Source organism: Mauremys reevesii, linkage group 2, assembly GCF_016161935.1.
Source record: "Mauremys reevesii isolate NIE-2019 linkage group 2, ASM1616193v1, whole genome shotgun sequence".
Classification (NCBI taxonomy): Eukaryota; Metazoa; Chordata; order Testudines; family Geoemydidae; genus Mauremys; species Mauremys reevesii.
Genome location: NC_052624.1, coordinates 100,048,020 through 100,624,735, shown reverse-complemented (window position 1 = coordinate 100,624,735; position 576,716 = coordinate 100,048,020). Strand labels below are relative to the sequence as shown.

The 576,716-nt window shown below is 42.9% G+C and overlaps 4 protein-coding genes and 2 long non-coding RNA genes across 11 annotated transcripts; 3 read left to right on the top strand and 3 right to left on the bottom strand.

The window, feature by feature from the left end:
- Positions 1-27,997: 27,997 nt before the first annotated feature.
- LOC120396989 lies at positions 27,998-30,457 on the top strand. The gene is made up of 3 exons (XR_005593605.1): positions 27,998-28,466; positions 28,574-28,631; positions 30,321-30,457. It is a non-coding gene; the product is annotated as an uncharacterized LOC120396989 (long non-coding RNA).
- A 61,177-nt stretch (positions 30,458-91,634) lies between these two features.
- Positions 91,635-97,612, top strand: LOC120398897. Of its 2 annotated transcripts, none has more exons than XR_005594780.1 (3): positions 91,635-91,960; positions 96,357-96,479; positions 97,076-97,612. It is a non-coding gene; the product is annotated as an uncharacterized LOC120398897 (long non-coding RNA). The 2 variants fall into 2 exon arrangements; XR_005594781.1 differs by lacking the exon at positions 91,635-91,960 and adding an exon at positions 95,916-95,993.
- Positions 97,613-117,239: 19,627 nt separating this feature from the next.
- IGFBP3 (insulin like growth factor binding protein 3) lies at positions 117,240-133,374 on the top strand. The gene is made up of 4 exons (XM_039527045.1): positions 117,240-118,237; positions 122,180-122,406; positions 123,745-123,864; positions 132,636-133,374. The coding sequence occupies exons 1-4, from the start codon at positions 117,865-117,867 to the stop codon at positions 132,759-132,761; spliced, it is 846 nt and encodes a 281-aa protein (XP_039382979.1). The 5' UTR covers positions 117,240-117,864; the 3' UTR covers positions 132,762-133,374.
- Positions 133,375-155,036: 21,662 nt separating this feature from the next.
- Positions 155,037-161,769, bottom strand: IGFBP1 (insulin like growth factor binding protein 1). The gene is made up of 4 exons (XM_039521594.1): positions 161,367-161,769; positions 159,537-159,715; positions 157,646-157,774; positions 155,037-156,043 (listed from the first exon to the last, which is right to left on the bottom strand). Exons 1-4 carry the CDS (start codon positions 161,725-161,727, stop codon positions 155,912-155,914), a joined length of 801 nt encoding a protein of 266 aa, XP_039377528.1. The 5' UTR covers positions 161,728-161,769; the 3' UTR covers positions 155,037-155,911.
- Positions 161,770-185,275: 23,506 nt separating this feature from the next.
- On the bottom strand, positions 185,276-191,044 carry LOC120398880 (coiled-coil domain-containing protein 201-like). 5 transcript variants are annotated; one of them, XM_039526627.1, is made up of 4 exons: positions 190,952-191,044; positions 189,460-189,511; positions 188,079-188,667; positions 185,276-185,441 (listed from the first exon to the last, which is right to left on the bottom strand). In XM_039526627.1, the coding sequence occupies exons 3-4, from the start codon at positions 188,646-188,648 to the stop codon at positions 185,355-185,357; spliced, it is 657 nt and encodes a 218-aa protein (XP_039382561.1). In that variant the 5' UTR covers positions 188,649-188,667; positions 189,460-189,511; positions 190,952-191,044; the 3' UTR covers positions 185,276-185,354. The 5 variants fall into 5 exon arrangements, with proteins under 5 accessions (XP_039382561.1, XP_039382563.1, XP_039382562.1 ...); XM_039526629.1 differs by lacking the exon at positions 190,952-191,044 and adding an exon at positions 190,769-190,788; XM_039526628.1 differs by lacking the exon at positions 190,952-191,044 and adding an exon at positions 189,859-189,967.
- Positions 191,045-208,531: 17,487 nt separating this feature from the next.
- ADCY1 (adenylate cyclase 1) lies at positions 208,532-494,115 on the bottom strand. Its single transcript, XM_039525110.1, has 24 exons — positions 493,367-494,115; positions 490,856-490,964; positions 466,534-466,689; positions 437,744-438,370; positions 359,155-359,304; positions 334,938-335,056; positions 317,923-318,034; positions 296,541-296,668; positions 278,268-278,426; positions 276,294-276,435; positions 254,787-254,942; positions 251,325-251,519; positions 248,755-248,852; positions 242,696-242,780; positions 239,344-239,433; positions 236,132-236,388; positions 235,264-235,390; positions 226,294-226,410; positions 224,337-224,483; positions 223,816-223,914; positions 218,820-218,934; positions 216,790-216,914; positions 215,668-215,725; positions 208,532-208,985 (listed from the first exon to the last, which is right to left on the bottom strand). Exons 1-24 carry the CDS (start codon positions 493,456-493,458, stop codon positions 208,894-208,896), a joined length of 3,555 nt encoding a protein of 1,184 aa, XP_039381044.1. The 5' UTR covers positions 493,459-494,115; the 3' UTR covers positions 208,532-208,893.
- Between the last annotated feature and the right edge of the window lie 82,601 nt (positions 494,116-576,716).

Sequence of the window (576,716 nt, the reverse complement as noted above, 5' to 3'; positions counted from 1 at the left end):
AGCCCATAAGGGGCAGGAGTATGAAAGTCCATTTTGTTAGGGCCTATCTGCACAGCCTCCCTTTTTGCAGACCACTCCAGAGCATCTTCCTGTCACACGTTACCACTGGCCCCCTTGCCAATAACAGGCTGCTTCCCGGCCTTTCAGCCTGGCTCCCCAGTCTACTCTGCATAGCCAATGCTCAAGCTGCTGCCTCCAGCCTGCTGCTCTAGTTCCCATGCATCCTCCAGCAGCCCTCTCTTAAGCCAGGTGCCGTCTGCCATCTGGTACTGCTGTCCCTTTCCTGTGCTGAAGGGATTGTGAAGCCTTCTGCTGGCTGGATGTTGCATTTGAAGTTTACAGCAGTGTCACTACAATATTATGACATTACACAAAACCAGAATGATTGCATATCAGTAAGGCCCTATTCTGCCATCCTCATTCACACTAGGTAGGCTATGGTCAACTCATTAGTCTCATTGAAACCTGAATCTATATTACTGAGCCCTCTATTTAGTAAGAACTTTTAAGCAGTGCCTCCAGTCATTCAATATCCTTCTGGAAAAATTGTGTGGGCAGAGTTCCATACAGAATTTTCTTGTTTTGTATTGCTCATATGATTTGTATGCTGTTCTGAAGTTCAATACCACAGGCAGTTTGGAGGTGGGGAAATTGATCTGATTTGAACTACTAGATCTGATTTGAAAACATCCATTGTATTTTGTGGGAAATATTGCATGTTTTTTATGCAACAGAAAGCTAAAATATATTTGGTTTTCAAAAAGTACTTTTAGCAAAAATGTTAAACTTCCAGTAAAACTTTTAATAATGACACTTCTCTTATGGCTGTGCGTGATGCCCCCTTTCATTCTCAAACTCAAAAAAAAAAAAAAGTTTTTACCATCTCCCACTCTCCTGCCTGCCTGTTTTGGGTTTCTGTTTATATATATATATATATATATATATATATATATATATATATATATATATATATATATATATATATATATATATATATATATATATATATATAAAATATTCTTTCTGTTCTTCTTTTAAGGATGGCCCACCTATACCTCTGATTACCATGGCTCTGTTAGCCCTACATTCTCTCCTCCTTTCTCTGTCTAGCAACTCCTCATGGGAAGACAAGATATCTTGTCTAACAGAAAGGCTAGATTAAGAATTTACCGTGTTCCTGATTAAGGCTTTGTAATAATAAAACAGTGCTGGAAGCTGCCTGTGGGGAGCTGCTGGAGAAGCAAAGACTGGGCTCTGGAGGGAAGTTTGGAAGCAGCTGCCTTGCTGTTTCTCTCTCAGGCAGCAGTTCACCAGCATCTTAATTTTCACGTTGCCCAAAATTCAGTGGAAAGCATGGGCATTCATTGTAAGGATTATATTGGTAGTGCTGGCTGAAGGAGTGTCCATCCCACTTATCCCATCTCTACGGCGGTAGTGATAATACTTGACTGGCACTATTCCTCCAAGGATCTCATACCAAACTAGGCATCATCATCCTCATTTTACAGATAGGGAAGCTGAGATAGAAAGAAATTAAGTGACTCACCCAACATCACACAGCATGGAAGTGGCAGTGCTGAGACTAGAAGCCAGTTTCCTGACTCCTATTCAAGTGCCTTCTTTGTAGATGATATAGTAGGTAGAAGGGAGATTAAGTACCATAGTGTGCAAGCAGCCCCATAAAGTATTAATTTATCCACCTTGGCAGAACAGAGAGGACCATATTTACAGTCCCAAAACATTACATTTCCACTTGTGTTACAGAGGATGTTCTGTTTTGCAATGTAAATTCTATTGATGAGCCCTGAATTCCTATACAAAAGAGACTGCAGCCATTCAGCACCAGAAAGGTGTTAAGGTTCCAGGATTGTACCATGTGGAATGTTTTCCACAAATGAGACAGCACAGAACAGTTTACCTTAGCAAACCACAGAAGTACCAGCTATCTCAATGGTGTACGGTGTGTTGCTGATGGGATGTTCCACCACACTGGCACAGCTATTATGGATAACAAGTAACAATTATGTCTTAATATCCTGAGGCTTCAGTGGTATTATCCCTAATTTACAATGGTGTGCATGGTGAGATTGGCATCAGGTCAGAGTGTAAAACTTTCCTATTAAATACAGCATAGCATGTATGGTGTACAGTTAAGGAAAAGACTAATAGAACTGTAAGTAAGGTTGACATAATGGCATGATACTATGGGCAATACCTGAATGAAGGGAAAGAGTTTTGACTATGAAATGAATATGAACTGCAGGATTTTAACCCGTTAGTAATAGTTTCTTTATTAACAGTTGTGATCCCCTGAGTTCAACCACCAGTCCCGGTTAGAGCCATTCACCTCCCCAAAAGAGATAGGGAAGATGTTGAGGCCATGATAGCAGACCAGGCCAGCTGGAAAAGGGAAAATATCTTTAAGAATGGCACTTCCTGGGAGGTGTAGTGCCTTCTGAAGCTCTCACTGGGTAGACTGATCATTTGTATTACAGTATCTCTTAAAGGCTCCAGCTGAAACTGCGGGTCCCATGGTACTAGGTACTGTACAAACACATAACAAGAGCCAGCATCCCTGCCCTGAAAAGTTTACAACCTAAACAGAAATCATGGACAAAGGGTGTGTAGGGAAGCAGGGACAGAGTTGAAGCAACATGCCTGAGGTCACGCAGAAGGTCGGGGTATACCTGAGATTAATAACTAGGTCATCTGACTCCCAGTCAAGTACTTTAAGCCACTAGATTATCTGGGAAAAACATCCAATTTTTCAGGTTGTGGCCCTTGTTGGTAAGAGCAGCACCCAGTCCGTGCTGCTGCAGAGCATCTCTCCAATTCAGAAAACTGCATAGGAATTCTTTTAAAGTTTCCTTTTTTCTTAAGCCACCGATGACACAGTTTTTTCACATGACAGTGACTTTTGATGATGCCTTTTGGTGATGCCAAACTAAACTAAAGTCAGATCATGTAAAATTAATTTTGGCAGTAGAGTCACACTGTGAAGTCCTTCATAGTTCAGCAGCAGCAGCAGCAAAAGACTTTCAAAATGGATACCATACTCTGCCTGCAAACTAGTATTGGTTCCAATCATCTGGAATTTTGTTACATGAAGAAAAAATGTAGTACTCGCTGCATTGGACACAACAGTTATTGTTTGCAGTGATGTAGTAACCATATTGGACCCATGATATTAGAGATACAACGTGGGTCAGGTAATATCCTTGACTGGACCAACTTTTGTTGGTGAGAGAGACAAGCTTTCGATATGGTGGTTTTTGTCTTTTATCATTTTTCTGTGGGAGTTCAAGTGCACTAAATGTCCCAGTAACAACTATGTGAGTGAAACAAGACAATCACTGCGCTCTTGAATGAACTCTCACAGAAAAATGATAAAAGACAAACACTATTACACCTGTGGATGAGCACTTTTCACAAAGCAATCACTCTATATCTGACCTATCAGTCCCTACCTTCAAAGGAAACCTGCGCACCACTTTCAAAAGACTAGCCCGGGAGCTTAAATTCATAACTTTGCTAGACACTAAAAATCATAGACTGAATGGAGATACTGGATTTATGGCTTATTACAACAATCTATAACCTTCAACCTCTCCCTCCCCCGCCCCCAGCACACACACACACCTTTTTTTTTTCTCCTCCCGCCCCCCATGACTGGAGAGTTGTTAATGCACCACTTCACCTTGAATGGTCCCTTGAAATGTGTTAACTACATATGCTAAAGAATCTGTTACACCTTGTACTTAGCTGTGATGCTCTGCCTACATTTCCCAGTCTTGAAGTAGAGCTCCATGGAACTTAAAAGTTTGTCTCTCACACCAACAGAAGTTGGTCCAATAAAAGATATTACCTCACCCACAATAGTTATTGTCAGCTGTAAATACGTAGGGTCCAGAAAGCAATGTCATTAGCAGGACCACACGAGCAGCAAAAGGGATAGAATTCAGGCCGGCCAGTTCCCAAAACTCAAGCCTCTGCCACTTGAGCTAAAAGAAAACTCTCTGCTGCAAGTTAGCATTATAGGATTCTAGCCTCTCTGTAAGTCAGCCACCAGCAGGTGACAGTACCTCAAAGGCCAAATCCTGGTCCTTTCACTTAGCTTGAGTAAACAGGTCAAAATTGCTCCAGCCTAGAAGCAGCACAAAGAGCACACATTGAAATTATTCCTGTAGCCTGCTCTAGTGTGGAGCCCCACCCCACAGATCAGTAGCTATGCTGTGAAAGCTGGCCCTGCCTCAGGAGGCCCCACTGGCAGGAGGATGAGCAAAGCTACTGGCCTCTCCCCTCTGACAGAGCTCTGGTTGGCTAGAGAGCCAGCAGGAAATCCTGCCCCACTCCTTGCTGCCAGTTTCCCCCAACTGGAGAGGGATCTGCCCAGGCTGTGGAAAAGAGTATGCATGGTTGCTGCTGCAGATATAAAACAGGTGGAGAATCAAAGCTTCTGAGCACCTGGCAACTGTGAGCCGGCAGCACACAGAAGAATAGCCAGAGATCATAGGGAAGTAGGCTGCTGATACTGAGGGAATGATGTTGAGGGGCACTGGGGCTGTTGGTTTGCTGATAAAGTGAATAAAGTTTGTTACTGGTAGCTGTGTGGGAGTGATTTCTGGGTGATTTCCTGCTGCTGCATGAGGTGGGGGAAGGTGGGCAGACAGAGCCAGGGGCCTAGCTTTGACAGCCCATCTGGGAAAGCTTTTGTTAATTTCATAGCAGAAAGAAAAATTAAGGTGAGTCTTCCAGCTGGGGAGCCCTCATTTCAATCTTCCCTGACAGAAAACTTAATTTTTGGTGGGGACAACCTGAAATTTTCTAGTGGAAAACTTTGGTTTTGCCAAAAGGACATATTTTTTTATTGAGAAGTCATTCCACTGAAAAATTTGCAACCAGCTCTAGTTATAAGCATGATTCAGACATTGGTAGTATGTGTTATGGCTGGTTCTAAGGCTACGTCTACTACTACCGCGTGTATCGCATCGATCGGGATCGAGATATGATATATCATCGTCTCATCTGCGCGATATATATCGATCCGATCCTCGCTTTCGTTCGATTCAACTCCACCGCCCGACGGCGGTGGCGGCGGCGCCATAGAGGCCGGATCGACATCGATCGCGTGAGGGCGGAGGAAAGTTATCGATATAAAGATACTGACTCACGCTCGTTATTCCGCGTGAAGTGTGTTGCGTATCTTATATCGATTTTTCCCTTTAGTGTAGACCAGCCCTAAGTCAGTGATATCAACAGCCTGTTGACCTGTGTGCTCCATAGTCTATAAATGGAACCTCAACATAAAGTGACCCAAAAAGTTGTGTTGGAGTGATGCTAACAGTATCATTAGACATAGGAACCCCTGTTGGGGAGGGGAAATGTTTTGTAGTCAAACTACTTTGTAGAACTGGACTTCTCAAAACATTTGGTGCTTTAGGGCAACTCATGATTTTTTAAGTACTTATCTACAGATTTTTACTAGTTATACTATCCTTCTCACAGATGTTAATTTAAAGTTCCAGGGAACACCTTGCTGATATCTCTTTTCTTTCATATGCTTGTTCAGTAATAATTCTTTTCTTAGTTTAGTGGTTTTCAGGTTCTTTTCCATAGCATTGTGAGGAGTATACAATCTTTGAAGAAATGCTGCATTGGGTCTTAGTTTCGTGGTGCAGTTTCTTTTTAAGGGAGCTGTGATAAACAGCAGGAGAGTTTGCTCTCTGCTTTCATCTCTCTAACTAGAGTAAATTATTGGGACACAACTGCTCCCTGTGAACCAGCTATTGGTGTTAGGGCTGAGATACCTGGAAGAAGAAATACCTCTGTGTTGTTTGTGACCACCTCTGTGCAAGGTCCATGGTGTATGCATGTAAATAAATAAGTTACAGTAAAAATATAGCCAGATTCTTCCTCACTAATTTCTCCTCCAGTGGAAAACTGACCTGCAAGGCACCAACACCTGCTACTGTTCAGACAAGGGGCAATGCTAATAAGAAGCCAGTTGCCTAGTGTCCCTTCAGTGTTCTCTGGTTTCCTGCTCTCTAAGGACCAGTGCAAGGTCTGTGCACCACTTAAGTCCTCAATAGGCTGTGTAGCAACAGCAATGAACTACACTTTGGGGCGTGTATACCCGTTAATCCCCTCTCTACGCAAGTTACTAGAAAAAAGCAATCTGTGCAAAGCCATGGATTTATTGCCCCCTTATGAGCTGGTCAACAGAACTGACAGGACATATGATTCCCCTCTGTACAAGATGGAGAGCCCAAAGAAGTAATGAGTCTGAATCATAATTGGCTCCCAATGTTCCTCCTGGCTAATGCAGCTATGCATCGCCCAACATTCTGGGCTGAGCATAAAGGTATAATCTTGTCCTAGGACTGCAAAGTGTAGTCAGAAAGTGACAAAAGACAAAGTTAAGATTCCCTGAGCTAAACTTCCTCCTCAATTTGCACCATGGGTGCTGTGAGGAGGCTCTCTACCACGCCTTAGTTGGAATGGTGTTCAATTTGCACAATCAAGCCCTATATTAATATTTTGAATCCAGAAAGGATTAATGAGGGAGACATATGTGCTTGATCTGTGTCCAGTGCATGTAGACCTTTTGTCTAAAAACCTAACCACACCATACTTCACTAATGTATAGCATGCATTAAACTTATTGTCAATAATGGTTGGAGGCACTGGTAGTCATGGTCTAAAATCAAATCTCATACATCTTCTGGGAAATAGACTTTACATACAGTAATCCAGCACCTAATAAATATAGGAAGAAGAATGAACCAGTGTGGGCTATTTAATTTCCAGATCAATGTATAATGAGAGGTGTTATTCCAATAAAAATGGCCAACTTTTTAAAAAATGTATATTGTAAGCCCAAATATCACTGACTACTTAGAATATGACCTTTTGAATGTTCTAAATCTAAATTGTTGGATGAAAAAGCAAATATTTATTGGCTTAAATTGTACTTTAATCTGATTATACTTTTACTAGATTTTATTACAAAATGAGTATTTTAAAGTCCACAATCACCACAGACAATTTCTAAGCAAATGTTCCGTTTTAACGTTGCCATGAAGTGAGTATGTGAACCATTCAGCTGTCTCAAGAACATTTTTATCAGCTTCTATAAACAGAGATTTTGCTTTTATTAAAATCACTATTGAAGTGTCTGCATTTTTTTGCTACTGCTGCAAGCTATAAAAAGTGCCTCTTAAATGATTTCCCATAAACTTAGAATACTATTTTGTGCTATAAAATGTAAAACTACAGTATGGTTTGGAAAGCAGAACTTTATTGACTAACTTGGCATGTACGCAACCTTAGATCTTGGCTCCACTATAAAGTAAAGTAATCAGAAGCTTACCTTCCACTAGACATTCCTATCCACTGTTCTTAGCAATGTTTATATTATACTGTTAAAAGAATATTTTTCCATCTGTAGCGACCAGTATGTGTATGTACACAGCCATGTACAGCCACACGTGTGTATGTGCTGTAAATTGGGCAAGAGGAAAGGAAGAATCTGGTTGCTGATGAGAACTTTGACTGTCTGTATGCATTATAAGTCTATCTTGTCGACCTAAGGGACTTATACATAGACAGGATAGATACTTATATACAAAATGTATTTATCCTCACAACACCTCTGTGAGGTAGGGAAGTACTATTATCCTCATTCTATAGATGGGAAAGTGAGGCTCGGAGAAGCTAAATGACTTGCCCGAGGTCTCACAGGAAGTTTGTGACAGAGAAGAGAATTCAAACTTGTGTCTCCCATGGCCCAGGTTAGTGGCCTGGCTAACCACTGACCATCCTTCCTCTCAATAATTCAATAAATCAGAATTTATTACCCAATATTCCCTCTTGGAAATCATTTTTCCCATCAAATATAACAATCTACCCCCTCCCCCCACAAATTTAAGAGATTATCTCTACACTGGTTTTAATGTAATCATCATTTTTCTAATTCAAAAGTATTACTGACAGGCCAAAAATATCCCAGTGTCTGTCAATACTGTATTTTTGTAAACCAGCAGCCCCTAAGAAGGAAGCACTTTGAATTTCTGACCAGAAAGTACCAATCACAAATAAGAATGTGGGCTCCAATGTAGTGCTGGCAGTTTTTGTTCCAACTTTACTGGGGTTGTATACCATAGGCTATCTTTTCTGTTAGATGGGTAATCAATCAATCAATTAGCCCTTAACTTAAATCATAGAATATCAGGGTTAGAAGGGACCTCATCTAGTCCAACCCCCTGCTCAAAGCAGGACCAATCCCCAGGCAAATTTTTGCCCCAGACCCCTAAATGGCCCCCTCAAAGATTGAGCTCACCACCCTAAGTTTAGCAGTCCAATGCTCAAGCCACTGAGCTATCCCTCCCCTTCATAACACACACACACACACACACACACACACACACACACACACACACTCTCTCTCTCTCTCTCTCTCTCTCTCTCTCTCTCTCTCTCTCTCTCTCTCTCTCTCTCTCTCTCTCTCTCTCTCTGTTTTAGCTAAGTCAAACCAACACAAGATAAACTACCAGACAATAGTACAGTTAATAGCATATTTTATATTAGATAGTTTTCACTTCCATTAATGATGAGCCTTGAATTTAAGAGAAAACTACACATCTAAACGCATCAATAACATATTTAATCATTAACACATTCCAGTAATCCAAAAGACTCAACATGATTTTAGCTGTACAGTGTCCGTTCCATATGAAATTTGGCAACAGAATGTCGTTGTGGAAAGCTGATTGAAAGCAGGAAAGGAGGCAGTGCTGTCACTTGAAAAGTAAAGGCATTTTGCCATGGCGTGACTTGCCGCACAGTATTTTTTCAGGCTTCCAAGAGAGCCTGTATTCAAAATGGCAACTCCAGCGCCAAGTGTAACCTGATAGTAGTGTAATACTCCCTATTTTGTTTTAAAATTTTTTAAAAGAGATTTGAACATAGGAATTTGGGCCTGTGTCCAAAGCCAAGGGTGTAGGACAATTTTCATCCTTCCCACGCAAATATAGATGTATTTAAATGTCAGCCTTAAATGCCTAATAAGATAAAAGGACCAAATTTTGCTCTGAATTCCAACAAATGGAAATGTGGAGCAAAGCCAGTGGGCTACATAACAGGCTTAGAACTTTCCCCAAATCCTAGTGAAGTCAAGAAGAGTCCTTTGACTGATTTTTAAAGGGTTTGAAACAGACCCTTTCATCCTGCGCAATCCTATTGATTTCATTGGGTCTTTGGCCCCTTGACATCAGTGGAGTTATTCTGGATTCACACTTGTGTGAAGTAGACTTAAGACCAGAATAGGGTAAGTGAAGGTTGAAAAGACTCTGCAGTATATACATCTATTATAAATATGCTTCTCTGGATGAGGACTAGAATAAAGAGGGCTCAAGAAAGACAGAAATAGGATAAACACCAAATTTCTGTGAGGTCCAGAAATGCTGAGCCTCTGTCACTAAGGTCAATGTTCAAAATGTTTATACATTGAAAAGAGTTCCTCACCATACAACATACGAGAGGTCAGTTGAATTATTTGGGATTTTTTGCTTTTTTAAAATGTTTATTAAAATGGACATTAAGCTGATTCTGGTGGCAAACCTTTTTTACAAAACTGCCCTCATTTGTAATATGACATAGAAAATACTGCAAACATGTTTCTATTCTGCTTTAACATGTATTTCACAATGACAGTCATTAACATTTGCTTTAGTTGCTTGGATAAAACAGGATGGATGACAAGTCAAATTATGCTGGGCCAAATGTCATCCTCATTTACACCTGTGCTATCCTATTGACATCAGTGAGCTGAAACTCTTCTCTCCAGCATTGCCCTGTAGACCTAAAGATCAAGCTTGGTTCTTTCTGCCTGCTACATCATCACCACATTATCAAATATTCTCCAGTTAGGAGCCTGATCCTGTTTCCAATGAAGCCAATGGCAAAAACTCTGTAACTTCTATGGAAGCAGGAATGGGCCTTACAACGTAACTGAAGATCTTGTTGACTACTCATGAGGAATCAGTCCAGCTCACCTTGAATAATGGCTTTGCTGCTCTAAAAATAGTGAAACTTGTTTCTGGCTACAGGTTAAGCAGTTCTGCCCTTAAGAAGCATAGGAAGGGAATTTGTTGAGTGAGAAGGTGCCATTTGTACCAGAGGTTGTCAACTTTCTAGCCATAACCACTTTGAACTTTTTTTTTTTTTTAAGAAAATAATGTTCAAGAGTGAAGCTCTCCTTTTGTGGTCAAATTAGTATTAAAACTGTTTACAGTTTATATATGATGGGAAAAGCTAAAATCTATGCTGAGAAAAATGGCCACAGCTTTCTATTAAATCACAAAGCCAATAGGAACCATAGTTAGCCATATTTAGGGGTATATCAATGATATTTGCCATTTTAGCAACAATCTTATATCAAATACTTGGTGACGCCACCGGAATTAGTTATTTTAGAAGAAAAGTAGAAGTTCAAACTGTAAAAAGAGGAGCTTTAATAGTAAAGCACAGTTACTGAATGGAAAAGAAGATTTTAAAGATTATTTTTAAATTACATCTCTGAGTCTTACGTTGTACAGAAATGCCTTGTAATACAATGGTAACGATAGCTTCTCAAAACCCAGAGAAAATAGAGAATTTTAACAATTAGCAGGTATATCCCCTTTCCCTCAAGATGCTTTATAACATTTAACATACCTACAGGCAGCTCTAGTTTTCAGCAAGGTTAAGCCAGAATGAATGGTAGCATGATAAAAATGCAGTTTTTTGTAGACCCGGCAAACAACAGCGGTTAAGTTTGAATATAGTGTCAGCCTATAAGAGACAAGCTTTCGAGCTACAGAGACCTGAAGAGCTCTGTGTAAGCTCAAAAGCTTCTCTCTCTTTCACCAACAGAAGTTGGTCCTATAAAAGATATTACCTCACCCACATTGTCTCTCTAGCCTATAAATAAGGAAGTGAGTTTGCCATGGAAAATACAATGGTGAGTTGGAAATTTTTAATAAAAAACAGAGGCCCAGTCCTGCACAATATCAAGTGCTCTCGGTTCTTAGGATCTGGGTATCTTGTTGCTCTGAGCCCTAGAGTTTTATTAAAACATTTGTAACTAATCAAGCTTCTTTTACAAATCATTCTGTTCTTCTGTCTCTTGTGATGTTTTGTGGGTCTTCCTTCACCTAGTAAGATGTCCCAGGCATCAACAAGATATCTACATGGACCATGAGGAGCACTGCAACCTGTCTAGCTGGCTGGAAAGCCTGATAAAACTCATTATTTTTGATTTAACAAACAAGACAAAGCCTAAAAATGCACAGATATAGTCATAGCCATGACAAAACCAGTGTCCTGGTCATGTGAAATAATAAAAAGGCTTACATGATGGTAACCACTGTTGGGAGGCGAGGCGTGAGAGAGAGGGACCCTCCTTTAACCTCTTTGCACACCTGTACAAAGTAAGGCACAAATTCTTTAGGGGCCAAAAGCTTCCTGATGTTTTTTTAACTGCAAAAAAATAGTATTTAAGAAAACTTCCAGACTGTCTACTTTGGCCAGAGGGACATGCATCTGAACTCAGACGTTTTCTTATTTCTTCCTTTAAGGCAGAATTCATTACTTTCCCTAGCAGAGGTGATCTTCATGAACAACTTACAAAACAGCCCTTCTTTAATACAAACTTGTACTATAGGGGTTTTAATTTCATTTCAATTAATTTCAGTTGTCAACAATAGCCAAATGTATCTCCCATTGGCAGCCTTATAGTTACAAATTGTAGGAACAGTACTTACTGATTTGACAACAAAGAAGCCGCTGGAAAAGAGCTCCATTAACTAAAACTTTTAACTGGAGGAAAATCTTTCTCCTCTGACTTGCCAATTATTCAGAAAGTGTTTTTATAATCCTTAATATTGGTATCTAAATCCCCGCTTTTCCAAGTTACTTAATTCTGTGCTTCATTTTGAGAACCTGTGTGGTTCTAATTACTCATTATGTGGGACCAATAAGATACTCAGAATTAGGCACATGCTTAAAGTACCTTGATGGTTCATGGCTTAAATCCTGAATAACATAGGAGTGTTCAGAGGTACTACTTGTTGCCCTATGTTCTAAACAGCATTTGCAAATGAACAAGATTAGAGCTGCAAATCATCCCAAACCTCAGTGAAGAGCCACGTAGCTGAGCCTGGAGCTCTGGAATCCTGTCTCCCTTGGGATAGAACATCGTTTGGCATCCTCCATGGAAAAGGTCAAGATTTTTGGTTTCCACGCTAATTCTGGTCTCTGTGTGTGGGTGTTCTTTGTTATTTATACCACATGTACAGACTGGATAACCATCACATAAACTGTGATGTTTCACCAACCGTGGAATAAACTGTGAACCGTTTGCTTTATTCTGCACTTTACGGATGTCACTAAGTTCCAACCATAGCACTGTGACATCATTGTTTCCAAAATAAAGTCCTGAAAATAAAATGGAAAAAAGCAGTGAGCGACTGAAAACACATGCACATATTTTTGTCTGATTTTTGCTGCATATATGTCTAATAAAATGCAACACGTTCTGGTATCATGTTTTGTTTTGAGATTTATTTGAGACCTTCATAAAGTAGGGGTCTGATTCTGCCACCTGTGCCAGCAGGGGTGGCTCTAGCCGTTTTGCCACCCCAACCATGGCGGCACGCCGCGGGGGGGCACTCTGCCGGTTGCCGGTCCCGCGGCTCCGGTGGACCTTCCGTAGGCATGCCTGCGGATGCTCCACCGAAGCCGCGGGACCATAGGACCCTCCGCAGGCACGCCTGCGGGAGGTCCACCGGAGCCGCCTGCCGCCCTCCCGGCGACCGGCAGAGTGCCCCCCGTGGTATGCTGCCCCAAGCACACGCTTGGCGTGCTGGGGCCTGGAGCCGCCCCTGTGTGCCAGATATTTAGCTGAGAGTCACTATGACTTACACAACATTGGATCTGGCCCATTGTACAGTACATTAGGGCCTGATCCAAAGCCCTTATGTGTCTGCCTGCACAGCATTTTGGAGAGAGCCTGAGTTTGACAAATTCTGGTTAGCAGCACTCACACTAGTGCTCTAAAAATAGTTCTTTGAAGTTGTGGCTTGGGCTGGTCCTTGGGCTCCAAAGGCCACCCCCTCTGCCAAGGGTTCAGAGCTTTCAACGCTATTTTTAGAGAGCTAACCAGAGTCTGTTTACCCAAGCTGGGAGACTCACTCCAAAATGCTGGGTAGGCATAGCCTATATGTTCATGGAAAGACTTCAGAGGGCTTTGGATCAGGCCCTTACTTCACATGTAGTCCCAATGAAATCAGTGAGACTAGACAGGGAGTAAGTTACTAAGTGATTGTAAGGGTGCAAAAAAATCAGGCTATAAAAAATTGGCATGGCCCTCTCAAACACATTGCCAGAAAATCTTTATATCCAAGCACACCATCATATTCTATAAGTGTTTATTATATGCACGGATTGGACAATAGTTGAGGATGAGTTTATATTGGTTTTTCTTACTCTTGGAGAGACACAAGGTCTGGTATTTTTAACCATATGATGGCCAGAAGTTGCTATGCAAAGACATGGAAAAAACATACAAAGGCAAGTTTTAATATTGGTTTTGTTATCATCTCAGTCATTGAAACACATGGCCTGTTGACTTTACTCTATTCATCATGGGCCAGATCCTCAGCTGGTGTAAAATGGTGCCACTCCTGTGATGATTTACATAAGATGAGGATCTAACTCTAACAGTCTTAGAATTTATCAATTTTTTTCACTTCCTCAATGTATGCTTATCATTGAATTCACAATCATGGGTAATTGATCTTGCTTGGGCACATCCTTCTGGATACAGGCTGATTATAAGAATGGCTTTGCTGAGAACAGTGCCTCCAATCTGTCACTGATAATCTTGCTGCTCAGAACCCAGACTATTTTGTAGCTCTTTCACATCCATCTAGTTATGCATTTTCCACAGTGGGACAATTACATCAGTAGTTTCAAGAGTGCGATTGTTAAACCACATTTTCTTCCAAATCTCTAATATCCACCAAATATAAAGTCCCCATATGTTGTTTTAGTCTCTTGATGTGCGATTTGGATTTTTTTGAATATGGATGAACTCCCTCCTGACTTTGAAGGTACAGTATGTCTTCGTCTCATAAAATGCTTCCTCTGAGCATTGTGAACCTGCACATATGTTCAGCTAATTTTTTTATATATATGCCATGCCTATACATCTGAATGTGTTCATTACATATTATTATATTATTGGTTAGTAAAATAACATTAAAATGGCTGAAGAGGCCTGTTCTTCATGTACAGGTGTTTCCATGGGTTGGGTAGGAATATGTACAGTGTTTTTCTGGTTGTATGTAACTCCTTCTCATGTGGAGTAGTACCTTGCTCCACCAGTAGTTCCACGGTATGACTCAATGAGAGTGAGAATGGCAGCACTAGGCCATCTGTTTCAGAAAAGCTCTTTTCTCTCGTTTTTGAGAAATATAGCTTACTTCCATACCTTCTGCACCAGAAATTACTTTGTCTGTCGAAACTGCCTGACTTGCCTTGTAACCTCCCTCCTGATGAGATTTATGTCAACAGATTAAATATTTTTCAGGACAACTTTTTCCTCTCTTCTCTTGCCTGTCTCTTGATCTTTTTTAAGCCATTAGAAATTAACTATCCAATATTTCCTTTAGGAGTCAGATATCCACCATGGAAAGTTGTACATTTTGAAAGAATCACTGCAGTGCAGTTTAGCCCAACTCTGTGGCGAACCATCCTTACTGGTCTTGTTATCTTCCCACTTGACAGAGTTTCTGTTGACCGAGCTCATTGCGCTCACCCAACGTTCCTTGTATTCCTCCATTTCGCCCACGCCCACAAGCTCCCTGCATACCACTTTCCCATCTCCCTCTATTTCAGGGATTCCCTGCAACTCCCCCACTTCCATCATTCCAGGGACCATGGTCCCCCATTTCTCCCGCCACACATACCCAGTCCCCCATTCTCCATCCCAGGCCAGGGGCTGTCTGTACTTCCCATTCTCCTTTCCCCAGACCTAGCCTCTCCATTCTCTTCCAATACCAGGGACTGTGTGCACTCCCATTCTCTCTTCCCTCTTTTCCCCCATGTCCGCCTTCCCTCATGGTTCCACATTCCCCTCCTACCATGTTTGAACTGTAGGATTCCCCCGTGCCAGGGGCTCTGATTGCCTTTCCCTCCATCCTCCTTTTTCTTCTATTCCAGTGTTCCCCAACCTTCTTCCCCCCAGTGGGCTCCATGTGTCTCCCACTTTCACCCTTCTGGTTTTCTGAAAAAAAAATTCCTCAAAATCAGTAGAGTTCTGTCCATTGACGCCTAGAACATTCCCTGAAATTTTGGAATTAATCGGATGTGGCAAACTGAGAAATGTCATCAAATTGAGTATAGGGCCTTGCAAGCTTGGCCAACAAATAAAAAATGATATTAGTTGATTTATTGAAAAAATGGTGGTGGCAAATTCAGCCAGAGCTGTCCAGAGCAGAGAACGAGTAAATATTTTCAAACCTGCAGGAGTCCTGGTGTGCCCCATGGCGCTGAAGCTCCAAGCTCCAAAATACTATGGAGAATTTAAGCCTTGATTAATATAATGATCCACTCATAAGAAGCCTGAAGCATAAACATGTCCTTCTACAGTTGGGTGCCATTTCTAAGCAGTGCATTAACCAGTAGGATAATGGGGTGGCCAGTCTGAGCAAAATACTTTTATTAGTGCATAGCATTAAAGACCCACTGACTCTTCCCTTCTTTCTGCACTTATTGAACTCTTCAGACTGCACAGCTAGCAAAAAATCTAATGGGTATGCTAAGGATTAAATCTTGTTGTCTTATTGATTACTGGTCTGGTCTTTATCTGACAGGAAAAGACCATTACTATAAACAGAACACAATATCTATAGCAATGTGCAGTTCAACTTATTATTAATCACTAACAGTTTCCTTGGCGCTCTACAAGACAGCATACAGACAGACACTGCCCTGAATAGCTTAAAAGATAAGATTTCTAACTATTCAGCACATAATTACATGTTTTTCCTTTTTATATTTTCACCTCTGTCCCTCAACTCCTTAAACTGGTAATTTAATTGCTAGGAGTTGCCCTCCCTGTTAGTTACTATTGCTTAACTTATTTACCACTTTTACTCATCAAACATCAGCTCAAACAAGCTGTCGCATAGTTATGGAGAAAAGAAGGTTATGGAGGAAAGCCAAAGTCTATTTTGAAGAATGCTTTACATGCTCCTTAAACTGATTTAAGAGTCACTCTATCTAAAAGAAGAATTTATGCTATTAAATACAACCCTACCCCGATATAACAAAACCCGATATAACACGAATTCGGATATAACGCGGTAAAGCAGCGCTAAAGGGAGGCGGGGCTGCGCACTCCGGTGGATCAAAGCAAGTTTGATATAACACGGTTTCACCTATAACGCGGTAAGATTTTTTGGCTCCTGGTGTCGGCGTTATATCAGGGTAGAGGTGTACTGAAACACTAAGATTATGATAGAGAAGCCACTGGCCCAGGTTGAGTGGGAAGATGTTCCTATGCACAAAGAGCTACAAACTAGGGCATTGTCCTTTTCTCAAGCACAATTAAGAAACAATGTGGTTTTTTTTCTCGCTTTTTAATTTTCTCTCCTTCCCAAGCCTCTTGATTTTTTGCTTTGCTTCATGTGCTGGTTAAAGCAGATGAGACAGTACTTGCAATGGCCCCAGGCAGTCCTCGATTGAGTACAGAACACCCAACCCACACTTGGTACCAGACAGGCCAGTTATTTCAATATCCACCCATGTCTGAGTTTGCACAGTCATTTCTATAAAGACTATTCTAATATCAGCAATTTTCTTTGTTCTCTCTCTCTCCCTCTCCCTCGCTCCTTCAGTTGCCCGACTGATTTTGTATGTTGTGTTATATATTACTGCATGGAAATATCATCTTTAATGAAGTTAAATTCCAAAAAGAGAATGGATGATATGCCAAATCCAAGTTGAGGGTTGTTGTGTTTTACTGACCAACTATTTACAGAAACATATGAACTTAATTCAGATAAAGGACCTATGAAGCTCAGGTCCTTTTCCTCCACTAAAGAATAGCAAGTGGAGTTTTCTAGCTCTCATGCTTTGGCACCAAGCTGAAGATGCCAAAAATGGAACGAGAACAAAAAAAAGTAGTTAGGTCTAGAATCTCAGGGAGAGCTCTGAAGCCTTCCTCGCCCCCCCTCCCCATGGTTTTTTAATTCTGAAGATTCCAGCCTCCAGAGTAGTTTTTCCAACAGCCTCAAAGAAAACATTTTCTAAAAAAGAGATTTCAGAAGAAAATAAAACTAAAACTCAAAACAGATGGCTGAAATCTGTCATATGGAAAATGCTAATTGGCATTATTCCCTCTTTTGACTTGCACAGGCAGGAGCATTAAAAAATGTGTTCACTGGTACAACTTGATATACTGTATATCCTTGAATTTCATTGAGCATACACAGTCTAGGAAATTGTTAGAAAGTAGGGCAAACCTTATTATAAATATGGCACCTTAAAGGGCTTCAGACTAGACTACTCAAGCCTGGGTGCATAAAGTTAGGCTCCTAAATCCATATTAGGTCACTTTTATGTTGATGTCTAGATTTTCAAAGGTGCTGAACATCTGTAAATCGCATTGGAATCAATGATTGCTGCTGGATGTTCAGCGCCCTACATATGGATTTCAGGAGCCTTATTTTAAGCAAACAAACCTGACAATTCTGGCCCCAGTGTGCATTGTAAGAACTCCGGTATTATTTGGTTCTATACTGAACTCGATAAATTATAAAGGGAAAAAATGCTTACTGATGTAAAATTACTATCTAGCTATCTCCAGTTGGTTAGGCAGCCAGCAAGTTGTTATTTTAACAAACAGAGGCAAGACTTATTGGAGCCTTCAGTATACAAATACGTAATGAAGGGATTAGCAGACTTAACCTATGGTTCAATGGAGGACATGCTGAGGATTAGGTGCGGTAGATTTTAGACCCTTTGGTAAACAATATTCTAAAACAAATGTACCCAGTTAGTTATATGTTTAATTTTATTGTGTTTTAGCTGGAAGCAGCTCCCCAGATTGCAGTGCATTCCTGACAAGGTTCAAATCTCACATGATCTCAGGCTTCCGATAGGTGCCAAGCATGCTGGGGCATCACAATTGGGAAAAGGGAGACTGTAATATTCAAAAGGAGAAGCTGTGGGTCCAGTATCACTGTAATTTTGAACTGTTGCTGGGGAGAGTTCTCAAATCTCTTACGAGGTTTTTTAGATGGGCTGGGGGTGGGGCACAGAATGCACAGAATGCACAGTCTTCTCTGTCAGTGTGAGGAAAGCATGGAGACTCCCTCCGGAAGAGTGCTGTATGACGTATGTCTAGAATGAGACAGGACAGAGCATTTTCAGTAAAGGAACCCAACTGTGGAACACTTTACTAGGGAACAGACCTTGACCTAAGGGTCAAGTGTTTACATCTAAATGAAAGACCTACTTATTGGATAAATGCCTACACATACACAAACCACAGAGGTGTTGTTCTTTTTTTAATGTTTTAAATGTTATATGGCATTCCCACAAGCAAATCCACCCAATCCCCACTTCTCTCTTCACCCTTCAATCTCCCACAGATGTGAATTGGTGGCCAGTGGCAGTCTCGACCAATGAATTTCACATGGAAAGTTTGACAGACCCAGCTCAGTGGTGGAGCTCCAAGTTCTGCTTGTCAGAAAAAGTTAGTCTGTCAGTTCTTCTCTCCTCTTGGCCCTCATTTTTTTTACAGGATGGAAAATAGGGGCAAAGAGAGAAGTGGAGATAGCAGTGTGGGAATTAGGGAAGAGGGCAGAATCAGTACTGCCAAATTCAAGCATTCAAAAATCAGGACTCAGGCCCACAAAATTAGGACACAATCTTAAAAACCATTCGACAACAAATCATCCCCACCTCCACCCCCCGCCCCGTCTTTTGATGATTATTTTTTGAGCTTTTAGAATGAAATTGTCAACGACAGGCAGTGGGTGCTCTTCTCTGCCCCCACTCTCCATGTGAGTGGCAGGCGGGGCCTCGGGGACAGGGGCTGAGCAGGTCCTTGGGGCAGAGCACAGGTGAGGCCTCAAGGCAGGGCCATGGTCTGGATGCTGGGGCCCACAAAAGATTAATCCAGCCCTGCAAGTGCTGAGCACCCCCTTTTTTTTCAGTGGATGCTTGAGCCCCAGAGCACCCATGGAGTTGGTGCCTATGTTGTCCACCCTTAATTTGTGTGTATGAGCTTTTCAGATTAAAAGGTCAACCCTAAGTGCACAAACAAAACGGTGAGACTTTCCATTAGCTGTTTGAAGTGGCTTCTCCAGTCCTCTCTCCTCTCATCTTCTTTGCTGTGAGTCACAAGTCAATATCTAGATTGTTCAGCCATCTAACTGCTACACCACTGATGGTAACAAGATGTTGCAATCCACCCTCGAATCTTCTAATTGTGTACTCTTCCACTACATGTTTGACTGTAGGCATTGCTGCCCACTGCAAAGACTAGAATAAACCAATTATTTGGGTTGTGGCAGTCACTCTGCCCGCTCCAGTCAGCAGCCTGCTAACGCTAGTCCAGGATCTGTGTCCCAGGGTGCAAACAGGTGGATGTATATTAGGGTTATGAAATTCATCAGCATGCCTGTCTCTCTCTTCCACGATGCCTGCCACTCTGCAAGGACCTAGCTGTTGGCCCTTATATGCCATTCATCCAAGACGGACACTGGGTTGGCAGCACTGGACATGAGTGCATGAACAGTCATTGCAATAGGATGTTGCAAAGTCAGTCATGGCAACTGCATATGTTGATGTGTTTTCTGTGGCTTTTTTTTTCCCCGGTGGCAGGCAGATTTTCTTGTAGTGCTTATTTGCACCTATTGGAACCATTGTCAGCCTTGTGTGTGGCAGGTTATTTTCATCCATCATAGTTTTGTATGCAGTTTTAAGGGTGATGGCATCTTGCTGAAGTTCTGGAAGAGCTGTATGAGCAAACACATATAAATTAGATGTCAATGTGTGACTAAGGCAACAACTAATGATATTGGCAGCTGTATTCAGTTCCAAATCAATGAGATGTGTATTCCAACTTCTGCTGCTTAATATTCTGCTGGAGTGAATGCCAGCACCAGGACTGAAGTAGAATATTTGCCTCCGCTCCCCAGGAGGTTCCTGTTAGTTTCTAGATGAAGGCAATGCGGGAGGTGATCATTTTTTTAAACTGTTCTAGATGGGACTAGTATGTTATATTGTGGTCCAGTTTGACTCCTAAATAAGCAACAAGTGGCTGGAAAGGGAGCGGACGAACCTCAACACCCACTATAAGGGATTGACTGGCCAGGCAATTGTTCAGATGGAAACTTGTGGTCACTGTTTTAGACTCACTTAAGGTAAATCTCCACTGCTGAAGGTAAGTGGCCAGAGCATTCATACCCTGGCTGTGTGACTGTTCAATATTGTGTAAATTGTTACCCACGTCAGCAAGATAGATGTCATCTTCCTATATGTACTTATTGGCTTAGTTGTTCATAGGTCATAAGTATATATGTTGAAATGGAGAGGAGCTAGATGGATTCCTGGCCCTCAACTACAGACCATCTCTCTTCCCATATATGTCACATACCATATGCATTGTGCGGGGGAGGTTGTTTTATATGGCATGAATAACATCATCATCAAACATGCAAAGTCTACTAAGGACCATTGTGCCAGCCAAAGTGATCACAGACAATTGTTGTTACACCAGGCATTGTGTGGCATGGTTCCCAGATCTTGCACAAACCTGCAAATCCATGAACTGTAGGGCAGCCCTGCCAGTGTCACCACATAGGATCAGGGCATGCACTCCTTTGTGTGTCAATGGAGAGTTTGAGAGCATGGTGTGCTGGAGTGTTTTTGTCCATCCTGGTGACATAGCCAAAGAGCATGCAATCCTACTTTTCAATATTATAAATGATTGAAGGGGGGACAGATATTTGTGACATTTTGCACAAAGTTAAATCACTTTATGCTCAGGATTTGGCACTGATTTCAATTATCTATCACATCTTCAATATGACCTTTCACCCAGAACATGTACATAATGAATGCACAGAGTTAAATAGATTAAATTGACAAAAAATGTGCACATCTTTAACCACATTTCTTTTATGCATCCAATGTGCATAGCTGCATATGCCAAATTCACATTGATTCCAAAGTTTCTGTGCCTTTGAACCACCTCAGTTATGCTCTGAGGAATGAGCTGGCCAAAGTGAAGGAATGTGGAAGTCTATTTTTTTAACCCTTTGGTTATTCATTAAAGATAAACCTCAAAAACAGTTAGGTAAAGGTTAGGATGTTAAATTCAGATAAACACTCAAAAACCTTGATGTTTACCCAGATTGTTTCCAAATTAGCCAAACCTCATCTGTCTAAAAAACTGGACTGGAAATCTCCTGAGAATAGGGTGACCAGACAGCAAGTGTGAAAAATCAGGACGGGGGTGGAAGGTAATAGGAGCCTATATAGGAAAAAGACCCAAAAATTGGGACTGTCCCTATAAAATCAGAACATCTGGTCACCCTACCTGAGAAGACTGTAATTTGTTAAAAGGATCATGCTGTCTTTCTCCAATCACACTGAAAATATTAAAATTGCTGCTGTTTTTTAATTCCTTTGGGGGTTTTTTTCTAGTCCCAGCCTTTACATTCAGTGCAGATATGCATGAAACTGGAAAAAAAAAATTTTAAAAAACTACATAAACTTTTCCAAATGACTATCAAGTCTCCCAGTTGAGTTTACAATGAAGGTTTGGACTGATCCTTATGTTACCTAAACTATTTCTCCAATATCTAATCATCCACATTGTTAAAATCTGCCTCTCTCATTTCGATGCTAGTAAAACTTTAAATTCCTTGTGGGTTTAAAAAAAAAGAAGAATGACTGATTGACTAGACTTGATTTTGGCTTCTTTATCAAACTAGAATTTCCACATAAAAGTATTTACAAGTCTTTTGTACTTTTGTGATTTTTGGTGAATTATTTAACTCCCAGTTTTTCCCCAGTTTTAACATACCTCTGTTTAAGATACATCATTTACAGTTCTTCACTGTAGGTATATTTACACTAATCTTTTGGAATAAACCTTACACAAGAAGCTATACATGTGCAAAATACATGAGTCCAGTATTGCATATCTTTCCAAAAGGACTTTTCATTCCCTATCTTGACTTTGGCGAACTTGGCTGATACTGCCAAAAAAGAACATTCAGGATGGAAACTGCATAGTCCAACTGTTATGCTCCATTCCTGCCTTCACAAATCCTCATGTTGAGTTTCTGAGTGAGGTTCCTGCGTTGATCTTATGGCTTCAAGGTGTAGGTCTCCCTGATCAAATTACCACGTGGTCCTGACATGAGTTATAAATGCAGGCAGCTGTACAGGAGTAGTACAAGCATGTAGGCTGGATAGATTTGCAGCTTTCATTTTTGTCCATCTTCTGGATTAACCTTGAAAGCATAGGGATTTTGTGTTATGTTTTCTTATGTTGCTGAAGAAAGCATTATTTTATTGATGTCACTAGGACTGAAACCTGGGAAGATTTAAACCAGGGGGTGGGCAAACGTTTTGGCCCGAGGGCCACATCTGGGTATGGAAATTGTATGGCAGACCACATAATTGGGGGCTGGGGTGCAGGAGGGGGTGAGGGCTCCAGCTTGGGGTGCAGGCTCTGGGGTGGGGCTGGGGATGAGGGGTTGGAGGTGCAGGAGGGTGCTCCAGGCTGGAACCGAGGGGTTTCAGGGCAGGAGAGGGATCAGAGCTGGTATAAGGGTTGGGGAACAAGAGGGGGTCAGGGGTGCAGGTTCCAGGTGGCGCTTACCTCAAGCAGTTCCCAGAAGCAGTGGCATGCCCCGCCTCTGGCTCCTACACAAAGGTGTGGCCAGGCAACTCTGCATGCTGCCCCATCTGCAGGCGCCGCCCCTGCAGCTCCCATTGGCCATGTTTCCCAGCCAATGGGAGGTGTGGGGGTGGCGCTTGGGGCAGCATGCAGGGCCCCCTGGCCACCCCTACACATAGGAGCCAGAGGGGAGACATGCCACTGTTTCCAGGAGCCACATGGAGTAGGGCAAGCCCCCGAGCCCGCTCCTCAGCTGGAGCGCCAAAGTGGGGCAAGCCCTGGACCCTGCTCCCCAGCGGAAGCTCGAGGGCTGGATTAAAACATCTGGAGGGCCAGATGCAGCCCCCGGGCCATAGTCTGCCCACCCCTGATTTAAACAATAGCTGTATACCAATTGTTTTTTAACATATTGCCTCTCTAGCCAAACCTTTTCCTTGGTTCTTTCTTTCTTTCTTTCTTTCTTTCTTTCTTTCATCCAGTTCACATTTTTCTTCCTAATTTTCAAGTTTTTATGCACCCCCAGTCCCACTTGCATCTCTTTTTACTTTATTTGGATATCATTGCTATGTCCTCTGTCCAATCTGCTCTCTATGGTGCTTGCTTCATCATCTACTTAATCTCCTGCTTTGTGATTTTTTTTTTCTTCACACAATCTCCATTGGATAGAACAGACTTCCCCGTAGCAAACATCCACCATCTCCTCCTTCAAATCCCATCTAGAAAACCATTGTGTCTTCAAATGTTAATCTTTGTATTGTCTGCCCTCTTTCATCTAATTGAATATTTTTCTATGGTATTCCATTGTATCTGAGACTCCAGTTCAAGACAACAACCATATTATTAAGTATGTGTTCTCCTAAATAGATATGGATTTAAATTTATGCCTAAGTGATTTCTTGAATCAGGGCCTGAACACTTCACAAACATTAATGAAAATTAAGGCTCACAATGCTCCTGTACTTGGGCAAGGTTGTAATTTCTTGGGACAGGGACTTTTTCTGTATGGGTTTGTCAGATGTTTTGTGAAGTTTAGGGTGTAATGATATATAATAACCACAAGTTGGTCCAGTCAAACTCAGAACAGCTGAATCTAAATTTTCTATATTGTTCTTCACATGGAGCCAAGAAACAGGGGTAAAAATACTTCTGTATTTGAAAACAAAGTGCAATTAATTGTGTTCACAAGGAGTACACTAAAAGGTAACCTTTCTCACTAAGTGATATGCAATCAAAATCCAACAAACCCTGCATTTTAATAATCTTCAATAGCATGTAAACTTACTGTGCACCAAGTATATTTCAATTCAGGCTTTTTAAAAGGGGCTCAGCCAGTGAGGAAAAATATAACTTGGTTCATGAAAAATAAATGTGTATCCGGCTTAGTTGCAGATGCCCCAGTTGAAATGCCTCTGTTGTCTCACAGGGCCAGACTTGAAGCCCAGTGAAGTCAATGGGAGTCTTTTCACAGGCATCAATGGGCTTTGGGTCAGACCCATACTTTGGAAGTTCAGGATATATTTGTTAATGAACAAAATATTAAATTCAGAGGGTAAAGAATCATGGCAATGAATAATTTAGACAGCCTAGAAAAGTAAAGTAAATTCATCATTCTAATATTTGCACTCACAAGTGGGTATATTTGTTCTTCCTTTAGATCTTTGTATAGCATGATAGGTGCATTGGCTACATGGCCTTCACCAGTGTCCAAAATATGCAGCTGTTCACTGGCATCTAAGCAAGCTCTGACTGACTGTGTACTTGGCTACAGATTTCAAGTAGAGACTGGTGCCCAGGATATTTTTAACTAGATAAAGGAACTCTGACTCGCAATACAAACTCCACACTTTGCAGTCTAGCCATCAACCAAGAAACAGATGAGGTAGGTTGATTCCCTAGTGTCAGTGACAGACCACGGTCTCAGTGCAGCCTAATCACAGCAAAACTCCTAATGCTGCCACTTCTGGTGCCTACAAAGCTTTTAAATGTTTAATGTTGTCTCGTCGTGCACCTTTCCAGATTGTGCTTCACATGCCAAAATGAAGGCAGTTAATTCCCAGTCTGCCAAATTATGAGTGCTGAAGGTCCTGACATATTTCTAATCTTTCTTTGGTAGAGGAATCTTTTTAAAAGGAAAGTCAGTGGTGGGTTTTTTTGTGTTTTTTGTTTGTTTGTTTGTTTGTTTGTTTGTTTGTTTGTTTGAAGTGAACATGGTAGCAAGATTTCAAATTATCTCAATAACTGGAATGCCACAAGCACTTCTAAAATGGAGAATGGGATTTGGTTTGCATTGTCATAATAAAGATGGTGAGGGGGACGTCTGTTTGGTTCTTGGCTTTTTTTGGTTGGTTGGGGTGAGTTATTTGTTTTTAAAGAATGAATTGCAATTAAAAAGCATGTATATATTTAAGAGTAAACAGGTTTTTGTGGGGGGGATCTACAGAAACAGAGAGCTGATAGAATCCTCCCCTACCACCAAGCTATCAAACAGCCTCACAACCACCACCAGTGTTCTCCCTTCACCTTCTCTAATAAGGATGGGAATAATGGCAGATGGATCCCATACTCACAGACCCACTGGCTCCATTCTATAATAGCTCAGTCTTCCCTCTCTGCCCCCTTCTCCCAATAAGAAATACTCTAACAGAGATTTATTGCAGCCTGCCCCCACAGCCACTGCAACACCCAAGATCTTCCTTGGTCTTTACTTGAACCAAATATTAGCCTAATGGAAGCAGTGCTAAGCTGGGCAAGCAACGTATTTAACTTTTTTTTTCATAATACAAATGGATTCATGGTACCAAGTGGATTTCTGAGTTCAAAGAAGTTGAGCCTTTACTAGGTGTCAACAGTTACAGCCCTCTCACTGTAGTGGAAAAAAGCTTATTCCTAACCAGTTGGGGCAGAGACACGGTGAATCCTTGGCCCTAAAATCCACCAGATCTCACAAAATCACTTCATCTTAAAATTACACTCTGGTGTTAGTTGGTTAATTGGTTTTTGGTATCAACTTTAAAATGAAGTCAACATCTAGAAAACAACTAGACCTGCATCAATGGTTGATTCAACAATGTCTACTACACTTTTATGTTTGCTTTCACTGAACATTTTTTAATCTTAACTAGTATAAGCAACCACAAAAGAGCAAATTTTTAATCTGAATGCTTGAATATTTGCTGAAAGTATATTTGAAGGTGAGGACAAGAAGATAGCATGGTCACATGGAAGGCAAATGCTAATGCATCTTGAGGGCTACAGTTCTTAATAGGGTAAAATTAATTGTTTAGATTTGACTAAAGCTATAATGTATAGTTTGAAGAAATAAGTTTTGAGAAGAAACTTCTAGGAGGGCAGGGGTGAAGCAAGGCAGATTTGATCAGACAACAGTTCTTCACTGAAGAAAGTAGGGATCCAAACAAAAATACCTAAAGTCAGTTGCAGGGAAAAGACTTGGGTAGCAAAATGCAGTGTAATTTACTGTTAGCTAAAGGGTATTGTGGTGGTACTGTGGCTTTATGAGAATGAATCAAATCTTCAGGTTGTGGGAGCTGACAGTTGGAGGAGGCAGCTGGTTTTCGGTTAGACTGGTAGCTTGACCCGAGTTAAGATGAGTTAAGATGACCTGAGTTAAGATGTTTGTAAATTGTATATATGTTAACTATGTATTTTATAAAGACTCTTGTTAAGTTACTAGCAATTATTATTAAGACTAGTGGATTGCTTGAATATAAAACAACACAGGCATAAGAATATCTATCTGTAGAAACAAACAACAGAGAAAAACCCACTTTGACACAGTATCATGAGCTGATGGAGTTACCTGAGTCCTCTTCTTCCATCCAAAGTGTTTTATAACAAAATTGTATATTATGGTGTTCATTCTTTCTTTTTGTGTTAATGGCTGAAAGATTGAAATGCTTATTTAAAGTTCTTAACAATAAAAATAAAGAATGGGTCCGTTTGTCGCTAGAACTGCAGGCCCACAAAATTCTTTGAAACAGACACTTTTCTTTTGCTGCCATCCACACTAGCATTCTTCCAAACTGGTTTATCATAGGTAACAAGAATGCTACATATGAACACCTCTGAGGTAAAAATAGTCAGATTGCAATGGGTGTCGCAAAACAATCTGTCCAACAGTTGTGTGACGTGGTCTAATAGTAACACAAGCACTAACAGTGGTCTATTGGCAGAATAAGGTTATTAAAGGAGCTGCTTTATTTTCTCATTCATTTTCTTCTCTGCCTTTATGAAGGCCAAAATTGTCAGAAAGGGCCAGCGGATTGGAATAAAAAAGAACCCAACAGCTCTTTCTTGCAGAGAAATCTTGGTGCCTGCCATTTTAGAATCCATGCTATCCTCACACAAGTTCACATCTGTCCATTCTGTTAATGATAATGCTAGCCATTCTAATGGTCAGCTCAGCCATGCTAGTCATTCTTGCTTAGCCTGAACTTCATTGTTGTAATCTGCTATCAAAGTTCTTCAGCTGGTCCCTTGAGCTAGGCATACAGAATCTGATTTTTCTGTGCTCCTCAGACATCAGTATACCAATTAGATATGACTACTAGCAGAAATATGCACAATGGCTTGTGAAGGGATGCTAGATGGGGTGAGATCTGAGTTACTACAGAGAATTCTTTCCTGGGTGTCTGGCTGGTGAGTCTTGCCCACATGCTCAGGGTTTAGCTGATTGCCATATTTGCAGTCAGGAAGGAATTTTCCTCTAGGGCAGATTGGCAGAAGCCTTGGGGGTTTTTCGCCTTCCTCTGCAGCATGGGGCACGGGTCACTTGCTGGAAGATTCTCTGCACCTTGAAGTCTTTAAACCGTGATTTGAGGACTTCAATTACTCAGACACAGGTTTGATACAGGAGTGGGTAGGTGAGATTCTGTGGCCTGCATTGTGCAGGAGGTCAGACTAGATGATCATAATGGTCCCTTCTGACCTTAAAGTCTATGATTCTATGATTCTAGTGTCACGGCAACCAAAGGAGATCCGTCAAGTCATGGCTACTTTACCCAGCACGTGAAGATCTGTTAGGGAGGCCCAGCACTGATGATGACATGAAGGGATTAGGAGGAGTAAATCTAGCTGGTCTAAACCAATTGTTCCAAAGTTAAAAATCAAATCCTCCTATAATACGCAGAGAGCAGTGGTGGAGGGAAAAGTGAACCCCTGTTCATTAGAAGGTTATATAAACAGTAACTCATCCATGGAAGTAATATCTTTATTTATACCGTTTCCATTCCATATTATGGAGTGTCCTAGGTTCTGACCAATAGCTATTTTTTTAAAGTGAAGTATCATTAAACTACATTTAAACCCCATTAAAGAACCTATGGCACTATATTTCAGGTTTATTTATGGAGTACCATACTCTGAGAATATATGAGTACTTTCCAAAAAACACAGTAAGGGATGCAGTGGTAACGCCCCCGAGAGACTTGGGTTATCACAGATTTTTCACAAAGTGGAGAATGTCTATGTCTATTGACACAAGGTGCTCTGCAATCCCTCAAATTTCTATACTCCACTTCTTATTTAAAAAAAAACTATTTAGTTATGAAATGTCTCATTATGTCTTTGCACGCAATTATCCATGCTAAGGTGCAGCTACAGCATTCATTCAGTCCCAGGGCATGCATTGGATGTGAACATCTCCTGAGTAAGTACTGTAGCACTATAAATACTATACATTATTAGTCCAGGAACATCTCCCTAATCCCCCAAAGCTCTGAAAATATGGCACATCACATTATGCAGGGCTCTGTCTTGCACGGTTTAATATCAAACTTTTTTCTCTTCTACAGGTTTCCTTATCATATCATTCTTATCATTTAATACTTATATTGTGGTAGAAACCAGGGAACTCAATCAAGATCAGAACCCTCATGTGATGGGCATTGTCCAAAAACAATTGTAGACATAATCTTTGCCCTGAACAGCTTACAATCTAAAGTGGCAAAGGGGACAAAACAATATATACAATACCTTTTAATACAAAAAAATCATATTTTCCTCCTTTTAGTTTTGTATTCTATTAACAGATAAAACAGCAGCTATCTCTAATGGCCCCCAAGCCTTGTCATAATTTGTTGACTTTTTTTTCCAAGCATGGCAGAAAGGTATATGATTTGAATTGTTATTTCTGGAACAAATTTTGTCTAGGAAATACTGCAATGAATATATGGATCACCTTGAGGATGTGCTACTATTGTAATTGAAAAGGGAGGAACTGCCAGTAGCAGGTAGCCAGGAAAACACTGTCTTCTTTTTGTACATGGACTTCACGTTGCTGTTGTCTTTTCCTGACTGCTTATTTGAGTCCAGAAAGGAATTTTACTGATTCTTAACTTTTATTCCCACATATACATATCTACGCCTATCTATATACAGCTATTAGATCTGTGTGGGAAATTGCCTTCCTGTCCCATGAAAAATGTTGAGATTTTGACACTTTTTCCCATTCTGTATCAGGATGGCGCTGAAACCATGGATGGTTGCTGCAAGCCAACTGCATCAGCTGAGAGTTCTCTGTTGCTCTCTAGTGAGGTGGAGCTAGCTGGTCCCAGGCTCAGTTGCAAGCTTTAATTCCTGACACGGATGAAAGTTGCATTTAAATTGACCCTTTCTCTAAAAAAATTTGTTCAAATTAATTGGCATTTCCTTAAGAAAAAACATTTTGATAAAAATTTCCCAACCAGTGCTAATATCTGTATCTACAGTTATTTATATATCCATATATAAAGCTATCTATATTTCTATATATGGGGTTTCTTTACAAGCATGGTTTCACTTCCCTCTTTTAGTATTAGACGACTAGCTGGTGGAAGGTGAGCATGAGGAAGGCATTATTATCTTGACATCCTTCCAGGATCTCAAATCCAGCTTCTGCAAACTCAGTAGCTTGAAAACCTAGTGAAGACAAAGCTAAGGTATTGGGGGAACCCTGCAAGGGAGCTTCCACACAACGCAGACTGAAGGATAGGCTGTAGAGATATGTAGAACAATGAGTCAATAGGCAGAACCGCACTCTGCATCTTAGATATTTGGTGTAAGAAGGGAGAAAGGGAAGGTAATAATTCCTTATCATTCATCTACTGCATTTGCTTCCTAAGTCAATTACTTCAAAAAGCCTACAGGGGGGTCACAAAAACCAAGGAACTGATTAATTGTTTGCAGCATTTTCCACATCTGATATTTTCAGGTGGAATAGGTGGGAATTTCATACATTGGGACACCTTTTCCCTCTAAATACTGTGCAACCTGTCCAGAAATAGCCTTGGCAAAGAAGTTAAGCAAAGGTATGTACTTTAACTTATTATGTTTTTAATAGAAGTCATTGTATGTCTAGGTAGCATAAAGGCCTACATCTCTGTACCACATAACGAGGACCGGCACATAGGAATTCAAGAGTTCACTGAGATATGTGTAACCAAATTGGCAGAGAGCTTGAGCAAAAGCTTGGAAGCCAAAGCTTGGAAGCCAGGGGAGAGAATGTAATATGGGAAAATATTCTCAGCTATCATCAGACTGAAAGGAAAGAAATTGGAGCTTACAGTTGTTCTTTGCAAGCACGGAACAAACTGATGATTAAAAAAATATGGCAACTTATCTTTTTACATTCATTTTTTGGCTCTTCAAGGTAGGAGCCAAAGACCCTAATGGAGTGCTGTTTGACAAAATATGTATTAGTTCTCATTCTTCAGAGAAGTCTGCAGTAACATAGTAAAATGTTTGCGCACAAAATCACACATCCTGAGCATTTGAGCAGGGGGGTTAGACTAGATGACCTCCTGAGGTCCCTTCCAACCCTGAGATTCTATGATTCTATGATTCTATGATTAGGAGGTATATGTATGTACGAAATTCACTCAAACAATTAATTGGTACAAATGTAAGAAAAGATGCATCAGTACTCAACATGTGCTCAATCAAGAGCCAGAAAAAACATGTTCATGCCAGTGTGAAGTGCAGTTCAAAGAGATGGAAAATTCAAAAGACTGCCTAAAGTTTCCACTATTGTTTTTACTAAAAATACTTCCATTTAAACTAGGGGTTTACCTTTTATAAGGTAGACTATTCCATTTGTTCTTTTGATTGAAGGAGATAAACTTAAAGGTCATATTCTTCTACATACCATTAACAAGTTGTAAAAGACTCTAATTAGAAAAAAAAACGTAGTTGACTCTGATCTCATCTCATGAGTTTAACAGTCTTTCCTTAAACCATTAAATATGTAACCACTCCTCGTTATTATTGTGATGTGTGTTAGATCATCAAAGGAACAATGTGATTTCTAAATTAGTGGGAAGTCTTCACTGGTTTCAGAAAAGCAAACATCATACTGTGAAAGTCTGAACCTAACTATCACAGCAACAGACAAATGCAGAGAAATTTTCAAAGTGTTTTAATGGCACAGCCCTCATTAAAGTCCATTGGAGTCATATAAATAAAAAAGAAACAAACCTTTGAAAATTTCCCCTTTTAAAGTTTACCAATTCTAATGTATACAAAAACCTAAAAAATAGAAACCTTCAGTTCTCTCTCACACACACAGCCCTCTACTGAGTGTTCTTCGGAAAATCCAGAGTTAGCGGGAAAATATCCTGCTATGCAATATATATACCTACTCCATGTAAATACCAAGGATTTCAGAAAATTTGACTTACTTGCTTTACATAGTTAAACACTCAATCTATTACAGATGGGGTGCACAGAAGACACCAGTACTCCTGGACTTAGGTGTAGTTTTGGAAGTCTGCTTATGGAGTGTATGTTTTCTTATCCACACCAATATTTCTTCCACAGAGGACAAAACTGTGTTTTTCATGCCATTCCCTGAAGTATGTCTTCCGGCAACAATAGTAGTATTGGATTGGGATGGTGTTAGTGTTGGAAAAACAGATGGACTTGGCACTCTGATGATGCCAGTGTAAGACATAGTGGAGGAAACTTAAAAAGATGTTGCAGGATAGCAGTTCCCACATATTTTGATTTTGGCTTTGCCAAGCTACAAACCAAGTGTAACTTCCTTTGGATAGTAGAAAGGAAGAGAAACCCAAACTAGGAGCATGTTATAAGCAATTAAAACAAAATAAAGGAGATTTTGCTTGTTTTCATGCATGTAATGTGTATATGTATGAGTGTACATGTTTGTATATATGCATATTTATGTGGTATGAGTGTGTGGTTGAAAATGAGGATATAGCTCTTTATCAGAATTCTGCCCTAGGTATAGTGGAAATTAGTAGCTTTGTAGTGTGCTTTTATATTTTAACTACTTGTTTACCCCATTTTATTACAAACCTGCAGAGAAATTACTTTAAATATTGGCCCAGCGTAACTGATATGAACATCTAGGCAATGTGTAAAGCATAAACTTTTTCATTTCAGCACTAAGTGTAAGCAAGAGTACATCTCTGAGAAACAAGGTTTTGAAATAAAACCAAAATCAATTAATTTCTGTAAACACCACCAAACAAGTTCCAAAAACTCTGAGCTGTAAATCGCTAAAAAACAAGGACTGTGCCGAGTTAGGTAAACACAGAAATATTTGAAATCCATTCTTTCCACAGTTCCTTTAAATCCAAACTCCAAATGGAACTTGAAACTTAAAAAAACAGAAACTATTTTACAGCATTTTACTGTTGGAAGGTGGTCAAGAGGATGTAGCCTAGCCTTAACAGGCTAAGGCTGGCACCTGAGGTTAGATCTTCAAAGAACAAACCATTGGCAACAACGGCTAGAAGACAAAAGTGAAATGTCTAGTGTAGGGCTCTGGATTATAATGATTTAATAAGTATTTTATGTCCAAAAGGAAAAAGAAAAAAATTAAGTGTACTTAGTGGACGCTCACATCCATGGTATTTCCACTCAAAATCTGTATTTGCTTTCTTAATTTTTTTTTAAATAAATAAATAGGAATGTTTCCCAACTTGGAACTTTAATGAAAAAACTGTGTTGCTGTCTTTTTTTTTCTTTTTTTAATTTCTTGTGACCTCTGAGAATATTAATTGTACATTTCCTTGGTTTTGAAAGTTTGCTGTAGTATAGGTTTGCTACTTGTTAGCAGTTACACAGGGAACTCTGAGAGAAATGTGGATTCATTAAAAGAAAGGCACACGGGCTCTGGACACCCAAAATGAGTGTCCTTAAGTGTATTAGTAGGCTGCCCCAAAGATCTAGTTGCCAGGTTATAGGAGGCTGTTTTATTACAGGGCTGACTAGTCATGTGTCAACCGTGCCTCCCCTCCTATGAGGTTCTTCATGTCCTAGATGCCAGTTCTCAGGAAAAAAGCCACCACACTCTGCTTCTCTGCAAGTCTATCTTGCCAGTTCTGTGGGGAGTGGAAGCTTCTCTTTGGCCAATGCTGTATGCTGTTGTCTCCATTTCCTGTAGAACATCCCCTTGGCACGACAGTAGCAGCACCTCCCTGAGGGGTCAGCCCTCACAAGTGGGATTTTCCCTGTGATGGCTGGCAGGTTTTGTGGGATCCCTGGGATAGTGCGGATTGAGAAAAAGTGGACATCATCCTTGGGGTGAAGGCAGGGCCAGTCTGGAATACTGTGGGGCTGCTGTTGATGAGAGGGAGGGGCAGAGAGGCTTGGACTTGTCCCATCTCTTAGCTCAACTCCAAGCTGGGGCTGGTCCTCCCAGGAAAGGGACTGTCAGGGTGAGATGGGAATACAGATGTTTCAGCCCTTGCCCCAACATTCTCTTCCTCCTTCATTGTCTCAGGGGAGCCCTCTGGGGCTGGATGGGCTAATGAAAGTCCTGGGCTCATAAAGCCTGAGTGGGGATAAAGTCCTTGGCTTGTTGTTCCTGTGGGAAAGGAAACAGTGAAAGTACTGTCTGAATTGAACGGTCAACCCGCAGAGTACAGCAATGCTAGGAAGACACTACACCATATCAAAAGGGAGGCTCTATCTGCAAAGCTCTGGAAGAAGAGGAAGGAAAGGAAGAACGGAAGAAAATTCTTTCAGTCAACTGATTCTGTCTCCAGAATTAGATAACTCCCACGCATCGTAGTGGTTGAGTCCGTGAAAGTGTGTTCTCATGGTGCCAATGCACAGTGGAAGGAGAAGGAGGGCTGGGAATTGGAGAAAGGAGGGGAAGAGCAGGTAGCTGCTGTAGAAAGGACTGCCCGCTCTTAAAACAAACAAACAAACAAACATTTAATTCTAGTGCTAAACTTTTCCACTTCAATGTCAGGCTAATGTATCAGATTCCCACAGTGCTAGAATGGCCAAGAGTACTGTAGGAAGCCCCTGCTTGGTCTGGCCCCTCCTAACAAGAAACAGCCCCTATCTAATTTCAGTTTTTTCAACATTAAGTATCTGCTTGACCAGCTCCAGGGCAACATTTAGCCAAAGGGTGTGATATTGTAAAGGGTCTTGAGGAAGTTAAGTGCCCAACTCCCATTGAAAGTGTATGGGAGTCAGCCCTTAATTCCAGTAGATGCTTTTGGAAATTTCATTTAAACTGTACAGAGGATTCTGGGTAGTGAGTGGAATGTTCAGCACCGTTATGGCATGTGACCGGTTTCCTTGGATGTTCCTGGCAGTTTTATTAGTGTACAAAAGGAGGAAATTTATTAGAGGGCTGTTCCTGTGCATGCCCCTGCTCCTGCCTCCTGGGCTGTCAAAGAGCAAGCACAGCAGTCAAAGTCCATGTCCGTGGAGGCCTCCTTGCAAGTTCAATGTATATTTGATCCAGGTATGAAAAGACTGTTTCTATTGTAAACAATCCAAGGAATTTGGAAAGAAAGCTGTGTTTCTATATACTTGAATGCCAGCTAAGCAACTTATCTTTGAAAACCTTCCGGTTTAACAATGAAGCTGCAAATTACTAGATGGCAAATTAATATAAAACTGTGTCCAACAACTGGGAAGGTTCCCCCTTAGATGCAAAACTTGATTACTATATTTGAATTACCAGGGAAGTTATCGGTAACCGAATGCAAAGCATACGTCCTTTTGAAAATCCCATCTCTTGTGCTCATGCAACTACTCATTGGCACCCAGAGTGTCCTGAAGTATTTAAACAAAATTTTAAACACTGTCCGTGACTTTTACGAAAAATACCCCTAACTAAATATTCCCTTCTGGGTGTGGGGGGGGGGAAACTCCAGTGGACGCTGCTGCTACTGTGGGTTGAGGGTGGCCTGGGGCCCTGCCGCCGCCGCTGCTGCTCCAAGGGGTGGGGCTTGGCCCTAGGCTACACCACCACCACTCTAGGCCACCACTCTAGGCCCATGGCCCCACCACCGCTGCTTCTCCTCTGAGCGGGGGTGACTCCACTGCTGCTCCCGGACTGCTGCTTCAGGGCAGCACCTGGGACCAGTTGCCTGGGGCTGCCAGAGCAGCGGCCGGTGCGGCTGGCCCCAGGGCCACCTCAGCTGCTTGGGCAGCCTTGGAGTCAGCCACACCAGGCACTGCAGCTGTGGAAGTCACAGAGGTCCTGGAAAATCTGTGGCTTCCGTGACCTCCATGAAAGATTTGCAGCCTTACTTATTATATGAGACTGACCTTGGATCGGAGCTAGCTGGCTGAAGCTCAGTCTAGACAACACTTGCGTAATATTGGTACAAGAAGAAACAACAGAGATAAATATCAGCCACTTAGTAGGCATACTCAATCAGCTACTTGGAAGTCCTGTCAGATCCTGGACTGCTCCTGGCTTATTATGTACAATCTGTGGCCAAGATAGCCTTATGTCAACTTGAGATTTAGACTACTGAAGTATACACTGCATGTAGCTACATGGTGGGGCCATTCAGAAACTTAAATCAGTGCAAATTGGCACTATTATAGTGTGGTAATTTTAATCTATAAAGCCTTAAATGGTTTACAGCCTGTCAAACAGCAATAACTCTCACTTCTTCTTTGATACTGATGCACTTGTGATCAACAGAGAGCTAAGGTTAAGCGCCATTAGTTTGTAAGAGGAGGGGCTGGCTACAGAGCATTCTCCATTAATGGTCTTTGACACTGAAGCTCACTACACCTGGGCCTGACAGAGCCTGAATTTGTTGACATTTGAGGCATGCTATAATGTTCATGTATTTTCCCGGGTTTGGGGGAAACAGGTGAATTGAGGAATACGAAGGCCAGATGAGGCTGGTAATGCTTTTGGAAGTGGTTATTATTTGGGAAGGGGTTGTACAGTGAGCCCTGGCCTAATACTTGAAACTTCTATCTTTTGCTGTATTTAATTTTTTTGTAAAGGTGCTTAAAACTTTGTATAAATTCTTTATTGAAATAAATGTGAATAAATAAATATGTGGTCGTGATACCCAAATGATGAACAGTTTTTCTCATGCACCTTTGACCACTTAGCCATGTACATTTTGCCCACTAATCCATCTCCATTCTAGGACTCATTTCAGCATTACAAGCCTCTGAGCAGCTTCAAACAGCTGCTGTTGTTTTTTTTAAGCCAGAAAACAATTTCCTTCTTATCCCTGCAAAACCTAGAATTCCCTTCCCTAGTCCCTTCCCACCTAAAGTTACTCTGGTCTGAGGCAATATTTAGTCCTTGACCAGTGTCAAGTTCAAAGTCTTCAAAGTGAAGGTGAAAGTGTGTTGTATTTTCTATCAGTATTAAATATTACTATACAATATGACCTAATCTGTTTGTTTACCATAGTACCACATAAAATACTGCTTATTGCTGCAGTATCTTTATGCCCAGTTTTCTCCCACAGGAGATAAGTAATTCCAATTAAATTCAATGAACACTATGTGTGAGGTTAAATAAATGAAATCATATACTACACTGTTTCTCTGAGCAGATTTCCAAGAATCATTTTTCTTGATATTCTTCTTTGTAATGAAATTTTTAGAACAGAAGTGATTTATGATTTAAGCCAACTTTAATTCTCCTTTGTGCTGTCAGAGAGCAACTAAGCATTGACAGTGCGTTTCTGGACAAACTTAGTAAACCAGGTTTCTTAAAGTGTTTTATTGAATTTCTAAGAGCACTGAATGTCATTGCCATTGGAAAAGAAAACCCAGGGCCGCCCAGAGGGGGGGGGCAAGAGGGGCAATTTGCCCCAGGCCCCGAGCCCCACAGGGGCCCCCACCAGAGTTTTTCGGGGCCCCTGGAGCGGGGTCCCTCACTCGCTCCGGGGTGCCCGGCAAACTCTTGCGGGGCCGGACGCAGGAGCTTCTGCCACTCCCGGTCTTCGCCAGCGGGGGGTCCTTCCGCTCCGGGGTGGAAGGACCCCCCGCTGGCGAATTACCGCCGAAGACGGAGCGGGACCCGCCGCCGAATTACCGCCGAAGACCGGGCTGCGCTTCGGCGGCGGGTCCTGCTTCGGCGGTAATTCAGCGACGGGGGGGCCCCGCTGCGGGTCTTCGGGGCACTTCAGCGGCGGGTCCCGGAACAGAAGGGCCCCCCACCGCCGAAGACCCCGGGCCCCCGGAATCCTCTGGGCGGCCCTGAGAAAACCCCAAAATATTCAGTAGACAAGATGAGGTAAACAGCAAAACTTCATTCTTTATGCACATTCCTGCTTGGAATTATTAACTCACTTGAGAGTAGCCCACTATTCAATCAGAATTTGTCCACATCTTCTACCCTATATTTGAAGGGAGGAATACAGCATCTAATTTTCAAATTCATTTTTAGAACAAGGTCATCATTTCTCAACATTTCATGTACTTAGTAAAGAAAGTGGTTACTTGGCACTATGTATAGTACATACATAAACACCCTCCTGTTTTCCGTGCAGTGCACAGTGCCCATTATGTCTATATTCTTATTCCCAACATTTGCACATGTAACCCCTTTGGGGGTTAAAGAGCATGGCCACTTTAAATCTTTTTCCTGGGGGGAGGGGGAGAGTGACAAAAAAGGAGGGAAACTCCAGGTGGGGGCTCTGGAGCTGGGAGGGAGAGAGAGGCAGCAGCTCCCAGGCCCTCGCAAAGTGAAGCAGCAGAGAACCTGCCTGAAGCCTGGGAAAGACAGGGCGGCTGATCGGGGACACCCCAGGGCACGAGCCAGGAGGAGCCCTCTGCCAGGGAGGAATCGCCCAAGAAGGACAGGCCGGAGCTGGACCCAGTATCACGGCTGCCCAGAGCTGCATGGGGATGTGAGTACTGGGGCTTGTGACGCTGCATTGGGGACAAGGAGGGAGGCTGTAGCTAGTTAAGTGGGGAGGTGGTCGCTCTGGGTGGCTTTGCAGAGAGCGGCAGAAAAGGGCACCAGAGGGGTTTGTTGGGGGAAAGTTCACTGGCGCCGAAGATGACCAGGAGCAACCAAGGAGCACCCTGGACTGGAACTTTGCTCAGGCCTCCTGAACTCTGTGTGCAGACACATTGCTCGGTGTCTGCCCTTCCAGACTGTGCTACCACTGGGCCTGTGGGGTCTTGGCTTGGATGCAGCCCTGTTCTACTGCTCCCCCTATATTGCACCTTGTTGTTTTTCTCCTCTCATCCCTCTGCAAATAAATACCTCCCTTTGTTATATCCATTGTACTTTCCCTGTGGGGGGGTGTATTCACTCTGGGAGGGTTGGAACAGGCACCCCTGGGGTGGAAAAGATTTCTCCTGCTGCCTTCCTGCGCGTGCCTTCTCTTGGCCAGAGCTGCCTGCAGAGCAGACTCCATCTTGGCCATGAGGGCGCTAAAGTTACACACAAAACGCTTGACATCTATTATCTTAAGAGGAAGTAGCAAGTATCTTATAGAAGTACATGTTCAAAGTATGCAAGAATATTTTGTGACCATCAAAAGCAACTCAGTAGCCTGGCTTGTAGGGCTTTCCCTTTATTCCTGAGGTTTATTTATGTATGTTTTGCTGTTGTGACATTGTTTTGACAGCTTACTGATGAAGTATATGGGAAAATGTAAGTCGATATACAGCACATGAAAAGATGGGAGTTGCCTTACCTTACCAACTCCCATTTTTTCATGTGCTGTATATTTATACCGGCCTACTGTATTTTTCACTCTATGCATCTGATGAAGTGGGATATAGCCCACGAAAGCTTATGCCCAAATCCATTTGTTAGTCTCTAAGGTGCACAAGGACTCCTAGTTGTTTTTACTATTTATTTAGGAAGTTTTAACAGGTTTACAAATCCTTGCTATGTAAATATCAGACACAAAAAGATAATCATTATAACAGTGAGCTTTTGGTTAATGAGACATTACATAGGAATATAATTGTCAGATCTCTCTATTTAATAGGGTGTAATTATATTACATCGTGAGCATCATTACAACACCCATGACATGGCATTTCTAGTGATTTTATTAAATTAAGAGCAATCTCTGATTGCACATATTGAACAGACCAGGCACATCTATCGAGTGCTAATATTCAAAAATATGTTTTTTGCAGATTTTATACATAGCTGTTGGCAGTTGCCAGGCATAATGTCCAGTTTGAGTAATAAGAATCATATTAAAGAAATTTGTTGGGCCAAACTTTTGAAACTTGCATAGATTCTTGGGACCAGAACTGTACTTGTTTCAAAACACTGCACTGTATGTCTATTTCCAAAACACATCTAAAAGTTTAATTGCACATGGCTAGCTTTAACTTTCTTAACCCCTTATACTATATGTTACCACAGAGAAATTTTGGGGGTATTTCTGCCTCAATCACAGTCAATTATATCACTATCAGTAATATAGCAACATCTCCCTGGATTCCAAATAATGCTATAGATATAGTTCCTCTATTATTCATAGGCTACTAATAGAACAAGCAGCAAATGGTCTGTCTAAGGAAAGAGTGAGCTCTGACCATTCATCTTGGCCTCCATTTTGAGAGGAAGCCTCAGACATGGCAGCAATTCCCATGGAGTTATGGGAATTTGACCCCTTCTCCCACAATTCCTGGGACCCTACTGAAATCCCTCACAAGCCCCTGGAGATGCTGGGTAAGTACCCTAAATGCAGTGTCACAGCAACAGCAGAGTGGGGGCAATGTGGACATGCAGTTCTGCTAGATCCCCTTCCCTTTCAGAGCTGGAGTCCTTTTAAGGTTTAGATCCTAGGTTCAGGTCTGGGGAGAATAAACCTGGTCAACCTGGTTGGAGCCAGGCAGGAGTCTTCTCCAATTAATAGCTCCCTTCATTGATCCCTGAAGGTACCTTATCTCTGCCATTGTTGTGTTTCTCTCCTAGCAGCCTCCTTTGATTTAACTCTGTGTACTCAGGCAAGGTAATGCCAACAGGTAAACTGAAGTCTATGCAGTATTCAGAAAAAAAAGACTGCACATAACTCCCTCATTCTTCACACCCAGTTACCCCAGCTTCCTCTCCCACAGACCTCTACCCTCTACTTTTCCAGCCATTACACTTGACCCAATCTTCCCCTTCCCTGGACACTGCCATAAACCTACTATCCCTAGCTACCTCCCTGGGCATCCCCACAAACCCACCTTCTCTTGGTTACCACCCAACTTATCCCATCCAACCCCCTCTTCTACACAATCATCTCCATAAACCAGCTGCCCTGGCTTCCCCAGCACCCAAGTTCTCCCTAGACACCTTTCAGCAGCCAACCAGCTGCCAAGTTTGGTGCTGTTCCCATGTCCTACCCTCACCACTGCTTGGAGCAGAGTATATTGAACTTAAGATGCAATGTCTAGACATATGCAAATTACATAATGGGGTGATTTGCAAATAATATCACATGCATGGAGCTATTTTGTCACAACACAAAACCTGGTAGCTTTGACTTTATCCACAGTAGAACAATGACTGGGCTAGAGAGAGAGAGAGCAGGAATGACGCTGTAGACCAGTGATCCAAGGGTCTGGGCACCCACTTAGGTGGTAGGAGACCCCAGTTCCCCTTCTTCACTCCTTTCAATATTTATCCACAGTGGAACAGATGAAACAGGAGAGATTGAAAGAGCCTCCTCCACCCCCATGAATCAGACTATCCCAGACCCCAGTGGCTAGAGCACTCTCCTGAGAGGTGGGAGACTGCTATTCAAATCCTTTCTCCTCCTCTAGCAGAGGCAGGAATTGAACCTGGGTATCCCACGTCCAGGTGAGTGCGCTAACCACTGGGCTAAAAGTTATAAAATCAGCATGAGAACCACCTCCTCCTTTTCCTGTATCGAGATTTTGAAGGGCGACTGATACAGTAGGCGGCCTCTGAGCCCATCTATCAGATTGGGCCCTGCAGGAAACTTAGATAGATAACTCCCCTGGTTCACCAGTCACTCTGGGGCTTAGGCAGGAGATAGGAGGTCGGTCAACTAAAGGGAGGCTGCAGTGTACATGCCCAGAGGCAGAAACAGAGGTGCCTAAGGAACTTTTACCCTGAAAATGTAAGTACCAAGTGAATTTGAGCACCTATAGGGTCTGTTGAGAGTTTTGTGCAATGCAGTGGTCCCAAAACTGTGACTCAGATGCCTACAATAGGTCTTATGTGCCTAATTGCTTATGTACATCTTGGCCTATGTATCTTTGCAATGTTGGTAATGATAGTTTTTATTATAAACATGGGAGGTATTAAATTATAGCTTTGCTTTTCATCAACTATACTATCTGTTTTCTTTGCACTTCAGTCAGCTTGGACATTGGGCAATAGCTTAATCAGGTTCCCCTTTTGTTGCGATTTCAATGCTGGCTAGGGTGTTTAGACACAAAACTCAGATTAATTACAATTAATTAGACAGCTTTGAAAAACCTCAACCTTTGTTTCTAGTCAGTTTCACTTGTGGGTTCTCAATGCTGAAACACTTTGATTGCAAACCCTGAAAGGCAATGCTTAAATTCAAATGAGGATTGTTTTCCTTGGACATATACTATTTATATGAAATATTAGTTTCATATTAAAAAAAAACTGTCTGCCAGTAAATGTAGGATCTAAACTACCTGACAATGTCCCTTTAAACCAAATATTTTCAATAGAAACAAATTAACAAAGGCATTAAATACAAAAAGATCCTAGAATTTCCCCCAACTTCACATTCCTTATTTTTTAGTACATGAGCTACCCTATCTTGTTACAGAAAATCAAAAGAAAACACAAACTTACACTGTAGTATAGTTAGAGATCTGACTTGGGAGCCTGTAATGCTATTTTTCCAGCATGCCACGTCTTCAGTGTATCAGCATTTTTCAACATATCAGTGATTCAACAAGAATAGTTTCATGAAACTGCAGTGATTAATAACAGCCGATAAAGCTTCAACTCCCGTTTTATTTTGCAGATAAACACAGACCTCTCAAGAGAGAATGAACTACAGAAATATTGATTTTAAAATGCACCATTTTTAGGAACCTGTTTGCCCCCTCCTTCTTAAATGAAGGGTCACTTGCTGATTTAAAGGTGCATGGCTTAAAGGTGAACTGCATGGTTTGGCACAACTGGCAGTCACAGATGATGATACGCCAAGGACTGGAATAGCAAGGCTGTTGCACAGAAAGTGCACTGCCAGATGATGTTGGCAAAAAATGAGATAATAGGAGGCTGTGTTATACCCAGCATTAGCTAATGCACTGTCTTTCATTTCCCTCAGATATAAAATTTATGCTGTGCTTATAAGAGAGAGAGAGAGCATCGACTTTATTCAAGTGCATTGCATTTATATCAGCACAGTGTTTCAATGCACAAGACTGAGCAATTGGTATTTTTAATATTCTTTAAAAAGCTATATAAGGAAATATCTACATGCTGTTTAGGTGAGTTTGAGCATGCTTGATACTTGCCTGACCACCAGCACTACACTGAATTATTCATCACAATACTTGACATAATTGCAAATTTGATGCATTCAGAGCTAAAGATTAAGGTCCTTATGTCATTTTTATTCTGCTCTTATATAGGTAAACTGCCACTAATCCCCGAATAGCGAACAGGGAGAGTTTCTCTCCAAATAGTAAAGCTATTGTTTTTTAGAAGTTACAAAGGCCTTGGGCCAGTACCCTCAGTGCTACAGGCCATTACAAAACCATCAGGCTGGTGAAACTCTGCAGTATTAGTCCCACTGCTTAAGGTGGACAGCCTCTCTTCACCTTCTCTCCTGCTGCAGTCTTGTCAGCCTGTCCCAGCTATCATTTGGGGCTTCAGCTGAGTGGAATAGAAGAGGCAATGTTACCTGGGAGGTTGCCAACCGGTGCCAATCCCACAAGTGTGAATGCACAGAGGTAACTCCCAAAGAATAACATTTGCTAGTAAGTAACCTTTCTTTAACAGTGCACATACCAAACACACCAGTACATTGTAATGACCTGGCTAATGTGTATGTATAACATTGCCTTCTGCCAGATGCAATCAGGACTGCCCAATTGTGTGCCCTACCTATAGGCCAACAGTTCTCAAACTCTGGTCTAGGGGCCACTGGTGGTTTGTAGAGAACTGGCTGATCACTTGGTGCGGGTTCTTCTTGTTTACACTAAATCATATTCAAAGATGCTTAAAGCAGTGGTTCTCAAAGCCAGTCCGCTGCTTGTTCAGGGAAAGCCCCTGGCGGGCTGGGCTGGTTTGTTTTCCTGACGCGTCTGCAGGTTCGGCCGATCGTGGCTCCCACTGGCCGCGGTTCGCCACTCCAAGCCAATGGGGGCTGCAGGAAGCGGCGCGGGCCGAGGGATGTGCTGGCCGCCCTTTCCACAGCCCCCATTGGCCTGGAGCGGCGAACCACGGCCAGGGGGAGCTGCGATCGGCCAAACCTGCGGACGCGGCAGGTAAACAAACCAGCCCAGCCCACCAGAGTCTTTCCTGAACAAGTGGTGGACTGGCTTTGAGAATCACTGGCTTAAAGTACATTCCATACTTATCTAATATTGCTTTTCAATGTTTCCAGTTGCTGTAGTTGCTACAGGGATGTTATGTGAGCGTGAATGGAAGGGGGAGTGGTCTTCAGGATTACAGATAAAGCAGAAGATTGAGAAATAACTTGGAATGATATAAAGACATGTAGAGCCAGATCCTCAGTCGGTGTAAATCAGCATAGCTCCACTGATGTCAAAGTTAACTTTGAGTATGTCTACACTGCAATTAAAAACCCACAGCTGGCCCAAGCCAGATGACTTGGGCTCCTGGGGCTTGGTCTGCAAGGCTGTTTAATTGCAGTGTAGATATTTGGACCCTGTGAGGTGGGAGTTCAGGCTTCAGCCTGAGTCCAAATGTCTGCACTGCAATTTAACAGCCCTTTAGCATCTGCATCTGCTGACTGCAAGCCCAAGTCAGCTGGTGTGGGCTGGCCACGGGTTTTTAATTGCAGTGCAGACATACCCTTTGAGCTTTCCGTATTATCTCTGCATTTCTTGAATGCTGAGTGCTTGATTTCTCAAGCTTTAACATTTCGTTAACGCTAATCCTTTGACATGGAATAGATATGGGCATTTGGTTTTACCTCATGAATATGCCATTCAGATTAATGAACCAAGTGGAGCCAACTTTTCCTAATGTTGCAATTCACTTAGGAGGCAACAAGGTAGTTTTGACTTTTTTCTCCTCAGTCAAATTTTCTCTCTGCTTGCCTGGTCTTGGGGGGTGGGGGGAAGAGGAGAGAACGTTTAGAAGAGCTCTTTAGAAATTCACAAAAAGCTGAAATAAGTTCCTATGGGTCAAATCTTCAGCTGATATAGATGGGCATAATTCCATTGATGATCATGGAAGTATGCTGAGGATCAGACCCTGTAAAAGTACATTATTCAGGGATGTTTGGGAGGGGGTTCTTTTTTAAATAAATTTCTATCTTTAAAATAGCAATATCAAACAGTCTAGGATGACTTTCTATCCCTCTGAACTCAGCCGTGCTTCCAGAAAAAAACTGGTTCAGAAAAAGGTCACGATGCGAAAATCTCATTCTGAATTCTGTGTTTGCCTTGCATTGTAGCATCAGTGCAGACAGCTCTGACAGCTTGCATCAACAGTTCAGATTCCGGAGCATGGTGTCAATTTGGTGCTATTGTCAAAAGTTTTCAGGCTTGAGTTTTCATTACAAAGCAAACAGCAGCATTTTCACGCACATTTCCATGTGAGCTTGGAGCAGCTTGTTTCCCGAGAGTAATAATTTCTGGCCACTAGTTAGTTATACCTCTGTTCTCTGAGCCTTTTGATTTTTACTCAGAGGTTTCTCTTAGTTTTTGCACAAGGAGACTTGACTGACCTTAGACTTTTGCATTGACAATAGAATGATTCAGCAAAATTAACAGTGCTGATGGCACTGATGGTTATAAAGGTTTTATTTACTCTACCCAAACCCATCCATTACACCTTGTTCCAATGCCACAATCGAACATAATTCCCTTATGTTTTCTTTTTAATAGATTCCCACCCCCCACCCTTTGCTACTTTCTTTGGCATGTTACTTTGGTAGCAGTGGGTGCCTGTCTGTATATTCCATCAAGCCACATTGGACAAAGAGCGTTCTCTTCCCTCACACAGTCTACATCAGGGGAGGCCAAACTGCAGCCGGTGGGCCTGATCCAGCCTGTTAGCCATTTTAATCTGGCCCTCGAGCTCCTGCTGGGGAGTGGGGTCTGGGGCTTGCCCTGCTCCGGCACTCCAGCCGGGGATCGGGGTCAGGGGCCACTCCATGCAGCTCCCGGAAACAGCGGCTTTGCCCCACTCCAGCTCCTATGCGTAGGGGCAGCCAGGGGGCTCTACTCTGTATGCTGCCCCAGCCCCAAGCGCCACTCCTGCAGCTCCCATTGGCCGGGAACTGCAACCAATGGGACCTGCAGGGGCAACTGCAGACAGGGCAGCGCGCAGAGATGCCTGGCCACAGCTCTGCGTAGGAGCCGGAAGGGGGACATGGCTGCTGCTTCTGGGAGCCGCTTGAGGTAAGCGCCACCCAGAGCCTGCACCCCTGAGCCTCTCCCCTGGGCCAGCCCATATCCCTTTCCCACCCTCCGAACCCCTCAGTCCCAGCCAGCAGCACCCTCCTGCACCACAAACTCCTCATCCCCAGCCCCACCCCCACCCCAGAGCCCGCACCCCCAGCCGGAGCCCTCATCCCCCCACCTCACTCTTCTGACCCAGCCCGGAGCCCCCTCCCGCACCCTGAACTCCTCATTTCTGGCCCCAACCCAGAGCCCGCACCCCCCAACCAGAGCTCTCACCCCCTCCCACGCCCCAACCCCAATTTTGTGAGCATTCATGGCCCGCCCATGGTCCTTGGGCCAAAAAGTTTGCCCACCCCTCGTCTACATAGAATATATAGTTTGGTTTCCCATAAGCTTTTGCAAACCTTGTATATCTTTTCAAATTCTTTTAAAAAGCATTAAAACTCCTATATTGTAGCGTTGCTACCATGTAAGAAAGACTCAGACTAAATAAATGTAAATGGGGATGATCGGCTATTTAACCAGAGGCAAAGCTTTAACTTTTTATATTTCCAAAGAAAATGGGCTAAATTTAGACCATTTTCCATTTAATAAAATACTAATAATGTTATAATAAGAATGGATTTTTGTGGTTTTTTATAAGAATAATTTTTAGATTTTTATTGAAAGACCAGAAATACTGGAATTTCAATAGTTTATATTTTGGAAACTGTTCTAATTTTGGGCAGGATTCTGCTCCCCTTCCTCATGTGGAATAGGGTCTTATTATGCAATGTTGATCGCAATACAACTGAATGTGTGTAGTGATGAAAGAATTGGGTCCCTGATGATTTTTGGTATTGGACATTCTGTTTCTCACTGTATTTATCAACATTTGCATCAAATGTATCAACATTTGGTTGATATTGAAATGATTATGTCTCTAGAGCTTTTTGGTATTAAGAACAAAATTTACATAATTATAAACTGCTAACCACGGGCTACATTCTGCAAAAAATTAGTTTTGCAAATCTGGCCGCAGTTTCACTGCTCCAGACACTCAGTGTGAGTCAAAAGCTAGAAGTCTCTTCTCGGATGACTCATGCAGAATACAAAGTCCAGGAACTAGCATAAAGTCTCAATTTCCACCCTTTGCTTATAAAAGGAGGATAATCGTTCCTGATGACATAGCACTGTCTCAACTGAGCATGCTCCAACAAGACTGATTTTAGCACACCAGGAACACCATAGAAAGACCTACTGTCAATGTGTCTGCAAGTGACTGTCCTCAAAGGGGAATGTACTGTATATCTTTTCTGCCTAGCGTATACCTGACTGTGCTCCGCTATAGCTAAGAGCTAGGTTATGCAACTCTTATTCATATTGGTAGTATGGGACTTCTCATCTGATTAATGGCAGCACAGTCTAAGCCAAAGATTACAAGGCTCTGGATTTGGATATTTGAAACCAGCAAATTAAATTTATTCTACCCTTAGGGTGGAGGCATATTACCTACGTCAGTGCTTTTGCTGTACCTTTACATATGCTTCATATCAACATATACAACATACCTACTGTATGAATTCTCCTTGCTCCTTTGTACCCTTTCCCCAAAGACAAAAATTTGAGGGCTGGCAACCACTAGAAGAACTCTCTGTAGATATATAGATATAAAGGCTTGCCATGTTAATTAGAAAATTTTCCAGCCCGGTCATAGAATCTACTTGACCATTCTTTGCCATGGTACTGATGTTAACAAGACAATGAATGTTTTTTAATTAATTCCTACTTACTTGCCCAGAGTGAGTAGAATTTTGCAAATCTGCCCTCTCCCACTGCCATATGGCCTTTAGAGGGAAAGCTAGTAACTAGCCAGAGATTCCAGCCAGTACAAGCCGCTGCAGACATGTTGTGTTATAATATATGACTGTCTAAATATACTACTACTACTGTTGATACGCCATGGTGTCAAGGTTCCTTCCCCACTCTGAACTTTAGGGTACAGATGTGGGGACCTGAATGGACACTTCTAAGCTTAATTACCAGCTTAGATCTGGTATCGCTGCCACCATTCACAAGCACTCCCTTCCTTGGGTAGCCTTGAGAAACTTCCCCAATTCCCTGGTGAACACAGATCCAAACCCCTTAGATCTTAAAACAAGGAGAAATTAACCATCCCCCTTCCTTTCTCCCACCAACTCCTGGTGGATCCAGATCCAACCCCCTTGGATCTAAAAAACAAGGAAAAATCAATCCGCTTTTAAGAAAAAAAGGCTTTTAATTAAAGAAAAGAAAGGTAAAAGAAAACCCTCTGGGAGAGATTAGCATACCAGCTACTCTCACAGACAAGAGATTCAAAACACAGAGGATGTTCCCCTGGGCAAAACTTTAATACACACAAGAATATCCAAATTTGATAATTCCCTTAATGGTACCAAGACAAGTTACAAAGAAAATAAACATAAACCTATTTATTCCTTTCTAAAACTTACTACTCTGATAAGAGGCTTGATCTTTTTCACTCTGGCTGAAACTGGAAAACTGACTAAACAAAGGAAAACTTCCCTCCTTCCTTTTGAAACATCTTGTTCCCCCATTGGTTCCTCTGGTCAGGTGTCAGCTAGGCTAGGTGAACTTCTTAACCCTTTACAGGTAAAAGAGGCATTAACCCTTAACTATCTGTTTATGACACATGGTATAATGTAAAAAATAATAAAAGTAGTATATAAAAAAAGAAAAACTACAAAATAATCAAACTGAACATATCATTTTGAAAGGAAATTTAGAACATTTTCAGAAATGAAATTTTCCTAAATGGAAACTTTTCAGAATTTCCATTTCATGGGAAATTTCAAAAATTACTGTTTTCATTCTAATTTATGAAACCACATTTCAAAATGTAGAAATTTCCCATGAAACAGAAAATCTGAGTTTCAGTCGGCTCTATTTGTGATACCATACAAACAAGACAAACCACTTTTAAGTCATATGTATATTTACTATTGAATATTTACTTAGCTTCATTGGTCTTCCAGGTGGACTTCAATTCCAGCAGGTGGCATAACATTTAATTTAACTAGGTCCCTCTGTGCTAATCTGCAAACTCCACCCTCAGTAGCTGCAGCAGCTACCTTCATGTGACGCCTGGACAGCAGTCCTTTTGAGGCCACTGAGCCACGCACAGCAGCTGCCGGCCACAGGAAATGACCAAAATTCTCTTGGAAAATTTTGAATGTCTTGTCTCTGTTGCGTCTGATTCTGACTCCGGCTGCAGCTCGCGGAATGCAGCGCTCTCTCAGCACAGAGCCGAGCAGCCCAGTCCGGCAGAGGCAGAGCCCAGAGCAGAGGAGTCCGCCAAGATGGAGCATCGCAGAGGTCGGGAGGCGAGTGTGGTGGGGCGAGGAGTTCAGCTCTCGAGCGCCGTGGAAACAAGCGGAACAGGAGAAGATCGAGCGAAGAGGTTTCGATCAAGACTGTGCATATCAATGCCAAAGGCTAAGCGCCAAAAGCCGCACAAAGGCAGAGAAATGCGCAGACGAAAAAAATGAAAAGAGCCAGACCAGACGACAAGGCCAGCCCCAGAGAGGACGTGCATGCGGCACTGCATGCCATTCTGCATGGCAGGCCCACCAGCCACCAGTGCCCGACCAGTGGGACTGCATAGACCGGGGATAGTGTAGCGACCTGTTCCCCACGGAATAGTGTACCGACAGTCCGAGAGAGAGGGCGTTAGGAGGACCGATGAAACCGGGTCTTAGAGGACCCCAGTTCTCGACATCGATCTCCCTCACAGGGATCTCTTTGATACCGTCCGCTGACAGCTCAGAATACCTCAAGGTCTCATCCCAGGACAAGGATCAGAAGGATCAGGCGGTTTTATACAGGCGTTATAGAAAAACATTTATTTTTATATAAAAATTAAAAAGTAAATAAAAAAATATAAAATATAAAATTATTATATAAACTTAAATATATAATAAACAAGTATTTAAAAATAAACAATACAAAATTAAAAATTAAATAAAAATAATAATACAATATATATTAATTTAAATATTAATATATAATATATTAAAAAATTCTAAATATTAATAGAAAATATATATTAAACTATATTAGAAAAGAATCCTTATTTAAAATTGGGGATCAGTTCCTAGAAAGATCTAGTCGACATTATCGAGGTTGACCACGCTTCCTACTCCAGACGCCAGCTTTACGAATCTAGTGTGGGGAGATCCGCTCTACTAGCATTCATGCATATGGTCCTGGTGCATCGCTGGGTCATCCATGCTGCTGTGCAGTGCGGTCTGTGCAGTTCGCTCAGGGTGATCTGGGTCTGCAAATACTGCATCTGCTAGGGCAATGCATATCCCGCTTTTAGTTGATGTAGTGTTAGGAGGGTTGTGTACAATTAATTGCTAACGTTAGAACTAAGCGAGTAGTACAGCCACAAGCATGCATTGATCGCAATGTTGCTACACATGCAGGCTGGCAAGCAAAGGCCACTTGCATGCTTTGCACATTGCAAATGCAAAAGGATTACAAGCTCTGCTTTGCAAGCAGTATGTACTGTAAGTAATCAGCTGCCTTTTTGGCAGCAAGAGGGATGCAGCTATAGGAGCTCATGCAGCTTGTGCCCAGCAATGGCTAATGAGAGCTGGCAGCAATCTCTCATCTCCTCTGTCTCGTCTGAGAATGGTTCCTCACTTGGTTCCTTCACTGAAACTGACTCTGGAGACTGGACTGTGTGTTTACTGTTCACTGAAAGGAACTAGACTGTGTTTTCACCTACTTGTTCACTATGTGTTCCCGACTCCTCCCTACTTTCTCAGATCAGTCGCTTCCATCGATTAGACAAAGAAAAGCCACGGGAGACGGCAAATCAAAGAGACAAAGACGAAGCACCCAGGAGGAGATGGCAGAGCAGCTGATGGAGAGGAGAGAGTCAGCCAGCATCGAGGGAGTTCCAGGGACTGCCGGCAGTCAGAGACAGGCGAGGAGAGCAGGGAGAGAACGCTGCTTGGTCTAATGGCAGAGCAACACGCACGCTCCGGGAACGCTGATGGGTCTTCAAGCGAGCAACAGGAGGAGAGGCGCTTCTTGCAAGCAAGCAGAGACCGAGAGAGAGAGAAGCTGCCCCTGTCTGCACCGCCAACCCCAAGCCGAGGGGGCGGTAGGGGCCGTGGAGCACTGTCCCCCCCACCGCTGGGGGGTGCAACAAGAGATGTCCTGGCACAACAGAGGCAACGTGAAGCATGGGGACACCACTGTTGACAGCAGTCTTTTGTACAAGTTCTTTACAGCATCAACCAGTCCCAACATTAAATTCAAACCCCACTGTTCTTTACATTTATTGTTTCTGGTTTTTCAAGGACTGACTGGTGTGGGGAACTTTCTGCACTGCATGCTGTTCTGGTGGTGTGTACAATGCTAGTGCACTGCATGCATGCTGCTGCAGGTTGTGTCAGGCTGCAGCTGGTCCTGCAGCAGGGCACACAGGTGTGAGTCTGGGTGGGCAGGTGGCCGCAGTGTAGTGTGCTGGTGCCTGGTGGGCAGGGTGTATGTGCGTGTGCTCCAGTCCTGGTCACATGTGCCTGACCAATGCTGAATGTGGCTTCACATGCATGTCTGACGTACTCCCATCCGGTCCTCCACATCCCGACCCCCCCCACCCACCTCCTCCAGGGGCAGATACTCACATGCCCCCACACTTCCCACCCACCCCCGCCTTCCAAAAACGACCTGCCCCACCACCCCTCAAACCACCCCGCCCCCCTATGCTTCCCCCACCCATCTGTGCAACCCTTCACCATTTCAGCAAGCCATTCAACAGAAGAATCCTTAAACGAATTAAAATGCTTCAAATGCAAAAAAAAAGTAAAACTTGTTAAAACTTTAAATTCTTAAAGGTTGTAAAAAGTTGGAAGGAAAGATCAAGGTTCATTATCAGTAAGTGCAATCTCTTGTAAAAAGTCATATCACTTCGGCCCGGATTTGGGCCTAGCTGAGCTCAGCCTGCTCGCAGGGATATTCTCAGCTACACTGCCTCAGCATCCTCAGCGCAAGTGCAAGGGCTGATCAGCAGCCGCCTGCTCTCACAAGCAGCCAAAAAGCAGCGCGCCCTGCTCACTCAGCTTGCTCACAGAGATGCAAGAGCACACAGCAAGGGATCAGCTTTTTGATGTCATTCCGGATGTCCGAGCGAGTCACACCCTTGAGACTTCTCTCCCTTCTCAGTCCCCCACCACTCCACCTTCATTCTGCACTTGCAAGGTAGAGGTTCAGGGCTTTTTCATTCAGTCAGGCGCCTGGAGGCGGGTTCCTTCAGTGATAGCGGCGCCAGGGTACATCCGCCTGTCTGAGGAGCACTGCATCCAAGGCCCGTCTGTTTGTGGTGCCGGAAATAAACCTGAAGGTCCTGAGGCAATGAAGAGCCATGGAGACCAAGTGCCATGAACACCATGAAATGAACCCCGCCCGCCCCCCCGCTGATGGCCAAAAGTTGGAAAACCATTGAAAACCAGGGTCACCAAAAACGCTGACTATTAGCCTGGTGGGCTGGTGTGGGCTGGTGCCAGTGGTGCCAGATATAGATGTGAACTATCTTTATAGCCGCTATCTCATCTATCGCGGCATGATCCATCATACATTGCCATGTCATTTGACTCTCAGTCTTTGAGAGCAGTGACAGTTGCTCAGCGACTGCGTTTGATGCTGTCAGCACGTAGAATTGCATTTGCCCTAGTGGCATGATTTGGCTATTGGGCTAGCCGCAAGTTTCCAGAGGTTTCCAGGGGCTGGCTGGCTCAGGCCAGCTGGGCAGCAGCTTGCACAGTCAGGTCCTGTCGGCTGCGCTTCAGGCAGCACAGGGGCAGTCTAAAGTGAAAGTGCCCGAGGCGAAAAGTGCAGTTCTCAGCCTGTCTGTGTCATGCCCCCATCACAGCAGCACCGGCCACCACCAGTTCTGTGTCTGTCCCAGTCCCCACTTGTTGGTCCCAGCCCACTGACCACCCCCCACCACCAGACATTCCCCCCACCCACCATGGGCCTGCTGCCAACCCATTCTGCCTCTGCTCGCTCCCCTCTCTCACGGCCTTGCTCGCCCCGTTTCAGCATCTGACTGTGAGGAGTGGAAGGACGTGAATGGTAATGTGCGAGGAGGGCCATAAGTGCATGATCAGCGCTGAGGCTAGCCGGGCTCCATGCTCTGTGCTGCCCACGCTGTAACCTGTAAATCGACCAGCGAAATTGAACAGATTTTTTCACGCGCGCAAAGGAAACAGGGGAGGGGGGGGGGACGACGGGATTTGATTTGATTTCCCCCCAGCATGCATTGCATTGGGGAAATCCCCAAATCAAATGGCAGGAGTGGTGCGGTGGGATAGGTCACAGTGCACCCACAGTCCCTCCTCGAAGCCCTGTGGCTGGCCCTGTGAAGAAGTTTGAATTTGTGTATTTTGTATTAGGATACACAACAAATTATTTATTAGGTCGAAATCCACAAATTCGACTTAAGTAGATTCGAAATAGTCCTGTAGTGTAGACAAGCCCTTATATGCAAAGGATCGTAGTCAAAGAGATACAGACAACCCAGGTACAGAAAGGATCACAAACCCTGAACCTATTGAAGTCAATGAGATTTCAAAGAAACCAGGATTTCACCCAACTTGTTTACTGTTTACAAATATTTACAAATGGAGATGTGATTCTTCAAATAACAAGAGCCTGGCCATCATCTGTCATGAAAAATAAGAACAAAAGGCTCCCATCTTCAAAGTAAACTGCATCGTACTCTGCAGTTTCCTGAAAACACAGTCTATTGGTCACTGAAACATGACTGGGGCCACACATAGGTCAATGGAATAGTTATAAATGGAAAGAATCCATGGGCCTGGTTCTTTTTCAACTTTCCCTGGTTTTTAGACTGGTGTAACTTCACTGATGTCAATGGGTAATTTCTGATTTACAGTTATGTGAGAGATAAATCAGGCTTCTTGACCAAAAGTTGCATTTGTGACTGTACAAAATTCTGAACTCTGCTTGCTACTATTGGTTAAGGCAAGACTGATATATAGAGAACCCCAGTTACTTTATCAATATCTTCATCTATTCTGTACATTGGATAGTTAGTAAATCAAATACAAATGAGCACTTGTCATAGACATTATTTCAATGGTCTATGGATCAAAAAACCTCCCCTGTACCCCATTGGCATGTCACCAGTATCAACCATCATTTTTCATTTATGTTTCATGTTCCAAGTATCTTTGAAAAGGTTGCCCGTGTTACCTCCATCTTCCTATTTTCTTTTGTCTCTGAAGTGATTCTTGATTATACCAGATCTCTCTTCATTGGTTTGGTATTCCTACATGGATTATAATTAGTATGAAATTGCCCAGTGTTTATATTTTTATGGTAATATCATTAAGAAGGCATCATACTATACTTACTTTTCTATATCTGGGCTACACATGTCTCAGTCTATGTTCCTTGCTCTTGAGTCACCATCACAATTACTTGGCCTTTCCTTTTGGTGACTCCTTTTCTGTGCTCAATCAATAATTGGGCTGCTGATCCTCCTTTGGGCTTCTCATAGTCCTTTCCTTCTGGGCCTTGTTGAGGTACTGGTAGAGTTCCATGGTAGCACATTTAATTGGCTCCTGTTTCTCTATATCCTTTAGACACCTACTGATTCTTGAGGCCATATTCCTTTATCTTTTGTCATTTTTCAACTGATTTTCATTCAGCCTGTCGGTGGTTTCACTTGCTGTGGTTTATTCCCTTGGGGCTAATTTTCTGTAGAATTGTACGCATGTGCTCAATCCAGTTTTTGGTTTTCTGTATATCTCTTAGGGATTATAATTGCTCTCAATTTTGTGTTCTAATAACCCATGAGTTTGTGGGTGATGCAGGATATTTCCCAATACTTGAGCTCTCCCAAAAGACACAGTTCTGGGTAGAAGACTGCAATATTTCCCTCTGTATGACGTGTGAGAGCTCTGGCTCAGTTGTGGGTCCCCAAAAGTCTGTATTTTTAAAACAGCCCCTAATATTGCTTATCTAGTCAACTATGATCTCAATCAATTCTGGACACTTCTGACAGAATATAAATGAATTGCTTGATCATATCCCAAAATTCAGATATTTAGGCAACACTTAACATGTTTGGTTTCAGTTTCAGCTGAATTTTTCTGGAAGATTTCAGGACAATTCATTTAATCTATTTTTCCCCTATTTTTTGCTTAAGTGAACAGGAAGAAAATATACTATTTTACTTTATTTTTTCAGAATTTGTGCACAAATTATTTTTTTTAAAAGCAGAATTTTAAATGTCTCAAACACAGCAGAGACTATTCCTCAGTGAGGACTAGTCAAGTGCAAATGCTGACATTTTGTTAAAATGACAGAGTTATTACAAATTTTGTTTGCAGTTTGAGCTTCCCGGGGCAGAGATCATGCCTTCATTTGTGTTTGTACAGTGACTAGTGCATTGTGGGTGCTACCAAAAACAATGTATTATTAATATAGGCACAACAAGAAAATAAAAATACATTTTCATATATAGGTAATAAGAAATTTCCCTCAGATTTTAGTTATATATTTGTTGTGATAGACCCAGGCCAGTTGGGTACAGCAGAATAGCAGAATGGAGATATACTGGCCACTGGATTAACAGTTTTCTGTTCTCTGACTGACCAAAGCAGGGGCTGCTCCAGGCTAATGAGAACACCTGACTCCAATTAACCTGCAAAGAGTCAAGTGAGGCCATTAAGCTAATGTGATCACCTGACTCTAATTAAGGCCCTGCTGATACTATAAAAAGGGCTCACTCCAGTCAGGCAGGAGAGTCAGGGAGCCAGAGGAGAGCAAGTGCAGCTGAAGGGCTGGTTAATGAAGACACCCTCAAACCATCGGTAAGGGAGCCCTAAGGTAAGGGTGAAGAAGGGAGAAGCAGGAGAGCTGTGGGGAAGTGGCCCAGGGAAATGTAGCAACTCTGGCAGTGAAAGGTTGGCTGCCAACAGCTGCTACCATTAGGGTCCCTGGGCTGGAACCCGGAGTAGAGGGCGGGCCTGGGTTCCCCGCAACCCACCACTACAGGAATATCTCCTGGGAGGGGAAGTCAGGCCCCTGTCAGGACAGGAGGCTAAACTGTTCTGAAATAAGCCCCCAGGGACAACAGAGACTGTGGGAGTTCTCTCACCAACCTCCTTGCTGGCCTGTGATGAAAAGGGCTCAGTAGACTGTAACCCTGGCCCTACAGAGAGAAGGGCTACGTGGAGAGTCACGGTGAGCCACTGAGGCTAGCATAAACCGCCTAGAAGCGTAGGACCCACGGGGGCAAGGTCAGAGCTCTGCCACATTGTATATAGCATTATGGAGTTACACAAAATAAATTCTTCAGGTTTTGTACAACTCCATAGTAGCAAAGTCAGGTTTTTGTGTATCTACTGAGAGGAAGTATTGAAAACTTTTGGAATTAGGAAAAATATAATTGCAGCACTCTGTATTGCTAGGTTCTATTTCTTTTTCATATTTCTTTTCCCTCCCTATCCTATCAGAAGGCACTTAAGTATACACAAATTCATTAAGGCTACACAGTTTAAAACCAGAAAGTCAGAAAATGCTAAGGCTTTTCTAGCAACTATAATCCACTGACATTATATTCATATATAATATTTACCTTTACCTATTAAACTATTAGAAATTCCTCCTAATTCCCAGGAAAAAACTACATTATTTAAGGTAGAGAATACTTATGAGTAATTTAAGGTAAAATGCATTAAAGGAATAACATAATTACCCCACAAACAGGTATCATAAACCCAGGAAATTTGGAGTTAAGGTTAAACTTAAAAGAAATCCAAATATGTATGGAAATACACAGCAGACACAGGTGCTGCCTTGTAGCAATACTATCAAACAATCGTATGATTATGTTTAAGGCATTTCAATGTTTGTTTCCAAGATTATATTAAACTGACTTTTAAAATATCTATTAGATTTTTGCTTTTCTTTGTATTCCCTGCACAGAAGCCATTCATCTGTAGGACCCCCTTACTTCTCCCTCCAATATCCCCCTGCGCACAACTGTTCCTAGTGTACCCCTCACTCAGGACATCTGTGTAGACTGTAGCTGGTACAACTGACACTTTTAAAGAGAAACCTTTGGGATTAATGGTAATTGTTTTCCTAACGGACAGTTTATCTCTCTGTAGAATCTGGTGCTTAAAATATTCTCCTTCAGAGAAACTCAGACAGAATTGCTCTCTTTCAAAATGGCCACTCTATTCCACAGTTCCCAATGTAAGTGAAGACACTGTCTTCAAGGAAGATGGTAGCTCTCTTTATGCTGCCAGGAGGTGAATAGAAGCAGCTATCATCTTTGCTAAAGGTAGCCTGTGGCCCCAAATCCCCTTGATGGCAGCGATTTTGAAAGAGCAATTGGTCATGGAATTTTCTGATGATTATTTTTCAGCCTCTACTGAAGGAGAAACATTCAGTTACAAAGAATAATGGTAACAAATGAATACTAATCCTAAAACTCAAACAAACAACCTTCAAATGTGGTCAATACACAAGATTTCACTGAGTTTTAACTATATAGGAAGTTTGAAGAATCCATCATTCAGGACAAACTGACACAGGATGCTAAGTTTCTTCAAGGGGACATTTTTAAATTTATTTTTAACTCATAAATTAATTAACAGCTTTATTGGAAAATTCTCACAACACTCATTCTGTAGTCAAAAAGTTCTGTAATTTTGGGAAGGATCTGCTGTATTGTTCATACAAAACGGAGAGGACGGGTCCCTGCTTTAAGTGCAAAACTACTTGCTCTCATTTTCAGTGCTCTGCACAAGTATGACCTCTGTTTACATCTCTTCTCTCATTTTCCTCAACATGCCAGCCCATTCCTTGTCTGCTCTATTTCAGCAACACACACACACCCGAAGGCCCACCTGTTCCGTAGAGCATTCCAGCTTTAAAAGTCCACACCCTGGCTGTGTTTGTTCTGTTCTGCTTTGTTCTGCAGTGGACTTGACTTATAGACTAAGTTCCTTCAGGCAGAGACTCTGTTATCTGGTTGGCAAACGTTCCCATTGTTCATCCCCGTGCACCCTAATGATGCTGCATAAATAATTAATAATAAGGATCAGCTTGGACATAGTTTCTTTGATTTTCTTTGATGTTTTCAAAGATAGAAAAGAATTTCACACCCTTCTGAATGCCACTTGGCTGCAGGAAAAGACTGTTAAACTTGTGGGAGTGCCAATTAGAGCCCATTATAACTTAACTAACTTGCCTTGGCATGAAAACTAGTGGAACTTGCTCTGCCTTGGCAAGATGGAGATTTTACTTCTATGCACATGTCTGAATTTGGGATATTGTTTTATGGGTCTGGATGTACTGATGTTTTGGGTATAAGGATCAAAATAGGGTTGCCAAAACTAACACCAGGGTTCCACAGCAGTACAATACAATTATACTTTGCACAGTGCAAACTGTGTCACAAAATGCTTTACAGATTTTATAAAAATGATTTCGGAGTTAAATAAAACAACAGCTCATGAGGGAAAGTGAGAGGAATCTGTAATGGAGGTAAAAAAAGTATGACTAAAGGTGATTAAATAGATTCTGTCAGCACTAAGGATGTTTTTTAAAAATATCCTGCCATTATCAGTACGGGTTCTGCAAAAATGGGAACCTTCATGTAGACAGGGCTCTAGTATTTTTAACCACACATCAGTTAGCCCTTTTATGAACAGGATTTCGTGACAGAGTGTTAAAAGCTCTGACAGCAAACTGTTCGCTCTAGGGCTACCAGCATTACTAACCTCAGTGGAGCTAGATGAATGTTTAGAAAATTTCCCTTGTGTACACAGAGTAATAAACAGTTCCAGTGTTGTCTAGTGGTTGGAACTGGGGATGAGGACTCCTGCATTCTGTTCCCATCTGTAGCAAGGTCACAGTTGGTTTGCTGAGCCGCTCTGGGGCAGTGGGGAGCTACTGCCTCGCTGAAAGGCCTTGGTCACACCTCTCCGACGACGGAGAATTAGTGGAGGGAGGTGTGCCATTGCAGTTGGTGCGACACGGGAGTACTAGCCAGAGTCAGTGGCATGCCCCTCAGGCAGGGGAGTGCCGGCAACAGTCATTGACATGCACCACGGCCAGGGGAGTGCCAGCAAGAGTCTGTGACGTGCCCCTCAGGCCAGGGATCATCGGGAAGAGTCCGTGACGTGCCCCTCAAGCAGGGGAGCTCTGACAAGAGTCAGTGACATGCCCCTCAGGCAGGGGAGTGCCAGCAAGAGTCCTTAGCACTTTATCGGGGTTCTGCCACCCCGAGGCAGAGTGGCAGGGGTAGGGGAATGCAGGCTCACCCAACTCCACTGTGTTCCAGCTCAGGGCCGGGTCAGTGGCGGGAGAAGAGGGTCCCGCCACTGGATCAGCGGGGATCTGTCCATAACACGCTGATCAAATACTAACTCACCTCACTGTCCAGTTCTGCCCCTGGGCTACTTCCTACCCGGTTTCTTGAGTGGGTCCCTCTGGTTCCTCCAACTCATCAGGGAATTCAGCCACTGGTAGCCCCGGTAGCTCCAGCTCGCCCTCAGTGTTGGGCTCACTCGGGCTCGGGTCGCTGCCCAGCTCCTTCAGTTCCTCAGGGTACTCCGCCACTGGCAGTCCTGGTAGCCCGAGTCCTTCCTCTGGGTCAGGTTTCCCCTGGTCCTGGGCATTCCCTGGTTCGGTAGCAGGGTCTACAGGGAACAGCCACCAGCCTGTGTCTGTCTCCTTCCCTGGTCCTGCCCACACTGGGCTAAGGGCCCCACCTTTTGTATTTCCTGTTCAACCCCTCCCCTTCTGGGGGGGTGAAGTAAGCTTGGCCTGGCTCCACCCACTCAGGCTGAGAGAGTGGCTCCGTACCCTCTGGTTCGGAAGGAGACCACCCCGGCTCCCTACACCATCTCTGTAACTGACTCTGTGTGACCCTGAGCAAGTCACTTTAGCTGCTGTGTGTCTCCATTTACCCAAGTATAAAATAATTGTAACAGAACCTACTTCTCTGCGTTGCTGTGAAGCTCAGTTCAGGCTTTCACATATATTGACATTCTCAGCTGAAAGGCATTACAGTTATACTGTTATCATGGCTGTGAGGCTCCCAACAGTGATGTAAAAGCATGAGTACCAACTTCAGGGCAGACTGTTACAAACCCGGGCACAAACCCCAACTTGGCTGGGAGCTCTAAACTTGGATGTCACCAACCAACTGCAAACTTCTCAAGCAGCCTCAACACGGAGTCACAGACAGTCCCCTGGGGTACTCTAGTCTGTCTTGCTACTAAGGTAAGGGTATTTCTGTGATAGATGGCCCCTTACACCAAGAATCACAGCAACATTCAGCTTACTGCTAATCCCAAAGGATCACTCACTTACCTTAGGTCAATTGTGCTTTTAGGTCTTGCACCAAAGACGATGTTTGTAGTTAATCCTATAGCAAACTATAGGAAGAGTTATTAAATAGGAAAAGGTAAATTAGAAAGTTCTTGACAAGGTTAAAGCAAGCAAACATAGACACATGACTGAGTTACGATCTTAGGCTTCAAGGCTTCTATAATCAGCAAACTCTATTTGTCCTTTAGGGCTAACCCAAGCAAAGCAGCTTGCTTATGCCTAGAAACAGCTTGCCCGCCCAGAGTCCAAGCAGCTTAGTGGCTTTGGTTTGGGGTTTTTATCCCGCTCCTGCCATGTGCTCTCAGCTGAAAACTCATAGGAGTCCACTTGCATCAGTCATCTTCACAGGGAGGAGAGAAGAACAATAAGAGTCTTTAGACCCTTTGTTGATGGCTTCTCAATACAGATGTAGGGAGGGTCCAATTGCTAGTTCCAACCACAGCCTGTCTGCTATTGATGGGTCTCCTCTGACAGCAGGGGCATAACAATTTCTGTAGGAGGGCAACTCGTCACACTAATTAATGCCCCTCTCCTGAATGGCAATACATACAAGAGCTCACAATACAACCACTCAAATACTACATTACAACATGGAACACAGATATTACAAGTAAAATTAAATCAGGAAACAATTCACAGGCATTCAATAGAGTTTAAACCCTAAACACTTTCTTATCATTCTAATACCTATTTTATCAATATGAACCAACAAGTGAGTCAAGCAGAGTCCAGCTATGTGTCTGTTAGTGTCCAGTTGAGACGTGGGGACCTAGGCATGAGCTGGCACCTGGCCTACCAGTGTCACAATGAACATTATGGGAGCTATGAACTGAGAGACAGAATTGAGGGAAATGGAGAGGCACAGGAAGACTTCTCTAGATAGTAGGCACTAATGAGGAGCTCAAGCTAATAGCAGAGAGAGTGTTTGAAGGGGTACAGAGGAAACTTGTGCTGGATAAGCAAAGGAAGATCATGCTAGAAAATGCTACCATAATTTTTGTATGGCTTGTTTTATATTAAAAAAGCCAGGTGCGGTGGTGGATAGTCTGTTATGTAATTTATGTTCAGGCTAGCTTTAAATTTGGGCAGATGGATTGTTGTATTTATAATGTTGTAAGCATAATATTTTCTACATGCTTATTAACTTAAGTATCTTTCATTTACACATGATTAAAAACATTTTATCTCAGACCACTGACTCAGGGTACCAAAGGTTCCAGCTTCTATTACGCAATGCATTTGTTATTTTAATTTCATTTTTCAAATTGATTTAATTGTATATGAAACATTATTAGACAGAAGTTCCTCAAGACAATTTGTTTAAGGGGGGAGGATGAGAAAAGGAAAACTGTGCTTCTTTGTTTACCAAAACTGAGAATAGTGAAATTAATATTCTAGATTAAAAATCTACACATTTTAAATGTTGCTTTTCCATAAATCTTGACTAAAATGTGGCTGCAAAATAAATGAATGCTAACTTACCATCTAACTAATAACAATGATTCTCAGATATCCTTACCTTGTTATAATACTCCCTTATTTTTTGGAGGAATTGCTCCAGAACATAATGTACTTGAGAGTTCTCTGTTTGCTACATTTTAATATATACTGGAAATATCAAAAAAGGAATGATGCCACCAACTTAAAAGAAAAGTGTTAAATCTCTGTTGCTTAAGAAGAGAGGATAATCTTTGTTTCATATTTTTTTCACTACTGCAATTTTGTTTAGTCTTCTAAAATTATACATTTCTACTAGGGTTGTCGATTAATCGCTCTTAACTCATGCAATTAACTCAAAAAATTAATCTTGATTAAAAAAATGAATCATGACTAATCGCAGTTTTAATCGCACAGTTAAGCAAAAGAATACCAATTGAAATGTATTAAATATTTTTGGATTTTTTCTATATTGATTTCAATTTCAGCACAGAATACAAAGTGTATAATGCTTACTTTATCATTTTTACTGTGCAAATATTTGTAATAAAAATAATACTATAAACAAAATAAATAATATTTTTAAATTCACCTCATACAAGTACTGTAGCGCAATTTCTTTATCATGAAATGCAACTTACAAATGTAGATTTTTTTTGTTACATAACTGCACTCAAAAACAAAACAATGTAAAACTTTAGAGCCTACAAGTCCACTTAGTCCTACTTCTTGTTCAGCCAGTCGCTAAGACAAACGAATTTGTTTACATTTATGGGCGATAATGTTGCCTGTTTCATATTTACAATGTCACCAAAAAGTGAGAACAGGCATTTGCATGGCACTTTTGTAGTCAGTATTGCAAGGTATTTACATGCCAGATATGCTAAACATTCGTATGCCTCTTCATGCTTTGGCCACCATTTCAGAGGACATGCTTCCATGCTGATGATGCTTGTTAAAAAAAAAATGTGTTAATTAATTTTTTGACTGAACTCCTTGGGGGAGAATGGTATGTCTCCTGCTCTGTTTTACCCGCATTCTGCCATATATTTCATGTCATAGCAGTCTAGGATGAAGACCCAGCACATGTTGTTCGTTTTAAGAACACTTTCACTGCAAATCTGACAAAACGCAAAGAAGGTACCAATGTAAGATTTCTAAACATAGCTACAGCACTTGACCCAAGGTTTAAGAATCTGAAGTGCCTTCCAAAATCTGAGAGGGACAAGGTGTAGCACGTGCTTTCAGAAGTCTTAAAAGAGCAACACTCCAATGTGGAAACTACAGAACCCGAATCACCAAAAAAGAAAATCAACCTTCTGCTGGTGGCATCTGACTCAGATGATGGAAGTGAACATGTGTTGGTCTGCACTGCTCTGGATCGTTATCGAGCAGAATCGATCATCAGCATGGACGCATGTTCTCTGGAATGGTGGTTGAAGCATGAATGGACATACAAATCTTTAGTGCATCTGGCATTGTAGCAGGGTGGTCCCCTGCTCCTGCCCTGAGGGGCTTAAAACAGCCCAGAAGAGGGCTGGGGCTGGGGCAAGAAGCCTGGGCTGATTGGGGAAGGCAGGCTCAGCTGTGGCCATGCTCCAATCAGGCCCAGCTGGCCCCTATAAGAGGCTGGGAGCCAGAAGCCCAAACAGACTCTCTCTAGCTGTAGAGTGAGATGGGCCTGGCTGCAGGACACAGAGTACCTGAGTGAAGTAGGGCTGGGGAAAGGCAGAGGAGCTGGGGAGCTCCAGCCTGGAAAGCCCCAGGCTGCGGCCTAGCATTGGGCCAACAGGTACTGGGGTTACAGGGGGCAGCCCAGGGGTAGGCCAAGGCAGCAGGTCCAAACCCTCCTTGCCAGTGATGAATAGGCTGATACTGCAGTCTGCCCCAGGGCATGGGGCTAGACAATGACTGGCAGTAGCCATATACTGAGGCAAGGTGGGGATAGTGGGTGGGGGGTTCCCCAGGGAGGGGAGACCCTGAGAGAAAGTGGGTTACTGCCAGGGAGCAGCACCTCAGCTAACAGGGCACCGGGGTCCAGGGAGGGACACGGGGGCCAGAGGACAAGTGGATCACCGGCCTGCAGAGGGCGCTCCAGAACTGGAACGAGCTAATTCCCAGGAGTCATGAGCAGGAGGCGCCACAGGGGTGAGTCCGCACATCTACAGGCATGTAAATATCTTGCAATGGCGTCTACAACAATACCATGCGAATGCCTATTCTCACTTTCAGGTGACATTGTAAACAAGAAGCGGGCAGCATTATCTTCTGCAAATGTAAACGGACTTGTTTGTCTTAGTGATTGGCTGAACAAGAAGTAGGACTGAGTGGACTTGTAGGCTCTAAAGTTTTACATTGTTTTAGTTTTGAATGCAGTTATTTTTTGTACATAATTCTACATTTCTCAGTTCAATTTTCATGATAGAGATTGCACTGCAGTACTTGTATGAGGTGAATTGAAAAATACTATTTCTTTTGTTTTTTACAGCGCAAATATTTGTATTAAAAATAAATACAAGGTAGGCGCTGTACAATTCTGTGTTGTAATTGAAAGAAATATATTTGAAAATGTAGAAAACATCCAAAAATATTTAAATAAATGGTATTCTATTGTTGTTTAACAGTGCGATTAATCATGATTTTTTAATCGTGCAATTAATTGCAATTACTTTTAATTGCTTGACCGCCCTAATTTCTCCATCAGGCAAGTACAACTGGCAGTTATCCAGATTTCTAAAAATACTACATATAAAGCAGTACTACATATAAAGCAGTTGACAAAGACCTCTCATAAACAACATTCAGCATGTGAACACGAACTCACATGAGCTGTGAATGTTCATGTCCTTGAACAGTCTGTATGAACTCACAGTCAGCTGTTCTTTTAAAAAAAAAATCAAACCTTTCAAACTTCTTTTTTGGCTTGCAGCACAAAGATCTCTGGTGTTTTGTTCAGTTTCTTTTTCAAAGATTTCCAGTGAGAAACTTCCCCATACTTAGTAGCAAAGTGGGTCAAATCAGTGTGCATTGGTATGTATGTTCAATTTTCCTTGAATTCACATTTATAAGTATCTTTTAAGTTATTTTGGAAGTGAAATCTCCACAACTATTCCATTTTGCATTGACACTACCAGTAAAGATTTTAAGCAAAACATGCTTTGTGCCTTCTTTATAATAGCCCATTCAGAATGACTGAAAACTGATTTCTTTCCCTAAAGAGCCTGGTCAGTGGTAGTTTTCACATCAGGCCCTTAGTGAATAAAATGTCTGGGTGTGGGGAAGTATAAGTTAAAACAGGCCACCTTCTACTTTAACTTACAGTTATAACTGATGATGATGATGATGATTTATTTCCAGTGGTACCCAAATTGTGTTAGCTGCCTTCCAAACCAAGGCGGCACAATCCCTGCCCTGATCACAATTTAAAGTTTTATTAAATTAACCTTATTTTAATTAATCTGAAAGGATTTTTGGGGGTGGGCGGGTTGTTAATTACATGTTGTGATATTTGATTACCATAAAGTGCACAGCAGCTGAAGGCAAGCCAGGGAGAACACATTGTGCATACCACAGTCCCAGTTAGCCTAACCCATGTGTGAGTATCTCCACAGCAAAGTCCTACCCGCGTTATTGTGTCTTCACTGTTTCTGAACTAACTTAGGGGGGAATTGGGGGCATATCCCATTGTTCTGTGTGATGAGATGCGCTAGGATTCTCTCTGTCAGCTGTGTCAATTGAAGGAGAACTTGGAGAATGTATCTGTCCTTCATGGAGAATTGTGGGGGTGGGCTTTTGAAGACCATCGTAATGATTATCGTTAATGATTTTGCCTGCATCCTCATGCAAAGTGCGTGGGCTAAAACCCAGGTAAGAGCCTGGGTTAACTGTGCAGTATTGACATAGCTTACATAGATAGATCCAAGCAGGACTTGTGGAAGGCCAGCAAAATGTAAAAACACCATTGGCCAAATTATGTGTAAGGGTTGGTGTAGCGGGGTGAGCATCCGCTCCAGCCCTGGAGGGCTGTGCAAGGTAAAATCCTGGCTGATTAGGGGAAGTGGCTGCAGCTGGGGCCACGCCCCAAACTAAGCAACTGGGCCTTATAAGAAGGCCAGGGAAGCCAGAGGGAACAGTCTCTCTCTGACTGGAGAGGGAGACAGGCCTGGCTGCTGGGGAACTCACCCAGGGGACTTAGAGTGAGGCAGGGCTGAGGAAAGGCCTTAGGAGCTGGGAAGCCCTAGGCCAGCAACTCCCCAGGCTGCAGGGCCTAGTTCTAGCCTCCTAGGTATTGGGCTTGCAGAGGGGCAGCTGGAGGGTGGGTAAAGGCAGCCAGCCACTTGTTGCCTGTGATGAGTGGCTGATACTGCAGTCTGCCCCAGTGAATGGGGGCTAGATGGAGACTGGGTAGTAGCCAAAACTGAGGCAAAGTGGGGATAGCGGGCTGGGGGTTCCCGGGGGGGAGACCCAGATTGCCAGGGTGCAGCACCCCAGTTAAAGGGGCACCGGGGTCCAGGGAGGGACACGGGGGGCCAGGAGGACAGGCGGATCACTGGCCTGCAGAGGGCGCTCCGGAGCTGGATGAGCTAATTCCCGAGGATGACCAGCAGGAGGTGCTGCAGGGGTGAGTCCACTCCTCTACAGTTGGATTCTCAACTTCACTTATTTTTACACTTTGCACAACTAAGGAGGACAATGAAGAGGGAGGGAAAGGTGGCTCTAAACTAGGTAGGTTCATTCCCCTATCCTGGGTCAGGTGGGGACTGACATAGCCGTTGGTATTATTTAAAGCAGTGTAGGGCTGTGCGCTCTGCCCTAACATGTCCCCTTCAGACATGGTGGGGAGAATGGGTTGTGTAGAGTAGGCATAGCCAAGCACAAATTCTCCTGACCAAGGGAATCCTCCACTGCCCTCTTCTGGCTAGCTTTCCGCCTGCTTTGGTTGATGAGACAAACTGTACATTAAGTATTGAGGCAGCTGTATATGGAGCATTCACTTAAATTCATTAGTCTGTTTGTTTACTTTACCACAGAACTCAAACTCTATTGAAGGCTTATGATCAAGATAGATCATGAGTCATAGGAAGTAGCTGTCCTGGGTTCATTTCTGCTCTCCAATACTTTATGTTGGGTGTCTATAGCTGGTCAGCTTGTAAAATTGGCAACTGCAGATGAAAGAAGAAAGCTAACAAAGGTGCAGTGCACTAGTTTAATGTAATTGTCTAACATCTATAGAAGTTAATTGCTGGAGACCAGCGGTAAATAAGTCTTTACTTAATGACCCTAAGGAGGATCAACAATGTTACAAAGCCAGGTCTGTTTCTACTAACAGCCACTGGAAAGAGAAAAAGTGATTTTCATTTGCAGTGTAAGTAATTCTGAACTGCCTTTGCCATGGCCACTGGAAGACAAGGATTTGGGCTCCATCCAAGACGCTTTCAAGTTTTCTTTCCCAGCTAAGTATGTTTAAAGTGCAAAGACCAACTAGCCCATCAAAAAGATTTTATTTCAGCCTTTCACCACAAACTCAACTCTGTTTGTCCAACCATAGTAACGAAGAAAAAGGTTGTTTATAAAATAAATTTTGCTGAAGAAGTTCAGTAATATTTTATTAATTCAGGCACAAAGAAACTTACAATATGTTAACAGTGCTTCAGCAGAACAGTAAAGTTAAGACAGCTGAATGTTTCTGTTATAAATCTTGTTATTTTTATAACATCGGTTAAATGCTGAACAAAAATACATGTACTCTCATTTCACCAGATTCTCGTATACACTAGTGCAAATTAGAAATTGCTTCACTGAAGTGGTGTAGAACTGGAGTAAGAGTCTGATTCAAAATCCATGAAGTCAATGGGAGTCTTTTCTTTGACTTCAGTGGGCTTCGGAACAGGCCCTAAATGAGAGGCAAATCAGGCCTTCCGTCTCGTTCATCTATTATTCTCTCTCTCTAAATATAGTATAAGCTAGTGCCCAGAAATTATGTAATGGCAACACAAGCTGGGCAATATTCCAACCCTAACGTTATCATATCAAACATCCTGCCTGCCTCAGGTGGGAGCCTGTTAAGTCAGCTGGTCTTGCCATTCCTTTCCATGTGTATCCTGCTGGAAATAGAGGACGGCATTAGCCAGTATTTTCAGAGGCTCTTCTCATGGGTTCTCTTTCTATCCCCAAGCAAGGATATTCTTGGACTGTGGAGTGCAGGCCTCCGGTGCTTTTTTTTTTTCTGTTGAGGGGACAAAGAAGGCCAGTTAGGTCCCCTAATGCAGGTGATAGAGAAAGGGCACAGGAGTTTTTCTGTTGCCTTAAAGCAAGGGAGGTTGGAAGGGGGACTAGCAGCTTCCCCAAAAGCCGGGGCTCACTGTATTGCCAATTGCAAGTGTTCAGATATTGTAAGTCAGGCCTCAGGAATCATGAGATTTTTAAAAAAGAATTCACTTTGTATTCTTTTTCTCTTGCCTTCTGTTTTTTGAGCCTTTGAGCTCACATTTTCAGTCTTTTCTCTAACCATGAGTTCTACAATCTTTCTCTTTTAGAAAAAAATGAAAGCTGAGCTTTGTATGTAATCACATGACTCTGGGAGCGGGGGAATCTAAGAAAAATACCAAAATTAACAAGACTCTCAATACTATCATGAGTATTGGCAACACCATGCTCATAACTATGAAATGTACCTGGAATCTTCCCTCAATAAACAATCAAAACAGAAGGTTTAACAAAATAAACACCAACTGTCTCCAAGTATTAAAAAAAGAGAAAAGAAGCAATGCCTTCATATTAAAAATGGTCCTTCAGTGGTTCAGCTTTAGATAATATAATTATCTAAATGGATTCAGGAGCCATTATAACCCTTAGGCAATATTTTACTGCTATTTTGTAAAAGAACCTGTTTCAGTTTTACATTTTTTTTTCCACACTCCTGCATGGCCCCTTCAAGCAGGCATGGACCCTTGTCCATTACTAGAAATAATCCTTGTACATTAGTTTTTTTTTTCTACCAGTAAAATTCATGCATGTGCAGGGGCGCGGTAATTCAGGGGTTAAAGTGGACACAAATGTTGTGCAGGGCCCTCTATGTTAAGTACTGATGTTAAGGGCAGCACAAAGGAAGCCATTTGCATTACGCACAACAAGTTTTACTGGTCTTACACCACCCAGGAACTATGCTAAATATTATTGAGCGTCTTCTACTGGCATTTTATTAACTAATGTTTTCCATATACACAGTCAAAACACTCCTGTAATTCTCTGCACATGGATGAATTTCACCCACAGCTAAATTGAATTTACAAGAGATTTCCAATTTTACAGTAAATACTCTGTAGCCCAGTGGGTAGAACCTACAGTTAGGCAGGGCTGGCTTCAGGCACCAGCCCAGCAAGCAGCTGCTTGGGGCGGCCAACGGAGAGGGGCGGCACGTCGGGGTCTTCGGCAGCGGGTCCCTCACTCCCTCTCGGAGCGAAGGACCAGCCGCCGAATTGCCGCCAAAGACTGAAGCAGCGGCGGTAGAGCTGTAGATTGCGATTGCGGGCGGGGGTTGGTTTTTTGGGTTTTTTTTCTGCTTGGGGTGGCAAAAACCCTGGAGCCAGCTCTGTAGATAGTTATCCCCAAGGATATTATCCCACAGGAGGAAAAATCTCATCATGGCAATATCACAAAGAGTATGTCCAATCTTCTATATAAAAATATTTTTACTGTGCCCTGTTAAGTTCGTATATTTAAAATGTAGATCATTTTTCTACCTTACGATTCTTCTTAAATATGTAACAAAGAAAAAACATCATCTCTTGAGACTAGCAACTGTTGACCAGATACTAGAGGTGAAGTAAAGTCCCCAGTGTTGTGATTGTACTTGATGTGTGTGCAGCCTTTACATTGGCCCCAGCAGGATGCTGGAACTGGGTGCTTTATAATGGCCAGTGTCCATTTAGTTAATAGTCGAAGAAGCAAGAGCATTCAAAGAATGATTTGCCTGTTGTTAGTTTGGGTACTTTAATCGTAGGAGGCACTTTCCTACCATCGTTATTCAATTCAGCAAGGTCCATCATCTTATTTCGTTTGCAACAACTCTATGAACAAATAGAGGCTTTCACAGCCTCTAGTGTTCCAAGTGCACTACTGTGATCTCAGTCTCTTTCAAAGTGGTGGTATGGCTGTGGTGAATCCATCCTGCAGAGAAAGACCAAAAAAAAATGACCCCTCAGCATCTCTGCCAATCTGAGTGAAAATTCCTTCCTGGCCCCAAATATGGTGATCATGACCCTGAGCATGTCAGCGAGACCCACCTGACAAAGAATTCTCTCTAGTAACTCAGAGCCCTCCCCATCTAGTGTCTCATCTCCAGCTGTTTGTTTATATCGGGGTGGATGGGCCATATGCCACTGTAGGCTATTTCATCATACCATCCCCTCCATAAACTTATCAAGCTCAGTCTTGAAACAAGTTTAGAGAAGGCAAGGAAACAGGAGATGATAACCAGGCAGTCAACAATAGCATTATTGGTACTCCCTTCTTACACCCTCACTGGAGGCCCTGGTTTCTGTAAATGCATGATCAAGACGGGGCTCAGATTTTCTCTTAATTAGAGCCAAGTTTGCACAAAAGTTTCACAAACATTAGCAAACCTTTCAGCAAAACCTGGGCTGCTCAACATTGTAATAAAGCTCAAACCTAATAGATTTGGCATAGTTTGGGGTTCCATGATGGATGTTTCATACAGCTCGAAAAGAAATCTTGAAGAGCCATTGCTTTGACTAGAAGAAGGAAAACATTATTTTTGCCAGGCTGGATGGCTTGCCACACTGTTCCCTGACAGACACGTATGGGTCAGTCTGGCCCCATTGAAGTCAGTGGGAGTTTTGTAATTGACTTCAACAGGGCCAGGATTTAGGCCCTGAAAAAGCAACATTTCAGAAACAACCTTCTTGGTAGAGTCTACAAAAACAAAAATCTACCTGCTTTCCAAGTAGCTGAGGCACGCAACACATTACGATTAATGTTCATAAGCTGTAGCATACTTTATACCCAGTACTGCAAAACACTTAACAGAAAAAGTAGTTCAGCTAAAGGGGAAAAAAGAGAGAGAGACTGTCCGTGGGGATTTCAAAAGGTTTTATTGAAAGAGGGGAAGTGACTCAGAAGAAGGGAAAGAGTTCCCAGATAGAGGAAATAGAAGAGTGACGTCCCCTTCCCTTCCCACCTCAAACTGTAGTGAGTCAAGGGGAAGGAAGCATCAGTCTAGTATGTTCTCAGCACAATTGGGTGCTGGTCAATGGCTGAGACTTCTAGGTCCTAGTGCAATACAAATAATTAATAATAATCATAACCTATAAAATGACAAATTCTGTGCTGCTGCATCACCAACATATTCATCCAAAATATTGATTATATTCATGGTAGAATATGAACACAGGTACTATCACGATAGTAAAATATCTTGGCATCAATATATTTGGAAAAAAATAAACAGGTTTCAGCTTCACCTCAATATTTATTTCCCTCCAAACGCCTCCTCAACTTTGCCTCAGAATTTGTGCAGCATTACTCTATTCCATTGGTATTAATTTTTCATCATGTAGCAAAATCAGCATTCCCACAGACTTCTAATTTTGACAGGGAAAATAAAGGCCAGAAGTGCTTTTCCTTTTGACTGTAAATCATCTCTCAAAGAGTTTTTGTGTCTCACAGTGCAGCTTGCCAATGGCTGGCATGCCATTCTGTCACACTGCCTGTGAGTTAATCAGTTTTCACTGTATAAAGCAGGTCCGACAGACTGCATTTGGGTCACTTCAGGTGAGTGCATCCAGTATCACCTGAACACCTTGTCAGCAAGTGACTTGACATTGCTGTGAACTGACTGTGGTGTTCATTAGGTAACATCCTGAAGAATTATGGCTGATAATAATCACTGTACAGATTGTGCACACCCATTCAATCAAGCCCTGAGCTTGTTGACAAAAATGTCAGGTGCTCTAATTTACTGTTTAAATATTATGAAATGAATTGGTGGTTTCACCAGCTCCTAGTCAGCAGGTGAAGTCTCGTTTCACACACACATACAAAATGTCACAATTGTTTCTAACTAGCAACCTTATTGACAATCTCAGCAGAAGCAAGTGTAGAATTGGCACAGAGAGCGGCCCATCCTCTCAACTTTCTCTGGGACACAGATGAGGCGCATTGGTAGGGCAATGTGAGGAAGCTTTCACTGCTGTTATCCATGCTATACCTGATCTGTGGATAAGTCTTCTGCCCATTAAGCTTTAAGTTTGGATCAGGCCCTAAGGGGATCTAAGGTAATCTAGACTTGGGTAGCACCTTCTTCCAAACATCTCTGCATGTAAATTAAATCAATTTAAACTTGGTTGGTCTCAGTTAGATTCCCCCAGACTTGCATCCACTTGCTGATATGGATCTTACATCCCATTACACCTCACCTCTAAATTTGGCCATTGAGTCTAAGGTAAATTAAATCAGTTCTCTTCTTCTCTCTCCTGAGACGCAGAGAACACTGCAGCAGGAAAAGCAACTAACAAGAAAGTATGTAAGTTAAACTAGTGGATGACTCTTGGAACCAAAGCAGACTTCTCCTGTAGGTAGAGGTTTTGTTTGCTTTTAAGTGTATCACATTGTAAAGTTTTCCCAGATTAAAAATGTGACAGGCTGGTGAACCATTATTTTAAGAATGGTTTAATGACTGGTGCTGTTATCAATAAGTATGCAAGGCTGGTATACAGCAAAGCTGAAATGCTGACACTAATTCTACACATTTTGTATAACAAGCTGATTGTAATAGTTTTCATTTCCTGCCAGCACAGGGAGCTAGGGGGAAGTGCTGACTCAGGTCTATTTTCTCCAGCAGCTGAACATGACTCTCTAAAGACTTACTTAAACAAATAAATATACTCCTATGGCATAGAAGGTGCTTTGTTTATTGTTCTTTTTCAGTTGGGTTACCCTAGGAGCAAAGTATTAATAAATGACAACAGAAAATTATAGCAGGGAGTCCAAAAAGAGGGTGCTCTTTGTTGTTGTTTTTTAAAAGGCACAGCAATATGTTGAGTTATTTATTTATACAGACTGCCTATTATTCTGTTTATTACTTTATTTTAATGTGCTCTGGCTGAGCAGGCACATGGTGGCTGAAAGAATAAAAAATCTGCTTCTGAACAGTCTGTCACCATAGGTAAAGTGCAGGACAGAGCCTGTTCATAAGACTTGACCTGAATTAAGCACTCTCTCTGGGAATTACATGAGGTGATTTAACCGCCGTAGCCTTTCAAGTCTGTGTTCTGTTTAACAATCAGCTGAAAGCTTGGCGAATTTGGTAGCTTTGCCTTAAAGAATTTCCTTAAAGAATAAACTCATTGCTTCTGGGTTATTTTTTTTCACCATTTGTAGCTGAATTTAAAACTAGAGAATATTAATGAAAACAAATGGCTGTCATTTGTGACACACATTTGGCTTTTTACTGTCCCTGTAAAAGGAATGATACTATACTGGCATAAAGTTCAAAGAAGAAATTGAGATGGCAAGTTGAATTTAGAATACTGGCATCTATTTCCTAAAACTTACAAAAGTCAAGATAAAGTGGCTCATTGTATAAGACCCTGAGAGCTAGACTGTGATATGGTTACTCCTGCTGAGTGCTACCTTACTCCACAAGTAGTTCTGCTAATTTCAGTGGGTCTGCTTGAGGACCAAAATACCACTAAGTAAGGGTATCACAAATACAGACTGAAAAAATTATATTTAAGTTACCCTTTCCCCCTTATCTATGGCCAGACCATGGCATGGGATAGCATTGATTTTTAGGTAATAAATTCAATGGGAATTTCTGCTTTAAAATCAGTGGCTTGACATGGCCCCTAAGCTTTTCAGGTAGCTTAGGAGCACACCAATCTTTTTATATATCAGAATAAATTCTGACTGATTCTAAGTGGCCTAACCATCTGCAGGTGAAATCTTAATACAGGCCACCACGATATACAATATGATTAATTTAGGGTAAGTCCACATTGCAGATGGGTGTGAATGGGTTGTGTACACATACCCAGACTTGTTATGCTCTAGCTAGCTCACGAGAAATAGAAGTGAGGATGCCGCAGTGCTGGTTGCCTGATCCTTTCGAGTACGTACTTGCTTATACAGCCAGTGCTAAAGCCTCACTTCTATTTTTAGCGAGCTAGCTAGAGTACAGCTATTGGGATTATGTCTACACAAGCAGCTATTCACAGCTCTGGCTGCAGTATAGATATACCATTAGAGTTAGCTGATCTCATACCCTTTGGAACTCTCTCTCTCTGGCTCTCTCTCTTGTGGTGGTTCATTTCCAATGAAACGAAAACTCAGATTACTCTGGCAATGGGGATTATCAAACATTCTTGGTGACTTGACCTTACTATCCACCATTAGGACTAGAGTTTTTCAAGTTAAAGGAGATGAATAGTGATTTACAATTCCTTATATAGTTAAATATTTACTAAATAAAGGCCAGACTGTAGTACCCTTACTCACATTGAGCAGTAACTTATCCCCAAAAATCAGTGAGGTCTAGGCCGGCTTTAGGCCGATTCCCCTGATTCCCCGGAATCAGGCCCTGCGCCTAAGAGGGCCCTGCACCCGCACCGAAGAGAGCCCCGCTCTGGGGGGTCTTCAGCGGCGGGGAGGTTTGCTCTGGGGGTCTTCAGCAGCATTTCGACAGCGGGGGATCCTTCAGTGCCGCGGAAGACCCGGAGTGGACCGCCTGCCACCAAAGTGCCGCCGAAGCCCCAGGTATTCGAATCGGGCCTCGCAGGTCATAAAGCCGGCCCTGAGTGAGGCTACTTATGAAAGTAAGGGAATGCTTCATGTGAGTAAGGATATCACAATCTTGCCCTCAGTGTCTTATGCTGTGTGTCCCCTCCATTTTTCATTTCTAGCAAATATACTACCTCATTGTCCAATTGCATTTCCTGTCTGAACAGTATCCTTTCTTTTACAGGAACAGTACAAAGACTGTATAAGCATCATAAAAGGTGGCCATTTGGTTTCACTGCAACAAAGTGTATTACATTCTGGCCCTACATGTTGGGGATGGGGTTGTTTGTGTATTTAGACAGATAGGTGCCACAAGGAATGAGATTTAGAGACATCCCCCCATTATTTTCTGAGAGATTTAACAGATACAAACATATAGGGTGTCATGTACTTCTGTACCAGATATGGACTGGCTACAAAACTTGCTTATACATACCAGATGAGTTCATCAGAAGATCCTTTAATGCTCTCCTCGGTATGGCTGTTAGGCTTAAATAAGGCATTTTACGCACAGTGCCACCTACTGGCTGAACAGCATAGTACAATTTAGCATTCCATTACATCTCTTCCTTTGTTTTACATTCCTACCATACACAACACTTACACTTTCACAATACCTTTGAAGCTGAGTATGTATGAGTCTGTTAAGTGTCTCTGAATAGTACTGGTTTTTTTATTACACAATTCGAACACATAACTGGCTGTCCATTAGTTGCAATGACTGGCTGTGGTTGCTTTGGAATCTTTGAGTCATCTTCTTCTTGTTCTGTATGTGTCATCCATAGAGTTTGATCTGGGGTTTTTTTTGGGGGGGGGGGAGGGGAGAGCAACAAACTATAGATGTTGATGGTTTCTGTTGAACTCTCCATTGTTGGCCTTGATCACATACAATCTGGGTGCTGAATTCTTTTTCTTCACGACATCTAGAGTTGTCCCTCCCTTTTCTCCATCCAGTTTGACATGAACATGGTCACCAGGTTCTAGATCCAGCAATTCTCTAACGGAGTGATGCCTGTTGTAAAAGTGTTCATAAGCTCTTTTAAACTTTTTATCCAATTTGTCTACCCAGTTCATGTTTGGCCACTTTGGAGATAGATTCTGTTCCAACTTTGGAACAGAAGTTCTGAGTTGTCTTCCCATCAGGAGTTGTATTATGCCCAAATAGGGGACTAAATGACCTAGAAGCACCAGGAAATCATTACAATTGACTGTCCTTTTCACTGTGCTGTTTAGTCATATATATTATATAATAACAGCAAAATATTCTGGAAACATTTTAAACATAATATATTCCATGCTAGCTGTTGTTGGTGTTGATCTATAACTCGGAAGAGGAAGGAATGGATCTTCCTGCTGTAGAATTTTCTTGGCGATCTGTACAACTGACTATCTCTCCATTTGCTTGTAGGCAATGTGGGCTGCTAGTAATATGATCAAAACCATATTTTGTTGAGAAGGACTAAATGCTGCTGCAGTGAATTGTGGTCCATTGTCCATCTGAATTTGCAGAAATCTGCAGTTAGTCTCTTCCAAGGACTGTCTAGTAGAAGTATTGTTATTAAAGGTTCATGTGTTGTGTTGTTCCATTAGTTCTTCAATGTTCACATGCAGATGTTTATTCTTTATGTCCTTGCTGATGCCTGGCCACCACACTGACTGGTTGGCCCATTCACAGCATTTAGTTAATCCTCAATGTCCTTCATGGAGGAGATTTAGGATTTCTCTTCTCATTTTGTCTGGAATTACAATTCAATTGTCTTTAATCATGAGTCCATTTGATATTGGCTTAATTGTCCCCGTGCCACAAAACAGTCTCTTGTTGCTTCCTTGGTGTTCTTTAGGTACTTGGTCCAGCCACCCCAATGTATCTTAGAAGTTTCTTAGTAGTTGAATGTCTGTCAAGGTTGCTTTTTTGTAGACTCTTTTCTGACACTGGTCTGTATGTATCCACAGCAGCCTCCATCCACATATGCATTTGCGTCATCTTCAAACTCACAGGTTGTTGAGAGCAATGCTGGGCTCCCTGTGAGTGTCTACTTTGGGCAGCGAGCGCAGTAGGCAGCCAGCGGGGGGCAGCCAGCGGGAGTGGTGGGGGAGCGGCAGTCAGCAAGGAGCAAGTGTTCAGGTGGAGCAAGGTAGGTATCTTCTTCCCCGGGTGGGAGGTGAACTCACACAGATGCACCTCTGATCCCTGGATCCTCAATGACCAGGGACAACCATTGTGAGTGGGGTATGGTGAGGGAGCAGAGAGGGGCACAGTAAAGGAACTTTTGGTTATAGAACTCAAGAACATGAGGTAGAAAACACTGCCCCATACACTCTGGGGTAGGTGTCCTGCTCATAGTTTTATGATTATTAATCCTGCTTGTGACATTTTCCCTAATTAATGTTGGGTGACTTTCATTAAAAGTTTTCTTTTCTACACTCAGACTCTGTGCTTGTGAGTGGGGAAATATTGCCTCTCAGTGGTGCCCAGGGATGGTGTGTAATTTTCCCATGTTACTGGGTGGGAGCTTGAGCCGGTTGTGTTGTATTATTGAAAAGGAAACCCTAGATATTGAACCCGCCCCTAGTTGCTTTTGGCCCCACCTGGCAGAAGGGTTACACTTTTACTGTCTCAGGCTTAGGACTTTCCATCTTGGTTTATTATCTGTCCCAAAAATTCAATTTGGGGTAGGCAGAAAATGCATTTTTCCTTGTTTAGTCTGGACTGAAGCTGACGAATTAGGCTTTGGACTCTGAGAGTTTTGTTGTTCTTCCATCGAACATTCATATGTCAGGATATCATCCATGAAAATAACAGCTCCATTTCTTTTCCTTAACAATTCTGCCATCTTTCTTTGGAAAATTCCGGGTGCACTGATAAAATATAATGTTCAAAAGCAAAATCTCTCAAAGGATGTGATAAATGTAGTCAGTTTAGCACTTGGAATTTTCCAGAATCTGCTTGAGGCATCTTGCTTGGAGTATACTGTAGCTCCCTTCACTTTGGGGAAGTCATCCAATAGTAGGAGGAAATATTTTTCTATTACAACTGCTTCATTAAGTCTTTAAGATCCATATGGATTCATATTTTTTCCATTTTTCTTTATAACTGGTAATGCTGGGACACACCCATGTTGTTGGCTCAGAGATTGGCATAATCAAGAGACTCTGCTCCATTCTCTTTAACTCAGTATGAAGTAATGGGAAAGGAATCCTATGGGGTCAATGTATACTATATGGTTCTTCATTGTCTTTTAAGGTTATTTGTACTGGATCTTCTTTCAAAAGTCTAGTATCACCAAATAGTCTAGTGAATTCTTTCACCTTTCTCACTAGGCCCATCGTGGCTGCCACACTGAGGCCAACAGGCTGTTGGTCTGTGGTCCTTTGATCACATAGACTCTGAATGCATAGCTTTGTCTGTGTAAGTTGTTTCTGTGGTGAACTGGCCTGTGCAGTTCAGAATACCTCTAGGGGCAGTCAGAGCTGTGGCAGGTAACTTCAGCTCTGGAAGGGGTTGAAGGTGACTAAAAATCCCTTATGACAGTGTTTCCCAAACTTGGGACGCCACTTGTGTTGGGAAAGCCCCTGGCAGTAGAATGTGGAAGCTGTGGCCAGTACATCCCTCGGCCCGGGCCGCTTCCAGCAGCTCCCATTGGCCTGGAGCAGCGAATCGCGGCCAGTAAGAGTCACGATCAGTGGACCTGTGGACGCGGCAGGTACACAAACCGGCCCGGCCCACCAGGGGCTTTCCCTACACAAGCGGTGTCAAGTTTGGGAAACACTGCCTTATGAGATGACTGTGACATCAGCTACTGAGTCAATTTTTAAAGTCAATAATCTTGCCATGAATATTCAGTTTCATTCTCCAGGAAGCCTCTATGTCAACAGTAATAGACCCCAGAAACAACGGGCTCTGACTTGGTGTGGCAAACAGCAGCAAAATGTCCATATTTTATGCATTTATTACAGTATGTGCCTCTGGTTGTATTTGCATCACCTCTTGGGATATGACGTTTTTCCACACCTTGTGCATGTAGGCTGGAATTTGTCCTTTGTAGTCGGGGAGTTCTCTCTCCTTGTCTCAGGGGTTTTATTATAATGACTTAGCACTCATGTGTTTGTCTACAATTTCGAAGCCAGTTTCAGGTTTTTTAGGTTTGTCAAATTGCTCTAGATTTTGCTGTCTTACCAGCTCAGACTACTTTGCTCTCTATGTAGCTGTTGCTGGGGTTAAATCTCTCTTCAGTTGTAGTTGATGTGAAAGGTTTTTATCTGTTAACCCAGTGAGCAGCCTGTCTCTGATATTTTCATGTTTTGCATTTCCCAAATCAGTTTTCAGCCAGTTATGCAGAGCTCTTAGAAAACATTCAACCTTTTCCCGTGGTTCTTGAATTCTCTGGTGGAAACATACTCTTTCATAAACCATATTTCTCTGAGGTATAAAGTATGCATCAAACATAGCCAGAACCCTTTCATAGTCATCTTTGTGACTGTCTTTGGTAAAGTCAAAAGATCTAAAGATATGTTCTGCCTGCTTGTCCATAGCATAGATTAAAGAAGATACCTGTATATCTCTACTTTATTTTTAGAGCACAGTAGCAATGTGAAATCTTGTTTCCAATCTGTCCATTCTGAAGGTTTGTCAAAGCTGAAGTTCTCTGGAGTATTTAAGAGTGTCACTTTGATGAGATTTTGCAAGCTTTGTTCCTTCTGTTTCTGTTCTTAATTTACTCCTGACACTATGTCATGTACTTCTGTATCAGATATAGACTGGCTACAGGGCTTGCTTATACACACCAAATGTGTTCATTATAAAATTCTTTATTGGTCTGTATGGCTAGACTTAGCTTTAAATAAGGTATTTTACACACAGTGCATAAGCCAGAGCTCATTTTCTTTAGAATGGGGAGTGGAAGTGAAATTTGGATTTACTAATAATTCTTTGCCCGCGAGAGCCTGTGTGTGTGTGACCTTGGCCTTTAAGATGTATGAGTAATGTCTGCGAATAAGGAAGCACGACATGAAATAGCAGCGTGTGACATCAGATGAACACTATTAACACAGATGGAAACTTTTAGTCCTGAGGGCATTCTGTGCCAAAAAAATAAAAATTCTGCACACAATATTTTAAAATTCTGCAGATTTTATTTTTCAAATAAATGTGGAAGCCGTGGAGAGCACAGTCCACTGGCTGCACAGAGGTGGGAGATCACTGTGCAGCTCCCCTACACATCCAGGACATGGACTAAGCAGTGAGACTGCACTCAACCCTGACACAGCGCAAGGATCAGGCCTGTCCCAGAAACACCCCAGGGCTCTGCCCCTCTGTGCCAGGTGCAACAGATGTGGGCAGGCAGGCTCAGCAAGACAGGATGCAAGTGTGGAGGGGCTTAGTGTCGGGTGTGAGAGGGTTCTGTGTGGGCCAGTCTGGGTGCAGGTGGCTCAGTGGAGGAACTGGTTGCACAGGGGCTTGTTGGGGCTGGGGGAGCTGGATGCAACGTTAATGGTACTCTGCAGGGGAGTCCAGATGAAAGTAGTTGGGGCTCAGCAGGAGAGGGTCTGTGTGTGGGGGGCATAAAGCTTGACAGGAAACTCTAGGTTTGGGAGGCTCAATGCGGGGTCTAGATGCTGGGGGAATAGGGCTCAGTTGGGTAGGGATCCAGGTGCAGCTGGTTGGGACTTGGTGGGGTGGGGATCTGGGTGGCTTGTCGGGGTGGTCTAGGGAAAGTGGGGCTTATTAGCGGGAGGTTCTGAGTGCGGGGTGGTGAGGCTTGGCGGGAGGATCTGAGTATGAGGGGGTCTAGATGCATGGGGGTTGAGTGGATGGGAGAGCAGCTCCCTGTACATGGATCCTTCCCCCTGCAGCTGAAAAGCGATGGGTGCAAGAAGTGGGGGAGGAGTTTGCAAGCTTTCTGCAGCTGGGGGAGAAATCTGGAGGTGGGTCTCACCTGGCCCCGGATGCTGTGCAGGGTAAGAGGAAGTCTCATCTTCCCCAGCCCTAGCAGCTGAGCCTAGCACAGGGTAGGAGCCCCAGCCAGGTCTTCCCCAGTCCCGCCCCCTGCCCCATAGTAATTTACCTCTCTGCCAGCTGCCCATGGCACCTGAAACATACTGCTGAGGAGGGTCGGATGACCACTCTTGTGATTTCCTCATCAGAAAGTCATTTTTCTGCAGAGAAGAAAAGAAATCTGTGGGGGACATAAATTCTGCGCATGCGCAGTGGCGCAGAATTCCCCTAGGAGTAAGCTTTTATGTTTCAACACATGTGATCCTGATTTACATAAATGAACAGTGGAATAACAGCAGTAGTACATTTTGGTGCAAAATGAGGGACAGGCTTTGTATTCATGTACAGTGAAAGGTACATTTAGTCCTGTATTGCAGCATAATAAAGTTTGCCATTGTATCAGAGAAGTAAGGGTCCTCTTCATTATTAATTACCTTTTTGAAATAATACACTGGCTAAAACTTTTCACTTAAAATCATTCTAGGTAAATATTGTTGATTACACTCTTGACATGGGGAATGAACAGGGGAAGAAAGAGGAGGTGGTATAGAATAAGGTGGCAATCTGCTGACTGCAATGAGCTCCAGGTCTCTTCAGGGGAAATAAAATCAGAAGGAAATCGCATTGAGTAAAAGTCACCCCAGTGCAGAGGGCAGTGATACCAGTTTCAAACTTTTAAGGTCATGAGTCAGGCCCCAAAACATCATGAGAATGGCATAAAAAACATGAGAGTATAAAAAATAATAATTTAGGGCATTTTTTTTAAACTTACCTGCTGATTGTGAGTCTTTATTGTTTCAGTTTCTAAAAAGTTTTTGCCCCTCAGAGTTGCAGAGAAAAGCTTGTTAATGAAAGCTGGGAATCTCATGTAATAAAAAGTCTCTAGGAGCTGTGGATATAGAAAAACATGGTGAGATTCTTGATCAAATCATGACTTGGCACATTGAGGGAGCCAGCAAAAGGCCTATGCACACTGGAATCACTTCAAAATAAGATTTAATAGGCCTCACGCTGGCTCCTTGCGCGGGGTGGGGGGGAGGATTTCATCTGGTCTGAGCAGTTGTTTACAGGGCCAGTAGCTGACAGTAGAGAATATTGGTATAGAGGTCAGTGGAGCTCCCCAAAAAGATCCATACTATTCTGGCAGTAACTGGAAGGTGGGAAATCATTTCCTGAAACAATAGTGGAGTGAATGGTAAATAAGGCATTGGCCATGGTGACAGAGAGGTGAACTGTCCTAAAGCCTGGTGTCCAGGGGTTTCACAAGTATATCCTCTGTGACTGTAAGCAAAGTCTGGGTAGTCTGATAAAGCAAACCCTGTTTACTCTGTTTTCTGAATAGGGAGACAGTAGGGACATGAACCACTATTTTAATGCTGTCATCATTCAAAGATAAAAACATAAAGGTAAAATTGCATCTAATTCAGGGATTCTCAGGACAAGTTATTTGGTGGCCTCACAGTGCAGCTGGTGGCTGCTACTCACATTTTTTCCTAAAATACTTAATTAACTTAGGGAAAATAAATAAATAAATATGCACATAGACACATCCAAGTCACCACAATTTATTTATTGCTAGCTAGTAAGTCTGCTGTGAAAAGTGATATTAACATACATATCAGTATCACTTTTCACAGCAGATGTACTCAGCCCCAGCAAGTCTGGGGACAGATTAAGCCCTGGATGGGAGGGTTGGGGGAGGCAGCAGCAGGGGCCAAGGGCGGTGGGGGGTTGGGGGTTGGCTGGGGAGACAGCAGGGGGCTGGAGCCTGAAGCCCCACAGCTAGGGGACGGAACCCAAAGCCGCAGGGCTGGAGCCCAGGGCCAGAGCCCAAAGCCTCATGGCCAGAGCGTACCTCCACACCACCCCCAAGCTGAAGCCCAAAGCCTGAGCCCCACCCTCCCTGGGAAAGTGGGGAACTCACCGGCTGCCTGCCCCTCCACCACTGTGTCTCAGGTGTCTCCAGAGGGTGTCAAGGCCCAACCCCTGCTGAAAGCCCCAGCAAGCAACACCCAGGCATCCAGGAGCACCAGGGAGGAGCCGCTGCTCCCGCCCCCCCCCCCCCCCCCCCCGACCATCACAGCCCAGGAGGCTGTGGCCGCATTTGGGAAACACTGATTTAATTCATCACTACACTGGCACAGATGGAATAGATGATTTAACAGGTCTTTTCCACCTCTCTAATTTCATTTTATGGGCCCTTCAGTTGCTTGTTGCCACTCTGGTGATACAAAGCAGATGGAAATTCAGCTTAAACTGATTATTACTTGGGAGTTCTCCTTGCAACGGTGGAATTCCAAGGTGGTATAGAGTTGATGTAGCGGCTCTGCACCACGATCACCACACCCATTTTCAACCTCTAACATCAGAGGCATGATTAAGGTTGCCAGTTACGGTTGGACATATTCCTGGAGGTTTCATTCATCATATGACATAAACTTTAATTAATGATTGAGCTTTAATACCTGGAGACTCCAGGGCAATCCTGGAGAGTTGGCGACCTTAGGCATGATCAGACACAAAAGGGACATGACCACAACACCTCAGTGCCCAGGCTATTCTAGGAAGCCAGAATGGCCCCTTTGTTGAGGTAAAATACTGTTTTGGTATATTTCTCCTCTAATCTCCATCTTGTTCTGTAAAAACAATGAGTAGGACTCCATTTTGGATGCCCTCCTTCATGGAGAGCTTCCCACCCCTCCCTTTGCCTCTTTCAAATTAGAGCAGGAAAGGCAGAGAGCGGTTAAAACACGTGACTGCATAGTCTGCCTAGCAACAGCAGACTATATAGATGATAGCCTCGGCGCTGTCCATCCTAGAGGCAGCCAGTGTCTCCCACGTTACCAGCCTGTGGAAGGAGTCCAGCTAGGCCAGGATTATAGGTGTCAGGTTCCATCGGTGTCATACACTGCATGCACCCGTTCTCCTTTTTCCACCTATGAGTCCGCACACTACCACTCAGGATGACGCATAGGGGACAGAAGAAAGGAGACAAGCCACTTACCTGGTGATCGTTGCATCCTGTTCCACTGTTTCTGTGGTCCAGTGTTTCCAGTTTTCATTGGTTCTGTCCAGGATTCGTTGCGGAGTCAGGGTTCGTTGCATGGGACAGTTGGGGTCCATCCCTTGGACAGTCAGGGTTCGTGCCTAGGACAGAGAGATGATACCGTAGTTTCCTTTTATTGCCTTTTGGCTATCCCAATGTATCAGGTTTGTGGGTTCCGGACTTCAAGTCCATTTTCATCTCCTGTTAACAACCAAGCCATTTGTTATTACTTGTGCTTTATTACTTGTGTTTATGTTATTTAGCTTTGTAACACGGGTTCTGCTTCTCAGACCACGTTGGTCTAATAAATCATGTTGTACCTGCACCTTACCCTGTCTGTTTCATTCTTAACTACCCCAGTGATAGATACAGGAGGGGGGAGGGACTGCAGGTTAGCCCATCTTCTGAGTGGCCTCAGAAGGTAAACACCTTAAAATCTGTTTCAGGCTAACACCTTGATGCCATGGACTACCAGCTGCTCTAACATATGCTAGGGACCAAACCAGCTCACAACTAGCCCCAGATTCTGGGGCCTGCAAATGTGGCTTAAGGTCACCTTTGCCTCCCTGTCATGGGCTGAAGATTGGACTCAAGCCATAGAGCTAACATGTGGTTTCAGAAAGGTTAGGTGCTGTGCTGGGGGGCCAAATTCTGATCTCTGTTACACCAATATGATTCTGGAGTAATATCATTGAAGCCAGTGGGGTTACTCCAAATTCATATAGACAAAATAATGATCAGAAACTGGCTCCTAGGGTTTCCTTACTTATCAGATATGCACAATCTTCACCTCCTATTTATTTTGAAAATGTATAAAGCCAATCAAGTGTGGCCTTTTTTGGTTTATTTCTATAACTAAAATTAACACAGTGAAAATGAGGCAGGCTCCTCTACCTCTCATCCAAACAAAAGGAAGAGCACAGTAGCTGGTCAAAGGGATGTTTGCTAATCATGTTACTGTCATCATCTCATTTGTCAGCGTCCATATCTCTGATTCTTCCCATTGTAAAAAGAAGCCACTGTTGAATATTAATGCTTCTCAATATGAACAGGAAACCCAAACTGAGAATGAAACCCCTATCTGCTTCCATGGGAGGGCACATTTCTTCTCCCTTTGAAGATAATTGAGGGTTTGCCATTGGTTTCAATGGGAGCAGGACAGGGCCCTTAGCCTACTGCTGATGCTGAGCATGTAGATTTGAAGGAGGAAGTGACCTACTCATCTGCAAAATCTGCTACAAAGGACCACTGAAATAATGGTTGGGAAGAGAGTGTTAGTCAAAGACAAAATTCGACATGAAATAGAAGCACTCCCCCACCACCACCCTGCACTCTCTTGAGACAGTTTTAAAACACTAAGGGGTAGACTGCGCCTTAAGGTTCAGTCCTGAGTAAGGGGTTGTACATAGCTACTCAGTCCCAGGATGAGGCCAAGGAAGGAATCAGAGGGTATGTCTACTCTGCAATTAGACACCCATGGCTGGCCCATGCCAGCTGACTTGGGCTAAGGGGCTGTTTCATTGCGATGTAAGCATATGGGCTCAGACTGCAGCCTGAGGCCTGGGTCTAGGGTGACCAGATGTCCTGATATTATCAGGACCATCCCGATATTAGGGGCTTTGTCTTATATAGGCAGCTATATCCCCCTCACCCCCACCAAAAAAAAAAAGTGTCCTGATTTTTCACACTTGCTATCTGGTCACCCTCTCTGGGACCCTCCCACCTTGTAGGGTCCTAGAGCCTGGGCTCAAGCCCAAACGTCTTCACCGCAATTAAACAGCCCCTTAGCCCAAGCCTCACGAGCCCAAATCAGCTGCCACGAGCCAGCCGTGGTTTTTTAATTGCAGTATAGACATACCTTGCATCACAACTCCTGCCCTGCTCCGAGGAATTATTTACTGCAGTCCTGAACCCTTTAACCCAGTTCAGCTCTGCTAGCTGGCACTTTGATGGGACAGGGCCAAAGCTCTGCCCATGCCCCTCCCCAACTGCAAAAGTTGGTAACACTGATTTAGTCATTTTGCCATTTTCCTGCATTTAAATTAATCACCAAGGGTCACATGTCAGCTGACCTTCCATAATTGTGCAAGGCAGTGAGTGAATGAAAGAAGTTTACTCATCCTTGCATCCCTGTGCCAGGGCAGTAACAATCACAATCCTTGTGCGCTCTAAATGCAAACGCCAGAGAAGTGTAAGCATCACTAGACACCCTCAAGGGGGAAAAAGCAGAGCCATGACTCCTCCCATTTCTTTCCTGCCTTGGCAGAGTGCAAGCAGCACATGTTGAGCATAGAGTATACCTTCAAAATGGAAGAGGAGGAACTTTTTTTGAGCATGCACAGCATGATGGTAGTCTGCTTGCCTGTGTGTTGTGTTGTGCTTTACCAGTGCACGTGTTCCCTTTGAAGGCTGCTTCTTATAAAGGCACAGAAAAGCTGCGAGTTAAAAATTAATTCAGAAGTTCACTATCTCCTCTCCTGTTTAGGGCTACTGATTTCTTAGGGTTTATCTACACAGGGAAATTCACTGGCATGTCCCTACCATTACAATTATACTGGTATAACTCCCCATATGAACACATTTGCTGAAATAAGAATGTCTTTTCATAGTCAAGAGTGAAACTTAGTAGGGGTCCGGAGCCCTAAGTTAGGCCAGTAATAGGTAGAGAAAGATGTAACCTTACCCAAGTCAAACCTTTAAAACTCTGGAGCTTTGCCCATCACTAGTATCTTCTCAGAGAGAACAATAGCAAATTGTCTTTTTAGTACAATAAAGCCAACAAATGTCATATGTATCTACTCGTCTCTGTTTATGATTCAGGAGGAGTGATGCAAACTGAGCAATCTGTGTGAGTTTACTGGGGCCAGGGTCAGCCAAAGACATGCCTTTTTCTACTGAAATATGTTGTACATACATACATTTCTACTTCCTACTGAATCTGGCGAGGATTTGATGCTCACGAAGGATGCCAGAGTGACTGTACTAAAGGCTGAAGTCTTATCCATGTTGTGCATACTCTATTAATAAATATATCAGCATAAACAACCCTAAATCACACAACAGTTGTGCCTCAACCTTCTCCTGGATGAAGTCTCATTAGTGTCCAAAGAGCAGTTCAAGTTCTATGACCATTCAATTATTGTTATCTGTGATACAAGATACCAGTTAGTGCCAGCTGTGGAAATGTTGTCTGTGACATGGTCATGTGTCCGCTAGAAAGTGGACTAAGACCACCACCTCCTTTCACACAAATCATGAAATTATCTACTTTTAGTAACAACTTCTGACATGAGCTAGGCTAAAAACAATCCAGTGATGAAAGTTTCCATATCCTATTATCAAATCCTTTAAGCCATTCAGACCTTCCACTCCCAAGGTTTGGATATAGAGTTGTAAGGGCTTCTGGTACCTATATGTTACCACAACACAGAGTGTACACTCTGCTGCACAAGGGATGAAAAGCGGAGAGATTCATACCCGTTAGAGATTGTAGATAGGAAGGGGATGGTTGTTACCAGGCAGCCAACTGCCCTGTAGGTCTAATGGAGAATGGGAGCACTTCGCAGCCCACCAAAGAGAAGGAGGAGGAGCCTCTTCCACAAAGACAGTAAGAGTATGTGCAGTTTGAGGGCCCCAGTTGAGAGGGATGTTGCCTAAGGGAATGGACTGGCTGGGTGGGAAGGAGGGTGCTGAGTGCAGTGGAGTGCAGTGGAGGTGGGTGACATGCACGGGAGGCCTGGTCAGGTCAGGAGAAGTAAGAGTGCCAGGTAGTATAGACATGTTGGGTGGGTTCTGAGAAGCCAAAAGGGGTGCCATCTTTCTGTCAGCCTTCATATGATTCCTGGGGGAGGAGGGGAAAGACATATTGCTGAAGTTTAGTTTTTCAAGTGCTATGAGACTTTACCAGTCCAAAAGTGTTATAGATATTGTGCTGCCTTAGAAGAGGTAATGATTTGTTTGTTATAAGGAAATTGCCACCCCCGTCTCCACAATTTGGCTCTAAATCTCCACTAATTTCAGCCAAGGAATGCATTTTTCAACCCCTCAGTATGTTTATCCATAGTTTATATTATCATTTGCTAAATATATTAAGTCATGCTATTTACTTCATTCGGCAGCTTCAAGACCTTTGCCTGGCTTTTCAACGCCCTACAAATTTGACATATAAATCACTGGAAAAAGGCTGACCTCCTATTGTTTGCCTGTTTAGCTTTCCAAAGACTTCAGTAGGAAAAAAGCCACCAATTGAGATTGTTCATTTTACTGCCACCTCATCCAAATTATTTCAGCCGATAGGGCTGAAAATGACAAAGATCTGCAGTAGGGCTAAAATGTTCAAATTTACATGTTAGGTACTTAGAGTCAGATTTTCAAAGGTATGAAGAAGCCTAAGATGCAGACAGACTCCCTGTGGTATTTTCAAAAGCTAGGTGCCTAACTCCCTTTGAAAGCAATGGGAATTAGGCACCTAACCTGCTTAGATGCTTTTGAAAATCCCACTAGGTACCTATACGCATCTTTAGGGGCCCAGATAACTTTAAAAATCTGGTCCCTAACTTCATATTTAGGCACCTATATTTAAGTTGCCTGGTTTTCATAGCTGCTGAGCAGTAGGAACTGTGAGGTCGCAACACCTCTGAAAATCAGACCATTTATTTAGGTGCTTAAATTAAAGCACCCAGGTTTGAAAATGTTGGCCTGTATATCTACTTTGTACACATACACATGCTTATTAGGGAGCATGCTTTTAACTGTTTAGAGTATACTTTCTGTAACATATCATTATGTTATATAAGGCCACTTCACCAGCCTGTCCACAAACAAAGTCTATAGTGATTATGCAGATTTCTTCTCCCTTGCACAACCAGGGCATACGGAATGAAGTAAAGCATATTAAAAGTGAAAACAAATTACAGTAATATTGTTAAAGTCAATATTGTTAAAGGTTTTACTGCTTGATTAAACTCTCCTTGGAACATGTCTGTTCCTAAACATTCATGGGATCTATTCTCCCTAGGGATGCACAGCATGTGAATGTATAGAGAGATGATGTCATCCCACATTAGCTCTAAGGGAAGCACTCTGTCACCTCAATGAGATGTTGCTGAAGAGTGGCAGGAGCTGCACTTGCTGCATGTGTTTAAGTCTAAGATTTCCAAAGGGTCCTTTGTTTGGCTCAGTCTGACAGACAAGTTTGGTTGTTTATAGATGGTGGGTCTTTAGTTTCCATAAGAATGCTATACTGGGGCTTAACAAAAAAATCTATTATATAATAGATTCAATTAGCTTAAATTAGAGATATCAAAAGAAGCAGGTATAGCCTGGACTAAAGAATCCATCTTTAAAGCCTAGGCCAGAAAGTTTTCAAAGAAAATTAAGGAGAAAGAAGAAAGTGAGGTTTTGTCAAGAAGTCATTGGGAACTGGCAGAAATAAAAGGGCAGATAATGAAGAACTGCAATGACCAGCAGTTACAGGATAAAAGTTTAGGAAGGGGAAAAGCCACTGAAATTAAAACTGATGACCATTATTACTTAAGGATATGAAATGATTATGCTGCTGTTTGACCTGTAGATGATATAAGGAATTGAAGTAAGAGCAATTTGCCTTTCCTATCGGGTACCTTCAGCCAGTTTCAACACAGAGTTCCCACATCACTACTCTAACTCAAATTTACAAACTAGGTAAGTGTTAAGACTTTGTTTTCTCTTTGGGTTTCACCTTTAAATTTCCAAGGAATCTGCCTATCTGGAGGGATAGCTGCCATTTTGTAAGGCAGAATTAGTGCAGCATGTTGCATAGGAGACATTCACTATGCCCTCTCATGGAGCCACTACTAGGCACTATTCTTTTGTTGTTTTTAGTTCCATGGAACTATGCTGATTTACACCAGCTGAGGTTCTGGCCTAAAGTATATGGTTACTTCTTGTATTGAAAAAACATCCACCCACACAGTTAAAAACCTCTCATCCAGGCTCTCATCTCAATTTTGCAACATCTTCTTCCCTGGCCTTGACAAATGCAAGCTTGCTCTGCTCATATCTGTTCAGAATGCTGCAGCAAAGATCTTTAGGAAATTAAACTGTAGTGCTTTCCCACTCTTCTTCTGAGAGGTGCTGCATTAACCCCACTCTCCTAAAGCCAAGTTGCTGCCCCAAACAAGTGTCAAAAAGCCACTTCGGACAGTCAGTGTAATTTAATTTTTATTCTGTTTGTTATTTTTATTATTGTCATCCCTGGAGGGGATGACAGTGTTGTGAGCGTCAGCTTTTAAATATCTTGACTCTCTGGAACAGATTCCACAAATAGTGGCACGGTTAATTCAGTCCTTCACCCTTCTCTGTATAATAAGATGAATATCATGCATTTTACTGTGGGATTAAGTACTAGGATATACAGAAAAGGTGACTGTGTAGCTCCTGAGATGGGCAGTGGCACTGCAACAATTTTTATAGTAAGGGTGCTGAAAGCCGTTGAACAAAACTGTAATCCCTGCATCTGATGGAAACAATTTCATCTGAACACCCCTAGTTCCATCACCCCTGGAGATAGGTCAAATTTGTGCTATTTCCAATTAAGATCAGCAGTACCTTGGAGAACAAAATTAACTTCATATTCAGTACATGGCTCTGGAGCAGCTTCTGCAGCCCCTGCTCAATTGCAGTTTCTTATCACTGTACAAAAAACAATGGACTGCCCACAGTAAATTATGAACAAAAAAATGTGTCAAGCTTTAAGGTCTACATATACCATCCCTGCAAAATACACAGTGATCCAAGTCACCATCATTCACAGTTATGTTTCCATATTCAAAAAGCAAGGTCTCATTCTCCATTAACTTAGGCCAGTGTAAACAAGAGTAAATCCATTTACATCCATTTGTCTTCACTGCTGTGAGGGGATAATTATACCCTTTCAGAATAAATAAAATAATTTGATTTTTAAATTTAAAAAAAAATTAAGAAAGAACAAAAATAGAGTCCCCATGAGACTGGTGTAAATTGGAGTAGTTCCACTGAATCTACACTGATTTACACCAGTAGAGGTTCTGGCCCAGAATATGTAGACCCTCTGTAGCAAGAGGAATTTTGAGAATAAAGTAATTGATGTCTTTGTAGAACTGTGAAGGTGCAGTACTTAGTTTGGCATTGGAATAGTTGTAGACTTACTTTACAGTGTCACTAGTCAGTCAGGGGGAAGTTTGAGGACTTACAGTGTCATTAATCAGTACATATTAATCATTTGGGGATGGTTAGGGACTTATACACAGCTTCATTATCAATTATAACTTGGGGGTGATTGGGACAAGGATTTTATGTCAGAGTCATTAATGCTAAATTATGTGAGGAGAGTTGTTGGGGAGAGACAGTGGGGGTCATATTCTGCTTTCCTTTATATGAGTTAGAGTGATCCGGCATCCTGCTATTACCAGCACCATCCCGATTTAAGGCTTTGTCTTATATATGCAACTATACCCCTCTCATCCTCCCCCAAAAGTGTTTTGATTTTTTACACTTGCAATCTGGCCACCCTAAAATCTCAGTAACCCCAAATCACTCCAGGTTTAAAGGAGATTAACACAGTGCAGAATCTAGCCCATTACCCTTCACAATGAACTGCTAACTAGTTGCGAGTTAACGATCCCTTATGATTATTTGGGGGCAGCTGGCTGGTGTACCCTGTTTTTGTTAGTTAGCTGTATAGCTTAGTGGCCCAGCCAGAGAAAGCTGGGGCATGTTCGCTCTCCCGTTTCACTTTATTGACACACGGAGGTTACAGGCGTTTTTTGGATGGGGAGCTGGTTTGGGGGCCCTGGTGCAATTGCCCACCCTTTGCTCCGCACTCGCCTCACCAATGGGGCCAGTGCCTCTCCCTCGGGGAGGGGGGGATCCTGCAGGATGAGGCGGAGCGATCCCCTCCGCGCTGCTGCTCCCCCCGCCCTCGCTCGGATTATGTGCTGCGGACCAGGCACCAGCCCGGCGGCGAAGGAGGCGGTGGCCGGGGGCAGGTGGATGTTGTGTGTCGGGCTCTGCGTCAGCGGCGGCTGCTGCAGGACACGGGCTGGCGTCAGAGGCCGCCCGGTGACACACTCTTCCTCCACCAGCGGCTGGGAGCCGGCGCTGGACGGAAGCGCGGGGGACGGGGGCGGGGGGGACGTGCTGCTCTGCAGCGCTCCGCGGGGCCGGGGGGAGGAGGAGGTGGCCACGGGGAAGCGGGGCAGCCTCACCCCCGGCTGACCCGGGTGAATCATGCCGCTTCCAGCTGCCTCCTAAAGGACAGAAGGCAAATGCCGCGCGCTTTGTTCGGCTCCCCGGGTCTCAACAGGCCGGCGAGCGAGGAGCGGAGGTGGGGCCCGCGGGCGGCTGCACGTTCCGCCCTCTCCCGCCCCGCGCCCGTGCGCTCCGGGCCGCTGCCTACCTACAGCCCTGCCCCGCCCCACCATTGTCTGCCCGGCGCTGTGCGAAACGTGCGCGCTGCCTGCTTCTGGCCAGTCCCGGGCTTCCCTTCCGGCCAGGCTGCGAGGTAACTCGATGCAGAGCCTCCTGCGCTTTACGTGCTGCAGTGTAAAGGGGTTGGCAAACGTTTGTCACGACAGGCTTCTCTAACGCGACCTCTGCCTGGGGCAGGAATACGTAGCCTTTCGGCAGTGACTGGAGCATGTAGCCACACAAAGACAGGAAACTCACACAATGGCCGCGTTGTTATGATTTATTATGAATGTTTAGAAAGCCCCACCCTAATAACACTTCGCACACTAGGTGAGGGTTGGGAAAGGGGACGCAACCTTCCCTGAGCGACACGTCCCTGCTCAAGGTGCTGCTTTGCTTCTGTCGCTAGCCCTGCAAATAATTTATTAGTATGATACAGTAAACTCCTCTAGTTTACTGGATTTTTGCATAGCTGAAAAGGGATTGGTTTTGACATGCTTAGATCAAACAAAATACCTAAAAGCATTAGATTTTTCAAATGGAGCATCAGACTTTTCCTACCCTATAAAGTGTTTCAGCCCTAGGTCAATGTTGTCTAGGACTGAAAAAGTGAAGGCTCCTGGATGCTTTTACAAAATGTTTTCTCACTTTGTTTTCAGTTTCATATCATATTTCTGTGTTAGCCAAGCATTTAATCCCTCTGTTTTTTCTTACTCTCAATTTACAGTTATTCTTCAGGCACATTACAAAAGATGGGTTTTATTACAAATGAGTGAAACAGTCTGAAATGCCCTCTACATAATCATGTGGGAAATTCAGTTAGGCTCAAATTTTGGGGATCGGCACACAGCTGAGTCCAGAAATGTGTACCGTTCTCCTGCTTAGGGCTCTCTGGGAGTCATTTCAGGGCCATTACTACTGAAGTCCTGAGGCTGTAGAGACACCATGACTCTGTAGCTTCAATATGGGCTGTCTCTGGGAGGGGGAGGATAGGAAGATTCAGGAAGCAGTTATCCTGTTACCCTGTTCCCTCCTGTATTGGCATACAAAGGTCCCCAAGCAACTGAGCTTTGTGCTGTATGTGAGGACTAAGCACATGTGTTCCCCCTGGAATCTTGCCTCCTCAATGTGCAGCTGGTAGGAAATCCTCCATGGCCTCTGTGCCAGGAGCTAGATTTCCCCCTTTTAATCTGAAGAGGACCTCTCCTTTAAAAAGAGTTAACTAGGCTTCACTTAATATTCACACATTTTTTTGAAGCTGATAGAATAAAGAGCTGAATACAGATACAGGTTATTTTTGGAGGCCTATTTAAATCTTGGAGTCATAGGAGGAGCTCATCAGAGCAATGAATGGCTCCGCCCCTTAAGGGAAGGGAAGGGCCACAGAATCTTGAATTTTAGTGATTATAGAGGAGAATTATGGAGGTTGGAATCTTCCCTCCATAGAATAAGTAAAAGCATAGGTGCTGGAACCAGGGCCGGCTCCAGGCACCAGCGAAGGAAGCAGATGCCTGGGCGGACAATTGAAAGGGGCGGCAGTTCGTCTATTGCTGGGGCGGCATGTCCGGATTGGCGGCAGTGGCACTTTGGCGGCTGCTCAATCGGCCTCCTTGAGTCTTCGGCAGCAATTCGCCGGCGGGTCCGTCACTCCCTGTCCTCCTCTTCGGCGGCACTTTGGCAGCAGCTCAATAGTTTTGTTTGTTTGTTTGTTGTTTTGTTTTCTGACACTTGTGGCGGCAAAAAAGCTGGAGCTGGCCCTGCCTACCGCACCCCCTGGTTTGAAGTGGTTTCCACTATATGCAGGGCTTACAGTTTGGTTCAATGGCTTTCAGCACCCCCGTTGTACAAATTGTTCCAGCACCCCTGAGTAAAAAGTAAGGCAATAGCAGGTAAAGCAACAGCTCTGCTCCACTAATCTGCTTCAAATCTGATTTGGAGAGATCACTAGAGGTAAGAACATAATGGCCATACTGGGTCAGACCAATGGTCCATCTAGCCCAATATCTTGCCTTCCGAACCTGGCCAATGCCAAGAGGTTCAGAGGGAATGAACACAACAAGATAATTATCCCGTCATCCACTCCCAGCTTCTGGCAGTCAGAGGCTAGGGATGCCCAGAGCATGGGGTGGCATCCTTGACCATCTTGGCTAATAGCCTGTGATGGACCTATCCTCCATGAATTTATCTAATTCATTTTTGAACCCAGTTATAGTTTTTCCCTTCACAACATCCCCTGACAACAAATTCCACAGGTTGACTGTGCATTGTATGAGGAAGTGAGAGAGTATTTTACTTTCCATATCCACTCAGTGTTTGTTCCCTGTGGTGAACTGCCAACTAGGTTGCCAGTTTGCATATAAATTTCCAGGGACAAAGAAATGGTCAATCCATTCGCCTTTTGTCAGATTATAAAAATGTAGCATGTTGTTGAAGGTGGATCCTTGTTAGATTACCTGTCTCTCAAACTCTCCCGCTTGTCATCCGTTTTCTCAGTTGTTTTCCCTTTTATTTTATGATTGTATAGCTCTCTGCACAGTGGGGCTCTGATTCTAATTAGGGAATTGGAGTATTACTGTTATCACTATTATTTATTATTAGTAATATAATCCCATTACAATCTATTGTAACTATAATCTCAAAACTAGGGGGAATGTAAAGTTATAATTTGATTATATATTATTTTATGCTAACCTTCAAATCCATAGCAGATATATATGAAAATAAGCAGAAATAATATTTATAATAAAGCAAACACATTCAGATACAGTAAAAGCTATGTTATCAGGCCCTGTACCAACCGGTAAACTCTATAACCCAGCATTTCTAATCTTCATAGAAAGTCCGATTTATAGTCTGGTTGGCACGGGGCCAGCAGGCTCCCTACTGGCTTGACATGGCTCCCTGGAAGCAGTGACATGTCCCTGCTGCTCCTATGCGGAGGTGTGATTAGGTGGCTCTCCGCGCTGCCTCCGCCTGCAGGCGCAGCTCCCAGAGCTCCCATTGGCCGTGGTTCGCAGCCCATGGGCGCTGCAGAGCCAGTGCTTGGGACAGGATGGGGGCAGCATGCAGACCCGCCTAGCCATGCCTCTGCCTAGGAGCAGCAGGGACATGTCACCACTTGTGGGGAGCTGCCCGAGGTGAGCGCCGCCTGGATCCAGCACCCCAAAACCCCTCCTGCATCTCAACCCCCTGCCCTAAGACCCCGCCTGCACCCAAACTCCCAGATCCCACACCCTGCACCCCCTCCACGCCCCCTCCCCATTCCCCTCCCACACCCAAACTCCCTCCCTCTTAGTTAACCAGAATTTTTCACTTACCGGCACCTCCCATTCCTCCTACATGCCAGATAAAAAAGCTTTTACTGTACATGAGACTATACAAACCAACTAAGTGTCAGAGGTCTTTAACTCTAGATAATCTAAAGTATTAATCATAGTAATCCATAGACCCATTTGTCTGACAGATGACACTTAGATCCTTTTTAAGTGGATACATGGGTACCTGGATAAAGTAATGAATGTTGTCCTTTCCCAGTTTCCTATTTGTCTGGCATGGTCTCAGAAAGAATTTAAGTAACTAGAGATTCCAATATTCTACCTCATCTATATTCTATGGATTTAGAAGTCCAAGGTTCTCCATAATAAATCCTATCATCAGTACCTCTTCTGAGTTGACACAATGCAGTGTCAAACAAACAATCACTGCCAGATCCAAAGCACATGAAAGAGAACTGGAATCTTCATTTCTGATTTCACTAGACTGAAAAATACAAAAAATACCTGACTCCATCATCAGTTTCTCCTTCTAACAGAAATAACCCATAAGACTCTGAATATTAACTAATTGTTTGTGTCAAAAGGGTTAACAAGTATGCAGTTTAAAATAGAGGGATACTGAAGTATCTTTCCATTGACTCAATTGATGTTGGATCTGGCCTCCAATCTGTTATTTGTATGGAAATGTTTGAAAAAAATAAAAACTAATCTTCACCTTCACACATTGCACCTTTTTTTCTTTTCAGAAGGTTCAATTGATACTTCTGTGCAGTTGCCAACTCTCGCAATTTTATCCCAAGTCATGAGATAATTGTTTTCTGAAAGCTCCAGCTCATAGATGCATTTGATTAGGTGAAAATTTCAACTTTTATTAAAGAAAAGTTTCTAGCTGTCCCACACTTTGGGGGAAAACTTGAAAATGCAACTGAAGTGCACCATAAAAAGCTCAAAAAGCAGCTCAAAAAGCAGAAGACAAATGTAAAGAACACCCACATTTACAGTTTTTTAAAATCTCATTATTTTTAAGTCAATGTTGATTTTTGGGCCTGACTCATGATTTTTAAATACTTGTACATGACAATACTTGCAGTATTAGGGCCCAAACCTGAAAACTCTTATTCACGTGAGAAAATAAGCATATAAGGACAATGAATAAGGATCACACATATGAATGAGCATTTGGAGAACTGGGCCTTTACTCTTCTGTTTTTCCAGGACTGAAAGCAGCAATACAACAACAACAACAACAAATCAAAACTGGATAATTTTGTGGCAATACTTGTACTTGTGAGATTTCTATCCTGATTTCTAGACCAAAGAATATCAGATAATCTTTGGGTAAGTTTTCAAATCAAACTTCTGTAACTTTTATGTTCACACTAGTTAGTGTTTTGCTTATACTTTGCATGAGTTTACAGTTGCCCATTGGTATTGTAAGCAGGGTCTGAATGAATTCTCCCCTGACAACTAGCTGGGATGGGGAGAGACTTCAGGAGCTAACTGTTTTTACATGAACACACTTATCTGCTTAGATATCCAGTAGATAGAGCGGCGTTTCTCAAAGTAATCGACTTTGACTGGTGTTGGGTTACAAATCACTTTACTGAATGCAGGGTTAATTAAATGCTGTTACCAATGTTGTTATCATTATTGTATGAATAAAGGGGAGTAGAACTGTGCTTAACCTGTTCCAAATGAGGGAGTCACCCTCAGCTGAAAGGCCCTCATTAAGCCAGGGGCTTGAATACCAGAGCCCTGTGAAAGGAAGAGGGGTGGGGCTTGAATACCAGGGCCCTGTGAAAGGAAGAGGGGTATCCTAGCCAGGAGGTGTGGACTCTCTCTAAGGGTCCCCAGTCTGATTTAACCTTTTTCTCCCCGCTGTTCAAAGAAAGAGCTAACTAGGCTTCATTAGGAGCCTCTTTGTTATGTTACAGTGCTCAAATGAGAGCTGAAATCACCTGAGATGGAGCAGTGTTTCTGTCCAGACTGCAAAGAGCTGAAAAACACTAAGAGACTGATGTGCAGAGGTCACAGCAGAGAGACAGGTAGCAGCAGAAGGAGATGACAGTCAGCCAGCAAAGGAGTGGCTGGCGAGGCGGTAAGCAGAACGAGCGGCTGGCAAGGCAATGAGCGGCTGGCGGGGCAGCCAGCGGAGACGAACCATGGCTGGTGGGACAGCCAGCAGAGATGAACCGCGGCTGGCGGAGTAGCCAGGTGATGAGGAACAGCGGCTGGCGGGACAGCCAGCCAGAGCAAGCACAAGCAAGGTGCCTCCTTCCCTGGGTGGGAGGCGAACTGAATAGATGCACCTCTGAACCCTGGGTCCTCACTGACCAAGGACAACCACTGTGAGTGGGGTATGGTGAGGGAACAGAGTGTGGCACAGAAAAAGAACTTTTGGTTGTAGAACTCAAGAACATGAGGCAGAAGACACTGCCCCACGCACTCTGGGGTGGATGTCCTGCTCACAGTTTTATGATTATGAATCCCGCTTGTGGCATTATCCTTAATTAATGTCAGGTGACTTCACTTCCTTTCATTAAAAGTTTCTTTTCTACACTCAGACTCTGTGCTTGCAAGTGGGGAAGTATTGCTTCTCAGAGGTGCCCAGGGTGATGTGTAATTTTCCCAGGTTACTGGGTGTGGGCTCGAGCCAGTTCTGTGTTGTGTTGTTGAAAAGGAACCCCTAGATACTAAACCCAGCCCTGGTTGCTGCTGGCTCCACCTGGCAGAAGGGTTACAGTATTATACAAAAAAGTATGTCACAGTTACAATGTCAAGAGACTGGACAGCCACAGTTATGGTAAGTTCTTTTGCCTTGAGCTGACCAAATAAAATCCAGCCTCCCAAATGCCGAAAATCAGTTTCCCTCATGCCTAAAAACACCATAAGCTGACATAGGAGAGAATTATCTATCCTAAATAAAGGATGGCTGTTTCCCTGCCTTCAGAGGGGTTTCGCCCAACCCCCTGAATATCAAGTGATACTTACAAATGATGTTCTTTGGGTCTTTTTCATCCTTCTTACAACAATAGAGTTAAAGAATATAAAAATGTTTTACCTGGCACCCATTTACCAAGGATTTGATCCTGTAACTTTTATATACACTTCCTATGGAAGGCAATGGAAATTGCATACAGTACAACTTCAGGATCACTCCCTTACTAATAAAATATTACCATTGTATGTTATTTAAACACATCTAAAACAATAAATTTAAGTCTGAACAGTTACCATGACAAGCAGTGTTGTTGTGTAATACTATGAAAGGTATTGCACCATATGGAAATGATAGTATCTTCAAAAGGCATAAAATATCACATTTATCTTATTACTACTAGCACATTTTAATGTGGTGTTGAAAATCATGGTTCTGTTACTTATGAAAATGCAAAAATCAGAGTATGACAAATTAATTCCAAATGTAGATTTCTTCTAAGAATTTGTTTTTATGTCTTCTGTTATTGCCACATGTTGCCGATCCCACAACGTAGGACAGCAGATGACTTAGTTGAAATGGTTCTTCACTGTTTTTAATATTTTTAACATCCCAAAGGGCTTTTTATTTATATGTGTAATAATTTCCAGATTTTTGAACTGTTGGACTGTGCAGTGGTCTGAAAAATCTAGTGGCTATTATATATATTTTTTTCTCAAAGACGGCTTTGGAATGTGGGAAGATGGACCTTTGGGTAGAATTATTAAAGTAGCCATTCAGTTTTGTTAATGAGTTTTTTCAATTTTTGTTTACATCTACTTGGGAATTATTAAATAATTTCCTTTTTTTAAAAGGGGTATATTTTGCTGAATTCCTTTCCTTCGGTCATTTGGGACATAATGGGCCAAATTCAGAGGTGAATGTGTCTAAGTCTAGAGGGAATATGAAGGTTATATAACTTAAACTTTCTTCTGACCTTCTCTCTCTCTCTCTCTCTCTCTCTCTGTCACACTAACTTAGACTTGGTTTGACTCCCTTAGTATTGCTTTCTTAGTACCAGATTCTGCCACCATTAGACTGAATATCATATGACTCTACAAGTAGTTCCAGTGATTTCAACAAGACTATATCCAGAGTAAGATGCTATTCAGTATGAAAAAGAGGACTGAAACAATGCTCTTACTTAGCAGTGAATCCTACTAACACTTAATACTGAATGTACTAGCATTTGAAGTTAATGGTGTCATTAGAGGAGATTTTGGAATAAATTAATAACCTAAACAATAATAAGTCACCAGAACCAGAAGGTATTCATCCACAAAGTTCTGAAAGAATTCAAATATGAAATTGCAGAACTACTAACTGTAGTTTGTAACCTATCATTTAAATCAGCTTCTGAACCAAATGACTGGAGGATAGCTATTGTGATGCCAGTTTTTAAAAAGGGGTCCAGAGGTGATCCTGGCAATTACAGGCTTGACTTCAGTACCGGGCAAACTGGTTGAAACTACAGTAAAGAACAAAATTGTCAGACACATAGATGAACATAATTTATTTGGGAAAAGTCAACATGGTTTTTGTAAAGGGAAATCATGCCTCACCAATCTACTAGAATTCTTTGAGGGGTCAACAAGCATGTGGATGAGGGGGATCCAGTGGATATAGTGTACTTAGATTTAGATTTTCAGAAAGCCTTTGACAAGGCCCCTCACCAAAGGCTCTTAAGTAAAGTAAGCTGTCATGGGATAAGACGGAAGGTCCTCTCATGAATTGGTAACTGGTTAAGGTAGGAAATAAAGGGTAAGAATAAATGGTCAGTTTTCAGAATGGAGAGAGGTAAATAATGGTGTCCCCCAGAGGTCTGTACTGGGACCACTCCTATTCAACATATTCATAAATGATCTGGAAAAAGGGGTAAGCAGTGAGGTGACAAAATTTGCAGATGATACAAAACTACTCAAGATAGTTAAGTCTCAAGCAGACTGCAAAGAGCTACAAAAGGATCTCACCAAACTAGGTGACTGGGCAACAAAATGACAGATGAAATTCAATGTTGATAAATGCAAAGCAATGCACATTGGAAAACATAATCCCAACTATACATATAAAATGATGGGGTCTAAATTAGCTGTTACTACTCCAGAAAGAGATCTTGGAGTCATTTTGGATAGTTTTCTGAAAATATCCACTCAATGTGCAGTGGCAGTTAAAAAAACGAGCAGAATGTTGGGAATCATTACGAAAGGAATAGGTAATAAGACAGAAAATATCATATTGCCTCTGTATTGCCTCTATATAAATCCATGGTATGCCCACATCTTGAATACTGTGTGCAGATGTGGTCACCCCATCTCAAAAAAGAAATACTGGAGTTGGAAAAGGTTCAGAAAAGGGCAACAAAAATGATTAGGGAGATGGAACGGCTTCCATATGAGGAGAGGTTAATAAGACTGGGACTTTTCAGCTTGGAAAAGAGATGACTAAGGGGGGATATGATAGAGGTCTATAAAATCATGATTGGTGTGGAGAAAGTAAATAAGGAAATGTTATTTACTCCTTCTCATAACATACGAACTAGGAGTCACCAAATGAAATGAATACGCAGCAGGTTTAAAACAAACAAAAGGAAGTATTTTTTTCACATAACGCACACAGGGCCGCCCGGGGGGGGGCAAAGGGGGCAATTTGCCCCGGGCTCCGCAGGGGCCCCCAAGAGAACAGCGGGGGCTCCCGCCTCCGCCCCTCTCCTGGAGCCTCAGCGCATCAAGCGCCGAGTCTCCGCCGGGGCCCCTGAGCCCCGCCCCGAGCCGAGCCGCGTCGTCAGGGGGCGGGGCTGGGAGCTCTGGGCTGAGCTCGGCTCCCTCCGCTCGGCTTGGAGCTCCCAGCCCTGCCCCCTCCCCACGCGGCTCTGAGCGGGGCGGGGCTCAGGCCCCGCCGGCCACACGCTGCGGCTGTTCCGGTGAGGCGCTGAGACTCCGGGTGAGGAGGGAGCCGGGGGCGGGGCGGAAGTGGGGGCCGCCGCCGCCGAAGCGCAGCCCGGTCTTCGGTGGTAATTCGGTGGCGGGGGGCCCTTCCGTTCCGGGACCCGCCGCCGAAGCGCCCCGAAGACCCGCGGCGGGGGGGCCCCCACTGCCGAATTACCGCCGAAGACTGGGCTGCCCAGAATCCTCTGGGCGGCCCTGAACGCACAGTCAACCTGTGGAACTCCTTGCCAGAGGATGTTGTGAAGGCCAAGAATATAACAGGATTCAAAAAGAACTAGATAAGTTCATGGAGGATAGGTCCATCAATGGCTGTTAGCCAGGATGGGTAAGGATAGTGTCCCTAGCCTCCGTTTGCCAGAAGCTGGAAATAGGTGATGAGGATGGATCACTTGGTGATTACCTGTTCTGTTCATTCCCTCTGGGGCACCTGGCATTTCTCACTGTTGGAAGACAGGATACTGGGCTAGATGGACCTTTGGTCTGACCCACCGTTCTTATGTTCTTATGTTTTACTCATGGTAATTAAGTGTTTGTAGGATCATGCCCTTAGATTCATGTAGGGCTTGTCTATATTAGCAAACTTTCACCACTGTAACTAAATAGATTAAAATCAATCTAGTCTAACTGATTTAGCTTAATCAAGTAAATTAACAGCAACCCCAGTGATGTTAAGTCGGAAAATTATCTGAAGGACTAGAGTAGGTGACAATGTGCCAATCTTTTGATACAAATAGAATAGGAATAAAGGACATAGTTGCAGACGTAGACCATTGAAGAATGTGGCCATATTTTTGGTACAGGTGTTTGCTTCTTTAAGACAGAAAAATATTCATAAGCTAGAAGCATTAAAAAAAAGTTCAATGCACTGTTTGGGGAAAGGGACAGTTAAATGAGAGCTATACTTCTTAGCTGGACCATTGGGAGGAGCTATTAATTAGAGTGTCCATCTGTCAGAACAACAGGCCCGCTCAGGGTAGTATGAGAGTGAATGGGTCCAGAATAACTGAGGAGGAATCAGCTGCTGAACTGTTGGACAAGAAGAGAAGTGAGGGGCCACATTTATTTCACATAAAAATGATTCCAGGTTGCATCAGTCTTTCAAAAAATTACTGGGGGAGAGCTCCAGAGCAACTTCTTCCTGTGTTAGCGCCTGGACTCAAAACCAGTTAAACACTTTCCTTTCCTCCCTTTATTCTGATAATCAGTTGCAGTATAAATGCTAACATATTAATAATCCTTTGCACTTTTCACCCAAGGGTGTCAAACTTGAAGGTATCATTCTTCCATTTTACAGATGAGTAAAATGAGATACATTGGGCTGGATTCTCCTTTTACATCAGTTTTAAACCCGTGAAACTCCATTGATCTTAGTGGAGTTACAGTTGACCTCAGGGAATGGAGGTTGTTCGTAATTCTGTAATGTTCATAACTCTGAATAAAACGTTATGGTTGTTCTTTCAAAAGTTTACAACTGAACATTGACTTAATACAGCTTTGAAATGCTGCTTTTAACCATCTTAATTTAAATGAAACAAGCACAGAGACAGTTTCCTTACCTTGCCAAATCTTTTTTTAAAAGTTTCCCTTTATTTTTTTAGTAGTTTATGTTTAACACAGTACGGTACTGTATTTGCATTTCGGGGGGGGGAGGGAATGGGTCTCTGCTGCTGCCTGATTGTGTGCTTCTGGTTCCAAATGAGGTGTGTGGTTGACTGGTCAGTTTGTAACTCTGGTATTCATAACGCTGAGGTTCTACTGTACCCTTGATTCCCAGAGCTGTAAGTGAAAAGAGAGTAAGCCCAGTGAGTCATTAGTATAGACTGAAACAGGTCCCAGGAATCCTGACTCTTATGTTCGCTAGATAACATTCCTTTGTAGATTTTCCTGTCAAATATTTTTTTTATGCAGACCCCACTAATAACTAAGCTGCTTCCCACTTTCCTTCCATACGGGCTGCTCTTCAAAAATTTTCAAGAAGTGATTCTACAGAACCCATATTTTCAAAATTGCTTCTACACCACTATTTATTATTTATGTAACAGATTGTCCCTTATAATATCAGTGTGTGGTTCCCTTGAAGTCAATAGTAAATTTCTCATTTCCAAAGGGACCAGTATTGGGCTTATTGTATTGTTATACATTATCACATCACACTATAAAATACAAGGTTAAACCCTGGTCAATGGGAGTTTTGCCACTGACATCAGTGGAAGCAGGATTTGATTTGGCCCCTTCTGCACAGATTGTACTTGTGTATTAAAAATAAATTTCTTGCATCATTTATGACATCAATGTTTCTGGGAAACTGCTGGTTTTCTACTGTACACTGAAGGATCACAATGTTTGTTTATGTATTGTGCTTTAACTTTCCAAAGTATCCTAACAACTGTTTGTGGCATATATCCAAAAGCTGAGATGTACAACACTCCATTGAATTGCATAGATAGGTTACATTTTGTGCAAAGAAAACTATGCTGAAACTTTGAATCAGTTTATTTACAATTTTTTTTTAAATATCATAAGAATTTGCTGGCTAATTTTTTTTTAAGAAACAGGATAACAGCAAGAAGCACTAGACAGCATGGATACCAAACATGCACCATCCAATAGCTCACAAATGTTTCTGTTTTTCTCCTTCTAGGTATGTCTTCTAATGCTAAAGCATGTGGCTGCACTTTACAGAAAAAATATTGTGTGCTGATTTCCTGAAACAGTCCTCCTATCAATCTCTAGCTTGTGTGTCAAGTTTAAGGGCCTAGTCCTGCATTCCCGCAAACTCCCACTGCCAAATCCAGGCATTTAGATTCGCTCAAACCAAAGAGACTGATCTACAGCCCACTAAAGTCCATGCAAAAACTTCTGTTGACTCTGAAATCAGACTCCTATTGGGTTTGGGATCAGACCCATTCAGAGCAGTGTTCATTGCATTGTGCTGACCTTTTGGCACCTAGATATACTACAACCTTTTTGAGACATTTATTGTTTCTAAGAAAGATAAATCTGGAGTCCTGCTTTGCTTTTGCTACTGGTGTTTTGGATGGAAAGGGTGAAATGTCCATTGTAATTATTACCTATCTGTGTAGTCAACAAAGGCAACACATTAAGCGAATCTTTCTTGTGAATACAGTCAATCAAGCCATTTATATTTATATTTATTTTATATATATACATAGCTGAAAATAATTATTTACACATGTAATTCACATACAGTGAAGAGGTGGGAGTCCATGAATGGACTCAGATAGGGGATGACATAGTCACAATGATAGGCCAAGAAGATTATTTTAGCAACAACTTTTTCTGCATGCTAAATGGTAGAAAGACTTTGAAACAAAAACTTTATTTGATGGTTATGTTATTTCTTCCCTCCACCCTCCACCATGCCCTGCTTTATTATTTCCAATTTATTTTGATATAGAGACATTTTAAAGTATCTGTTCAAATTATTGTTAGTATTATTTTTCACCTAAAATTGGCCCTTGGTTGATATTTTGTATTACCAATATGTAAGTGGCAGAATGGATAGCAATCTATGATTTTTTTTAAATAAATCAGATTTTTTCATTTCAATTTGATTTTTAATTGAAAGGAAATACAAGTTTATTTTAAAAAAACTATTGAAAATTAAAGTTGAAATTGATAACCTATGTTAAGGCTTAACTTTATTATAATTTATTAAAATCATTTACATTAAATCCAAAAATAGTATTAAGCCATACATGTTTGCTACCAAGTTTTAAAGAGAAGTCCAATCACTGAACCAATGAAAGTCACCGGCCAAACATCTGGAACCAGAGTTTGCTGAAGTGCTAAACTAGCTTTTGACAGCAGTAGCCTCCTCTGCAGGTTCGGAGAGAATATTTTCTTCATTTCTATTTATATAATTCAATGACTAGTTCATTCAAAGTTAAGAAACTGACCAGGAATAGAAAAAGCAGGAAATATTGTTTTCCTTTTTCAAGCTATAAATAAAAACTAGGTTTGAGATGATGAGATCTACTAGTTCTAAAATCTTGAAGGCCATGGAAACAATCAATTTAATTTACTAACTACAGAGAATACTTCTTTTGCTTAATTAAACAGTTTTAAATGCGTGTTTTATTATGTATTTAGCATGTTTAAGGAATTTTATTTAATTTTAAAAAATACCGTTTGTATGCACTTTTAATTAAATTCAAATTTCCATCCAAACAAAGCTTGACACAAATCACAAGTAAAAAATGTATCATTATCTAGTAAATAAAAAATGTATCATTCACCATTTTCTAACATAATAAAAATGTAAAAATTAAGAAGCTGAATAAATATTATTTAAACCATATGATTATTTAAATAAATGTGTATAGATATAGTGTATCCTCTTGGTTTGCAAAAAGAAGCACCACTTTTAGTGTAAAGCCTATATTTAATTGCAAATCAATATGGTTTAATGGTTATCAAATAATAAGAATCAGCCTTTCTTTAGGAAAATATCTAAAAAGTACAAATGCAAAACACAATTAAAATTGATTATTTAAAGCAAGATTTCCTGCTTGATTACTTTAATCATGATTAAAATTGGTGTTTTAAATTGCTTTGATTTAATTCTATCCACCCTGGTGAGTGGAAATAATTTATGTGTTCAGGTTGTAAACTCCTAAACATAACTTTATTTTTTGAAAATAAGTGTTACTATGGAGTAATGCTTCTAGCCAGCTCTTAGGCAGTGGTTAGTTTTCAAGTAACATTTTATTAGGTGTGTCTCTGTCATTTGATCTGTGGAAGCCAGTAAATAATTAACAAGGATTTGAAGAGATCTTAATGAATGTTAGTTAGCATGAGTTAGGTTAACTGTGACCCTGGAAGCAAGATAATGTAAGACAGAGTGAATTGTGTGAAAGTTATTACGACCTTGCAATATGCAGTCTTGCAGTCTTGTTTTTCTAGTGAGATAGCAGAAAAGCTTATGTATAAACAAAATGTATTTGTTGCTTTTTACTGTCTGTATTATTGCTAGAAATTGTCTGAAACAACGGTATAAAGGCTTGATGTAATTGTTTACCAGTTGAGAGACCTGTCCAGGACCCTGTGTCCTATGGCACTCTCTCCCTCCATGGTAATTACTGGAGAAATAATAAAGAATTTGATTTTGCTGCACCCAAACAAAAAGTGAGAACTGAGTTTTTCTTCGACAATTTGGGGGCTCGTCCGGGATGGCAATGCAGATTCGACAGATCTATCCATCCATCTAACTTTCTCATCTTTCCATCTATTTCTCTGCCTTTCCACATCTAAAGCATCTATCACCATAATATCTAAGGTGCCTAACGGTATGTCTACACTACGAAATTAGGTCGATTTTATAGAAGTCGATTTTTAGAAATCGATTTTATACAGTTGATTACGTATGTCCACACTAAGCTCATTAAGTCGGCGGAGTTCGTCCTCACCACCGTGGCTAGCATCGACTTATGGAGCAGTGCACTGTGGGTAGCTATCCCACAGTTCCTGCAGTCTCCACCGTCCATTGGAATTCTGAGTTAAGTTCCCAATGCCTGATGGAGCAAAAACATTGTCGCGGGTGGTTTTGAGTATATGTCATCAGTTGACCCTCCCTCTGTGAAAGCAACAGCAGACAACCATTTCGCACCTTTTTTCTTGGGTTACCCATGCAGACGCCGTATCATGGCAAGCATGGAGCCCGCTCAGCTCACCATCACCACTACTGTTGCATCAGAGAGGCTTTGAAAACCAGTTTCATGACTGGCCAGGCTTCAGTGTGACAGTTGTGTGTGTTTCTCCTTGATGCAAACCTGCCCCCTTTGTTGATTTTAATTCCCTGTAAGCCAACCACCCTCCCCTTCGAAATAAAGTAACTATTGTTTTGATACCATGCATTCTTTCTTTATTACTTAAAAAAAATGAGATAACGGACAAGGTAGCCCAGGTGGGGTCGGGGAGGAGGGAAGGACAAGGCCACATTGCTTATTGTAGCCACACTAAAAACACTGCTCTACAGGCAAAATGCTTCTGAAATAAATGTAGTCCAACTTTACTAATTCTGGGTCACTGAGAACGAAAATGATGCTTAAAATTGTTGATTGGCTCTAGTTTTCAAGGTATGCTATTGGGTCAGTATATACGACCCTTGACTTGGGAATAGCGGAGGATAAGTGAGTTATAAAGGGAAGGGATCTCAATTTAAACCAGAAATGACTAAAATACATCTTTGACTGGATCTATGAATAAATCTATGACTGGGTTTGGACAGTACTTGCTTTTTAGGCAAAACAATGAATGATGCAATCTGAAGCCGGTATTGCGTCATACATGATATGAATTGCATCATGTTATTCCTAGAAGTCATGGATGATGCAATCATAACAAAGCTTACATCACTCTGCTGAACAAATTGCCATATATCAGCTCTAGAAATCATACAGTGTCATGCTCTCTTATTTGTCAGTGTCTGATTTTGCAAAGGGAAACATTTCTGTTTAGCCAAAGTGAGCAGAGATGCCTCGTACTTGTGTGAACAGTGCAGATAACTTCTGCTATGTTTGTGGTGAAGTGACTTTTGCATCACAAAACCGCAGTATAACCACTATGGTTAAGAAAGCCTATCACCTTTATTTTGGCTGCAAAATTGGAGATCAGGACAAGAGGTGGGCCCCACACATATGCTACAACACTTGTGCAACAAATCTTCACCAGTGGTTGAACAGGAAAAGGAAATCTATGCCTTTTGCAGTGCCAATGATTTGGAGAGAGCCAACAGATCATACCAGCAATTGTTACTTCTGCATGCTGCCTCCAGTTGGGAAAGGTGTGTCAAAGAAGAAAAAGTGGACTGTGCATTATCCAAACATTCCATCAGCTATACGCCCAGTACCCCACGGAGAAGGACTGCCAGTTCCTGATGCACCAGAATCATTCTCACTTGAGTCAGATGAGGAAGAGGAAGAGGATGAAACTTCTGGTCCTGAACCATCAATGTCACAGGACCCACATTTTCTCCCATCCTCCTCCTCTGAACCACACCTCATAACACAAGGTGAACTGAATGACCTTGTCAGGGATTTGGAACTACCCAAGAGTAAGGCAGAGCTGTTGGGCTCCAGACTACAGCAGTGGAATCTCCTGGCAGGTGATGTTAGGGTTTCCATGTTCCGTGACGGTCAAAGGATCTTGTCCCATTCTTCTTCATGGAAGGTGATCTTGTAGCCTGCAACAACATCGATGGTGTGATGGCAGCCCTCAACATCGTTCACGATCCAGATGAGTGGAGACTGTTCATTGATTCATCGAAGACGAGTCTTAAAGCTGTTTTACTGCATAATGGCAATGTTTTGCCATCAATTCCAGTTGGTCATGCAGTCCATATGAAGGAAACCTATGACAACATGAAACAACTTTTGAGGTGCATAAACTATGACCAACATCAGTGGCAGCTTTGTGGCAATTTGAAGGTTGTTGCTCTCTTGCTTGGTCTGCAGACTGGATACACAAAGTACTGCTGTTTTCTCTGTGAATGGGATAGTCGTGCAAGAGATTCCCACTACATCAAGAAAGATTGGCCACTCCGACAGTCATTGGAGCCTGGGAGGAAAAGTGTTCAGCATCCACCACTTGTTGAATCAAGGAAGATTTTGTTACCACCCTTACACATCAAGCTGGGTCTGATGAAGAACTTTGTCAAGGCCATTAACAAAACACAAGCAGCTTTCAAGTACCTCCGTGGAAAATTTCCAAGGTTAAGTGAAGCTAAGATAAAGGAAGGTGTCTTTGTTGGTCCTCAGATTCGTGAACTTCTTCGAGATGATGCATTTGACCATGCACTGCGTGGCAAGGAAAAGACGGCATGGAAAGCCTTCCAGTTAGTGGCAATAAATTTTCTCGGAAACAACAAGGCAGACAACTACAGGTTGTTGGTGGGAAACCTCCTCAAGGCATACAAAAGCCTTGGTTGCAACATGTCACTAAAGAGACATTTTTTGCACTCTCATCTAGATTTTTTTCCACCGAACTGCGGAGCAGTGAGCAACGAGCACGGCGAGCGATTTCACCAGGACATTTGCAACAATGGAGAAACACTATCAGGGGAAATGGAGCCCATCAATGCTTGCAGACTATTGCTGGACAGTGACAAGAGATGCTCCATTTAATGAATACAAGAGACAAGCCAAGAAGCACCGAGTAGACACTGAATAGGACTAAACTACATACATAATAGTTTTTTGCCTTTTGTTTCATAATCAATTTTAGTTAGATAACCCTTTTGCTGATTTTTAAAGTGTTACATAAACAGGACAGGTGAAATATTATCATGTAAAGCAACCATAAACACATGAAAAGACCTAGGTTTACAATTTATGATTAAAACTCTACTATCTACACAATATACATAGACATAAAATGTAAAAACTTAAATAACTTAGAAACAGTAGCCAATCAGTTGTTTTAATTGTCATATTTGAATTCAGCACATCAAAATACATAATAAATAGCACATTTTATCTCTGAAGCAGATGACTTCTCAAAAATTGTAGACCAGTGAAATCAAACTGTTTGAATGACAGCCTTCTGTTGCTTGGGCCATCCTCTGGAGTGGAGTGGCTGGGTGCCTGGAGCCTCCCTTCCCCCCCCCCACCACATTCTTGGGTGTCTGGGTAAGGAGTCTGTGGAACATGGGGAGGAGGGTAGGTGGTTATACAGTGGATGCAGCGGGGGGTCTGTGCTCTTGTTGGCTTTCCTGCAGCTCCAACAGATGTTTCATCATGTTCATTTGCTCCCGCAACAGATGCTTCATCATGTCCGTTTGCTCCCCCATTAGCCTCAGCATCGTGTCCTGCCTCCGGTCTTTGTGCCCACTTAATTCTTTCCTGTCCTCTGCCACTGAATGCCTCCATGCATTAAGCTGTGCCCTATCAGCGTGGGAGGACTGCATGAGCTCGGAAAACATGTCATCGTGAGTGCGGGTTTTTTTGCCTTCTAATCTGCAGTAGCCTCAGGGATGGAGATGATAGGGGGAGCGTAGAAACATCATACACTCTACAATTCGGGGGGGACTGCATGGTCACCTGTGCTGCTGAGTTTGCCACGGTGACCAAAGAGGAAATGAAATTCAAAAGTTTCCAGGGCTTTTCCTGTGTACCTGGCTAGTGCATCAGAGTTCAAAGTGCTGTCCAGAGTGGTCACAATGGTGCACTCTGCGATATATCCTGGAGACCAATACCGTCGATTTGTGTCCGCAATACCCCAAGTTCATCCCAGCAAAGTCAATTTTAGCGCTACTCCCCTCACCAGGGAGGAGTACAGAAGTTGATTTTAAGAGCCTTTTAGGGCAACAGAACAGGATTGGTTGTGTGGACGCAGTCACTTTTAAATCGACCTAAAGCAGCTAAATTAGACCTAAGTATCTTTGCGGATCAGGGCCTAAGTGCTTTGGATAACTTAAACACATTTTGTGTTGACTTTAAAGGAACGAAATTATTATAAATACATAAAAATGGAGAGGAATGACAGTGAAGGAATTATAATTTAAACAATTCAAAATTTACAAAATTCAGAATGCCATGTATAAATCTATATCTAGATAACATCCCTCTCTGCAAATTGCCCCAGAAATGTTTCCTTTTCACTCCAAATACACAGTTTTCCAGGGCCACCCAGAGGGGGGGCAAGTGGGGCAATTTGCCCCGGGCCCTGCAGGGGCCCCCATGAGAGTTTTTCGGGGGCCCTGGAGCGGGGTCCTTCACTTGCTCTGGAGGCCCCGGAAAACTCTCACAGGTCCTGGGCCCCTGGAGCTTCTTCTGCTCCGGGTCTTTGGCGCCCCCGCCGCCGAAGACCCCAGGCCCGCTGAATCCTCTGGGTGGCCCTGCAGTTTTCTCCAAAATTATACTATCCAGACGTCTAAGATAAGTAATATGTCATCTACAGTGTTGTTCCCAGGATATAAGAGAGATAAGGTGGATGAGGTCATATTTCAACTTCTGTTGGGGAAAGGACAAGCTTTCGAGCTATGTAGAGCTTCCCAACAAAAGTTGGTCCAATAAAAGAAGATAAATAATAGCCAGTTCTGGGCCAGTAACAGTTTTCTAAAATTATAAAATGTTACAGTTTTAAATTACATTATCACATGGCCCTGCAAATATAAAAATGAAAATTTTATACTATTGGAAAGGAGAAATTCCCAGCTGCTCACTGGGATGCACTCCTACCACATACTTTTAGCGCTGGATCAATCTGTGATAATAGACTTTAAAATTGTATTTTTATAGACATATTTATAGAGGGGTTTTAAAAGAGGTTTTTATGACTCAGTTGAACTCATGGTAACTAAGCATCTGACTTTGAAGAGAGGTGAAAAAAATACCAATTTTTTTTTTAGAAAACCTCTAAAACATTTGAAACCTTTTTTTTCCCTGTAAATATCTGTGATATATATTGAATCTATCATAGGCTGGGGAAGTGGTATAAAAGAAGAATGCTATCATTTCACACTCATGCTGATAGATACTTTGTACATCAATGTGTATATATATCCTTTATACATCTCTGGGTTTGTGTACACGCACACACACAGACACACACACATACATGAACTTTCCATGACCCAGCAATTTGCAGAATGTTCTAAAAGTAAATGTGTCCAAGGACAGTCAGCTGCATTTCTGGAGAGTGTCAGTGCTCCTTACTTCCGTTGTATTAACTGGAATGTCTTTCTTTTTTTTGGCAATCCGGAGTCAACTGTCTTTCTACCTCCCCTCCCTTTGAGATATAAAAGTAGAATCTGATCCTTTCTCCTGATATTCATGAACAGAAGTTCATGTGTGTCAGTAAACGTAGCTCTGAGCACATCTATGCACTCTCATGGAAACCACAGCAGCATTTCTCCTGTTGTTATTTCTTTTGACACCTGCATCTCTGAATATTACACAATAGCCAGATTGCTGGTGGTGGGATGGATATGGGAGATTTCTAGCCAAAAAGCAATCTTTGCTGCTCCTACTGAAAAGTCTTGAGAGTTAGCTGGGAGAGTTAGTGCACTTTGTTGCTTATGTAGGCTGAGCTGGCAGGTGGTGGGAGCTCTCTATCTCTGATCCTCTACCAATTGTAAAGGTAATTGCCAGTAAACCTAAATTTGCTATAGACAGACAGAGAAAAGCCATTGAGTTGAGTTTTAGGCCTCACTTCTGTCAGCCAGCTATCTACAAAGAATCATGTAAATTAAAACTTCAGATACTTTGGCCAAAATTTTCAAAAGTGCCCATTAATTTTGGGTACCCAACTTGAAATGTCTAATGCCTGATTTTCTGAGGTTCAGCGTACCTACAGCTCCCATTGACTTAATTTGGAGTAGTGGGCACTCATTATTTTTTGAAAAATAAGACCCTACAAGTGCAAGCCTTGGTCTCCATTGAAGTCAATGGTTAAACTCCCATTAACCTCAATGCAGGCCCAGATTTCACCCCAGGTCTCTAAAGTTTGGAGATCCAAAACCAGAAGCACCCTAAGAGTTAACATTTTTGAATATTTGGATCTTTGTGCTCAGCTCAAGAATGACTGAATTTTAATACTATAAATGTTACAGGAGGGTCTATTTCAATGAAGAAGAGTTGCTGTATAGATCTGGAAAAGAGTAATTGCAAAGTTTTATGTGATTTAAAAATGGTTTTATGCATGCACAATAACATTTTTTTAAATTAAATTTTATGTGGCATAATTAGTTGCAGTACACTGGAACTGCACAAAAAGCTGTGGTCTAGGTTGTCATTAGCCCTATTGTGACTGTACAATAGAATGAGAAGGAGTAACAGCTGCCTCCTTGTGCAGCCACATGAGAGCTACCTAGATCAAGGCTTCAGTTCCCATGCAGTCCCTGGCACCACTTCAACCAGCAAGTAAGTAGGTGGGGAAGAGGTGAAATGAGTGGGTTCACCCAGGATGCCAGTTAGCAGAGGTGGCTGGGTGCAAGGGATGAAATAAGATGCATCTTTTTTAGGGCTGCAATAGAGTACTTAGCCCTCGCAGAGCACACAGGTGGGAAGTACAGGAGGAAATGAGACTCTCTCAGGCACAATTCCTGTTTGGTGCTCCTCCTGGGATGGTGCAGTTGTGCACCCCCACCTTCCTGACTAACGGCTGCATCTAAAGGCTCAATGTAGGTCTGTGTAACTGTGAAGTACTATAGCTTGTGTTGTTTTCTGTCATTCCCTCTCTTCCCCCTTTTTTCTTTCTGTCTTTGAAAATAAAAACAATCAAAGGAAATTAAATGCAAAAGTTATATTAATGCAAAAAGGTTACAAATTTAAACAAAGGAAAGGGAATGGCAATTTAATAGTTCAGGTTTTTATAAAGTTTTATAAACATGGCCGTACCAAATTCACAGCCATGAAAAATGCATCACGGACCGTGAATTCTGGTCTCCCCTGTGAAATCTGGTTTTTGTGTGTGTACTTTTACCCTATAGCAGAGTTTCTCAAACAGTGGTTCCAACCCAAAAGGGGGTTGCAAGGCTATTGTAAGGGGATCACGGTATTGTCATCCAGTTCTCCAGCTGCCCAGCTCTGAATGCAGTGCCGCTGCCAGCAGCAGCACAGAAGTAAAGATGGCAATACCATATCACAACACCCTTACTTCTGCATTGCTGCCGGTGGTGGCGCTGCTTTCAGAGCTGGGTGTCCAGCCAGCAGCTGCCGTTCTCCAGCCGCCCAGCTCTGAAGGCAGTGCAGAAGTAATGATGGCAATACTGCAACCCCTCTACAATAGCCTTGAGACCCCTTTTTGGGTCAAGATCCCATTTAAGAAATGCTGCTATTGGATAAAAGTACACGAAAGACCAGCTTTCATGGAGGGGTCCAGATTTCACAGTCCGTGATGAGTTTTTCATGGCTGCGAATTTGGCAGGACCCTATTTATTAACCTTGCCGCATTGCATGTTTTGCCTTTGGCTTTGTCCATACACCAAACATTGCACCAATTTAATTAAGAACTGGTCTACACTTAAAAGTTTTATCAGTATGATTATGTCAACTAGGGGAGGGATTTTTTTGTTGACATAGTTATACCATTAAAAGCCCCAGTGTAGACACAGTTATACCAGTATATAGGTGCCTTATACCAGTATAGCTTATTTTGGTCCCAAGCTGGGATAAGCTATACTGGTACAAACACATTTATACCAGTGTAACTATGTCCTCCCATGGGGTTATACTTTCTAGTGCAGATAAGCTTTAATTTGGTTTAGAAACCAAATTAGCTAAATTGGTGCAACTTCCTTGTGCAGACTGTAAGGGTACGTCTACACTACGCGCCAGATCGGCAGGTAGCGATTGATCAATCAGGGATCGATTTATCGCATGTAGTGTAGACGCGATAAATCGATCCCTGATCGCTCTCCCGTCGACTGCTGAACTCCAGCTCGGCAACAGGCGGAAGCAAAGTCGATGGGGGAGATGTGGCGCGCCGCGAGGACACGAAGTAAGTAATTTTAATTCCATCTAAGATACGTTGACTCAGCTACGCTATTCTTGTAGCTAAAGTTGCGTATCTTAGATCGACCCCCCCCCAGTACAGACCAGGCCTTAGATTGATTTAAGAGGGCCTAGTTTCTAAGTTGATTTAGCTAAATCAGTGCAATTTTTGTGTGCTGGCAAGACTTCTGACTTTAATTGGTGGCCTTGATGTGTACAGGTGGTATTATTGATCACTGGTTACAGCCAAATTCTGTGCCGATTCTGTGCCATTTATTGCAATGGAATTGCACTGGGTGTATATCAGTGTAGAATGATGCCCATAAATGATTAGTTTAATATATGTTAGGCCAAATTCAGCCCTGGTGTAAGTGGGTACAACTACATATCCTTGGATCTATACTCACAATAGAGCTAAATCTGACCTGTGGGTGGGTTCTTTAGTAATGGAATCTTAATTTTTGCATTTCCTAATTTTTGTTCAAATTTAGAACCTTCAAGTTGCCAAGGTTTTATTATTCAATTGGCATATAAGCTAATTTCACCAAAGGTAGCTTTTTAAAAAAATTCTTAAAATACTTTTATTTGGCGGCACTACAAATATTTCCTAGTGTAAAAAGTGAAATAAATAATAACAGTGTACACAAGGATTGCAAATCATTGTAATTGAGGGGTGAGGGTGGACTGACAGTGGAGATTACATTGCTGGTTGATGGAAATGTTCATAAAGCAATATTAAGAACAAGTTACTTCCAGACACAATGGTGTGTACTTTGAGAACAATTTATATGTGTTTTTGTGGGAAGGTAATTGCTATTTTTGTATTATGTATTTATTTTGCTCAGTTTCTCCTTTACCTTTTTGCTTCAATTTTGAAATCAGTAAACTATAAAAATTGTTTGTGACTGAAAACGATGCTTTTATACATATTTGATCTACTGTGCTACCCTGCAGTGCTATTGCTGGGATGGAAAAGAGGAAGGTCTAATCCTTCTTTTGGACCTAATCTTTGAGCAATGTTGTGAGTCCTCCTGATACTAACCCTAAAATGATCCCAAAGATTTTCAAACTTTGCCATCTATGAGAATATGGGGGTGAGGAAAGGCAACAGAAAGCTTTCCTGAGACAGTCTCTAAACAAAATGCATTCAGTTTAGAACAAGTTCATCAATCCCCTCGTTGTAAATGGGCTCAATCAAGTTTAGTCAGTCTTTGACTCAATCCTGGGCAACCAGCGACCTCTATTGGTCAATGTATAAAATGAGCCGGAGGACAAAGAAGTCTGCAAATCATCGTGCATTATGGGGAGATTAAATGAAGCAGATCACTCTCTCCGTACACTTTAAATTCATTTTCAAATTTAAAATCTTGAATAAAGATCTCTTACGCATATTCTTTAGGATAGAAAATCAGACCTAGTTTAAAGTTGTTAAAAGGGCCACCTAGGACTGTAGCAGAAAAGTATGGGTGCCGAATAAAGAACAGGGAAGAGTAACTAAAAAGTTGACCTTAATGCTGAAAGCATTTTATTTTAAATGCGCAGTGTTCTGAATGCACAATCTATGTAGGGTGGCAATCTATTGGGTAATAAAGTAAACCCTTTTCTCTTTCGTCTGGATTTAGACAAACAGATCGACAAGAATCACTGAGAGGGGAATCTCAGTGCCAAGAAATGGTTTGGAAACAGATTCGTATTCTTTCGTTTCGTTTCCATGACAGGAAACAGTTTTGCTAGACAGTATTTTGGAAGCGCTATTAATTTTCACTCGCGAGGAAAAATGTTTACGAGTGAAAGGCCATACATATGTACATAAACAAATTAGGGTCTAAGTATCTGTAGTATGTAACATATTTAGATACAATATACAGAAACATCGCCTATGCTACTTTAAACGTTTTCTTGATTAAGGTTATAACCAAACACAGTGGGACATTTAAAAAAAAAACAAGAACAGAAGTTGCAATTGCACTGATAAAAGACAGTTTAAATTCACTGTGCAAAATCCAGTTTTGCATTTCAGAATTGGAAAAGGAAGTAGTTATGTAAACTGTTTTGTCTTGGCAAGGAGGTAAAGTCTTAAGAGTTCAGAGAGCACTTTTAAAAAGATACTTAGGAGGAACATTCATACATCAGCTTCACCGAAAGTACCGTCTTCCAGTGCCAGAGAGAGAGAGAGAGAGAGAGAGAGAGAGAGAGAGAGAAATATATATTCCAATTTTCCCAAGAAGTTGCAACTGTTAATGTGAGATGGAAGCTAGTCCAAGGTATGTCCTAAACCTGACTGTGTGTGTTAACAGGCACGCCTCCCAGGTTGTCTTGGGCTATCAATCAGCTCCAATGTGGACAGGATTGTAGACAGGAATCCAAAAAGGGCACTCTCGTTTAGCTTTGCTCGTGTCTCCTCTCACAGTGCCAAGGGGAGTGGAGGAAGGAGAACACTTTTCTTTGAAACACAACGCATACGATGTAGCCTCTCTCTCTGCCCAAAGTCAGTCCCAACGCATCTCCTCAGAAGGGCACTTAAACTCAGCTCACAACCATGCCCCCCACCCCACCCCACCCCCCGCGCCTTACAGTACTTTCTGAACCGAAATCTGGATTTCGATAGTCACTCCCCTTCTCCTGCAGTGCCAGAGTTGTTCATTATTCATAGTCCGGGGCGTGTCCTAGGCAGGAGTTGTATATAGGCAAGAAGTTCAGCTGAATGAGGGAACAGATGGGAGCCCAGAGTTACAGAGAGTAGAAGCCAATACCAGGCAACAAAGAGAATAAAAGGAAGGGAACTTTGCTCTCTTAATTTATTTTTTTCTCCTTCATTTCTCCTCTGCTCTCTTCTCTTTCCGTGATCATTTTGGGACCACGTTTCCTCCCAGCCAGACCAGTTTGCTCGGTTTGGGTATTTTTTTGTTGTTGATTTTTTTTTTTATTTATTTTATTTTCAAATTTGTGTCTGCGGCAAGAAATCAGTGTGAAAGCCAAGTGACCTGGGATCTATTCGAGGGGAAGGAAGCACCAAGCCGTCTTGGGCGCTAGCTGCTCTTCCTACTGCAGGGGGGGCTGTGAGGGGGTGGCGGGTCCCGGCTGCAGACAGGGGGTGACTGTAGCTTTAGCCTCCTGAGCTCTGTTAGCGGGGCGAGCGGCTGGGGCTTGAGCCTTCTGCTCTGAACCTCCGTGGCAGGGCTCTGTGCTGGGCTCCCCTCGCCTGTGTTGGGGGGCGAGCGCCTGTGAGTCCCCCCTCGTGTGGCGGGGGCGGCTCTGCCCCGGGCGAGGTGCGCGTGTGGCTGCGGCTCTGTCCCTCTCCTGCTCCTCGTCCCCTCTGCAGCCCCCCCCCCCCTGCGCTTGTTGCTATGGTGGCGCGGCTCTGCGCGCTGTGGGCAGTGGCCGCGCTGGCGCTGCTGAGCCGGCGGGCGGTGGCGGTGGGGCCGGTGGTGCGGTGCGAGCCCTGCGACGCGCGGGCGCTGGAGCAGTGCAAGCCGCTGGCGCCCGAGTGCTCCGAGCTGGTGCGGGAGCCGGGCTGCGGCTGCTGCTTGACCTGCGCCCTGCAGGAGGGGCGCCCGTGCGGGGTGTACAGCGAGCGCTGCGGGGCCGGCCTCAGCTGCCAGCCGCGCCGAGGGGAGCTCAGACCCCTGCAGGCGCTGCTGGAGGGCAGGGGGCTTTGCACCAACGTGACCACGGGCAGCAAGCTGCGGACCTTCCTGCTGCAAGGACCACATGTTCCAGGTAAGGAGAGCAGGCTCCAGCCGTTCACTCTGTGTGTGTGTGTTTGTGTGTGTGTGTGTTGTTTAATGCCACAAAAAAAAAGCCCCTCCAAAAAAGTTTGATGCAAATCAATCTATCAATTGCCTTTATGCAAAAAAAAAAAAAAAGTTTAGTTTGCACACACCAAAACAAAAAAAAGAAAAAAGAAAGAAAACCACTCTCTTACTGCAAAAATGTTTCTGTTAAGCGCCACCCAAGTATTGCAGCCAACTCCTAGCGGATGGATTCTTAAACAAAACTCCAGTCTTAGTGCACTGTTAAGACTGACGTGGTAATTCCTGCTCTTCAAAATAAATGGTCGTGTTTTCTGATCTCGTGGTCAGATCTAGGGCTGTGTGTCAAGTTTAGGATCATTTGGATGAGGGATAGGACAAGAAAGGTTCTTTAATCTCCGCTGTTGCAAAATCCTTCCTTGCAACAGAGGTGAGGATGCTTTTAAAAATATATGAGGGAGTCTTTCCCCCTTTGAACTAGGTGACTGAGGAGGCAGGTCTGCCAGGCTGAGATATTAAAAATGGGTGAATTACTTGTAAAATTCATAGAATAAAGGAGTACATAGAAAATGGGACAAATATTTTCCCAGGCTGGAAAGTTATTGACTATTTAAAACAAAGTATCAGAGGCTGGTAGTTTTAAAAGGGGTGAATACTATGGGTACACTTTTGCAAATAAACGATAGGTAAAAAGTAACCTTTCCAGTGCTCTCTTGTAAGTAAAACCATTTAGAGTGTGTTTCTTTAAGAGGGAGGGAAGGTTGGAACAACTTCTGTAAGCATGCACATTTTGCAATGTTCAGAAACAGGGAAAGTTGGGATTCAGGAAAGGAAAGCACAATTAATATTTGCACAAATTTCATTAGAGAGTTTACTAACCAATATCGAGGATGTAACATCTACTTTATAAGAAAGCATGTTAAAAGGTTTGGCACTGTTGTTTTTAAAGCAGCGTGGAGTTTTTCTTCTGGGTTGCAGGCACTCTTTGGCTGGCCTCCTTAGCTGTGTGAGAGGAAGTGGCCGCCAGTGCTGCAGGAGCACAAAATGCCTTATTTTTGTGCTGCTCACGAGCAGTAACAATTTGAAAGAGGGAGAGTTCAGAACATACTGAGTGAAGTTTTAAACCTCATTGAAAGACATGGCAACATCCTTCATATAAGAGCTTGATGCTGTTAACTCTACCTTAAAAGGAATCCTGGATTAGTGGGGTATCCATCCAAAGGGTGGAAATTGGCAACGCTAATTATCAGTTATCATTATTATTTTGTAACTGTATATATACGGTAATGAGGAAGGAAAGGGGTAGATGGCTCTGGACTCTCACTTCTGTTCTGGATCTCTTACTAACTTCAGCCCTAAATAGTTAAAATACTAAAGCCCTATTCTTGCACTCCTTATTCAGACATAAATCCTGTTAAAGTCAATGGGAACTTTACCCCTGTGTATAAAGTGAAAGGTAGGCCCCTTCCTGGGAATACAAGTTGAGTGCTTAGTTTTCAAGAGGGAAGAAATCTGCTGAACCGATGCCATGCATAGTGCCTGCCTCTTTAAGGGACTACTAGAGTTTCAATCCTAAATCCAAGTTTCCAGTACAGATTCTAGCATACAGCAAACTCTCAGAATAGGATCAGATCTGTTCCCACATATACAGATAGGTAGAATACCATGTACAATTGTTTTTTGTCCTTGTTAAGTTACAGCAAATGCTAAAAAAAAGTTTTATATAGATTTATATTTTAAAATGTTATTTTAATGCCAGTTTTAGAAGGCCACTAACTTCTAGTGCATGTTAGATCTTTCTGTCATTAATACAGCTCACATTTTAAGGGACTATTATAATATTATTAGTAAAAGAAAACAACAACTCTCCCTGTGCTTTTTTCATGATGGTTTTGAATGTGATAGGAATGGGTATGTAATTAACATGACAACAGCTCTATAGAATAAACTGATGCAATAGGGTATGTCTTGACATTATTAAAAATTGTAGTCATAGCTCTTAAATCTGATTTGAGAACTGCTTAAGAACAGATTGCCATGATTAATTATATAAATTATGAAGTGGCCATTGTAATCTGTTGGTTATATAATGCTTGTTAAAATACTTTCTAAATCTATATGTACATGGTTAATAAATTGGAATGGCTGCAAAATGCTATTGGGCAAATAATTTAGATTTAGGAGATCTAGATTATTATGTTCTATTGTATTAACGCTTCCAAACATCATTGAGAATGAGAAAAAAAATACTACTTAAAAAAAAAAGAAATTAAACCACAAAAAATATGTTCAAATACCGCTGAGAGTCTGAGTTAAACCCACAAAAGCCAGGAAATTCAGAGTTAAGACTTAAACTTCCTTAATCCATTTGCGCTGGGAGTTGGATTTTCCTGGTCAATTATGTCTACTGCCAGCAGTGGCTGCACCAAAACCACTGGCACAAGATGTTAACTCTGATCCCTCCTCCTCCTCCCTGTGCCTATGTATTGCAGGGGCCTTAGTGCCTTATGTGCTAAAATTGTTGGACTCAGTGGGATATGTTAGGAAGGCTTTCAGTCTTAATGCTGAATTTCTTGGCTTTGGTGCTTTTTAGTGAGCCTTTTAGCACTATTTTAATATAGATTTTTATGCTTTAACTTTAGTATAGCATTGAAGCAACGGTATTAAAAGTAATCTGTGCCCTGAACATAAGTTATCATTTTACATTTCCAATGTGATTTCCTTTCCTTTTTTAAAAAAAGTTCAGATGGCCTGCAGCCAAAGGGCTGAAATGCAGCAAGCAGTCTGACTTAACTGATAAAGAGATATAAACTTTAAAAATATCTTAGAGGAAATGCAGCCATCTGCATTTACACTGAAAGAGCCTGTATAGTATAGTATAGTATAGTATAGTATAGTATAGTCACATAATCTTAAGTATATGGAAACATTGTGCCTGCACAGTATTCTGGGGTACTTTATTTTCTTTTAGTTCTATGGAAAGTAGATAGAGAAGAAAATATTTTTAAACTCTTCTGAGTCAAAAATAAGCAGGATGTTTGTTTTTTGATACTATGAAAGAGTGGATGGCAGTGTTGTGTTCATAATCTGAAATGTGTTTCATATAAAAATAGAATCAAATTGGAAAATTCTCTATCAACTAAGTAAAATTTAATTTACCAAATTTTTGCAGTATGTGGGAGAAAATTAAGAAATAACTGTATTAAGGCCCATTAAAAATAAACATGGTAGTATTACTTCTATTTAGTAATATCTCTTTGTTAATTCCCTTCCTGGAGAAGATATAAAGGAGAGACACTACCTTACAGAATACTAACCATCATAAGACATTACAGGAATTCATTATTGTTACTAAGTGATAATAAAATTAGTTCTAGGGCAGAAATAAATTATTTGAAATTTTTTGCATGTTTTTTATTGGTAAAGTTGATAACAGATTTCTGATTCAGATCCAAACTCTGGAAATGATCAAGTCCCAGTGCAAATCTGCCCCCTTCTGGAGAGAAAAAACACTTCAAATCAAGGGAAGCAGTTGGCTGTATATTCAGCTTAAATAGCCATGGTTTAAAAAAATCAAATTGATGTAACAAGTATAAATGAAATTTTTCATACAATTAAGTAGAAAAGCAAGATTTATAATTAGTAGCAACCAACCGTGACAGTGGAATGGCAGAGTTTAAAAGAATTACTAGGAGTTTATGAGATATTTCAATCCTGAGAACATTAGAATTCTTTCTGTTCAGGAAATACAGACATTGCTGCTCAGAGAACACTATGCCATTTAAGGCTTTCTGTATTTCTTAATAAAAAAGAAAAGAAAAAATAGATTTTTAAAAAAATAAGCGATTGTGCTCCTAGGCTTAACTGAATAATTAACTTTGTTTCTTTGTTGAATTTATTTTATTTGAAGGAAATTCCAGTGATTCAGAAGAAGACCAGAATGCCAGTAGCATAGAGAATCAGGCCATCCCTAACTCTCACAGGGTGTCAGATTCCAAATCACATCCACATCACACCAAAATAGATATCATCAGGAAAGAACAAGCCAAAAATACACAGCGGTACAAAGTGGAATATGATTCACAAAGTACAGATACACTGAATTTCTCTTCTGAATCCAAACAAGAGACTGAATATGTAAGTATTTTTATAAGTAGAAAAAATGAATACATTCTCATGCTTTTTTTTTTTTTTTTGGCATGCTGTATTTGACAAGATAAATAGAAAACCAGATGGTGGTAATTGTTGTAGCCATTTAAGGAGTTTTGACTGTGTGACCAGTAAAACTATTGGAGATGCAAATACAGAGGGTCAGAGGGCCAGACAGATTACATTTGGAAAACACAGAGGCCTAGTGTTTGTTTTTAATCTGATTATCAATAATAAACATTGGACAGTAAAAAGCTTAATCTCACCTGTAGTTATCACACGTGGGTGTGAACAGATTCAGACTAGGACTAATAACAGCTTGATTAGATTTGATTACCCATTGGCAAGAAAGAAAGGGTAATGCAAAAAAGAAAAAGGCCTTACATTCAATCCAAAGGTCTGAGTCTGTGCTCCAGGAAACAAAGTATGGAAAGTGCTCTAGCATGGGACTGAGTACCAGTTTTTGACTGATTATCAAATGTGCCTAGTGCACACAAATCTGTATCTAGATTTGTAGCGATTGTTCTGTCACACTGTAAACGTCAGCAGGTAATGACCATAGGGATAAGAGCTGCCACTGTTTCTTATTCCTTATTTACAGTATATGGGAAGATTTGCAGGGCAGCCTAGGTATAGGGAATGTGAGCAGGTAAAACTGTGATTCATGTACTGCTCTTGGCAGACAATCTGGTTATCTTCATACCAGTGCCAACAGGCATACAAAATGTTGCTTGGGTATACTTTGGCACTTCAACAATATGTTCACGGGTGATCCAGATGTATCTTTCTTCTGCAAAAAGAAGGCTTCAAAACCTATACAAAGTAGTGAGTTCCATGTAGAGAGTATATGGCATCTAAGATAAATTAGCAAGGTTGATTTTCCTGCATGTTCAATGTATTACTGAAGTCAGAGAAGTCAGACATTCCAGTTAAAGCACATCAGTGTCTGAGGGGTTCAGAATGTCCTTCTTTCAAAAAAATAAATCTGTGTATAGCGGAATTATCATTTTAGGTAGCTGTGAGGGCTGATGATAGATTATGGGCCACTGGTCCAGAACTAGGGCTTCTAGGGTATGGCTACACAGCAGCTGGGAGCAAGCTTGTCAGTATTCAGACTTGTGCTTGCAGGATTCAAGCTAGCATGCTAAAAAATGAAGTGTGGCTCTTTCTATTCATCTCTGGTCAGATTCATCACCCTATTTTTGCAGAGTTTTTTGCTGCTTAGTGCTTTTTAACGTCTACAGATTTACTATTTTTAAGAATATAGGAGACAGGGTTTGAGTAAGAGGATTTCATTTGTGCTTTCTAAAACGCGATCATTGACAGGGTCCCTGCCGTAGAGAAATGGAAGATACATTAAATCACCTAAAGATCCAGAATGTCTTGAGTCCAAGAGGATTCCATATTCCAAATTGTGACAAGAAGGGATTTTACAAGAAAAAGCAAGTGAGTAATATTTCTTGATCATTTCAGTAAGTGTATTTCAGCTTTTCCACATTGTTATCTGTTAATACGAAGTCAAATTTAACATTACTAGTAATGTTCATGTGCATTACATAGCACTTCAGTGAAACACTACTTTATCCCAGATTTAGGACCTGGTGGCATAGCACCAAGCCATGTCAGGTGTGGACAGTGTTTTTATTTGCTGTCGTTCCTGACAACAGATTAATCTGAGAAACTTCATACCCAATCACACATGGGTTGGCCAGAGCCCTGGATATCAGTGCCCATCAGTTTAAAAAAAGCATTACCTCTGTAATAACCCACTGTGTTAGCTGTTGGAGTCACCATATGACTTTAATAGATCAATGCTTTGAATTGTAAATAGCTGCTTAAGAGTTCCTAGAAGAACTGGATTAGGTCACATTACAAAAAGCAACTTGAGAAAGCTACATATCTGTCCTTTATACACTGCAGAGATCACTTCCAAAATCTATGTCGTGTTATAGTGAAAGTGATACACTCAGTATTTACTCTTCAGTAATGATGGTCTCTCAACCACTTTGGTTTTCCATTTGCATTTGGTTACGAGATCGTGACCTTTCTTGACAAATGCAGACACCACCACAGCTATTCATGTCTTGTTATCTCCATATTGAATTATTGCAACATGCTCTACTTAAGGCTGCCCATGAAGGGCTCTCAAGAAACTTTGGCTGGTGGAGAATAAATATCAGGGCCCTTGCTTAGTGTTTTTTCATGTCAGAACCCATAATTCCAATGTTTAGTAGATTGCAATGGCTCTGAATTAGTTTCTTGGTGCAATTTAAGGTGTAGTTTTAAATTTACAGAGCTTTATATCAGAGGTTCTCAAGCTTTTTCTTAGGCTGGATCACGTCTTTAAAGAGAATTTGTATTGTGGTGCACCTTCCTTCCCCCTCCCTTTCGTAATTACTCATACCCATTTCTTCCTTCACATCCCTGTGGTAACCACAGCAGTGCTTATGCTAGAAAATAATATTATGAAAGCATTCCATGTATTTTTAGCTGTCTTCTACTGTTTTTTATCAGTTGGAAATGAAAGTGAAGTGAGCAGCCGTCCCAACTTTGCTACCACTCATCCATGGACTTCACTTTAAGTCCTGCTGCTCTCTGTTGCTTGGATCATGGATTTCCTCAAGTATGTCTATTCTGCAAAAAAAAAAAAAAAAAGAAAAAGTGTGTTCTTAACTTGGTTAGCTAATCTGCATTAGCTAACTTGAGTTCAAATAGCAGTGAAGGCACAGCAACTCGGCTTTTAATTTGGGTTAGCAGCTCAAGTTCAACCCCAGGCTGCCTCATAGGCTTTAACTCAAGCTTCTAACCTGAGTTAAAAGCCAAGTTGCCGAGGCATCACTGTTGTTTTAACCCGGGTTAGCTAACATGAGTTAAGAACACACCTTTTTTCAGCACAGGTGTACCCTTAGAGACAGCCCTTCCTCTTAGTAGCATCTCAACAACTGAGATCAGCAACCTCTGCAGATTTGATGATGGGCACTCACAGTGGGGGCTCCTGGCTCTAGAATACACTTCTTCCACTGGTCTGACAGTGCCTATGTTTGTTGACCTTTAGGGCATGCTGCATAGCTCATCTATTCACTCTAGCTTTTCCTGAGCAGCTGGTGATGTTCTCAAGCAGGACAAGTTTCTTTTTTTGGGTTGGAGGTCTCATTTAAGCTGGTGTGAATTCTTGTTCCGTGATATTTTAATTTGATGTAAATTAACGTAGGGCCATATGCAGGTGGCAGCCCTCAATCTGTATTCATTCCAAAATGCCATTGATTTCAGTGAAAGTTATTCAGTGGACTAAGGACAACACTGACCCTCGGAGTGGGAACCAAGATTGTGTGCTTGTTCCTATGACATAGAAGTGTTTAGTTTATTTAAAGCAGTAGATATTTTAACAGAGTTCCAAGAGATATGCTTTTTGTTACATATTATAGTCCTTGTGCTACTTTAGCTATTAAAGAAGACCAAAGAATATGCTCTACTTTGTCCACTTGCAGAACTTGTCTGCAGTACTTTTGTCAACTTGCAGCTCAAATTGTGAGCTCTTTATGGAATGGACTTTCTTTCTTTGTGTTACTCTGTGCTAGGTGCTTTCCTGGGTACTACCATAAATAAATAATAAATAACAAGATCCACAGGCACCAAAATGTTGAGGTGCATTTTTGAGCAATGGCAATGGGCACTTCCCCACTCCACAAAATTATATTAAAATAAGTGTACCTAGATGTCAATTCTAGTCATCATTCAAAGCTATTCATTTAATAGAGTAAGATGAAGATGCCATGTAAGGGGAGCTGCTTCTGCACTCTGAATTGTGTAGTGCATGTTCCACCAGAAGCTTTAAAACTGCATCTGCTGAATTTCAGAGAGAGTTCCTGCACTACATTTAGTGGCCTATCACAGTGGCATCTATGGCAAAGGATTGAGGGGTAGTTACAGATGTGCCCAGTCCTGCCAGATGCCATGCCACATGCCTGTATGTCCCACTGGCTTCAATAGGAATTGAGGGAAGCTCAGCATCTTGCAGAATCAAGCCCTCAATGAGCACAGGCGGAATCAACACAAGCTAGGGCTGAGCTAGTGCCAACACTTAGTACTGCTATCAAATTGTAATGCAGGCCTTAACCTTAGGGTAGGTGCAAGGGTACAGTCTGCAGCTCGCAAAAATGCAAAGTAATATGTTTACAATATCTTTAGAAAATTAAATACCACAATAGGTGTGAGAAATAAATACATATATAATAGATTGCACTTGCTGCCCTATGGAAAATGTAGTGATTGCCCTGCTTTTTGCAGCATCGTAAATTTAGGTCTGATACTTTAGGAACTGAGAGAACGTATCTAATCTGAATAACATAAAACTAGGTTATCGTATGAATTTCCTGCATTGCTACTATTAACATCATTTAGCATTTGTAACTCATTAGTATCCACATTATGACAGAAGAATTCAGTGTGTTATACTAGGAAATAGTAAATCATCCCTAAATAATAATATTTTCACTGTCCTATAAGGCAGGCATTTTTAATGATGGAAATATTGGCTTTCTTCTGGTACCTCTAAAGTAGCTGAATATGCAGCTCAGTGCACTATGGTGGCACACCACCTCCAAAGAATGCTGCCCCGAGAAGGTTAGCAAGTTGTTTGCATATTTTGTGAAAGTAGTTCATTCTTTACCAAGGCAGTTTAGCTGTCATATCGGAAGCTTTGTGGTATAATGGTTAGAACAGTGAGTTGGAATCAAAACTCCTCCAGTGTTTCTCTTTGGCTCTGCCACTGATACGGACCTTGATCCTGCAAGCTGCTCCACACAGGCAAACACACTCATGCCTAAATGGATCCCCATTGAATTCATGGACATAAGCATTTGCTCATACAGAGCAAATTGCATGATTAGGGCCTTTTGGCGTCAGCTTAATGTCATATTAGTACCCCCCTCATAAGGTGCCGTGAGAATCAAATAAAATGTTAATAAATGCTCTGAGATCTTAAGACAATAAAGGCACTTTGTGAGTGCAAATTGTATGTTTGTAGATAGATATAGATACAGTCCAGTAGTACAATGTATTTCAGCATAGTGCCAGGCTATGCAGTGCAGTGCAGAACTGACACAAAGAAACAATATGGTTATAAATAGGGCCCTACCAATCCCCCATGAAATCCGGTCTTTTGTGTTCTTTTGCCCTATACTATACTCTTTTATACCATAGGGTAAAAGTATATACAAGTACACAGCATTTCTCCAACGCAAAAGGGGGTCTCAAGCCTATTGTAAAGGAGTTGCAGTATTGCCACCCTTACTTCTGCGCTGTTGCTGGTGGTGGCACTGCCTTCAGAGCTGAGTGGCCAGAGAGCCGCGGCTGCTGGCCAGGAATCCAGTTCTGAAGGCTGCACTGCTCCTAGTGGCGGTGCTGCCTTCAGAGCTTGGCACCTGTCCAGCAGCCGCTGTGCTCCAGCTATCCAGTTCTGAAGGCAGAGCAGAAGTAAAGGTGGCAATACTGTGAACCCCCCCTCCCAACAGCTTTACCACTCCCTTTTGGGTCAGGAACCCCAGTTTGAGAAACGCTGACTTAAGGGATTTACATATTTATATTTTGCCATTTTTCAATAAATATTCATGCTCTGTTACAACTCTGTGAAATTTAAGATTTAAATATCTGAAACAGTGAAATTCAAGATTTTTAAAATGCTATGACCATGAAATTTATTAAAATGGACCATGAATTTGGGCCCTAGTTATGAAGGACCAGCATTTGTCTACAGATAAGTGATAGGTTTGGGATAAATCTAGTGAAGTATCATGATCATCTAGAAGAGCCATATAAAGTCTTACATAAGAAAGCTTTCCTCTTCATGTTCACGTGAACCACCTCTTTTCCTCACTGACTGGCTCTTCGGGAACATGTTGAATGCAGTTGTTCTTCATGATTTGATTTGTGGTTATCTAGTAATTGATTTTCCAGACACCCTCGGGGGTAGTTTTAATGAGTGAGAGGTTTGCTGTAAAGGAATTTTATCTATCCAGATACATCATGTAAAACAATTGAAAGTATTTTTTTATATTTAATTATTTTTAAATCAGGAGCACGGGGAAATTATCAAATAAATGTGGTGGCCAATATGAACTTATCATCTTGCCAAGCCATGTGATGTACAACATGAAATCAAATAGGAGAGTCAGTGGTACTGGAAGCTACATGAACAGTTCTGAAAGGAATTCTGCCCTCCACTCATTGTCCATTTAAATGAATATTTGTTATTTACTTTACTTTTCTTGCCCGATGCTTCTTGGTAAACATCGGTTTAAAGGTAAAACTGGAAGACTGGCTTTGTGGTTGTTCTAGAGTAGAGGGATCAGAGTTTGAGTCCCTAATTTAATTTTTGCTCCTAGATCCTCAGAACCTGGAAACATGATACAGAGTCACTGTCATCATGCCCCCTGGAAGTGAGGAGTGACACTGATGGGCTCTAAAGAAATCTGTGTTCAATCCTTAAGTAAATCGTGTAAAAGAGAGGAAGTGATAAAGAGGAATTTGGAGGGACTCCTCCAGAGCATAATAGGACCCCTTTGTTTATTATATACCACACCAAATCTATTAGACATTGATCCCTACTTACTCATGCCTAAGTCATTTATGTAAGGTTGTACGATAGTACTGTGGTATATGGGTATAGTTTCATGATGCGAGGGTATATCTGTCTCAAGCAAGCAAACAATTTTTGATAAAATTAAGATTCTCTAAGAATTATCCCAAATCCACATAAATGGCTAGCTTTTCAGGAGATGTGAATTGGCATAGCTCCATTTAAGACAAAGCTCCCCCAATCCTGGGCCAGCCAGAGGCCAAAATAACCTTTGCTGTAAATTAGAGCTTTCTAAAGGTTACTCCAAGTTATGCCAATTGCAGTCCCATAGGGACGACTGTACTGACCAGGAATTAAGTGGTGGCCCTTATGCTTTGCCATGTCCCTTCTGCACTCCTCTGTGGAGGGGACGGAGCAGGGGGCAATAGGGCTGGCATCTGGCCCCTCTGTCAGAGGAAATCCTCAGCTGCCCCATTTAGGGCATCATTCCAGCTGTTTTGCACTTCTGAGGCAGCACAAAGCAGCTGGAGCTGAGCCCAAGAATCTGGCCTCACTAGTATACAAAACACAGAATAAGAGATGTCTTTTTGATACACACTGTCTATCATTTCAGTTGATGTCAGGGCAAGAGAATGCAAAATATGGGATTTTAGAATAAAAACATCCCTTTGGGGCCAGATAAAACTATTATGAGAGATATGTTTGTCCCTTGCCCCAGTGCTGTGCAGTCAGTGCAAATCCTTGTTTTGAACTTGAGAGATCTGAAAAACATTTTTGTGTTGCTTTGGAGACAAACCATTATTTTTGCTGCTTATCTCTAAGGCACACAGCAGATCTGAGAGTTTTGCCCAAAACAAGCTAATTAGAAGAAATGAAAGGTGGCTTCTAGCTGTATTTAATTCTGAAATTCAGTGATGAGATTGTAGAAAATAAAATGGCATTAAAAATGAGACCAACTTTTTAAACTGATAATTTGGTTTACATATGTATGTCTTTGACAGTAATCAAAGTCAGTTCCTTTGAACCATTGAGATTTGTGCAACACACTTCATACAGTACCTCTAAAAGCAAGGAGGATATGTTACAGTTATTAGCAGAGGTACAGTCTAGTGGCTGGGAGTTAGGAAATCCTTACTCAGACACTCATTGTGTGCCCTTTGGAAAATCACTTAAGAATTTCTGCCTTAGTTTCCTGATCTATGAACTTGTTATAATAAAAGAGATGTGGACTGTGGATTAAATTATTTTGATGCCAAAGAGTTTTAAAGATAAAACATTACCACTTCAGTTAGGTCCTGATCTAGTGCCCATTAAAGTTAATGGAAAAATTCCCATTAATGGGCTTGTTAAATAATGTAAAAGGATAAAATCCATGTTGGATTTATGTTTAAGGACAACTGACTGAATGGCTGACTTGTATTTCAAATAAAGATAATCAGATATTTAGGCAAATTACTAATGCAGCTCTTTTTTCAATTGGCCAGTGATGCTTTTCTCTCTCAGAAAACAAGCATTTGTTTAGTTTGGACCTGATCTTGCAGACATTGCCATTTAAGTGACTAGGATTGTTGCACACAGGACGGCTGCAAAAGAAAGGTTCTGAAGAAGAGAAAGCTTTGTGTTATTTCAGCACGTGACATGATATTTGGTCTTCCTGCCCAAAGATATAACAAGAATATAGACTTAGATAATCATCTTCTGGCCTTTGGAATCAGTGAATCTAAACGACTGCTTATTTTCAGTTAGAGTGAGTGCTCTTAGTTCATGTACCATAATAAACATGGTAAAAGCAAACATTCCTCAGGGAGAGGAGACTGTTCAGCACAATATCTAGCTTTCTGAACCATGCAAGCCCTGAAAAGCTGTGGGTGACCTTCGCTTCATGGCAGGATGATGGAATCCAAAGGAAATTTTCCAATGATGGAAACCCCAAAGAGATCTCTTCCCCCAAAAGTCCATGGTGGGGAGTTGTGGAGCTGGCTAGGGGAAGGGATAAAGGAGCAAATGAGTTCACCACTTTCCACAGTCTTCAACTAGCAGGGACTGTATGTGCTGCACTGTGCGGCCTTGGATGGGAAAATTAGTGGCTCCTGGCTCATGGACCAATCAGCTATGTTATAAGGGTGAAATGGATTCCTATGCAGAGGCCTATGCACCATTTAAATCCTACTTAAATCTTCTTTTGAGGACTTAATTGGTGCCTGCATAGGTCTTCTATAGACTCTTTCAATATGGATAAATTTCATCCTCAATTAATAAAATACGTGAGCTGGAAATGTACACAGGCCATCTACCTGCTATGGAGAATGAGTTCTCTTGTTCCCTCCAAAGAAGGTGGAGGTAGGCTTCTTTTTTTTGTGTATTTTTATTTTTGGTGGCAGAGGGCGGGCAAGGTCTTCAGGCTACGTGGCTTCTCTGTTCTTGTCCCTAGGTAACATATCTGTTGTAGTTGTCATCTAGCAAGAGCCTGGTAAATTTGTGCCACAGACTCTTTAAAAGTCTTCACCAACTAAATGGTGGTCATTGTAGTTCTGATGAACTTGTCTCTGCAATAGGTCATTCAGTGAGTCTACAACCATAAAATCCCACAAGTCCAGTTGACATAGATTGTGACTCCATCCTGGGAAGGAGTTGACTGTAGACTGCTTAATATGACATTGCACGACTATTAGAGAGAGGTGCTTCCCCTTGTAATAGAAGAAAACCTTCACAGTTACAGAGGTACCTTTCAGCTGGACTGGATCTAGCTGAGGAACGTAATATGCAATATGTGATCAAGAACTATGTATGCTGCCTTCAATTCTCTTTGTAACTCTTGGGGTCTTTAGAAGAATCTCTTTAGTGTGCTTGGTTTTCCATCTTTCCTGTACTAAATTATTATTTCTAGGGAACGTTTCATCTTTTATATAGATATATAAATAATTTATAGCGAAAGCATACACACACACACACTATGTATTACAATTTCAGGTTGGCTTGTATAGATAACTAGTTCTGCGAGGCAAGTGCTTTCTCTAGAAATTGTTTAGGTTATAGATTAATACGCAGGCAACCTTATTTATAGGAAATTATATATGTAAAGCTCTAATATACCTAGCAGTTGTTGAAGTGATAACTCTGTTGCGGGGTATTATATATCTGCTAATAAATGTCAACTACAGTACTGAAATGCCTTTGTCAAACAGATGCAAGCTGATGTGTTATTTCTGCAAGTGGAGTCTCTGCCAAACGTGCTCCCTTAGTATGATAAGAGTAATCTGTTGAGTTTTTTCCCAAATAAAGGACCTGATCCTACAACCTTTACAGTTGCAAGTAGTGTCACTGAAGTTGGTTTTGCTCAATAATGGACAACTGTGCTGTGTAATATCATGTGGAGTGGTTTATAAAGCTGCCTTTTTGTGCTTCTAAGAATAGTTTTATTGTAGGATTATTAGATCCCTAATAGTTGGCTAGCAGTAGAAATAAAATATCATTATAATAGTTTGTGCTGGTAATCAGAATTCCATTTACTCACAGCACGAGCAGTGTTGATTTGGCCATGTTATATTACTGAAGCTATCAAAGATATTAGAATTAACTGGAACCTCTGCTGGACCCAAAAAAATGGTGCTAACTGAATCTTACATTCATTTTGTTTCAGTGCCGCCCATCCAAAGGCCGAAAGAGAGGCTATTGCTGGTGTGTGGATAAATATGGACAGCCACTTCCTGGATATGATGGGAAAGGAAAAGGAGATGTCCACTGCTACAACTTGGAAAGCAAATGAGGGGCTGGTGCCATCTCCTGTGGAATCTGTGTGTGGCAGTTCAACCCATCAGAGACCTTGGAGGGGCTGGGGAAAAAGCACGGACTGCATTGGACTTGGAGTTACGAGTTCTGCCTCCTACTGATATTGGGGGATTCATTGACTCTATGGACTCTGCAGCTGCACCCTGTCACTGACACACTTCCTGCTTTCTATAGAACATAGGGAGCTCTGAATTCCCAAGTAAATCTGCACTATTTATCCCCAGAAAGAAAAAAAGGCACTTCAGAATGGATTCAGGGAGTCTCCACTGACTTTTTAAAATAACGGCCTGTGACCAATTTGATCCCGAAAGATACTGTGTTTTATTTTAAAGAATTTATAGATTGTAAGCTTGTAAAAATATTAAAAAAAAAAACCAAGGATTTAAAGTTTAAGCTTTTTCTATACAGGTCTGACGGGACACTTATCTTCACGGGTAAAATGTTTTATAAAATCTCAAAGAACTTTTTAAAGAAACGTGTTTCTAAAATAAAGACATGGCTATTTTTTTCTGTAAAGTATATTATGAATATTCTGTTAGTCTGTATTTAATATAATTGTTTTTTAATAAACGTTATTTAAATGTAACATGTGAATACCAAATGTTACACATTCATTTTGGTGTATGCTACTGAATCCATGCAAGTCAAAAAACAAAGGGGATTGTAAGTAGAATGGCATATATACCATTACTTAATGTGGATGAGCCAAAATAGATTTACTGGCTGAAGATAAAGTTTCCTAAAGAGGCTGAGTTTCCCTGTTTGAAGTAGCTAAAACCATCAAAATAACTTTTTAATGAACCTTTCTGTTGGTTTTTCTAGTGTATACCTCACTGTAGTACTTAGATGTTAGATAAGCAATTAATAGTTGCATTGAAATTGACCATAAACAACTCTTCTCTCCTACTTGTTTCAGCTATTCAAACACAATTTTTTCCCTTCTTCCCCTTTTTTAAAACTGTTAACACTAGATTAATTTTCTGCTTGCCTTTAAGAGCAGAAGAGTAACCATCCAGTTCTGAAAAATATGTCTCTCTGTCATGAATTCACTTAAATTTTCAATCTGAAGAGAGGTTTTATGTTCTTAATTTGTGGTTCTTTCAAACATCCGGCATATGGCATCAATTGAAGTCAGATTCCAATTAAAATTAATGGGAAGGTCTACATGAAAATCAGTAGTGGGATATGGCCTGTGGAATTTATCATCTTTTCCTTTTGGGATAAGATTTGAAAAGTAATAATATTTTATTACAAACTGTATATAAGTAAGTGGTGTAACAAAAAAAATCAACATTAATTGAATGTCCTATTGAATATTTAGCGAGTCAGGAATTTTTGTGACTGCGGCCACCAACCTTGTATTTGGCTTAAGCTATCTCAACAGCCTTACTTGCATCCCATGCAGTTTCTAAGTTTATAATCTTAACAAAATGATCTTGCATCATCAGTAAAACTGAAATCCTAACCCAAATCCTAATCCAAACTCAGGTTTGTGAAATAATTGTTACTCCAAAATGTGTACAGTCCTGAATATTTGGGTTTCAGTCAGGTTTGTGAACAGATGCAAATACTGCAATTGTAAAAGTTTTACCAGGAAAACATTGAAATAACACTTTTTTAAAGCTATAATCAATTTACCCTCATACTCTCACATGAGGAAGAAATTGTATACAGCAGCATTAGGTCATGTAACTGTAGACATAAAACTAAGGGCTAGATTCATGAAATGGAGTCTATATTTAACAATATTCAGTAATAATAATAATAATGACAATTCTTCTTCGAGTGCTTGTTCATGTCAATTCCAATGAGGTGTGTGTGCATGCACATGCATGGTAGCTGGAAGATTTTTTCCCCTAGCAGCATCTGTTGGCGTCCTGGACACCCCCTGGAGTCGCACCTATATGGCCATCAATATAGCGGCCTGCCGACCCACCACCCCGCTCAGTTCCTTCTTACGGCCAGTGACAGTTAGCTGGAACTTCCCTGTGCTCTTATCTCAACAAGCACACTTAGCAGTTTCTTACATTGTTCTCCCATTAGTTTTCCATTGTTCGTTAGTATTAGATAAGTTTCCTTTGGGGTGGGGGGAAATCCCCTCCTACACCCTCCCTACGCCGAGGCATGCCGGGGTCGGGCTTCAAGACCTGCGAAGCCTGCAGCAAGTGTATGCCCAGAAGCGATCCTCACACCTCGTGTCTAAAGTGTTTAGGAGAGGGCCATCGGAAGGATCATTGTGCCATTTGTAAGACCTTTCGGCCCAGGATTTTAAAAGAGAGAGAGCAGCGCCTGCAGGTCCTGTTGATGGAGGCAGCACTCTGCCCCCAGTCCGACCCTGGGTCGGCAGATCCTGCGCTGAGTACTTCCTCCTTGGTGCAGAGTGCTCCGGCACCATCAGCATGAGTACCAGTGCCAGGTAAGGATAAGGACTCACGGCACCATCCCGGCTCCACTTGCGGCTCGCCGCACACAGGTATTGTTCACAATCACCGGTGCCACAAAGAAGACGAGGCCAGAGAGGGGTCGCTCTCCCCCTGCAAGGCCTAAGGAGTTTGCTGTTGTTAGACCCGAGTCAGGCCACAGTAGTGCTGCTCCACCAGTGATGGTCACGCCAACTTCTGCCCATGTAGAAGGGCGGTTAAGTCTGGACCCTCTTCGCTTACTGAGACTGATCCGTGAGCTGCACCTCCCTTCAACACTGGAGGCATTTGAAGTGGCCTAAGAACTGCTTCATCTCACGTCACCGTTCTCTCCTCCCAGATGGGACAGGTCGATGGCAATGGTGGTTCCCCAGGCTCCTTCAAGGGGAAAGCCCGTTATGATGGCCGGCTGATCTCCGACCTCGGCACGCCACTCCCCGGCACCGGAGCACACCCAGCAGCCACCCTGGTCCCTGAGCCCTCAGTGTGAAAACTTGGTGCCTAAAAGTACCACTCCCCCATGGTTATTGTTTTCAGACACTGCAGAGTCAGTGTCTGTCCTGGAGGAGTGGGAGCAGACGGTCCACATCAACTCGGGATCAGCACCCTTACCCGACACCTTGGTCTTCCCAATGGCAGTCCCTGGTGCAGTGGCCCTTTTGGACTCCCTAGGCTTTTCATCAAAGCCAAGGCTGCAGCCAAGGGTCTCATTCCAGGGCAACAGAGGTAGCCTCAGCCTTGTTTGTATCCCCGCCAGCATCGCTGGCAGCAGCAGGGTTCGGGGGTAGGCCCATTACTGCCCTGTGCTACCATCTCGATGCCTCTGGCGCAGCCGGCACTGGATCTGGGGGTCCTGGCAGCACCAGCACCGGCGGGGGCATCAGTGGCGATGTCGACTCTGACTTCAGAACCAATAGCGATTCCTGCACTGATGGTGATTCCGACATCAAGGATGACATCAGCACCGATGGCACTTTCAGCACCGTCAGTGCTTGCATTGGTGTATGCAGCCCCTACACTCAGGGGCGCGACACCATCTGGGTCAGCACCGGCCCAAGAAACCCAGGTGCAGTGGGACCCCTGGGATGAGGAAGGAAGGGAGCAGCCACCCCTCACGGGGGTCTCTTCCTCATCCTCATCAGATGAGACATTGGCAGGCACAGCGACAGCCCCAGCCTTGGAGGACTACAGGGTTCTGCAGCAATTGTTGCAGAGAGTTGCCCAAGGCCTGGGCATTCAGGCAAAGGAGGTAGTGGAGGATGCAGATCCAATGGTGGAAATCCTCGCCCCCTCCAGACCTGCACATATTGCCCTGCCCCTCATAAAGACCATCTCTGACACCACAAAAACTCTGTGGCAGACCCCAGTTTGTTGCCCCCTATGGCTAAGCACAAGGAAAGATGCTACTTTGTGCCGTCCAGGGGTTATGAGCATTTATACACGCATCCCACACCTGACTCTCTCGTGGTCAATGCTGCCAACCAACACGAGCATCAGGGCTTCCAGGGACCCTCCCCAAAGAATTGGGAGGTGAAAAGGCTTGACCTTTATGGAAGAAAGGTCTACTCCACTGGAGACTTACAGCTCTGCATATCCAACCAGCAGGCCATCATCAGCAGGTACTTCTACTACACCAGCTTGGCGATGGCTAAATTCACGGAGTTGCTCCCCTTGGACTCCCGTGCCGAGTTTTCAGCATTGGTTGAGGAAGGGAGACTGATCTCAAAGGCATCCCTTCAGGCAGCACTTGACAGGGCAGATGTGGCCACCAGGGTTATGGCCACAGGAATGTCAATGAGAAGGGGCTCATGGCTCCAGGTTTCTGGCCTCCTCTACGAGGTACAGCAAACCATTCAGGACCTGCCTTTTGAAGGTGATACTCTCTTCTCAGAGAAAACTCACAAAAGGCTAAACTGCCTTAAAGACTCCAGAGCCACCCTCAGGTCCCTGGGTCTCTATACACCTTTAACGCAGCAGAGACACTTCTGTCCGCAGCCTCCGGAACGGTTCAGTCGTCAGAACTGCCAAGATGGCTCCAGAAGGAGAAATCGGACTGACAGGAGAAGGCTGCGTCAACCCTCTGGCCAGAGCTCGGGACAATCCAAGCGCTCTTCAGGGGCCAAACCGACCTTTTGAAGGATAGCGCACCAGAGCGAGATCTGGATCCACCTCACCTTACCTTTTCATCCCAAACATCCCCTTTCTACTATGCAAGGTCCTGTATTACTTTGAACTACTGGGTGCTCCACAAAGTAGAGAGGGGATACTCCATCCAATTCTGTGTCCTCCCACCCTTCCCCCACCCCTTCTCTGTCCCTCTTCAGGGACCCCTCTCAGGAGCAACTCCTTATCTAGGAGGTGCAATCGCTCCTATCGCTAGGGGCATTGGAAGAGGTTCCTCAGGAGCAGAAGGGCAAGGGCTTCTATTCCTGGTATTTCCTAATACCGAAAGCCAAAGGCAGCCTCAGGCCCATCTTGGACCTGTGATAACTCAACAAGTTCATGAAGAAACTCAAGCTCCACATGGTCTCTTTGGCCTCCGTCATCTACTCACTGGATCCAACAGACTGATATGCCGCCCTCGACTTGAAGGACGCGTATTTTCATATCGCAATCACTCAGTCCCACAGAAAGTATCTCATGTTTGTGGTGAACAATACCCACTACCAATTCACAGTCCCTGCGTTTGGCCTGTCAGCAGCACCTCGAGTCTTCACCAAGTGCATGGCAGTCATTGCCGCGTTCCTGCACAGGCACCAGGTACAAGTGTTTCCGTACCTCAATGACTGGCTGATCAAGGGCCGCTCCAGGACCCAAATGGAAGCTCAGGTCAGATACATCAGAGCCACTTTGACAACCTGAGTCTCCTTCTAAACGAAGCAAAATCGACTCTGTCCCTCGTCCAGAAAATAGAGGTTATAGGGGCAGTACTGGACTCGACCCAAGCCAGGGCTCCTTTATGCCTTTATGTCCATACCGCTCATTCACAAGATACTCCTCAAGATCCGGAGGGAACGAGCTCAGGTTGTATTGATAGCACCAGCCTGGGCCTGTCAGCACCAGTACACATCTCTCCTAGACATGTCTGTGGAAGCCTCGGTCACCCTTCCACTCTTCCCAGACCTTCTGATGCAAGATCACGGTCGTCTTCAACATCCAAATCTTGAGTCACTTCACCTCACAGCATGGAAGCTCCATGGTTGAACCTGATGGAACTTTACTGTTCAGCTCAGGTTAGGCGAATCCTCCTTGGCAGCAGGAGGCCTCTACGAAAGCCACCTACCTTGCCAAGTGGAAGAGATTTTCAATCTGGTCGGCACAGCGCCATTCGTTCCCAACATTAGCCTCAGTGCCGCTCATTCTGGACTACCTCCTCCATCTGAAGCAGCAGGGCTTTCGTTGTCTTCAATAAGGGTGCACTTAGCCACCATATCGGCCTTTCATCCGGGCGCAGGGGGCCACTCGGTGTTTGCTAACCCTATGGTCAGCTGATTTTTAAAAGGACTCGACAGACTGTACCCTCACGTCTGTCAGCCTATCCCCATCGGGGACCTCAACCTGGTCCTCTCTAGGCTCATGGGACCACCATTTGAACCACTGGCAACAAGCTCCCTGGTCTACTTCTCTTACAAGGTGGTGTTCCTGGTAGCGATAACCTCAGCCAAGAGGGTGTCTGAGCTCAGGGCCCTAACGTCAGAGCTTCCCTATACAATGTTCTATAAGGACAAGGTTTAGCTCAGGCCTCACCCTGCTTTCCTCCCAAAGGTTGTGTCGCAGTTTCACATTAACCAGGACATTTTTCTCCCAGTATTCTACCCTAAGCCTCATTCCAGCGTCAGGGAACAGAGACTCCACTCTCTCAATGTCCACAGGGTGCTATCCTTTTACATCGAGTGAACGAAACCATTCAGAAAATCGTGTCAGTTATTCATGGCAGTGGTGGACAGAATGAAAGGTCTGCCCATATCATCACAACGCATCTCGTCATGGATAGTGTCCTGTATTTGTGAGTGCTACAACCTGGTAGGGGTTCCTGCACCTCCAATCACTGGGCACTCCACTAGGAAGCAGGCTTCATCAACAGCGTTCCTGGCTCAGGTTCCCATTCAGGAAATCTGCAGGGCGGTGACATTGTCCTCCATCCATACTTTCGCCATACACAATGCGATTACCCAGCAAGCCTTCGGGTGAGCAGTGCTCCACTCAGTGGAAGACCTGACCCCACCACCTAAACTTAGGCTTGTGAGTTACCTGACTGGAATCGAAGAAGAAAAAATGGTTACGTTCTCATAACCGTTGTTCTTCAAGATGTGTTGTTCGTGTCCATTCCAATACCCACCCTCCTAACCCTCTGTCAGAGTAGCTGGCAAGAAGGAATTGAGGGGGTAGCGGGTCGACAGAGCTCTATATTGAGAGCCATGAAGGTGCAACTCCAGAGGGCGCCCAGGCCAACCCGATGGATGCTGCTAGGAAAAAATCTTCCGGCTACCATGCATGTGTGCACACACACACCTGATTGGAATGGACATGAACAACAGATCTCAAAGAACAAGAGTTACGCGAGGGTGAGTAACTGTTTTTTCACACATTCCTGAGCTGCTGGGAATATAAGCTAGTATCTTAACAGAAAAGGAGGATGGCTGCCTTCCAAGCAACATTCTTCCTGCATGCAAGGAAAGTTTTAAAAAACTTCATCGCCTGTAGTAACATTTCTGGTTAGCTTTTAAGTCCTTGAAAGTTTAGTTTTTGTCCCTTGACAGCAATGAAAAATATCTAAATATAGGCAAAATGGGATGGTTGATTAAGGTTCTTTAATGACACAAAGCCCTTTAATGGGCCATTGATAAGGCTGTGATTTGGTCACAGAAGTCAAAGACCTCCGTGACTTCAGCCAGCGGCAGCTGGGAGCTGCAGGGTCCCCTGCTACCTGTGGAGGTAGAGGGCAGCGCCACAGCTCCTCGCAGCTTCTCCCAGCCACCAAGGATAGGGTGGATCTGCTGCTTCCTGCCCCCGCGGGCGTCAGGGAGATATATGGGGGAATCCCCACCACTCCCAGATGCTGTGGGCAGCGGGGGATCTGCCACTCCCATCCAGCTGAGGGACCATCACCGGTCACCGCCATCCTGGGCAGGAGGGGGAACCCCACCCACTCACTGCTGTCCCAGGCAGCAGGGGAGACCTGGCAGCAGGGGGATCCCCGCTGTACTCACCCACTGCAGGCAGCGGGGAGACCCCTGCTGCTCCTTGCTGCCTTGGGCGGCAGGGGAGACCCCCGGAGCTCCTGGCTGCTGTGAGTGGCAGGGGGGACCCCGGCAGCTCCTAGCAGTGGTGGTCAGCAGGGAGGATCCCCAGAGCTCCCTGCCGCTGCAGGAGGCAGAGGGGACCCCCGCAGCGTGGAGCCACCAGTGGAGGGGGACCCTGGAGCTCCCCACCCCTCACCCCCAGCTGCCCAGGTGACTCATTTTGTCATGGGTGTTTTTAGTGAAAGTCAAAGACAGGTCACAGGCTTCCATGAATTTTTCAGTATTGCCCATGACCTGTCCATGACTTTTATTAAAAATATCTATGACAAAAACTTAAGCTTTAGCCATTGATAGTTTACAAAAATGCAAAATCTTTAACAGCTCAAACAAGTTCCTTAATTTATTAAGGCAACCTGGGAGACACATACATTATTTTAAAAATATGATTCATTGATTAACTTGCATGTCTGTGCAATGTTAATGACTCTAGTCTTTTAGTGACATACAAAACACATAACCTTAGCAGTAAAAAGTATTTTATGGCTATGCACCAACCAGTCAACTTTTCAACTTTATTAAAAAAAAAGGTGAATGTATCTAAAAATAGTAAATAAAATGTTTCTCTTGTGTGTGTGTGTGTGTGTATGTGTGTGTACCATTTCCTTGATGAGTAGTTGACTGCTATATATTCCACATGACTATGGTATACTTACTCTAATACCAGACACTGCAGTTTGTATATACAAGTATCCCAGCAGACAACATTCTTGGTGTGAAACACAAAGTAACCTTATTGCTATCACAAAAACACTCATTAAAATGAAGATGAACTGTGCTTTTTTCATGTTACTATTTCGGTTGAGACAGGGGTTCAATTCAACAAACAAGGTACATGGGCATGTAATGATTTTCCCACGGAATGTTGCATGGGAGTTGGACTGTATAATGAGTGCCCGATTTAAACACAAAATATTTGTGGGTTATGTTTGAGCAGTAGAATGTGGGCAGAATCAGGCGAACATGCAAATATATATAGGTCAATCAATATCAGTTTAGGGAAAGATCTCCTTTCACCCCACCCATATGGTAAAAAACTAGTCCTGTTAATAGCTGTAATTAGTGGAGGACTTTATTCAGTAAAAATGTGTTGCAGTTGCTATGTTATTGATGGCAGAAATAGAAATAGAAATAGAATCAATAGTATTAGATAAATTACTGCTGTTTTTCATGCCTTCCCTATCTTCTGCTCAATATTTTATTAAGCAAACTTGTATTAGCTAATATTTTTGAAACGCTATTCTGAGAATTACGGACTCTGCAGATGAAAACATTGTAAAATTCTCAAGAAAAACATGATTATTTCTGACATTTTTTTCCCATTAGGTAGTGCAGAGAAGTAGAAAAGTTAATCTTAATGTCCATATAGTGAATGATGGCTTTTCTGAAAGATAATTCATCTCTATGTATTACATAAGTACCATATGCAGAACATATCGAGGCAGTAAGTGTTTATTTTAACCAGAGTAATAAATAGCTGCGTAATAAGTCCCCATAAATGATCAGAATGCAAGTTAAATCTGCCTGCAGGCAGCTCTATTATCTTTCAAGCCATTTGAGAAAGTGTCCTTTTTAAATAAACATACTTTGCTATAATCTTTTGAGCTCAGAATATCCTTGTCCACCATTTTGGCATGCACATCCTTCAGGGCATAATGTTAGCTATTTGTGACAGGGGAAAGGAGGCTTCAATGAATACCAAAACCACAGAATTAATTAGTTTTTAGTACAGTCTGAACTTTTTTTTTATGACTAAATTCCATAGAAACAGTAACACAGCATAATTCTTTATTGAACTGAGCCCTAAAATTAAGTAACGGTTTTACAAATCTTTTGGGAAATCATTTTTTGGTATCTTGATTCACTCTTTAAAACTGGGTGCCCATGGATGGCTCCACAGAGATTTTATGTTAGCCATACAAATTATAGTTAAAATATGAAAAGTGCCAAGCAACTTTGCTGGAGCTTCACATTTAAAATGACATGTGTAAGCGGGGGAATGGTCCCGCTATTGTGGGGAACTTTCCTGGCTTCTGTGCTACCCCAGTGAAGTGGGCTAGCGAAAGGATCTGAGTCCTCGCTCCCACTTCCTTTACCCAGAGGCCTCCCTGCCCTTGAGGACTCTCCTGTCTGGCAGAGTTCTCGTAGCCCCAACAAGACTGGGCCCAGGATTCCTGGGGGGCTCAACCCCCAACCCTGCTGTGGCCACCTAGGACAGGGGCTAAGGTGTCCCCACTCCGGGGTACCCTCTCTGCACTGGACACCTCCTTGACCCACTGATTATTCCAGACAATTTAAAGCAAATACAAGTTGTTTACTTAACAATCAATTTAAAGAAAAGAATAAGAATAAATGGGAACGGTTACAGGGAAACACATCACCCTGCTCTGTGGCAGGGAACATTACACACAATGTCTCTGGACATCAAGGCACTTTGCAGTCTGTTCCTTGTAGGCCCCAGGCCTCCTTCTCAGGCCCTGGCTATGCTGCAGGGATGCTGTGGGTGGGACACTTGAAATGGTGGTGACCACACACCTCCGGGCTTTGGGTGGTGGGATCCTTCTTTCCAGTGCCAGCCCCCCGGCAGGTTAAGGTCCCCCTCCCAGCCCGGCCTGCATGGACCCTTGGCTGGGGGTGTCTTTTTGTGCTGGGCCCTTTGCCCAAGGTCCCCCCTTGGCTGGCCCCAGTTGCTCACTACACCTGGCTCTCTGGCTGCAGCTCTGCTCCCAGCACAGGGTCTGCTCTCTCTGCGCTGTGCCTCTGGCTCTCTGGCTGCAGCTCCGCTCCCAGAACAGGATCTGCTCTCCCTGGGCTGTGCCTCTGGCTCTCTGGCTGCAGCTCCGCTCCCAGCACGGGGTCTGCTCTCTCTGCGCTGTGCCTCTGGCTCCAGCTCCGCTCCCAGCACAGGATCTGCTCTCTCTGCGCTGTGCCTCTGGCTCCAGCTCCACTCCCAGTACGGGGTCTACTCTCTCTGCGCTGTGCCTCTGGCCCCTCTGGATCTGGCCCGGCTCTGTTCTCCAGCTCAGCTTGGGCCTCTGCTTTCTCCTTAGCTCGGCCCCACTCTGTCTGCCTCCGGCACATTCCTGCTCACACACAGAGGACGGGACCCACACTGGCCTTCTGTCTCCCTGATTAGCCGGCCTGCCCTGTCAATCAGGCTGACCTGGAGCATTGGCCTCTTGCCATTGTTCCTGGGGACTGTCAGTCTCAGGGTCCTGATTTGCCATCGATCCCTCCCCTTTTAGTGCTGGGAGCTAGCAGCCAAAACACCCCCACTGAATGTTAGTAAGGGGGCAACAGTCCCCTTACACATGTTTATAGGGTTGCTATTTTGTAACCAATGTAACCATTTTGTAATGGGCAAGTTGTGCATTTTAAAATTATTGATGTCTGAATTATTATTTTCTATGAGGACATTTGATTCTTATAAAATGACCTTGCTCCCCTTTGTTTATGTATTTATTGATAAATAATTCTAAAGACTGAGGATGTGTGACTATTCCAAGGTGGTTGGGTTTTTTGGGGGGGAAGAGGTGCGGGGGGTTGGTTTTTTGCTTTTAGTCATCACTGCATGTAATAAGACTATGTTTGCCAGTGTGGGAAGTTCATTCTAGGTAATACTTACTATTAGGAGGAAAATGTTTTTGCATATCCATTGGGGATAAATATTTTCTTTCATCTTGAACCCATTTAGTCTATCAACATGTGGTGTCTGGGTGACCACTGCTCCACTGCATTAGATCAGCTGAGAGAATATGATGTATCTTTCTACTAAAAGAAAACAGTCCTAGATGCACTGCTAAGAAACATAAATGTGTTTTCCTTAGGAGAAGAACTTTTTAAACTCACTGCCTGTTTTTTGTGCTGCATAACTGCTGCTGTCCTGGTGATAATTTCACAGAAAGTTAAAAAAATCCTAGTCAAACTGTGGTTTTGCCCTATTCTTCCTCCTAACAGGTGAGAGGGCCATGAGGTATGGTCTGAAAGCCTGCAGAACACAACCACAAAGGCAAAGGATAATGCTCCAGATCCCAGCTCATCCTTGCAAAAAGCCTGCCCCTTGTATTACTTTTCTGGCTCTCCATTTACGCTAGCTAACATGGCATCCTTAAGCAGCGTTGCCAAATGCAAGCAGCCCTGTCATGCATTTCCGCAGCCCAGCTGAAATGCCAGGTATCCAGCTAGGCTGCAGGAATGTCTTGCAACTAATGGCTGCTGTGGTCCCTACTGAGCTGCAGTCCTCTCTACCTCTCTTCTCCCATTGGTAGATCTAAGTGGAGAAGGAGCAGCAAACGGAAGTGTCAAGAATACAAGGCAATGCACCCAACACGGGTCCCATGCTCACCTAGACACCTCCAAACAGCTAATTTCCCCCCCGCCCCCCGCACACACACAGCAGCCAAAACACCCACTCATGTACCCTAGCACCTCCCAGCCACTCTCCAGCAAGGTGGCTGCATCAGGGTGTGTTGATCAGAAGCTGAAGGTGATGGTTATAACCAAACTATTGCAATATGCAAATTGGCTGATTAACTTATTTCCATACAAAGGTGCATGGAGCACAACAGAACTTGTCAGCGATGGTTTACATTGAGTCTTTGGAGTACTTTTCCCATGATAAGAACATGATCAACCTTTCCTTAAACCTGTTTACTACTGAACTAACTTGGGGGGAGTAGAAGGTTATATTTTGTCAAGGAAATAACCCGCAATGAGGAGAAGAGTCTTTGAGGGTTTGTATACAATTTATTAGTTTACTGAGCCTGAGGGGGTAACCTTTGCAAATTCTGTGCTGGTGACACACAGTTCATTCTGTGCAGGGTTTTTTGCAAAGGCAGTAGTGTGCGTAATTAAGAAAGGCTGCATGGGGGAGGCATAAGTGCCTAAAAGTTGTGGAGTGAAAACCCTAATGTAGATGTATGTAGTGTTGTTGTAGCCATGTTGGTCTCGGGATATTAGAGAGACAAAATGGGTGAGGTAATGTTTTTCATTGGACCAACTTCTGTGGGTGAGAGACAAGCTTTTGAGCTTACGCAGAGCATCACAGTAAAATACCAGGTGGAACAGATTGTTTAGCATAAGCAGTTAAAACGTATTTCAATGGACCATTAAAGGTGACGTGGCTCCTTACGGGGTGACAGAACTCGGGGGCGGGGTGGGGTGGAACCTAAGAAGGGGCTATATCCCCTCCAGTTTTAAAAGGGCTATACCATCCCCTTTTTAACAAAAGAAACCTGCCTTAAGGGAGGGCAAGAGCAGGGCACTCCACATCATCAACCGCATCAGCCCCTGCTCTGCTGAGACAGCCTCTGACCTGCAGTCTGCAGTCTCGTGGGCAGGCTTCTGTGTGTGGCTGCATCTCCCAGCCCAGGCTCCACAGCTGGAAGGTGTCCCATTCTGAGCAGAGGGAGCCTGGCTCAGGGCAGGGAGTGTAGTGCCAGGACTAGAGATGGGGAAGGGATGGTTGTAGTTTGGGGGGCATTGCCCCCCAAAAAGAGGTGAGGCATGGGGGGGTGCATATGGAGGTCACGTACCAATGCCGTCCCCATTTCTGCATGCTCTAAGCTGCTCTGTTTGGCCCATGCTGGGGTGGAGGGAGAGGGGCAGTGGGAGAGGCAGTGGGGAAGGGAGATGGGATGGGGAAGAGACGGGGATAGGGGAATAGGTAGTGGGAGTGAAGCGGCATAGGGTGTCCCCTTCGCAGCAGAAGCATCCACAGCAGGAAGGCAGTGCAGAGGCACCAAAGCAGCAGCATTGTTGCAGCACTCAGGTCGCCACAGGTGCCCCTGAGGCTCCCCCATTAGGCTGACCCATCTCCCACCGCTCCCCTCCACCTGAGCACCAGCAGCCCAGGTACCATTCCAAATGGGGGGAGAGAGCAAGTGAATCAGGGGAACTGGCTCAGCACACACGTGCGTCCGCACATGCATGCTGCCCCACCCAAATATAGTAGTCAAACTTTTGCTCTGGGGGCCAATATTGGCTCTTGCCGCCCATTAAGCAATGTTTAAATCATACAAGCCACCCCTCTCCCATCATAAGAATAGCCTACTGGGTCAGACCAATGGGCCATCTAGCCCAGGATCCTGTCTTCCAACACTGGCTAATGCCAGGTGCTTCAGAGGGACTGAACAGAACAGGAAATCATCACATGATCCAACCTGGGTCACCCATTCCCAGCTTCTGGCAAACAGAGAGGGACACTCAGAGCATGGTGTTGCACCCTACCCAGCCTCGCTAATAGCCATTGATGGACCTATCCTCCATGAACTTATCTGGTTCTTTTCTGAACCCTGTTATAGTTTTGACCTCCACAACATCCCCAGCAATGAGTTCCACAGGTTGACTGTGTGTTGTGTGAAGAAATACTTCCTTACGTTTGTTTTAGACCTGCTGCCTATTAATTTTATTGTGTTATCCCCTAGGAGTAAATAACAGTTCCTTATTCACTTTTTCCACGAGTCAAGACTTTATAGACTTCTAGCTTATCCCCCTTAGTTGTCTCTTTTCCAAGCTGAAAAGTCCCAGTCTTTTTAATCTCTCCTCATATGGAAGCCATTCCATACCCCCTAATCATTTTTGTTGCCCTTTTCTTTACCTTTTCCAATTCCAATATACAGTATCTTTTTTTTTTTAACTGGGGTGACCAGATCTGTACAAAGTATTTAAGATGTGGGTGTGAAGTTCCCCTCTGGTGTTATCTAGACTGGTGATCTGCTCAGTCACTCCAATCCTTGACTCTGGGAGCCAGCCTTACCCTGCTCTGCTGTGAGAACCCTCTTCCCCCACCAGGCCATTCATGCACAGCCTCTGGCATGCAAGCTGCTCCTTGTATTGTGCAACCAAATGACACTAGCCAATATCTCCGGTCCCAGACACAACCCTAGGAACCTCCGTCTTGCAGTATCCAGTTATGCCCGCTGGATACTGCAAGCTTGTATGAGTTTGTCAATTTAATAAAGAAATTGATATGTACCAGGCTTGTTATCCCAAGGGGAGACTCTGACATGCTTCAAACCAAACGCGCTGCTTCAGGTAGGATAAACAAATAGATTTATTAACTACAAAAATAAATTTTAAGTGATTATAAGTCAAAGCATAACAAGTCAGATTTGGTCAAATGAAATAAAAGCAAAATTATTCTAAGCTGATTTTAACCCTTTCAGTGCCCTTACAGACTTAGATGCTTCTCACCATAGGCTGGCTGGTTGCTCTTCAGCCAGGTTTTCCCCTTTGATCAGCACGTCAGTCGCTTGGTGTATGGTGTCTGTAGATGTAGGTGGAAGAGAGAGAGAGCATGGGAAATCTCTCTCCCTTTTATCATGTTCTTTCTTCCCTCTTATCTTTGCCTCCCACTTCAGAGTCAGGTGAGCATTACCTCATCGCAGTTCCAACCTGACCAAAGGAAGGGGGCGGGGGGGTGACTCCCTCAAGAGTCCAACAGATTATTTTGTCCCGCTGCCTAGGCCAGTGTCCTTTGTTCCTGTGAGGCTGGGCTGGGTTTGTCCCATACATGCCCTGATGAGGTGTGAACTGCCTCTCTGCTCTTGGAGAGTTTTTGCCCGGGCTTATTTTAAGCCATGAGGACACATTTTCAGCCTCATAACTATATACATGAAATTATAACCTGTTACCTTACTGTAACAATTACTATAACATCACTATAACAACCATGCTTGGTGCATCATGAGCCTTCTGAGGACAGCCAACATGACAAACTTTACATTGGATACCACACTATCATTTTACAATTCTTTTTTGGCCTGCCTAATTGTATTTTTACACTTGACTTGCCAGAGTTTATGTTCCTTTCTATTTTCCAGTTTCTAAAGGATGCCTTTTTGCCTCTAACCACTTTTTTCACTTGGTTGTTTAGCCAGGGTGGCAGTTTTTGCAGGGATAGCTCAGTGGTTTGAGCATTGGCTGGACTCGATGACCTTTCAGGGTCCCTTCCAGTTCTTTAAGTTAGGTATATCTCTTATTATAATTTTTAATTTGGAGGTATACATTTAATTTGACCATCTATTATGGTGTTTTTTTTAAGTTTCCGTGCAGCTTGCAGGCATTTCACTTTGAGGACTGTACCTTTTTATTTCTGTTTAACAAACCTCCTCATTTTTGTGTAGTTCCCCTTTCTGAAATTAAATGCTACTGCAGTAGGCTGCTTTGGTGTTATCCCCCCCACAGGGATGTTAAATTGACTAAATCAAGCATTGCCTCTCTTGTGGGTTCCAGGAGTAGCTGTTCCAAGAAACAGTCATTAAAGGTGTCAAGAAATTTTCTCTCTGTATCCTCTCCTGAGGAGACATGTACCCAATCAATATAGGGATAGCTGAAATCCCCCATTATTATTGAGGTTTTATTATTTTTATAGCCTTTCTAATCTCCCTGAGCATTTCACAGTCACCATCAACATCCTGGTCAGGTAATTGGTAGTAAATCCCTACTGCTATAGTCTTATAATTCAAGCACGGAATTTCTATCCATAGAGATTCTATGGCACAATTTTTTTCACTTAAGTTTTTTTTTTTTTACTACATTTGACTCTATGCTTTCTTTCACATATAGTACCACTCCCCGACCAGCATGACCTATTCTGTCATTCTTATATATCTTGTACCCTGGTATTCCCATGTCCCATTGATTATCATAATTCCACCAAGATTCTTGATACCTATTATGTCAACATCCTCATTTAATACCAGGCACTCAGATTCACCCATCTTAGTATTTAGACTTCTAGCATTTGTATATAAGGGTTGTCTGAGATCACCAGTGTGGTGCTCTGCTCTGTTCAATTATGATAACAGTCGGCTGTGTGTGTGTGTATTCCCTCAGTGTGCTGCCCTGTCTCTGCAGATAGCTGACACAGCAGACCCTGAGAGAACCCCCACTGACTCCGATAAAGTATGAAGGGACCCAGCCAGGTTTATGGCCAAATGAAACACAGTCTCTAGCTCCCTGGATCAGATGTCTACAGTTCTGCTGGTACATATGTGCTCCCTGACAATGGACCAGCTCAGTCAGTGGCGGGATTCTCCACTGCCCCGAAGGCCAGAACAAGACAACTCCTCAAGGGTACTTTCTTATACACAGATACAAACAAGTTACACATCACTCCTGACATATTGAGGTACAACCCCTCTACGTGTTAGTGTGCTGCCTCTCACATTGTACATGTTGGTTCGAACAAAACAACTCTATCCATCATATTACCCTTTTGCCCCTGTCTTTAGGATGCGTCAGCCTGTTCCTTGTTATCTGTGTGGAATGTGCAAGTATCAGAGTGTTCTGGTACCAGCCTAGTGTATGTCTATATCTCTAGTGTCCAGTACTTGAAGGTAAGGGTATTCAAAGCTCATGCTGCAAAACTTCTGTTAGTCTATAAGGTGCCACAGGATTCTTTACTGCTTTTAGAGCTGTGTATTTTTGCAACATCAGCCTTTTCCTTGCCAGCTTCTGTGAGCAAGACCTGCCTCTGGCTCACAGTTTAACTTTGCTTTATGTTAACAAAGTCTTGACCATTACTTTACTTCAGGCCTTAGGCCTCATACCAGGCCTCTGATATAAGAGTTTATGTTTCAGGGCCTCATCTTACATGAAGTACTTATAACATTTGTCACTCTTTAGTGGTCAGCCTTCATGTGATGCAATTGAATAGAAATCCTTTTCATTTGTTGTTTCTCATCATACACTACCTGTAATTTATCATCTGCCATCCTTTCCTCCTTACTAGGATATAGAGAATTCCCATTTATAGATCCTCCCCCAAGGGATATCTCTGTTTGTACCATGTGCTCCTCCACACCAGTCAGCTTTCCCTCAGTTTAAAAATCCTCTATGACCTTTTTAATTTACATGCCAGCCATCTGGTTCTGTTTAGTTTAGGTGGAGATCAACCTTCCTGTGTAGACACCTCCTCTTCCAAAAGGTTCCCATCAGACTCTGCCCCCCCACACACACCCCGTCAGTGTCCAGGCCACTCAGCAGCTTTGGCCTTGGCACCTCCCCTCCCCCCGCCTACTCCCCCACATTTGTACAAATGTTCCAGCACCCCAGGCTCATTACCACCCCTCCAGTCATGGCGTGGGGGAGAAGGAATGAAGGGGGAATAAAGGCAGCTTAGAGGGGGCAGGGATTGTTAGTGGGTTATAGATTGTTGTAATAAGCCTTAAATCCATACCAAGAAAGCTATTATTTCCAGCCAGGCACTCAGATACCACAGAATACACTCCAAGGAGAAAGTCTGGGATATATCGCTTAATACACTCAAAACCATCTTCACCAAACAAGGACACTCCACCACAGAAGTAGATTGCATCATGCAACAGGCCACCCAAATACCCCAAGAAAACCTGCTTCAATACGGAAATCAAACCCTCTCCATCTGCACATCCCTAGTTGTCACCTACCACCCCACACTGGAACCCATACAGGGTATCATTGAATAATTACAACCCATACTCGATGGGAACCACATCCTGAAAGAAATATTTCCTGAACTCCTTTGTCAGGCCTTTAAACACAGATACCCTGCCTTGTCAAGCTCATCATCAGAAACAACTTCCCCATAGACCACTACACACCAATTCAAAGTAGCACCAGACCCTGCAGAGCAACAGATGAAAAATCTGGACATATGTCCTCTACTCCAATGAGCAACACCCCCCAAGACATACACTACTTTCAAGATCCATGGGTCCCCACGTACCTATCACAACGTGTGGTGTGTCTCCTCCAGTGCGCTAAACGCTCCAACAACAACTATGTGGGTGAAACTGAACAATGACAACGCTCTCGAATGAACTCACACAGGAAAGTGATAAAAGACAAAAATACCATATCACCCTATGGATGAACACTTTTTACAAAGTGATCACGCTATATCTGACCTCTCAGTTCTCATTCACAAAGGAAATCTGCATACCTTCAAAAGATGAGCCCCGGAGCTTAATCACTTTGTTAGATACTAAAAATCATGGGCTGAATAGAGACACTGGATTTCTAGCTTATTACAACAATCTGTAACCCACTAACCCCCTGCCCCCAACATCACCACCACCCCCATGCTGCTGTTTTTCCCTCTCCCTTCCTTCCCTCCTATGACTAGAGGGATGTTAATGGGCCACTTCCATAGGTGCCAACTCCATAGGTGCTCTGGGGCTCAAGCACCCACAGAAAAAAAATTGTGGGTACTTAGCCCCTAGAAGCCACAGCTGTTCAGAGGCACCGCCAATGAGCTGTTTGGTGGCTGCGGGAGGCGCTTCGGGGAGGCCAGAGAGCAATGAGATGCTGGTGGGGGCCATTGCGGAAAGGGCAGGGTGCGGGAGGAAGAGGTGGAGCAAGGGTGGGGGCCTCGGGAGGGGACAGAGCAAGGGTGGGAAGAGGCTTAGCAAGGACAGGGCTTTGGGGGAAGAGGCAGAGTTGGGGGCAGGGCCTTGGGGAGGAGCAGGGGTGGAGCACACTCAGGGAAAAATAGAAGTCAGCCTCTATGGCCACTTCACCGTGAATGGTCCCTTGAAATATGTATTAACTACTTATGCTAAACAAGCTATTTCACCTTAGCTATGACTGTGAGTACGTTTCCTAGACTGGCAAAAGAACCATGTAAGCTCAAAAGCTCTCTCTCTCTCACTCGGTCTTCCCGACAGACACTGATGCAATAAAAAGCTACCTCACCCACCTCATCTCAGTCAGGCCAGGTATACACTATGCACGTTGCTATAACTATGTCCCTCAGGGATGTAAAAAATGCACTCCCCGAGCAATGTAGTTCTATCGCCCTTAGCCTCCTGTGTAGACAGCACTATGTCAGTAGGAGAACTTCTCCCGGAGCACCAGCCCCAGAGTGGCGGACGGTGCAGTTTCTAGTCCTGGAGTGCCAGGTGGGTGGACAGTGCGAGCATTGGCTCCAGCCGCCTGGAGTCCCTGGCCGCAGGCTGGCCCCCCACTAGACCCAGACCCAGCCTGGGGCCCCGGCCACAGAGGAAGAGCCACAGAGCACTGGGCAGCAGGAGAAGACCTGGGGGAGGAACATGGGTGGGGCCATGCGGGACTGTTTGTGGAGGCTCAGCCTCCTCTGGCCTTTGATACCCATGCCCATGGCTACCGCATCTCACGGATGTGGAGTTATTAAGCCAACGGGCGAGTTCTCTCCTCTCGGATTAGAGTATCTGCATTAGAAGCTCCAGTGCAGCTATGCCAATGCAAGTTTGTAGTGTAGACCTGCCCTAAGCCTACTCTAGGTGCATTTTGGCTGAGCAACCAACCCTTCACATGGTCTCTGAAGAGCTAATTTAAATATGAAAGTGCTAAGAGGGTGCTGCCCACTATGCAAGGTTTGTTGGCTCATTCTCATGCACTTACTGAGGTTAGCAGCATGTGTTTTCAGAAGAGCAAGTTCTTCGTATAGTCCTCTTAATGTGCATGGAATAGGGTGATCCAGTTGTGGTTATGGAATTTACTGGCACTGTTGTGGCCAATTTTTTGCAAGCCAGGAAAGATTCAAAAGGCCTGCTGAGGGAAAGAAACTTCCTTTTTAATGATCTTTTTCCACCCCAACATTTTTAATTAAAAAATTATAAAATTCTTTACAAAAAAATTCATCCAAGATAACCTTATGGATGCACATTTGAGTATTAAAGCATCAGGGATTAACACAAGATTGCATGTGTAACAGTAACTCTCTCTGTGTATGCATTATGGTACTCATTAAATCAGTGGTCCTCAAATTTTTCATGCTCACGCTCCCCCCGAGTGCTGCTGGGCCATGATACACCTCTGCTCCCAGTCACAACTCATTAATTTGGAGGAGATTGAAATCACCAATTCCTAGAATATGGATGATTGTGAGATTTGGAGCAGTGGGGGCGGCAGTACCAGGAGCACAGCTGAACTCCAAATTTATCATTCAGGTCAGAAATGGGGCTCTTTTCTTAAAGTGCAGAGGCTTCGTCATCTGTGGACACCTCTCCAGATGACCTTTCAGGAGGGAGCAGCCCTCATCTATTTTTCTATGAGCTTCTGTTTAGGTTCTTATACCACGCCCATTACCACAGTATGTGTGTGCCTTCAAGAGTACCTTAAGCAACGTGACTAGCCTCTGTTACCTGTGGCTCCTTCCCCAGTCCATTCCCCAGGGGAAAAGTCGTGTGTGGGTTTTATGTTTGTTTGATGTGTTTGGAGTTTTTATTAGTGAAAACAGGGCCCAAGGAGTGCGCTTTGCTCTTGGAAAGGAAAGTGGTGAGGTTTGAGGTCATCCTTAGTCCTTGCTGGCGTCTTGGACCAGCCCCAGAGAGAGCTCTGCTCCCTGCACAAACAAACTTTGCAGCGGACACTTCCATTGTGGAAGCGAAGCAGAGCTGACGCTGTTGATCTTTCAATCCCTACACTTTGCTGCCCCTCCAAAGTCTGCTACGAGACACAGCTGCCGATACCCCTCTAGGTAAGTGACGCACAGGCAACATTGCTTAATGCGTAGCGGAGCCCAGTACTAGGAGGAGACACAAGAGTGGGGGAAAATTCTCCGCTGTACTAAAGCCAAGCCACTTTGGGGTGGGGCATGGCTGAGCGGTGGTCTGGTTGGAACAGACTTGGGTGCCTGCGATTCCCTGCTGGTGCAAACCCAACAAAGCTATGGCAGCAGAAGGCACAAGTTAGGGCAGCCCCAGGGCTGGCTTAGAGTCTTTCTTGGCTGGGAGCAGCAGTAAAACAGGGGAGATGCAAGCAGCATATGCTCCATTTCTGCCTTGACTCTACTCCTGGGGCAGCAATCAATGTGGCCCAAGTTAAGCAGTGGTGCCCCGCAGAATTCTCTCCGGGGAGCACCTCCAGCCAAAAAGTTGTACAGTGTCTGAATCATAGTCTATGGGAGGGAGCCCTGTCTACAAACACTCAGGCCTGCTGGTTGTGTTTACCATTTAAAGGGACAAGACATCTAAAAGCTAGTCACTTTTTAAGAGTTGTGATCCACTTTTTCCTAGCAAGCTGACTGAGGTTAAAGAAAGGATTCCTCTGCGCAGAAAACCATATCTTGATAAGATGCCACATAAGAAATATTACAGCTCATTATCCATGAGGTTGTGTCTTGGTTTAAGTGTATTTCTTTAAGCCCTGATAAAATAGCTGTAACATGTACTGAAGTCCAACAAATATACCCAATCACAAGGATAGGAAGGAAAGAGAGCAATTACCACCGTACCTATTGAGAACCTTTTCGCTTCCTTGTGTGTGTGTGTGTGTGTGTGTGTGTGTGTGTGTGTGTGTGTGTGTGTGTAATCCCTAAGGAGTGATTTTTTTTCTGTAGCTTACTCCCTCTTGAGTTTTGCTGCTCTCATCACACGCCAGCAAACAGCGCAAGGAGCTTGTGACCTCTTTGCAAGCTGATACCTGCCTCCAACTATACTGCCCACCATGCTTGTCTGCTGAGAGCAGACTGCAGTTTCACTCCTGCTCCACTGAAAGGATTCCATTCTGACTCTACAGCTTAGAGTTACAGTACAGTATATCTCCGAAAGCAACACGCCAGCAGTGTCCAAAGGAAATTATTTAATAGCTCATCTTAAATAACATGACAATGTCAGCATGTGAACCATTTACACCTGTTAAAGGTTGTACAATATTTCCTGTTATTTTTACAATATAACCAGTGCATATGTTTGGAAAATATAAACTGATATTCTCCTGTCAGTGTTTCACTATATATTCCAGAGTCACTATTCCTTAAACAGCAAAAAACAAAACAGATTGACATTGAAACAGAGGTGCAAAGCAACATGATATACAAACAAGATGGGTTTTTAATAAGTTCCTAACAGCTTTTTTTTTTTAAATTCAGCTTTACAGCTGCAATGTATAAATACATAATACAAAATGCAAGTTTTACATGCTACTTCCCCATGATATTTACTGTTATTCCAACTGAAGTTTAACTAGCAGTGCTCTTCCAGAATAGAAAAACGCATATCTTTAAGAGCAATAATATTATGTATTTACATATAAAGTTATGAAGTGTTTGAGGATATAAATTAATAACAACACAGACACAAAAATAAATTTACTATGAAATAAATAATTCAATGGGTTTACATACCATGGAATCTGTAGAGTACAAAAGCAGTTCATTATAATATATATATATAATATTATAATATAATATATAATATACAGGTTATGGGGCCCAATTCTGCAATCACTTAGACACGTGTGTCACTTTAAGCATATGACTAGTCCTGCTGAATTCAGTGGTACTCCTTGTGGGAGTGAGCCCTACCAATAGCGGGTCTGCTCACATGCTTAAAGTTGGCACATATATAAGTACCTTGGTGAATTGGGCCTAAATGATGGCAGGATCAGGCCCTGCAACAGACTTTGTATGAGCAAATGGAAATGCTGTCATGTGTTTGGTCTTATTCTTGTGAGCTGAGATACTGTTGGCATTCAGGGTCGCCTTTCAGCTCAGGAGATCCAGGAATTCTTTTCCCACTCTTTGGATAGACACACCAACATCCAGCAGGCTCTCCAGACAGCGAAGTTTCACACTAGGATGATTGTGGGGAAAAAATGATACTATGAAACTAAATGCATAAGTGTTTGGAAATAGCAAGAACTAGAAATCAGGAAGCTGCACTACACAGACTTTTTGTATTATCACATCCTATTCTTACAGAACCTCTCATCCTCCTCACTCATGGCTTAGATTTTAGAAGCCATATAGCAACTGGGCCTGTGACCCCAGTTGAACTACGCTGGATGCAATATTGCAGCCTACTGATATTTAAAGCAGTTTGCAAAATTCTGCTTGCTGACTTCCTGATGGGCAATCATAAATTTCTCCTGGGGGAGGGGGAGGGAAGGCAGAGTGTAGAAGCTGGGAGTAAGAACATTGACGCAGGGGCCTGATTCTCACTCCACTGAAGTAAGTGGGAGTTTGGACACTGATTTCAGATGGTTCACCTAAGACAACGACATGTCACTCTGTGTTAGAATAGAGAAAGAGGGGAGGATTGGGTTGTCGGGATGTGAGGGAAGGATGAAATCAGGAATGCAAACAGTGGAGACTGTGGATGTGGTGTAAATTTAAGGGACCTCAAATGGACTGGTAACTTTTCTTGACAGTTTTCAAGGTTATATTAAATCATGACAAATCATCCAGAATTTGGAGAGTCACGCTAGTCTCAGCCATGAAAAGGCAGATATGGACTAAGCAGGTATGGATGGAGTTTAGCTGAAAGTCTGAATTCCTTCCATGTTAGATTTAATCTGGACTCTTATTATTTGAATACAGTGTTGTGATTCTTCTAAAAAGGGGAGGAACTTAACCCATGTACATGGTCATGCGTACAAGACTTCTGCGAACCTGATATAATAGCCAAAGTTTGTAGATTGTTCTTAATATCCATTTGTAATACATCTCATAATGGCTTCTTCAGATTAAAAATACTGTTTATGAATCTAATCAGTAATATCTTCCATATGCAATGTATTCAGCTGTATTTTGTGTTCTGTTCTTAGAAGGATAATCTCATCTCAAAACATAGAGGGCAAAATCCTGACCTGATGTCCATGGGGCCCTAGGGTGACCAGATGTCCCAATTTTATAGGAACAGACCCGATATTTGGGGGGTTTTCTTATATAGGCTCCTATTACCCCCCACTCTCTGTCCCAATTTTTCACACTTGCTGTCTGGTCACCCTAGGCCTAATGTCACCCACAGTGCATAGATTTCCTTCCCTCTACATAGGCCTTATTACACAATCACCATGCTGACTACAAAGCATATTGTGAATGTAGATCGGCTACGAATGCCATAATGGCTTAGGAGCATAGAGATGGAATTTGTTTAATGATAGGCAGGAGGTTAAAGTACTTTGGAGGGGCTCTGTACTGCATCTGTTCTATGTATAACATGAGGACTTTGGCCTCCTTTTCTGCCAATCTGAGCATTAAGATCACATAAAAAGAGAAAAAAGAAAAGAAACCCAATTTGCTCCAAATCTGAAAACTCAATATTCTTATTTTCACGATCAATTCATATAACCACTGAAAACTCTGAGTCTGGGGATCGGTGATTATAATGGAAAGTTGGTGGTAACTGACCACTAGGCACAATAGTGTGAGAGGGCAATAAAAAGAAAAGTACCTGTTTGCTGTGGTAAAATCCATTCTTGTTGCAGTTTGGTAAATAGAATTTGTATATGTTTTCTCCAGCTCTCTGTTGAGCTTTAGCTAATTTATCCAGTGCTCTGTAGAGATCTTTCTGGCAAGGTCCCTGAAAGAATATTTATATATGTAATGTAAATGCTAACTTAAAAAGAAAAATCTGTAGAAATCGGCATAAAGTCAGCTAAGAGATGAAGCTGCAATTTGGGCCTAACATCTTCATTTTGACATATTGCCTGCAGTTTCCATTCATGTCACTAACTAGGAACCAAAATGGAATATTCAAGGGTGGGATTTAGCCCTGTGTCTTTTAGTCATTAGGGTTATTTTCTGATCCCCAAAACATGAGGATTTGTGTTCCTAAATTCCCATGCATTCCCCTTACTAAATAATCACGTTAATGGTTAGACGCTATTGGCCATATCATCAGCTGGTATAAATCAGGATAGCCCTGTTGACTTCAAAGAAGCTATCCCACTTTATACCACCTAAGGATCTGGCTTTACATTTTCAGGCATGTACGTTTCCTGTGTTATTTTTAATGTATATCGACTAGGCTTTTTGCAAAAATGAATACCATAATGTTTGTTGCCCTCTGTATGTACCATATTGATATTGCAGGAGTAGATGGCAAATTCAGTCAAATGAATTATTATTCCTGATACATGCACAAAACATAATAAAATGTTTCATTTTCAAAGATTCTTACTTAAAGATTATTTTCTGGTATTTATTTTTGCAAATAATTATAATACAGTTAAACAATTGGACATGGTTGTCAACCAATCCTTAAAATGCACTGGACAATAATTTTATAGCAGAGGATCATATCAAGTCAGTAATAAAAAACAACAAAATCCAGAAAATGTAAAATTGAGGGTAACATATGCTCTGTAATTCTCACTGTTGTTTAAAAAAAAAGCATAACTGCACAACCAAAGAACTGAACAGTAGCCGACATGTTTAATGCTGAATAATGGTAAACAGGAGTGCTAAGATCAAACTCATATTTTTATTTTAGCAAAACAAAAATAACCCGAGTGTGTGATCCTGCAAAACTTTACATAGTGGAACCCTTATGTAAGCACTTGTAGCCCCAATTCAGGAAAGCACTTAAGAAAACATAAAGCTCAACTTTAAGCTCTGAAGTCAATGGGACTTAAACAGAACGCTTACATCTAAGCATCTGCTTAAATGCTTTGCTGAATACCAACAGACTAAGCACATGCTTCTGTGCTCCTTTGAACTGGGGCCCACACAAGTAAGGACTACTACTGTAAGGGTTGCAGGATTGGGTCCATACCACATCTCTATCCAGTTTAGATCCATCCACATTATACAAATGCCTTCTAATGTCTATTCTTTGGTGCCCTCAAGTGGTGCTTTAAATTACTGATATATACACCACACTGGATTTTAGTAGTCTGGCAGTGTCAAATGTAGAAATTAATCATTATTATTGGCCTTCCTAAATGTTTTATGTGCACCTGTTTAATACTATTGTTGTGATCGTAAATAGCCAAATATATGTGGTTTTAGCTAGTATCTCATTATCAGTGTCTGGAATTTCTGGGTACTGGAGAGCTATGACATAATCAGGTATTTATCATAGGATAAAATTTACCTCTGTGCAAGGGCTTACAAGGGGCTTAAGTGATACAGAGACCTTTTGCATTTATTTCTAATTTGCCTATCATTTAAGCACCCGATGGAGATATTCCAAAGGAAAAGGGCTATTGGCCGGTTGCACAAAATAATGTGAAGTCAATGGAGCTACTAGGCTCATATGAAAATTTCATTCTGAATTTTCAGAATTCTAAATCAAAAGTTTATTAATAAAAGGCTACTTGAAAGCTTGTAGGAGAACCCACCTGCTCCTTCCATTTCTTTAGTTCGGTGATTCTCTTTGCTTTCATGTTTTCATAAGCACTGATGGCGTTCCAAGGCACAGACTTGTCCTGGCCAGTGGGAAACGTCAGTTGATAGTTAAACAGCTGATCCTGTGCTATTTCAGTACTTTCTGGAGGTGCATCCTCAGGTTCCAGAGAGGCTATATGAGAACAATGGTACCATTAGGGTAATAATCTAGGATACAGTAATCTTCTGCATTTATTTGAGTAAACCAATAAAATGAGTCTAAGAAAATTCAGTTAGTTCTCGTAGCTCACACAGGAATTAAACTTTACTTGTGTATCACAGCTAAAAAAACCTGTCATAAATTTGTGTCAGCACAAATATAGCAGAGGGTCTTTCATGAGCCAATTATTTTGTTACCATTTAGAATGCAAACTACTAGAAATGAATGATCTCACCCAACCATGGTATTCAGTGCAGGTGGTGGGCTAAACTAGAGGAGACTCAAATCAAAATTGTAACCAATTTGGAGCCTTCAGTAGCGTAAGGAGGTGCAGTTTTCAATCTTGGAAGGGACTGCCCCACACATGTACTCATGACATGTTTCAGTTAGTTCCAGGGCCTAGCTAACACATGCCAACAAAATAATTCATACAAATAGGCAACAGATCTGGCCAACATGCAGAAGATCAAATAAACAGGGACAAGCCCAAACAATGAAGCACTTGGGCCCTGATTCAGCAAGGTACCTGTACCTAACTTTAAGAATGTGAACAGTTCCACTGAAATCAACAGAGGCTGTTAACACTCATTGAGACTACTCATATGGTTAAAGTTAGGCACATACTTAAGTTTCTTATTGGATCAGGGTCTTAAATGGTAAAAAACAAGTTAAAAAATAGCAATTAGTACTTTTCCTGTGATCGTATTTTGGACAAACCTACTGGCCCTTTTTACCTGGATTTCAATCACAAAAATTGCTGAAATTCTGCAATAATATCCAAATGAATCTCTCCTTGTAACACTTGAGCAACTGTGACTGGTTTTGCCCTCGGTGCAAAAATCTTCTATCCACTACCATCTAACCATGTGTTACAGTTCAAATTAAGTTTTTCATGAGATTCTGACCACTTAACACTAAAGAAACAAAAAAACAATAGATCCCTTTCCAATGAGGTGTAGCTGATTCTGACTCTTCCACAACCTATGTTTTGGTTTCTCCCTTGTCCTGCCTTCTCACCTTGATACTGCTATAAGCTTGTCTGAACCTTGGAAGGGGATGTGTCATCAAATATCAGGGTTGGGAGGGACCTCAGGAGATCATCTAGTCCAACCCCCTGCTCAAAGCAGGACCAATCCCCAGACAGATTTTTGCCTCAGATCCCAAAAATGGTCCCCTCAAGGATTGAATTCACAACCCTGGGTTTAGCAGGCCAATGCTCAAATCACTCTGAGGGAGAGTGGCTCAAATGATGGGAAATTTTGTCTAGGAAAAATTGCTGATTCTTCCCCGTTTTGCATCGAAATTTTAAACTTTTCTAAATTGTCCAACAAGCTCAACCACAGCTGATCTTTGTCAATGCCTCTCTCCTTCAGTGGTGCTGGAACTAGGGGTGCTGCTGCACCCCCTGGCTCGAAGCAGCAATAACAAACCCCACACTGGTGGTTTCCATCAGCAGCACCCCCGCTATAAAAATGGTGCCAGCACCCCTGCTCTCCTTCTATCACTGCTTATTCCATGCACCCTGTTCCCACAGTACAATCAACAGTAGCTAGGCTTTAAGTTCTGTGTAGCACCTGCCGTAAGAAGCCTGGAGTATATGTAGGGAGACACAGTATCGATATACCTGCAGCCTCTGCCATCCGCATCCTTTCTGCATCTGCTGTTGGCAGGCATGCCCCTTGCCCATGGGTCAGGGCATACAGGGGTCTGAGCTCCCCTGGCCGCACTTGGCAGCTGAGCCCCCGGCCACAGCCCGCTGTGTACACCCCGCAGGCCTCCCCCAGCTGGAGGGCACAGGTCTGGCAGCAGCCACAGCCCGGCTGATGGGCCGTCTCTGGGCAAGCGGCGGGCACCGGCGGGCACAGCGCCAGCTTCTCCTCCGTGCAAGGGGCACAGTGCAGCGGCTGGAGGGCGGCCCCGGAGGCGAGGCGGGGGCCGAGGAGCAGCAGCCAGCAGCCGCAGATCAGAGCCCTTCTGCCGGTCATGGTGGCGTGGAGCTGGGTCCGCTACACCCAGGGGCTGCAGGCTGCAGGCAGAGTCTTCACAGGCGAGCCCAACCGCGGCCCTTTATACCCGGCTTTGCTGCCTATTAATCTTTAACCCCAGGTTAACTATTATCTGCGCGGGAGGGTTGGCGAAGCATCCTGTCATTGGCAGTTCGGATCTCCTACCCCTCTCGCCCCCCTTCAGGTCTCTTCTCCCCCCCCCCCTTATTAATTTTTCTCTTTAAAGTTGCAATCATACTTTTATCTGAAAAACAGGCGTGGGAGTGAGCAGAGGGGAAGCGGATGGTGCTGGGCTCTTGTTTTTCCCTCTTTCTCCTTTTGTTTGTCACCAGACTCCCCCTTTTCTGGACGCTCAATAAAGATTTAAATATAAAAAGGAAGGAGGGGGGACGCGGCGGGGGAAAACCCCTTGACACAGAAGCAGCTGACCTAATAGCTCCACAGCAATGAAGGAGGGAAAAAAACACAACCCCCCTTGTTTAATTTTCGTCATGTGGCTGTAGGTTATGAGGACACAGACATACCAAGCGAGAGGCCCCGAGGGCAATAAAACTATCAGGATCCGGTAACTACTGAACTCATGCACGTAGGAGCTCATGTCATTAACCTGTTGGGAAGGATTGTTTTGCCAAGATTGGGCTGGTTTCCTGTGGATGTGCTCAGTTTCTGCCGCTCTTTGATGAAAGTTACAGGGGGCGGGGGAGGGATCTCAGCCATGAGCACTTGGTGTTGTGGGAGAACAATGCTTGTCAAACAGATAGAGAAGAAATGTAACTTTCCTGCATCTCTCAGCCACTTTGCCTCCCCATCTCGTCTCAGATCTCATCTGACAACATTTGTTTTCTCTTTTGCATATAGTAGCTGTCACTAAAATAAAGGAAAAAGAAATAATCTTTACTGCTGTACCACAGTAAAATAAATGTAGCATGGCATTTGCACTATGTCCTGGACTTGAAATAGCAAATTCCCCAGTAAAGCCAGCTGCTGCAGTGTGTGAAATGGTTTCCTTTTTGTTCTTTAAACTGAATTCCTCTCCCCCTCCGCTCCTGAAAACATTTTGGGATACATTTTGCATGAAAGAAAGTGAAATAAAGATGCGTTGTACTGTGAATTGTTTTGCATTGTGTCCTTTGGTCCTGTCTTCAAGCTGAAGACATCCCTCATTTACAGCTGGAGGGCTACATTTTCAAAAGCGACTAGTAATCTTAGGTACTCAGCTAGACATATTTTGATGAGGTCTGGTTTTCAGAAACTGCTAAGCACTAACCCTCTGAAAATCTGGTTCCTTTAGGTGTTTTCAGTTGCGTACCCAAAAATCAAAGCACTCCAAATCACTAGTCACTTGCAAAAGTTGTAAGCCAGAGTATCTCCAGTGACTTTAAAAGAGTTACTCTGGGTTTACATTGATGGAAATAGGAGCAGAGTTTGGCCCAACGCCCTGGCACAGGAGTTCCATGGTAAAAGCACAGCACGTGTGTCTTTTCCAAGTCTGATACTTATTTTCTCATGAGCTTATACATTCTTCTCCACCTGCAAATCTTGCACAGAAAGAAGCTAAGGAGTCCCAGGCAGTCTGCTGGGTAAGGAAAATTACAATTTTGTGAAATTCTCTTAAACTAGTTACTGGAAATGATAAAGACCAAAGATCATATATGTTTTTGCTTTGAAGGAAGTGGTCTATTTTGCACAGAGTTGAGTATAACTACTGACTGTTCAGCATCAAGAATCTCCTGCACATCAAATGACTGTGTATCACGTATTTTAGCAATCCTAATTGCTATCTCAAGTTCCTTGAAGCAAAAGGGGGACATGGAAAGAGGTGAAGCACTGTCACTACAACAAAGTGCAACCCTTCCTAAAAGGGTTTGTTTGTTTTTAACTACATTATTAAGGTTTAAATAAAAGAAGAAAATGCTAATGCATATGTTACCACTCCTAGTTGAGCATTACCAACAATAGGTCTGATCTGCGAAATTCTGATTCAAATCTTATTCTTCCCAGGGCCTCTGGTGTTCAGGTCCTTGGAGTTTTATTTTTGGTTCATTATGTTGATAAGAGACAGCTGCAAATACCTGAGCGAGATCAGAACTTTTTCTGAGTTGGGGGTATGTGGCTCTGGGATTTGTTCAGACTCACCTCTAATTATGAGCAAACAAAATCATGAATTATACAGTTGCCTGGGGATTTTTTTTCTTTCTACAGTTGCTGGTGCACATAAAGTTACAGGCCTGCTTTTCCACTGCTTTCCATCTTCTGTGGTTATTTACACCTCTGCACAGAGAGGGTAAAAATCTGCTAAACCAGATGTTGCATGGGCTTAAATGACTGCCCCAAGGTCAAGGTGGTGGGGAATCAGGCTCCAGCTATCTTTTACTATGTAAGTAGTTTACTTACTTTAGAACAGAACAGAACTACCTAAGACAGCCATAATCAATGAAGTGATGCTTGTGCAGCTGTTTATGTTTGCTCTGTTTGATGTAATACTACAACTTCCCAACCCAACCCACATCCCTGACCTTGACATAGCTTTAAAGAACACAAACAGTGCAGATAAGAGTCATAGGATTAAAAAAAAGTGTTCACCATGTAAAATTGTGTTTACTGAAAACTGTTGACAGTAATTTTTAGGTGTTCTTACTAGTGTCATCTTATCTGAGCTATTCATCATGGAACAGCACATGGATCATAGTCTCTGTGTACTTGTATGCACTCACCAGGCTCTCTGTCATTTCATTCAGTGACCTCATTTTGTATGTTAAAATAAGTTGCTTTTTGTAAAAGAAAGATACGATTAAGGTGCTCCTTGAGGGATCATGTCACATAAATGTTATGTGAACCTTGTCTCAGTGTACGGAAACGTGCTCATCCTTTCCCCCTATTCAGCAGAAATTCAGTAGTCTTGTAAAATAATGTCCTGCCATTTCTGCTGGCCATTCCCCAGGCAGTAGAATCATTGTTATAATTTCCCTCTACGTGCGATATTGATCCTGAGTTCTAAGTTTAATATCCTAAACTGGTCCTTGCACACTAGAGAGCAGCAAATAATGTATTCAACCAACTTAGCCCTTTATTCTGTTTGAGAAACTTGTTTGAGATTATGATTTTTCTCAAATGTATTCATTATTCAAATTTATTTATCAAATAATTTCTAGGAATAATTGTTGGTCTGTAGATTGCTCACAAGCAGTTTCTTACAAGTGTCTGAAATCACATCTATTGTTGGTTAATTGTGATTGGATACACAGGTCACATGGTGTTGTTTCTGTATTCAGAATGGATACATGTAACTCTTAGGGTATGTTTACACTAAACACTTAAGTCAACCTATATTAAGTCAGTTTACATCCACCACAGTAATTACTGTGGTGATTCATGTACACACAACCCACCTTGGGTCGCTGGTGTGTGTCCTCACCAGGTGCATGTCCCCACCCACCTAAGAGGGGCAGTGTGGGGAGCTGAGAGCCTGGTCTCTCAGCTATGCTAGCAGTTCCCTCCCAGGAACTCTGTCACATTGGCTCAGCTGCCCTACAGGCTTCTGGGTTCCCGGCAGTCTGCCCTTCCCCTCCCTCAGCTTCCTGTTCCCTGCTGGGAGTGCGCTTCTTGCCTCCCTGTTCTCCTCCTGGAGTGGGGTCCATTCTTGCCCTAGCTCCCAGCTGGGAGTGGGGTCCAGCCACCCAGCTCTCCAGGGGAGCAGGGGGTAGCTGGGCTCTAGGTGCCAGCTTTCTTGTCAATTTCACAGATCCACTAGAGCTGTGAAATTTACAACAGCGATAACAGCCAGTGTAGGTAACACAGTGTCTACACAAGCATGGGGTCTCCCTAACTCAGGGGTTCTCAAACTGGGGGGGTCGGGACCCCTCAGGGGGTCGTAAGGTCATTACATGGGGGGTTGCGAGCTGTCAACCTCCACCCTAAACCCTGCTTGCCTCCAGCATTTATAATATGTTAAATATATTAAAAGGTGTGTTTAATCTATTAGGGGGGGGTCGCACTCAGAGGCTTGCTATGTGAAAGGGGTTGCCTCTAAAAAATTTTGAACCCACTCCCCTAACTACACTGACATAAGCCCTATGCCTCTTGTGGAGATGGAGTTACGTCAGTGTAGCAGGGCACTTATATTGGCAGGACAAGACTGTAGTATGGACACTGACATAATTCAGTATAAGCTGCCTTAGGTTGACCTGTGGTGTTTAAACCAGGCCTATGAATCAGAGCAAATACTCAAGTTTATGTGTTCAAAATTTGCTTTTCACAAATATTTTCTAGTACTTGCTTAAAATTTGCTCTTTCCATTTACTTTAATGCTAGAATATTTGTGGGTAGCTGTGGGATTTTCAAAAGCACCTCAGTAAGTTAGGAGCACAAGCCCTATGGAAAGTCAGTAAGACTTGTACTCCCAAGTAGGGTTGCCAGGCATCTGTTTTCAACCAGAACGTCTAGTAGAAAAGGGACCCTGGCGGCTCCAGTCAGCGCCGCTGACCTGGCAGTTAAAAGTCTGGTGGGTGGCTCAGTGGCGCTAAAGTAGGCTCCCTGCCTACCCTGGCTCCGTGTGGCTCCCGGAAGCAGCTGGCAAGTCTGGCTCCTAGGCACGGGGGCAGCTAGGGGGGCTCTGCATGCTGCCCCCGCCCTGAGCACCATCCCTGCAGCTCCCATTGGTCAGTAAATGTGGGGGCGGCACCTGCGGGCAGCATGCATAGCCCACTGCCCCCCCTTTGCCTAGGAGCCAGATGGACATGCTGGCCACTTCCTGGGAGCTGCCTGAGGTAAGCGCCACCTGGAGCCTGCATCCCTCACCTTCTCCTGCACCCCAACCCCCTGCCCCAGCCCTGAGTCCCCTCCCACACTCCAAACCCCTCAGCCCCAGGCTGGAGCCCCCTCCTGCACCCCAAACCCCTCATCTCTGTCCTCACCCCTGCGCCTGCACCCCCAGCTGTATCCCTCACCCTCTCCCATCCCCAACCCCCTGTCCCACCCCGGAAGTCCCTCCCACACTCCAAACCCTTCAGCCCCAGCCCCCAACCCAGAACCCCCTCCTGCACCCCAAACCCTTCATCCCTGGGCCAATGCCAGATCCCACATCCCCAGCCACAAAACTGACCCCCTCCTGCACCTCAACCCCCTGCTCCAGCCCTGAGCCTCCTCCTGCAGCTCAAACCCCTTATCCCCAGCCTCACCCCAGAGCCCGCACCCCCAGACAGAGCCCTCATCCCCTCCCACATCCCACCCCCCTGACCCAGCCTGGAGCCCCCTCCCACACTTTGAACCCCTCATTTCTGGCTCCACCCTGGAGCCCACACACTCCTTCACCCCCTATGGCACCCCAAGCCCCTACCCTAGCCTGGTGACAGTGAGTGAGGATGGGGGAGAGCGAGCGATGGGAGGGGGATGGCGTGAGCAGGGGAGGGGCCTCAGGGAAGGGGCAGGGCCTCTGGGCAGGGCTGGGGCAGGGCAAGAGTGTTCAGTTTTGTGCAATTAGAAAGTTGGTAACCCTACACCTAAGTCACTTTGGCCCAGATGCTCAATGGAAGTTAGGTGCCTAAATACCATTGAAAATCTGGCTCCTAGGCTGTTTTGAAATGCCACTTACTGACCACAAAATGGAGCAAACACAACTCCTAGGCCACACAACAATGGTCCTGCCTGTCCCTTTCCCATCTAATTCAGAAAGTGGCAGGTGTGTGTAAAAAACAGAGTACGTGCACATTTAAAGAGGAGACATGCAGTATGGGGTTTTTTTTTTGTTTTTTTTTTGTTTTTTTTTTTACAAGCACTTGCTTTTCACTTTCCGCAGGATTCCACATAGAAGCTGAACATTAATGTCCAGTGTGCCCTTTACTCAAAATTGAATTAACCACAATAATTCACTACTAATTTACTATGTACTGTACATCAATAAATGAATCCATTGACCAATGATGACATCCCATGTGCCAAGTTATGGCTGCACAGTGCAGCTAGGGCTAGGGGCATGCCAAAGAAAGGGAGGGCAAGATGGAAGCCTTCCACTCTGGTTTTATCTCCCAAGCCCACCCTGTACCTCTCAGAAATGCAGGAAGGCGTCTCTTCAATCCTTTGTGACTTGGAACATTCCAGGGTAGGGCTTAAGGTTCAAAGACTAATTATTATTATTATTTATTTGTGCTCTGGTAGCATCCAGTGTCCCTACTCCTGGCTCAGGACCCCACTGTGCAAGGGGGTGTAAAACCCAAAACAAAGAGACAATCCCTGTCCCAAAGATCTGAAAATCTAAATATATGATGACACTTATGTCCCGTGTTTGACAACTGACATATCCTTTAAGCACCGCCCCCCAGCTTATCTGCTAACATAACAATCTCTATCTATTCTGGAACATAGAATGGCAGCTGCCTGAGCCACTACTCCTGCCGCAGGCATTTATTTAAAATGGCAGTGAACAGAAAAATGAATGATATCTCCTTTCAGTTACAGGGGTACATACATCAGCAGGGCCCTATCATAAGAGTAATTTGTGTAGGCAGACCTTTTCCAATCACAAAAGGGGAAGAACATCATGACACCGCCTTTTCTACCCTCCTCTGGCACAAAGAAACTCTCAACAATGAGAGTAGAGCTCGTCTGTGCGGAAAAGAAAACTTTCTTTGGGTCTGGTTGAAACTGCGGCATGAACTCCCTTGGAACTAAGGACCATCACAAAGCTCTCCACCTTCTGCTCCAAGTGCAAGGCATATTTCTTTGACCTTTCCTTCTCTGACATAAACACATAGCAACAGGTATATTCAGTGATGAGCTGCCAAAATCTTAACAACCGGTTCCCTATAAAAAGTTCTGATTTAAGGGTGGGGGAAGCGGGGGAGAGCCCGGGGGAGACATCCTCATGGGGCTGGGGGCCCCTGCAGGGCCTGGGCCAATTGCCCCCTCCCCTCCCCTCTGGCCAGCCCTGGAGCTTGCAGCAGCCCCCCCCCACACACACCTTGCTGGGCCATTCAAAAAGCGGCAGCAGGATGACTCCAGAGCTCAGCTGAGCTGCCCAGCTGGTGCCGGCGGCTGGCCACGCTAAAGCTGGGGGTAGCGGGAGAAGGGCTGGAGGAGCCTCAGCCTCCCCAGCTGGGAATCCTGGGAGCAACAGGATGGTCCGGCCTGCAGACCAGAGTTCTTTGCCCACCCCCTGGCCCTTTAACAACTGGTTCTCCACGGAGGTCTAATTTTAGAAACCGGTTCTTGAGAACCTGTGGGAACCTGCTCCAGCTCACCACTGGGTATATTTAAAAAAAAAAAAAAACTACCAAAACAAAACACTCCACTGCACATGCCTCTTCCCTTAGGGAGAAGATGAGGGAACAAACAACACATGACAGGTGTGTAGTCACATCTCGCAATGCACTACTGGAATGCACTCCAGGAGCTCAGTTCAAATACATCCCGAGGTTGGTAGTGACTGAAAATTTTCTGCTAGCTGACTTAGATCCCTTAGTGCAGTGATACTTAGACTGTGGTTCACGAGCCGCAAGTGGCTCTTTAATGCCTCTCCTGTGGCCCTTTGCAGCACATGCTATTAAAATATTGTGTGATTTATTTATTAATCAATCAGGATGCTTTAACTATGTTATTAACCAATTAAGTTATCAACTTGCACTAAGTTATTAATTTATTTGCTATGAGAATAATATACTAAGCATTTCCCCTGCCATACTGTTTAACTATGAATATACAGTACTATAGTAAGGGAAACAGTTAATTCACACTGCTGTGGCTCTTTTAGGTAATATTGAAGGCTAATTTGGCTCCTGAGCAATTGAGGTCTGGGTATCACTGCCGTAGTATGAAATGATTTTCTAGCCTCATGTGGCGTTCCCGGTGAACAAGTATCCAGATCATAAACAAATCATCACAACTAGCACAATTGTTAGCAGCCTAATAGAAACTAAGGCGACGGCTACACTATGTACCTCTTAGCCACACAGCCGTGCCGCTAAAAGGTGCGCAGTATAGCCGCTCTTTGTCAGCAGGAGAAAGCTCTCCTGCTAGCAAAAAAATTCAACACCCAACGAGAGGCGGTAGCTTTGCTGGCAGAAGAGCTCTCCTGCTGACAAAGCGCTGTTCAAACTGGCACTTTTCGTTGGTAAAACTTTTGTTGTTCGGGGTGTGTGTTTTTTTAACACCTCTGAACCACAAAAGTTTTACCGATGAAAGTCCAGTGTAGACAAAGCCTAAGCTACCCTCCAGGCCTGCCGACAGCAATTCCGAGCCCCAGGGCAGAACAGCCAATGGCTCCCCTAGAAAGGGATAGCTGAGGTTTACGACACATCCTATTGCTAACACATAAGAAGTTGTGGCATTGCTTGATCAAGTTAATTTTTTTTTCTAGTATTAAACAAATTGTGAGCCTAAATATAGGATGTAGACTTTGTTATTTTGAATTATATATTTAAATTAAATAAATACATTATGGTATGAAATTAATTAATATATACAACATTTAAAGACACACAAAGTAAGAAAATACCTGAAGTATCAAGTAGGCTAATTAAACACCTAATCATGATCTATGTGTAATCTAAAGACAAGAGGGAAAAAACTGATATACGAGGTGTAACTGAGTATGACCAACAAAGTTAAAATACACAATACAATAATTGCGCTGCTGGTGCTCTGGGACATCAACACCCAAAGCAACGAGGAGATGGCAGCCATGATGTGCCATATCCACCGGGAGATCGCCAAGGAGGTGGCCAGAGGTGAAGGCAGAGGCCGGGGTGAATGCCTCATTCCCTGGCTGAGCGATGGAGGTGGCCCCTCATCTTGAGCTCCTAATAGCGGCTTGTCAGCCAGTGCTAGTGGCTGCAAAGCAGGGGCTAGCTTAAGCTGCCTCTAGGCAAACTTAGGGCAGCTCAGTTGGGTGGGTGAACTTTCTGGCTTGTGTTTGGTGAGGAGATGCCTGCTTGGGAATGAAATCTGGTAGCACAGTCTCCCTGTCCTCAGTCCTGCAGTCCATAGGCACCGACTTCCCTTCTACCCGGGGGGGGTACTCAACTCCCCACTCCACCCAGGTCCTGCCCCCATTCCACCCCTGCCCCAAGCCCCTGCCCCACCTCTTCCTGCCCCTGCTCTGCTCCTGCCCCGCCCCCGCTCCATCACTTCCTCCAAGCCCCACCCCATCCCACCTCTTCCCACCTCTTTCCGCCCTCCTCCCTCAAGCGCGCCCATCCCTGCTCCTCCCCCTCGTTCCCGTAGCCAATCAGCATGCCGCAAAACAGCTGTTCGTGGTGGGCGGCATGAGCTGGGAGGGAGTGGGAGGAGTGATCAGCGGGGCCACTGGCTCAGGAGAGGCACTGGGGAGCGGTGGGAGCTTGGCTGCCAGCAGATGCTGAGTACCCACTAATTTTTCTCTGTGGGTGCTCCAGGGCTGGAGCACCCAGGGAGTCGGCACCTATGCCTCAGCCAGAGAGCCAGCACAGCAGGCACAGCGGCTCCCTAGCAGCCAGAGGAGGCAGCAAGCTCTGCGGTTCTCCTGGCTGATGTTGCTGATGCTCTGCCAGACTGCCAGCCCAGCAGGCAGCGCTCTGGCAAACTGTTCCTGTCACAATGAGGGGCGGCGCTCACTACAGAGCAGCAGCAGGAAACCGGATTTATTTATTTTTTTTATTCTTAACTTTTATCCATCCGCCTGGGCCCTTTTAAATTGCTGGGCCCCTGGGCAATTAACCCTCTCCATCGGCGGGCCTGCCTCTCTCCCTAGGGGCACTGTTATCTGTCAGGACAGAAGCACATGGACTAGGTAGTATAGAGTAGCTTGGCTGTTGCCACCTGGGTAGTAAATATTGAGTACATAGAAAGTGGCCTTGAGCCTCATGGACTGTCATTCCAAAGCCCTTTGCAAGTGCTGCCTTTTTTTTTTTTTAAGTTTGAAATTCTATGCAGGTCAAACAAACATATTCATCCCTGAGTTATTTTCACAATTTAAACACAGTGGTGTTTTCAAACACACATTAAAGCATCTCCTTCAAATTATGGCTTTGAATTGTAACAGAAGGAGAATTGTTTAACTTAAAATAAAGTCAGAGTCCGTACCATGGGCCAGATGCTGCCAATGTTGTGGAAGGCCCCCCGGTCCTCGCTGGGGGAAAGACATATAGAAACGATATGGGAAATCTAGACATCCTGGTGCATCATGAGGCAGTACAGTGCATCTCTCCATGGTGGCATGGGGAGGATAGGCTATAGAAGGAGTAGGCAACCTATGGCACGCGTGCTGAAGGCGGCATGCGAGCTGATTTTCAGTGGCACTCATGCTGCCTGAGTCCTGGCCACCGGTCTGGGGGGCTCTGCATTTTAATTTAATTTTAAATGAAGCTTCTCAAACATTTTAAAAACCGTGTTTACTTTACATACAACAGTAGTTTAGTTATATATTATAGACTTCTAGAAAGAGCCCTTCTAAAAACACGAAACCTTAAATTAGCGTGAATAAATTAAGACTCGGCACACCACTGCTGAAAGGTTGCTGACCCTTGGGCTATAGGATGACTTGAGCATCTCCTTTGGTGCATTGATTTACTGTCCCATAGACAGTAGGGTGATTAGGAGCACAGGAACTGCCCTACCAAATCAGACCAGTGCTCTGCGTGATCTGATCTCCAGGCTCAGACTGTGGACAGCACTTAATGCTGTAAAAGAAGGTGCAAGAATCACTTTAATGGACAGCTTCCTGCCCATAGGAAAAGTTTCTTCTAAGCCCCATCATTCATAGTTAATTGATGCTGCTCTTCAGTATGTCAGAATGACTTATTGGAGACCTGAAGAAGAGCTCTGCGTAAGCTTGAAAGGTTGTCTCTGTCACCAACAGAAGCTGGTCCAAGAAATGTTATTACCTCACCCACCCCGTCTAGCTTGTATGCATTGAATGCACGTGTGGACGGTCTCATTCACCATATAGAGCTGAGATTTTCAAAGGAGCCTAAGAGAGGTACATGACCTTAATGGGATTTGAGCATAGGGTGACCAGACAGAAAATGTGAAAAATCGGGATGGGGGTGGAGGGTAATAGGAACCTAGATAAGAAAAAGACCCCAAAAGTGGGACTGTCCCTATGAAATTGGGATATCTGGTCACCCTATTTGAGCACCTAACTCCCTCAGGCCCTTTTCTGAATGCCGCTAAAAGCTTTGTCTCAGTGATACCTTTTGGCAGTGAGTCCTACAAGCGGATTAGGTGTTTGTTTCCTTACAGTTTTAAATGTGTTGTCTTTCAATACCATTGACCATCATGTTCTTGTATTATGAGAAATGGTAACTAGGAGCGCAGGATTTATCTTCTCTACACGGTTTATTATATTGTGCATTTCTGGTATATCCCCTCAGATCCATCTTCTTGCTAAACTAACCAGACCCCAATTTTCTCAGCCTCTTCTCCGACAGAAATCTAGCTGTGCCTTTGATCACTTTTGTCACCTGTCTCTGGACTCCTTCTAGTGCAGCCAAATCACTTTGTGAGATTGCAGAGATAGCAGCTACTATTACAACGTCAGGGCATAGGCAAGAGAGAAATCCATTTCCTCTAGGTCCCATGGAGATCCTTTGAACAAAGCCCATTTATTCAGGCGGTGCACGGGGGACTAGAATTTTTGCATTATGTATTTTCAGATTCACAGTCTTCTATCTCATTAGCTCAGTTTTATTAAAATCAGAATCTGGACCCTGAGCTTTGTCTAGTAGGTCAAAATTCATTATTCCTGTTTACCGTCTTAAGCTCTAACACCATGACACATTTGCATGGGGTAGGGAAGCACTCAGAATTGCAGGGGTTAACCCAATCTGTTCATATATCGAAATCACACTGGAGCCCAGTCTAAATGTCACACGAATATTTGCCTGCCCTCCCGTATAAATAATCTGAGCCATCAGGCACAGAGATCACATAGAGTTACTGAATAAAAAAAGAATCAATACTATTAATGTATAATGAAACGAAACAGAAGGCCAAGATTAGATTGTTGAGCTACTTCGCTAAAGATGAAAGCAGAATGCCCTCTTTTACAAACAGCTGTTTGACTCCTTTTTAGGGCCATCTTTTCAATGGTACTTAAGCACTTAATGATGAAGACAGGCATCTAGTAGGATTTTCAAAAGCAGATTCACAAAGGAGAGCCTTGCATGAATTACTTGAGTATTCATGGAGGTGGGGCTGAAATATGGGTCTCCCAGGGGAGTGCCCCTAACCACTAGACACTAGTGTCATTCTCACATTCTCTCTGGACCAAAGACTATTGTAAGCATTGCATACAAATAGCAGTTAGACAGCTAAGTCCCTTTGTGGTTCTGCTGCTAGGTGCTAAATCTGGCCCCTAGTAACCAGCTAGTGGTGGTTTTATGCCCTGAAGTGTTAGTTTATAAAAACAAATGTTTTAAACCTATTTAACTGTAGATATTCTCATTCCATAATATAAATGTCTAGCCCTTTTCTGAATCTTACAAATCCCTTAGCCTCAATGATATCTAGTGACACTGAGGTCCACACGTTAATTATGCACTGTACCAACAGTATTATATCAGTTTTAAAACTGACTTCTTTAAAAATGTCTTTCAATTTCATTGATTGTCTCCTTGTCCTTGTATTGTAAGACACAAGAGTGTCTGATTTATCTTTTTTCTAATCGTTCATTATTTTCTATACCTCTATCATGTTCTCTTGAAACTAAGCAATCTCATTCTTTTCATTTTCACCTCACATTTTTTCTTTCTTCTGGGTTCTTTTTTTTTTTTTTTTTGCCACCTCTCCCTGAATCACCTCTCACTCAGTGACATCTTTTTTAGCTATAGGGTGGCCAGAATTGGCCACAGTATTCCAGGTCAGGCCATACTCTTGATTTATCTAATGGCATCAGAACATTTGTGGCATCATTTTTTTATTCCATCCTTTATGCAGCCTAACTTTTTCTTTGTTTTTTTTTGATCATCCATGCGCATTCAGCTGAGGATTTCATTGAGCTTCATTAAGTGTCACTCAAGCCCCCCCCCTTTTTTTTTTTGGACAGTCACAGTTAACATAGCTCCCAATCAGGTTTAGGAGTTCAACTTATTCCTCCTACTGTGCTTTACCTCCCATTTGGCACCAATGAACTCAGCAGTCACCATATTGCCTATTTTTCTAGTTTTGTGAGACTCCTTTTTAAAGACAGTCAAACATTTACTACGCACTAGTTTCCCTGCATAGGTATTTGTGAGGAACATTCTGTTTGCCAATTTGATCATGCAGTCAATTGATCAATGATCTATTAGCTGGTAATTACACATCTAAGCCTACTTTATCTCTGTTTTGTACTTTTTCCTGGCAAAAGATGCATCAGTTTGAATGTTTAAATAAGTCTCAACCTTCATGTGAAGTGATCCTGAACTATTTTGTTTTCCTAGGGAATTTTGATAGCAATATTGCTCAATCCTTAGTTTATTTGTTCCCAACTTACTGTATCTGAACTCATGTGACTCCCCTTCCCCATTCCAGGGAGTTGGGTCATCCTTTTTCAGGGGGATACACATTCAAGTCTCTCTCAAGGTCATGTGCAAGTTCTTTTCTGCTTTTGCAGCTGCCATGTTTTTCTTGCATCAGTTAGATGTCCCAAGGCAGCAACCAGTGGGTAAGTGGCACATAAGCAATTTAAAGAGACAGGACTGCAAGAAAGTGACCAGACATAAGCAAAGACCTTGCTGAAGAGGAGCTGGAAGAAGGAGAGAGCCTGGATGGGGTAGGAGGCAAGGACGGGGAATAGGGAGAGATGAAAAGATAGTGGCAGTTAAAGAAAGTATGAAGAGAGAGAGGAGATGGGGTGCTTCTGAGAATAATCAAAAACGTTTTTTCTGTTGAGACTGATTTTAGGTCACTCAGCGACTTTATTGGATTGAACAGAGGAAGAACCCAATTTGCTGCTTGCATAAATAGGCACAACTCTATTGACTTCAGTGGCTTTGCAGCTGTGTAGGGGGTGAATTTGGGTTACTCTCTTGTCTTTCTTTCAGTCAGTTAGCCTTGTAGCTCTGTGACGGTCAGTGGGTGGGATTTTGAAAAACAGCTCCTCAAAAGTATTTAGGTTCCTATCTACTGCTGTAGGCACCTAAGTCCTCCATTTAGGTGTCACTGACATTTTCAAAACGAGTGCTCAGTTGCTGCCAAACACCATAGGTGCCAAAGTCCCAAAGGCAGCTAATTTCCACTGGTCGGCATTCACAAAGCCACAAAACACTGATGCTGCCCAACAGCTAATGAGCATCTCTGAGCTGTCACTCAAGCCAACGCCTTAGAGGCCCTGAAGTGGAATTCTCCAAGGAGGTAGAGGAATGCCTATGTGCCAGCAGGACCCAATCCCCCCAGAAGCAAATTCAGAGTATGCCTAAGACCTGATAGCTGCCAAACGCCACATTAGGAGGGCTGGCTGCAGGCCACCAATAGGCTGTAGGGGGCAGCACAGGTCTTGTACAAATGACACACACGGGCACAGGGAAACATAAGGTGAGTATGAGAGCGGTATGGAGCAGGAGACAGAGACATGGTTTTGGCTGCTCGGACAAGGGCTGTCTAAGCAGCTGACCTGGCTTAGGTGCCTAACTCCATAAGCGGGTTTGTGGCTGAGAATCCTAAGTGGAAGAAGGCCCCAGTCTCTGGCCCATCAACCAAGCATATCAGGTCTAAGCCCTTCTCCCTATCCCTCTTCTCAGCATTTAATACTGATTAGCTTAGGTCAGACCCGTTCAGCTTGCTGGCTTCTGTGAATCTGTTTTTAGGCACCTAACTCTCCCCATGTGTTGTATGAGGTGCCTGGGCCATTCACTCAGGGCTGTGCATTCCATTATGCTGCAGAGTGTCTAAAAGTTAGGATTTGAATGGCTGAGCCTCAGTCCCCTTTGTTGAGCTGGTCCCTAGTCACTTTTGAAAATGTTACCCTATAGCTTCAGTTTTATCAGCTTCTTCTCTTGTTATATGGGAGACTACAAGAACTGGCCAACATTTTTCATGTTTCAAGATTTTGATCACATTTTGCAATAGCATAATAAATAAAAATAAAAACACAGGGAATAATGTTGAGGTGCTTCCCCCCCCCCCCCCGTCCAATTTTTCCCTCCCTTTTTCAACCAGCTCTTCAGAGTACAGATATTCCTGAGCTGAGAGAGAGTCTCCAAGCATTGTCTTTACTAGGAAAAAAGGTGGAATTTTATCACGTTATCTCACATGGTAAAATCCAGCATGGACACGGCTGCTGCGGTTTTTAACGTGTGCTAACAGGTTGAGATAAACACTCGTAAGCCACCCCAAACATGGCAGCTCCCAGGGGATCTGTGGGCAGTCAGTGCCATCCAAGTGGAAGCCCTGTATGCTCAGAGCAGTCTTTCTGCTCATGTTGCAGCACTGGTGCTGACACAGCTTGCATGCAGCCATGCTACCAGGGTCCCCCTCTGGCCAGGATTTGCAAGGTGCAAGGCAACATCTGCATTAAATTTAATACAGCCTAGGCCTGTGTGAATACCTTTGGAGGAGGTGGAGGTAGCATTGTGCATCTCTCTCTTACCACCCTCAGTCTGTCCCTTTCTTCCCTGGCCCTCCCTGACTCCACCCCATTTCTTCGACATGGACCCTTTAGAGGATTTATGGAGGAAGGCAGAGAGGAGGGTGCCATGAGGCACATGAACCCCACTTATGCATGGAATGGCTCGTCCATGTATGGATTTCAGGGGGCATGATCTGGTTCTATGGGCTTGTGTAACTGTACATACCGGAACACAGTTCAGTAATACTGTAACAGTACCACACTGTGCTGCTGGTAATTTGCTACAGAGTATTTTTTCGTTTTGTTTTTATTGGCTATGAAATTATAGTGTGACTTCAGAGGAAATAATCAATTACCATTAAGGTTTTTTTTTTTTTCCAAATAGCCATTAATGCATTAAGTGAATCATTAAAGAGAGGAGCTAGACAAAATATGGCAAATTATTTCTTTACTATGAAGGTATTTCAAAAAATATATTTTAACCTGTCTCTTTAAAATTATCTCTATATAATAGTGCGCTAGATTTGCACCCAACAGGAGTACTACTAGTTCTTGCACCTCTGATGTGAATGGCAATTTTGCCATTGCCTTCAGTGGAAGCAATATCAGTGTCCTATGCTTAAACTGAAGTCAATCTATGGCATTTGTTTTCAAGTAATCCACTTCTATAGAGTCTTTGTGGTATTTTGCACTTCTCCATCCAACATCCTGCTTAGTCACCATCAGCAGGTAGATTGTGTAACAAATGAACTGAAAAACAATGTTTGGGTCAAGGTCACCATTTAACTTCTAAAGGAAAAAATATTGTAATGAGGGGGAACCCTCCAAGGGAAGGTTGTTCCAAACTTCAGAAAAACACATCCCTTGTCACGTTTGAAAGGCAGCCGGATAGCATGATGCAAGAACCTGTTCAAACTCTTGTTTTCACTTGAATCCTACAAAAGGAACTTTTCAGACTCCCGTGCAAAGAGATGAGGACCAAGGTCTAACGTTCAAAGGTGTTTACGGGAGATAGCCCCTTCCTCCCACTTATTGACTTTAGGCCCCTTTGGAAATGCCATCCCAAATTTTCAAACCTGGTTGTCTAAAGTTAGGCCCCTAAATCTACATTTAGGCACCCAACTAAAGAAGCCTTGTACTGAAAGGTGCTGGGCACCCGCAGCTTCCATTGACTTCAGTTGGATTTGTGGGTGCTTAGCTGTGCTGACAAGCAGGCTTTTTGTTATGCAGTAGGCACTGCCACAATGCAAATAAATAATAATAATGATACACAAAAATAAACTTTTTCACAATGTGTAAAGCAAGTAGCAGAACAAATCAGCAATTCACCTTTGTCGCCACTAGGGGATGAAAATTATAACACTGAAATGATGTGTTGCTAGTTCCTATGGCTACTCTGGACCTGCATGCTACAGAGGAGAAACAAGTAAAAGAGCTGGTATTTAGCTCAAATCATAAATCTCTGTAACCAAAATAAATGTTGGGTTGTTTTTCCTTGGATATTGTACTCAAATATACAGTTGTTGAATAATAAATTAGTCAGCACATAGCTTTTTCTTTTAAAATAGTTGAACTGATGACACTGAAATGGCTCTTTTCAGCTCTTTGGGCAGTGGCTGTTAATGACTATATGGCCATACACTGCCTAGCACAATGTGGGTCTTGACCCTGTTGAGATCTCCTCCTGCTATCTCCACATAGATCATAATTAACAATAATACTGTTATCACGCGTCATTACCTGTCAGGGTCTCAAACTTTGCTGAAATTCAATTTTCTTTGATGAGCCTTTCAAGTGAGAGACTAAAAGGGGTGATAATTGAGTGTGACTTTTTTCTAATCCACAGAGACCTGAATTACGGCAAGGAAATGCTTTAATTGTTTCCATTCATCATTTCACAGTCATAATTCAGATAATTTAGACTATCCAATTGTATTTAAAATAAGAAAAAAAATCCATGTATAAATCAAATGCTTTTTCTCACATGGAGAAGAAAATGAAAGTGACACGCAACATTTTGGAAAGGACAAGTACAAAGGGTTAGTTCTTTCTGTCTACTGCAGTTTCTGGAAGAATACAGACTGTGAATGAAATTCAGCCCTCACTAACACTTGTGCAATCTGCTTCCCCCACTGAGGAAATCCCAGTGGTGTTCATTAGAATCTTACAGCTGGTCTCTATAGTTGTTTGCTGATCTCTGTTGATTTCTACTAAATGTTACTTACCACTTTCTATCATGGTACCACTCTGAAACTGAGGCTCCAGTGTACAAGGGGCTGTATATACACATAATGTGAGAGTCCTTACCCAAAAGAGCTTCCAGCATACATAGATAAATGAGAGAGACCAAAGTAGTATTATCCCCATTTTACAGCTGGGAATTTACAAAGAGAGAGGTTACATGACTTGGCTAGGCTCACACAAAGTCTGTGGTAGAGCCAACAACTGAACCCAAGTCTCCACCATCACATACCAGAGCTTTAGCCACAAGACAACCTTAGCCTCAGTGGTTAGATCCACAAGATAACTTAGGCTCCTAAATCTAACATTTCAGCACCACTGTGAACCTCAAACTCCACACCCAACTGCTGCCTAACCTTGGAGGCACTTGAAGGCCCTGGGTGCCTACATTTTCTGCCAGTAATGTCCCCTAGGTACATACGTCCTGATGCTACTGAGCTGCTCAGCCTCTTAGCAGGATTCTCAGACTGGGCAATCCCTGCTTATCTCACCTGTGTGGCCTCATGTGGTAGGTATGCTCTGCTCACATGTACCAGATTGGGCCCTGCACAAAAGAAAGCCCGGGGTGAGAAGGTCAGAAATCTAGGGTGCATGTGTCCTATTATGCCCAATGGACCAGAGATTGCTGGAAAGCCCAATAGACCTTTGAGTTGGTGGAAAGCCAGGTTCAAATCCACCCCTCCTGATCTGGAGCAGGAACTTGAAGCTGACTTTCCCACCTGCAAGAGGAATGCACTAATCACTCTGCCATAGAGTCACTCTCTTATTTTTTGCTGTCTGGGCCAATGAACATGTGTTTATTTACTACAAAGTGGAACAGCTTCACCAGGAGAGATTGAGTGAGAGCCCTCATACAATAGCTTGGTGGCCAGAGCACTCTTCTGGGAGCTGGGAGACTTTGGTTCAGGTCCCTGCTCCAAATCAGGAAGAACAGGGGATTTGAAAACAGATCTTCTGCATTCTAGGAGGGTGCCTTAACTACAAGGATAGTGGCTCTACCTCTAAGGAGTGGTGAGGAAGGCTGACCGGTCTGAGGCACCTAACTCCAGGAGAGGACTCATGACTGCGAACCCTGAGTGAAGGGAGGTGCCTCCCTTTGCTTAGTGTTAGACACCTATCTGAATCCTGACCCATCCCTTTCCTCAACATTTCCCACAGGCAGCTCCCCACTCAGTTGCTGGCCTCCCTTTCTTAGGCAACTAATTCTCCCCATGCAATTCATAGGGAGCTTGGGGACCTAACTTGGGCTGCAAATTCCACTGGGCAGCCGGGTTCCTAGGAGTTAGGCACTGCGACATCTAATTCCTGTTTGTGGATCTAGCCCCAGGAGACTAGAAGATCCATTGTTGTGATCCAAACCCTAACTGCCAATGGGAATAGGACCAGACAGCCCTTCCCACTATTAAAGATTAATTAGGAAGCTCTTGCTATTGGTTCCTGGAATGAAACTCTCCAGGACTGGCATTAGATCGAGCTCAGTGGAGTGTCTTCTTTGGAGTACTCGCTCCTCGGCAGTGTGACAGATGCTAGGTGTGGTGGCCATCAGGTCATGATCCAAGGCATATTCATTTGGTTTAGTATGTAGCTAATTTTCTGGTGCTTGTTTGGCCATGCTACTTTAGCTGTTGATCTGGCCTCCCCAGGTTTCCACTTGCGAAAAGGGAATCCCTCCCTGGCAGAAGTAGAATCAGGGCTACTCCTGGGAGAAATTAGGGGTAGCTGCATAGTCCTCAGGCCCCAGCAATCCCCTTGGAATCATAGGCAACTGGGCAGCTGCAGTCAAAGGCACCGACTCCATGGGTGCTCCAGGGAAGGTGGGTGCTTAGCACTCACTGGCAGCCCCCCATCAGCATCTTCCCCTGCCTCCCAGCACCTCCCGGGGCCCTGCCAGTCAGCACCTCCCTCTCAGCGTCTCCCACCCACTGCAATCAGCTGGTCCACGGCATGCAGGAGGCACTGGAGGGGAGCAGTGAGGGTGCAGGAGGCGCCTGGAGGAGGGGGTGGAATGGAGCAGGAAGAGGCAGGGAGTGGGGGCCTTGGATGAAGGGGTAGAGTGGGGGCAGGGCCTGGGACGGAGCCAGAGGGGGAACCCCCCCACCCGACCCAGGGCCGGCTCTACATATTCGGCCGCCCCAAGCAGTCATGCGCTGGAGACGCCCCGGAAGCAGCGGACCTCCCGCTGGCTTGACTGGTGAGGGTCCGCTAGTCGCGTGGCTCGGCTGGACCTCCCGCAGCTGCGGACGGTTGGCTGGTCCGGCGGCTCCGGTTGAGCTGCCGCAGTCATGCCTGCAGGAGGTCCAGCTGAGCCGCGCGACCAGCGAACCGTCCGCAGTCATGCCTGCGGCAGGTCCGGTCGTCCCGGGGCTCCGGTGGACCTCCCGCAGGCATGACTGCGGCAGGTCCACTGGCCCAATCTGCCGCCCCTGATGACAACTGCCGCCCCACGCACGTGCTTGTCGCGCTGGGGTCTGGAGCCGGCCCTGCCCCGACCTCCAGCATATTAGAGAGTCGGCACCTAAGGCTGCAGTAATTTGTGCCAAAGACAGAATTAGGGGCAGGCAGCTAAAAGGATGGTATAAACGCCCCTATTCCTGGGCTCAGTACAAATTGGTCTGACCACTGCAAGATCAATTCCAGCCTCCTTGTGCATATGTGTTAGGATACAGTCATTAATTACATGGTCACATGTTATTCTTTTTCCATAGGACCCATCTTGTCTCTTCCTCGCTCCTAGCTCCTCGTCTCAGTCATATTTTCCTCACCTAGCCAGACCCACTCCTCAGGGCTCTCATCCCAGTCTTCTTGTCCATCACATCCTAGTCTCTTCCCTTCAGACTCCCAGTCCCACTATCCTTGCCCAGCCATTACCAGTTCCCTCTCTCAACTCCTGCTCCTTCACCTCTGCATCCTTGCCCAGGCAGTCCCAATTCCCCAATTTCATCTCCTTATCCAATCTCTCTCTTCTTCACCCTCGCCTCCTGCCCCACCCTTCCCCATGCCCATTGGCTCCCACTCCTCCTCCCGGGGCAGGGACTCCTTGTCCAGTCTGAGCGTCTGCACACACCCCTTCCTAGCTCTCTTGTCCAAGTCTCTTCATTCACCCAGTCCCAGTTCTCCCACTTGAAGACCTTGGCTCCTCATCTGATCTATCTTAACCCCTCTCTCCCTTGTTCTCCATCCCAGTCACCTTCCCAACCAGTTCAAATCTCTCCACCCACTCCTCATCTGCTCTCAGTTTCACCCACCCCTACTGGCTTCCTTTCCAGCTCCCAGATTCTGCCTGTTATAAACAGTTAGTTAAGGGTTAAGGTTTGTTTTTTACCTGTAAAGGGTTAACAAGCAGTACCTGTGAACACCTGACCAGAGGACCAATCAGGGACAAGATAATTTAAAATCCCTGTGGAGGGAAGTTTTTTTTCCTGTATCCTTTGTGTTTTGAGAGTCTCTCTTGGGAGTTAAGGGAGTCCAGACATCTTAATCAAGTCCTCCCAGGTTTCTGCAATAAATTCTTCTATTCAAGCTAGTGAGTATTAGCAAGGAACTAGTATTCTTATACTTTTATTTCTGTATTTGCAATTCTGTGTTTTGCTATAGAATTTCTTTAATTCTGTACTGTTATTGCTTTTACTGAGAAAGAAAGGAGGGGGGATTCTCTCCAGAGATTGATAAGTTTAGACCCTGTGTATTGTTCCATCTTGGTATTACAGAGACAGTTACTTTTTTATTATTTTTTAATAAATTTTTTCTGTTAAGGACTTGGTTAATCTTTCCTTGGGTGAATTCTCAGGGAAAGGGGAGGAGGAAGGCATTCCTCTGTAGTTGGATCCCGGTATCTCTCCTAGGAAAAGGGAGGGGGGAGGAAGCAGGGGGGAATGGTTTATTTCTCCTAGGTGTAAGAACTCCATGGATTTGGGGCTCTTGGGATCCCCAAGGATTTGGGGGAAGGACTGTGTCCCAATACACGTACACTATTGGGTGGTGGCAGCTTTTACCAGATCTAAACTAGGATTTTAGTTTAGAGGAGTCCATGCAGCTCCCCATTTTGGAACCCAACAGCTCTAAGTGGGGGTGAGACCTATGACACTGCCCCACTCTGCCACCACCATCACAGGATACTTGTCCGCGTGGGGCATACACTAAGACACCAGTCCAGCTCCTTTGTGCTGCCTGGGACCAACGAGGGGTGGGGGTGGGAGGGAGAGAGTTCATTGGGAGCACAGGAGAGACAGGCTTCCTGCTCTCAGTTCCACTTCTGTGACCTGGATGTGGCACAGCCTGCAGTCACCCAGAGCTGCAATTGCAGGGAAAGCGCTGCTTAGCCCCAGGTTGGAGCATGCCCAGTGCAGACAGAATTTACCCACTAAAATTTAAGAAGTTGCCACTGAGCATGTGCAAGCTGCCATTTTGCAAATACTTATAACTTGGCTGAATTTGGCTGAATTTTCACAGGAACAGTGAGATGCACATTACCCTCCCCCCTCCCATCAAATCTCTACTCTAACACGAGGGCACTAGAACCTTTCCAAGAAAGACTTTAACATAGGGAAAATAGCAAAGTTTGCCCTAGCTTTGTTTTTGGAAATGGGTGATCCATTTTGGCTGAAACTTCCAAAAATATTCTGCCTGAGATAAACATACTACCTGTAAAATTTCAAACCAAACAGTTACAATTTGGCAAAGTTATAAGCAACTGAAAACAGGGTCTTATAATGGGACTGTCAGGCAACCTTAGTAATGTGTAGTGCTACCAGCCTCACCCCTAATAATTCCATTATAAACTGTTGGTTGGACCCAGAGGGGTATTAGGTGGTTTAGAATGGCGTTATATTCTCTACATTATGTAGTGGCCTATTATTAACATAGTCAGTGTCTGCAGTGAATTAAACAGACATTTCAGTGATGTCTTTCAAACCAGGTTGATTTTTTTCAGGGTACAGTAGTTCCAGTGGGCACCCATTACAGCAGGAAGTGCTTGGGGCAGGTGGCAACACAGGAAGAGTCAGTCAGTCATACCTGGTGCATTTAGCAGAGTATCAAGGGCTAGAGCAAGTTCAGTTAGAGTCAACTGTTCAAAACAAACTATAATTAATTAGTAATCTCCAGAGGCTGTCCGCCCTCCTTTGTGCCTCTCACTATTTCCTAATAACCCCAGCCAACAGCAAGAACGTTCCTGATTGCATCAGCACTGATTACTCTAGAGATGAAGAAATTTCTTCTCTGGCTAATAAGTTTATATTGCCAGCAGCCTGGTGAAGCAGTTACTCGTGTTATTTAAGCGACATCTAAAGTCCTAGAAGATTTAGGCTATGTCTACGCCACAAATCACTTTGGTATAATTTACGTCACTCAGGGGTGTGAATAATCTACACCCCTGAGCGACGTAAGTTATACCGACCTAACCACTGGCAGTGCTATGTTGGCAGGAGAGGCAGGAATTATTAAGCCGAGGGGAGAGCTCTCTCCCGTCAGCTTAGAGCATCTTCACCAGCAGCCCTACAGTGATGTAGCTATAGCCTTAGATATTACATGAAGAAACGTGGGCCCTCACAAGATGAAGTATAACCCTGGGGGGGGAGCAGTTTTCCACCCCCTGGCGCCTGCTCTTAAGATGGTGTCAGTGGCATGGGCTCTGCTGAGGATCTGCCCCCTTGGCATCGGGCCTCTTAATGCTCTGGAGGTTCCTTATTTAAAAAATTTGCTACAGGGTTTGCTTTAACGCCGTCCTTTCCTCCCTGCTCCCTGTTTGCCACACAGTTACAGCAGACCCAATAGCCGAATCTATAGTTTAATGGAACCACTTTTTCCAGTTGTACAGCATGCAGCAATAGTCATTTGGGAATTCACTACATCAAACTTCTTCAATTGTCAGCTCATGTCTAGTCGCCTCTTCGATATTTTTAAGTTGACGTAATTCCCATTCTCGCTGTTTTGCTTCCTATTTTAAAGAGAAAAATGTTTAGCTTAGCAAACTGTTCTGTACAACCAATGGGACAGGACTTTTTTCTGCAATTAAACAAACCAAACATCTGCTCTATTTAGTAAAAGCCTGATTCTTCTTCCACACTACTTACACAGCAGTTTTACTGCACTAATGGTAATAGTTACTATGGAGTCACACTGGCATAACAACTATCAGATGTTGATGCCGAGTCTGGGCAAATCGAGAGCCTGATCCAAAGCCCATGGAAGTTAATAGAAGGACTCTACTTTGTGACAGCCAGTAGACTAAATTGCAGGGGGTGGAGTCAGTACTTAATGGAAAGCCTGGAGAAAGAAATGCATCGTACATAGGCTTTGTCTACACACATTTCCCTAACATTCAAACTAGGTCTAAGGTTTAACTAAACCAGATATTGAAACAAATAAATAATGAAAGGTTCCAGTTACTGGATCCTTTCCTACATTAGTGCTGACATCCAGTTTAAAACCAGTTTGAATTGCTGGGAGAGTTTCCACCTGTGAAGACAAAGGCTATGGGTGTTCTAAAAATGAGCAGGATTTGACATGTTTTCATTAGAAGAAAATCCCAGAGATGAGGGCCTAACTTTAAGCAGTGACCTGCAGTAGCTTCATTCACGGTCTCCAGCGTTCTACTAGGAGTTAAATCTTTTTGTGTTGTTTTGTTTTGTTCTATTGTTATTTTGGCTTGTTTATAGTTTGATCTTGAAGCATGATAAATGTAATTCTTTGCAAACTCAATTCATGCAGCCTCCAACCAAGAATCTGTTTCTTCGTTCTGCATATTTACCAGTTTATCTCCAAAACGTAATCATTAAGCATGTTCCCAGAAGAGGTTTATAGAAGACAAATAGTCATTGCAAAAGAGGCAAAAATATTAATTAATTCACCAAATGTGAGCAAACTTTGCATTAGAACTGTGTGGAAGTTTTCCATCAGAAAATGCTTACTTTATTGAAATAGTAACATATAGATTTTGATTAAGCCTGATGTAACCAAGGCTAGTTTCCGACAGAAACCTGCCTAGTTTCCTGACAAGTTATCCACCTGTCTACTTCCCCAGCTCCTTGGCAGCTGTGGTTTCCAGGAAGCCTATTTTGTTTTGTTGTTTCCTAAACAAAATATTGTGGAATTTCACTTCAGCAAGAAATTGTTGGGGTGGGGGGTGGAGGAAATTTGTTCCAAATTAGAATGAAAAGCAAAAACCTTGACATTTTTCACAGAGAAATTCAGGTTTCCAGTGAGCAATACTTAGCATTAATCACTATTAAAAGGACACACATAAATGCAACACACGTACAGCTCTCCTAAAGATTAGAGCTGGTGAAAAAATGGGATGAAAGTTGTTTGAAATTTTGTAACACTCCCCTTGATCAAATTAAAAAGGGCCAGGGTTTTGAAGTATCTGGACCAGGTCTATAACTGAACAAAACATTGGATGTGCAAAAACAACACCACCCCCTCCCACACTACAAACAAAGAAAACCGCCTTCCCCCCCAAAAAACTTGCAAAAATATCCCCACCTGCTGAATTTCACTTTTTCTCAACAAGCTTTACGAAAGATGTTTCTATGGAAAGCCCAATTATAAGGGAGGCTATTGTGTATGTGCACCATAGCCCCTTTCTGGATGAAATCTGAACTGCTTAAATTCATGTAGTGAATAAGGCTACCATGTAGCCATGGATATTTTTAGTAAAAGTCATGGACAGGTCACAGGCAATAAATAAAAATTCACAGCCCATGACCTTTACTATAAATACCCCTGACTACATCTTAACTGGGGGCAGTGGGGCAGGGCACCGCTGCTCTGCGGAGCCTCTGGAGATCCGCTGCTCAGGCGGTCCCCAGGGCCAGCCACTGCTCAGGCAGTCCCTGAGGCCAGCCACACTGGCTGCTGCAGAAGTTATGGAGGTCGCAGAAAGTCATGGAATCCATGACTTCTACACCCTCCATGACACAGACATGGGCCACTTAGCAGTAACAATCAATGGAGATTCTCCCTTAATTCAAGAGGTAGTGCTTGTTATGGGAGAACGTGGGTTCTATTATTTAACTATTTTTTCCTTTGTGTATTGTCTTCACAAAGATTGAGAGAGTCTCAAATGTATTCGTTATTTGAAATTAATCACTAATTTCGGCAAGCAAATAATTCTTGGGCTGCAGATTGTTCTATTAAAATGGAATATACATTTTGCAGTTCAAGCTAGTTAATTAGCTTGTTATATATTTGACAGTACATTACACAAGTCAAAGTTGATGCTGTATTTAAATATGGCATTTAAGAGAGTAACACAGGTTATCCAGCCAGGGAACTGAAATAGTACCACATGACTTATGTAACTAACCGTCAATTATCTCATAAATTGAGTTATACATTCAAAATATTATTTGAAATTTGCTGTTGGCAGATATCTGAGTATATAGGCTACACATTTACTTTGTGAGTATTCATGCTAGTAGAGTTCAAGCAAAGAATTTAAATTACACAGCTTTTATCAGCAGATTTAAGACTATCCTGAACAGTACTGAAAAGATTTGGAGTCACCCTCCAAATATTGATAGAATGTTACGCAACTTAATCCCCTCAGAAAATGTATGAAAATTGTATTTACCAAATTTTTTTTTTCAAATTTCCTTTTTCTTCTTTTTCTTTCTGTGGGATTTTTTATCCCAGGAATTTCAGTAACCAGCCATGCTAATACACTTTTAGAAGTTACTTTGGCTGCCTTCTTAGATGGTTCAGCAGGGACTTCAACTGCTGCACTTATTATAGGGGGAACCATTTTCTTGAAGCTTGGCTCTTCACTGGATTCCTCTGAAGCCAACACTGTTGAAAGTCTTCTTCTAGGAACTGCAGCCCAAGAGCTGAGGCTCATTTCTTCACTTGAATCCTCTGGGTCCAATACTGTGGAAAGCTTTCTTGGAAAAGTGACTTGAGAAATGAGCTTGTCAAGGTGCATTAGTTGTTCTTGGGATGATGCTTGTTTCTGGAAGGATGATTTTGGCATTGGAGACCCATAGATTCTCTTACTTATGTTTTGTTCTCTGATAGATTGATTCGTCATATCCACCAGAGATAACATACTTTGGGAGAACATTGAATCCACCGGAGTGCTATGTTTCACTGCTGCCTTTTTCAAAGATCTTTTGACATTCAAGAAAGAATCTTCTTCCTCGGACATCTTCTAATTCGGTTATGTTCTTCAATGCAAAACAAACAAACAAATAAATTAGTCTTTGAAGGACTATGGAATCTATTACCATGTGTAACATGATAGCACACTATTAGGGCAATTTCATTGTAAAACTCTATCATGTATATTCTTTGCCACGAGTTGTGCATTTGTTTATTTGTTTTTTTAAGGGGTGGGGGAGAATGGCAGTTTAAGTCACCCAAGTGTTTAAAAAAAATACAACCAAGTGCTTTTATTTGTGCTCAGAAGTTAAATGGAGTTACTCCTTTTTAAGGACTAGTGCACTGGAAATGTTTGAAGAAATGTCATTTTTAAGTAAGAGGAAGGAGCACAACTGATATATGCAGTTTTCTTTCTTTTAAAAAATAAGAGAAGGAGGAACTCTCAGGTGTGGAGCTTTACACTAGGACCTTCATTTATTTAAAGATATTTCAGGATACCTGAAACATTCATTAAAATTATGGCAGTTGGGATACTCAGGTTCCTCCTAGGTCAGTACAGAGAGCTAATAATCCACTTAGGTCACAAAATTTCAGTGGTAGGGGATAACTGCTGCATTCCAAGTCAATCAGTGTAGTGTAACCCAATTATAGAAGTGAAATTTCACTATAAAAAGGGAGAAAACCCAAGAAATTAACAGTCTAAGAATATTCCACTCTACTCTGAGCAAGAGCTGGAAATCACTGGCAACACTCCCCTTGATTTCAGTGGGAGAGGATCAGACCATATGCTGCATTCAGCTATGCTCAATTTGACTATAAAGTCAATGTATTTGAAAATAATTCCTTCTTTTACTTACCTGTCAGGCCCTAATGTCAGGATCCTGCAAGATCTGAAGACAACACAAACACCTAAAGAAGAGGCAGAAAAGCAGCTTTGATCTCTGCTTTAGATGTTCTGGCCAGATCCTGTAGTAGGAATCTGCCCAGGCACAATCATGTACAATATATGGGCCTTAATAATGCCACAAATGCTTGCAGAGGAAACTTTGACTTTTTAAGAGAAAAATCTGTCACCTTAAGGTTGTTTTGGTTTTTTTTTTGAAGGTCATGCAAGTATTGGGTCAATGTTCTTATACATTTTGTATTTTATAAAACAGTTCTTTTATAAAATTTGTAGTGTTAACTATTTAAATGGCTGTTTAAACTAAACCAACTAATGTCTACACTCCAAACAAAATAGAGCAACAAGATCTTACAACAGCAAAACAAGCAGTTCTTCTACTGAAGAAGTGAGGTCTGATTCTCTTCTGCCTGCCACCCTTTGCACCTGTGCCAAATACTATCATTTGTGTTTAGTAGAGTTTTACACCCATCTTGCACAGGTGTTAAGCAACACAGGATGAGAAGCCCTAGAAAATCAGGAACATTAACACTTTAAAAACCATTAAAACATCCTTTCAACGATATTTCTCATCAGGACTACTTTCATCCAGGTGTATCTTTTTCAAAGAAAATTAGTTTCTGCTGCATTGTAATAGAAGTTATAGATTAGAGGAGCTGCTTTTTCTTTCCCTATGAAAGATGTCTGTGGCCACAGATTTTCCTTTATTAAATCATGACTTTGAAAGAAAATAATATTTGCTTCTATAGAAGCCCAGTTCAGGTAGTTACAGAGCTAGTAGTATTAGGTGGAATTCTTTTTAATTAGTAAAACTTAGGGGTAACTAGCAGCTAATTTTAAAAGCCTTCCTTAATAAGCACTTTAATTAAAGAAATAAAATAATCACAAGCATTGGTTAAAGCTTAACTATATTAAATTAAACATTAGTTCTCTTCTAAAGTTGGAGTTCTGTTTTAGACTTCATTTCCAATAGAAGTGTCGGATGAGGCTAGCCATAAAGTGTGATAAGTCTTTTGCTATAGTCAGATGGATTCCCTCCCTCCAGGTCACTCATTTTAACAGATAAACAGAAGATAAAAGAAAAACCAACCCAAAACAACACATACTGGAACATTAGGGTCTCTAGGGTGAGGACCATTCCATAGCTTTTAATTGTTTTGGTAATGATGAAGCCAGCTAGACAAATTCCATCTAGACAAATTCTGACTGGAAATAAGATGTAAACATTTTTACAGTGACAGTAATTAACCATTGGAACAATTTACCAAGGTTCATAGCAGATTATCCGTCACTGATCATTTTTAAATGAAGACTGGATGTTTTTTCAAAAAGACCTGCAACAGGAATTATTTTTGGGAAGTTCCATGGCCTGTGTTATACTGGAGGTCACACTAAAGGATTGCAGTGGTCCCCTTCTGGCCTTGAAATCTCCGAAACAAAGTCTTTACCAGTCCTACTGGACCTACTCAACACAAGTAGACTTCTTTGGCATCACTCTCCTGGTTCCAAGTCAGATGTTTTAGGTTTCACCTACATTTGAGCTCTTGTAGCCCAAAGAGCTTCCCAGAATCCTTTGTTGTAGTGGGGGATGGTAATTAATCCTCTAAATTCCCCTAATCACAAACTTGGCACCTCTAATCTGCTCCAAATTTCAAAGAGAAGAAAAAGCAAAAACAAAATGAGGCTCATCACAGGGACCTGGGGTTAGAATCTCTCTAGAGTTTGCAGGCTAAGGACATGTTCAGTTGTGGAAATGGCAAATCTTTGTCTTGAAACAAATGCCCCCCAAAATATCAGTTCCTGGATGAGAAATGTGCAGAACTGAAATGATAGAGTCTACATAGAGCACCTAATTTAGCTTCCAGTGCCTATTAGAAATTTATTAAGGCTCCGATTTTGTCACGGAGGTCATGGAAGTAACAGAATCTGTAAGTTCCAGAGACTTCCGTGACTTCAGCCAGGGTGGACAAGAGCTGCAGAGTCCCCCCGCTGATGGTGGTGGCCCACCCCCCCCGAGCTCCCAACCACCACTGGCGGCAGGGGGCTCCGCAGCTCCCAGCCACCATGGGTAGCAGGGGCCTCCAGAGTTCCGGGCAGCCGTGGGTGGTGGAGGTACCCCGCTGCAGCTGGGTCCTGCAGGTGGCGGGGGTACCCTCCAGCTCTTAGCTACCGTGGGCGGCGGGGGGGACCCCAGAGCTCCCAGTTGCCATGGGTAATGGAGGACCCTGAAGCTCTGAGACACCACAGGAAGTGGGAGCCCCCGGAGCACCGAGTGGGGCTCCTGCATCTGCCTAACCGCCGAGGAGGGTGTGGACACCCAGCAGCTCCCCATGGATATTTTTAGTAAAAGTCAGGGACAGGTCACGTGCTTCCATTAATTTTTCTTTATTGCCCATGACCTGTCCCTGACTTTTACTAAAAATATCTGTGACAAAATCTTAGCCTTAGAAATTATATATGCACAGCACCACCACTGAACTACAGCCACCTCTGAGGTGCACGATGGTAAACAACTTATGCACAGGACATTGCAAAACAAACTTTGTTGGTGGGGTCCACTTACAAGGACACTGAGGCAACTCCCTTCTCAGAATGTGCCATGTGATCTGTAATATCCACACAGCAGAGCCAAGACCTGACCTCATTTCAGTGTCTTATCCAAGTGCCCCCCCCATTGTAAAGTGCATGGAATATATTTAATCTGTGACAGAAGGAGGAAGGGCTGAGTTGACCTTGCTGGGACTTGAACTTGCAGTTCCGAGGAGTCTAGGTATAGCAAACCTAATCTTAGAGCACTAAATCACCCCTTGTTAGCTGTATTAATAATTGCACTATGAATAGAGAACTAGGAGATGCCATTTAGGAATAACAATCTGTCAGTATATGGGGCAAGCTGCTTGGTTTAAGTTATGTGCCCCAGAGGAATTGAAAGAGAACTTGAGAAATGGAGGCACACAATCACATGGCTTGCACAAGTAAACATCCTGAAAATAAGCACTTTGTTCAGAATAAGCTATTTATTTCATAGACTCCCAGTGGAGGTTCCTGACAAGAACATTTAGAGAACTGAACAAAAGCTATTTTGAGATATTTGTGGCTGGGCAAAAATCCCAGAGTAAAGCCCTCAGTTCTTTACAGACATAGGAGAAAGTAGACCAGCCCTTACCTCATTCTGAATATTAGTAGTTAGTTTTTCAAACCATAGATGTTGCGGCTTGGTGGAAGAACCAGCTAGGTAGTTACTGTACCTTGGAGAGCTGGAAAGTCAGTTCCTTATATAATGCAGAGCAGAGAGTGATGTCCCGTCATAGCATTGGCGTGTTTTTACTGTGTCACACTGAGACACAACATTGTTGCTTGTTTCAGCAGCGCTATGCTGCAAACATCACTGTGTAATGCTAGGCAGTTGAGGCTCTGAGTATTATTTTGTGGCTCTGAGTAATAGTGCATCACCTCATTCTATGGGTACGTCTACAGAGAGCCGCAGGACGGGAAAAGGAGGACACAGCATGGGCTAGCAAGCCACATTCATACCCAAGCCTGTGTCCCACTTGTATTACTTGCACTGAAGCCTTGGCTGTGCTGTTTTCGCTATTAATGTTACCCATACTAGTTGGATTCAAGCTAGCTCAGGTAAGCCAGCTTGGGCACAGCTTTTGCTGTGTATACATACCTTATGCATCCCTTTACTGATTTCTTACTGTATATCAGAGCAAGTTGAAACTTTTCATTCTTGCCTCAAGCCCCTGTATAACTTTGTCCCGTACCTGCGTATTTTTCCATACTGCCCCCTAGGCGTAGAACTCCATTTCACAAAACCATTTCCCTTTGCTTCATTCCAATTCCTCTTTCAGGACCCATCTTTTCTGGAATGCCCACAAGAAGGGAGTTGATAATGTAACAGTAATTTCGGTTTAATTTGCAGGCAAGTATTGCTATTGGTTAATCTGCCGATTTGTCTCTTTTGAGGGGTTTGTGCTCAGAGTAGGGGCCACTGTGCTCTTTCTCACGCCGGGGGAGGGGGCGGGGGGGGGTTTAGATTGGCATCTTTTCCTAGTATCTGTACATACATTTCACAACACATAGCAATGACCAGTGGGCCCTGGCTTTCATGAAATGTGTGTGTTAGCTTCAGCGATTACTGGGAGCTTGTGATAACTAGATTGCTTTATGTGGAGAGAGCAGACTTGGGATGCTTTAGCAACATACCAAGGAAGAGCACATGCCACCATTGTGCAAATTTCCCCACACTCTGTGCCCAGGTCTTGACTTATGTGATCACGTCTTCCGTCTCTGCTGACAATGTGTGCCTTTTGCTGGGCACTCATTAGCGATATGCCCAAAACAATCCCCGGGCCTGGGTCCAAGACTCCCCTAATGAGTGCCTTGTTGGTCCAGAGGTATAACTCCAGCCTGAGAAGTCACATGTTCAACTCGCCTCTAACATTGGCCCCGATGCAGCTTTAACAAAAATACCTAGTTCTTATATAATGCTTTTTATCACTAGCTCTCAATGTGCCTCACAGTCTTTAATGTATTTATCCTCACAACACCCCTGTGGGGCAGGAAAGTATTAGCCCCATTTTATAGGCATTTAGCAGTTAAGGCTCAGATTTTTAAAGCAACTTAAATGTGGCCACACTCAGCCTCTCACCTCCTAACTGATTTAGGAACCTCAATCTCATTTTCCAAAGAGATTTAGACACTTGGGAGTCTGAATTCCATTGTCAGTCTATGGGTTTTTGAGTCCTAGGTGCCTAAATCCCTTAGGTTCCTCAATCAGTTAGGTATTGTTATGCTGAGCACAGCAATGCCTAAAAACAGGTTTAAGTGACTTAGGAAGCTTTGGGTAAAGCAGAGAATGGAACCCTCCTTTGTTAAGTGCTAGGATAGTGTCCAAATCACTGGACCATCCCTCAGCTACTAGAAAGTATTACGTCAGGTTCTTTGACTGTTATGCAGGCGGTCAGACCCCCCTAGAATGGTCCCTTCACTATTGCTCATGCCACCAGTCTGCTGGCCTTTGGTGCAAAGGTTCCAGATCCCATGGCAGGCAAAATCTGCCATACAGTGGAAAAAAAAGATTCTTCCTTCCATGCCTTCCTCCTCTCCCATTTCCCACTGCCAGCTTCACCGTCTGTCTGTGGTGTGATGTCAGTGGACACTCTTCAGTTTGGAGAAATGAAAATGAGACTGGGGCGGGGGGCTTGATGGAGAATATAGCATGAACACACACAATGCAATGACAGCTAGAACAGAAGGAGAATGGATGGGGTAGGCAAGAACAAGAGCAAATATACAGCAGAAAAAAATGAGTTAGCTGGAAGGAATGGGACGGGGAGAAGAAATAAAGTAAATGATGATGGATGTAAAACTACACTTTTAAGGTCACTGGGTAAAAGTTTCAAAAGGGCCTAGGTGATTTAGAAGCCTGAGTCTCATTTTTCAAAAGTAATTTAGGTAGGTATTTAGGTACCTAAAGATGCTAGTTGGATTTTTCAGAGGTGCCTGTCTGTAGATTTAGGTGCCCCAAAAATCATGCCTCTGGGTGGTGGTTTTTGGTTTTTCTAAATAGGACGGATTTAGAATCACAAATTCCAAAGAGCCCATTGTGATCATCTGACTTCCAGTATTACACAGGCCATAGAGCATCCCCAAGCTTATAAAGCACCTAGAAGTAGGTATTTAAAGATATTTTAGGCATTGTTGTGTTCAGTGTCACAATGTTTAACAGATTTAGGAACCGAAGACTCATTGTTGCTAAGGAGCCTAAGTCCAATTCACTGTTGTCTCACAGGCACCTAAATTTCATTTGACAATGATACAGGCTCCTAAATCAGCTAGCCATGGGGGCAGGGCTTTGGCTTCTTTTGAAATGTTTAACTCATAGTCAGTCAATAGTTGCATGGCACTGTTATCCTTAAATAGCCATAAATAAGCTTTTTTTTTAAAATAACAGAAAGGTGATGGTCCTGCTTCTGGTGGACTATTGCCTATTGAGGAATAGTGTTGACCCTTTCCTGCCAAAGGTGAAATTAATGGGTTTTGTAGATGCTCAGCAACCTTGGGGAGAACCTGCCCCCCCCCCCGTTAGTTAGGTGCCAAAATATGGCTTCAGGATGAAAATTTCAAAGGCTTAAATGGAGTCTGAAAATCATTGGGAACTGGGTGCCTATCGGCCCTTTGTACTCTTGAACATCTCCTCTTTAATTGCCTTTAACTTTAGGCATCCATTTTGGCCTAGGTTGCCCCACATCCCTACATGGCCGAGGAGTAAAGGTTAGCATCCTGCTAGCAGAACCTTTTCTGGATTGATATGCTGCCAGTACTGGCATAAACAAAGCATTGAAGAGTACACACGTGAGAAATATTGCATAGACAGGGCTATGTGGGGGAGGTAAGAATTCATGTACAAGCTCAGAAATGAGTATTTTACTACCACCTACACGGCTCAATATGCCCCTCAAATATATAACTTCAGTAGGAGCCCCACTTGTGTCTGCAAGAGGCGAATTGGGCCTTATGTATTTAAAGATTTTTTTAATGCCTTCAGATGTTTTCAGTGGATCATGGGATAAAATCACTATGGCACTTTTTAATTTATTAAAAGGGGATTGCAATACATAGGTGGTTGTTTTTAAAATGTCCCAGGGAATGCCAATCAAGGGAAAATATTTATTTTGCCCTATGAGCTGGCTACTTAGTGTTTGACCTCTTTTGTCTAATTACCTTGCTGATAATGACCTAGGCACCATTTGATAGTTGTACAGGTCATTAACCTTCTGAAAATCAATACATCATCTGCTTTATAGTGACATCAATGATTCCTCTGCATGTACCCCATCTCACTCATACATTGTGCCCATCCATTCCTGTCATAGCTTCATGCCACATACTGTTCTGTCTTTGTGTGTTACTTGGCCTCCTATACAATTTCTACATGGTTCTACAGAGTTGAAGTCAACCGTAGTTAATGTTCAACAGGAATCCTTCCTCTGTACTTGCTGTGTATTTTCTGATGTGACTGCTCCCTTCTAATTCTGTTGGCAGTGTTGCTAAGCAGCACAGGATACTATTGCCAAAGTTCAATGAACATACATAGTAACTATAGAGTTTGAGGGGAAAACAGTCAGTGATGCTTTCAAAACCTTTGGCAACAATCTGAGTGCAGTTTGCCCAATGCCAAAAAAATGTCTAAACTCCAGCTCTCTCAGTGGTCAGTAAGTGATGGATTTTCATTACTTTGTTCCAGCTACTAATAAACAAAAAAGTTTGTGTCACATTCGAGTGGTCGGACTGTAACCCAGATCTAAAATGCACTGAATTGTTGAAAAGATGCAGGAATTAATGGGTGAAATTCTATGGGCTGTAAAAACAACGAGGAGTCCTTGTGGCACCTTAGAGACTAACAAAATTTATTTGGGCATAAGCTTTCATGGGCTAGAACCCACTTCATCAGATGAATGAAGTGAAAAATACAGGAGCAGGTATAAAAACATGAAAGGATGGGGGTTGCTTTACTAAGTGTGAGGTCAGTCTAATGAGATAAATCAATTAATAGCAGGATACCAAGGGAGGAAAAATAACTTTTGAAGTGGTAAGACAGTGGCCCATTACAGACAGTTGACAAGGAGGTTTGAGTAACAGTATGGAGAAATTAGTAATGGGTAAATTAAGTTTAGGTTTTGTAATGACCCAACCACTCCCAGTCTTCATTCAGGCCTAATCTGATAGTATCCAGTTTGCAAATTAATTCCAGTTCTGCAGCTTCACATTGGAGTCTGTTTTTGAAGTTTTTTTGTTGAAGAATTGCCACTTTTAGGTCTGTTATTGAATGACCAGAGAGACTGAAGTGTTCTTTAACTGGTTTTTGAATGTTATGATTCCTGATGTCATATTTTTGTCCATTTATTCTTTTGTGTAGAGACTGTCTGGTTTGGCCAATGTACATGGCAGAGGGGCACTGCTGGCACATGATGGCCTATATCACATTGGTAGATGTGCAGGTGAATGAGCCCCGGTGTGGCTGTTGTGGTTAGGTCCTATGATGGTGTCTCTTGAATAGATATGTGGACAGAGTTGGCACTGGGGTTTGTAGAAGGGTTTGGTTCCTGGGTTGGTGTTTTTGTTGTGTGGTGTGTAGTTGCTGGTGAGTATTTGCTTCAGGTTGGGGGGGCTGTCTGTAGGCGAGGACTGGCCTGACTCCCAAGATCTCTGAGAGTGAGGGATCATCTTTCAGGATAGGTTGTAGATCCTTGATGATGTGCTGGAGAGGTTTTAGTTGGGGGATGTAGGTGATGGCTAGTGGTATTCTGTTACTTTCTTTGTTGGGCCTGTCTTGTAGGAGGTGACTTCTTGGTACCCTTCTGGCTCTGTCAGTCTGTTTCTTCACTTCACCAGGTGGGTATTGCAGTTTTAAGAACGCTTGATAGAGATCTTGTAGGTGTTTGTCTCTGTCTGAGGGATCAGAGCAAATGTGGCTGTATCTTAGAGCTTGGCTGTAGACAACGGATCATGTGATGTGGTCTGGATGAAAGCTAGAGGCATGTAGGTAAGTATAGTGGTCAGTAGGTTTCCAGTATCGGGTGGTGTTTATGTTGCCATCACTTATTAGCACTGTAGTATCTAGGAAGTGGCCCTCTTGTGTGGACTGGTCCAGGCTGAGGTTGATGGTAGGGTGGAAATCGTTGAAATCTTGGTGGAATTCCTCAAAGGCCTCTTTCCCATGGGTCCAGATGATGAAGATGTCATCAATGCAGTGCAAGTAGAGTAAGGGTGTAAGGGGAAGAGATCTGAGGAAGCGTTGTTCTAAGTCAGCCATAAAAATGTTGCCATACTGAGGGGCCATGCAGGTACCCATAGCAGTTCCGCTGACTTGAAGGTATACATTGTCCCCAAATGTGAAATAGTTGTGGGTGAGGACAAAATCATAAAGTTCAGCCACCAGGTTTGCCATGACATTATCGGGGATACTGTTTCTGACGGCTTATAGTCCATCTTTGTGTGGAATGTTGGTGTAGAGAGCTTCTACATCCGTAGTGGCTAGGATGGTGTTTTCTGGAAGATCACCAAAGGATTGTAGTTTCCTCAGGAAGTCAGTGGTGTCTTGAAGATAGCTGGGAATGCTGGTAGCGTAGGGCCTGAGGAGAGTCTACATAGCCAGAAAATCCTGCAGTCAGGGTGCCAGTGCCTGAGGTGATGGGGTGTCCAGGATTCCCAGGTTTATGGACTCCAATGTGAAGCTGCAGAACTAGAATTAATTTGAAAACTGGATCCCATCAGATTAGGCCTGAATAAAGACTGGGAGTGGTTGGGTCATTACAAAACCTAAACTTAATTTACCCAATACTTATTTCTCCCTACTGTTATTCACACCTTCTTGTCAACTGTCTGTAAGGGGCCACTGTCTTACCACTTCAGAAGTTATTTTTCCTCCCTTGGTATCCTGTTGTTAATTGATTTATCTCATTAGACTGACCTCACACTTGGTAAAGCAACCCCCATCCTTTCATGTATTTATACCTGCTCCTGTATTTTTCACTTCATTCATCTGATGAAATGGGTTCTAGCCCACGAAAGCTTATGCCCAAATAAATGTTGTTAGTCTCTAAGGTGCCAAAAGGACTCCTCATGGTTTTTGCTGATACAGACTAACACGGCTACCACTCTGAAACCTGTCTCTCTGGTCTGTGTTATGTAGGAGATTAGACTACATGTTCGTAACAGTACCTTCTGGTCTTACATTCTATGGGCAAGAACCTCAGCTGGTGTAAAATGCTGTAGCTGCAATGAAGACATTGGCTTTACACTGACTAAACAACAGCTGAGGATCTGTATCTGTTGTAGTTTAACAACACTAGTATGACATGTCAATTGCTAGAACCGCACCGTTTCTATTGATGCACCCACTGGTATATCCAGACCATGTCTAGCTAAGACCAAATGTTAAGTAGACACCTACACTATTCAGGCAATATTCATCCTAAATATATAGCAAACTATAATAATATTGGGCCAAATTCTGGCTTCAGGCATGAAAACAGCATAAACAGTGGGCTCAAGTGATGCCTTGTTAATGTAAGCACATATTCTGACTGTCCTTGGCCTCATACACAGTAAATCTATGCACATTACTACTGCTGCCAGCAGCAGGAATAATCTGCATGGGACTGGGTATGTAGGATCAGGTCAGGACTCATATGCATCGAACCGTGTGAGCCATGCTCCCTAAGGCCCATCCTTAAGTATACCCTGCACAACTCCCTGGGCCTGATAGGGAGCCAGAATCACAGTGTCAGTTTTTGACATGTGGTTCCCTTTCCAGCTGTGGCATTTTGGGTATGTGTGTGGGGGCAGCTCCAGCCAGCATATGGGCCGTGATTAGTACGTGTGTAACTGTTCCAGTCCATTATGCGACAGCACATCATGTTCCACCATCAGCAATGGGAACCCAATTGACCTACTGATTCAAGAAATGGCTGCAGAACTCTGGATGAAACTGGCATGCTTTGACATAGGTATAACCCAATGACAACCAACCAATAATGCCCAGGCAATGCACAGAATGTTCTCTTTTATTTTAAAGGTATACAACTATTTCATAACAGCAAGAAGTGTAATTCCACTCCTTGGGTGGTTTGGCCTTCTTGTCCCAGAATATCACTCGAGGCTATGAACCAATTGCAATGTAGCACACTGCCTGTAGTACTTCATTGCTTAAGCAATACAAAAATCTCAGAGCGTGTGATTATGCTACTGACCCAGCTCAACTGTATAGGGGGGCACAAGAGGAAACAAACTGTTCCCAAGGTTCAAGGTACTTGAGCAGGGTCATTAATCAGCACAGATGCATGAGCTAAAGTGTCTCACTGAGACTGTTTAAAGAGAAACATTGTGAAAGTTACAAATTTTAATATTAAAAAAATGACATTAGGTACTTATGTGGAAAAGAATTCCAACCACAAAAGGCCAGCTCTTATGCTGAGTTACACTTGCTAATCTCCATTGACATCAGTGGACCTCCACTGATTTACACCAGATGACAATCTGCTCCATAGAAAAAATGAATGCAAATAAACGGTTAAGGTCTGATACTACACCTCTGACTTATACCAGGGTAAATCAGACGTAATTGCATTACATTCAGTGTCATTGTGATCACTGTGCAGCATAAGCTGTGTTCTTTAAGTTACAAGCTAGAGTGTTTGGGAACTACAGTCCAGCATGCTGAATAAAGAATCCTTCACATGAATCCTGACTGGTTTCCATCACAAGGGGCCTCCACGTTTCCAGTCTCTCCAAGGTACCTATGAGATCTCCTTTTCTACAGTGCTAAGCTCTGACTACAGAACCCATTTCCCAAAGCAGATTGGATTGACCATGACACACTCAGCTTTCAGATCAAAATGCAAAACCTGATTCTTTGCTATACCTTCCCCTCATCAGACACTAGGAAGAGAGACGAGAATGGTGTTTCATTGTCTATCTCTTGCTGCCCATGCCTTGGGCTGAGCCCACCTGCCCCATTGAACATATGTGAGAATTGTTTGTATATATTAGAGGCCAGAAGCTAGGCCTCATTTTGAGTGAATGTAGCATGAATTTTCCTCAAAGCAGTGTAAATTCTTTATGCTTATCTTCTCAATAGCTTCAGACTTTTCCTCTAGGGGATAATCAACGCTCCATCACAGTCAATGGAAAGACCCCAACTGCTTTCAATGGGCTTTGGAACAGGCCATTAATGAATAAAGCTTTCTGGTAGTATCCATCACTTTTTCACACCCTGATCATAGCATCAAGGCTTTGTCTTCCCACATTTTAAGCACTGCCACCACCTCCTGTGATCACTCTTATTTCAGATTAAAAGCCTGCCCTATTCTGGGCCTTAAGTCTGTAAGGGACTGATTTACGCACAGTCAATGTAAGCTACAGTTTAAGAATGTCCACACAGGGGTTTTGTGCTAGTGTAACTACATCTGTTTTTAAACCAGTTCTCTTTAACCCAGTGCAGCTTCATACAGCATTCACTCAACGCAGCGTTCCTTTGGGATCTGCCATACACAGCAGCTGTTCTACCCATTCTGAACATTGTGTGGATCCCTAAATACACGTTACTTGCTTGGAAGGACTGCTGTTAGGGTGGCAGCATATGATCGAGCTGCCATTCCCCTTCTACTCTTCTCCCTGGACACACGCTGCCAGTATTTGAATTTCCCTTTGCCTAGCTCAATAAATGGGAGCATATGGCCTGAGCTAGCTTAGGTTGTAGCCAATGCAAAGACTCCCATTGACTAAAATGGGAGACAGATTGGGCCCATAGGATTTTGTAGTCCAAGGCAATCCTGAATGTACAATGGCAATCCTAGAATGCAAATGTAAAAGCAGCACTGTGAGCCCTCTGAAGCACAGCTTAGTGTGGTTAATATATAGAATGCAGTAAAAGAAACAGCAGTTGTTTACTCAAGCAGATTTTTCCTTTATTTTTTTAGTTAGATTTCAGAAATTATAATTAGTGCAAACACTCAGTATAAAAGTTGCAATAAGAAATTTACATTCACATTTACCATTTCAGCCCATTCACTTTTTAACATAAAAATAGGACAAATATTCAATTGCTCTTCTCAAATTTAACAATGCTGAAAAAGAGTGGAAGATACTCTACAGTATTCTATTTACATAAAAATAGACCCGTATTTATGCAAAACTAACATTAGATGTTACCCAGTGTTGTTATTGTATTAATATTATATATATATATATATATATATATATATATATATAGTATGTGTATGTATGTGTATATAATCTTTCTTTGAAGCATCAGTGGGCTACAGTAGTTGGAAAACAATGACATCTGGCTCATTAGTCCATTCCTCAAAGCTATGAATATCCATGTTGTTTTACCTAAAGATGTTCTATTACAACACAACGAGCCTCAGTCTATTCCCATAGAAGTCAATGGCAAAACCTCCTTTGGGGAGCAGACTCAATATAAAACCTGACACAAATCCCATTGAAGTTGATGTTTCCATTGATTGCAGTGGATTTTGGATCAGGCTGACGGGATCTTCTGGCGTCTCTTATACCAATACAACTGAAGAAAATGTCTGATTGGCTTCCCATAATTAAGGATGGAATTATAGTATATGTGGTGATAATGAACTCAAATACTTTAATGAAAGTATGCAAGTTAGTTTGGAAGCCATATCGAATTTACTGCAATCATCTATGGTACAGGTAAAACAGCAGATAAGATTACTGTAACGTGGTCTTCTTACTTAATGGCTGGATTCAAGTTAGCTCACAATAAAGTAGAATAAATGAAGTTTTAATCCCAAAATTGCACAGTTCAGAATCAATCTTTGCTTTGATTTTTGGAGGAAAATATCCCTATAACACTCAGACTAAATGATCATTTCTGAATGATCATCTTTACATATGTCATGTATTTTCAGCAGAAGAAAAAAAATCAAGTTGTGTGTGTGTGTGTGTGCCTGGCTCTTTTTCTTCTTAGCATCATTCTATTTGTGGATAGGAGTTTAAATGTCTTTGGGATACTTTCAAGTATTCCGTGGGGCTACAATGGATAGTATGGCTGGCTGTCATCTGACGACAGACCAGTTTTGATTGTGAAACATAACGCTCCATTTTTGCTATCTATCTGCGTAGTCTGGGACAGTTTGTGGTAGAAAGCAGAGACACAGGAGTCAGAAAGCCGGGATAGTGCATCACATCTACCCTTTTCTATTCAACCGTTTATAATTGTTTGTTTGCTGTCTTGTGAGGTGAAATCAAGCCCACAGAGAGGCTAGCACAAAGACTCACCAACACTTGAAAGTGTAGTAAGTCAAGGCACACTCTGGAACTTCAGCAAGCTGTACCAGTTTTCACATTGGACGTTGCATGGCAAGCTGCTGCTCTGAAGATTCACACACTCGCTTGCCAGGCAATTACTTGCCATGTAGACAAGCCCTTAGTCCTACTTGAGAACCACATAGGGGGTGGATAGTTGTTGGGTGAAATCCCGGCTCCACTGAAATCAATGGGAGGTTTGCCATTGACGTTAATGGGACCAGGCTTTCAGCCCTTGTGCTGGCTCTTTGCACAAAGCCAAGCTCACTCTTTAAACACACATCTAGGACACTTTAAAGGACCCAGGATTTCTCAGAGGGGAAACATAAGTTAAAACAAGGCATATTAAACTTTGTGGGCCAGATCCTGCAGAATTTGGTTGTGTTTTGTGCTAAACACCCAATCTTCCCAACAGCCCAGTTAGTAGGAGATGGGGACAACCCATAATGTCAAATGATGTTCAACTCAGATTGCATTTTTGCTTTACAATTCAAATCAGGGGGTGAAATCCTGTCCCCACTGAGGTCAATCCATAGACTTCCACAGAGCCCAGATTTAACTTAGGGTCTTTAATCAAGCTGTTGAAATTAATAAATAACAATATGGAATTGATTTTGTTTTAATGAAAGGAAAGTTGAAAATTAAAATACATGCAGGCTGCCATATATTAAAAATGATTTAGAGTAGGGGAAATGCCGCAAAGGAGCATAGCAATACATGTTAACAACGCCATACAAGAGAGTCAGTCAACTACTGTGCTTCTGAAAAGGACAACCTCTCTATAAATGGGAGCAGACACGGCAACAAAGCTTATCATGTCAATAGCCTCATTAACTTTAATGTGACTATTTGTATGAGTAAAGTGAGCAGAATTTTGCCCATAGTGTTATGCAATAAGTAGACTTTTCATACTTAAACCAACAATTCTTTCAAGATTATGGAGGAAAAAATAGGTACAACATTGTGATGGGGTTTACAGACCTGATACTAAGGCTAAGGGCGTGAAGGAGCAGCATTGGGCCAAGAAGGCCCTGACCCTCAGCAGCTGCAGAACATGCGCCAAATGGAGGATCTACTTAAAAGGGGACTCGGACAGTCAAGCAGGGGGGGAGAGTGAAGGAGAAACTGACTGTCTGGAGCTTTTGGGAAACAGAGATATAGAGTGTGAGTAAAACCTGACTGGGAGACTAGGGGCCTGACCCCCCCTTCACCCCGACAAGGGAAAAATGGAGATGCTGAAAGTGAGGTGGGAAACCCCAGCTGATTATCTGAATTGTTGACCAACCCCCTTCTGAGAGGGAAGCAGAGTGCTGGGACTATGCCCCAAAGCAAAGAGAGAATCAGGGAGGTCTGAAGGGGCTGAGACTCTCTCTGCCCTCTTTCCCCTGGGGCCCTGGGCTGGGAGCTGGTGGAGCAGAAGGGTCTGGGTCCCTTTACCCTTCCCTCCTCCTCTGGCTGATTGCAAGAACCCCAGGAGCACCACACTGACTGTAACTTGGCTGCTGGGCCCTCAGACTGCCTGGCAAGGCCATTCCAAGGCTCTGAGAGACTGTTGAGCTGTGGCCTGCCCACTAGGCCTGCTGGCCCCCAGTGAAGCCTGCTACAAACATTGAAAGAAAATCACTTGCAATATAAAACATATTGTACAAACTCAAAATGTTAAGGGCATGTTTACATGAACATGAAAGCAGGCCAAAGATCTGTAAATCTGCAACATTTAAAAGCAAGTTGTTATAGCTCCTGTACTACTAACTCCTGTTAAAAATGTTTGTGCATGAAAAAGTATGTACACACACATAGTATTGTGTCTTACAGCAATGTAACGGCCAAATTCTGGTATAAGCAAAATGATCCCCCCAAATGAATATTTATTGTAAAAGCAGCGTTAATATGCACCTGTGTTCTGGCTGATAACAGTCTCACATCCTGTTCCCAAATGGAGGCATAAATCTGTGCAAGTGTATGTGCATATGACCATTGATGGATCAAAGGTGTAAATGCATCAACAAGTGAATCATACTTCCTGACTGCAGTACAGATTACACCTTGGCAGTTGTCACACAGATTGTGGAATGTCTTCTCTCAAAGGCCATACGGGGCCAGAATAAGGGTTGTTGCTACGGGATTTCTAGTTTGCTAGGTAAAATTTGTCCCCAAAAGCTGTAATTTTGAAAGGCATATTTTTATTTTTAAGTGTTACAGTGCCTTATTTTCAAAATTGCGTGCTTAATTTTTGTGTACAATTACACCAAATCTGTGCAACAATTGGTCATTTGCACATCTATAACTTATGGGAAAAACTTAATAGAATTTAACAGAAAATTATACCTATCTATAGAATTTCTGAACCACGTGTAGAATTCCATAGAGAATTATGTCCATGCTAGTTGCTATGGAATTCTATAGATTGATTTAAAGTTCTAAAGAACGGATGTTCTCTATTGAATTCTGGTTTTAGAGTAGTTTCTATAGTTTTGAAAATCAGGCTGCAAATGTTCAATGTGGTTATCAAAGCAAAAGCAAGAGTAATGAGAGAAGGTTTTTATTGGGGCTTCTCTTTAAAAACATTAAGTAATTTTATTTAGTAGTACACACAATTAACCTTAATCTACATTTAATCAGAACACATTGATGTATCACTCGGATTTCCAACTGAAAGTGAAGAAAAAAAAATCTCTAGGTTTCTAAATAATACAGGTTTTACAATAGCCTAAAATGACTTCAATTTGCTAATTCCAATCTGTCATAACTGCTCCCAGCATCAACACATCTGGGACAAAAGTCATGTGCCAGGCACTTTAGCAGTAAGACACAATGGAGTGTGCAATAGCAGTAATTAATCCACACCTTGGCCTAGTCTACAATGAGAATTTTTAGCAGTTTTAACACCATTGGTCTAGCACAGATACAGTTACATTGGTGCTAATAAATGTGAGAGTGCTACTGTAGATTGGAAATAGGTGTTTTTATCAAGATGTCTGTTCTGTACAATATAGGGCCAGCTCCCCCATTTAGGCACCAAAATAACCAGCCAAATTCTCAAACTAGATTAGCATGTTGGATGCTGAGGATTTAGGAGAATCTGGCCCTTATTTAGCTTTCTAAATGGGAGCTGAACACTTTTTAAAAGCAGGCTCCTTAATGATAAATAACAATAATGGTGGTAAACATTCCTGTGTGTGGACAACACAAGCACTTCCACCGCTGATGGCACTGGTGCAGTTGTGTTTGTGCTAGATCAAATTGGGGAGGAAGTGGTAAAAATGCTCTATACAGATACAGCTCTGCGGCCTGACTCTCCATTCTGTTCCACCAGTTTTCAGACGGCATGACTGACTTCTTTGATTTCAATGGAAGCACAGTGGATAAAACTGGAGTAGTGGAAAGGAGAACCGGTCCCCTAAACCATACGGTAAGGCACAAGCAAAGCCAAGTGCTTAGGCACATTGGCCATGTACATTAATCAGCACTAAGCCACAGTCTGCAATATTGTGATTATAAAACAGACATTTTAAAAAAAGAGAAAAATAACATTCCAAATTAGTTCAAAACTCTGAATACAGGTAAAAAACCAGCCTACTGAGAGATCTTACACTTTATTGTGAAAATGTAAACAAACAATACAAATTTGGCCCTGATTCAGCTAAGCACTTACTTAATTTTAAGCACATGCCTAAATCCATTTGAAACTAGGCACATGCTTGAATACCTTGCTGACTCGGGGCCTACGCACCACTAAATCCATTGGGAATTTCACCACTAACTTCAAAGGGTGCAGGATCAGACCAGTACTATTCCTTTTCTTTACCATAGATTTTCATCCCCTTCAGCATTTTGGACCCCCTTCCTGCTTTGTGCTTTTTAATTGCCCTCCTAGTCCTTGCCCTTGCTGCAGTCTGGCCCATTCTAGGCTAGTCAGCCTGTGAGGTGCTGTCTGGCAGTTCAAAAATGGAAATAAGTACCAACAGGCAGCTCCCAGTTAAAATGACACTACCAGCGACATGGGCTGTGATGGGGCAGGTTGGATGGCTGTGACAGGAGAATGTGTGTAAGGTGTAGTACAAACACTCGGTAAGGAAGGGGACAAAATGGAGAAAGAGGGAGAAAATTAGATGGAAAGGGGGAAAAAGCAATATATGAACGCGAAGAAGAGGGTTAGGGTGATGATGGGAGTAGGGGAAGAGATAAGCAGAGGTGTAAGAGTCCAGACTGTCATTACTCATAACAAATATATCACATTTACAATAAAAATGTACTGAATTTGAGATAAATTAATCTATACATACTATTAAATGGGTTAAGAAAATCCTTAATTGTCATATGAAGCCAGTCATTCAATAGGATGTAATGATTCACGTATGAAGCCAATTTAGATACATGGATCGATGTCTGCCTTTATGATGACAAGGTTACTTATGGAAACACTAGTGTTAATTAACCAGGCAGTCACATTGAAAGGATTTCAAGTGCTGTTCTGTGGCTAGTGGTCTCAAATATATTATTGAATTATTATGTAGCAGAATTGCAGTTGTGTAAATAGTTTGTCAAATATCATTAGCTATAGTAACAGATATTACAGCACAACGTTATAAGGATTTAAAGTGTTCATGAGACATTGAATAGGAGATTGGCTTTGGAATAACTTTCCCATCTTCCCTGCAATGAATGGGATTAAATTGCTTTGAAGCATAAACTACAATCAGTTAAAGGGACAGATTCTGATCTGTTATACAAATGCACTTGACATCAAAAGCTGGCTCAGGGTCCGATACTGCACCATTGCAGCCAATGGTAGATTTGCCATTGACTTCAGTGGGAGTACGATTGGTGCCTTATACAGGAGGTCCCAGAAAAACCAACACAGAAAAGCCAAGTTTACGTATTTTTTTTATCACAATTATATGCAGCACTCTTATATTTTGAACTATGGGTCATTTTGCAACATGAGTCAAAAAATAAGGCCATCGAATGAAATGTTTATTATATACACACATATATATTTATATGAAAATGATGTATTTGTGTAATGTATTTCTCAGATACAATAACTGTAGTATTTATTACTACATTAAAAAACAATCTGGGTAACACCAATGGGCCAAATTTACTTTTTTTCCCTTCAAATGAATTGTGCCTGCTCACCGCACTTATGAATTTGACAATGGCTCTTTCTCCCTTGATGCCTGTCCTAAATCAAACAGTACCTGTTGAATGCCAGACTTGTTACACAGTTAGAAACTAATACTTCCATTCATTTTTATTTTACAGTAAATGGTGTTTAATTTATTGCTTCTAATGACCAAAAGGTACTTTTTAAAAGATAGCATAGATGTCGATAGCACATTTCATATACCATAACATGGATTTAGCAACACTGAGGTTGGCGTGATTATTAGGTTACAGTTTCTCTTTGTTTTGCTGTTGGTATTTTGCTTTTGCTTTGCAGAATGCACATGCAACTAGTGGATTAAACTCCGTCAAAAGTGATATGTCAAAAATATTTAGGAAAAACTTACTGTTTTCTTTTGTTTTACTGAAGTCAGGCATGTGTGGCATGCAGTAGATTGCAAGGAAAAACAAAAGGATGTCCATTTCCAAAGGATTTATAATCTTCATGCGCATGTAAAACCTCTGTTACAAAAATCATTAACATTTGTTAAAAGTGTGCCTTTTTGTTTGTTTTTTTATACAAGTGTACATGCAATAACCTGTCATAGCTAAAACTATTTACAAAATTTCATACAATACCTCTTAAGTGAATAATACATGAAAGGCCAATGTTTAACACTGTACAAGATTACAAATAAATAAGGCATTATAATACAGTTTTATCACAAATTAAAAAATGTTGGTTGTCACTGCAATACAAAACTGTAACTTGAAAGAACATTATGGCTAAATAGTCCTCCTGACTGGACAGAACATGTACAGAATTTGGACTTGCTGATGGTAGAGTAAATGCTTAACTTGTGCTACAAGCAGATAATCAAATGAATTAAAATTATTCATATTGACCCCTTACTAATATATTCAATTCCTCAGTTTTGAAATGGCACAGGACAAACACACACAGATGTTTCCCAAGTACTTTCTTTGCCTTATGGTTACAATACAGGCAAAAATAGTAAAGACATTTAAGTCTGTAATCTACTCTGTTACACTGTTGTAAATAAGGAGCAACTTCAATGGTGTTACTGGAGATTTACTTTAGTGTAACCAAAAGCACAATCTGGCATGCACGAGGCCAAGGACTAAACTCCTTCTGCACCCCATACATTCACTGATTTCCATAGAACTTCTGGGTGCACAAAGAATGCAGGTTCAGGCCCGACGAAAGTTCAGGCTCTCCCAAAATCTCACCTAAAGGGAGCAGAGCTCACTATTACAAGGTGTGCTTGTGTTTCAGGTGATGGTAATGGAATGTCAATACTCACAGGTGAGAACATCTACAGAGAAACAATGCACTTTACCTGTTGGGTAAAATTGCTTTTTAATCGATCCGTGTGTTAAATGTTTGGAAATATCTAGCCAGTAATTCAGCTGAATGCCAGTTTGTAATCATGGTAGAATAAAAAATAATCATTGAAACATAAATATAACATAGGAACATTTTGAAATTAGTTCCTAAGAGAGAAGGAAGTTTGAAGACTTCTGATGTTTATCTGCTTATGTAAAGAATGAAAGACTTTAAAATTATTACTATTATCTTAAGAGAAAACATGCAAACTGATGTGAAATATTGTGCTTGCAATTGACAGACATTAACGACATCTTGCCAAAACTGGCACCAGTTTATTGTAGGGCTCCTCCCAGTTAAGTGTTCAAGCCAACAGCTACACAAGAATAAATGTAAACTTAGGACACTATTCTGCCCATGATGTGTCCATGTAACTTCCCTTAATTAAAATTGGAAGTACATATGTGTATCAAAGGGCAGCACTGACCCCTTAATGGGGCTACAGCAAGATCATCCAGTGCAAAACCTCAGAGCATGAATTGAAAAAATAATAAATCTAATATAGGAGAAATGCGCCCTGATCCAAAGCCCACTGAAATCAATGGGAAGCTTTATATTTACTTCCATGGCCTTTGGATCAGGCCAATTATTATCTTCAGATGGTTGCCACAAAGAAACGTAAGGACATTTCTTAAATTTGTGAAGAATCACATGCTTTTGTGGGCTGAGAACAGTTATTACTGCTATTTTCTTTCCTGCATAAAGCTTGCCAAAGGCATACATGGGGACGTAAAAGGGTGGAGAGACTACAGAAATATGTCATTCAAAAGAGGATACAAAAATGTACACCGAGAAATTAAATTGGGTAAGTCAGACAACTAGGAATCGAGAGCAGAAAGGCAAAAATACACTTTTAATACAACATTAGTAGAGTGGGTACCTAGTAGTGCCTGCAAAACAGTTTCTATTGTAACTTTGTTTTAATTTCTAAACCATCTGTTTTTTCCATTGGAAAGATGCAGCCATCACAATGTAAACCGATGTACTGCTGCCTTGTTAAACCAGCGCTGCAGAATTGCCCCCAACTACAGCAACAGCAAAGGGAGGAATTCACTCTTCCTCATTCCATCACTTCAGTGACATTAGATGCCAAGGCCATTTCCCCTTCATATTTCCTGCTTTTAAACATCCTAGACAATTATTTAGATTGTAAGTTCTTGGAGCCAGGGACCATCTTATTGTTCTGTTTGTACAGCACCAAGTGCAATGGAGTCCTGGTCCGTGACTGGGGCTCCTGGTGCTACAGTAAATTTACTACTAAAACTAATAATAAATGAAAAAAATGGTTTTAATTTGACATAACTGGAATTGTAGTAGGAATGAATGACCCTAAACTGTACGGTTTAACTCACAATGTCAGTAAGTGCATAAGTTAATGGATGGTATTGCACCTATACAGAATTTTCCATTTTGGTTAAATGTCTAGTTTAACATAGGTTGGTTTACTTCATAAAATGCATATTATAAAACATACAGGATATGCAATGTGACCAAGTTCTCATAGCTCTTGGAACCTCATCCTTTGCATTTCCTGATAACTTTTTATTTGAACAATACAATCTCAATGTTGCATTAATACAGTTTGCTTCAATTTAAATTATGCAATTTTTTGTTCTTGCTAATGTGTGTGATCTGTTTACTTAGAGGGCCCTCATCACTATAGTTTTTGAATTAATGATTTTATTCCCAGCAACACCCTTGTGAGGCAGGGAACTATTATTATCCACAATCTGAAGACAGAAATACACAGAGATGAAGTGACTAGGCCAAGGTCACAGGAAATCTGTGGCAGAGCCTGGAATTGACTCAGATCAATCTAGTTCAGTGTTTTAACCACAAATCTAGCCTTTCGGTCTCTGTACTGACACACTGAAAATTGCTACAGAAATGAATAAAATAACTTCTACAAATCCATGATACACAATATAGCATTGATTTGGCTACACAGAGAGCTGAAAACAAACTTCATCATGTTTACTCCCACATTCTGCAACTGTTGGGACAACATTTGTCCATAAGGAGACTCCATTAAAAAATCTTTAAAATAAGAACAAAAGAGCTCCTATAGTGGGCAGATCCAGTATCCTGTCTCCAAGAATGGTCCATGGCAGAGGTTTAGGGGAAGTGTACAGAAAGGGAAACTGTGGAGTGATCCACCCATCTTCCACTGCCAGCTTCTGGCAGTCAAAAGATTTAGGGTTGGCGTCCCTGACCATCCCAGCTAATAGCTATTGACAGACCTATCCTCCCTGAAGTTACCCAGTTATTTTTTTAACTCAGTTGTGCTTTTTGACATCACAACATCCCATGGCAATGAGTTCCACAGATGAGTTGTGTGAAAAACTGCTTCCTTTTCTTTGCATTAAACCTGCTGCCTACTAATTTTATCAGGTGACCCCTGGTTTTTGTTTTTTTCCACACCATTCATTATTTTATAGACTTCTATCATATCCCCACTTAGTCATTTCTCTTCTAAGATGAACAGCCCCGATCTTTTTAATTTTTCTCATATGGAAGCTGTTAATCTTTGTTGCCCTTCTCTGAAACCTTTTCCAGTTCCACTATATCCTTTTGGAGATGGGGCGACTAGAACTGGACACAGTATTCAAGGTGTGGGCATACTATGGTTTTATATAGTGGCATTATGATATTTTCTGTGTTATTTTTTTATCCCCTTCCTAATAGTTGCTAGGATATATTTAGCCTTTTTGATTGCTGCTGCACACTGAGCAGGAGTTTTCAGAGAACTATCCAAAGTAATTCTGAGATCTTTCTTGGGTGGGAACAGCTAATTTAGAACTCATCATTATATATGTACAGCTGGGATTATTTTTTCCAAGGTGCATTATTTTGCACTTAGCAACACTAAATTTAATCTGCCATTTTGTTGCCCAGTCACCCAGCTTTGGGAGATCCCTTTGTAACTCCTCAGTCTGCTTTGGACTTAACTATCTTGAATAATTTTGTGTCAACTGCAAACTGTGACACTTCATTATTCACCCCCTTTTCCAGATCATTAATAAATATGTTGAACAGCACAGGTCCCTGTACGGATGGCTGTGGGACCCTGCTGTTCACCTCGCTCCATTGTGAAAACTCACTATTTATTCCTACTCTTTGTTTCCTATCTTGCAACCAGTTACTGATCCACTGATCCCTCTTATCCCATGGTTACTTAGTTTCCTTAAGAGCCTACGGTGAGGGACCTTGTCAAAGGCTTTCTGAAAATCCAAGTACACTATATTGACTGGATCACTCTTATCCATATACTTGTTGACTCTCTCAATAAATTCTAATAGATTGGTGAGGCATGATTTCCCTTTACAAAAGCCATGTTGACTCTTCCCCCCTCAAAATTGTGTTTTTCTATGTGTTTTGTTCTTTACTACAGTTTCTACCAATTTGCCTGGTACTGAAGTTAGGCTCACTGAACTGTAATTGCCAGAATCTATTCTGAAGTCCTCTTCAAAAATTGGCATTACATTAGCTACCTTCCAGTCATCTGGTGCAGAGTGACTTCAGTGACAGGTTACATATGACAGTTAGTAGCTTTGCAATTTCATATTTGAGTTCCTTCTGAACTCTTGGGTGAATGCAAGGATCATTGCAAGCACACTGGCATATGGATGCGCAGTTTACAAAAGAAGTGGCCTATAGAACTTGACTGGGTGTATGCCTTAAGACTTAATATAGGTGTTCGGATACCACAGTAATGGGTGTGGCATAAGATGACAGCCAGACTTATCCATGACAAAAGCCTACTCCAAATAAAAGCCTCTAGTATCAGAATCACAGTCAGAATTTAAAACCCAATCCTGTTCCTAGTGAAGTCAATAATAAACTTCTAGTGGCTCCTGCATTGAGATGGGAACTGTGCAACTGACGTGTGCATTAGATAGTAGGAAACTTGTACAGCAAATACAACAGTTTTGTTCTGTTGTACATTCTGCACATTTAAATATTTTTTAAACAAAACTAGCTTCTAGCCTCTCCCAGTGGCAATGTGTATTTCACTTGTGTGTGCTGCCTGTACCTTGGAGTGTTGTATGGCAGCAACCCTGGACTACCTGTGGCCTAGGCCTCTCTGCAACATGACCCGCTGTCTTCATCTTTAATACATAAGTGCATTCCACATCATCTTGACTCAAGATGAAACACTGTATGCTGGGACAGGTAATCTTTGTGGATTGCATCTGTTTATTAGAGATCATGAGAGTGGCTGAAATAGGTTCCCTTTTATGCAAATTAAGAGCAGCCCTCTAACTCAGGGGAAGTTTACCAACATGATCGTCATTTGGAGAAAGTTTGATGTGCTTGCCTTTCAGAGTCCTATCTTCAAAAATAGGTATATACTTTCTGTAATTGTGTAACTCAGAAGAACAAGCCTGGTGCTGAATTAGGATATATAATAAAACAGTGGCATCAATTTAAAAAAAAAATATTGGCAAATATACAAATATAACAATACTAACAGCACATTTGTAACTGATACTGGTCAGCCCTTTGAACGGTTCCAACAGGCCTAAATCCTCACTGAGCAAGAAAATCTGTGCTTTCAGTGGAAGTCTGCTACTGCAAAAAGAGAGTCCCACACTGTTCTCTACCTTCAATACAATTGGCAATGTGCATAAAACAGGAAAGATTGTTTCTATATTGCATAAGCATATTGCTGTGCTTGTAGGATGGCACCTCTGTCTCATACAAGGCCAAAATGGCCTACAGAAAGACAGTATTTTAGCAACCTTCTTTGTCAATGGAAAGAACATTTATTAGTATCTGGTCAAATTCCTAAGCCCTGTCTCTTGTCTAGCTCATAGCATTGTGCTGTAATTGTAACTGGAAAGCATTCAAAGCTACTGAACATGCACATAAAACTTAAAAGATACCTCAATTTAGCAGTTGGCTTTAATTCAGCCTTCATTTACCAATCTCTGACTAATTCTTGTTTCCTTATTTCAAGCAGTGGAGCAAGGTTTCCATAACTCTTGCTATAGCCCAAGATAATTTTCAATCATCTCACCCTCCTTTCCTAATAGCAGCTTTACTAACCTCAGACCCAACAATACTGGATATGGTGGTAAGAGAAATCTCTCCCTTATGCCATTGCAGGTGGATGTGTAAATAAATACATATTTTATATCTATATAAATCTCTATTATCTATCTCTATATAGGAGTGTTTGTATATGTGCATATATAGATTTAATATATATATACACACACAAATACAGTGTCACGTGTACACTTTTTTCAATTATAGCATTTAACCTTTAAAAATGCCAAGAAAATATTCCCTATTTCCAAAAAATTGGGTTTAGACTTTTCCTAACAGAATTGCTAGCCCTTATTTGTTCCATTCCAAGAGTTCGTTTATGCAGTTCCCAAGTTCTCTTTGGTTGGGTTGTAGTGATCCTTGGTTGATGCCATGGCCTATGATCCTTGACCTCCTGGTGAAAATTCAGGCAACCTTTGCTCTCTGAGTTCACTGCGAATGCCGTAACCAAATTTTCTCTGCTCTATGCTTCTTTCACAGCTGGCACAGAAGGAAGGTAATGTAATGTTTGATTTGTGTGGGTTGTTGATGCTTGAAGTGCTCCAAGCCCAGCTTTTACAGTAAAGCTGGCGACTGAGGACACTGATGGACAACTGGTGCCCAGTTTGGTTTGAATGTTTGTTCTCCCGTAGGAGTACATTTTCCGCTCTAAGTTTAAAGACCGTGGCTGTGAATTATTTCCGTTGGCCTTTCCTTCAAGAAAATAGGTCAACATTTCGCCTTTTCCCTTTACACTGACTTTACCTCGGCACACAAACTCGTAAGTGCACCTCTTTAATATCCGCTGAACTTCTTCTGTCACCTGTGGGTAAGAAAAGCCAGTATTATATTTTACCATTCCTATCAATTACCTAGGGTTAATCCTAGGGTAAGAAAACAGAATTATACTTCTCTATGGCCATTCCATAGATGGGGGGAGGGATAGCTCAGTGGTTTGCATATTGGCCTGCTAAACCCAGGGATGTGAGTTCAATCCTTGAGGGGGCCATTTAGGGAACTGGGGTAAATATCTGTCTGGGGATTGGTCCTGCTTTGAGCAGGGGGTTGGACTAGATCACCTCCTGAGGTCCCTTCCAAACCTGATATTCTATGATTCTATTCCTTTAACTGTGATGAAAGATGCTCCATGGAATGAATGAGTAACAATTGGTTTTGGTTTCCCCTGGTACGTGCTTTGGTGGTAATAATTATAATAATGAATAATGAGATGGGGCCTAAGGAGCTGGGATTTTGGTTCTCTCATTAGAAACACAGGGTCTAATTCTCCAGTGGTGCAAGCTAGCACAGCTTCATTGAAGCTAGTTTACAGTAACAGAGATTTTGGCCAAATGTGAAGTTCAGATACAGGCATCCCCAAAGTTCAGTCTGTGCTAGGAGCTGCAGCTTTGTTTCAGGACAATCTCAGAGATTAATAATATTTTACAAGTGTGCGGCGCCTTTCATCCAGAAAGATTCCACAAGCTATACAAGATGTGACTGAATGCAATCTGATATAGGTCCTTATCCTGTAGTCCTTATTCAGGCAAAATTCCCAGAGTGAAGTAGAAGTTGAGGGGTGATTGGCCTGCATAAAGACTGCAGATTCAGGCCTATAATCCAACGGAGTGCAGTACAGCAGGAATTTGAAGGTGAAACCTCCCTTTGTGGTTTGTTGATCCTTTGATTTCACCACTTCAAAGCAGTGGAGCAGATAACAGAAGAATAACTACACAGCAGGCACCTGAATCACCTTGGGGATGTTGCCACCTTCATAAGAAACATGAAAAGACTGAGGCTGAGCTTTCTAAGCAGCCTTGAAAATGTAATCATAGGATTGTTAATAAACAGGAACTTCAAACTGATACAGAGTGATTGGAATGTACTCACCTGAATTTTACCCTGCACTCCAGTACTATCCATTCTGCTGGCAACGTTTACAGTGTTGCCCCAGATATCGTACTGTGGTCTTCTGGCCCCAATAACTCCTGCCACTACAGGCCCAACATTAATACCTAAAATCAGAACAATGGCTTTTATTTTGTTGTTGCTGCTTCAAGTGCTGTGACATAGATCTAAGAGAAAAAGTCACTCTTTCCAACGGTTTCGCCATAAATGACTTCAATGTTTTTACCTGTCATAGTACACAATAGCATCATCTTATATTAGAGCTTTTCAACACCCAGGATCCCGAAGAGTGTTAGAAATTGAACTATACAGGCACACGGAGCACACCTGAAATGTAACATTATTTTAACTCAAATTAAAAAACTGTTCTAATCTCATGAGGGAAATTCTCAATTTCAATCTTCCTGCGGGGAGGAGGAGGAGAGCAAGAATCACCTCTGGCATAAAATGTATCAGCTATTTTGTAGCACATGTCATGGCACGAGGTTATTGACCCTTGATTACTTCTTACAGGCTCTATTGTGCTTTTTAAGAGACAGCCTCCTAAGCGAGAATGCACCGACCAGGCACCGCCATTGGGTTGCGAAGCATCAAGAGTTGGGGCAAGGGGAAGCAGGTCACATGAGAAATTCTGATACCAGCACCAGACAAGGGATATATTCTGCATGCAGAGGCACACAGGCTCCCCTGGGAGTGCTATCAGGGGAGAAGCGCTCAGAACTGGCACACACATTTCCTTTTTGGAGGCACAGTATTAGCTCCCAGGCCCTATGCTGATTTCACCAGCTAGTGTGGAAGTGGGGAGCGCCTTTTGCGGTTTCTTGCACAGCTGCTGGTTCTAATGATCTCAGGCCCTGTGCAAGGATGAGAATTGTGGCTTCCCCATGACAAGTTGCACAAGTTAAGTGGGGAGAGGGATCCTGGTGCTCTGTCTGTCCCTTGCACACTTGAGCATGGCCAGCCACACTGTGGTCTTCTAAGGACACTTTGGAGGAAGTTATTGTACCAGTGATGGAGGAAAGCTTCCAGTTGCTGGGCGGTGGGGGAGTTCAGGACTGTAGCATGACTCGCGTCTCCTTACTATTGACGTCATGGTCTATGACCACTTTCACCGCTTGGCTGCTAGTGTATCCACTCCACTTTAAGTGCACAACTGATCCGCTCCAGTTTGAGCGCACAACTCAACCAATGGGCTAGGAAACAAAAGGGGTGAGGGTGGGGGAAGCATGTCAAATTAGAGGATTTCACTGAGATGAGAACAGCCATGGAGTTACCGTTGAGGAAGGGCCGGAAGGAGGGATGGCACTGAAGCAACGAAGGCTGCAGAAGGGAACTGGCTTTCAGGAGTGAGGATTACAGTGCAATTCTTCATGTGGAGGAGAGACTGTGTGTGTGGCATGAGAGGGCTAAAGGAGGAAGCGGGCGAGGAGGGTTTGATTTGTTGGAGGAAGCAGAAGCTGCAGCAACTAGGAGAGGAAATGAGCTAAAAGGCCTTTCTTGATACCGTCTCAAAGATTCCAAAGCATTTTCCAAACTATATATGCACACAAAACATGTACACACACCAGTGAAGTACAGCTAGCTCTGGAGTGGAATGCTGCAGCAGTTTAACAAAGCACAGCAATATTAGAGAACAGAGTATGACAGGGAATGAAAGCTAACCATATGCAACTGAAACGCTAAAAGAATTTTAGCTAAGCATCACGTAACTAACCAAACTGGAATTGGTCTTGAACATAAAGACTAGTACCCTTAATCTCGATGCTTTCATTCCCACCTTCTGTATGTGTAACTCCCCTTAAATTAATGGCAGTTGTGCAAGCATGCTGGTGATAAAATAGCCATCGATCTAGACTCTTCTGGTTCCATGCTCTTCAGTGAAACTTGAATATGAGCAATTTTCATTAAAATATATGGGCAATTCTCTACTATTGAACCTCTTCGGATAAAATGGGGAAGGCAGCCAACAGCAATGCTACGTTTTATAGGCTAACTCTAGAAACATGACTTACCAACTCGGAGGACAAAGTCGTTGTAAGACTGATAGTTGATTTCATCAAGAACGTCAAACATTTCTATTGCAAAATCTGCCAGTGTACTCAAGTGGGAATCAATTGATTTTTTAGCCTAGATAAAAAATAACATTTTACATTAGATTTACACAGTAGTATGAGCCAGATGAAACACTGCCATACCCTTTCATTCTCAACTGCATCTAAACTATTTTGCTAAATGTGAAATGGAACTTTCAATTGTGTTTCAGATGTTTGAATTATTTTTTCCAGTGCTGAATTGTTTTTGTTTCTCTTTTTGACTTCTGGGAGTCATGGGGACAAATCAGGAGACACAGATACTCAATGGGAAAAAGGGATCACAACAAGAAGTCAGATGTGGCCAAAGCCTAAGGTTATATGAAGCTCCTCCTTCTATATTCCATTAATTGAAATTCTTTGTCAATTTATTATGGATTAGCATTCCAGCTCTGGCACATGACTTACCAAGGACTTACTACCAGCTTAAACTTCAAGACAGAGCTGTCCTTACTTTTGATCATCATCTTTTCTGTCCGAAACTCAAATGCTCTGGATTCCTGCCTTCCTCAGGTGTTTTTGAGAGGAGAAACAGACAAGTAAACACCAGGAAAGCAAAACTGATGTGGAAAAAAGTGTTCCTGCTGCTTGGCAACAGCTATTTGCTCAGAGCTGTAAGCATTGCTTCTTGTGGTAACTAATAACTGGGGCTTTTGCTAGCTATGTGGGTTCTGGGGGCTTCAGGCTGCTCCTGTGGACAACATTCCTGTTGTCCTGAGTGGTGCAGGATTGGACTCAATCCTGTGAGGAATGGAGAAGCCTTATCTCCCTTGCTTTCAGTAGGAGGTGAAGGCTGGTCAGACCCTTCAAGGGCTAGGTCCTTTGTAGAGATTTAGTCTGAATTATGTCAAGATTAAATATGAATAGGTAGAGCAGATTTTCAAAGTGAAAAGCTTGGAACAACTGTAGAGGGTGGGACAGAGGTGGAGGGGCCAGTGCAGGGGATGGCAGGAAGGTTTGCACAGGAAGGCTTTGGTAGCTGGCATGGGACAAATCATGGTAGGTGAGCAGGCAGCTCACTGTATGGGCTTAAGATGTGACATGTCTAGCTGGGGGAAGTCCAGAGTGGTCCCCAGAGAGATGTACTGTATTGCTGTTCTGTTGTCTAGCGTTATTCTGATTGGGTGGCCCTTGATGTGTGGTGGGAACTATTGGCGAGTGTAACAAAATGCTCTGAGCTTCAGTATGTTGACATGGAGGCTCATCTCCTGAGGGGTCCATTTGCCCTGTGCTGTCACTTTCTGGAACTGTGAGCCCCAACCTATCAGGGAGCATCTGGGATGATAATCCTTGTGGGAGGAAACTGTAGGAAGGGAACTCCCACACACCCATTTTGTGGGTTCTTCTACCAATTTAGTGAAGTGAGGACTTTCTGAGCAACAGACACCTTCTTGGATAGACTATGATTGTTGGGGATGTAGATGGTTTTCAACCATGCTTGAAGACACCAAGATTGAAGTCTTGCTAAAGGAGTCAAGAATGAAAAGGCTGCCATATGGCCCAGGAGTTATAGGCATGCGTTTGCAGTGATTTGTGAACATTGTTGAATTGTTGAAACAAGGTTTGACATTGTGGCGAATCTGTTGTTGGGGAAGTACACTCTGGCAGACAGAGTCCAGTGTGGACCTGATGAAAACTATACACAGGGGTGAAAGTAAGTTAGGCCATTTACTGGTATGGGCCTGGGGGAGGGGGGGTGGGGGGGAAGGCGGCTACAGCTCCTGGAAGGGGCGGGGCCTCAGGCTGCAGGGGCAGGGCTGGGGTCAGCATCCTCCAACCAGCCCTTTCAGGCCACCTGGCCCGCGCCGCCCAGGGCTCCTGTGTTGATTTAAAGGGCCTGGGGCTCCAGACACCGCTGCTGTGCAGCGTCCGGAGCCCTGGGCCCTTTTAAATCGCCGGCCCCTGGGCAACTGCTCCCTTTGCCCTCCCCCTGCCCATCGGAGGCTGTGGGGATGGGGCAATGGGGCAGGGACATTAAAGCGCTGCAGGGCCCTTTACCGCAGCAGCGCTTTAACGTTGCTGCGCCCCCTGCCGACCTGAGGGGGATGGGACACAGGAACGTTAAAGCGCTGCCACAGCAAAGCAGGTGTTAAAGCACTAAAGGACAGATCTTACATTTGGAGTGGATGTGAGTCTCTCTGTTGAATGTCTGTTGCTGGCAAGGTTTGAAGTCCAGGGTCTTAGGCAGAACCTGAACTTGAGGAAAAAAATACAAAGCCCAAGATGGGCAAACAAGGACAGAGGCGGAAAACGCCACTCAAAGCACAAACTCTGCTAATTAACAGAACAAATAAAGAAAAACTAAAGACTAAGATAAAAGATAAATAAAGTGAGGTATAGCCAGGCACATAGCTGGCCAATGGATACCGTGATGCTCCGTCTGAAGCTGCAGGCAGTTGAGAAGGAACTAGAGTGGCAGTGAGTCTGCTCCTCCCTATATTCTTACAGTATCAGGGCACAAGGGTGTCTAGAGTGCAGGCACGGATCTACAGATGCTCCTGATGAAAATCTCTGATTAAGAGTGAATGGGCACATGTACATCATGACACATGGAGTGCTCATGGGGACACTACTCAAAGAAGAACAAAAAAGATTTAGACATCTAGCTACTCGATTTATGGGTGCATCAGATAGTCAAATGTCTAACACCTCTCATTTAGAATTATCTGCACCCACAATTATGTGACTACAATCTATTTTAGGCACAAACCTGGAAGTGCAAAATTAAAGGCTGGGTCAGATTTTCTGTTGCAGTTGAGATCTACTTGGCACTGAGAAGATGGGTAAATGTCAGGGAGCCTGATTCTGTGCTTGGTTCCACCTTGGACCCTGGGTAGGTGAGAGCTTCCTAGAGGCTGCAATAAGTTACATCAGCTGGCAATGATCCTTAAGGGAACATATGCCAAATGGGGTTTGTCAGAGCTTTACACATCTCTAGTACTGGGTGAAATGAGAGGAACAGGAGGGACATAAAAGGCTGGCTACACCTATGCCTGATGAGGACTTCTTCATACCAGGAAATCTCCATAAGGTGATATACAGGGAGTTTCTACTCTCTTTGTATCGCATGAACACCACAAAGGGAGCAGAGCAGAACTGAAAATCTAGCTCATTGTCTAAAATTTTGGCCTTTATGGTCTCTGTTTTTATGGAAAAATATCTAGGATATTTTTGAAGAGAATTTCTATATGATTTTAACCATTATGCCGGGCTATACCTCACTTTATTTATCTTTTCTCTTAGTCTTTAGTTATTTTTTCTTTACTTGGTCTGTTAATTAGCAGAGTTTGTGCTTTGAGTGGCATTTTCCACCTCTGTCCTTGTTTGCCCATCTTGGGCTTTGTATGTTTTTCTTCAAGTTCAGGTTCTGCCTAAGACCCCGGGTTTCAAATCTCTACTATAGACGTCTGAGTGAATATTTTCAGTACTGGACTAATTCAAATGACTCCTCTGCTAGCAAATGTACAATACATGAGATAAACATATTTAGCTTTTGGAACATACACAGCTGGAGTTACCCAATAACACACTTGTTTTTAGGATTCTAGTTCAAAGAGCATTTATACCAGACATACTGATATGCCTCTGCTTGTTTGCCTGTGATCACACTGATACAAAATTCAAGTGATCAATTTTTGCCTGTCTCAGGACCTCAATTAGAGTCAACAATTTTACCACACACAAGTATGTTAAAAATACATCTCTGTAGGTTTGGATTGACGTTCATTTAACAGTAGCACAGAAATGAAGATAATTAGGAACGGCAAAAAAAGCATCAATCAGAGGCATTCTACAATCACAGAATATTCATTATTCCACACTGATCCCAATAATTGATTCAGCTGTAGCCTTGTTTTTTATTTATTTAACAAGGTTAATTGTCTCCTTGAAAAGTTCATGGCTCGTTCTAGCCCGATTGCCCTCCAGAGCACTGTTATTCTGCAAAATCTATTTCAGCTCACTCAAGGGTGCCTCTGTGATTCATGGACATGGACATCAGATCAGGCATGGACAAATTAGGGGGTACATGCTAAAATGCATTGACCATGGCCTCTGATATAGTAGTCCAACACCAGACTTGCTGTGATTATTCTGATTTATACTAGGTAGTGCCCAAAGGATCCCCCATTGTGCTAGCTTCTGTACAAACCCTTGGAAAAGTGTGATCCCTGCCCCCAAAAGCTTACAGTGTAATTTAAAATAGGACAATAAATAATAGGAGGAAAAAGTGGAGGGGAGAGGACAAGGGTAGCAGTAATAAGTTCACACGGTTACATGGGCTAACTGCACATAGGCAGATGCTCAGAACTATGCTTAGAACTAGATGGCTCTGATGTCATTTAAAATTTAAAAGGGAAAAAAAGTTTAACTATGGGGTTGAGGCTAGAGAAAGGATGAGGGGAAGGATGGAAATGGATAGGTTTTGGAGGAACCAGGATGGCAGTTCAACTATCATACCTGAGTTACCTTCCCTGTTTCTGGGTTTTTGGCTGGAAATGTAGACCAATGTCTACATTTGGCCTCAGACTCTTTAACAAACAAACAATCAATCCCTAAGTTATATTCTGGTGGAACTGTCACTGCAGGACTTCCTGCTTCTCTGTTGCACTTAGGGAGCTGACCCGAGTAGAAAGTGGGTGTAAAACACTTCCATTCTGCTCGGGTAGCCTTCACACTGAATTTGCACTGGTGAAGACAGCACACCATGCTCGCATTGTATCTCTAGAGTCTCAAGTTATTGTTTGTTTTTCAGATGTAAAAGGTTAAATTGTTGCAAAGAAATCAAATTGTTATCACTTATCATTTCTAGCCATATTTTTACAACTGATGGTGTTTAGTTGTTCAGTTGGAGACTGAATTAACATCATTTGCACATGGAGTACACAGAGCCTTTCATTATACTGTGTGACCAACTTACCTTAGTTCCTGTAGTTGGTACAAGTCCTACGGCTGCCATATATGTACTGCCAATTGTCTTGATCTTTTCTATGTCCTTATAACATTCTTTGTCCAGAAGCTTTGTTTAAAACATAAAACTGTTAAACATTACATAATATTTTAGACAACAAACCATAGCTATCAGATAATATGTGCATATTAAAGTTGATAAACCACTTCAGTCTTTACAGGACCAGTCTTGTTCCCATTCAAGGCAGTGGCAATATTCTCAGTGACTTCTGTGGGAGCCACATCAGACATAAATGTTTTTAAGGGCATTTGGGGCCAGATTTTATAAGATATTTAAGCATGTAAAGAAGCAGATAGGTGCCTAATGGGATCTACAAAAGCACCTAGACTCCTAACTCCCACTGAAATCAGATGTTTACAGAGTCACATTATTAGACAGCCAAACTAAGACGAATTTTCCACAAATAACCTTGAACTGGCAGAAGTCTGGTGGACTCAGTAAGATCAAATGATAGAGAGTTTAGACCTTACCTCATCAAAATCGGCAATAATTTCATTTAAGAGGCGTAAACACTCCACTCCCATGTTATTGCCATCCAGTTCAATGTAGAAATCGTTGAAATTTGGGATGGAAGCAAACATCACTCCCACTTGTGAATATGACTGGTAATAAAGGTCCTGAAATTTTTGAATTATATGGGTTTTTAAAATTAGAGATTAACATAAACAGGCAGTATCATCCTTGTGATTTCTTGAGCTCAGATTTACTTCTGTTAAAGAGAAATTCCATAATGTTTACCAAGCTCTGTCCTACAAATGAAACAGGTCATAGAACGTTGTTTTATTTCCTATGACATATTCTGCCCCATTTTCCACCCCTGCCCCTGGGAGGTGTAGAGGGTCTGAGATGCAGCACAAACAGTGTAATTTTGGATTTACAGAACTCCTAGAAGTTTGCATGCTTGAGAGATGGGAGCTTGAAGCAAGGTGTGTGATGAAAGCAAAGAAAGACTGTGCAGGTTCACTGGCCATTCTTGCCTGTGAAAGAGGAGCAATGGTGGCTGTATAGGCTACTGCAGCACTGAAGATGCTGTAGACACTATAGAGTGGCTTTGCTACCACGGAGCAGGCCGAGGGAGGAAGGGACAACTTCCTCCTCTTACAAGATATTACATATAGAGCCACGTCCTTCACTCAACACACAACCAGAGTATTGAGGCTTTGAGCTGGGGAGATCTATAGGGTTGTGTCTGTTTATGTGCTCCACCATCTTTTTACTGCGAGACATAAATATAGTCCATGCATGCATTGCATTTGTACAACAAATAATTATAAGAGCTCAATCATGCCTCTCCCGAGGCTGGGCCAGGCGGGGGATAGGCAGCAGAAGTATTGCTGGAGCACTGGTGCCTGTGGGAGAGCTGCTCCTTTCTCCATTTAGTCAATGTGTGCAGTATAAGCCCAGCGGTGCAGCTGTCTGGGATGGGGAAGGGAAGGGCCTTGGACTTACCCTCACACTGGGCCAGAACTAATGGCCAAGCTGGGTCCATTAGTTCTGCCTGTAGCTTTAGCACCTTCCCCTACACCCACATTTCCATACAGATGTGCAATGGAGGTGTGCGAGGTGGGTAAGGAAATCTGTACAATCCTCCCCCGCCCCACTAGCTGCATCGGGGCAACCATAACGTAGCCCTAAACATTTTTATGAATTTAACATTTACTACCTAGCATAATGGGATGCTGACCTCAGACTGGGCCTTCTAGGTGCTATTGCAACACTAGCAATAATAGTAATAATTCATAGTATCGTTAGTTGGTCAACTGGTCCATCCCCTGCATTACTACAGGATTTAATTACTCCCACACTCTTCCCTTAACAAATAGGTGCCTAGATATTATTATTATTCTAATCGCAAGTATTCCCAATTATCATGATTCCGCGCTATCCTGTAGCAGTTTGTTCCCTTGCCCAAGCTTTAAGATTAGTTTTCACCCTCAAAGTTACTGTATCCTTCTAGGGTGTGTAGAATTCCTTATTTTGACTTTTAAATTTATGTTTTTGTAAATGAGGCACATTTCAAGAACCTTGAGTGGCTCAACTGGAAGCGTCTGACATGTCACACTATATTCTATTCAGAACCAAACTGATCTCAGTGGAAGATTGTAATAAACTCTGATCTTTTGACTTGATTGGAAAAGAAATTGGTTATTTGCATGTAGGCACTCAGCTGCATTGATGCGGAATGACACCTCATTCACCTGAACGGTATTGCACTTCAGTCCCTCAGAAAAGCTGAATGCTACCGAGAAAGGGAAAATAACCCTGAACTGACATCTGACAATGGCTTTTACCAGAACTATTCACTTTAATGAGTATGAAATGTAAATGTTTCAAGCTTTTAAAAAAAATATATCATTTCCCTGACCTGGGTGTCACACAAAAATCATGCATATCATTACGTGCTTATTTTTCTCCCCACAGCCTTACCATGTTTCTAGGGTTAGACATAAGAAAGTGCTGTGCAACATGTGCTGGCAAGAGATTGAAGAGAATTCTTTTATTATCCAGCTTTACTCTCTCCATATCATCTCTCTCTTCTTCTGCCTAAGGGTGAGAGTGGGAAAAGCTCTTTAAAATTACTGTTTTATAATGAGCATAACATTAATTCAGATTATCAAATTGCTTCGTCCGGCTCCAGGCTTTAAAAGCAGATTGAACGGCAAAATAATAAATATCACCCTCTATTACAGTTGCAAGATCTGTCTGCTTTTAACATACAGGGAAAAATCCTGACCACCTTATTACGACAAACTCCCACTAAAGTCTGTGGGCCAATTTCTGCTCTTAGGTCCTGATCCGAAGTCCGCAAAGTCTCCCATTGACTTCAATGGGCTTTTGATCAGGACCTTAGTTACAGGTGTAACTCCACTGAAGGCAATTTGGTCCAATGAGAGTTTGTATGAGCAAGGATTGAGTCAATACTTCAGGATTTGGCCCACAAATCCTTCAATGCCTTTTTAAAATTTCAAGTATGCAGATGACAGTCTCCTAAGAAATATTTGCATTCTTGTATGATTTCTACATTATACGGGAGTTCTTTGTGCTTCTAGAGCGACTTTATCACTTGCAAATGACAGAATTTCTCCAGTTGGGGCTGAAGATTCCTACACATTCAGGCAACAGATTCTATCAATTGCTGGAGAAGGTGATAATGCTCAAAAGGATGTTTTAAAACATTTGTACAGGCTAAGGAGCACGCGCACAAAAAGAGCTTGGATGTTGCAAGCTAATCTAACCCTGCGTGCCTAAAGTTAGATTCCTGGATCCATATTTAGGCATCCAAATATAAATGATTTGATCTGCAGAAGACAGAGGGAACTGCGGATTTTCAGCACTTTTGAAAATCAGACCACTTTTATTTAGCTGCCTAAACATGGTCTTAGGAATCTGACTTTAGGCACCCTGGTTTGAAAATGTTAGCCTCCACTCTGAGCAAACACATTCCCCCCTAATTGTATATCTCTAGTCTTTTCTCAAGACACAGTACCCATCAGATCTTTCATCCAAACGCTCCTTGTGAATCAGACAATTGCTGATCAGGAGGGTAAAATTCAGCCTATGGAAATCACAGCAAGTAGAATTTATTCTTTTAACTTCAACCCCCTCACCAAGCTGTAACACACACTCCATTTGTCATCAAGCACAACAATAATTCTTGTTTACCTATTTGCAAAGTCAGCAAAAAGATGGAGGGCCAAATTCTCAGGTATTATAAATCAATATATCTCAACTGAAGTCAATGGTGGATTTACACCATCTGAGAATCCAGCCTAAAATTTCCCAATGTCTTTTTTATATGTAGACCTTGTCACACTACTAATATTGCAAAATCTGTTTGCTCTTCTGACAAAGACTATGCACATACTAATGTGGAGGGTTGCCTGGTACACATTTGCCTCGGAGAAAAATCAGCATGCTATCTCCCATATACATACAACCTTATTATTAGAAGAAAAGTTTTCATGAAAACTTTCCCTTTTGAGGAGAAAGCAGGTTTTGTTGTTTTTGATGAAAAGTCTAAATTTTCAATGGAAACTCCCTGCATATTGTTTTTCTAATCTCTACACAACAGTCATTGTTCAATTATAGATGGCTTTGCTTAGCAGCCATTTTCTGCAGAGTGTTCTTTGAACTTCTTGTCATTCTTTAAAGAGACACAGAAAAAGCAAGCTGAAAAACCCTAATTTTGTCAAGTTAACCTCTTTGGGAATCATCGCCCCCTTTGGAAATACACATTCAGCTTCTGCTCTAATTTGGACTGCAAGAATGTATTATAATTTATTCCTGATCCCTTACTGAAGCTGAGCCCTCCAGTGACTCTGAATGCAATTTGCAGTCCAACCAAAGTCTCTGTTTTCCATCTGTGAAGTATTTTCTTGACACTTTTTAATACTTAGCGTTCACACTGTCTGCTTTCTCAAAACAGCCTCACCTCCTCTTATTTTAGAGATGCAAACACTGTGTTTCTTTATCATTATCTACAAGCATTTGAATATGTGAATGATGACAATCACAGCCTTATTGGTGGAGTCTGAGTATTTTATAGTAAAAACAAGAATCATTTCTTGAACTGCAAACTGAAACTGAGTTGTGTACATCCTGGCTTGTGTTACACTCAACGCATGAAGCTAGGGTTCTGAGAACAGCAATAGGAGTCCTGCACTTCTGAATTCTTACTCTTTCTGTGGGCCTTACCAAATGCTTCTATTCCTTCATCTTTAACTGCTGGGAGTGTTATGAGGATTAGTTAGTAATGGTCTGATTTTAGAGGTGTGGAGTACTTGCAGATCCCATTGAATGGTTGCTGCTGAGAGCTCAGCATTTCTGAAAATCAGAGCACTTATTTAGGTGCCCTTGTAAGGATTTTGGGGCACAATTTTAGGTGTCTATTTTTTATGGCCACCATTTTCAAAAACAGGAACCTAGGAAATCTAGAGAAACTCTTGAAGGTCAGTATGGTAATATTATGCAGGAGGTCGGACTAGATGATCATAATGGTACTCTCTGGCCTTAAAAATCTGTAAAAGGATACTTGTTAGTTAGCTGTGTCTTTACCAAAATGGAAGTGTGAATGATAAACAAGAAATACACATCAATAAACTAGAATACAAAAATTTATAGTTAGGTGTGAGGAATATCCCATGTAACCATCAGATAAACGTTCTGTGGTGATGTGCACATCATGATGCAAGATAGATGTAATGTTCTCTTTTGGGAGTGCTTCCAGTTTTGGCCTTCTTTCTTGTTAGCATTTATTAGGATCAAGATACCTTTAAATGGTGAATATGCATAGTCATGTAGTCACCACAATCAGTGAACCATGGGTGTTATCATATAACTGTGTATGAAGCAAAATACCCTCTAGATTAACATTATAGGGCAGAACAGAAGTTAAAATAATAGTATACCAAATTCTTCCAGTCATGTAACAGATGTGTGGAGACATATGGTCAAATCAGAGTAGCCTAACAGTAGGGCTGGGTAAGTGGAGTAGAAAATTTGAAGCACAGCATGGACATTAATGCTATTCAGTCACTATTTGTTTGGCCATCTGAGGCAGGAGGGCATGATTAGCATTCCTCTAACTCTGATTTGTCCAGTTTTAGGCCAAGCTTCCAACTCCTGGGAAAAATAATTGAGCAAGTACTAACCATCAAACTTCATCAACATGTGCTATCAGCCAACATCCTAGATGCCTCACAATCAGGGTTCAGACCAGGGCACAGCAGAGACACTAGTGGCACTAAAAAAGGTAGAGACCCCAAGGTTTTACCACACCTACATGACACAACAGGAGTATATAGCCCAGCACTACAGTGGCTCCAACCAGTCCTCTCCAACAGAACTCAGAGTAGTGTTCTCCTCTCCAAATGTCCTCATCTGCGGGGCCTTGCAGGGACCCTTACCATTCCTGCTGATCTTCAATATCTATGTATCTACCACTGGGTGATATGTAGTGGATTCAACTGCCAAGAGGAGGTTGACGACACTCAACCACCACTACTAAAATGTCAGAATGCCTGCAAGAAATTAGTTCTTGGATGAAGAGCACCTGCTCAAGCTGACCCCAGGGAAGACCAAAGTGATGCTGGGTGCAAAGGGGAGACACTTCCAAGAGCCAACACTGGCCAAGATGGTATCTCCACCTTTCACCAAAGTCATGCGGTCCCCGTTAGTCAAAGTGGTACAAAGCCTCCGGGTCTTGTTTGACTTTTCACTAAACTTGGATGACCAAGTAGCATCAGTTTCCAAAACTGCCTTCTTTCACTTCTAGTTTGCTATGAAATGTCATCCCTTTCTCCCCAATGAGAAACTGGCCACAGTGATACATACAATTGTCACCTGCAGGCTGGACTGCTGTAACTTACTGAATATGAAGACAATGCACTGGCTCTAGCAGCAACTTGCCATTTTCATGCCTTAGCCACAGTGGATCAAGACTTAGCAATGTCTCCATCAGCTTCTGATGCCAGCTTAAAGCTTTGGTCCTAATTTTCAAACTAATGAATGGATTAAGCCACAGCTACATCAAAGACTGATTTAAAATCTATGAACCCGCACGACATCTGGCACAATGCAGATCACAAAATCCTGGAGGGAAGCACTCGAGAGGGGGTACAAAGCATTCCCTGTTGCAGGGATCCAGCAAGAGAGAAGGTGAATCCAGAGACTGATCATCTTTAGGAAATACTGCAAAGCATTCCTCTGAGTAAGAGTTTCCGATATTAATGACACTCACAATATAACCCCCCCGCACACTATTCCAAAGCCCTTACCAATTCCACAACTCTACCCCCTCCACAAAAACACCCAAACCATATCCTACGTAAAGCTTTGACTGAAAAAAGGACAGGTGCCAGAGACCCCATGAAGTCCACTAGGGACTTTGCTATTGCTGTTGATTTTACAAGGAAGGACTCAGATACTAGGGTGATGACAGCAGTATAAAACCCTAAGATAGATAGCAGAGCTTGGAGCATGCTGGTCATGCACTCTGAGTTCTGCCTGTGTTCGGCCCAAGCAGAAGGTAGTGTTTCAGCTCATGCACTCTCCTCTCCTCCCTACCAGATAGTGGGTGTGGGGAATAGAACCTTCCCCAAGTCTCAGGGGAAAGGGGAGTAAAGAATTTCACAGGTGCTCCCCTCTCATTATGCCCTGTTAGGGAAGAGGACTAAAAATTCTGCTGCTGCTAGGGTCTGGAGATCCTTCCTCCCCATACCTCTTAAGGCAGTGCTCATCTTCATCTCCATGGAAGTCAGTAGGGAGGAGAGAGAAGATCTCCTTGCCTCAGTGCAACTGCAGACTTCCTACCAGGTGCTATGGAATGAAGATATCCCAGGTCTCAAAGTGAGGTGAGGAAAGACTTCCTTTGATTTTCATCAGCAGAGAGAACTCCAGTACTCCCCTCCTCAGGTGTCTGAGGTGAGGGGAGTGAGGCAGTCACTGTTTCCCTTATGGACCCCATTATCCTTCAGAGGGATGGACATGACTGCTATGACTCTAGTTCCACTCCTCGGGCCTCCTGAAGAGGATAGCAAAGACTCCTGCTGCCCTCCCTCCATGTAGCTGAGATGAGAAGATCTGGCTGGGCCCTCTCCCTGCCCAGACAAAGGCTGACAAAGAAGAAAAAATGGTGTGAGGTCTGCAGAAGGAGGAATAGACCCATATTCATAGGGGATGATATTTACATTCAGGGACTGAATATTATCCATATAGTTCAACGCCTGAATATTATCCAAGCACTGGACTGTGTGCCCCCTGCTTCTATTGGTTAGTTCAGGATAGCTGACAGCATGCTGTTTATATAAAAACAAAGTAGATTATTGAGAAAAAGCATGAGACCGGAACTCAGTAGGAATAGCAACGAGAAAAGTAACTGTCAGATGGACCACAGTAGTTTGGTAGTTATAGCATTTACTGGCATTTTGGTATCATTTTGAGAATTCAAAAATGCGATATTGTTAAATTAGGACTTTTTTTTCTCTGATAAAAGTAAACAGTTCTCTGATGTCATGTTTTCTAATGTCAACATGATATCTGGGTTGACTTATAGCTTTGCATTACATAGTTGCATAACAGCCAGACCTACAAAAAGCTAAGGCAGAGAGGGAGTAAATTCCCTTTATCAAGTAAAACGTGTACAAGTACTGACAAATTCTCAAGCTCTATATTACGGAGATCAGCTGAAATGTTCTATGCAATTAGTTAATAGACAAGAAAGGATCTGCTTTGATAAGGTAACTAACTAGGTAAAAATTATCACACAAAGTTTCACTATCTGATGATACAGCTAAAAATAAATTGGGCTACCACGGTTCCTTTACCAATACATTCATATCACCTGAAGGGGGCACTAAAATCACAAGAAAGAGCCAGTATATCAATAAGCAATTTTGTGAACATGGAATATACAGGGCCAGGTTTTCAGCTACAGGTATGTAAAAAACTTAGAAATTCTGGCCTACAGACTACAAAACTGCAGTTAGGACAGAGATTCTAGCTTAGAAAATTATTAATGGCTGACATTCTAGTATTCCCTAAATAATTCAACTAAAGAAACAATCATACAGTGCGATAATCCATTGTGTTAATGGGGTTAGAGAATTATCATATTAATCCTTTCTTAGCTCATGTTGTCAATTTTTTACCTAGCTCTAATGATTACCTACATTTATTGGGAATTACTGAAGAAGAATCTTACCATGTGATACTTTACTTAGTTGTTTCTCTTAGGGAACACTAAAGTGTTATTAAACAATATTCTCTTTCCTGTTTCTCAGTTGTTTCAGTAACACTCTTCTCCAAACGAAACTGGCTTAAGTCATGTACATTTGCGATTGCAGAAGTTTTAGGAGCAGTGACTATTCAGCAGTTCTTGGCACATGTGGTCTACGGCAAGAATTTCTTACATGTCTCAGACTGTGTTTCCTGGTTCTTTGCGCACACACTGTATTTAAATTCAGCTTTGATACCTCTCCTCACCCCCGTCTTTCATCAAACTCAAATGTATGAAAGAAATTGGAATTTCATGTGAGTTTTGCTTTAAGAGAGCAGAACTGAACCCTCAGTGAAGGAAAAAAAACACAAGCTTTTCATTTGGGGTCAGATTTGTAAAGGTATTTAGGCACCTAAAGATGCAGATAGGCACCTAGTGTAATTCTCAGAAGTGCCTAGGCACCTGACTTTCCATTAGTGCTGAGGTACCTAACATCCGCTGGAGCCTAGACACCTCATTTCAACTTCCAATGGGAGTTAGGTGCCTATGCACTTTCGAAAATCCCACTATGTCTACCTATATTTTTAAGAGTCTAAATACTTCAAAAAAAAAACTGTCCCTGGGTCACCATTTTCCTAGAACACCATTTTCTATCTTTAAGACTCAGGTATTTAATTGTCAGTGGTATACAGGGTGACATATACAATCTCTGCCATACGCTGTATCATCTATTAACTCTATAAAGTATTAGGGGCAATGATGAAAATCAGGCTGAGATATTACAGAGATGGGCACTGTAGAAACGTGTAAGACACATACACTACCCAAACAAATAAGTTATAAACCCTCTGTTTGAGTTTTGACCTCATATTATTCTGAATATTTAAAATCCATTAAAAATGGTAACAGGAAATATCTACATTTTAAACCAGCCTTCAGATAGTAGAAAGATTATAAGTAACTAATTGATTCATCTTTATATCCTTATTAACAGTGGTGCGGCTCTTTGGACTCCTCTGTGATGTTTAAAACATGATTTTATTAGGACTAGATTGTCATGCAGCATGGGGTAGGCAGGATATGGTTTATAAATCATTGGACAATCAGTAGGAGCAGCATTAATTATTGGTACAAATGTAAATAAACAAAACATTGAACAAAAAGAAAATCCTTCACACTGCAGTGTCACAAATGGCTACTCAGGCAGGTAAGGTTCTACAGGATCAGCCCGATGGGGAGCCTGGATAGAGCTAAACAACGTGAAAGACAGTGTAAAGTATATTTTGGTTGTAGTGAATCTCCACTGGTGTAGTGTTTTGTCATTACACCCCACTTCATTTGTCATTATTTGTGATTTCTTTGCCACTTTGAATGTAATAGGAGGCTACAGAATACACCACTTTGCAAAACACTTATAAGAAGATATCCAAATAAAAGTTTGAGGTACTACAGTCAGCACCACCTCTGGGCACGAGTCCCCATAGTGACTCTGAGGCCGCCCACCCAAGCTCAGGGGGTGATTCTACAAGAAAGGGGAGCTGGCCAGGGTGCCGCTATCCCCAGCAAAGTTCAGCTTCTGGAATGGTCCCTGCAGACCGTGGCATTCTGGGGATATGCCCCCAACATCAGGGAAGTACATGAAACTCCCATTTCTTTTATACATTTGAGTTTGTAAAATTATAAAAGTAAGGCCTTTTCAGTTTTAAGAATCATATTCCTTAGGAATGCATCATTTTCTTCTCCAAGCAGGGCATGAAAAACTGAGCTTTGTGCAGAGTATTTAGCAGGGTTTGGAAGGATGGAATTCACCTCTGATTCTCAGGCAAGCTTTGGAGATAATTTATACCTGGTGCAATCCCATTGCCACTGCATTCAATGGGGTATAGGTCAGCACAGAATTTGGCCACGAGGATATATAGGAACATTGGAATTCTCATTCTGGATCAGACCCAATGTCCATCTAGTCCAGTAACCTCTCTCTGACAGTAGTCATCACCAGATGCTTCAGAGGAAGGTGCAAGAACCCTGCAGTAAGCAGATGTGGGATATTCTGCTCCCACATCAGGACTCATCCTGACCTTGTATAGAGACTGACTTATGCACAAGGTTTAATATCCCTTTCATGTGTTTATTATGATAGTTCTGGATATTCCTGTTTTCTATGTAAATGTCCAAACCCTTTGAATCTTCCCAAGTTCTTGGTCTCAACAACTTCCTGTGGCAATAATTTCTGCAGTTTAATTAAACATTGTGTGAAAAAGTATTTCCTTTTATCAGTTTTGAATTTGTCACTTTTTATTGTAATTGAATGCCGCTCCGCCCCCGCCCCGTTGTAGCATGAGACAAGGTGAGCAGAAGCCTTTGATCTACCTTCTCTATAACAATTCTGTACCACTGTTTAGTTAATTACATTCCTTAATATGAAATTCCCAATATAGATAAAGTTACTCTAATTTTGATGTGCTATTGTAAGACATTAACACCCACAAGATTCAATTCTTGGAGGAAAAATATTGTGAAGTTGCATGTGGAAAGAAAATAAGGGACTCCTTTGCTGGTGAGCCACAACAAATATGGAGCTTTGTTTTGCCTAGCCAATGCGTGAAATTTAATGGACAGCATACAAAACAATTAGACAACATTTTGTGTGTGTGTTTTGGAAAGAAAAATAAGTGCCTTGCCTGCACAGCCCAGAGGTAGTCCAGACGTAACTTCAAGTCCACCTGCCTGGAATGAAGTGCCAACGCACAAGAAAACAGCAAAATGGCTAATATAGGTTCATAGCCACGCATATAAAAGGAGCCACCCCTTTAAAAAAATGAAAGCATAAGTTAATACAGATCTTTTGGAGCAAAAAATCTTGGTCTAAATTCTCAGAAGTGACTAGTGATTTGGGGTGCCACACTTAAAGCACATTGAAAGGGTATGATTGTCAAAGTGCTGCGTATTCATCCTCTGAAAATTAGGATCCTTTAAATGTAGGCACACAGAAATGGAGGCACCCAAAACCACTAGCCCCTTCTCAAAATGCAGGTCCTCTCATGCAAATACTGTCAGCGCACAGGCTGAGACTGCTGCAAGTATGATCCCTGCACCATGCCCCAAAACAAAGTGTGCCCAATTTCTTCAGGGTCTTACCCATCAAAAGCATAAATGTAGATAATATGCACCATGTACATGTGTGTAGCTTTGTTTAACATTATTTCAGCATTTCAATTACACATAAGGGCTTCATTCACTGCTTTGTTAACACCATTTTTATACCAGGGAGTGTGACTCCAATGAAATCAACTCTGTTACACTAGTGTAAAACTGGAGTAACGCAATGGGGAACCAGGCCATAGCTGTTAGTTCACAAAAGCAAATGTCCCACTCATGAATATTACCATAATAGCCAGATCCTGCAAGGTACTGGGAGTTGAGCATCTCTCACTATCGGTCTCTAATACAGTACTGCAGTCTTTTAGGACAGGAGTAGTAAAATGGAGTTGGCAATGTTTTGGACCAGCCATAATGCTACTACTTTCCTTAACTTTACAGTGTACTTACCCTACTGCTTTTCTGTATCCGCTGAGTTCCAGAACAACTATGTACAAAATAGTAACAAAAAGCAGGAGGATCATTTTTGGCAAGGAAGAGACACGTAGAAATATTGCCAAGGTAAGAGTCCCCACAACGCAGGAAAGGAAAGCATAATGGGCTGTATCACATGGAAGTTCATTCATTGTTTTATTCATTCCACCGGGAGAAATGATCACAATGGAACTGCTGGAATTCGTACTCCATACCCAAGGCATGCATCCAACCTGGGGAAAACAGCAGGGTTTAAAATGAAACACTCCATCAGCAGTGCAGTAGCTCTTGGGCCTGGTTACAGCCCTCTTCTCTCAATCAGATTCTCAAGCCAGAAACGGATCTGATATTTCCCTACTCCTAGCCTTGCCTGTTAACAAGACTATTCTTCCTCTCCTAGCACATTTCCACCTCTACTTGAGGCAGGAATCATACTTCCAGTCCACTAGATGGCAGCAAAGGTGGAGAATTAGAGTTTGAACATAGTTTAAAAAAACCTCTCCCTTTTCAGTGCTCAAGCAACAAAAGGACCCAGGAAAATATCTATTTATTAATATTTAAAAGTATTTTAATACCCATATAAGTGGTAGATCTTTGCTAGAATACTTCTCACACACATCAGAGGAAGAAGCATGTTGATTATACACACACTGACTAAACTTTAACAATTTAAAAAAAATCAAGTGATAGACATAAAACAATATTTAAATCTCTGATGAAAGATAAGGGATTTGTAATTATTCTCTTTCATCTATGGAGCTAAACGTGAATTATGTCAATAACCATAATAGATTCAAATAAGCCAGATATGGATAAGCAGGAAAAGCAGAGATCCACAGATAATTAAGGATAGGGATCCTATCTCCCTTTTCTCTCTAGTCTAACCACCATTAGTTTGGCACTCATCCTCCAGCTGGGAGGAAGTATGATCAAATTCTTTCAAAGCTGATGTCAGTGACACATCCCAATTCCAACAGCCCGAAAAGTGAGGAATCCCAAGTGCATGATCTAGTCCCCAATTTTTTTTTATTATAATCACACATCAGCTTTTATTTTACACCACTGGGGAGGACTGGAGTTAACATTAAATGGGAGAGTGTGGTGGTAATGTGGGTTCAGGAGGACATCAGTGTCAGTAGGCACCTACAGATAAGCCCTACCTGTACTCTCCTTCTATTCTGAAATCTATTATTAGCCTTCTAAAAAATATTAACCACCGATAATTAAATTTTATAGTGTGCCATAAAATCAGTGACAGTCTGAAAGGTGATGACGCAGTACATTTTATAGGCAGTTACAATCATTTAGCAAGATGAGATTACGAGATAAATACTGAAAAGATAATATTGTGATACAAAATCAGAAAGAGGGAAGCAAAAAATTAATTGAACACAATTCTGTTCAACAGCTTACTTAAAAATGTCACTTGCACTACAGAGCAGCCAACATTTCAAAACTTAGAAACGTACAAGGGCTTTGTAAATGATAAGCAACTCATCCAGGAAAACACCATCTGCTCTGTAACTAACTGAGGTGAAACCACAACATCTATCTGATTGTGAACAATTCTAGAGGGGTTTTTGCAGGAACTTATTCTACTGATTAAACAGCTCCCCTAAACATTTGAAAGGTACCAAGTTATTGCTACACTAAAGTGTAGAACTACAGATGTGAGACGCAGCATGGTGTAGTGAAAGAAACAGAGGATTGGAGAGGTCAGGAACTCTTGAATTTTAGCCCCCATTCTTCCATTGACTTGCTCTGTGGCCCTGGGCATCACAATCTCTGTATCTCACTTTCCTTATGTGCAAAATAGGGGGAATATTTATTTCACAGGGGATGGAGAAGCGAGGCTTTTATTAAATACTTTGAAGATTTAAGATGGTGTGTAAAAGCTGCTTCCGAAATGCTTACAGATACATACAAGTAGATATTCTTACAACAGGATGGGATTAAATTCTTGGTGGCACTTCTTGGAACAGCACTGTAATTTCAGCGAGAAAGTCTGTGTCACTTGCAATTGTTACTCTACTTTAGGGAGTAGCCAAATAGCAGGATGTGAAAGTAGTGGTTTAGGTAATTCAAATACCTAAGTTCCCTGCAGATATCTAAATACCTCTTGGGGAGGGGGGATGCCTGTGAGGAGCTGAATCTTTTTTTTAGCCATAAAAGGTCTCCATAATACTTAGCACTATACATCTTTAAATGCTTTATAAACAGTAGGTAATCAACCCTCACAAGACTTCTGTGGCTAGGAAGATATTACTATGTCAATTTTAGAGGTTAGGAAACTGAGCCACAGAGAAGTCATGTGACTTGCCCAAGGTCAGACATCAATTCAATAGAGGAGCCAGGAACAGAATTTAGAAATACAGAGCTTCTAGCCTCTGCTGCACCACTCTGCTTCTCTAGCTTGACTTTTAGTTCTAGAATGCCATATTGTGACATACCACATTTAACTGACAGCATCAGCCATCTTGTAATATATTCAAAGCCTAATTATGTTAATGGAAAGACTCTCTTTGGCTTCAGTGGGATCTGGATCAGGCCCAGTGTTATTTCTCTTGCTTTTTATATATATTTGTGTCCACATTTTCAAACCAGAGATCCTAATCACTTAAAAAAGTGGCCTGATTTTCAGAAGTGCTGAACACCTATAACTCTGTACCAGAGCAATTACACAGGCCTAAGGGATAGATGGATATTATGACTAATATATTTATATACCTCCTTTCATTACATAATATTGTCGTGATTTCAAGATCTGATCTCTCATGATCTATCAGGTATAGAAATAAATGTGTTATTCCATTTGAAAGTGTGGACAAGTCACAAAATATCAGATGTTCAGCTGGTCCCTGGTCCAATACTGAACATTTCAAACACAATTCTTCTGTAAAGTATGTGACATATGGAGAACATATGATGGTGTGGTTTGATATGAAGATTTATTTCAGCACTAATTTGGAACGAATTGTGTAGCTTACTAGTGGCTTCCACTACTCATAACTAACATAGCCTTTAAATTACACCACATTGCTATAGATACTTTATTAATATATTTACATATTTTGTGCATGAGAGAGAAAGAAAATGGGATGAGGTGGGAGACTAAATGTGATCTATAATAGATTGTTCTTGAACTTAATGTTAAACTTTATATATTTGGCTTATAGTTGTATACTCACCACACACCCTTGAGCCACAGAGTAAATTAAGATCACAATAAAAATACACAAAATGGTACGAATCTGTATTGTCAGGCACCCTGGAAAACACTGCAGGAGAAAAAAAAGATTGTAAAATAAGGATATTTTAAATCCAAATAACAAAAAATGGGTATGTTATTGTTTACGAGGATAGGATGTCAAATAAAATAGAGAACAGATATGTAAATTCTGCCTGTGTTGTAAATTCCAAATGTTAATAATAAAATAAGAAATGTGCACAAATATTTTAAGGACAGTCATATTTTCTGTAACAAAAAGAAAACAGATTTGTAAGTTATTTCTCACTATAATTAAAACTGGCTTTTATTTGATTTTTAATAGGACTTCTGTTCACAATAAATACAACAAATTAGAATGCTCAAATTAGCATTCTATTCTGTACATGTGAAGAAACGAAAACAAACAAGCATTATAACTGTATGGTTTAGAAAATGTCAATTGTAGGCAGCCACCCAAGATTCCAGACCATACATACCGCACAGAATTTTGTAGTGATATTTCAGTAACAGTGAATGCCAGTTGAGTTTTAATTAGTAGAACCCATATTTAAAAAAGTAATCTAATTTGTCAGACTAGGAAAAGCAGTGTGGAGCAAAGATGGTTAATGAAGGCAGAGTCTTGAGCATCCCTCTCTCATCATTCATGTTCATCTGAGTATCTGAGCACTTGCCCTCAATATAAATGAAGCACTTGGGTAGAAAGTGGGAAAGGGAGGATAACAGTTTGCCTGGAATGTGAACTCTTGCTGGGTTGAGTTATACTGATCTACTTTGGTCCCATGGGGAGCTGCTTGCTTCCTTATCCCCCTGGCTTGCAAATGAGTGGCACATTTGCTATAGCTTGGGGCTTGATCCTGCACCATTCAAATCAACCCCCAATGACTTGAATGGGAGCAGGACCAGGACCTAGAAGACAAAGGAGTTTCAGTGGGGGAACATCAGTGTGCTTCTAAGAGAAGGAAGGTGTTTAGCCCCATCTGGGCTGGATTTGCCTTAGGCCAGTGAGGATGAGGGAGAACCAATTTTTGTATGCCTGCTGGTAAATATATGTAAGCCATGCATGGTTGGTATGGCACTCTGTCCCCCTCTAGTGGTGACTAGGCCAACTAGAGATTAATGAGTCTTCCCAATTCAATTGGCTTACACATGGTATCCTCCTAACTGCATGAGGAATAGAGAAAATACCATATACATCTCACTGCAGAGTACCACAAAGGGGCTTCTGTAGGAACAGGTATCATGCGCTGGAACTCCTGCTCTCCTTTTCACATGTGGAGACAGACTCACTGGGTTTATGTCACCCCTATTCATGGCAGTGACAGAATGTATGGTCGGTGATTGCAGGTGAACTGTACTCATTTGTATTGAGAAAAAAACCCCACAGGAATATCAATTCTGTGGCTAATTAATTACACCAACAGAGGAAAACAAAACTCAATGTGTATTATGTGATCTTGAAATACATCCTGGCTTCGATATGGACCAAGGTATAAAACCCACATGGATGTAACAAGAGAAACCATTATTGTAATATGAATAACAGATTGCTATAAACAACATATTTAAAACAGAATGGGATAAACTGGTCCCTAGTGAGTGTAATAAAGTTACACCAGGAATCAATTTGATCATCTGTCAATATCATTAAAATATGATGGAACATCTGGGATATAACATTAATAAAACAATGATAATATTGTGGAACAAATCTTTCCTACAGCAGTAAACTTGGTCTGCACACAGTATCTTCACACATTTTTAACACTTGATTCTCATAGTGGACAATCTACTGTGTCATGATAAGGGGAAAGGGTCAGCATTGTGACAAATACTACAAAGTGCAGCAGGGGACAGAACTCGTAGCCAGGAACAAAGTCCAATATGCGTCTTACACAGGTGATGTGATTCAGTACCTAACACAACAAAGGATAACTATAATCCCATCGTATCACAGGAAACATTTTTTCATTGTACAGTGAATGATGCAGTTTGCAGTGGGAGTAATTCAAGGATAATTTCCTTGTTCTTCACAAAAGCAACAACAGCAATAATTAAATGCAGGATATTCTGTTAGTACAGTGATAACGTTGCATAGTTAAAATGACAAACAAGTAACAAAAGGTTCCAACCGCAATCTTGCCACACTGTATATCCTGTACATTTTATGGTTTACATACAGTATGAAGCGTAATTAAATAAGCAACAAATTTAACTAGAAAAACCAAGTATAAGTAATGCATGTAAGACTTGGTCAAGTTAAAGTTACACTTAAACTTTTGCATTTCCTGCCTTTTTCTTATGATTTTAATATTGCAACTGCTATATTAACATAGGTTTTTGCCTTTATTTACATTTATTTTCAGGACCACTGTATAGTCATTAATTAATTAAGGCACAGAGAAGTTGAGTGACCTGTCCAATGTCATACAGCAAGAGAGTGCGCCAGAGCCAGGATTAGAATACAGGGGTTCCTGGCTCCCAGTCCCACACTCCACAAACAAGGCTAAGCCGCTTCTCTGGACAATTGCTGATGTTTTGTATGGAATTTTCTATTTCTCTCTTTTCAGATATAGGGTTCAATCCAGTGAAGCGATGAACACCTTTATAGGGGTTGCCATTGACTTAACAACAGCAGGCGTGTACCTTAAGTTTACATTAGTCTCAAAGGACCTTAATAATGGGGACGATTTCCTACAAACTGCACGAGTATGAACTACTGTGCCTTTTTGAAACAAAAGAGACTAACAAAATTACTCCCAAATAATTGTATGTTTGTAAATAAAGATTTGCTTTTTACTAGATATTCTGCTAATTAAACTATTTATGTTTCCAAGAAAACAATTCCTCTCCTCTAACCAAAGGGCATTTTGCTTAATTTAAAATAATTGTGTACTAATCAGCAGAGCTGATTAATTGAGTGGGTATTTTCTCCTGCTCTATATCTGAGAATACCAAATGAAGACTAATCCAGTGAGGACTTTCACCAGAAAAGTTAGTCTCTGCAGATCCCTACTCTGATTTTCTCCTTCTACAGTGTTCAGAATGTCCTTCTGCTTTATTACCATTTTGAAAACCTGCTTAAACACATGTCTAGCATAGGGAAAGAGATATCTTTAAAGTGAGCCAGCCCCAGGTTTGTTGGTTCTGTTTGGAGTTTCTAATGAATTGCTTTGCTACAGATTAGGCAGGTTAGAAAAATACACAGATTACATTATGTTATGAAGTGCACATAAGTATTACCAGGTTCCAAATAACTACCACCAAATAAAACTCCTGAAGGAGGGGGTATCATGAAGACTCAGATCACTTACTTGTACTCGTGTGACATGTAGGTACATAATACAAGCCACTAGGAAGCATATGCAGAACACCAGGAGGACAAGGACTATGGTACTCCTAAAGAAAAAAATATAGAAGTAAAGCAATGCAACTAAAGAGTATATCTGAGCTAGCTGTATCTGTGTTTTTCTAAAGCCATTTGGTGGATCAGGGCAATACATGTGGGATTTCCCCCCCAATGTAAAATTGACGGACACAGAGGGGATTTTCATTTTTTTAAACCTTCTTCCTATTGTGCTGCCAGAAATCCTTTAGTGAAATTCTCAAGAATGACAATTCAGTATTTTTTTTTATATAGTATCTATCAGAAACCTAGTAAGGGGATCACGCAATCTCAGAGCCTCAACTGTATTATGTCTCAGGGGTTTATATTACTTTTTAATTGCAGGCTAATACAGGATATCCTGCACTATGTCCCTTATAAATAAAGAGTTTCTCCCAATTACTTAGCCTTCAGGGCTTGGCCAGGGGTCAGCAACATGTCCATAAATGGACACAAGTGTCCCCAGTAAAAATTTTGAGGTCTGTGGGGAGAGCTCATGGGCAGCTCCTCGCAAGCGGCTCCCCATCCCTGCCAATGTCCGTCACCAAGTCCAGTAATTTTGTCAAGGGCTTGTCATGCAACATGGTGGTGCTGACCCCTGGGCTTGGCTGATATAAAATGGTTATCACAGTTCCTCTCTCTTTAACTCTTTGTGAGAGAAAGAAGAGTTATAAAGATTAGAGGTTTGTCCACTTGATCACTTATTGAATCAGATCTTAGCTGCTCCATTTCAGCTGCTCCATGCAAAGCAACCAGAAACTTAACAGATCTCAGAATTCCCTAATCATAGGGGACAAACTGGGTACTTCAGAGTTGCTACAGTAACTCCAGTATCAAATTCCATCCCAGCCCCCAAAGCAGGATATGAGGCTAGGAGAAAGGGGATTATGGCCAGGCATTCCTACACCTTGAGGATCCTTGGCTGCTGGACTAGTCGCTTGGGTATGTGACTAGCCAGCCACAAATTACAGCATACATGCAGGTGTGCTAACTGGCCCCCGGTAAGCCCCAGGACTGAGGAAGCATATAAATTGCGTAACCTTTTTATAAGCCATTGTGTCTATGTCTTTATTGTCACCACCAAAAAGTTCTTGTTCTGATATGGGTTTAGAATCCAATAGTGGAAGAAAAAGTGAGTGACGGCTTTACAGTGGAATTTTTACAAGTCACTATATGATCCCAATAAATATCCATGATTTAAAATTTAGAGAAGTCCTGCAGTAGTACTGAGACATTTTTTAAAATTGTGAGAGACTCCACCTGGGGGAATGTTCTTTAGGACAGGAATGGCAGAATGTACAGAGCCTGGCACAATGTGTCCATTGTGACAGATATGGCCTTTTCCTGCAATATATCTTTGGAGGATCTTAAGTTTATGCATCATTGTGGGCCAGAGATTGTAAGTATTTCCATGGAGGGGGGAACCACCACCCTCCAGAAACTAAGAAGTGGGCAGGGAGGGGATTAGGCAAATTCACTCAGGCTGTAACAACTTCCAAGAGGTACCACCACCAGGAGAGGCTCACATTCACTGGATTTTCTAGAGACCAACACAGTCAGAAAGGACTTTTGGATAAATAGCCTGAGTTTACACTGACTCAGGACCTGCCTTCTGGTCCAGCAAATGGACAGAACCTTCTGTTCAAAGGAGGCCCCAATCATTCCTGGGAAGTGTTGGAAGGACTTGACGTATTCATGGGGTATTCTTGTTGTGAGGAAAACATGTTCTAAACATGTAACCACAGAAAAAACACTGGGGGGTTAAAAGAACTGTTCACCTGCGAGAGCCCATGCTGGAGTTGGGATGATCTCTGGTAAGCTTATTAGCATGTGTGTATGTTCTTTTATTGTTTGTAATATGTTTTCTCTTTAATGCTTTTAACGTAACAATAAATGTGCTTGTTTAGAAAGAGCTGTGTAGTAACTTAACTATGGGTAATTATGCTGGTTATAGCCTCTGAGGAGAAGGCAAAGCAGGCCTGCTGAAGCATTCTGACTTGCTGGGGAATTCACAGTGTAGGCAGGGAACTGCGCAGCCTGGAAACACTCCAATCGGGAAGAAGAGAGAGATGCATGTCTTCATCCAAAACAGATGATGGCTGATGAGCCAGAAGCCTAAGAGTGGGTGCCCTTGTTGGACCACGGAAAGGGAACACAGGTACAGTTGCCCTGAACTGTGACATCCATGATCTGGCTGGCCTGTAGGTGCTGCCACAATATAAATATTAATAATAATAGTAGAAAGCAGGTGCTACCATGCTTTTAAGGCACTGGCTTGTGTATGGTACAGCCTCATACCACCTTAGCTAGGAGGGGCACATCTGCTGCATCACCCCAGAAGGTGGTGAAGCATACAGTCTCCTCCATAGTTGGCCAGTGTAGGTAGACAGGATCATGGCCTAACTTTCCCCCAATCCTTTTGGTGAGGCAAGCACCACTTGGTCTGTGCAGTCCTTTAGCTTAGTTGATCACAAGGACTGTGAAAGTGACAGAGCCTTGTGATGGTCTGTATCCCTATGTTTACCCTTTCCACAAGACTATGATAAATTTGGTACAAAGTATGCCTTGTGAGGTATCATTTGAAAACTCAGTCTGCTGAACATTACTGTCCTGGTAAAATGTGAGTGGCAACACAGTATGTAAAGTTATTAAATTCTACAGTATGACATGTTCAAAGTTTAGAAAAGCAGGCACAAAACAGTTCCTTAGGTACAAAAGGCAAACTAACACCTCAGTTGGGTGTTAATCAAAATCAAATGGACTATCACCAGGTTAAGTGGCCATTCTTTGGCAGGAAAAAGGGTGTGAGCGATAAATTTACATGTTGGCAAAGAAACAGCTGGAAGTTCCTGTCTCACAAATTTGCTGTTGGCTGAAGCCCAGCTGAAGATGATTCTCAAAGAAGAGAAATGCTATAAGAAAGGAGAACAAACTCCTCAGATTACCTCTCTCCCTTCATCTCTACTCAAGGCATCGACAATGCTTGAAAGACAAAAGAAGCATCACTGGACCGGGGAGTGATCCTGGCTGAAAGATTCAGCCAGTAAAACTGCTAGAACATGTGGTGACAGAAATCTGTTGCTTTGAATTCACTCTTACGTTTGTGTTGTGTTTTACCTTTATTTTTTTGTAACTAAATTCTGACTTTTATGCCTCATTACTTGTAATCACATAAAATCTATGTTTTTATGCCTCATTACTTATAATCACATAAAATCTATGTTTTTATGCCTCATTACTTGTAATCACATAAAATCTATCTTTTGTAGTTAATAAACTCGTTTATTGTTTTTATCTAAGCCAGTGTGTTTTTGGATTGAAGTGTTGGGGAAACTCCATTTGTGATAACAAGTTTTGTGCATATTAATTTCTATTAATGAAAAAACAGACTTTATATGAGCTTGTACTGTGCTGGGCAGTACAAGACACACATTTCTGGGGGAAAGTCAGGGACTGGGAATTGCTGGTGTCACTCTGCTGTATATTTCAAGAGTGGCAGGCTGGCTGATTGAAGCATTCTTGCAGTATAACTGGGGGTAAATTTATATGCTGGAGGCTGTGTGAGAGCAGAGAACTGAGGGGGCACAGCTGCCCAAGAGTCCAGATTGTACCCTGGGGAATGTCACAAACCTTTAATAGACAGCACAGTGAGCAAAGGCTCCTTCCCCTTTATGTTCTCATGCAATGACTGACCGGAGTCTGGCTTTTAACACGGAGAAATAATGTGAAGGATTTTGTTGTTGTTATTGCACGTTCCCTCTGGGAATATTTCTCCCGTTAGAGTCGTCAAGCTTTTCGTTGCTTTGTTATATTTTCACTCCTGTTGCAATAACATGACCTACATCCTTCCTGCCTGTCTTTGTCTCTACTGACCAGAAACTCTTTCGTCATCACATGCGGCTTTTGGCAATTTAAATAGCATTTCCAAGTCAAAAGTGTTGTGGGCAAGGGAGATCAGGGCTTTCCTAGCAAGAAGTTGCTTTTTCCAAGTTTTGGAATGTGCGCTGTGATTTTGTCACAACCTTCAAAGGAACTGCCCAAGTCAGTACTCAGAAGAAACATTGTCCAAGAACCCCTCCTGTGGATCCTGCAGAGTGGTACTAGTTACTTGGGAAGTGCAACTTTTCTGTCTAAATCAATAAATAACCAGTGCAACAGCATGGTGTTCAGTAGTGCTGATTAGCAGGTGGTCTGTCAGATTAGATGTTAACCTGAAGGCCTGACCAGATGGTCACTAAATAACTACACCCCTTTTTATAAGAGTCTATTTCCTATATTTCCAATTCCCTATATTTTTTGTCCCCTTAAGTTCATTCTCAAGTTTCAACTGCATCTGATATACTTTTCCACTTCCTGTCCTGAACTATACGCTTCTGCTGGGCTTTACCTTGACGGTAAGTGAAGCAATTCCTAACTATGTTTTACCTACTTCAGGTAAAAGTATTTTACCTATTTTGAGGGTTAATTCCCTGATTTTTGTAATTGGCTTTGAAATCCTCAGATGAAAGATGCGATAACTCTTTAAAGTATTATTATTAATTCAATAACAAACACGTGTCTCAAACTTTCATATTACAGAACCTTATTAAACTACAATTTAGTTTTAACTACCAGGAAAATTTATAGGGAATCACTGAATTAAGAGTTAAGGGTGGGTGTCATAAGGCAGTGTTTCTCCGCAGCTTGCTAATGGCTCACTCACACCCACGGTCTCTTTTAGGTAAAATTTTATTGTCCAAACTTAACAACCAGCCAAAAGCACAGTTTCTCAGATCACCCTTCCTGTATCAGGCCCTCATTTCCTTCCCTCCCAGGGGACTCTGGCAGTCCTGCCACTCCTGCTTCCTGCAGCTAGCTAGCTAGCTTGCGCGCTCTCTCTCTCTCTCTCTCTCTCGTTCTGTTCCCACAACCATCCCTTCACTGGAACTCCCTCTAACCATTTAGAACCTCAGATGCAGCCCTGCCCCCTTAATTGGCCCAACTGGGAATACCTGCTTTTGCAGAGGGGTGCTTGACCTACTTCAATTGCAGGGGTCAGCCATTCCATGACAGTGGGATTTTCAGCCATGGCCTACCTCTATTCACATCAAAGTCCTAATGACTTGGATGGGAACAGAATCAGCCTAATATTGACTGTTTCTGACGATCCCTCCCTAAAAAGGATATTGTCAAAAACATTTTTTTTAATAATTCTCCCCACTTGCTGACTATAATAACCCCTTGGAAACTTAACTCTGATGTCTGCTTCTTTACTGGTTAGAATCAATTCATGAGACTCAGTGCAAATTACTGAATTATATGAATTAGCCAATAAGCAAACGTACAATCAAAAGACAGGATACTACATCATAAAATATTCCTGGCTCTGTTATTTCTCAAGTACAGCTTAGTTTTAAATACTTATGATAAGACTTCATAGAAAACTAGTAAATATTCTAAAAGTTAAAAGTATTAGTAATATGAGATTTTACTACAGTACTGCTCTGCTAGTAAACCTTTGCTGAGAATTGGGGAGAGATCAACATTTTGTGTGTGCGAATTATCTAAGCAATGTCCCATTTCGCCGGTTTCCACTGTATTCTTCTTCTGCATGCATACTTTACTTGTTCATTATTAAAGGGTTTGAGCATCAGAGGTAGGATGCTGACAATGTGAAAAAACCCCAAAGATGAGCACTGAAGCATTTGTTTTGAAACAAGCCAGCTAAAAATAATTATATGGTGATTTTGTAGACAGGTGGAAGGGACAAGGCTGGAATTTGGATTTACTGTTTTACCATTGAATTCAAAGTTTACCAACCTTGTCTGTATACTTTCAAAATATCCCTTCAAATGCCTTTTGTTGTTTGGGGGTCTCATTTTCCCTGCTGAGTTACAGGATCTAATAGTATGCGCTTCAGTTCTCGCTCCAGAGCAGATAATGTTTGAATCTGTGTACAAGATCCTTGAAAATGCTGTGCTTTGAATTTAAATAGCAGGAGATACTTACTGTGGGATTATTAGAAGGTAGACAAGGCCAAATAAGGCAGCTAGAATTAGTGAAAGAACTACAGCACTGGTGAAGTATTCATCCTGAAGCTGGTGGTACTGTGAATGAGAAGAGATGCACAAAGACAGTTAGTGAGGCATCTATACCATACCTTCTGACTCTAAACTAGGAACAACTGTGGTTTAAAACCAGAGTGTGCTGCTATATTTCCACATATTTACAAACACAGGAATGAACATGTTTTAATTCAGACCCAGAAAATATCTTTAGATGTTATTATTCAGTATCTGATGTAGTTAAGGCTGCATGACACTTTCCTTTCTCACCCTCTGTTTCTGTACCCCATATCTTTCCCAACCATTCACCTTTCAGTCTGCAATTATTCAGCTTTGATTTCAGCCCAGAGGTGAATTGGTTTTTTGAAAGATTGAGCAAAAAGAATTCAGTTACTTTGTGGAAGAAGGGGGAGGAAAAAATACACTTTTCCCATTATTAAGAAAAATCAAACAGCCCTTTGACTGAAACAGCTGAGGGAAGAACACTGATTTGTGGCATGGAAATACTTCTTATTGAGAGATGTGGGTAAATCATTGGTTTTGGTGTAATCAAGGCATGACTCTGAGAAAACAGCAACAAAGAGTCCTGTGGCACCTTATAGACGTATTGGAGCATAAGCTTTTGTGATGTCATGCATCTGATGAAGTGGGTATTCACCCACAAAAGCTTATGCTCCAATATGTCTGTTAGTCTATAAGGTGCCCCAGGACTCTTTGTTGCTTTTTACGGCTACCCCTCTGAGAAAACAGTATGCTGCACAGGTAAAGAAGAATGTGTTTTCTCATTAAGTGCCAGATTCCAATCTCAGTTTCACCAGCACAAACCTGAACTCGTTTCACTCAGAGTTATTCAGGATTTACACCAGTGTAACTGAGATTGGTATGTGGTGATAAGCTTAGAAAGTGTGCAGCTACATAAGACTGCATGTGCACCATTGTAAAGTGTGCAGAGGCTGAGCCTAGGTCCCACATGCTCAAACCCTGTGAGTCTGTAAGATGTAAGTGCACTTTGAAAGTGCACAGGTGACAGCCCTGCTATAATGCACTTCACAAACAGCTCAGAGGTTGTCTTCTGTGGAATTCTTAGGGGCAGGGCTCATCTCCTGGGGTTTAGCCCCCAAAAGTTCCAGGTTATGGAATTTACAAAACTATTGCTTTTTTTTTTCTTCTCCCCAAATTAATAGACCTTTGAAGCTCTTTCTATGGATTTTTGTTGTCCACACCGCCCCTCACGCCATCTCCTGTCTTTTCCATGCAGAAGGAGTAGACACTGCAGGGAGGGAGTGGGAGGCACAGAGCTGGCTAAAATGGCTTTACAGGACTCGAGGATTCCCTTCTATACAGTGGAATCCTTGGCTCCTTCTTTAGGGCGGCTTTGCAGATGCTTTCTGCTGTAAACCACACAAAATCACCAGCTAAACAAAATGTCTTTTTTAAAAGCTCTAAACATATATTTTCACAAGATTCCATATACCTTTACCCCAAAAAAGAGCTGTTCCATTTTCATTGGTAAACCTCACCCTTTTTTACAACTATACAGGAAGGGCTTGTTTGCTTTTTAAACAATGAAAATTAAATGATTAATCTGTGGCATCTTGAAATGATTGTGAATGGGTAAAAATTCAGTTTTTGTGTGTGGGACACTGATCAGAAGTGACAACGTACCCTTGACTGTGTGGCTTACATCTGGGGGGGGGGGGGGGAGGAAGGGCTACTACTACATTAGTCTAAAATCAGACCACTTGTGCCTTCCTTCACTTAAAAGAAAAAAATAACCATGAGAGTTATTCTGATCTCATCTCAGTATAATTACAATAAAATCAGTGGAGTTACATCAGATTTATATCCACATACATGACGTCAGATCACAGTTTGGCCTAGAGAACATAAGGCTATAATCCTAACATGGGATCCTCTACAGCTCTATGAGCAGAGGGAAGCTTCTGCACGTGACTCTTCCCTCTCCTGTGCAGATGAGTTGTGGTCAGCTATCTCCCCTGACTCCGGGCTCCAAAGAATGGATCCACAGTTGGGGACAGAGCAGAGACTGGGCAGTTTGGGGAAGTAGTAGGCAGGCCAGGGCTGGGTCCGGGAGAGATGAACATCAACCCCTGGCTCCAGCTTTACAGAAATTCTCCAGAAAAGATAATGTGGCCTTTTTACACGGGGTAGGCTACTGTAAGGAACCACAGAACCTGTGGAGGCAAGTGCCTCTGCATGGATCCTGAGCCCCCCACATATGTCCCTACATATGGACCCTGCAGCCTATTACGCAGGGCAGGAAATACAATCCCCATGCTCCCAATGGAATGACAGGAGAGGAAATCCACAAAGGAATCATCACTGGGATTTTCTCCTCTTTAGCTCCATCCTGTTGATTTCTGTGGGAGCGAGGAGTCAGGCCTTCTAATATTGTTTAAAGATAATGAGCAAAAATTGGACCTTGTTTAAGAAGGTGCAAGTCCATCTGTCCAATTATCTTTGGTCAGTGAACTTATTAAAATTCTCACTTACTTTATGCTCACGTTCAATTTGTTTATACTTGAGGGTAATGAAATTCAAGTCAGCCATCTCGGACTCAGTTTGCCGGGCCTCTATCAAACGGCTGATGTATCTGTTTACTCGAGTTCCTGGGGTGGTGTGTACCACATTCGTAGAAAAAGAGGAACGATTCCTGAGTTTTTCAGAGGCTGTTCTTAATGCTCTCCTCTGCAGCAGAAAAGAAAACAAGAGGATGACAGCTATTCACTGCAATGACATTATCCGTGACTGAAAATGTCTCATCATTTGTATTGCCAAGTCTCCAGTCAGCATCAGGAAGCTGTTCAGCTAAGCAAATACAAATCTGTAGACAAATACATTAAAAGACATAGTCCTTGCCCCTGTCAAGTTACAGTCTAATTACAAATTAGTTACCACTTCTCAGGTAAAATCCTGGCCCAACTAAATTCCATGGCAAAACTCCCATTGACTTCAGTGGGACCACAATTTCATTCCTCATCCTTAAAAAATCCCTCTACATATTGTCCTTGCCAGTACTCTACTCTGCCACTGTGGAGAGAGCCAGCTCATCCCAGATCAGGGTGACTTGATCAGCCACGTACCAAGAAAATTGATCACAAATGAGAAAAACTCAATTCTGTGGTTTAGCGGAGACAACCCAAATTAACCCAGATTGTCCATGCCTCTGAACAGTTCTGCTGTTCAGGACGACATGGATGGGATAGTATTTGCAAAGCAATTTTTCTTCACCTTCTCCACATCCACAGCATAAGACTTTGAATAATTTTACACCACGACTTTAGCCATAAATATAGGGCTAATGAAGGGATTCCCTTATAATTATATTTCCTCTGTTACCATTTGTCTTCCGTTACTCACTCCTGTGGCTGCTGTCCTGCAAGCCTGGGCCTGGCTCCCTGCTCCAGGCGTTGCGGCCTGATGCATGGGATGACAGCGCCGCTCAAGTTTGGCCTGGCTGTGCCCCTGTCATGCCTATACAGAAGGGCTCAACCTGTTTCTACATAGTCAGAAACATATTTCTTTTATGAAACATTTGCACATGTCAGGGAAGGCCATTTAATGCATTAGGTTATGACTAATCAGCTTGGGAAAAAAACCCAGATGTCTACCACCTAGGATATAATAAGAAGACTCTTTGCTGTCACTATTAGAAACTTGTTACAAGATCTCAGTGCAGTGCTGTCAATGTTGAATAGCCCACTTTTTAAAAGGTTATATACCTAGAAAATATCTTTGAGATTTTACAATCCCCTTTCAAAGTCACAGCTCAGGGGACAAACTAAACATATGCAGAATGAATAGATGTTTCCTTTCTTACTGTGTGTGAAACAGGAGTGGCAGCTCTTCTTAAAATCAAAATGAAACACAACACACAAACATACACAGGTCAGCAGCTAGTTGACTAACACACATAAGCAGACTTCTCTATAAAGTAGATATATGAAGCTAGTGATCAGTCAGGAAATACTACAGACCAGTGGCTTGGTTCAGGAGTGGCCCTTGATAAGTACTAGAAGAGACTCTGAAGTATAGATAAAATATCTTTTCAATTCTCTCACTGTTTTCTTGTTCTCATATTTACACTAAAATATCAGTGCTAAATGCTTATGACACAGCTAAAATACTTGCTTGAGTTTTGCCTTTTGAGTTTAATATATTGAATAAGCATGCAATCTGAAGGGCCACTATGTTAACATGTACTTAAAATTCCAGTTAACACACACAAATAGATTACTAACAATTTCAGATGCTTATATTTTGGTGCCTAATTGTTTTGCTTTCTAAACTAAATTTTGCATGCCGTTTTTTCAATTAAGTGACCTAGGTTTTGTCTGAGTTGAAGAGAATTAAAATGGAGTGAGCTATTAGCCCATAAAATCAGCTACTGTGCACATATAACTACTTTTTCATTTATTTTCTAATATGCATTTTACCTCTTTTTTCATGTTACAGACTTTCATGATGTCTCAAGTTTTTGCAAGGTAAAGTATTTTGTCAGAGAGGTTTTTTTAAACTTTATTGTAGCACAGACGCAGATAATACTGGGCCAGCTTCAAAGAGTTTTGAGCAGTATATGGCTTTCATGATTTAAGGAATAATGATCTCTGAAGGAAGCTTGGAGAGCAGGTTGGTTTGTATAGATTAACCTGTTACATCATGTTCCCTGAGATAAGAGTCCCATAGGAGTTGCAAACACTTGACACACCACTAGGTAAGTTAAAGATAACATTATAGCAGTGACTTTGAATGTTCTGACTTTGGGGAATTTAAGCCAGTTCCCTAACATATTATAGGTTTTGTATGTGTACTATGTATACATGCACTATGCACACACACAAAAAAGACTAAATTGTTACATAACTTTTATAGAATAAACATAGATTTTTCAAAATACTCAAAGAGGTTTAAAACACTTAATTCAGAGCTATGATGTCATATGTGAGTTACACGCTATTTCTATAAATGGTAAATAAAGGCTGCAATACGAGATTTGAGATTTAAACCAAAAAGGGCTGCTTTTTTAATTTTTGTGTTTCTGTCAGTACTGAGAGAAACAAAATTTTCACAAACACGAAAGTTCTAATACTGCCAAAAAGGCAGATTTGAAGTTTCTCAAAATGTATCTTGTTTATATCAGAGACAGTCCAAGACATAGTTCAAATCCCAATGAATGAACTTCCTGTTCTACCGCAGTTGACATTCAAGCAGCAAACTATGTAACATTGCCACCTACTGGCAAAATAAATGATCTGACAACTCTTCCAATCTTTTGGTTTCAACACCAAATCAGTTTTATGATTCATGGTTACCATTCACATTTTTATATAAAAATGTATAGGCATAAAAATCTACTTACTTTCTGTATGCTACTGCATGTACAGTGCTATCAGCTGAAAACTGTGGAGGACTCCAGGGATTTGCAAAACAGCTTTTTGAAATTTCTGCAATGGCCTCAGGGACTCTTTTCTGAAGGACAAGTCCCAGATGGTAGCCACTTGTGAGATGTGTGTGTGCGCACATGTACGGGGGACTCTGCACCTGAGATCTCCTACACTTAAGCTTTGTCTATACTGGGGAAATTCTGCAAAAGTTTCTCATCATTGCTAGCAGTTCAGCTCCAGCACTAATGGGAACACTGGGATCCCTAGCACAGACAGGATGCCTGGTGCCATTTGCCTTTTCAAGAACCAAGTCAATTTACTATGCTCTAATTTACATGGTGCTTGAAATGCTCAGATAAGGCACCTGTGGCACCTCAGGATTAAAGCTGCTATTACTTACTGCGCAAAAACCATATTAGCAACGATGGGGAATTTTTTCTAGACAAAGGTTTATTACATTGACAGCACTTAGTAGTAACAACCTGTTTTGGTTTAGTTTGTGAGACAACATAGAGCAATGTACATTTTAAAAGCACACATTCAAGGACCTCAGAGAATCCTTATTAATTACCTTATCATCATCCTCACATGTCATGACATTGGAGAAAGGTATCTCAGCTTTGAACATCTTACGACAATGCATGAGCTGGACCAGCAGGTAGCAGACTGTTTTGAACTTCATTCTTTTGGCAGGCTTTATGTCTGAGAGAATCAGTCCTGGAAATATCTGTCAGGCAATTAAAAATATGAAAAAGATACACACAGGTTTACATACATATAGACATACCTACCTACACATATTTCATCCAATGATCAGAATAAGCATGAAAATATTGTGATCAAACAATGTATTTTATTACACACCATATTTTCTTAGGGCTAGAATACTTCTCCTTTTTATATCTAGTATACAGAATATATTTAACATTAGCTTTAAGCACAATATAACTAATATGTCAAAATTGAGTTTCTATAGAAACTATGAGTACTAAAACCCATTAGTGACTCATGTAGAAGAGAGGCATTATTTGTATTTCTTCTTTTACTTTATATTCATTTGACATAATAACCATTTTTTCCCTGAAAATAAAAGCAGCATGTAAGAAGTATAAGCATGAGTGAGCTTTTCTGTTCATTCCTTTTCTTTTTAGAACATTCCTGTCATGTTCTACTTACCTTCACTATCCCATTTTAGCAACTAGAGTTCTGGTTCCAGGATACACACATGCATCCATGGAACCATGATCAAGTGGGGAGCTAGGGGACCCAACTATTATACCCCACATCTTGCTTCTTCAAAACTGGGAACATTGAGCCATGCAGCAGAATTCTGGGGTGGATGTTTATGGGTCCACTTCTTTCAGCACAGAGGACCCGGATTCGGAAAAAGCACTTGCTTAACTTTTAAGCCTGTGTTTAACACCCATTGACTTTGATGGAATGTAAGATATGCTTATGTGCTGGTCTTAGATTAGAACCACAGCCAGAAGCCCCTGATATATGTTCAGGAGCCATGCATGCAACCTCCTCTGCTTGGATTATTTATGCTTCTGGTATGTGTCATCTGTGAAGGAGGATCTGTGAGAATTTTGAAAGGCCACACTACCTGCCAGCACTGTAACACAAAGAAGTACTGTCATGCTGATGAAATTATTATGCACCTATTTTCGAAGCAAAAGTGAAGAGTCCCAAAGTTTGGTGCATAGTCCTCAGACACCTGAAACATATTCTCAACCCCAAATAAAGCTCAGATCTTTGTTCTTAGGAGCCAAGGAATATGGCCACTGAAATGAGTAAAAAGGATTTGGTTTATAATCGCCATTAAGAGTCGAGAAGTGTGATGGTTGTTTACTGCAGCATTATGGGTCTACCACATGTTCACAACTGGGAGTTACCCATGCCTATCAGAATCCACGGAAACAATCCTTTACTTCACCAAAATCATTTCTTCTATAGCTCCCCTCTACCTACACCAACCATGGGAAATGTTAAAGACATTTTTTTGACTAATTAAAGGGAATCCAAGAAAGTGATTCAGAGGAACGTGCTGCAGATGAGTGAGAGTCCCATCATACATGGAAGGCTGAACTTCTCTATCTTGATAGCACAGATCCAATGTACTATGGCCATGTGTCAGCCAGATACAGTACACTAAATGGAAATGTCAGCTGGGTCACTAAAAGTTCTATCCATAAGAGAAAATGTTTGGTCCAAGCTTCCATTATTTGTTTATATCACTTTTTTGGGGAGTGCTCACTTTAATAGTTGGCATTTAGGGTCTGATATCTAATCAACTTGATGCAATGGTGTCCACTGCTTTATTATATCAAATCTTAATGAGCAGGGTAGAAAGGAGGAAGTAAATCAGATCTGTTTGCTCAGATACTAGGGTGAACGTGTACATACTTGGTTATCTGAATTTAGAGAAACTGGAACAAATTTTCTTCAGTTATACACCCTATATTCAACTTCAGGACCAGACTTCGAAGAGAAACTGTGAGCTTCAGTTCATTTGCAAATTTGACACCATCAACTCAGGATTAAACAAAGACTGTGAATGGCTAGCCAACTACAAAAGCAGTTTCTCCTCCCTTCGTGTTCACACCTCAACTGCTAGAAGAGGGCCCCATTCTCCCTGATTGAACTAACCTCGTTATCTCTAGACTGATTCTTGCCTGCATATTTATACCTGCCTCTGGAAATTTCCACTACATGCATCTGACGAAGTGGGGTATTCACCCACAAAAGCTTATGCTCCAATACGTCTGTTAGTCTATAAGGTGCCACAGGACTCTGTCGCTTTTAACACACCCTATATTGTACACAGAGTAAATCAGTGTGGAATTTGGCTTTATATATATGTGCATTTAGGTACTGAGAAATGCATTGCATTTTATGGTGTAATACAGAGCTTTTCCTACTGAGTTGTGTGGCTACTGCTCAGCAGACTACATGTTGCACTGCGACAACCAAACACAGAAATCAATTAGTCTGTTTAAATATCTGCATAACATTTTAATTAATGTGTGACACAACCTGTTATTAAATTAAACAGGAAAAATATACCTGAATGGGCACAATTAGTGTATTGTGCACTTGAAGGATGATTAAAGTAGATTAATACTATCTGCATTATACTGCACATCTGATAGTATTTCAATTTAAAGGACAATAGTTTACTCTGCATGTTATTCTGCTATATAAGGAGTTGATTATGTTTAGGTTAGAAATAGTGAAAAAAAATCTCTCTTAAGTGGCTTCCCATATAATCTCTCAGTTGAGGAATTTCTGGCAAGTGACTCACTGCTGGAAAGCAATATTCTGCCCAGAGGACATTGTATAATGGCATTCACTTCACTAAATCTGTTGAACACATTCCTTAGTGGTTCATACCAAATAAGATATTTTTAGGCATAGATAGCCCTTAGGTCAGAATATGGCAAATGGGATCTACCTTCAGACCAATGCTCTTCAAGGCCCCAAGCTAGAACATAGCCTTTGGGTAGCTAGTTGTGATGTTACTGATTAATCCTATCATGTTTTCTTAACACATCCATAGCTCTTCTAGAAATATGAGTATTTTGCTGCATGCCTTTCTCTAAACCCAACAAAAATGTAGCAGCTTTTTTTTGCAATTAACTCCAGTATTTTTGCTCTATTTTCCAAGTCACAGTAATAGAAAGGGAACACATGGAAGGCACAAGGTGAAATAGATCTTAGCATCACCACTGGAGCTCAACTCCAAAACATCTAGTCCCCTTTCCTATGTCTGTCAGGCAAGGTCAGACCTCTCACCTGGAAGCCACATTGAGCAGATCAGTGATTTTGTCACACATCTTGATTTTGGGGGACATATTAGGCTGATTCTGAGTTGATCTTCTAGGTAAAGAATGAGAAGCTCCTTTGCACCTCAGAGTACCAACAAAAGAGAAATGTTAATATAGCTGAGTGTGCTAATGAAAGTTTCTGCTAGCAGAGCTAAGAGGGCATGTATGAGAGAGCGGCAAGAATAGGGCCATGGTCTCTCTCCCCCTGGAAGTGCTGGGAAGAGGGTGCTTTGGAGAGTACAGTCTAAACTTCCTTCAGTGTATCAAATCTCCTGTGAACATTATGCTTCTCTGACTGCCCAGAACCATTATGGCTTATAGAGGAATAATGTTGCCTGACAACTTAGCTCAGGCAGTGTATCTCCTCCCTTTCCCCAACCTGGCTCTCCCTCAAAAGAACCCTAATGTGTGCAGATCATTTTTAAAAAAGTAACTTCCAGAGTTTATAACAGCTTCTTTAATATATCTTCAAAGCAGCAGATGGAGCAAACTGTTTATTTACCAGTCATTGGGCATTGCTGGGCTACTGCTATAAGACAGACACATGGTCATTGCCAGGAGGGCAGTATTACCTTTTTATGCCCTACTTAAAAAAAAAAAATTAGACCATCCTTGACAGGCATCTCACTGAACTTGCTCCTGGCCTGCTTTATTTTATTTTGGCACTTCCTTTTTAAGTGCAGCTGAACTAATGCCTGTTCATTTGCAACATAATTTTAGGAAGGGTTCTCTGTAGTAACATAGCCAGCAAATCAGGATAAGAATGGGGATGTTCTATCAGACCCCTACAAAAGGCAGCCAGCCTGTTTACAGCTTTGAGAGTGCATTGAAGCACATGGAATACAACAATCATTGATTAAAATTCTGAGAAAACATCCCTCTGTTTGCATCTCTTGCAATACTCTGGTAAAGGATCCACTGCTGCTTATCTAGGCTCCTCAGAAACAGCATCAGACTGCAGTTCATTTTGCTATGGTCAGCTAGGGGCATGAAAAAAAATCACAGAAAAGGAGGTACCGTTGATATTCAAAGTGCATTCACAGAACGCTTCCATGCTGTATTGTATGTGTCTCTCTTGCTTATGCCTTCAGTTAGTCAGGTCTGAGCTTCTTGGTATTAGCATCTCTCCTGTTATTACTCGCAAGTTACTGAGCTTTCCTGTGGACTTTTTTTTATCCTGAGATAAGTGAGGTTTGTCTTTTCACAGCTATGGTAATTAGCAATTTTTAGACAACTCTCTCATATGCCATATTATATTTATTTGTAATCATTCCTTTACTAATATACTAAAGTCCATTTTACTTAGTGGTGAAAGAATACAACTTGAAAGAATTCTCCATAGTTCAAACCAGTTTATCTACCTATCCAACACAAATACAGCAAATATTTCTAATGGTTGCAAGTATTAAAAGATTGCTGGGAGACCAATAAAATAGATACAACCATTCTCTAAGCCCCTCACCTCTCTCGTCTCCAAGTGCCACATCTTTGGGGAGTAAAATAAAATGGGAGCAACAGAACATAAAGCAGAGGACAAAACCCCACTCCCACTGACAGCGATGGAAAACCTGGAATAATTCCAGATTGGGGGCCATCAGACTGACATATATGCATTTCTGTTCCTAGCGCCATTCACAGTGACAGCAGGAGTGATATGTGACCCTGGCAGACCAGGTCAGCTCAGGGGCATAGGCTGATTCACTTGTGTATTAGTGTAGATTGAAGAGAGTAACGTTTTAAACTTCATGAAAGCTAGTGGAATGTTATTCATATTGTTTTCACTTATCTGTTTCTGTTATAATGTAATAATGAACATCTACATTGTATATACCCATGTAACTCAATAACCTATCAAAGAAATCTTGTGAAATGCTAATTACGGAATTTATCAGAAAAGGTGCTAATTCCAAAGCAAATGGCCATTATGATGATGACTGGAGGTCAAAAGACTGAAGTGCATTCCTCACTCACCGTCATCAAAGGAAAAACCTACATGAGTAGAGACACTGTCAGCTTGCTTTCTGTGTGAAGATACCATAAATACGGATTCAAAGAAAGATCTTTTATCTCTGACAGTTTGGACTTTTACAGGGAAGTGTACCAGACGCAAAGCAGAGATCCCTAGAGACAATTTGGGTACCCTGAAAGACCTTTGGGAAACTGGCAGTTTATTACATCACTGCTATCATTTGGAGTTACAAACTGTGATTCACCTGTACATCTATTTTACCTGCTTTAAACTCTCAATAACTCATTTTTTGTTCTTAGCTAATAAACTTTTAGTTAGTTTACTACAGAATGGGCTTCCAGCATTGTCTTTGGTGTAAGGTCCAGAGTACCAATTGATCTGGGGTAAATGACTGGTCTCTTGGGACTGGGAGAAACCTGATGTGTGATTTTTGGTTGAAGTGACCTTTTATCACAAAGTCCAGTTTGTCTGGGTGGCACGACAGACTGGGGACTAAGTGGACTGTTTTTGTGACTCTGTGGTAAGACTGGGATAGTGATCCTGGAGTTCACATGTGGTGCTGGCTTGGTGAAATCTAATTATAGAATATATTACCAGTTGGAGTATCAGCTCTTGTTTTCTGACAGTCTGCCCTGAGGTAAGCACTCAGTTGTGAGCCACTCCAGATAGCACAACACCCTTATCTCCTTCTTTGGTCAGTGGTAAGCTACTTCAAATGCTAGTTGTGTGTTTGGTAGACCTACAAATAGTGCTCTTCACTGGTAACACATTTCTGTGCACAGTTTTTGAATTAATACAGATATCCTTCGGTGGAAGCTTTGAACAGCCCCTTCACTATGTCAGATCTGCATAAACAATGATCAGAATGTTCAAATTTAGGTGGCTAAAGTTAGGCATTTAAATTCACGTTTAAGTGCCTAAATAAAAGTGATCTGATTTTTCAGAAGTGCAGGACACCCATTTCTCCCACAGACAAGCAGACAATGGGAGCTGTGGGTGCTCAGCATCTCTGAAAAAAAAATCGGACCACATAATTAGGTGTCTAACTATGGATTTAGGTGTCCAACTTCAGGAACCTGAGTTTGAACATTTTGGCCTAATGTTTTGGTTTTGTGGTTTCCTCTTTGCTTGTACAGAACACAAGCCTTAAAAATTTTACCTGTGCTGTTGGAAGAAAGTGTCTTTTCTATAGGGACACACAGTTATTCAATGGAGTTCACCTTCCTGCAAGGAAGGATATCGCCAGCAAATAAAGATAGAAATTTAAGACACTGTTAGTATATAGATGGACATAAAAAAAGAAAATAAATTGGCTGGAATGCTAATTTTAATCCTTTTCCTTCTCTCAGTTTATTCTCTCCCCCCTACTCCCTGCCCCATTCCTTTTTTATTTGTTTACACATTGTTGACTAACAATTTTTCAGCTCATTAAGTTCAAGGGTTTTTTGGTTAAGAGGAGTGAAAATCTAGCCCCCACCATGGTAAAGGTTCTTTGGTTGGTCTGACAAAAATAACAACAGCCTGCTGTCAAAAATCCTATTCCAATAAGAATCATACACATCAAACAACCTACACTTGATGAATAAAAGTCACTTGAAAGCCTTTGCAATATAGAATGAAAAGCATCCAGGGGCCACGTACAGAAAACCAAATGCAATTGATAAATCTGAAGAATGCAAATTGCTAACAATGATTCACTGATAAGAGCTGAATTTTAAAATCCACACAGTAATTGTATATTCTGCGTGTTCTTTGACAATGCTATCACTCTTTGATATTGAGTGTTAAATTCTATTTCTGGAGGCAGCTTTACAGGGAGGCTACCAAAAAAGTATTGGTAGGCTAGCTGAAGTGATATTTTGGGGGTACAGGGATATGGGACCCCTGGTATGTCCTATTGTTTTTACTAGAAGATGGAGCCACGAATGGAAGGATGGAGATCTGAGGGCGGGGGATACTATGATTAAATGAGGAGAGAAAACTCGAGTTCTCTACCCCCTCATAAATGAATTCTCAGTCTTTTTCATACTGATATCCCACACTCAGGTACCTGTAAGCCATCCTTTGTACTGGTTTTCACACTGCAGTGGGAATTAGCACAATGCTTTAGTGTCTACTTTCAGTATCTTTTCATATGCACAAGTGTCTAAGGAAACTGTTTCAGATGAAAATCAGAGACAGAGAATGAAAGCAGATTCCTATTATATTTGGATCCAGCAGAGGAGATAGAAACACAGCTCTCTGCTGTGCTCCCTTTATTGTTCTTACAACAAAACTGAAACCAACATGAAAGTGAGGCTTTGCACTGGGTGGGATAGGGGAGTGCTCAAATATTTAAAGGGACAGGACATCACTTTCGTCCACCCTATTTAAAAAAAAAATTCCAAATGTATATATACACACCATCATTTACATGGCTAACATAAAACACTATACAGCCTAACTAAAAGTTGTGGGTAGCCTACCAAAGATTCTCAAATGGCAGGGGATTATACTGCCTTGAAATAGCAACTCACTGCCGTATAAGATCAGGCGCACCACTGGTTTTCACACTCTCTTGGGATAATGGGGTGATGGTTGTGTGACAGTGCCCTGAACAACAAGGACAGTCGGTGGTAAGGAATCTAGTATAGCTCTAGTATGGAATCAGCTGTGATCCCTTTGGGATCCCTTTGGGTGCAGATGCACCTCTCCTCATATCTTGGTGTGATCTGTGGCAACTTGCTGCAATAATTCTTGCACCAGTCAATATAGCTGTCCCTGACACAGCGAAGGGCAGTTGGAGTACATGCAGATCAATAAGAGAATACCATTCTGTGGGGGGAAAAAACACAGCACATAAAATGGCACATTTACTTTGTCAGTCCTTATGTCTGCTTATTATAGTGCAGTCCTAGCTGAAGCATACTGACAGTATATCCCCACTGGTTTGGGGGGCAGAGTTAAGGTTGCGTGGCATAGCTTGTGTGTACTGTGACTCTGTATTTCCTGGGTTTTAGAGATTTAAGTACAGGTGCACGTGACATTCAGGAAGTAGATGGTCATACTTAACTCTGCATTACTGACATTTTGGGGGCACTGAATAATCAAGGTTGCTTAACATTTTCCACTGTAAGACTCTGTTTTCAGTTACTTATAATTTTCCCAAGTTTTAAGTGTTTGGACTGAAATTTTCCAAATGGGGTGTCAAATATTTTTGGAAAGTTTGGACAAGTTCAACAACACTGGTTCAGTCATTTTTGAGAATAGCACTGGAGAAAATAGATTGTTTTGCCAATGTTAATTTTTTTTACAACTGTTTTATTGATAATCTCTGGCACCCCATGCTTTGCAGTAGAGACTTTAAATTTGGCTGGGGTCAGAGAGATGCTTTTTCCTCCTGTCCCTGTAAAAATCCACCGACATTTGGCAGTTATAAGCCTCTGAAAATTGCCATTTGCACATGGCCAGTAGAGGTTTGCTAGAGGCTGGCTGCTAAAGAGTATCTGCATGCATGAGCATGCTCCAGCCCAAACTCGCACAGATGGGCAGGATTTTCTGTGCAATATTCTTCTCTTAGAGGCTGTAGTGCTGGACACTGGAACTGTGAGCAGGGAGATTCTCTCCACTGTGCACTCAATGCCCCCTGATGATCCAGGCAGCCTGGAGGAGGAGGAAGCATCCCACATCAAATGCAGAGGAGGACAGGACAGGACAGGATGAAGTCATAAGAACGGCCATACTGGGTCAGACCAAAGGTCCATCTAGCCCAATATCCTGTCTTTTGACAGTGGCCACTGCCAGGTGCTTCAGAGGGAATGACCAGAACAGGTAATCGTCAAGTGATCCATCCCTTGTTGCCCATTCCCAACTGTTGGCAAACATAGGTTAGGGACACGATCCCATCAAGATAAATGGGCTCTGTAGTTTTTCGTGTATTACTGAATTTAGAGTGTGTGTTGGCATTAATGTACCATATTCCACAATTCATGTTATGCGGCCTATCGTAAAATGTTTATTTGGGGCTTTGTGGAAAAGTGCTAATACAGAACATGCTTTTCCTTTTGCATGAGTTGGTGAACTGCTTGTAGTGACTAAGTGAATGGACATAGCCCAGTTTTACTTTTTGTGAGTTATCTACAGACAGGCTTTGTTTTTTACAAATATGCTATTCATTCAAAATTGTTTGATGAATGCTTTATGCAAACATATATCAGCCTATCAGCTAGTCCAAACTATTTGATTATATCTTCAAATATTTACTATTCTTCATTAGTAGTGTGTGTCTGGTCATCCAGGTCACCAGGTGTTTGTATTTCTGCTCTCTGATAGGATGACAGTGTTCTGAACAGGAGATGTTTAAGATGGTTACCATAATCAATTCTGGCATGAACTTTTGCACAAACATACATTTGCATGAGTACTTCCCAGACTTCCAGCTTCCCCACGAGTATTTCATTTTCTTTCTGAATGTTGATTGAAAAAACAAATGCTAAACTTATTTCATATTGTTTGCACATCACAAAATAAGCCGCATAATATCACGTTGATTTCCTCTTCAGCCTTCCTAATTTCTTAGAGCCCAATCCTGTAATGTTTGTGTGTGTCACTCCCATTGAAGTCAAAAGGATTTTTATGTGAAGATAAATCTCACAATGGCCTAAACAGAACATTTCAATAAAATATAAAAAATGTTTGTGTTCTTCACATAACAGGGGGAAATATACTGAATGCTGCTAGAATCTGAAGTCTGCTCTGTGCTGTTTGTTCTATGCTATATGCAACATTTGTTCTACGCTCATTCCCAGTGGCGGCTTTAGAGTTAGTGGGTCCCTGTGCACAGCTTCATTTTCCAGGGCCCCCACTCAGGACCCAGCCAAGAAAAAGAACATTCTCTCTTATCTCCCCACCACATTTTTCATTCTTTTTTCCTTCACCCTGCTCCTATATTATAAGTAATGGGAAGTAAATGAAAATAAAGTGAGGTTCCTTGATTGGGGCAGGGGTTTGGGGTGCAGGAGGGGGTGTGGGCTCTGGGAGGAAGTTTGAGTGCAGGGTTCAGGCTCTGGGCTGCAGCAGGGGGTTGGGGTGCAGGAGGGAGGCTCTTAACTCAGGTGGCATGGCTCCCAAAGCGACTGGCACACACACCCTTCCAGCAACAGCTCCTAAGTGGGGGGAGCCAAGGTTTCCAGGCACTGCTGCTCGCAGGTGTCACCCCCGCAGCTCCCATTGGCCGCAGTTCTTGGCCAATGGGAGATGCAGAGTTGGCACTCAGGGTGGGGACAGCGTGCAGACACCCCACCATCCCAAAGGGCCGCAGGGACATGCCGTCTGCTTCCGGGAGCAAAGCGGCGTGGAGGGAGGCAGGCAGAGTGGGCAGGGAGGTGCCTTAGCCCTGCTGCTGGCATGTCTCTGTGCACGCCTTCGGTGGAGGGGGGCAGCGGGTCTCCGTGCACTGCCCAGGGTGGGGGCAGCGCACGGAGCCACCTCCCACCCCGTCAGGGGCGCGTAGAGATGTGCCAACAGCCGTCTGCCTCCTGGGAGCGGTGTGGGGCCACTGGCCACAGCATGCAGGCAGCTTGCCTGCCTGAGCCCTGCTGCGCTGTCGGCCGGGACTCGGGGACAGGTTGTCAGGTATTTGTCCTGCATTTTGGGGGCCTCATGCCACTGCATGATTTGTTTCATGGTAAATCCGCTCCTGCTCATTCCAAGCTGAACAAAACCATCAAATCAGTTACAGATAAGATACATTAAACAACATTCATTGTTTAGTGGTGGGAAGGCATAGGGCTTAGTACAACATACAGGGACAGATCCTCAGCTGATGTAAACTAGCAAAGCTCCAGTGAAGTCACTCTGATTTACGCCAGCTGAGGATATTGCACGGTGTCAAAAATAGTGTTCTGATCTCCTTCTGAAGCATCAGAATTCTATACAACCTGTTTACTTTACAGCCATTCACTCAGTGACAGGATTGCGACTGCAGGAAGTTTAAAATCACATCTGTTTATGTTAGATGAAACAACAGTGTATGACAGTGATGTGACAGCCATCAACACTTCTCCTGCAGCTGCTGTCACACAATTTAAAATGAAACCCAGGTTACTGAATTTCTGCCTATTACATCATGAGTCAAAGAAATTAATTGATTACCTTTTGAGCTATCAAATGTAATTGTGGTTTATAGTAAGTTTTCCTCAGAGATGTACTGTAGATAATTGCTCTGGATCTCTCCAACACTCAAGCCAACTGGTAAATTTTTAGCATTTAGTGCTACATATTCCAAAAGATGATCCCAAAGTGTCTCATATGGAGAGGAATCCTGCACTTAAGTGTTTTGAACAGGTCTCTCCTAAAACAAACAATTATTGATTTCCTCTCATTTGTAGATATGTCATTGATAGCAGGGTTTGGCTGGAATAGCACCTAGATTAGAGAAAATGGGAATTGTAGTTCTCTGCAGTAGAAAGTGTTTTGTAAAAGACTTCCTTCACCAGAGTAGACCAGATTAGTAACCGAGATGCAGAAGTCCATCTAGCTCTCACTTTCTTCTGTCAGGAATCCCACCCGCTGGATACCAGAGAGATTAATGAGGGACTAGGATAGATCCTACACCTGTTCACCTGGGAATTTCTGATTGGTCACAGTCCCACTGAGTGACCACAACTAATTAGATATGACTAGGCTTTTAGAGGGAGTTGTAGGGAGGTTTTGCTGAGATTTCCTGAGAGTTCCATATTCATATGGCGAGGAAGGAGGGAAAAATGCTAGACCTTTCACAGAGAAAATGGGAAAAATAAGGGAAAGACGAGACCGAGAGAGTAGCCCTATGAAGGAATCTGACTAGTCACAGAAAGTAAAAGGAAGGAGATCTTTTTACAGTAGGGTAAGTTGAGTATAAGCCAGCTGAGTGATGAGAGAGCCTAATCAGAGAATGGACTGCAGATCAACCAGGAAGATAATGGATCTTCAGAATTTGAAGAAAGGCAGTTAGCCAGCCTAACATAAAGGGGACTGAGACTTGTTAAATGCAAATATAGATTAAGCAGGCCTAGTGAAATGTACAAGTATAAGCTAAGCAATATTCACTCACAAGCAAGCCAAAACCCATGCTCCCTGTGATGATGAGATCCATGCTGCCCCAAAATAACAACAAAAGGGAGGAACAAAACAGGAACTGGTCACTGACCGGAAAGGCAGCAGGAAGAATCACCTGACACATCAGTTACGAGCATGTAGAACTGTCACAATACCAGGCCTGAGTACTGAAGGACCTGGGATACTCATTTGCATGAGTAGGCCCTTATATCTGTGCACAGTCCTACAGAAACGAATGGACTTTCCACAAGAACAAGGGCTCTTCTGCACAGATCCCTTCGCAGAATCAGGGTCTCCATTGTAATTCCCTTTTAGACAGGGCCTAGTAAGCTGTGCATGTATCTACAATTAAAAGTGCGCTTAACTGTCTTGTGAATATACAGTTTTTACTATTTCCCTGTACTAATTTCAGCCACACTTCATATTAATAGAATATTTTAAATGATTAGTAGATGTTGTAAGCATGTTACAGAAACGAGTAGCATGTGTTATGGATGAACGTTAATGTTATCCTATCAGAGAGCAGAAAAAAGTACCACCTGATTTAGGTGACCAGTCACACACCACAAATAAAGAAAAGCAAATAATCAAAGGCAATTCAAATTGTTTGTTAATAATCCATAAGCACATTAGTAGAAGGTGTTGCAGACAGCTGTAAGGAAGCCATTCACCCGTTGGACTCTAGCAATTCATTACAATTTAATAACTATTAATTAAAACATCCATGATGCATTAACCCTTTATAAACTATTTATAAATGTAGATTTGTATTTAAGTATGACCATTATAATTTTAGTATCACTTCCATGGGTATAACTCCCTCAGGTTTTTTTTTTACTGGTGTCCCACAGAATCATTTTGCCTCTTCTGTTTTTCGGGGTTATCTGTCTTTCCCAGATAGTACTGAATCAAGCAGGAGAGCTTAACAAGTCAAAGAGTGACACCGATGGCATGTACTATCCAGGTGACCACAGAAGTTGAGACTTCCTTGGATAACTTTTTGTATGTTTCTCCCCACCAGGTAAGTCCAGAGTTGGCCACTGTTTAGCCATCTGGTAAACTATCTGGACACATTACATCATTAAATGTGTTTTGTTGTTTTCTTAGCATGTGAGTTAATGAGGCTTCTTAAGAGGCATGAAAAGAACTAACACAATGGTTACAAAGGAAGTATACCTAAGACCATAACTGTCTGGATATTACCAAAGACAAAGACCAAACCTCATAGATGCATATGTGCCAACTATACAGCTGGGAGCCAGATGGAATCCATATTTCAGCTGTACAAATGAAGCAATGATGCCTTGACTAACTGGCTGTGGTGATTATGAGGACCAGTGAATCAGAGAATGAAGTCCGGTGAAACAAAGGAAGTTAGTCACACACTAAAATTTAATTTTGAATGCAGAATAACATTAGAGTTGGAAGAGTATAAGCCAGGAAAGTTATGAGGGTAATTATCAGATCCAGAGATTTAGCTGGGGCTGGGCAGACATACTGAGCTCCTGCAGGGAGCTCCACTGCAGCTAGGAACTGGCCTGGAATTTTCTACAGGGAGCTGAAGTACAGTAACATCAGCAGTACCTCAGAAGGCCAAAAACATCTTTATAACTGGGGTGTCCCCATGTGTCTCAAGTTGAAAGCTCAATAGTTAAGCCAAAATTTTAATTTGACTTCAGTGGCAAAGATCTGCGTTCAGCACCATTGAAAATCAGATGAATTATTTAGGTGGGTTTAGGAGCCTAATGTTAGGTTACTAAGTTTGAAAGTGTTGGCTATAATGCTTGCTGATTAAAAACAACAACTATAATTAACCAAACCCTATAATGTAATCTCACGCTTCCAGGGAAATAATAATTGTAACGAAGCAAAACATAAAATAAAAAATGACTCAGTGGCTGCTTCCAATAAGTCCCTCTCCACTTGCAAATGTGCATTTTAAGTCAATGATCACACCAGACCTCTAGAGTTGGATGTTAATGGGCCTCAAATAAAAGATTAAAAAGTTGTGAATATTTTATAATCTGTTCTCATTTAAAGTGCAACTGGTACATGAAAGGGCTTTCGTGTGTTATTATTCTTGTTCTTGGCTTACAAAATCATCATGACGATAGATCATTTTGACAGACCAGATTTTGAAGGAAGTGGGGAATATATCTTTCTCTTAATTAAAACAAAATATTCCAAACTGCTCCTATTTACCTTTCAAATTGAACAGATTCTTGGCCATCTGTTGCTGATAACATTGATTTTCATTCCTGTTGGCATCGTACCTGCTAAAGTCAGTTCATATTAATGTCAGAGATGATGCATAAAGAATAAAAAATGTGACCATGTTTCAGCTATGGAGGCTCAGGAGGAAGGAATACAATATTAAACCAGTGGACATCTGAATTCAGCTAACTGTATCAGATTTTGTCCAAGCTTCAGGGACAGTCTTCCATTTATCTGTCTCTAGAGATTTAGTGGTTGATTCAAGAGGGGTGGGGATACTATGTGCTTTGTGTTGAATGTAAAGATAATATAAAACATTTTTAGTCAATGTTTTATGGTCCAGTGATCAGTATGCAAGTATACAATGACTATGGAAAGGTTTGATATGCTGCGATGAACTGCAAAGTGACACATTGATTGATCTGTGAGCCCAGTGGAGAAATCAGTCGATACCAGTAAAATTCATGAAGTGTTTTTCTGCCAGTTTCACAGACACTCCATTGATGCATACCAGAGAGCTAATGTTATTAGCTAAGTTGTACAGCAACATCTGGCACTTCCATAAATCAATCAGTGACACAATAATAGGGAAGGTGCCATTTGCTTTTTGCAGCTGATGACAAGCTAATCATTAGCTTCTCGCTATTCAACACACCCCTTGCAAATATAAAGAACCGTGTGCTCACTTATTATTAGCCCTTCATCCTTGCAATTAAAATGCATGTTGACCTGGTTACCATAATATTTAAAATGGTTTCAACTCATAAATTTTGCTTTGCCAACTCCTCCCTCCTTTTTCCATTTGTCTCTGTGCATCAAGTTAGCTTGCTCTTCTCCTTTAAGTGCCTCCCAAAAGATCACTTCTTTTAGTTAAGCCTTTCCGCTTCCAAACCACCACCATCAATATAATAAATTAGAGATATAATGCACTAGAAGTTATATTAAAATAATGGAGGAAAAAATCTATACCCAAGAAGCAGTATTTTTAGCCTAAATAATTCCTCCTCCTGCCTCTTCCTGTGTGTTTACATTGTTTAATTTAGGGCCTAATCCTGCTTTCATGGAAGCCAAAAGTAGAACTCTCTCTAGCTATGGGAACAAGATCCAGCCCCTTGGTGTAAAGGGGCACAAACTTCACAGCAAGTTTATATTGGACCAACAACCTTTACAGAAAAGGCCTCTTAGGAAACAGGAACATAGGAATTGCTATATTGGATCAGACCAGTACCTCATCTAATTCAGTAATCTCTCTTCAACAGTGTCCAATATGCTTCAGAGAATGTGCATAACCCCTACAACCACCATCTGGGATAACCAGCCCTGAAGGAAAGCTTCCTCCAAACCCCCATTACTAAGAGGGTGGCTAATGCCCTGAATTGTGGGGACTTATTTCTCTTCCACATCTCTGGTTTATTTTTTCATATGTGCTCTTATAACTCTAGGTTACACATATAAACATCCAGTGCCTAAGAAAAACTTGTTAGGATAGACTAGGAGGGTCAGGTGTACGGAGGTCTGTGTCCTAAGTTGTCTGACATGGTGTGATGGGGCACGCTCGCCCCGAACTGAACAGGGAAGGGTTAAGCCTAAATTGTGGGCTGAGGAAGCCACATCCCCTCAACTCTACTGAGCATGCTCCAAATGCCCCGGTATAAAAGGGAGCAGCTCAGCTCAGTTGAGGCTGACTGCCAGAGAGGAAGGGTGCATGACACTGGCTCCAGCCAAGGATCAGCCGAAGTCCAAGGCCATGGGAGCTGGAGATGCCACAATGCAGGCAGACATCAGGCTACCCACAGAGGACCCACAGAGTCCAGAGTTGCCGCGGACAGTGCAGACCAGGGAACCCAGAGACAGCCGAGACACCAAGACTGCAGTAGCAGGAACCACAGTAGGAAGCAGCCCAGGGGAATCAGATAGTGGACCAGTTAGTGAACTGGAATATTGAGTCAGCATGTTTAGGTCGGACCACCCCCACTGACTCAGTGGCATGCGCTCCTGCCACTACCAGGGCTTTGGGCTGGAGTACAGTGGAGAGGGAAGGCCCAGGCCCCCTACTTGGGCTGCCACCATCCCCCTTTCTGGGCATGGCAGCCCCCTTCCCTGATTGAGGCCACTTGGCCTCTAGGCCTTACTGCCCTGCGAACAGAGATGAATCAATTGTCTGTGACCACTAGCCCCTACTGCCCGATTAGAGGGGCAAACCTATTGACTCTGGCCACTGTGCAACACTGCCCTGCTAACAGGGGCAGATGCAATGACGTTGGTCCCCAGGCCTTGGTGCCCTGCGGACTGGGGCAAATCCATTGACTTTGCTCACTAGGCCTTACTGCCCCATGGAGGCAGGCGAATACATTGACTTTGGCCACTAGGCCTCATTGCCCTGCTAACAGAGGCGAGTATATTGACTCTGACTACGGAGACATAGAGGCAGGTTACGCATACCCTGCCCCTACACCCTGAGGGAGATGAGGCACACTCACTCCGCGTAAACGGGGTCCACCCAACCATGTCACACATGGTAGAGAATGTGGGCAACACCCCAGGCCTGAGGAGAGGCCTAAAATAGTAGATCCGAGGGAGGTACGGGTTCTTCGTTTGACCTCCCTAGCATTCTAGCTACCTGAAATTAGTAGACGCCAGCATGGAATTGGACAAGGTCTTGAAATGGCTCCTAGAAAACCAGCAAAAACAGGTAGCACAACAACAGTAGCAGCAATATGCACAAGTGTTGCAACAGGTTACTAGCCACCAACAGGAGATGTTGCAGCATCCAGCAGCAAATCCAACAGGAAAACGCCGCCACTTGTTGGACAAGCCTATCAGGGAAAGTGGGACACCTTTCTAGCCCATTACTTAACAGAGCCAGCCCAGGTGGCCTATCGCATCCTTGACCACCAGGACGCCGTGGACTATGAAAAAGTGAATGTGTCCGCAGTAGACCAGACCGATATCAGCCCCGAGACATACCGCCAGTGCTTTAATCAGAAATGGTACCCTGCAGGGGCTAGGCCACGACCGGTGGCTCAATTCTCCGGGACTACACTTGGTGATGACTAAAGCCCGACAAGTGGTCTGGTGCTAAACTGGCAGAAGCGGTAATTTTGGAACAGTTCAACCAAATCCTCCAGACCAGGGGGAAGGAGTGGGTGCATACAGACTGCCCTGCAACGCTTACGGAAGCGGTTGGACTGATGGAAGATTACTTGGTGGCCAAAATTACGGAACCCCAGCCCCATAAGATGGAGGAACCCAGGGGGGAAAGGCCGGCCAGCCGGGGAAAACCCCACCTGGTCCCACTGGGAGAACTGCAACTCCTGTCGAGAGCCCCGACCAGGAACACTGACATGAGTCTGAAGCCGACTGCTACCTGAGGCCTTACACAGTGGGATGAAAGCCCACTAGTCGGAGCCAATCCGCTTAGAATGGACTCGCCACCCAGAGGGACCGAGACCGTTGTTATGAATGTGGTCAAGAGGGGCATTTCCAACATGATGGAGGGAGAGATAGCTCAGTGGTTTGAGCACTGGCCTGCTAAACCCAGGGTTGTGAGTTCAATCCTTGAGGGGGCCACTTAGGGATCTTGGGCAAAAATCAGTACTTGGTCCTGCTAGTGAAGGCAGGGGGCTGGACTCTATGACCTTTCAAGGTCCCTTCCAGTTCTAGGAGATAGGTATATCTCAATTTATATATGGACTGCAATTATGGGCAGGTCTGGGTAGCCAGCCCCCGGGCTCGGAAGAGGGGCCCAGAGAAGCTCCAGATCCCGGTGCTCATAGAAGGGGTTCCTGCAACAGCACTGATTGACTCTGGCTGTAGCCAAACTCTCATCCAAGATGATCTGGTGCCAGACAGGACCCCCATCCACATCCAATGTGTCCATGGAGACCTACATTTGTATCCTGCTGCCCGGGTGATGCTGAAGATATACCACCAAAGGGCGGCCCTCTCAGTCAGGCTTGATTCCCAGGCTGGCCTATCCAGTGATTCTGGGGTGGGACTGGCTGTGGTTCCTAGTACTGCAAGAGCCCTCTCAGTACCGTCCAACAGCAGAAGGCGAAGGGCTGACAAAAAAGGGGATACTTGTGAGGGATCGGGATGCCAACCCAGGGGAAGGGCCCTCCAAATGTGCCATGATCTCAGTGCCCCCACCTACATGAACAGACTCCTCCGTCAATATTGCATGAACAGAGCTTGAATAAGATGGTGACTTTATCTGAGAGGACCCTACGCTTAGTCACCCCTGGGAGCAGGCTACCGCTATAAATCAAGAGGGGAGGGGTGCTCCCCAAAAACCCCAAGGCCCATGCTTCGAAATATGGCATGACCACCTCTATTGCCTGGTGGAAGAGCCACATACTAGAGAAGTGCTTCGCCAGCTGCTGGTCCCTTGGAGGTTGCACCAGGGTCTTTTACACCTCGCCTATTCAGTGCTCTGGGCAGGGCACCTTGGAAGAGAAAAGACCCTCCAACAGGTGGCACGGCGATTCTTCTGGACAGATATCCGCCAGGAGGTGAAGAATTATTGTGCCTCATGTTCAGAGTGCCAATGCATGGACCCGAAAGGAGTGCTGAAAGGGCCCCTCATCCCCTTCCTGTGGTTAGGATCCCCTTTGAGTGAATAGGACTTGACTTGGTAGGCCCACTAGACAAGAGTTCCTCTGGCCACCGGTATATCCTCATGATAGTGGATTATGTGACATGCTACCCAGAAGCAGTCCCATTATATGGACTGCTGTGCCCCCTAAGATAGCCGCTGAGCTCATCAAGGTCTTTGCACGGGTAAGGATACCCCACGAAATCTTAAAAGATCAGGGGACGAACGTGACTTTCCGATTGATGGCCGACCTCTGCCATCTCTTAGATACATGAGCCCTCCCTACAGAACTTCCCTATACCATCCCCAGACAGACAGATTGGTAGAATGTTTTAACAACACCTTAGAGAGCATGCTACGCAAATTTGTGGAATAGGATTGGCAACGTTCGGATACGCTACTCCCAGCCTTGTTGTTTGCCATATGGGAGATACCTCAAGTATCAAAGGGGTTCTCCCCCTTCAAACTCATATGGGAGATCACCCTGTGGTATTCTCAACCTTCTGAAAGAGGGCTGGGTAGGGCAAGAGACACAGGTTAGTGGGGGTTGTCCATCATGTGATATAGCTGCAGAAGAGGCTTCAGATGCTAGGGACCTTTGCCAGAGAAAATCTGAGGCAGGTGCAGCAGATTCAGGCACAACAGTGTAACAAGGGAGCCAGGCTGCCGAGCTCTGAACCAGGAGACCAGGTCCTAATCCTGCCGCCCTCAACTGAATCCAAACTATTGGCTAAGTGGAAAGGCCTCTTTGAAGTCACATAGTAGATTGGGCCGATAGATTATGAGGTCCAGCTGCCAGGCTGGTGCCACAAGACATGCATGTATTACATCAATTTGCTAAAGTCCTGGAGGCGCAGGGAGGCTTTACCAATCACACCCTGCACCTCTGAACCAGAATTAGGACCCATGGCTGATGAATTTCTCATCACACCACTGGGCCTCCACTTTCTTTATCTTCAAAGACCTGGCAGAGAGAGGGAACTAGATTACATCAGTGTCTCCATCAGAATCAGCTCAATTCTAAGCAACACCAGAGATGTGAAGTGAAGGCTCCTGCTATCATGCCTTCCCTAGGGTGTTAATTTCCTCCCCACCTTATCCTTACCCCCTAACATTCAGGGTTGGCCTTCTATGGGGTGGGGTGGAGGAAGGGTCAGGAAAGCACAGGTTCTGCAGGGGGCAGAGGAGGGGAACAGGGATAAGGGGAGCAGAGCTTTGGGAAGGCCGTGGATTGGAGGGGGGATACTGAGGGCATGTGGAGACTGTGGCTGAGGTGGACGAATGAACAGAGGCAACAAATCTGAGGCCTCAGGAGCAGCTCAGCTCATCAGGAGGAGGTGAATGAACACACTGGGCAGAGTATTGAGTATTTGCTGTGCTACTCTTATAAGATTTGTTCTAAGGTGTTTGAATGATTAGCAAACATGATGCAATGGTATATGGACACAAAACCAGGCCGGCTAACTCTAGCTTCTTCCCCTGACCTAGATAACTAGGTGTGTGCTGTAGAGCTCACATGGCAACTTTTTCAAACCCCCATAGTATGTTAGGTCAATTATGGGTGAGTTTATTTCACTTACTTTTCTGCTGCAGGCAAGACATGACTGTAATCACTATTTTTGCTGCTTCTATCCCCTGAGGACTCCTTCAGGCCTAGTAAATGGGCCACTAGTATCACACATTATTGTAGGAAGGGTTAGGGGAGCATGATTGGGAATGTAAACATGTCCAAATGTGGACATGAGAGAGGGGAGAATAACCAAAAAAACCCAACCAACCAACGAGTACAAAGATGGAAGGTTTGATGTTCAGAAATGCATATATAAAAGAAAAGAGGGAGAGAAGAATGAACTTCAGTCACTGGGGTGATATTTTATTATGTACTATTTGACAGTACAGTTTCAGGGTTTGAATGAACCATCTGCTTTTCTGACAGTTCATACTTAAAAGTAGATTATTTTTCAGAGAATGATCAATTTTCAGAACTAATCATGTATGATGTCCCCCTCCCTTCAAAATAAAAGAACCTATTTTCACGGATGGTTTGAAGAGCTGTTAATAATTAAGACACTGCTTGCAGGGTTGTTGTAGCTGTGTTGGTCCCAGGATAGGAAAGAGACAAGGTAAGGGAGGTAATACTTTTTATTAGACCAACTTCTGTTGGTGGAAGCGACAAGTTTTGGGCTTCACAGAGCTGAAGAATTGCTCTGTGAATCTCACAAGCTTGTCTCTTCCAGCAACTGAAGTTGGTCCGATAAAAGGTATTACCTCACCTACCTTGTCTCTCTCAATAGTTAATATATACAGATATTGCCTCTGTTTTAAGGGTGGTTTCACAATATAGTTGATAAACTATGAAATTACACCATGGAACAAGCTAGAATTACTGAAGCTTACCTTCCTCCGATGGGATGGCACAATAAAAAATGTTTCAATATTATGCTTCTTCAAGAAACTGTTCCTTTCATGGCCATACCCTGGTTCTACCTCATAGTCACCGTTTAGGCACTCTAAGGTGGTCTTTGTTATGTGAACTTTCCTAGAGAGAACGAGAGGAAAAAATAATTTAAAGCAATGAGCCAGGACCTATTCTTCTGAGTGAAATCCATCACTGTGCAGAGGGCCAACACAAAGGTGAATTACATGCACAAACAGTCGGTGAACTTTTGTTGTAGGGCAGCTAAATTCTCGCAACCAACTCGAATGCCGAGGTGTTTTTAGCATATAAAACTTCCTAAATTTATCAGATGCTTTGAACAAATGTAAGTAACTACAGAGTACCACCTCAAATTGAAGTCTTGTTGATTTTACAAAGTATGCAGGCATACATGTTATATTTCAAGTACTCTAGCTTTCTAAATATTTATTAAAGCACTTGCTGGAGATACTGGCCCTCTGTTTGATGCATGCCACTCCACTCTTTAAATCTTTCTAATGGCTGTTCTTTTTCTGCTATATAAAGGTAAGGCTTTTGTTTTCACTTTCCCATCCATTTACAACTCTGAGGGCTCGGTCTGCATAAGTGTAATCGGGAAACTGAACCTCAATTAACTTTCAAAGTGGATTAGTTAAACCACATTAGGACTCTGGGTGGACGCTCTAAATCAGCATTAAAGTGCCCTTAATTCAGTTTAGTTTAATTCACTTTGGAAGTGAAATAAGCTACACTGAATTACAGTCACTTTAATTTTGAATAAGAGGGTCCACACAGGGGATTAATGAAGTTTAATCCACTTTACATACACACAGTTGGTTAATTTGGATTAATTTTTCTGAATGTCCCCATGTAGACAAACCCTGATGGTCTTAATTTAGCCAATCTATTTCATTAGCTGCCCCCACCCATTCTGTTCTCGCAACAATGCCAGCTAGGTTTCTCCCCACTGGTCTATTATTCCTATAACTGTTTTTACACTTTCTTCTATGCCACCCTTTACACATGGAACATTTTCATAGAAATTTAACTGTAAAAGTATTACTTCTCTTAAATATCTTTTCAAATTCATTTTACTATGATGCCTTAAGATAAGCGAGTTTCCAAAGCAAACTAAACGAAACTACCAAAATCATCTATAGTAAACAAATGTCAACGAAGTAGGAAATTTCCCATCTTAACCACAAGAATTAGCAGGCTCCATCTCTCCCTGTTCAGCAGAACACAAATTGTTTTGTAAAAATCCAACAAATCTCCAGCTGATACAGGGGGTCCTGTTCTACCATATTTGCATGCACTTAACGTGTACTCAAGAAAGCTCAATGCGGCCTTGAAATTTCAGTACCTGCTTGTGCCCATACCCAGTTAAATTACTAGTTCTCCAAGAGCACATGCAAATACATCATTTGCACACATATGCCTAGTATTTGGATACATATATTAGGCACAAACTAACGTTTGCATGGCATTGGGCATGCCTAACTTTGAAAATCTGACTTTGTAATGGTAATACTTAAGCCACATATTTGGAGGCAGAGATGGGCAAATCCTCCCCTCCATTACATTGAGGTAACTCCATTTTACTGAGAGGAGTATGTAGCTCTTTCTTGACTGAAATTTTATCATTGCCTCATTCCTACCCTTCATATTTGGCCATTTCTAGTGAAAAGCTTATTCAAAGGACATTTACATTTTAACAGAATTTTGTTCACATTACCTTCTCTGAACCATTACTAACAGAAATCTACAGGTCACTCAACCCTAGCGTTCCTTAGGAGATGTTTGAACAGCAGGTAATACAGACCATAAGAGTCCTTAACCTGAAACACCCTTATGTATCAATTATTATAGTAACTGGCTTTGCAAAATACTTTCAGTTAAAGAGAGAAATAATTGATGCTCTCATTCAGGGCTGTAGTTTTTTCTCTGAGACTTACCCAGGCAATCCTCCAGTTTCCATTACATTTGCTAGAGTCACATCATTTGACCAGACATCATATTGCCATTTGCGGAGACCTAGGACCCCACAAAGCACCCTGCCTGTGTGTAGTCCAACTCTCATGTTGAGATCCACTTCAGTGGCTTCTGCTACAGACCTGCAATAGATGGTATCAGATTTTTAGAGAAGAACATTTCTTTCCATCACCTTCTTGTCTCTTTCTCCCAAGACTCATCGTTTCTACACATTGCCAACTACAGAGAAATGATCTTTAAAAATTTCAGACAGGTGACATAGCCAGTTAAGGTTCTTGCCTTCCCAAGCTTTTGGAAAAGTTCAAACCCTGATTCATATCACTAATGAAAAAGATCTGGTGATCTCATCCCAGCTAATCAAAATCTCAGTATCCCATAGTGGATTTTCACCTAGAATCTGGCTACATCATGCTAGCTGCAAAATACAAATTCAAACAGCTCAGTGCTAGATGGGCAGTTACACTTAGAACAGAACAGGGAAGAGAAATGATCCCAGCAGTAGAAAAGTTGCTGTCACCACAATGTTCCCCAGCGGTAGATTTTCCATTATCAGGACCCGCCATGTCATTGTCTATAGCCAGGCTCTGAAATCGGGAAGCCGGCTGCCGCTCAGCGGCCGCGGCGCGCCCGCCCCGCCTTGGTCCCCGTCGGGTCCCCTCTTCTCGCTCGGTTGTTGAGCTCGCGGCCCGGCGCCGCGGCGCCGGGGCGGCCGCGACTGCGGACGGCGCCGCCAGTCTGCGGGGGAGCTCAGGAGCCAGCGGGAAGGGACGACCCGCCAGTCATGCCTGCGGCAGGTCCGCCCGTCCCGGGCTCTGGTGACATGGCATGGCCCGCGCTCACTCCTCCAGCCAAAATGCCCCCCGGGAAACGGCCGCCCCAAGCGCCTGCTTGGTGCGCTGGTGTCTAGAGCCGCCCCTGTCTATAGCACACCTGTAAAGCTGATTTATTTTCTCTTATTGCTCTCTGTTTTATTTCCTTTCACTTTTGCTCCTATAAAAACGTCTCTTTCTGGTCTCTTGGAGTAATGGCAAGTTTACCCAAGATCTAAACCATAATAATAATATAATGTTTTGTTTCTTACAAGGAGTGAGTAGTTTAATTCCTATCTTTCAGCACCAAATGAAGTTTTGATTTGATTTTCAGGTTTGACTGAATCCAAACACTCAAAGCAAAATTCAGTCAAAGATTATGTTTCTCCTAATTTCATCCAGAAAAAAATTCAAGGTTAAAGCAGATGTTATACATGGCTTCAATTTATATTGTCCCAGAGTCATCTGAAACGGGGTTAAAGTTCACTTGAAAAGTCTGCTCCTCTTAGCAAACCTTTTTGTGAATGTGGCCCGAGATTCAAGTTTTGCAACTGTACTATGTAGTTCTAGTTGCCACCTTCTCAGTATTTCCTATTAAATTCCTTGTGAAGCTTAGATCTCCTGTCAAGATAAACAAAATACACTCTGCTTGTAACTCAACTGATCCAGTGACAGCCAAACTACAGCACTTGCTTGTTTATCTTCTGTCTCCACTTATTTACCCACAGTTTATTCTGTCATAAATTTTCCTGTTTCTTAATGCATATTTACTTTAGGCAGCTATGACAGCTGACAGCAAACTGATGGTGGAATCAAAAGAAAATTGTTGAAACTATCTTATTAAGTGTAATTTTAACCTGACATGCATCTAAGCAAACATATTTAAATACAGTATTACAAGGGATTGCTTTCAATTGAATATTAAAATGGACAATATTACTTTTAGAGATCCTTCATTTCATAGAGAGCATATATTCTATTTATACAGCCTGGTTTTGTGTTAGAGGCTGGGGAATTTTGCCTGGTAATTCATCTCACACAAAGAACATGGGATTTATATGGGTAAAGGGATTTCACCATAAGCAGTCATACAGGGCACTGAGGGGAAGGTTGGTCTTGTGGGTATAGCACTAAACCGGGATTGAAGAGCTCTGGCATCATTTCCTAGCTCCACCCCAAACTTCCTGTGTGACCTTGGACAAGTCACTTAATCTCTCTGTGTCTCAGTTTCCAGTCTGCCAAATGGAGATAACATTTCCCAGCCTTTGTCTGTAAATGGCACAGTGGTTGGCCTCTAGGTGTGACTGTAATACAGATTCATAGCAATGATAATAACGTGATATGGAGGAGATGGTGCTAACCCTCTGTACTAAGGTGAATTCCATCCACTGTTTTCTCTTTGTGCATCAGAGAAAGTCCTAAACAATAAACATCAATAAAAATATTTATCTCCTCTGATTTATTTCCTTATTCTGTAGTAATGTATTTGCTTGGCGTTCTACTTAAGTTTTATTTGATGAACAACTCCACTTCATTTCATTGATTTAAAACTTACTGAGGTAAAAAAATGTTTTTGACGCGTCTCCGATTGTTTAATTCCCTTCTCTATGATGATGCATATTTAAACACACCAGAAATCATTTTCTTGTATTCATTTGCTTACTGCTCTCAAGATTTCAGATTCAAAATCAGTAAGTGGGAAAGTTCTGCCCTTTCCCCCTACCCAAGTCACACAAACATGATATTCTAGTCCTGATACCTGTGCTCCTGCATGTATTCAGAAATACATGGGGCTAGATTTTGTCTAGTCCTATGAGACCACCCAGGGAAGTAGGGCCCCCCGGACAGCCAGACACTAGATTCTCTGACTGAGGCTCAGGGAGCAAGGCTGTGCACATAAGACTTTCCCCTCACCCGCTTGCAAATGGGCATGAGAAGATGCCAGTGGGGGATATCAGGGATGGGGCAGTCTTGGCTCCACTCTCCATGCGTCAGGCAGCTCAGCTGGCAAGACATGGGGGTGGTGGTAAGTAACCCAAGAAAGGGTGAAGTAACACGATTGCTCAGCATAGGAAGGTAGCAGGGGAGGAATTGTGACTGAGCCATAATATCTTTCCTCCTGTAGTAGCAAAGCTACCCACTGCCCCATATGCAGGGCTGAGCCTGAAGAGATTTACATTTTATACATGCAGAAACTGTAATTAGCTGTTAAAGTCAGTATTAACAGTACTTATCTCACTCGGGTGGCATTGAGAGGACTTTTTATTTCTAACAATTGACAACAATCTATTGCACTGAAACTGCAAAAAACTTACACATGTGCTTAGCAGCTATCTCCACAGTTAGAATTGCATTCTAAAATGGGGCATAAATTCCTGTCTCTCTCTAGAAGTAGGTGGCCAGCTGGGGTGAAATTTCACACAGGGTTAATTTTATGCTGTTTGAATTTTCGATGTAGGTTTTAATTTGGGTTCACCTCATACATTTTTAATCAGAAGCTTTTGAATTTGGGCTGTGGCTAAAATTTCCCTGCAGCAACTTTTCATTGTTGACTGACATCTCTTTGAAAACATTGTCTTTTTCCACATAACTTGGCAGAGAGGCAGACCCTGAGGAAGATTGATGCAAGAGTGAGTTTGTTTTTTAAAAATGCTGAATCTTATGGAATTAATAGCATTTATTCACATTATACTCTAAAAGTTTATGCGCTGAGCACACAAACCTGATGTGGGGCCAGGAATACACAAGTCGGACTGGTAGATGGCGGTGGTGGCAGGTGTATACAAGTTTGATTGTTTGGGGGTTGGGGGGAGGGCAAGTTCATAAAAGCTTCTCTGGGAGGAGCTACATTCTTCTATAAGATTTTTTCCTACTGCAGGGAAGGGCTAACATGCAACTGCCAAGGGATGAAATATTCTCTTGTTGCATTTCAACTCCCCCTCCCAATAGGTCCACCCCCATCCAATACCCCACCCAGTTAAGTATTAACACCCTACGAAATTAATACACAAAAAACTGTTGTGAAGCAGTTAGGATGCAACACACACAACCTACCTGACAATAACCCACAAAATCAAGGAAATGGAAAATTAACCCACCTAACAGTACATACCGTTCACCCCCACTCACAAGCGCACACCTTATCATTACCACACCAAGAATACACCACAGACCAGGCACTATGACAGGGCTGGGCAACTTTTTAGCCTGAAGGCCACATTGGAGTTGCAAAACTGTATGGAGGGCTGGGTAGGGAAGGCTGTGCCTCCCCAAATAGCCTGGCCCCTGCCCCCTATCTGCCCCCTTCCACTTCCTACCCCCTGACTATCCCCCTCAGAACTCCCAACCCATCTATTCCTCCCCTCGCTGGCTTCTTGTCCCCTGACCGCTCCCTCCCAGAACCCCCGCCCCTAACTGCCCCCCGGGACCTGCTCCCTGTCCCCTGAATCCCCTGACCCCTATCCACACCCCTGTCCCCTGACAGGCACCTCAGGACACCCACGTCTATCCAACTTCCCCACCCCAATACCCCCATTCCCCATCCTCTGACTGGCCCCCCTTAGAACCTGCACCCAATACAACCACCTCCACCCCATCCAACCGCCCCCCTGCTCCCTTTCCTTTAGCTTCCCTTCGCGACCCTCCACCCCCTTACCATGCCGCTCAGAGTGGCAGAAGCTCGCAGCCCTGCCACCCGGGCGGAGCCAGCTGTGCTCCCCGCGCAGCAGCGTTGCTGCGGGTGGACAGGACAACAAGGGAGAGGCAGGGGCTAGCCTTCCCTGACGGGAGCTCAGAGGCCGGGCTGGATGTGGCCTGTGGGCCATAGTTTGCCCACCTCTGCAGTATGACCTTAACTCTGCCCCTACAAGGATACCAGCCTTCCATCACCTCCTTTAACCACCCATCTGTGCACAGCCTTTTACCAAACTAGCTTTTTGCAATACAATAACCTACTTCCCCAAACTTCCACAACTGTTAGTGCTGGGGAAAAAGTAATCTAGTAAAATGTGTATGCAAAATGGAAAAAAACAGTGCATGGTCTGTGATATATGGTAGGAGTGGTAATTGTAAAATATGTGCCTGTGGGTGGAAGAATGAAGAGTATGTACTATTAGGTGGGTTAATTTTTCATTTCTTTGGTTTTGCGGGCTTGTGTCAGGCACATTGCGTGTGTTGCATCCATAATTTCTTCACGATGGAAGTTGTGTAGTAATAATTATTGTATTTATGTCCTATTCTGTGAACTATACTCTCCTTCCTGGTAAGTGGTGCTTCCCTATTAACCTCAGTGTTGCCTGGTGTTATTGAAGGAAGAATTAAGCCCATATGTACATTAGCATCGTTAACTAAAAAGAGACTCTGGTTTATCATTTAGCAGAGTAAACACACACATTTACTCACTTTTGACATGTCAAAATGCTTTGAAAAATAATTTTTAACATTTGTTCTTATGTTACAGTGTCAGGGCAGCTTTGCAATAGTTAAAGTTGAAAAATCCTTTCCATTCTAACCCCCTAATTCTAAACTGTCATTACTTTCTCAAAATTACACCATTTGGGTTATAATTTCTTAAGTCAGGTCTTAACCAGAGATAAATTTTCACTGGAAATTTGAAGATAATCAGTTTAATATATTTCTGAATTAGGTAAGAGTTAAAAAGAGAAACACACACTTTTTTAATTAAGGGGAAAAAAAACAAGGAGAGAGGTAACCACAAATGTTTGCACATTCTTACTATGCCTAAATGTTTGAAAAATAATTCAGCTCTTGCTCTTATGTTATAGTATTGTGGGTATAGTGTGTTTATTTTTTTTTTAAAAAAGGCCTTTCATTTTTGTGCTTAATTAATTCAAACTGATCATTTTGAACATTCAAACTAAGGTCACAATCCTGCATACACATATGCATGTGCTTACCTTTACTCATATGAGCAGTCCCACTGATGCCAGTGAGACGATTCACATGGGTAAATGTAAGTATATTCATGAGCATTTCAAGAATCAAGATTAGGGCCTTACTAGCCTTTATATAGTCTATCACATAACACAGCAGCAGTGTATTAACTGGAGTCAAGTACTTGCAAGTATTCACAAAATACTAAAAACTCATATTACAAAAAAAAGTATGTTGAAACTTACATTAAATGTAAAGAGAGGGGGAATGAAATATCCCCCAAAAGGGAAAAGAGGCACAATCCGAAAATAAATCTGTTCTTTCCTCTGTTCTAAATGTCCTCAAAGGAAAACAAAAATTAATCTTTTAAGGAAATATGCTTTTCAAAACTGGAAAATTGTAACAAAATTTGTCTTCAAAGTTCTAGTTAGAGATCTCAAAAGATACAGTAAATACTACATTACTGATCACTACATGTTAAGGAAAGCGAGCTTTGCAATATATTCACAGATTCATGAAGTAGAATCTGAAGGCATTTTGTGCTTTGCTCAATTAATACAAAATCTAAATTGCAAATGTATTTCTACCCTCTTCCCAGAGACTCCAAAATGTGTCAATGATATTTGTATCATTATTGAAGCCAAGGAGAAAAATTAAAAATACTGTTCATGTATATTTGTTCAAATTTTAAAATTCCCAATTTGCTTTGGGTGTGTTTGTACCTCTTTCGCAATTAGATTCCATGAATTTTCTAGCAAACATATGAAAAATGGGGAATATTAAGCAACTATTAATGAATACATTGGTGAGCAAGTTTCAGATACAAAATTTCAGCGTGTCCTCCCAATGTTGTGACATTTCTGTCTAATCAAAACGAATCAAAATTGTTCTATGTGAATATCAGAAATTCACTACAGTCTGCTCATGAACAATCCACAGGTCAAGAACAATTTGCCAAAAGTATTCAGTAAATAATTTCAAATTATGAATAGATTTTGGAAAGTCACCAGCTATTCAAGGACAAGCATATTTCTAGAAAAGAAATTGAAATTTGTCAAATTATTCATTCCATGGATTATTTCTGTAGCTAATGAATCAGTTTTTTGCTTTCTAAACTGGACCCAGAAACAAACTGAGGCTGAAATTCATTCTACCCTCATAATCCTAGTATATTTTGGATCAGTGTAAATGGCCTATGGGTAGATGAAATCCACTCTACCAACCCAGCCTCTGCTGCTCCTTTAATTCTAAGAAGTTATGAATTTAGCTACAATTATTTAGAACATAAGAAAATAAGAACGGCCGTACCGGGTCAGACCAAAGGTCCATCTAGCCCAGTATCCTGTCTACCGACAGTGGCCAATGCCAGGTGCCCCAGAGGGAGTGAACCTAACAGGCAATGATCAAGTGATCTCTCTCCTGCCATCCATCTCCATCCTCTGACAAACAGAGGCTAGGGACACCATTCCTTACCCATCCTGGATAATAGTCATTTATGGACTTAACCACCATGAATTTATCCAGTTCTCTTTTAAACGCTGTTATAGTCCTAGCCTTCACAACCTCCTCAGGTAAGGAGTTCCACAAGTTGACTGTGCGCCAAGAAGAACTTCCTTTTATTTGTTTTAAACCTGCTGCCTATTAATTTCATTTGGTGACCCCTAGTTCTTGTATTATGGGAATAAGTAAATAACTTTTCCATATCCACTTTCTCCACATCACTCATGATTTTATATACCTCTATCATATCTCCCCTTAGTCTCCTCTTTTCCAAGATGAAGAGTCCTAGCCTATTTAATCTTTCCTCATATGGGATCCTCTCCAAACCCCTAATCATTTTAGTTGCCCTTTTCTGAACCTTTTCTAGTGCCAGTATTTCTTTTTTGAGGTGAGGAGACCACATCTGTACACAGTATTCGAGATGTGGGTGTACCATGGATTTATATAAGGGCAATAATATATTCTCAGTCTTATTCGCTATCCCCTTTTTAATGATTCCTAACATCCTGTTTGCTTTTTTGATTGCCTCTGCACACTGCATGGACATCTTCAGAGAACTATCCACAATGACTCAAAGATCTTTTTCCTGACTCGTTGTAGCTAAATTAGCCCCCATCATATTGTATGTATAGTTGGGGTTATTTTTTCCAGTGCACATTATTTTAAACTTATCCACATTAAATTTCATTTGCCATTTTGTTGCCCAATCACTTAGTTTTTTGAGATCTTTTTGAAGTTCTTCACAGTCTGCTTTGGTCTTAACTATCTTGAGCAGTATAGTATCATCTGCAAACTTTGCCACCTCACTGTTTACCCCTTTCTCCAGATCATTTATGAATAAATTGAATAGGATTGGTCCTAGGACTGATCCCTGGGGAACACCACTAGTTACCCCTCTCCATTCTGAGAATTTACCATTAATTTCTACCCTTTGTTCCCTGTCTTTTAACCAGTTCTCAATCCATGAAAGGACATTCCCTTTTATTCCATGACAGCTTAATTTACGTAAGAGCCTTTGGTGAGAGACCTTGTCAAAGACTTTCTGGAAATCTAAGTACACTATGTCCACTGGATCCCCCTTGTCCACAAGTTTGTTGACCCCTTCAAATAACTCTAATAGATTAGTAAGACACGATTTCCCTTTACAGAAACCACGTTGACTATTGCTCAACAGTTTATGTTTTTCTATGTGTCTGACAATTTTATTCTTAACTATTGTTTTGACTAATTTGTCTGGTACCGACGTTGGACTTAGTGGTCTGTAATTGCCGGGATCACCTCTAGAGCTCTTTTTAAATATTGGTGTTACATTAGCTAACTTCCAGTCATTGGGTATCGAAGCCGATTTAAAGGACAGGTTACAAACCTTAGTTAATAGTTCCGCTACTTCACCTTTGAGTTCTTTCAGAACTCTTGGGTGAATGCCATCTGGTCCCGGTGACTTGTTAATGTTGAGTTTATCAATTAATTCCAAAACCTCCTCTAGTGACACTTCAATCTGTGACAGTTCCTCAGATTTGTCACCTACAAAAGCCAGATCAGGTTTGGGAATCTCCCTAACATCCTCAGCCGTGAAGACTGAAGCAAAGAATCCATTTAGTTTCTCCGCAATGACTTTATCGTCTTTGCTGATCGTCTCGATCATCAAGGGGCCCCACTGGTTGTTTAGCAGGCTTCCTGCTTCGAATGTACTTAAAATACATTTTGTTATTACCTTTGGAGTTTTTGGCTAGTCGTTCTTCAAACTCCTCTTTGGCTTTTCTTATTACACTCTTGCACTTAATTTGGCAGTGTTTATGCTCCTTTCTATTTGCCTCACTAGGATTTGACTTCCACTTTTTAAAGGAAGTCTTTTTATCTCTCACTGCTTCTTTTACATGGTTGTTAAGCCACGGTGGCTCTTTTTAAGTTCTTTTACTGTGTTTCTTAATTTGGGGTATACATTGAAGTTGGGCCTCTATTATGGTGTCTTGAAAAAAGCGCCCATGCAGCTTGCAGGGATTTCACTTTAGTCATTGTACCATTTATGTTATGTTTAACTAACCCCCCCATTTTTGCATAGTTCCCCCCTTTTGAAATTAAATGCCACAGTGTTGGGCTGTTGAGATGTTCTTCCCACCACAGGGATGTTGAATGCTATTGTATTATGGTCACTATTTCCAAGCGGTCCTGCTATAGTTACCTCTTGGACCAGTTCCTGTGCTCAACTCAGGATTAAATCTAGAGTTGCCTCTCCCCTTGTGGATTCCCGTACCAGCTGCTCCATGAAGCAGTCATTTGAAGTATCGAGAAATTTTATCTCTGCATTTCGTCCTGAAGTGAAACGTTCCCAGTCAATATGGGGATAACTGAAATCCCCCACTATTATTGGGTTCTTAATTTTGATAGCCTCTCTAATTTCCCTTAGCATTTCATCATCACTATTACTGGCCTGGTCAGGTGGTCAATAATAGACCCCTAATGTTATATTCTTATTAGAGCATGAAGTTTCTATCCATAGAGATTCTATGGAACATGTGAATTCACTTAAGATTTTTACTTCATTTGCTTCTACATTTTTTTTCACATCTCTCCCCCCCCGCCCCGCCCTGCACGACCTGTTCTGTCCTTCCAATATATTTTGTACCCCGGAATGATTGTGTCCCATTGATTGCTCTCAGTCCACCAGGTTTCTGTGATGCCTATTATATCAATATCCTCCTTTATCACGAGGCACTCTAGTTCACCCATCTTATTATTTAGACTTCTAGCATTTATGTACAAGCACTTTAAAAAACTTGTCCCTGTTTGTCTGCCCTTTTCTGATGTGTCAGCTTCTTTTTTATGTGACTGTTTATCATCTGACCTGGCCCTTACATTATCCTCTTCCATCCTCTGCTCCTTACTATAACCTGGAGATTCTCTATCATTAGACTCTCCTCTAAGAGAAATCTGCGTCCAATCCACATGCTCCTCTGCAGCAGTCAGCTTTCCTCCATCTCCTAGTTTCATACTGCTTTTACAAACTATCAAACTTGTTCTGAAGAAGCTGCTGAACAGTTATCAGATGGAAATGCATTTCAGAATAGATCAGTAGTGGCTGACTTTGAACTGGACAGCACTGACATAAGAAAATGCTTTTTATCCCATTTTCCACAAGTCATTAAGTTCCCATCTTCATTTACCATGTATTCCAAAAGTGTCTGCATACAAGGAGATATTTCCTGGTAAAGCCAAAGATGAGCTTTTCCAGCTATTTAAGTATATGAACTCTGCTTTCTAAGTCTAAAGAATTCCCAGCTGGTGGTCCTTAAATACTAGATACTTTTAGGATGGTAGTTCCATTTAAGAACCATCAGGAATAAGTTAGCTCTTGGATGCTAATGACAAAGACTGTTTTACTATGAATTGCCTCCAGATTATCTGGATGTTTTTGAATAAATGTATTAATTGCTATGACAGATGCCATGTCTGGGAGGACCACACACTATCATATTCTTCTGTTGTTTAATATGGGTGTTTCACTGGAGAATACAGAATACATAACAACCGAGTGCCATTTGTATAGCTACACTGCACATACTGTGGGCCAGTCTTTTGAAAGGCAAACGTCTTAATTGGATCCCTTAATCCCAATGCCAAGATTTAAAAAAATAGAAGGCAAATGTTAGGCTCCTAAATCTATGTTCAGACACCTAAATAAATTACCTGATTTTCAAAAGTACAGGGCAGACAGCAGTTCCCACTGAAATCAATCCATCTGATACCAAGTGTTTATACATCTAAACAATCTATTACACATCCTCATCAGTAGGAATGGATAAAGCAGTCTGGGTAAAATATGGGCTGAAATGTTGCCCACAAATGAACTGAACACAGAAACTTCTATGATCCATGTCAAAGTCACACCTGATTCTGTATTGCAGGCAACAGCCCTCTGAGAATGCTCCTCAGCTGACTTAGAGCTGTTGTAAGGGCTGTATGCTAGCCAAGCTCTCAGGCCCTAGCTTAGGGACATATCTGCTTAGGGAGAAAAAGGGTAAAGGCAGGCCAGGAGTGAAAATGGAGTATGTCTGTAACATACTATGCAATAGCCATTTTCTGCTTGTCTGAGCCCATGGGATGCCATGAGAAGCAGAACATAAGTAAGATTACGATTTAGTCACAGGTATTTTTAGTAAAAGTCACGGACAGGTCATGGGCAATAACCAAAAAGTTATGGCCAGTGACCTGTCTGCGACTTTTACTAAAAATACCCCTAACTAAATCTTACCTGCTGGGGAGCGGGGAGGGGAAATGGTGCTCCAGTGGATGCTGCTGCTCCTGGGGGTGGAGGGCAGTTCTGGACTCTGGCACTGCTGCTGCTCCTTTGCGGAGGGGCAGCCCAGGGCCCTGCCACTGTTGCTGCTCCTCTGGGCTGAGGGCGGCCTGGAGCGTCGCAGCTGTTCCTCGACCGCTGCTCTGGGGCAGCACCCAGGACCAGTTGCCTGGGGCCGCCGGAGCAGCAGCTCGTGCGGCTGCAGAAGTCATGGAGGTCCCAGAATCCATGACTTCCATGACCTCCCTGAAAGATTCGCAGCCTTAAACATAAGAAAAAGCAGCTTCGGGTCTGTTCTAACTTACCCCAGAGAAAAACAGGCTCTTTGCTCACTCAGAATATATAGTGGGATAAAGTGGCTTAAAGCCACTTTCCTTCACATTCCCATCTATTCTTGCCCCAAATGCAGGGAAGAACCTTACCTTATCCTGTTAGCTCCCACAGTTAAACAGAATTGGAACAGGTGAATATCTGCATGGGAGACTGCCCAGGAACACCTAAGTGGTGCTGGAAGTGCTATTAGTGATTCAGCTATGGCATGCTTCCCTCTGTACTGAACCTGTGCCCCAGCGTGAGACTGTAGTGTGATATGTGCCATCTAGCTGAGGAGAGGTACACCCAAGGATAGTGATTAAATATCCTCTAACACTTTTCACAAGCTTGTGAATGTTAACCCCAGTGTTCTGGCCACATTCCAACTGTAATATTTATCTCCTCCTTATCCATATTCTGTCTTCATTTTCAATTGGATACATTACACTTCATTCCCTGCCCTGTGGCACTACTGAGTACAATTAAATAATTCCCACATTACATCCCTGAAGAGGTTGTATTTCCACCCTGAGCAAAGGAATTCTTTATATGTAATTAGTATATCAGGTTTTGAAATACTTTTGGATCCTTTGGAATGAAAGATGCAAGTTATTATTTTCTGTTTAAAGACTCATAAATCTCCCACCTTTAAATGAGGCTGAGGCTCCCACTTCCACCCACTCTACTGGGGAGTAGCCAGCAGCTTGGAAAACTTGAGTTACATAATAAATATACCCTGGCAGTTACATAATAAATATACGATTTTTGAAAGTAAAATACCCTCATAAATAATACTGATGACTGAAACCTTCAAGGTGTGACAAGCAATTTAAATAAGATGAAGAGAAAGAATCCCTGGCTTAAATATTATTAAAAAGTGAGATGATGACACCTGCCACATACTGATGAGAAGCTAAAGAATATGGGCATGTTTAACTATGTCACTAATGAATCTAATAAAAAAAGATTTATGGGCAGAATTCACACCCATGCTGTGGGCCAACAAATTCTATGTAACACTTAACTCCACTTCAAGTCCCACTTAAGCCATCAAGGAAAGACTTAAATGGGGCATACGACTTTAGCTGTATCCCTGCACAGTGGTGAATTTTTTCGTTACCACAGGGCTATATAGGAATTCAGCATGCAGAACAAGGATAGGACTGTAGCCTAAGCATTTTACTACTATGAAAGAGACTCCTCACGCACTGACCATAGTCTGACTTGGATTGTGCATTTGAAGACATTACTCTGAGGAAGAAAGAAGTTGGGGCAAATATAGGAAATTTTCAATAAATTTCTTAGAGAATCTCCCGACACTTCTTGGATCACTCTACTGGTAACAAGCAGAAGCACCATCAAATGGAACCTAAATGCAGGGCCATATTTAGGGCATTTAGAAAAGGCGCATCTGCATGGACATATTAGAGAGCACGTACCTTATTGTCCTAGGGACTATACAAAAATGTAGTAAAAGACAGTCCCTGCCCTAAAGAGCTTGCAGTCTAAGACCCTGTTACTGCAAGCACTTGTGCACGTACATAACTTTGCACACGTGAGTTATCCCATGAAACAAATAGAACTACTCACATGTGTAAGTGTTTGGAGGATCAGGGGCTAACTCTATACACTGAGGACTTTTTTGTCCATCCCAAAGAAAGCTTTACTGGAAATGTCTATTGTGATTACCTAATCATTAAACCCTTTCAGAAGATCCACCAGGGGAATATCAAACAGCTCAAACAGATGATTTTTCATTTCATTGTGTAATGTGACAAGGCTGATACTAGAGATGGAACCTTTCTCCAGACAAGGATTTATACCAGCAATACACCTCTTCTGCAGTGGGGCAAATAGACCTTGAGAAGCCCACTAGTTTTACAGCTCTGATGTTGCCTGAAACGAAGGGTAATCTAAATACCTAAAATGCTTCCACATCTCATGGAACTGATGAACAGCAGCATCTTCAGATACAAAATCACTAACTAGACTGATGGACTATAACTAAAGTTGAAATTCATCTTCCATTATAAACTGTGCCTTAATCCCCTTTTTCATTTGCTCATTACACTCTCAAACTAAATTCCTTTGGAGTCTGAAATTTTCCAAGCTTGTTCTCTGCACAGAAGTAAAAAAAATATTTTTTACCTATGCATCGACAAAATCCAGTTAGCAGCTCTTGAGTTCTGTGAACGTCTGTTGGCTTGGCTATACATTCCAATCAATCTAATCTCTGCACACAGAGCTCAACAATGTTTGACTGGATGATGCTCCCTGTCACAGTGTTATGTACTGGGCCTGGATCCAGGCTAGCCTCTTCCTCAGTTTCCCCTTTAGTTCCAAGGCCAATTGCCTGTCCGAATTTCCCAACCTTCCCAGGAAGGTCTCACTGCCATACCTGGAGTATTTCAGGCCTTTTTTCTAGGGCACCAATTTATTAATTCAGTCAAAGCTCACAATCAGTGCAGGCTGCTGGGACCCAGAGGTCTTTCATTCTACTCCCCTATCTTTCTGTTCCAGGGCTAGTCACAGGAGCCAAACTCTCTCCTGCAGCCCCCACCCCTTTCAACTGAGGGCTCTCAGCTCTTTGTAAGGCTCACCTGACCCCCTCCCCAGCTGAGTCTGATAAACTGAACAAGGCTGGTTGGTCCTAGGTTCCTGGCCCTTAAAGGGGCAGGACACCCTGGTACACTCATATTAAAGTGAGGAAAATTTTTGCAATGATTTCAAAGGCAACAATAGTTGTTCCCTGACCCCCTTCTGATTTCTGAGATGATCACTGTTTCTATGTTAGTTAAGGCATACGCAGCAGGTCTGGGTCTTGCAATCCTTACTCACACAAGTAGTTTCATTGAAATCAATGGATTACTTAAATGTGTGAAAGATGAAGGATTGGCCTCTGCCAATTTAACTCTCTCTATAAATCCGACACCACCAATTACTGCTCCGTCAACCTTGACTCTTCTTCATCTTGCCCTCTCCCACCATCTCCTAATCTTCAATGCACACACTGTACTGTCTTTTCCAATTTATTAAACCCTGTCAAAAAGAAAATGCTGAAGTTGCCTGTTACTTATCTTCTACCATGAGTTCTCACTGACTGTGCCTAGATAATACACAGCAGCCCATCTGCTTCATTCCCTCTTTTCTAATTTGACTTTTTATTGATGTTTACTTATCATGATAGCAGACATAAACGCAAACATAAAAAGAGAATGTGCCCCATTTCTAATATTAGCATAAATGAGATATCCAAAGAGTGGGCAGCTCAAGTGATATCATTACACTACATATATACACGTGAAAGAGAGTCCAACTAATGAAATTATTGATTAACTTTCATATTTAAAAATAGGTAAGAGGAGGAAGCAGTGCCTTTGCGTACATTTTAAATGAGAAGTTCACAGAATTTGTAGAAGGTCTATATGTCTAACTTTACTTCTCCCCAATCCAAAGACTTTCTCTAAGTGGAACACCTATTTACTACAGAAGGAATGCTATGCATAGATGGCTTTGCAGGATACATTTATTTAGTAAAGACAATAATGATTCTGATCCTATTGTGTATATCTGAATTGCTGAAATATCCCTTGTTACTATGTTTTAACTGTATTTACATAACAACAATAATAATTATTATTACATAAAAGAAATAATAATAGATCTTTGGGTTTGTATATCACTTTCATCTTAAAATGCTTTACAAATTTCACAATATATACAATACAACAGGAATTTATACTGGATGAATGGATGGCTGAAAATGGACAAGTTTATCCAAACCTCTTAAAATTTTGGTTATTTTGATAAATGGGACATAGAATCAAATCATGCCTGAGCTAATGTATCACAAGAAGACAGAAATGCGATAGAGACACTAGCTATATCAGATTCTTCTCTGCCTTTCTCTGCACTATGGAATTCTCCTGAAAGGAAGTCTAATGGAGATATGCCACCACGAAGCTCCAGAGCTGGTATGGAGATACAGAATTGTGTCTCTATTGCCATGTATCTCCAAAGGATCTGCAAGGTTTAGAAGACACAATCCTTGCCGTGATTTCAATGCAGACAAACCCATCTCTCAAACGAATTTGGAATAAATAATAATAATAATAGAGGAGAACCCCATAAAATTTTCCACAGCTCCGAGCCCCTTCATGAAGCAGCATGATCTGGCTCTTATACAGCTATTTTATATGAATGGAATACATGATGGTGTGGTATTCATCAGCATACATTTCAGGTTCTATCAGCATGCGTTTCAGATAGTCACATTACATACAGGTGGCAAAGTCACTTTGGAGTTATGTAGGTCACAAGTGCCAGTAAAACTTTTACAGCACAGCACACCATCATGTACTGTAGAGCTGTCACATACAATAGACAAAAATACTCATAGCAATGTCTGAGAGAGTTTTTTCAAACGTTATGAGGGCTGTTTTTTCATAATGCTCTGACTGTGAAACTATGGTCTCAATTATCCTGTTTGCATGTGCACTGGTCTGATTGCTTTAAATGGACTTTGCACACATATAACAGGCAGCATGCTCTGGCCCCCAGTATCTTTGTCCAGCTGTTCAGGGCTCAGAAATATAACGAATGCATTAAAAATACCAATAAAAAGTACTTAATATATCACCAATTTAAACCTGGCATTCAGAGCCATTCCTAGGCGAGGAGTGAATGCCATGTCCCCGCCATAGGAAAGTTGGGAAGCTTCCATTTCAAGACTTAGAGTTTTGTCAGATATCTGTCCTTAAATCTATCCCTGACCAAGAACTGAATTTGCTCATTCTGCAACTTGGGAAATTAGAATTCTGGGAGCGGCGGAGGGGAGGGGGGGAGGCGGGCACTACAAAATTCACCTTTGGACTGCAGAGGAAATATTTCTTTGGCAAGCTGATTTTAAAAGTAGACAAACATGGCAACTGTGCAGAAACTATTCAATAGTGACTGGAATGTTAGCCGAAGTCCTGAGAGAGATGGATCAGTGAGCAGAGTGGAGGTGAAACGATCAAAGTCACATGCTAATGCATTGATCACATGGCTCTGTAAGATAACACATGGATACTGCCTCCAAATATGTGGGATAGATAAAGACTGAGAGGCAGACTAAGACAGTAAGGCACTATAGGCTCTTCATAACATTTCTTTAAAATCGATACGGAAATGTTACTGAGGACTACAAATGCATACAAATTATGCCTTTCAAAAATTATATAGCTTCGTCATTTTAATTTTTTTGATCACTCTGCATAAAACTATAGCACAAAATGTTTTACTGCCCGTTTTCAAATTAAAGGCTAGACTGTACCTTGATCTATGTACCTCTGCTGGGGACAAAAGGGCTGCAGGTGTGTAAGGATCACTTCTCTTCCTCCCCCAAGCAGGTAAGTAATGAGGGGAGGTGGAGCCTTGGCTCTGGTCCCTCTCCTGTCAATGGGACAGACAGTGCAAGGGGCAGCGGCAGTAATTAGCTACTGGTAAGAACTAATAGCCAATTACTATCCCCCCACCCACACAAGAACAGAGCTCCTGGAGTGTCACTCCCACAGGTCTTGTGGGAGAGCCATAATCTAGTCCAAAGGCACTAGCATTACATAACTCAGTGTGGCAGTGTGTATTTATATGTAGCATGACTATGTATCTGTGTGTTCACATATATATTGTCTTTGAAATATTAGATACATGGTAATGAAGAAACCACACAACAACGTCTCCTCCCCGCTCCCTCCCCAATGTCAGTATATGAAATAACATTTCCAGCTCTTGCTTAGTAACTAGCAGGTCATTCAGAACTCTCTCACATTCACACCTGGCCTTTTGGTAAAAAGACAATAGTTCAGAGCTCTGAAGCATAACAAAAACTTCTCTGAGAGGCAAAATGAATTTCACCTTACATCTCTGATGAAAGGCAAAATAAAAGTTTCAAAATGACATACAGAAAGGCAAAAATCAGAGTGAACAATTGATTTGGGAATATGAACACACACAATGGATATACATCAAAGTCTGTTTGGAATTTACATACAAGTGGGTGAACTGAGAGCCGTTTTAATATTGAACAAGCAGGAATTAGATTCCCTGCTTACTGGTTCAATGCACATTGCTATGGCAAATAGTAATAGAGGTAGTTCATGAGTTCCCCTTTTCTCTCTCCCCTCACTGCGTGGCGCATGTGCACGCACGCACACACTCATTTTTTCTCATCAAACTGATTAAATGGAGTAGAAAAGCAGTGCCTAGAATGCACTGTGTAAAAACAGGACCCTCTCATGGCACAAGTGAACCACTGTAAAGGTTTACATGAGTATAGTTCCAGCAGAAACTGCCACTCCCTTAATAACACACATCACAAACATGGCAGGGATGATACTGTTTCCCATTGGGCACTGAAGCCTGAGTACAATGACTGAGATACTTACGTGATGGTGTCAATCATATCCAGTCCCATTTCGACACAGCAGTGGGCATGGTCTGTTTTGGGCTGTGTCAATCCTGATACACAATAGTAACAGTCCCCTAGAATTTTAATTCTTCTGCAGTGGTTTTCCTTTAATAAAAACAGACAGGAATAATAGATTTTTAAAAATATTTACAATAGAAATCACATATTTCTGCATAACAAACTTGTTTCATATAAAGTTTATGTGGTCATAGTAAACAATCTACAATATACAGAAGCCGTGAGGTCCCAATGCTGAACTGTCACCTTCTGTATATCAAATAGGGTAATCAGTCCAGCTTTGTTCAGTTGGGCAGTATTATAATTCCAGATTACAAAGTAACATTGTGACTGTATGTTTTCCAATAGAGAAGCCTCAAATCAAAACACTGTATCTTAACAGTCACAAACAGTGCATAAATTTGGATCCAAACTTTGCATCTGGACTGCATGTCTATAATAGTTCAAACCAAAAGGCTGGAACCGAACTACCTCTGAACATTGGGAAAATTTGGATTCAGATGAATTTGTGACTCAAACCCATCTGTAATTTACAAGGCAGGTGTTTTTGTTGTTGTTGTTGCTATGGTGGTGGTATTTTGTTTCTTTCTTTTCTTTTTTTTTAAGAAGATGCTCATTGGTCTGTATTACCAATACATAAATCTGATAGGGCAAACTCATTCTCAATTTAAATGTGTGAACATGACATATGGACGGAACAGAAGATGCAGTCATGCACTGTTACTGAATTTGTCTCATATTTACATGGGTTGGCAAGTTTTTCAGTAGCAAGCGTATGACTAAATCTCCCATGATTTGAAGAAGAAATGATGGGAGGTGGTGACAGCTATATTATCTTCAGCAGCATCTTCACCACTTGCAAACTAGAACACTGCTTAATAATAATGCAGCATCATAGGGGTTGAGTTGCTTGCCAAATCTCTGTCCAAAGCCCTGACATGGAAGGTGTTTCCAGTGATCGAATGCACTGCTGCCAGCTAGGACCTGACACATAGAACTATGCTGAAATTGTTACTCATTTGTTTGGGACAGTGACTATGTTGAATGGTGAAAGGTAACAACAAATTCAAGATCAAGAAATTCAATTAATATAGTTGGTACATGATATGAAATATTACTATATAGTCCTGACCAACAACCCAGGACAATGTAGGTAGGGGCTGTTTTCCTGAAGCCCCTGGTCAGGATCTGGGATTACACAGTTAAACAAGAAAAGACGGTGATGGTATCCATTGCAACAAGGACTGCACAAAACCCCTGGTGAGAGCAGTGACACAGAGTACTTAAATAAACCAGATTAAAGGCTCCCACTTTTATGGCTGGGACTATGAAGGCACGTGCCTCATGGGAACAGGGAATCAGGGAACAAAAGCAATAGTACGTCTCACCCCCATCACCACATATACTTGTAACAACAAATAGCAAACAATTTGGTAAAAACTTTAAGACTAAGAGCTGTTTACTATATTTTCATAAAATATACAAGTATTTCTGACTAGTGAACAAGTCTGTATGTATACACATGCACACACACACATATATAAATTATATACAAAATCAACATCTGTCCTTGAACAGAAAAGAGGGTGAAATCTGTAAAATGAATGGTGAATAGTTTGCCGAACTCCTTTTACACAGAGCATTAATTAAGGAGGAACCCTATACAGCAAATAAAAGAGTAGGCCATTCTTTCTAGGTATGTTCTAACTAGCAGCATAGATATTTTAGTAGGTCAACTAACTGTTTAATATGCCACAGGGCATGATTTGTACTGTATTAGCCTTTATCTTTGTCCATATATATTTTTTATTAATTTCTTCATTATTATTTGGAAAAGTCAAAATAGCTTTATTGTGCAAAATAACTTCTGTTAAAGAATATGTGTATTTGAAAGTTATTCTTCAAAATTATGCTTTATTCCCTAGGAACCCAATATTTCAAACAAATATGAACGTGCTTAAGTTTAACCACTACAACTGGGGCCTTAGTTAGGACCATTCCTGCAGCCCATACTCAGGAATAGTCTTATAGATTTTATTGCAAGTTTTAAGTAAGTAAGGACTGCAGATCAAGCCCTAAGTATTTTAAGATCCTTGGCTGAATGACAGTATTAATGGAAGGCATTATTACTACAAACAAAATACCTATGAATATACAATCCAGGAAGTCTAGCCTGACATGAAACACCTCTTCTTACTCCATGTACTAACTTTTGAACAGGAACTGCTAAATTATGCTGACAAATTAAACATTTTTAATGGAGCAAATTATGGAGCAGTGGTAGCTGCTCCAGAGTAAAGACTGAAACCCGCTTTTGTCCTACCCTACATAAAGTTTTTTTCAGTTTCAAATTTGGTATGTGTGGTCTGTGACCAGCAGATGACTACGTGACCTAATCTGAAGTTAGTTGAACAAAGCCACTTAGTTTTATTTAGGGTGACCAGACAGCAAATGTGAAAATTGTGGGGGTGGGGAAGTGGGGGGGTAATAAGAGCCTATATAAGAAAAAGACCCCAAAATCAGGACTGTCCCTATAAAATCAGGACATCTGGTCACCCTAGTTTTATTAGAGAGAGCTTGGTGTACAGTACTGCATAAACCACCTGTGAGATGATGTCAAGGGAATGTACTAAGTTATTAGAATCATCACAGCAGCAAATCAGAATCCAGCAGATTTCAGGATTGTTGGGTACTCCAAGGTGTAAGATAAGGCAGAGTTTTTATTATAATTATGTGTATTACCAAAGTGCCTGGGAACCCCTGTACTAAGCATTCTACAAACACAGAACAAAGGATGTTCCCTGCTCCAAAGAGTTTACAATTTAAGTATAAAACAAGAGAAAACAGATGGATAAAGACAGACAGACAAGGAAGAACAATGAGACAATTTCAGTCACAAAGATAGCCAGCAGTTCCAGCACATCAGCAACCTAACTGTTGTCAAGATTTTTGTAAGCATCATGGGAAGGAGAGTTTTTTTATTATTATTATTTTCTCTCTGTAATTTTTTTTAATTCTATTTTTGTTCCCCTCCTTTCCCTTCTCCAGCCTGGACATAAAATAAGGGAGAAATCAGCTGCCTTCCCTTCAAAAAATATGGTTGATAACTACGCTTCCTACATCAGCTATCACTCAGACTGAGAAAACCACCCCACTCCAACATTTTCTTTAGGATTGGTTGAGATTTAACCACGTCTTCCATCAAATTTAATGAAACACACATGGTGGTTGAGGTAATATCTTCTATTGAACCAGCTTCTGTTAGTGGAAGGGACAAGCTTGTGAACTCCACCGTCACTCCTTTAGCCCCCTCCCACGACACAAAACAAAACAAACACGCTTATGGAGGACCTTAGCCTAAATCATCTGCACTGCTTTGAAAAATCCCACTATATTCTTTATCAGCTCTTTTCCTCACTCATATCTATTTATAGCAACTGACTAATGCACAGTGATCTGTAGGAGCTTGTTTGATTTTCTTCTTGCTGCACTCTCTGTATGAGGTTGATTTCCAGTGCTAATAGTGAATCTATATGTGAACAATCCCTTTAACTTGATATGCAAGTTAACAAAAGAAACCCTTTCTTTTTCTCAATTTTGTTTTATTGAAACTCCCAGAAACCACCTGAGTCAACACAATTCCACGACAGTGATAGTTATAAATTCAAGTCACCATTGATTCAGGCAGCTCCTGTAATAGTTGATCATTTTGGCCTCATGAGCGTAATAGAAGGCACCAGGGTTTGCCAGCATTTCCAGCCCACTGCACCCGCCAACCAGGCCGTCCATCTGCAGGGTTTAATCAAAATACTTCCAAAATGAGCTGCAGAGAGTTCCCTCCAGACAAGAGAGCAATTTGTTGGTATCAGGTGGATGCCTAAAACTACAACTTCACAGATGGCAGACTCTTTCAAGTTGCTAAGTAACCTTTAAATTTTCAACCGAAGTGTCTTATAAACCCGTTGTTCTCCTCTGAGTGGGGCAAGGGGAGCTTTCTTAATTCAGAAAGGGTTCTGATGTTTTTACATCTTTTCAAATTCTCTTGCAGAAGTCCTGGTTGCCACCTCGGGATACGGAATACAAAACTGGAATCTCAGACACATTAGATCAAGCCCCTTGTACTGCCCAACCCACATTACGTTTCATGCTCAGTGGTTAAAGATTTTTTAATAAAATAAAGGGAACAGAATTCACAGAGGAAGAAAGGACCACATAAAAAGGTATTAAAGTTTTGACCTTGAAGGAACTCTTAATAAATGCTTGAGTCCCCCTGAAGCCAGTGCTTTGCCGACTCAGCACTGAGGACTATAACTGAGAGACCTTCTCAACTGCCAAATTCTAACAAGCTCTAGAATTGCTTTTTGTTTGTCTGGTGCCAGCAGAGGAGATAGACAGATGCTGATGGGCATACAGCTGTTTGCTACACAGGCTTTATTGTTCTGGCTACAAAATTGAAACTAACTAACATGAAAGTGAGGCTTTGCACTAGGGACAGGGGAGACCATAGAGCTCCCTGAACATTTAAAGGGACAAGGCATCATATTGTTGATCAATGCAACTCCCTTTTTGTATAGGACTGGTAAGAAATTTGTTGTTACATGAACAGATCTAGGTCAACACTTTGAAAATATTGGGCATGTCTACACTCGAGACATCTTGCTTGAGCTAGTGCATTGAAAATAGAAGTATATCTGCACAACATGGGAAGCGGGAAGGGGTAGCCACCCCAAGTGCAATCCTGCCCAGGACCCTGGGTACATAATCAGGCAGATAGTCCGTACTAATGTCCACACTGCCATGACTACACTTTTAGTTTAGTACATGTATGTCTGCTCAAGCTGGAAACTACACCTTCAGCTGAAGTACAGCTGTAATCACTGATGCTTTTAGTTTATTTTTACAGATATTAGAAAGTTACCAATGCAGAGATCAGATGCTTCTCTATTTAGAGCACAGTGGAAGCTCTTGGGTTGCAACTATCTATCAGGGCTACAGCATCGTTTCTGTGCACCAAAAAAAAAAAAAAAAAAAGGGCGGGGGGAACGAAGACTAGTTAAATTTAATTAAGACAAACAAACACTTAAAATCTAAATGTCAAATGAAGCCCTAAGGTAACTCCATTAACTTCAGGGATAAATTTGACCATATTTGACTTAAATACAGTTAACTCAGTGTTTGACATATGGATCCAACTTACTTTCTGTAGGCCTATTTTAACCTGTTTTGCAGTTATGTTCTTTGAACAAGTTTATTGCTTAACCCCTCTGGAGTCACAATCCATGAATGGGGGCTGGAGGGAAATCTGTTAAGAGGTAACATTTTTTATTAGTAGAAAAAGCAAGAAAATGTGTATCAGCTGAGCCACAGAAAGAGCTCGTTCACCATAGGAGCTAGATTTGGGCTCAGTTCTGCTGTGCAGAGCTACAGGAATGATTAACAAGAACTAGGAAAAGATGCAGAAGCAGGGCTCCCCATCTCTTCCACAACAGACTCCAATAGCCCTACTCCCTCTCCCAGACAGCTCACGGACATGATAAAGAGTAATACTTAGCTCTTATACCATCTAGACAGAATGAATGTGAATTCAGTTACTGCTTAAGAACCTATTTAAAATGATTACAAGAAACAGAGTATTTAAAAAAGCAAACAACAAAAATAATCCCCCATATACATATTCAGCTATTTAAATTAAATACGGGAGTCAGTTTGTGCCTGATAGGCACAGGCCTGCATTGGAGATGGTGCTGAGTTTCACTCTCTCAGGGGAAGCTCCTACCTAACCTCAGGCTTTTGGCCAGAGACCCAAGCTTTTGTGAGATTTCTCAGTCCTGCCTCCATGGTGCTGCAATCATGAGACTGGCCTTGCATAGAACAGAGAAGGCATATGGGTCATGTCTGGGCAGGCTGGAAAGACAAACTGTTCTTGGGCTCTTCTTCCTCCATACACATTTGGAATCATTATTGCCCTGGTCTTTTAAAAAAATGCATTTCCTTTATGCCCATTTCCCGCCTCACATGTCAAAGAGGAGAGGGAAACTGCTAAAACGAACATCTCTGGCTTTTCAACTTCTCACTGAAGCCCCAGGAGCGGTTGTGCAAGAGCTCCAGGGAGTGCAACAGGAATGTACTCAGCATGGTGAGCAAGCTCCCCTCTCTGTGGCTAGCCAGTGCAGAAGAGAGGAAGGACTGCAGGGCCTCATCTCCCCAACTGTAATCCCTGGGGTGTCTTCAATTCATGGTGGTCAGAGGTGTGATCAATGAGAAACTGGTCCTTGACTGAGGGAGCAGTCTCTTTGTGCTCCCTCTCTCCTTCCATATTTTCCTTGCTTCTCTTTGTTCCCCATTTTCACTTCTCTCTGCTATCCCCCACTTCTCCCCTCATTTTTCTGTTCCTCTACACCAGTCCCCAACGTCCAGAATGTTGCTATTGTTATCCAGTCTAGCTTCTTTTCAGTTTAATAAACATGTCCAGCTGTAAAGGACTAAGAAGCTCAAAAGAAAATTAAAATGGTTTTAGAGGCTTTTTGAATCACCCTATAGAATTTAATAGGGAAGTACTGTACATCTCTACTACAGAAATATATAGGATGGCTTAAAAAAAACAACTATAGGTCCTTACTGGTTTCATCCCTATTAAATATTATAGATTTTTCCATTAAATTAGAATATTTTATACAGAGGCAGAACAACAGATTATCTTGGGTATAACACTGCACAAATATTAATACACACAATTCTGTATATTCAAATATTCAGCTTCTGACCTATAATTCCTTGAATTCAGTTAATAACTAAGGTTAATGGTAATAATTATAGGAAACTTTGTAAAAGCCAAATTGAATAAAATGTATACTCCCATACCACATTAAATTCACATTTTAAAAAAAAACAGATCTCTTTATTCTTCTTGCCTACTTTATTTCTGCTTCAGTCCAGGAAAGAAACATGCCACATTAGAAAATAAAAAGGAAGTATAAAACAAGAATAATAAAGGATGGGTGAGTTCCCTTCCATAACATTTTCTTGAATTATTAAACAGAAATCCTTCTACTGCAACTCACTTCAGTGGGGCAGTGTGCAGGTATAGGGGTTTGCCTATAGGAATGCAGTTGCAGGATCAGCATCTCAGCTTACTGTCTTATGCATTCTATATTGTATTGTATGCACCTGTTGGAAATTCTGAAACTATTTAAGATGGTGGGAAAGTATGGGTATTCAACACAACCTGAATCTAATAGCTTTTTGTCTAGATGCTAACCTAAAGTTGTTTGTTTTCAGGACAATATCTCGTATTTCCCTTTCCTACATCATATATGAAATGTGTTCTCCCGCCAGTGGATATTATTTGGGATAAACCACTAGTAATATGAAATATGAACATAATGGAGAAAATAGTTGGCATTTGATCAAACTGAATAAATAGTATTATCTGTACTGTCGTTCATAAGCATCTGCCTCACCCCCGCCTCTCGCACAAGAAAAATATTTTTTTTATTTCAATTAGTAAATCAACTGACCACTTGGTGGCTCTAAGCAAAATGTGTAATCTCTAAAAAATACAGCATTTTGAAAAGACTGCAAAATAGCTACTGACAAGTTATATATATTTTTTGCAGTGTTGTTGCAGCTGTATTAGTCCCAGGATATGAGGGAGATAAGGTGGATGATGTAATAACTTTTATTGGACCACCTTCAGTTGGCGAAAGAGACAGGCTTTCGAGCAACACAGAGCTCTTCTTCAGGTAGCTTGAATGCTTGTCCCTTTCACCAACCGAGTTGGTCCAATGAGAGTTATAGAAGTGTTATTTATTCCAAAATGGCAAGTGTATAATCAGCTCGTTTTAAGCCAACAATACTGAAGAGCTGTTGAAGAATGTGGAAAAGTAATTATAAAACCACCCCCTCTTTGTTACTAAACTTGTTCAATCCATGAGTGCTGAAAAGAGCACACGTCTGAATAACCATCAAATGCAGTTATGAGATCACTTGACCTTAGTTCAAAATTAGCGTCGGGAAGGATTTAGAAGCTTATCAGGCAGAAGAGTCTTCCTGTTCCTGGAAGATGAATGGAGCAGGCACTCTGCACACACACCCCTCCCTGCAATCCCATCCACCCAAAGGAACTGTTGTCTCTGAAATAGCATGCAGATACTACAGTGATTATATAAAGATCAGCCCTGAAAGAAGGAGTTGACCTTCAACGACTCTCACATGAAGTGGTCTCTGGAAGCAGGAACGTGCCACCAGTGGCTTAATCATTATAATATTTGTTGGCAACAAAATATTTGAGGCTCATTCTCCCTCAGGTATCTCTTGTAATATAGGTCTCTCTAATTTATTTGAATTCTTTGCGCATGACAACAAAATAGTGGATAAAGCATAACTGGCTCACGCAATTTTAGAGTTTTAAAAAGCCTTTGACAAAGTCCTTCACAGGACGGTCTCAGGGAAACAATGGCCACCTTGCAATCATGGGGTGTGACTATAGCATATATAGACCTACTCTAGCTAGCTTGGGTTATTGGTAGCAGTGAAGGCATGGTAGTGCAGGGTTCAGCACAGGCTATAGAAGCCTACCCAAAACCCAGGATACTTACTCAAGTGGCTAGCCTACGCTGAAGCCTGTGCTGTCGCAGCTGCACTGTTACTGGTACCCAAGCTTGCTGGACTAAAGCTAGCTCAGGTATATCTACACAAGCTGCAAACACACCCTTTGACTGCAGTTTAGACATTTCCTAAATTGTCATGGGATGAAAACTATGGATTAGAAACTGGCTAAGAGAGCAGGCAGATTAGGAATAAAAAGTCAATTTTCATGATGGCAAAAAGTTAATAATGGGATGCCTCAATGTCCTCTACTAGCATTGGGGCTGTTCAATTATTTATTAATGATCTGGAAGGGACAGTAAACAGGCAGGTGTCAAAAACTACAGACTGCACCAATTTACTTAGTAAGAAGAACAGGAGTACTTGTGGCACCTTAGAGACTAACACATTTATTTGAGCATAAGCTTTCGTGGGCAACAGCCCACATCAGATGTAGCCCATAAAAGCTTATGCTCAAATAAATTTGTTAGTCTCTAAGGTGCCACAAGTACTCCTGTTCTTTTTGCAGATAAAGACTAACACGGCTGCTACTCTGAAACCTGTCAATTTACTTAGGTCATTCATGCCTAGAGATGGCTGTTAGGAACTTTAGAGGGACGTAAGAAAACTAGGTGAATGGGCAATTCAGTGGCAGATGAAGTTCATGGTTCAGAAATGCCAGGCTATGCACATGGGTATGAGTAATTCCTGAACTACTTAGGCATCTCATTAGACTCTTAAGTAACTGTAGCCACTCAGGAAAGAGACCTGAACATCACTCTGGACAGCTCAATGAAAACCTCTGTGCATTGTGTAATAATAAACAAAAAGGATATTGCAGAAATGTCAAACAGGTGAGGAAAGTGACCCCTTTCCCCCCCTCAAAAAAAGGTGACAAAAGTGATTAGATGAATGGAAAGAAGATGGGGATTGTTTAGAGACTAGATTAATAAAAAAGAGGTACACAATTTGTAATGAATGGTGCAGATAACATTAGCTGAATGCTCTTCGTTACCATTTCTCATAAAACATGGAAATGGGCCCCATCAATGAAACTGAAAGCAAACACATGCAAAAATCATATGACAAAAACTGTTTACCTAATGCCTAACTAGCCTGTGGAACTCACTGCTGTAAGATATCACTGAGGTTAGCAAAATTCAAAAGAGGACTGGACATTTATATGGATAAGGAGAACATCACTGTAACACTAAGTAGGAGTAAAAACAAAACAGAACTGCAGCAGTTACATGCTTCAGGACATAAGCCAACCTCTAACAGATGAGGGTTAAGAAGATTTTCCCTATGAGCAGGATATTCTGTAATTGTTCACTTTGAGGTTCCTTGCAGCTTCCTCTGAAGCATCTGGTACCAGCCACTGTAGGAAAGAGGATGCTGGACTAGATACAATACGGAAATTCCTGGGTCCATATGCTATCATGAGTAAGGGAAAATGGCTTATGGAATATGTGCAGCATTCCAAACCTCTATATTTTGTGGGTGGCTGTCAGGAGAGGTGTATACAGTAGAAGATGCTTATGAGATGCTTATGCTTACACTGTAGTGAAACTCCCATTATAGCGAAGTAGCATGAGATATAAATTGTTTCAATGCACTGCAGTGTGCCAACAGCACTTCTAGTTAGAAGGAATCTCTATTTATGAGAGAAGTAATGCTGTCTAAAAGAAATGACTTAACTATAAATGGATTTCACTATATCCTGTCCATTACAGTTCACATATTTAAAGGATATTTCTGCTGCCTTTAATTTTGAACTTTAGGTTAAAAATATACTGCTTTTTGGCTTCAGTGCAGTCACATTCCTGGAATTTAATGTTGGTAACAGTAATTTTACAAAGTTACACTAGTTTTCTTTCATTCCATGGTCCCATGCATACAGAAAGCTTAAGAAGGAGCAGCGTGCAAGACCCTACCAAGTTTAATTTAGCTGGGTAATGGAGACATGGTCATAGCAATAATAGTGAACATGGGCTTAAAGGGAAGTAACGCCTTTTACAACATGAGAGTAATAATAGAAAAGGAAAACAAATCTGACTCAAATATAGAAAGTCCCACAGCAAATGGCTTGATGGCTTTGATGGCAGAAAATTTGTTGTCTCCAGTCAAGGCTACATACATTTGTAATTCAGTGATGTGTTTGTGAGGATGAAGTGAAGTCACAGTAAATGCCCTACCATCCTGGGAACTATATTACAGATGAAACAAAGGAGAGTTATTTAGAGTAACCATGAAATGGAAGACACATATTGTTTCATACAATTTTACTTAGTGTTAAGTATGTATGTTAATTTGTAAGAGTCCAGCGGCTTCTCAAACTTTTTCTTATGTGGAACACCTCTTCTGCTTTGGAATTCCCCTCTAATCTAGTTGGGCTCTATCTCTAATTTAGCAATATGGGAATGTCAAAGTTGTCGCAATAGCTGGATTGAGACCAGTTTAATAGTCACATATGTTAATTTACATGCTTGACTACTATAAGGCACGTTGGTAAGAGCAATTTAACATGACAGACTTAGACAAAACTTTTCATTGCCACCCTAACTGTTGTACAGTGTGGATATAGTGGTCTTATGCCTAGCTTTCAGCCTGTGCCCCTAGGAGGCTGTACTTTGGTCATGCTTTATGCATGTCCTATGCAACTACTAGCACTAATGCAACATCAAGGTTGAAAAGCCAAGTGTTGGGAAAAAAAAATAAATCAGGAAAAGCAAAGGATTTATTTCCCAATCTCTCACCCCACAAAAAACACTGAAAAGATTTTGTTTAAGCTTTCAAAAAATGATGTCATTTTAAGCAGGGACTAAACATGGGAAAATTAAGCCACACCCCAAGGTGAATATTTTGGAAAATTATGCATGTATAAATGCCTGGCAATGGCAGATGACCCTGCATAACAGACATTACTGAAATATGGTGAAATGAGAAAAATCAGAGGGCTGCTGTAATACCTGGCTATAAACTGAACAGATCAAAGGGCGGGGCGGGGGGGAGAAGTAGTGTTATATTTAAAAGATACCACAGAATCTAGGGAGATAAAAATTCTGAGTGGAAAGGACCACAACTGAATCAGTGTGGATACAAATCCCACGTTATGAGACTATTGGCAGGGTAAGAATTTTGACTATGTTCTACCAACAGCTTCCAGACCAGGCCAAGAATTGCACAGTGCTGAGAAAGCACAATGAGGCAATGTTTAATGAAATGACAATCATAGAGCAATTCAATTATCTGTATATATTAACTAGTCACAATGGGATAATGTTTACAGAAACAATTTCTTAAATGATTGCTTCTTGAAACAGCTAGTCCTAAATCACAAAAGAGGAGAAACTATTCAGTCTTGATGTAGTACAAAGTAAGGGTATGTCCAGACTACCGGCTGGACAGAGGGGTAGCGATCTAGCTATCAGGGATCGATATATCGCGTCTCATCTAGACGTGATATATCGATCCCCGAACGTGCTCCCGTTGACTCTGGAACTCCACCAGGGCGAGCGGCAGAAGCAGAGTCGACGGGGAAGCTGCGGCCGTCGATCCCATGCCATGAGGACGGGAGGTAGAGTCGAAATAAGATACGTCGATTTCAGCTACGCTATTCCCGTATCTGCAGTTGCGTATCTTACTTGGACACTCCCCCACACAAGGTAGACCAGACCTAAGAAACAAGAGTTGGTTCAAGACGCAACTACTGTTAAACCTCTGTGTAACCGTGACTATAATATAATTAAGTTCAAGGTCTCTGAGGGAGGAAAGGTACCCTAGCACTTAACTTTAGAAAGAGGGGAATTTAATAGAAATGAGAAAGCTAGTAAAAAAGGTCTTAAAGTCAAGAGTGAATAAATTAAAATACTTAGATTTAGCATGGATTCCATTGACACAGAGTCTCATAGCATATATAACTCTACACTGAAAGGTAAATAGGAATACAAGAAAGAAATCAGTGCAACTAAATGGCAACATCCAAGACATTATACAAAGCAAACAGAGATCTTTCAGCATATGGAAGCCCCATCCCAGTGAAACCAATAGGCAATTTGTAAGAAGGAAATTAGGTGTAGAACTAAGGTGGAGTTTGAAAGGCAGATAATTGAAGGCATACATGCAAATAGTAAGAACGTCTCTATGTATATCAGATGTAGGAAGCCTTTGGGGAAATTTTGGATTCACCACTATGACAGGGAATATAAAGCCCTCACTGGACAGGAGGGGATTAAGGATCAACTCTGGGCTTAGGAGGCCCCACACCTCTGCCCATGCTTGGGTTGGAAGTGGGGTTTAACAGGTAGCCATACAGCTCAGTCAGTGCCTGGCAGGCCAGGGAGAAGGACATGCTCTGGGAGCACCTGTGAAAGATGTGAGCCAAGCACTCACCAAGCTAGGGAACGGGGGAGCCACAGCACCTGGACACTGAGACCACGGCTGGAAGCCCAGAAGGCAGTGCTCCCAAGGGGTGGCTGGCAGGGATGCAGAATGAGATAGGACGTGACCCAGGGAAGTTGACTAGAGGCTGAAAGAAGACACCACAAGGTGAGCAAAGTTGAACCAGCCTTCCAGGGCCCTAGGTGGGAATCCGATGGAGTGGAAGGGCCCGGGTTCCCCTACCCAGTCCCAGGACTGTACCCGCTAGGTGGAACTGCTGCTTGAGAGCTGCACCCACTAGGAAGAACTGCTGCTGGGGATGAATCATTGGGTGTGACTGCTGCCTTGGGCCCTAATCGCTAGGGGGAGAACCTGCTCCAGCTCACAACCATTACAGGGAACAATTAAAGAAGACCAGAATATTTCTGAAAAGCTAATTTTTCTTTTTGCTTCAGTCTTCACCACACAGAATGTTGGGGAGATACCTACTCTTTTCTGATCATAAAGATGAGGAACTATCCACAAATTAAAGTGTCAGAAGAAGGGGTGCTGGAACAAATAGGCACACTAAAAAGCAACAAGTTACCCAGTGCAGATGGCATACGCCCAAGAGTTCTGAAGGAAGGTGAGGATGAAGTGGATGAGCTGTTAAGAAAAATACACAATCTCTCATTGAACAAGTTACCACATGTGACCCAAGGGCCTCTTGATGCCAATTGGCAGTGGGCACAAGGATACACAGGGATACAGGGATCCCATGGCTTCACCAAGAAATGTCATATAAGGTCTCTAATGAAAGCCTCTGTCACAGTGGTCATCAATCATTGTAAGATGTATGTATGGAACAATATATGAAGAGTTACATATATATGCTGAAAATTACATTCAGATTACTCAAAGATAGCATGCTTTGAAACAGGAATACACTTATCTCCCTGGTGGACCATTGTGCGTCTTACAACAGAAGTTGATTAGCATACTGAGTCAAACGCTAATGAAGGGCTTGTGGAGACTTCAGAAGGAAATCAACAGGAAGAGGTAAACAGTGGGGAGGGAACACTGTTTTCAGGTGAAGATCAAAGGTCTGATCTATCTGGGGATGCAGAGAGATGTTCTGGCATCCTTCCATCTGTGAAGACAAGCCGCAGTGGGCTTGATCTTATAAAATGGGAATTTCATCCATCCTGATGGAAAAAGTGCTAGGAAAAGGACTTGGGCCAAGCTATCCTGTAGGAGACAGGGGAATGTCCTGAGAGTTAAGTTTAGGCTCCAGAAAGAGTTTTATGACTTTGTTTTATACCTTACTGTTTGTTTAAAATATTCTTGCTTACTACCATTTGAATCTCTGTTCTTTGATAATAAACTTATTATTGTTTCCACTATAAAGATACCTAAGTGCTATGTGTTAAGCAGAGCAGTGATCCTGAGTTAAACTAGTAAACTGGTGTGTACTATTCCTTTGGAAGGAGAGATCTGAGTGTTCAATGAATCAGCAGCTGGGCACTCCAGAGGGATGCTTGGAGGACTTGGGGCTTTATGTGTACTTATTGCTAACAGTACAGAGACAGTGAGGTCTGTGGAGGACTGGAAGGTAGTGCTTGTGTTGCCAGGGGCTCGTGGATTCAAGGAGCTGACCCACAGCACGTGCAGTCATGACTTTCTCTTGCTAAGGGCAGGTGGTATCGAGGTGCCTCATAACTCTTGATATCCCTAGTAGGCATCACACCATATAAAATAACTGAAGTGTACCTATATTTTAATAGGAGTGATCTGGGATTTACACACCAGTAAGACTTTTGGTACCTGGTGAACTGACTGAAGTTATAATTAAAACTAAAATACTTAGAACACGGGTTAGCAACCTTTCAGAAGTGGTGTGCCGAGTCTTCATTTACTCATTCTAAATTACAGTTTTGCGTGCCAGTAATACATTTTAATGTTTTTAGAAGGTCTCTTTCTAGAAGTCTATAATATATAACTAAACTATTGTTGTATGTAAAGTAAATAAAGTTTTTAAAATGTTTAAGAAGCTTAATTTAAAATTAAAATGCAGAGCCCCCTGGACCGGTGGCCAGGACCCAGGCAGTCCGAGTGCCACTGAAAATCAGCTCACGTGCCGCCTTCGGCACACGTGCCATAGGTTGCCTACCCCGACCTAGAAGGTACATTTGCTTCTAACTAGCACAGCTGCTACTAAGAAAATTGTGCCTATGAAATAGTGGATAAAAGAGAACTGGTAGATATAGTTTATTTAAACTTTCAAGAGGTCTTTTTGACAAAGTCCTAAACAAGAGGCTGTTAAAGGAAATAAATAGGCATACCGTAAGAGGCATGGTGTGAGAGTGCTGTCACGAATCAAAAACCGATTAAGAGAGAGAAACAAAGAGTAGGAATAAATGGTCAACGTTCATCATTGCAAAAGGTTAACAGCAGGGTGCCAAAAGATTCCGTGCTAGAACCTGTGCAGTGTAATGGATTTATTAATGATGTGGAAAACAGGATGAACAGCAAGGGGACAACATTTGAAGACAAAGTAATGCATGCTGGAGGGAATAATTTCCCCTGCTCATACATCTTACTGGATTCTAAATTAATTGCATCAACTCCAGAAAAAGGCCTGACACCATTGTGTACAGTTCAATGAAGATCTCTGCTCAGTGTAAAAAGAGCAGTCAAAAAGCAAGGAAAATATTAGGATGCATAAGGAATGGGATGGAGAACAACAGAAAATATTATGTCACTATGTAAATCAGTCGTGTGCCCTCTGTGTTCAGTTCTGGTCACTCCATTGTGAAAAAGGACATAGCAGAAATGGAAAGGTTAAAGATTAAGGACTTTGAAAAAACTCTTATATGAAGAAAGATTGAGAAGACTGGGACGATTTACCTTAGAGTGGAGATAAATAAGAGGGGACACGACAAAAATATACAAAATAATCCATAGCAGGGAGAAGATAGATCATGAACTTCTAGTCAGACTGTTATAATATAAGAACAAGGTGACATTCATTGAAATTGAAAGGTGGGAAATTGGAAACTGACAAAGATACTTTAAGAGAAAACACAACACAATTTGCCTGTGGAACTCACTGACTTGAGCTATCACGGGGGCCAAGAGCCTAGCAGGATTAAAAAAAAGCATTAGCTATAGATGAATAAAAAGAATATCGAAGTTTAAACAGCAAATAGTAAACAAATAAATAAGAGCTTAGGAACGGATTTTCAGAGCATTAGCCATCTTCTCTAAGTATTGGGGGTTAGTAGCAAGTTTCTTTTCAGGGCCAGGTTATCCCAAAATTGTCTCCTGCAGGGTTCCTGCCCCTTTCTCTGAAATACTTGGTGCTGGTCACTTTCAGAAGAAGAAACTCCACAGGATCACTGATCTGCTCCAGTGTTGCAATTCCTATGTTCTTATGCAATAACAGGGCATAGAAATAAGAAGAAATATTTTGTTTTGTAATCTTTTCAGAACTCCTTTCAGGGATGCCCAGCTACATGCCACCCAATACTCAGTGCTAGGAACAAAGACTCAATATAGCCCTTCATGATTATTATAATAGATTTTAATGTCATTGGGATCATTTGGGATGAAAGGTGCAATTTAAATATTAAAAAAAAAACTTACTAAATTGTTAATGCTGAGAAACATTCAAGCCCATCCGTTTCCATAAGATTTACTAACAGTAAGTAAATGCTGTTTTAATATTTGCCCTTTCCTCCTACCACACTTACTGCAGTGCTATCTAAAATCATTTTTCTGTATTACCTTTGTAAGACAGGGCAATTATTTTACCAAGGGCTGGCACAAGTTGCCACTTCCAATTGATGATGGTTCCTAAGCACCAACAACAAACACAATGTACAATCACAGATCACACTTCAGTAGTCACAGGGACCATACACATCGCAACTAAATGACCATAGATTTTCCTTGCATTCCCCTCCCCCCGCCTTACCCTGGACTTTTAATGCACACCATTGTTTTTAACCAACACAGACTAGGACTTTGAACTAATCAGGTACAAAACACAGGCAGTAGTTGTTCTAATTAGCAGATTAGAATCCCTGTGGAAAAAAATCATGTATCTCTGTGCACATTTCATCTGACTGAAAGAGACATGATTACAAGACTCTCTTTACTGCAGGAAAAAAAAGAAAGACAGGTTTTGTCCTCTTTCACACTCTGCTGCCATACACTACAAACTACTGTCACATGCAAATGCTGGTTCATGCCTCTGCATTGTTAAGAAGAGACAAGAGGTTTCATTTCATTGTCAAAGGAAAATGGTGTGTAAGATTTTAGACATTTGAGGGGGGGAAGTAGGGGGGTTCACTGCCCCATTCAGAGGATGAAATTCACCCATGAAGTGAAGCTCCAGAGGGCAAAAACTCAGAAAGGTACTTAAGCACATGTGTAGTTTTAAGTACATAGTAGTCCCATTAGCTTCAAAGTTATGCATCTGCTTAAGTGCGTTGGGCGCTAAGCTGGGCAAGGATTCCAATGGTGGATTGATCTCTGAGAGATTTATGTGCAACCTCAGCGTGCCATGTAAACAATTTCACTATTGGCTCCGCATATATTGGCTCAGGACACAATGGGGCTGGAACGGGAAGGAGCCACACATTCACGTTTATGCAGCTCCAATAGTGTTAATATTCAGTGCAAGCAGCTCAACTGGGCTGTTCTAGTCCATAGGCTACAGTAGCAGCCCTGCACCCTGGCCCTGGTTTGGGCAGTGGATTTCATCTTTCCAGTTGTTCCATGCTCTACTCACATGCAGCCTGAATACTTGGGATTTATCTGCAACTATCTTGCAAGTGCATAACAGAGTCACCATGTAGTTCTAAAACTCTACCATACACCTTCTTTAGTGTTTATATCTAGGTTAGATTTATGCTCTTGATTTGTTTATTGTCACCATTTGCATGAATGCACTGCATGCTGCCTCAGTGCTAGAGTGATGGTGTGGAATGTCACCATGAGAGGAGAACCAGGCCTATCATGTTCTCATTAGATGTATAGGCCCCAGTGCAGAAACAGACTTACTACAAGAAAATAAATCATAAGAATTAGATAGTTTTCTGTTATAGCATAAATGCAGCCAAGGCAGAAACAGGACTTTGATGAGCCTTCCTAGCAGATGAACGATGGTCCAGTGATTAAGACATGAGCTTGAGGTTCAGGAGACCTAGGTCCAATTCTCTGTTCTGACACAGGCTTCCTTGAAAAAGTGAGTCTCTCTCTATAGCTCATTTCCCCATTTGTAGAACGGGGATACCTCACAGTGGTGAAGATAAATGCATTAAAGATTGTGAGCTGCTTAGATTCTACGCCTAAGTACTGTAGATAGATAGCCTTCTGTGCCATTCTCTCTTTCGGGTATCAAACACTTGCATCTTTGAGTTCTGGGAAAGAAAGTGAGAAGAACAACTAGATGTGTAGGAATAATTGTGAACCACTGACAAGAAACCTACTGTAATGCTGAGAAACACTTTAGTGTCTCCTCATGCTGTTGGAAGGAATTGCAAGAGAACTTGCTCACTTAAATCATGTCTGTCTCACATGGTCTACATTAAAGAATTCTCTGAGTCTTCTGGCTGGACCTTTATGGCACACTGAAACTTCAGAGGATGAATCTACTTTCTCATCTGGTTTCTCAAAGGATGTTTATGCTTTTGCTACATTACTCCTCAGGAGGACGTCCTGCCACTGGGAAAGGCAACCCAGACAAGAAATACAGTGCAAGAAATGAATGATATATAACAGGGAATAGGTAGGAGCTACACCTGCAGGAGATAAAGTGTCAACAAGATGAAATGGAGCAAGAAAGATGGTGAGAGCTCAGAAGAGGGAAAAGAGAACTGGTGGCAGGGACAATCCCTTTACCATGATAGTCATATATTTAATGCACATGCCCTACAAAAGGGCAGTTTTGGGTCCTCCTAAGTTATCCTTGTATGATCTGACTACTAGGCTCTTCTTTGTATCCTGACACAGGCATTATCCTCATTCTGATCTCCCCTCTATAGCACACAACGTGCAATAGATTCCTCTTATGGAAGTCATAGCAACCAGAGGAAATGCAAGTACCCCTATTAAAATCCGGAGAAAGACAGGCTAACTCACACCATAGATATACCACTGCTCAATCAGAATGCATCCAGTACAGAGATATCCTATATGGCCAAAGACCAGGGACACCACTGCTGTAGGCACATTTTATAAATAGAATAATAAGAATAAGTTCCATTGAATTCCTGGAGTTTGAATTTTTTTTTTAATTTTAAAATGTTTGTTCTTATTAGTTCCTTAACAAAGACAATGCAGAAGTCACCTTGAGCTGAATGTCTGGTCGAGAGCTAGGACCTAAGGCCTGATCCAAAGACTCCCATTGACTACAATGAACTGTGCCCCATTGCAATTAGTGATTTTTTTTTTAACTGTGAAAAACACTCAAGCGTAAAGGGCATCGGGAATGGCCCAAATGCTTATTTATTGTCACACAAGGTTGACATTCATGGAGCTGTGCTGGCATTTAGAAATTATGCAAAGCTTCCCACCTAAATCCATTGTCACTTGGCATCCATCCCGTAGGCCATCAGTCTAATCAGCTCTGCCCATGCTAGTGTTTGGTGCATCTGGCATCCCTAAATGCAGCTCTGAGGTTGAATAATTTTTAGAAAATTATAAAAGCTTCTGTGGCTACATGAGGCAAGTTTTTAGGCTACTTTGATCTAAAAGGAAAAATGAATTTCTCCCTCGCTTTTGTTACAGCCCCTACAGAAACAGCTAAAACATGTGGGATGGGGCTTAGGGACACTAGCAGCCCTGCCCCCCAATCATACAGGCTAAGGAAGGAAGAACATTTCCCGAGGTGGGGCCAGATCCCTGGGAACAAACACAGCGTCAGCAGAAACCGTAGCTGCTCCACTTACAGGACGAGGAATTGAGAAGCCCAGAAATGGCCATTATACAGAGGGATGGAGGGCACTTCAGCTGGAATTGCAGCAGCAATGGGGCAGGGAGGCTTCAGCCCAGCCAGAGCACCTCTTTGGGCCTGAACACCATTAGGTGGGGGAACTTTAAGGGATGGGAGAGACGGTTCTGTCATGGTCTTCCTTCACAGTTTCTGGACTCCTGTGACACAGAAGGAAACTGGCATTTTACAGTTTGGCCCTGATCACCTCATGTAGAAGTCCCATTCCCATAGACAACTGAGAGAAAAGGAGGGCCCGTAGGTCACCACACCCTCCCCACCCTCCGGTATCGCATACAGTAGGAGACTTCCTCCCACCCAGGAGACACTGCCAGCTATCTTATCAGCAGGCAGTTTGGCAAAGGAATGGGGGGATGGAAACTGCTCATCTGTCTCAAAGCTTGACATCAGAGTTATATACAGGGTCAGGGGATTTGTACTGAGGAAATTAAGGGAGGCTAATCCCTGGGAGGTGCAGAAGTACACACTCTGGGTCAGTGTGTGGAGTCAGGAGAGGAGATGGTAGGATGGTGAGAGAGCACAGTGCATGGGATGATATTTTTAGATAGTGAGCGCCCTGTTGGAAGGAATGGAGAGTCTTGATTAAGGGATCACTATATATTGAAAAGGAAATTTGTGGAAGAAACATTTTGTACATAATATAGAACATAATTTGGAACAGGACATGGGTGTCACACACAAACACCACGTGAACTCATTTGGTCATTTGCAACCACACATCCTCCAACTTCCTCACCAACTGTATGTATTTCTTGACTGCTATATCTTTGTACCATTAGAATATCAGATCTTATGGGCAAGGAATGTGTCTGTCTTTTTATTCCATAAAGCATCGACTACTCTGTGGGTGCGGTGACTAGATAATAAATACTTGTAATCAGAATACATCTATTACATCCATAATAGCCTCTCTGATGAGCCATCACAGTGTCTGTGACATGGGCAACTGTCAGAGAGGAACTGAACTGAGACTCCGAACTTTTGTCACCAACACATAATAGATTTATACTATACATTCAATATTCACATCTTCCACTATATATTTATTTTTTATGAATGGTACAAAATTTACATTTTTAATAGTTATCTCCATTAATTGTAAATAGGTCCAGTCAAGAGCACCGGGGGAAAGTATTTTAAAAATAGCAACTGCAGCTTCTTTTCTTACCATTTAAATGGATTGCTTTATCTCAAAAATATGAATCAATGAAAAGAAACTTTAGCAACTCATGATTTATGGGCCTCACAGTGGAAATGGGGCTAGCAATCAATCTATTTAATGTCTCTAACATATGTAATCCACCCAAGACATCATTATTCAAAAAGCAATTAAATTAAATAGGGGGAAAAAAGAAAAAAAAGAGAATGACATGCTTACTGTAGCTAATTCATCAAACTTGCCAAAGAGTTCATTCAGAAGCTTCACCAGCTCTTGAGCAGTGCACTGTGATGCCAAACTAGTGAACCCCACAATGTCTGCAAACAAAATGCTGTAAAGAGAAGGAAGGAAACATGGAAACATTAGTGCAAAACACACCTTCTGATTCTAATTATCTTCTTCTATGCACTGAGTGCAACCCAGAACAGAAACCCAGACAAATGAGGATTGCCACCATTGAAGTGCTATGCAGAGCACAAAGATCCAGGATCATCTTGCATTTAAAGCACAGAACTAGGAGTCAGGGGAATCTGTGTTCTGTTCCTGGCTCTGCCACAGGCTTCCTGGGACCTCAAGCAAGTTTTGTCTTAGGTATTTATATCGCTCCCCTCCCCATCACCGTAGGGGGTCTGAGTGCCTCAACACCCCTGTGAGATAGGACAGTACTATTATCTTCATTTTATAGATGGGAACTGAGCCACAGAGAGGCTGAAGTGTCTTGCCCCACATTAGAAAGGAAATCTATGGCTGAACAGGGAATTTAACCTGGGGCTCCTAAGTCCTAGGCTAGCACCCTAACCACTCGACCATCCTTCCTTGCTTAACTTCTAAGTTGTATAACCTTTCTCTGTTTCAGTTCGCCTACATGAGAAATGGGGATAATTTACAGACAGTACTGTGAGGCTCAACTGATTAATGCTTACAAAACACTCCGAGGAATTAAGGTTGTGGATCAGGACTCGAGAGGTCTGGGTTCAATTCCTGCTTTGCCACAGACTGTAAAACCCTGGGCAAATCACTTAGGCAGGAATTTTCAAAACATCCTTAGGGAGTTAAGCACCCAAATCCCACTGACTATCAGTGGGACTTGTATGCCCAACTGCCCTCTCTGCCTTAATACACTTCCCTACCTCATAGCGATGTTGAGAGGATAAATCTAAACATATTTGGGAGTTACTCAGATACTGCGTTGAAAGGGGCCATATAAATACCTAAGTAGATCCTTGAATGGAAGCAACTCCAGAAGTATTAATTATTTAGATTTACTCACCTGCTGGCCCAGGCCCTGTGGCAGCAGTGGAAATGCTATGGATCTACTCACATGCAGTACCCAGCCTAAATAACACCAAATAATGATTTATTTAGGTTTATAAAAATGCCACCTACCCATATGCTCTAGATGTGCTTGCATGACTTAAAATACATCTTGAGAACAGCAATTTAACATAACCCAGCACAAATCTCCCTCCTCCAAAACAATTCTCCATTCTTACAATTCCAGCTCCTTCCCTCCCAATTAATGTAACAGATGCCAGAAACACAAACCTAACCAGTTCCTATTCTTGCTTCCAGACAAGGTCACCAAATCTGATCCCTCACCTGAAAACCCAAGAAAGGGAAAATATAACCTTCTCAATTCCTAACCCAGCCCCACATAAGCCACCCCGCGGCCACAAACCCTCCCAATACCTAATTTGATTCCATGCAATTGCTAAAATCACTTCTGCCCCAAAATCCTTTTCACCTCCCCAACCTAGGTAACCTAGCCCAACAAAACACTGAACTTTCAAAATTTCAACAGCTCCAAACCTTAATACAGGTCTACATGCTCATGTATGTGCTGTCATGCATATGCTTAGAGCAACTCCTCTTCACTTCCTAGAACATGCTTTCTTAGAGCATTGTTTAAACATACTACACTCTGGGATTTGATCATTTATGATCATTGATCATCCATGTGTTTTATAATCATAGTAAAGATTTTTTAAATATAAAATATGTACAGCTAGATTAATCTCTGGTGCCTTGTGACTATAGTGTCAGGACCATGAGAAACCATGGAGATGGCATGGTGAAAGACTTAAATAGGGTATGTATACACTACAAAATTAGGTCGAATTTACAGAAGTCGATTTTGTATAAATCGATTTTATATAGGCGATTGTGTGTGTCCCCACTTAAGACCATTAAGACTATTAACTCGGCGGATTGAGTCCACAGTCTGAGGCTAGCGTCAACTTCCGGAGCATCGCACTGTGGTAGCTATCCTACAGTTCCCGCAGTCTCCCCCACCCATTGGAATTCTGGGTTGAGATCCCAATGCCTGATGGGTCAAAAACAGCGTCGCAGGTGAAAGCAATGGCAAACAATCATTTCTTGCCTTTTTTCCTGGGTTACCCATGCAGACACCATTCCACGGCAAGCATGGAGCCCGCTCAGCTCATCGTCATCGTATGTCTCCTGGGTGCTGGAAGACATGGTACTGCATTGCTACAGAGCAGCAGCTCATTGCCTTTTGGCAGCAGAGGGTGCATTATGATTGGTAGCCATTGTCGTCGTCTCCTCAGTGCTCTTTTAGTTGACCTCGGTGAGGTCGGTCAGGAGCGCCTGGGCAGACAAGGGTGCTCCTGGCAGATGCTGGTGAGGTCTGTCAGGGGCACCTGGACATAAATGCAAGCAGCCAGGAGACGACAATGGCTAGCAATCGTACTGCACCGTCTTCTGGCAAGCAGCCAGGAGACAACGATGGCTAGCACTCGTACTGCACTGTCTGCTGCCATCCTAAGATGTATAAGAGAGATGGAGTGGATCAAAACAAGAAAGAGATCAGATTTGTTTTGTATTCATTTGCTCTCCTCCCCTCCCTCCGTGAAATCAATGGCCGACAATCGTTTCGGTGAGGTCCATCAGGGGCACCTTGAAAAGTTTAATGGAGATTCAGTCCTGCCTAGACTAGTGGGGGGAGGGATAACTCAGTGGTTTGAGCATGGGCCTGCTAAACCCAGGGTTTTGAGTTCAATCCTTGAGGGGGCTATTCTGTGACAGTTGGGTCTCCTTGATGCAAACCCACCCCCTTTGTTGATTTTAATTCCCTGTAAGCCATATTGTCAGTCATCCCTCCCTCCGTCAGAGCAACGGCAGACAATCGTTTCACACCTTTTTTCAGCGAAGACGCCATAGCACGGCAAGCATGGAGCCCACTCAGATCACCGCAGCAATTATGAGCACTGTAAACAGCATGTGCATTATCCTGCAGTATATGCAGAACCAGAACCTGCAAAAGCAAAACCAGGCGACGGCAACACAGTGACGAGAGTGATGAGGACATGGACACAGACTTCTATCAAAGTACGAGCCCCGGCAATGTTGACATCATGGTGTTAATGGGGCAGGTTCATGCTGTGGAACGCCGATTCTGGGCCCGGGAAACAAGCACAGACTGGTGAGACCGCATAGTATTGCATGTCTGGGACGATTCCCAGTGGCTGCGAAACTTTCACATGCATAAGGGCACTTTCATGGAACTTTGTGACCTGCTTTCCCCTGCCCTGAAGTGCAAGAATACTAAGATGTGAGCAGCCCTCACAGTTCACAAGCAAGTGGTGATAGCCCTCTGGAAGCTTGCAACGCCAGACAGCTACCGGTCAGTCGGGCATTAATTTGGAGTGAGCAAATCTACTGTAGGGGCTGCTGTGATCTAAGTAGCCAACACAATCAAAGAGCTGCTGATATCAAGGGACTACCACAGTAGACTCTGGGAAATGTGCAGGTCATAGTGGATGGCTTTGCTGCAATGGGATTCCCTAACTGTGGTGGGGCGATAGACGGAACCTATATTCCTATCTTGGCACCGGAGCACCAAGCCAGCGAGTACATAAACCAAAAGGGGTACTTTTCAATGCTGCTGCAAGCACTGGTGGATCACAAGGGACATTTCACAAACATCAAAGTGGGATGGCCGGGAAAGGTACATGATGCTTGCATCTTCAGGAACTCTGGTCTGTTTCAAAAGCTGCAGGAAGGGACTTTCCTCCCAGACCAGAAAATAACTGTTGGGGATGTTGAAATACCTATAGTTATCTTTGGGGACCAAGCCTACCCCCTAATGCCATGGCTCATGAAGCCATACACAGGCACCCTGGACAGTAGTCAGGAGCTGTTCAACTATAGGCTGAGCAAGTGCAAAATGGTGGTAGAATGTGCATTTGGACATTTAAAAGCACGCTGGCGCAGTTTACAGACTCGGATAGACCTCAGCGAAACCGATATTCCTATTGTTATTACTGCTTGCTGTGCGCTCCACAATATCTGTGAGAGTGATGGGGGAGACGTTTATGGCGGGGTGGGAAGTTGAGGCAAATCGCTTGGTCGCTGATTATGCGCAGCCAGACACCAGGGCGGTTAACAGAGTACAGGAGGGCGCGGTGCACATCAGAGAAGCTTTGAAAACCAGTTTCATGACTGGCCAGGCTACAGTGTGAAAGTTCTGTTTGTTTCTCCTTGATGAACCTCCTTCCCCCTTGGTTCACTCTACTTCCCTGTTAGCTAACCATTCTCCCCTCCCGCCTTCGATCACCACTTGCAGAGGCAATAAAGTCATTGTTGCTTCACATTCCTGCATTCTTTATTAATTCATCACACAAATAGGGGGATAACTGTCAAGGTAGCCTGGGAGGGGTGGAGGATGAGGGAAGCACCGGGTGGGGTGCGGGAGGAGGGAAGGACTAGGCCACACTACACTTTAAAACTTGTTGAATGCCAGCTTTCTGTTGCTTGGGCAGTCCTCTGGGGTGGAGTATTTGGATGCCCAGAGGCCTCCCCACCGTGTTCTTGGGCGTCTGGATGAGGAGGCAATGGAACTTGCAGAGGAGGGCGGTTGGTTAAACAGGGGCTGTAGCGGCGGTCTGTGCTCATGCTGCCTTTCCTGAACCTCAACCATATGCCTGAGCACATCAGTTTGTTCCTTCAGTAGCCTCACCATTGCCTCTTGCCTTCTGTCAGCAAGCTGACGCCGCCTATCATCTTCAGCCCCGCCATCTGTTCTCGCGTTCATATTGTGTTTTCCTGGACTCCGACGTTATCTGCCTCCACGCATTCTGCTGTGCTCTTTCAGTGTGGGAGGACTGCATGAGCTCAGAGAACATTTCATTGCGAGTGCGTTTTTTTCGTCTTCTAATCTTCACTAGCCTCTGGGAAGGAGAAGATAGTGTGAGCGTTGAAACATTTGCAGCTGGTGGAGAGTGGTAGTTAAAAAGACACATTTTAGAGAACAATGGGTAGACTCTTTCACGGTAAACCTTGCTGTTAACATTACATAGCACATGTGCTTTCGATACAAGGTTCCATTTTGCCTCTTATTGAGGGTATGCCGGTTTGGAGTGAGAGATCATTCACGCAGGGCCGGGCAACAGAATTCGTCTTGCAGGCAGCCATGGTAAGCCACAGTTTTTTGGCTTCTTTAACCTTCATAACATGTGGGAATGGTTTCAAACAGCAGCACCCTCATTTCCCATACCAAGCAGCTGTTGGGTTGGGCATTTAAAATAGGTTGGCAATTTAAAAGAAGGGGCTGCCATTTTTGGGTTAACATGCAGCACAAACCCAACTACCCCCCCTCCCTGCACAAACACACACAGTTCTCTGGGATGATCGCTTCACCCCTCCCCACACCACGTGGCTAACGGCAGGGAACATTCTGTTCAGCTACAGGCAAACAGCCCAGCAGGAACGGGCACCTTTGAATGTCCCCTTAATAAAATCACCCTATTTCAACCAGGTGAACATGCATATCATCACTTTCCTGAGGATAACACAAAGAGATAAAGAATGGATGTTGTTTGAATGCCAGCAAACACGGGGACCATACACTGTGTTATGCAATGATTGCAGACTACATGCTACTGGCCTGGCATGGTAAAGTGTCCTACCATGGAGGACGGAATAAGGCTGCCCTCCCCAGAAACCTTTTGCAAAGGCTTCGGGAGTACATCCAGGAGAGCTTTATGGAGTTGTCTGTGACGCTGTGCAGTCTATATGGTTTTATAAAAATATGGTAATGAGTGAATATAATGCAACTGGAATATGCTTCATGCAAAAGGTCTCTTGTAAGGTATCATTACAAAGCTTATAATTTACTGAGTGTGATCATCCTATTTGTATAAATGTACCACTCTTATATTTCATATTTCTAGTCTCAGATACAACACGGAGGGCCAATTGTAATTATGCAAAGTGTGGGCCATTAATGGTGGTTTGGAATCTTAATGGCTCCCATCAACCAGGACAATTGACTGGGGCTCTGTTTGCAAGCAAGCCTTCCTGTGAGTCAGGCTGGGAGGAATGAAGGCTTGGGGTCTTACAATGACATGTGATCATGTCACATGAACTGGAATCCATCTTTAACCTGGTGCTTTTCCAGTGAGGGGGGGTGAAAACCCAGAGAGAGAGACAAAGGATTCCCGCCTTATGCAAAAGATATATAAAGGGGTGGAAGAGAACAAAGCAGGAGAGCCATCATGAAGAATCCCCTAGCTACCACCTGAGCTGGAACAAGAGCTGTACCAGGGGAAAGAATTGAGCCCAGGCCTGGAAAGTGTCCACTCTGAGGAAAAAACTTACTGAAGCACCTCTGAGGGTGAGATTATCTGTATTCAGTCTGATTAGACATAGATTTGTGCATTTTATTTTATTTTGCTTGGTGACTTACTTTGTTCTGTCTGTTACTACTTGGAACCACTTAAATCCCACTTTCTGTATTTAATAAAGTCACTTTTTACTTATTAATTAACTCAGACTATGTATTAATACCTGGGGGAGTAAACAACTGTGCATATCTCTATATCAGTGTTATAAAGGGCAAACAATTTATGAGTTTACCCTGCATACGCTTTAGACAGGGTAAAACAGATTTATTTGGGTTTAGGCCCCATTGGGAGTTGGGCATCTGAGTGTTAAAGACAAGCACACTTCTGTGAGCTGCTTTCAGGTAAACCTGCAGCTTTGGGGCAAGTAATTCAGACCCTGTGTCTTTGTTGGAGCAGACAGGACTTTCTGGCTCAGCAAGACAGGGTGCTGAGCTGGCAGGGAAAACAGGAACAGAGGTAGTCTTAGCACATCAGTTGGCAGCTCCCAGGGGGGTTTCTGTGATCCAACCTGTCACAATGTCCCTGGAGGATTTCTGCTCCATCCCCAGACACGTTAACAGACTTTTCCAGTAGCTGTACTGGCCGCAAATGCCAGGGCAAATTAATCATTAAACACACTTGCTTTTAAACCAGGTATAATATTTACAAAGGTACACTCACCAGAGGTCCCTTCTCCACCTGGCGGGTCCAGGAGGCAGCCTTGGTACTGGTTCCAGGGCCAGGGTGAGAAACAGTTCCTGACTGTCGGGGAAAACAGTTTCTCCACTTGCTTGCGGTGAGCTATCTTCCTCGTCCCCAAAACCCGCATCCCTGTTGTGTGCTACTCCACTGATGGAGTCAAAGCACAGGGTTGGGGTAGTGGTGGCTGCACCTCCTAGAATGCTCATCATAGAAGCGACATGTCTGGGGCTCTGACGCAGAGCGGCCGTTTGCCTCTCTGTTTTTTTGGTAGGCTTGCCTCAGCTCCTTAAGTTTCATGCGGCACTGCTGCGGGTCCCTGTTATAGCCTCTGTCCTTCATGCCCTTGGAGATTTTTTCAAATGTTAGGGCATTTTGTCTTTTGGAACGGAGTTCTGATAGCATGGATTCGTCTCCCCACACAGTGATCAGATCCCGTACCTCCCGTTCGATCCATGCTGGAGCTCTTTTGCGATTCTGGGACTCCATCATGGTCACCCCCGCTGATGAGATCTGCACTCATCTGCAGATTGCCATGCTGGCCAAAAAGGAAATGAGATTCAAAAGTTTGTGGGCCTTTTCCTATCTACCTGGCCAGTGCATCTGAACTGAGAGCGCTGTCCAGAGCGGTCACAATGGAGAACTCTGGGATAGCTCCCGGAGGCCAATACTGTCGAATTGCAACCACACTACCCCACGCTACCCCAAATTCGACCTGGCAAGGTCAATTTCAGCACTAATCCCTTGTCAGGGGAAGAGTACAGTAATCGATTTTAAGAGCCCTTTAAGTCGAAAAAAGCAGCTTCATCGTGTGGACGGGTGCAGGGTTTAACACTGCTAAATTCGACCTAAACTCGTAGTGTAGACCAGGGCATAGAACAGAAATAAATATGGTAGTGCCAATAAGTGCTCTTCTGATTTACCCCCAAAGCTCTGCCAATGTACTTCATTTTGGACCTACAACATCCTTGCTTGACAGACCTGGATCTGTCTTTCATGAAATCAGTCAGCCAATGCCAAATCATACTAAATTCCCTGAAGTTTTTGAAATACACTCATATGTGCATTAAAGATTTCTAGAAATTGACCCAAACACACATTGGAATTCAGCTATCCAAAAGGTAAAAAGCAAGGACTGTTACAATCCAATGTACCACCTACCTGTCAGACTTCAATTATATTCAATTAGACATCACTGGTATTTTCTTTCATTAATTATTACTATTCTATTAGAAACTCTGTTTGGTTTCTCTTCTCTGTCATGCCAGAAGTTCCCAGGATCTATATAAGCATGTGATGAGTTTTTCTGTTTATGCCTGATGTATTGTTCTCTGCGTTTTCCTATTCCTATACAGCCAGATTTTCAGCAGTGGTCACAGATTTTGGCTGCTCAACATGAGACAGCCAAATGTCTCATGAGATGCCTCACGCTGGGCACCCAAAATTAGTGGCTACAATTTTAGAAAATGGTAGCTTTAGAATTTTATAGTTGTCTGTTTTTCAAATCTGGAAACTTCTTTAAATCTTTCAAAAATATATAAGACAGTAAAACTCAAGTATTTGCTAAATCAAGAAATTGTCAAATCAGCACTCGGGGCAAACTTCACAGACTGCCCAATGTTGTAATGGAAAGAATGTAAATGCTCAAATACTTAAATGTTATATATAGTTGGTGACCTACAGTTACTTTTAAGAACAGGTATGCTGTACGCAATTACATCTAGAGCTCTTAATTATTTAACCATGGCCTACAGCAAAGGTGTTCATTTATTAGCTTTGCTTAAAGGAGGGTTATTTTATAGAATTGACAGAATGAGTTATACAACAAATACATTCATTTAAAAGGAACATTTATTTGGCACATATGTTGATCCTCATATTTCACCATTTCGTCCATAGGGTTTTCATTTATTAGCAACAGGCCAAATTGGGGATGTATAAAGTGACCCACAACACATACTTGCAAACACTTTTATTTCATACATCACTAGTATACGCACAACTAACTATGTAAAATATATAAATAGTTGTGTGTTGAGAGTTCTGACGTGTATATTGTTACATTTGTTTGTGAAATCTGAAAGGTGAATTTCTCTATATCAATACTGTTAATTGAATGTAGACATTTTTTAAAGTTAACAAAATCTTTACATATGTTATCTTACCTTATGGTTATTTCCATTTAAGGTTTAGGGGTTTTGTTTGTTTTTAATAACTGTAAGTTCTTGAACATTTTAATTGTAATGTTCCGATTATACACAGCTGAATATTAATCACAAGTCTTTATTACAAATTTATAATGTTCAAAAATGGCTGTTTTGAGTAAAAAGGCAGTGAAAATGTCAAGTCAAAATTGGACCCAAAATTAACTCTGCCCTCTTGTGCGTATGCACAACAATACAGTCTAATTATATGATTTCAAATAACTGTAGGATACCTGCCTCATTCCATGTATAGCTTGGACAACACATACTGAATAAGACAGAGGTCCTGTGGATCTGTGCCTTATGTTGGATTAAATTATATTTTTCCATTACCACAGTGAAAACCTATAGCAAGCCACAGATTTATTCTGTAAGTCATATTATTCAGGCATGGATTTATTCTGAACAAGTGATAGCAAAACTGAGTCCTCAGCACAGAGGACAGACAGTATGCAGTGAATGAAGTAGGGGTCTTCCAAATTTCAGGCCTCTGCCATATCCTGTATTGCAGCCTTGCTCATTCCATGGTTTATTGTTGTGCAAAGAGTGGGGTGCAGTTAGGCCCTATCTTCTACTCATGGGGGGAAAAAAGTATTTTACACACACAAAAGTGGAATGAAGACTCATTTTCCAGTTCAAAAATATTTAATACCATATAGGTTAGTACTGGTCAGCAAGATGTTTCATTGGTTCCATGTACTCCCCATCCATCAGTATCTATCCGTTATCTTTAGTATTATATTTAGGTTGTAAGCTGCTTGGGGCACAGACCATGTTTTTGTTCTGTGTTTGTAAATCACTTGGCACAATGGGGTCCTGATCCATGACTGGGGCTCATCTGTGCTACAAGTAATAAATAATAATAATAATTCCATTTTGTGGGATAAACACATTGCTTTTCATGATGTCCTTCCCCATTTGTTGGAATGAAAGGGAAATTGAAAGGAGGAGGAGAAATACATCCCTATAGTAAGAACATGAGAGAATTATATGCTTTGTGTAGCCACAGGATTTCTAAAGTTGTTAAATAGAGTAATTACAAGAAAATAATACACTAGAGCTATGTTGTGACCTTGTAATTATTTGCAATGCAACCAGTATGTGAATGGTCCAAGTCCCTACCTGGTCCTCAACAGAGCACACCAACCCTGAATTAGCATCCAAACTCACTCCCTGCCTGTGGTTTGGCTTTATTGTTCACTCAAAAATAATGCCTAATCCATCCCACAAGGATCTTCTCTGCCTTAGCTCCCTCCCACTGCCCTTATATCCTTAACGAGCTGCACCTGCCACAATGAGTCAGCAGACCTTCAGCAGCTTTCTGCTGGGTTCCAACATCTGCTAAAAAGTGTGCCTCAAAATTCTGCTGCATAGCATAGCAGATCTAGGCTGCTATGGTTCACTGCTATATCCCATTATTTATATAGCATCCTCTGTTTTGGAAGGAAAACACGGCAAATACCATAGCAAATTTAAATTCTACAGATGGCGAATGTTCACTTTTTAACGGTGTTCATGCATACACTTTATTCACATAAAGAGTCCTATTGACTTTGTTGGAACTACTCACATAAGTAAGTGCTCAGCAATGTGAGTAAGAATTGCTAACTGAGCGTTTAGGTCACCTTCAGTCAACATACAACAAGAACGATTTTCTAGTATAACATACTGTCACAGGACGGAATCTATAACAGTTTGATAAATAAAACTGTTTCTATGGGTACATCTACATTTGAGCTGGGAGGTCTGATTCATAACTTGCATAGATGAACCTGTGCTAGCTCTAAAAATAGCAGCATAACCAGGATAGCACAGGCAGCAAGTTAGTCTAGCCACCCAAGTATGTACCCAGGGGCTCTGGGTGGGTACATATTCCATGAGCTAACCTGAGCTGCCACCCCTGCTACCCAGGCTATGCTGCTATTTTTAGCATGGTAGCTGGAGCACAGCTGGCATGAGTATGTCTATGGGAATGAGCTGGGAATCACGCCTCCAATGTAGACACATTCTGAAGTCACTAAGATCTACAGTAGGCTGTGTGAATTATGAACTAGGTGCTCACAAAAAGAACATGGGGTTGTTGGAGTGAAATCAGGCAAGGAGGAAAATGTATTTTATTTTTTTAGAAATTTCCTTAAAATCAATTCCCAATGAACCATCTGCCTCAGGAGCATCACATAACGCAAGCTCTGAAACCTTGCTACAGGGTAAATTAAGGGAAGTTTTAAAGTCATCTTGACACTTCATAAACATCTGATTTTTAATGAGACTAGTATTTCTGGTCTGATCTTTCTTGGGACTGAAGATGCCACTATTAATCTAGGAAATGTACTGTTTCTTAAGAATAGTAGCCTCTATTTAGGCCTTGAATGGTCAACCCTTACATGGTGGCAAGTATTTGCAGGAATAATCCCAGAGATTTTCAGTGAGGCTACTTTCACAAGCAAATGTCAAAAGAACCTATAGGGTCTGATCCAAAGCCTGCTGAAGACAATGATAATGTTTCCACTGACATCAATAGGCTTTGGATCAGGTGCTCAGTTTGTAAGAGTTCAATATTTTCAAGTTAATTCTATATTGTTGCCTGCATTTAGTGTATTATTAAAATTAGGCTAACCTAAACGACCATAGTAGAGAGGAGAAAATTCATAGTAGCTTGAATGCTCATTATCCATTTGTATCTTGAAGAATCAGATTCACAGAGCAGAGTGAGTATTTGTCTGTTTACATTCTAAACTGGCCAGATTTCTGTAAGCTGCATATATTAAAATAGCTCTATTAGCACCTGATTATGAGTAGGAAAAGCTAACTGCAAAGTAGATGAACAGGTAGATTCTCTGCAGGACCCATATAAAGTGTGCAGATGAAATTTTTTTTAGTCTTGTAAGCAGCACCTAGCAACTCCAACCAAGATTGGAGTCCCATTGTGTTAGGCATCTCTCAATATATATAAGAAATGGTTTCTGCCCTGAAGAGTGTACAATTTAAATAAAGCAGACAAAAAGTGGGAGAAAGTATCATTATCCCCATTTTACAGAAAACTAAGGCAAAGACTGATCATCTGCCCTGATCCACCCTCTTTGTGCCACTCTAAACCTGCTTTTGAAGACCATCCCCCCTCCAATGCCTTTTCCACATCTTTCTTGATGCTGTGATCATGTCAGACACGCAAATCTAACCACATCTTTCTTTTCTGCTTTCATCCATTTATTCTATGAAGAACTTTTTTCAGGTAACCCATGGCATTTGCATCTGTTCCTATTGTTACATCGAACAGCCCCATTAAATACAAAACACACGCAAGCAAGCAAACAGTTCGGTTGCTTTCTTGATAACTAACACAACAATTGTTGTCTCTCTGAGGTCAAGGTCCATCCATTAGATAATCACTAATTATTACACACAACGTGTAGGAAGAGGAAACAAAGCTACCCAGAAGAGTACAGATTTCATCTGCACAATATTGACTCCCATCAGATTATGAAAAGTCCACTTGACCTCTTCCCTGGAAAGCTTCCAAAGATCAATGTTTTCTGTTTTTAATCATGATTTTTATGTATCTCAGTCCACATCCTAGATATAATGAAACTTTGCCTTGGAAAGATTTCTTCCCCCCACCCACACATATAAATACACACACAGAAGCCTACCATAGCATAATATTTTCTTGTGCAATTATTTGGCATCTAAGTCTGTGGTCAATTTTGGGCTCATTGATCCTTCTCTTTTGATAGGTAACAGAGCTCAAACCCAAAGTTTTCATGCTCTTTATGGCTTTACATGATAGAGGTAAAAGATGTAAAGCCGCTCTTAACATACTGTTTTTTAAACTGTAAATAATATAAAAAGATACTATGCTATAAACAGCCATGTACTTCAGTTATAAGAAAGCAAGCAAGAATAGCTTATCACTGCTGTGGGTGTGAGTATGTTGGAAAAAACAAAGACTGTAAGTAATTATTTGAGAACCCATTTAAGCATTTAAATTCAGAATGATATAGCTACAGTCATATAGGCAGAAAATAAGTTGTCTTCAAAGAAAAAAATCTGTAAAAAGATGAATGATGATAGGGAAAGAAATGCAGCACCAATAAGGACCGAAGAACACTTTAAATCATAATTAATACTAACATTCTAAGGTAATTTATTTAGCACCAACAGTTAGCACAGCATTGCATGAACAAGAGCCTGATTCTGCTCTTTCTTACACTGAAATAACTCCATTTCTGTGACTGAAGTTAAAAGCAGGGTGATAGGAGTATCAACCTCACAATCTCTCTCTCATCACTGGTGGCACTTCACATATAATAGTCATAACAATGGCTCCTTCCCAAGGAGCTTACCTTGACTTTTTCCCCCTAGGCAAGAGCTTGTGACTTTGTCTTCCTGTCTAGTCTAACCTCTTCTGTGGAGTTTGCCTATGAGAGAAGGTGTGTCAAGATTCCTGGGCATTATAACTAGCCCTACACCTGGCTAGGTGAAGGCACTTAATCGCTCTGCCTCAGGCTATTCATCAGTAAAATGGTTAAAACAAGACTTTATTTATCCTTTTTACTCACAGAAGTGTTGAGAGACTTTATTATTTTATGCTCATGGCTTAACGTTTGTGACATCCTTGAATGCAATGTGCTGGATCCTACAAGTGTAAATTATTATTTAGTTGATATGATTATTAATGACAGATTTATTGCACCTGTAAAACCAAGTGAAAATTCCTTTGAGTAAGCTTTTAAAATTTCTCATCTCAAATGTATTAATTTTATTTTCATTTTAGGATCATCACTTGGAAAAGAATTCACTACAAAATTACTGAAATTGCCGAAGTGCTTGCAAGTTTCTGGGAGGGCAGGATTTACTGATATCACTAGAGTCACAACGTAAGAATAGAATGGTGTCAGACTTAAGGAAGAAGGTAGCTTGTTCTTTGACAGGGCGAACGGTTTAAATGTGATCCATTGAGTTTATGGAGCAGAATCAAGTTAAAAGCAAATGTAGTTTAAAGTTTTAATCTCACCCCCACTCCACACACACAGCTTCCATTGATGTTAAGGAGAGTTTAATGCTTTGAACTGCCGAGTGAGAATAAACCCCTACAGTATTAAGAAGGAAGCTTGAAGTGACTTACAGCTGGAGAGATTCATCTGTGAACGGATGAGAATACAGAGAGACAAAACTCACTGAGAAACACGCTGGAAAAATGTTTTGGAATAAGCTAAGAGGCACATTTGTTAACATTTCCAGCTTGCTCCACAATGGTGGCCAAATCCAGACCAGAGTGGGTGAAGGACACCCAAGAGCTCAAGATGTGACATGTACTGTCCTCACTTCACTCTCTCAATAACCTTCCCTGAAAACATTAGGGTAGAGACTGGTAGCTGGCACCACACTTTAATAACTCACTATTCAGTGAATATGATGCATCCCTTCCTAGTGAATGTTCTACAAAGGATAGTCTGATAGAGACTCACATTTCTTAAGCACTGGAGGTCCCAAATTCAATCCCCGGTGATGACCTGTTATGACAATCATAATGCTTTCCTTAGTGAAAGGGTAAACAGGTCTCAATAATTAGCCCCAAGTTTTCTTGTTCATCTTTACAAGCCAAGAAGTGCAGGTCCACCTCTCAGCTAACTGACTGTAATTACCTCAACATTGAAGATTTCACTGAACAAAATTGTACAAAATCCACCCAAGATGGTACTGCGTTGAAAACATCCTGGTGACACTGATTCCAAGTGTCACTCACTCAGCTTGGATAGATTGTTGCAGCAAAGTAGACTGAAAGCTTGTAGATAGAGAAACTCAACTCTTTAAAAGAGTAAGATAAAAAAGGTTCACTACAGAGCCCAACACGACTGGTTCTGTTGGACAAGGGCTTGCTGATGGTATGTCTGAGGAACAGAATGTCTCCTTTGACTGTCAGTCACAGCAGCATAGGAATGTGATACAATTTTAGAAGATGTTTTCTTCAATCAGTTCTCCAAGTTCCCTTCCTTATTACTTTATCATTTGTAGGCCATCTGTAAACTATTATAAGTTGCAAAGATGATGGGGAGGGTGGCATTTTAGTGCTAGCCACAACAAATAAAGATGGGGGCAAGATTTTTAAAAAATAAAGACCTAAAGTTAGGTTCCTAAATCCATTCTTGTACCATAAGAAATGGCCTGATTTTCAAAAGTAGGTAGTTCTTATTTAAGGGAGGAATTTTCAAAATGTGTATAAGTGACTTAAGAGACCAAGTCCCATTGACTCTGAATGGGACTTGTGCTCCTAAATTGCTCAGGACCTTTAAAAATCTCATCCTAGGTGCCTAGTTATAGGCACCTATTTTTGAAACTTTCAGCTTGGGTTTTGCAAAATCCAAGACCAATATAAATGCAGTGTTACCAACCCTAAGCATTCAAAAATCATGATCCAGGACCCTCCCAAAAAATGATGAGACTGGCTTAAATCTTACCTGCCTTTTGATTTCTGAGCCTGTAGGAGACACTTGGGCCACATTTTCAAGCTTTTCTCTGAAACTTAGAGGGTTAGAAACTCATTTAAAAATAAAAAGGAAAAGCTGAGATTCTTATGTAATCTCAGGATTCCAGGAACTGAGGCTTCAAAAAAAACCCAAAATCTACCATGAGACCTGAACTAAAATCATGAGTGTTGGTAACACTATAAATGTTAAAAAAAACATTTTACTAGGGTCAGGAAGTTATTTGGACTTTCCCGCAGAAGTGTTTGGAAACTAAATATTTTTCTGAGGTAAACCAAAACCCTGCAGCATTGTGCTTGTTCAGAGGAAACAAAGTGAAACTGACTAGAAACTGAGTACAAATTTCAGTGAAAGTAATTTCTCTGTTTTCATTATCCAAGCTGAATATTAGAAGCAAATGAAAACAAAGAGCATTAATGGTGGAAAGCAGTGTTTTAAAAAATGGTTTTGGTTTTTATAATACAAGTTTCTGCTAAGAACACAATTAGTAGATAAAGAACTTGAACTATTGGATCATTTAACCAGGGCTTTGCAGTAGTAAGAAAAAAAAAAAAAAAGACTCTTTGTGGAATGGAAGGAACTGTGCTCCTGAGCATTAGCAGGACCAGGTCATTTGAGAGGAGAAGAGTGGGAGTGGGATTGAGAAGAATAGCAAGACTGAGATAACAACAATGGATTGCAGAGGAAGTGCTCATGGAACAGCATGCTACTGAATGTGAGAAGGGGGGCAGAAACAGGCCCTCAGTCAGTCATCTGTGAGGCTGAATGCTCAAGTGATGGGGACAGATATACATTTTCCTAGGATGACAAATGGATGCACTGCACCAACATTTACTTCCTTCCCACTGTCCGGATAAATGAGCTATTGCACAAACAACCAATGCTTCCTGTTTGTAGGGAAATATAGTCTGTTACTATCACGCAAAATAAATATTCGTATCCACCACAAATATAACAGACTGTATCAGATGACTACTAGGTTATATACATTTTGGTTCCTCCTAGCATAACTTTTCTAAATTATTTATCAACTCAAAATTGTTATCCACAGTCTCTATAGGCATGTTACCACTCAGCCATGCCAACCTCCCCCAAACCAATACAACGCATCTCCATTGGGTTTGCTTTCTTGTGCTGTAAGATCTCAAAGTCACTGCGTGTCACTCTATTTGCACTACATGTTATCTGCTTTACATTATTTCGTGAGCTGGTGTCACTCCTACCTAACATTGTCATGCCTTTGAATGTAAATCTTGTGAAAAATCCTTTCGGGTGGCTTCAGGAAATCTTCTTTCATTTCCATGGCAACGTTCCTGGGCAAAAGACTCATCAGGAGACGCTCCTAAAAGAAAATGCAAACCCATTAGTTTTGGGGTGTAATTTTTTCCCCATTCAGCAATTCTAAATAAAATCAAATCATTCCCCCTATTCTAGCATATGTCCTGAGGATTTCTGTTCCATAAAGAACATGAACCCTTCCCCTCTTATATTTCTGCTGCCTGTGGGAGAGTCTTTTCAAATTCCTCTGTACAACAGAAGAGACTGTACATTAAGGAAAGAATAGATCATTGTCCATAATTATACTTATAATCATAAAACTAACAACAACAACTTACTGCATCACCAGTATCATTTATCTGGGAAGGAATTCCAGGATCATTTGCTATGCTTTTGTATCTACTGGTTTGGAACTTAATCAAAGTGTTACTGGGTCTATTAAAGCAGGTTTTAAACAGTGCAATCTGCTATAAATTTTTCCACACAGCCTGAATCAACTGAATAGTAATAAAGGTACATTTTTATAAAATATGGGCCAGCATGGAAAGGTCTAGTTCTAGCAAGAACAATAGACAACTCCAGGTTTAATGAAAGGCCTGCTATGTCACTGAGAGTGGTTTTATCATATGTCTCTCTCCTGCTTAACCAAAATCCCATATTTCCCTCTGATATTGGTTAAATTATGTTCCCCAAATTGTGACCTACTCATAGGCACTTTAAAAACTTTTGAAAGCTACCCTATTTAGATAATCCCAGAAGTCCTCAAAGAGAACACAATCTGAGCACCAGCACTTCTTCACATTTAAAACTCAAATATGCCAATTTTTGCCCTAAGATGCATTTACATTTAAGGACCCAACTCTGCAATCAGATCTGTTAGCATCCCACATGGGAGATAGAATCCATGCTGCCACATCTAATTGCAAGGTTCAGAGCTAAAATAGTGGGAGTTGTGAATGACTGCCCAAGAGCAAAGTATGGCCCAACATTTCTCCTTATTTCATTTGGCCAAGAAAAATAAAGGGGACAAAAATTAAATAAAGTGAAATAAACAGTAAAAGGAAGAAAGAGAATGGCGAAAGAGAAGTGGTTAATATGAGGTCTGATCAGACTAATGCTCTGCATTGTTCGGTAACATTTTACCACATACTCCTTATGCTCTAGCCATGAGCTCGGGACAGGGCTAAAATACAACACAAGTCTTCCAACTTTGAGTTCTGACCTATAGTGTTGCTTCCAAAGGCTCATGCTTCAGATATTTACATCATGGAGGAGTGAGTTAAATTTTGCAAGGAAAAGATTACTGATTCTCATTTACAGTAAAGCCCCTTAATATCCCTGTAGCAGCATAAATGGACGTTAGCATCAATGAGAATTAAGTCCCATTAATTTTAATTAGGTATCTTAATATCCAGGTATAAACTATAGTAAATAAAGTCATAAAGAACATGCAGAAATTAAATATTTGTGAGTGGCTTTATACATCAACCAATTCCCTTGCAGAAAAGTCCTAGAGCATTTTAGGAAAATATACTCTTACTATAAGCTTCTGTTTAATTACCTGTGTGATTTTATATTCCTGCTACTGATGGGACTGGACAACAGGATATATCACTCGATTAAATTGCCCTGTTCTGTTCACTCCCTCTGAAGCATCTGACACCAGACACTGCTGGAAAATAGGATACTGAGCTAGATGACCCCGTATGGCCATTCTTATATTCTTCGAATTTTACAATGTGGTTCAAAAAACCCTAGTGGGCCAGGCTATGAAAGACCCTTATAAAGGTGAGTTGGGGGTGGAAGGGATATCTTGTGTAGCCCCAGCTTCCACAGTACACATCACAAATGTACAGATCTCCATAAAGTGCAGAGAGGGGAGTGGGACAGCCACTGCATAGAACAGATGGAATCCACACTGCACCACCGTACAGCTGATCACATGTGTTAACAAGAAAGGTACACATCATGCTGGAATTCAATTGGCTATAACAAGAAAGTATGGTTTAAAAGATTTTTTTCATGGTAAATTTTATTTTAACAAAAATCAGAGACATTGCCAAACAAGTCATTAGCAACCACACAACAGCCACAAAACCTTTACACAAACAAGATTAGTTGCCTAGAACTGATTGAATGAGTAAAGTCCAATTACAGTACAGCCTTGGAAAGAGGACAGACATTGGTGAGCTTTCCCGACCAAGGAGGGAGGTAGCAGAAGGGTTGGATAGCAGAACAATGAAAAGGGAGGCTGGCAAGTATAAGAAATTATAATTTTCTAGCATATAAAGCAGCAAGCAACAAACAAACAAACAAACAAACCCATAGATGACATCAAAGAGTTTGTCTTAAAAAACATGAGAAAAGCCCATTTCCTTTTGGCCAAAATTTGAGATTCCAAGCAACATGGGATTGAATTCCAGATTACCTAAGTAAGGACTTGTTAAGAAACCCAGTATTTGAACCTATGAGTGAAATAACAGTCCAAGCTATGCAGAAACATGATCAGGTTTAGGAAACAGCATTGTCTGGATCTCCATTAAGTGAGCCCCACTGTGCTGTATCTTCATTTTCCCAGAGAGGGCGACAAAAAAGACCCACACAAGAGAAAAGGAAAGGAGATCAGCATGGCTGCATAGAACACTGAATGAGAACAAGAGACAGCATAACAAGCAACATTTGTGTTGACATTCATGCTCCAGCAGCTGCTGCCATTGAGGATGACAGAAAAAAGTGAAACAGGCAGAAGAACAGGGAGCACCAACCGATTAGTAACAACTTTGACAAGGAAAAACCACACACATTGCAGGCCCCCTTTTTAGTGACAAACAGCATTGTCTTGCATATATCAGCAGGATCTAGTGTATTATCATATTGGATCCAAACAAATAGACAGGAACATATAAAGCTATATCTGGCTCTCTTGCTGACCTCTGGAACTCTTTAAACATACCCCCAACACTACAGTGTAGCTGGACACTGCAAAGAGGATGACATGCTGGTCTCATTGAAGACACTGGCAAAACTCCACTGACTTCAATGGGGCCATGATTTCAGCCAGCGTATTTTTATTCTGTATTCAATCCATTCACAACATATCAATCTTCCACAAACATTAATGGATTTAAAGTGTGGTCATACTCTGCAAAACACATTAAAGGGTTCCATGTTTATGGTCTATCCATCTAGAGGACCCAATCTGGCATTCCTTGTACAAAATCTCACTTAGGCCAACGAATGGCAGAATAGGCTATAAATGTCCTCCATTAACAATGTTGCATTAGGTTTGTATTTTAATTGCCAGGCTTAAAAACTCAACTGCGAATCTGGGAATGTCAAGCTTGGCTCTTTCTGCCTCACGTCTCATCATTAGTGAAGATTTCTGTGAATGGAACTTAGTTAATTCTAATGATAACACTTGAGTCAGAAAAGAATCCAGAGATCACGGTCTCACAGTTATATTGGTTCCACATTGCTAAGAGAAGTAGTAAAAATATTTTTCTTACTAAAGTCAGCAGCTATGACTCAGAATATACATGGTAAACAAAGTGGGAAATGGCAATTTTTATGTTGTCACTATTCTGACCAATAGAACAGTAACTTTAAACACACAGTGCAAAAGGAAAAGATATATAAAAGATCGCCATACAATAAGGTCTATTGCATTGTTATTGTCTAATCTGGACATTAGTAAAAAAACCCAAACAAAAAAACCCCCTCAAAATAACTGCCCCAAAAACCTCAAACTGTAGCTTTTTTGTTTATGAGCTTTATGTTCTAGCCACACAATAAATTGCACTAGTATAATGGACAGATTCAGACAGTATACACAGAATATATTATTTTGGAATGTACAGTCTGTCTTCATCGTCTTCTCCTTGCTACTCTGATAATACATCATTGTAACCATAAGTAGAGTATTGTTCAGATAAACAATTCCATTACTGTAACAGATATTAGGAGAGCAAAATAGTATTTTGTTTTGCACATTGTTCAACACTGATTGAGAATACAAACTCTCACATCTTTAGTAAGTTACTGAATATGGTGACTTCCTACTCTGCTTGCACCAAAGCCGATATTTCAAATAAATGAAACTGATGGCAAAACTCCCATTAACTTCAAGATGAACAGTATTTCATTCAATGTATTTTTGGAATTACCAGTACAGGGCGGTGTTACTGCATTAGGAAAATCTTTAATATTTTAGTACATTGGAACTATAACTTTCATCTCCTGCGTATTTGTATTTCCAAACTTAAATTGCCATTAACATAAGATTTTTGTACTTTATTACTTAAAAACTGAAATGGTTTATATAATCTTACATGTTGTACAGTACAATGAATATATCTCACCATGTTCAGTTAATACTGAATTATGGTAATTTGTATTACTTCTTATTAACCTATATTAAATTTACAAAATAAACTCATTTAAAAAATGAACTTTAACTCACCCAAAAAAAACCCCATGATGTACACTTGCTACCTATACAGTCAAGGAAAGATTTCAACTTCTAGAGTTTAGGATTTCCTCGATTCTGTGATATTAGACTTTTGGAGATTATAAATTCCCTGATCTAGATCTATTCAACAGCCTGAAATCAGCCACTCTTATGTAAGGCCTCTTGAACCCAGTCAAAGTTAACTCACTTGCATTCTTGACTGAATGACATGCTTAACTCAGATGTTTTTATTTAACTTCTTTTTCCAAATGTTCAATACTTTCTCAAACAAATTCCTTCTAAAGGTTCTATACTGATTTATAACACTTTAGGCAGCCCCCAAACAATAGCTTCCAACACAATATAAAATTATATTATTTTTCTATGAAATTCTTTGTATCAGTGTCCATATGGGATATGGCTGTGACACATTTTTGAATCCTTTCAGCAATCTGTAAATCACTTATGAAACCAAACTCTCATCAGAACACCGGCCTCAAATCAGCAAATTCCATAATGTTCTTGGCCAACATTTCCCCTCTCCCTTCTGTTGCACAGTGTGCTGTGGGATGATTGGTTACAACTGTCTACCCACAAACTGGCTGCTTTTCCATTTATGCTCTTCATTTAAAATAATCTATTTCTAGTGCACCCATGAATTCATAAAATACCATGAAATCTAGATGCCAGTAGAACAATTAATAGTAGCAGAAACATCACAGTCCGAGCATGGAACACCTTAGCTGCCCCTCACTATGTGAGGACATATTTTTAAGGATCATCAAAGGAGAAAAATATATTTAAGAAAAGGGAAATCTCATTTGATAATTTTGTAGATTACTTTATCAAGAGAGGAGGTGTCCTCCCTTATGCTCTAAAAAAGGTAAGACACACTGATCTTCAAGATTGGCCTTTTGGACATCCTGACCTAAGGCCTTCTATCTAGGCTGCCCTTTCCCCATCTCTATTGAGTTTCACCTTGGGCTCCATTAGCAAAAATATCCCTGTACTGTGGTGGTATTGTATATATCTCCAGTAGAATCCAGATACAGCATTCGGTTATAGTGAAACACGGCTTAGAATGAAGTAAAGTGAATTGCTGCAATGCATTCCAAAAAACTTTCAGACTTCTTCTACAGCTCTCATTAAGAGAACATATAAAGATGTATGCATAACAGTCTTATTCAGCAGCTACCTGCTGGGATTAAAAAAAAAAAAAAAAAAAGGTTTTCTTGACACTTTCACAATTGCTAGAGTCCCGTGCATTTTCAGGAGGTAGAAACAGCTTGCATAACCTCCATAGTGAAGGAACAGGAATAGTTTACTAGTCCTTCTCCTACTACAGTAAAACTCTTTATGTTGATAATTTGAGGGGAGAAGTTAATAGATATGTAGATTCTAAGGCATGAAGGGACCATTGGGAGTCTCACCTCCTGCATAATACAGGTCATAGAACCTCACTCAGTAATTTCTGCCTCAAGCCCATAACTTCTGTTTGAGTTCTAGATGTACTGAGTTATTTCACTATAAGGTTCCATCTCAGTTTTTATTTCTTTTTGAGAAAAAAGGCACTAATATCATTAATAAGAGAGCATCACAGTTCAATTTACGTTCATTTTGGAGCTCAGCATTTACTTTATCAACAGAAGTGCCTAAATGCACCCTAAATAGTATTACTTGCTACACAATAATGCCTGCATAAGTTGCATGCCTGCATCAGTTTTAAGATAAAATCACTGAGCAGCAGGCTCTCTGCTACCCCTACACTACATTGCATAGCTATTTTAATTCCTTCTAGAACTAAAGTACTGTAATGCCCTCACAGTAACTTTATGTAAACTTTACTGAGAGAGTCAAGATAGGTGAGGCAATATCTTTTATTACAACAGCAATGTGTGTGAAACCAGACAATCACTACCCTCTTGAATGAACTCACACACAGAAATGTGATAAAAAACAAAGACACCCCATCAAAGAGATCACTCCATATCTGACCTCTCAGTCCTCATCCCCAAGGAAAACCTGTACAACACGTTTACAAGATAAGTCTGGGAACTTAAATTCATAACTGTGCTACACAGTAAAAGCCAGAGATTCTCATTTTATGGCCCATTTCAACAATTTGTAACACACCCTGCTGCCTGCTAACATTTAATTGCCCACTTCATTTTAAGTGGTAGCCTACAGCATATGTGAACACCTTATGCTTAACAATCTGTCCCAACTTGTATTTAGCTTAGACACGCTGGTTGCCCTCCCCATACCTGAAGAAAAGCTCTGTGAAGCTCGAAAGGTTGTCCCTTCCACCAACAGAAGTTGGTCCAACAAAAAAACACTACCTCACCTATCTCGTCTCTCATATATCTTGGGCCAACATGGCTATAGCACAGTGCAAACAACCATGTGAAGTTTACTACCATTCATTCTTGTCAGCTGTAAAACAAAGGCAGAAGACTGCATTTATACATTATTTTAAATTAATGTATGTTATGAACATAGTGTTATTGTTATGTATTCCCTAAATAGTGTTAGAGGAAAGAACTACTATATTAAGATGACTTTGGGTTTTTTTTTTTGTTTTTTTTAAAAGGCCACTAGATGGCAATGTTTCAGAGCATTACTGTAATGTCTCAAAAGTTATGATAATTTGTTAGTGCTTTATTATTGAAATCATAATTATTGAAGATCATTAGTGATGCTGTACTGCAATGCACGGGTTGTGAATATCAGAGAAGCTGGTGGCTCACTGCAGTGTTATGCTAGATGATGATCAGTTGTTAAAATGCAGATTTTACATCTAGCAGTTGATTTGTCATTTGAAGCTACCAGACGTAAATCTGACAATCAAGCTAAATGATAGCAGTATCAGCCTCACACAATCCTTCTTAGCACTCCCCAGGGAGACATTCCCACACAACTGAAACCTAATTGACAATGCCCTATAAAATGATCAGTGGCCTATCCCAAAGCAGGTGTACTTTAGATGCAAGAGCAGTCCCCTCCTTAGGCCTGGTACGGTAGAGAACATTCTACACACTTAGCATTGTTGATATGTAAGCGGCAGCTGGTGAATTTCTGACCTCATAATAGCAATTTCTAGCAGTAAAACCAATTTTTTAGTGAGTCTGCTGTTTCGTAACACATTATTAGCTGACAGAAACCTAAGCTGCAAGTTCAATGTCAATAAGAGGATCAGAGATCTGTTGACAGGAAAAAGAAGAATCTTTACTAAGTTCACAGAGAGCCTCCTCTTGGAAACAAACAATATGAAATGAAACTAGATTTACATAGCCAATCAGCTAGAGACATTACACTGAAAATGACATTGCTTGCCCCAGCCTCTCCGACGCAGTAATGGCAGTAAAGAAATCTAGCAGGAGCTATATACAGAGCGAATCACTTGTACTGAAACTCTGCTCATAATGAGATGGAATGAAAGCCCCACTTGATTGCATTTCAGTGCACTATTACTCTGTTGAGTCCAAGTTTCACTCTGCTACAAATTGGTGCCATCCTGATAATCTCCTTGAAATGACACAATCACCACTTACCAGCTTGGTGTGGAATGCTGTATTTCACCTCCCTTTCCTTCTCTGTTCCCAAAGAGAAGAGTCAATGGGAGGAAGAAAAAAGAAGGCACAACTAAGCAGCAAGGAGTGTGGGAGAAGAGAGGCTGTTAATATTTCTAGAGTGGCTACCAACCGGGAATGCAAAGGAAATGGAACAGCATAACTGCAGCTGTTTCCTACTACAGGTTAAGATAAGGTCTTCTCTCCCCACAAACCTATCAGTGCCATACCATCTGCAAAGAGTGAATTGAGTTCCTACTATTGCTATTGGGATGAGGAAGAAAAGCACTTGTACCCTCTCCCTGTTATAAAGAAAACCCTGCTTATATTGATGGGAGAGTTTTCAGACAAGAAAAAGACATTTCACAGTAGGAGGGTTTCATTGTTCCTATTTTATGGCAACTGAGAACTTCAGCCAAATTAGAGAGGGGTGAAACTGTCCATCCAGGGAGTAGTGCCCTGGGAGGAGAGGAGTTATCATAAGATAGAGATCATCTTACTGGACGGTGTGTGCCACAGCCCTGACAAAGTCGTTCAACCCCAACACCATGCCAGGATGTTCAATAATTATGGAAACCATGTTATTTAAATCCTGCATTTTCATACAGTCCTCATATCAGTGTTCTCCTCCCAAGGACAGAATGACTGAGGCAATGTGGTAAGCCTTCATGTTTACCACAAACTGTACACGTCAGTCTTGTTCATGTCATTGTTCAGTAAACATTTTACTTTATTCAAAGTGTTTAAGGGTCTAGGGGTATCGATGACATCAGCTGTTCAGAGAAATACCTGGGAAGCTTAGAAGGCCCCTTTGAAACAAGGGTTCAAACTCATTTAAGTTTGAGTCTGACATAGTCTATCAGTAAATGTTTGTTAGAAGTTGTTAAATTAAAGGTGTGAAAATGTATGCTAATTAAAAAGTGTTATCTTACAGTCCCTGCATTAAGGGCCACACTCCTTCCTTTTTTTGGTTGTATGTAACTCCTATCAACTCAAGTGGGAAGCACGTGTGTAAGTCCCTGAGGGTATATTATGGACTAAGGCACTCTCATACTGTAACAGGGTGGTACTCACCCCTGCGGCGCCTCCTACTGGTTACTCTGGGAATTAGCTCTTCTTCCAGTCCGGAGCGCCCCCTGCAGGCTGGTGATCCACCTGTTTTGCTCTCGGCCCCGTGTCCCTCCCTGGACCCGGTGCCCCTTTAACTATAACTGGGTCTCCTCCTCCCAGGGGAGTCCCCACCCTACTATCCCCACTTTGCCTCAGTAGTGGCCACTGACAGTCATGGTCTAGCTCCACACCCTGGAGCAGACTGCAGCGTCGGCCCACTCATCACAGGCAAAAGGGGTTTGGACCTGCTGCTTTACCTACTCCTGGGTTGTCCCTTGCAACTCCCAGTACCTCTTGCCCTTTCCTAGGCCGCAGCCTGGGGCTTTCCAGGCTGGAGCTTCCCTAGCTCCTCAGCCCTTCTCCAGCCCTGCTTCACCATAGGTACCCTTTCAACCTCTAAGCAGCCAGGCCCATCTCCCTCTGGAAGCAGAGAGAGACTGACTGCTCCTGGCTTCCTTGCCTTCTTATAAGCCCTGCTCAGTTTGGGGCGTGGCCTCCAGCTGCAGCCACTTCCCCAATCAGCCCAGCCAAAAAGCCCCTTCCCAGGGCTGTTTTAAAGCCCCGAAGGGCAGGAGCGGGTAGCCACCCCGCTACACATACTCTGTTAATGTGTGTGGGGGGGATGGGGTCACACAAGTACCTAAGTTACATAAGGCGAACTAAGAATATTCTGTCCACCTCCTATTCCCACTGAAATCAATGGTAAAACTCTCAATGAGTTTAATGGAAGCAGGATCAGACCCATCAAGTTTGTGTGTTTGCATTTTAGATTAATTATCCAGCCATAACAGCAGTACTGTCCAAATCCTGCTACACGTGCTAAACAGATGTGGACAAACAAGTGAGATATTAAAAGCACAGCTTGAAAAGCTGCTTTACTTTACACAGGGCTGGTCTTGTTCAAATAAATAAGTAAAACTATCAGAAGGAACGTGGGTAACGTGCTACCATAATTCTTAATCAGGCAAGTACCTGGAGATGTGTGTGCTAGTGGCTGCTATACACTGAAGCACTCCATGGTCATGGCGTTGTAAATCTGATCCTCACTTGATAATCGCAGCATTCTATTGTTATTATGAAGTTGACAATAATACTGTCATTCTGATCCTCTCTCATTGCTGCTGCTAAGATGATGGCATTATAAACGACATCTTCCCCGACACTGCTCATTTTCAAGAGAAATGGTAAAGCAGATGGCACTTCACACATAGTGCAGCACAGAACAGAGAAGTTTCCTCTCTTGCTTAAGGATCTCTTGATTTCCAACCTTGAACCATGCCTTTGTTGCTAATCACATCAAGCTAACATTAAAACACTCAGTAAACACCCTTAGTCCTCTCTCACTCTCAGTGAGTGATAAGTCCTTTATGCATATGATCTCTCCACCACCTGGGACAACTGCCCTAACTTTCTATATCTATCTGAATGCTAAGAATTATAATACGTGGAGACATTACAACATTAATGTGAGTTAGGGGAGGGTGAAGGCAGGGAGGGAGGAATCAGACTTCATCTCTACAGGTTAAAATAAACACATATTTAGAGGTGAGGCACCTCACCACAACACATCACGGGATAGAAGAAATCATTTTGATAATTCTGTCCAAATGTACAGAAAAAAAATAAGTATGTATGAAAACCTTGATCTGTAGATCCTTAATAGTGGTAGAGCAAGTGGGCATGCCAGAGGCAGATTTACCTTTAACTCAGCAGAGAGAAGCATTGTGACTGATCATGCTATAACTGATCTAGACTTCAGGAACATAAAAATACACTAGACTCCTTGTTTTGAAAATCTTGATCTTAAAGTTAGGCTCCTAAATCAATATTTAGGAACCCAAATAAGTGGTCAGATTTTCAAAAGTGTTGAGCACCCAACAACTCCTTATTGAAAAATCTTGGCCTAATAGTCAAACCACAAGCACACTTATACCTATGCAATCAGAATCTCATTGCAAAATTAAAAACCAGAAAATCTCTCTAGACTACCCAAAAACCAATCTGGGGATCAAATTTGGGAGTAAAACCATAAATAACTCAAGGAAAAACAGAAAATCAATTGATATGTTTCTGAACAAATTATATGGATCTAGTAACACTTGTCACTGGCTATTTGTCCATGTTATCTCTACAATGGAAAACAAAGCAATCCTAACCATGCAATCTGCCAAATATATATATCTATATCTATCTATCTATCTATATATGCCAAATATATATAGATATCTATATCTATATGATTGCAACTTAAAGAGAAAAAAAAAAGGAAGGAAAACAGCCTGGAATAAACTAAGGAAGCTGTAAGGAAACACACCAATTTTAAGCAATTGGATTCACTTGATACTAATCTACACTTACCATGTACAATAGAGATTTTCCAGTCAATACTAAGACAGAAAAAGAAATGAGATCACATAGGAAAATTGGCACAAGTCAAAAGATGTACTAGATACCTGTTTCTTTTGTGAAATCTGAAGGAATCTGGAAATCTAAACAAAATAAAAAAATATTTCCCACTCCAAAATGAGAAAATTCAAACAAAATACTCCCATACAGGGACAAGTTACTACATAGTCTGGTATCTTCTTACCAGCACAGGTGTGGTCTGCTAGCTTGGGACACATGCAGCTCTCTAGTAGGGCAAAACATATGTTTGGACCATATGCTGTCCTATTTTAGATTCAAGCAAAGCACACCTGCCAGAATACACATAGCTTGCTGAATTAAGGGCAGAATTCATTTCCTGCAATGCCTTCTGATAACACATGAAACACAAGTAGGGCCCGATTTTCAGCTGATGTAAATTGCTGTTGTCCTACTGGACTCCGTGGAGCTATACCAATTTATAGCACCTGAAGACAGCCCATGGTATTTTAAAGAAATATGAGAACATACGTTAACTTGCACTAAAGAGCTGGTTGGCTTTTAAGATGAACTTATGGGTGAACACATTTGTAGGGACATCAATGAGGGGGAGGAAGATTTGATTTAGAAACATGCAGGAGATACAGCCCTATAGGAGTATTCAGGATATCAGTCCTCTGCTGCTGAAATAAGAACAACAGTCTAACCACACATTCATAAGGATGTACTATTTTGCACAGTGGTTTGTTAGTGCCTCCCCTGAGGCAACTAACTGAAATGCACTACAAATGCTTTGTTGACTTGAAACTGTCTCCCTGTATTTCCATCCTACAAAGAACCCACCTCACATCCATGAACCCGTGAGAATGCACACACAAGATTACATTAGAAAACAGAGCTTTAGACTTAAAAGCCAGCCTTGACAAAATGCCTTCTCAAGTATCTGTTTTCTCATTTAACTTCCGTGTCATATGTTCTGACTTTCTAGAGTTCTGATTATGATTATTTGCTCTAACAAGTGTGACACAAGATGTTATCTACTGAAAGCAACATGGCAGCTTATCCTTAACTATGTAATGACAAGCTTTATAGCCTGGATCCGCAAAGGTACTTAGGTGTTTGTCCTGTTTTTAGGTGCCATTGAGATCCACAAAACTCCCACCTGGCTACCATCTAACCCTGTAGACACCTAATCATTGGGCGATGGGATATTCCTCAATCTCACCTACTGAAGTTGTTCCACTTTAATCAAATAATTGAATAATTAAATATTAATTGAGCCAGGGAACAAGCAAGAATGACATTATAGCCCAGTGGTTAGGGTATTCACCTGGGAGGTGGAAGATCCCTGTACAAATCCCTTCTCCACATCAGGCAGAGGGGGACTTGAACTGGTGGTTTCCCACATTGTAGGTGATTGCTGTAACCACTGAGCTAAATGTTATAAGGAAGGGCATCCTCCTCCCCCCTCCACTTTGTGCATTTAGGTGGCCTTTGAGCATGTCCACTGGTTCCCACATGCAACATAGGCAGAGAAGCACCTATCTTCCCCTGGTTTGTTGATCACTAGAAGAGACAAGTACCTCCCTACAGCATGGACTTGGGCGCCTAGATCCATGAGAGGCTTAACATACCCCCCCCCCATCAGCATCTTTCACTGGCTAGCTTAGGCGGCTCCCCACCTAGCGTGCTGGCTTTATGGATCAGAGTCTAAGGCACCTATCTTTCGCTGTTCACTGTATAGGAGCCTAGATGCCTGATTCAGACTTTGTGAATCACAGCATTGTTCCTGTGACTTTCTAGGTTTCTAAAAGTTAGACTCTTTGTGCATCTGGCACCATGTGTTTGTGTCTTTATCCTTCCTCCCTTATCCTCTTTCATGGAAAACAATGAGGTATCAAACAGGCAAAACCAAAACCACCACCACAACCAATGGCAACACATAGGGGGGTACATGGGGTCACATGCCCCCCTAGATTTCTTGAGCCACTTCCAGGGCCGGCTCCAGCTTTTTTGTCACCCCAAGCGGTGAAGAAGAAAAAACAGAAAAAGAAAAACCCTATTGCACTGCCGACGAAGAGGAAGAGAGGGAGTGAAGGACCCGCCGCCAAAGATCCGGACATGCCACCCCTTTCTATTGGCTGCCCTAGGCACTTGCTTCCTTCGCTGGTGCCTGGAGCCGGCCCTGGCCACTTCTCAATGGGAAGCCCAGCAGGAGGCAGCAGCTCCCCCTGGTGGTAGCACTCAGCATGTGTGTGCATGCAGTGTGGGGAGGGAAACTCCTGGGGGAATTCTGCGCCACTACATACACACAGAATTCATGTGCCATGCAGAATTTTTCTTCTCAGCAGAAAATACATTCTGCTGAGAAGAGCTGCAGTTACACCTTTCACCCTACAGGGGCCACTGTGGCATCAAAACAGAGAGGAGCTGCTCCTGGGCAGGAGCAGCCCCAGCTGTGGATAGGGAAGAAAAGAGGCTGCGTTCCTCACAGCGCCCTGCCTGGGGGGGCAGGTCAGGGGGCCTGGGATATAGGGGCACATGGGGCTGCTGTGGGGTCACAAATTGGGATTCAGAAGGGCTAATGGGGGGGACAGACTGGGGCTGAATGGGATGGGGCTGCAGGGACAAATGGGGATGGAGAGGGACATGGCTGAGTGTGGGTGCAGGGCCACATGGGGGAGGGGGCTGGGTGAATGGGGATGCAGTGACACATGGGGATAGGAGCAGATGTGCCTGACTGAATGAGAGAGGCTACGGGTCAGCCCAGTCTGCATAGGGAAGGCTCCCTAACAATCCCCCTTCGCCCCCTCCCTCCCAAAAAAACCCTGTTCCATACTTCTCCCATCCACACCCAACAACCCTCCATGTTCACATCCAGGCTCCTTCCCAGCAATTACTTCCTTCTTCCTCAGCTCCTCCATTATCCCTGATTCCCCCAAGCCTTTGCACTGCTTCTGGGGGGTGTGGGAAATATGTTTCTGTATTGTCATTTAAATGAATTATTACACAAAAAAGTTCTATATTAACATGCCTAGTAAGGAACCTATTTGTCAAAAAACATTTCGTGAATCTTTTTTGTTCCTGAATCATACTTGCTGACAGGTATTTTGAAATAAATTACCAAAATAATTGAAACTGGCATGATTATATTGCGTCATTTTGAAAAATAAACCATGCAACATTTTGCAGAATTTTAAGATATTCTGCGCAGAAGTTTTAATTTTTTGGCACAGAATTCCACCAGGAGTAGAGGGAGAAGCAGCAGGGTGGCTGGCTGAAGCCTGAGCTCCTGCCCACTGTTACATGGGGCTCCTTCTCCATCCCTGCTGCTGAAATCCCAGCACTTCCCACTGCCTGCTTTGCAGACCACCTGCTGAACTGAGTCAGGGGGTATTTTCGAGATCAGGAACAGGAGCTGAGACGTGCTGCTCAGCGCCAGGCCCCATCCAGCCCAAGAGCTCTGGGGGTGAGTGAGGGGTCCTGGGGGTTGTGGGGGACCCTGCTGCTGCCGCTGGAGGAGCACTGAAACAGCAGCAGCCTCCTATGTGCCTATCAAGGAGAAGGCGATTTGGGGGTGTCATATTCCCCACTCCAACAAAAAGTGACTGATAATTCTCCAATTTCTTGTTAACTGAGATGATCCAAACCCAAGCACCATCCCACCCCGGTGCCACCCACCGTGATGGCGCATGGGGGACTGGCATCCCAACTGTGTTGCCCCTTTTGCTGGTCTTGTTTTGAACACTTGCTAAATTGATCAAGGATAGTTCAAGGCAGGGAGAGATGCCTGCAAGCTCTGCAAGGGGCTGGGCCACCACAGGGCAGCGAGCAGGAGGAGGTAGTTCCTAGTGTATGTTGACTACATACATATCAAGTTTCAGGGTGGTGGTGGCAGAGGCAACACATGGAGCACTCACATGCCCCCACAGAACCTTTCAATTGTGCTGCTTCTCCCTCTGCTCCCCCAATATCCACAGTTATGTGTTACCTCTGTACCACCACTGCAATCCTTTGTATGTTTCATTGGGGGTTTTCGAAAAGAGAACACATTCGAAAGTTTCCAGGAACTATACTATTATTTATCACTGAATCTCCCGTAGCTGCTGAAGTTTCAACAGTTTTTATAATGCCACAAAATGGAAAATTTTAATTTAACTGTTTTTGTTCATCTCTTCAACCTACAATGAGCCAGCAAAGGTTCCATTAGGATAATTAAGAGCTCATTTCATTTTAGTTGCCTTAAATATTTTGACACATTATGAAAAAGATATACTGGAATGAGGAATAGTTCAAAACCTCTCTCCTACATTATATCAATTATTAATAACTAGAGCCTGCCCTGTGCAACTGGGAAGAAGTTAATAGAGACATTAGCTTAACTGAGACTTGTGCCTGGGAACCAGAGTTCATGTACTGTATTTTATAGGCTTTAAAATCTGTTTACTTGGCATAGCTCTGAGACCTTGTGCCAGATAATGGAAATGGCTGAAAGCTGATTTTGTTGTTTAAATGTCAGTGTGCTATTGGGGTGGAATGAAACTGTAAGTGCAAGTGTTAAAGTGCCTGATATGACAGCAGGTATGAGTAATGTTCTTTTATGAATTTCTTAAGTTTTCTGTATTTTTAATATGATATAATGATGTTATAATTATTCTGTAATGTATAAAAAATTTTATAACGCAAGTACAATTACAATACAAGTAAAGTGTGTAGCTAATACAGTTTACAGTCCTATACGCTACAAGATGCCTTGGGTGTGGTTTTTGTTTTGTTTTGCACTTCTCAATACCAATGCTATATGAAAACCCCACCTTCTGCTATTAGACACATTCAGCTAATTGAGACATTTCTCTGCCTACTAACAGGTCCCTAGTGACCACATGTTACTGTAAAATGAATGCGGGTACTAATTCAGCCATGTGCACCTTCCACTGCAGGTTGCAGAGAGGAGTAAAATGGGGTAGGATAGCCAAACCTGCAGAGGGAGGGAGCATCAACCTAAGGCCCCACTCCTGCAAACACTTACACACGTGCTTAACTTTAGTACCGTGAGTAGCCTTGGGATTTACTTGGATTTACCTGGTACTTAAAGTTAAGCATGTGCCTAAGTGTTTGGAGGATTACACAGGATGTGGAGCTGAAGGGATCTTTGTAATTACTGCTGTGTTGACCAGCAATCGCTTCCCTTCAACACCTTCTACTTTGGAAAGCGGAAGGGAGGCAAGAAGTAGGGCAATGTGGTGGAGGCAGCCAACAGTCTGCCCGAGATGAAAATAGGATAAGCATTTAAATGGTCAACTGGAGTGGAGAATGAGGATGTTCAAACCTTTGGTGCTTGTTATTGCTTGGCAAGGGACTTTCTTCCCTGAAAGCCTGGGTTAGCAGGGCCTCTCAGGACATCAGTTTACAATGCAGGGGCTCTTTTCAAAATGGACAATGATAAAACCCAACTTAAAATAAAAGAAACAGATTTTTTCAGAAAACTGCAACTACAGCAAAAACTTCAGTGAGAGCCTGCAATTGTGAACATAATTTTCTCCTCTCCCTGATGCTAAGGAAGGGTGTTCTGTTTTCATGGACGCAGGGATTTTAAGGCCAGAAGGGACTATTAGAGTTATCTGTTCTGACATCCTGCATAAAAAGGACCATAGAACCTCACCCAATGATGCCTGCATCAAGTCCGTAAATTACTGGTTTATCTAGATTCAGAGTATAGCTTTTAGACATAGTGTTTTACTTTTTTTTGGAGGGAGGATTGTACTGTGTACATCTCAGTGATATATTTAGGCTTCGATTCTGCACGGCCACGTACACAATGTTGCAATTATAAATTCAAGTCACAAAGCACTAAGAAGGACAGGAAGTGTCGGGGAAACCAATTATGCATTAACTAGAGCACAGCTGGCAAGTTACGCTTGCCTAACTGCAAGAGTAAGGCATAAGGGAAACAAAAAGCTGAGCACTTACTGGCATGATACAGAACATAGCTCAATCCTGCAACCACTTATATATATATATATATATACACACATACAGTCGTATGCACATGAATCATCCCCTTCCACTCAATAGGAACACTTACACGTGTAAAGTTACACAGGGGCGTGTTTGCAGAATCTAGGTAAATGGGTACTTAAACCCACCTTTCCTCAGACACACTCATACTCCATCTATACCAAACCTCATTTTTTAATCCTGTTCACTTGCAAGTTGATTGGTTCATGTTCCTATTCCTTGCTGACCTGCATAAAATTATTAAGGGCCTGTCAACAGGACAAATCATTGCACAGCACATCAGGTGTGAAACTACCATGCACCACCTTGCCACACAGTAGTATCATCCCATGTCGACACTGCCACAGCGCATTGTAGCAGTGGCCATACGGGATGCTGTTACTGCATAGCAAATTGGTGTTCTATAGATTCACACCCTGGTTTGCTGTGCAGTAATCTGCAGCGTAGACACGTCCTAAGAGTCAAACCTGGACCTCTCCACAGCAAAGTAGAGACTTAACCCGAGACCACTAGGTAGGGCTAGAAATCTTTTTAAATACAATAGTCTACATGAATTAAACACAAAGATGTAGTGGACACATGGAGGGGTTAAGAGGGATTATGTAGAGTGGTGGGAGATTGTCACTAAACTAGAGAAAAATCCTGAGCCCAGCTTGCCTTCATTGACGTTAATGACAAAACCCTCTATGATATTAGGACTGGTCCCTGTGATTCGGCAAAAAGTCAGACTTTTTCACCTTTTTTGGTGAAAACAAAAAGGCACTTTCACAGCTTGTTAATGCTGCAGAAAGTACATCATTTGGCTGGTGGAAGTGATGCACTTTCACCCTGGATCAAATTTAGGAATATGTTGCCAAAAAATACCCAACATTGGCAAGTGAATACCCAATAAACAAGCACTGTTAATATCACACAACTCTAACATGGGGGAAGGGGGTTAGTTGTATCTTTACAATCTGCCCATGGTAAGGAACACCAGGTAGCTGCCCCACCCCAAATGCAGACCAGGAAGGGAATTATTACTCACCAAGTCGCAATTCCCTCCCTGGCTCCCCCTTTGTTCCAGTAGCAGATTACTCTCCTCTCTGCACTGGCCAAGATTCCACTCACTCCCCACCAACTTGCAATGGAGGGGAAGTAGCAGCTCCAGAAAGCTGCTCTTCCCGCTGTGCTGCGACTTCCAATGCAAGTAGCTGATGCAGTGTAAGGGAAGGGAGCGCCTTGCACATGAGGCAGGTGACAATCCCCACCTAAATTAATCTTTTCCTGCTTTCTTGATTGTAGAGCAGAAAATATGGGTAAAACAGAGAGAGAAGAAAAATGCAGGTATTTCAGTTGCAATTACACATTCTGGGCCCAAACCCTACTCCTTTGGGAGTTTGGCCATTCATTTCAGTAGCAGCAGGATGGAGCTCACAATATTTACATTAAGCGGCTTGCTCCAGAAAGGATGGTATTGCTGCTGAGATTTATGAACAACAGGAGCACATGCTTTTCCCAAGAGGCTGATCACAGTTATTCTCTTATGCGCACAGTCTCTCTTGGCCCAGAGCCTTGGATTCAGTAGTTGCTTTTGAACCTTAGCTTCCCATCTGGCAGCATAATGAATGCATGCTGCCATGCCAATGAGATAATTTATCTGTCTTAACTGCACGCAGCAAAAAAGTTGTAAATGCTAAATTAATTTTTTTTAAATCACCCTGCTTCAAATGCCTTCTTGCATGCTCCTAATACAGGGCATGCTGACTTTCTGAACATGCTGTATACAAAAAAAGAGAGATCTTAGCTTTCCCCATTATAAACAGATTTACCACAATTACCATATATCTGCTACTCACAGAGAAGGAAATCCACAGAGGAGGAAATGTCCCTTACAGGTAGATACAGCTGCAGCTCTGTCTTCACAAAGTCACCATTTTAAGTCTAAAAGATTGTGTGTGTTCAAAAGTCAACAGGGGTCCGTTTTTGCTGTTTCATTAATTACATGCATAGAAACATCAGGGAAAGGGTTTTAACATTTTGGTTTGAAATTCTTAATGTAAAAAGGCTACACTATTTGGGTCAGGGCATTTACATTAGAACAAAATCAGATTAAAAGTATCAGTAATTTTTTTATATATTTAATATTTGTAATTCTCCAAATGAAGGTACCAGGATGATTATGCATGCCAAGTAGTTCACTAATGTCATTTTATCCCCACCTCTCCCCTTTTCAACAGCCCTAGAGTTCTCAGTGGGACTAAATCACATGATAGCTAGGCCTCAGAGTGTTATCAACTGGAAACTTGGGCTACATTAGGCCATAATGTATAAGAGTATGGTAGCTTGTAATCAGGTCTTGGTGGGGTTTTGGAGGGAGGGAAGGAGGGAGTTGGGGTTCCCCCCCTCACTGTTTTAAAAGTGTTGTTATTTAGTTTGTGTGGAAGTCACCAACTGTTGTTTGAAGGTACTGTATATTGGTAAATGAGTGCTTTTCACCACTGCGTATTATACTGCATAAAGTAATTTCTGCCAATGTATTAAAGTGAAGAATGTAAGCTACTAACTGTACTGGTGTACTTGAATATTTGATTAGAAAAATGTTTGCACAATTTTTAAAGTAAGATACACGTGATAAAGTCCCTCTCTTTTGTCTGTTGTTTTTAAGGAGGTGTTTGCTTCTTTGCTTTTTTTACAGATAGTTATAAAAGACACATATCAAATAACTAGAGATGGGCAAAACAAACGGTGCTTTGGTTTGAGAACACAGAAGTAGATTTTCAACAGGCACAAACAAGAGTTAGGTATCTAAGGCCTGGTCTACACTGTGGGGGCGGGGGTCGAACTAAGGTACACAAGTGCAGCTACGCAAATAGCGTAGTTCGAACTACTCACCCGTCCAGACGCCGCGGGATCGAAGTCCGCGGCTCCCCCGTCGACTCCGCCACCGCCGTTCGTGGTGGTGGAGTTTCGGAGTCGACGGGCGCGCGTTCAGAGTTCGATATATCGCGTCTAGACGAGATGCGATATATCGAACTCCGAGAAGTCGAACGCTACCCACCGACCCGGGCGGGTAGTGTAGACGTAGCCTAAGTCCCACTGAATTTCATTGTGATTTGGGTGCCTAAATGCCATGCACTTGGAAAATCTGCTCCCTTGTCAACTGGGTTTAATCTTTGTAAAGTCATAACCAAAACAAAGAGTGATTTGAATGAAGGTCACATTTTATCCAAACTCCCAAAATTCAAAGGCAAGGAAGTCAGAGGTATCTATGTATCTGTTATATAAATACACATGCACATGTGCACGCACACGGTACATCTATCTATGCAAGGAGTATGGGGAACAAACAGAGAGCACTGGAAGCATTAGTACATAAGCTAAATTATGAGTTAAGTAGCATCATCGAGATTTCGTGGCCTGAATGTCATGACTGGAATATGGTATGGAGTGGCTACAGGTTTTTCAGGAAGGACAGGAGGAAAAATGGAAGAGACGCTATATTATCCAGCAAGAGTATATACACTTGTTCTGAGGTCCAGAAAGAGATGAGAGAAACACCAGCTGAAAGTCTCTGGGTAAAGATAAAAGGGGGAAAATAAGGGTGGCATCATGGTAGGGGTCTACTATAAACCACCAAATCAAGAAGAGGCATTTCTAGAACAATTTGTAAGCACCTAGAAGATAACTGGGTTATAAGGAATAGCCAGCATGGATTTGTCAAGAGCAAATAATGTCAAACCAACCTAATTTCCTTCGTTGACAGGGTTACTGGCCTAGAGGAAAGGGGGAAACAGTAGACTTGATATACCTTGATTTTAGTAAGGCTCTTGACACAGTCCCACATGATATTCTCATAAGCAAACTAGGAAAATGTGGTCTAGATGGAATTACTATAAGGTGGGTGGCACAAGTGGTCGAAAGACTGTACTCAAAATGCTGTTATCAGTGGTTCACTATCAAAATGAGAGGCCGTATCTAGTGGAGTATCACAGAGGCCATACTCCGCTAGCCATATATGTACCATGCAGTGGGTCCGGTACTATTCAATAGTTTCATTAATAACTTGGATAATGGAGTCAAGAGTATGTTTATAAAACCTGTGGATGAGCCCAAGCTCGGAGGGGTCGCTAGTACTTTGGAGAACAGGATTATAATTGAAAATGACTTTGCAAAACAGGAGAATTGATCTGAAATCAATTAGATGAAATTCAATAAAAACATGCATCCGATGAAGTGGTGTATTCACCCACGAAAGCTCATGCTCCAATACGTCTGTTAGTCTATAATGTGCCACAGGACTTTTTGCTGCTTTTACAGATCCAGACTAACACAGCTACCCCTCTGATACTTAACAAAATCAAGTGCAAAGTACTTCACTTAGGAAAGAACAATCAAATGCACAGCTACAAAATGGAAAATAACTGGCTAGATGGTAGTACTGCTGGGGTTATAATGGGCCACAAGTTGAATACGAGTCAACAAAGTGATGAATTTGCAAAAAGGCTAATATCATTCTGGGATGTATTAACAGCAGTGTTGTATGTAAGAAATGAGAGGTAATTGTCCCGCTCTACACAGCAGTGGTAACACCTCAGCTAAAGTGCTGTGTCCAATTCTGGGCACCAGGCTTTAGGAAAGATGTGGACAAATTGGAGAGAGTTCAGAGGAGAGAAACAAAAACAACAAAAAGATTTAAAACCTGTCCTATGAGTAGGGCCCTACCAATTTTATGGCCGTGAAAAATGCATCACAGACTGTGAAACAAGCCCTTCCGTGAAATCCAATCTCCCCCTGCTGTTAGGAGTGCCCCAGCCACGGGGCTCCTAGCTCCGGCTGGGCTGTGGAGGGACAGTATTTGTCCAACCCCTTCACAACTGCTCTCAGTGGGAGCACAGACCCAGCTTTGGGTGCCTTCCTCTGCTGCAGTATGCTCTGAGACTGGACAGCAGCCCCAGAGGTTCCCGCAGCTGGAGGAGGCTTCTGGAGGTGGGTCCGATCTCACCCTGATGCTAGGAGCACCCCAGCTAAGAGACTCCTAGCTCTGGCTGGGCTGGGGAGGTACATGACTTGTCCACCCCTCCACAGCCGCTCTCAGCGGGAGCTCAGACCCTCTACTTCCGGGAACCTCCTTCGACAGCAGGAAGCTCCATGGTTGCAGCCTTCAGAGTCCAGCTTTGAAGGCAGCACAGAAGTGAGGGTGGCAATCCTGTGATCCCCCTACAACAGGTTTGCAAACCGCCCCCCCACACACACACAATCCCCTTTTGGTTCTGGACCCCCACGGTTACAAAACCATGAAATTTCAGATTTAAACACCTGAAAACGTGGAATTTACCAATTTTCAAATCCTATGGCTGCAAAATTAACCACAATGGACTGTGAATTTGGTAGGGCCCTACCTATCAAGAAAACACTAAAAAAAAAAAAGGGTATGTTTAGTCCTCAGAAACTAAGACTGACATAGGGCCTGATAACAAATCTTTAAATATACTAAGGACCTTTATAAAGATGGTGATCAGTTGTTCTCCATGTCCACTGAAAAAAGGACAAGAAGTAATTGGCTTAATCTTCAGCAAGGGAGATTTATGCTTAATATTAGGAAACACTTTCTAACTATAAGGGTAATTAAACTCTGGAATAGGCTTTCCAGGAAGGCTGTGGAATCCTCATCGTTGGAGGTTTTTCAGAACGGATTGGGGAAACCCTGTCAGGAATGGTCTAGGTGTACTTGATACTGCCTGAGCACAGGGGGCTGGACTAGATGACCTCTGAAGGTCCCTTACAGCCCTACATTTCTAAGATCTATGGTCCCTGTTTTGGACTGTGTTACAAAGAGAGATAGACAATGATAGGGTTGGGGGAAGACCTAATTTTGCAAAATCTCCCCAGAGCGGGTTTTGTTTCACAAAACCAAACCTAAGACTAAGGAGTGGTTTGGATCCAAGTCCCATTTTACCCAACTACCCAAAGTTGTTTAAAGAAAAGGCCCTACATATTCATCATAGACTATGAACAGTATACCACAACGAAAACCTGATCCAAACTCCACTGAAGTCAATAGAAAGACTCACTGGGATTCAGCGGGATTTGGATCAGGCCTCAAGTGAGTGATAATGAGTTTTGCTGCAGTGATTTTCCTTATCATACCTTATTTCTGTGTCAGTGTGGAAGGCTGATTCACTTAAAACTACAGCAAATATACTAAAAACAGTACTATTTTTAAATGAGTGGAGGGATGGATTGTGGTCCAAACTGTTTGGCTGCAACACTGGAGTCTGTCCTCCCTGTAAAGTGTGTTTTTACCATAACTCTCATTAATATTTATTGGAAGGGCAGACATACACCTAGGCAAAGAGAGATTTGTACAGAATGTCTAAAATCCACCTTACATTCCACATGCAAATAAAAATATGATTTCTATATGGTCTAAAACGTTACCTTTCTTCCCAGCCTAGAAATTTTCCACTTTGGTGCTTGACCTAATGCTATGTGGATGCTCCTGCATGTTGTGTTTTTGTGGCAGATAAAGAGTAAAATGCAAAGCAGAGAAACTCCCCAGGCAATAAGGTAATTAAAGACCTTTCCTCATGAATTAGTCTCTCAACTTACAGTGCATGTATCTATAATGATACCAAAGAAAAAAGAGATAAGCAAGAGCACTTTTAAACTGACCTGTTTTTCATTTTCATCCTCCAGCTTTAGCCTGTCTTCTATGCAGTTCCTGGCCTGAAGGAATGCCTTCCTCTGAGCCCTTTCCGTCAAAATCCTCACAAAGACCCCATACAAATTTACACTGACAAACAGGATAGCATTGGCCATGAGCTGTAAGGGAAGAAGAAGAAAAAAAAAACATTTTAATATACAGAATTTTTTCATATTACTACTCATGAATGAAAAAGTGACTATTTAAAATCCGGCCCTATAGACTACATTGGTGAAACACTTTCCTGTATTACAACAGTGTAGAAGCAACAATACCAGCTGTCATGCAGCTAGGCAGGCATATTTCACAGTCTACAACTTTTAATTTGCTAAAGGCAACTTTTCTTAAGGCAACCAGTGGCTTCTTATTATTTTTGTTCATCATTAGGTCTTTCGTTAAGTCATTGGCAAATCTGTCTATGTTCCAATATGACCCTTACCACCATCACTTCACAAATCAACATCACTGTGAGGTAAGGAAGTACTGTGCCCATTTTACAGATGGGGAACTGAGGAACCGAGAGATTAACTTAGTTGCTCACAATCACACAGAAAATCTATGATTGGGCCAAGACTTGAACCCAGTTATCCTACATCCCTCTTCAGTAACTCATCCACTAGGCTGTCTGGCCTGCATCTGTGCCATTAGCAATCATATTGTGTGGTTTTGAACGTCTACTCTAGAGATTATTGACAATGATCCTGCAGTGTGCTGAGTGCCTCCTACAACATGCTGAGTGCTTTCAAATCTCATTGACCTTAGTGGGAGTTGAGGACACTCAGTATGTTGTAAGAGGCACTCAGCAGGATCAGTCCCTACCAAAATACTGAAGACAGGAGGAAATGGACTAACTAGACAGCATACAAATTTCACATTGAAAACTGCACTTCTACCTAGGAAAGAAGGGAAACAAAAATGTGTGTTAATCCAAAACAAGGCCCTACTGTGTGAAGTACAACCTTAGATTCATCCCATTAGTTCTTGAGCTGAATTAAGAAGTGAGGCCCTGCTCCAGCAAAGCACTTAAGCATAGCTGTAACTTTAAGGATATGAGTAATTCCATTCTACCCTAGTGAGAAACTTAAAGATGAACTGCAAAACAGTCTGTGCTCCTACGGCTCCGTTTTTGTGTCTACAGGAGACCTCACTTTGCTACTGATTTCCTCCTTGGCTTTAAAATATTAAGTGCTGGCTTCCCTTTTTCTTTGGAGCAATTGTCAAAATGACATCACTCAAGATCAGAACTGAAGTACAGGTCTTACAGCCCCTTCTTGAGAGAGGAAGGAATGAAGTTGAGTCTTAGGTTGTCTTCTTTACACAGGCACAAGATTCTCTATGGCCTTGGGCAAGAAAATATGTGGCCTCTCTCCCTCCATATTCACATCTATAAAATGGTGATAAACATATTTACTTATATAGCCACTGCTCAGAGGTGATCGTGGGGACGAGTTACTGCTTGTACAGCACTTTGAAGATGTAAAACACAAAGTGAATGTTATTATTTAGAGATATTGAAGGCATAGAGAGATGTCTCCGGTTCTTGTCTCCATTTATCTTGTATTGTAATAGAAAGCTGTTCATGGTGTTATCAAATTTCAGCACAAATAAAAGACACTGAAAATGTACAAGAGAAACTTCAATGGAGCCTGATTTTTAGAGGCATGAATGGTGCCACTATCACCGAATGTCTACATTTTATCATACACTCTGCATGATCTAATGGTTGTGACTATTGCAATACCAGTGCATTGTAAAGCTGATTTGTGCTGGTTCAATGGCTGAAAAAAAATCGCATGGATATCTAGCAGTCAAGTCTGGAGGCAGCTATCAAAGACCACAGACTGAACAATCAGAACAACTATGGACAATGCAAATTGCATGACTTTGCTCAGAAGTGGTTCTAGCAACATGACTGTGTTATCAAATGCTGTCAAAACCTAATATTCTTCTTTGGGTATTGATATTACAGTGAGATCGGAGCTGGATAATTGTTTTTAGATGGAATAAAAAAAGTTAATTCAATTTCTTGGCCTTCTATTGTAAGCAGTAAAAGAGCATATATTTTAACAATCTGCCAGCTGTTCCGGGGCTGTCATTACGATTTCACTCAAACTCTGGCGATCTTCTGGACCCTGAGCAACCAGTAGGTGGGTCGTTGCAATCATGCAGCCACTTTCAAACGCAGCAGGGTAAGTCATTTTCTGACAAAGTTTGAACAGTTCAAGATAAAACAGAGGCTTAGCTGTCAGCACTGGCCTGCAGGGAATCAGGAAAAGCGATAAAGCAAGTAAAAGTCACAGAATTAAGAATGTGAGAAAAGAAAGTAGGGTAGATTGTCTCCTGATAGAAGAGTCTCTCCCTCCCCTCTCAAGGCCCTCTACCTTTTTTTTTCCTGACTGCAAATGCCATATATTTCTTTCACTGTTGGTTTCTTGGATGTATGCCATTTTGTTGTCCCAATATACATACGCTATCTGACATATGACCTAGGAAAGATTAGTAAGGTTTTCAGAATTAAAGCCAATAATGAAATGGCTTTTGCCAACTAGATGGACTCAAGCAAGAAACCAAGATTAGGCCATGAGTCTTAAAAATGATTAGTGACTTTAGGTGTCTGAATTTCTGGGTGCCCAACTTGAGACACCTTAAAGGGGCCTAATTTTCAGAAAGTGCTGAGGGAACTTTGAAAATTCAATGCTTTTAAAAGGTGTCTTGGGTTGGACGCCCAGAAATTGAAGCATCAAAAAGAAAACCACTAGTGATGTCCAAAAGCCTTAGTTTAAATCCGTGCTCGTAAGATTGTAAGCTCTTTGGGGAAGGGACAGTCATTTTGTTCTATGTTTGTATAGTGCCTAGCACAACAGTGTCCTGGTCCATGACTAGGGCTCCTATGTGCTACAGTAATTCAAGTACATTCATAATAATAATACTCAGAATATACGCCACTTATTACACTAGGGCAGTGTTTCCCAAACTTGGGACGCCGATTGTGTAGGGAAAGCCCCTGGTGGACCAGGCCGGTTTGTTTACCTGCCGCGTCCGCAGGTCCGGCCAATCGCATCTCCCACTGGCCGTGGTTCGCTGCTCCAGGCCAATGGGAGCTGCTGGAAACGGCAGCCAGTAAGTCCCTTGGCCTGCACCACTTCCAGCAGCTCCCATTGGCCTGGAGCAGTGAACCACGGCCAGTGGGAGCCGCGATCGGCCAGACCTGCGGACGTAGCAGGTAAATAAACCGGCCCGGCCCGCCAGGGCCTTTCCCTACACAAACGGCATCCCAAGTTTGGGAACCATTGCACTAGAGGGTGGTAACAAAAAGGTGGTGTTTTCTAGGTAATTACTATCTTCTATTTGCTTAAAAAGAAGAAATTATTTTTTGTTTACTTAATGTGACAAGAAATTGCAAAGAAGCTTTTGAGGTCCTCATTTGGAACCGGAAGCACACAATCAGGCAAGCAGCAGAGACCCCCTCCAGAAAAAACAATCCAAAAAACAAATACAGTACAGTACTGTGTTAAATGTAAACTACTAAAAAAGGAAAAGCAGCATTTTTCTTCTGCATAGTACAGTTTCAAAGCTGTATTTAGTCAATGTTCAGTTGTAAATTTTTGAAAGAACCACCATAACGTTTTGTTCAGTTACAAACAGCTTGGGAATGGAGGTTTTTCTTAACTCTGAAATGTTTGTAACTCTGAGGTTCTACTGTAAATAACTGATGACGTTCATAACCAGGTTACCCAGTGGCTGGAATAATAAGGTCCTCAGTAAATTCTTTCCTGAAAACCATTTTCTGGTTTTGATTGAAATTTTTTTTGAGGTTTTGACTACCAGCCCTTCCCACTGGACTATAACCTGGTGCACAACATAAACCTGGGAAATCACAAATGCTAAAATGGTTTCTTGATTACTCAGAGGGCCTCCTATGTAATGGCTCTAATAGGGAGGGATCCTAAAGTACACAGCTGGAATAGACTAAAAGTAAATGAGGGATGTAAATCACTGTGGAACAGTTTTTAACGAGAGACCCTAATCAAATGAAATTTTGCTCTCTGAATGAGAAAGTCAAGGTCGTGATCTCGTATAGGATTGAAGACTGATTTTAATGGGAGTTGCAGATGCTTGGCAATCTCTGGATGGGGCCTTAATTGCAAATATCAGTTACTTGAGTCACTCCCACAGTGGCACAGCTGTTCGTGAGCTGTCACATTGTCCTGTGGGAGGTGGGGAATGCAGCAGAGTGGAATAGTGAGGGGTTGCTGTCAGCAGTTCTAGTAGAAGGCCAAGATCTGCAGAAAATGCTGGTCCAGTTCTTGTGGATCCTTAGGCATCTGTGGCCAACTGAAAGAGCAAAAACTAGTAACCAGAGAAACCGAGTGGTATTCCCAGTTCTTTTCATTGACTTGTTGAGTGACATAGGGGCAAATAACTTATCCTTTCTGTGCCTCAATTACCCTCTCTGTAATACTGGAACAATAACATTTACTCACTTCCATAAAATACTTTGAGACGTATGGATGAAAAATATTATCATTTTTACTATAGACAATACATTTTCCATTATAACTCATGCATCCATGAAAGAGCAACAGGCTACATGGAACATTAGTAATAAGAGTCTTACTTAAATGAGTTTTAGGCCTGGTCTACACTTAAATTTAGGTTGACATAGCTACATTGCTATGGGATGCGAATAATCCACAACCCTGAGAGATGTAGGCATGCCAACTTACTGTGTATGCAACTAGGTAGACAGAAGAATGCTTTCATCAACTTCACTACTGTCACTAGTGGAGATGGTGTTCTTACACCGATGGATAAATTCCTTCGATCTGTGAAGGCTGCATCTACACTATGGGGTTATGCTGTAGCGACGCTGGTATACTCCCCATAATAAAGACCTGGCCTTAACATTTATACTATATCACAATACCATAAAATCTTTGCTGAAAAGTGACAAGACTGGGTTTTTGTGTGTGTGAGAATTACAGAGGATGTAAGTGATCAAAAAGCGAATGAACAAGGTTTTATCAGAGTTTTAAATGAGAGCGTCAAATATTTTTCTTTTTCCTTCCATGGGATATGTTAACATTAGAGCACCTCCTTTATTTACAGCACACGACAGACAGCATAGAAGAGAATTTCAAGATGCCGTCAATTCTAATATTTCCCGATGCACAATTGCCTCTTGATCTTGATGTAGCTTTGTTAGGTCTAGTAATTCACCTAATCAACTCATTTTACAGCCTCTTGAGAACACTTAATTACTACATCTGCTACCTCCTTGTGCTGAAGTGTCATCACACACAGGAACAGAGCGCTGACAATGTTCCTTTAGTTCATAACTGCTTCCCAAACAGCACTCCCTGGTACCAGTACAGTAAAGTCCAGCCAAACAGATGATCTGTAGCAGGGGTAGGCAACCTATGGCATGTGTGCCAAAGGCAGCACGTGTTTTCAGTGGCACTCACACTGCCTGGGTCCTGGCCACCGGTCCGGGGAGCTCTGCATTTTAATTTAATTTTAAATGAAGCTTCTTAAACATTTTAAAACCCTTATTTACTTTACATACAACAATAGTTTAGTTATATATTATAGACTTATAGAAAGAGACCTTTAAAAACGTTAAAATGTATTACTGGCACGCAAAACCTTAAATCAGAGTGAATAAATGAAGATTCGGCACATCACTTCTGAAAGGTTGCCAACCCCTGATCTATAGATTTAACATTTATTCCCAGCTCGTATAAAGCCTTCCCTTATTTTTGATATTTTATTTTTCAATTGGATTATGCCAGTTATTAAGCAGATCTAGTGCTTTTGTGCTGACCACTCTTTCTTCTTCCTTTTCAGATTCAAGAGGAAAGTAAATGGTAGTAATGTTGCCTAATAGGGGACTAGCCATCGGGGCTATTTCAACAACCCTATAGGTGACCATAGGCAAGACACAGCCTTTATGTGCCATATTTTTAGGAAGTGCACATGCACATGCACAATGCATGATCTGCACATATAAATCAAGGATTTGCACATACGCTTACTTCTGTGTGCATGTGTATTTGACCAGGGTGCACAAAGTTCATGAGCACGGTTTTAAAAATGTAAGTCTCAGCATTGTAGATAATCCTGGAGAAAGATGTACAATAAGAACAAAGGATTATCATCAAGCACCATCAAGTCCAACATCTTATTACTACTAAAACCAAAAGAAGATTTTTGTGGGGAGGAAGAGAGCTTTGAGGAATGCACTTAATATGTTTACTTTCATTTAAGGCATATAGTACAGAGAGATTAAATATATTTCTATTTCTATTTTCATCAGGGCTTTCATTGAAATAAAATCCAACACTGGTTTTTTTGTTTTGTTTTTTAGCAACTGAAAACCATCTTTTTTCAGATTTAAACTAAAAATTGAACATATTTTGGTTTTCAATTTTTCAAGAAAACCTCCTCAAAATGTCAATGAAAATAAATAAATAAAATTAATTTCCCAACCAGATTTAATATATAAGCATCTAAACATTTGGCCTCATTTTTTAAAGTGAGGACCACCTACTATCTGCTAGGAGCTCAACAAGCTTCTTATTTAGGTGCTTAAATATGGCTTTATGAGATTAACTTGAGGTTTATAATTTTGAATGTTGTGGCCATTGTAACTATTTACAACTCTAAACACAATTTAGTACTGAACAGTTACAACCCCTTCTTTGTATTACGTGAACAAGTTACAGAAATGTTTTCTTTAAACATACACATGTTCATGGAAAGCAAATTTCAGGCTGTAGCCCGGGTTCACCTAATCATGAAGAAAAAGTTGTTTCACGGCAAAATGAAATTCATTTCACAAGGAACCAGCAGTCAGTTATAAAGTTTCAGTCATCTGATCAAAATGTAGAAAGAAAAAAAATACCATGGGTCCTAGGGGACTAACCTACTTTCTAATATTAAAACCTAAACTGCCATTCAAATATAGAACTGTGCAGATGAAATATAGGAAGGAATAATCACAACAAACATTTTGCAAGCAACTCACAGGCTGAAGCTTGTTCAGTCGTAAGATTCAAAAGGTTGCAAACAGTCCAGTGCAGACACTGTTCGTTATGAATAGTTGGCTCAGCTCTATTCAGAATGCTATAAGCTGTTGCCAAGTACAGCAGTGGCCTGCAAAGTCCCAGCTATAAAAAAACAAACAAACAAAAAAAATGAAGCCCCAATTTGTTTCTATTTCAAGCCAATTTCTTACCCATCCCGATATGCTCTAGGTCTCACTCACTGGATTTTGAACTCATAATATTTGAATGGATTATTTTTCTTGTTTTCTTATCGGCACTTACTCAGCCATACTGAAGTGAAATACCAACCATATTTCCATACGTATAGTCAGGTCTTATCTAAGTGCAAATGCAGGTTTCCTTTTTTAAAAAAATTGTGCAGGGACTACAATGGATGGAAAGCAATATTTGAAGGAAAGTCAAATAAGTCAAAAGCATTTCCCGCGCCTCAGAACAAGTCTCACAATTCTGAGAACATGGTTTAACCCCTCTCTCCCTTTGTTTTGTAACAATATAGTGAGAAATGCAGATAATGGTTATTATGGAAAACCGTAACATTATACTAATGACTTTGAAATTTTGCACTCTCACTTAGTGGCAATGTTGTATTAGATGCCTAAAATGTTACATTTCCACTACTTTAATATAGGTGACAATTCTGAATATTAGCGTTCTGAGCAGAACATATCCCTTTACTATAAGTATAGGGCCAAATCACTCCCCTTTTGTAAAAAACCTGCAGGAGCGGGCTACAGGGAGGAAAGCTTGGGGAGGTTCCCTTTCTGGAGTTTCTTGCAAATGTTTACATGATAAGGGAAGGAATGGACAGGGGTTGGTCCTATCCACTTCCCCAAGAAACTGCTGGATCCTCTTGCATCATATTGTGGTCCATTATTGAATATCACTTCTCAGGTAATCCACAAGGATAAATAAAAATAATAAACTATTTAGGGTTTTTATAGTCTTTTTGCAGGGTGGTTCTTTTTTTTTTCTCTCTTTTTTTTTTGACATTTCAATTATTTCTGTCCAGTCTGAATAACTATTGAACCCTACAAAAAAGTGTTGTTTCTTAATCAATCAATATATAGTGTGTCACCAGAATGGTTTGCTGCCATTTCCACAGAAATTATGGCCAGCATACCTTTTTCTATTTATGCACAATTGCTTTCATTACTTATTAAAGTTCTGTTAAAGGCAGTGCCAATTAGTCCCTGCTTGCTTCGCATCAAAATGGGAAAATCACAGCCTCTATCCCCCAGACCATGTAGTACAACGGTGGGCAAGCTGCAGCCTGCAGGCTGCCAGACAGTTTGTTTACATTTGCACGGCCGCATGCAGCTCCCATTGGCCGTGGTTCACCATTCCCGCTTCCTGCAGCTCCCATTGGCCAGGGACGGCAAACCATGGCCACTGGGAGCTGTGGGCGGCCGTGCAAATGTAAACAAACTGTCTGGCGGCCCGCCAGCAGATTACCCTGACGGGCCTCAGGTTGCCCACCACCGATGTAGTGCAATACAGGCTAGATGAAGTAGGTTTTGACAATTATAGCAAAACAGACAACACTGCTGTCTTAACATTTGTTTCCTTGTATTAAATGTAACTACTTAGTCCTTTGACCACTTCCTAGGCTTGTCCCTGTGCAACAACTCATTTGAAAGTTGAAAGATTTTCTAAAAAAGCCATGGTAATTAAAACACACTTAAAAATAATGTCTTCAGAAAATATGTTTTCCAAGCTATTTTTGCAGCTTTTCGTGGAGGTAGAGTTGCTAGGTGAATGGATGTGTTAAGCATTTATGCACAATTTTTCTGCAACTATGTTCCAGAGACTCCATACATGGTTGGGAGACCTGAGATACAGTCAGCTTCATTAGGGCTCTATATTGCTCTAGGTGGATAAGCATTGCTTCCTGAGCCTGCAGTTCTCATTCTAAAGAGGTACAGGGATAGACCATGGCTTCAGTTCAGATCTGCCCTGAGCAAGGGAGAGAACATTGTACTACTGCCTATGGAATAACCTAGGAAGGAGATTGTCACTTGAGCCTAGATTCACAAATGTACTTAGGCACCTAAAACCCTGACTTAAGTCCCACTTTTAGGCACCACTGTTATCCACAAAATTCCTACTGAAATCTGTAGGTGCCTAAAGTCACTCATTACATTTTTTCAGTAAAAGTTCCCTCAGTGCCTATGTTTCTGCCTTTGCACATGCACACTGCTGCTTCCCTATAGGTGCCTGGACCCTCATCTCCTGCCTAAGCCTCAGAGTGATACACAAAGCAGAGGAGACAGTTGTTCAGCTGCCTAAGCCGGGGGTGGGGGGGAATCCAGTAGGCATCCTCTGAACACACCTACCAGATAAGGCCCCTCAGACAAGTTTACAAAGAATAGTCAGGGGAAGGACCTCACTCAGTGGTCAAGATGCTTGTCTGGGGATGTGGGAGACCCCTAGCTCAAGTTCCTCTTCCATCTGAGTGGTAGAAGGGATTTAAACGGGGATCTGCCACTTTTCAGGCGATTCCCCTGGACTCCATAAACCTTTCCTATAAAAGCTGTCCCACTGTGGATAAATAATGTAAGACCCATTGGGCCTAAGGAAGATGACGACCATGAAAACAACTGTGTAGCCTGGTGATTAGAGCACTCACCCAGGATGGCAGAGTCCGATGGTCCAGAACTCCTGCTCCAGTGACTATTTATCCACAGTGGAACAGCTTCAACAGGAGAGACTGAAGGAGCCTCACCATCAGAGTATCCCATAGCCCAGTGGTTAGGCCCTCACCTGAGAGGTGGCAGATCTCCTTCCCCTCAGATGGAGGGAGGACTTGAATTCATATCCCAAGTCAGTACCCTAACCACTGGGCTAAAGGTTATGAATGAGATCTTCCTCCCTTGGCCTCCACCACCACTTCTTGCACAAACAGCGTAGGCACTTAACTCCAAAGAAGGTCCCTGGCTGTAAATCATTAGCAGCACAGTCCCCTCCCTGCAGCCCAGCCTGACACAGCTATCTCCGTGACTGGAGTGGGGCTTAACACACCCTACTCTGGTCAGCATCTCCTGTTGGTTGACTTAGGCAACTCCCCAGCAACACTGGCTTTGGTGAATTGTATTCTATGGCACACATCTCTCCTCAAGCTTGGATAGGAAGCCTGGGGCCCACCTCTGGCTTTGTGTATTCCAGTGATTTTCTAGGCACTGAGATGCTCAGCGTCACAACACCTAACTCCTTTCGTGCCTCCAGGCCTTGGAGACCAACAATCTCCCAGTTTCCCCACTGTTCTGGGGAGGGAGTAAACTGCACTGTGTCTTTACCTGGTGCAGCACAAACAGCCTGATGTGCTAGTAGCAGCTATGTTGCTGGCCACATTGCCTCCCACCCACCTCAATGGTGACCACATATTCAGAATATGGGTTTGGTATTACAATTGGTACTGTCTTTCTGACCTTGATTGTCACCTGACTTCACGGACATTATCAGCTCTTTGTTCACTGACGCTTGGAGTGTCCAGTTTCTCTCACTAGGTTTGTGAGAAAATGATTGGCTCCAGGGTAAAATCTACCTTTTTCTTTAAGCTTTATAAGGGGGGTCCTGGTACTCAGTTCTGTGTCAGTCTTGGATTCTTGCACTATCTTATCCTGGTGTATGAGGAAGTTACTCTCCTTGTGCAGTAACAATGGTTCTTTGACTAGTGTACCTATGGGTGCTCCACTATAGGTGTGTCTGTCCCTCTGTACCTCTAATTGGAAGATGTAGGTAGCAGAATCTATCTGGCCTGCACATGCGCCCTCCCTCCCTTGTGGTCTGCCTTGAGGCTATCTAGCGTTGCATGGGCAAACCACCCTCAGTTCCTTCTCAACCGCCCTTGGCCTGAGGCAGAGCAAGTAGCAGTCCAGTTTACTTACTTACCTCTGTTGCATTTGTTAAAGATGTCCCCATCTCAGAACTCTGCAGGGCAGCAACCTGGTCCTCTGCCCACACTTTTACGGAACACTATGCGATTGTTCAGGACTCAGCCTCTGATACCATCTTCGGCTGCACAGTCCTACTGTCAATAATGGACTCCACTCCGAAGCCCCAGCTCTCCATGAGGGATACTGCTGTGAAGTCACCTACAGTGGAGCACCCATAGGGACACTACTCAAAGAAGAAGAGGAAGTTACTCACCTTGTGCAGTAACAACGGTTCTTCAAGATGCGTGTCCCTATGGGTGCTCCACAATTCACCCTCTTTCCCTCTACTTCAGAGATCTCAACTAGGAGCTCTGCGGCAGAGAAGGAACTAAGGCAGTTCGCCCACACAATGCTAGATAGCCTCAAGGCAGACCATGAGGAAGGGTGGACGCATGTGTGGGCCAAACAGACACTGCTACCTACATTCTCTGATTAGAGGTGCAGGGGCCCAGACACACCTACAGTGGAGCACCCAAAGGGACATTACCCGAAGAAGAAAGTTCTGTTTTGTCCACATGAAAGACACTGGTTCAGTTAGACACAGCTGTTTGAGCAAGTAAATAAACCTATACAGTTATTACTATAGTTAAATCTTTTCCTCACATTTAACAGGCACTTTAGTATGGCTTAAGACAGGCATTTCTTACCCAGAAAATGTGACAAACATTATATACATTGAACTGAGCTGTATGCTGGCAAAACAGTGAGCCAAGCATATCTGAACGATTGCTCCTGTCTCCCGCACTATCTCCCTGGAAGCAAACACTATAAATATTCCCAGATCATTAATTCCCAAAGAAGCAGGAAGTCACTCTTCAATATGCGAAAGCAATGTCTAGATTTTGGGCCATATTCTCTCCTGAGCCAAAATCTGCTCAGTGGAGGGCATAAAAGCAGTGAGCCATCTGGAAGCCAGTCACAGCTCCTTGATTCATCAGCCATATCTGCTTCTGCTCCAGCAGGAGGAAGGACACAGAGTAGTCTGTGTGACAACAGTGGAAGTAAATGCCCTATTAGTGAAAATCAGGAAGCATCACAAAAGATCAGAGGGGTAGCCATGTTAGTCTGTATCCACGAAAACAATGGGGAGTCCAGTGGCACCTTAAAGACTAACAGATTTATTTGGGCATAAGCTTTCGTGGGTAAAAAACCCACTTCTTCAGATGCATGGAGTGAAAATTACAGATGCTGGCATAAATATATACTGGCACATGAAGAGAAGGGAGTTACCTTGCAAGTGGAGAACCAGTGCTGAATAGGCCACTTTAGTCAGGGTGGATGTGGTCCACTCCCAAGCTTCTACGCATAGTGAAATCTACAAAGTTGTGGCCTGAATCTTGCAAACGGACACACACACACAATGTTGTCTTGACTCTCAATAAGCTATTACTTGTGTGGGTAAAATTTAAAGCTTTTTTGAGTTTGCAAATCAGAGACTAACTCTAATTGCCTTAAGTGCATAGCCCATACCATTCCATTTCAAAATGCAACTCTTTATTCTAGAGGCCTAGTAAAAAGTACAACCAGAATGCCTCTAAGAAAGAAAAATGGGTTGGCCTTTCTTCACCCTTATGCACAAAAACAGCAGAAGGGATTTTGGTCCTTCCACAGACCAAAGCTGGGAAATTTCAGCTCATATTTGTGATTTTTTCAGAAGTTGCGTTTAAAAGCAAGGAGTTACAACAGACAACATTTTGCAGGCTTAGCAAAGGAAATGTAAAAGTAGAGAATTGTTGCAAGGGAGAGCAATCTGAGCTTTTTTATTTGTTAGTTTGCAGATAGTGGGATATACTGAATTATACTGCTGTGTTTTAGTTGTATTTGAGTATTAATTTTGTTGTATGTTTAAGTTATGCCAAAGCAACTAGAGCACAGGGCTAGGTGATCCTTTGTAACAAATAAAAATACACTTTTTAAGGAGTGTGCAAACTAAATCAACAAGACAGAAGAAGTGTGGATGAAAGCAAGAATTATTGCTGAGGCACAAAGAATTAAGTGACTTGTGCAAGGTCCCAGAGGAAGTTTGTGGAACAGCCAGGAATTGAATCTACATCTCGAGTCCTTCTATTTACCTAAATATGATTATAGACATTTTTACAGATTGGGAAACCAAGGTACTGAAAGGTTTAGTGGCAGATTTGCAAATGGAATGTAGAAATCTGCCTCAGTACCCTGCTTTAAAAACCACAAAACACTCCTTTCCAACTAGTGCAGCATGTACTTTATAATTAAAAAGTCATTTCTTGTTAAGCAGTCTGTGTCAGACAGATTTTAAAAACATACCACCTGGCTTCACATTTATTTTATGCTTAAAAAAAGAGTTCACCAAATAAATATAAATATATATCACACACACACACACACACACACACAGTCCTTCTAACAACTCACCTGCAAATTAAATTGAGTGACTAAATAGTGAGGCCCGGGTTATCTCTGCAAAAACACCTGATCCCTTTCCAACTGAATGAGGGCAGTTTGGGGGGGAAAAAAATAAAGACAAAGGGAGGGAAAGTACGTGCACTATTGTTCTGACTGCCTGCATATTACTAAGTGACAACATGTTGCATTAGGATTAAACTGGTCTCAGTCAGTTTCTTTCTCCCCGCAAAAGACTGCTTAGACCTGACAAATGTTCTCTTGTTCTCGCTCTCTCTCTTTTTTCCCCACCATGCAGATATCGGAAGCAGTCAGTGAATGATGTTACAATTGGTCAAACGTCCTCAAAAGATGAAAGTGTTTGCCTTGAGGAAACTATCTCGAACATAGATTTTCATGTTTTATTACACTGAGTTGGTTTACTTTTCTCCTATTGTGCTTTATGACTTGCAAGAGCTGTCACTGCAGATAATAAGATTTTCATTCTGCAGGGTCATTTAAGGTATGGCTTCTTCTGTCAGCATTGGCACTTGAGAGCTTTAATACAGACAAAGTGGCTGAACAGTAATTTAAAACTGCAAAAATAGAAGAGGATAATTTTAAGTCATTTTCAATATTTTTCTATCCAACTTTAAAAATCATTTTTCAAAAGAGAACACAGTCATACAGCATATCGGCACACAGCTGCTCGGATACTATGATGATAGTCACAAGTAGGCACATAGATAAGAGATAATACTTTTTATTTTTGTTTTAATACTGTACATACTTGTTCATAAGCCGAATATTTTTGGTAAAAAAGTGACGCATCAAAGAGCAGGGGTCGGCTTATAAACGAGTCTATACCAAAATCTGATGATTTTAAACTCTATGGAATCATTGAATTGAATATCTAATACATTGTCGTTTTGTTTACCTGTAGCATCTGCAGCTGGGAACAGCAAACTGCAGCCACAGGGAGCTGAGGGGCTCCATGCCTGCAGATGCTCCAAGAAAACAAAACATCCCAACCCACCAGCAGCTTACCCTGATGGGCCGGGAGCTAAAGTTTTCCAACCCCTGAAATATAGGGTCAGCTTACGAAAGGGTCATACAGTTTTTTCTGTTTTTACCTATCCATTTTGGGGGGTCAGCTTATAAACGAACGGGCTAATGAATGAGTATATATGGTATTTTTAGGGGAGTGGCAACTTTGGGCTGTAGAATGTCTTTAACTTGAGAGAGACCTATCAGTTCCGTGGGGGGCAGTGGGGCAAGGAGGGGGAAGCTGTCCTCCCCAGGTCCCAGAGCTAAGATCCAGGTATCACAATAGCTAAGCTGCTCTGCTTCCATATCCAGACTGCTTCCATATCCAGCGCCTGACCAATTCAACATCCATGTTTTCCCTCCTCAGCATGGGCGGCGAGTTCTATGGGCCCGTGGAGCCCAGGCCCCACCAATAATCCTAATGGTGGGCCCAGCTCCACCAATGTTTGGGCCCCAGGCCCTGTGCTTCGGGGGGTCCCCGCGCTGCCATGCCGGGCGCTCTCACTGCAGCGGCAGCTCCCGGGAGAGGCTCCAGCAGCGACTGGGCTCACAGCCCATTGGCCGGGAACCCCAGCCAATGGGAGCTGCCGGGGGCGGTGCCGGAGCTGCCTGGCCACGCCTCCACAGCAGGGAGTGGGAGCGAGCCACCGGCAGCGTCTGAGCCCTGAGCAGAGCAGCAGCAGGGTCTGTGCCTGTCAGACAGACTCAGCCGGTGAGCTGTGGGGGCAGCCAGACACAGACACAGCCAGGGAGGGGGGTTTGGTGGGGACAGACAGACACAGCCGGGGCGGACAGACAGACACAGCCGGGGTTGTGGGACAGACAGACACAAGGACACAGCCAGGGGTTGTGGGACAGACAGACACAGTGGGGGGGGGACGACAGACAGACATAGCTGGGGGTGGTGGGGGCAGCCAGACAGACACAGCCGGGGGTTGTGGGACAGACAGACACAAGGACACAGCCAGGGGGTTGTGGGACAGACAGACACAGCCGGGGTGGTGGGGACAGACAGACACAAAGACACAGTCGGGGCGTTGGTGGGGACAAACAGACACAGCTGGGGGGTTGTGGGGACAAACAGACACAGCCGGGGGTGGTGGGGGCAGCCAGCCAGACACAGCTGGGGGTTGTGGGACAGACAGACACAAGGACACAGCCAGGGGGTTGTGGGACAGACACACACCAGGACACAGCCAGGGGTGTTGTGGGGACAGACAGATGGAGCCGTGGGCAGGGAAAGGAGCTGCAATGGGCACCCCGGGGCTGGTATAAAATACACAGGATGGGGGGAGCTTCCTGAGGGGACTATAGCAACACCCCCCGCAGAGCAGACCCAGGTTGCAGCTGGCTCCGCCCATCACAGCCCCTTGCCCCACAGAGACCCACACAACCCTCTGCCCCCTCGAGAGACTCCCAATGACCCCTGTCACTCCTCTCCAGAGAGCCCTCCCCTTTGTGCCAGCCCACTCCCCTCCCCCACTACCTCCCCTCCTCCAAAGCTCCCTACAATCTCCCCCTTTGCCTTCCGCCCCCCAGCCCAGCCCATTCCATTGGCCGGGAGGCTCCCAGTCTAGTGGCTATCAGGGCCCACGGGAGCTGCACATGAGGCAGGGTGCCTGCCTGCAGATGCAGACCTGCCTGGCTGTGCCTCCACAGCACAGGGAGGGGGAGCCCGAGCCACAGGTGAGCAAGCCCTGGTCATCATCACAGGCCCAGTAATTCTCTGGATATTTAATTTCACTGAGGCAAAATGTGTGCAATTTTATGGGTTGAATGACTGAATGACATAATACCCACCTGCCCGCATTGTCCATCACTAAGTCCAGTAATTTTGTCAAGTGTTTGTTGCACAACATGGTGGTGCCTACCCCTACCTTGTGCTTCAGGGGGTGATGGGGTCCAGGGCAGCCTGTTATAGCCTGTTATAGAACTACCTGATTAGTAATTGGATATGTTGGCTGGCATCTTTTTTTACGTGTTCGCTCCCCCTGATGTTAGAACCTGGCTACATCACTGGGGAGGGGAGCTTCCTAGACCTGTGCAGCTGGGGCTTAGGTGAATTTTGTGGTACTGTGCCCCTCCCCAGCTACCACCCTGCAGTCCCCACTCCTGCACCATGCTGGGCAAGGGGCAGCCCCATCCCCAGTGAGGCTATGGTGAGGGGTGGCAGCAGGGGAGGCCACACGTGATGGCAACCTCCCCCCTCGGTACCCACCATAGGGGAGGTGAGTGGGCTTTCTGGACCTGAGAGGGACCTAGGAGCATGTGCAGTGAACTGCGGGGGACAGGAGGGGTCCCTCCCCTGGAGCTTGCTGCTACCAGGGAGGGTGGAGGGGAGTTCTCTTTGGCCCTAGCCCTGGGGCAGCCTGTCTGCACCCCAAGTTCCTTATCCCCAGCCCTGCCCCAGAGTCCTCACCTGACGGGAAAAACACGCAACTTAAATTTGGTGGTCAGTTTAGAGTATCATAGAATATCAGGGTTGGAAGGAGCCTCAGGAGGTCATCTAGTCCAACCTCATGCTCAAAGCAGGACCAATTCCCAATTAAATCATCCCAGCCAGGGCTTTGTCAAGCCGAGCCTTAAAAACCTCTAAGGAAGGAGATTCCACCACCTCCTTAGGTAACCCATTCCAGTGTTTCACCACCCTCCTAGTGAAAAAGTTTTTCTTAATATCCAACCTAAACCTCCCCCACTGCAACTTGAGACCGTTACTCCTTGTTCTGTCCTCTGCTACCACTGAGAACAGTCTAGATCCATCCTCTTTGGAACCCCCTATCAGGTAGTTGAAAGCAGCTATCAAATCCTCCCTCATTCTTCTCTTCTGCAGACTAAACCATCCCAGTTCCCTCAGCCTCTCCTCAGAAGTCATGTGCTCCAGACCCCTAATAATTTTTGTTGCCCTCCACTGGATTTTCCAATTTTTCCACATCTTTCTTGCAATGTGGGGCCCAAAACTGCATGTAGTACTCTAGATGAGGCCTCACCAATGTTGAATAGAGGAGAATGATCATGTCCCTCGATCTGCTGGCAATGCCCCTACTTATACAGCCCAAAATGCTGTTAGTCTTCTTGACAAAGGCCAGAGGAGGGAGTGTTAGTGCCTGTGCGGACTTCTGGGAAGTGCATGGGGTGGAAGGGGATGCTGGGATGCTCTGGAACCACTCCTTCAAAGCCAGTCAGGACTCTGGGGGAGCCTCCTCTCTGAGCAGACTGTTTCCATGGCAAGAAGCTTACACCTTCCTGGGTCTGACCTCAGAGCATTCAGCATGCCCTTCCACACCATGCACTTTCCGCAGTGAGTCCGCCCAGGCGGGGTCCTGGGGCAGCCAGAGGTCCCTGCACCCCAACTCCGCAGTCAGATGTGACTCTCAGCCAGACTGTAAAACAGAAGGTTTATTAGATGATGGGAACACAGTTTAAACAGAGCTTATTGGTACAGAAAACAGAACCCCTCTGTCAGGTCCATCTTGCGGGGTGGGGAGCCCAGAACCAAGTTCTGGGTCTCTCCCCATTTCCCCAGCCAGCTCCAAACTGACACTCCCTGCTCTGGCCTCTGTGTCTCTTCCGGACAAGGAGGCCACCTGATCTCTTTGTCCCCAACACCTTCAGTTGGCATCTTGCAGGGGAAACTGAGGCACCCACACAGTATTCAGAGAAAATATTAAGAACATTCCCACTTCATCACAACAGGTGCAACAAAATATAATACTGTATATTGAAGTAGGCAAGTGCTGCTTCTGACTTTCCACTTTTAATTGACCCTTGTAATCTTGTGGCGCTGACGCTTTGTAGCTTCATTTTATATCGGCTTACAAGGCGGGAGCGGGGGGGCACCACCATTTTGGGCCCCACCAAAAATTACACAAACCTACCGCCTATGCTCCTCAGAGGTTTAGTGATGGATGTGGAATGGGGGAGACATTTCTGAATCTGGAGAGAGGAAGGCAGAGGACTCAGAGTGAATGAGTGTGGCATTAGATAGGAGGAATGGGCAAAGAAAGAGAAAACAAAAGCATAAAGACTAAAAGAAGAGAAAAACAAGGAGGGAGGGAGAATAATGATTAAAAAGCAGAAGAGGAGAATTCAAGCAGGACCTGGAGAAGAGGAAATTTAACAAAATGAAAGCACAGGCCACAAAGTGTCTGAATTGAGAGAAAACAATAAAGGGGTGCAGAAGGATAAATGCTATTACCTCTTCCTCTGGAAATGAAGCCACATAGCGATTAATTTCATTGAGTGTCCTCTTGCTCTCTAGTTATGGAACATGATAAAAAGTAGAGACTAATCTGCTTTATAGCCTTCATAATTCTTGATACCTCAGTTAGAAAAGGAGAATGTAGGTAGTTAAGAGAGAGATTGGTATTTTCCTATATAACATATTTCAAGAGATTGCAAACACAAAGATTGTGTAACCTGGTAAAAAGAATGGGACTTAATTGAGGTATCAAGAATTATGAAGGCTATAAAACAGATTAGTCCCTACCTCTTATCATGTTCCATAACTAGAGAGCAAGAGGACATCCAATGAAATTAATCCCCATGTGGCTTCATTTCCAGAGGAGGTAATTAATGGAGTCAGTTGCTATGACTAGATTGTAAAAAAAGATATTGGAATATTTTATAACTATTAACGATGTGATTTATAGTTATGAAACTAAGACAGGAAATCAAAGATCCTGTTTCAGTTCCTGGTTACACCAAGTTCAGGAAGCAATTCCCTGCACCCTCACATACAGCCAAGGCCGGTGCAGGATATTTTGTGCCCTAGGTGAAACTTCCACCTTGCGCCCCCCCATCCAGCCCCAGGATCCAGGGCTGTCCCTAGCTATTTTGGTGCCCTATGCAGCCCCCCCGCAGGGGGTTGTGTGGGGCCCCAGACCTCCACAGGAGGAGCGGGGGCTGGCCCCAAGCTTCTGCGGGGGGGGGGGTGGTCTGTGTGGGGCCCTGCACCAGGCCTTTGCGGGACGGGAGGTGACCCAAAACCTCCATGGGGGACAGGGTGGAGAGGGACAAACCACTTCCTGTGGGAAGTGGAGTGACCCAGCACCAGCCTGCTCTGCTCCCCTGGCTCCCAGGCTTGGCGGGAGCAGGGAGGGGGGAACCACCCCCCAGCACTTGCCGGCGGTGCGGCTGGGAGCCAGGGGAGTGGACCAGGCTGGGGCCGGCTCGCTCCACTTACCATGCGGTGAGTGCAGGGTCGGGCCTGGCTGCAGTCTTCAGGGGAGTTGGGGGCACCCCCCCGCAGAAGCTCCCAGCCCCCTCCTCCACCCGGGGAACCCCTCTGCGGCAGCTCCCAGCCCTGCAGCACCTCCCCGCCGCAGCTCCCCACCCCGTCCATCTGGGCAGCCCCCCCGCGGTAGCTCCCTGCCCTAGGCTCACCTCCGCTCTGCCTTCTCCCCTGAGCACGCCAGCGCCATTCCACTTCTCCCGCCTCCCAGGCTTTCAGCACCAATCAGTTGTTTGGTGCAGCAAGCCTGTGAGGGGAGGAGAATTAGAGCGGGGGCGGCATGCTCAGGGGAGAAGGCAGAACAGAGGTGAGCTGGGGCGGGGAGCGGTCCCCCTGCACGCTCCCCCCCCGTTACTTGCTGTGGGCAGCCCTCCCTGCGCCCCCCTGCCCAGCTTATCTCCACCCCACCGCCTCCCTTGAGTGTGCTTTTTGACACCCTCAACCACTTGGTGCCCTAGGCGACCGCCTAGTGGTTGCACCGGCCCTGCATACAGCACTACATTGGAAGCATGGTTGCAGGCAGAATATTGGAATTATAGGTTGATTGTGTAGATCTTATTCAGACAAAACTCCCACTGAAGTCAGTATTGAGAGGCAACAGAAATTTTGCTTCAATAAGGACTACAGGATTAGATTCTTGCTCTTTTTTAGTATAGCAAAACCTATGACTATCTTTTTGAAAGAATCCACTAATTTGGGATGTCTCAAATTTCATTTCATGATACTATGGTTTGAGTCACAAAGACTGGTGCCAAATAATTAACTGCAAATCCATTTGATCTGATAATAAAAAGGTTATATAATAAATAAAGCAACACTGCACCATTCATTAATTAGGCTGGAGTTTACTTGTATGAACACAAGAATTACATTATACAAAAAATGAGTCAGTCATCATTACCCCATGTGAAAGCTTTGCTACCCATTGAAAGATTGAATACATTAAACACTAACTCATGTATCAATTTTATCAATCCTTTCAAAAATTTCTATGCCTACTGAATGATCTAAAAAGTAACTCAGTAGTTTCTCAAATCAGTATAGCATCAAGACAACCACAACACTGGAAATTATGAATCAATACCACAGAAGATGAGTGGATTACAGCAATGATATAGGTAGCCTCAAATTAAGGCTTCATAGTAAACGTGTGATATTTATGGTCTAGACATATTATTTAATTCTAAATACAAGCAACAAAATATATCATCACAGTAGGCTGTATTTATCCCCTCTAGAGCTCTCCTTCCTTTTCTTTCCTTTCTTGCTTTTCCCTTTGTGTGAAGGAGAATAACATGAAAAATATATATATTATTGTAATAAATAGTATCTCGGTTATATTAATTTATATTCCACTCTGTACAGTTATAAATTGTAATAGAGATCAGCTTTCACTGTAAATTTTACAAACAATTCTCATAATGGTCTTTTTTTTTTAATACAAAGAGTATTTGTTTTTTCAAAATCTGTCATGTCACTTTGAAATCCTCACTTTCCCAATGGTAGAGTGCTATTCTATGAGGGCCTCGGCATCCCCTGGGAATGTAAATGCTTTCAGCTCCATTGAAAATGTAATGCCGTTTGCCTTTCAATGTAATCAGTCTATCCCAAAACTCTTACATGAGTAGCCCCTACAAAAGAGGGCTGTAACTGGTGTTTTCCAAGATGTGTTGCTCATGTCCATTCCATATTAGGTGTGTGTGCTCGCCACATGCACAGATGCTGCAAGTTTTTCCCTTAGCAGTATCCGTAGGGGACTGACTCTGGTGTCCTCTGGAGTGGCGCCCACATGGCACGGTATACGGGGCACCGCCAGCTCCCCCCACCCTCAGTTCCTTCTTGCTGTAAACTCTGACAGTGGGGAAGGAGGGTGGGTTGTGGAAGGGACATGAGCAACACATCTCGAAGAACACCAGTTACAAAACAGGTAACTGTTTTTTCTTCTTCTAGTGCTTGCTCATGTCCATTCTATATTAGGCGACTCCAAAGCAGTACCCCTGGAGGTGGGTAGGAGTTCACGGATGTGTAGATTGCAACACAGCTCTGCTGAACCCAGCGTCATCTCTGGCCTGCTGAGTGATGGCATAATGAGAGGTAAACATGCAAACAAAGGACCACGTTGCGGCTCTACAAATGTCCTGGATAGGGATGTGTGCCAGGAAGGCCGCCGAAGACGCCTCTGCTCTCATCGAGTGGGCTCTGAATCGGCGGCAGCAGGTCGTAACAGGTCATTATGCACAAGGTGATCCAATTGGAAATCCTCTGTGAGGACACTGGGTGACCCTTCATCCTATCTGCTGTAGCGATGAAGAGTTGAGTTTATTTTTGAAAAGGCTTGGTATGTTCTAAGTAGAAAGCCAAGGCCCTCAGGATGTCCAGGGCGTGAAGACGTCTCTCCTCACTGGTCTTGTGGGGTCTGGGACAGAACACTGGGAGGAAGATGTCTTGGTTCACAGGGAAGGTGGAGACCATCTTTGGCAGGAAGGCTGGGTGGGGCTGCAAATGAACCTTATCTTTGTAGAAGACCGTGTACAGGGGTCCTGAGGCAAAGGCTTTAATTTCAGAGACCCGTCTTGCCGATGTCACCACCACTATGAATGCAACCTTCCATAACAGGTGGGAAAGAAAGCAGGAACCCAGGGCTCAAAGGGCGGGCCGGTGAGCCTAGAAAGGACCAAGTTAAGATCCTACTGCAGGACAGGAGTCCGTGGGAAGAGTCTCTTGAGGCCTCAAGAATCTGACTGTCATGTCATGAGAAAACATCATCTGGCCATGGATCAGTGGGTGAAAAGCAGAGATGGCCGCAAGATGCATTCTAATGGAAGAGTGTGCTAGGCTCTGGTTCCTCAAATGGAGCAGGTAGTCTAAGACAGACTGTACGGAAGAGCGCGAGGGAGAGATGCCACACTTGGACGCCCAGTGGGAAAACCTTGTCCACTTGGCCAGGTAAGTTAGTCTGGTTGAGGGCTTCCTGCTTCCCAGGAGGACCCGTTGGACCTCATCTGAGCAGGTCTGCTCCTCCGGGTTCAGCCATGCAGCATCCACGCTGAGAGGTGGAGGGATGCAAGGTTGGGGTGCAGGAGGCAACCATGGTCCTGTGACAGCAGATCCAGTCGGTTGAGCCGGGGCCAGGGAGGGGCTGCTGTCAGGTTCATGAACGTGCCGAACCAGTGCTGGCGAGGCCATGCCGGGACAATCATAATAACCTGTCCCTTGTCTCTCTTGATCTTTGCCAGGACCCTGCTCATGAGAGAATTGGAGGGGACGCATACATCAGATTCCCTGATTACAACAGGAGGAAGGCATCGGGGAGGGAGTTCTTGACAAACAAAACCGGTGGAATTTCCTGTTTAGCCAAGTAGCGAACAAGTCCACCTGGGGAGTTCCCCACCTCTGGAAGATCATGCAGGCTACCTCCGGGTGGAGTGATCACTCGTGGTGAGAGGAGAAGTCCCTGCTCAGGTAATCTGCTAGTGTGTTCTTGACACCAGGGAGATGACAAGCTTCCAGATGGATTTTGTGGCTGATGCAGAAGTCTCAAAGACGGAGTGCCTCTTGGCAGAGAGTCGATGAGTGTGCTCCCCCTTGCCTGTTGATGTAGAACATCGAGGCCGTATTGTCCGTTAGGACTCTCACCACCTTGCCTGACAGGTGAGGTAGGAAGACTCTGGATGCCAAGCAGATAACCCTGAGTTCATTGACGTTTATGTGTAACATCATCTCCTCGGGGGATCACATACCTTGGGTCTGGAGGTTGCCAAGGTATGCGCCCCAGCCAAAAGTCTGAGGTGTCTGATACCAACTCAATGGAGTGATGGGGGGTGTCGAATAGAACCCCCGCTAAGATGGTCGTGCAATCGGTCCACCATTGCAGTGAGGTGAGTACCGTCAGGGAAAGGGTAATGACCTTGTCCAGGTGCTCTCTGGACTGGGAATAGACCATTGCCAGCCATTTCTGCAGGGGCCGCATCTAGAGCCTGGCACAGCGGACAGCATATGTGCACAATGCCATGTGACCCAGCAGGCACAGGCAAAGAATGTGGAGACCTCCACGATGAGGTTCGTCAACGTCTGGAACCTTTCTAGTGGGAGGAATGCTCTGGCACAGGTTGAGTTGAGCATCGCTCAGATGAACTCTGTCCTTTGCACCGGAACTAACGTAGACTTTTTGTCCTTCACCAGGCCCAGGGAGCAGCCCATGGCTTGTAGCACCGTGACATCCTCCTGGACCTGAGACCGGAGTTTCCCTTGACTAGCCAGTTGTCGAGGTACGGGTAGATCTGAATACCTTGCCTGAGGTAATCAGCCACCACTGACATGCACTTGGTAAACACTCTGGGTGCTGTTGCCAGGACGAACAGTGGGACAGCCAACTGGTAGTGGTAGAGGCCCACCGTAAACTGGAGGAAGCGTCTGTGACCTTGAAAGATTGCTATGTGGAAGTATGCATCCTTCGAGTCGAGGGTGGCATACCGGTCTCCCAGATCCAGGGAGGGGATGATAGAAGCCAAGGAGACCAGGCAGTACTTTAGCTTCTTTAGATACTTGTTGAGGTCCCTCAGGTCCAGAATGGACTGCAGACTGCCCTGGGCCTTTGGGATGAAGAAGTACCAGGAATAGAACCCCTTGTTCCTGTACTCAAGAGGAACTTCTTCCACCACACCCAATTGCATCAACTCCTTTACTCCTGTGCGAGGAGACTCATGAGAAGGGTCCCTGAAGAGGGGTAGGGAGTGGGGTAGAAGTAAACTGTAGGGTATAACCCTCCACCACAGTATTGAGGACACAACAGTCTGAAATTATAGCTGTCCATGCGGGGAGGAAAAAAGAAAGATGGTTGGAGAACAGCAGGGCAGATGGATCCAGAGTAAAGTCTGGTAGATCACCCTTGAGTGCACCCTCAAATGCTCGCTTGCTCCCCTTGCTTATTGCGAGTGAATCCCGACTCAACAGAGGGAGGAGGTGGTTGGCTCAGGCGGTGCTTGTAGCCCCTACTCTTCTTGTGGGGGGGGGGGCTCCTGGCGGGGCTGACTCCCTTGGCCCTGAGATTGCTGCAGTTTGAACCACTTACGGGCTGGACCAGGAACATACAGCCCCAGAGTTTTCAGGGTAGTGCAGGAGTCCTTAAGGCCAGGCAGTTTACTGTCCATCTGCTCTGCAAACAGGGCCTGGCCGTCAAAGGGGAGGTCCTGCATCGATTGCTGAGCCTCCATTGACAGACCCGAGAGGAGCAGCCAGGACGCCCTTCGCATGGAGATGGCTGAGGCTATGATGTGATCCGTGGAGTCAGCTGTGTCCAAGGCTGCTTGGAGGGCCGTTCTCGCAGCAGACATGCCCTCTACGAGGATCACCCAGAATTCCTTCTTGGACCTTTCAGGCAGCGAAATCTCAAATTTGGCCATAGACTGACACATATTGTAGTCTTAGCAGCCAAAGAGGGCTTGGTGGTTGGCCACGTTCAACTGAAGGCTGGAAGACGAATAATTTTTTGCCCAAACAGATCCAGTCTCTTCGAGTCTTTATTCTTGGACATAGCCCCAGATTGACCCCGCCTCTCCCTCTGGTTAATGGCCTCAGCTATGAGGGAGTTTGGGGTGGGGTGAGTATAGAGATACTCATGGCCTTGGCGTCATGATTTCCTGTGCTGCAAGCAGGGCCTCAGGCATCGATGGGTCTTTGAGTTGACAGAGGTCCTCATCACTGTCCGGTGTGGCAGGCATAGTATGGTAGGGTCTTGACCGCTCAACATGAGCTGGGGCCCGACTCCCGGATGGAGGTGTTGAGCCACCCAGCATGGGTCTTGGCTCTCCTCTGGCCCTCTCTTTCCCCTTACAGGAAGTGGGAGATTTTCCCCTTGTGGACCTCTTGGGCTTCTTGGCCTGGGTCAGGGAGAGAGATTAGTGCTCGCTCACAGACGGCACCGGCGAGGCTCTCTGTACCGACGCTGTGGTGCTCGGGGCTAAGCTGGTCCTCTGCTCCGGTGCCAGGGTCGGCGCCGACTCCATCAGGAGTGCCCTGAAATGGATGTCTCTCTCCTTTTTCATTCTGGGTTTGAATGACTTACAGATGCAACACTTGTCGCTTATGTGTCCTTCTCCTAGACTCCTTAAGCAAGTAATGTGCAGGTTGCTGATGGGCATGGGCCGCTTACAACAATTGCATGGTTTAAAGTCTGGGGATCGGGGCATACCCCATCCCTAGGCTGAGTCCCATCCAGGACCAACTAACTAGAACTAATACTAAGGGTAAATACTAAACTATATTCAACTATTTTACAAAGAAACATTCATGAGACTCACTGAACTAAGCGAGAGCTAGCCAAAGCAGCAGAAGTTCCAGCACCATCACTGGTGGCAAGAAGGAACTGAGGGTGGAGGAGCCTGTGACACCCGCTATACTGCGCCATGCATGCACCACTCCAGAGGGCACCAGAGCCAGTCCTCTATGGAAACTGCTAAGGGAAAAACCTCTGGCACCAGTGCATGTGGCGAGAACAGACACCTGATATGGAATGGACATGAGCAAGCACTCGAAGAGGAGGTGAGCTCACTGGGCACAATCTCATTACCTTCAGAAGCAAACACTATGGACCTGATCCAAAAGCCCAACGAAGTCCATTTGGAAGACTCCCATTGACTTCAGAGGACTTTGGATCGGGCCCTATGTCTTGTGGTACTTGCAGGATCAGCTCCTAGTGAAAATTCAAGGAGACTTCATTAGAAATATTCAAATGGGGTGAAATCCTGAGAATTTTGCCATTCATCAAAGTGTCCAGTTGAGTTGACACTTCACAGTCAATAATATAAATTATCCCACCTACACTGAGGCAGTGGTTCTCAACCTGGGGCACATGTACCCATGGGTGTACACAGAAATCTTCCAGGGGGTACATCAACTCATCTAGATATTTGCCTAGTTTTACAACCGGCTACATAAAAAGCACCAGAGAAGTTTGACTTGTTTATACTGCTCTATATACTGTACACTGAAATGTAAGTACAATATTTATAGTCCAGTTGACTTATTTTATTATTATATGGTAAAAATGAGACAGTAAACAATTTTCAGTAACAGTGTGCTGTGACACTTTTTCATTTTTATGTCTGATTTTGTAAGCAAGTAGTTTTTAAATGAGGTGAAACTTGGGGTATGCAAGACAAATCAGACTCCTGAAAGGAGTACAGTAGTCTGGAACGGTTGAGAGCCATTGCACCAATTAGTTAAGTTTTAACATCTTAACTAATGTGTTAAATCACACCTTTTTTCCTAGTGAAGACAAGGCCTTAAAAGCAAAAATGAGAGTAGAATTTGTCCCCAAACAGTTTTTGAAACAATACTTGTTTGCATTTGTATAGTACCTTTCACCAGATGATATCAAAGAGCTTTACAAGTACGATTATGCATTTTTACCAGTATTTAAAATGGAGAAAGTAAGAGGCTTGTCCAAGACAACAGACCAATTAGTGACGGAATTAGGCATAGAAGACGACTCCTGACACTTTTTGAATTTATTTTCTTTTTATGTATATCACTTTTATAGCACCAAGCTCAAGGTCTTGAGACTTCATAAAATTTTTTAAAAAAAAGAATAACTGACACCAAAAATAACTAACTAGAGTCTAGATACGTTAATATGTAAACAGTTGAGAATAGATAATTTTTTTCAAAACTAAGTCCCTGTCTACTTTACATGTATGTAGCATTTTAATAACCACCAATTTTACTAGCCATACATTACCTAGCTCCTTCTTTTGTACCTGGAAAAGTGATCCCTTATTTATGCAGTAGAACAATCTATAGCCCACTAACCCCTCCCACCAGCTTTTCTATTTTTTTCTCTTTTCCTCCACTTCACCTTAAATGGTCCCTTGAAATTAGGGTTGCCAACTTTCTGATTGCAGAAAACGGAACACCTTTGCCCAGCCCTGCCCTGGCCTTCTCTGAGGCCCTGCCCCTGGCTCACTCCATCCCCTGCTCCCTTGCTCATTTTCACCAGGCTGGAGCAGGGGATTCGCGTGCAGGATAAGATGACAGATCTGGGGTGGGGTTGAGGATGAGGGGATTGGGGTGCAGGAGGGGGCTCCCAGCTGGGGCAGAGGATTGGGTGTAAGAGGGGGTAAAGGCTCTGGGCTGGGGGTATGGGCTCTGGGTTGGGGTCAGAAATGAGGGGTTCAGGGTGCAGGAGAGAGTTCTGGGCTGGGGCAACAGATTAGGGTGCGAGGGAGGTGAGGGCTTTGGCTGAGGGTGCAGGCTCTGGGGTGGGGCTGGAGAAGAAGGGTTTGGGGTGCGGGAGGGGGATCTGGGCTGGGGAAGAGGGTTGGGGGGGTGAGGCTCTGGGAAGGAGTTTGGGTGTGGGAGGGGGCTCAGACCTGGGGCAGAGGTTTGAGGTGCAGGAGGGGGTTCAGGCTTCAGGCGGTGCTTACCTCAGGTGGCACCTGGAAGCAGCAACATGTCCCTCTGCCTCCTAGGCGCAGGGGTGACCAGGGGGCTCCGCGTGCTGCCCCATCCGCAGGCACCACCTCCAAAGCTCCGATTGGCCATGGTTCCCAGACAATGGGAGCAGCAGAGTCGCTGCTTGGGGCAGTGCCTGCACCACGGGCAGGGTCGGCGTGTGCAGCCCCCCTCGCCGCCTGTGCCTAGGAGATGGAGGGACATGCTGGCCACTTTCAGAAGCCATGCGGAGCCAGCTGCTGCAGCCAACCAGACTTTTAGTGGCCCAGTCAGTAGTTCTGACAGGAGCCGCCAGGGTCCCTTTTCGACCGAGTGTTCCGGTCGAAAACCGGATGCCTAGTAACCCTACTTGAAATATGTTTAACTAATTATGTTTAACTAATCTGTTCCACCTTGTATTTAGCTGTGACACTCTGAGTACATTTCCCAGACCTGAAGAAGAGCTCGGCATAAGCTCAAAAGCTTGTCTACATCAACAGAAGTTGATCTAGCAAAAGATATTACTTCACCCACCTTGTCTTTCTAATACCCCTATTTAGGCAGAACTCTGCTATCTTTACCAAAGAGGATAAAGTACCTATTTTGCTCTCCACTCTCTTATTATTATTTATGTCACAGTAGTGCCTAAGGACCCCAATCACAAGCCAGAGCACCACAGTGCTAGGTGCTGTACAAACACAGAACAAGACTGTCCCTTTGCTGAGGTATCCTTTGGGTATAAAAAATCCTTAGTTAATATTATTCTGTAGTTTGCTAGCAGATGTATTGCTTTTTGTTCTTCTAATATTTCAGTTTACTTTATCTACTTATTTTTATATAAACTTCCATAATCTCAGTCTTTTTTCTGGTTTTCAAATGACCTGTTTGCCTTTTATGTTGCTCTTTACTTCCCTATCTAGCCATTTTGGTTTCTGTTGATTTTACTGGAGTTAATTTTGCTTGTAGCTTCTCCACCTGTACCTTAAATACTTCCCGCTGTTTCAGTATTGATTTCCCAAGTGGTTGAATTCCAGTCAATTTTCTTATCTTATTTCATATTTCTTTACATTCTGCTCTTCTAAGGCTGAATATTTTTGTGTTCCTGCCCTTTCCATATACTCTCAGAGATATTAGACACTAAGAAGTTACGCTGCTAGTAGTTTTCCAATTTCAACATTATATCTAGCTTATTTCCTATTATTACACCCAGAACAGCCTCTGACCTAGCTATCTATTCAACATACTCTGTAGAGAAGTCCTGTGTATCTGTGTACAAACCTCCATCTTTAGATTTTTACATGCAAAACTCTGAGTTTCTTTCTTTTTTCAGGACAAATCTTGCTGTCAGACACATGGGTATTGCTTTTACTGATTTTAAAGGGACTAGTGAGACAGGTCCTGTTGTATGTCCTTCAGTCAGATCTGGATAGCTAAAAGCTAATGTAGTGGCCACAGAGGATTTCTTAACTGAACTAACAGACAATTTGTCACATGCAGAAACATTTGCTTATCTTTTTGTTCTATCTAGGAATCCTCCAGCAATATCGAACAGTCTTTACTGTCATTCACTCCAGAAATCCTGAAATCCAACCACCAGCGAGTGATCAAATCAGCACATAAAGGGGATGCCATCACAGATCTCAACAATGAAGACTACATCAATGAGGCCAACCAACAACTCTCTGACACCACCTACCATAAAGAACTCAAAGAAAATCCCACACCACAATTCACACAGGAATTTAAGGATATCATCAAATCCTTTCCCAAACAACTCAAAGAGAAATTCTACAAACTCATCCCCCATGAACCCACCCCAGGGGCCTGCTACATACTTTCCAAGCTACACAAACAAGGGAACCCTGGCAGACCCATTATATCTGGCCGTGGCCACTTACTGAAGGTCTAATCAGGACTCATAAAAACCATCCTCAAACCACTCACACACAAAGGGTTACAACCAACTTCCTCCAGAAACTGCAACATTAACAACCTCCCTCAGAACACCATCTTTGCCACCATGGACGTCACCTTGCTAAACCCCAACATCTATCACAATGACAGCATTGCTGCCTGCCTCAAATATCTTCAAGAACATGGACACTCAGCTATCCATCCCAAACTCATCCATTTCATCCTCACCCATATCAATTTTACACTCAACACACTTGGTCCAAACCATGGGAACAGCCTTGGGCATTAAGATGGTTCCCCAATATGCCAACCTCTTCATGATTCACCCTGAGGAAGAATGAACCAGGAAACCAATGATATACCCGAGGTACATCAATGATATTTTCATCCTCTGGACACACAACCTAAAACTCTGTCACAGAATTTCACCACAAATTCAACAACCACCACCCATCCATCCAACTCTCTCTAGAACACTCCCAAACCAGCAGCAACTTCCTGGATACTAGAAGCAGCTTCAGCAATGGAACCCAATGCCAGAAACCCATGGATCACCACACTTACTTTCAAATATCCAGTAAACACCCCAAAACACACCAAGAAATCTGTTATCTACAGCTAGGCACTTGGATACCAAAGAGAAAGTCAACTCTAGGATACACCCCTTAACACTTAAAACTACCATCACCAAACCAGGAATTCTGCCAGAGAAGTAGATTGCATCATGGAACAGACCACTCAAATACCTCAAGAGAACCTGCTTCAATAGGGAAATAACCCCCACTCTCCGACTGCACACCCCTAGTTGTCACTTAGCACCCCAGACTGGAACCCATAGGGGGTATCATTAAACAATTACAACTCATATGCAATGGGGACCACATCTTGAAAGAAACCTTTCACAAACCCCCCTCTTCTGGCTTTCAACCAACCCCTAACCTCACCAAGCTCGTCATCAGAAGCAAGCTCCCTACAGACCAGGGCACACCAACTCAAGGTGGCACCAGACCCTACCAGAACCTTGAATAGTCTCTTAGAATATGATTAACTACTTATGCTAGACCATTTGTTCTACCTTGTACTCAGAGCGTCACAGCTAAATACCTTTCCCAGATCTGAAGGACAGCTCTGTGTAGCTTGAAATCTTGTGTTTTTCACCCACAGAATTTGGGCCAATAAAAGATATTATCTCACTCATCTTGTCTCTCTAACAGTCACTCCTTAAATCTAAATAGTCTCTAAAGTGTCAATCAAAACTCAGCCTTCATTCAGACAAAGTTCTCACTCACTTTAGTAAGATCAGGCCCTATATTTTTATGTTAATTGATATCCTCTCTCACCCATAGTACAATCGCTCTTCTTTTCTTTTAAAGCTCACAAAAGTAAATTCTATTGTCACTAGGCTAAATTCTGCTGTTACACCTGCGCGATGTCATGGCTTCAAGGGAACAAACAGGTATAATTGAGAGCAGAGTTTTGCCCTGATAGTTTAAATCGCCCAGTCAGTATTCTAAATTTTAGTTTTTACATGTATATCACAATCCTCCATCTACACATAGGCTTTTAGTATAACTGTGACAGGTTCTCCCCGGGGTGCCACCTGGAACTGGGGTACCACTGAACCACCCTAACCCACCAGCCTGGGCTCCCTCTCACACTGTGCTGCTGTGACAAGTTGCTCAGCTCTCCAAGATTTCTCTTCCAATAAACATACACACAGGAAGGGACACGCCCAGCTGTGGTAACATGCAGACAGGCTTTCTGACCAGCCCCTGAAAGGGAAGGTTATACAGCTAGGACACTTACCAGCTTCTCAGGCATACACCTCCTCTGGAGGGTAACCCCAAAATTATACCATCTTGCGCTGCACAGAGATTTTCACAGCATACGCTCATGAGATTCGCCCCCTCCCTCAATGTGGAGAGGAATATACACAGCTTTCTGCCCCAAGTTATGATTTCCACACACACTGGTTTTAGACAAAACAAAAATAATTTTATTAACTACAAAAGATACATTTTAAGTGATTGTAAGGGATAGCAAACAGATCAAAGCAGATTACCTAGCAAATAAACAAAACACACAATCTAAGCTTAATATACTAAAGAGATTGGATATGAGTAGCAAATTCTCACCCTAATTGTTGATTTAGGCAGTTTGAAGAGATTCTTGTGGTCCAGCTGCCCTTGCTTGCAGCTTAAAACCCCAGGTATTCCTTTCACTGGCTAGAAATCTCTCTAGCCTGGGTTCAGCCCTTCTCCGCCAGTGCAGTCCTGGTTCTTCAGGAGTTTCCATCAATCTTCTTGCATGGGGACTCATGAAGAACCACGATGTCACTCCCCTGCCTTAAATAGCTTTTACATATGGCGGGAATCCTTTGTTTCCAACTTTAGTTCCCACGTCTTTCAGTGGAAAAACACTGGTATTCCAAGATGGAGTCCAGTACCAGGTGATCTGGTCACATGCCCCTGTAGCGTTATAGCAGCCATGACTCTGAGGCTGTTTGTAGCATCCTCAGGAAGGCTCCCCGATGAGAGATTAGCATCTTCTAAGACCTACTGTTCTTCCTAATGGCCCTTCCCAGCCAGCCATCTAGACTGATTGCATTCTGCCTAGTGGTTGTTCCCCAGGTGTAAAAACACTTGTAATAGATGCATATACAATATTCCTGACTTCAGATACCAAAATGATACATGCATACTGTGACAGGTTGGATCACAGAAACCCTCTTGGGAGCTGCCACCCGATGTGCCAAGACTACTCTTACCCCTGCCAGCTCGGGGCCCCAGCTCCCTGTCTTGCTGAGCCAGACACTCCTGTCTGCTCCAACAAAGACCCAGGGTTTGAATTACTTGCCCCAAAGCTGCAGGTTTACCTGAAAGCAGAGAGTGTTCCTGTTTTTATCACTCAGATGCCCAACTCCCAATGGGGTCTAAACCCAAATAAATCTGTTTTATCCTGTATAAAGCTTATACAGGGTAAACTCATAAATTGTTCGCCCTCTATAACACTGATAGAGAGATATGCACAGCTGTTTGCTCCCCCAGGTATTAATACATACTCTGGGTCAATTAATAAGTAAAAAGTGATTTTATTAAATACAGAAAGTAGGATTTAAGTGGTTCCAAGTAGTAACAGACAAAACAAAGTAAGTCACCAAGCAAAATAAAATAAAATGCTCAAATCTATGTCTAATCAAACTGAATACAGATAATCTCACCAGTTCCAGAATGCTCCCTTTTACAGACTAATCTCCTTTTAGCCTGGACCCATCTATCACTCACACCCCTCTGTCCTTCATTCCAGTTTCTTTCAGTATCCTGGGGTGGGGGGAAGGGGTGGAGAGGCTCTCTCTTTAGCCAGCTGAAAACAAAATGGAGGGGTCTCCCAGGAGTTTAAATAGACTATCTTTTGTGAGTGGAGACCCCCTCCTCACTCCTCTGCAAAGTCCAGCTTCAAGATGGAGTTTTGGAGTCACCTGGGCAAGTCACATGTCCATACATGACTCACAGTTTTTACAGGTAGCATCCATTGTTTACATGCTACCTTGAATGTCCTCAAATAGACATCTTATGTGGACTGGAACATTCCAAGATCCATTGTCCTTTAAGTGTTTCTTGATTAGGTACTTAACTTCAACATTCCTTTCTCCAGGAACTGACCAAATGCTCTACTAAGGTTATTTAGAAATCAAGCAAGTATACAGCCAATGTTCATAACTTTGAACACACAAGGTACCTACATACAACTACGATGAACATAACCAATAGATCATAACCTTTACATAGATATGTTACATGGAATATGTAGCAAAACCCTATTCCAGTTATATCATACATACATTTATAAGCACCCCCCATAAAGCCTTATGGGGGTACAGTGTCACACATACAAATAGGATGTCATATTCAGTAAATCACAACCTTTTCAATGATATCTTACCTGACCTATCTTGCATAAAATAGATCATAGTTATGCCATAATCATATCAGAATAATATGGGGTGTAATGCCACAATGACAATCTTGTTTCTTTGTCTTATTTCACCTTCCTATCCCACTTTCCTATAACATTTGCTAATAATGTTTATGGATAGCTTTCCTTTGTATTCTTCCTAAATTCTTAGTTTAAAGAAAAGGATCAGTCTACTGCATAATCCAATAAGGAGATAGTTTTGCAATATAGAAATTTAGGGCTTGGCTACACTTGCAGATGTAGAGCGCTGTGAGTTAAACCAGCCCTCGGAGAGCGCAATAGGGAAAGCGCTGCAGTGTGTTCACACTGTCAGATTCAAGCGCACTGGTGTGGCCACATTAGCAGCTCTTGCAACGCCCCAAAGAGCAGTGCATTGTGGTAGCTATCCCAGCATGCAAGTGGCTGCAACGTGATTTTCAAATGGGGGCGGGAGTGAAGTGTGACAGGAAGTGTGTTGTGTGTATGTGAGGGGAGAAAGAGTGGGTTTTGTGGTGGGGGGACTGAGAGCATGTCAGCATGCTGTCTTGTAAGGTCAGACAGCAGCAAACTCCCTTCTTCCCCCCTTTTTCTCATATATAAACACACACACACACACACACACTCAAAAACAACATTCCACACTAATGGCTTGCTTTGTCCCAGGGCAGATAAGCATGCCAACTGTCAGACACGGAACTTTGAAAGGGCATATCTGCATTCCTACAGCCGAGTTCAAAACAATGACAAGAGTGGCCACTTGATTTAAGGGGATTATGGGACGTTTCTGGAGGCTGATCAAAGTGCAGTAATGCAACACCTCATTTACACTGACGCTGCAGCATTTCAGCCGAGGCCCAGCAAGCATTATGCTTCTCGTGGATGTGGATTACCAGGAGCACTCCAGCTGCAGAGTCCAGGTGCTCTCAGTGCCTTGCCAGTGTGGACGGGTCGTGAGTTAGGGTGCCTGGGGCTGCTTTAATGCACTCTAACTTGCAAGTGTAGCCAAGCCCTTAGACATGCATATTTTCATGTGTAATATTAAGTGTAATATTAAAAAGCTTATGCAATACAGTCAATATGTGGAAATAATTGATGCACATGGGCACTGTGGTAAATATTGTAGCTAGATTTTAATAAGAAGTCTAAACAATTTTCTGATCACTAATAAACACAAAATCATGTCCTTGGAGGCATTATGTGATAGCCAGTAATGACCAACATGACATTTCTGCCTCCCCTCTCACCATGTACAGCATTACTCAGTTAGCTTCATGTGTGAAATATATCAAGTTAATTGCATTTTGTCTATCTACAATACCCGAGTTTCAACTAGATTACAGAAGTCTGCTACCTGTTAAACAGCTTCTGTATTTCACCTAACCAGTGATTGTATTTCAGTGGTACAATAGGCCAAGTGATACCACTAAGTTTGTAAACTCTCTTGATGAAAGAAGTAAAGAAATAAAATTGAATCTATCTGTAGTATTACAAAATTAACTAAGTCCATGTACTGCCTTACACAATCAGATCCCTTTATGACTGTATTACAACATTGCACACTTGAGCTTAACATTGTCAGCGGATACTGCGGGACTTGAAGTTATTGTTGTAGAATACTGTAGTATTTGTACAAGACCTAGTGCATGTATAATGCTCTGCATTAGTCTGGTGCATCAAGTTGTGGTTAATGCCAGAAATGGGACATAAAAACAGATGGACTCATGATCTGACCTGGTAAGGAAACTCCTTGGAAAAAATGCATTATATAATTTTAAGAAATTTAAGGGATCTCAAAACCCAGCAATCAGCCTTGGCTTATTCTCAAACTCTATAGTAAAAAGACAAATTCTCTTGTTCAAAAAGAAGAATAAAAGCAGTCTGCTGTACTTTTCCATTTTTCGCTATCCAGACACAATCCTAATTATTATTATAATTATTACATCCTCAAGATTATTTTGATTTGGAGTATGATTTCAAAACACCTAAGTGATTAAAGAGCCTAAATTCCATTTTCCCAAAAAGTGATTTAGGCACTGAGGAGCCTAAGTCCCATTGACTTTCAATCACAGGCACTTCTGAAAATGTTATGCATAGTTTACAAATAATTCCACTTTCTGAATGTGTGAGCCTTGTGAGATTTAGCACTTTGGAGCTGTAAGTAATGTGTCACATACTACAATGTATGCCTGTATTCCAAGTGGCTGAAGATTATGAAGCAGTAAGCTACATCTGATCCTACTGTATTATAAAATGTTCCCACAGCCAGTTTGCAAGCAGAAGTAGGAAATGGTTATAAACATGTGGATCACAGAGATACTTAACTTTTTTTGGGAAATAATCGCAAAAGGGGACTGACAGAGGTCTTTAATTATGAAGGCTATTTAACAATGGAACAGATACAGTAGAACAAAAATTTGAGCTTCTCATTAGGACAGCTCTGACTAGAGCAGTGGTTCCCAAAATTGAACAACCTGTGAACCCTTTTCACTAAAATGTCAAGTCTCATGAACCCCCTCCTACAAATGAATATTTCCTGGGATTTTCTCGTTTGCCTGAGTATAAATTATAAAAGCAGTGATATTGGAAATATAAAATTTGTTTTTACGACATGCTTATTACACACTATTTATTAAGTGTCCCTGGCCTCTGTTTGCCAGAAGCCGGGAATAAGCGGAAGGGGATGGATCATTTGATGATTACCTGTTCTGTTCATTCCCTCTGGGGCACCTGGCACTGGCCACTGTCGGAAGACAGGATACTGGGCTAGATGGCCCCTTGGTCTGACCCAATAGGGTCATTCTTATGTTCTTACTTATCATTACAGTATTTTTATTACATTATGAAAATGGCAACACTCTTCCAAGATCTCACTTTTGTAGCTTGTATCACTTTGAAAAAGCCTGTTATAAGACAAGGTTCCGATGTTTCATCATAATAATTTTAAAAACAATACTAGCTGCCCATTTAATTTTAAAAACAGCAAAAAATATCCACTTCCCTTTCCATTTCTTACAAGGAGTCTTGAAGTTTAAATCTTCTCAGTGTGATAGATATGCTTGCTTCGATCCTCTTGGCTCTTGGAAGTCCAAGGGCTCCAGGCTGCTGGCCCCGTGCTGCCCAGGGTCCCTAGGAACAGCTCTTTCTGCCATTAGGGAATTTTCCTCCCCCCCGAGAACCCTCTGTAACATATTGTGAACCCCCAGGGGTTCTCAAACCCCAGTTTGGGAACCTCTAGTCACTAGAGGAACAGCCTCAAAATGAGGGAAGATGGTTCAGTTTTCATGTTCAACCAAAAAGAAGCCTCTGTGCCTAAATCTCTAGCTACAAATTAGAAACACATTCACTTGCGAAGCACTTCTGAAAGGTCCTGGAAGCTGAATCCAATACAATTAACAATAAATAATAAGCATTGTTTGAACTGTGGGGAAGAACTGCTCTTGAGGGCAGAAACACATTCTGAAGATGCCAAGGGCTACAAGATTTGCAGCAGGACGTCGTACAATATAAGAGCAAGAGGGTAAGAGTGTGTAAAATTGAAAGGTTTCTTCATTAATGAGAAGATCTGAATGGTGAATGTGATATGAGGGTGTCCTACAAGGGGTAGATGCTTCAGGAAAGAGAACATGGAGAAGAGAGGTAGGGTTCCATTTCTAGCATCTGTTCCATCTGAGGCCAATGGCAGTTTTACCACTGACTTCAGTGGAAGTAGGACTTGGCTCATAGTAGAAATAAATCAAGCTTCAAAATTCTGTGTACCAACTTGCCCAGGGACAGCAAACCATTTCCGTCTCTTGTTGACCATAACAGAGCTTTCACTGGAATCATGATCACGATAAAGGGTGAGTCAAGCTGATTTTGTGATTGGGCTGGTAAACAAAGTGGGTGAATTAAACAAAATAGCAATGTACATGGGATTAGCTTTCAGATCTACAGGCAAGAAGTCCCAGGAGAGAGGTAAAAGAGAGACAGGGAGGACTATAAAGATTCAGAAATGTTGATTTCAATCTGCTAAACACACAGATAGGCAGACAAACAAGCTAAGAGACAGGCTGCTTTTAGGTCCTGAAGACAGCAAGGCAGACAGAGGAGAGGAAAAATTGGCAGTTAACTATTTATCATCTGGGAGATCCAGTCACGCAGCCAAAATTCAGTAACAGATAATCAACTTATGCACCGTACAGGGTGGAAATGTTAGTGGTAGCAGCCATCTGTAAAATGAGCCAGCTAGCTCTGCTGCCAAATCAGTCCCAGTTCACTTGATATACCAGTTATCCATGTGATCAGAGAATGAACCAGCCACTGCCTACTGAAAGAGACAGTCGGATAGCCACCGACTGTGCAGTAATTTAGGGGAATTACAAATTGCAACAATCAACCTGAAGTACCAAAGTTTCAATGATTTTTCACTAAACGCAGTTTGGGGCTGAAGCTCCAAATCAATACATTTTCAACAGCCACCGAAAGTTAGTGACTTGTAGTGACACGTAAGCATGCTGTGCTTTTGTAGCTTTTATCATTTACATTAGATTCCCATGAATAGAATGCAAAATATCTGCCCTCTCTTGTTAATTTACCCCAAATAAATCAATTTCATTTCATTTACAAAAAGATTTGGTATAAATAGCCTTGGCCGGATTAGATTTTTGTAAGTACATATTGGTAAATTTTGATTTCACTGTACACACACAAACTGACAATACCATATTTCCATCAATAATCATCAAAATTTACACACAGGGAAACAGTGCCGCTTGAAAACTTATTAGAATTTGATGTAATGATGTTTGCTTTATATATTTTGATGTGAGGTTGACAATTTGTGTTTTATTGGTTATAAAGTGTAATTTTTTCAATCTCAAGGTCTACTGTCATTAAATAATGACCGTCTGTTCCCCCCACATAATTCCCCACCACTGTGAAAAATGTAAACCAATACAAATAAAAAGAAAGGTTTATTTTTTAAATGTTGATATTATCCATTACAATTATAAAAAATAAAAATTAAATTCCATCAACCTTAGGTATAAATAGACTTTTTATTGACCCCCTTTATTGATTTTAGAGTGGAACTCAGCCAGTCAGTGCAAAAAGCCAAGCCAAGACTTATGGATCATTCCTGACCCATTTAAGATCTATTTTGTAGTTTTAAATGGGACCTGAATAGGCCTCTTGTAGGTTTAAATGGGAGTGATGCTGGCCCTCCGCACATGGGGGAAGCACTGCCTCAGTGTTATGACACCGAAGTGGCACACGGACAAAGACGGTGAGAGGAAAAAATGACACAACATTACTATAATCTCTCCTGACTGTTCTGCTGACATATAAAGAGACTTAAAACAGATGTTAAGGTAAGTTCCTGGAAAACCCAGCACATCCTGCAGTCCCACAATAAACAAACAAGTCCATAGTTTTCTGCAAAGTCTGACAGAAATGACAGTCTGTGCAGAAATATTTCATTATTACTGTGATTGCGATTAAATATGATCATAAATATCTGTCAATTTCATAAATGAGTAATGTGCTTGACTTCTAAGATGGGATGAGACTGTTTCGACACCCTCATCTCCAAGGTATCAGGTTAGTGACTACAACTCATGGAGAGTGAATGTGTTTAACTGCTCAAACAACGGAGCAGCCATCATGGAGCATTCTCCTGCATAGCCCCTAATGGACGCTTCTGCTGACTGGAAGAGGAAAAACACAAAACAAAAATAGTTTGACCCATCTGATGAGGACCCGCAGACTATCACCAGCACTCAGAAGGAGTAGAGCAGCAGAGCATGCTGTGAGTGATAACTGGTAGGAGGCTGAGGGGGTTACAGAAGTCTCTGGGCTGCTGAGAGGGAATGTAAATAGGGTCTGTCCTTTCCTCTTAAGTTACAGGAACAGCCCATCTAATTTAGCTTGTAGTGAAGCAAAACATTAGATTATGATCATTGAGAATCATTAAGATTAAATATGCCTGTAGGCTGTTTGCTGTTTTAGATTCCTCTGCTCTTGGATACTTTATTCCAATTGCAAAATAAAAATAAATTGTTTTAAGAAGGCTGTTTGGTCATTATCATTAGTCACAGGTTTCAGAAGGGAAGAAAGTGCGAGGCCCAAAACCCAGTTGGACCTGCAGGGGGATAAGCAGTTGGTACACACAGGATAGCACACCTGCTCCAAGAACTGAAGAATCACGAGATTCTACCCAGAGCCCAAGACCTGGAATCCAGAGAGACCAGAAAGGAGCAGTTGGCCCCGTTACTGTGTCAGAGATCCAAAATAGAATAGTAGAAAATCCCTAGCTGACCTATATCCTGGGTTGTCTCGTTTCAATTTGTAATGATCTAAACATTTTTCTACAGAATTTACAATTCCCCTGTGGATTATTTGATAATTGATTACTCAGAATTATTCAAAAGGGAAATTGGGCTGACAGATCTGTCTCAATAACAAGAAATATTCCTGTTCAACGAAAACTCCTGAGTAATATATCACCTATTTTTTAACATTACAGCTTCATGAATGTAGGTCAGAAGGCAGTGACTATATTTGACCAATCATCTGACTAGAATCCCCAGTTAAAGCAGCCTGAATTTAACTTACTGCAATATACCATTTTAGAAGTAAGAAACACAGTCCTAATTCCAAGTCAGAATAACTAAAAAACAAAAAATCACAAATAATATTATAAATTCAAAACACACAAAGGTGTCCATGTACATTATGGCCCAGATCTCTCCTTTTACAAGGATCTCTCCCTTGCATCCGACGAAGTGGGTATTCACCCACAAAAGCTCATGCTGCAAAACGTCTGTTAGTCTATAAGGTGCTGGATTCTTTGCTGCTTTTACAGATCCAGACTAACACGGCTACCCCTCTGATACCTTTTACAATACACACCAATTTGCCATGTTTCTCTGACCAGGCTGTTCCCTCCCATGAGACAGAGCTGAGCTTCCAGGTAGGGGTCATGCAAGTGAGAAAGCGATGCTAACACTTTGGCTTTGGCTACACTTGCATTTCAAAGCGCTGCCGCGGCAGCGCTTTGAAGCGCTAAGTGTAGTCAAAGCGCCAGCGCTGGGAGAAAACTCTCCCAGCGCTGTCCGTACTCCACTTCCCTGTGGGGAATAACGGACAGCGCTGGGAGCGCGGCTCCCAGCGCTGGGGCTTTGACTACACTGGCGCTTTGTAGCGCCGCAATTTGCAGCGCTGCAGAGGGTGTGTTTTCACACCCTGCTGCAGCGCTGCAAATTTGTAAGTGTAGCCAAGCCCTTTGATACCACTCAGTTCCAGGTGTCCCTGGACAAGTTTTACCCGTTGTGTGATTATTTAGCTCTCCTCCATCCCTGCAGTATATGAGAACACACACACACGGTCTCTATCTACACACACATGCACTCAACTGTAGATCACATATATACTATTCGGATTAGATTACACAATGCAAGGAACTTGCACGTTTACTATAAGGCTTTAATATTTTCTAAAAGTTGTTTGATCACAAAGTAAATAATAAAATCTAAAGCACAATGAGCAATGTGTTTACCAATATAATAACAGAAGTGACATGCATTAATTGCAAAGTTTTGATGCAACAGTGCTCTAAATAGTTACTTTGTAGGTATTAACTATTGTCAATGTATTTGTCATGTAGTGATCATAAAATAAAGTCCACTGCTACATATTCATAAAGTCCAGATTACATTAGCAAGTTAGCTGGTGTCAACCAAGTAATTTCTGGTCTTAAATTCTGCACTCCTTATTGCCATTAGAGTAAATGGATTTATTCCAATGCAGCTGAGAGCAGAATTGCTCTACAGTTTGGTTTTTATAGTTGTATTGGTTTTGTTTAGCTGTTGACCCTTTTGATTAGTTATTGTGGAATTTAAACAGAATGCAAGGCACAAAGTCAACAACTAACCTTTTAGTGCTTTGGGAGTTAACCAGTTTGACGGCCCTTAGGACTGACCCATCTATTAGCCACAGAACATGGATGATTTTGGCTCCACCAGTTACCTCATTGTGCCCTATAGGAATGGCCTCCCACATTGAGAAGGTTGCTCATTCTACATACACATACATTGCTAGACACTCTGCTGAGTCTGTCAGCAGTGGTGTCACATTGTGAGGTCAACACACGTCCACTAGTATTGACAGAGCCCACCAACTCATTTTATTTAACAGACTGAACAGTCGTCAAATGGTAATAATGTGATCATTACAGACCTGAGATTAAACTGAATCAGTGATCTGGATGTGAAAACTCCCTACTCCAGTCTCCAGTCACCCTTTGTGATTTGGGTTATATGGACCTGTACCTTCTGCGGGGGATGGAGGGAAGTGGGAGGAGCACAAAATATCTGGAACATATTTCTGGAAGGTGCAAGATTGGAACACAGACTACTTAGTGCCTTGATGTATGTCTGGAGTCTGTGTTTATTGTTCTCTGGGTGTGTCAGGCTAAAATATTTGTGTGGGGAGTATGTGTAGTCAGGGACCATCAAACAAAACTGGGATAGAAAGAGGAAAATTCTATGCACATTTGATGCATGCCTGTTACTTTACTTGTTACTTTCACCCATTATGTTTTTTTATTTACAATTGTTATTGATGATGCGGATGGGGTGGCTTCACTGACAACTTGTTTGACACTGTAGGTTGTTGTTATCTGTCTTCAGATTTAGCTGCTTACTTATGATTGTGTCTGAGTGGGTAACGTGATATGTATATTGACTTGGGATTTGATGTTATCCTTGGACAACACAATACGCTGGTTCCTAGAGGAGTGTGTGCAGAGCCAATACAAGCACCTGAAATAACTTCACTGGGAGTCTCTCATTCTGCAGCAGAACAGGGGCCCTAGAGAAAAAGTATAGTGATCTCCCAAGCGACTTGGCAACAGCAAAGGATATCAAGGAAAATGAGAGATTTATCAGTGAGAGCTTCAGTGGAGTGAATATGCCACAGGCAGTCGGAATGGAATGGTGAGGCCCATAAAGCAGAGCATGAAGTGACAGAGTGACAGCACACAGAGTAATAAAGAGGCTTTTCTGACAAGCTGACACACCATGCTCTTGACCTAAGAATAGATTATCAGAATCTTGAAGATCATAACAATGTAAAAGATAATATCTGGGCAGAAAAATATCAGATAGCCCATCTCTAAGAGTAAATAAATACAATAGGGCTTCCCTCAGCCATAGTCTAATGCAAATATGTGTAGTGTGGCTCAGTTCAGCTAAGTTCCAAGGCGAAGAGTAAAACACTCCAGTTCTTCTCTCACCTTCAGCCCTTTTCCTGAAGGCTTTTCCTTTGTGAATCTCACTAAGAGATTCAGCTTCCCTCAGCACATCCCTTTTACAAGAGTATTCCAGGAAGGGGGGACGGGATAGGATAGTGTAGGAATTAATTAATCCCAGCCCTCTACCCTGCCTGAATGACAGGCACATGTTGTCCCTCTAGCTTCCAAGAGGGTTAATCCTTCCCTAGCAGACGTCTATGGATGGGTTCTAGTCACCCACCCAAACATGCAATACAGCATTTCTTATGTCAGGAAGTGTTCCACAGCCGATCTTGTAATTAGGAATGATTAGGTGACCAAGGCCAGCTCCAGCTTTTCTGCCACCCCAAGCAGCAAAAAAAAAAAAAAAAAAAGACAAGCAGTGGCACTTTGGCTGTAGCTAAATCGCGCTGCTTCTTCGGCAGCAGTTCAGCACCGGGTCCTCTCTCTCTTCCTCTTCGGCGGCAGTTCAAAGGGGAAGAGAGGGAATGAGGGACCTGCCGCCGAATTGCTGCCGAAGACCTGGATGTGCCGCCCCTTTGAATTGGCCACCCAAAGCACCTGCTTCCTACGCAGGTGCCTGGAGCCGGCCCTGTAGGTGACTGACAGCACACTGTAATAGTAAAAGATCAAGGGACTGGTAATTGATACTAAGAAGGTTAGGAACATACGCGACAAATCTGGTCCTTTCCTCTCACTGAAATAAAGACCCTTCTTAAATCCATTGTATTGAAATAGGCATATCATCCTTTTCCTTACGCCACCAGGGTGGATATCACTTGTTATTGACATGATCAGTATTAGGCACCAGTGTCCAAAGATCACAGGTCATGTCCTACTTTCTGGGACAGAGATGGACTTTTTGTTGTGCTTGGCCAGCACCTAGCACAGGGGAGTTCTGGTGCAGGAGCGGAGCTCCTAGGCACTACCACAAAACAAACAACAGCTGCTAGCCTACAATGATGGGGGGTAGCATGGAGATTTACCAACCCACAAGAAGCACTGGCAGGGATTCTGCCTAGCATGCAGGCAGACCTGACAGGATTCACCATCTATTAAGATGGCCTCACTTCCTTTCTAGTCCTTCTGGGACAAAGTGCTCTCCAGGAGGTCCACTGAGGCCACAGTCCCCGTGCTCCCCTGCAGAGACTGCAATTACAAGTGGCCCCTGAGTAGAGTACACATACATGGGGCCTCCTTGGGTGTTCCATCCCTGCTCACCACCACCGGGGCCACTCCCAATCTGGCCCACGGTGCTTTCCTGTATTCCCTTTTTACCATCACTGGTCTTCCCTGGGCTCTTTTCTTTTAACCTCATTAACTCTCTAGAGCCAATGATCACATTGCCCAATACCTACAGAAAGCCATGGAAATAATATCACAGGGTAAAAGGTGCGAGTGACAGTAGTCAGGGTACCCAAGACGGTGACTCACCTTGCTACTCCCTGCTCTAGCAAGAGGGAGTCTGTCTCGTGGTAGCTGGGTGTCAGCTCCCTGACACTGCCAGCCCTTCAGCCACTCAAGCGCTCTTCTCTGGGCTATGCCAGCCCTTTGTTCGCCCTGCAGGTTAAAAATAGGTGCCACCCAATCTCCAAATCCCTTTGAATTGATCCCCTATGGTATCCGGCCCCGGACACTGGTTACTCATAGAATTTCTATGAATTCTCTACACCCAAAGGTTCAACGTAACCCAATTTACCAGTTGTACCTTAAATCACCACTACCATAAGCACAGAGCACTTGTGAGCACTTTAAAAAAAATAAAAAAAGAAGGCTTATTAAAGAAAGAATAAAGATCTACCTAGAAAAAGTGATGGAAACTGTTACAACACAAAACAAAATCATAGAAGATGAACCTGGGTCTACAATTACCAATAGTTACCTTTCCTATCTCATAAAGTAGGTTTCCTCCCAAAGTTCAGTCCATCGCAGAGCTGGCTGGTTTCACAAGAACCAGATCCAAATGTTCATGAAAGCACCCCCTACTACACCAAGGCTTTTCCCCAGAGAGTGAATCCAGAGTGCCTTTCCCTATACTCTATTATACTGAAAACAGTGTTTTATTTCTATTGACAGGCAGAGCAAACCCCTGCCTTGTTGTAGAGTTTCTTTTCTACCTTTAAGTGGTTTCAATTGTTTGTCATTGTCTCTGGTGGTTTTCCATTGACTGTTTGGGGATATGGCAAGAGTAGACCATAGAACCTTGCATTACCTTGCCATCTGACTAGGGTTGATAGCTCCTTCTTGCTTGAATGGATCATCACTGAGAAACCTGGTGACTGATTTCTACTCAAAATCTATGAAGCATACTTTCACTATAAATACATTATTCCTTCAATATCATCCATCCGTACATCTCGGAATGATTAGGAGTCCTGACAAGTTTTGAGTTTTCGATGGATTCTTTATATGTTATTCTTTTGGGATAAATATCCTGTAAAATGTGTTTGTTGTAGCAAGATTGTCACGTCTGATATGAGAACTAGCTGCAAAGAACGGGATCCTTTGCCAAGGGGTCTCTGTGTCACAGTATGTTAACTTTAATACAAATTGTTTGGTCCTTGCTTTTTATTTTCCTTAGTTCCTAACATTTTGATTGAATAAAATGAGGTCTTAAGTTACTCAGTGCCTGAGCTAAATGGAAGTCAACATAGCATTCCCATTGCAGTTTACAAAAGCATAATGTTCTGGGGTTAGAAACAGCTGAGGTATATACAAGTTAACAGGACACATTTTGTAGCAAGTAAGCAGGACAAGGACTGATCGTGGGCAGCACTGATTACATTGGTACAGCAACCCATGGCAGCAGTTAACAAGGTGCACACCATGTTAATAGGTGACACTGTGCCTGCTTACAGAATTGCTGCAGAGCCGGCCCACAACATTTTGGCACCTGAGGCAGGGAGCTCAAATGATGCCCCCATGCTCCCTCGCTTGGGCCAAAACTTTGAAAGATCTCAGTTCTGCCTTCTTCCTGTTCTACTCCTCTCATGGTACTGCTCTGCTACCTACCCCAATAAAGGAGAACTAACAACTTAAAATGCCTTGTTCAAAAATTTTAAGTAACACTTAGCTTTCAAATGTCAGTTTTCTTGTCTGCATAGTAAATATTGTCATTTTTATCTGTTTGAATAATCAAAGTAGTGCTTTCTGTGCCTTCTTGATTGCAAAGATTTGAACTGCTTCCTGCTGAAGGTCCACAATCTGGGCCAGCTCATGCTCTATTGAGATGGTTGCAAGGCCGACCAGCCTCTCCTGTGTCACTGTAGACCGTAGATGTGTTTTTATTAACTTCAGCTTGGAGAAGCTGCATTTTGCACTGGCAACTGTTACAGGAAGCATTAGAAGTATGCGCAGAGCAACAAAAGCATTTGGAAAGAGGGTGGTCATCTTATTTGTGCACATACATTCCAGAACAGCCTTTGGAGTTGATCCTGATGAAATGTATCTTGAAAGGGCTTTCAGTTCATCACCTAAATCACTCACATCAATATTGCGCCATGTGTCAACATTGTCTCTAGTGCTCTGCATTGCTAGCATAGGTCTTCCTCAGGTATAGTGAGGAGTTTTGGAATATCACACAACATCCCAAATATACTGCTGTGTTCCTTGAGATGCCTGAAACATTCTTCAACTGACTGTATTGCGCAATCTAGCACCTGGTTAAAGAATTCAACTTTGAATTGTTGTTGGGGTCTCTTATGGGATTATCCCGTGCCTCGTAATCAAAATGTCTTCTTCAGCGACTCTTGTATTCTTGAATGGGTGGGAAAATAGCTTCAGTGTGAAGTTCCTCTGCCAACTTCTGTGCACTCTTCAGAACGTTTTGAAATCCCTCATCTGACCAGTAAGACTGTAGGTATGATTTTGCTTTGTCCAGTTGTTCCATAGCTCCAGATATATCAAGGTCAACACGTTGGAGTCTCTTGCTTACAACATTTATTTCAAACAGTATGTCATGTCACAGCACTAAGCCACACAGAAATTTGAAGTTATGTATGTTTCTGGTGATTCCATTTCCCTCTGCCACTGTTCTCCCACGTACAGTTCCTGTCACAGCATTATCCTCCATAATGGCAACTATGGCATCATCTATCTTCCCAATCTGGTGTTATCGCCTCCACTCAACTTTCCCATCATGTGGTAATCAGTGGTTTCAGTGTCAGAGAGGATGTTCCCAGATGTTGCTTCAAAATTTGCCATTAATGAGTTGATGCAGAGAAAAAATACATAGATGCTTTGAATGACAATAAAAAATTCAGCAGCCTCACTAGAAGCTGATGCTGCATCACTGACTACCAAGTTCAATGAATGAGAACTACATGGGACAAAAAAAGCTTGAGGGTTTAACTCTCAGATCCACGTTTGCACTCCTCTGTTCTTTCCTCTCATGTTGGGACCATTATCGTAGCCCTGACCTCTCATGTCAGCTATCACAATTCCCGTATCTTCCAGGTTTTTAAGAAGCACATTTGTCATACCAGCTCCTGTAGTATCATTAATGTCAATAAATTCTAGAATATGCTCTCTGACAGTCACCATAGCAGGGACATTTTCACTAGGTTCAGTTGTTGTTACAAAACGCACCATTAACGTCATTTGTTCCGTATGGCTGATGTCAGGTGTGCAGTCTAGAATAACAGAGTAGTATCTTCCTGACTTCATATCTCCCACAATCTTCTGTTTGACTTTTGTTGCCAGTAACTGTATGATCTCATTTTGAATTGTTTATCTAAGGTAATGGTGTGCGTGCATTTCTTGGGTGGCGACTCTTCTTAGATGCTCCTGGAGTACAGCATCAAACTCAGCCATCAACTCCACAATGTTAAGGATATTTCCATTGTTTGGCACATACAGCTGATCTGAAATGCCACACAGTGCTAGGTTGTGGGTAGCAAGCATTCTCACAACGGCAATGAGCCTTTTCAGAACATTTTACCAGTAAAGAGACTCTGATGCAATCTTCTCTTGATGCTGATCATCTATGGTGGCCTTTAACCTTAGTCTCATCTCAAGCTCTTTCCACCTATGGAATGCTCTCTGGTGATTTGCTGCCTTCTCATGGCATGCCAGACTTCTAGCCAGATTTTTCCAGTTCTTTGTTCCTCTAGAACCCAATGTGGCGGGAACATTAGACTGGAAGAGTTTGCAACAAAAACAGTATGCAGCATTCTGGGTTTTTGAGTGAATAAGCCATGGCCTCTCCACTTTGTCACCATTGGGGATTTCACGCCAGTAATGTATTGGATGGAAACTTCTATTTTCATTGTCTTTGGGGAACAGGACGTTTTTCACTTGCTGTGGCCAATGCAGTACAAGGAAGTCCCTCAGGCTACTGCTCAAGTGGGTCCACAGTCCCGGATCATCTAGACTTAAGGAACTAAACTCAGCAGCAGCTGTTTCTTGTGCCTCCACCACACCCTTCTCTGATCTACACTTTTCTTCAGGAATGTGCATGGTTACATCCATTTGAGATGGAGATACGGATGCTGCAGTAGCTGCCAGGTCACCTGCACCCTGACTAACTGGAAAATCAGGCATCTTCTCACCACTCGCATCCTCACTGGGGCCAGAAGGCTCACCATGAACATTTGTGTCTATGTATCTCAGGAGAGCTCCCTCCTGCTTAGATAGAAAAGCTTCCTTTGCTTTCTTTCTTTTTCTGAATGCAGCCCCAGAGGGGCATTTTCTTCTTTCACTCATGACTGTTGTTCTGTGCCAGCTATAGTGGCTCTCAACACTCAGTTGAAGGGGACAGATAAGCAGGCTGGTAGCAGGGCCTGAATGAGGGAAGATATCAGCGTCTTAAGGGCCTAAATGGCTCCTACTACTTCAGTTGACTTCCTGTTCTCCTCAAGTGGGTTCAGGGAAGCACCAGGAAACAGGAAGCTCCCTGAGAAGCTGATGTTAATCAGTTCAGACTCCTGGGGGATGCTCGAGAGGTACATAAGAGACTCCTCCTCCTCTCTCTCCCTGCAACTCCTGCTGCTTTCGGTTATTCCCTCTCACCTTTTCTCCTGCCTGCCTGTTATGTCTCTTGTGCCCTCCTTCCTCCAGCACAGCACTCCACCATCTCTGTGCATCTAGAGCAGAGAGAATACATATGCACCAGCAGCAAACACAATTTTCTACACTCTGGGTCCTAGTGGCTCCTCCCCCCCACCACCACAGTCTGGCACCTGAGGTGGCCGCCTCAGTTCACCTCATGGGAAGGCCAGCCCTGAGTTGCTGCACTGTTGCATAGGGGCCAAAATCTCTGTTAGGTATCATGTTAGTTCTGTTGTAGGTACTGCAGCTAAGGCAAGTTCATTTAAGCAGCCCTAGTGGTATAGCACGAGTGGAGCACATAGGGCCTAAAACGTTATTCTACAGCTTAAAATGAGACTCTTGGGACCACATTAGAGACAGCAGGCAAAACTTTCAGATTTAGGCATGCTCAAATCTATGCCTATATTGGTGTATGCCTAACTTATCCCTCCAAATATCAGATGTCTGTGCACATATCATGTATATCCAGGAAGGCACGTCTTAATTGTATTTTTATACAGATTGTCTATACACTCAGAGCACTGGATAGGCATTTTTTCTATAAATCAGAAATGAAGGAATATAAAAACAGATTAGGCAATGGTTAAAAGAAATCTAAGGGAGAAAACAAAACAAAAGGTAAACACCAAGTAAATGTCTTTGCTTAGACTGCATTGAACTAAATAGGACTTCACACTGGCACAAAGAGCTACAGCAGAAGATCCCAGTTCAGGACCAGTGCTTAACTGAGCTAATTTACAGACAAACTGGGAGAGGGAAAGGGATAGAATTCCCACTTTTCATTGTCACACATCCCAGACCAAACTGCAGTGATTTCTGTTGTTTCTTGTTGTTAATCCTCCAGTTAAAATGGGATATTTATTACATAAAAGCAAGCAGGGGGGACACATATTGGGAGGGGGGGACATAACACAACACATTCTAGCCCATTCTTTATACAACGCAAGAACCCAAAATGACTCATCATCTTCTGCAGTTTGCCTTCAAAATGATCTGCCCAAAAATTAAACACAAAGTCAAGGTAGAACCGGGATCAGAATTAAGATCTCAGCTTCCAGCCCCATGGTCTCTCCAGCAGACGACAGGTTCTCAAACTGTAGTCTATGAAGGACTGTTGCTCCATAGAACACTAACTGGTGAGCTTTGGAGAGTCAGATAGACATATGCTAATGGCTTCCCTCTTTGTGTCAAGCTGAGAGAGACAGAGCACATGGAAAGGAGAGATGAAAGAAAGATCAAAAGGAGATACCAAGATTAACTTTAGGGAAAAAAAAACAGACCATTTATCACATTAAAGACAATGAAAACAATATCAAATACTTTCTTATCTATCTTCGGGTTTTATACAGCCACCTATCACCCTATTATCTGAGCACCTTCCACAAAAAAGAGAGAGCAAAACCAAAGTCCCCCAGGGACCTTGAAAGAGACTGTGGTGGTTTTCCATTTTGGGGATTAAAAAGACTGCTTGGAGTAGAGAATTTTTGTTTTGATTGATTGGTTTATTTGTATCAGGGTTTGCCTGTTTTCCTGCTAATGTTGCTCTCAGGCAAAAGTAACTCCTGTAGTTCGAGTAGGGATGTTACTTAAGAGGACAGGGAGAGGAGGTGGTGAGATGGCCCCGGAGACAATCTTTCTATTAAGATCACCTGCAGGCATGTCACCTCTCATCTATCACAAGAGCTTGAAAAGCGGAAGCTGTCTCAAGCAGTGGCCTAACACCAATAACACCAGCGACTTGAAGACAACCTTTGTATAAGCTTGAAAGCTTGTCTCTCTCATCAACAGAAGTTGCTCCAATGAAAGATATTACCTCACCTAGCTGGTCTCTCTAATATCTTGGGACCGACATGGCCACAGCAACACACCACCAATAAAATCACTTTTAAAATGAGCTTAAGTATTTCCTAGGTACATTTGTCTAATGGTTGCTTTGTGAAGGAGCTGCTTTCCTGTACCTACCGAGCTAGCACTGGTCTCCAGCTGCCGCAGGCTCATTAAACTTCTTAGCATGAGAACATAACATATGCATCTCACATGCTCTGCCTTCAATAATTGCTAAGTGCCTGAAAATCCCCAGCCTTGATGCTATATTATTGTGCTCATCAGCATGATTAGAAAATAAAAATCCTAACCTGTGCACTAACAAACTCATGCTACCTTGGACACAATCCCGCCTAGCAGGGCAGAAATCACTTATCTGTGTGATTCTGCCTGTGTTGCTCTCTCCTCAGACTAATGTCACACAATCAAGCTGTATTCTCCATCTGTAGTACAGTATACGCCCATTTTCCAATTATCCGAACCTCTGCTTCATCCAAATTCCTTCCTTGTCCCACAGCATGAGAGACATGCCTTCTGTAACATGCATCTTATGCTGTGGTACAAAGAAGGGATTCAGCTAATGAGGAGGTTTGGATAATAGAGCAGAGACTCCCGGCCAGGACTTCAAGGAGAACAGCAAGGAGGATGAGCTGCTGGGGAGGCCACCCTGCTTTTTGAATGGCTCTTGCGGCAATGCAGGGAGCCCTGTGCAGCACAACTGTCATGAGAGTGAGTGAGTAGGGCTGTGACAGCAGAGCTGCAAAGAGCTCTCTGCACTGCTGCGGGGCCAGTGATGCCCAAGCTCTGCAAGCACAAGGCGCAGAGAAAGCTGGCAGGGCAGAGCAGAACAGAGCCACACACTCTCCCCCCGCCCCAGTCACGACTGTGAGGAGGCTAAATGACTCCTTCCTCCTCAATTTTCCAAACTCCTGATTCTCCGTATAAAATCCGTGTCCCCGTGCTATGTGGGAGTATACTGTATATCCCTTGCTTGAGTGCATGACTGTGGGAGAGAGACTATTAATAATATTATTTTCTTCCTAAATTCTTCAAAGTACTAGTTCGGTGACGGTAAATGTATTATGGCCTGATCCTGTAAGTGCCTACCACCAGGTGCAGTGCTCAATGGACTCATTCCTAGTAATTAGTACTATGGCACAGATTGTCAGCTGGTGTAAACTGATATCAATAGAGCTGTGACAATTTACACCAGCTGAGGATCCGCCCCTATGCCTGATAGTAAGTGTTTTCATGATCAACCCGTGGGACTCAATTCTTATTGATGGAATATATAATGAACTCACGGCTGTGAGTTCATCTGTTTGCTCTGGTTTACATAATTAAATGAAGCACCTACCTAACATTACATTATTTTGGGAAAGATCATAGATTGCAAGGCTAGAAGGGACCACTGTGATCATCTAGTCTGACTCCAGTATACCAAAGGCCAAAGAACTTCCCCAAAAGAACTCCTAGAGCAGATCTTTTCAGGAAAAAACCCTCCAATCTTGATTTAAAAATGGTCCACGATGTAGAATCCACCACAACCCTTGGTAAATTGTTCCCATAGTTAATTGCCCTTTTGTTAAAAAATTACACCTTATTTCTAGTCTGAATTTGTCTAGCTTCAACTTTCAGCCATTGGATCATGTTATACTAGAATGAAGAGCCTATTATCAAGTATTTGTTCCCCATGTAGGTACTTACAGACTGTAGTATATCAAGTGACCCCTTAACCTTCGCTTTAAGTTAAATAAGCTCATGGAGCTCAGTCACTATAAGGTAGGTTTTCTAATCCTTTAATCATTCTCATGGTTCTTCTCTGAACCCTCTCCAGTTTATTAACATCCTTCTTGAATTGCGTACACCAGAACTGGATACATTATTCCAGGAGCAGCCACACCAGTGTGAAATAAAGAGATAAAATAACCTCTCTGCTCCTACTCAAGATTCCCCTATTTATACATCCAAGGATCACATTAGCCTTTTTGATCACAGCATTACACTGGGAGTTAATGTTTAGCTGATTACCAATCCCCAAAACCAAATCTTTTTTTAGATTCTTGCTTCCCAGAATAGAGTCCCACATCCCGTAAGTATGGCCTATGTTCTTTGTTTCTAGATGTAGACGTTTACATTTAATTATATTAAAAACACATATTGTTTGCTTGTGCCCAGCGTACTAAGCTCTCCAGATCGCTCTGTATCAGTGACCTGTCTTCTTCATTATATCCACTCTCCTAATTTTTGGGTCATCTGCAAATGTATTTAGTGATGAATTTATGTTGTCTTCTAGGTCCTTGATAAAAGTGTTCAATAGCATAGAGAGACGAAACAATCCCTGCAGGATTCCACACTCCCGCTTGCTAATTATTCCCCATTTAAAATTACATTTTAAGCCCTATAAATTGGTACATATTATAGCGATTAAACGTCCGATAATTTTATATCATTCTAGTTTTTTAAAATCAATGTCAAGGCGTGCCTACAGAAATCTAAGCCCATTACATCAGCGCTATTACCTTTAGCGAGCAAACTTGTAATCTCATTGCTAGAAGGTATCATGTTAGTTTGACAGCATCTATTTTCGTCAACCCACGTTTATTGGCATTAATTATGTTACCCTCCTCTAATTCTTGATTAATTATGTCCTACATCAGCTGCTTCATTATCTTGCCCAGGATCAGTGTCAGACTGACAGGCCCATAATTAGCTGGGTCATCCCATTAACCCTTTTAAAATAAGTTCTCTGGCATGGGCTATACAGGAGGTCAGGCTAGATGATCACAATGGTCCCTTCTGGCCATGGAACCCACAAAAGGCACCATATTAAGGGCCTATACATGGTTGCTTTTACTGCCACAGCACCACCTGCCATGAAGAAATCACATTGCTGGAGACTTTGCCTTTCATGCTCCCTGTTGACCATTTCCCTGGGCTCATAATGGGTACCTCTGTCTGGTCATTCTCTGGTCTGGCCTTCCAGCCAGGTCATCTCTTAAATTCAGCCGCCTTCAAGGATAACAAGAGGTTCAACTGAAAATCCAAAAAATTTCCAAAAAGTAATTCTTCTGTCCCATTGGGCTATGCTGAAGTTCTCCACTTTTTGATGCCTACTTTTGGGCCCTGCAGAATTTCTCCTATACTACTTCCTCCTAGCAGGTTTTCCCCCACTGCCTCTCCTCCCCAGGAACTCCGGTAGCATCCCTCAGGGAACTCGCCCCTCCTTGTAGGCCCCAGCTCAGGACTCCCCCATAGGAGTTGAGCCTACCTCTGCTCCAGTGGGAATTCCACTTATTCATCTCTCTTGGGCCTCCACACGCAGAGGGAGTTCACAGCTCAGTTTCCTCTGATTCTCCCACAGCTGGGGGCAGTCATTATAATTAAGTCTCCATCACCCCCAGCTGGGATCGTTAATCATCACTATGAGGCTGAGGGATAGCTGCTAAGTCACAGGCAGGCTGAGTCTGTGAGAGGTACCAATCCTGTGAATCAGTTCTGGGCTAGATCCATAACAAAGACTTAAGTTCAGCATTGCAATGGCTAACATTTAAGAGCCCTGCCACTCAGTGGAATCCACAGCCCCAAGTTAGGCACCCAGGCGCCCTATATAATGCATGGGGAAAGTTAGGTGCCTAACAAAGGGATTCACAGAAGCCAACAAGGTGAGCAGGGTGCTACCTAAACTATCCACTAGGAATTGCCAAAGACAGGGGTGAGGCCTAAGCCCTGCCCTTCAAAAGGAGTCAGACATTTTCTACCACTTGGAATTCACAGCTGTGAACTCTCACTTGGAGGCAGGTACCTAAACCAGATCAGCCCTTTCTCATGAATTGTTGTGGTAGTGTGGGGTGCAGCTATTACCACTACTGCCTCCAAACACTATAGCCCAGTGGCTAGGACATTTAACCGGGAAGTGAGAGATCTCAGATCAATCCCTGCTCCAAACCAAGCAGAGGGGGAACTTGAACCTGGTTCACTCACATCCTAGGTGAGTGCTCTAACCACTGGGATAGAGAATAAGAGTGAGGAACTTCCTCCTTGGTTGTTATGTGCAGGGTCTGATGCAGCAGGTGGCCTCTGAGAACACCTACTGCATCAGATCCCACAGGAGAGAGAGGTGGAGGAATACTTAGTTTAAGCATCCCACTGGAGTTTTGGAATTGAGCTGCTCAGCAGCATCAAGAGTTAACGAGTTTTGCGCACGCACACTGGCAGACCCTTAGAGTAGGCCTATAATGCAACGTAAGCTCGTGTCTGAGCCTGGACTCAAGTATAACCCCCTTGTCTCTGTGCTGCAAGTGTGCTAACCCAGGGTCCTAGTACACGCTCGAGTTAAGCCAGGACCCAGGGCCTGAGTCCTATTGCTTTGCAGTGTAGATACAGCCCCACTTGACTCAGGTCCTGGGAGTCAGCCAGGCATATCCCACAATTCCATGGGACATCTTCCTTAGTCCTTTCTATCCCAACAGTCTGCAATCACTCCATTGAAAACAGAAGCCATCCCACCTTTGCAAAACAGCAGCAGCTCAAGTTAGCATTAACCCATTCTGTTCTGATCACCAATCTGCAAGCACACTATCAGAGGGCCTCCTGGGTTTGCAATGGAGAGTGAACCAACCAAGCCTTTTCCAACATGAGCTGTTTCCTGGTAACACGCAGGGCAGGCAGTAAAGTTTTCCCACAGTGCACTGTGGTCCTAGAGCTAGAGCAGCCACATTTTGGGATGTGTGTGGGGGGCAGGGGGAGGGGAGGGTTGGTAGGGACTCTGGGAGAGGGTTACTTTGACTTGGGTCTGCACAGTGCAGTTTGAATGCCAGAGCCCTAGGTTCCAGCACAGGTTAGAAAATCTTAACCAAGGGTTAAAATACAGTGTAGATCCTCAAGCCCAGGGTTCCCTAACATGCTTCCTCTGCGGTGTGGGGCACGAGTCATTTGCTGGTGGATTCTCTGCACCTCGAAGTCTTTAAACCACGATTTGAGGACTTCAGTAGCTCAGACATAGGTTAGGAGTTTGATACAGGAGTGCATGGGTGAGATTCTGTGGCCTGCATTGTGCAGGTCAGACTAGACGATCATAATGGTCCCTTCTGACCTTAAAGTCTATGATTCTATGGGTCAGCTGACTCAACTCCCACTAACCCTTGGCTTACATTGCAGTGTATACATACCCTTAGGGGCCTATAATGTTAGTTGGACGCTAAGGATCCAAATTTTGGATTGAAACATTTTAAGTAGCAATTAGGCACCTAAATCCCTCTGTGGCTCTAGCCCTATATGCTTTCTGTAATGTACGAATAGTGGAATTTTCAAAAGCATCTATTCAAATTTGGTGCACAACTTCCATTGATTTCAGTGGGGAGCTAGATGCCTCGCCTGTTTAGGTGCTTTTGAAAAAAAATCAGCCTGTAAGTGCCCTCATTTCTTACTGACTTAAATGGGAGTGAAGGGCTCTCTATAGCATACTGTGCTATTTTATATTGGCAAAAAGAAACTGTGCTAAATATTTGTCTCAAACACCATAGTGGCAAATACTGAGAAACTGAGCACTTCTAAATCTCACTGTAGCTAGTGGGTCAAATCTTGAAATCTTTACTCCCTTTTTTTCTTAGGACCTAATTTGTAAAGATGTTTAGGTGCCTAAAGATGCAGATAGGCACCCAATGCAAATTTCAAAAGGAACTAGACATCTAACATCCATTGATTTCTGGATCAGGCCCTTAAGGAATAGAGTCGTGGGGCCAAATTCTGATCTCATTTACATCAATGTAAATTTAGACTAATGCCAGTTGAATTGTTTCAGATTTATACTGGTTTAATGAGATCCCAATTTAGCTCATTGATTCATATTCTGTCCTTAGATCTGCTCAAAGCAGTTTTCCAAGCAAATCAATAGAATCTGTGCAAGTGCATCTGAGGGCAGAATTTGGACCATTTTCCATAATTACAGCAGTTGTCCATAAAAATCTTCAGTTGCCTCAGATTACTGTAAATGCAGTGGTAACATTATTTCATTTTCTCCAGATACTTCCCAGACTAACCATACTGTAAATACCATGGAAAGGTTATCTGAGGCAAACCTGGAAAGCTTTTGAGCACAACTACTGTATCTTTGAACTGACTGTGATTTCTGATATAACAATAAACCTCTTAAATCCTACTGAAATCAATAGGACTTAAGCAGGCACTCTCATATTATGGTGATGAGCATGGCATAAAAAACTATGTAGTGTAGAATAAAGTGCTTTACTGAGTCAGGGCCTAATAAACTGAGCCAAAAGGCAAGCTTGTAACTCCACTGACTTCAGTGGGGTTGCATAGACTGTAACTAAAACCGTTCAACGGCAGTGGTACCAATGACTATTTTTTTTTATTTTTATATTTTTAAAAGAAACAACCTCCTTCCTAGAATGATTTAATTCAAGCTATGGAGGTACATAATGTTTGTTATGTACATAATGTTTCTGTATTGCAACCTTACATCTTTCTCCTCTGTTCCATAAAGTGCATACAATCTTCTCAACCAGATTTTGTCAACAGAAAATTATGCTGCTTATTTTCCCAACTCTGCTGAAACCCATATATCGTCTGCCAGACAAAGCCGTTTCCTTTTCAGTGAATTAATAGCAGCAAATTTAATCTGGGATTTGAAGATCATCAGATACGTATTACAAACAATGCAGCATTTTGAGGGGATTGTTTGTCAGACTGCTTATTGGACTCAGTGAAGATGATACTGGCAGCACAAGGGAAAACGTGTCAGGTTTCTTTTAGTATAATAGTCATATTTATAGTTACACAATATATTTTAAAGCCTTACTTTCAAATAATCCTGATCTGAATGAGTATGATAAAAGACAATGTTTCACTGGGGGATATGATTTTCAAGATGAATGTGCTTAAATGTAAAAATCTTCCAGCAGACAGGCAAATGTTTCTTGTTGAGAGCACAGTGATTATGAAAGAGTAGACCCTTTAGTTGCCCTGGAAACTATATTTGTAAAGGGCCACTATTTATATTGTCCCAGAAGCTTTTAACATTTGCATCAAAGCTTCAGAAGAAGAGAACTGTCAGTGAGTATTTATTCACAAAAAAAAAAAAAAAAAGAGTCATTTCAGGGAGGTGAAGTGATGCACTTTTTTTTCCAATTCATAATAAATGATCTCTCTTCTTGGGAGGTAAAAAATGAAAGTTGTGGAGTTGTAACACGTTCATGGAAAGACAAGAGCAGCACATTTTCAGTGTTAACACTTGCCGGCTTGGGTTACACAGAAAACCTTCACAGATAAACATGAAGAAAAAGCAACACCAACACTACCATAGTTTTAAGTATGTCTGTGTTTCTATTTTCTCTTGTTAAACAGTTATACTGAAGTTGCACCAAGAGGCCTCAACCTGGTCGGGACCCCACTAATCTAGCCACAGTACAGTTGCACAGTCAATTACATTCCACCCACCAAGAGTTTACAGTACAAAAAGACTGACACGCTGGCAGTAACATTTTGATTTAGCTTGAAACTTAACAAGAAATCTCAACATTAAGAACGGGGTGGATTTTATTTTTAAAAGGATTATTTCTTCATAACTTTTTTAACGTATTTGTATTATTTCTGTTTTACAAAAATAAAAAAGAAATCTACTTGTCTCTAATACCTGCCTTCACACATATTAACGAAAAGCAGCTTTGGAATGAATCCTGAAGTCCATAGTATAAGGGCTGAGTAAAAACTTCAGGATTTTACCCTTCAATTTAAGACATTTCAGGCACTATTCTCTTTACCCAAAGATTCTGGCTCATATCCACTCTTTTGTGAGTGTGAGGAGTAGTAACATGAGATGCAATTTGCATCATAATTTACTAAGAATTTCCAGGGTAGAACACTGCAAATAGTGACTATTTCTCCAGTTCTTGCCCCCTTTGACAGATCATGCTCTCCCATACTTCCTCATACAGAGCTGAGTTGAAAGGCAATATCCAAGAAGGTTCTAGAGGAGGCTACATGTTCTGGATATGTTACCAAATAGCTCCGTTTCTGAACTCTCCATCCAGACCTCAATGCCTCTGCCCACTTTCATTTTTTTATTATTATTTTTTGTTCTGGAGGAGCTCACATGCCATAATAATAGTAGTTTCACACAATGGGTGAGGGGCACCCCTGGCCAGAGATTATTCCATACTTCCATGGATCTCCAAAGCCAAAGGGAACATGGCAGGCTCAATAAACCAATTTCTGTATAACTGTATTTGCCTCATTTGCTCATAAGAACGGCCATACTGGGTCAGACCAAAGGTCCATCTAGCCCAGTATCCTGTCTTTCGACACTGGCCAATGCCATGTACCCCAGAGGGAATGAACAGAAAGGTAATCATCAAGTGATGCATCCCCTGTCACCCATTCCCAGCTTCTGACAAACAGAGGCTAGGGACACCATCCCTGCCCATCCTGGCTAGTAGCCATTGATGGACCTATCCTCCATGAATTTATCTAGTTCTTTTTGGAACCCTGTTATAGTCTTGGCCTTTACAACATCCTTTGGCAAAGAGTTCCACAGGTTGACTGTGCACTGTGTGAAAACAGTTTTCCTTTTATTTGTTTTAAACTTGCTGCCTATGAATTTCATTTGGTGACTCCTAGTTCTTGTGTTCCTATTGTACAAGTCTGGTGGACAGTGGAAATCTCACAGGCTCACATAAATGGTAGCTAAGTGGATCAGTTTCCTGTGGAGACATGGGAACGGGAAAGGGACGACTGGGGGAAAGGTAGGTAAAAGTAGCATCAAGGGGCAGATCAAGTCCTCATGCAACTCCTCTGGGGGAGAAAAAGGCACCACATACATGGATTCTCCAGCTTAACTGTGTGAAGCAGCAAAGGAAATATCCCTCTTTCCAAGAAGCTCTCTATAGCTGCAGAAATAGAGATGAGACTCCATCACTTGGAGTCTTTAAAATGAAGACTGAATGTCTTTTGAAGAGAGATGCTCTAGCATTCAACCAGAAGTTATGGGCTTGAGGCAGGGCAAAGTTCTATGGCCTGTGGTATGCAGAAGGTCAGAGTAAAGGGCAGAAGGAACTATTATGACCATCAACTATGGTTCCTGTGGAGATGCATGGAGAGAAAGTTTGGGATAGGAGAGAACTTTGGGGAAGGAAGAGCATGAGTAGAGCAAAAATGAGAAAGAGAGACTGAGGGAACAGAGAGAACTAGGGGCCTTCAGCCTGTTTCCTTTGCAAGGGAAGAAAAATGGAAGAGGGAAGAGAAGAAATATTAAAGAAAACTGGCCTGATTCTCCTCTCACTAATACAGGTTAAGTGTCACAATAACTCTCCTGACTTATACCTGCTCTCTCCTGCTATAGGTGAGAGGAGACTCAGGCCCAAAGCATACACAATTGAAAAAGAACTAGAATTAGAGACATTAAAGGACAGAGGTACAGCAGAGGTACAGAAAAGCAGAGCAAAACCTCACAATGGGGAAATGGTAATTTTGTACATACTATTTTAGTTAACTAAGTTTAATTACGATACTGTATATATTACTGGCATGAAAAGCCATTTTATGAGTGCTGATAAAATACATGATCCAGACAAAGAGTCCTTAATGCGAGTCATGAGTCTCCTTGTTATGCTGTTGAGAGTTATGCTTTCAACCACAAGGCTACAGCTAAAAGCTACCATCCTTCCAGGCCCATGAGACTTGGCAGGATTCATTTCTGTGCCTGTGATCCCATCACAAACATCTAAAGGAACTGCTGTTGAGCAACACAGATGATAAAATGAGGACAGCTCCCCCTGCTCTGCCTGGCTCAGGTAAGCAGTGCTCTCTTGTAGCTCCCCCTCTATCTTGCCTGATGCAGGAAGAGCTTTCCCTCCTCCCTGTTTTCATCTACTTTAACCACTGCAGTAACAAAGCCAAAATTCTCCCCAGGGGGTAGCAATAAGATGCTGCTTCCAGGCTGTCAATATTCCTTTGAAATATCATTCATAAAAGTAAAAAAAAAAACTGTTGAATTCCTTTTTAACAGTGTTTAAGGACCTTTTTTGGTTCTTTCTTTTTACAGAATCAAGCACACTCAGGTCCTGGTTCATCACTGGCACTCTTAGGCACTACTGTAATACAAATAACTAATAATAATGATTATGGTGTGACACAGACTGGCAAGAGTTCCTTGATCTGCATCCCTGAATCCTCTAGGCTGCTGTGTTTAAACAATGAATGTTTTTGTATACCATGTCTGTTGCATCAGATAGACCACAGTAGAACAAACTGTAAAGTGAAACTCTCTCAGTTATTAGTGGATAAAAATAAACCAATATGAATAAAATTATTCTTCTTGCTTTCATTCATTGTCAGTCTTGATTGGGTCAAACAAGAACATTTCAGGCAAAGTTTATGCTGTTAATAATCAAACTACTGAGGCAAATACATTTTTTTAAAAATTCTAAGCAGCTCCTAAACATGCTCCATTTAACTATAGCATGAAACTCCTCATTCTTTTGTGAGCATCGTGCCCCAAGTCAGAATGCTGACCCAAGAGAGAGGAAAGTGTTCACCTTAAAGTAACTGGAAAGAAAAGAACATGACATCATAGGATAGCCAAAGCTAAATTGAAATATTTTAAGATAATCCTAGGGGGTCTATGACCCTCAAGACAAACTCTTATTTATGACATCCTGGTCTAGTAGACAGGACACTGAACAAGAATTCAGGAAACATGGGTTCTATTCCTCATTCTGCCACTGACCTGCTATACAAGCCTGGACAGTGATTTGACTGCTTTGTTCTTCTGTTTCCCTTCCAGCTTTTTGTCTGTCTTGTCTACATAGAGTATAAGCTCCTTGGGGCAGGGGCTGTTTCTTAGGTGTTTGTACAGCACCTAGCACAATGGAATCTGGGTTATGACCTGTAGGTGTTACCCTAACATAAATAGTAAATAATATAAAACAATAATGAATTGAGCCTAGCATTTGTAGTGGGTGGCTGCAGAAGCTCTCTCTGTGTTACTACTGTCTGAACTGGGGATGAGAAGACGATAACGCAAATAAAAGGTTTTCCTTATCTAAGCTGTGCTTAACTGGGACTAGTACAAAGATACTTGTTTCAGGATATGTAACTAGTGAACTTTAAAACACTGGGTCACAAAATTACTAATTTTCAGAGTGGCATCTTTTGCCTTTTCTGTGAGTTTGCTGCAAGATGAAATTATCTGAACATGTGTGACTACAGCATCATGCAAGCTCACTTTTTGCAAAACACTGTGGGGGGCAAATTTAAAATAAAATCATGAGGCTTCTTCTGCTCTTGAGTACTACTGGCTGGGAATGCTTAGGCATTGCGGAGTACAGCTTATTATAAGATATAATTTGTGCTCCTATAATTAAGGTTTTCTTTGGTGTTTTCCTTATAATACAGGTGTTCCAAACTCAGGCATTAGTAATGCAATGGAATTATTGCAAGGTTAATACCAAAGGTGGAACAATTATGTATGTGGAATAAGAACATAAGAATGGCCATACTGGGTCAGAACAAAGGTCCATCTAGCCCAGTATCCTGTCTTCTGACAGTGGCCAATGCCAGGTGCCCAAGAGGGAACGGACAGGGAATCACCAAGTGATCCATCCCCTGTAATCCATTCCCAGTTTATGGCAAACGGAGGGTAGGGACACCATCCCTGTCCATCCTGGCTAATAGCCACTAATGGACCTAGCTAGTTCTTTTTTGAACCCTGTTATAGACTTGGCCTTCACAATATCCTCTGGAAAGGAGTTCCACAGGTTGACTGTGCATTGTGTGAAAAATACTTCCTTTTGTTTGTTTTAAACCTGCTGCCTATTAATTTCATTTGCTGACCCCTAGTTCTTGTTTTATGAGGAGTAAATAACACTTCCTTATTTACTTTCTCCACACCAGTCATGATTTTATAGCTAGTTTTTTATTTTTATAGCTAGCTTTAATCCCCCCCCCGCAAGAAATAGCATGTAATAGAACTGTTATTTGGATAAAATGCAAAGTCCCATTGATTTCTTATCCCAAAGTACAGTGCCTAGTATTTTTAGTACTCATTGACCCCATTGTCTGTACCTGCTCCAGAGCTAATGGCTCCACATGATGAACTGATTTAATACACTGTGGCTGACGTCAATACAACGGTACTTTAAGGGTGCTGGGCCACTTTTTCAAAATTATTTAGGTGCCTAAAAATGTATACACACATCTAGTGAGATTTTCAAAAGTACCTAAGCAGGTTAAGTAGAAATCAATGGGACTGAGGCACCTGTGCTTCTGAAAATCTCAGTAGGCACCTCTCTGCATCTTTAGGCACATGCATACCTTTAAAGATCTGGACCACTGTGTATAAATGGCTAGCGGATGCAGTGAAGAGGAACTGCAATTTTCTTAGCCTTTACACGTATCTTCTGAGATTTACTTCTTGCCAAAGCATCTGGATATGGATTAAAAATACATGTGCTTGGACATGAAATGAAGAGTACGATGATGACAGGTTGCATTTTCAAAAGCACTCAGCATCGGCTTAATTCTGCGCCCACTGAAGGTCACTCAGAGTTTTACCACTGACTTCAGTGGGAATAAAGTTAGGCAGATACTGAGCACTTTTGAAAGTCCCATGAGCCATTTGATCTCTTTTACCCAATATGTCAATGTATTGCAGGGGTCTTGGAACAGTTTGCAGTTTCATGATAGCACAGGCAAAGGCAAAATTAAGGTAACATGAAAGCTGGAGGGAGGGAATCTATGGTGCAGTTCGTCAATGTGCCAGAATTCTATCAGCAAGTTAGTTTACTAATGCACTAGCCTTCCACCTCCCAAGTCTCAGGTCCCAATCCCGTACGGCCAGAAATGAAAATCCATTAGATTGAGTTGGCATCAAATTTACTGGGCATTTATACACATAACGAAAAACAGCACAGCCTTTGTACACAAGGTCTAGAACTAGAACAGCATTTGTTTTGCTGATCAGGACTGAAGTGCATTAGCAGACATGTGCAAGCAGAAGTTTACTTAGTGCCTTTCAGATCTATGTCTGGCACTGTCAGTGCTATTTGTCCATCAGTTTAATAAGCCCTAAATTAATCCATAAATCTGCAGGCAGGATCAAGCGGTTAGCATTTACTAATTGCAATCAGATGATGGTCTTACTTTTATTTATGTGTAATACCCCACTGGGGATTTAGTTTAAAACAACTTCCAATGATATTTCCCTTTTAGGAGGGCATGCATTAGAAGAATTACTGTATTCAATTTATGTAATACCAAAATAATCCTGTTAGATTGTGGACTAACTAAATAGGTTAGGCTTCAATTAAGTTACAGCAGTAGAAGACCCTTCAGGGGTAATGTCTGTCTGTTGCACAAACAACATGTGTTTCAAGATCATTACTGTTAAAAATGTTAACCAACAAAAGACCAAGTTAATTTTGCCCATAAATATTTCTCTCGCACACAGACTTGATGCACAGATGCACACAGCTGCACTCTTAATATGAACTGGGATTTGCAGCTCTGTCTTTGAGAGACTTTAGAGAGTTATTTTAACAACTGCTTCATGAAACTTTTCTATAAAATTCTTTACAGAAATTACCATTTTTTTTATATAGGCACAAATTACTATTCATATTTGAGACCTCAGTCTTTTATTTCTAGGATGCCTTATATTTGGGGCTTCTAATTTGAGGTTTTAACCAATAAAATACCAATAAACCACTCAATAAAAAAGGAAAAAATAAACTGTTTATACAATAAACACCAGAAATAGTTAGTTGTATCTATGGGCTTGTCTATACAGAGCAGCGACGCAGACTACAGGGGTGTGATTTCTAAAGCACACAATCATGTTGCACATAACAGGCCCATGCAGACCCAGCAGGTGTGCACTAAAGTTTCCCTAGTGCGCTTTAAAATACTACTACATTAATGCCCACTAGAGAATATTATAAGGAGCTAACTCATTACAGAATAATGTAAATAATATTCATTACTCATTACAGTGTATACAAAGAGAAAGCACACAAAAAATCAACTTTATGGGCATCTACATAAAACTCAAATCCAACACCCTAAAAATAAAATGAATAAACCCTCTAAAGAGAGAAACCGTACATATATGCTATACCTAACTTGAATAACGAATTATATAAAAACACAAGTTGGCCAAATCCTGAGGTCTGCTCTAAGACAGATATTGTCCTCTGGCTCTGCATGAAGATGGGACCTTCCATGTGAAGATCTCCCATCCCCCAGATAGAAAAGGGGGCATTCAGTTACCTCCATAGCATCATCCCCCTCTCCTCTATAACCCACAGAGAATTCTACGTGAGGAGGGATCAGGAGCTAAGTGGACCAAGGATGAGAGATATCCTCCACTGGACCCAGTGAGCAAACGTGGTGAAAGCTAAGGCTGTCCTGTCCTGTTTCCTGTAGAACTGCCTCCCTGGGAGAGAACCTCCATGAAAGTTGGTACCCAGGTGCTGCAGAGAGTCCAGAGGCACAACAAAGAAGACACTAATGTCTGAGTGGATGAGGCCATGCCACCAGCAGATCTCTGAGATCCATGTTGATCCCAAGGGCTTCCTCAACAGAAGACTGCACAAGAAACTCTGTGAGGGGAATTTCACTGAATTTTTTAGCCCCTCTGTAGGTATTTCTGTAGAGACAAATGATCTGGCCCTCAGTTTTCACTTGATCTTGACTTAGAGTCTATGTGAATTTTGCCTGAATAAGGATCTCAATATTTGGCTCAACACATTAAAAAACAAACACACACACAAACCCCAGCATCAGTCTATATGTTTTGTTCTTTCCACTTTGATTTATTAAATAAGTTAATACTAGCAATGGGCAGTAGTATGGAAGGTCTGAAGTAGTTACATTCTCTGCAAACTAAACCTTAATATTCTAAGATGTGCATGTTAACTCAGAGCAATTTTTGATACTTCAGAAAAATGCCTCTCTTCTGGTCAATAAACCAAGTAAATAAGAGAAAAGCTGAGCAATTCTGGTTTAAAAACTCCAGTCACCTAGTAACTATCCCTATATGCAAGTAGCTACTATGTCATGGAAAAAGTAGTATGTAAATCGTAACTTGTGAACTGTTTTCCTCTGGTGCAGTCTTCGTGTTGAATCATGTCTGCAGGCCCGCCCTATGGTCCGCACAGGATGATTTGTATGACCAAGGGTTTATCTTCATTTTTTTAGTTTTTGATTAAATGTGGCAGATGAAAAGGCCTAATCTGCTGTCCACATAATAGCTATGGTATAAGTGACCATGGATGCTTCCCCCACAATATTCTTCAACCCTGACCTCGAGGGGCCATCTCTAAGTCTGCTTAGGCATGGGGAATTAAATCTTTGGCCACTCTTTGCGAAAACTGGTGGATGTGTGTGTCAACTGTAATGATTATTTGTACATGTGCCCAGCACAAACTGGACTAACACTATCAATCCATTTTACATGCCGTAGGGCATCACAAAAGATATTAGATGGTAATGGTGTTTAGTCATTGTCAACCTAAATTAACTGGAGCTGCTGACCTACGAGAGGAAAAGCTCTTCATCGCTCTATTCCTCTCATGAGCTATGTAATTTAAAAACAAAACAAAACACCCTTTCCAGGACTCTGATGGTGGAATAGAACAGTCTCTTTTAAAGTTTGTACTTAGAAGATCTATAGTAATTTAATTTAGCAGCATACTATAAATCAGCTTTGGAGTTCTTTGTTTTATTGCCAAAGGACAGTCTCAGAAACAAGAGCCTTCAGTTGCAATGTCTTGTACAAAGTAGTTCTGGCCTTGGAAGTAGAATTCCCTTATCTCATCTCTTTCTTCTGAACGACAGACCTATTACTTGTGATCATTCTGGATAAAGATGAGTTTTGATTTATTTTGGTTGGATTATTCATTGCCAGAATGCATCTCCTTCCCAAATCAACTTCTGATTTTCCTTCTACTTCCTAGCCCTGTACTTCCCACAATTAGCACATTATTTTTTATTATGCAATTGCAGCAAATGTCAGAAACCATGTAAAGCAAGTCTACATACTATTTGACTCCTCTTTTTCACTACACAAAGGATCTTTTAAGTTGGGCTAGGTTATGGGTTTTGTGTATGAATGAAAGTCATCCGTGTGCAGCAATCCAGGCCTATTCACACCAAGTCCTAGTTAATCTGCTCAAAACAGATCTGGGATTTTAGAGATGTGTAGGCCTCGTGCAGACAGTGTGCATAGGGGCTGATTTTCATTCACTTTAAATATTGTGCATTTCATTCAATAAAGGGCAAATTCCCTGAACTTATGCTCTACAACTGAACCTGACTCATCATATGAGTGCACTGGGAGATGGGAGAGACTGGCTCAGAGATCATGCTGCTATCTCTCTAGACATTGCGGAATTAACTCAGAGGAGTCTTTTGACTACAAGGTCCAAACGCCTCTGAACTGGAGTCACAGTGGATGAACCAGAAGGTCTCCTATTTCTGAATAGCAAGGGACATCTCAGCTCTTGCCCCAATCACATCCAAGGCTTCCTCATCCAAATGGGAATACTCTATCTTCTCATCCCTGGTCCATTCCCTCACTTGGAGCAGATCTGGTATGAAAACTTATTAACTACCAGGGAACCCCCAATTTTCTTATGGGGTATTCCAGCTCCACTGAAGTCTTTGTGTTAATATACCTTGCACTTCACTGTGTGCATTAATGACAGAAATACCATCATGCAACCACATGCAATATCTTTGGAGGAACACATTGTATTAAGCAATGGTGGAGTGAATAAGGGGGCTAGGAGTGGTACCTGCCCACCCAGCAGTTGTTAGGTGTACATGTGGCTTTTCAAGCCAAGAGGTGGCATGAATTGAAGGTGGCTCCACCACTGCTCAAAACCCAGCTTTGCTACTGGCATTAATTTTATGAACAGTTTATGTATCACTCTGGACCAGGGATTATATGCAAGTCCAATGGGAAGAAGGGTTGCCGCAGCTCCATCAGAAACTAAAAACACAGGTGATTAAGGTAAATCACTCAGGTTGTAGACATGTCCCGACAGGAACCACTCTCTGGGAAGGTTTGAATATGCTGGTTCAAGCTGGGTTTTCCAGAGACCAACAGACAAAGCTAGGACTTTTGGAATAAAAAAAGGCTGCATTTAAACTGAATCAGAGCTTTCATTCTGATCCAGCAAACGGACAGAGCCTTCTGTCCAAGAGGGCTCCCAATCCTTGTGGAAGGGTTGAAAAATCGTTGGCCTACTAGGCCCCATAAGATGGTGAAACCTCTAGTGAATTTTTAGCGTGTGCATACAATGAAGATCAAAAAAGTAAATAGAAACTTCCAAAGTGGTAGAATAGTGACAGCTGCTATAGTCAGTTCATCTCCTCCCTTACTCAGCTGGGGGTGGCTCCATTCACTCATTCAGCATAATGACACTGATTTCAAAACAACCAGTAACTACATTTCAAAGCTTAGTTTAATGCAAGGAGGGCAGACTTATCTCCACTAATGCAGACATAGGGAACTAGGTTTCTTCTGACTTCTGTGTCTACCCTGCTACAATCCTAGCTACAGAAAAAAGACAAGGATTGAGATATAAAAATAGTCAAATAGTATGCTGTAATACAGTGGAACCCTGGCCTAGTGGTGCTGATGTCATTTTTTGTTTTACAGACAAATTTCTCTACAAGCAGAGGTTCCCTCTCATTGTGGTTGCTATTTACAAATTACAGTGCACGTAAACACACTTCTTCGCAAGTCCCATTAAATGGAATTCCACTATATTTGGGTTCATAGTGAGTGGAATTCAGCCCAGTGCAGATGACCTATGCAGGACTCACACACCCCACAAGTGTCCACAAAGCCTGTAGTAAGAGCTTAAGTGGACCATAAGTGGGTTGAGGGCCTTGCCTGGTCCCTCTGCACTATGAAGGAGTGCATTTCATGATAGCAACAAAACCAAATAGTATGGCAAAACACAGCATTACTAATTTGAAAGTAGTTTTTATGAAAATGTGAACTGACCCAGTTGAACTACTGCCTCCAATATGGAATTTATTAATTGTCTTTTTTAGCTTGTTTTCCTCCCAAACCTCAAACATGAGACCATCCAACATTGTGTTCAACCCCAGTAACAGGCCGGTACAGGAAGAGGGAATTCTTCACTCTGAACTAGATGATCTAGTTGGCAGTTAATACTATAACAAACATTAGAAGCACTGGCCCATTCTCCGCTTTTAAGTAGGGAATTGCATAAGTACTACTCAAGCACAGTATTTTTTTCTGGCTTGTCAATACTTTAGACTATGAGTATATTTTAAGCAAGGCTCTATCATAAATGTGTTTATTAATGTTGCTTTATTTCCTAATTTTGTGTGGGTGGATAATTACTTATAGTCCTCAGAGCTTCATAAGTGAATTACAGAAGTCTAAAAAACGTCTCTGCTATTACAGTATATGAATGAACAACTAAAGTACTCTGTGAAAGAAAGGCAGACTAGTAGATTTGCTATAATTAGAGACATTATTCTTGTGGCAACAGTTGGAAAGGACAATTAATTGTAATCCTTATGTTTATCTCAGAGGCTGCATAACCATTGTTAGCAAATTCAATAATACACTCCTTTGTGCGAAAAGGTAACTTCTGGATTGAGTCAATAGCACTTTATACTATAGCTATATTTTAATGCATCCAGGCAGTGTGCATTTCTTCTTTCCTATGGAACATTTTACAGCCCTGCAGTTTCTGAAACACCCAAGAAAATAGTATCTTGGACAACACTGGATCTGTATTTCTGTTGTAATCTACCTGGCCTGGCCTAAGTAAGTTCTCTCCTTACATCACAATTTACTATTTCATTCTGTACAAGAATTTTTGGGATACTCTTTGTATGAAAATGCTACTCAGAATAAATTTGCATTGTATTATATTTGCATTGTATTGTTACATTTATCCATTACTGAGATGAGAATTTGGCCCAGTAACACTAATGTAAATCCAGAGTAACTCTACTGAAGTCAATATTTCCTCCAGATTTAGTACAGATGGATGGACAGTGTAGTGAAAATGCTGTTTCCTCAAAACTCCTGAACTATGTACTTCAGATCGTTAAAGATTTTGAGCTATATCATCTTGTCTGGAGCAAAAGTGGTCCTGTGGTTGGGGGTAGGGGAGTCATTTCTGCAGCTTAGAAATAACAGGAAACACGAGCTACCTTCCCTTCTTCGGGGACGAGGGGTTCACAAGCCCCTCCAACCATACTAAGCCAAGGATCTAGTCCCCAACCCTAGAGATCTTGGAGCATCTGCAAAGAGGACCTGCCCTCTGTGTTACTCCCCAGTCTCCTATAGTTCCCAGCAGCAGTGCTCCTTCAGGAATTGTACTCCCACTGGCTTCCTCCCTGACAGCAACATTCCAAGGGGAGTAGAATATGGTAGCATTAAGTCCTGCTGGAATTTCCTTATGAAATTTCAGTAATTTGCTAGGGAATAAAGCTGCAGAGAATGGCATCACCCTGTCCCCCTTCTATATCCCTCCAAAATCTAGAGATCCCAACAACTTAGTGTTCATGCAGAGAAGCAAACATGAGCTTAGGAACTGTGAAGGATGATACTATTAGGCTCTTCTCACGCCTTCCAAATGTGCCATCTGCATTTGACTTTGATTTGTGCTACTCCCATTGTCACTACATCTAAAGGGAAAGTGAGGATCTGGCCCTCTGAATTTAAAAATCACGACAGCCAAAAGCCGTTATTTTATGTTTGCCAGATGTTTATGGAAATGAAAGCAGCATAGGCCACTATATGAGAGAGAGAGAGAGAGAGAGTATAATTTACCTACATTATCAAGCAACAAAACTTAATAAGAAAGTTATAAATGAAACTTTTCATGACTGCCACCCTAGTTAGAAAGGATCATATCACACAATACAAAGCCACACTGAAACACGCAGAGATTAATGATTGCCGTTAAATCTGATCAAAACAAACTGAAATCCACCATATCTAGATACTGGGCTATACCAGATATATACAGTAGTGTACTGTATTACAACTGTAATTGGGAAATTCATGTTAAGAAAAAATAAAATAAAGAGTTAGAGCCAAATTTTGCACTTACATTGGGGGTAAAAATATCTGTCCCAACCTTAACTATGCTGCTGTGACCAGCTCAAGCCTAAATTATAAAAATATAGTTACATATACACTGTGTGATGCTCCTACCCAAACGACGACCACCTTCTCTGTCTGCATGTCTTCTCCCTCCGCCATACCTGGGCTACTTCTCACATTCCAAGGCACCAGAGCTTGAGACAGGTATGTTATATTGTTAGAAAGCCAGAAGCTTTCATTCTAATGGGACATTTGTTTCTAGTCCTGGTACAGCTCAAGATATTTAACCTTTGAATGTATCATTACTATGTATTGGAACACTATTTTAGTTAATTCTGTAAGTTTCTAAACTATATTAGTATAACATTTCCTTTCCTCTGAGGTCTCTACAGTTGTACTCATGGTTCTAAATGAGTTTACTATTTCCAGAAATCGGATATGGAAAAACAAAAACCCAAAAAGAAATGTTTACATTCTCATCCAATCAGCGGACAAAACCGTAAACTCTTTGGGGCAATGACCATTTTTTTAAAATATAGCACCTAGCACAACGGGAGTTCTTGGTCCGTGACTGGGGTACCTAAGGACTGCAATAATACAAACAAACAAATAAATAAAACAAAAATCTACATTATTTCACCAATCACAACCATCCAGCCTAGCTTAAATAATGAATACTTGTAAAGAAATGCAAACAAACAACTCAGAGGATTTTTCTTAAAGTGCAAAAGAATTTGATAAATATACGTTTGAAGAAATGTGAGGGAAGCACTGTCTGCTCACAGACATTCTGTAAACAGAAGAAAAGTAGCTAAACTTATCTGACAAATTATTCATTGTTAATGATTTCCTCAGCTCTATGTGATTTTTGGCAGTTTCACTGATGCCCACTGGTTCTCAAACACAGCTGAGAAACTGACTAGTTTTGAAACTGCATTCTGTTTCTGCCTAATCCCTAAGTAGTAACAGAGGTACTAAAGATGCCTGTCTACAGACTTAGGAAGCCAACGCTATTAGTTTATAGAATCATAGACTTTAAGGTCAGAAGGGACCATTATGATCATCTAGTCTGACCTCCTGCACAACGCAGGCCACAGAATCTCCCCCACCCACTCCTGTATCTAACCCCTAAGCTATGTCTGAGCTATTGAAGTCCTCAAATTGTGGTTTAAAGACTTCAAGGAGCAGAGAATCCTCCAGCAAGTGACCTGTGCCCCACGCGCAGAGGAAGGCGAAAAACCCTCTGCCAATCTGTCCTGGAGGAAAATTCCTTCCTGACCCCAAATATGGTGATCAGCTAAACCCTGAGCATGTGGGCAAGACTCACCAGTCAGTATCCAGGAAAGAATTCTCTGTAGTAACTCAGATCCCACCCCATCTAACATCCCATCACAGGCCATTGGGCATATCTACCGCTAATAGGCAAAGATCAATTAATTGCCAAAATTAGGCTATCCCATCATACCATCCCCTCCATAAAGTTATCAAGCTTATTCTTGAAGCCAGATGTGTCTTTTGCCCCCACTGCTCCCCTTGGAAGGCTGTTCCAGAACTTCACTCCTCTGATGGTTAGAAACCTTCATCTAATTTCAAGTCTAAACTTCCTGATGGCCAGTTTGTATCTATTTGTTCTTGTGTCCACATTGGTACTGAGCTTAAATAACACATATTCCGTTCACATGTGCAAAATCATCTTCACAACTGTAGTCCTTCATGTGATTTTTTTAAAATGCAACTCTACGCTCTGCAGAAACAAATGGTATGCCATCTCCAACTCACCAAGAGCTTACCTTGAAAAGTGGTGAATAGGTATGTTGTAACTGAAGACTAAAATTCTACTTTAACTACAAAGACATCAGCATCCTTCACCCTTCCACAAGTAAGTTTCCTTCAAATACAGGATGAAATTCAGCTGGAAGTTATGCATGGAGGCTGAACATACTACCAATATTGGCCCCAATCCTACAAATGCTTTGTGACTTTAGGCATGTGGAGAATTCCATGGATTTCAATGGGACTACTGATATGCAGAAGCATTTGCGAGACTAGGGACATACTTGGCACTTCTTGTACATAATGCTTTCCAATATTAACTACTGCATAAACGTGGAAAAGGAAGCAGAGGAAGTAAGCAACTAGTCCAATGCAACAATATAAGACTGCATCAGATACTGGATTAGAATTTAGTAGCTCTTGACTTCCACTCCTTTTATTATACCACTAGACCTCACCTCTGTTTTGCAAAGGGAACAGGGGGATCAACAGTCTTGTCAACGATGTGGTTAATTAACTGCCTTTTCCACACTAGCAGAAAAATACGAACCATATAAAACACAAAATGTGGACAACTCTTTGGGATATTGTGGATTATTTTGCCAGTGGCCTGGGAAGTGCTACAATAACTTAATCAAATTGTTAAACGTTAAAGGCATAAAAATGTGTTATGTCAACATTTTCTATATCACCAGCCTCCTTCCGGCTGCTCTTTCCATAATTTACCAGTTCCCCTCTACTTATCCATTTTCCAAGTTGGCATTATTTGGTTACTCGCTTGACCCAATAAATTTTCAGCTTGCAATACATTTAAATATAAAATAGATTGAATGGTACAGTACAAAAATATTGCTCTGTCCACAGAGTTGAAAAGAAGATATATTTATGGTCATTTAAAATGGCATCCATGTTTCTGCTTTGTTCTGTTAACGTGTGTTGCAATTCTTTGGTTTGCATAGGCAATTCTGTATCAGCAGGGTGCTACCGCATGCCTACTACTTTACAAAACTCACCTACTGTGCAGGTGGATTATTATATATATATGATATACCTATAGGGAATGTGTGTGTGTGTGCACGCGCGCGCTGTTAATGAGCAAGAGAACAAACTTTGTATAACATTTTAAATATTTAATTTGTTTAACAGCAACTTAAGACATGAAGATGAGCCCACACCACAGATAAGTAATTACAGTAACCCTTGCTCACCCCATCTGCCTTTAGTGTCTATAACGCCCACTCATTGCATCTCAACATAAATTAGACTAAGCTTTTGGGGCAGGGATTATATCTTTTTAACTGTGCTGTTAAGCACCTAGCACATGTTTGGGCACTGCATAAATAAATCAAACTAGTGCAACGTCATTAAATCCTCCTTTGTAGGTTCTACCTTTTCCAGATACTACTTTATGGTTTTGCTCACAAAAACACTGGGGGTGAGGGAGAAATAGTCAACATGCAATCATGACTCCCACTACAGTCAATGAGAGTCACATGGCTAAAATGCTATTGATTACATATACTATGTAGACCTTTATGACTATGTTGTAGCTAGATATACAAAAATAGTTGAAATCCTGCCCCCAATGAAGTCAGTAGGAGTTTTATTATTAACTTCAATGTCAGGATTTCACCCTAGCAATGCCCCTCTGCCATGTACATTGGCCAAACCGGACAGTGTCTACGCAAAAGAATAAATGGACACAAATCAGACGTCAAGAATTATAATATTAAAAAACCATTCAGAGAACACTTCAACCTCCCTGGACACTCAACTACAGACCTAAAAGTCACAATTCTTCAACAACAAAAAATTCAAAAACAGACTCCAATGAGAAACTGCAGAACTGGAATTAATTTGCAAACTGGACACCATTAAATTAGACTTGAATAAAGACTGGGAGTGGATGGGTCATTACACAAACTAAAAACTATTTCCCCATGCTAATTTTCTCCCCTACTGTTACTCACACCTTCTTGTCAACTGTTTGAAATGGGCCATCCTGATTATCACTACAAAAGTTGTTTTTCTCCTGCTAATAGCAGCCCACCTTAATTGATTAGTCTCATTAGAGTTGGTATGGCAACCCTCATCTTTTCATGTTCTCCGTGTGTGTGTATTTATATATCTTCCTACTGTATTTTTCACTCCATGCAGCTGATGAAATGGGTTTTAGCCCACGAAAGCTTATGTCCAAATAAATTTGTTAGTCTCTAAGGTGCCACAAGGGCTCCTCATTCTTTTTGCTGATACAGACTAACACGGCTAACACTCTGAAACCTGGCACCCCAGGTATGTTATACATAAGTAACACTCAATTCTTTAATTGAAGTAAAATAAAATATATTCAGTTAACATTGGGGATTGGGATCCCCCATTTAGTCACAAACAGGTACAGAATGGACAGCTACAGTGCAATTTTCTCCATCTTACCCTGTCAATGTGCTTTATCCCTGACTTGCAGGGAACACCTCAAGTGGTGTAGAAGGCTATGTGAAATAAGCCAGGGAGTCCCCATAAACCACAATCACATTTGATCTAAATATTCATGAAGTTCACTTAAGGCTTGAACCTCATGAAAAACTATTTTCACAACAAGCTGGTCTATTGGTTTTAATATGCAAAATTGTTCATACTTTTATATGAATGCAAATATTATGCATATAGAAGAGCTCATTTAGGGACTGATCCTGCACCACTGAAGTCCATGGGATTTTGGCACTTCAGGCCCTGATCCTGCTCCCATTGATGGAGGTCTTGGATACAAAGAAACTCTGTTTATAATGGAATGAAAATCTTACGGCCAAAAACTTGTCAAAAGTGGCCTCTATTTGGTCACCTCTGTTTTTGCGAGTCCAGCTTCAAACATGTTGGGCCTGATTTTGCTGACAACTCACTTCAGTGGAAGTTAAGATCAGAGCCATTGCATCTCAACTTGGGCTCTCAAAAGCTGAGGCACACAGGAGTCAGAGGCCATGTTTGAAAAAGCTGACCTCAGTTCTATTGCTTTGCACATCTGGTTGCAGTAAATCTCTATTTACGGGGCCCATGCAAACCCTTTCATTTAGTTGCACTTCTGCACAGCTCCACAAGCCTGGACAACGGACTGTGTCCTGCGTTCATACAGGCCAGCACAGAAGGGAGCACTGAGGGCAGGCTGAATTAAATCCTGTAACTAGAACACATCCCCTGCCTGAGATACAACTGCTATTGCAGCTCATGCATAGGAGCAGCTCCTGCAAAAGGGCTGTGCTGCCCCCAGGATGCCCACATAAGATTCAATTACTCTGGTATTATGCAGGCTTCAGAATTTCAATGGTTGTGAAAATACTGTGCGAAAAACCGACAACTTCATCATAAGTAACACACATCTCTGTTAAATTCACAGACCGATTAATTTGCTCAACTTGGAGCAGATTTCTGCCTAATATTCTCACCAAAGCATAATACTCATGGGACTTTGTATAAATGACAAATTACTTTGTAAGGGGGAAAATGTACAAATGCTATACCAGCCTCTAGCAGAATTTTTTAACACTGCCTGTTGATTAGCTGAGGGGAGATCAATAAGAGGACAAAAAGCTTATCATCAAGCCCTGGGTAAGAGAATACCATAAACAGACGTGGTCGTGCAAGTTAGATCCTTTGTTTAATTCTGGTGGAACAGCAGGTGCCACTTGTAGCTGTAACCCAGCATCAATTAATATTTGCCTCCATGTCATGGGGATTAGGATTGCCTGGGCTCCATTTGGGAGTAAAAGGTTCCCGACTTCTGGTACGAGAAGCAGTCTGTAACCCCATTCAAAGCAGAGTATTTTAGTGTTTTTCTTTTATCCTTTTGGATGTTTTCAATGAAGCCTCCCTGAATTTCATCAGCACTCTCTCTCATGGAAATTCTAAATCACGCACTTAAAAATAGACACATCAGATTATCTGGGTAAATCATAAAGCTCGGCTTATCTCTTTCTTCCCCTTCAAAATATAAAATTTATTTTGTCCACCAGCATCAAACCAAGAGTAATCCTGTAGTCCCAGCAACCTCACTTCTTTGACTATCTATTATATCCATATGTGTGTGTGTGAGATTCTAGGTGAGGGTGTATGAATTCATGCCTTGGTGCATGTGATTGTGTTTGTGTTACTGTGTCTGGGGGTGTATGTCTAAGTGTCACGACGCAGCCTGATATGATCAAGGAGAACAACATCAAAAATCAAAAGCAGTAAAGTAGCAAATAATCTAAACAAGGAATAAAATATCACTAAATATTAATCTAAAATCTTTAAGACCCATTATTGTTCCTCTTAAGAGCAAACATAACTGACCCAGTACTAGAGAGAATAAAATCAGTCTTTCCCAGTGGTTCAGATACACAACATAATAGAACCTAAACGGACAATCCTGACTCCTAGCCCCACTGCTTCAAACATGCGCATCTCCCTACTCTCCTCCCCTATTCCCAGTACAGCCCATCAGGCCATGGGAGCTGGAGAAAGCCCTGCAGGGCTATAAATAGCCACTCCTGGGAGGGGGCACAGAGGATGGAGGAAGTGCAGCAGCACAGTTCCCAAAAATGCTGCAGAGGGAGGCATCACTGGCTTAATTCTTTGTGGGGGTGGGGGGGGGAAGACTGTTAGGAAGTTCAATTACATACTAACTAATCTGCGTGGGGAGGAGGAAATGGCTGGAATTGGGAAATGAAGCTGGAAATGTTATGCACACTGGGAAAAGAAGGGGGTGGGATTTCCATTTCTGGCTTCCCACCCTCTTCCAAGGAGTTTCTCCAGCTCCCCTGAGCTCTGCTATTTGGGGTCCAGGGTTGGGGAGGGTCTCCTGGGGGTAGAGCCTGTGGAAAAAATAAGAATATCAGTTCATGGCGATCTCACCAAACAAGTCTAGCTACCTATTCCAAGTCTATAGTGAGTCAGATGGAATTTATTTATGTTCATTGACTGCACCTCCCGCATGAAGTGTTCCCATCGTCGAAGTACTGCTGCTGCTTTTTATTATTACTATTAGGCAAAGTCAGAAAGCTTTTCCTTGCCTGTTCACCCAGAAGCCAAATATCCCTCCCTTAACTCTGACCCACCTCATCCCTACATCCCCCCTCCAAACTTTGTGATGTTGGGAACCAGCAGGCAGACAGCGACATACCTTCGCTAAGCACACACGTCCCAACACAGGTTATTCAGCATCCACTGCTTCCCACTAGCTGCTACACAGACCTGATACCCCGATATACGATTAACACACCAGCCATAGGCACACTCCATGCGTCCAATATGCACCACACAGGCACCGTATGTCTAGCTCACACCCTCACTTCCCCACTACAACTACAGACACACTGCAACACAAACTCACACAGACACACGCTTCCCCAATGCATAAACCTACAAACACACACCCCACATGTCCCACAATGCACACACCGTCCCTGCATTCTATACACATCCTAGGTCCAATACACACACTCCAACACACACAAAACTAAACTCCCCAAACTCTGGACCCCCCCCCCCCCAAACACACACAGCAGCTGCAGTGCCCCCCCCCCCCTCCGCCCGGCTGCTCCCCTCCTTTCCCTGGGACTTACCGTCCTCCAGAGCCGCTGCCTCTTGGCACTGACCGAGGTGGCGGTGACGATGAGGTGGGAGACCGCCACCACCAGCCCGAAGACGATGGCTAGCAGGGTCCGCACGGGCAGCAGCGAGTAGGAGACGAAGGTGACCAGCATGAGCTGCCACATGCCCTGCTCGGGGGCGCTGGGGGGCTCCAGGCCGTAGGCGCCCAGCGAGAAGGGGCAGCAGAGGAAGGAGAAGGTGAAGCTGAAGAGCAGGGTGAGCTTGACGATCTGCTGTAGCTGGGTGACCTGCAGGTACTTGACGTTGGTGACGATGAAGAGGGAGAGGAAGATGATGCAGTGCACCGGGTGCGAGCCCTTGGAGATGGTCAGGCTGGGGCCGGAGAGCAGCTCCACCAGGGCCAGGCTGGCGGTCAGCACGATGAGCACGGCCAGCGCCTTGAGGGTGGAGGTCTGCTCCAGCTTCAGGTTGTAGCTCTGGAAGAGGGACTCCAGCTCCTTGCAGTCGAACTCGTCCTCGCAGGCGATGGCATCCAGCAGCAGCGGCGGAGGGGGTCCCCCCAGCCCGGCGCCCGCGCCCGCCGCGGCCGGGGGGGAGCAGCAGCAGCGGCAGCACTTCTTCCTCTTGGTCTTGACTTTCTGAAACGGTATTTCCTCCATGTCAGTGCCATTCATAAACCCCGGGGAAGGAATGCTCCTCCTGGCGTCCCCTGCTGCTGCTGCTGCTCCTCTGCCTCTCTGCTCATAGAGAGAGCGAGAGGGGGGCTGCGAGCTGGAGCAGCAGCAGCCGCCAACTAGGAGCCGGCAACCCCCAGCTGCAAAGCCTCCTAGGAGCCGGCAACCAGAGCCAATCTACTAGCAACCAGAAGCGGCCCTAGGGAGGGATTCAGCCACCCCCAGATGCAACCTAGTATCCAGAGATCGCTGGGATGGCTGCAGGACAGAGTCAAAATCTCAGTTGTGTTATTATTCCAGCCTCCCCCCCCCCACTCCCTCTCTGGAGCTCCAGGGATGATAATCTCCTAGTGACACCAAAACACTATCCAAAGGCTTGAAATCAAGCAAGGAAAGGGGGGGAGGGAGTAATCAACAGGCAGAACTGGCTTCCGAGAGCCTAGTTAGAGGAGCGGGAGGGGGGGTAGTTTCCTAGGGAGGAGGCGACGTTAAAAACAACAAGGGGGCCTGGACTAAGCAGAGGAAAAGAGAGAGGTGGGGGGAGGAGAGAGAGGGAAGGGGAGACAGACAGGGAAAGAGGGTGATCCCCTTCCTACGTCCAAGAGCATTTCACTGGGACTCGGGAATAATATGCGCCTGCGCGCTGATTGCTTGGGAAGCCAGACACGTCTCCCCAATCGGAGCAGATTGACAAGAAGAAAACACTGATTTGACAACAGGACCACGTTTGAGTCTGCTTTGCAGCCCCCCTCCGCAGCCCCCGCCTGCTGCCTCCCTCCCGCCATCGGAATACACACATCCAGCCATCGCTTGCCCAGAGTCAGCCGTGCTTTGCTTCACTTTGTGCTTTGATCAGGCTCCGCATTTGTTTTACGTCCCTGCAAACGCATTAGTGTGTGGACCCGCCAGCGGCAGAGGAGGAGAAGCCTAGCCTTCTTGGTACGAGTATAGTAATAATACGAGCCACGAGAAAGATAAAAACTTTACACCCACAGCCTAGTTAGTTTGCAGACATTCTGTCTGATGTGGGAGAAACATAACCCATTACAGTAGAATGCGAAATAGCATAATTTGATTTTAATGGGATGTGTAAAAGAAAGATTGCAAATTTTTGAGTAAAATGTAGCGCTCGCTTAATGCTTGTCTCTGCCACCGCTAGTCAGTTATACGTTAAATCAGTCCTTAAATCATGAAGAGTTTTACTTCCTTGTGCACCGTTACATATTCTGCTCCAAATTCTGTCCCTGTTTACATTTATGCAACCCTATTGCCTTCACAAGCTGTCATTTAGTGCAGAAGTTAGTCTCAGATCTGTATTTAAATTGAAAAAAGTGATATTATGCAAGTGCATGTTTCCGAAAGAATTTATATACCTGGGGTGTATAGAAGGATTGCATTTTTAATCAGGAGCTGTCAATCTCACCCCCCACACAATTTCCGTAGATAATCAAAATTTATAGATACGCAAAGTAAGAAATGGTTTGGAATTAAGCTTGTTACAAATAAATTAGCAGATGAATTGTAAAAACAGGTATACTTTGTTCATTTAAGGATATTGACTTTGTAGATTTTGACATGTGATGTTGACAATTTGGGTTTTAACTGTTTATAAAATTAACTTTTTGAATGGCAACATCTCCTGTCATTAAATAATTGTCTGACTCTCTGCTCTTAATTTCCCACATCTGTGAAAATTTAAAAACAGCCATCTAAAAATGCTTACAAATAAATAGACATAAAAAAATCTACCAAGCATATATATATAAAATGTTGTGTGTGTACTTCTTCAAAATTTGTGCAGATATTAAAATAAATGAAAGGCAACAAAGAACATAGAAAATTATCTAAAGATCTCAAACAACATTTCTGTCAGCACTTCTGACTTTTTCAGGGAATAAATCAAGTCAGTAGCTAGGGGCAAATATTCTTATTATAGGAGTTATTTTCTATTCGACATAGGAGTATATTATGCTTCAGCAAGATTTTTTTTAAACTTTCAGTGCTAACACTACACTACTGCACAGTAATACTGCCATGTTATCTCCAATTTTAAACTTCTGTAACCCTTGTACTCAAGTTTGAGGCTATCGGCCTGATTCAAAGCTCATGAAGTCCTGGGGAAGTACTCCCATCTACTTCAATGGGCTTTGGATCAGACTTTAAAATACTTTCCTAATTATTTTCATATAAAGAGCCAGAACAACATTATAAACTGTACATGTGGATGATACTGTTTGTCTGAAAAAGACCATAGGATTGCTTTAATGATCTTGTGGGTACATTTAAGTCTTGATGGCCTAATCTCTCTCTCACTGATGTCAATTAAATCTTGATCATCAACTTCAGTGCATGACCCCTAAGTCTGATGGTTTGCATTACTTCCTTGGTGTTTACATTGCTTTTCAGGATGCTATATATAATTTCTGAAAGGTAAAAATTGCTTTTAAAAATCTCTGATAAATGTTCTAATGTAGTGTCAAACATAACAGAAAAGAGCAAATCATGAACAAAGTTGTCCGTTATAGTCCTGTAATCAATGTTAATTTTAAAAATGCCAAGAGTCCAAGTAGCTTTGATAGGCTGACTATTTTGTTTAAAAACCTTAGATTTTACCCAAAGTCCTTGATGATCTGAGTTTTAAAGCATGAAAAATAAAATTTATGATATCATGACCACTCATTGTGTGGTCTACATTTGAGAAAATACCTACAGTGCTCAAACATTAAACAGATATAACACTGTTTATAAGTACTTTGCAACTTGCTTTTCCTGGGAAAAAAAACAAAACAGATTAATTTGGATAACTTCTCTTAGCTGCAAAGTGCATCTTTGAAAGATGGAACTATAAAGGTGGTACTGCAAGTCCCGAGGTAATAAAAGATATGCCTAATTTCTATTAACAAGAGTAGTGGTATAAATCAAACGTGCTTTAAATGAGTTTGTAAAAGAACCTGAAAAGCTGTTTTATTTCTTTTACTGTTATAGTTATATATGGTACCAAAGAATTAAATCTCTCTTCTACAGAAAGATAATGGGTACTCCTCATGCTGCCCAATAATAGGGAGAGAGAAATTCTTTGGCCAAGAACATCTAACTAAGCTCCTTTGCCTTAAATATCTCATTACCCCTTTGTTATGTATATGCAGAGCAGACAGGAACTTGATTGTTAAAAAAAATAAATCTTGGTGTCTAGACTCAGTATAGACATAGAAAATATACTCTACCACAATAGGGTTGCATTTACTTCTTTTCCCTAAGTCTACAGAACTGAGTATCCCTGCACATCAGGGAGTTGAATTTTTTCAACTCTTGCTTCTCATCTAAGCTTTCCAGGACAGCATGATGCCCCTGTGACCTACTGAACTTCTATGTTAATACTAATGACTCATTTCAGCAAGCAGGCAAATACTGGCTGATTACTTTTCAGCCAACATGATTTATGGCAGGTCAGCTGGATCCGCCTTACTTTTGACAAATCATTCACCACCACCAGTACCATATCCATGCTGATGTATCTGTTCTTCGTTTAAAAAATATACACACCTAAGGGCTGTTTAATAAGATAACACTAAGATTATTCAGTGCTATTTACATGAAGAATCCACTAATTGATTACCTGGTTTCACTGGTCTTTTCTATCATTGTTCCTCTTCAGGTGCCTTCAGAAAAAGGACGCAGGACAACAACAACATGAGTCTGACACCCAGGTCCCATTAATGGGCAGCCAGCTCCCCAAGGCACCTTTAAAAAAACATCAGCCTTAGTGTTAAGACTAAAATGTTTCTTTGTGTCCTAGACTTATTGTCCACTCTATCCTGAAATTCACATTTAGGATTTTAGCAAACTACTGCATCACAGAAGGCAATAATATTTGGTGGTTGTATATGGGTCTGATCCAGTTTCATCAAAAGCAATGAGAATTTCATCATTAATTTCAGCTGAATAAGGCTTGAGGTGCTCTGCACATTAAGCAACAACCCACTCTCCTCAGGGAAGATCCTATCTCCATCTCTTTGCTTTCACATTACCCTTTTTCCATGGCAAGTGGATGGCATTGACTGATCTTATTGGTTGCATTTGCCTAATCTGAATTATTTTAATTGCCGTTTAAGGAAAAACCTGGCCATAATATTTTGAAAGTTCAAAAGCTAAGGAACTTACGAAAAAAATGAAATGTATGAAAAAAATAGAGATTGTAATTACAGTTGCACTTCTGAACCTATTGCTGGTATCATACTGTATTCATCCAGCTACATATAACTACTAAAAGAGCAATGTACTCACAAGAACTACTGAAACCCTTACATGGCATACATATTCCTTGGGCTACTGCTGAAAAGATTAGTTCCAAGTCCTCAGGGGTGTAAAGAACTGTCTCATTTTGTAAAATTTCTAATTTACTGTATCAATTTCATTTTGCAAGTTTTCCTTCTCCTGTGTATGTTTTCCTTCTCTGAAGCCTTCTCTCTTGATACTATTCATTACTTTCCATCATAGTGAATTAATTCTGCTGAAAAGCCACCTGAAGACCTCAGATTCCATTCTGGACTCCTGATTCAGGCAAGATTCCTTACTGACTTCACTGGGGGCGATTTTTATCTCAGTAAGGATTACAAGAGCAGGCCCCTAATGGGCACATATTTTCATCTGGAAAATTTCTTGTCTTATTGGAATGAAAAGTACATTCTCAGTAAGATCATCATCATGAACAACTTATGTTTCAATTCCTGCTGGAGAAAAAAAATGTGTCCCTCTTTTATGGCAACACCATGGTGCTTCCTGTTTATAATGATAAAGCTAATAATAATGTCACCTGGTTTCAAATCCACTGCAGCACATAATAAACTTTTTTTTTTTGGTAAGTCATTGTGGGCCTAAGCCAAAAGCCCCTTCAAGTCAATAAATAAAGAGTCCCACTGATTCAATAAGCTTTGCGTCAGGCACTAAGTTACTGACTTCCAGTGGCCAGTTATAGGTTTGTATAGCACTTAGTACAAAGGGGTCCTGGTCCATTATTAGAGCTCCTGGACACTACATTAATACAAATGAAATAAGAAGATAGTGATTAATGCAGATTTACAAATTTTCACACTGAATTTTGTTACCCTTTTGGGGCTCCAGCTCAGACATATTAAACATTAATTAAAAAAACACTTTAGTGTGCATGGAGGACAAGAACAGGGACCTGCTCAGCTTCATTTAAATAGATAAAGTCATTGGATTTCCCTACTAGTTACTACTGACATTCTATCACCCATGAGGTAAAAAAGGTCTCTTCCTTTGCACCTATAACTACAAACATAAATGGAGCATCCACATAAGAGGGCAAGACTTTAAAAAAAATCTTAATGATACTTATCAAATAGAAGATGGTAAATGTTTTCTAGAACTTCAACCCCACCTGCTCTGCAAGTGCTGGACATCATACCCAGATAGAGGATGTATCCGGTATTTACTGATACTACTTTTGATCTTTGCCAAAGGCCAAGATTCTATCTATCTTACATCTAACCTATATAATGAGATTCTTCATATAATTCCTGGAACTAGTAACAACTAATTAGGTCAAATTAGCTGCACATATGTTACTGGCTCTATTTTGAGTTTAACCCCTCAAGATGGAGCTACCCTCTTCTTTGAGGTTCAAATGCTGCTCTGCTCAGATGATAGTAAAAAACATATTGTGTTTCCTATTCCCTTAGTCATAAAATTACCCTTTTTAAAAAACAGATTTCCATTGGTTTTCAATGCTAGGTTCATTCTCTTGTCTTTTACTGTCCCACCCTTCACCCTAAACAAGTTGTATAAATCCACTTAATGCTATTTAGCTTATGTCTCCATTGTTACTATAAATAAGTGAGCAAGAGCTGCAGCTTAATGAGCCAATTCTTTTCTTGTCTCATTCTTCCTTCCTTCCTTATGTCTGGATAAGTGTGAAAATTAAGTAATAAATGTTATTATGCTCACAAAGCACAAACGTCTTTTGAGGTAATACAAAGAAGAGTAGCTGTAAAAACAACCCATAATATTGTAACATTTCTTTTGACTGTTCATGACGTAGGATTCAGTGATTTTCTTTTAAACTCAGAAAAGGGAAATCTCTTTATTTTTTCTTACCAGAGAAGCTGACGCCACAAGAGAAGAGACTTGTTTACTGATGTAAAGAATACACTGCTAGAATCTCATCTAATAGATTTCTTTAATGTAAAGAACGCACTACACACTGACAGTTCTCTTAAAATAATTTGTGTTCTCATCTTTTTGTTGGACTATCATGACCAAGATTGTCAAACACTGATGACACTGGATAATCAGGCCATTTCTTTAAATGCCTACATATGAGCTTACAAGTCTACTTGTAGACACCCATTTTTTAAAATCTCTGCCAAGGCTCTGAAAGTGGGAAAGTGAAGATTTTAAATTCTCCAACCATTGATGCTACTAACCATTTCTCACTTCTCAGAACAGTAACATAAACCACACCGGTTTATATATAGCACTTCGTGCCTATGAAATGTATTCATTTCTGGAAAAGCTATTGCCATAGCACTTTAACAGTTAATTCCAGAAAACCTTTCCTCTCCCCAGTCCTGAGGGTAGCATGTTACAACACAGAGAGATATTATTCTATATAAAATAAGCTTACAAATGCTTTTAACTCTGGACTGAATACCGACAAGCCCTAATGCATCTATTGTAGAGTAGGTCTTATCCCTTAGCCTGAAGTGTACCTCACTTGTGACAACAAGGTTAAGTCCTGTTTTTCCTCTTCTAATCCTGATTAGGAGGACAGCCCTAGTAGCCCAATTTAATGGGACAAAGGTCACACAAGATTATTTCAAAGACATCAGGTGGCACCAAAGGGGGATTGCTTTTTCCTAAAGGATTTTGGCTCATTTAGGTAGCAAATAGAAAGCACACAAGATCAAGAAAGACGACAGAGGAAAGAACATAAGAATAGCCATACAGAGTCAGAGACCAGTGACCCATCTAACTAAGTGTCCTATCTCTGACAGCAGCTAGTGCCAGATGCTTCAGAGGAAATGGAGAATGGGGCAATTTCAGACATCCTGTTGTCCAATCCCAGCTTCTGGCAGCTGAACGTTTGTGGGCACCCGGAGCATGCAAGTGTGTCCCTGATCTTCTTGGCTAAGGAAAGGAAGGAAAATAATATTGAAAAAAAATGAAAGTTAAAACATTTCAATAGTGATCTCTGCTAGTGGCTTAGGAGATTTTGTGATTATGTTTTGGAGTTTTATACCATGTACATTAGATCTTGTCCTTTTTTAGCTCTTGATCCAACTCTCATTGAAATCAAAAGGACTCTTCCATTTGACTTCTGATCTTATGTACTGCTCTAACTGCCTAAGAAGGTGCTCTAATATGCGATAACTGTAAGTTTGGAAATCTGCTACAAGAAGAATTAGATGGCTCAGAGTACAGGGAACTACTCAAATCTGGTTCAAATCCAACCATGGTCAGGAGCATATCAGGGCCGCCCAGAGAATTCCGGGGGCCCGGGGTCTTCGGCGGCGGGGGGCCCGCCGCCGAAGTGCCCCGAAGACCCGCGGCGGGAGCCCCCCGCCGCTGAATTACCGCCGAAGCGGGACCCGCCGCCGACGTGCTCCCCGGTCTGCCGCGGTAAGTCTGCGGGGCTCCGGGGCACTTCGGCGGCGGACTTACCGCCGACGACCGGGCTGCACATCGGCGGCGGGTCCCGCCGCGGTAATTCGGCGGCGGGGTGTCCTTCCGCCCGGAGCAGAAGGACCCCCGCCGGCGAAGACCGGGAGCGCCCTCTGCGCCTCTTGCCCGCCCCCTCTGGGCGGCCCTGACCCTATCCACCCCCAGAACACCCACAATCCAACCCCCATTCCCTGCCCTCCCAACCTCTGCCCTGACTGTCCCCAGGGCTCCTTGCCCTTTAGCCAACCCCCCCGCCCCCAGCCTCTTACCCCCGGCTCCCTCCTCACGCGCAGCCTCAGCGCCTCGGCTGAACAGCCGCAGCGTGTCTCCGGCGGGGCCTGAGCTCCGTCCCGCTCCGAGCCGCGTGGTGAGGGGGCGGGGCTGGGAGCTCCGGGCCCAGCGGAGGGAGCAGAGCTCAGGCCGGAGCTCCCGGCCCCGCCCCCTCCCCACGCGGCGCGGAGCGGGGCTCAGGGGCCCCGGCTGAGACACGCCGCTTGATGCGCTGAGGCTCCGGGAGAGGGGCGGAGGCGGGAGCCCCCGCTGTTCTCTTGGGGGCCCCTGCGGAGCCCGGGGCCCGGGGCAAATTGCCCCCTTTGCCCCCCCCTCTGGGCGGCCCTGGAGCATATAGAAGCTGTTGCCATCTCATGGCTTTTTGGCACCCTAAGTGAAATGAGTTTGGTGGATTAGTTCACCAGACAGGTGTCCATATTTCAAAACCCTTCACGCAGGGTCGGCTCTAGGCACCAGCTAAGGAAGCAGGTGCTTGGTGCGGCCAATACAAAGGGGCGGCACTTCGTCCGCTATTGGGTGGCACGTCCGGATCTTCGGCAGGAATTCAGCGGCAGGTCCCTCAGTCCCGCTCTTCCTCTTTGAGCTGCCGCCAAACTGCCACTGAGGAAGTGTAAAGAGAGCGAAGGACCTGCCGCCGAAGACTGGAGCGGCGCGATTGAGCGGCCGCTGAAGTGCCACCGATCGCCCCTCCCCCGCTGCTTGGGGCGGCAGAAAACCTGGAGCCAGCCCTGCCATCACCCTGTGCCAGTGCTAGCCCATTGGGGGATCTAAGCAGGAATATTTTGGGCCCTGCCCCACACAGCACATACTAATAATTAATAGGGGGCCCTACCACAGGTTCTTCCTTCCCCTCTGTTGTTACTCTGAGCAGAGGTAGCCAGGGGCATAATTGTACGGCATATACAAAAGGGAGCACTATGTTCTTACCTTGATAACTGAAGTTTTCACAATGGCTGAACCTTTTGGACACCTCCTTCCCTCCCCACACACACAATGTTCCCTAGAGCATATAGTTTCTAGACATCTGCTGTTGCTGGATGGGGTGGTTGTGGCATGGAGGAAACATTTTAGTCGGAGCCCTGTTTCATACAGACCCTTGAGTCTCTGTTCTGCATTACAGGATATAAGTTCATGCTTTAAAGAGTTCTAAAACATTTATTGCCTACATATAAAATGGTTTAAAGTGCTAGGAATATGTTGGTACAGAAAGTAACTTGCAGTCTGTTTTGCTCTGTTGGGTCAGGCCTTGAACACTATGTACTGTAAAGGAGCAGAAAAAGCTTAAACTACACGGCTCATTGTTGTTAGGCTATTAAATCAAGTTGCCCAGCCACATCAAACTGTGTTTGAGATATTTTAGTTTGAACCCTGTTCCATGTAGACCCCGGAGTCTCTCTCAGATCTGTATTACAGGTGTTTGTGCTATCTAAGATAAAGAATTGGGTGCCTTCAAAGAGCAGAATCTGAATTTGAAGTGCATTACATAATCAGCATGGAGAATTAACCAACTCCTAGAGGAAGTTTCTTCAAGTCAGGCTTGAGGCACACTCCTAGGGAAGCATGAAGGAATGTGTAGTGTCACTGCATATTTGAGCTGGTTGGGAAGACGTGTTGTCTTCCCAATTCTCTGACCACCTCTACTGCCATGCTGTACCTGCGCTGTGGGGTGAGGACTTCATTCTCCTTCAGCTGGCTCTTCCCACCCTGAAGGATATGAGTAACTCCCACGGACTTTAAGAGAAATTATTTGTATAGGACCTGATTCAAAACTCTCTGAAGTCAATAGAAGTTTTTCCACTGACTCACTGGGCTTCAGATCAGGCCCCGAGTGTATATATTTCTGTGTATTCACATGAGAGAAGAAATTAATTCTCTCACCCTCAAGCCAACATTTTTCACAAGTACTGAAGTATTTTCTCTCTGGGTACCAAATTTCAAAATGTATTTTTCCCAAAGTTTTCATTTCTAATGCTCTAATTTAATAGCCTTTGTATTATATTGTAGTTTCTCCCTGCCCCCTATTAACTACTTCATGATTTCCATGGCTTTTTAATTGGCAGTATCATTTTTTTCCTCATGCTTGCATGTATACTAGTTTATACGATTAAACTACACAATAAAACCAAAGGGAAGGAAATGCTGACTGCATGAGACACTACTCAGCTAGCAGATCTGCACTGAAGGCCATTTGTCTTGGTTCATTAACATTCTTCTGTGTGTCCTTTTTTGTATTCTTGTGACTGTGGCAAAATTCTTTATAGACCCTTAATATGCAACAATTCCTTTCACCTAGTCTGCTAGTTGAGCTATTCAGATTAAATGAAACATAACTCTGAAATATCATTTTTCTTTTAAATGGATCAGTCTGGCTTTTAAATAGATTCTCCGAGGGTTGATAGATTTACCAAGGGGTATTTTTGTTAATGTCAGAAGTATTATACATACATTTATGGTAATGAGTACAAGCTATTATGCTAGTCATAATACCCAGCAATTCATCTGAAATTATTTTCATAAAGAAGATTTGAGACACACACCTTCAGTTTAGACTGGGTGAGAACACTTACCACTTCTCCCTACCAGGTGCACCCCAGACTCAAATGACATTCCTAGCTATATGCGACAAAATAATGACTATGGGATTCTATAGGTTCAGGCTGGGGATGATGCAGTATTTGTAGACTCAGATGGGCATCACTGGGATAGCATTTGATTGCCTCACCATTGTAGAGTCCTGTGTACGGGGTGGTGCATTATCCCATGGAAGCACCAGGGCAGATAGTGCCCCAAGAAACAACACTCCAACTTGGGGTTCCTTGGGGTGCGAGAGGGAGTTAGAGGATCCTTAACTTTGGAACTTGCTCCCCCCCCCCCCGAGTTCACCAGAGTATTCAGATTTGTTAACCTTCAAGTACATTGCAAAGCCCATTAACTTCCTGAAGCTACTGCATATAGGGTGAGCATAGGTGTGGAAGCTATTCACCCAACAGCCTTGCATGGACACCTCTACATATTTTTAAATGTAAATACATACATATATATGAAGCAAGCCATTCTTCCCATACTACTGTTCCAGTTGCTCTGAAATCATTGCCATCTCCTGTATGGATTGAGAATAATCCATTAGCAGCTGTTGCTCTATTCTTGCTCTAAATTAGTATTTGTGTGTTTCATCTGGAGATCTTTAAAGCAGATGGAGGCTTATGGACCCTTTCATGGCACACTTCAAACAGAGTACCAGCCATGATCTCTTGGAATTTGCCTGTTTGGCTGTTAAGTTTAAAGAGTCTGAGAAAAGAAGGAACTGTTTTAAAGTAGCGAGAGGGTGGAATTCCTCCACTTTTCTTTGCTGTTCCTTGTAGAAGTAATGAGGATAAGGAAACTCCTTTATGTTGTAGCTGCTTGGATATGGCTGATATGCCAATATCACCTTCGGTATTTGTGGTGTGCAAGAGAAGAATGAATGAGAATGTAATTTCCTGGTTAATAGTTTGGAGGTAATATCTGCAATAATGCCATGTTTTATCAGGTTTAGTAGTTAATTGTATTCTGATAGTACAGTGGAGCTCTGTTTAGAACTTCTAGGTACTAAGTGCTGTATAGATACCTAGCAAGATACTGTCCCTGTGCTGAAGAGCTTACAATCTAAACAAACAAGACAGATGAAGGCTGTAGGCGCTAATAGACATGAAAAATACAAAGAGAATCTTTCACTGAATGTCTGAGGCAGACAGATCTGGGGAGAAATGCTGTGTTAGTTGTGAGACAATTCTTTTAGAATCTATTGCATCCACAAGTAAGATTTGTTAACTGAGTCAGTTTTTTTTTTCTGATCAGAATAATTTCTCCAGTGCAGAGCTGCTGCTTACAGAACACTCACACAAAGGAATAGAGGCTGATTCCCAACTGTGCCATTAAGATTGTTTTCCTTTATGCACAAGTCCTACTCTAGTTTTATTTCTCTGTCTCCATGCAAAATGGCTCCCACTGCACATGCCGTAACAAAGTATCCATTATTTTTAATGTCAAACAATTAACAATGGCTATGGGCATATATTAATAAAATGACGGACTTTATATGAGGTTGTATTGTCCATTTCTGAGGGGAAGTCTGGGATTGGGAATTTGCTGGTGTTGCTCTGCAGTGTAATGCAAGGGTGGCTGGCTATAGCACTCTTGCAGTATAACTGGGATTAATTGACATGCTGAAGGCTATGTGGGGGCACACCAGGAGTGGTTGCTCTCACAGCAAAGCAGTATAAAAGACACCCCAGGATGGAGAACAGAGGGGGGACAGCTGTTCATCAGTCCAGATTGTACCCTGGGTAATGTCACACTGGCCTTTTAGTTATCAGAAGTACAGGACTGTGAAGTAGTTACATCATAGCTCAGAGTGGGATGGTTGAGTCAGGGACTAGTTCCATTCTTACCATACTTATCGGCTAAATCCTTATTATAAAAACCTAAACATATGGGAAGAATCTGTTTCAAAGCCTCCTGAAGTCAATGAAGTTTTTCGGCGTACTTCAGTGAGCTTTGGATCAGGCCCATAGTGATTATCAGGCTCTACGTTTCTCCTACAGAGTCTTTAAAAGAAGTTGTAAGATAGGCACTGGTTAGGAAGATGAGGAAGAGATCCAAAAGGAGTCAGGCATTAACAGGAAAACTTAAGAAAGTGTCTAATATCTTCTCAAATAGTACCTAATTAAAGCTATATTTAATAACCGCTCAGCTTAGTAACAGATTTTCTACTAATGTGGAAATGGAAGTACAATTGTTGCAAGAAGGGGGGAAAGTGCTGCTGAAAACAGAAGAGATCTATTTAAAAAACAAACAAAACCCCTAAACTTGAGAATTATCCTGAACAAAATAGCATGAAGTATTCCAGAGGATGCAGAAAAAAGTGTACCACTGACTTTTAGCTAGAGAACTAACTAACTGAATCTCCCACTAGGTTTTAACTTGGAAACAGAAAGAGCTACCCCCACCTACACACAAAAGACACTTTTAGTATGTGTCAGAGGACCTACACACAGAAGTAAGCTGTTAAGGTTTAAACATAATGGAGATGGCGCTGGAAAACATACAGGTTTATTATACTGTAAAAATTCAAGATGTGTCATATAAATACCAGAAGACATTAGTGGTGTAGTCCAGGAATGTTCTATGGGTTACAGAGTGCCTGTTCTTTTTAATCTACCTCTTAATTGCTGAAAAATGTGAGAAAACCCACCATGTCCCTGGTCCTGTGATGATTTATATATGTGAGTATCTTTATGCACATGGTTAGTCACACTGAGCTCAGCACATAAGTCTTGGCAGGAACTGGGCCTATTATATTAAATTCACATCCTGAGCCAAATTCATCTGAGCTACTTACCCACTTACACCAGGCTTAAAGTCAATATACCTCACTATAGGACTTTTCCATTTCTAAAGCCCATTATGAACTGAAACTTCCAACTGATATTCTGGCTCAGGGAAAAAATGAATATACCCGTAGGCACACAGTATGATTCAGGTTCCAAGTTCACCTGTACGGACTGAAACTGAGAAAAAGCCTTTCCATTTGAAACAAACAACCACAGTCTGATCACAGGGGTTAAACATATAATATAGTCAGTCTTTCCCCTTCTCTCTCCCCCACAACATATATATAGCCAATCAGCCAGAACTTTCTAGTGAAATAGGTGTTACCCACCAACATTTCACAAAACTGAATAAGTGTATTACTCCTTTAAAAACTGTCAAATCCCCAAATCCCAAGTGATAATAGGAAACACTGTAACTTCAAAGATATTGAATATAGAAAACCACCAGTAAATGTGTCAAGAATATCCAAAAATGTTTTGCTACGTTTGTTAAAAAAGTAAACAAATCAAATATGTGATAACTAGAGTCTTCAAATTAGTGCAGAAAAACCACTTTACTACATACAATGTAAGAAAACTGCATTAAAAAGGTGCATTTCCAGGGACAGCTATAATAAGCATAGCAGCAAAGTTAGCAATATGAATGTGATTCAACTCTCAGTGAAATCCATACAGTTTTCATTTAATTCAGTGGGAGCTGGAACAGGTCCTATTTGGGTAATTTTAATCTCCTTTATAGAATTTTGTGCTAGAAAATAAACTGTAAAGGAAGAAGATAAAAATCAACAACATGCTGTTTGTGTTATAGGTGGTAAAACAATGTTCGAGAGCCTAATGGGAATAGACACTGCCTGTAAATCTTGTCACATATAATGAAGAGCAAGAGTATAAAAAGAGATGTGAGCAATCGGTTAGAGTACACTTAGGTCATACATGCTTTAAAATACCTTAAATAATGGTTATCTAGATGCCAAAATAGAATTTTCTGTATCAGTCTGCAATAGCCAATATTAGAGATTGTTTAAAGAGACAACTGGTATCCTAGTCAATTAGAAAAAAAAAAAACAACCTTCTCCTAAACACTCCCTCTCCCCTGCCACCTTTTTTTGCCTTTGAAAGATATAAAAAACATGAATGTATTTTTTTCCTTGCAGCAACAGAAGAGAAACTAACACAAAATGGGGTGGGGGCAGTTGACCAACTAAAGTCCAGACATGCCTGAAGTAGCTTACACCATGAAGTTACTATTTAGTGTGACTAAGGGAGGTGGGGGGAGAGAATCTGGCCATTATTGGTAAATTGGAGGAATAGGTAAACTGAGTTCACACAAAATCCTGTGTGAATTGCACAAAACACAACCTTTTTTCTGTAAAAAGCGTCATTCATCTGACCAGGGGCGGCTCTAGACATTTCGCTGCCCCAAGCAGGGCGGCATGCTGCAGGGGGTGCTCTGCCGGTAAAGCCGCGGGACCAGCGGACCCTCCACGGGCACGCCTGCGGGAGGTCCACCGGAGCCGCCTGCCGCCCTCCCGGCGACCAGCACGGCATGCCGCCCCAAGCATGCGCTTGGCGTGCTGGGGCCTGGAGCCGCCCCTGCATCTGACGAAGTGGGTATTCACCCACGAAAGCTTATGCTCCAATATGTCTGTTAGTCTATTAGGTGCCACAGGACTCTGTCGCTTTTTACAGATCCAGACTAACACAGCTACCCCTCTGATACTTGACAACCTTTTTTCTGTTATACTTACTAGAGCCGATCAAAGACATTTAGATGAAAAGTGGCTTTTTCTGCAAAAATATTCATTTTGTCAAAGTATCATAATTCCTCATTTTGGTCAGTGAAAAATTCAAAAGAAAAATATTAGTTTCATTTTGAGGGTTTTTTTTAAAGGGCCCAATCCAGGAAGAAATTACGTGTCAGTAAACCTCTGCACGGACACAGCAAATTCAGTGGGGATCTGCATGGGTGCAGGACCCACCTTTGGGCAACAATCTGTAGGAATACCACCACCTCCACCAACAAGTTCTTATTCATCAGTAGATCTCAAAACATTTTACAAAAAGAGGTTTGTCCCCACTTTACAGAACTGAGGCACACATAAGTGGAGTGACTTGCCAAGGTCACCCAGCAGGCTAGAAACAGAACCCAGGTTTCCTGAGGCCCAATCTAGTACTCTATCCACTTGATCACACTACACCGGGCTTTAGTTGAAAGTGATAAAAAACATGACTGGAATGATAAGCTCCTGGGTGCAGGAACTCTTTTTGTTCTGTGTTTGTGCAGCACCTGGCACAATGCAGTCCTGGTCCATGACTGTGGCTTCTCGGCACTACTGCAACAGACAGTAAACAATACTAATTACAGACAATGCTTGGAAAAAGATGTGTCGTGTCCATCATCAACTCTACTATGCCATCATAGAACCCCAGTCTTAAGATTTCAATCCTTGATACATAATATTTTTGGGGGTGGGCTGGGGAGAGGCAAAGTTGAAAAGTTAGTAGACTAGAATTTGTGTTTACATATCACTCTTCATATTCAAAATGTCACAAACTGATTTACTAGCAAGGAACTGCATCTCAGGTTGCGTACCCAATTCAGAGTCAACTTTCCTGCTTTTTAAAAATTCTCCACGGACTCACTGCTCCCTGTTTTTGTTTTCTTGTTTCTTTCGCCCTATTTTATGGTTATACAAATCTTTGCCAGAACCAGAGATCTGGAAACAATGCTTATAGCCAGATCAACATACTCAGGGATAGGTCACAAAAAAGTAGTCTGTGTTGCAAGTTGTGCTGCAAATAGCTACAGCTATTTTGAGCCATTTGGAGGGAAAATGAGCCTTTTACTTTGTGCAAGGTATTTTTTGATTTTTATAATGCAGAACTGTTAAAAATGTATACTACAAAATGTGAACTATTTTACTAACAATAAAGAGACGCTTTTCCCTCCTTTTACCTAAGACACTCACAGTTATATAAAGGATACCAATATGGATATGTCCAGGCCTATCATTTTGGTGCATCTCTGGCAGTTTGCACAGAAAAACAGCCTCTCTCCAGAATAGCTACCTTTTCCTTTGGCACAAATATGATTATGTTATTACTACCAGTATGATTGGAGGTCTCATACAATTAAGAGCTGATATATTGGGTGGATTATTGTGTGTGAATTTCCCAAGTTCTAAGAGACTGATAGCTTTTATAATCACATCATGTAGACAGAAACAGCAAAGGAAATGGTGTCCCCCTGCCAAAAGAAGGGGGGTGGGGTTACAACACTTCTTAAAATTACCATCCTGTAATAAGAATCCATAATCCCAAAAGCGCTGACACTGTAAAAATCTTCTCTTTCATGACAATGCTGGGCAATGAGACACAGAGAATGACATGCTCTCTCCCCTCGGGAGCCATTCTGTCTCCCTGATACGCTGAAGCCCTCTTTGTCCAAGTCTCAGAAACCTGGTGAAATCATGGTCTTACTAAAGTCATTAGCTATTGGGTCATTGACTTCAATAGGACCAGGATTTCATCCTGGACTTTGGAGTCCCTCCTAAGGGCAGTGCATTCACTGTTTGTGGTGCCATTGAGGTTATTGGCCCAACCCAATGGAAAAGATCTTAGCTGGCCAACCAATTGATTAAAGCCAAACACTATCTATAGTTGACATTTTAAAATCTGGATCAGCTGTCTTGTGGCTCCTTATTGTACCTAGAACTATTTAAGGAAGAAGTAAAATTTCATTCACTCAGCACCTTGTTTAAAAACAAAACAAAATGCTGACTGACAGCCCTTGCCAGCATAAATCAGATGCAGATTCCGAAGCTTCAGATTGTGCAGCTAGTTTTGCAGAAAAATTATATAGCTAAGGCCTGTTTGCCTCACTAAATTGAGATAATCATTCATGTATTTGCACCGGTTGGCACACAGCCAGTTTAAAAATTAGACACTCCCAGATTTTACCTTTCAAATTTCTACAGCTTAATTGGTACAAACAAAAAACTCACTAAATTTAAAGTTGAAATAAATTCCAAATGATATTATCTGCATAACTTTAATAATTTATCTGGCAGGAAATTAAGAGCATGTCCAAGAGTCAGTGGCATCTGGTGTCTTGAAAGGCCAAGGCATGCTTATGAATTTCACAACTGCAGTGCTAATTTGTCTTTGGTTTTATTACAGCAAATATTAATTTTTTTAATTTAGAGAGTATTCACTCCCTCACCCAGCCAATCTCACCAAAGAACAGAAATGAAAGAAAGCAGATCTTGGTTTTACTGGGGTTGTTTAAACAGTCTGAAGCAATAAAAGGCAACAACTCTCATCTAGGTTTCAATTAACCCCCTACAGACATAGCTACAGGTATTTACCACAGCCCTAATGAGAATGGGGTAGCTCCATCTGATAACGCACAGCTGATTGGCTACTTGGAAGAGACCCAGTGTAATTCAACTCAACTCCACTTTTAAAATGCCACCTACAACAGGACCATAAAACAAACATTTATATGCTAACATCTATGGCATTCTTCCACCAGAAGAGACTCACAATGGCCCTCTTTCCTTTTTCAATTTGATTGTGCTTGAAGAGCATTTTATTTACTGTCCGTACAGAAGGTAGATTGTAGGGAGGGTATTCACCCACGAAAGCTCATGCTGCAAAAACGTCTGTTAGTCTATAAGGTGCCACAGGATTCTTTGCTGCTTTTGATAAAATAAAAGGTACAGCACAAAAAGTGAAATCCCTGCAAACTGCATGGAAACTTTTAAAGACACCATAATAGAGGCTCAACTTAAATGTATACTCCAAAATTTAAAATAATAAATAATAATAATAGAACCAAAAAAAAAGGGCCACCGTGGCTACACAACCAGGTAAAAGAAGCAATGAGAGACAAAAAGGCATTCTTTAAAAAGTGGAAGTTAAATCTTAGTAAGGAAAATAAAAAGGAACAAACTCTGGCAGTGAAGTGTAAAAATATAACTAGGAAGTCCAAAAAAGAATTTGAAGAACAGCTAGCCAAAGACTCAAAGTAATAGCAACATTTTCTTTAATTACATCAGAAGCAGGAAGTCTTCTAAACAACCAGTGGGGCCACTGGGTGATCGAGATGCTAAAGGAGCACTCAAGGACGATAAGGCCATTGTGGAGAAACTAAATGAATTCTTTACATCAGTCGTCACGGCTGAGGATTTGAGGCAGATTCTCAAACCTGAGCCATCAGTAACTGGTTAAAAGATAGGAAACAAAGGGTAGGCATAAATGGTCAGTTTTCAGAATGGAGAGAGGTAAATAGTGGTGTCCCCTAGGGGTCTGTACTGGGACCAGTGCTGTACAATATATTCATAAATAATCTGGGGAAAAAGGATAAACAGTGAGGTGGCAAAATTTGCAGATGATACAAAACTACTCAAGATAGTTAAGTCCAAAGCAGACTGTGAAGAGCTGCAAAGGGATCTCACAAAACTGGGTAACTGGGCAATAAAATGGCAGATGTTATTCAATGTGGATAAATGCACAGTAATGCACATTGGAAAACATAATCCCAATTGTACATATAAAATGATGAGGTCTGAATTAGCAGTTACCACTCAAGAAAGATCTTGGAGATATTGTGAATAGTTCTCAGAAAACATCCACTCAATGTGCAGTGGCAGTCAAAAACACTAACAGAATGTTGGGAATCATTAGGAAAGGGATAGGTAATAAGACAGAAAATATCATATTGCCTCTAAATAAATCCATGGTACGCCCATATCTTGAATACTGCATGCAGATGTGGTTGCCCCATCTCAAAATATATATATTGTAATTGGAAAAGGTTCAGAAAAGGGCAACAAAATTGATGAGGGGTATGGAACAGTTTCCATATGAGGAGAGATTAATATGATTGGGACTTTTCAGCTTGGAAAAGAGATGACTAAAGGGGGATATGATAGAGGTCTATAAAATCATGACTGGTGTGGAGAAAGTAAATAAGGAAGTATTATTTACTCCTTCTCATAACATAAGAACCAGGAGTTACCAAATGAAATTAATAGGCAGCATGTTAAAAACAAACAAAAAAGTATTTCTTCACACAACGCACAGTCAACCTGTGGAATTCTTTTGCCAGAGAATGTTGTGAAGGCCAAGACTATAACAGGATTAAAAAAAAAAAACTAGATAAATTTATGGAGGATAGGTCCATCAATGGCTATTAGCCAGGATGGACGGGAATGGCATCCCTAGCCTCTGTTTGCCGGAAGCTGGGAATGGACGATGGGGATGGATCACTTGATGATTACCTGTTCTGTTCATTCCCTCTGGGGCACCTGGCATTGGCCACTGTCAGAAGACAGGATACTTGGCTAGATGGACCTTTGGTCTGACCCAGTATGGCCATTCTGGTGTTCTTATATATTCAATAGCCTTCCTGACTTGATTCTTGCTGATCCTCAGAGTTGATGAATGCCACCAACACCCCCAGCCTCAGTAGCATTCTTTGATAAGCCTGACAATAGCCAATGGCTAGTGGCTCTTTCTAGGTAGCATCTGGAGTTTATAAATGCCACTGAGGAGCCTGCAAAATTTATAAACTCTGCAGAATCCTTGATAGAATAATTCTCAGAATGTAAAAGAGAACAACTCAAAAATGCATTGTTTAAAAATGTGATACTCCAAGTTGTCAGGAATAAACAAACACGTTAAAAATTGACTCTCTTGTTTTAGAGATACGAAACCTCATACAGGTTTCATATAAGTTTAGGAGACTTACAAACAGGAAGTCTCTCCATTTTCAAAGCTGAGCTCTTATTAGTGTCTTGTCTGATTAGCTTAGTTCCCCCAACATACTTCAGTGGCATAAGACTACACATGAGAAACGTCAGGCAGAATGGCACTCTTCTCATGAAGTAATAGAAAGGGGCACATGTCAGAGAGTGAGAGAAAACAGAAAAGCAGAAATCTTGTTACAGCCCTAATTGTGAGCTTACTGTTGCAGCTTCGTAGCTTTTTTTAAATGTCAAACTTATGGTCAAATGAGCACCTCTGAGACAACAAACAGCAATGTATGTTACCTCTCTAAATCAATCACATCAGAAGGCAGATAATTTGTCTGATCTTGTGGAAATCTGAAACTGTTAAATAGCTTCCAGTAGTTCTCCAGTTGCCTTAATCTACCCATGGCCTTCCCAGCTCTTTATGTATCCTTGTCTGCAGAGGATTCTTTAACTACATCCGGAGCTTCTTTGATTCCCCCTCTCCCTCACACATACAATACCTTCAGCCCTCTAACCTTCTCCTACTATGTATCAGTGCAATCCTCGTCCATAAGAGCCAGCATTTTGTCAGGATCTTTTAAGTTGGTATTTGAAGTTATTTTGTAAAAGGAATAGGATTAAACATTTGTCTGAGATTTAATTTTACCATGAGCACAATGTTGCATGTGTGCTTGATATCCAGAGACAGAAATGTCCTACATCTTGTTGACTAACAACAAAACAGATGCCATTTGCACACCCACCAATTACCATCAGGCATCTCATTCTGCAAGATCTCTCTTTTGAGTTTTGTCCTACAAAGCACAGGTACAATTTTGTTGCACTGGAGTGCAACTACTTCCTGTTCCCCACTGAGTGCCAAATGAGTACTAGTACTAGTACAGGGCCTTTATGTTTTTCCTTCTTTCAGTGACACATTTGAGAGGTGAACATTTACTAAAATAGTTTTTCCAACAAATGGCATAGTATCATAGATGGTACATATTGACATAATTCTGTACTCCTCCATTCTATGCACAGCAGAAGTCAGTGCAGTTACACCAGGGATGGATTTGGCCCATTGTTTACACACACCATTTAACAGTGGCGTATGTGTTACTCCAATACAATTGAAAGGACTTGAGAAGTTAGGGCATAGGCTGAACAAGTTTTGGGGGGTGAAAGGCATGAGGGGATGGTAATAAGAACCCGGCACCAAATTTTTCAGGAGAGAAGGCATAGAATGTTTTCCTCAACAGCAGGAGCATACAGCTCTGTCCACAACTGTTCAAGCTTTGGAAATATTCTGTTCACACTGGGCATGCCAAAGGTATTTGCATAGTCACTCCCCTTTATGTATGGGTGTAGAGGAGTGGACTCACTGCTAGAGCACCCCTTTGTGGCTATGCTTGGTGCAGCAGCTCTTTCCTGTCTACTATTCCCTGCCAACAGTCACATCTGTCCTGTGGTGGTCTCCGTCTTCTTGTGACTTAACCCTCCAACAAGGTCAACTTACAGTCTCACCCCTTCTGGGGTATCAGTGTCCCAAACATACGGATGATGTCCCATGTGACACTGGTAAATGGTATAAGTCGTCTGCCTCTCCAGGGCTCGTCTTCCATTGCACTCGGTTAGAGTAGTGACCCCAGGACTTCTCCCTGGTGTCCTTCAACCAAATTCAAAAGCAAAACAAAAACTACAATGAAAGCAATTTTTGCCATCTCCCTTGGACTGGAACTTTTAATCCATCCTGGGTCCTCCCCAGCTGTATGGTCTTCCCCAAAATGCTGACTCCCAAGAATTGCCTCGCTGCACTCTACCCCCAATGCTGTTTGTCTGGTGGTTGGCCTTCTCTAAGGCCTACTTGAGGAGTCACTTTCATCTCTGCTGCCCTTTTTCATCCAGGCCTGTCCCCAGATTTAAACTCCCCCCTGAAGCTCCTTTTCAGTGGAGCATCTTCCTGAGTTTCTTCCCTGAAGGTCCAGGCCCTTTTGTTAGGATTCACCACCAGGGCATGCTCCACCCTAGTGGTTTCTCTGTATCTCTCCAGGTACCAGTCTCTACTGCTCACTCAGAGAGGGACTGCAAAATTCCTCTTCCTCTCTCCCTGCAGACCTCATCTACTCTGGGCTTCCTCTCTTTACAGAAACTGTCACAGTTCAGGGGAACTGCATTCTCTGTCTATGATCCAGCATGAGCACCGACTCTCAGTCTTCTGGACCCCCAGCCGTCACCTACATTGGGTGGAGAGCTGCCTGACGGAGGGTTTTCCACTCTGCAGAATTCCCTGCCTACAATGAGATCCATAGCAAGTCCAACTGCCTAAGCAGGCCTGCTTGTCTGTCTCCTCAGGGGCTACAAACAGCACAATTGCTCATGGGTCTACGTTACCACACAGCTCTTTTTAAGCAAGCACATTTATTCTAAAGGTGAAAGCATTACAGAAAAAAAACACATTAAATCAACCACCTACATGCTAATAAGCTTACCAGAGACCACCCAACTCCAACACGGATTCTGGCAGGTCCTTCAAACCCCACCAAGGAGTTTTTCTGTGGTTACCAGTTCATAACCACTTTGGCTCAGAACAAGACCACCATGAATCTGAGAATCACTCTTTTATACAATTTGGGCCTCTAATATTGTCCTCATATAACAGGTGATCAACAAACAAAAGGTACCTTCATCAGGGTGAAGCTTCAAAAGGCTTGCATAACCAGAGCGGGTACATTTGCATATACCTCTCCCTATAGATTTTCTGGGAAACTTACTTAACTTTGAAAGTTCATTCTTGTCTGTCCCATTGTTTCAAATAGTCCTTTGAAGCTCATAACATTTCCCATGATTTACATTGATGTCTCCCCCTAGAGATGTTACATACAATACCACAATAAACAGTTGTGTTTTTAAACACAATGAGCTCCTAGACACAAAGTTAATTCAGAAAAAGTTTGTCCAGGATATTACAGAATATTACTATATCTGTCATAGAAATTACCCAGCTCTCCATCAGGGACTCCTTCTAGGTGCAACTGGGAACCCTAAACAAGCTCTCTATCTTCAGTTAACTCTTTTAGAGCCAGGATGAGCTATACATCCCATCACAGTGGGGTTGCACTTTCATGAAAAATCTTGCTTCCCCACCCCTTAGTATCTGATCACACAATTTTCAACAGTAATGCTATGATATTTTTACATCTTTGATTAATAATACACACCTTATGCTTTGCTTTGTAATCTAATTTTGTTTGAATGTAAAGGATGCATCACCCCCACCATCTCAGATATGTACTACCCAAGATTATTACAGATGAAACTGTTTTGTCCATAGTAGGTGGGCAGAGAAGTGAACCACAGGCCTCAAAATAAAGGCACAGTATTTTCTCTTCCAAAGAAAAACTGAAAGGACTAATACTGACGTGCAATCTTAGTATCTCAAAGTTTCAGTCTGCATCATATGCTGTAGGCAAACACAAAGGACACAACTTCAAAACATCTGGACATGTACTTTCATGTATTTAGCTGACACTGATTCCATTTCCCAGACCTGAAGAAGAGCTCTGTGTAAGCTCAAAAGCTTGTCTCTTACCAACAGAAGTTGGTTCAATAAAAAACGGTATTACCTCACCCACCTTGTCGCTCTAATATCCTGGGACCAATACAGCTACAACAACCCTTCTATATATTGGAAGACATTAGAAATGGGGCCAAGCTACGTAGTTTGGACAAAGATTCAGGCCTAAATTTGAACTTTCCTAAAGTCTGGAGAGGTTTGGATCCAGGGCTCCAATTCAGGCCTCTTAACTGAAAGGGGTTATATAGCTAAATGTCCTTAGTTCCCTTATTTAAAATATGCCCTTCTTTTTTCCTTTGCTTTATTTGGGTGACAGTTTTCATAAACACTTTGCTCCTGAAGGGAGCAAGGAAACAAAGACTAGCAAATAAAAGTGACAAGGGAAAATATTGCCAAAGCTCTTGTGGTCCAGCTGTGCATTCATATTGAACTATGAAGCTGTAGCATTCCATGCCAAATCAGGAACAGTTTGTTCTTCATGGGAATAAGTACTGTGGGGAAGCAAAGTGATAAATTTTAAGTTACAGTACCTTCTTCCATACTAGTGCAGCATGTTATGAAGGAACAGGCCCATAACACAAGTAGACATAATCTTCAATAACTTAAGAGGCCCTTTGCCTGCTAGTTTCCTGAACTGCCCAACTGTAATTCTAGAGGGTGTGTAACAAAATATCTTGGCATACTTAATAACAGTCCATTCACTGCTGACAACACATTGATCAAAAAGAAAAAAAAGCCACAGAAGAGACAAAAAGAAAAAGACTCCTTAGCTACCCTGGAAAAAAGTCCTTTACAAAAAAAGTCAGGTTGTGCATTTCAGTGTCCCAAAAAAAGTACTCCACATGTCATAAGTACTTCATTTCTGAGGGAACGCAGGTGGAATTCACAGATTTCTATAGAGTATTTGATGCGATGCATATGTTTGGATGGTCACCGAACAGAGACCAATCAGATTCCTCTCTCAGGGCCCGTTAATCTAAGGGTATTCATAACAACCAGAAAATTTGAGATGACCAAGGATCCCATTTTCTCCATTTTCAGCAGTGTGGTTTTGAATGCTGGCCATGTGAATAAGATCAGCATTCTGTTTTATAAAATGAGCCAGCCACCTCAAGGTATCAGACTGTCTGCTCTACCCAAGCTTCGCTCAGCACAGGAAAGATGTGTGTGTAAAAAGCATGAGGAGGTAGGTGCCTTTTAGTCACCTTTGTGCCTTCCTGTGTATGGGAGTTGTGCACGGCCAGTTCAGCCCTCATGCAACTTAGGTTTAGTCTACCCTATGAAGTTTTGCCAGCATAGCTATGTCAAGTAGGAGTGTTAAAAATAAATTGTACCCTTTAGCTGAAACAGCTATGCCAACAAAAGCTATAATGCAGATGCAGTTATTCAGGCACCAGAGGCCATTTTCTTAGGTCCTTCAGGGAGGCAGTTTACTATGGCAGCAAAATAATTTAATTTTGTTGGTTTAACTGTCTCCACTAGGGGGATTCGCTGGCATAGCTCTACCATGATAGTATTTGTAGCATAGATAAGCCCTTCAAACTCCCTCAGGGCTTCTCTAAATTTCACCTTAAGGGCCACAAAGCCAGTCAAGAATAGCCATAGTACAGCATGTCTGGCCACACCTTCTCTCCAGCCACATCTTCTATGCTAGGGGAGGCAAGGAGGAGGAGTGAAGAGCCACTTAACATGGGTACACCATGTATTTTTTTTCCAAATCTCATTCTTGGAAACATTTAGCTGAAATTTTACGAATAAAATAAATTACTCAGCTTGAGGCAGACACCCACCATGGAAAATTTCAGCCTGAACTGTTTAAGTTTGCTGAAGTTATAAGTAACTGAAAGCAGGGTGTTTATAGTGGAAAATGTCAGGCACTCAACTACAGGCAATGCTGCCAGCTCTGCCTATAATACAGAGATTACCTAAATAGCACTAGTCCCCTCCCTAATTGCACAAACTAGATACTATTTGCAACACAATATCTTGAAGTCCGGATTATCATTTCAGATCTAGCTCCTGTGCATGGCACACAGCACAAAAGAGCTGATTTTTGCCAGCAACTAGCCTGTTGAAAAGTTCCCCAGCAGGTGGCAATGCTCAGCTTGTGGAGCTTACTCCTATGCAAACACCTCTTCCTCAGGGCTGAGGGTGTGCTGGGGGTGAGGAGAGTGGAGGCTACACTCTGCTAATGTAGGGTCCCTTAGACCATGCACCACTGGCATAACTCATTGCAATCTCTAGGGCTAGGCTGCTAGAACTCATGCTGGAACTAGGGCTGGCACAGACCTGCTAACAGAATCAAGGATCTATATCCATCCCCATACGTAGCTGATCTTGGATGCAGGAGTCCTGAGTGTTGTATTTAATGCATCTTGTGTTGAAAAAAAATTGTCACATTCTTTGCAATTACTAATATTTAACATCAGCAATTTATAACATCACAATACCACTACACAGGCATATTTGCTAGGAAAAGAAACAAGCTCAAGAAGAGAAACCATATAAGCTATAGCAAGAAGTAATTCTATTTTTTTTTGCATAGCACAGTCAATAAAAAGTTGCCATTTGTCATTAAAAATCTGTTTTATTCTGAACACCAAATATTGTTCTCATAACCTGCAGCCCAGGAGAATAAGGTAATCAACTCCATTCTCTTGTAGGCAAAGCATGCTGCATTCCAATACGTCTGTTTGGTGCAGTGGTGGCAGGCATTAATGACTGTCATCCAGGGGTCCCATGGGATCCTTGCCAACATTCCTGTATTAAGCTGTGTTATGCCAGTCAAGGTGACAACTACATTTGACCATGATGGTTCCACGCGGACTCATTAATCTTGCCCACTGCTAACTATATCAAGGAGCAATGTATATGTAAACCACAACCTCAGGATCCTATTGGGCGTTCCAGAAGGCATCAGGCTATGTTCTGGCTACAAGCCCCAACTCCCCAATCCTCCTGCTTTGCATTGCCCTCAGTAACACAACATGGTCATAAAGCTGATTTACTCAACTCCCTGGGTCATTAAAGGAGAATTGCCTGAGTGACAGGGCAATACCTGCTCTATGCCACCTTCTGTGCTGGCCTTGGTATTAAAGTGAGGCTGGGGAATAAGGGGCATGATAATTGCTACACTCTGGCTGCTGGAATGATCTCTTAAGGTGATAGAGAGCCAAGTGTAAGTTAGAGGAGACACAGGGTTCTAACTTGTACAGAGCACTCTGGACCAGTTCCCAGCCTGCCTCAGGATACAGGAACTGCAACAAGGTGATTTGTTGTCTCCTCCTTCCAAGCACCCCAAAGCTGCACTGAGCACAGTACAGCCATTGTTGAGCTTTACAGCCATTGTGTCTCAAGTAGGCACTCATGAAATTTCATTGGGCACAAAAGCTGCTACACCCCTGAAGGCTACCCTTCAAGCGTGGCCAGCTCCTGTAAGATAGCACAGCAAAGAGGGAGGTATGGAGTTGGCCAAAAAACTAACAACAAGGAGAAACATTTCAAAGTTGTTTCATGAGAGTCAGAGAGACCCATTTTCATGAAATTCTTTTTTTATCCCGATGATATTTTTTTCATTTCTCCTCATTTCAATTCCTCCCCCCGCCCCCAATCATTTTTCAAAAAGATAGATATGGAGTTTCAAAAATGACTGGAGAAAAGAAACAAAATCAGAAGATAGAAAAAACAAATGATAAAATAAAAACGATAAGAGAAAAATTTGAAAAAAAGGAGACCATAGCGAAACAAAAATATGAAAATGATGGTGAATACTTTTTAATATACGGGGAAGGGGCTTTTTTGAGAAGAAACTGTTTTCATTTGAAAAATATTGACCAGCACTAGTAAATGTCAAAATAGACTGATAACAACAAATACCTTGTTTGCACTGTGATGCACTGTACCTCAAAAGTAGCACCCTGTAACCCACATATTAATCATTTGTATAGGGTTGTGATATTTCATACAAAGCATGCATTGTAAGGTCCCATATGTAAGCTCACAATTTGCTGAAACACGTTCTGTCAAAATCTGTATATTGTTATTGTGTATGAAGTTATGAGATTTTGCTATATGGTTGTTATTGAAATATGCTGTGATTCTAGCTCTGCAGTGACAACAGAGGAGGTGACCCACATCCAAACTGGCGTTAAGCGCCCAACACGAGCCATTGACCAGCAGGGGAATTGTAAACAAGAGATTTACAATTCTGCAAGGAGCAGTTGCCCAAGCACCACACAATGGAGATTATTCAAGTGTGACTCAGCAAGCCCCACCAGGACTCATCTAGGCCAGTATCTTCCCTGGGACATGAACTAAGATTATAAAATAAGGGACAGTGGCATCATGAGACCACCTCTCCTCCCCCACCTACGCTGAAGGCAACAAGAATGCTGGGAGCACTTTGAACTGAGGAGATTGGTCGCAGGCCAAGAAGGAAATTCAGCCTGTATATTAAGAACCGTAACCTACCTGCAACATCCACTGGGGTGAGAAAGGCTGTTTGATTAAAATCTTCCTTAGTCTGATAAAATCACAGTCTAAATTCAAGTTGGCTGGCTGAGGGAGATTCACAGGCTTTTCTACAGCATAAACAACCTTGTGAGCTGGTGTCTTTCCCAACCTACCCTAAAAACAAAAACAAACAAACAAAAAAACCTCATCCCCTTCTTGTGGGTTCGCTTGAAAGATATTTAAATAACCAACTATGAATTTTAAGGCAAGAGGGGACCATTAGATCATCTAAGCAGACCTTCTATATATCATACACCATTAAATTTTACCTACTTATGCTTGTACTAGGCCTAATAACTTGTGTTCAGCTAAAGCATATCTAATAGAAAGGCTCCAGTCAGGATTTGAATGCTTTAAGAGATGGAGAGTCCACCACTTCCATTTGTAGATTAAACATTAAAACAAATCACCCTCAATTAAAATTTGTGCCTTATTTCTAATTTGAAAGTGTCTGGCTTCAGCTTCCATGCACTACTTCTTGTTATGTCTTTCTCCGCTAGATTAAAGAACCCTTTAGAACCCAATATTTTCTACCCAGTGAGGTATTTAAACACTGCAGTCAAGTCACTTCTCAATCTTCTTTTTGATAAGCTAAACAAACTGAGCTCTATGTAAGGTGTTTTTTCCAGTCCTGAAATAATTTTTGCAGGTCTTCTCTATGCTCTCTCTATTTTTTCAAAATATTTTCCCAACTGTGGACACCAGAATTATATGCAGTATTCTATTATCAGTTTCATCAATTCTATATAAAGAGATTAAATCACCCCCCTACTGTCTACTTCCCTGTTTATGTCTAAGGATTGCATTAGTTCTTTTTGCCACAGCATCATACTGGGAGATCATATTGAGTAGCCCATTCACTGTGATCCCTAAATCCTATCCAGAGTAACTTCTTTCCAGGAAAATGTTCTCTGTATTTCTTGTTCCTACATGAATAACTTTGCACTTGGCTACATTGAAACACATTTTGTTTGAACGGGACCAGTACCACATGATCCAGATAGCTCTGTGTGACTGCCCTGTCATTATGGACCACTCTGCCAATCTTTGTGTTGTCCACAGCTATCATCAGCAGTGATTTTATGTTTATTTCCAGGTCACTGATGAAAATGCTGAATAACTTAAGGTCTACTTCTGATCCCTGAGGAACCCTACTAGAAACACTCCCATTTGATGAGGATTCTTCATCAACTACTTTGAAATCTGTCAATTAGCTAATTCTTAATCCATTTAACGTTATTCATATTGTACATTACTCTTTTTTAAATTAGAATGTCATGTGGTAAGTCAAACACCTTACAAAAGTCTAAGTATTTCAAATGTACATACTTCATTTTATCGACCAAACTCAAAGCATGAAATCAGATTTGTTTGACAAGACTTATGTTCCAAAAATCATGTTGGCTAGCAATAATTATATCCCTCTCCTTTATGTCTTTATTAAATTGGATCCAATATGAAATTTCCATTATGTTGCCTGGGACTGATGTCAATCTAATCAACCTATAGATATCCAGGCCATCCTGCTTGCTTTTTTTTTTAATATTGGCACCATATTAGCACTCTTCCAGACTTCTGGGATTTCCCCAGGATTTAAAGTTTAGTAAAAATGATCATCAGCAGGGCAGAAATCTCAGTCATCCCTTTTTGGACTCTTGGGTGCAAAGTTATACAAGGCTGCCAATTTAAAAATATTTATGCCTAGTAGATGTCTAACATCTGCCTTACATGTTAATGGACTGGAAAGTACTTCATCATCCGCATGCACTATGAGTGCATCATGTCATACCAACCTAATACCTCGTCAAAGAAAGCTAACAAGCCTTTTGGATAGGGGGGAAGTGGTAGATGTGGTATCCTGACTATAGTAAGGCTTTTGATACTGTCTTGCATGACCTACTCATAAATAAACTAGAGAACTGCAACCTAGATGGAGTTACTATAAAGGTGGGTGTGTAACTGATTGGAAACCAGAGAGTAGTTATCAGTGGTTCACAGTCATGCTGGAAGGGCATATCAAGTGGGGTTCCCCAGGGGTCAGTTCTGGTTCTGTTCAACATCAGTGATTTAGGAAATGGCAGAGTACAGTTATAACATTTGTGGATTATACCAAGCTGGGAGGGGTTGCAAGTGCTTTGGAGGATAAGATTAAAATTCATGATGATCTGGACAAACTGGAAAAGTGGATGAAGTTCAATAAGGACATATGTAAGGCACTCTACTTAGGAAGGAACAATCAGTTGCACACATACAAAATGGAAAATGGCTGCCTAGGAAGGAGTACTGCAGAAAGGGATCTGGGGGTCATATCACAAGCTAAATATGCATCAACAGTGTAACACTGTTGCAAAAAAAAACAAACAAACAAAAAAAACCCCACAACCCAACCCCCCCCCCAAAAAAAAAAACCAAACAAAAACAAACAAAAAAACCACAATAATCATTCAGGAATGTATTAGCAGAAGTGTTGTAAACAAGACACAAAAAGTAATTCTTCCACTCTACTCCGCACTGATACATTGTCTAAGGAGGTTGTGGAATATCCATCACTGGAGATTTTTAAGGGCAGGTTAGACAAACACCTGTGAAGGTAGTCTAGATAATACTTAGTCCTGCCATGAGTGCAGGGGATTGGACTAGATGACTTCTCAAGGTCCATTGCAATCCTATGATTCTGCTTCTTTCCAACTAGAGAACAGAAATATTTATTGAACACTTGTGTCTTTTTGGCATTAATAACACTCTTACCCATCTTTATCTAATAATGGGCCTATACCACTGCTAGGATTTTGTTTGTTGCTAAGATACTTCCATTTCTTCTTGTCCATATACCAGCCAACTGTAGATTTTTTTCCCTGATCTTTTTAGCTTACCTTATCAAATCTTTGGATCAAACCTCCTCCCTATGCATGGCTGTTCCTAGAGAGGCTTCCCACTTCAGCCCACTAGAGAGCCACTCCTAATTCCCTTATGTTCAGGTTGGGTCATACACCACCTGCCTCAATGTGTCAGCCAAACAGGCAGAGCTGTCCCGTCCATAGGGCAGAACGGGGCAACCACCCTGGGCCCCATGCTTTGGGAGGCCCTGCTCCACTCTGCTGGCTCCTAGCATTGCCCGCCTCCGCAGGGTCCTAGCACCCTCCACCACTAGTGCCAGGGCAGGCTGACCCTGATACTGCCCTTCCGCCTTGGACGGACCCTTCTCTTTTCCGGCAGGACCCTCCACCAGCACAGGGGGGCCCCCTTGGTCCTAGCACAGGTTAGTGCCAGCCAGTCATCTCCATCATCCTTCACCTGTCACCCAGCACTGGTGTCCCTCCACTGCTCTTTCTCCCCTCTCCCAGCACTGGGTGGGGTCCTCCAATGCCACCTCCAGGCCAGGGCCAGCCCTTATCACCCCCTTGCCTCAGGGTCCTCCTTGCCTTTCAGATCTCCAGCCTTGGGGTCCCCCTCCCCACAGTACCAGGATCTGGGGTCCCACAACTCTGCTCTCTCCATCACCCACTAGGACTGGGGTCCTCCGTCCATCTGCTTTACCACCTCCCTCCCCCTCCCAGCCCCCAGAGAAAACAGATCTTAGAGCCCCTCCTCCATGCTGGAGGGTCCTGGGGTCCCCCAGCACCAGGGCACATATAGGCCCTCCAAGAGCTACCCGGTTCCCAAGACCTGAGCTCCCAGTGTTGCCAATGTGTAATTACATTTTAAATAAATCCACTGAGGGTAGTGAGACCATATGCACCTGGGAAGTGAGTTTGCTGCAAGGAAGTCCAGGAAGGTAGATTTCAGAATGTAAGTGGCACGACACTGATTGTGATCGGTGAGTTTATTATTTTTTTTAAATTATATGAACTTCATTATAATTATAAAAATCTACAATATAACAACATAATTATACAGCTGGGCGCTATCAATATTTAACCTGTGGCCAGCAGCTGCCACTGAAGTTCACTGTAACCAGATTTCACCTGTATAAAAAATGTTAAGGGGGGGCCCCATACAGGCTGATTTGCCCCAGACCCCGCAACTCCCTAGGGACGACCTTGCAAACAGGATGTGCTAACAGAGTCTGGTGTTTCAGGCAAACAGTCAGCTTCTTCCAAAATCTCCATCCATATTAGCCACACTCTTTCAAGCAGAAGCTGAGCTCAGGGGAACATATCAGACCACCACAAACAAAAGGCTAAACTGCTGTGGGCTTGTGGTTCAATGAAAATCTCTTGCCCAGCTCTATTGTGATTGGCTTCTATTTCAAAACATACACCCGCCTTCCTGTGTTTTCTTTTGCTTAAAGTGCATTCTGCCACCATATGTGGCAGAGCACAGACTGTTCCTGCAAGCAGCTGTTCATTTTTTCTTTCTGGTCCACATTATTTACTAAAGTACTCCTAGCATAGAATTAAAAAGACACAGAGTTTAGTTGCACAATAGCTACTCTCTCCTTTCCTCCCTCTTTCCCTTTCCCTGCCCTTCTCTTGATTTTTGGTTCACTTGCAGAGGCATGTGATATCAGGTGTATAGTTTGAGAGGGCAAATACTTGGTGAATTTGGTCAGAACGGTCTGTTGCCCACAGCAACTCCTCAGTTTAAGAATTCTTTTATAAAAAAGTTTTAGCGATACAGGTTACATAAGCAGGCCGAACACAAGAAAAATAAACCCTAGAGATCTATTCACAACATGCAAGCTCATTTACCAGGTAATCTTAAAAAAGGACCTCGGGGCAAAATCATCAATTGCATTTTCTTCTTTCTGTAGGTGTTTTCATTAGTTTGCAGCTCTGACAAGTTAAATAAGCATCAGATTTAGGGGCAAGTGAGCACATGGAGCTCTGACTTTTATTCTTTTACAGGACATATCCTCTGGTGTAGAGGAGCTCCCCCCCTCCCCAACCCACAGTTGGTCAGAAATTAAAGATGGCCTATTTGAGCTAATATAGCTCACTGCCAAAGTTGGATTTAATAATAGAGATTTGGGTTTGTTATCCTTGGCCACATGCATTGCAGTTTCCCTTGAGTTAGGAAGCTAGTTTAAAAACTCATATAAACTAGTGTCACAAAATGTATGTGGCTAAGCCAGCCAATTTCACAAAGGCATAACTTCATAAGATTGTCACCAAAGTCTGGTGAAGAATTATTTCATAATAGCTTTTACAAAGCTGTGCCCCTTCCAGAGTCTGCCCTGCAGTACAAGCTACCTATTGGGATTCTCTCCAAGTACTTTCTACTCTGCTTATCCAGAACACCTTATTCAGTCCTTGAAGAACACTTCATCCAGTTCTCTGGGATCCAAAAAACTCTGTATGACTTCAACTCGTTACTCAGGTTACTTTATTAAGTATGAAACAACTCTTTGCCCAACTTGGCCAGGTACAGATGCAGGGCATTTAGGTAAAGAGTGATACCATAATTTCAACTCATATCATGCACTATGCAGTTTATAGACATCATTCCTAGCTACTAACACCTATTGCATGCAAGGACCAATTGCTTTGCAGATTGTTAAGGTAAGCTTACTTTGCCTATTTATTAAACACACCCAGAATAGTTAGTTTCTGCCTCCCTTATTTACCGTAAGCATATTCACAATAGTTAATTGTTTCAGCAATTACTTGTTCACTTTTGTTCAACAGTTACTTGTTCAGGCATGGACCTTCTCATGTCAGCTAAGTTAGCCCTAAGTTAGGGGGTAGTAGAGAAAACCCAAACATGTTGCCAACTCTCATGTTTTTATTGCAAGTCTCATATTTGGTGTTGTCTTAAAGCCACAGCTATTGGAGTCTGGTGATCATATGGGAACCCCAGCTTTCATTTAAAAGAAAAAGCATGTAGCCCTGGTGGATGCAAAGAAAAGCTTAAAAATGTTAGCTAGATGCACCCTAAAGGTAAGAGATTAAAAATAGAGAGAGCCCCCACCATAATTTACTATTTAAGACTCTCAAGGTTTGGGTTGTTGGGTTTTTTTTGATAGCTATGACTCATGATATTTAAATGCTTCAGATTTTGCCTCCTTTGCAGTATGGCCAAAGATAAACCATTTCTTGCTGCAGCTTCTTCTCTTTATCCAACCACAAACTCTGGCTCCTACCTCCGCTTTCCTTTCCTCTATTTCCAAGCGGGCCACCATCCAATCCCATTTCCTGTGCTCCCATTTCCCTCAACACAGGTTTCCACTCATCATTGCCCCACAGCTTGCTTGAATAGTCATTAACTATAGTCCGTGTAAAGCTTGTGTTCCACCACCATTCTGAAACATGATTCCAGAGCGAGTTCGAATCTGATGACCAGTGTCGTAATTTCCCTGCACAATAGGTGCAGGGCAAATGGCAAATCAGGCTCAGAGGGTCCAGCCAGTCCCCTGCCAAGCAGTTGATTGCAATGCAGTTTATTTAATTTCATCTGAGATTAAATGATACAGAAACAGCAGAGTCTTGATGAAGGCATTTAATTTGGAGACCCAGCTCAGTGCTCTCCTCCCCCTGGGAGAGTGGTGAGGGAGGACTTCCCTTTTATTGTAGCCTTTGTTAGAGGAGGAGAAAGAGGTTCCCTTGGGTAAAAAGCAAACTTTTCTTGAAAGTATATTACAATAGCTCTCCATAAAGGCCGCTCAACTTTGGAACCCACTTGCTGCCTTGATATAGCACAGCCTGGTCTTGTTAGCCTTCCTGCCTTTTTCCCCCACAGCAATTTAAGGGGTGCATCTGTGTGTGTCAGCATCAATGGCCTCTGCATGGGGGGTTAAACTGGGTTTTTTAAAGGCTGTTCAGAAAATGTATGAAGGTGAATCTCTGAACTGGCTAATATATTTTATTTGGAAGCACCATGAGCATGGACACATTGGGGAAGAAAGGGGAATTGAGTTAGTATTTATAATCTGTTTTATTAATGCATCTAGTTAATATTTTGCACCAGATATTTATTTTTAGTTTTGTGAAAGAGAATTTTGATATCTGTGCCATATTATCAAAATAGATACATTAAGTGATCTCAAACAGCAACTGGATCTAAACATTTAGAATTCTGGAGCACCATTAGCCCTTCTACAGTAGTTTAGAGTTTAATGCCAGAAGGGACCCTTAGACCTTCTAGTCTGACCTCCTGTACAATCACTGGACATTACATTTCGCCTAGTTACCCCTTTACTGAGCTAGACAACCTGTTGACTAAAGCCCTGTTCAGTTGCAAACAGCATTTGACTATAAAGCTGATTTAGGTGCTCCTTTCTACTATTCTTAATACTTTAAAATGCTCATATTTCTGCTTCATATTTGTATGCATGATCTTTGGAAAGAGGAAGATCTTTTAATCACATTTAAAGTAAATCTGGCAAGCCATTTCTGAAATACTGGAAACAGCTAGCAAATTCTGGTTTTGAAAATTCTTATACTTTTTCCACCACATCTCTCAAGAATGGTTTGACTTAGAAACATCAAATTTGGTATATTCAGCATTATCTGTAAAAAAAGTGATGTGGATGTTTGGTAAAATTATTCATTATTTACTTAGGAGTGTCAGAACAATCTTCAGGGTTCAGTTAAAATTTTATAAAGTTGACTCCAGTTGACAGGTTTTGTCAACTTTCCAAAGAAACGAAGAACTTGTGTAGTCTAAGTGTCAGGATAATCAGTATTCATTCACTGAGGGTCAGGGAGACCCAAGCAGGGGCAAGACCTGGGCACCATTTAAGACCTATCTTGTGTATCAAGTGGTCCAGTGCACAGGCCTTCTGCACAGGGGTGAATATCACCCTCTGGAAGCTAAAGCTACAGGGCCAGTGTGCTGTCAGCATCTTGAATCCCCTTTGTATTTATTATCCCTGAGTCTTACAGTGGCCATCCAGATGGCCACTGTATTTGGAACAAGGAGACAGCAGTAACTAACTGAGAAAATATTAGTTGTGTCCTGATTTTCTGTTTTGCTGGTGCAGGGGGTGGAATGTCAAAATGGAAAATCCAGCCCCAAGAAGCTGCAAAACAGGGCTGAGAGGGAGGAGCCTTAAAACCCATACACTGCAGCAGGTTTAGTTTCAAACAGACACTGTGAAACCAACTAACCCTTCAAACTGGTGGCACAGGGTGCCCTAAGCTTCATAAAGACAAAACTGTCATACACTGTGAGGCTCTTTGTAATTAAACCCCCTAATATTGTAGTTTTTTTTAAAGATACATGAAGACAACAGATTTTTTTTTTAAATGATTAGGGACAGTAGCAATGGACTAGAGTTCTGGTGACCTTTGTTTCAGCCACTGCAATGCAGACAATTTTTATAGCCCAAGTTTAACAGGTTTCCAGAATTCCGTTTCTTCTACATTTTATATTATACAGGTACCTCCAAAGAGCAAATATTTTAGTGTGAGCACTGAGGAAAGGATACAAGTTAAACATTATTATGCTGTGCACACTCTTTAAATGTTGGCAGGCAAGCCATGACATTTGGGAGCCCAGGAGCAAACACCGTTTTGTCCTGAGACATCTAGCAAGCGAACTGTCCAGGATCCCTTCCAGAAGGCTTTTTTTTTTAATTTCCTCTTTGTCAAGTTCTTTTGGTTCTGCTACTTATGTAACCAATGAGGTTCAGGTCCTAGGTCTCTATTTAGCAATATTTGACCTGCATGACATCTATTTATGTGGAGTCAGACAGGGCTATTGGATGCACTGCCTATACCTTTGCTACATGCAATACCTATCCCATTTTTTTCCTTTGCGGTCTTGTGTGACCTGATATACCTAGAGAGTTTTCTAGTAATAAAATTACACTCTGCTTACAGTTCACATAGGCAAACATTTTTTAAAAGGCACCTGTCTATTATCATAATAGAATGGTCAAAAAAGGGAGCAAAACCGATATTTTTAAAAAACCTTTCCCCTTCCAATTAACTAAAAAAATTTTTACATGAAATTTTATAGAACCATTTTGACCAGTTCTACACCTTTATTGTATTATCTAATACAATCCTGGCTCCAGTGTAAGATAGCATGTCCAGTAGCCATGCCCCTTAAAACATGGGTTGTTAAAAGCTGAGTAATTTTCTATCTACTGGATCTCCAGACTCACTTCCTGCCGCTTGCAGGGTGTTGGAAGATGCTTTTGACCTTCAGGTATCCCCTTGTGGTGCAGCTGGGTAACACAGCAACCCTGCCTCAGTTTCCCTCCTTTAATAGACTGATCACCATCTAGTTCATCTCAGCTTTTTAATATGGCATTGCCCTGTGGCCTAGTCGTTGGTAGTCCATTTCCCTTGGGGTGTTAAACAGTCCAGAACATCAGCAGGACAATCACCCTAGAGGAAGAGTGTGCGGTCTCTGCTTTCTTCAAGTATGGCTTATTTGTTCAAGGCTTTAATAAATCCCTTGCTGAGTTTGGTTGGGGGAACCCAGAGCCTGCCCACTCCTTTGAGTTCTAGGCCAGTGACCCTTTAAGAAGTGGTGGGCACCAGTCTCTCTCAACTCCTTACTGCTTCCCTAGCATACTTCATACCATGACTCTCTTGCAGGCTGTTCTCAGGACCATGCCCTCTTCCAGGAAGTCCAGCTTGCTGGGTGGCTTCACCAGCCTGTGGTTGGAAGGTTCTGCTCTCAGCAGCTCCTCGGTCTCTCAGGCAGCCCCCTGGAATCTCTTTATGCTTCCTGACCTCTCCCTTCAGGGCCAGTCCCAGAGGATAAGCTCTGTACTTCAGCTCTCCTCTCTCAGTTCTTCCCTATTGGCTCTGCAGTCCTTTCTTTATAGGAACCACCTAGTCTGGTTCACCCCACCTGAGTCTAATACTTAATTACCTATTTTCTCTCCAGGTGCCACAAAACAGGCTAACCCCTTAACACCATCACTGCCAGCGTGGGGTCTATACAACCCATCACAAGGAGATTCCTGAAAGTCTCACAGCCAACAGTGCTTACCTGTGCTCAGCTAGTGAGGTTGGCCAAGGTCACAATAAACATCTACACGCTAGATGTCCTGTGTATGAACAAGTAATCGGTTCTAAAAGCATACCTGTTTTGTCATGTTTTTTAAGTCTGAGTATTACTAATCATGTTTTATTATATTAGTGTGTAAGGGCCTATCTAGAACTGCACCCCATTGTGCTAAGCACTACGGAAAGAGTATTAGACAATCCCTGTCCCATAGAGTTTGCAGTCTAAATAGACAAGACAGACAGAAGGTAGGGGATAGGGTATACATGTGCACGCCTAATTATATCATGATCAGCTGATTGCAGTGTTTTCAGAATGTTTAGTCAATATTTTTGCAATAAGGAGAAATGCATATAATATTAAAAGAAATATAGAGAGAGCACTTATCTCCAAAGTACTTTATGAGCAAGTTATACTACACTGATGAGTGCAGTATAAGAATCTATATCTAAGAGAATAGAATCGGTATCTTTAGTGTTATTCAGACTCCTCTCTATAGGCAAAGACTGTGTGTAGGGAGGGAGTGAATCATTGAAGACTGAATCAGAAGCTTTGTGGGGTGGGAGGAGTGGAGAATCTATTAATTATCTCTGAATTGGAAATCTCAAAGGCTCATTTTAGTGTTCTGATTAAAAAAGACAGTGCCTTTTATACCCAGGCATTGGACAGATGGAAATTAAACCTGTAGCCAACAGGCACCAAGTCTTCCAGAAAGAACAGATTACTCTTACTAAATTTGGGACTGTATCTCAATCTATATTTACCCAATCCTCATATAGAGGGTTAAGGAAATATTATATACTGTATAATTTCTCTCTTCCCTGCTCTATCCCCTTTTCTGCTGACATCAGGACATGTCCAGTAACTAGGTATAAATGTTTTTATAAAAAGTGTTGTGTAGAGTGGGTTCGGTCCTGTGTTTGAATCTGCGTGGGAGTGCCCCTGTGAAGCTCTGTTTGCTTCTGTCAGGTTCCCCCTTGCACATTGTAGATTGCAGGACTGGGGCCACATATCTGATATGTCCTGTCACCAAAAACAGATGTTAGGGGTAGGGTTTTATTTACGTGCAAGTTAGGAAGTGTGGGACAACAATTATTCAGTAGCAATCTAAGATGGGTTTGTTTGGTGTTTTCTCTAATAAGAATTACTTGCATGCACAGATTTATGCATTTAACTTTGTTTCTTTATAATATTAGTTACAGCCAAAGACAAAAAATGCATATCTTACACAATGACTTCCATTTCTGTTAGCACCAGTTATCCTATGGTGATATTTTCTATTTGGTATTCAATAGATGATGTTCTAGAAAAAAAATACAACACAGTGTGCCCATCTAGACTACAAGCCACTTGATTGTAACATCACAGAAAGTTCTGTTCTGACCACAGGTGACCATGGGAACATGTTTACATAAAATGTTAATAAGATAATGAGAATAAGGAGAACTCAGAACAACCTATGAAAAGCAGAGTAACCCAAAATTTATGGAGTGTGAAAGTACAGATAAGGAAAAGGAGGGTTGGAATCCTCATGGTCGTAATAATGGGATAAAAGGGGTTCTCTGCTATGGATAGGGTGGACAGATCCTGAAGGAAGACCTCATTGGGAAGCTGCCAGCAGGAACCACCCCTCTATTAATGACCACCCATTGAGAGCTGCACCAGATTCTATAACATATGTGAAGTAGGAGCTATTGCATTGGCTCTCAGGTTTTGTATACTTATAAGGTTTTGTAACCTTAGTCATCTGCTTAGTGAAACTTATAATACAGACAAGACTTCTCACTTGTAACTGTGTGTGTAGTCACTGTCTTTGTTCTTCATGTGTCCTTAGAGGCTCCAAATCTAGAAAGATTTTCACCCTGTTGATCTTAAAACTGCAGCAAACACAGGAGCCGGACTCATTATGATTTAACACAGAACTATCAGTACAAACAAAGTCTACAAAATAAATGGTCTCAAGTATCACACAAATCTGTAGTATGTGCACAGGAGTCTACTTGTGAGAGATATGTTGTAGTGCATTCTTAAAATGATTTGACTTAGAAGAATTTGCTTTCTATCACTCAAACCCTACTAAATTATGGTGGCAGATTTCACCTTGCTTTCTCCATAATATCTGCATTCATCCCTAGATTGTAAGATGAAAGTATGGAAAAGGCTGAAGAGAGTGGTATTGTGAGTCATGCAGCTCATCCCTGACAAGTCTCTAAAGGAAGCAATCTGTTCCCTGCAGAAAGATGAGCAGGACCTATACTTAGCTCAGGCAGACTCACTACAGCTTTAACAAAATAGGTATGTTGAGTTGCAATGGGTCACTAGTGAAGTGCAGAATCAATACCTGGCTCAACCTCAAACCTTGCCAGATATACAGGTACAAGAGAGCAGCGAGATCCACACCCACTGGTTGCCAAATTACAGATTTTGAGAACTGTAGGAGGTGTGTTCACTATAGCTTGTGGTCTGATTTCTGTACCCAGTGTTCTGAGTTCTGTTTCATAGGCAGAATTATTGTCAGTCTGTATTCTCTGTGCACTTCTTAGTGCACACTCTTCAATTATCTACCTGAAATTTCCATTGATTTCAGTGGGAATGTCATACACAGAACAAGGGCAAACCATGCAATGTGGATGTCAATAGAGAATTTTGCCTTTTTTGAAATATAAAAAAAATCAATACATGTGAATAGAAAGAATCCAGATGTTCTAATTTTGCTGCTTCAAAGTGGCAAGGGTGTGATAAGAAGAGAGATTATTTTGTAGTTTGAGTCTGGTCTTTCTACTGTACCTTTTTTGCTAGTAAATCTATATATTTGAATATTCCTTTCAGCTTTTGGGCTAGACTGTGCCTTTAAGCACCACTCTGAGCAAAGGATGGTGGGCAGGATACACTCTCTGGGAAAACACTATACCTCAGGGGGGCCCCTTCTAAAGCACAGTTCCTCCAGTGCTTCCCTCTTTCACTGGGAAAGCACTTTACAGATTACAACATACTCCTCCCTCCTGTACAGCCATCTCTGCTGGATGGTACACGGGGGGTGAGGAACCATGGCTCCCACTCCCTCCTTGACCACCACTTTGCAGTACTGGACACTCAGCCCCTACTCTTCTACCAATACCCAGGGCAAGGCTGAAGTGACCATTCAGTGGTGTGGGACTCATGCAAGACAAGGCAACAATGTAGCTTCTGAGAGGTTCTTGTTACAATAGCCAGTTAAATTATTACTCGTGGCCAAATTTCATACTAAGTAGCACCTTATTTTCGGGGTAGTCCCATTAGAATCAACTGGGCTACTTGCAGAGTAAAGGCCCAGTTCATCATTGCTCTGCACCTTGTGCAGCCATTTACAACAGGGTGAGGTGGACATAGGGAGCCACACTACTGCTTTGATTTGGTAGCAAAGTGCAAGACACAAAGTGCAGGATAGTCATAAAACAGGACCCAAGAATTCACTAGACGCTTCAGGAGGTTTTTGTAGCATTAACACAAGTGAATGCTAACAATCTATGGTGCTGAAGAGAGCTCCCAGGCTTTCTTAGATCTCAGATCACAATATTGACTTTGATGCATCAGGAGGAAAAAAATAATATGAATTTCAAATAAGATGGAAATCACTAACTTGATTGCAAGTTGGTGACAATGCCCTTCTTCTCTTCCTTCCTCCCCCGGATCACGTGGTCTAAAATATCAGCAGGTGTCTGGAAACCTTCCCCTGGATATCATACAAGCCTTGTTGACAGAAATCTTTGGCAGATGGTATGTGAGTGGAAGGGAGGATGAGCTAAAGTTTTTGGGCTAACAACCAGTTAAAAGTAAATCAAGGTATAGAAAATTCAAGAGGCCAACTATTTCCCCCTTAATGCACATACACAACTCCTACAAACACTAAACCGCACCATGGGTATGCTGCCAGGAGAGAAATAAGAATCCTATATTAGTACAGTTAGCATAGCAATGAGTATGCACCTAGCATAGATGGAATGCTAAGAGAGAGTTAGCAGTGGGATGTCTTCACAAGCAAGCTTTGAAAGAAGCTGTCCATGTGCCCTCCTGTTTAATTTTAGCATGGAGGCCAATCCTGCAAGTCACTGCTTCACAGAACTCTCATTGCCTTCACAAAGCAGGTAAAGCAATAACAACAACAACAACATTTTATGCTCTTAAAGGAGCCATATAACTCTCAGTTTGATCATCAAACAAAAAGGTCCTGAGTTTTGGTTCACTGAGTTCCTTTAGGGCCTTATCCCACATGGCCAACTCACAGAGAACATCCAGCAATTTTCATGGGAGTTCTACATGAAGTCAGCTTGCAGAGAAGGAAAGGCTATAAATCTAGTCACATTCAGAAAGGGACAATCAAAATGGGCTATGGATCCCCTAATACAGACCACACTTCCATGGCCCTATGGACAGACTTTTCCTCCCAATCCCCTTATCAGGTTCATTCTTGCATAGTCACAGCCAGTCCTAGATGGAACCTCCTACCATCCTGGTTTCCCCTTCCTAAACAATTTTTCACTATTACCTCCCACAAGCAGAAGAAATTTGAAGAGTCAGCAAGATAATATAAAAGGAACAACAACAAAAAAAGAGATTAAGAAATAGGGACACATGGGAGGAAAATACATAGAAAAGTGGGGAGGGAAAAGGAAGAGTGTGAGGAAACAGAAGGAGACATGATGAGGAGGACAATGACAACAACAGCAGATCTGAGGTGAGCAGCCCTGTAGCAGGGCAACGACTCACCTGGTGGTGCCTCCTGCTGATTGTTCAGGGAATTAGCTCACCAGCCTCCGGACCGCCCTCTGCAGGCCGGTGTCTTGCTTTACTGCTAGCCCCGGTGTCCCTCCTGGATCCCAGTGCCCCTTCTTTTGGGGTTCTTCCCTCTTCAGTACCCTGTGGTCTCGCTGGGTCTCCCCTCCCCAGGGAACCCCCAACCTCCTATCACCACCTCGCCTCAGTCTTTGGCTACTGCCAGTCACCATCTAGCCCCTGCTCACTGGGGCAGACTGCAGTATAATTGCCACTTATCATTGGCAAGGAGGGTTTGGAACTGCTGCCTCTGTCTACCCTTGGGTTGCCCCTCTGCAACCCCAGTACCCTTCTTAGCCTTTAACAAGGCCTGCAGCCTGGGGGTTTTCCAGGCCAGAGCTCCCCAGCTCCCTCTGGCCCTTCCCCAGCCCTGCTTCGCTTTAGGTGCTCTGCTCAGCTTCCAGCAGCCAGGCCCATCCCTCTCAACATGGAGAGAGAGAGAGAGAGAGAGAGAGAGAGAGAGAGAGAGAGAGAGAGAGAGAGAGAGAGAGAGAGAGAGAGAGAGAGAGAGAGAGAGACTGTCTGAGCTCCAGCCTAGCAGACCCTTTATAGGGCCAGCTGCAGCCTGATTGGGGCATGGCCCAGGTGTGTCTGCTTCCCAAATCAGCCCAGGCTTACTGGTTCCCTGCCACAGCCCTCTTGCAGGGCTGTTTTAAGCCCTTCAGGGTAGGAGCAGGGTTACTGCCCTGCTACAAGCCCTCAGTGGTGAAAGAACAGGTTAAGGACTATTTAGTAATGCTGGACATGCACAAGTCCATGGGGCCAGATCTAATGCATCCAAGGGTGCTGAAGGAGTTGGCTAATGTGATTGCAGACCCATCTTTGAAAACTTGTGGTGATCGGAGGAGATCCTGAATGATTGGAAAAAGGCAAATATAGTGCCCATCTTTTAAAAAGGGAAGAAGGAGAATCTGTAGACTGGTCAGCCTCACTTCAGTGCCTGGAAAAATCATGGATCAAGTCCTCAAGGAATCCATTTTGAAGCACTTGGAGGAAAGGAAAGTGATCAGAAACTAGGGTGACAAGATGTCCTAATTTTATAGGGACAGTCCCGATTTTGGGGTCTTTTTCTTATATAGGCTCTTATTACCCCCTACCCCCACCCCGATTTTTCACATTTGCTGTCTGGTCACCCTATGAGGAACAGTCAACATGGATTCACCAAGGGCTAGTCATGCCTGACCAACCTGATAGCCTTCTATGATGAGATAACTGGCTCTGTAGATATGGGGAAAGCGGTGGATGTGATCTATCTTGACTTCAGCAAAGCTTTTGATAAGGTCTCCCACATTATTCTTGCCAGAAAGTTAAAAAAGTATGAATTGGATGAATGGACTATAAGGTGGATAGAAAGCTGGCTAGATCGTAGGGCTCAACGGGTAGTGATCAATGGCTCGATGTCTAGTTGGCAGCCGGTATCAAGTGGAGTGCCCCAGGAGTTGTTCCTGTTCAACATCTCATTAATGATCTGGATGATGGGATGGATTGCATCCTCAGCAAGTTCACAGATGACACTAAGCTTGGGGGAGAGGTAGATATGCTGGAGGGTAGGGATAAGGTCCAGAGTGACCTAAAAAAATTGGAGGATTGGGCTAAAAGAAACATGAGGTTGAACAAAGACAAGTGCAGAGTCCTGTACTTGGGATTGAAGAATCCCATGCACTGCTACAGGCTGGGGACTGACTGGCTAAGTGGCAGTTCTGCAGAAAAGGACCTGGGGATTACAGTGGATGAGAAGCTGGATATGAGTGAACAGTGTGCCCTTGTTGCCAAGAAGGCTAACGGCATATTGGGTTGCATTAGTAGGAGCATTGCCAGCAGATCAAGGGAAGTGATTATTCCCCTCTATTCAGTACTGATGAGGCCACATCTGGAGTACTGCATCCAGTTTTGGACCCCCCACTACAGAAAGGATGTGGACAAATTGGACAGAGTTCAGCAGAGGGCAACAAAAATGATTGGGGACTGGGACACAACTTATGTGGAGAGGCTGAGGGAGCTGGTCTTATTTAATCTGCACAAGAGAATAGTGAGGGGGGATTTGATAGCAGCCTCCAAAGAGGATGGAGTAGGCTGTTCTCAGTGGTGGCAGATGATAGAACAAGGAGCAATGGTATCAAGTTGCAGTGTGGGAGGTCTAGGCTGGATATTAAGAAAAACACTTTCACTAGGAGGGTGGTGCACTGGAATGGGTTACCTAGAGATGTAGTGGAATCTCCATCATTAGAGGTTTTTAAGGCCCGGCTTGACAAAGCCCTGGCTGGGATGATTTAATTGGGGTTGGTCCTGCTTTGAGCAGGGGGTTGGATTACATAAGAACATAAGAACGGCCGTACCGGGTCAGACCAAAGGTCCATCTAGCCCAGTATCTGTCTACCGACAGTGGCCAATGCCAGGTGCCCCAGAGGGAGTGAACCTAACAGGCAATGATCAAGTGATCTCTCTCCTGCCAGCCATCTCCATCCTCTGACGAACAGAGGCTAGGGACACCATTCTTACCCATCCTGGCTAATAGCCGTTTATGGACTTAACCACCATGAATTTATCCAGTTCCCTTTTAAACATTGTTATAGTCCTAGCCTTCACAACCTCCTCAGGTAAGGAGTTCCACAAGTTGACTGTGCGCTGTATGAAGAAGAATTTCCTTTTGTTTTAAGCCTGCTGCCTATTAATTTCATTTGGTGACCCCTAGTTCTTGTATTATGGGAATAAGTAAATAACTTTTCCTTATCCACTTTCTCAACATCACTCATGATTTTATATACCTCTATCATATCCCCCTCCTGAGGTCTCTTCCAACTCTAATCTTCTATGATTTGTTAGGACTTGAAGCCCCTCCCCATATCACCTTGCACCATTTGCCAGTCCATCAAAATGGAGAGACCTCAACAAGTAAAGGGGGGGGGTGGAATTTCTGCCTTGGGGTCCAACCCAAAGCCCATTGATGTTGACCTCAATGGGCTTTGGATCAGGATCTTTAAAAAACATACCCCAAAAAACCTATAAGTAAGATTCTTCTATTTGCCTGATTTATTTTCTCTTTAACTTGTGCAGTTTTCATTGAAGAAAATGGTTCCAAGAACATCTGGCTTTTGCTAACATCAAGACAAACTAACAGAAAACGATGGATTTTTTACAAAAATCAGAATGACATCTTTGAGTTGCCATTGTATAAAACACTAGTTTCCAGTGAAGCAACTTCACTGAATTGGCTAGCATCTTATTGCTCAATGGAAATTCAAACTGCTAGTACCTCACCAAGTTACTTAAGCCAGAGTAGTGTTCTAGCTTCAAAATGGGTGGTTACTATGGACCCAATTTCACCACCTTTATTCAGGTTCAGTAGCAGCTTGCTCCACAGTTAGATCTACTGAAGCCAATGGATCTACTTGCGGAGCAAGGTACTACTCAACCTGAGTAAGTTTGGCAGAATCTGACCCAATATATTTTAAAGTGGCACATAATTTATTGGAATACCGAGTACAGTGGAGGAAAAATAAGTCCAGCAAAAAAAGCTTTCAGACTTAGTTATGAAAGGAAGCAGGTGCTACAAAAGCTTCTTAAATTCATTGTACATCGATAAATGTACATTTACCATGTGTTTTTTTTAAACCTAAGCAGGAAAATGGACAGTATCATTTACAACAGTTTACAGTTCACATCAAAATTCAGTAGTGCTAATGAGAAACAGATGTATGCCTCCCCAGCAATTTAATTCACTTGGCTACGATCTTTGGATGGGGGGGGGCAAGGATGAAGAAGTGCACCACAAAATCATTTTAGCATGTGTCTCAGCTGTCATAGTTGACATGTAAAATACATTATGCATTTTCTATTCTACAATTTGTTAACAATTAGTCAGCTCACATTAAGAATAGTGAGTAGCTTCTGTGAGAATTGCTCACAACTGTCATTGTGTTCAATTAAGCTCCCCATCACCATGTGCTCTAATGTTTTGCCAATAAGATGTCATCATAACTTTTAAAAACAAGGAAACCATTCTCTTTCTACTTGACAAGCGCAAAATATTTGACAAATGCTAATGGATTAAATTTCACAAAATCCCCCGTGAGGAAGAGAAGCATTATTCTGAGTTTTCAGGAAGGGAAACTGGGGCACAGAAAGGTCAGGTGATTTGCTCAAGGCTACATAGCAGTCTGTGGCAGAGCTGGGAACAAAATGCAGATCTGCTCACTCCCACTACTGTCCCAGACAATATCTCCTTTGTAGAGGCCTGGGGATCGTGTCCCCTAAGATCCCATGTGTTAAGAAGTTCTATGTGAAAATCTCCCTTCTTCCACAGGAGGTTGGATGCCCCACATGGCACCTCTTCCCCTTCTCCTAAGCCTGCAGAAGGTGCTCACACCAGTCCAGGGACTGCATGTGTGTGTGTGGGAGAATAGTGGACAAGTCATCCCCACTGCAGACCCATGGAAGATACTTAGAATAAAGTTAAGTTAAAAAATAACCTGAGGGTGTATTAACAGCCCTGGATCCCCTGCTGCACATCCAGGAACCTCAGAAATCACTGTGACCAAGGGTGTGTGTGTCTTTTTTTCATTGTGAAACTGCCAGGCTTAGAGATGGGCTTCTCTGTGGGTAGACTAATCCCACTCTGACAGGTCATTGCAGAAGAACACCTAAAGAAATCTTCAAGAAGATTTTCATGCAAAACTCCCCTTTAACATATGTGGAACAATGTGAACCAACAAGAGCATGCTAGGTACTGGAATAAGTGTCTCCCTTTATATTTTGTCAAGTTTAGCATTTTACACTTATATGGAGATATACCTATTTCATAGAACTGGGAGAGACCCCGAAAGGTCATTGAGTCCAGCCTCCACTAGCAGGACCAAGCACTGATTTTGCCCCAGATCCCTAAGTGGCCCCCTCAAGGACTAAACTCACAACCCAGGGTTTAGCAGGCCCATGCTCAAACTACTGAGCTATCCCTCCACACACTCACTGCAGTAGTACATAGGTAGTTCATCTGCTTTGTTTCAGCCTTGTTGGATCTAAAGATCACTGAAGTAATGGCAATTGACAAGCAATTTAGATCAGGAAAATATACCTCAAGTTCTACTCCACCTCCATGGTGAAGGGTCAATGTTCCAAGGGACAACAGGCCCTTAAAACATAGGAGGCAGTGTAGTCTAGAGGATAGGGCATATGGAGAGAATACAATAAGCTAATGGATGGAAAATAAAGTCAGAGAAGCTAGGAAGGCATACAAGAGAGGGGATTCTAAAAAGCTTTTTCTAGTATCTAAACCATGGATATCATAACTCATGAACCATAGCACATTGTAAAGACTCGGGATGGTACAGCAAATATCAGGTTGGAAATCAATAAAAAACAATTTCCACTATATGATGTATCACAGCCCAAGGGCTACGAGTTTACGTTGGGTTGTATTTTCCTGTATTAAATCACTAACTGTATCCAAGGCACCAAGAATTCTATGCATTATATTAGAAGTTGGGGGTGGGAGAAAATAAGACTCTGATCCCTCTTCTACACCAGTTTTAAACATATGTAATTCAGTTGATCCCTCTTCTACACTAGTTTTACGCATATGTAATTCAGTTGAATTCTTGATTTACACAGATGTAAGTTAGATGAGATATGACTTTCCCTTAAGTGTAGGAGGATCTTAATGGCATCATGCCCAAAACAGTTAGGTACCCAAAATACTGTATTTGAATAGTTCAGGAAGTTTATCTTTAAACACTATCTCTTTATGCATAATAATAGACACGTATGAGATGGACCTAAAAATGCTTTCAAACAACTGGATAATGAGCACTTCTAACCACTAATTGCTAAAGTAAGTTGTAGCAGAAAACATGAATCCTGAACTTTCAAAGGAAGTGGGCATCTGGAAAAAAAAAAGTGAAGCTATTTATACTTATAGCATATACTATATTTATACCACGGGGATATAGATTTTATTTATTTCATTTAGATTTTTAAAAGTGCACCCATCCTTTCACCCTAGGTAGGTGCAGGGCTATATTCCTTCCTTAGAGGTTTTTAAGGTCAGGCTTGACAAAGCCCTGGCTGGGATGATTTAGTTGGGTTTGGTCCTGCTTTGAGCAGGGGGTTGGACTAGATGACCTCCTGAGGTCCCTTCCAACCCTGAGATTCTATGATTCTATGATTTATAACTATACTGTTGGTGATGTGCTGAGAGAAAGTTAATACTAACAGATTACGTAAGTGTTTTTATTACACCGTTTGGTCTAGATCTAAATCAGAATTTTTCCTTAATTAAGGGGTATTTGCATTCTTGGGGGTTGTTCAGATCCATTTCTAACTTCTATCTAAGGGGGGCTGGCCTCATGGGTAGAGCAGTGGCCTGGGATTCAGGAGACCTGAGTTCCAATTCCTGGTCCTACCAGTGACCTGGTGTGTAACCTTGGGCAAGACGCTTCCCCTCTCTGTGTGGTGGAAATCAGCTAGGGGATAGCTGCTACGTCATAGGCAAGGCAAAACCTGACTCCCTTTAAAGGGGACAGCCAGCCTGTGGCAATAGGTTAGCTCCATTTTCCATCAATAGTTTAGTTCTGGGCTTTGGGGTGCATAAGGGACAGATCTGGGACTCAAGGCCAAGATTTTCAGACGCAACCAGTGATTTTTAGATACATCTATTTAGAGGTGTCCAACTTCAGATATCTTGAAGAGGCCAGACCTTCAGAGTGGGGGCCTTAAGTACTTTCTGAAAATCAACCCCCTTTTAAGGTTTCACAAGTTGGAAGCTTGCAATTATGAGTCACAGCTGAAAATCCAAGATCACTGGATACCCAATGGGTTCTTTCACGCCCTATATATTTTTTTTCTTTTTAAAACAAAGAGGCTTGGTTTTATCTGCTGCATTTAGTTTCCACAAAAGCCTGACAACCTGCATCACAATTTGCATTGTGGTTGCGATGAACTTTGAAAAATAAAAGCTGGAAAGCAGCAGGGATGGGGAGGTAAATAATAAGCCGTATATGAATTTATCTTCTGTAAGTTTTTAGTCCGTTTCAGTCAGTTCTCTGTAAGCCAAGTACCCATTCTTTATCCCTTCTTTTCACAAAGCTGGAGAAAACCCTGGACACTCCCTGACAAAAGGGCTATCTGAAAACAAACAACAACCACCTCCCCCTCCCAGAAAAACCCACAAACTACATGACCTAGCATTTTCCCTGAAAAACTCTGTTTCTGCTTGCACTGGAGGAAAAGATTCTACACAGTCATCATCACAGTAGATACTGCCACAACCACAGCAGGAAAGATCACTGGGGGAAAGTGACCTCACTCTGGGAACAGGAGAACTACTAGTGTTAGCTGCAATGCTACAGAGACTGAATGGATCTCTAACCAACTAGGGAATCAAATGCCCTACCTGAACAGCCAGGGCCAGCACTGGCTAGTTAGCCATTTATCACCTCAGTCTCTCAGCACAGAAGTTAGGAGAATTAAGTCTTCCTCGCACCTCCCTGTTGCCAACAGAATTTCCAGATCAACAGTTAATCCTAATGTTATTAAAATATCCAGATTGAAAGCTCTGATCCCACAACCCGAGCCATGCTAACAAAATAGTCTGTGCAGAATCCCACTGAAATCAACAGGGCTCTGGTTGGGAGCAGAGGTCTGCCTGATGGCTCAGATAGCAGGGTTAGGAAGACAGTCTGTCATATCACATGGAATAAGCAATTATTCAGTAACTAGGAGTAGTCTGCTGTTTTTTGCATTCTGAGACTTCTATATGATTAGCATGGCAAAGTTGTCACTGTGCCTTTAGCTACTCTTTGCTATGCTCGTGTGTGTTTTTAGAATTATCATGAATTTGCAGTATTTTACCCACTTCCACTGTACTGAAGGGTACTACTATGTATTAAGCACATTAAAATAAAATTGTGTGTGGAAGATGCTCCCCCTTAAAAATCGATAGTGTTTAAGTGGTATTGTACCAAAAATGTTAAAGATAATGCTTAATATTTTTCAACAGAATTTGTGCTGGAAGCACTCTGATGGTTATGAGAGTGCCTCTTCACACATTTTTAGAGTGTTGCATCTTCTCAGCTTAACTGCATGGTTCTCTCACCATAAAAACATGTGAAGGATGCACTCAAATAACCATGAGTGCGTTCAAGCACTCTCACATTCAGAAATGTTCTCTGGAAATATAACTGGCATCATTTGGAAGTCAAAACCTCTATGCTACAGTCTCAGGACATTTCCTCTGCAACAAATCCAACCAACTAGACTTCATTTCACATCTTTAATAGTGGCACGAATAAGACATGTTAGGGCTCCTAGTCCTTGATCCTGATTCCTTGAAGTAAATGACAAAACTGTCTGTGACTTCAGTGGTACAGGATTGGGCCATTTGGACAGCAAGATTGTAGACACCTTAGAGAAGTTATCTGTATTTTTCGTAGCCCCACAGATTGCAACTAAGCTCAGAGCTCCATGATGCTGTACACAGACCCATATTAAAAAAAGAAATACAGTCCCTGTCCTGAATGGCTTATATCAAACAAGGGGTCCGATGTTATCATCACCCTCATTTTACAGATGGGGAAACTGGCACAGAGACACCAAATGACTTGTCCAAGTTCGTACAAGAAATCTGTGGCAGAGGCGCAAACTGAATCTTGAGCTCCCATCCTAGTACAGTGCCTTAAATACAAGACCTTTTCCCTCTCTATGATGCACACGTCACACTCTAATGGAAATAGTTAACTACATGTTCCATTTCTGTTTTACTGGCAAAAATAATGAGTGTCTATTCCTAAGTATAAGTGAACCCACATAGAGGCTGTAAATTACATTTTAGTGGTTAGAAGCTAGTATAATTACCATTCAAATCAAACTCAAATGCACCATTATCTTTCTGTAGGGGTCTGACACAGATATCTTTTCAAGTGTATTGCTCCTGCTCTCACTGTGGCAGGGGCAAAAGAGAAGCAATGACTCATTTTGTGATGTTACCAGTCTCCTAAACTTTCTTGATTGACTAATGGATGAGCTTCAATCGATTCCCATTGTAAACAGGGTCTGAATCAACTCCCCTGACAGTTTAGTTCAGGAGAGGGAAAAACTTCAGAAGCAAACTGTATTTACATAAACACACCTACTCTGTGTAGGTATCCTGCCGCCTGCCCAACCAGGAGCAGAGCCCAGAGGCCAAACCCAGCCCCTGCTCCATGTCTCCCCTACACCCCCCCAAGGTCCTACAGCCCTCTGCACGGGTCAATTGGAAGAGCTCCAGCCAGGCCCCGGGGAGCCTCTCACCCACCGGTCCCAGCACTGGCTTGAAATGGGGGTAAAGGAGGGCAAAGCCAGCTGCTCTGAGGCAGTGTCCCAACACACTGTGGGGAGCAGCAGCAGGAGAAGCCAGGAGACCTCCCAGACTAGCAATGGGGAAGGGCCCCCCAGCTCCCCACGCCGCTTCCTGGAGGACAAGGAAGAGCTGACATCCACCCTGGACTTTCCCAGGAAGAAGGTGCTGGGAATTTCCCATAGGGCCCAGGAGTCCCAGAGACGGGCCTTGCGCCAGGCGGCCCATGAGTCTTACCCACAGCAGAGAGAGCAGAGCTCTGAGGAAAGTCCTGGGCAGTGGAGGACTCATGATGACGAAGGAGCTCCACGGATGGCGGGGACCGGCAGGCGCTCCCGGAGCTCGTCTGTGGAGACAGCCATTTGGAATGAGAAGAGGATCTTGCAGGAGCTTGAATCCAGCTTCAGGAGAACAGCCTGGAGCCGCAGCCGCCATGGCCTAGGGGGGAAGCAGCCTCCATCTCTGGAAATCGTGGGCCACCTGGAAATGGGCCATTGCACATGCTTGGACTGCCCTTGCTGCCAGGGCCGGCTTTAGGAAGTGCGGGGCCCAATTCGAACATTTTTGGCGAGGCCCTGGCAGGGATGACTTAAAAAAAAAAGCCTTTCATTTCTTCCTTCTATTATTTACTTTCCATAACTATATAAATAATAAAATTATATATTATGTACATTGATTCATATATGCTGTTGATTGGTTATTAATGAACGCCGTTTCACATGTGTGGGTCACCGCCAATCCCTGGGGGTGTGCACATGTGTGGGTCCCAGCTGCTCCCTGCCCTCCCTCATTGAAGCAGGTATGCAGGGTTACTGCCCTGGGAACTGCAGGGCAGCAGTGGACATGGGGCTGGTTGGAGGCAGGGCAGGGGCTGACTGGAGGTAGGGTCTGGCTGCAGGCAAGGCAAGAGGAGCGGGGCTGGCTGGAGACGGGAGTGTGGGGTGGGCTGGCTGGCTTCAGGCAGGGCCGCAGGGGAGTGCAGCAGGGGTTGTCAGGGCTGGAGACAGAGGATTGTGGGACTGGCTGGCTTCAGGCAGGGGGGTGCAGCAGGGGTTGGCTGGAGACAGAGCAGGGGGTGCAGGGCTGGGTGCGGGCAGGTGTGTGAAGGGCTGGCTGGCTTTGGGCAGGGCCACAGGGGTGTGTGGCAGGGGTTGGCTGGAGACAGGGCAGGGGGTTTGGCAGGGGCTGGCTGTGGGCACAGGGTGCAGAGCTGGCTGCAGGCATAGGGGGGCAGAGCTGGTGCAGGCAGGGCAAGGCAAGGGCTGCAGCAGAGGCAGCTGGAGCCCTGCCCCTTTAAATAGCCCCCAAGACCCCCTCTATCCCAGGGCTCTGGGGGCTATTTAAAGGGCCCGGGGCTCCCCTGCTTCTACCCCGCCTCAGACCTTTTAAATAGCCGCGGGAGCCGTGATGAATGCATAGGGGCAACCCGGGGCTCTGGCGGCTATTTAAAGGACCGGGGTGGCAGAGACAGCTGGAGACCCAGGCCTTTAAATAGTCCCCGGAGCCCCCCGCTACCCCAGGGCGCCAACTGGGAGAGCGGGGCTGCAGGGTAGGGCTTGCCGCACTGCGGCCGAAGCTTCAGCCAGGGCCGTGGGGCTTGCCGCACTCAGGCCAGAGCTCCAGCTGGGGCCGTGGGGCTGGCCACGCTCCAGACGCAGTTCCAGCTGGGAGAGCGGGGCTGCGGGGCTTGCCGCGCTCCGGCCGGAGCTCCAGCCGGGGCTGCGGGGCTTGCCGCGCTCCAGACGGAGCTCCAGCCGGGGCTGCGGGGCTTGCCGCGCTCTGGACGGAGCTCCAGCCGGGGCTGCGGGGCTTGCCGCGCTCCGGCCGGAGCTCCAGCTGGGAGAGCGGGGCCGCGGGGCTTGCCGCGCTCCGGCCGGAGCTGCAGCTGGGGCCGCGGGGCTTGCCGCACTCCGGCTGGAGCTGCAGCTGGGAGAGCGAGGCTGTGGGGCAGCCGCTCTCCCGCCTGCGCTTTGGTCAGGGGAGCGGGGCCACAGAAGACTCCGGAGCAGAGAGACGGCAGCTGGAGTAAGTAAAAAAAATAAAAATTAAAAAGGCGCCAAAGGTGCGGGGCCCTCTTAGGCGCGGGGCCCGATTCCCAGGAATCGGGCGAATCGGCTTAAAGCCGGCCCTGCTTGCTGCAAGCTAGAGGGGTGGGACGGCGTGCGCTCTCCGGGGGCCAGCTCTCCTGGGTGGCAGACGCAGCGTATACACGCAAGGGGGTCAGCAACAGTCCTAGGAGACGCGGCAGCTCCAAGCCCTATGCATGCTGAGCCCGGATGGCAGGGGCAGGGCACTCCCAGCATGGCAAAAGATGAACCGCCTGCCTCCTCTCCGTCGTCTCTGGCGGGCAGCGAGTCCAGGACCTCTGACTGGTCTGAGGGAGAAAGCTCTCGCGCAGCCTCTCGCCTAGCGCCCAAGGGGCCAACGCTGGCACGGGTGCATCTTGCTTCTCCGCGGGCGCAGAAGGCCCTGGGCTACTTTATCCTGCCGCCCTGCGTCATATGCTCCCAGGTCATCTATGCCAACATGGCAGCTGAGCAGCTGAGAGCCGCTGCCCAGGAACACAGGCGGGAAATGAACATCCAGCTGCAGCGCAGGAGGGGCCGGAAAAGCCAGCTGGGAGAGCCCCGTCAGGAAGCCCTGGGAGAAAGAGACCGCCCCACGAGCACAGGAGAGCCGGGATTCCCGACAGCTGGCTCCTTGGGCCAGAGACTGATCAGAGAGTCCCAGAGCCAGGCAAACCAGTACCTGTGTGAGACGTGCCATGGCCTCTTCACCGCCGGTGAGGAGGGACTCAGCCCCCAGCCCTGTCCTGCCAAGGGGGCTGGGAAGTCAGACATGGCGAGGGCTCAGCTAGAGACTCACATGTGCCCGAGGGGCAGGAAGACGTCAGGTGATGCCTGCAGAGGGGAGCAAGGAGCATCCTACCAGCGGTCTCGGGTTTAAATCTGAAGATGGCGTCCATCCCATCCCCAAGTTAACAAGACAAAGGTTTCAACTTTTTGTTGTAGGAGAAGAAGTTAAATGCAAGCATGGGCAATGTTGTGTGAATGTGTACAGTAAATGGAGCTATCCTAAGTCATACTGAGCAGAGAATTGCTTAATCAGATTTTCTTCTGAAAATTCTCCTCTCCCTGTCTCTGAATTGAACAGTGCCAGGGTGGAAGATGGTGGCACATAAGAACGGCCATACTGGGTCAGACCAAAGGTCCATCTAGCTCAGTATCATGTCTCCTGACATTGGCCGGTGGATGTTGACAGACAGACACCCGGTCTGGGGACCAGTCCCATCCAGAGCCTCACAGCGCTTGCCTGATTCACTGTGGTGTTACTCCAATTTAATGCCATTCTCCAAGGGGTTATGCTGGTGAATGCCATTCCAGAAGGATGTTATCAATGAAAGAGAAGTCAGAAAAAAGCCTCAAGACTGATTCACAGGTTAGAAACCCTGCCGCCTAGTGAGAGACTCAGGAGCTCAATCTCTTTTGCTTAATGAAGAGAAGGTTACGGGGTGACTCAGTCACAGTCTCTAAGTACCTACATGGGGGGCTGGGGAGGGGCTGCAGGGAGCCAGGGTCTTGCCCACCTCTGATGCCTGCAGTCCCTTTGTGATGTCAGGACCCGCCTGGTCCTGGCCCTTTATGATGCGTCACTGGAACAAACAGCCCCTCAGGCGAGATCCAGCCACAGCAGTAGCAGGGAGTGTAGCGTCTCCACCCCCAGTGCGCGTCCAGACAGTCCTCCCCAGCATGTTTGACGCGGGAGTGGGGATCATGCAGAGCTGGTTCTGTGCCTGCTTTGACAGCTCCTGGGTGTTGTACACCTGCATCCTTATGGTCCTGGTCATCTGGGTGGCCATGGCGACGCAGCACAGCTTCTCCTGGAGAAGCAGGATGGTAAGAGGACCCTCCCTAACCCCCCACCCCCAAGCCATCCTGCGCTCTCAGCAGAGCTTGCCTCATGGAAGGGAGGGTGGGTGGGTGGGAGGGAGGGAGTGCCCAAGGCCCCCTGTTCTGACCAGGCCCCGTTGGGCTGGTGGGGCACATCCACAGCAAGAGACAGGGCCACAGACAGAGCTCGTGGCTCCATTCATTGGTTGTTCCTTACTGCACCGACCACCAGCTAGTGCTAGAAATGCCAGGGCTCTCCCTCGTGGTCCCAGGGTTCCTGGCACCCCTGGCACTAAGCCGGCTCTGGCCAGTTATTTCCCTCCGCTGGGGGAAGCTGAACAAACCCTCCCAGCTCCCTCCCAAAGCCACAAGCTTTCCTGGGTCCCTGGCCTCCCAGCCGGCCAGGGAGAGGGCAGGCAAGAGGTGGGGGGGAGAAAGAGGGAATCCAGGTCAGATCTTTGGGTTTGGTCAGTTGGGGATCCTGCCTTGGGTCCCAGATCAGTTGGGAAGCTGGGCTCGCAGGTGGGAACCAGGGGAGACGGGGAGAGAAGAGGAAGCCAGAGCACATTGCGAAGCCCAAGGGCCTGGTCCCCATTCGACTCATAACACTGGGGGCACAAATCACCCACTCTGGTGTGGCGATGCCCCGATGTCGGGGGGTGGGGGACCCAGGATTGTTCCAATGACACTTGGGTGGGGAGCCCGGGGCATGGCTGAAGGATCGTGAAGTTCTCCAGCTGCAGGAGGTGGAGGGAAGCATGGCCACCCCGGGCACCGGGCTGGGCTGGGCGGGAGGCTGGCACTGCACGGCCTCAGTCTGGGTACCACGTAACTGTGCCGCTTCCTTGGCTCCCGCAGGCTCTTCTGGTCAGCAGGCTCCGGTGGAGGGGGACGGAGGACGAGGGAGAAGGTAAGGCCCTGCCTCACGCTCCCTAACGGCTCCCTGGCTCAGAATCCCAGGGCTTCTCCCAAGCCCTCCACCCTGGCCAAGGGGTCTCACATGAGGCCTCCCATCCCCAGGGGCAGGCCAAGTCTGGGAGCAGGAGCCAAGGTGCTGACTGGAGCCGGGATAAGCTGACATGCTGCTAACGAATTGTCGTCTGGGGGCTTTGCAGTGATGGAGGCAAACACCCGATTGTCCCCTCTGGCAGGTTGTCCCCATGTCCTCCAGGGCTTTGCGCAGGCTAATGGTGAGCATCGGGGGGGGGGGGGGAGCTACCTGCCCTTCCCAGAAAAGGGAGGCTTTGCCAGCAGGAGGCACTGCCCACTGCCCAGCAGATCTTGTCTTTATTTCACCCCGTCTGCTCTGTCTTGATAGGGGTGTAGCCCCCTGGCACTCCATTGCTGTGCATCATACCAGGGCTTGCAAGGCCAAGGCTGCTAGGTGCCGCCAGCCCCTGACATTTGCCAGAGAGATTTCCTGGGATCCCGCACACTGGCGAGACCCATTTCTGCAGGATGGGACACTGGCTGGGTTATTTGCACCAGGACCATGTGCCATCCGGGTTTCTGGTACTGGGATAGTGCACCGGCCAGATTCACGGCCCTGGCACGATGCCTGGGCCGGGTTCCCGGCGCTGGGACTTCACTGTGGCCAGGTTCACAGCACTGGCAGTGTTTGAGAGGGGGCCCGGCGTGGTGCTGGCAGAGTGTTTCATCGGGCTGCGGGCTTTCACAAGCTCAGCATGCCTGGTTCTGGAGCAGCAGCGCAGAGTGGCCTGGGGCCAGGGCACTGGAATGAGGGGGTCGGCGGGCCATGCCCTCTGACTTTTGAGTGGCTGTAAGGGCGAGCAAGAGGCAGGGCGTGCAGAGAAGAAAGAGCAAGCGGGGGGCAGGCTCTTGGAGGGAAGCAGTGGCGGAGGAGCGGGGCTTGGTGTGGGGGCAAGGACTCGGGGGGAAATGGGTCACAGGCGGGCGGGGCGCTGGGAGAAGGAGTGGCACGGGGCAGGGCCTCGGGTTAGGAGCAGCGTGGGAGTGGGGATTCGGGGTTGGGGTGGTACGGGTGGGTGGGGTCACGGTTCGGGTGCCCGTGGCCCCCGCTACGTTCAGGCCCCATCTCTCCTCAGAAGCCCTCTCTGCTGTTCTGTTTTAGGTGCAAAGAAGCAGCGGGTGAAACAGCCGCGTGACCGGCTGTGCCGGGACCCCCCACACCGCGCTCGCCAAGCCGCCAGGCGCAGCTCCATCCGCCAGTTGCTGTGTGACAACTCAGACTGTGCCCTGTGCAACGAGGCAGCCTGGCAAGCCGAGCGGCTGGTATAGGCCGACAGGGCCAGCGCGTGGGTCCCTGCCGGGCCAGGGTCACCTCCTGCTCCCGCCTCCCGCTCCAAAGGCAGCGTGGAGCTCAATGTGAGGCACAAGCACATCCAGTACCTCTGGGCTCTCCCCACCCTGGACGCGGAGTCCCTGCCCAAGATGGTGCCCTGCCCGCCCGTGCCACCCACCCCCCTGCTGCCCCTGGGTGTGGCCATCGAGTTCTGCCCCCTGGAGACTCCCTTCATGGCCCCCAAGGGCCGGGAGCTGCTGGAGAGGCATGTCCTGAGGAAGCAGCTGCAGCACGAATGGGGCCTGCCGGGCCTGGTGCGGCGATCGCTGAGGTGTTTCATGCCACCCCCGCCCACGTGCCGCAGGCCCAAGGGGAGCAACCGTCCGGCAGCTATGGAGCTCCGTGTCAGCAGCGGGGCCCCTCCCATCCCTCTGGCCACCAAGAGGGAGCTGGAAGCCCACATCCAGCGCAGGGTGGCCGAGAGGAGGTGGGGGCTCCCCAGGAGGGTGCAGGAGTCCATGCGGGGCTTCATGTCCCCCACGACCGCAGCTCCGGGGACACATCCAGACACGCAAGGCAGAAGGGCCAGCCGGCCGCTCAGGGGGCTGTCAGTGAGAAGGGCTCCAAAAGAATCACCCTCCAGGGCAGCACCCGTGGGCCCCACAGCGTTGGCTGTTTTCTTAGCCAGGCCCCTGGGAACTGCATGGCGCCAGCAGCTCAGCCGGAACACATGCCACCAGCTGCTGAAGAGACATGTGACCAGGAAAAACATAGAGATCCGTCTGGGCCTGATCCCCCGCAGGGCCCAACAGTCACAGGAAGCCGCCCGCCGGGTGGGAAAGCTCCCCTTGCCCCAGCTGATTCGGCCGGGCCAGAGATCCCTGGAGCTGCGGCCCCGGGAGCTGCTCTTCCTGGAGCAGGCGGCCTCGGATCACCTGGAGCTCAACCTTCTCCACAAGCACCTGAGCTTCAGGTGGGGGCTGCCCACGCTCTACCGACAGTCCCTGGCCAAGCTGTTCCACGCAGGCTCCTCGCCCGCCCCGCCGCCCTCCAGCTCCCGCGCAGCTGGGACCGAGTACACGGACCAGGAGCTGCCCTTCCTCCCACCGGGAGCCCGGGAGGAGCTGGAGCTGCACGTGAGGAAGAAGAGGCTGCAGCACGAGTGGGGGCTGCCTCTCATAGTCCAGAAAGCTATGCGGAGCCTGATGGCGGCTGCCCCCCACCCTGGCAAGCCCAAGGCCCCTCCGCCAGCCGACGGGGACGTGGCCGTTCTCCAGCCCGAGCTGTCCTTCCTCAGAGAGGGCAGCAGACGAGAGCTGGAGCTCAGCCTCCGCAAGAGACTCATGCACCGGTGCTGGGGGCTTCCCAGGAGGATCCAGGAATCGGTGTGACTGCTCCAGCCTGCCTCAGCCCCTGCGGAGTTCAGGCCTCGCAGCCGTACAGAAAAGGATACAGAAGGGCCTTTCCTGCTGCCCTGGCACAAGAGCACCGTGCACCTGGAGCGGGGCGTGGGGAAAGCCAGGAGAGTGGTTGCTGCTCCCCACCCACAGCTCAGCCTGGGATGTGACGCTCAGGAGCGGCTGCAGATCCACGTGGCAAAGAAATGTGTGGAGATCTGGCTGGGGGCCGTCCCCGCTGCAGTGAGACGCTCTTGGCAAAGGCTGCATCTCGTGTCCCGGCTGCCCCTCCCCAAGCTGATCCCTGCTGGGGACAGGGCCCGAAAGCCAGGAGCCCCCCTGCTGCCCTTCGTGCACTCAGAGGATGTCTGCCACCTAGAGCTGAATGTGCAGCACAAACATCACATGGCCCTGTGGGGCCTGGGCACTCTCTACACCCAGTCCCTCAGCAGGATGGTCCCCGGGGCGCCCCCTGGGCCGGTTCAACCTCGTGAGGCTGAAGTCGAGTTCTGGGCATGGGAGGCTCTGTTCCTGGGCCCGGAGGCCAGAGAGGCCCTCGAGCTGCACGTCAGGAAGAAGAGGCTGCAGCACGAATGGGGCTTCCCCGCACACATCGAATGGTCTCTCAGAGCCTTTGTGCCGGAGCCCCCGCTGCCGGGGCCGACCGCAGCCCGCCAACGCGCCGAGCTGCACGTCCTCGTCCTGGGGCAGGAGACTTCGCTCATGGCCGGGGACACGAGAGGCCACCTGGAGCATCACCTCCGGAAGATGACGCTGCAGCGGAGGTGGGGCCTTCCCCGGAGGATCCAGGAGTCCTTGCGGCTGTTTGCTGCTATTGCCCTGCCGGCTGGCCCGCAGCTTCCTGGGGCCGGTGGAGAAAGGGGCGTCGGGCAAAGCCGGTTGAGGCCCAGCCAGTCAGATGTCCCCACAGGGAGCCGCTTGGCAGGAGACAGCGGAACCCATGGCCTTGGTGCCGAGCGGAGGGACAAGCTCCAGCGGCACCTCGCGAGGAAGTGCCTAACGATCAGGCTGGGGGTGAGGCCGGCTCTGGTGAAGAGATCCCAGAGAGTGGCCAGGGACGGGGAGAGGATCCGCCTCCCCAGGCTGATCTGCGCAGGCCAGAAGCCCCCCAAGCCCAGGGCCGGCTCCCTGCTCTGCCTGCCGCCCACGGCTGTGAATACACTAGACATGAACATGAGACACAAGCAGCTGGTGCATTTTTGGGGGCTGCCCACGCTGAAGGCGGCATCTCTGCGGAGGATGAAGCCGAAGGCTCTGGCTGTGCCGCTGGGGAGTGCAGTGGGGAGGGCCTGGATGCAGATGGGCCTGGCTGGACGCATGGGGGCTGAGGAGCCGGAGAGGAACGGCTACAAGGAGCCGCCTCTGGTCACGGGGCCGCCTCTGGTCGCAGCCGAGGCCAGGGAACATCTGGAGAGCCACATCCTGAGAAAGAAGCTCCAGCACGAGTGGGGCTTACCTCGGGTGGTGCTGAGATCCCTGGGCGCGTTCACACCCCCACCGCCTGGGAGGGGCTCCCCGAGGCGGGCCCAGGCCCCAGCCAGCGAGAGCTTCGCCACGGGCAGCCTGCTCTTCCTGCACACAGAAACCAGGGAGCACCTGGAGTCACATGTCAGGAAACTGGCCCTGGAGCGGAGATGGGGCCTGCCCAAGAGGATCCTGGAGTCCCTACAGATGTTCCTGCCGCCTGCCCAACCAGGAGCAGAGCCCAGAGGCCAAACCCAGCCCCTGCTCCATGTCTCCCCTACACCCCCCCAAGGTCCTACAGCCCTCTGCACGGGTCAATTGGAAGAGCTCCAGCCAGGCCCCAGGGAGCCCCTCACCCACCGGTCCCAGCACTGGCTTGAAATGGGGGTAAAGGAGGGCAAAGCCAGCTGCTCTGAGGCAGAGTCCCAACACACCGTGGGGAGCAGCAGCAGGAGAAGCCAGGAGACCTCCCAGACTAGCAATGGGGAAGGGCCCCCCAGCTCCCCACGCCGCTTCCTGGAGGACAAGGAAGAGCTGACATCCACCCTGGACTTTCCCAGGAAGAAAGTGTTGGGAATTTCCCACAGGGCCCAGGAGTCCCAGAGACGGGCCTTGCGCCGGGCGGCCCATGAGTCTTAACCAATGCAGAGAGAGCAAAGCTCTGAGGAAAGTCCTGGGCAGTGGAGGACTCATGATGACGAAGGAGCTCCACGGATGGCGGGGACCGGCAGGCGCTCCCGGAGCTCGTCTGTGGAGACAGCCATTTGGAATGAGAAGAGGATCTTGCAGGAGCTTGAATCCAGCTTCAGGAGAACAGCCCGGAGCCGCAGCCGCCATGGCCCAGGGGGGAAGCAGCCGCCTCTGTCTCTGGAAATCGTGGGCCACCTGGAAATGGGCCATTGCACATGCTTGGACTGCCCTTGCTGCAAGCTAGAGGGGTGGGACGGCGCCCGCTCTCCGGCGGCCAGCTCTCCTGGGTGGCAGATGCAGCGTATACATGCAAGGGGGTCAGCAACAGTCCTAGGAGACGCGGCAGCTCCAAGCCCTATGCATGCTGAGCCCGGATGGCAGGGGCAGGACACTCCCAGCATGGCAAAAGATGAACCGCCTGCCTCCTCTCCGTCGTCTCCGGAGGGCAGCGAGTCCAGGACCTCTGACTGGTCTGAGGGAGAAAGCTCTTGCGCAGCCTCTCGCCCAGCGCCCAAGGGGCCCACGCTGGCATGGGTGCATCTTGCTTCTCCGCGGGCTGCGGCACACTGGCCTGACATCCACTTGGTGCAGAAGGCCCTGGCCTCCTTTATCCTGCCGCCCTGCGTCATACGCTCCCAGGTCATCTATGCCAACATGGCAGCTGAGCAGCTGAGAGCCGCTGCCCAGGAACACAGGCGGGAAATGAACATCCGGCTGCAGCGCAGGAGGGGCCGGAAAAGCCAGCTGGGAGGGCCCCGTCAGGAAGCCCTGGGAGAAAGAGCCCACCCCACGGGCACAGGAGAACCGGGATTCCCGACAGCTGGCTCCTTGGGCCAGAGACTGATCAGAGAGTCCCAGAGCCAGGCAAACCAGTACCTGTGTGAGACGTGCCATGGCCTCTTCACCGCCGGTGAGGAGGGACTCAGCCCCCAGCCCTGTCCTGCCAAGGGGGCTGGGAAGTCGGATGTGGCGAGGGCTCAGCTAGAGACTCACATGCGCCCGAGGGGCAGGAAGACGTCAGGTGATGCCTGCAGAGGGGAGCAAGGTGCATCCTACCAGCGGTCTCGGGATATGGGCCGTGCAGCTGGCACCCCCCTGTACGAAGGTCCCACTGGCGCCGAGGATGGAGAGGAAGCGGGGAGCCAGACGTGGGCCCCACTAGTACATCACTCCCAGCCTGTAACCAGAGACAATGCGGGAGACAAAGTTTCGTCTGCAGCCTCCAATGAGCTTGTGGGCCCCCTGTCCAACAGCCGGGGGCCAGCCAGCCCCTCGGAGCAGCGCCCGCGGTCTGCAGAGGGGCTGTCCCAGTTCAGCACTGCGGGCGAGTGGGAGATGGTCAGGGACTGGGACAGTGAAGCCGTGGCAGCCTGGGATGCGGAAGGAGAAAGCAGCCTGGGGTGGAAGAAGAGGAGGGACACCAAGGGGCAATGTGGCAATGTGGCATGAGAGAGATGCCAGCGGAGGGGACAGGCCCCAGGGCTGGAACCAACATGAGGCAGACAGAGGCCCTGGTGCTGACTGAGGCATCGCCCGGGGCTGAACAGCTGCCCCGTGCACCTCCAGGGAGAGGGGCCGAGTCACCGTCCGTCCCCTGCAAGGGGAAGGGCTCCACCTTCAGGGGAATCATGCTGGGCTTCCTCAAACGCGTCACCTCCAGGGCATCGGTGGAGAAGAGAGGGCAGGTCGACAGGTCAATGGCTGCAACACACGGAGCCCCGCCGCCCCCTCAGAAACTCGCCCCATCTCCTAAGAGCGTGACCTTCAATGCCAACGTCCACGTGCGGGCAGAGGTCAGGAGATGCCAGCTGTGTTCCAGCGCAGAGGAGATGGACGGTGCTGGGAGAAAGGAGCCATCCGCAGCCGCTCGGACCAGGGGGCTGCCAGGGAATGGGGCTCCCCAGGAATCTGGGGCAGCCTCCCCCGATGCCTGGCGAGGAGACAGTGTGACCAGGGGAGAAGAACCTTCTCCAGAGGAAACAGGGCCCTCAGCAGAGTATGGTGGATACCAAGAGCGGGTGACCCTGAGAGTGAGCGAATGCAGGGAGGGGAAGGTGCATGACCCCAGTGGGACGCCAGCTGTGCCAGCAGGACCTTCCGCCCAGTGGCCACCACCCCCAGCCTGCCCCGCTGCCAGGGACGCCGGAACAACCGGCAGTCACAACGGAGAAGGAGGAAAAGGAGTCTCACAGTCTGGCTCAGCAACCCGGGGCTCCAACCAGCCGTCTCCCAGGGAGTCCTCCAGAACAAAGCTCAGAGAGCAGAGGGGTCGGGGACTCAGCCCTTCTCGCCCACGGGGTCTCTCCAAGAGCCAGGTGGAAGGCCCGCGGTGCAGCGGCAGGGCCAGAGGACCGGACAGCGAGGGGATCCTGGCCCGCAGTAGAGAGTGGAGATCCGGCAGCAGAGGGAGGCCCACCGGCAGAAGAACAAGGTCCAGAAGCAGAGAAGGGGAATCCCTGGTGGGAGAGGAAGTCCAGGATCGGCAGGGCACACGCAGGAGGCCAGGCAAGGCCAGGTCACACAGGGTGGCCACACCAGCCAATGGCATGGGAGGAAATGCCACCGAGGACACATCTGGGACAGTCGGAGTGTCTAATCTGGAGCGCCGTGGGCACCGGGCCAGGCTGGAAACTGAGCTTCCGCAGCCAGGGTCACGTCCTGGCAAGAGCGCAGGCCAGGTGTGCTGGTTCCACCAGCATCGTGCTCACGCCCACCTTCGCCACGTACACAACAGAACGCCAGCGCTGCGCGGAGAGAACCTGTGTGCCCTGCGGGAGAGGATGCAGGCCCGGCGGAGGAAGCTGTCCCCGTCACTCAACAGCGCCGCCTCCGAAGAGGAGAGCCACCTCCGGGCCTTGGACGAAAGTTAGGGTTGGGGCTTGCAGGTGGCTAATAAAGCTCAATTTTGTGTGCAATCCACAGGAGTGATCTGAGGCCCAACATAGCATCAGAGGGGAGGGCAGGGTCTAGTGGCTGGCACTACTGTTGCCAGGTGTCCAGTTTTTGACAGGAAGGCCTGGTCAAAAAGGGACCATGGTGGCTCCAGTCAGCACCGCTGACCAGGCCATTAAAAGTCCACTTGGCAGCACAATGGGGCTAAGGCAGGTTTCCTGCCTGCCGTGGCTTCACCTGGCACCCAGAAGTAACGGTATGTCCCTCTTCCAGTTCCTATGCATAGGGGCAGCCATGAGGCTCCGCACGCTGCCTCCACCCCAAGCGCCAGCTTCACAGCTCCCATTGGCCGTGGTTCCCAGCCAATGAGAGCTGCGGGGGCGGCGTCTGCAGACAGGGCAGCGTGCAGAGCCCCCTGGCTGTGCCTCTGGGTGGGAGTCAGAGGGGGAACATGCCACTGCTTTCAGGAGCTGTCTGAAGTAAGTGCTGCCTAGATCCTTCACCCTGACCCGCTCCTGCGCCCCAACCCCTGTCCCAGCCCTGACCCCCTCCCACTCCCCAAACCCCTCATCCCCATCCTCACCCCAAAACCTGCACTCCCAGCTGAAGTCCTCACCCCCCCCCGCACCTCAACCCACTGCCTCACCCTGAATTCCTCATTTCTGGCCCCACCCCAGAGCCGGCACTCCCAGCCAGAGCCCTCACCCCCTCCCGCACCCCAACCTCCAGAGCCAGCCCAGTGAAATGAGCGAGTGAGCGAGGGTGGGGAGAGTGAGCGACAGAAGGAGGGGGGATGGAGTGAGAGGGGGCGGGGCCTCGGAGAAGGGCAGGGTCAGGGTAAGGGTGTTCAGATTTGTGAAAGTAGAACGTTGGCAACCCCACCTGTGAAGCGCCTGGCACAACAGGGCCTGATCCCAGCTGAGGCAGCGCCTGTCTCTCACACTGTGTCTGGGCAGCGCCCGGCACAAGGGAGATCTGATCCCAGCTGGGGCAGGGCCTGTATCTCACAGTGTGTCTGGGCAGCGCCCGGCACAACAGGGCCCTGATCCCAGCTGGGGCAGGGCCTGTCTCTCACGCTGTGTCTGGGCAGCGCCTGGCACAACAGGGCCCTGATCCCAGCTGGGGCAGGGCCTGTCTCTCACGCTGTGTCTGGGCAGCGCCTGGCACAAGGGAGCTCTGATCTCAGCTGCAGCTGTGAGATAACTAATAATAACGAGCAGAAGCTGAGCTATAATTAGCATCCTTGGAACTGCATTCAGGCCCGTCAGCCCCATCCTGGAGCAGGGTGCCCTGTGCTGGGCAGACATGGCATACAAGCCATCTCCTGCCCCACAGGGCTCTCAGGCTTAGGCCCCGATCCTGTGGTGAGCTCCCTATGGGTACAGCTGTGTCCCTACATGCTGCACCTCGCAGGAGTGGGGCTAACCTGGGACAAGACGGGACAGGTGGGTGAGGGGCAGCTGCCCGGCCGGCCATGGGTGTGCAGAGGAGCTGGGTGTGATTGGGAGATGGCCTCAGCTGTATTGTTAACAGAGGGGAACAAGGCTCATAGGGTAGGAGCCCCCTTAGGAAGGAATCAAGCGTGGGGGACCCAGTGGCGGGGCACTGGCCTGACACTCAAGAGGCCTGTGTTCAATTCCTGCTTCAGACAGGTCCATCCTGGGTGATCCTGAGCAAGTCCCTGCGGCTGTACCCACAAAGTCTCTGGGGTAGAGCGATGCAGCATGGCGCTGTCAGTCACTTCGATCCCTGGGCTCCACGAAGCAGAGCTCGGCGCCTGGGCTCCCTGCACAGGGACTAGGAGAGGTGGGTGCCTGGGAAAGGGACCCACAAAGCCAGCACACCAGGCGGGGAGCCACATACGCCAGCCAGGTGCTAACCCCCCCAACACTGGAGCCAGTCTCTAGGAAAGTATCAGAGGGGTAGCCGTGTTAGTCTGGATCTGTAAAAGCAGCAAAGACTCCTGTGGCACCTTATAGACTAACATGTTTTGGAGCATGACCTTTTGTGGGTGAATACCCACTGCATCGGATGCAGGTAGTGGAAATCTCCAGGGGCAGGTATATATATGCAAGCAAGAAGCAGGCTACAGATAATGAGGTTAGTTCAATCAGGGAGGATGAGGCCCTCTTCTAGCAGCTGAGGTGTGAAAACACCTCATCAGGGATCTACAACCCATCCTGGACCTTGACCCCACACTTTCACAGGCTTTGGGTGGCAGGCCAGTCCTCGCCCACAGACAACCTGCCAACCTGAAGCATAGTCTCACCAGTAACTGCACACCGCACCATAGTAACTCTAACTCAGGAACCAATCCATGCAACAAACCTCGATGCCAACTCTGTCCACATATCTACACCATCGACACCATCACAGGACCTAACCAGATCAGCCACACCATCACCGGTTCACTCACCTGCATGTCCACCAATGTAATATATGCCAGCAATGCCCCTCTGCCATGGAACAACAAACAAAAGTAGAGGAGTTATGTGCTTTTCATCCCCCATGGGGTTAGGCGGGGGAGGGGGCCATGCAGACCATTTTGTGTATGTACATAAGGATGTCCCTTTTATCCTCCTGAGAGATCTTGATGAAATTTTCAAGGAGATACTCTGCAATCTTCTCCCAAAGGTTTCTAGGGATGGCAGCCTTATTTCTTCCTCCCGAGTAGGATACTTTCTCATGCTACTTCAGGATGAGTTTGGCTGGCTCTGTTGCAGTAAACAGAGTAGTGGCATAAAGTCCCAGGTGACTTTGTGACACAAGTAGCAGCTGTGTTCTACATGTCTTTGTGACTCTCAGGAGTGAGATATCAGCTAAAATCACCACCACCTATGCAAAATAGTACCAATATTCAGTGCCACTGCCCTATACTTGTACTCATAGAAAAAGGACTGAAAACTTATAGCCTCCTACAACAGAAAGTCCTCCCCCCCCCCAGCACATATTCACCATGGCTAGGGCTGGAGAGCGCTGTTATGCTGAGCTGTACAAAGGTGAAGCGTCAATAAACATTTCTTACTAAAATAATATGGGAAGGGAGTTTTGAAACTTATCTTTCCCTTTCCATTGTCACTGTAAATCAATGGTATATCTGTCCATTTTTATAAGTAGCTTCTCATGTGGCAGCCTGGAGGACTGCTCCCATCCATGCCCACAGAATGCCTGGCCCTGATGAGGTGGAAAAGGAATAGGACTAGGGAGGCCATGTTCTGCAAGATTCTTCAAACAGTGTTGCATTGGACCTTGAATAAAGGGAGAAGGCTAATATGACCAACAGTATGGAGAAAGACAGAGGACAGAAGAAGGCCCAGGAATCTCAGCAGAACAAGGAGAGAGAAATGCACTAGGATATAATGGATCTTCCCAGGCAGCAAACACAATTGCTGCAGACTCTGGTTGAGCTACCAGATTTGGTTGGTCCAAAAATTCCAGATTCTCTATGATTTTCTATCCTTGTAGAACTCGATGGTCGCTGTTCCCTGCACCTCCAACATACCACATGGTGTCTCAGACTGCATAAATCTAAGCATTCAACTCTATATTTCTATGTGTAAAAAGTGTATAGAGAAAAAGGTTGTTTATGCCAGGCTTGAGATGCCGTTGACAAGAGTTAAAAATACTGTCAATTAAAAAAATAAAGCTATGAGGCTGCTCCTCAACCCCAAACCAAAGATAACGACCAACTATAATAAATCAAGTTCAAGCAGCATCCCCTTCTCAAATAGACATCGGCCATTAGTGGGTCCCTTCCTTCCAAAAATCTTTGTTGGCCCTACGAGCTGAGGGCCAACAAAGCTGGGCTATTTCAAAACAAGAGACAGGAGCAGGCTTCACATTTGAAGAAATTATCCTCCCAAGAGCTCCCATGCCGAGGAAGGTCCAGTTATGTCATGGGGTCTCAACTAGGCATGTCTAAAGCCACTGATGGCTTTAGAAGAAGCAAAACACTTTAAACTCAACCCAGAAATCAATAGGCAGCAAGAGTACTCCCAGAACTCCAACAATGTGCACTCCCACACAGACACCCCACTTAATAAGTAGGTGGCTCCATTTCATGCCAACTTCAGTTACTGGGTGGATTAAAGAGGCAGCCCCACAAAGAGCACAGGGGAGTAGCCTAATCTCAAGGTGTGATAAATGAAGGTGGGGGGGGGAGCTCCCTTTTATGGACACCCAGCTAGCCAGTTACCTATAAAGTCCCTCTTGGTGGCTGCTTGCTTTACCTTTTTAAAGGGTTAAAAAGTCCCCCAGGTAAAGAAAAGGGAGTGGGCACCTGACCAAAAGAGCCAATGGGAAGGCTAGAATTTTTTAAAATTGTGAAAAAAGCTTTCCCTTTCTGTTCTGCTTTTCTCCGGAGAGAGGGGAACAGAGCAAATTCAGGGCTATGATTATGCTGTAAAAAGCTTTTTTGCCAGGTATGGAAATCATCAGATTATACCTAGAGCTACCCAAATATGTAAATAGATTAGGAAGTATCGAGAAAGACGCAATTAGGTTTATTTCTTTTATTTTCTGTAAGGCTTGTGGACTCCTCTGTGCCAATCCCCAAATGCTTTTGTTTTGCTTGTAACCTTTAAGCTGGATCTCAAGAAGGTTATTCTTGACATTTAGTTTTTGTAGTGGTGTTTTTAAATCTAGCAAAAGCCTAAATTCCAGATGTATTTTCTTTCTTTTTGGTTTTTAATAACATTTACCTTTGTTAATAACAGGATTGGGGTTTTGTATCCTAAGAGGTTTGTGCATATGTTGTTTAATTAGCTGGTGGCAACAGCTGATTTCCTTTGCTGTTTTTTTCAGCTCGTCCCAGGGCTGGGGGGTGAAAGGGCTTGAGGGTATCCCACAGGAAGGAATTCTCAAGTGTTCCTTTCTGGGTTATCAAAAGGGAGGCAGGGGGAGAGGTTGCAATTGGGTGGAGGCAGCATCTACCCATCCAAGGTCAGAGAGAAGCTGTGACCTTGGGAGTTTAATACCAGCTTGGAGTGGCCAGTATTAATTTTTAAAATCCTTGCGGGCCCCACCTTCTGCACTCGAAGTGCCAGAGTGGGGAATCAGCCTTGACACAAGGTGACAGAGGAATGGATCACAATAGGAAAGTCTGCCTCTGAAGGAAACCATGAGTCACTATGAAGGAGATAAAAACAAATTTAGCCCCCCACACTCCTTCCTCAGAGAGGTAAATATAATATTTTTGCCACAATATTTTATTGCTTCCTATAATCTACTAGCAGCAGCTCATTTTTAATCCAGATTGAGCACCAGTGAGCTAGCTGTCATCCATGCCACATTCTCACTTAAATTTACATTTTGGCTTAAAAATAACTTGTCCAAAGTTTCACAGTGAGTTTTTGGACAAATGTGGAGCAGAATCCACATCCTTTGACTGAAGTCTGTGCCTGGTTCACAAGAGTAGCCTTTCCAGCTATTTTTTTTTTAAAGAATTAACGCCGCTCCCCCCCATATTGTTTCATGTGTTACACTAATAAAAAACAAAAAGACACAGTATATAGGTGCAATATCACCACCTGACATGAGACCCATGAGTTTAATGGGCTGATACTCTAGTTTGTTCTGCAACAGAAGGATAAACATATTTTTCTCCAGAGGGAAAGTCTTATAGCTTCTGCCTGACCATAATTCATGGAGTTCCATATCCAAGGGGGATTACTCACTCAGGGGATGAATTTGCCTTTATTACTAGTATGTGTCTGTTGGTAAACTGCTCTTACAATGTAACTGAAAATGTATTGATTTAAGCTAACTTTCCAAGTGCTTTATTATGGAGTAGGCACTCCCAAGGCAATTGGAAATAAAGAGTAATATAATTAAACTGTGAAGCTGTGTCACAATGGCTCCAAGGGAAAAATCCCCTCAATCAACTCCACTACTAATATACAAAGATGCTGCAACTTAATGGACTTTGTCAGAGAACCTGTATGGTTATAAATAACATGAGCTGACAAAGCACAGGTAAGAACCTGTGAAGCTAGGGAGAGCTGCAGCACAAATGCAGTTGCAACCAGACTGAATGTACATTCTTGACAACAGATGTGGGGAGGTTTTACTGAGATGGTGGAAGGAGAAGAGTATGTCTGTGGAGAGGGGGAAGGACAAAGACCTGGCCAGATCCCCAGCTGGTGTAAATCATTGTCACTCCATGACTTTAATGGAGTTGTGCAGATTTACACCAGCTGAAGATAAATGTAACCAAGAACTGTCATTTGTAAAGAAAGTCTTTCTAATATTTCACCAAAAACTAGACTGTTCAATAAAACAGTGTGATTTTGTTTTTCTTCATTCTAGTTTAAGTCCGTATTAAAAAAATCACTTTAAAATAGTAGTTTGCTTTAAAAAAAAAAGTTACCTCTTTAAAAATTTCACCATTTCAAAATGAAAGCCTACAAAATGTGATGTTCACTATAATGGGCCAAACTTCAGCTCAGGTTGTACCTATTATACCATTAGTAGTGGTGCTTGGCCCAGTTGTGCTGTTTCTTCCTCAGTCTCCGTACGTTTAGCAGTTAAACTGCTACTATTTGCCGTGGGTACCTAAGCTAGCCTTACAAGCTCCACTCCTCCATTCTCCAGAGATTAATAATGTTTCTTGATGGGCAAATAAAATATCATTACATTCTTCTTTCAGTCCTGCAAAGGGCAGGCAAATAGATTTTGTGCTGGGGCCATGTAGACGAGTCAGACTCACCCCTGCGGCACCTCCTGCTGGTGACTCCGGGAATTAGCTCAGTCCAGTGGAGCACCCTCTGCAGGCCAGTGATCCGCCTGTCTTCAGGCCCCCTGTGTCCCTCCCTGGACCCGGTGCCCTTTTACATGGGATGCTGCCCCCGGCAGTCACCCCTTTCTCTCTGGGTCTCCCCTCCTTGGGGAACCCCCACCCTCTATCCCCACCTTGCCTCAGCATATGGCTACTGCCAGTCATTGTCTAGCCCCACACTCTGGGGCAGACTGCAGTATCAGCCTACTCATCACAGGCAAAGGGGTTTGGACCTGCTGCTTTGGCCTACCCCCGGGCTGCCCTCTGCAACCCCCAGTACCAGTTGGCCCTGCACTAGGCCGCAGCCTGGGGCTTTCTAGGCTGGAACTCCCCAGCTCCTCAGCCTTTCCCCAGCCCTGCTTCACCCTAGGTACCTTGCCTATAGCCCCTGCAGCCAGGCCCTTCTTCCTCTTCAGGCAGAGGAAGACTGTCTGTGCTTCTGGCTTCCCTGGCCTTTTTATAAGGCCCTTGGCTCAGTTTGGGGCGTGGCCCCAGCTGCAGCCACTTCCCCAATCAGCCCAGCCTAGAGCAGTAGCTCTCAAGCCCTGCCAGGCTGCTTTTAAACCCCTCACAGCAGGAGCAGGGGTCACCCTGCTACAGGCCAACTGAATTTCATAGCTTAGATCAGCCTTTAAAAACTGCTAGTGTATACACCATCTAGCCACTGCTTAATCACATCGAACTTCGACCCCTGCTTGGCTCACACTACCACTGCAAACCATTCAGGGTGCCTTTTCCACCCGAACACATGTTCCGGGGCAAGGAGTACTTTTTGAGAGACAAGTCAAATCTCGCAAGAGCTCTGTTATAAATCGCAAATATCCAATTGTCTGTTCAAATAAAATACCATGTGTTGGTTTGCCCTGAAACTGTCTCCTGCCTCAATTCACAGGATTCCAATGAACTAGATATCCGGCTTGGAGGAGTTCTTCACAACCTCAAGCTGAAAGTTTCATACTGTGAAGCTCTGAGGGCCACAGGGCTCACATAGGGCATGATCCTGGTTATGTTGACACTCCCACTGACTTCAGTGGAAGCAGAATCAGGTCAATGGAGCTGGGGGGAAAGGAAGAGTTAAGCTCATAAGAAACTTTAGTTTGCTTAAAAAAAAAAAAGGTGCAAAGTATCCTCCATTTTTCCAAAATGGCAGTCTAAACCAAATTCCCTGACTTCATTTACACATTTTTAACCAGAATCATTTTGTAAAATTAGATCCACAGAATGATTACATTGGTTACTTAATTATTACAGACAGTGGGCCAAATTCAACTTTAGTGAAGGAAATAATTCCACTAGAGTTGCCTCAGGAGTAAATGTGGACAATGTGTTAAATATGCAAACAAATTAAAAGGCGTACATCCTTTCCCTGGCTATTAGTTTTGAATATATTTTATGGTACAGATGTTCAAAGCCACTGGTGGTTTTAGAGTCATCATTGCCATTAAAAGTAATAGAAGTGATGGCTCCAAATCCCTAAATGGATTTGAACATCAAAACCTATGAAGGCTACAGGTGGGCCAGACCTGCAAGATTTTTAATCCTGTCAAGGGCGGAAGATGATGTGGAAACAGTAGACATTTAAGGATAAGTGGCCAAACCCTATATAGCAAAAGCACTGGTCATTTCAAACGAAATGTTGTGCACATTTTAATAAATGTATTTCATGTCTACATGCTACAGTAACTGGTGCTCTATAAAGGCCATAGGTCTGGGGTGGGCAAACTATGGCTCACGGGCCGGATCCAAGCCATCAGGGCTTTGGATCTGGCCCATGGGATTGCCACCCCCATGGTGCTGTGGGCCCTGCGCCACTCCTGGGAGTGGCCGGCACCACATCCCTGTGTCCCCTGGGTGAGCGGGGGATAGGGCGGCCATGTGCTGCCCACTCCCCACAGCTCCCATTGGCTGGGAACCGTGACCAACGGGACCTTTGGGGGAGATACCCGCAGGTGAGGGCTACAAGCGGAGCACTCTTCCCGCCCTCTCCAGGGGCCACAGGGATGTGGTGCTGGCCACTTCCCAGAGCAGCACGGGGCCAGAGCAGGCGGGGAGCCTGTCTTAGCCCTGCTGCATGCCGCTGCCACCCTGGAGCCACTCCAGGTAAGCAGCTCTAGGCCAGAACCTGCACCCAGAACCCCTCCTTCATCCTGCACCCCAACCCCCCTTCCACACCCCAACCCCCTGCCCTGAGCCTCCTGCTGCACCCTTCTGCACCCCAAACCCCTGCCCTGAGCCCCCTTATATGCCCTGCACCCCCCCCGACACTCCAACCCCTTGCCCTGAGTCCCTCCCATACCCTGCACTCTCTCCTGCACCCCAACCCCCTGCCCCAGCCCTACATTCATGGCCCTGCATGCAATTTCCCCATCCAGATGTGGCCCTCAGGCCAAAAAGTTTGCCCACCCCTGCCATAGGGGATTGATAGGTTAAAAAAAGAGATGATTAGAAAGATTAGATAAAATGTACAGAGGAATTTAGACCCAGGACCTTGATTCAGGTCACTAAAAAGACACATGGGCAAGCTACAAAATACTGATTCAAATGAAGATTTTGATTACAGCTTCCCATGCTCAGATCTGATGGTGTCAGATCATCTTTTTTAGTTTGGGCACCTAAGTATGTGGCCACCACTGTATTGTTGTTACAATCTCGCCCTAGAGTGGCCATGTACTCATATACCAGTGATGAGTAACTAAGAAAATCTAGATACTCAACTGCACAATGGATTCTGGGAGAGGCGAGGGTGGAGCATCCCTCCACCTTGTGCCTGGTCCATATAAGGGCTAGCCAGGCTTGCCTCCCCATGCTTTGGGAAGGGCAAGCTGCTTGGAAGGAGTTCCTACAAAGGAGCAGGAAGTACAGAGAGACCTGGCTTTGCCCTTACACGCAAACATTCTCCTGCACACTAGCCAACAGAGCTTGCTAGGGAGGGAAAGGAGAGCATGTTGCACTCCTTAAAGGGGTGTAGATGTTTGCATTCCCCCAGCACACTGGGGTGCTCTGGTACTCCCTCTGGGATGGAGCCACTAAACACAGGACAAAAATCTTCAAAGGTACAAACTAGTGTGTAGTGAATAAAGTCTATTTTGCTGATGGAATCAAGTGGATGATTTTCCCACCTTGAACATAAGACACTTTTGCACACATGGACTACTTTTCTCAGTAGTCAATATGGACACACCAACAAGCAGTATTGGCCTTAATCTTCCGTGGGGCAAGTTTGTGTTGACTATTAGTATACTAAACTTTACAACTTAAAAGGCTTTGCTAAGCAGAGAACAAGCTGCCAAAAGTGGCTGTGGAATAGCCTTTATTTGAGGTAGTAAAGGCTAGCTTTGACATACAAAAGCTAGGGACGGTTCCACAATGCAGGAATGAATCATCAAGATACTCCTTCCAAACAAAATAATTCATGTAACATATCTGCTCAATATTAACATTGGGACATTGTGCTGTTACAGGCCGACACAGGAGCTTAATTGCAATTTGTTTGAATCAGACCATACAAACTCTTGTTTCTAAGTACGGAATATGTTGTGGTGGAGGGGTGAGGGGGATGGAAATGGAATCTCACTAGTTACTCCAGTTGTGGTTATTGCCTAAGAAACCTTGCAGAGATTTTTGTGCAAACTATAAAAGTAATACATTTTAAGTACTTCCTTTGAGCACTGGCTGTTGTGTGTTGAGATTTTTTAGACTTGGTACACAATTCCATACCTCAACCCAAAGTTTTTTTTTTCTTCCCAAGAAATCCTGTATTCTTAGCATCCTTAGGAGTATATTTATCTTATTTATTATATTTCAATGTATAAAATCACAAGTGACTATCTGACTCACTAGGCATATCAAATATTTAAAAGTGCAATCAATCAGTGTGGCAAAACAAATAGTAACCCATAACATGTGAGATACTTGGACAATGCAACACAATAGTTAAAGGATGTTCAAGAGTTCTATTTGGTATCATAAGCCATAGGAAGATTCTATCCTCCACTCTTATTTGCCTTGTGCTCTTTACCAAGATTCAATTGAAGATAGCTGACAAAAAGTGTTTTTATTTATAATCTGGAGATTATTTGATCCAAATCTGTGCATTATTTGATTAAAATCAGTGCAATGTTAAAATGTATCAGTGCTATCTCTGGAATAAAATCAATTCAGAAATAGGACTTTCTGGATTCATGGCACTAACACTGGGTCTGTCAACATGCCTAGGCTTTTATTTTGGAGCATAGATACTAAGTTTGTGACAGTCATTTTGATGCCACAATATATAAATGATTAGGCCATTTATACAGAAGTAGAGACTTCCCTCACAATTTGCTAGTTCATTTCAGATTGCGGCACTTTCATTTTGTTCTTTTGCCTGCCATTTGTGCATGATATCTTGGCAATTAGCGATATTCTGAAGATAAAATTTCTCAAAGTGTCAGATAAATCCCTTAGATTTCCATCATATACAAACAAATAGCAAAGCACTACGATGTCCTCAAAATAATCAGATTAAGATGGCCCCAAAGCTTAATTATCTAGCACACCCAAGGGAAATATTCAGTTCATAAAAACAACAACAACATGTACAGAGATCACCATTAAAAACAGTGTCAAGTATCAGAGGGGTAGCTGTGTTAGTCTGGATCTGTAAAAAGCAACAAAGAGTCCCGTGGCACCTTATAGACTAACTGCTCCAATACATCTTAAGCTTTCACATGCATCTGACGAAGTGAGTATTCACCCACGAAAGCTTATGCTCCAAGACGTCTGTTAGTCTATAAGGTGTCACAGGACACTTCGTTGCTTATTAAAAACCAGTATTTACCAGCATTTCTCAGATACCAGTATCTAAGGTATTGGGCCAAATTCATTTCTGGTGTAGAGGCTTTCTATTGCTGAATGATATACCAAGAATAAATTTGGCCTACTGGAACTCCACTGAGTGCAGATTCCCATGTCTTTTCTGCAGTCACATACATCTGCCAGAGGTCCTCAACTACCTGATAAGCTGGTCTCATGCTATTCCTGATAGAACTTGAATCCACTGGGCAGGGTGAGGAAAAGACAAGAATGAACAACCCTTTGATTATTTGTTATAGACAACTAGAGTGAGTATATGGGATTCCAACCAGATTCCAGGTATGAGCCATTTCTAAACACAAATATTATGCCATTAAGCACAAATTCACATTTATGGTATAAGTAGCTCAAAATGATTCGCAACCTCACTATGTTGTGTAGAATTTTTAAGCACTGTTTTAAGAAGGGAAATGAGAAAGTCATTGTGGACCAGCAATTCCTTTTAAAAATCAATGTGCATGCTTATAAAGATATTTTTGACCCTTTTGTATGTCATATTCACATATAGAAACTTGACTAAAACACAGCCAGCTCACACAGATGGCTTCTTTTTCCAGGAATTTCTCCCTGAAAATAGCAAAACAGGATTTGGCCCAAAAGAGACACTTACTTAAAAAAATATATTAAATGACACAATCCAGCATCTCTCTATTATTAGCAACTAAAAACTCTCATGTTGTGTGCACACACACACACATCCCCACTGTGTCAGAGACAGACACTCTTGTGAATAGAAATGTGCCTGGATCAGAACACCAAAACCGAACACTCTAGAACTTTGAGGCAAACCCAGATTCAGACAAGCAACTAGACCTGAAGCAGAATCCAACCTGTGACTCAGACCTGTAACGTGCAATGTAATAATTTATATACCAGTGCTCAATTAATATAACTGGGACATACAGTCATTACATTTAGTGGGTCAACTCTTCAGGGCAGGGACTACTAACTACTCTGTGTTTCTATGGTGCCTAGCACAATTCTTGGTTGATGATTAGGCACTACAATAATACACATGAATAATAATTGTAATAATGATAATTTCAAAACAGCAACTTAGAGTAGTCAGAGTTCAAAACTGAAAGGCCAAAGGCCTCTCTAGAACAGCATTTAATATTTCAACTTGAGTATGTAATTTTTTTTTTTTTTAAATCCAAGTCTTTCTGCATTATCAGATACATCTGTGATCAGAGCAGGTATCTTCTGTGTGGCTGAATAGTCACTTCATGGGTACACTGCTGAGCAGAGCTCCTACTAAAAGCCGGTGCAAATTGCAGATAGATTTGGAAGTCTGATTGCATTCTGTTTCCACTAGTGTATGAGGTAACCTGTGCTGGGCACACAGATAAAAAGATATCGCCTTCTCCAAAGCATTTGAACGTACGGACAAGTTTGTCATAATCTTCTCTGCACAGCAACACACTTGCACTACTGTATACATGCAGGTTTCCTTTACAGGTGGCTGAACTTGGCAAAACAAAACCAAAGAAAGAAACCATCTCCAGTTTGTGCTGTTTCTTATTTTTGTCCTTCTCCCCCCTGAACAACAATTCACCCCTTTGAACTAAATGGTTAAGATTTCAATGTAAGATCTTATATGCAGGCAACTGTGGAACTTCACTCACTGAGACCTGACATGGCTACACTGGTCCCAAATAGTTCATAACAATTTTGCTGTCTGGAACATCTGTTTTTTGGATAGGTAGCCAGTGCACGAATAGCAGGGATTGCTACAAAATTGTTGGCTAGACCAGAGTTTTTCTGGTAAGTCCACAGCTCAACTATTTAGTGAGCTTAAATCTCCATCTTTGAGAGACTGCACCCATGACAGAACCAGTGGGCCGGCATCAAAACCCTCAGTGCAGATGACAGTGAGATCTCTTTTATTTCTAAGCAGGTTGTAAGTAGAGTCATGACATCTTGAAACAGCTGGGAAGCAGCCATGCCTAGTTTGCTTTGTAAAAGATATGTGGCTTACAGAACATGAAACAAGAATGTCCTTAGAAATGGCAGACCACCTTCTGGCTAGCTGTGACTGAGGGTACGTCCATACTACCCACCGGATCGGCGGGTAGCAATCGACTTCTCGGAGTTCGATATATCACGTCTCATCTAGACGCGATATATCAAACTCCGAACGTGCTCCCGTCGACTCCGGAACTCCACCACCGCGAACGGTGGTGGCGGAGTCGACGGGGGAGCCGCAGACATCGATCCCGCGCCATGAGGACGGGTAAGTAATTCGAACTAAGGTAGTTCGACTTCAGCTACGCTATTTGCGTAGCTGAAGTTGCGTACCTTAGTTCGACCCCCCCGCAGTGTAGACCAGGCCTAAGTTTGCCATAGAGGGCTGCTCTTGATGCAGAACATGTGTGAAGCTTCCTAAGCTGTATATATTACAGTCAAACACCTTTTGGGTTAGCTTCATTGTCTCAGAACACCATATGGAGGATATCTTTGGCCACCTGCCATTTATCAAGCATGCCCAGAAATGCCTACTAAACAGCATTTCCATGTGATGTTTTTGACAACACACACAAAGCAGTACAAAAGTGGAGGCCTGTTGCAGTCACACCTGCCTACCTGATTTCTTATGACTGTTAACTGTCCACTGACAGGACCAGCCAGAGTTGAAATGACAGTACATGAGTAACCAACACCTGTTCTTTTCAGAAGTGTTATTCTAGCAATTCCAAAGCTTTTACTAACAGGGGAATCGTATACAAATCAAATCCAAATGAGAGTACACTGGATCTTGAGAACTGAAGGCTACTGTTGATTATTTGCTTTATTAAAATGCACCCCAGTCCAGAGTGCATGTGCAGACTTTCCCAATAAATAAAATATTATTAATATTTTTTAAAGATCAGCTATAGAGGGGAAATAAAGAATTCATTGGGAAAGATTTAGGATTTAAAAAAAAAATCTAAGTTTTTCTGGTAAAAAAATACACACAGTTGACTAAGGTTCCCATTCTAGAATGTTACAGTCCTCTGATGTACTGCAGGCTACATAGTTAGAGATAATCATTACCTGTAGTGAGTAGCATAATCTACTGCCAACTAATTGTAAGGATGCTTAGCACTGTATCGAGCAAGCCCTCAAGGTGTCTGGGTTCTCTAAAGCTGCCAGAACTCATCTGCTACAGCAGCAACTTATGCTATGCTACTGCCAACCTAAAAATACATTGGGAAAAGGAGAAGAAGTAGGTGTAATTTATCTACTTTCCGATGGATGTCATCTTGTACTCCAAAAACCATTTGAAATTCAGCATCACATATCAAAAGGTGGCATTTAACATTCTGCAACATAAACCTTGAACAATTTTTACCCTGCCATAGTGTTAGCTTGCTGTTTTTGCTGTATACTGTACATAAAGCAGGTGGAATATTTGTACGCAGTTCCTTAATTAGTTCATTTTATTGTGCCAGGGACTAATATGATTAGTACCGGGGAATATATCAGGTACATATGAATAGACACACACTTCCCACTAAGGCTAATGGTTGCAACAGAAAAAAGAATTTGATTATAAGGTTTTATTTACCCCAAATTTCATGCAAAATTTCATTTTCCCTCTGAATAATATTATATATAAATAATTAGGAGGGGATCCTAAACTAAGATGAGCTCATGAAAACAGTCCTTATTTTACAGTACTGCTGTCTCACTAAATTCTTATTAAAGGAAGCTTTATTAGAGGAAGCAATAGTGGATGGGAACCTGGGAGGCAGTGACCATGAGATGGTTGAGTTCAGGATCCTGACACAAGGAAGAAAGGAGAGCAGTAGAACAGAGACCCTGGACTTCAGAAAAGCAGACTTCGACTCCCTCAGGGAACTGATGGACAAGGTCCCCTGGGAGAATAACATGACGGGGAAAGGAGTCGAGGAAAGCTGTATTTTAAAGAATCCTTTTTGAGGTTGCAGGAACAAACCATCCCGATGTGTAGGAAGAAAAGTAAATATGGCAGGCGACCAGCTTGGCTTAACAGTGAAATCCTTGCTCGTCTTAAACACAAAAAAACAGCTTACAAGAAGTGGAAGATTGGACAAATAACCATGGAGGAGTATAAAAGTATTGCTCAGGCATGCAGGAGTGAAATTAGGAAGGCCAAATCACACTTGGAGTTGCAGCTAGCCGGAGATGTTAGGAGTAACAAGAAGGGTTTCTTCAGGTATGTTAGCAACAAGAAGAAAGTCAAGGAAAGTGTGGGCCTCTTGCTGAATGAGAGAGGGAACCTAGTGACAGAGGATGTGGAGAAAGCTAGTGTACTCAATACTTTTTTTGCCTCTGTCTTCACAGACAAGGTCAGCTCCCAGACAGCTGCACTCTGCAGCACGGTAAAGGGAGGAGGTGACCGGCTCTCTGTGGAGAAAGAAGTAGTTTGGGACTATTTAGAAATGCTGGACGAGCACAAGTCCATGGGGCCGGATGCACTGCATCCGAGGGTGCTAAAGGAGTTGGCCGATGAGATTGCAGAGCCATTGGCCATTATCTTTGAAAAATCATGGTGATCGGGGGAGGTCCCGGATGACTGGAAAAAAGCTAATGTAGTGCCCATCTTTAAAAAAGGGAAGAAGGAAGATCCAGGGAACTACAGGCCAGTCAGTCTCACCTCAGTCCCTGGAAAAATCATGGAACAGGTCCTCAAGGAATCAATTCTGAACCACTTAAAGGAGGGGAAAGTGATCAGGAACAGTCAGCATGGATTCACCAAGGGCAAGTCATGCCTGACTAACCTAATTGCCTTCTATGATGAGATAACCGGCTCTGTGGATGAGGGGAAAGCAGTGGATGTGCTATTTCTTGACTTTAGCAAAGCTTTTGATACAGTCTCCCACAGTATTCTTGCCAGCAAGTTAAAGAAGTATGGGCTGGGTGAATGGACGGTAAGGTGGATAGAAAACTGGCTAGATGGTCGGGCTCAACGGGTAGTGATCAATGGTTCCATGTCTAGTTGGCAGCCGGTATCAAGTGGAGTGCCCCAAGCGTCGGTGCTGGGGCCGGTTTTGTTCAATTTCTTCATTAACGATCTGGAGGATGGTGTGGACTGCACCCTTAGCAAGTTTGCAGATGACACTAAACTGGGAGGAGTGGTTGATATGCTGGAGGGTAGGGATGGGATACAGAGGGACCTAGACAAATTAGAGGATTGGGCCAAAATAAATATGATGAGGTTCAACAAGGACAAGTGCAGAGTCCTGCACTTAGGACGGAAGAATCCCATGCACTGCTACAGACTAGGGACCAAATGGCTGGGCAGCAGTTCTGCAGAAAAGGACCTAGGGGTTATGGTGGATGAAAAGCTGAATATGAGTCAACAGTGTGCCCTTGTTGCCAAGAAGGCTAATGGCATTTTGGGTTGTATAAGTAGGGGCATTTCCAGCAGATCAAGGGACATGATCATTCCCCTCTATTCAGCACTGGTGAGGCCTCATTTGGAGTACTGTGTCCAGTTTTGGGCCCCACACTACAAGAAGGATGTGGATAAATTGGAGAGAGTCCAGCGGAGGGCAACAAAAATGATTAGGGGGCTGGAGCGCATGACTTATGAGGAGAGGCTGAGGGAACTGGGATTGTTTAGTCTGCAGAAGAGAAGAATGAGGGGGGATTTGATAGCTGCTTTCAACTACCTGAAAGGGGGTTCCAAAGAGGATGGATCTAGACTGTTCTCAGTGGTAGAAGATGACAGAACAAGGAGTAATGGTCTCAAGTTGCAGAGGGGGAGGTTTAGGTTGGACATTAGGAAAAACTTTTTCACTAGTAGGGTGGTGAAGAACTGGAATGGGTTATCTAGGGAGGTGGTGGAATCTCCTTCCTTAGAGGTTTTTAAGGTCAGGCTTGACAAAGCCCTGGCTGGGATGATTTAGTTGGGTTTGGTCCTGCTTTGAGCAGGGGGTTGGACTAGATGACCTCCTGAGGTCCCTTCCAACCCTGAGATTCTATGATTCTATGAAATGATACTTTAATTGCTTGTACAAACAAATAAGAATATGTGCACATGATATAAAGTATAATAAACTGACCAGTATATTCATACAGGTATCTTATTTTCCCTCTATATCTTTGAGGAGGAATGGAAGAAGCATTAGTGGTAAGTAGTACAGCAGCTTTAAAGTCCTTCCTTATAGAAAGTAGTTGCATTGCATGCAATTACCCTCACTTGATAAGAGACTACAAGACACATGGTTCTTAACTGTATGAATAAATGTAGAACTAAAATAAACTCAACACAGCAGGACACAGAGAATTCAAATGCCTAAAAGTGACACTGAACTACAGGGTGTCAGAAGCCCAGTGCTGTGAAACCCTTTAAACAAATGTGAGACTTATGAGACTGTATGTTTTTCATTCCCCTATCTACAGTACTTCTATCAATAAAAATATTTCTACAGTGCCCATCACATTAAGAAATATTAGCTGAGAGAGCCTGTCATTATGAAATTCAAACAGGAGGTCAAATATTGCCCTTGATCCATATATTCAATTCCTTTGGATGTCAGAGAGACTTTTTCAATGGATCAGTATCAGCAGACAACTAGCAATATTTTAAAATAGGATTCCAGTTACAGGAAGCTCCACTGAAGTGTAAATATTATTTTATTTTCATGGGAAGAACAAGTCCTTGGATTCTATAAAAGCAACCATAAAACAAGACATTGTTCATAGCTGAATTACTGTTCCAAGGAGCTTCACAGATAGTTCTGTGAGGGAAAGGAAGAGAAAACAAATAACCAGTTACCATACGATTACTGGATTTCATGGAGAGGTAGATGACAAATAACTGGAAATGCTGGGAAACTACAGGGTCTGTTAGTCCTTAGATGCAGGAAGGACAGGACACTTTACTGGAACTCTGGAGTCATCGGCCATCCCTTGAGGTCTAGGATGATCTCTTTCATAGGTTTTATTTTTAATGGGTTCTTTGGCAACTGAGGAGTCCAATCCTTAAGCCACAGGCTCGTTGGCATTGGCAGACATTGCAGGTGGTGTTGGAAGACAGGGTTGGGCTGCGATTGCTGCATGACAGTTCTCTCTCTTTTCTGGCGTTTTTCTGAGACCAGGGCAAGGCGATTTTCCTCAAAAGTGGATGTTCCCTCTTGGACAAGTCTTCGCCAGTTATCCCTATCCTGGGCTGCCATCTCCCAGTGTGTGGTGTCAATGCCACATCTCTTGATGTTTCTTTAGGCCTCCCTGTTTCCTTTCTCCTTTGGTGAGTTGGGTGTACAGCAGTTGTTTTGGTAAGAGTACAGCAGGCATGCACACACAACACCCGCTCCACCTCAGCTAGTGTGGATAATCAGGGCCTCAACACTGACAATGTTGGCCTCTGTGAGGACACTGACATTAGTGCGATGTTCCTCCCACTTTATGTTGAGGATCTTCTGAAGAAAGTGCTGGTGCTGGCATTCCAGGTCACCCATGTCTCTCAGCCATAGAGGAGAGTTGGGATTACCACCACTTTATAAACTAAAAATCTAGTATGTCTAGTATAATCTAAAAGTCTTCCAGGAACTCTGGAGTAGGACTGGCTGGAAAACAAGAATTCTGTTTCACACACAAAAAAAGGAGGTTTTGAAATTTGTTTTCGTCCCACAATGACACAAACAAACAAAGAGCCCTTTTTGCAATTTCACAAGAGAAAAAAAAAACACCCCGGAACAGCTAATAGGTGATCATCCTAGCCAATAGGCTGACGTGTGAGACACCCAAGTTCAGATCCCTATTCCAAATCAGAGACTTGAACTTGGTTCTCCCATATGTCAGGTGAGTGGCCTAACCACTGAGTTATTGGCTGTTGTGGGGTGGGAGTGCTCTCCCCCTCCTACACCTCAGAAAGGTGCTGAGAGTATTAAATCCATGAATGATTATGAGGCGCCCAGATATAATGATTAGGGACTTACAAGTCCTGTGATACATAGTGGGATGTCACTGAGGGGCAGCACTTTCAAGAATTAAGACAATTCAGAACCCAGTAGTATCTACGTTGATCTGAAGGATAGGTAAAGTGATTGAATTTAGGTGTGCACAGGGGGATTAAAGATTACAAAAAGGGAGCTGCCACCTGTTGATCAATCTCTACTATTTTTTAAAGGTAGAAAGATACTTTGGGAACCAAGTTCTCTTTTGGAAAGGGTTTGCTTTAGTAGTGTGTTTTTTGTACCCAGAAGAACTCTTCAGTAGCTCTTCGGAGGAGTAATGAAGGGGTTTTGCTGTATGGTGAGAATACATCATAGAATCATCACTGCAGAATGGAGATGGGGGTTACAGCTTGGAATACGTCAGGCAGTATGTAATGGTAGATAGATGTATGGAACATGGGGATGTGACAGGAGTGGGGACTGCTTGGGAGTAACTAAAGCCCCTCTTGAAAAATGAGGTAGTTAACATAAAAGATCTGGTCAGCTAAAAAACTTCAGTACAGCCAAGTGAAGTCAGAACTTCAGAGGACATTCAGCTGTGGCAATGCAAGCCACTGGGGAGAAGCAAGCACTGCTGCAAATTTGATAAGACAACTTGGGATGGCTGTGGGACCTTCCAGGACAGGTCTGTTTTGTGTGTCATGCATGACTACAGTTTTAGTCTATGGACTAGCATTTGTCTAGCTCTGTTTTTCTTGTCCCTGATTTATCACTGTTCAGGGACAGGAAGCAGAGCCAGATCATGGGACAGGTTTGGATTAAAGCCAGGCTAGAACTTTGATTAACCCACCCGCCTCTAGGGAAAGTATATTAAATAAGGTTACAGGAGACTAGCAAGAGAAGCAGAACATTCTTTTATTTAAATATGAGACAACTGGATATTTAACTTTGCCTCCTACAAACCTTTAAGTCAAGGATTTTCTATTCTAACAAATACAACCACATTGTCCCAGTCCTTTCTGGACACAGATGCATGTGCCAGTGATTTAACATGGTACTGTAACAATGCAAGGTCAGGCTTTTCATCTTTAGATAGTGAATTCTCAGAGATACTGAAGACCCATATTTCATTTGGAAAGAGAAACATTGCCACTGACCATTTACTTGGTTTAAAACAAATTTAACTGGACCCTTGAAATATACCAAACCAAACTCAAGTCAATAACATTTTTAATTCATTTCCTCCTCCCAATCCCCCGCCTCCCCCACCCCACATTTTCCCCTGCTGCCCCTCTTTGTTAGCCAGTGTTAGGATCCAGCAGAGCTGCATGTTAATTACTAATGACCCACCTAAGCAGAGGGACTTGTTGGACTCTACCATTAATATAAGAAAGGTGGGAGTAGCCCTCTGGGGCGAGAAAAATGGAGTTTGAGACAGACATCTTCTGGGACAGAAGCCCTAGAGGCAGCCAGGCCTATGGAGAAGGCTTAGTTTGGATAACCATTTCCCCTTGCTGTCTCCCACATGCCAGCCTCATTTATATCTCAAAACCGATGGGACTTTGAGGAAAGGGTTTGATTTTAAAGCATTGCTTGCATGTTCTCGATAGATACTTTCCAAAGCCAGTAATAATGATTGCAGTAATTTTAAGACAACAGCCAAGTATTGCTTATGAGAAAACGAGCAGTTTTTCCCAGGTTGGACTAATTTGAACTTCAGTCCCAGTTTACCTTCTATTTGTTTCCAAGATGTTCAGTCCTTTTGGCCTCTTCCCCCCACCCCCCAGCAAGAGTATAACAAACCCATTACATTTATGGCTTTTTAATGTCTTTTGAAGATTCTGCAGCTTGTACTAGTGCTAGCTGAAGTAGATGGCCTCTGCAGTGCGTATAGGAGAGATTAGGGTTGCACTTTTCTCTGAGCAAAGCTTCCACTTCTATAACCTGCACATTTAGAATGCATCTACTGGCCTACCATGGACATCAAGATAACATACACAATGACTTAATATCTGATGCCTATTTGCATTGGTGCATTTGTCAGCCATGTATGCACATTTTTTGAATATGGGGAGAGAATTCTTCACTTTTTCAACTGCTGAATCTTTCACTGTTGCATCACTTGCTTCTATACAGTCAGCTGAGTCTTTTGCAGAAAAATAGCAGGCATTTGCTAGTCTTGTTCAGAACCAGTGTCCAACTTCACGATTAACAAGTAACAATGCATTTAACATTGGCTTCCAGTTTTTAGTGTATGGTATCTCTTGCTTAAATAGAAAGTATGATGCAACAGCCATGTTGGTTCACATAAACTGAGTTGTGTCTCCAGCATTGTTAACAGCCTCATTAAGTGCTTCTAAAATTGTCTTTGACAGTCACTGGCTTATAAGGCTTTCTGCGTGGTGATGCAGTCCAGAGGCCTGGTGTTTTGCAGCCTTTTCATGTAGGTTGTCAGTATTAGGGTATGTCTACACTACAAGACTATTTCGAATCAACTTAAGTCAAATTTGTGGAATCGACGTTATGAAGTCGAATTTGTGTATCCACACTAAATACACTAATTCGACTGTGTGAGTCCACAGTAACGGGGCCAGCGTCGACTTTGGAAGCGGTGCACTGTGGGAAGCTATCCCACAGTTCCCGCACTCCCCGCTGCCCATTGGAATTCTGGGATTTCCCCCCAATGCTTGCTGGGGGAAAAATGTGTCGAGGGTGGTTTTGGGTAACTGTCATCATTGAACCGTCAATCACACCCTCCCTCCCTCCCTCCCTCCCCGAAAGCGCCTGCGGGCAATCTGTTCGTGCACTTTACTGCTCAGTGACAGCGCGGGCGCCACAGCACTGCGAGCACGCAGCCCGCTGCAGTTATGGCCATTGTCAACTCCTCACACCTTATCGTCCACCTCTTCCACAGTCAGCTGCTGAGAAATAGGGCTACTTTTCAATGGTGCTGTGAGCACTGGTGGACCATGGGGGACGTTTTACCAACATCAACGTCGGGTGGCCAGGCAAAGTTCTGTTTAGACGCCGGCAGGAAGGTAGTTTCTTCCCGGACCACAAAATAACTCTTGGGGATGTGCAGATGCCTATAGTGATCATCGGGGACCCAGCCTACCTGCTAATGCCCTGGCTCGTGAAGCCCTATGCAGGCGCCTTGCACAGCGACAAGGAACTCTTCAAGTACCAGCGAGCAGCGTGACCTGTGACTGTTCAGTTTCTTTACAGAGAAGCTGAACCTGCCCCTGTTTCTTTACCAAGTTACTGTTGACTAGCATCTGCGGTTACACCCGGTCCACCCCGCTTCCCCCACTTCCAACACACGTTTAAAAATAAAATACATGTTCCACTGTAACTTTACAAAGGTTTCTTTATTGATGACTTTGCGTTAAAGGGTTGAAACTGGGACGTGGACTGTGCTGGGTAGGGTGTGCGGTGATGTAAAGACTGCCTCTAAACTCGAGGAATGACAGGCTCCTGCTCCCAGAGCGGTCTGTAGTGCCGGACTGGTTGTTTCAACGGAGCCTGCCATCCCTCCTTTTTGGGACTCTGTGTGCAGGGGCTATGTGGCCTTGTGGCGGGGGAGGATGGATACAGATTCCTCTGCTGCGTGGCTCTGTGGTCCAGGACAGGGACCGTTGCATGAGATCTGTAACCCCCCTCCCCCGATACAAAGTCACGTACCCCCCAACCCACACAGAACCTGCAAACCACCTCCCATACCGACCAGGGTGCCTACTGACTGCACTGTGTGTGTGACCTGCTGCTGATCCTGCCCCTGTGTCTGTACCCTGGTAAAGGTGATTGTCCTGTCCAATTACCAACCCCCTTCAAACACAGTCTCCTCTAAAAGAACATGATGGAAACAGTAATTAACAGAAAAGTATTTTTTATTATCAACTAGACAGTTAGGGGATGAAACTGGGACGGGGGCTTGGGTGAGGCGGGAAGGAAAGGACTTCTCAAAATTTAGGGTATGAGAGCTTTTGGGTACTTGAGCACGCTGCTGGGGTGCAGTGACAGTTTTCACGGCCCCTGGCGCCCCTCCTTCTGGTTATTTTGGGTGAGGGGGGTATGGGACTTTGTGGCAGGGAAGGGCGGTTGCAGATACACTGCAGGGGGGCTCTGTCCTACTGCCTGCGGTCCTGCAGAACATCCACAAGGCGCCAGAGCGTGTCAAATTTTCCCTGGGCATTTCCTGTGTGCCTGATCAGAACATCCAAGCTCGGACTGCTGTCCAGAGTGTCAACAGAGTGGTGCAGTGTGGGATAGCTCCCGGAGCTACTAAGGTCAATTTCCGTCCACACCTAGCCTAATTTGACATGGCCATGTCGAATTTAGCGCTACTCCCCTCGTCGGGGAGGAGTACAGAATTCGAACTAAAGAGCCCTCTATGTTGAATTAAATGGCTTCCTGGTGTGGACGGGTGCATGGTTAATTCGAATTAACGCTGCTAAATTCAAATTAAAGTCCTAGTGTAGACCAGGCCTTAACTTGGCTGATCAGTTTGGCAAACCAAACTCCTCCACTTTTACTATATAAATCCATGATATGCCCACATCTTGAATACTGCGTGCAGTTCTGGTCATCCCATCTCAAAATGATTAGATAGATAGATAGATAGATGGATGGATGAATGAATTGGAAAAGGAACAGAAGGGCAATAAAAATGATTAGGGGTATGGAACAGATTCCATATGAGGAGAGATTAAAAAAGACTGGGACTCTCAGGTTGAAAAGAGGATATATGATCTAGGCCTATAAAATCTTGACTGGTGTGGAGAAAATGAATAAGAAAGTGTTATTTACCCCTTCACTTAACGCAAGAACCAGGGGTCACCCAATGAATCTAATAGGCAGCAAGTTTAAACCAAACAAAAGGAGGTATTTCTTCACACAGTACACAGTCACCCATGGAACTTTTTGCCAGGGATGTTATAAAGGCCAAAATTATAACAGGGTTCAAAAAAGAACTAGATAACCTCCATGAACTTATCTCCATCAATGGCCATTAGTCAGGATGGGCAGGGATGCAACTCCATGCTGAGTGTCCCTAGCCCCATCTGCCAGAAGCTGGGAGTGGACGACAGGGGACAGATCACTCGATGATTCCCTGTTCCATTCATTCCCTCTGAAGCAGCTGGCATTGGCCACTGTCAGAAGGCAGAATACTGGGGTAGATGGACCACTGGTCCGATCCAATATGGCTGATCTTACATAAAATTTTATTATAATAAAGTTTAGTACAGCAACGTCCCAAGATAATGACCTCTCGAGACTGCCAGGGTCATTCTCTCACATCATGGCTAATAATGCATTTTAAAAATCTTGGCCTATAGGAAACATTTATATAAATTTGCCACTCACAAATCTAGCATTCTGGAGTGAAATCACTAAAACATAGTCCAACAAACAAATGCTCTGGCTGCTGTTGTTCATTGTGCCACCGTTCATTCCACCACCAGGGGTGGCTCTAGCTTTTTTGCTGCCCCAAGCATGGCAGGCAGGTTGCCTTTGGTGGCTTGCCTGCAGGAGGTCCCCAGTCCCGCGGATTTGGCGGCTTGCCTGGGGGAGGTCCGCCGGTCCCGCAGCTTCGGCGTACCTGCTGCCAAATTGCCGTTGAATCTGCGGGACTGGCAGACCTCCCCCAGGCAAGCCGCCGAAGGCTGCTTGATTGATGCCCTCGCAGGGACTGGCAGGGCGCCCTCCCCCCCCGCAGCTTGCCACCCCAGGCACACGCTTGGAGTGCTGGTGCCGCCGCTGTCCACCACTCCATCCCCAATAGCCCTGTACCGTCACCTTCTGCTGTCACCTGCCACAGTGACCTCTGCAAGTCCACCTAGCTCAGTGATTTCATCTCTCAATGGGGGAACCTCACTGCTGGTGCAGACTGGGCTGTGTCTTCCACAGAAACACTGTCCCACAGCAGATCTAAGCAGTGATTATCAGTGATTTCAACTCTAGTGGTCACTTAAACCATAAAACTCTCTATAGAGCCTAATCAGCTCGATCTCTAAACAGGAGAGAAGGGTAGGTCAAATAGTGCCTGCGACTTTTAGGCAGAGCCCATCTCACCAAGAAAAACACCTGTGCCCCGCCCCCCCCCTTTACTAGTATGTGGCATCCAAACCTCCTGCTTACCAAGTGCAGTTCAGTTGAGGGTAACCAGCGCTTAATTTGTAATGAAAGAGGCACCAGGGCTCAAGCAAGTTTGTTACTTTCATAACTGATGTGACAAGCCCAGGGCTATGAACTGCCAAGCCTAGAGGTGCCGGGGCTGAGCCCCGGCAAGCCCTAGCACAAATTATATACCGAGGGAGACCCCCTCATTCAGGCAGGCTAAGTACAGTTCTGCTGCCCTTTACTCATACAATAAGGATAACAACATTTCATGACCCCCACATTCAATACTAAAGTGATTCGTAACCCAACACCAGCCAAAATTGATCACATGGGCAGCACAGCTCTGTCTGCTGGATACTTAGGCAGAGTAGATGTGTTCATGTAAATACAGTCTGGTCCTGAAGCTTTTCCTCCCCACCCCCTGGCTCCGAACTAGCTGTTAGGGGAGAGCTCATTCAGACCTTGCTTACAAGTCATAACTTGTAATTATTAGGAAGGCCAATATAGCCAAAACAAATGCATCGACATTGTGATAAACAACAGCTGTATGAAGAACCCATTATGCATTCTCAGGTACAAGTATTTTTGCATATATTGTATATGCTTTTAAAGTGTGTATTAATGTTTCAATTTTAATTCAAATTTCCAACCGACTAAATTGGCAACACTACATGACCACTGGGGAGGGAGTTGGGAAAATTGTGGGGGGGGCAGGTGTGGTGTAGGGAAATCCCTGCAGATATTGCTGAACTATTCGGGGATAATCATTGCATCTTCCACATTACAATGAAAATATTTCGTAAAAACAGTTGAGTGAGACATGATTTATGGCTAGTGTTTATCAACATAGCAGAAAAATAATATGAAATTCATTAATATCTACGAAACAGAATTTGAATGCTTATCTAACAGTATGTTCCATGCTACGTGACACCTTTAGAGTCAGCTCTTTCAGGAATATTAAACTGTGGAGAAAGGCACCTTACTGACTTGCAGAAAGACAAATGAGGTATATGGTGAGGTCTGTGTTGTGGTAGATTTTACTTACGCTGCAGAAATTGTACAATATCAGCACTTTAAAATTACAAACATGTGCTGCACCTGGATCCTGAGCAAACAAAGCACAACATGAGACTCTCCCTTGATGACTTACTTTTGATGAAATCATTGAGCCAATTCAGAAAGCTGGAATCACAAAAGCACTAGTCTGAATAGGTCAGCTTACCTCTGCTACAATTACTTTTTCTCAATGACGGCTGCCTATTTTATCAATAGCTCTGTCAACAGTTGAAACCCTCTCAGCCTCAGCTTGTTGAATGTAAACAAGCTACCTGCATTTAAAGATCAAAACAAGATTTGTTCAGGTAGAGATGAGATCTTGGATGAAACAAATACCATTCCCCATTCTCTCTCCTTAACCTACAGCTGGGGAAAGTATAGACAATGCTCAAACTGAGGACAGAATAAGAGACACCATGGGAATTTAATAGTGTATATATAGTGATAATACTTAGTTCTTACATAGCATTTTCCATCAGTAGTGCTCAAAGTGTTTCATAATCTTCACAACATCTTTATAAGGGAGGCAAATATTAGGATTCTCATTTTACAGATGGAAACTGAGGCACAGAAAGACTAAGTGATTTGCTGAAGGTCACACAGAAAGTCTGTGGTAAAATAGGGAATTTAATCCAGGTTTCCCCAAGGGCTAGGCTAGTGCCCTAACCACTGGATCATCCTCTCGGAGCATCAATTGGTCTATTGTAGAGTCTATTGAAAATGTTATAAGAGCATTCATTTAATGCCTATATAGTTTGTAAAAATAAATAAATTCATATACACATCAGCTAGGTTTCCTGAAGGTAGCATAGCAGAAATGGGTCGATGCAAAAGACTGGCTGTGGGTAAGGGCCTTGTGCATGGGCTCAGGAAGGTTGAACTGCGCACAGAGGGCAATATAGTCAAGATGTGCATGCAAGAGATGGAAAAATGGGTAGCTGAGGGTGGGAACATGAGTGGCATCTCCCCTTCAGCAAGGGAGGTGGCAACAAAAGCTAAGACCTGGCCCTAACACTCTGTGGGTGCACAGCCCAGACAGTGTTCTGCACTTAGCTGAGCTCTAGAGGATCCAGGAGAGGATACCACCACCAGAGCAGCAGGCCCAGAGGCAGAGGCTTCACCCTGGCTCTAGCATACATGGCAACATGGGCAAAGGGGAGCGATGACTATGGGTACTGGGGGCTGTTCCTTTAAGGGCTGTGCTTCGCAGCCAGGGTCTGGACACGGCACCCTCGTTATGCAAAGCCGGTTGGAATCAGAAACCAAATAAAGCAGAGCTCTTGCAAGCACTGTGTGACCACTGGCATCACATGGTACCAAGAGTAAAAAGGAACCAAGACTATATCTGTTTAACAGAACACTTAAAAGCCACACCAGAGCTGAAACTCAGGAAATGTGGAGAACTGGAGAAGGTTTAGTGAGTGCTTGACTCTGCATTTCATTGGGTGCCAGCAAAGAAGATGACAGTCAGAAATAAGGCTACTTTTGACAATAGCTGGCTCTGAAGCATTTGATGTTTCACAGTTTTAAAGAGGAGGCTAATTATGAAACTAGTACAGAAATTTGAGGAGTAGTGCACTCCATGTACAAGTGAGAGAGATCTTTTAAAAACAGAGTACAAAAAGGAGGTGAAACCATGGGGGTGGGGGGGGGGGAAGAGGAGAGAGAGAGAAAAAAAACACCCCCTCCACACACACTTACCTGAAAGACTTGGAATTAACCCTGGACAAAGCATTAAGAAGTTGCCAAGCGAAAGAAAAGACACTCCCTCCAGAATAAATCTTACAGAGGGGTAAGATTACATGAGCAATCCCAGCAACTTCATCAGTTCTCCAGGTCCTAAGTGTGGGAGCTATATAGAGCCACTTCTCCCCTCTTCCTCTTTCATCCATTCTTTGGCCCTCAGAACTGGGCAGACCAGTGCAGAGCTATCCTGCACATACAACAGGTTCAGAATTTGGTGCATTCATCTTAAAACCAAAGTTAGTTCAAAGTTCTCTGGAGTTCTGCAAATTTTTGGCAGCTAGTTTGACTCCCATTAATCAGCAGGAAAATTAAACACTTAATTTTCACATTTCATTATATAGGTGAATTCAATGCATCATGAGGAAAATGAAAATTCAAAAAAATTAATAAATTTCCTTCTGACTTACTTTATCAGTACAACATTTCCTGGCTTGGGAGATGAGGAGGTTTGTACAAGCTTATCCAGAACCTCTTACCGCTAACAGTCCCAAACCTACTATCACAGATGGCAATGGGAGTTTTGCCCTTGGTTTAAGTGAACGCAGGTTCAGGTTCAATGTCCATAGTGCAAGAGCGTCTTAAAAACCAGCCATTTTTAAGGCAACATCCTACATATGGTACATGGGAAAAGAGTTATATTGACCAATTTCCAATATAAAAATAGGATTGTTTTTTTCCTCCAGATTTTCTAAGAACATGGACTGTAAGAGCATGCTTTCTCAAACATGCTTTCTATATAGCAGATCTGTTCTCTCTCATTTCCTAGGATATCCATTCATGTATTGTCAAAAATGTAAGATTTCAGTGAGGGTACATGTATAAACATCTGATGGCCTGATTTGTTCATTGCTTATTGCAAGTATGGCCAAATAATGCCCAATAATAAAAAGACACGCAAATCCAAAAGAAATAAAACACCTCACCCACAAACACCAAATCAGAAGGGTGGCAAGCTCAAAAGCCGATATCCCACCACATGTACATTTCTTTGTGTGGTTTAAAATTGATTTTCTGACATTTCCACCATCCTACATATTTTGGGCCGTGTTCAAAATACATAGAGACAGCTGCACATCCAGAGAGAGAGCCAGGTTTACATGAAGTAGGGGTGTGGTATACTGGAAATTGAATTTTAGTAAAGAAAACAGTTTCAGATTGGTAGCTTTCAGTAAAGGTATGATAATCTATCCAGGAAAATAGACCACACATTTTACAAGAAAAATGAGCAGATGGTTCATTAGCACATCATTTTCTCTTTCCTCCCATCTCAGAGTAGGTAGGGGTAGATTGAGAGGTGGATGTTAGAGAGCAATATTTTATTTTGAAGGAAATCTAGAGCACATATGGTCTTTTAGCTGGAACTAAATGCAACCAGGTTCAAAATCTCCCACCGACCGCAGTCTCTCAGAATGGAGGAAGACAAATTACAAACCTGCACCTGAAGGGTTTCCTCTACATCTAAGAAACAAAGCTAATAAAATAAAATGTGGTCAAAGGAACTCTTCTCTAACAGGCTCCGAATCTGGTGCATTCATCATTCTCTGCCCATCTGTCAAACTGGGGCTTTAAAGCTGCCATTAAAAAAAGGGGTGAGTCCACTAGGCTTATACCATAAACAGAGTCTGAAACCTTTGTTAAATATCCCAAAGTCTGTTTGGTAATTTTAGGTGACAGATATTTGGACTTCTAATGATCAAAAATTAACGCTGGATTACTGCCACGGATTCTGCCTTCTAATATGCTTGTATGATTCTTATTTGAATTATATCCAAAATTTAATAAAAAATGGAAAAATAATGCAGAGCTGTGTGTTGTTTTTGGTACACGTGATGCAAAACAATTTAGCTCAGTCCAATGCTGGAAATTCTCAGAGCTGGACAACCCTCCCCTGATCAATAGTTAACCTGATGGATCCAGCATCTTTCTGATGTGATTTTGTTCAGTGTATTAGTTATTTGAAATTTTTCCACTAGATACCCAAAAATGGGGAACAAGAAAGGAAAACTCTAAAACTCTCCCATATTCACCTAGAAGCCCCAACCCTCCAAGTTATTTAAAGCATTGTCCTTTTAAAGGAGGAGCAATTTGACTCCACTTCTTCTATGCAAAGGAAGCTGGTGGCAGCCCAAAGATTTCTGAACCCAATGAGACCATTGAATTTGGGGATCAGGCACAAGGCGTCATTTCACTGACTCATCCCAAAATCCTAATGGTTGTTCTACACGTAGAGATGTGACACAATGAACAGACAGAAACTGGACAAGTTAGGAAAGTGTGTAAAATTGTTTTGTAGGCCCATCCTAAACAGCTTGGAACAGTAAGAAAAGAGATACACCTTCCTTGGCTTGGGTCCATGGGGGTGGTAGAGTCAGAGCACATGAGGCTTCAGCAGCCTGGAGGAACTGAAGGTGGCAGTCACTGGATGGCAAAGCAGCAGCAGGACGTGAAGGTGGTTTCAACCTCAGAACTTGCCTGTTTTGAGAAATTCTGGATTGCAAATCCTCACAGAGAACTGGAGACTACTGTCACGTGAATCCCTGTAGAAAGCAAGCACCAAATTTGGCATGATTCTATGCATAAGCACGTGGAGGTGCCATAAGAGACTGTGGGGGACACAGAACAGTAACTAAAATGAGATCAGCGATTCCTCTTTGACCTAATGAATGGCTAAGACAACAGATATTTTTGCAGAAAAGATGGTTGGCCTTAGTGTGCCCATAGAAAACAGCTTTTAGTTTATCACACCAAATGGAGATACAGCAAGTAGTGCTGAAGGGCCAGATGGCCTGGGTTTTTTATTGGCTTATGCAGTTGTTATTCTTGCAGATTAGATGGATCTCATCTTCACATAATAAAGTGCTATTTTGCACCAAGTTACTGGGAACAGATAATTCTTCAGTAAGAAGAGATGGTACAATTACTGTAGGTGCCATGGGTTATTTATTTATTGTCATTGGTTTCCACCCAATGAAGTGAGTCCTAATGAAATCAAGTCAAACCATTTGTCTGATCTACTGAGCCTGAGTCTGGAAGGAATAGATCTGGTTCAGTGATTTTCATAGGCTTTTGGAAAGTCTTTACACCCCAAGGTGTAGCCTGATCTATAGATTACGTATTACTTATATTGATTACTTAAGAATTCCCAGTTATCACTTTGAGGATTGACAGGTTCTTTTCCAAAGATCAAGCCTGGTATTATTAAAATTACCATATTATTTGGGAACCCTGATGTTTACAGTTACAACACTCACACTATAGGAACTCTTCTATATTTACAAATAGTTTATTAATCCATTTAGCAAAGTCACAAACATTCTAACTCAGTAAAGTACAGTAGAGAGACACTACAGAATATACATTTGAACATACACATACTCACACCATCCCTTGCAGGACAACCTGAAGTGTTAGCCATCGTCTTCCTCATCACCGTCACCTTCCTCATCTTCACCAGTGGCCATCATTCTGGCACCTCCCAAGGGCTATGTCTCTCTCTCTCTCTCTCTCTCTCCCTCCTCTACTGCCTACAGGCTAGGATGCCATTTTTATAATATGTTACTGACATTACCATTTCTAATACATATTCAATAGAGGTTTCTCTCCTCTTCCTTATTTGTATTGCCTCACCTTCCTAATGAGGAGGTTTCCTTCTATAGGTTAGTATATTAATGATCTCAACTTATTATCATGTACATCAGTTTGTTGCCATGGAACTCTTGGGGTTGGATGTTCTTTCCAAAAAACTTACCAAAAGCTGGTGTTAGCTCATGTTTCTGTGGTTGGTTGATGTCATTATGGGCAAAATTCCCCCCCCCCTCCATTTCCAGTTCCCCAAAAGTTAGGAGTTACTGCCCAGCCGTTTATCTGTGCCAGTGTTTGTAGGGCTCAACCAACTGCTCACGTTAATGTCTTACAGGATACAGGCCTGTAGGTTCTTTACATTATAACTGAATACAATAATATTGATAAACTTGATATAATAAAGGCAAGCTAGCCCCATGGGCTACAAGAGGAAGTCAGGAGGAAGCAGTCCTTGCCCACAACTGCTTACATAGATTGCACTGCAGGAGGAGGAAAGAGATATTGTGCCCTCGCTATTCAATGCGCCTACCTAAAGCCAGACTATCTCTGAGAGGGGCTTTATAAAGGATAGGACAGGTGAGAAGTGAACAAAGACATATTGAAAGTGTTCATGGACCTGAAAGTAAAGTGAAAGTTGAGAATGGCTGTATTTGCTTGAAGGTCTGATGAAGGAAAGTTTAATATTCAGACAGGCTTTCTGATTGCAGGTCTTTTCTTTCTTGGTCTCATTTTCAGGTTATTTATTTCAAAAGTCTGGTATGATTTTGGTTGTTAGGGTCTGATGGGAATTGTATTAGATTGAGAATAATTGTGTGTGAGGGCATGTATAGCTAATTTTTACACTATTACTTACTATCAGGTCACAATATTTAAATTAAGAACAAGCACGACAATAGCAATTTTGTTCTTATCCGAGTCATGGTGTAGGGGAGGAAGAGTGAAGTGCTGGAAATTATGGGTCAAACTAGAGGAGGATGTGTGATTCTGCTTTGTCTGCCCATCTTCCCTGCTAATAGCATAGAGAGAATTCAAAAATAGTAATGATAAACCACATACTTTAATGGATGGGTGCACATGTTTATTCCCCCAATATCTTGTCTTGCGGAGCACAATGTTCCACAGAAAGCCATTAGAGAAAACTTGACTTAAGCCATCCTGGTTTTCCTCATAGTATACCCCTTCTGTATACACTATGATATATACACTATACAAAGAGATATAAAAACATACCTAAGTCTGAGCCAGTCCTCACTGAACTCCCAAAAGGAGTTGAATTGGGCTGATTCACTGTACTATGAGTAGGGCTGTAAGTACTACTGTTCAGAAAACAAAAATGAGAGTTGACATGTTTTCCAAAGACTGGCTGAATGTCATGGTGCTTTTGGTTGTCACTAAAGCCCTTCATCTGGAACTCTTACTCCATTCAATTTGGTTGGACTGTAGATATGAAACTCTTGCTGATAGTTGACTTAATAATGAGCCATCCAATTCCCCAGTCTCTCCTTCCTCTTACTAAGAAGACCAAAATGCCATGGGTGCAGATGGTGGCAGAGCATGGATGAGATAAGATACAGTAGCACTCCAGATTTTTCCACAGCATTTTCTTAGAATGCAAAAACAATAGCAGCCTTTGCATTTTTTTTTCACATCAGATGTTTGAGACTTTTACTTTTGCCTTCAGGTACAAGTAGTCTACTAGATAGATCAAGCACACTAGTATTCTGGAATACTTCTCTCCTGCAACCAGAATAGGAAAGCTCAGCACAAGAGATGAAGGCTAAAGGCGGGTGTCAGGAAGCTGGATGCAGCTCTGCCCTGATGCATCTTAAAGCTGCTGACATGTAGCTTAGTTGTCTGTGTGGACAAGATTGGCCTTGCCCACTTCTGACGTGCCCCTTCTGCATCCCCCAGAGACCCTTTCCCAGTAGTAAACATACCCTCTCTGCCTGGGTGCTCCTGCTTTGTTTGCCCCCCCTCCTTCTCCCACCTTCCCTTCGCCTTTTAGCACACTCCTCTGAACTCTCTCACTCCATCAATTTCACAATTGCTCATATTCTGGGTATTCAGGTCTGTATGAGAGCTGGGTGAACAATTACAAGAGTAATTAAATAATTTACTTGAAAGAAGAAATTAATCTAATATATTATTCAACCAGCTCTAGTCTGGACAGACACAGAACCGTGGCTGCTACCAGATGCTAGATTTATGCCTTCATAAAAATTAATGGCAACTATTACAACATCTGAAAAAACAAAGCACATTTTTATTGCATACATGAAAAGGTGCGTGCACATTAGTGGATGGCCAGAATGGTTTTTGCACACATTTCAGTTCTGTGCTTTAATGAAAAATAGTTCCCTACATATCAAAAAAATCTGTCACTTAGAGGAGGTATTTTAAGTGAGAAAGCCATTTGTGGGTTCTGAGAGATAGAAAACAGATCAAGCAGATACACACCAAGGACTAGTCTACACAGAAAAAACCTGTTAGTTATACCAGTGTAACTATTTCAGTTAGAAGTGTGATTTTTTTTTACTGATAGGATAGAAGCTCTAGTGTGGACAGTGTTATAAAAGGTGTCTTATACCAGTGTAGCTTATTTCCTTTCCTGTACAGGGATAAGCTATATTGCTATAACGGTGTCATTGCCAGGGTGGGAGCTGTACCACTGTAACTAGACTACTCTAGTTAAGCCAGTGCAACTTTTTGGTTTAGAAAAGGCCAAAGTCAAATCAAAGTAAACCTGTTCACACTTGTATGTAGAGCTAGTTGAAAAAGTGCAGTACACTTTTCATGGAAATGTTCTCAAAAGTTTTAATCAACATTTTGAATTTTTGAAAATTTTTACACCACTCTGGAAGGTCATTGGGGAAAAAAACAAACAGCAAAAGATTGTAGAAGTGGAAGTTTGTGAATAAACAAAGTTGCAAAAATTTTAATCAAAAATATGAAAATTTGCAACCAGCTCTATTGCGAAAGGAGTTTACAACGTAGGTCTTGATCTGACAACACGTAATGTCTGGGCAGATTATTATGCCCATATGATATGTATTGCAGGATCAGGGCCCAAGAGTCATTGTATCTAGGTAATATTCAAGGCCTTTAAATACAAGTTTGAAAAAAAGTATGTTTTTTTTCTTCCTACTTTGGACCTCTTGATTTTGCTATTATTAACATTAAACAGCAAGGTTTATGGGAGCCAGAAGTTCTAAGTTAATTAATCAATCTATAATAGGTAAACTTCACAATATAAACCTGTGTGTGACGGGTTCGGTCACAGAGACCCCCTTGGGACTGTCACCTGATGTGCTGAACTTACCTCTGAGCCCATTTTCCCTGCCAGCTTGGGACCCCAGAACCCTGCCTTGTTGAGCTAGACATGCTAGTCTACTGCAACACTGACTCAGGGTCTGGTCCACGCCCCCAAAGCTGCAGACAACTGAAAACAGCTCAGCAGGTTACCTGCCTCCAGACACCCTTCTCCCAATGAGATCCAAACCCCAAATAAATCCATTTTACTCTGTATAAAGCTTATACAGGGTAAACTCATAAATTGTCCACCCTCTATAACACTGATAGAGAGATATGCACAGCTGTTTTCTCCCCCAGGTATTAATCACTTACTCTGAGTTTATTAATAAACAGAAGTATAAAAAGTAGGATTTAAGTGGTTTTAAGTAATAAGAGACAGAACAAAGTCAGTCATAATGCAAAATAAAACAAAACACGCAAGTCTAAGCCTCATACATTAAGAAACGGATTACAGGTAACATATCTCACCCTCAGAGATGTTCCAATAAGCTTCTTTCACAGACTAGACTCCTTCCTAGTCTGGGCCTAATCCTTTCCCCTGGTACAGGCTTTGTTAGTTACAGCAGATGTCTCAGGTAACAAGCAGGGGCTCTCTCATGACTGGCAGCCTCTTTTGTTCTGCTCTACCCCCTTTTATAGCTTTGGGGCAAGGCAGGAATCTTTTGTCTCTCTGGGTCCCCACCCCTCCTTCTAAATGAAAAAGTACCAGATTTAAAATGGATTTCATTACCAGGTGACATGGTCATATCTCCTGTGAGACCCCAGCCTCCATTCTTCCTGGGCTGGCCCATAGGTACACAGGAAGGTTTGCAAGTAAACAGAGCCATTTACAGTTCACTGATTCTGAAGCACCCTTAATGGTTTCCACTTAATATGTTTACATCAGTAGTACAAGTTTATATATTATTCTCCTAACTCTAGGCACAGGAATACTACATGCAAACAAATAGGATGAACACATTCAGTAGATTATAAGATTTGTAATGATACCTTACAAGAGACCTTTTGCATAAAGCATATTCCAGTTACAGCATATTCACATTCATAAGCATATTTTCATAATCGCAACATCACACCAGGTGTTGCCACCTTTGAGATTGAAAAATAAGAGCTTGAATAGGCTTTGATAGCTGTCTACAGGACAATAATTTCCAGTTAAGGAGAATAAGTAGTTGGGATGCTCTGAAGGTGTATAGCTTACACAAAGGAATAGTTGACACTGGACATCAGAAAGAAGTTCCAAGTGTTAACATTTATTAGAGTTTCTCCCAAGGGAAGTGATGGAAACCTCATCTGAGTAAGCTCTTGGATAGTGGCATGCACTTCCCTTCTCAGCAGCCCTGTCTCCTATCTGCCCTTTATGGAGCCACAGAGTAATAAAGAAATTGTCATGTCACTGGCTCTTGCACAGGGTAGATTCTTATATCTTGTCTGCTCTTGAGAATCCATGCTAGATACAAGCAAAATCGGGGCTGATCATTTTATGCCTTTCTTATTTGAATACCTGTTATGCTTTGACTAGATTCTCTACACACAAAGCTTGTGTTTGTCTTTTCAGAAAAAAGATTCTGTGGCCTACATTTTGCAGGAGGTCAGACTAGATGATCATAATGGTCCCTTCTGACCATAAAGTCTATGATTCTATGAAAAGCCTGGCTTGATAAATACACTTAGAGACAAGTTAAAATGCGCAGGGAACCTTAAGCTCTGAAAGAGAGATAAACATTACAGCTTGAATGCTTTCAACATTGGATACTTTGCCCGCTTCCTTAACACTACAGACACAGAATCTCTAGAATGTATAAATAATTTCTCTCATAAATACAGAAATGTCTTATATCTCCGCCCTGAGTCATAAACTGTCAAAAACAAGCCATTGACCTACATAGTGCCATGATAAAGGCACCTCTGTGGTGAGCTGCTGTCCCAATGCTTTCATCATGCAGAAATAGTGGTATGAAAGTTACTCCTAAATGCAGCCATTGTTTCCCCATGGAAACATCAATGCAAACTGCAAAGTCTTCAGAGCGGACAATAAATTCATGTTCAAGTCACAACTGGCTTAATAGGCTTTTTACTATTAATTGTGGAGAGGGGATAGGAGTTTCTCTTGAAACTCACATTTTGCTGCACCCCAGATCGGATCGGTCATATACTCATAAAAAGAATGAGTAGGAGCAAGGGGGGCATTTTGCCAGCCAAAGCATACGGAGCTATGATTAGCTTCATTTCACAAAGCTAACAATAATGAGATGGATGGGATATATTTAATATATTTATTAAATATTAATGACATTTGCTTAGCTGCAACTTCCTCCCACACACCTAAAAGCTCAAGGAGCCTTCCCAGTTTCTTCCTCACCCACTTTTCTTACATGCTGCAGCATCACTAATCTAGATGGCATTTAGAGAGAATGCCTCCTTTCAGGGAAATATTGTACTTTAGTTACTAACGTCTAACTTCGTGAATTTAGATGGCATTGATCTCAGACATTCAAGTGTTTCTCTGCACCATTCTCTTGGGTCTGTATGACAGGCTCCCTTCTCTGCCCTTTGCACCAGCAAAAAGAGGCTCAATGCTTTCAAGCTGATAAACACCAGAGTGTTATTTATTGGGTCCCCACCACAAGTACAGCCTTGTGCAGCACCATACAATTAGAAGTAAACTTCCCCTTACCTCCTCTGGAGAAAGCTCTCCTCATATTGAAATGCTAGTTCCCCTAACTGCCTTCCTGTCCTTTAACTGTTCCCAGCTGATGAGTTGATTGCTTTCATTAGCTCACCCACCTCCTGCCTAATTGCCACCAAGCACCCATCTCCCAATTAAGTCCACTCCAGGAGGAAATAACTAGTACCTTAGTGACCAGCCTGTAGAGTCAGCTCTAGGCTCCTAGCACTGTATCAGTCTGAAAAACTGGGTAAAAAAACCTCAGATGATCAAGTGCCTCATGAAATTGCTGCTATTCCTTGCTTTCAGTAGGGCTGAACACATTATAATAGGCAAAACCAGAATGGCTTTACAAAACTTCTTCAATCGGGGTAGTTTGGATTCAAGTCCCATTTATCTGAACCACCCTCTCAATAAAGTTGGATAAATATCTCTGTTTTTTGTCCATCTCCTATTGCCAGTGTGACTGTCAAGCTCCAACACTACATCTGCCAACATCCTGGAGGCTTTGTAATCAGACTTCAGACAGGATGCAACATGTAGAAAGCAACAGTAGCACTAAAGGATACCCCTTTTATTGCAATGGACAGTGGCAGTTTCTCAATGCTCATGCTAATCAACCTCTCTGCAGTTTTCAACAATTAACTTCTGGAGTGACTGACTCACCTTAATTGAATATCAGGCAGATTGTGCAGTACTACAATGGCAATAGTCTTTATCTTTCAAGGACCCAGAGAGTAAAAATAATCATCTGCTTCTAATCCAAGGAACCTGCAGACTCTTACATTGGAATCTGCTCTAGAATTCTCTGTTTTTAAGATTCTAGGGAATCCTGTTCCAGTTTGGTGTGGGTCACAACTGGAAATGAGTGTGGTGATCACAGCAACCTGTAAACCCCAGTAGACCTGATCTACATCAGTACAATCACACAATTGCCTGTCTCTCCTGAAAGCACAGCTTAGTAAATAGGATTGCAGATCTGGGTATGGAGAAGCTTACATCTATGAGGTGTTGAGTACTTTCGACACTTACTGACTGTAGTCAACAACTGTAGCTATTTGGTCTACACTAGAATTTTTTTACTTCAGGTTAATTGATTGCCAGGTAGGGCTGGCTGTAAATCAAGAATTCCATTTAGTGATTTTTTTTCACAATAAAAGTACATATATATGTGTGAGAGGGAGTTCCCAACCCCAGCATGGCTAATAGGCTAGTCGTTCTCAACCAGGGATGCATGTACCTCTGGTAGTACTCAGAAGTCTTCCAGGGGGTACATCAACTCATCTAGATATTTGCCTACTTTTACAACAGGCTACATAAAAAGCACTAGCGAAGTCAGTACAAACTAAAATTTCATAGACAATGATTTGTTTATACTGCTCTATATGCTAAACACTGAATTGTAGGTACAATATTTATATTCCAATTGATTTATTTTATAATTATGTGGTAAAAATGAGAAAGTAAGTAATAGTGTGTTGTGACATTTGTATTTTTATGTCTGACTGTGTAAGTGACGTGAAACTTGGGGGTACTCAAGACAAATCAGACTCTTGAAAGGGGTACAGTATTCTGGAAAGGTTGAGAGCCCTCACTTAGGATGTAGGAAATCCAGGCTAAAGTCCCTTCTCTGCCTGATTCAAGGTAGGGACTTGAACATGCATCTCCCTGTAGTTACTGAGCTATTGGTTATTCTGGCTTGTCCATGCACACATTATGTGGCTTGTGTGCACACACTTTCTCTCTCTCTTTCCCCTACCCCAGACCTAAGAAAGTTTAGTCAAAACCAATATGTTTCTGTGAAAAGTTTGTTTCAACAAATTTCATTGAAAAATGCCTGACCAGATCTATTGCCAAGTGATTTGCAGTATTTAAAACATTTGTAAAGGCTACTCTGGATACTCCAGAAAGGTTTGAACCAGGCTACAGACATCTGTGGTTTACGTATAACCTGAATCAAGTGTTTAGAGAGTATCCAGACTAACCTTTACAAACATGCTAACTACCATGAGTTACTCAGCAGTCAATTAACGCAACGTTAAAAAAAATCATGTAGTTTAGACAATCCCTTAAAATGACTGTATGTTTAGGGATTTTAATCACTGAAGTGCTTCTGAAAATTTGACCCTTATAGCCTGATTCTGCAAAGTGCCCAGAATTCTTAATTTGAAAATTTGACCCTAAGCCATTATTTTCAGTCTCTCATTTTCAAAATTACAACTCATACCCAGGCCCAAATATATAAATTCTCCAACAAATGATGAAATTAACATCTCAGAGTTTAAAGATTTTTTCCTCTAAAAATAATTTGAAGAATGTGTATATCATGAAATACCTAGAAGCTCATGCTGCATTATGCTTTTTATTTTCCTTTAAACTTTAAGAATCCTTTTAATTTTTGGTAAAAAATTATTTTGATCATTCTAAATAAACAGAATTGGTCAATAATTCTGATTCCAGCAATTGCTTAATATGTAGGCAGATTTTGGCAAGTCAATGGCAAAAATAAATAAGATCACTCTTTTCATTTTTTTGGCCAACACCGTCTGCTGTACACACAAATATAGGTTTTATATTGTACAATTATGAGGGCTATTTTTAGTAGTGCATCAGAGATACATGGAAGCCTGCCATTAGCAAAGACAGAGCTCTTGGAGTTTTGGTGTTGAACAAGAGTGCAGGAGATCTGGGTTCTATCCCCTGCTCTGGTACAGACTATCTGTGTAATTTTGGGCAGATCACTTAATCTGTCAGTGCCTCAGTTCCCCATCTGTGTACTAGCAATAATGTTTCCTTTTCTCATCTTTTAGGCCACAATCCTGCAACAGTGTATGCACATTGTTAACTTCACACATTGTAATTAGTCCCCTTAAAGTAAATGGAACGATTCACAGAACATGAAACTAAGCCCATGAGTAAGGACTGGGGTTTTAGAGTGCAAACTCAGTAAACTCACAAGGTCAGGAATTTTCTTACTGTGTACAGCACCTATCACAGAGGGACTCAATCTTAGTCAAGACCTCTAGGCATTACTGTAATACAAATAATAAATATAGGAAAAATTATGGCACCACTATACAAACCTATCAAAAGGGATCAAACCTTACTTGAAAACACTACTGCATTAGGGCCTGATCCAAAGCTCACTGCGGTCAATGGAAAGACTCCCATTTACTTCAACAGGTTTTGGATTAGGTCCTAATAAATGTCTAACCCTTCAATCTGCTGTGTGATCGCTTTAATTCTTGATTTAATATCACCATGAAATTATTGAGTATAGGAAAGGTTATTGTCAAGCACAAATATGGAATTTAACACCACAAATTTGACCTGAGCAGTGAGCTGCAAGGTAACTAAGAGACAAATATTCTCTCTCTTCCTTATTTTGTCTCTTTATTGCTATTAGCATTTTCATATTTCAATTTTATGGACAATGGATGGATTAGGTGCCCAAACATCTTTTATCCTTGACCTCCACAATTCTGAAATGCAGTTTTTACAACTGGTCTTTCCCTATGTAGGTTTTTTCTTTTTATTTATTTGTATTATGGTAGTATGTGGGAGCACTGATCATGGCCAGCATCCCACTGCACCAGCCAGGGTATAAAGCAGGGGTAGGCAACCTATGGCACAGGTGCCGAAGGCGGCACGTGAGCTGATTTTCAGTGGCATTCACACTGCCCGGGTCCTAGCCCCTGGTCTGGGGGGCTCTGCGTTTTAATTTAATTTTAAATGAAGCTTCTTAAACATTTTTACAACCTAATTTACTTTACATACAACAGTAGTTTAGTTATATATTATAGACTTATAGAAAGAGACCTTCTAAAAATGTTAAAACGTATGACCAGCACGCAAAACCTTAAATTTTAGTGAATAAATGAAGACTCAGCACACTGCTTCTGAAAGGTTGCCGACCCCTGGTATAAAGGTTTCTTATTTTATTTCAAACTTTAAACTAACATAGAATACTAAGCAGTGAGGAGGAGATGCCTGGTTTTCATATGGTTATCCTAATTTGATGAACTGCATTTTTATAGAACTTTAGATTAAGTTTAGGTAGATTCACATAGTGATTGACTCACAATAAGTTGATGGAGATAGTGTAGGCCAGATTTCTTAGATCAAACAAATGAACCAACACAACAAAATAAAACAAAAACCACAACTTTTTTCTCCTAATCTGATTGTGTGGGTGCATTATGATAGAAGATACAAGAAATAATGTGTAGGGGACCTCAGTAAGCTTGTTGCTGGAAATCTTATCAGTCTTGGTATTAATATATCCAGAATTCCAAGACAGAGGATGAATGCATCCATTTTTTAAAAACCAAAATATAGTCTGTAGCCTGTTTCAAACCTTTCTGGAGTATCCAGAGTAGCCTTTACAAATGTACTAAATACTGCAAATCACTTGGCAATAGAGCTGGTCAGCCTATTGTAGTGAACACAGCACTGGACGCAGAAGGATAGGGCAATAAACTTGGGTTCTAATCTAAGATCTGCCAGAGACCTGCTGTATAACTATGTGCAAGTTACTTCACTCCTCTGTGTTGTCTATTTAGACTAAGTTCTGTGAGCCAGGGACTATGTCTTTATATGGCACGTTTCACAGAGGGACTTGCACCTCAGTTGGGTGCCTCTAGGCATTACTGTAATATGAGTAAATAAATACAAGACCATTCATTAAAATCCTACTTTGACATTCGTATAGGTTCAGTCAACATGCCGACTGCCCACTAGGAAGCTAGAAAGGCATAAACAGCTTGTAAAAATACAATCACCCGTTTAATAAAAGAAACAAGTATCTAAAGGAGTTAGAGAAAGGATAAAGTCACTTGCAAAAGACAGTTTGGAATAATATAATGAAAAAGTTGTATAGTTCACTAGGGAGAAATACAATGTTAAGTTATTTCAAAGAAACTACATCAAAGGATTGTTAAGATTGAAAGGCAAGTGAAAATGCCAGAATTAAGGTTGCTTACAAAATGTGACAAAATGTTTTGGTCCTTATCTTTTCTGTTGAAAGGTCTCTGGCCTCCACGTAACATCTAATGCATGAGAGAAAAGAAATAATTCTGGTGCAGAACATCATTCAGCAATCATAAGTCAATGGGAGTTTTTCCCTGCATTAAGACTCAAGATCAGATCTTTAAATGCACAAACTTTGCAGAAATTAAAGATACCCTAGGACTGGGACCTGGGTTTAGAGACTGAATAGAATATGCTAGCTTCCCATCAACAAAGACTTAAGGTATGCTGGTTTAAATGTATGTTTAAATCATGAACCAGCTATAATGGACAGCAGATAGAATGAATAAAATGGTACTTTTTGTGTTAACGTCATTCTGCACATGCAGGATCTTATGTCAGCATATTTTGGGGTTGAGTTTAAAAAAGTCTGGACTCAAATATTCAAAATAATTAAGCTGATTTTTCATTTTGATAGTGCTTTGTCAAAATCCCTCTGTCTTCCAGGAGATACCACTAAACAGAATACATTTTCAAGAAGTAAAATAAAATGGATTAAAGCAGGAATATTGTTTGCAAAGAAGGTAATCCTTCATTTCTCCCACTTCAAAAGGATGGCAGCCAGCATGGGCAGACATGATAGCCTGTGATAGGGTATCCTTCAGAAGAATAGGAATACATTTGCTAAGACACATCTTAATCTACCTGAACACTATGGTGCAAGGAAAAAATATTAGTTGCTTTGAATGACTGAGGGATATCCGGGTGTCGCCATGTTTTTATTCATGAATGGCTGGGCATAGCATTCATGTACTCAGTTGGGAGTTACTTTGCATGCTGGTGGCTGTGAGTGAACGCAGCCTGGAAGGGTTTGCTGTTCACTAGCAAAGTAGTGTAAAAAGGCACCCTAGTCTGGAGAGTTAAGGGGAGTTCAGCAGTCCAGGTTGTACCTTGAGTAATGTCACAGGTAGGTGTTACTGAGGGAATAATCTGAAGACAATAGGGTTTCATAGAAGTTGTTGAGGGCCTAATTTAACCTGCAGATCATTTATTACAGATGATGATGCATGAGGTGGAAAGCATCCAGCTTGCAAAGTCACTCCCAGCTGACTACATGAATGCTATGCCCAGTCATGCATGAATAAAAACAGAGAGACACCTGCATATTCCTCAGTCCCAGTAGTTCTGCCCCCCAGAAATATGTGTCTTGTACTGTTCAGTAGTCCACTGGACCATACACACTCATAAATGACTCCGTCATTCCAACAAAGGGTAAGGAATATGCACCAGCCTTGTTGTCTCAAGTGGAGGCCTCCCAAGTACTTCAACCAAATATACTGGTTTAGATGAAACAAGAAACAAAGTTTATTGACTTGGGAAAGATAGATTGTAAGTGGTTTGGAAGTGATAAGATATAAAAGCCAGAGTTGGTTACAAAAGAAATAAAAAGATAAACACGCAAGCTAATTCCTAAACTTTACCAAGGCTAATAAATTTAAAAGCAAAAAAGGTTTCTCTCACCCAAAAGCTTTCAACAGTCTGTACTGGCTGGAAAAACCTCCAGGCCAGGACCACCCTCCACCCCCAGTTCAATGATGTTTTTCAAGTGATCTTGATGGTGGGAGTAGAGATGGAGGAGGAAACATGATGATGAGGTCACTCTCTCTCCTGTTTTATACTCTGGTCCCTTGGAAAAGTCTTTGCTGGGGTCAGGCAGTTCCATGGGGTATGTGAGGGGCCAACTGTCCTTCAGGTGAATTGTGAATTTCTTATTTACAACTCCCCTGCTGGTGAATCTCCAATTAACCTTTAAGCACCTGGCTGGCATGCCAGTACAGTGCCTTTGTCTTTGAGAAAATGGTCTGAGTGCGTTACCCAGAACTACATCATATTTTAGTAACAATCGTATAGTAAAATCTCATAGCTCCATGTACAATGTTGATACATGCATTTTAACAGGGCAATGATGTTCAGTAGACTATGAGTTGTCAAATAATACCTCACAAGGCATACTTTGTACAAAATATAACTGTATAAAAGTGGTGAACATGGGGAACAGGATGTCACACGGCGTACAGTATGTCACACTGCTTCACTTCATTGAGTTTGCACAGGGATGACGGACTGGACCTTACTAAACATTTCTGTTTGTGCACAATGTAAAAAAAACACTATTGTCACAAAACTCATCATTTATGATTCAAAATAAACACCAAATTTATGATTCTGTTTAAGAAGGTATGTAGTGTTGTTGTAACCATGCTGGATATTAGAGACACAAGGTGAGAGGTCACATCTTTTATTGGACCAACTTCTCTTAGTGGGAGAGACAAGCTTTGGAGCTTACCCAGAGCTCAAAATCAAATAATCATGAAAAAAGTGACCATGGTGGAAACTAAACTACACAAAGGGCTGAACTTGGCCCTAAACTGTAAACTCTAATAACTGAATTATGCTTCCAATATCTGAGTATGCATTACCGCTGTTCCTATAACGTCAGATATTGCACTTCCATATGCACTTATAGGTTGGAGATTTTATACAGAGCTCTGTGTAAGCTCAAAAGCTTGTCTCTCTCTCACAACAGAAGTTGGTCCAATAAAAGATATGACCTCACCTACCTTGTCTATTTAACAAGGCGACATTTTTACACAGCCAATTTGCAGAGTACAACTGCATTTTAATCTGAGGAATTTAATAACATATCTACAGATAGATGAGCATCATCTGAAATAAATGTTGTAAAATCTCCAACTACCCGGTATATGTGCCTATTTAAATACAATATCTGACTTTATAGGAACTTTATAGTAATGCACACTCATACTGGAAGCATAATTCAGTTGTTAGAGTTTGCAGTTTAGGGCCAAGTTCTGCCCTCTGTGAGGTTTAGTTTCCACCAAGGTCACATTTTTCATGGTTGTTTGATTTTGCTTAAGATGCGGAAAATAAAAACTAAGATAGTATTTGCAGCTACAGTATAGGTGATTATGGCATAAATGATATTCATCAGATACTGTAGGGAGTAAATACATATAAAGAGCTTTTAATAACTTATTTACCCAGTAAACTGAACTGGATCCTTTGAGACTTTTCACTCTACTAGTTTAATCAGCAAGAAAGTTTTATATGGTGCACTAACACAGTTATTGAGATAGACTCTGCATGCTGTTCCAGTCTATAGATTTACACAAAGCTATTTAGGAACTAGAGCAGGGAATGATGAAACTCTCCTAACAAGTAGGCAGCGAGGCACGTAGAGATTATTGCTCTTCTCTTGCTCACAGGCCACTTACACTTTACACATAAGCCCATTTTAGGTCATGTGGAGGTTGAATTGAAACACCTTACATAATGTTGCATGCTACTTAGTCTAGCTGCATTTAGGAGTGGGTGAACTGGTCGAAATAAAATAAGAAGACTCTGCCCCTTGTCTTGCTTTCTCCCAGAATTGGAACCCAATCCAAACTGAAAATTTTTGGAGGTTTGAGAAAATTCAACTAACATTTCCTATCCCTCTGCCCTGCCACCCACCCACCCACCCACACTTTTTCATTTTGTATCCCTTCTCTGTTGAAGATAAAGGACATAACATAAAAATATGGAGTAAAATCCTGCCCCATTGAAGCCAATGGCAAACCCCACATTGTGTTCAGTGGAAGCAGAATTTCAACCAGAGTTTCTAGTTGCATTTGGTTTTGCCATCGAATTTTATTGATTTTCCTACAATAATAAAATAAAGAATGCTAACACTTGAAAAGAGTTAGGGGAAGGAGAAAGGAGCCTCTACAAAAAGAGCAAGCAATATTGGAGGTAAGACACTAATTAAATTATATTTCTAACATTTTTGCCTACAGCCACAACTGACCAGAAGTGCCAACAGAATCCCAATAGAGGCAGATCTTGTGGCCTTTCAGATCGGAAATAGAAAATAGTTGCAGTTCACATTTGCTGAACCAAGGGATTCAGTCCGTTCAGAAAGAGATAATACCAGTGCCATTAATTACCACTAGCCAATGTATTCAGAGGGACCATTCAACCACTGGAACTATTTACCAAAGGTTATGGTGGATTCTTCATCACTGGCGATTTTAAAATCAAGATTGGATATTTTTCTAAGAGACGATTTAGGAATTATTTGGGGCAGTTCCATGGCCTGTGTTATAGAGGAGGCCAGACTAGAGGGTCACAATGGGTCCTTCTGGCCTTGGAATCACAGGTCAGGGTTCTGTTGACCTGGCTGCCTATCTAATGGCAATTGGATCTGATATAATCAGTTGATTGAGTCAAAGCATCCAGCATTTGCAAGGAAATGTGCACAATGCATCTCTGACAGCACCTCTCACTGATCTGCTTACTGCTTCATAACAATCTTAGATTAATACAAATACCTCAGGGTCCACAAAACTAATAGGATCTATTTAAAGCAGCTAGACTTTTGTTGACCTAATTAAGTTACATCCATGCCCTTTCTACAGACGTAGTGGAAGGGCACATATTATTACCAACATTCAAGTGGACTATGTATATTATTTTATCCATAATGGGAGTGATATTGCCAGGAAGTGATCTGAATTTAGATAAATGCCAAAGATGATGGCAAATTCATTGAGCTACCAGTCAAAACAGGCATTGGGAACCTATTCAGAGCAGGAAGGATGGCAAATGGGCCACCTGAGGCAACTAAGGAGTCAAGGGGCTTATCTAAAGTGGATTCAGTGCAAGGGTACGTCTTCACTACCCGCCATATTGGCGGGTAGCAATCGATTTCTCGGAGTTCGATATATCGCGTCTCATCTAGACGTGATATATCGAACTCCGAACGTGCTCCCGTCGACTCCGGAACTCCACCACCGCGAACGGCGGTGGCGGAGTCGACGGGGGAGCCGCAGACGTTGATCCCACGCCGTGAGGATGGGTAAGTAATTCGAACTATTCGTGTAGCTGAAGTTGCGTACCTTAGATCGAACCCCCCCCCCCCAGTGTAGACCAGGCCCAACAAAGGAACTTTCAGTGCAAAGCAGCAGGGTTCAAATGGGCCAGGCAGTGAACAATGTCCTGGTGTTTACGGGAACTTTACATGCCTCTAGTGCAGACTAATGCACTATGCAGACAAGCTCAAAGTCTTTTCATAATCAAAACAGTGGCAAGTTTAAAATTGTGAGGATCCCCCATCAGTAATCAGCCCAAGTTTTGTACTTCTTTAAGTGCAATACACAAAGTGCTTTTATTCAAATGATAAGAGGTTTTAGATTATGTCTTGCTGGCACATCTTGTTGAATGTCATAAACTGATTTATTTATTTATTGGCATTTCAATCAAATATTTGCTCCAAAAATGGAGAGAGAGAGAGAAGATTCCTTATAAAAAAGTGTAAGCACTTTGAATGATAGCTAGAGATGGAGAGAAAAATATTGACCAGTACATTTCTATTGTATACATAAAATGTTCTGTTTGTTCAGAAAATTTGTGAAAATTGAAGATCTGTGTGATGCTATGCTAAATTGTTTCTTCGTTGACTGTGTGCAGGACTTTCTACTAAAGTATTGTGCCTTATTTCATGACATTATATAAAGCAACTGCCGTTCATCCCTTCCCAATCTCATGATCACTTATCAGAGTCATATGACACCTCTGCTAGTTAACTGTTTTTTTCAGTGACAGATTTCCCTAGAGTATTTTTCTAAATCTCTTAGATGATGCAACATAATTAAACTGTATAGCACATTAGGGAATATTTCAATTATTCGATACACTGGAAGCAAAGCATTCCCGCTCCCCATATACACTGTTTGGTTTAATGTTTAATTTAAAAGACCTGTCTACCAAAAAAATAAAGAGAAAGTATGAGGAGACAATATAGAAAGAGACAATAGACTGAAAGTAGAACATTTGAAAAGGATATTTACTGAGTATTCCTGCTGCAAAGTAATCTATTTCAATTTTTCTCAACTGTCCTTATGACATGCACATGTCAGTAAACTCCACATTAGCTGAAGATGAGAGACTGAGATGGTTATACAAGACAAGAATTTAGTTTGTCACTAGTTCACTACAGCTGAATGAACTATCCACAGTGAACAACTTCTCCGATGAATTTTACCCTTTTTCTGCTCGCAAAAATGTTCCTGAGCAGATTTTTATTTTTTATTGATTTGTTATTCAAAATTCATAGGTGTATCTTGCAAACAAACATAAGACCTTGCTTGTTGCAGGTTTGTGTTGTTTGAGCAGAGTGAATGTCGTCATATAGTATTGTTTCCTTTCCCCTGTTCTGATTAGCGTAACTACTAAACAGAGAATGGGTGTGATTAAATGCTGTGTTTTTGATTCTCTCGGGGAATCAGAGTGTGGAGGAGCTGGGTTGGCAGGATTCAGGGCTAGTTGGTTTGTTTGGGATATTCTAAAGAAAGAGAGAAGAGGAGCGATAAGAGAAAAAAAAAGAAGAAAATGAAGAACAAGCAAGCACACCCATAGCTCTATAAGGAAAATTTAAACACTGACCTATTTTAATTTTCTCTAGAGAGGTGCTCAGATACGGCAATGATGGGCAGTGATATAAGAAAACAGATACTATTGCCTGATGTCAGATTTAGAATTAGTTATATTTCATCACATTCACATGAAGCAATTACATACAGCATGAGCATGCCTGGTCCTTACAGCAGAGAGTGATGCCAGATCAACATCTGGCTCATTCAGTTGCCTGTGTGCCAGGGCTCTGGGCAGCGATTTTGCAAAGTCCTCTCTGCAGAGGCTGGTGTTGGACACCTTTGTTGATCTTGTGTTACTGCCATGTCTCAGGCCTGGGCTTTGGGGAATATTGGCTTGACTTACTGTTAAGGAGTGTGACCCATTCCTCAAATTCAAACCCACTTGAACATCATGGGTTTGAATGTTTGGCTCAAAATAGAATGGCACTGGGTTCTTGCTCTGCTTAGGAGAGACAGAAAAGAAGTCTATGAAGAATGAAGGGCTGACAGAATAAAGAACAAATATGCTGAGGCAGAAAGGAGGTGGGAGAAAAACTTCTAAAAAGTGATTGCAGTAGACTGAATATAGGGCAACCACTAGTGTGGGGTTCTATCTCTAAGTAGAACACCCGTTCTCATAAGCTACAGAAGGCTTCTTCTCTTTAAAAAAATGAAATGTTGAATAACAACTAGTATTGTAGAGGAAAATATAATTAAAAGCTTTGCCAAACTTCATGCTTTACTCATTGGTCCCTCTCTGTAACCCTGTTTTGGAAAAGGACCCTAGAAACAATTAAACAGGCCCCAAAGCTGCAAACACTTACAGGTACGAATAATCTTACATACTTGAGACCTCCCATTGATTTCTATGGGCTACTATGTGAATAAAGTTACTTGTATATGCAAATATTTGCAGGATTGTGGCCTTTGTTATTAAATCTTACAACATCTAGCATATCAACTTTGCATTATAAGCAACCTATACTAGTAGTTTGTACTCCTACTGTCAAAGTGGAAGATCAAGACAGCATCCAACATTGGTCTATGGGGATTAAAAATACATTGTCTAATCCAGAACATTACATACCTGTGACCAGATCTGACTATCCTTCCTTTACTTTTTACATCGCAAAAAACCCTTGCCAATTTACACTGTCAACAAATGTACTCTTAAAATAGGACACACCAAACCGTTTTCTACTAGGGAACAAATGTCATACCCTTTTATGAGGTTATTCATGCCCTCATTGGTACTACAGGGTAGTGAGGGAAGTTGAAAGGGAAAATACAGAATTTTTTTGGCCTCCTTTAGGTTGTTTGTTTCTTTTGGCTTCACCTAGTGAATGGGACAGTGGCAGTGAGGTGCTGCACAGCACTACAAGTAGAGAAGAAGTATGGCAGGACCTGCAAAAGCACAATGTGAGGATTTTATTCCTCTGCTTCCCTCCCAAAGAGGCGAGTGGCAGACACCACTGATTTGCTCAACTTACCATACCCTCTCTACACACATGCACATCAAAACTCTTTTGAAAGCTTATTATGTCTACTTTAAGATGGGGTATAATGTGGAGCTAGCAAGTCTGCTGGTACTATAGAAACAGGGATAAACAATTACACTATCAACATGGAAAATGACCATTTTGAAATATTTGCATTAGTTAAATGACTGTATTATTTCAAGACATAAAACTGGATTTCTTTGTGACCTCAAAGCATCACAATGGCAATTTAAAGGGTAAAACAAAATCTACTAATATATTTGTACAGCTATCATTGAAATATAAGAGCTGGTGACATGTCTAGTCAACAGCTTGTTCATCATTATGATCTCCATTGAGAGAATGTGGGTTACCACAGTTTTCCTTTTTTTGGCATGTTCAAAGTTCTGTGCAGGGAAGATTGTTCTGACTAAAGATACAGTTGATTGTGCAGTGACCCTTACCGGGCACAAATAAGGTAATGTAGAAGCTCTGATGCCATTGGACCCTTGAAGAATACAGGAAGTAGTCAGTCATCCACATTTTTCTATCCATGTTGCAATGGTGATCCAATATCTGGTTTACCTATGTGCAAAGAAATCTAATTCTTTGCCAAGATGTTCTTTTGACATGTTCTTCAAAACTGCCCTCACATGGTTGGAGTTTGGCTAGCGACTTGACCTTTTTGATGGTTAGATTCAGGCATCAGCAATGCAGGTCACTGTGGGTGTCATTTTCTCTCTCATTTTGGTTATACAGCACTGCTACCAACTTCCTTGTTGCAGAAACTGTGGCTTGTCTGTCACTTTCCCTCAATTTGGGAAGATCTTTGAAGTGACAAGCTCCCTTTGTTTTGACAATGTGTTGGGGTGTGGAAGTCAGAACCCGGAAGCACCACCCAGCGGCAAGAGCCAGTGGCTGTATTGCTCCACAGTGATAGGCAATGGCCAGGGGTAGGGAAACCTGGGCCCACCCTATTCGACCGAGTTCCAACCCAGGAGGCTGTGAATAATAGCTTAGATATGTGGCCTGGGGGCAGGTGCCCTGAGGCCTGTTCCCTGGGCCACTACTTACCCCAGCTTCAGTTTCTCCGTCAGTGCCACTGCTCTGTTTCGGGATCCCCCCAGGAGTTCTCTCTGATCGTGCTCCAGAGGGTCTTCCTCTATCAGCTGCAGCCCATCATTCCCAGCCTCTGTGGGGTGAAGGTCCTGTGGCAGCTTGGCAGTGGGGCCTGGTCTCAACCACATGGAGCCCCGGCAGCTTCTCTGCAGGAGTTTGCATTGTACAGCTGCTTCCTGGCTCTATCCACCTAGACTGAACTGAGCTGCTCCCTCTTGAGCTCAGCCTCCAATGTGAGTGTGCCCAGCAGGTGTGGCTGGGCGGGGCCTTCTGGGCCCAGAGCTGTTCTTTAACCTTTAGTTCACCAGTGTGGGGGCTCGTACACCTCATCACACAACATTAAACATATTTTTCCCAACTACCAAATAGGGATGACAGTCGTATCCTGTTAATGTGTGTACAGAAGGAAGTATGTTACAGAAGTCCGGGGCAAGTGTGTTACAAAATGGATGCACAGGTATGAAGTGACACTTCCCAGTTGTGCTGATAATGGTGTTTGTTTCAATCCACATGCTATCTGTGTGTTTTATTTTTGGTAAGTAGTGAATAGCAAGGACAAAACATCCGTATCAGGTGACCTAATTACTATGGTTCCTTTGACTCCAAGAGACCCAAAAGCCATATTGGCACATAGAGTATGCAGAGGCATCCTCGTGTCTGCTTCCTCTTGAGTACTGTACAAGTCTTGGGTTTCTTAAACACCTGTAATGATAATGCACTTTGCTAATTCACCATTGGAAAAACCTCCAGCAAGAAGGTTTATATGGGGTGTGCTCCTACACTTGCAGGTGTTTTTTGAATCATATATTCAGAGGAATTTTACTTGTTGGATGCCATGTTTGACAACTTTTTCCCTGGAGGCACAGGGCATCCATCAATCACCTGGCATCTTTTGCATCCAACCTTAGATCCTGTCTAGCGTTGTCTTTCTACAGTTTTCACAGAGTGACTTTTGTCATACTTGTCAAAGACTTCGATTACAGAATTAGCTCAGTCAAATCTCTGTAGGAGCTGTCTCAAATACTCAGCAGCCAATTCACAGAATGTGTGGAATTGCCTTGTCCATGCTGTGTGTGGAATGAAATTGCAGAACCATAGTGTTTTTCTAATCTTGCCTGTAATTTGTTACTGGAATAGCTTGCAGTGTCTATGTGTGAGGGAAGAATGGCTTTCTATCTTTGGAATAGCTTGGACGGGAGACATAAGATCATTCCTTTTCAATCAGCTGACAAAATGCAATGTCATATGGTGACTGTATTTTTGCAGTGCAACTAGATGGTATTGCTTTAAGATTTGTTTTACTCGAGTAGGCATGTTGAGTGATAAACTGCATTCTTAGCAATCAAGTCTTCCACAGATATTCTCAGCAACATGTCATCATTTCCTCTTTGAAGTGCTGCCTCCCTTAGGTTGGTTGCTCTCTTAAATGTTTTTATTTTATGAAGTTTTCTTGTGTGTTTTTCTCAAGGAAACAATGCAACAGGACCAATCTATGGAGGACCTGCTTGCTCTGGTGGCTATAGAAGCAGGTGAACATGATGCTTTTTTATCAGATTTAGAGTCTGTTTTCTTCCCTGGGTTCAATAAAACTGACATGTGCCAAATTTGACTTGCTTGTGTATTTATGAAAGCAACCCTTGTGACAGAGTATTGGTGGCACATAATGTAAATTAGAAAACTCATCCAGTAGCAACCAATACAATTAATCTCTCTTGTCTTTTGATGCTAGCATCACAGATTATTCTTTCCAGCACTGGTGGCTTTTGATGGTTTTACATTCTTTTGATTTTCTTGACAAATACATTCTTTCAAAGTTTGTGGAGAGTCTTTTCCTCTTTGATATAAGTGTTAAGGGACTTGCATCCTCCTTGCCTTCGTATACTATGACATCCCCATAGGGATAAAATTCCCTACTTATATTGTTAGCATTACCACCACCATTATTCACCATTTTTCATTTAGTATATTATATATATATATACACACACACACACACATACACTAAGTTAGCTCTATATGTTAGTATCAAAATTGTCATTTTTGTTTAGTTGATTGAAGCTCGATACAAAGCTGAGCTCTACATACAGCTCTAGAGGTTGCCACCTTCCTGGTGCAGAGCAAGCCAGCCTCCACCCCAAACCCTGCTTCGCCTCCAGAATTTATAATGGTGTTAAATAGATTAAAAAGTGTTTATAATTTATAAAGGGGGTCATACTCAGAGGCTTGCTATGTGAAAGGGCTCACCAGTACAAAAGTTTGAGAACCGCTGCACTAAACCATTTACGATTGAGGCAGACACCTCAAATTTTAGCATTGTGCATTTTTATCTCCAAAGCGGGCCTCCACAACCAACTCCACCCCATACCTTTTATTTTCAGAAGCTAACCTTGTCAGAAAAAGCCACCCACCTGCCAAACCTGGGCCCCTTCCAGAGTATAAAATGGGGAAACCCAATGGCCTTCAGGTTACAGCTACCTGAGTCCTTGAAGATCCACCCATCTTTGACGTCTTATTTTTAAAGTCCTACACTGAAAACCCATATTCAAACTGCTCCAACTCACCACCACCACCCATAACAGTCCATAGAAGAGTACTTGGTCCACCTAATCCTTGACTTTGAGTTAGGGGAAGGATCCAGTACCTAATGGACTGGGAAGGCTAAAGTCCCTATGAGCAGTCTTGGGACCTGGTAAAGAACATCCATGCCCTGGACCTACTACAAGAGTTCCATTGGAAGTACCCTGAGAAACTGGGCTCCAAGCTGGCACACTTGGTAGGGGGGTACTGATAGGAATCAGGGTCTCCAGCAGACCCATTCTCAGAGCAACATAACAAGTACACCTGGCCTGTAGAAGGCTGTCTGATTGGCTATATTACCTGATTGATGGGAAGAGTCAGCAGGCCAGCTCTTAAGCCCATCAGCAATATGAGTTTGGTAGTTGCTCAGGACACTTGCCTAGACCTATGACAGCTCCTGTGCCTGCTTGTTCCAGCCCTGCTCCTGTCTTGGACTCAGCCGAGACTTGACCCTAGGCTCCAATTTCCGGCATTTGGCCCCCAACTCCAATTCTGACTCTTGGTGCTGATTCCTGGTTACCAACTCCTGCTCCAACAACTAGGCATGACTGACCACATTCCAACTTCTGACATTATGCTTGTTTTGTACCTACAACTGAATTTACCCAAGTCCTTATTAACAAGCTTATCCCAGTCATGTGACTTGTTGATATTGACCATTGTAGAGTCAGATACCGTTCTTTAGTATCATTCCTTTTCCAGGTCCTCAATCCTGCAAACATTTGGGCCCAGATTCTCAAAAGTTTTAAGGCATTTAACTCCCATAGATTTCAGTGGAAGTTAGGCAACCTAAATACCTTTATGCATGTGATTATGGCCCAGATCCTCAAAGGTATATGTAACTCATTGAATGGGTCAATGGGACCACTCACATGAATAAAGTTACACACACGATTAAGTGGTTATTAGAGCAAGACCTATGTTTTCTCTCCCAATTTATACTTCAATAATATCACAGTATGTCATGTTTATCTTTCAGAGGGATCCTTATCCAGTACATCATACCTATTGTATCATAATCTTCTTATCTCTGTATTCATACATAGCAATACATTTGCAAGACTGTTTCTTTACATTTTAAATGCACAAAATGTACTAAAATAATCATATAAAAATCTTCTTGGACCACAGGGTTAAAAATAAAACCAACTGATACTATTTTAGTTTATAGTATCCACTGGTTTGATATTTTAAGAAGGCAAAGAACATTTATCAAAAAAGCTTTTCTGTGTCACATTCTGGCAAAGTCAAGATTTACATTTAGTACACAGATTGAGATTATATAACATCCTTTTCTCTGAGTAGTCTTTATTCAATTTGTAAATTCTCTTAAATCTAAAATACTTTTGTTTTTTCTCTTTTAACTTTCCTACCCTGGTATGTCTAGTGATTACATATGAAGATATCACAGTTTAACAACTTCAGAGCACTCTTGAGTCTAAAGTTATTTATACTTTGGACATATCACCACTGGATGCAATTCGTGCAGTATGACAGGTTGATTAATTCTTCTTGTGCCATCAATGGAACACCCTCCTCACCACGACGCTGGGACTATTATGTATATTCTACATTAATTTTATACAATGAAAAATCTACTTGACACTCTACAGTACAATTAAATGGCATGATTCCTCTTCCCAGAGTGTGCTGTCTAATTATAGATATAACTCAATGGGTGCGGAAAACAAATATAGGGCAGATCCTCAGTTGGTAAATTGTCATAGCTCCACTGATTTCAATGGCACTATATGACACCATACCAGCTGAGGATCTGCCCCCATGGGGAATGGGTGATGAAGGCTAAGGGATACAGTAACAACACACAGTTACTCAGGTGTAGCATATAATCATCTTATTAGTTCTGCTAAATACATATATTCATAAACTAGTCTGCATATATATATAGGCTTGTGTTTATACACATATGGAAAAGCACTAAAGAGAGTGTTTTAGAATGCAGAGTGCCCCAAACGGGTGTAATCAGATAAACCTCATAGCTGATTAGATTTAATCAGAAACATTTCAAGGTAGAGCCGAGATGATAAATTCTGAGCATTTACACAGTCTGACAGCTTTTCCAAATGATCCCACTGCAATCAAATGCATACAACTGCCCCTTTCTGACTTCACTTAAAAAATGCATCAACCAGCATGTTTATTAGTTTCTCCCTTCCCTCTTTTGCAAGTGCTGACAGTGTTTCCACCCCTGATTGCTTTTTTGTCCACTTCTTGCAAAGCCGATGCCCTGTCCACAGTTAAGTCCCTCTTACAGACCCACTTACAGTGAATCATGGAATTTCATGGTGACACATACAAAAAGGAATCCCCATTTATTGTTCCTCTCTCCTCACCTCTCTACTTCAGCAGTTTGTCTCTAGATTGAACTTGTTGGTGTAGAGACCATCCCTTCTAGAATGTCTAGAAAGTGCCTAAGACATTATTTGACATTACCATAAGCAAATAATTATAATAATGTCAATATTCATCTTAGCAGTGGTAACCAGCTGGTGGATAGTGAAGGAATATTATTGAGTTCCATTTCAAGAAGGATAATTGCTAGCAATAAAGGAAGACCTGCTGCTTTTCGCAGGCAGCCCTTTAGGCAGGTGTGCAGGAAGGAGCGTGGCATGCAAGCGTTGGTCAGAATTGCTCTCCTTGCTCTGAGGAACACACAAACTGTTCCCTCCATGCAGCACCAGAGAAGCATATTTCCTCAAAGGGGGCTGGGAGTAGTTAAGACCATGGCCCCATCCCACCCTCTGCAAGAGGAGGTGGATCTGCACAGTCATGCAAGGAGGAAAATATCCTGCCCCCTCTGAAATAGAACAGTGGTGGGCATGGCCACTCTGGGCCAGTTCGGGGATGTTCCCTAAAGGCACAATTGCCTTTGGCAGCACTACATAGTCATTCTAAATAAAAGAAAAACAAAAAAAAAAAGGTCAATAAAATTATAGTTGTCACACTCCATAACACAGTGGGCATCTGAACTATAAAAATTTAAAAAAGTCTCGCAACTCCCACCCTGCAAAATGTAAAAACCCATCAGCCCCTCCTACACATTAACACAAACAAAAATCAAGCAACCAATAACTAAGTTTGGAAAGGTTTCAGAGTAGTAGACGTGTTAGTCTGTATCCACAAAAAGAATAGGAGTACTTGTGGCACTTTAGAGACTAAATTTGTTAGTCTCTAAGGTGCCACAAGTACTCCTATTCTTTTTATTAAGTTTGGAAAGTTAACCTCAACTCTGTCTCTTCTGCTTGTGTCCTAATATCTGATCTTTTTATATTATTCGTCAGTTAATGTAATATATAAATAAAAGCTAAAAAAATTCCTATAGAAAGTTACAGTACAGTATTAACTTGCCTTGATTTTTAAAATCTCAATAAGATCTAAAAAAACAAGCCAAATTGAAGAGGATTGGTTTGGTAGCTTTTTTTAAAACAAGTTGACATGCATCGTATTCATGAGTATGTTCTACCACAGTGCTTCATTCAGAGTTCATACTAACTTTTAAAATATAATATACGATACACAGATGAGGTAGCTAGAAGGGTCTGGATTATATAAGCATCTTTTACCTCAATGATGGGATTAATCAAAAGCCCACAGAAGCTAAAAGGATTCCTGGGTTGTTTTATTTTATCAACAATAAGTAGAATCCAGTAGAATTAAACAATATTGTTTATTAAGTTAGTTCACAAACTAGCTGCCACGCATTGTGGTGTTTCTCCTCATCTTATAGAAAAGTCTCTGTCACAATTACAGGGCAAGCGACATCTCTGTCCTCTGCCTGGTCTCTGACCATACCAGTGGGATACAGCGACCAGACAGACTGCTTAAAACTAAAATATTGCTTATTTTAAGGGCCAGACTGAAGAATAAGAGGGAAAAGATTTTAAACAACAAATACTCTGTGCAAGTGTCTATCTGACCTATAGGGTTATCAGCCCCGCACTGGTAACCGAGGCAGGTCTAACTTCTTCAGACACTCCCATGGGTGCCTGGATCAGTCTGCTTTTCCAGACAACTCCCATCCACATCCTGAGGGAGTCCCTTTTAAAAATGTTATAGTCCTTTTGATTTCTGGTTACCTGGTCTTTTCCCAGACCGACATTACCTCTTAACAACTGTGAGTGTCTGCTGAGAAGTGGCTTATCTTGACTTAAGCCATTCCTTTCCCTTCCTGCTTGTTTTTCCTTACAGACCCGTATTAAACTAAGCCAATATATTCATACCGTGAACATCCCAGGAACCAGGTCAACATACATTATTCATGAATTACAGAGCAGCTCCACTTCCATTGCAGTCCTATAGAATGTGTTTGGGTTCAACAGAAATCAAATAGGATACAATAGAAATTACTCTAAAAACCTAGAGAAAGTAATTAAATAATATCCTTTAGATACATTTTCAAAGCCATACTATACAACAGTTAATGCCTCCCCTATGACTGCCCTATCCACTGGTCTATAGTGTCATTCTCACACTTTCAGGCCCATTACACTGTACTTTTTGCATTACCAACAATTCAGCAAATCGTTTTCCTAGAAGATAATAGAAGTTATAGGCTACACAACTGTAACATTTTCTAGTCATGAATGAATGTGAAAACAATCAGCATTCTGTTATTTAAACAAGAGCGGCATACTTTTTTTTTTTTTTGCAGTAAACCAATGTGAGTAGTGCACTGACCTTTTATGACCTAGCATCTAAGCATTTGAAACTAAAAATGTAAATGAATTATAGACTTATTATCTACAGAGCAGACACTAATCAATTAATCATTGTTTTTTGGCTGGCATAAGTGCTCCAAAGATATTGGTTTTATGAGATATTTATCACTTAGCAATCAACAACTACCCCATAGGATTAGCATTAATTGTACTATTTGCAAAATGCACTTCATCCTAGGTAATAAAACTAAATTGATATATAGTGAGGTTTTTGTGTAGGCTTTGTTCATTTTAAATATCAGAACACTGCCTGGAACTCTTATAGATTGAAGGCATTCATGGTACATGGGCTTTACTTTGCTAAATAAAATACAATCAGAAGCATATTAGGCCAGATTTATCTCTGGCATGACTTTATTGAAGGAAATGAAGTTATGCCAGTGATGATCTTGGCTCATAGTGTAGGAACAGAGGAATTGCCATACTGGATCAGATCAGTGGCCCATCCTCTATTCTATCACAAACAGTTCTCAGCACCAGATGCTTCAGAGGAAAATGCACGAAACCCTGCAAGAGCAGCTCCCTTGTCCCCAGGGAAAATGTCTTCATAATCTCTAATAGAGGTTGGTTTAAACCCTGAAGCATAAGCACTTTTTAATTACTGTTATGAGCTGGTTGGAACCCTGTTATACGTTGAGTTAAACCCACTCCTAAGACAAAAGAAGCATGTGAACTTGCCTGAGTTTTGTTTTGGGAAGGTGTGTGCAGAGGGTGTGTAGGGGGAGGCAGAATAAAAAAAACTGGGAAAGAGAGAGAAAGAGAGCGCCTAAAGGAGAAACTGAAATCATGGTGGCTGGCCTTGGAAGAAACCTGAGGAGAGGTTTTTGGGTTAAAGGAGCAGGTTGAAAAGATTCTCTTGGTGCTGTGAGCAAAATAATCTGTTTCCTGCTATTTTGATTCTGCGTTCAGAGATACAGGACTTGGTACATTCTTTGTAAAGAAACACAACTACATCAAAGAAAATACTGGACACCATCAACTTCTACTTCTGGGGGAACATCACCAGAATCCTGAAACTTTGACTCACTGCTCAGATAAAAAAGGGTGCTACATTATGATTATTTATCTATTATAAAAAGGCAGTCAGCAGCGAACCAGCTGAGCGGTGAACAGCGGAAGCTAACAGAGGGAGTTTGCCTGGGAGTTCGCCTGGGGAGACCGCACTGAGGCTTTGATCTTGCAGGCTTCCCTGAGTAGTTACTGCAACAGCTGAGGAAGCTGTTGGAAGGAAGGTAATATGGATGGTGAGCATTCAGATGTTGTTACCTGCACAGGATGTGCCATGTTTGTCTTTCTTCCACAGGACAGAAGCGACTTTGTTTGTACAAAGTGCAAGCTGGTCTCCATATTGGAAGAGAAGGTTCGAGGTCTGGAGAAACACGTATTGACCTGTGTTGCATAAGAGAAAATGAAGATTTCCTGGACAGTTGTCAGGATATGCTTCTACGGGCACAGCATTCTGAAGAATCAGAGCAGGCTGCACAGCGGGGACAGAAGGACGGTGAAGAAATTTGGCAGCATGTGACCTCCAGAAGAAAGAGGAGCATCCATGTACCAGCAATGCAGATACAGGTGAGCAACTGTTTTCATCTTCTCTCCACAGGTACTAATGCGGAGAGTGGACTAGATGATACATCTGAGAGAAGGGAGCAGAAGGAGACTCCACCGATTGGAAGGCATGAGATGCCCTGTCCTAGGGATGGGGGTTCCACAACCTCCACTCCCAAGAGAAGGAGGCGGGTGGTAGTGGTCGGGGACTCCCTCCTTTGGGGGACTGAGTCATCTATCTCCCGCCCTGACTGGGAAAACCGAGAGGTCTGCTGCTTGCCAGGAGCTAGGATTCATGATGTGACGGAGAGACTGCCGAGACTCATCAAGCCCTCAGATTGCTACCCCTTCCTGCTTCTCCATGTGGGAACCAATGATACTGCCAAGAATGACCTTGAGCGGATCACTGCAGACTACATGGCTCTTGGAAGAAGGATAAAGGAGTTTGAGGCACAAACGGTGTTCTCGTCCATCCTCCCTGTGGAAGGAAAAGGCCTGGGTACAGACTGTTGAATTGTGGAAGTCAACAAATGGCTATGCAGGTGGTGTGGGAGAGAAGGCTATGGATTCTTTGAGCATGGTTTATATCCATCCGTGGTGTTCCAAGAAGGACGAGTGCTAGGCAGAGACGGGGTCCACCTAACAAAGAGAGGGAAGAGCATCTTCACAAGCAGACTGGCTAATCTAGTGAGGAGGGCTTTAAACTAGGTTCACCGGGTGAAGGAGACCAAAGCCCTAAGATAAGTGGGGAAATGGGATACTGGGAGGAAGCATGAGCAGTAAAGCGCAAGAGGGGAGGACTCCTGTCTCATACTGAGAAAGCGGGACGACCAGCAAGTTATCTTAAGTGCCTATATACAAATGCAAGAAGCCTGGGAAACAGGCAGGGAGAACTGGAAGTCCTGGCACAGTCAAAGAACTATGATGTCATTGGAATAACAGAGACTTGGAGGGATAACTCACATGACTGGAGTACTGTCATGGATGGATATAAACTATTCAGGAAGGACAGGCAGGGCAGAAAAGGTTGGGGAGTTGCATTGTATGTAAGAGAGCAGTATGACTGCTCAGAGCTCCAGTATGAAACTGCAGAAAAACCTGAGAGCCTCTGGATTAAGTTTAGAAGTGTGAGCAACAAGGGTGATGTTGTGGTGGGAGTCTGCTATAGACCACCAGACCAGAGGGATGAGGCAACTAACAGAAGTTACTAGATCACAGGCCCTGGTTCTCATGGACGACTTCAATCACCCTAATATCTGCTGGGAGAGCAATATAGTGGTGCACAGACAATCCAGGAAGTTTTTGGAAAGTGTAGGGGACAATTTCCTGGTGCATGTGCTGGAGGAACCAACTAGGGGCAGACCTCTTCTTGACCTGCTGCTCAGAAACCGGTAAGAATTAGTAGGGGAAGCAAAAGTGGATGGGAACCTGGTAGGCAGTGACCATGAGATGGTTGAGTTCAGAATCCTGACACAAGGAAGAAAGGAGAGCAGCAGAATATGGACCCTGGACTTCAGAAAAGCAGATTTTGACTCCCTCCAGAACTGATGGGCAGGATCCCCTGGGAGAATAACATGAGCGGGAAAGGAGTCCAGGAGAGCGGGCTGTATTTTAAAGAATCCTTATTGAGGTTGCAGGAACAAACCATCCTGATGTGTAGAAAGAATAGTAAATATGGCAGGTGACCAGCTTGGCTTAACAGTGAAATCCTTGCCAATCTTAAACACAAAAAAGAAGCTTACAAGAAGTGGAAGATTGGACAAATGACCAGGGAGGAGTATAAAAATATTGCTCAGGCATGCAGGAGTGAAATCAGGAAGGCCAAATCACACTTGGAGTTGCAGCTAGCAAGAGATGTTAAGAGTAACAAGAAGGGTTTCTTCAGGTATGTTAGCAACAAGAAGAAAGTCAAGGAAAGTGTGGCCCCTCTACTGAATGAGGGAGGCAACCTAGTGACAGAGGATGTGGAAAAAGCTCATGTACTCAATGCTTTTTTTGCCTCTGTCTTCACGAACAAGGTCAGCTCCCAGATTACTGCACTGGGCAGCACAGAATGGGGAGGAGGTGACCAGCCCTCTGTGGAGAAAGAAGTGGTTCAGGACTATTTAGAAAAGCTGGACGAGCACAAGTCCATGGGGCCGGATGCGCTGCGTCCGAGGGTGCTAAAGGAGTTGGCAGATGTGATTGCAGAGCCATTGGCCATTATCTTTGAAAACTCATGGCGATCAGGGGAGGTCCCGGATGACTGAAAAAAGGCTAATGTAGTGCCCATCTTTAAAAAAAGGGAAGGAGGAGGATTCAGGGAACTAGGCCAGTCAGCCTCACCTCAGTCCCTGGAAATATCATGGAGCAGGTCCTCAAGGAATCAATTCTGAAGCACTTAGATGAGAGGAAAGAGATCAGGAACAGTCAGCCTGGACTCACCAAGGGCAAGTCATGCCTGACTAACCTAATTGGCTTCTATGATGAGCTAACTGGCTCTATGGATGAGGGGAAAGCAGTGGATGTGTTATTCCTTGACTTTAGCAAAGCTTTGGTATGGTCTCCCACAGTATTCTTTCCAGCAAGTTAAAGAAGTATGGGCCGGATGAATGGACTATAACCTGGATAGAAAGCTGGCTAGATCATTGGCACAATGGGTAGTGATCAATGGCTCCATGTGTAGTTGACAGCTGGCATCAAGAGGAGTGCCCCAAGGGTTGGTCCTGGGGCCGGTTTTGTTCAATATCTTCATTAATGATCTGGAGGATGGCATGGACTGCACTCTCAGCAAGTTTTCAGATGACACTAAACTGGAAGGAGTGGTAGATGTGCTGGAGCGTAGGGATAGGATACAGAGAGACCTAGACAAAATAGAGGATTGGGCCAAAAGAAATCTGATGAGGTTCAACAAGGACAAGTGCAGAGTCCTGCACTTAGGAAGGAAGAATCCCATGTACTGCTACAGACTAGGGACCAAGTGACTAGGGACCAGGTTAGGCAGCAGTTCTGCAGAAAAGGACTTAGGCGTTATGGTGGACACAAAGCTGGATATGAGTCAATGGTATGCCCTTGTTGCCAAGAAGGCTAATGGCATTTTTGGGCTGTATAAGTAGGGGCATTGCCAGAAGATTGAGGAACGTGATCATTCCCCTCTATTCAACATTGGTGAGGCCTCATCTGGAGTACTGTGTCCAGTTTTGGGCCCCACACTACAAGAAGGTTGCGGAAAAATTGGAAAGAGTCAAGTGGAGGGCAACAAAAATGATTAGGGGGCTGGAACACAGGACTTATGAAGAGAGGCTGAGGGAACTGGGATTGTTTAGTCTGCAGAAGAGAAGAATGAGGGGGGATTTGATAGCTGTTTCAACTACCTGAAAGGGGGTTCCAAAGAGGATGGATCTAGACAGTTCTCAATGGTAGCAGATGACATAACAAGGAGTAATGGTCTCAAGTTGCAGTGTGGGAGGTTTAGGTTGGATATTAGGAAAAACCCTCTCACTAGGAGGGTGGTGAAGCACTGGAATGGGTTACCTAGGGAGGTGGTGGAATCTCCTTCCTTAGAGGTTTTTAAGGTCAAGCTTGACAAAGCCCTGACTGGGATGATTTAGTTGGGGATTGGTCCTGCTTTGAGCAGGGGGTTGGACTAGATGACCTCCTCAGGTCCCTTCCAACCATAGTATTCTATGATTCTATTTAAATAATTTATTAAAGGTTCATCTTGATTGCTTCAAACACTATACTGATGAGAAGTACTCATTATTATTAATTTATGTTGCGGTAACACCTAAGAGCCCCAGTCACAGACCAGGACCCCAGTGTGCTAGGTGCTGTACAAACAGAACAGAGCTTGTTCCTGTCCCAGAGAGCTTAGAATATAAATATAGACTTTCATGCAGCTGAATGACTATGTCATTATTCAATTGATCTCTGATTTAGGGAACCAACAAAAAGCAGTTAGTTAGATTTATACAATATTATTGATTACCTATTTATAATTTAGAGGAAAAAATAAGTATGATAAGGATTTTTATATTGGACAGAAAGAAAGGATGAATCACTGGTTAGTGAACTAGTCTAGGACTTGGGAAATCCAGATTAAATTGCCTTTTCTGCCACAGATTTCCTGTGAGACCTTGGGCAAGTCACTGAGGCCTTGTCTACACTACAAGACTATTTCGAATCTACTTAAGTTGAATTTGTGGATTCGACCTTATGAAGTCGAATTTGTGTATCCACAGTAAAGACACTAATTCGAATTTCTGAGTCCACATTAACAGGGCCGGCATCGACTTTCGAAGCGGTGCACTGTGGGAAGCTATCCCACAGTTCCCGCAGTCCCCGCTGCCCATTGGAATGCTGGGTAGACCTCCCAATGCCTGCTGGGGGAAAAAATGTGTCGAGGGTGGTTTTGGGTAACTGTCATCATTGAACTGTCAATCACGCCCTCCCTCCCTGAAAGCGCCGGTGGGAAATCTGTTCGCGCACTTTTCTGGTCGGTTACAGTGCGGACGCCACAGCACTGAGATCATGGAGCCCGCTGCGATCATCGCTGCACTTATGGCCGTTGTCAACTCCTCGCACCTTATCGTCCACCTCTTCCACAGTCAGCTGCTGAGAAATCGGGCGAGGAGGCTCCGGCAGCGCGGTGAGGAGAGTGGCGCAGACCTCTCACAAAGCAGGGTACGCCGCGCAGTGGAGATCATGGTGGCAATGGGTCAAGTTCATGGTGTGGAACGGCGATTCTGGGCCCGGGAAACAAGCACGGACTGGTGGGACCGCATAGTGCTGCAGGTCTGGGATGAATCACAGTGGCTGCGAAACTTCAGGATGCGTAAGGGCATTTTCCTTGAACTCTGTGACTTGCTGGCCCCTGCCCTGAAGCGCCAGGACACACGGATGCGAGCAGCCCTGAGTGTGCAGAAGCGAGTGGCCATAGCCCTCTGGAAACTTGCCACGCCAGACAGCTACCGGTCAGTAGCGAACCACTTTGGCGTGGGCAAATCTACCATGGGGGTTGCTGTGATTCAAGTAGCCCACGCAATCGTTGAGCAAATGCTCTCAAAGGTAGTGACTCTCGGAAACGTCCAGGTCGTCATAGATGGCTTCGCCACGATGGGATTCCCAAACTGCGGTGGGGCTATAGATGGGACTCACATCCCTATCCTGGCACCAGCCCACCAGGCCAGCCAGTATATTAACCGAAAGGGCTACTTTTCAATGGTGCTGCAAGCACTGGTGGACCATAGGGGACGTTTTACCAACATCTTCGTCGGGTGGGCGGGCAAGGTTCATGACGCGCGTGTGTTCAGGAACTCTGGTCTGTTTAGACGCCTCCAGGCAGGAAATTTCTTCCCGGACCACAAAATAACGGTTGGGGATGTGCAGATGCCTACAGTCATCCTCGGGTACCCAGCCTACCCACTAATGCCCTGGCTCATGAAGCCCTATACAGGCTTCTTGGACAGTGAGAAGGAACTCTTCAACTACCGGCTGAGCAAGTGCAGAATGGTGGTGGAGTGTGCTTTCGGACGTCTTAAGGGGAGGTGGCGGAGCTTACTGACTCGCTCGGACATCAGCGAAAAGAATATCCCCGTAGTTATTGCTGCTTGCTGTGTGCTCCACAATGTCTGTGAGAGCAAGGGCGAGACCTTTTTGGCCGGATGGGAGGTTGAGGCAAATCGCCTGGCTGCTGTTTACGCTCAGCCAGACACCCGTGCCGAAAGAATATCCCAGCGGGAAGGGCTGTGTATCCGGGAGGCTTTGAAAGCAAGTTTCCTCGGAGAGCAGGGTAACCTATGACTCTCCACTTGATTTTTAGAGAAGCTGATCCTGGGCCTGTGTCTCTATGTGTTGAGTGAGATCTGCGGTTACAGACCCCGTTCTCCAAGTTTTCCCCACTTCCCAAACACGTTTTAAAACAAATTAAACAGAACAGTTATTGTTAATAAATCTTTCTTTTACTTTGCATTTCTGTTCAGGGTTTGAAACATGGACGCATACTGTGCTGGGTACGGTGTGCACTGATGTACAGACCGCTTGTACAATACAGGACGGACAGCCTCCTGCTCCTACTTAGGTCTCTGGGGTGGGGGACGGTTTCAAGTGGTTGTGCATGTAGGGGTGGGTTTGCAGGATGGGGCGAGTGGTGCCGTCTTTGGATAGGGATTTGGATGCAGGCTCTGGGCTGTGGGTTTGGGCGTAGGAAGGGGTGAGGGGTGTGGGGGAAGGGTGAGTATCTGTCCGTGGATGAGGGCTCTTCTTGGGGCTCAGGGCAGCGGAGAGGATCGCGCCTACGGTGGAAGTGCATGGTAAGGGCAGCATGCCTTAACATTAGGGGGTGGCAGGCGCTAGGACCGTGCACAAGCGTACACATCACAGAATGACCCGGGGCAGCATACACCACACAGAGTGACCCTGGTGACTACTGACTGCAGTCTGTGTGTGCCCTGCAGTTGATCCTGCCCACGATAGTCTGTACCCTGCTAATGTAGGCTATCCCGTGCAATTATAAATCCCCTGCCCCCCCCCCTACATACACACAGTCTTCTGACACGAAAGACGTGACGGAAAGAGTGAACAACAGCAAACAGCTTTATTAATCTACTACAGAGTGGGGTGATGAAACTTGGATTTGGGACTGGGTGATCCTGTAAGGGAAGCGCTTCGACACAGTTATAGCGTCAGAGGTACGTGGTACATTAGCGCTCAGCTGTGGTGCAGTGACAGTTCTCACGGCCCCTACCACCCCTCCGTCTTGTAATTTTCGGTGAGGGGGGGACAGGACTTCTTGGCGTTGGAGGGTGGTTGCAGATACAGTGCAGGGGGGCTCTCTCCTCCTGCCTGCGGTCCTGCAGAACATCAACAAGGCGCCGGAGCGTGTCCGTTTTCTCCCTCATTAGCCCTAGCAGCGTTTGAGTTGCCTGCTGGTCTTCCTGCCGCTACCTGTCCTCCCGTTCGCTGTGTGAGCGCTGCTGCTGAGAGAGGGTCTCCCTCCACTGGCTCTGCTGGGCTGCCTCGGCTCTGGAGCAGGCCATCAGTTCCGCGAACATCTCGTCCCGAGTCTTTTTCTTTCGCCGCCTAATCTGAGCCAGCCTCTGCGAGGGGGATGCCGGGGCAGTCTGGGAAAGAGCAGAAGCTGTGTGATAGGAAACAGTAAGTGATTTCCTTGAACAGATACATGTTTGCGAACAGTGAACACAGTGTAGTCAGTTTCTCTGAACAAGACCATACAGGGCACCAAGTTCCACGAGATCTCAGGACAAGTTCGAGATTTCGGAATACGCTCTCATTGGCGGCGCCATTGCACAGGAGAGCGGACAAGCGGGGAGAGACAGCTGAATCCGTCTTGCAGACAGTCCTGGTAAGCCTTAAAGTAGATAATGCTTATCAGTTAGTGGATAGCTGTGCTCTCCTGCTAAAGGCAATCTGGAAAGCAGAAAGGCTGAGCCTTTTCCAGCCCCTCCCGCCAGTGCACGGGAAAGATCAATGTATGCTTGTTCTCTGTGGCCTCCAGCACATGGCTGTTAAGCGAGGGTCGTTGTTATGCAACCTAATTGTAAACCATTAACAGTAGTAACAATACACTAATTGCCCTACTTAGATGCAGCCTGTCCAGAACGACATCACCCTGAGGCGGGTCACTCGGAGTCAGAGAGAGCGGATGCTAAGGGAAGCCCTGCACAGACCAGGACCATATGCAGCAATGCTGGTGGAGGCGATGATTCCTCTGTACATTAGGATGTCCTGGCGCGGAAGAGTGTGCTTCCACGGAGCACCCAATAAGGCACCTCTCCCCAGGAACCTCCTGCAGAGGCTTTTCGAGCAGCTCTCTGAGAGCTTTGTTGAACTGTCCCCAGAGGATTATTGTTCTATCCCTATATGTGTGGACCTACTTTTTATATAGTTAGACATTTAAAAATTTTTATATAGTATTTCTATTTTTTCTATACCTGTTTTTTAAAAAATAAATGTTTCCATGTTTATAGCACTTACCGCCTGATCCTTCCCCTGATTCTGAGTCCGGGTTAACGGCCGGGGAGGGTTGGGAGAGGATCTCTGTGAGGGTGATGAAGAGATCCTGGCTGTCAGGGCAAGCGGTATTGTGTTCGCTGTCGCCTGCGCCATCCTCCACAAACCCTTCCTCATCTTCCCCATCGGCGAACATCGCCGAGTAACTGTCCAGGTACACTATGCCATCGTCAGAGTCCACGGTCACTGGTGGGGCAGTGGTGACAGACCCACCTAGAATGGCATGCAGTGCCTCGTAGAAGCGGCATGTCTGGGGCTGTGCTCCGGAGCGTCCGTTTAGTGCTCTGACTTTTTGGTAACCTTGTCTCAGGTCCTTGACTTTCACGCGGCACTGCATCGCATCCCGGCTGTATCCTTTCTCTATCATGGCTTTGGAGACCTTCTCGAAGGTCTTCGCGTTCCGCTTGTTGGAGTGCAGCTCCGAGAGCACAGACTCCTCGCCCCACACAGCGATCAGATCCTGGACTTCCCGGTCAGTCCATGCTGGGGACCTCTTTCTATTCTTGGATTGCCCGGACTCCTCTGCTGGAGAGCTCTGCATTGTTGCAGGTGCTGCGGAGCTCGCCCCGATGTCCAACCAGGACAGGACAGATTCAAAGTGCCCAGACAGGAAAAGGAATTCAAATTTTCCCGGGTCGTTTCCTGTGTGGCTGGTCAGAGCATCCAAGCTCGGACTGCTGTCCAGAGCGTCAACAGAGTGGTGCAGTGTGGGATAGCTCCCGGAGCTACTAAGTTCGATTAGCATCCACACATAGCCTAATTCGAGCTAGCCATGTCGAATTTAGCGCTACTCCACCTGTCGGGGTGGAGTACCAAATTCGAACTAAAGAGCCCTCTAGTTCGAATTAAATGGCTTCCTGGTGTGGACGGTTGACCGGTTAGTTCGAATTAACGCTGCTAAATTCGACTTAAAGTCCTAGTGTAGACCAGGCCTTAGTATCTCTGTGCCTCAGATACCCATGTGTAAAATGGAGATACATAGCACTTCCTACCTCACAGCTGTGTTGTGAGGATAAAAATACATTTGAGATTGTGAGATGTGCTGATACTACAGTGATGGGGGGGCATCTGAATCTCTTACATAGAATAATAATATGTTAGAACAAAAATATTCATACCTGGGTGTCTAACATTAGGCTCCTACCTCCGTACTGAAATGCTTAAATTGGAGTGGTCTGATTGTCAGATGTGTTGAGCACCCACAAACCCCACTGAAGTCAGTGGGAGTTGCTGGATACTCCAAATTTCTGCAAGTCAGACCACTTATTTAGGTGCCTAAATATAGACTTAGTAGCTTGACTTTAGGCACCCTCTTATTAAAATCTTGGCCTGTATACATCCAGTATTAGTGAAATGCAGCCATTACAGCGTGGAGAGCAGCGATTAAGTGGCACATAGCACAGGAATGTAGGGGAGAGAAATTTTGCATTCAGATCCCTTTAGGAGTTTGTTCCAATGAAGTCATGGCCCTATTAAAATCAGTGACAAAACCTTCATTGACTGAATTGGAGGCAATAGGATAGTCAATGTCCTCACAGATTAGATTGGACATTCAACTTTAAGGCCAAATCTGAGAGACCCCCTACATAAACTAACTGAATTCCATGCAATTTCCTATCTCAGAAAAATGAATAAGGGCTGTGACACTGCTGGAATTCGAACCTACACTCTGGGAAATATAGTTGGAAATCTGAGGTTTAGACCACTGAGAACCTAATCATGCAAGGTTTTTGAGCACCTTTATGTTCCACTGACTTTGGTGTGAGTATGCCGAACATCTTGCAGACCAGGGACCCAAGATTTCCTTTCTATTCTGAATCTTCCCTCTACCATTTAGCATACCCCAAATAAGTTACCTGGAGCTCATAAAGTCCACATTTAAAAAAACAACAGGGGCTACAGTGTCAAATGCAAAACATGTGAGGATCAAAAAGGTAATTGCATAAACAAACACCTATTTGTTCACCAACTTACCCATGTTGCCATTGGTTATATTACAGGAGCATATGTTGGGCTCTTAGAGTTTATATAGGAAGGCACAGTCCTTGTCCCAAACAGCTTACAATCTATAAACTAAAATTACGTCTTTGTTCCTCCTCACACATATTATGCTTTCATAATACTAGTACCAAATCTTGAAAAGCTGGTCCTCCCAAACAGAAAGCTTTCGATGAGACATTTTGTTCAGTCCTTTGTAAGCCAGCTTTTAAGAAATCAACCCTCAACTTCTTTACTGGGGTGACAGTGTAAATCCTGGACATTTTGTTGTTGTTTTTGTTTCTGTTCTTAAATTCATTCAAAATTCTACTTCTATTCCCAGATGAAGTTAGCAACTATTAGGTCAGATTCTCAGCTCATGTAATCAGTATAGCTCTACTGATGTCAGTGGAGTTACTCCAAAGCACACCAGCTGAGAAACTGGTTCATAATGCCCCCATTTGATATTCTCACTAGCTGTTACTTTTCTGATCACTTTTAGGATGGTTTGTTTGCAGATCCAATGTATGCTAGACAGGTTGGAAGCACATTTCTTTTTGACATGATTTCTGAAGTGACCTTTTAACGAAGGGTGAACTGAATTTCAAACCCAATTATGTTGTTAATTAAACTTCTCTTTTCTCCTTCATATATTTTAGCCACTAGCTCCACATTGCTCATATGCCTGGTTTTTGTTATAGTTTCTGGTGCATTATGACAGTTACCTTTACAAGTACCTTTGAAATAACCCCTAGGGCATTAGCTTTAGTAGATAATTCTTGAAAGAGTAGGGAGCTGATTTCAGCAGCTCTGTTCCATCTCCTCATCCAATACTATACACACTGATAGATGCATATTACTTTCCAATTATATCATGGAAGTTAACGAAGAGTTTAAAATGATCTCACTTTTACCTCCCAATGAATGTGCCAGTTGTCTCGAATGGGGTGGCCACAAGATTCTTTGTCTGGATGGTGAATTGTTCACTGCAAACAACTTGTCTTATCATCTGTAGTCCTTTCACTTGTTCATGAACAGACCACAATTTTGATACATTTGCTCCCTATTCCCATTTTTCCAACCATTATTTGCACAAATACGTTTAAATTTCTGGGTTGTAGCAAATACTCATTATGAGGGGTGAAATCTAGCCAAACTAAGTCAATAGCAAAACTTGACTTGTGTGGGGCCAGGATTTCACCTAAGGAATTTGCTATTTAAGATGTGTGAATGGCCACCTATAGATCTGAGTGCTTTATGCTGCCATCCATCTGTAGTATCTGAAGCCCAGATCCTCAGAGGTACTGAGGCACCTTTTTAATCAATGGAGTTAGGTCCTAAATACCTTTGAGGAGCTGGGTTTCATGTAAAAGTAAGACAATATAGAAGTCCTTAATAGATTCCTGGCACTTCACCCTTTTTGGGGTCAAAACTCGGTTTGGGGTAGGATTTTTGTTTTTGAGTTTTTTACATCCATGAGACCTAAGTTTCTTCTCCCTGGTGAATGACCATTGACCAGATACGGGAGAAGAGATATCTAATGGAATAATGGAGGCTGCAGGGAGCATTAGGGCTATTGCAGAATGCCACAATGCTGTCTTTGCTGCTCCACACAGGCAAATTCAATTGAGAATTATATCCCTTCTATAGATTATAGATGTTATGTAATTCTCTTAAAATCTGTATAGTTTTAGAACATTTGCTAGAGAATGTTATTACATTTCTATAACACCCTGTTGGTTTAATCCCTGTTCAATTTCATAAAAGGTGCAATGTTAGGTTTTATAAAAGTACTATTTTACAACCAAATTCTGCCACCTTTGCTCACCTCAAGTAGTATCAGTGGAACTACTTGCATAGATTGATACCAATTAACATAGGAATCATGGCAGAATCTTGCCCTTAACGTGTAGAAGAGGAAGGATTTATTTTCTTAGACAGTGCATCTAGAAATCCTAGAGAGTAGAGGTTCTAAAACTCTGCTCTGTGGACCACTAGTCATCTGTAGAACAGTTGCTGATGATCCACAGAGATAAGTCTGGTCACATGGAATTGGTGCCTTCTTATTTCCAGCCACTAACTTTCATTAAAAAAGACAGTGAGAAATGCAGTAAAGGCCTGATTTTCAAAGAGGCTGAACTCCCACAATTCCCATTGACTTCAATGGGAGCTGACAGTGCTCAGCACTTCTGAAAAATCAGGCCCTAAATGCTTATCTGATATTACTTTTCCATGTAGTTAATTGCTATAGTTGTCACAGGGATCTTGTCTGAATGGGAAGTAAGGTAGTCTATGTTATTATGACAGTGATAGGGTGACCCTGTAGTGGGCTTCACTTGGGACCAGCAGGCCCAGTGGGCACGCAACAACTCAACAGTCTCCCAGAGATTTGGGATGACTTTGTCAGGCAATCTGAGGACCTGGCAGCCAAATTATAGTCTGCTATGCCCCAGTGCTCCCAAGTTCTCCCCGTCAGCCAGAGGTAGTGGGGTGAACATGGGGGAGGGGACAGGCCCTCATACTCCACTGGGTCCCAGCCCAGGGCCCAAGCAGGAAAGGGTGAGGAAAATCTTAGTCCAACCTCCCCCATTCCCTCTTCAGTTTGGCGTGT

Excerpts from the sequence above, each read along its gene's own strand:
- IGFBP3 (XM_039527045.1), top strand. The coding sequence starts at position 117,865 with ATGGTGGCGCGGCTCTGCGCGCTGTGGGCAGTGGCCGCGCTGGCGCTG. Across the intron at positions 122,407-123,744 it reads CCAAACAAGAGACTGAATAT|GGTCCCTGCCGTAGAGAAAT; the intron begins GTAAGTATTTTT and ends GATCATTGACAG. Across the intron at positions 123,865-132,635 it reads GATTTTACAAGAAAAAGCAA|TGCCGCCCATCCAAAGGCCG; the intron begins GTGAGTAATATT and ends ATTTTGTTTCAG.
- IGFBP1 (XM_039521594.1), bottom strand. The coding sequence starts at position 161,727 with ATGACCGGCAGAAGGGCTCTGATCTGCGGCTGCTGGCTGCTGCTCCTC. Across the intron at positions 159,716-161,366 it reads GCGGATGGCAGAGGCTGCAG|CCTCTCTGGAACCTGAGGAT; the intron begins GTATATCGATAC and ends GTTCTCATATAG. Across the intron at positions 157,775-159,536 it reads TAAAGAAATGGAAGGAGCAG|GGACCTTGCCAGAAAGATCT; the intron begins GTGGGTTCTCCT and ends ATATTCTTTCAG.
- LOC120398880 (XM_039526627.1), bottom strand. The coding sequence starts at position 188,648 with ATGTCCGAGGAAGAAGATTCTTTCTTGAATGTCAAAAGATCTTTGAAA. Across the intron at positions 185,442-188,078 it reads AATTTGAAAAAAAAAATTTG|GAAGCAAAACAGCGAGAATG; the intron begins GTAAATACAATT and ends TCTTTAAAATAG.
- ADCY1 (XM_039525110.1), bottom strand. The coding sequence starts at position 493,458 with ATGTCTGACTTCCCAGCCCCCTTGGCAGGACAGGGCTGGGGGCTGAGT. Across the intron at positions 318,035-334,937 it reads CAAAGGCATGACAATGTTAG|CATTTTGTTTGCAGACATTG; the intron begins GTAGGAGTGACA and ends TTCTCTTTACAG. Across the intron at positions 251,520-254,786 it reads CATGTGAGGATGATGATAAG|AGGAGAGCATTAAGAACAGC; the intron begins GTAATTAATAAG and ends TTTCTGCTGCAG.